The 421,298-nt window shown below is 43.4% G+C and overlaps 2 protein-coding genes across 5 annotated transcripts; both read left to right on the top strand.

Moving 5' to 3' along the window:
- The first annotated feature begins 29,550 nt into the window (after positions 1-29,550).
- On the top strand, positions 29,551-358,579 carry TRERF1 (transcriptional regulating factor 1). Of its 4 annotated transcripts, none has more exons than XM_030196089.1 (16): positions 29,551-29,755; positions 187,343-187,456; positions 230,802-232,458; positions 260,610-260,656; positions 262,048-262,198; positions 262,674-262,913; positions 274,417-274,792; positions 290,126-290,192; positions 303,239-303,378; positions 304,627-304,730; positions 319,003-319,078; positions 335,578-335,666; positions 344,592-344,699; positions 345,932-346,126; positions 355,689-355,909; positions 356,103-358,579. In XM_030196089.1, exons 3-16 carry the CDS (start codon positions 231,025-231,027, stop codon positions 356,389-356,391), a joined length of 3,537 nt encoding a protein of 1,178 aa, XP_030051949.1. In that variant the 5' UTR covers positions 29,551-29,755; positions 187,343-187,456; positions 230,802-231,024; the 3' UTR covers positions 356,392-358,579. The 4 variants fall into 4 exon arrangements, with proteins under 4 accessions (XP_030051949.1, XP_030051952.1, XP_030051951.1 ...); XM_030196091.1 differs by lacking the exon at positions 29,551-29,755 and adding an exon at positions 53,904-53,962; XM_030196090.1 differs by lacking the exon at positions 29,551-29,755 and adding an exon at positions 181,621-181,631.
- A 10,301-nt stretch (positions 358,580-368,880) lies between these two features.
- MRPS10 (mitochondrial ribosomal protein S10) lies at positions 368,881-378,696 on the top strand. Its single transcript, XM_030196105.1, has 7 exons — positions 368,881-369,052; positions 374,069-374,121; positions 374,223-374,295; positions 374,686-374,825; positions 375,003-375,111; positions 376,068-376,157; positions 378,536-378,696. The coding sequence occupies exons 1-7, from the start codon at positions 368,999-369,001 to the stop codon at positions 378,608-378,610; spliced, it is 594 nt and encodes a 197-aa protein (XP_030051965.1). The 5' UTR covers positions 368,881-368,998; the 3' UTR covers positions 378,611-378,696.
- Positions 378,697-421,298: the final 42,602 nt, after the last annotated feature.

Here is a 421,298-nt window from a genome sequence, read left to right as displayed (position 1 = left end):
TTCTCGTCGGAGAGCCATGTTTCTCAGTGAATAACTGTTGGAAAACGTGCATCACCTTATATGGACGTCCATGACATCACGCATGGATGTCCATCACATGCATGGACCGTCGTCAAATGTGCGTGACCTTATATGGATGATTACGTGTTCACACGTGCGGAGCCTTCCTTATATGGATCATTATGAAGTGTGTGAACCTCTTCATATATACAATAAAATATGAATGTTCCTTATATTTCTAGTACCTGGATGTTCTGCAAGTATCATGAATGTAGTTGCAGAACATCCAGGTACGGGAAATATAAATAACATAGTGCAAAGTACAGTAAAAAAAAAAAAAGATGTATTTCTTGCAGACCTGCTGAAGGACAAGGACCTCCGTCTTACAGAACCGCCATCCTACATCTTGGGAACATCCTTCGCCAGTTCTGTAAGATGGACGTCCTTTTTACTATACTTTGGACATCTCTGATTTGGACGTTTCGCACTGCGATTTTGGAATGTCTAAGGATGTCCATACTATTTTTCAATTATACCTGCCTGATTTTGGATGTCTTTGTGAGGACGTCCAAATTCTGACTTGGATGACCTTTCGGAAATGTTCCTCAATGTGTACCCTGCACTCAAAAGGGACAGCATAGCAAACGTCAAAAATTTAAAGCCTGTGACATCACTATGGAACTAAACACCTGGTTTATAGATCCTTCCTCTTTAAGAAGATTTTTTTTATATGTCATTGCACAACATGTGAGTCCTCTTTTGTTGTATATTTGATCATATGCTTATGTCCTAAGGTTTAGTTTGGGCATATGAGGGTGATGTCTTGCACGTCGCCCAGTGCACAGCATAAAAAAGCTATTATCACTTTAAAAGCACATGCAACACCCACACTATTCATGCACAAGTGCCTTCCCTCCCATTGTGAGCGTGGGACCATCAGTACAATACTATAGCATGGAATGAACTCCAAGGGGTGGTGGGGAGGGTATGTGAAAATGAATGGCCTGTTGTCCTCAAAGAATACCTGCTACAGGAAAGTATCTTCACTTTCGCCGAGGACAAGGTCATATTCTCACATGTAGGAATCCCTAGCTACCAAGCTCACTGAAAACAGCAACCAGTGGTAAATTGGACCTTGTAATGGTGAGGGCAAAATAGTAATTAACCTGAAAATATATACAACTGTGTTAGAGATCAACCTGGAACAGAACAAAATGGGCCTATGGGGGGCAGAGTTGGATTCTAGACCCCAAACAAATTCTGTAGCACTGTCTGTCCAAACCAACTATGGCGCCAGGTGACCTGTTCAAGGCAGTAATAAGATGTGAATGTGTGGACTGAGGACCACGTTGCACCCTTGCATATGTATTCAATGGAGGCTGGCCTCAAGTGGACTACTAATGCCACCATGGCTTTGACATTATGAGCCTTGACATGACCCTCAAGAGTTAGCCCAGACTGGGTATAAGTGAATGGAATGCAACCTGCTAGCCAACTGAAATACAAAAAATCTCAAGTAGAGGAACACGGGGAGGAATACCGGATGAAACTGAAAGAAGCCAAGAGAGAGGTACATCTGGCGAAGGCGCAAGCGGAAGAACAAATGGCTAGAAATGTAAGGAGGGGAGACAAAATCTTCTTCAGGTATATTAGTGAAAGGAGAAAGACTAAAAAGGGGATTGTGAGACTAAAAGATACAGCAAAACGCTATGTAGAAAATGATGAAGAAAAAGCCAATTTGCTAAATAGATACTTTTGTTCTATTTTCACTGAAGAAAATCCTGGGGAAGGACCGAGAGGGACTGGCAAAAGTACACCTGAGAATGAAGTGGATAGAGCACCGTTCATGGAAGAGAGTGTATATGAACAACTTGGAAAGCTAAAGGTGGACAAAGCCATGGGGCCGGACGGGATCCACCCCAGAATACTGAGGGAGCTCAGAGAGGTTCTGGCGGGTCTTCTTAAAGATTTGTTTAATAAATCCTTGGATACGGGAGAGGTTCCGAGGGATTGGAGAACGGCGGAGGTGGTCCCTCTTCACAAAAATGGTGATAGGGAAGAAGCTGGAAACTACAGGTCGGTAAGCCTCACTTCGGTTATTGGAAAAGTAATGGAAGCGATGCTGAAGGAAAGGATAGTGAATTTCCTGGAAGCCAATAAGTTGCAAGATCCGAGACAACATGGTTTCACCAAAGGGAAATCGTGCCAAACGAATCTCATTGAATTCTTTGACTGGGTGACAGGAGAATTAAATCAAGGACGTGCTATGGACGTCATCTACTTAGATTTCAGCAAGGCTTTTGACATGGTTCCCCACAGGAGGCTCTTGAATAAACTAGAAGGGCTGAAGATAGGACCCGAAGTGGTGAACTGGATTAGGAACTGGTTGACGGACAGACGCCAGAGGGTGGTGGTAAATGGAGTTCGCTCGGAGGAGGGAAAGGTGAGTAGTGGAGTGCCTCAGGGATCGGTGCTGGGGCCCATTCTGTTCAATATATTTGTGAGTGACATTGCCGAAGGGTTACAAGGTAAAGTTTGCCTTTTTGCGGATGACACCAAGATTTGCAACAGAGTGGACACCCCGGAGGGAGTGGAAAACATGAAAAAAGATCTGAAGAAGCTGGAAGAATGGTCTAACATTTGGCAATTAAATTTCAATGCGAAGAAATGCAAAGTGATGCACTTAGGGAGTAGAAATCCAAGGGAGGCGCTTGTGTTAGGTGGGGAGAGCCTGATAGACACGGACGGGGAGAGGGATCTTGGGGTGATAGTATCTGAGGACCTGAAGGCGATGAAACAGTGCGACAAGGCAGTGGCCATAGCGAGAAGGTTGCTAGGCTGTATAGAGAGAGGTGTGACCAGCAGAAGAAAGGAGGTTTTAATGCCCCTGTATAAGACGTTGGTGAGGCTCCACCTGGAGTATTGTGTTCAGTTTTGGAGGCCGTACCTTGCGAAGGATGTTAATAAAATGGAAGCGGTACAAAGAAAAGCTACGAGGATGGTATGGGAGTTGCGTTCCAAGATGTATGAAGAGAGACTTGCTGACCTGAACATGTATACTCTGGAGGAAAGGAGGAACAGGGGTGATATGATACAGACGTTCAAATATTTGAAAGGTATTATATTTCAACATTTTTATTGATGAAGACAAAATTAACCACATCCAATATCTGGTTTAACCATAAAAAACCATCATCAAACTTTCAAAATAGAAATACAATAATAAAGTCCATCATCAATCTTTTTGACCTTTTCTCCCATCCCCCCTAACCCTCCCTCCTCCCCTCTGCTTTAATAATAACAGTTTTTATTGATGATAAATCAATACAAACATATTCTCGATAGTAACCATACTTCCCTCTCTATCTCACCTCATACATTAGTAGAGTTTAACTCGTATAGACAGTCATCATTTTATACCCTACATATCCCCATCCTTATCTGTTCATCTTCATACATTTTGTTCTAAATATTCACACATATTCACGAAGCAAAACAAACACAAGTCCCTTCCAAAGTAACACGTTAGAACATAACTCTTTAATATTATCACTGTTCTTTACCCACTATAACAGTCCCATCCCAACTACTCCCCTCCCCCCTCCCTCAGACTCTCTGCTCTTCCCCCCTTCCCCTCCATCCCAGTATGGTTACTGAAGTTCATAGGTTCTATGCATCTAGAACATTCTTAACACATTGCATCTAACATTAAGACCTTCATTAACATAACTGTATCATCAAAATCTCAGAGGCTTTTTATTGATCTTCCCCTTCCCCCCTCCCTTCTCATGCACTCTACCACTTAGCAATGATGTCTGACTTAACAATTAACTTCACGCTCTTTCCACTCTCGTTCAAGCACTCCAGCTACCCTAAAGTATTCAGGACTTGACTCCTTGCTCGTGGGGATATTTTATTTATATACGCCTTCCAAATTTTTATAAATCGCAGCCGCCTCTTTGGCGTGTTGCGGGCATCTTGCATTTCCCATAACATGAGCTCGTGCACCTTATTTCTCCAATACCAAAACGAGGGACCTTTATCTACAGTCCAACAGTTTAAGATGCATTTTTTCCCCAAAATACAGAGCTTACTAAGAAATATCTTTTCTTCAAGCGTTCCCTTATTCCATACCATCATAGAACTCAGTATCATCCCTTCAAAGGACAGGACCACTTGATGCCCCAGAACCCAGCTTATAAATCGGGAGAGAGCTGACCAAAACCCTTGTATCTCTCCACATTGCCACATGCCATGGTAAAATGAGGCACCCACTGTCGCACATTTAGGACACTTACTTGTTTCCACCGCCCCTGCGTACCAAGCCTGCTTCACCGAGAAATATGCCCTGTGTACAGTTCGAAAATGACATTCCTGCAATTCGGCACTGTTCACCACCCTCACACCTCCCTGAAGCGCTGCTAGTATCTTCCCTTCTGCTATTCGACTTCCCACCTCCTGACTCCATCTTTCAGCAACCAACTTAACATCTCTTTTGGGTTGTTTCCCCTCCAGTACTTTATGAAACCAGGACACTGATATCTGTCCTGCTGCATCCCCAGTCAGGAAGTCCTGGATTTCCTTTTCAAATCCTGGCAAGAGGCTTACAGTGGGGAGACTACGCACATAGTGAGAAAGTTGATGATAAGCTAATTTTGCTAACAATCCTCCCGAGTAGTGTTTCTCAAACTCAGAATAAGGCATTATTGTCCCGTCTTTTAATAAAAAATTCCCCAACAATATCACTCCCCGCTTCCCCAAATCTCTGAAAATTTTACTTTCCCGCCCCGGTGAGAACTCCCCATTACCAACAATGGGCAACATCACACTACTCTCTGCGCTATGCCCCCAAAGTTTGGTTATCACTTTCCATAAATGTCTTAAAGGCTGTAGCAGTAGACTGTGTTTAACCTGTTGAGGGAGATTTCCAGTTTTTGCGTGTATTAAGTAATTAAGGTGCCAAGGACTAAAATACTTATTTTCTAACTGTAAATCTGTATACGTACTCGTTCCTAAAATCCAGTCTCTTAAATGTCTTAGGAGACACGCTTGATTATATAGTCGCATGTCTGGCATACCTAACCCTCCGCTCCCTTGAGTCCCCCTAAGGTATTCCCATTTAAGCTTTGCCTTCTTCCCTGCCCAACAAAATCTAGCTACCTGCCTCTGGTGCGCCCTCAAATCTTTTTTCCATAACCATAAGGGCAGTACTTGCAATATATATAACCATTTTGGAAACACCAGCATTCTATATAAATGAATCCTACCACAAAGTGACAATGGTAGGGAGTTCCACTTGGCCAATTGCTCCCTCGTATCTCGCAATAACTTGGGAATATTAGCAGCATAGAGCTGCATAGGATCCAATGTTAATTGAATACCTAGGTATCTAAATGATCCTGTCGCCCACCGTAACGGGAACTGTACCCAGGATTCCCTCCTTATCTCCTGACTCGCCAATGCCTCCGATTTCATCAAGTTTAAATGAAATCCAGAATAATCCCCGTATTCCTTTATGCTTTCCATAAGGTGTCTCAAAGAAGTCATGGGGTTCGTCAACAGGACTAATAGGTCGTCCGCAAATGCTGCTATTTTAAATTCCCTATCCTGGATATGGACTCCCGTTATATCAATATTGTTGCTTATCTCTCTTATCAGTGGATCAAGTGTTAAGACAAAGAGAAGTGGTGATAGAGGGCATCCCTGGCGCGTTCCTCGACCTATAGGGAACCAATCCGAGACTATACCATTTACCAGGATTCTCGCTTTAGGATCAGCATACAAAGTTTTAACTGCTTGCAGGAAGAATCCGCCCATACCATATGCTTTGAGTGTTTCAAAAAGAAATCCCCAATCCACCCTATCAAATGCCTTTTCGGCATCAAAACTAATTAACATTGTTGGTAACCCTTCCCGTCGTGTTTTTTCCAACGCTAAGATTATCCTCCTCATATTCTTTGCTATTTTCCTGCCCCTTACAAATCCCACTTGTGGGTGTTCTACTAAGGAGGGAAGGTATCTAGCCAGCCTATTAGCTAGCAGTTTGGCCAAAAATTTTGCCTCCGAATTTAATAGTGAAATGGGCCTGTAAGATTCTGGGCATTGCGCCAATTTACCCGGCTTCAACAATACCGTTATATGGGCCTGATTCATATGTAGCGGCAGTAATTCTCGTTGAACTGATATGTTAAAGACCTCGGTCAATACTGGGCCAATTTCTGTCTGCAATAACTTGTAGAACTCATTCCTCAGTCCATCAGGACCTGGTGCCTTCCCTAAGGGGCTTTGTTTAATTACCCACATCACTTCATCTATAGTGATATCTGCATTCAGCACCCTCAGTTCCTCATCATCCACTTTGGGTAACTCAACACTAGCCAAATAAGCCGCACTAGGTGTGACCAGATATTCCTGTGGTTTATATAATTTAGGAAAGAACTCTTTAAAGATTCCCGAGATTTCACTATCTTTATTTGCTAGTAATCCTTGGCGGTCTTTTAATGTAAGTATCTTCTGGTAACCTGCTTTCCTACCCATGATCCGTGCCAAAAAAACCCCTCCTTTATTAGCGAATTTGTAAAGGTGGTATTTATAATAGGCCATAGACCTCTGGACTGTACGATGCATCAATTCATTTAGACTTTGCTGCGCCTCTAATAGTTGCACCCTTATTCTCTGTGAGTGGTCTACACTGTATTGCCTCCGTAAGTTAGTCACCCTCTTCTCCAATCTAAGGATTTCCTGTTTTCTCGCTTTCCGTTTAAAACTTGTGTAAGCTATGATCTCCCCCCTAAGTACATCTTTAGCTGCCTCCCAATAGAGCACTGGGTCTGTCCTGTGACTCTCATTATTGGCACTGAAATCCTTCCAACATTTTATCAAGTGAGGTAAAAATTGATTGTCCCGGTACAGCCAAGTTGGGAATTTCCATACAAAAGCCTCTCTCCTTTCCCCTTTTATCTGCAATCTCACCATTACCCAGGCGTGGTCTGAGATCATTATTGGCCCAATTTTTGCTGTTTCCACCTGTGTAAACAAGTCCCCAGTTACAAGTATGTAGTCTATACGAGATAAAGAGGCGTGTGCTCTCGACAAGTGGGTATAATCCCGTTCTAACGAGTTCAAGGTTCTCCACACGTCCACCACCGCAAACGCCTCTTCCAACCCTGCTATACCTCTCCCGGGCCTGGCCAGCTCCCTCCTCGATGGGTTGGACCTGTCCAATGATGGGTCCGCTGCCTCATTGAAATCTCCTCCCATTATAATCTGGGCCTCTCCTAGTCCTTGCAGTGCTCGAGTTAATTGTAGATAGAATCGCTTTTCATACGTGTTGGGAGCATATATGTTACATAGCACTACTGGCTGTCGATCTAATATTAGGGATGCCAGTACATATCTACCATGGGCATCTTTTACAATCTTAATAACCTTCACATGTATGCCTTTGCGTACCAGTGTGATCACTCCTCCTTTTCCCCCCACTGCCGGAGATTCGAAAATTTCCCCAACCCACCAGCGCTTCAGTTTGGCATGTTCTGCTCCTGTTAAGTGTGTCTCCTGCAGAAATGCAACTGATGCCTGTTGATCATTAAGTGTTTTTAAAATTGTTTGTCTTTTAACAGGCGAGTGGATACCCCCCACATTCCAAGTTATAATTTGTAATGAAGTCATGTAATCCCAATCTGTCGGTCAATGCTTCCATACAATCTTCCAGCAATCATGCCAGGGAGGCGTCCCAGCCACCACCTCCCCAGCACTAACTTCCAGTCCTTCCCCATTCTCCCATCACTCCAGACATCCCACTCAGTCTCCTTACATACACACAAATAGCTTGTATCCCTCCCATTCCCTGCCCCTCTCCCCTGCCTCAAGCCTCTTCCCATCCCTCCCTTCTCCCCTCGTCCCCGTTTATCACACTTCCAGGTCCCCTTCATACCCTAGACTTCTCTCGCCCCATAAAGCCCCTACTTTAGCTATGATCTTCTTATTTCTAAACCCCTCACCCCTCAAGGGAGTATCAACCATTAGCCCAAATAGACCCAATTCCGGGCGAATAGCAACTGCCCCCTGAGTGTATATCATAACATCTGCAACTACTATACATCAATGATCCAAATCTCGAATAGAGACTTTCAATGCAACTCTTACCACATCCACTTATCCAGGCCCCTCACCCCCTCTCCCCAAGTTGAGAATCCCGGGGAGGAGGGGGGGCCTCAAATGTCCTGCTCAACTCACAGTCCTTCCCAAAGTCATGTATCTGGCTTTTTCATTTCTACATCCAGAAACTGCTGGGCCTCTTGTGCGTTTTGAAAGGAGCGCCATTGACTTCCATGTTGGATCTTTAGGACGGCTGGATAAAGTAGCATAAATTTAGTATTCTTGGATACCAGTGCAGAGCATATTGGGTGAAAACGGCGTCGTTGTTCTTGTACCCCCGCCGAATAGTCCTGAAAAATCTTAATCAGGTTCCCCTCATATGCAAGTGAGTCCCTCTTCAGTCTAAAGCCCCTTAATATCTCTTCCTTATGCAGGTAATTGAGCACTTTAATGATGACTATTCTTGGCCTTTGCAGGTTGGGTTGCCAACGCCCCAACCTGTGGGCTCGTTCAATGCACAGCTCTCCTCGGCTATCAGAGAGAGCCAGTTCTTTTTTTAACCATTGTTCTAACAGTTGCCCAAGTGCTTTTTCAGGAATCTTTTCCGGCAGCCCCACAATTCTCAAATTACATCTTCTGGCATGGTTTTCCATGTCTTCTATTTTTTCCTGTTGCGATTTAAGCTGTGCCCGAAGCCTGGTTAATTCCTGCGTATTCTGAGAACAAGAGTCCTCTGCGGCTGCAATCCGATTTTCGGCTTCTCCCACTCTCTTCTCCGTTTCGGCCCCAGACGATTCAAGGTTTTTTAATTGTCCAGCCAATAAGTCAAATCGTGGATTTAGGGCAGCACTCACCGCCGCTGTTATTTGCGCCAATTGTTTGTCCGTAAATTCTCCCTCATACACACTTTTCGAGTCCGCCATTTTGTGGCCAGTCTTAAAAGGTGATACTTTTTCCTTATCAAATTTTGTTCCTCTGCGGGTAGTCCCTGGTGGCATGGGCTTCAAGTATTGCTCCATACACAATTAAATAAGCCACTTATGACCTCCTCGCACCTTTAAGTCTCACTGAACTATTATTTATTGTGAGGCCTCTACCAGCACTGCGTCCCGGGCCCTCAAGTTACCTTGTAGGTATATCAGAGTCTCAGTTCATGTCCCTCGCATCTGGTATGATATTTCTAAAACGTCCTCCTTGTTGGATTATTTGTAGTAAATAATTAGCAGATTTTAGTACACACAGCTTCAGCTTTAGAAATGTTAATTTCTTTCTTCATCTCTCTCTCATTCACTCCAGAATAATTCACTGCTGAGTCACTTTAAAGTTGAAGTAACAAAACATCTGTTTACTCACAGTTTGTAGTTAGATTATAATCAGACAGGCTTATATATACATATTACTATACATTTGTATTATCAGCTCCTTCCATGTGCTTAGATGGTAATGGATGCTCACACCACCATAGATCCTCTCAGGTTAGGAGAGAACATGAGCTCCATGTGCTCCATGTGCTGCATCTGCTGCATCTGCCCCCACAGGAAGTTGCATAGCAGTGTGACCTCTCTAAGTAATTCACATCAGAGGTCACAGAGTAATCACAGAGAAATAATAGGTGACAGGCAATGCATGTAAAATACAATTACATTCCAACAAACCCCTTCTCATGCATAACTGTCATGCAATTATTCATTCATACAAAGTCCAAGCTTTATACGCAGATTCACAAAATGTTCTCTGGGTAACGGTTTGGTCATGATGTCAGCTGTCATCTCACTGGTGTGACAATAGTGTAGACTGATGACCCCTTCTTTCGCCAACTCTCGCACGTTGTGGTATTTCGTTGCGATGTGCTTGGTGCGTGACTGAACCTTGTCATTCTGTGACAGTCGGATGCAGCTCTGATTATCTTCCATTAACTGGATTGGTCTCTTTTCAGCTATACCAAAATCCAGCATAAGTTTTTCAATCCACATCAGTTCTCTGCACGCTTCCGATACAGCCACGTATTCAGCTTCTGTAGAAGACAAACTCACAATACTTTGTTTATGACTGGCCCATGAAATTTGTACATTTCCATACATAAACACATATCCACTTGTGGATTTATAATTAGAATGATCCCCTGCCCAATCTGAATCACAGTAACATATTAGTTTTGGATTACTATTGGCTGAAATCTTTAATTTACAATCAATGGTACCCTTTAAATACCTTACCATCCTTTTAACTGCAGTCCAATCTGATTTGGTAGGTGAGCTGACCCTTCTGCTCAAAATTCCTACTGCATTTTCTATATCAGCCCTGTATGTGGTAGTTAGATATAAAGCTTACCTATGGCTGATCTATATTGGATGTTATCTGGTAAAGGTTCTCTTACTGTTTCATCCTTCAGAAAATCAGTGATCATGGGAGTGCTTACAACTTGGGCATCTTGCATACCTAAACTTTCAATAAGCTCATTTATTTTCTGCTTCTGGCTTAGAAGATAAGAACCATCATTTTGTTTCTCAATTTCTATACCAAGATAGTATGACACATTACCCAGTTCTTTTATCTCAACATTGTGGTTTAAACATTTTACAATGTCCTTGTACTCTTGCTCACTTTTGCTTGCAATGAGCAGATCATCAACAAAAGCTAAAATGTATGCATATTGTCCATTTGTGCACCTAGTGTACAAGCATTTATCTGCTTCACCTTGCTTAAAACCTAAATTTGTCAATATTTCATGCAATTTTTCATTCCAACATTCTGCACTTTGCTTTAATCCATAAAGACCTTTGTTTAATTTACACACTAGCTGTCTTTGTTTTGTATTTATGAAACCTGTTGGTTGTTCCATGTACAAGTCTTCAGTTATATCTCCGTGAAGAAACGCTGTTTTCACATCAATGTGGTTGACTTGCATGCCTTTTGAGACTGCAATGCTCAGAAGTGTTCTGATTGTCGTGTGTTTCACTACAGGTGCAAACACTTCATCAAAATCTTCTCCATATTTTTGAAGATATCCCTTTGCCACTAATCTGGCTTTATACCTTTCCACTTTTCCTTGTGCATTCCTTTTTAACTTGAATACCCATTTGCATCCTATAGCTTTCTTGCCAGGAGGTAATTTTGTAAGAATCCAAGTATTATTTTTATCCAATGCATCAATTTCTTCTTGTGCAGCTTTATGCCATTCAGCAGCTTCTTCTGCTGGCATTTTCTCAATCTCATCCCATGTTGAGGGCTCTTGAGCTTCTGCTGACTTTGTTAGGTAAGACAGTCTTGGGGTGGAACACCTTTGTTTTCCCTGGATGAGCGTCTGACAACAGGTTGGTCTGACCTTTCCGCATCCTCTAAATCTGAGAGTTCTTCTCCAATTGATTCCCCTTCTCCAACTGTACTGTCTTCTTCAATGATCCTTTCTGTGTCTGCTTCCTCTGCTGTTCCTTGTTAGATACAGGTGAGTTGCTTTCAGACATCTGCCTTGGTATGGCATTTATATACACTGGCATGTCTATTATGGTTCTAGTTTCATATTCTGGATGATAAGGCTCATCTGGGATAATCCAGCCTTTATCAACCCTTTTGTTTTCATCAAAATATGTAACATGTCTTATGCCAACAATGCCAGTTTTCAGATTCAAAATTCTATATCCTTTGTGTCCTGGAGCATAGCCAACTAAAATGCCCCTTTCTGTTGTGGAATCCAGCTTATGCCTTCTTTGCTTTGGTACATGAGCATATGCTGTACTTCCAAATGTTCTTATGTGTGACAGGTTTGGCTTCCTACCATGCCATGTCTCATGTGGTGTGCGCTCAGCACCTTTAGTTGGCATTCTGTTTTGTAGGTACACTGCTGTGAGAATGGCTTCCCCCCATAGTCTTTTAGGGAGATTGCTATCTGACAGCATACATCTGGTCATTTCCACAAGTGACCTAAATTTTCTCTCTGCAACAGAATTTTGCTCTGGTGTATAAGCTACTGTTGTGATATGCTGAATGCCTTCTTGTTCTAGAAATGTGCGCATGCTTTGTGAAATGAACTCACCACCATTGTCGGTCTGAAGAACCTTTGGTTTTCTTTCAAATTTATTGCTCACCATGGCTACGTATTTCTTCAGCATGTCTGTGACTTGACTTTTCTCTTTCAGCAATAGGCCACACAATATCTAGAGAAATCATCCAAGAATATTAGCACAAATCTGTTATTTCCCAATGATGGGATATTAAACGGTCCACATAAGTCACTGTGTATTAAGTCCAGCACTTTATTACTCCTATTTCCTGTGTATGCAGGAAATGAGGGTCTCACACCCTTTTGAGTAACACAGTCTATGCATTTCTCCATTTTACCAGCATCTGCACTTATCTGAATGCCGGTGGCCAGTTGCTTACTGTAAAGATCCTGGATCACCTTAAAATCACGATGTCCCAGGCGGCGGTGCCAGATTTCCAGACTACATTTACCATCATTCTTCCTTACTTGCGCCATATGTGAGGCTTCACCTGAAATGCTCAGTTTATAAACATCATTATGCATAAAAGCTTCAGCATACACTTCATCATTTTTAGAGATTGTGCACTTACTGTTTTCAAAATGAATCACAAATCCCTTCTTATCTAATGTAGATACACTAAGCATATTGCAAACTGCTTGGGGAATATACAAGACATCACTTACAGGAATTTCTTTAACTTCATTAGACACTTTGCATTTTAAGAATCCAATACCTTTTGCTTGGATCTTAGCAGTCCCTGCGTTTGCAGTTTTAAGAATACCTTCCTCTGGACACATTTCCTGAAAGAAATTCTTACAATTGGTTAAATGGCATGTGCTCCCTGAATCCAAAATCCAAGTACTTTCATTTGAATTATTATTTACCATAGTCAAAGATTTTTCTGCCATTAGAAGCCCTTGTGTTTATCTTTGTCCTTCATACATTTCCTGGTTTGAAAATTCTTTAGTTCCATTGGCTTAGGTGAGCTAGAGGGAGTGTTTTTGTGTTTCCTTACACCATTTAGATACATGTCCCTCCTTTCCACATGAGTAGCAAATCAGCTTGCCCTTGGGTGGAGTTTTCCCATAGCTCCGCCTTCCTCTGTTCTTTGCCAAGAAATTTGTTTCATTTCTCTCTGACTGACTTTGAGAACACATCTCCTCAGAATCATTTATTATGCATTCCTGCCTTAGTTTTGATGTTGCCTGTTCAAAAGATTGCCCTTCAATGGCCTCATTTACAGACCTAAAAACATCAAACTTCTTTGATAGTGAGGTAAAAAGAAATGCTCTTTTCAATGCATCACACATGGGAATTCCAGAAAGTTCTAGCTTTTGAAATGAAGACATAAGATGCATAATGTGATCATTACATTTACTTTTATCCCTTAATTTGGTTTCATTCAACTCTGCCAACCAAATTGGTTGCTGCTTTGCATATGTAGTTGCATACATAGTTCTCAGTTTATATAAAATGTCCTTTGGTGTATCTTTTCCCTCCACTAATATGGCTTGTTTCTCTGAGAGAGCTTCCAAAAGCATGCACTTCACATAATAGTTTGCATTGTCCCATTCAGCCATATTTTCATCTGTTCTGTCTTGGTCTAAGCATATATTTAATCCTTTTGCTCGAAGGAGACATATGAATCTTAGTTCCCACTGCCGATAATTAAACTCAGTTAATCTAGGCACCTTGAGAGAATAGAAAAATGGTGAATTTCTTCCCTCAGCCATTTTCTTAGCCTTCTGTCTGCTGTGTGGGGGGAGAGAGAGACAGACTGAATTTTTCCTTTAAAACTTAAGAGAAAAATGTGGCCTTTTTTTTCTGCCTGGTAATATTTCTCTTCTTTTTCAATTCCTGAGCCCTGGGCCCATAACCCTTTTGTTGGATTATTTGTAGTAAATAATTAGCAGATTTTAGTACACACAGCTTCAGCTTTAGAAATGTTAATTTCTTTCTTCATCTCTCTCTCATTCACTCCAGAATAATTCACTGCTGAGTCACTTTAAAGTTGAAGTAACAAAACATCTGTTTACTCACAGTTTGTAGTTAGATTATAATCAGACAGGCTTATATATACATATTACTATACATTTGTATTATCAGCTCCTTCCATGTGCTTAGATGGTAATGGATGCTCACACCACCATAGATCCTCTCAGGTTAGGAGAGAACATGAGCTCCATGTGCTCCATGTGCTGCATCTGCTGCATCTGCCCCCACAGGAAGTTGCATAGCAGTGTGACCTCTCTAAGTAATTCACATCAGAGGTCACAGAGTAATCACAGAGAAATAATAGGTGACAGGCAATGCATGTAAAATACAATTACATTCCAACACTCCTGGTCAGGGCACCTAGGTAAACTACAGAATCATCTCCCAGACTTGCGGGCGTAATTATAAATTCCTCAATCTCAGGGGGTCGAAATTGGTCTTGCTTTTGATCCTTGGCTATTCCGCCCTGCGGGCCCCTCAAGCTCTCCTTTCAAAAATTGAAATTGGGCTTACCAACTCTCCCGCCCCACCTCCGTGAGGGCGCCACCTTTACTCGGGTCTTTTTCGTGGTCCTCCCCGTTCGCCGTCGCTGCCTTCCACAGCTGGTTCAAGTTTCCTCCTCCCGTCTGGTTGATCCCTTCTCACGCTTACCACCATGGAGGGCCGTTATGAGCCTCGTGATTCGGCCTCCGCCGCCATCTTGTACAGGCACTCATTCAGTTAAGGTGTTTGCCCTTTCGGTGAACGGCCACGACGTTGTTAACTTCGCTATTTATGTTCGTTTGTGTTCTTGCTACTCCCCGATATTCATTTGGCGTTCGGGCGCGGGTTCAGCAGCTCTAAAGTCGGGGGCTCCATGCGGGCGGATCGGAGCTCACACCGCGACGTCCATCCCGCTGCTCAGCTCCACCGGAAGTTCCATATTTGAAAGGTATTAATCTGCAAACGAATCTTTTCCGGAGATGGGAAGGCGGGTAGAACGAGAGGACATGAAATGAGATTGAAGGGGGGCAGACTCAGGAAAGATGTCAGGAAGTATTTCTTCACGGAGAGGGTGGTGAATGCTTGGAATGCCCTCCCGCGGGAGGTTGTGGACATGAAAACGGTAACGGAATTCAAACATGCGTGGGATAGGCATAAAGGAATCCTGTGCAGAAGGAATGGATCCACAGAAGCTTACCTGAAATTGGGGTGGCGGGGGGAAGAGGGGTTGGTGGTTGAGAGGCTAGGATAGGGGAGGGCAGACTTATACGGGGTCTGTGCCAGAGCCGGTGATGGGAGGCGGGACTGGTGGTTGGGAGGCGGGAAATACTGCTGGACAGACTTATACGGTCTGTGCCCTGAAAAAGACAGGTACAAATCAAGGTAAGGTATACACATATGAGTTTATCGTGGGCAGACTAGATGGACCGTGCAGGTCTTTTTCTGCCGTCATCTACTATGTTACTATGTAACTGGTGTTTCCCAGTGGCGATTCCCATCCTGTTGGGATCAAAAGAAACAAAACCTGGATGGACTGTCTATAGGATCTAGTCTGCTACAAGTAAAAGGCTAATGCTTGCTTGTAGTCCAAGGTGTGCAATATGCTTTACCAGATTGGACATGAGGTCTGGGAAAAAAATGTTGGAAGCACAATTGACTGATTCAAATGGAACTCTGACACTACTTTAGGCAGGAACTTGCATGCATAGAACTACTCTATTGTGATGAAACAGTGTAAAATGGATCCACCACTAAGGCCTGAACCTCACTGAACCTTCGAGTTAAAGTAACAGCCACCAAAAGCAAGACCTTCCAGGTCAAGTACTTCAGATGACAGGAATCGAGTAGCTCAAAAGGAGCTTTCATCAGCTAGGTGAAGATGAAGTTTAGGTCCCATGACACCGGTGGAGGCTTGACGGGGACTTTGGCAAAAGCAAACCCATCCACAGATGGGTTCACCCTCTATACGATGTTGATAAGCACTAATTGCGCTAAGGTAAACCCTTTCAGAGTTAGTCTTGAGACCAGACTTGGAGAGGTGTAGAAGGTATTCAAGCAGGGTCTATGTAGGGCAAGAAAGGGGATCTAGGGCCTTGCCATCAAACAAGATGGCAAACCTCCTCCAATTGAAAGAGTAACACCTTTGAATGGAATCTTTCCTGGGTGCCAACAAGACCTTGGAGACACCCTCAGGAAGATGCAAGGAAGCAAAGGGCCAGAGACTGGAGGTTGGGATGTAGAAGAGATCCCTTTTTCTGCGTGATGAGGGTCAGAAAACACTTCAAGGTTCTTCGGAGGATTCCATAAGAAGGGGGAACCAGATCTGCCTGGGCCAGTATGGAGCGATCTGTATCAGTTTCAGCAAAGTCTTCCATACAAGAGGGACGGGAAGATACGCATACAGACCAGTCCCTCGGTGTAGGAGGAAGGCATCCGACACTAGCCTGTCATGGTTGTGGAGCCTGAAAAAGTACTGAGAGACTTTGTGATTGAACTGAGTGGCAAAGAGATTCACTGAGGGGGTACCCCACACTTGGAAGACATTACGAGCAACACCTGTGTTGACTAACAACTCGTGCAGTTGCATGACCTCGTTTAGTCTGTCGGCCAGGCTGTTGGATTTGCCCACCAGGTAAGTGGCTTTGAGGAGCATCCCATGCTGAACTGCCCAGTGCCATATCTGGATGACCTCCTGAAACAGTGGCCGTGATCCGGTGCCCCCTTGCTTGTAGTGAATCGCAACTTGATTGAGAACAATTTGGTTGAACAGCTGATCTCTGAAAGCCTTTAGAACATTCCAGATTGCCAGGAGCTCCAGAAGGTTGATCTGTCTCCTGGGCTGACCACACACCTTGGGTGTGAAGCCCATCCAAGTGAGTTCCCCAGCCCAAGTGGGATGCATCCTTTGTCAACACCTTCTGGGGCTCAGGAATTTGGAATGGAAGATCCACAATTAAATTGGACCGAATTGTCCACCACAGTACAGACTGAACCAATTGTGGTGTTACTCGGATAACATCCACTAGGTTCCGTGAGGCTTGGCACCACTGGGAAGCTAGGGTCCACTGGGCAGTTCTCACGTGAAGATGTGCCATGGGCATGACATGGACATGGACAACCGCAACATCTTCCAACCTGTGACCTGCTGGCTGGCTCAGACCTGAGCAGCAAGAGCAACAACAGTGTCCAACCTCGATGAAGGGAGAAATGCCTGTGCCTGCTGTGTGTCTAGCAAGACTCCTATGAACTCCAATTGCTGAACTTGATGGAGATGGGACTTGGGGTAGTTTAAAATGAACCCTAGTAGCTCTAACACCTGAATAGTTCTTTGCATGAACTCCTGAGCACTGTCCTTCGACGTGCTCTTCACCAGTCAATTGTCCAGATAGGGGAATGCATGAACTCTGTCTGCATAGTGACACTGTGACTACTGCAAGACATTTGGTGAAAACCCTGGAAGCTGATGCGAGGCCAAAAGACAGCATGCGGTACTGGAAGTGATGTGTCCCCAGCCGAAATCAAAGATACTTCCTGTGACCTAGAAGTATCGGGATGTGAGTGTATCCTTTAAGTCCAAAGAGCATAGCCAATTGTTTTCCTGAATTATGGGGAGAAGGGTGCCAGGGAAACCATCCTGAACTTTTCTTTGACCAGGAATATGTTCAGGGCCCTTAGGTCTACAATGGGACACATCCTTCCTGTTTTTTTCAGCACAAGGAAGTACCTGGAATAGAATCTCTTCCCTTCTTTCACTGGTGGAACGGGTTCGACCGCATGGACCTTTAGAAGGGGCAGAGAGTTCATCTATAAGTATCTGCTTGAGCTGAGAGCTGAAGTGAGATGCTCTCGGTGGGCAATTTGATGGTCTTTGAAGCCAATGCAGGGTGCAACTGAGACAGACTATTTAGAGAACCCACTTGTCAGAGGTTACAAGGGGCCACCTTTACTGGAAAAAAATGAATCCTCCCCCCAAACGGCAGGTTGTCTGGGATGGTCACTTTTACCGTGGCGATGTTCTGCTGGAGCCAGCCAAAAGTTCTTCCCTAGCTTTGACTGGGGAGCTGGCTGGGCCTTGGGTGCACACTGTTGATGAAAACGAACGCACTAGGATTGAGCCTGTTAAGGCTGGGAAGGAGTGTACTTACATTTTTGAGAGTAGCAGAGACATCTCTTCGGCTTGCCCGATAACTTCTTAGATGAGGAGGAAAATGCAGAAGACGCCCAGTGGGAGAGAGTGTCAGTGGTGTCAGCGTGTTTCTTGATGAGGTCAGCAACCTCCTCCACCTTGTCTCCAAAAAGGTTTTCTCCCCGGCATGTTGCATCTGCAAACCTCTGCTGGACCATAGAGTCCAAGTCTGAGACACGTAGCCATGAGAGTCTATGTATTGCTATACTCTGGACAGAGATCCTGGATGCCACATCAAAGATGTCGTAGGTGCCCCGACCAAGAACTTTCTACACGCCTTCTACTGCTTGACCACTGGGGAAGAGATTCAGCCTGCTCCTGTGGGAGAGAATCCATCAAATCAGACATACTGTGTACCAAGTTCCGCAAGTGTAGGCTCGTGTAGAGCTGCTAAGATTTAAATATGGAAAATAAGCATAGAGGCCTGATACATCTTCTGCTCAAATAATCCAGGGTTCTATCTTCTCTGCCAGGGGGGCACCGAAGGATAGTTCCTAGAACTCCTGTCTCTTTTGAGCGCAGATTCCACCACCAAGGAGTGATTAGGCAACTGGGGCCTTTCAAACCCAGGAGAGCTCTGGATCCGATACATTGTGTCTATCTTTTTGGGCAGGACAGGGACCAACAGAGGGGACTCCCAGTTCTTCACGTGAACATCCTGTAGGATCTTGTCCCATAGGATCTTGTGAAGTGGGACCGTCATAGCCTGTCTAGGAGGGGAATTGTAGTTCAGGACCTAGAACATCTCAGCCCTGGGCTCGTCCTCCGTCTCTAAACGAATTGGAATGAGAGCTGCCATTTCCCTAACAAAAGATGGAAAGGAAAGGCTCTCAAGTGAAGATTTTATTCTTTCCTCGAGGGGTCAGGTGAGATACCATAGAACTCCTCCTTGAGAAGTACCGTAGATCCTCATCAGACTCCCATTAGTGCTCCTCATCGTTGTTGGTGAAGAACTCCTCACGGAAGGGCTGAGACCAAGCCTGCCTCGATACAGAGGAACCATGTTCTTGAGAGGGGTGTTGAGGTGTCGGCTCCACTTTTGACTCTGGGCGAAGCTTCCTCCACCGATGATGAGGGGGTACCAGCACAGGCTGCTGTCAACACCAGAGCCACATGTGGAACTGGCATTGGAGACATCTCAGCAGGCTAAGGGTCTGACAGAGCAGCAGCTAGAGGCATGGTTAGCAAAAACACCCCAGAAGCCGATGCACTCTGTTGTAACAGCCTCACCAAGTGAAAAAAAAAGTAAGGAAACTTAAAAGGGGGGGAAAAACTACCCCTCTATAAGGAAGCAAAAAATAAGGAGAAAAAAAAACAGGAGAAAAAATCTTCTAAGGAAGACACTATTGCTCTGAAAATTACTCACACACCAGATGGTGTGAGGAGCCACAGAAAATGCATCTTCTCCTCTCAATGGATGAGAAGAGACTGATGGTTCCACGCTCCCGCAGCAGGCAGGAAATCACTCGTGCATGTGCAGTGGGGATGCTGCGCATGCTCTTAAAGCTATATTGGCTTTTTATGCTCCGCACTGGGCGACATGAATGATATCACTCACATGTGAGAATATGGCTTGCTTGTCCCTGGAGAAAGGGTAGAAGGGAGGCCATTATGAGAAATTATTAAATTACAAAGAGCAAAGATAAATTTATTATTTAAATGCTGAGATAAAATGGATGACATTAGTTTAAATCTGGGAGCTCTGTGATTGGTTAGTTCTATCAGATTACTTTTGAATCATGTGATATAAATAAGTAGAAAAATGGTGGTGCCATCTTGGCTAGGAATAGGACATTGTTATAATGGCAACCCTCAGGGGGAGGAATGCTGGCTTCAACCTAACCCCTGGTAAGCCTTTCCTCAGCTGAGAGGTGCCCAGCTCTACCACAGGCTGCCTTTCAGGTGCTGTGGAGGACTTGCAGCTCATCTGCATATCCTTACAGCCTTCTCTGGGGTGACACCCAGGTCCACTCCGATCCACCCAGGGCCTCCGTTCTAGGTGCCCAGCACTCCCACCAGGTGCTGTGGAGGACTTGCAGCCCTTCTGCATTTCCTCACAGCTGTATCCGGGGTGACTGCAGGTCCACCCCGAGCTTCCCAGGGCCCTCGCTCCAAGTGCACAGAGTCTCCAGGTGCTTTTTGGCTAGGTTTCCTTTAAACACTATCACTCCCTATGCCTTAGCTGCTGCTTGCTGTCCCTGTCCTAGCCTTCCTGCCTTCCTCCTCTACTCCTATCACCTTAGCCACTTCACATCTACCCGCATCCACCTTAGCCCCTATATATGGCCCCTATACACATTCTCTTCATCGCCGTGTCCCTTCCTAACCTCTTCCCCCCTCCCCTTCCACTGTCTACCTCAGGAACTCACTGCCCACCCTTGTCCCCTCCCATCCTGCTCATTACTCCCCTACCCTACCTCCCCCCACCCCCCACCACCTCCCCAGCTCTCCTGCCCCCCTCGTCATTCCTAGCTCTCAACCTTCTACACTTCCTCCCCACCATTAACCCATCCCCATTCCTCCTTAACACATCCCGTCTTCGTCATCTTCGTCGACCCTCCTCCCCCACCCTCCTCCGCACTCTCTTACTCCTTCTCCTACTTTCCACAGGTGACATCAATCCCAATCCAGGTCCCCCCCACCTCTCATCTCCATATTCACGTAACCGATCCCAGAATGCCTCCAATTTCATCTCTATTCCCCTTCTCCCCCCCCCCCCCCCCCGCTTCCCTCCCCTTCTCGTGTGCCCTATGGAATGCCCACTCAGTATGCAACAAACTCTCCTTCATCCACGATTTGTTCATCTCCCGTTCCCTTCAACTGCTCGCTTTAACTGAAACTTGGATAACCCCTAACGACACTGCCTCAATCGCAGCCCTATGCCATGGAGGATATCTTTTCTCCCACACTCCCCGCCCAGACGCACGCGGTGGAGGCGTTGGGTTTCTTCTCTCACCCTCTTGTAGTTTCCAACCCCTCCCCCTGCCACAGTCTCACTGCTTCTCATCCTTCGAAACTCATGCCATCCGGCTATTCTACTCGACACCACTCAGAGTTGCAGTCATCTACCGCCCCCCTGAGAAGCCCCTCTCTTTCTTCCTTCCTTACTGACTTCGACGCTTGGCTCACCGTCTTTCTTGATCCCTCATCTCCATCTCTCATTCTTGGTGATTTTAATATTCACGTTGACGACCCATCCAACTCCTACGCTTCTAAATTCCTCACTCTGACATCCTCCTTTAACCTCCAACTATGCTCTACCACCCCTACTCACCGTAATGGCCATTGTCTCGACCTCGTTCTCTTCTCTTCCTGCTCACCTTCCAATTTCTGCACCTCAGTCCTTCCTATCTCAGATCATCACCTAATCACCCTCACACTTCATCACCCTCCCCCTCAACCTCGCCCAACTATAGCCACTGCCTTCAGGAATCTCCAGGCCGTCGACCCCCCTACCCTATCCTCTCACATCTCCAATCTCTTCCTTTCCATCTCGTCTTTCGAATCTGTCGACACGGCTGTCTCTGCCTACAATGAAATTCTCTCCACTGCTCTGGATACCCTAGCACCATCTGTCTCTCGACCCACTAAGCGCACGAATCCTCAGCCCTGGTTAACCCCTTGCATTCGTTACCTTCGCTCCTGCACCCGATCTGCTGAATGACTGGAGGAAATCTCGCACCCTGTCAGACTTCACCCATTACAAATTCATGCTATCCTCCTTCCAGTCCTCCCTATTCCTTGCCAAACAAGAATATTATTCTCAATTAACTAATTCTCTTGGCTCCAACCCTCGTCGCCTCTTCGCCACCCTCAACTCCCTACTTAAAGTGCCCTCCGCTCCCACCCCGCCTCAGTCTCTCCTCAAACACTAGCTGACTACTTCCGCGATAAGGTGCAGAAGATAAACCTTGAATTCACTTCCAAGCCTTCTCCTCCCTCTGACTTCTTAACCTACTCCCCCAACCAACCTAGCCTGGCCTCCTCCTCCTTCCCTGAGATCACCGAAGAGGAAACTGCTCGCCTTTTCTCTTCCTCTAAGTGCACCACCTGTTCCTCTGATCCCATTCCCACCAATCTGCTTAACAACATCTCTCCTACAGTCAACCCCTCAATCTGTCACATCCTCAACCTCTCTCTCTCCACTGCTACTGTCCCTGACACCTTCAAGCACACTGTAGTCATACCACTTCTCAAAAAACCATCACTAGACCTCACCTGTCCCTCCAACTACCGTCCCATCTCTCTTCTACCCTTCCTCTCCAAATTACTTGAACGCGCTGTCCACAGCCGCTGCCTTGATTTCCTCTCCTCTCAGGCCGTCCTCGATCCGCTCCAATCTGGCTTTCGCCCACTACACTTGACAGAAACAGCACTCTCTAAAGTCAGTAATGACTTGTTCCTTGCCAAATCCAAAGGTCACTATTCCATCCTCCTCGACCTATCTGCCGCCTTTGACACTGTCAATCATAATTTACTTCTTGACACACTGTCCTCATTTGGGTTCCAGGGCTCCGTCCTCTCCTGGTTCTCTTCGTATTTTTCCCAACGTACCTTCAGAGTATATTCTAATGGCTCTTCTTCCACCCCCATCCCGCTCTCTGTTGGGGTTCCTCAAGGTTCTGTCCTTGGACCGCTTCTTTTCTCGATCTACACCTCTTTCCTGGGCTCGCTGATCTCATCACATGGTTTCCAGTACCATCTCTATGCTGATGACACCCAGCTTTATCTCTCCACTCCCGACATCACGGTCAAAACCCAGGCCAAAGTTTTGGCCTGCCTTTCAGACATCGCTGCCTGGATGTCCAACCAGTATCTGAAACTGAACATGGCAAAGACTGAGCTCCTTGTCTTTCCACCCAAACCCTCTTCCCCCACTTTCCGTCTCTGTTGACAACGCCCTCATCCTCCCCATCGCTTCAGCCCGCAATCGCAGAGTCATCTTCAACTCCTCCCTCTCCTTCTCTGCCCATATCCAGCAGACAGCTAAGACCTGTCGCTTCTTCCTCTATAATATTAGCAAAATTCGCCCATTCCTCTCTGAACAGACCACCCGAACCTCGTCCACTCGCTCGTCACCTCTCGCTTGACTATTGAACCTTCTCTCTCAATGGCCTCCGCTAACCATCTATCCCCCCTTCAATCTGTCCAAAAATTCTGCCGCACGTCTTATCTACGTGTGAACCGATACTCTCATTCACCCCTCTCCTCAAGTCACTTCACTGGCTCCCGATCCGCTATCGTATACGTTCAAGCTTCTCCTTTTAACCTTCAAATGCACTCAATCTGCAGCCCCCCAGTACCTCTCTACACTCCTCTCCCGTATGTTCCCACCCGTAACCTCCGCTCTCAGGACAAATCAGTCTATCTGTACCATTCTCCACCACCGCCCCTTCTGCCCTCGCATCACCATATGCCGGAACAGCCTTCCCGAGCCCATACGTCATGCGCCCTCCCTGCCCATCTTCACGTCCTTACTCAAAGCCATCTCTTCTCCCTTGCTTTGGCGCATAACCACCTTCCCCACTCATGATACCTACACTGACTACATGTTTGTAACCTTTAGATTGTAAGCTCTTTTGAGCAGGGACGGTCCTTCCCCATGTTAAACTTGTACAGCGCTGCGTAACCCTGGCAGCGCTATAGAATGCTAAGTAGTAGTAGGAGACTGCAGACTGAAGGTAAATCTAACATTTAAGAATAATTATTGGTTGTATAAAAAACATTTATAAATAATAGAAAGTACATTGGAATATTTTTAAAGAAATAAGTTTTATTTCAGGGGACATTCCTTAACATGAGTGACACTTCTGAAGGTCTGATATATGCATGTCCCAAAGCTAACATATTCCAGTTCATAAATTCAAAATAAAATGCTTTTTTTCTACCTTTCTTGTCTGGATACTTTATTTTCCTATCATATTGGCCTCAGTTTCTCTTTTCTGCTTTCCTGTCTGTCTTCTGTTAATTCTCTTTCCAGTGGCTGCTGTCCACTTGTCTTTTCTCCTCTCTCCGGTCTTCACCTATCTTGGTCCCTTCCCTCACTACACGTATCTCTGACATATTGATCTTTCCTTTTGAGGTCTTTCCTCCCTTCTTATCTTTTCTGCCTCTGTCCATTCATTTTTGACCCTCTCTCACCTTTCTTTTTATTTTTCACCTACCTATCAACTTTCCATCTCCTCCTCTCTCCAATTTCCCATCTTCCTCCTTCCCTAGCCCCACAGGAGTCTCTTGAATAAACTTGACAGGCTGAAAATAGGACCCGACGTGATGAACTGGATTAGGAACTGGATGACGGACAGACGCCAGAGGGTTGTGGTTAATGGAATTCACTCGGATGAGGGAAAGGTGAGTAGTAGAGTGCCTCAGGGATTGGTGCTGGGCCCGATTCTATTCAATATATTTGTGAGTGACATTGCCCGAAGGGTTAGAAGGTAAGTTTGCCTGTTTGCGGATGGATACTAAGATTTGTACAGAGTGGACACCCGGGGAGGGAGTGGAAAACATGAAAAAAGGATCTGCGGAAGCAGAAGAATGGTCTAAGGTTTGGCAATTAAATTCTATGTGAAGAAATGCAAAGTGATGCACTTAGGGTGTAGAAATCCACGGGAGATGTATGTGTTAGGCGGTGAGAGTCTGATATGTACGGACGGGGAGAGGGATCTGAAGGCGACAAAACAGTGTGACAAGGCGGTGGCCATAGCTAGAAGGTTGCTGGGCTGTATAGAGAGAGGTGTGACCAGCAGAAGAAAAGAGGTTTTAATGCCCCACCTGGAGTATTGTGTTCAGTTTTGGAGGCCGCATCTTGCTAAGGATGTAAAAAGAATTGAAGCGGTGCAAAGAAATCTACGAGAATGGTATGGGATTTGTGTTAAGACGTATGAGGAGAGACTTGCTGACCTGAACATGTATACCCTGGTGAAAAGGAGAAACGGGTGATATGATACAGACGTTCAAATATTTGAAAGGTATTAATCCGCAAACAAACCTTTTCCGGAGATGGGAAGGCGGTAGAACTAGAGGACATGAAATGAGATTGAAGGGGGGCAGACTCAAGAAAATGTCAGGAAGTATTTTTTCACGAAGGGAGTGGTGGATGGTTGGAATGCCCTCCCGCGGGAGGTGGTGGAGATAAAACGGTAACGGAATTTCAAAATGTTGTGGGATAAACATAAGGAATCCTGTTCAGAAGGAATGGATCCTTAGAAGCTTAGCCGAGACTGGGTGGCAGAGCCGGTGGGGGGAGGCGGGGGCTAGTGGTTGGGAGGCGGGGCTAGTGCTGGGCCGACTTCTACGGTCTGTGCCCTGAAAATGGCAGAAACAAATCAAGGTCAGGTATACACAAAAAGTAGCACACATGAGTTTATCTTGTTGGGCAGACTGGATGGACCGTGCAGGTCTTTTTCTGCCGTCATCTACTGTTACTATGTTATTCCCTTTCCATCTTCAACTACTCCCCATTACCCAGTGCTGAATTAAGTCCAACTGATGCCCTTCCATCGCTTAACTGAAAAAAACATTAAGATTCAATAAGTACTAAGAAATATTATTATATGAAATAAAAATATATTTATAATTATTTGAAAAACACTGAAATTCATGTTGGATAATGGGTATGGCAGACAGCAGTGAGAAATTACAGGCATAATAACTAGAGGAAAAACTCAGTGATGCCCCCTTCCCCTTGGTATCCTAAGCATGTGTTTATTTTGCTTAATGGTTAATCCATGGTTGCCATTACCACATTTCTATCTTGTATTCATTATCTTCCTCTCATTCATCTCCTTACCACCCCTCCCCCTTTGGCCTCTTCCACATGGTTCCACCAGTCCCACTGTTTGCCTCCTTTTACCCTTGTAGCCCAGCATCTGCTCCCTCTTTCTTCCCTTCCCACCCTCCTTGCCTGACATCGCTCTGTCCCTTCCACTCCACCCCCAGCATATTCCTGTCCCTTCTCTCTTCCCTCCTGCCCCTTCCCCCAGGGTCCAGCATGTCTCCCTCTCTTTCCTTCCCTCTCACTGTCCAGTGTCTCTCCTTCAGACATGGGGAAACTTGGGTTTCTGCAAGTCTCCACTGGCTTGGCCACTGTTGGAAACAGGATACTGGGCTAGATGGACCATTGATCTGGCTCAGTATGGCTATTCTTATTTATGTTCAATCCCTTCTGCCCTTGGATCCAACATCTGAATTTCTTCCCTCACCTTCCCTCATGCAAGTTCTCCCCCTGCCCTGTCCTCCCCTCATGTAGAGTATGATCTCCCTCTATGCCCCCCCCCCATGCCAGGTCCAACATCTCTTCCTTTCTCTTTCCTATTCCCTCTCTCCCATTGTTTACTAACTTTCTCTCCCTTTTTTTTTTCACCCTAGGTCCAACATTTCTCCTCTCTTCCCTCTAGCCTGTTGTCCACCAGTTCTCTCTCTTTCACCTCCCTTCTGCCCCCTGATCCAGCATTGCTCCCCCACCATCACTCCTTCCCACCCTACCATTGTCCACCAGCTCTCTCTCCCCCCCTGCCCATTCCCAGTCCAGCATCTCATTCCTTCTCCCCCAGTCTTAACAGGCCTCTCCCTTCTTTGGTTTGCTGGTAGCAATTCCCATATGCTGCTTGCAACTGATCCTGATGCCTTCACTCTGCTGCATTTCTCCCAGGCAGAAGCAGAAAGTTATAGTAGAGAGGAGCAGGATGGTGCAGAGGGAAGGCATCCAGATCAGCCCCAGGAAGCAAATGAGAATTGTTGCAGTTACCGGTGACCCTATGAAGAGCAAGGCCTGTTAAGGTAGATGTGAGGGATAGGTGTTATGACTTGGTAGTAGTGAGCCCCTGTGCCCCGACTGAGCACGGCACAGATGGAGTGACACCGCACTCGGTCAGGCAGCCAGACAACCCCTAGCTTCACCTGGGAAGCGACCACCGTTCACTGGGTGTTGAGCTCCCAGCTGCAGGTGGCCACCAGGACTTCTGGAACCGGCAGGGTTGCACAGCCGCTGACCAGGCTGGCAGGAAACAGATACAGTCCAGAATTAGTACTCCAACAGGCAAAGAATAGTCAAAATCAGTCCAGGGTCAAGGCAGGCAGCAAACAAGCATAATCCGAGAAAACAAGCCCAGGTCCGGTACACAGGGAAACAGAAGTAGTTGGCGAACAGCACTCCGACAACAACTCCTCTGAACAATTGAGGCCAAAGCAACAAAGGACTGGAGGCAGGGCTTTAAATAGAGCAGGAATCAATCCTAAACATGTGCAGCTGAAACAAGAGGGCTGCCCCCATCAGCAGAGATGCCTACGTCCAAATATGGGCTTCCTTCCTGACCTTGTTACTCCAAGATGGCTTCCTGGGGCCTGATCTATCCAAGATGGCTGCAGCCATTGATCCAACCCAGATGATGGCTGCCAGAAATAGGAAACAGAAACAGACCCTCCTTCCTTCCTGAAGCTAAACCAACAAGATGGCCGCTGGCGAATCGGCCGCGCAGGCCTGGCACCAGGTGAGGAACGTAACAATGGGGAACAGGAGAGGAGAGGTGACCATGGGATGGGAAGAGGGAAAAGAAAGAGATGCTGGGCAATGGGACTCAGCTTCACTCCCTCCATTGCTAGCCATGTTAAAGGTGAACCATTGTTAAGTGGGCCTGGGCTCACAGTGGGTAAGCACAGGTCCACCCATGGCTACGTCTCTGCAGAGGGAAAGTCCCAGGGCAGGCCAGACAGCCTGCCTTAAATACTGATGGTGAAGAAGGCACATGAGTGTTTGGATTGACTCCAGGGGGACATGGCCTGACATTGAAGGTTCTGGCATCTTGAGCCAACTTTTGCTTGTGACCCCCCCTCCCCCCAACTTGACAGTTGGTGCAACCATAGGTTTAAACTTGAGAACAGGAAGTACCTGTTAAACCTGCAGTGGTGCCGGTAACCAACCAGAGAAATAAGTACATTGGCGAGAGCAAAATATGCTCTAAAAAATGTGAAGAATAAGCCAGTGAGGTGGGCTTTTAGCACTGAGCTTAGTACCTCACCTGCCTCATGCCTTAAGCTGGCCCTGTATCCAACTCATAGCCTTTCACTGTGGCTACCATAACCCATGAAGCCCTGGACTATCCCCTGTTCCTAAAGGGAAGGTCAGGACTGTACTGAACTATAGTTTTGCTCTGTGTGACTTGCCCATTAGCACCTCCAACCCTGCCGGCTTCATCACTGCCAATGAGAGTAGATGATGGTCTGGGGCAAGTTTTGTGCTGCTCCATTTGCACCATGTGGTCACACTGTTTTCACAGCCCAGCACTAGGGAGGGGACAATTAGAAGAGTTATTGGGGGTGGGGGGGAGGACAGGATGTAAATCAAATGGTTGACTAGTCAGATTATTTTGTGGGTCAGTGACTGCGGTCTTACAGCTTTACTGAATTAGATGAATTAGTTGCTGTCTTCCAATTAAACTACACTTACAGGTATTTATTTATTTTTGAGGCTGCAAATTATTTTCCTGATTTGCCCCAAGCTCTGGTTTTGCATATGTAGACAAGACTGGAAATTCCTTAGACCAGGGACAATTTCTTATGTATATCTGTACAGTGCTGTGTATGTCTGATAGTGCCCAGCAGCACTTACTAGTTAATATTTTACATCCCTAGCTATTATTGACTAGACTTGGGGTTCCAAAGGTTACCTCCACTTTAACTATGGTAGCTGGTGTGAGGGTTGAGCTAAAGGAGTTGTGAAGTGTCCTACTGATCATGGCACTACAACCCAAAGAAGGCAGACTCTTCCTTACCCCTTGGGCTTCCAGCTTATCTTGTCCTTCCCCTACCCCCATATAACTTGTAATCATTCAATATCTTCCTGTCAACTGCTGGTTCAGTTCTGAAATCCTAGCAGGCTTCTAGCGACTCATTAGGACCCGCTGGGGCTCTCATCTGCTTGGCTGCCATTTTCTAACTCTGCCAAGAAGTCCCTCCCCGTCCCCGATCACACTGAGCAGGACTATCTATTCTCTACGTTTCTGCAGCTTTAGGCCGCAACTGGGGGGGGGGGGGGAGCCCAAAAGGTTTCAGATGCCACTAAAGGGGGAGGGGGGAGGATCTCGCTGTCCAATGCAAAGACAGCTCCCCTTTAACTGACAACCGGAAAAGCAAACGTAGCAGAGTGAGAGCAGCGTCCAATTAAAAGAGTGTGTACAGTAACCAATCAGGAGCGTGTCCTCCGGCAACCAATGGGAAAGTGGGTTACATCTCAACTTGAGGAACTGGCTTACATGTGAAGTTGAGGAACTGGCTCTGGTTTCGAGTTGGTTGGCAGCGCTGCAGTCCCGCACTGAGAGGCTCCTGACACCTCTGCGCTCGCTGCAAGCCTGCAGCTAAGGCCACCATCTCAGCGGAGGGATATCTCGTGCTCCTCTGTCTCTTTATTTTTTTTTTTTCTTCCATGCATGGAATTAATTTGACAGCAAAGCGCTGACAGCATGACTTAGATCTGGAATGAAAAGAGCTGAAAGTCTGCGGGGAAAATAAGGTACCTTCTCTTCCTGTGTGCTGTCTGGGATGCGTGTGCTGTCAGTGGAAGGTTTTGTTTGTTTGTTTGCTTTGTTTAATTGGTAAGGGAAGGTTATGCATCTACCATATAGTACTCCGCCAGGAAATATACGCGTTAAGTTAGCGATAATACAGGGCAGGAAATTAAATAACAGTAGTCCCGAACCACATTTTATTTGGCTTTCTTTCTTATGCACTTGTTGCAGGTCTGCAGGATGGAGGCAGAGGGATAGTGAATTTTAATGGCCTTGCAATGGGCTTGGCTTTGAAAGAGTTGCGAAGTTGTGTGTGTGTGTGTGTCTTTTTTTTTTTTTTTTTAAACACACTTGCTTTCTGTAAATACTGTACTGGCGAGCAGGCGAGGCCTCTTCTCTGCTGCAAGACTTCCCAGTAATGCCGCGGAAAGAGGCTGACATATGGAATTTACGTACTTTGCCTAAAGTGTCCTGAGTTAGATTCAAAGTGTACACAAAAGGTGAGGTTATTTTACTGCAAATAAAGCAGAAGGCATAGGATCGACGGAGAAAAATCTCTGACCCAAATTCAGCTTGCCTAGTGCGTGGGATATTCTTTATTTCTAATTATGGTGGCGTGATGTGGTAGCCGCGTTATTCCACTTTTAAAGGTAATCAACAGAAATAAAATAAAACATAGAAAAGAAAATAAGATGATGATTTTTTTTATTGGACAAACTGAATACATTTTTTTGATTAGCTTTCAAAGGTAACCCTGGCCTTGTGTGACCTAATAAAAATGTATTTAGTTCAAAAAGGTATCATCTTATTTTCTTCTCTATGTTTTATTTTATTGCTATTAGTTATGGTGGAACTGCTTGATGTCACATTGAGAAATGGTTTATGGTAGTACATCTAGTCAGTTGATTTGTTTATGAAGCTAGCCTTAATATGGTTGTATGGTATTCACTTATTTTTAAGATAGTAAAAACTGAGGAAAAGAAAAAATTGACAGGCCTGTTTATTAATTTATTTTTTTTAAATAGTGGAACAGTTGGAAAATAAAGTAGATCTATGGAGTAAGCAGATGAAACTGCTCCTGGGTAGGCCCCCTGTTAAATGGGGCCTGAGGTGGACTAAAAAAAATTAAAAATATGCATTTCAGGGTTTAATTTTTTTTAATTATTGTAGTTTATAGGGACTTGCACTGTGTCATAGTAGAGTATAAACACAGTTAATCTGCTGTACATTGCCATGGAAGGATTAGACATATTGTGCAGCCTGGCCCGGAAGTTTAGGATGAAATTTTAAACAAAATAGGGTGTGTTTCATTGACACCATGTCAGGATGTTTACACTGAGAGGAGGGATGTCTTGGTCCTTGTCCAGCCTGTGCTTTAAAAAAAATTAGTTTCATTTGCCCATCTATTGTATGTCTTCAGAGCGGAACTTGATCATCTGTCTGTAAACAGACTCAAACTATTTGGCAAGTCATCACTGGTATTGTATGACAGGGCCTTTCTATGTTTTGTGTGTCTCATGGGCAGCAGGGCAGTTGTGTGGTTGTTACTTGTCTCTTGCTGTTTTGGCATGTATTTACTTATTTACTGGGATTTATTAACAGCTTTTATAAAGAAATTCACCCAAGGTGACACAAAACTTAAAATTTTGGGGCAGATATTCAGTTTGTGGTAGTCAGCGGTTTTGAAGTCGCTGACAGCTACAGTTAGACCTAAGCTTGGATATTCACTGCCAAGCCATGTCCAGGCATCAGCATTGAATATCTGGGTCAGCCGCTAATCTGGAAGTTATTTGGGTGCTGGCTGATATTCCAGTGCTGGCACCTGCATAGCTAAGTGGTCAAAGATACAACTGCATTTTGTCCCTGCATGACTGGTGGCTCTGTCCTGGCATTAATTGTACAGTGCTCCGATGGTCAGTGGGAATATTCAGCACTATGCAATTAAGTGTTGCTGAATATCTGGGGATATCCTGCTAAGGAGGGTTTAACAGGGTCGGAGCCTCTACGGGCTCCTGCTTGATTAAACCCCATTTAATATCAACCCCTTAGATAACAGCATAACAGTAAAATAAGCAAATGAAAGCATAAATAAAATATCTGGTTATTGTGTATTTGAATTAAAATGTGACAGGAAGATATGTAATGTGCAAACATTTTTTGGCCCTTGCCAGGCCAGTTTGCTGTAATGGGCTCCAAATCTTTGTTTCGTTATTATTTGCCTCAGAGAATAACAATACACAGTAATTTTCCTTGAAGACAGCCGTGCTGCTTTTGTGGATCGTTTGTGTAAAATTGCTAATTTTGTAAAAAGAAGTGAGAAAGGAAACAGTATGGTGGATATTTGATTGTTTACTTGTTAATGTCACATTTTCATAATAATGCTTGTAGCTTCCATTCATCTGTGGCCTAGTTGTGTATATTAGTTTTAAGACTTTCCAGTGTATGGCAGAAGTAGAGTCTGCCCGAGTTCTAGGCCCCAGAGTCGGGCACACCTTAGTTGGGCAGAACACAGAGGCCTAAGGTTACTGAAGAAATGCAATGTGTACAATCCACTTCTTACAGATCAGCTAAGCTCCAAGATAGCACCAAAGCTAACAAACTGTTAGGTATTCACTGCTCCCAGATGTTGTTTTCTTGTATCCAGAAGTAAAGAATTTCTCTGTATTTTCCTTTTGATTTACATTTCCTTGTGTTGGTTTGTCTTGATATTCTTTATTACATTGCTGTTTGTTTGTTTTTTAATAGAAAAGGTGAGTACCTTTTATTCCAGCCGTAGCTCCTTATATTGAAAAATGTCCCTCTTTCAAAAATGTCTTAGTTGTTTATTTGATAGTCACACTTTGTTAAGCAGTGTGAGGCCTTCTGGAATTCTGGTGAAAAATAATGACAGTTTATATGTAATGGTGGGAGTGGCTTAGCAAAACATGAAGTATTTGGGGAATTATTGATCCAAATTCATAAGGGGAATATGTTTTATGTACAGTGTGAATTCTGTAAAACTTCCTGATTTAGAGTTGATCACATTTCCCCACTAACGGTAATATGCATTTCAGTGTGAAAACTTGATGAACTGTGGGTTATCTTTCTAGCATAATGTAAGTTCCCAGGTGACACAGTAAAGATGAAAAAAAGATAGCACAAGCGTTCCCTGAGGAAATTGCAATGAATATTTTTTGTTCTTCAAATATAAAAATAAGTTGGATTACACAGTAACATAATAAATGATGGCAGATAAAGACCAAAATACACCATCGAACGTGACCAGTAAGATGATTATAGTTGCAATTGCTCCTCCATACAGGGTAGCCTCGCCCCTCCTGTGTTGTCTTAGAAATGCAAAAAATAATTTCACTACTCGCTGCTCGATTTCCAGCCTCCTTGCTATGGAGGCATCCTCTGTGTATATCCCTCTCCTTTCTGAATTCTATCACTGTTTCTCTCCACTGCCTCCTTTGGGAGGGTACTCCAGGCATCGGCCACCCTTTCCTTGAAATAATATTTGCGGTCGTTGCTTCTACCTTCTTGCAGCTTCATACCATAGTAGCACAGTAACATAGTAAATGACGGCATATAAAGACCTGTACGGTCCATCCAGTCTGCCCACCAAGATAAATTCATTTTACATGGTATGTGATACTTTATACCTGAGTTTGATTTGTCCTTGCTATTCTCAGGGCACAGACCGTAGAAGTCTGCCCAGCACTCTTCTTGTACTAAGTTCTGAAGCTAACGTTGAAACCCCTTAAAATTTACACTCCAGCCCATCCATATCTTTTCAGTCACAATCAGGGCGTAGACCGTAGAACTCTGCCCAGCACCAGTTTCACTTCCCAATTACCGGCACCACCACCTAATCTCTGCTAAGATTCCTTGGATCCATTCCTTCTAAACAGGATTCCTTTGTGTTTTATCCCATGCACGTTTGAATTCCATTACCGTTTTTATCTCCACCACCTCCTGCGGGAGGGCATTCCACATATCCACCACCCTCTCTGAAAAAATACTTCCTGACATTACTCCTGAGTCTGCCCCCCTTCAACCTTAATTCATGTCCTCTAGTTCTACCGCCTTCCTATCTCTGAAAAAGGTTTGTTTGTGGATTAACACCTTTCAAATATTTGAACGTCTGTATCGTCACCCCTGTTTCTCCTTTCCTCCAAGGTATACATGTTCAGGTCGGCAAGTCTCTCCTCATACAGTTTGCAATGCAAATCCCATACCATTTTTGTAGCTTTTCTTTGCACTGCTTCCAGTCTTTTTACATCTTTAGCAAGATACGGCCTCCAAAACTGAACACAGTACTCCAAGTGGGGCCTCACCAATGATTTGTAGAGGCGCATCAACACCTCCTTTCTTCTGCTGGTTATACCCCTCTCTATGCAGCCTAGCATCCTTCTGACCACGGCCGTCGCCTTGTCGCATTGTCATGGTCCTTAGTTCTGCAGCTTCCTTTCTTTTTGAAAAGGATGTATATGTGTATTAATATCTTTCAAGTATTTAAACATCGGTATCATATCTCCCTTGTCCGTCCTCAAGTACCTTCTGGTGCAGATATTTCACCAGTTTGGTTGCTTTCTTTAGACTGCCTCTAGCTTCTTCATATCCTTACTGAGATAAGCCTCCAAAATTCAACACAGTATTTATTTTATTTTATTTTTGTTACATTTGTACCTCGCGCTTTTCCACTCTTGGCAGGCTCAATGCGGCTTACATGGGGCAATAGGGAGGGTTAAGTGACTTGGCCAAAGTCACAAGGAGCTGCCTGTGTCTGAAGTGGGAATTGAACTCAGTTCCTTAGTTCCCCAGGACCAAAGTCCACCACCCTAACCACTAGGCCACTCCTCCATCCAAAGGAGGTCTTGCCAGTGACCTGTACAAGGACTCTCTCATCTTTTTTTGTTGTGTACTGGTTGTGCTTCTCTCTGTGCCATTGCTTATCAAGGTTTTTATGGCCATGACCCCATGGTCAATGCCAAATAAAATTGTGTGCTGCCCCTTCCCTCCGGAGATACAGAATAATGATGCACTTATAGAGTCCCCAGTAACATTCCCAGGTTTCTCTGGCTCTGATAGAGAGGGGGGAGAGGAGGGGAATGAACCCAAACTTTTCTCGCCGCAATGTTTTCACCAACTATAGGACCAGATTGGCTTTCTGTGCTTTTAAGGAAACGCTATCTATGATTTGCATTAAGCTATTGTACAAATGAGCATGCTGGTAAAAGCTCTCCAGTAAAAGAGTAATGCAGATCTGGATATAATTACCAACTAAAACTCTTGTATTTTGGACAAGAATTTTTATTGCTTTCAGGGATACAGGAATGCCAGAAACCAGGCTACTGCTGGCATGTTCTAGGTAGCTTATGGGTTGGCATTGGACATATTCATAGGAAACTATGGTCCTCACTTGTTACATAACATAGCCCAAAAGTACCTTCTGCCCTTATTGTTTATACCTTCTCTTGTCCTCCATTTCCCCTGCTCCTCTTATCCCCACATATCAGAATTAAATGGTGATAGAGAGGCCCTTGTCTTGAGTGAGTTGGGAGTCTACTAGAAATAGTGCCTTCTTTTTTGGCTCCTTTCCTTTGGAATGATCTGTCCCTCTCCCTGTAATGCACTCTACACTGGTCTGACTATATAGGGTCTGCACCACCTTTAATTGATCTAGAATGCTGCAGCAAGACTAATAGAAGGTTCCACATCACACCATTTTTACAAAAACTTCACTGGCTAACAGTACAATACAGGGCTAAATTTAAAACTATGTATGTTCTTCAAGGCCCTTAAAGGAAATAGGCTTGAGTACTTGAAGAACAGGATCACCCTAACCACACCCTCTCCAAAGGACATTACATGATGTGATACCCCCAAGCGAGATTTCTCAGGAGTAACCCCCACGCTGTGGAGGGTCGCCAGGGCCCACCTTAGTTATTGAGTAATCTACAGTTGGATTAAAGAGCTGTGTTCTATATTTCAGCATTTGAGTGTGTATCTTTCCTATTGTATTTTTGGAGTTCCTTTCCCGTTTTCTGTGTTTAGCAAATTGTAAACAGCTTTGACTTGTATTACAATTATGGTGGTATAACAAAACCAAATAAAAAGAAAGATTGGATGGTAGTTTATTGGTTAGAACCTGCAGTAGCTAATAGGGAAAATATTTGTAATAAATGTTTGGACAGAGCACACTTTTTGTTTTCCTTTATGGAATGATCCAGTTAATTGACACCAAATCATGTGTGTCATATTGGATTGATGCGTTTCTTATTTTTTTCCTTTATCTGGTTTACTGGAGGTTCTCTCCAGACTAAATAATGTAACAATTTCATAATAACATAGTAGATGACGGCAGATAAAGACCTTAACGGTCCATCCAGTCTGCTCAACATTCATGATCAATTCATGGTTGAACCAACAATAAATGTGGTATAAAATACTTGATCCTGGTCTTTCTTTACGTTTTCTGAGACGTAGACTGTAGAAGTCTGTCCAGTACTGTCCTTACATTGCAACTATTGGAGTTGCAGTCAAAGCCCACTCCAGCCTATCCTGATCTGTCTCATCATACTCAGGACTCAGACTGTAGATGTCTGCCTGGCACTGTCCTTGCATTCCAACTACTGGAGTTCAATTGAAGCCCTCTGCAGCCTATCCTAAACTGTCTTGCCATATATGGGACTCATACTGAAGAAGTCTGCCCAGCAGCACTGACCTTAGTTCTTCACAGAGTTGCCATCTAAACACCACTCAACACATCACACACGCAGTTGTTTAAGTTTTGTTTTTATACCATCCATTTTCTAATTAGGGATCCTCTGTGTTCATCCTACACTGTTTTGAATTCCATCACCATTTTCTCTCCACCACCTCCCTACTGAGGGCATTCCAGGCATCGACCACCCTCTCCTTGAAAAAGAGTTTTGTGACATTACCACCCTGCAACCTGACGTTACTCCCAAGTCTACCATCCCTCAACTTCAATTTATATCCTTTAGTTTTATAATTTCCCTTCTGTGGAAAAGATTTGTTTCTATATTAATACCATTCAAGTATTTAAATATCTGAATCATTTCTTCCCTATCCCTCAAAAGAGAGCTGCCAAATATCTTCTCATGAGGGCTGTGACACTGCTGACCAGCATTATTAGTGACATCCATCTCTTCCAGGCCACCTTCAAACTTTCAGTTGGGGATATCCTCAAGGACAAGGGCATTTCTAAATGCTTTCCCTTCTATTGAGATATGCCTTGTCCTTCCAACATGCAGATCTTTCCCCATCTGCTTCCCATTTTCTGTCACAAGCTTGTGAAAAAAATGAACACAGTAGTCCAAATGCAGCCTCATCAACGAATTTGTACAGGGCATCAACACCTCCTTTCTTCCGCTGGTTACGCCTCTCTCTGTGCAGCCTATCATCCTTCTGGCTACAGCCACTGCCTTGTCGCACTCTTTTGTCACCTTTAGATCCTGAGACACTATCACCCCCTCTCTCTAGCTATGCATATCAGCCTCTCACTTTCTAGCATATACCGTGTTTCCCTGAAAATAAGACATCCGCCGAAAGTAAGACCTAGTAGAGGTTTTGCTTAATTGGTGAATATAAGGCCTCCTCCGAAAATAAGACCTAGCAAAGTTTGAGGGAGGGAACCGCCGAGGTCGCTACTGCCCCCCCCCCCCCGGAGTTGCCACTGCCCCCCTCCACCCAGCCCGGGCCCTCTGATGTCACACGTGGGAGGGACAGAGGCAGTGAAGGAAGGCCAACAGGAGCTGAAGCTGATCTGCTTGCTGCTGTTGCGGTTTCGGCGCTGTAAGTTGAATAGCGATGAGAGGGCCTGGGCTGGGGGGAGGTGGTGGTGACTCCGGGGGGGAGGGAGGGAGGGGAGGGGAGGGCAGGAGACATGGGAGGTCTGAGAAGGAGGGGGGCCTTGCAGCTGGGTTTCTCTATAAAGGAATTATGAACTCACTTATTTGGTTTTGATGCACACACAAAAGGTTATGTACCTCCTGTGAAACATACATAAGGGTGCATTAAAAACATGAGGTAAATTTTCAGCAGGAAGCTTTCCATATAACTGTTATATGAATGAGTTATTAATATAACGTTATGCATATTTGCAGCTGCCTTTTATGTGGCTCTTTCGTCAGTTGACTTAAGCATATAACTTTATGTGAATACTTTAAGTGTATGAAGATACACCTGCTACTTGCCCATTCAAATTAAATGTATATGAAGAGCAGCTGAATTGTATCCCAAGAATGTCCCTAACCCCTCCATAGGGTACAGTACCTTATAAAAGTCTTCATACATTTGTTTTTCATATTTAAAAAAAATACAATATATTAAACTAGGAATTTGTTTCTGTGCAATATAGTGTACAGTTTAAATGTGAAATAGAAATATTCAAAAAGTAAATAAGAATTAGAAACCAAAACATTTTGATTACGTATGGGAAAAATTATGGCCAGATGACCAAAAGTTATTGGTTTTCTTTTGGCATTTTAAACCAAAACCAGCATGTCAGATTACTATAAATGTGCTTATTGAGGCTAAGATCTCTCTATATAAAAGGCAACCCCAACGTTCTAATGAAGCCTCACCGGAATCTTGAAGGGGGCGAGATATCCGGTTTGCCACAGACTGTGTGCCCCGCCCTCGTGTCACAACGTTATGACGTCGAGGGTGGGCCAACGACGCGTCTCAAGCATGACACGCCAACGGCCCTGTCCATCTCGCCGTCGCTCCCTCCTTCACTCGCCCCCCTCCGTCTGCCCCTCACAGCGCCTCTCACCTCAGAGTGAAGGCGCTGCAGCAGGCAACAGATGATCGTTTCCCTTCGGCCCTCCCTCCTTCCCTCCCTGTGTCCCACCCTCGCAGAATTTACTCAGACAAGGACGGGACAGGGAGGGAAGGAGGGAGACCCGAGGGGAAACTCACCTGTTGCCTCTGCTGCAGCGCTTTCACACGGAGGTGAAAGGCACTGTGAGGGGCTGACCCCCCCCCCCCCAAGCAACATTGACCCCCCTCAAAGCCCCTGAACCCCCTCCAAGCCCCCACCGTCACTGCACCTCCTACCCCGCCCCCTCCGAGTCCAACCGACTACTACACTAAGAAAGCTACAGCATGTTCACAGCTCCTCCCACCACAAACAGATGAGCCTATTTAGTTCCCTGTAAGCAAAGAAGCCAATTTGGTTGATCTCTATTTCCACTGTCCTGCGCAGCCATCATTGCTATACACTCAACATAAAGCAACCAAATGTATGAGCTGCTGCATCCAGGTTGTCGTTCTTTATTATTGCTCCATCTGTAACAACTGTGAAGCTGTTTCATTTGCACCCCCTCCAAGCCCACAGCCACTCCCTCACAGTTCGCCATCCGCCCCTCCACCCCCCCCAAACATTCACACACACACACTCTCTAGCACACAAAACAAAAAACCTACTGGTAGCCACCAAACACATGACCTGAAGGATCCCTCACTTTCAACTCATCACCACAGGAACGCAGCCCCCCCCCCCTTCAAAACTCCCTCGCCACTCCCTCACAGTTCACCATCCCACACCTCCTCCCTCTAACATTCTCACTCACACACACCATCACACCCTCCCTTTCCCACCCCTCAAACAACATTCTGACAACAAAAACACAATATCTATCTCACACACGAAAACACTTCACTATTGCCAACAAGCCACAACACGACCTGAAGGCAGTGGGCCACCACAAGCAGGTGGTGGCCGACCACAAGGCCCTGGAGAACACCTGGAAACTTATGCACAAAGTGGTGAGTTGCAGCGGAGTGGGACAGGGGAGGGAGGACGGCCTGCAAATCGGACAACAGGAAAGGGGGCCTTGGAACTTGGAGGGGAGAGAGGGTGGCGTAGGACTCGGAGGGGACAGAGGAAGACAGGGAGGGGGGGGACAATCTTGCTAGCGCCCGTTTCATTTCATTCAGAAATGGGCCTTTTTACTAGTGTTTTATAAAAGAAACATGAATGTAATTTCACTCTCAAGTAAAAAGTATTTGTAGAAATACAGTGACCTAGTGAATATTATGATTTTTTTTTAGACTATGAGGCATATTTTCAAAGCACTTTGGGAGGCTAAGTTCCATAGGTTTCTATGGAACTTTGGGAGGCTAAGTGCTTTGAAAATGAGCCTCTAAATGTTGTATATTTCGTTGTAGTTGTGCTTGTTGTTACCTGTTATAGACAAATATATTTTTGGATTAGGGGGCTATATAAATAATACATCCTTCTACATAGTAGTAAAGACTGCACTATAGATCATATGCCATATTGTGATAAATCATGAAATCATCATTATTATTACTGATCATTTGTGTTCATAAATACCGGGATCGGTAAATGTACCATAGATTGTTGTACATGGAAATAATGGTAGTAACAAGAAATTCTTGATAGGATTCACAGTTTGTCTGGTTATGCTGGTTTGTGATGACTACTGTATAGTATATAATAAATGTTCATGTTTTTTGTTCAACAATAAATGTGAATTCTTCTTCATGAAAAAATAAGACACCTCCCCTGAAAATAAGACCTAGCGCATCTTTAGGAGCAAAATTTAATATAAGACACTGTCTTATTTTTGGGGAAACAGGGTACGTCTCCCTTGGATTTCTTCTCCCCCATATGCATCACTTTGCACTTCTTCACATTAAATTTTAACTCACCTTTCCTTCCTCCGAGTGAATGCCATTAACTGCCACCCTCTGAAATCTGTCTATCAACCAGTTTTTAATCCAGTTCACCACTTTGGGTCCTAACTTCAGTCTGTCAAATTTATTGAAGAATCTTCTATGAGGAACCGTGTCAAAGGCTTTGAAATCCAAGTAGATTACATCTAGCACATGTTCTTGATCCAATTCTCTGGTCACCCAGTCAAAGAAATCAATCTGATTAATTTGGCATGATTTAGCATTGGTAAAACCACATTGCTTCAGATCTTGTAACTCATTGGATTCCAGGAAATTCATTATCCTTTCCTTCAGCAGCACTTTCATTTACTTTTCCAATAACTGAAGTGAAGCTTACTGGCCTGTAGTTTCCCGCTTCTTCTGTCACCACTTTTGTGAAGAGGGACCTCATCTGCTCTTCTCCAGTCCGGTGCAGCCTCTTCTGTCTCTAAAGAATTATTTTAAAAAATCTTTAAGAGGTCCTGCCAGAACTTCTTTGAGCTCCCTCAATATCCTGGGATGTATCCGAACTGGTCGCATGGCTTTGTCCACCTTCAGTTTTTCAAATTGTTCATAAACACTTTTTTCTATGAATGGTGCAATATCTACTTCATTCTCATAATACCTTTATCAGCTGAGCTGATTGTGGTCCTTCTCCAGGATTTTCTTCTGTGAATACAGAACAGCAGTATTTGTTTAGCAGGTTCTCTTTTGGCTCATTACTTTCCACATAGCAGTTCACAGCATCTTTCAGTCTTACAATTCCATTTTTTGCCTTCCTCATAACACTAATATACCTGAAAAAATTCTTGTCCCCCTCTCCTTACATTTCTAGCCGTTTTTCCTTTCATTTGTGATTCCACCAGCCGTATATCTCTTCGCTTCTTTGTTTCATCTGGTATTCTTTTCTCTGTTCCTCTTCTTTAGTTTTGCTGTATTTCATGATTGGCAGCTGTTTTGCCTTTTTATTTATTTATTTTTTTTCAGCCACTTATTTGGAGAACCATATCTTTTTTTTTATTTTTTTTTTTCTTCTTGCTTTTATGTACTCTCCTTTTCTCCGAGGACAAGCAGGCTGCTTGTTCTCACTGATGGGGTGACGTCCTCGGCAGCCCCTCCAATCGGAATCTTCCTAGCAAAGTCCTTTGCTAGCTCTCGCGCGCCCACGCGCACCGCGCATGCGCGGCCGTCTTCCCGCCCGAAACCGGCTCGAGCCGGCCAGTCTTCTTTCGTCCGCACTCGGTACGGCTGTGTTTTTGTCGTGTCGAGCCCCGGAGAGTCGACCTCGCGCATCCGTTTTATATTGACGTGTTTTTCTTCGGAAAAGTTCTGTAAATTTGTCGGGAAGTGCTCCGAAAACCCCCTTGGGTCTCGTTTTCCCTTCCCGTATTTCCAGTTTTTGCCCCGGTAAGTTTTCTTTCGTCGTCGGGGTAGGCCTTCTTTCGGCCTCGGTCGAGATTTTTTCTCCCTTAAAGTTTTGGTGCTCCAAATTCGTCATTTTGGATTTTGACTTCGCCGGCGTGATTTTTCCGCCCATGACATCGAAGCCTTCCAGCGGCTTCAAGAAGTGCACCCAGTGCGCCCGGGTAATCTCGCTCACTGATAGGCACTCTTCGTGTCTTCAGTGTCTGGGGGCCGAGCACCGTCCCCAGAACTGTAGTCTGTGTTCCCTGTTACAAAGGCGGACTCAAGTAGCGAAAAAGAAAAGTTCAGGATGCTTTCCCTGGGCACCCTTCTCCCCATGATTCAGCAAAACGATTGGCTATGCTCTCTGGACTTGAAGGATGCCTACACGCACATCCCGATACTGCCAGCTCACAGACAGTATCTGCGATTTCAGTTGGGCACACGCCACTTCCAGTACTGTGTGCTACCCTTTGGGCTCGCTTCTGCGCCCAGAGTGTTCACAAAGTGCCTAGCTGTAGTAGCAGCGGCACTTCGCAGGCTGGGGGTGCATGTGTTCCCATATCTCGACGATTGGCTGGTGAAGAACACATCCGAGGCAGGAGCCCTGCAGTCCATGCAGATGACTATTCGCCTCCTGGAGCTACTGGGGTTTGTGATAAATTATCCAAAGTCCCATCTTCTCCCAGTGCAGAAACTCGAATTCATAGGAGCTCTGCTGGATTCTCGGACGGCTCGCGCCTATCTCCCAGAGGCGAGGGCCAACAACTTGTTGTCCCTCGTCTCGCGGTTGCGAGCGTCCCAGCAGATCACAGCTCGGCAGATGTTGAGATTGCTGGGCCACATGGCCTCCACAGTTCATGTGACTCCCATGGCCCGTCTTCACATGAGATCTGCTCAATGGACCCTAGCCTCCCAGTGGTATCAGGCTGCTGGGGGTCTAGAAGACGTGATCCACCTGTCCACGAGTTTTCTCGAATCCCTCTATTGGTGGACAATCCGGTCCAATTTGACTCTGGGACGTCCTTTCCAAATTCCTCAGCCACAAAAAGTGCTGACAACGGATGCGTCTCTCCTGGGATGGGCTTCACACCCAAGGAAGCTGGTCCCTCCAGGAACGCGGTCTACACATCAATCTCCTGGAGTTGCGAGCGATCTGGAACGCTCTGAAGGCTTTCAGAGATCGGCTGTCCCATCAAATTATCCAAATTCAGACAGACAACCAGGTTGCCATGTACTATGTCAACAAGCAGGGGGGCACCGGATCCCGCCCCCTGTGTCAGGAAGCCGTCAGCATGTGGCTCTGGGCTCGCCGTCTCGGCATGGTGCTCCAAGCCACATATCTGGCAGGCGTAAACAACAGTCTGGCCGACAGACTGAGCAGGATTATGCAACCTCACGAGTGGTCGCTCAACTCCAGAGTGGTGCGCCAGATCTTCCAAGCGTGGGGCACCCCCTTGGTGGATCTCTTCGCATCTCGAGTGAACCACAAAGTCCCTCAGTTCTGTTCCAGGCTTCAGGCCCACGGCAGACTGGCATCGGATGCCTTCCTCCTGGATTGGGGGGAGGGCCTGCTGTATGCTTATCCTCCCATTCCTCTGGTGGGAAAGACTTTGTTGAAACTCAAGCAAGACCGAGGCACCATGATTCTGATTGCTCCTTTTTGGCTGCGTCAGATCTGGTTCCCTCTTCTTCTGGAGTTATCCTCCGAAGAACCGTGGAGATTGGAGTGTTTTCCGACCCTCATCACGCAGGACGAAGGGGCTCTTCTGCATCCCAGCCTCCGGTCCCTGGCTCTCACGGCCTGGATGTTGAGAGCGTAGACTTTGCCTCTTTGGGTCTGTCAGAGGGTGTCTCCCGCGTCTTGCTTGCTTCCAGGAAAGATTCCACTAAGAGGAGTTACTTCTTTCTGTGGAGGAGGTTTGCCGTCTGGTGTGACAGCAAGGCCCTAGCTCCTCGCTTTTGTCCTACACAGACCCTGCTTGAATACCTTCTGCACTTGTCTGAGTCTGGTCTCAAGACCAACTCTGTAAGAGTTCACCTTAGCGCAATCAGTGCATACCATTACCATGTGGAAGGTAAGCCGATCTCAGGACAGCCTTTAGTTGTTCGCTTCATGAGAGGTTTGCTTTTGTCAAAGCCCCCTGTCAAGCCTCCTACAGTGTCATGGGATCTCAATGTCGTTCTCATCCAGCTGATGAAACCTCCTTTTGAGCCACTGAATTCCTGCCATCTGAAGTACTTGACCTGGAAGGTCATTTTCTTGGTGGCAGTTACTTCAGCTCGTAGAGTCAGTGAGCTTCAGGCCCTGGTAGCCCAGGCCCCTTACACCAAATTTCATCACAACAGAGTAGTCCTCCGCACTCACCCTAAGTTTCTGCCAAAGGTCGTGTCGGAGTTCCATCTGAACCAGTCAATTGTCTTGCCAACATTTTTTCCCCGTCCTCATTCCTGCCCTGCTGAACGTCAGCTGCACACATTGGACTGCAAAAGAGCATTGGCCTTCTATCTGGAGCGGACACAGCCCAACAGACAGTCCGCCCAATTGTTTGTTTCTTTTGACCCCAATAGGAGGGGAGTGGCTGTAGGGAAACGCACCATATCCAATTGGCTAGCAGATTGCATTTCCTTCACTTACGCCCAGGCGGGGCTGGCTCTTGAGGGTCATGTCACGGCTCATAATGTTAGAGCCATGGCTGCGTCGGTAGCCCACTTGAAGTCAGCCTCCATTGAAGAAATTTGCAAAGCTGCGACGTGGTCATCTGTCCACACATTCACATCTCATTACTGCCTGCAGCAGGACACCCGACGCGACAGTCGGTTCGGGCAGTCAGTTCTTCAGAACCTGTTTGGGCTTTAGGATCCAACTCCACCCCCCGAGGGCCCTGTTTGTTCTGTTCTAGGCTGCACTCTCAGTTAGTTGGTAAATTTTTTAGGTCAATCTCAGTTATGTTCTCGCCGTTGCGAGGCCCAATTGACCATGGTTGTTGTTTTGAGTGAGCCTGGGGGCTAGGGATACCCCATCAATGAGAACAAGCAGCCTGCTTGTCCTCGGAGAAAGCGAATGCTACATACCTGTAGAAGGTATTCTCCGAGGACAGCAGGCTGATTGTTCTCACAAACCCGCCCGCCTCCCCTTTGGAGTTGTGTCTTCCCTTGAAGTGTATTGTCTTGCTACATACTGGACTGGCCGGCTCGAGCCGGTTTCGGGCGGGAAGACGGCCGCGCATGCGCGGTGCGCGTGGGCGCGCGAGAGCTAGCAAAGGACTTTGCTAGGAAGATTCCGATTGGAGGGGCTGCCGAGGACGTCACCCCATCAGTGAGAACAATCAGCCTGCTGTCCTCGGAGAATACCTTCTACAGGTATGTAGCATTCGCTATGTAAAGGTCTGTTACTATTTTTATAGATCTTTAAAGCATAGATCACTGCCTTTCCACTCCCATCCTGTCAGTTCTTTCTTCAGATATTCCCCCATTTTACCAAAGTCAGCATGCTTGAAATTCAGGACTTAGAGTCTTGTGTGGCTGCCCTTTGTTTTGGCTGTTAAACAGTTTGATACCTACTGCCCAGGTGGGCTCTCGCTCAGACATTAGACACATTTTCCCCATTTGGAAGCACCAGATCAACCGTCACTCCTTCCTTTGTGTGTTCCATTGCCATTTGTCTGAGCATAGCACTTTGAAAGGCATCCACAATCTTTCTCTACTTCTTTCCGGTTCCACAGATTGATCTTTCGAATCTGGCAGGTTGAAATCTCCCCGAAACAGCACCTCCCCTTTCTTTCTCAACATCTGGATATCTACAACTAGATCTCTGTCAAGCTGCTCTGATTGTGCTAGATGTCTGTAGTCAACACCCATGTAAATAGAGGTTCCATCATTTCTTTTCAAGGTGATCCATATCACTTTTTCCTTTCCCCAAGCCCCCTGCATTTCAGTTGCTTTAATATTGTTTCTCGCATATAGAGCTGCCACTCTACCTTTTCAACATCTGTAGCCAGTGCATCTTTTCTAGCAAAAAAGGTGCCGGTACTCAAATGCTAGGCCACCCTTCAAGGGTGGGGTGATCACTCAAGGATCCACCCCACAATAGCCAGGTCCCCTGCAACCAGTCACAGAACCTATGAGAAGGCAGAATTGATGTTTAGAGCCTGAGCTCTTTCATTAAAACTTGGCATCCATGGGTCAATTTTAGCAGACAATGGAAAAGGTGCTGGTACTCAGTACCCCCTCAAAAAAGCCCTGTCCGTATCCATCCTAAATAGAATATAGTCTGGTAAGTTTGCATCATGTTCATGGGAGTCATTGAACCATGTCTCTGTGATATTAGCAATGTCTGTACTGGCATCTTTGTACATGTGACTTACTCTCACCATTAAGGAAATATGTTTTGAAAGAGGAGAGTGGAGCAAGATGGCAAACTTGGGGTGGGAGCCTAATGGTTAGTGCAATGGACTGAGAACCTGAGGAAATGGGTTCAGTTCCCACTGCAGCTCCTTGTGATTCTAGGCAAGTCACTTAACCCTCCATTGTGTCAGGTACAAAAAAACTTAGATTGTGAGCCCGCTAGGAACAGAGAAAGTACCAGCATATAATATATGTAAATCGCTTTGGTTGTATCCACAGAAAGGTGGTATTTCAAATCTGTGACCTTTTACCCTTTTACTATGTTCTCCCTACTCTGAGTCCCAAAAGAGGTGGCCTAGCCCCACAGGCTTAGACCTTGCTCTCTCTCAGTCCTAAGCCAGTCCATCACCTCCAAAGTGTGGGATGGATAAGGGGCTCTAGTCACTTCTTATTCTGCCTTGCAAATAGGCTATTTTCACAGTTTTGTCTATGCCCACTGCTAAAGTGATTTCTGCTGATTCTATTTGACATTGCCTTCATAAAGGTTTCCTTTGAAATTTTTTTGATGGTCAAGTGAAAAGGAAAGGCTTGAGTCTTCCTGACAAAACCACCATTCCCATTGCCATCAGGATGAATTAACCATGTCATGTGGGCAACATGATCCTGCATCTGGTATCTTTGAATGCTCATTGTGGTTTGTGATGGGGGAATACGTGCTGATGCTTCCTCCAGAGCTTGAAACATCACTGACTCCCAAAATTAGGACTGTCCTGATGGATCCAGCCAGAAAACATGCTGAGTTTTTCCAAAGATGACATTGGGTTGTTGGTGGGAGATGTTTCTTCTTATAGTGTGTGAGATGCTGATGGCTACCACAACAGTTGCTGTAGGAAAAGTTGAATTTAACTAGTACTTTGACTAGGGAGCAGGAGAACCTGGCACTGCAGATTCTGGCAGAAATTGAAGAGACAACAGCTGATACCTTGGTTTACAACAGGGGTTTCTCAACCCCAGCTCTCGGGACACACCAAGCCAGTCTGGCTTTCACGATATCCCCAATAAATTTGTATGCACTGCCTCTGTTGTATACAAATCTATCTCATACATGTTCATTGTGGGTATTCTGGTTGGCTGGTGTGGCCTGAGGACTAGGCTGAGAACCTCTGGTATACTACAATTAAGATCGGAAAATGTTATTAGATATTGCATATTAAGAACCCCTAAATCAGGGGTTCTCAACCTAGTCTTCGGGATATACCTAGCCAGTCAGGTTTTCAGGATATCCACAATATGTATGAGATAAATTTTGCGCTTTGCGGAAAACAAATTAAGAAGAATGGAGCAATCCAGGAATATAGATTAAACTGCAGTCAGATACACTTCGAAATGTAAATAGCATAGATTCAATTGTGATTTAACAACAGAAAACAACTATAACAGTCTGAAAATATATGTTAAGCTGCAATAAATAAGCTTAAAGATGTGAACAACAGAGATGGCTAACCTGAAAACCTGACTGGTTGGGCTGTGGAGTTAGTGCACCAAATCTTCGACTCCGGCTCTATTTTTCTACTGTTCGACTCTGATTTCTACTGCTATTTGGCTTTATTTTTTGTACTGAATGTAAATTACTGGTTAATATTACTTATTTTTACTAGTACTTTAGATCTAGGGCTAAAAAAAAATCCAAGTACAAAATGATATATTTACCATATATGGTAGTTTTTTTATTTTGAAGCTGGAGTGCTCCAATTCTGTTATACAATAAACGTGTAAATACTCGTTGGTGTGTCTAAATTTAGGCACAACCATTTTACATCAGCTGAAGTCACTGGCAGGCATAAATGGCCACACCTAAGTGCACCATACATAACTTATAGTATTCTGTAAGTTGCGTGTTTGTAAGTTGGAAACACCCCTTTCCTTGTCATCAAGCAGATGAAGCCATTACGTATGGGTTGTGTCCATCAACCAGCAGGGGGGGATAGAGAGCACTCAGTTTTTCACAGTGCCTCATGGCCAGCCAGCTCCACTGCCTCTTCAGTATTCTCTATCTCCCCAAGCAGGGTGGCTGCAGCTTCTTTGAGCTCCATCAAAAATCTGCCTGGGGGTGGCTCCTGGCTTGCCAGTTGTTAGCCGGGGTGTTAGAGGCTATAGCAGCTTCACTTTGAAGGCACATAGGTTAGCCCTTTCCCTGCTTTACCCATGCCCCCGTGGATGTGGACATATTAGCTTGCTTTTCCCTGTCCTTTCCCACTCAGTGGATGCAGGCACATTGGTTCGCCTTTCCCTGCCTTTCCCACTCATCTGAGCCTACGGAGTTCTTATTACCTCTGCTTTCCTCACAGCGTTAAAAAAAAAAAAATGGAACAGAGGTTTTCCGTTGATTCTTCTATGGGACCGGAGCTGTGATACTCGGTCTGGTGAGGTAAGAGTGTTTTCTAACTCCTCCGGGGTGGGCGCGAAACCGCCATTTTGAATTTTCCCGCCGTTTTCGGCGATGGCTGCAGAGAATCTAAAGCACTGTTCCCGGTGTGACAAGCGCAAATCAGCAGCGGGGCTCTGTAAATCGTGCTTTACAGGTGTAAGAGTCGGCCCGAGCATGGCGAGCGATGATTCTTCCCGCTCAGGGCTGGCAGCGGACGCCATTTTGAATTCTCCGCATGGTGGGACCTCCGTAGAGACTGAGAGCCCTGAGCCCGGGGGGGGGGGGGGACCTCGAATTGAGGCTATTCAGGGAGCGGCTAGCCCCGGACGGGATCTGGGTGCCCAGGGCGAGTTTTTCTCCCCTGATTTTGTGTTATTATTGCATAAAGCATACATGCTGAAAAGAGCTCTCCCTCAAGGGTCGTCTGAGGCCCCTTTTATTGTCCCCCTCCCCCCCCCGGTGGATTCTGGCCTGGGACTGCCCGCTGAGGCTATTTTCCCTGATGATTGGCATAAAAAAAACGTAGAAGGGCTAATTCCCCTTCAGATTGTGGTGCACCACCCCCCCCCCCCCCCCCCCCCCCCCGTGGTCAGGCTGTGAGGATTTGGAGAGTTCTGGCAGGCCTTCGTGGTCTGAGGAGCCAGAGTCAGGTGCAGAATTACCACAGGATCTGGATGATCCCTCCGCAGTGAGGATTTTCCACCGTGATGAGCTGCCAGCGCTCATTTCAGATGCCCTACAGGTCCTTTCTATTGAAGAGCCTGACAGTAGCACGGCCTCCTCTGTGAATCCTAGGATGGCTAGTACCAAAAAGCCTGCTCGAGCCTTTCCTTTGCATGACTCCATCCAAGAGCTTATTTCCGCTCAGTGGGCTGACCCCGAGGGACCTATGAAAGTTTCCAGGGCTATGGGGCAATTATACCCTCTGCGTGAGGAGCATTTGGCTCGCTTTGCAATGCCTAAAGTAGATGCCCTAGTCACTGCGGTGACAAAGAGAACTACCCTCCCTGTGGAAGGAGGAGTTGCCCTGAAGGATATACAAGACCGTAGGCTGGAAGCAGCACTTAAACGGTCCTTTGAAGTTGCAGGTCTTACTGTTCCAGCATCTGCATGCAGTTGTTATGCTGCTAGAGCCTGCCTGGCGTGGTTGCAACAGGCAGTGGAACAGCCCGGAGATGGAGCGGAGCCCTTCTCGGATGTGGCTCTGCGGCTGGAGTTGGCCTTGTCCTTTTTGGCTGATGCCCTTTATGATATTGTCAGAGCTTCGGCTAAACAAATGGCAGTAGCAGTGGCGGCTCGCTGTCTTATTTGGCTACGACATTGGACAGCGGACATGGCCTCTAAGCAAAGGTTGGTGAAGTTGCCCTTCCAGTGCCTTCTCCTTTTGGTGAGGAGTTGGAAAAAAAAATTGTTAAAGGCCTGGGAGATCGTAAACCCCAGCGCTTGCCCGAAGATAGGCCAAGGCCTTCCTCCAAGAGCTAGGCGGTCCACTCCTCTTATAGACCTCGCTTCCGTGAAGCTAGAAGGTACCGCCCGGGGCATTCTGCTGGGTTCACTTCTCGTGCCCGTTTTTCAGCAGAGGAACTCCTTTTGCTCGGACAAGCATTCCGCAGCCACCGGCTCTAGGCCTGGAGTTCAGGGGCGACCCTCTCAATGATGGTGCGCTGGCCCCCTCCTCGCTTCCTGTCATCGGAGGACGTCTTTTCCTCTTTGCCGAGGAGTGGGCCAATATTTCCTCAGATCAGTGGGTTCTGGACCTGATCAGAGATGGCTACAGAACAGAATTCAACGCCCCAGTAAGAGACGTGTTTGTGGAGTCCAGATGTGGTTCTGCCGCCAAACGGGCGGCGGTAGAGGAGACTTTGCAAGGTCTGATTCAGTTAGGGGCCGTGTCCCCGGTACCTCCTGCCGAACATGGCTATGGCCGATACTCCATCTACTTTGTGGTGCCGCGAAAAGGTGGGTCTTTTCACCCTATTCTGGACTTAAGAATTAAACAAGTCCCTGAGAGTGCGGCATTTCCACATGGAAACACTGCGCTCCGTCATTGCTGCGGTACAGCCAGGAGTGTTTCTCACGTCTCTAGACCTGAAAGAAGCTTACTTGCACATACCAATTTGGCCCCCGCACCAGAAGTTTCTGCGGTTTGCGGTGTTGGGAAAACATTTCCAGTTCCGGGCCTTGCCTTTTGGGCTCGCCACAGCTCCCCGAACCTTTTCGAAGGTAATGGTGGTAGTAGCTGCTTTGCTCAGGCGAGAAGGTATCAGGGTTCACCCGTACCTAGACGACTGGCTCATCAGAACAGACTCTGTAACAGAGAGCTATCAAGCTACAGCCAGAGTGGTCTCAGTACTTTAATCTGTAGGCTGGGTCGTCAATATGGCCAAAAGTCACCTGAGCCCCTCGCAATCTCTAGAATATTTGGGGGCCAGGTTCGACACAGACTCGGGCTATGTATACCCACTCGAGCTAAGGCGGTGCAAGCTTCAGAATCAGGTCCGTCTGCTCCTGAGGATGCCCTGCCCGCGAGCTTGGGACATTGTCCAGCTGCTGGGATCGATGACAGCCACATTGGAAGTGGTGCCCTGGGCGAGAGCGCACCTGAGACCTCTACAGTATTCCCTACTTCAGAGATGGTCTCCAGTTTCTCAGGATTATCAATGCAGACTTTCTTGGCTCCCTGCGGCCCGACTCAGCATGGAGTGGTGGCTCTCAGACAGCATGCTGTGGCGAGGAATGGTGCTGGCGCTCCCCGATTGGTGTCTAGTAGTGACAGATGCCAGCTTGAAGGGCTGGTGCGCACATTGCAAGGGGAAGCATGCCCAGGGTCTATGGACACCCGAGGAGTCGGAGTGGTCCATCAACCGCCTGGAGTTGAAAGCGGTGTTTCAGGCGCTTCTGGCCTTTCAAGTAACCCTGGAAGGATTGGCTGTCAGAGTGATGTCGGACAACACGACAGCAGTGGCCCACATAAATCGACAAGGCGGCACTCAGTGCAGAGCACTGGCTGCGCAGGCCGAACAGATTTGCCACTGGGCCGAGCTACATCTTCAGTTTCTGTCGGCAGCTCACATTGCAGGTCAGAGCAACGTGCAAGCCGATTATCTAAGCAGGCATCAGATCGATCCAGCAGAATGGGAACTAGCAGACGAAGTATTCCTGCAGATATGTGCCAAATGGGGCAAGCCCGTGATGGATCTTATGGCGACAAGTTCAAATGCCAAAGTCCCGTGCTTCTTCAGCAGACGGAGAGATCCTTGCTCGGCAGGGTTGGATGCCTTGACTCAGCCCTGGCCTCAGGGCCTACTATACGTGTTCCCTCCGTGGCCCTTGATAGGGCGCGTGCTCCTGCGGATTCGGCTGCACCCAGGAGAAGTGGTCCTCATCGCCCCGGATTGGCCCAAGAGGCCTTGGTATGCGAACCTCCGACAGATGCTAGTGGAGGCTTCCCTTCCTTTACCTCTGGTACCGAACTTGTTGTCACAGGGCCCGGTAGCCATGGAGGACGCCTGCCGCTTTGGTCTTATGGCATGGCGATTGAGAGGGCGCAATTGAAGGACAAAGGCTATTCAAACACAATCATGTCCACTCTCCTGCAGGCCCGCAAGCGTTCCACTTCCGTGGCTTATGCCAGGATTTGGCGCCAGTTTGAGTCTTGGTGTGCTTCAATCACACCCATGCGGGCTCCTGTCTCGCCGATTCTGGACTTTTTGCAGGATGGTGTACAAATAGGCTTGGCCTATAATTTCCTGCGGGTGCAAGTGGCAGCGTTGGCCTCCCTTCGTGGTAAGGTTGAAGGCGTGTCTTTAGCTGCTCATCCAGATGTGGCACGGTTTCTTAATGGGGTGCTTTGGCTCCGGCCTTCCGTGCGAGCACCCTGTCCAGCTTGGAACCTGGGGCTAGTTTTGAAGGCCCTGCAGGCTTCTCCTTTTGAGCCGCTTCGGCGAGCATCGGAGAAAGATTTGACACTAAAGGCCGTTTTTCTTGTGGCTATTACTTCGGCGAGACGGGAGTCAGAGCTCCAGGCGCTGTCCTGTAGAGACCCACTTCTGCAATTCTCAGAGTCTGGGGTCACGGTTCGGCCTGTGCCTTCCTTCATGCCTAAGGTTACAGCGTTTCACCTAAACCAGCCTATTTTCTTGCCCTCCTTTGATAAGGAGGAATTTCCAGAATCTTTTGGGCAGTTGCACCTGTTGGATGTGCGCAGGACTCTGCTGCAGTATCTGCGAGTTACTATCTCTTTCAAGATCTATGATCATCTGTTTGTTTTGCTATCAGGTCCTCGCAGAGGATCTCCAGCGTCTAAAGCCACTATTGCCCGCTGGCTCAAAGAAACTATCTTTTCAGCTTATCTGCTTGCCGGCCGGCCTCCGCCTGTAACCTTTAAGGCGCATTCTACCAGAGCGATTTCTTCCTCTTGGGCTGAAACTGGAGCACTCTCTCGTCAAGAGATATGCAGTGCAGCAACATGGGCTTCTAAGCTCTCTTTTGCCCAACATTACAGGCTGGATGTGGCTGCTAGGAGGGATGCGCGTTTTGGAGCCCAAGTGCTAGCGCGTGGTGTGACCTGTTCCCACCCTATATAGGGATTGCTTTGTTACATCCCATACGTAATGGCTTCATCTGCTTGATGACAAGGAAGGGAAAATTAGGTTCTTACCTTGGTAATTTTCTTTCCTTTAGTCATAGCAGATGAAGCCATGAGCCCTCCCTGTATGATTGTCTGTATGCTGTGAATCTGTTTCAGGTTCTGTTCTTGTTTCCTGAAGTTCCTTCCTTGGGAGAAAGTTGGAAAACAGTCTTCAGGATTCATGTTCACTTATAGGAGGATGAGTCCATTCCCTCCAGGAGGTTGCGTGTATCCCCTCCAGTTATACAATAAGGAGGACGAGTTTATTCCCTCAGGAGGATGTGTTCATTCCCTCCTTTTGAGTTCATGCCCTTGTTAAGGGGCCATCGTTCGCTGTGAGGAAAGTTCATGTTATTCCCATTGCGGTTTGCCATACTGCTTTGGAAGCTTCAAATACTGAAGAGGCAGTGGAGCTGGCCATGAGGCACTGTGAAAGGTTGAGTGCTCTCTATCTCCCCCTGCTGGTTGATGGACACAACCCATATGTAATGGCTTCATCTGCTATGACTAAAGGAAAGAAAATTACCAAGGTAAGAACCTAATTTTCCAATGCTCCGCTCACATGTATGCCCCCTTGTAGTTACACACTATAGCACTTATTCACTCCCTTATAGAATAAAGCAAAGTGTAAGTGCTTCTTTTGTTTTACAGAATTGCTTTTAGAGAATGCCTTTGATTTGGTGGACCATGCAGTTTTGCTAGAAATCTTGGGTAAGTTCAGTATAACCGGAAACATTCTGGCTTGGTTTAAGGGCTTTTTGACCACTCAACTCTATTATGTTAAATTCTAGGATAATTTATCAGAAAGATGGTCATTATCTTCAGGTGTATCTCAAGGTTCACTTTTGTCACCGATCTTGTTTGATGTCTTAATGTCATCGCTAGGTAGAGTCCTGGAGAATGAAGTTTATAAGAACTATATGTATGTGGATGATATTACTATTATATTCCCTGTCTCTACCCACTTACAAGATGTGTATGTATAGTTCAGTTTCCTGCTGTTTTTCACTTATTTCCAATTGGATGCCTTCCCACTATTTAAAATTTAAATAAAGAAAAAAAACAAATTTTTATTAATAGAGACAAAATCAGCTCAGCAAGTGAAATCTAATCTGATTATTGATGGTGGAAGTTTTACACTAGATTAGTCTTTAAAGATATTAGGTATTATTTTGGATAACAGATTGACTTTGGAATCTCAGATAAATTCTCTTGTTAAAAACTCCTATATCATGAGAAGTTTAAGGGTTATTCATAAATTTCTATCGATTGACCAGTTCAGACCTGTAGTCCAATCATTGATTCTTAGTAGTTAGATTACTGTAATATTGTTCACTTAGGATTGCTAAAATACCTACTGAGAGAATTACAGACAGTACAGAATGTGGCGATTTGCCTGATCTATTCTCTTAGAAAAACGGACAAAATAACAGTTTACTTTATTAAAGTCCATTGGCTCCCAACTGAGGCTAGGATAAGTTTTAAATTGGAATGTTTTCTATGGAAAATTATTGCATGGATTAGTACTACCTTATTTGATATCTCTTGTGCACTATGCATCAGGTTGAAAATTGCATAACACTCAAAATTCTCTCCTATTTGATTTTCCGAGCCCTAAGGGTATTATTTTGAAGAGATATTTTATGCGTCTGTTAGCGTATTAGGCAGCCAAGTTTTGGAAACCTTTATCCAATAATTTATGGTTTTTATCTTCTCTTGATATGTTTAGAAGGGACTAAAGACCCTATTCTCTGAATATGTGACTAAGAAATAGTGGGTGTTAGCTTTGTTGGGCTATTCTATATTTGTTACTTCCTAGACGTACTGTGGTCTAGAGTCTTACTGTAATCCGCTTTGAATTATGCAAATGGAATTAGCAGACTATAAGAAATTAACTGTAACTGTTCATATGCATGCAGCCAAATTGTGAAGAGAAGAGGGATGACTCACTTTTTTGCTATTAATCATTTCTATCAGTGAAAAAAAAGAGGACAGTTCTCAATAAGTTATGCCAACTATTGTTCCTCACAAACAATCATAAATAAAGTGGGAACAACAGAACTTGTAATGTTGAAAAAAGAAAAAGGAAGAAAAAAAGGAACCGGGGGGCATCAGATTTATATCAGTGGCCAGGCTATTAGGTCTCTTATAGTGCTCATCTATTTCAAACCCTTGAGCCTACTGCATAACATCGATCACTTGCCAACTGGGACCAAAATCTCCAAAGAACTGCTCTTCATACTTTATTAATGAAACTGAAAAATCATATAAAAGATTTTTATAACAAACTTACAACATATCCAAAAATGTATAAATGGTGACTACTTCTCATGCTTCCTGAGCCTATCTTTCTGTTGGTTGCCGGACACCCCTTAGTGCGTGACACCCACTATCTCCAGAAGCAGGTCGTTTGACTGAAACGCTGTGCTTTACACGCCTTAGCGTCAGGCAATGGAATGTTTTGATCAGCGCTGAGTCTGCTAATGCAGGATAAGTAGTTGCCATTTATATATTTTTGGATATGTTGTAAGTTTGTTATAAATGTTTTAAAATCTTTTATATGATTTTTCAATTTCATTAATAAAGTATCAACAGTAGTTCTTTGGAGGTTTTGGGCCCAGTTGGCAAGTGATCCATGTTATACAGTAGGCTCAAGGGTTTGAAATAGCTGAGCGCCGTAGGAGACCGAATAGCCTGGCCACTGATAGAAATCTGATGCCCACGGTTCCTTTTTTCCAACTTTTTCTTTATTGTTCTTTTCTCAACATTACAAGTTCTGTTGTTCCTTCTTTATTTATGACTATTAATTTCTATAGCAGTATTGGATATAATTAGCACTGTACACATTACATGTCAGTACTTTCTGTGTCCCTAGAGGGCTCACAATCAAGTTTTTGTACCTGTGGCAATGGATGGTTAAATGACTTGCCCAAGGTCACAAGGCGCTGCAGTGGGAATCGAACCCAGGTTCCCAGAATCAAAGCCTGATGCACTAACTATTAGGCTACTTGTCCACCAGTGAAGCTGATCCCTGAAGTGTGTAACAGTAGCATTTATGTTCTAACATTTCCCCTCCCCTTGTCTGTATAAGGCCAGCTGATCATAATTTGGTTTGTGTTAGGACTTGGTGGGGGAGTGCCAACAGCTGTCCCTGCAACCAGGAAGTCTCGTAAATCAAAAGAGTATATCAGATGTGTGGAAAACATTCCATCTTCCGATTTTGGTGTTCAGAAAAAGCGAAGATACTTACATGTAGCAGGTATTCTCCGAGGACAGCAGACTGATTATTCTCACAGTTGGGTCGGCGATCTGCTCCGGCCCGGGAACCGCCATTTCATTTAGCAAAATGTTTGCTAGAGCCTTCTGAGTGCGCTGTGCGTTGAACTGCGCATGCACCGAGTGTTTCCCGCCTGCTGCGCGGCCATGCTCCTCAGTTCAATGAAGAGTAAAAAAGAGAGAGAAAGAGGAGACAATTCCAAGGGGACGTGGGCGGGTTTGTGAGAATAATCAGCCTGCTGTCCTCGGAGAATACCTGCTACAGATAAGTATCTTCGCTTTATCCAAGAACAAGCAGGCTGTACTATACTCACAGTTGGGGTATCCCTAGCATCCAAGCTCACCCAAAACAACAAAGGTTGATCAATTGGACCTCGCAAGGGCAAGGACATAACATAGATTAACCTGAAACTATATATAAGTAGCTGAGAGTGCAGCCTGGAGCAGAACAAAAAGTGCCTAGGGGGGGGGGTGGGGGTGGAGTTGGATTCTTAATCCCAAACAGATTCTGGAGCACTGACTGCCCAAACTGACTGTCGTGTTGGGTGTCCTGCTCAAGGCAGTAGTGTGATGTGAGTGTGTGGACTGAAGACCACGTTGCAACTTTGCAGATCTCTCCAATGGATGCTGACTTGAAGTGAGCCACCGATGCAGCCATGGCTCTGACATTATGAGCCATGGCACGGCCCTCCAGAGTCAGCCCTGCTTGGGCATGTGAAGGAAATGCAATCTGCTAGCCAATTGGAGATTGTGCATTTTCCGATGGCGACTCCCCTCTTGTTGGGATCAAAAGAAACAAACAACTGGGCGGACTGTCTGAAGGGCTTCGTCCGCTGCAGTCTAAGGTATGCAAGCTGCTTTCGCCAGGATGGGCATGAGGACGGGGAAAGAATGTTGGCAAGACAATCGACTGGTTGAGATGGAACTCCGACACCAACTCCGGCAGGAACTTAGGGTGCGTGTGGAGGACTACACTGTTGTGATGAAACTTAGTATAAGGTGTATCACTGACTCTATGAGCTGAAGTAACAGCCACCAAGGAAAGGACCTTCCAGGTCAAGTACTTCAGATGGCAGGAATTCAGTAGCTCAAAAGGAGCTTTCATCAGCTGGGTGCGAACGATGTTGAGATCCCATGACACTGGTGGAGATGAAGCGAACAGCTAAAGGCTGCCAAAGAGATAGGCTTACCTTCTACACATTGATGATAAGCACTAATTGCACTAAGGTGAACCCTTACTGAGTTGGTCTTGAGACCTGACTCTGATAAGTGTAGAAGATATTCAAGCAGGGTCTGTGTAGGACAAGAAAGAGGGTCTGTGACCTTGTTGTCACACTAGACAGCATACCTCCTCCATTTGCAAGAGTAACGCTTCTTAGTGGAATCTTTCCTGGAAGCAAGCAAGACCTGGGAGATACTCTCCAAACGACCTAAGGAAGGGAATTGTAGGCTCTCAACATCCAGGTCATGAGAGCCAGAGATTGGAGGTTGGGATGTAGAAGCGACCCCTCGTTCTGTGTGATGAGGGTCGGGAACACTCCAATCTCCACGGTTCTTTGGAGGACAATTCCAGAAGAAGAGGGAACCAAATTTGACGCGGCCAGTAGGGCGCAATCAGGATCATGGTTCCGCGGTCCTGCTTGAGTTTCAGCAAAGTCTTTCCCACCAGAGGTATGGGAGGATATGCATACAGAAGACCTGTTCCCCAATGTGGGAGAAAGGCATCTGATTCTAGTCTGTTGTGGGCCTGAAGCCTGGAACAGAACTAAGGGACCTTGTGATTGATTTGAGGGCAAAAAGATCCACCGAGGGGGTGCTCCATGCTTGGAAGATCTTGCGGAGATCTGGTGCCTCCAAGCTTGTTGGTGTAGTACATTGCAACCTGTCTGTTTGAATTAAGATAATTTGGTTGGACAGCCGATCCCTGAAGGCTTTCAGAAGACTTCTAAAAGCCTTCGGGGATCGGCTGTCCAACCAAATTATCTTAATCTTAAGACTTTTAGAGCATTCCAGATCGCTCGGAGCTCCAGGAGGTTGATCTGAAGACCTGTTTCCTGGGGGAGCAGGCTCCCTGAGTGTGAAGCCCCTCTACATGAGCCCCCCCATCCCAGGAGAGATGCATCTGTCATCAGCACTTTCTGCGGCTGAGGAATTTGGAATGGTCGTCCCAAGGTCAAATTGGATCGAATTGTCTACCAATGAAGAGAGTTCTGAAAGTCGGTGGACAGTTGGATGACATCGTCTAGATTCCCCGCAGCTTGGTACCACTGAGAAGCTAGGGTCCATTGAGCAGATCTCATGTATAAACGTGCCATGGGCATAACATGAACTGTGGATGCCATGTGCCCCAAGAACTGCAACATCTGCCGAGCTGTGACTTGCTGAGACGCTCAAACCATGGACACTAGGGACAGAAAGTTGTCTGCTTGTGCCTTGGGGAGATAGGCTCGAACTGTTCTCGTGTCCAGCAGTGCTCCAATGAACTCCAATTTTTGAACAGTGAGATGGGACTTGGTGTAATTTATGACAAACCCTAGTAGTTTTAGCACCTGAACAGTCATCCGCATGGACTCCTGAGCACCATCCTCCGAGGTGCTCTTCAGCCAATCGTCGAGATAAGGGAACATGCACACTCCCAGTCTGTGTAGTGACGCTGCAACTGCTGCTAGGCATTTTGTGAATACTCTGGGAGCTGACGCTAGGCCAAATGGCAGTACATGGTACTGAAAGTGCTGCGTTCCCACCCGAAATCGAAGATACTTCCTATGAGCTGGAAGTATCGGGATGTGCGTATATGCATCCTTTAAGTCCAGAGAGCATAGCCAATCGTTTTCCTGAATTATGAGAAGAAGGGTGCTTAGGGAAACCATCCTGAACTTTTCTCGTACTAGGAATGTGTTCAGGGCCCTTAGGTCTAGGATGGGACGCATCCCCCCTGTTTTCTTCTGCACAAGGAAGTACCTGGAATAGAATCCCAGCTCTTCTTCCCCTGGTGGAATGGGTTTGACTGCATGGACCTTTGGAAGGGCGGAGAGTTCCTCTGAAAGTATCCACCTGTGCTCAGAACTGTACGAATAAGCTCCCGGCGGGCAATTTGGAGGTTTGGATTCTAGATTGAGGGCATATCTTAACTGGACTATTTGAAGAACCCACCTATTGGAGGTTATGAGAGGCCACCTTAGGTGAAAAAACATTAACCTCCCCCTGACCGGCAAGTTGTCCAGTACGGACACTTTTAGTTTGGCTGTGCTTTCCTGGAGCCAGTCAAAAGCCCGTCCCTTGCTTTTGCTGAGGAGCAGTAAGGGCTTTGAGTGCACGCTGTTGATGGGAATGAGCATGCTGGGGCTGAGCCTGAGTAGGCTGGTGAGATGCTGGAGTGTACCTACGCCTGGGATAGAAATAGGGGGCACTAAATACCTCCTAGTTGAGGAGGCGGTAGCAGAAGGCGCCTGGCAGGAGAGAGAAGCCATAGCATCTGTATGCTTCTTGGTCTGGTCAACTAGATCTTCTACCTTCTCTCCCCCCGGCAAGGAACATCCGCAATTCTCTGCTGGACTGAGTGATCCAGGTCAGAAACATGCAGCCATAAGAGGAGTTATGGGGTAACAGAGACCTCATCAACCCAGGTTCACCGTGGATCCGGTACTGGGATTCTTTCTTCTTAGGGATCACGGGCCCAGACAAGAGGGGACGCCCAGTTCCGCATAAGGGCTTCCTGGAGTACCTTATGCATAGGAGCTGTCACTGCCTCTTTAGGTGTAGAGGTGTAGTCCAGGACCCCGAGCACCCTGGGCTCATCCTCCACGTCTAGGGGGAATGGAATGGCCTCAGCCATTTCCCGTACAAAAGATGAGGAGAGGCTCTCAGGAGGAGACAGTCTCCTTTTAGGTGGAGGGGAAGGTTCTGAGGAGGAGAAGTATCTGGGATCTTCCTCTGACTCCCACGAGCGCTCCTCGATGTCGGAAAGCACTTCCCTCAGTGACCTCTGAGATTGTACCCGCCTTGACGCCAAAGACCCATGGTCTCGATGGTGATGCCGAGGGGCCAGCTCTCACATGGACTGTGGCGAAGCTTCCTCCACCGACGTTGATGGGGAGTCAACCTGGGTGGCAGCCGATACCAGAACCTCAAGCAGCACCGAGCTCGGGGACCTCACCACGGGTGGAAGGCCAGAGATAGCAGCTGTGGCAGGCGACGTGGTAGGCATAAGCACCCCCCGATATTGATGCAGATGCGTCGAGGGGGAACGGTGTCAGTACTTCTTAGCCTTCACTCGATGCACCTCACCAAGGCTCCTCAGTGCCGACGAGGACGATGTCGAATCCTCATGTCGTCTCAGGGTCAAGTCTAATGATGGACAGTCCTGGGGGCCTGCACAACAGGAGGCCTTGAGGCAGGTGAACACCCACTTGATGCCTCACTGCTCCCAGCATGCTGTGGCCTCTCAGCAGCTGTGCCTGCTTCCACTCCTGCCGTTGATGTGTCCCTTGGTGTCGACGTCATTGCCGCTGACGTCGAAGGACCGAACCAGGCACCAAAAAGTTTTTCTCTCCAGGCTTCTCGAGCCAGTTGAGTCCTTTTCTTCATACAAAGACAAAGGGCACAATGAGCTGGGCTGTGGTCGGGCCCAAGGCACTGGATACACCACGAATAGGTATCGGTGCCTGAGATGGTCCGGTTGCATTGAGTACAGCGTTTGAAGCCACTGGTAGTCTTCGATGACATGGAAGGGAAGTCAGCACCGACTAAATCAAAAGCCTCGATTGTGCCAAGAAAAAGGGCACAAAAGGAGGGAAGGACCCGGTTGAGCAGCCTAAAAACGGCCACATTGGAAAAGAAAGTAAAATAACTAAGAAAAATAAAGGGAAGATCACTGTTTTTTTAAAGCAAAATGAAACAAATGAGAGAGACAAAATAAAAATATTTGAAAAAACACAGTCAAGGCTCTTTCCCGGGCACACAGAGGAGCCACAGAAACCCACTGTTGCTCCTTATGCGGAAGAAAAAACAGAGGAATGTGGCCGCGCGGTGGGTGTGAAAACACTCGGTGAATGTGTAGTTCGACGTGTGGCGTGCTCAGAAGGCGGTAGCAAACTTTTTGTTTTATGAAATGCTGGTTCCTGGGTCGGCGCAGATCGCCGACCCAACTATGAATATAATACAGCCTGCTTGTCCTCTGAGAATAGATTTTCAAGCATCATGATCATTAAGCTAGGGATACAAACATGTAGATTAAGAGAGATCTATAAACAGTGGAGCTCAGAAGAATTTTGAGGAGACAGTGTTTGTTACCTGCTGATTCAGGCTGTGCGTGTGTGATCTTGAGACTCTTGCTTGAGGTGCTAGTCTGTCTATGTAACTGTGGTCAAGTAAGTAGAAACAATGAGGTCGATATTTAAAAGTTTTTGGCCCATTAGCAGCAAGCTACCCGTTAACAGCAATATAGCTTTTCTGGATCGTGTTGTCACCTCACTGCTCTATCAGGTTGTTTAGCAGCGGCCACTATCCGGATACTGCCGCTGAATATCTGTATTTGTTTTGCCTGTGGTGTTAGCATTTAAGAAAAAAAATGCTGCTTCTTGTGGGTTCAGTATCTGGGGGATAGTTCCTCCTTGTTGCATATCTTCAGAAAATGTTATGCATTTGTGCACAGCTCTCCATCCCAGTGGTGGCTGGAGGTGTGGTTATGTTGTAAGTTATTGCTTGCTGTAGGTGATGGTTGCAGTATTTGCACTGCATAAGGGGCAACTTCCTTTTTTAAAGGGTACCAGGCCAGAACCAGTGGCAGCCTCCTTTCCCACTCCATCTGCAGTGGGGAAGCAGAACAGTTTACTGCTATTTAAAAAGGTTCCAGTTTGGCAGGTTGGCACTGATATGGTCTACAAGTGAGGGATATGGAAGTAAAAACAAAACAGAACATTACTTGATGCTGTTGATTTTGTAGTTCACTGGTGAAAGACATGGAAAGAAGTAAAGGACTAAATCTATAGATCTTGCAGGGCTCTGAGGAATCACAGCATTTATTCTTTCACTTTCTAAGATGCATTTTGCAGAAACTAGAGGGTTCACCTTCTCCATAGCTGGGCCAGTGGAGGAGTGGAACAGCCTCCCAGTGGATTTGTGGCTCATGTCTGACATAATGAGCTTTAGGAAACTGCTCAAAGTGTTACTTTTTATTCAGGTATTTGGCAATGTATGCTTTTGTAACTATGTTATCATATATATGGTATGAAGGTAGGATAAGTATTGGCAATATTACTTATATCTGTTGGAGCAATATGCCATAGTATATTGATTCTTTATTTGTAATTATGCTGTTTTTGAGTCTGTGTTTTTAGTTTAATATTTTTGTGTATGTTGTTTTAACTGTGTATGTCAGTTGTGATCTCCTTTAGGTTTTGATGCAATAGAATTAAAAAAAGATAATATGTCTTGTTCTGGATGATAAATAGAAAAACAACAAAAACTCAATACACCCAAACTTGCCAAATAGCAGTATCTGTTTTAAGAAAGAGATATTCCTAAGATATTTGGCACACAAAAAATGTTGTCGAGCAAGTCAAAGGGAATCCAAAAACATAATGGGGCTCATTTTTGAAAGAGAAAAGTGTCCAAAAAGTGTCATAAAGCACCATTTGGACAGATTTCTTCTCAAAATGTCCAAATCGGTATTTTCAAAACCTGTTTTGCAGATGTGTATCTATGTATTTCGTCTACAATTCAACCAGATCAAAAGGGGGCATACATTTCGAAGGCGGGATTAGGGCATGCCTAACACTTGGACATTTTACAGTCATAATGGAACAAAACCAAAACGTCTAGGGCGAAAACGTCAACATTTTAGTCTAGACCTGTTTTTCTAAGAAAGTACCCTAAATGATGAGATGACCACTGGAGACATTCAGGGATGACGCCCTTTACTCCCCCAGTGGTCACTGATCCCCTCCCATCCCCTCCAAAATATGAATAGAATAGTACTCACTAGCCTCTCTGACAGCCTCAGGTGGTATAGCCAGGTCCATTAGAGCAGCATTCAGGTCGCTGGAGTAGTGTAGTGGTGGATGCAGTGCACTGTAGATAGTTGAACCCAGGCTTATACCTCCCCCTACCCTGATACACTTGTGATGGAAACTGTGAACCCTCCAAAACTTACCAGAAACCCACTGTACCCACCCGTCACCCAAAAGGGCTGTCGTAGTGGTATACAGTTGGGGGTAGTGGGTTTTAGAGGGCTCAGCAGACAAGATAAGGGAGCAACGGTGAGATGTGTACCTGGGAGCATTTATATGAAGTCCACAGCAGTGCCCCCTAGGATGCCCCATTGCTCTCCTGGAATGTCTGGAGGACCAGTCTGCTAAAAATGCTGGCCCTTCCTACATCCCAATGGCTTGATTTTCTCTGTTTTTCACATTTTTCCGAAAATGGCCTGAAAAGATAAATGCACAGAGCACAAGACTTTGTTACAAATAAAATTTAACCCCCCCCCCCCCCAAAAAAAAAAAACCCCAGTTGTTTAGCTTTTTTCAAAAATGGTTACATTTGCTGTTCGGATTCGGGACGTTTAACATAAAACGTCCAAAGCCCGACTTAGATGTCATATTGAAAAAGCCCTTCAAAATGTAATGGGCCTTGGTGGAGAAAGAGGGAGACAATGATGAGCCAAATGTTACGAGGAAGGAGTATTCAAGGACCCAACATGGCTAGTGTTTCGGTGGAATACCTGCATTAGGGGTATCAGTCTTGGGTGAATGCTTCCAATGATAGATATTCAGAACAAGCACAGAAGGTAGGCACATTCATAGGTGCCACTCTGACAGCAATCAGGTAAGAAATTTTGTCATGGATTGGAAAAAAAAGTTTGTTGGGCACGTGAGGAGAAACATCCATAGATGCTTCATTTTACATCTTCCATGCTGTTAACTGACATCTTTTTATCCAAATCCATATATGCCTTTACTTGGTTGCTTGAATACTCAGACCCAAGTTCGTTGCTCATGGCTGGCTTAATTTAGCCTTGAATCAGACAGCAGCCCCCATTCTTGTTTAGTTAGAACTATAACAATGTTGATTCAGGAACTATGAGGGTAATTCTATAAGTGGGTGCCTCCTTTTAGGTGCCCTGCTGATTTGCAGTGAGGACCTAATCTATAATGGCACCACGTTGCCTCAATTCCATTACAGAATACTAGCGTAACTCGGTATCAGTATGTCTCACATTTAGATGCTTACAGTTACATTAGCCATAGACCTGCAGGCAGCCAAATATGGCAAGGGCATACAAAACTTACTATGGGGCTCATTTTCAAAAGACAAAAAACTTTTAAAAAGTGGCATAAACTGGCAGATGGCTGTTTTTCTTGCCAAATGTCCAAATCGGTATTTTCAAAACCCATTTCCAGACATTTTTCTATGCTGTTTTTCTGCAGTGCGTCCAAATCTCAAGGGTGTACGTTACGTGCATGATTTAGATGTTTTTCACCCTTAATGGAACAAAATGAAAACATCCAGGACTAAAACTGACATTTTGAGCTTGTCTAGTTTTAATAACGACTAAGCCACAAAGAGGGTCATTTTCATTATTAAGTCTAAGTCATGCGAAATGTTCAAAATCCAAATAGGAAAGAAGGTTATTTTCGAAAAAGAAAAATGCCTGTTTTTTTTTTTTAAATACTGTTTCAAACAAGGTTTTGTGATTTAGTTCATTTTTGAAAAAAACCCCGAATAAGTACAAAACGTAGAAATTAATGCCATTGGGATGTAGGAGGAGTCAGCATTTTTAGTAGACTGGTCCCCAGACAACCCAGGAGAGCAATGGGGCACCCAAGAGGGCACTACTGTGCACTTCATAAAAATGCTCCTAGGTATACATATCACCTTTGCTCCCTTATCTTGTCCTCTGAGCCCTAAAAAACCCATTACCCCCCACTGTACACCACTACAGTAGCCCTTATGGGTGAAGGGGCACATATATGTGGGTATAATAGGGTTTTGGTGACTTTGGGAGGGCTCACGGTTTCCACCACAAGTGTGACAGGTACAGGTACAGATTGGGACCTGAGTTCCCCACTCCATAATGCACTGTACCGACCACTACACTAGGGACCTGCATGCTGTTGTAATAGACCTGACTTAACACCTGAGGCTGTTATAGAGGCTGGTAAGTCATATTTTTATTCACATTTTTGGGGGGTGGGAGGGGGTCAGTGACCACTGGCGGGGCTATTGAGGGGTCACCCCTGTTTCTCTCCAGTGGTCATCTGGTCATTTAGGGCACCTTTTTGTGCCTTATTTGTTATGAACAGTCTAATTTAAAGGGACCAATATAAAGTAAGTGTGGGGACAAAGTTTTTTAGATGTTTTTTTTTTGCTGTTATAAATTCTGAAGATCCCCGCCTACCAAAATATGAAGGAGTTACTAATGGGTACACTGTGAGAGTACTAAAAATGATTTGACTCTTTAGTGTTTGGGATGATATGAAGATTGTTATTTGTTATGAAAACAGGTCTAGCTCAAAACGTCTTAGCTTTAGTCCTGGACGGTTTTGTTTTGTTTTGTTTCAGTATGGCTGAAAAACATTCAAGTCTTAGGAATGCCCAAATCCCACCCTTACCACACCTCTGACATGCCCCATTGAGAATTGAATGCACTGCAGAAGAACAGCATAGAAAAATGTCTGAAAAATAGGTTTTGAAAATACCTATTTGGACGTTTTTGTGACCAAAAAGTCCAAATGCTGCTTTATGCCACTTTTTAGACATTTTTCTCTTTTGAAAATGAGTCCCAAAGTAGCCTAAATAACCAGATGACCATTGGAGGAATAAAAGAATGACCCCCCCCCTCCTTATTCCCTCAGTAGTCACTGACTCCCTCCCATCCCTCAAAGATGTGAAAATAATTACATGCCAGCCTGTATGACATCCTCAGATGTTATAGTCAGAGCAGCAAGCAGGTCCCTGGAGTAGCCTAGTGGTGAGGCCAATAATCCACTGTAATTGTTACACTTATGGTGGAAAGTGTGAGCCCTCCAAAACCCACGCAAAACCTACTGTACCCACATATAGGTGACATCTACAGCCATAAGGGCTATTGTAGTGGTGTACAGTAGGTTTTTGGGTTTTGGATGGCTCACTATACAATATAAGGGAACAATGGTGACGTGTGCCTGGGAGCTTTTAGGTGAAGTCCACTGCAGTGCCCCCTAGGGTGCCCCACAGCTCTGTTTGGATGTTTGTGTAGTCAGTCTACTAAGAATGCTGTGGCTCCTTCATCTCAATAACTTGATTTTCTGCATTTTTAACTTGGATGTTTTTTTTTTCCTAAAATGGACCAAAAACATAAATGCACAGAGCACAAAACCATCTAGCAAGTGGCCATTTTTGGAAAAAGAAATAAGATATTTTGCTGTTTTGAAAATCACTGCATTCACTATTCGGATTCTGTATGTCTTGAGCAAAACGTCTAAAGTCGGACTTAGACGTCATATCGAAAATGCCCCTCTGTATTATGTAAGTCGTGAAAGAAAGTGACAGCCCTACCCATTCCGTCCCTTGTATTTATGCGCTATGCCACTTAATGCGCACCCTTACAGAGTTGCATTTAAGTGTTCACTTGCAAGCGTAAGTGACAGCAAAACACCTGCCTGTGAAAGGGATAGTTTCCTTGTCATCAAGCAGATGAAGCCATTACGTATGGGTTGTGTCCATCAACCAGCAGGGGGAGATAGAGAGCACTCAACTTTTCACAGTGCCTCATGGCCAGCCAGCTCCACTGCCTCTTCAGTATCTCCCCAAGCAGGGTGGCTGCAGCTTCTTCGAGCTCCATCAAAAATCTGCCTGGGGGTGGCTCCTGGCTTGCCAGTTGTTAGCTGGGGTGTTAGAGGCTATAGCAGCTTCACTTTGAAGGCACATAGGTTAGCCCTTTCCCTGCCTTACCCATGCCCCCCGTGGATGTGGACATATTAGCTTGCTTTTCCCTGTCCTTTCCCACTCAGTGGATGCAGACGTAAAAAAAAAAAAAAAAAAAATGGAACAGGTTTTCCTTTGATACTTCTATGGGACCGGAGCTGTGATACTCGGTGCTTTGAGGTAAGAGTGTTTTCTAACTCCTCCGGGGTGGGCCCGCGATCGGGGCTTTTGGCACGAAACCGCCATTTTGAATTTTCCCGCCGTTTTCGGCGATGGCTGCAGAGAATCTAAAGCACTGTTCCCGGTGTGACAAGCGCAAATCAGCAGCGGGGCTCTGTAAATCGTGCTGTACAGGTGTAAGTGCCTGCCTGAGCATGACGAGCGATGATTCTTCCCGCTCAGAGCTGGCAGCGGATGCCATTTTGAATTCTCCGCATGGCGCGGCCTCCGTAGAGACGGAGAGGCCTGAGCCCGGGGGGGGGGGGGAGGGACCTCGAATTGAGGCTATTCAGGGAGCGGCTAGCTCCGGACAGGATCTGGGTGCCCAGGGCGAGTTTTTCTCCCCTGATTTTGTGTTGTTATTGCATAAAGCATACATGCTGAAAAGAGCTCTCCCTCAAGGGTCGTCTGAGGCCCCTTCTATTGTCCCCCCCCCGGTGGATTCTGGCCTGGGACTGCCTGCTGAGGCTATTTTCTCTGATAATTGGCATAAAGAAAAGCGTAGAAGGGCTAATTCCCCTTCAGATTGTGGTGCACCTCCTTTTTTTCCCCCCCGTGGTCAGGCTGTGAGGATTCGGAGAGTTCTGGCAGGCCTTCGTGGTCTGAGGAGCCAGAGTCAGGTGCAGAATTACCACAGGATCTGGATGATCCCTCCGCGGTGAGGATTTTCCACCGTGATGAGCTGCCAGCGCTTATTTCAGATGCCCTACAGGTCCTTTCTATTGAAGAGCCTGACAGTGGCACGGCCTCCTCTGTGAATCCTAGAATGGCTAGTACCAAAAAGCCTGCTCGAGCCTTTCCTTTGCATGACTCCATCCAAGAGCTTATTTCCGCTCAGTGGGCTGACCCCGAGGGACCTATGAAAGTTTCCAGGGCTATGGGGCAATTATACCCTCTGCGTGAGGAGCATTTGGCTCGCATTGCAATGCCTAAAGTAGATGCCCTAGTCACTACGGTGACAAAGAGAACTACCCTCCCTGTTGAAGGAGGAGTTGCCCTGAAGGATATACAAGACCGTAGGCTGGAAGCAGCACTTAAATGGTCCTTTGAAATTGCAGGTCTTACTGTTCGGGCGTCTGCATGCAGTTGTTATGCTGCTAGAGCCTGCCTGGCGTGGTTGCAACAGGCAGTGGAACAGCCCGGAGATGGAGCGGAGCCCTTCTCGGATGTGGCTCTGCGGCTGGAGTCGGCCTTGTCCTTTTTGGCTGATGCCCTTTATGATATTGTCAGAGCTTTGGCTAAACAAATGGCAGTAGCAGTGGCGGCTCGCCATCTTATTTGGCTACGACATTGGGCAGCGGACTTGGCCTCTAAGCAAAGGTTGGTGAAGTTGCCCTTCCAAGGCCTTCTCCTATTTGGTGAGGAGTTGGAAAAAAAATTGTTAAAGGCCTGGGAGATCCTAAACCCCAGCGCTTGCCCGAAGATAGGCAGAGGCCTTCCTCCAAGGGTCAGGCAGTCCACTCCTCTTATAGACCTCGCTTCCGTGAAGCTAGAAGGTACCGCCTGGGGCGTTCTGCTGGGTTCACTTCTCGTGCCCGTTTTTCAGCAGAGGAACTCTTTTCGCTCGGACAAGCGTTCCGCAGCCACCGGCTCTAGGCCTGGAGTTCAGGGGCGACCCTCTCAATGATGGTGCGCCGGCCCCCTCCTCGCTTCCTGTCATCGGAGGACGTCTTTCCCTCTTTGCCGAGGAGTGGGCCAATATTTCCTCAGATCAGTGGGTTCTGGACCTGATCAGAGATGGCTACAGAATAGCATTCAACGCCCCAGTAAGAGACGTGTTTGTGGCGTCCCGATGCAGTTCTGCCGCCAAATGGGCGGCAGTAGAGGAGACTTTGCAAGGTCTGATTCAGTTAGGGGCCGTGTCCCCGGTACCTCCCGCCGAACACGCTACGGCCGATACTCCATCTACTTTGTGGTGCCGCGAAAAGGTGGGTCTTTTTGCCCTATTCTGGACTTAAAAGAATTAAACAAGTCCCTGAGAGTGCGGCATTTCCACATGGAAACCCTGCGCTCCGTCATTGCTGCAGTACAGCCAGGAGAGTTTCTCACGTCTCTAGACCTGAAATAAGCTTACTTGCACATACCAATTTGGCCCCCGCACCAGATGTTTCTGCGGTTTGCGGTGTTGGGAAAACATTTCTAGTTCCGGGCCTTGCCTTTTGGCCCCGCCACAGCTCCCCGAACCTTTTCGAAGGTAATGGTGGTAGTAGCTGCTTTGCTCAGGCGAGAAGGTATCAGGGTTCACCCGTACCTAGACGACTGGCTCATCAGAACAGACTCTGTAACAGAGAGCTATCAAGCTACAGCCAGAGTGGTCTCAGTACTTCAATCTGTAGGCTGGGTCGTCAATATGGCCAAAAGTCACCTGAGCCCCTCGCAATCTCTAGAATATTTGGGGGCCAGGTTCGACACAGACTCGGCCTATGTATACCTACCCGAGCTAAGGCGGTGCAAGCTTCAGAATCAGGTCCGTCTGCTCCTGGGATCGATGACAGCCACATTGGAAGTGGTGCCCTGGGCAAGAGCGCACCTGAGACCTCTACAGTATTCCCTACTTCAAAGATGGTCTCCAGTTTCTCAGGATTATCAATGCAGACTTTCTTGGCTCCCTGCGGCCCGACTCAGCATGGAGTGGTGGCTCTCAGACAGCATGCTGCGGCGAGGAAAGCCGCTGGTGCTCCCCGATTGGTGTCTAGTAGTGACAGATGCCAGCCTGAAGGGCTGGTGCGCACATTGCAAGGGGAAGCATGCCCAGGGTCTATGGACACCCGAGGAGTCAGAGTGGTCCATCAACCGTCTGGAGTTGAAAGCGGTGTTTCAGGCGCTTCTGGCCTTTCAAGTGACCGTGGAAGGATTGGCTGTCAGAGTGATGTCGGACAACACGACAGCAGTGGCCTACATAAATCGACAAGGCGACACTCAGTGCAGAGCACTGGCCGCGCAGGCCGAACAGATTTGCCACTGGGCCGAGCTGCATCTTCAGTTTCTGTCGGCAGCTCACATTGCAGGTCAGAGCAACATGCAAGCCGATTATCTAAGCAGGCATCAGATCGATCCAGCAGAATGGGAACTAGCAGACGAAGTATTCCTGCAGATATGTGCCAAATGGGGCAAGCCCGTGATGGATCTTATGGCGACAAGTTCAAATGCCAAAGTCCCTTGCTTCTTCAGCAGACGGAGAGATCCTCACTCGGCAGGGTTGGATGCCTTGACTCAGCCCTGGCCTCCGGGCCTACTATATGTGTTCCCTCCATGGCCCTTGACAGGGTGCATGCTCCTGCGGATTCGGCTGCACCCAGGAGAAGTGGTCCTCATCGCCCTGGATTGGCCCAGGAGGCCTTGATATGCGGACCTCCAACAGATGCTAGTGGAGGCTTCCCTTCTTTTACCTCTGGTACCGAACTTGTTGTCACAGGGCCCGGTAGCCATGGAGGACGCCTGCCGCTTTGGTCTTGTGGCATGGCAATTGAGAGGGCGCAATTGAGGGACAAAGGCTATTCAAACACAGTCATTTCCACTCTCCTGCAGGCCCGCAAGCGTTCCACTTCCGTGGCTTATGCCAGGATTTGGCGCCAGTTTGAGTCTTGGTGTGCTTCAAAAGCAATCACACCCATGCGGGCTCCTGTCTCGCCGATTCTGGACTTTTTGCAGGATGGTGTACAAATAGGCTTGGCCTATAATTCCCTGCTGGTGCAAGTGGCAGCATTGGCCTCCCTTCGTGGTAAGGTTGAAGGCGTGTCTTTAGCTGCTCATCCAGATGTGGCATGGTTTCTTAGTGGGGTGCTTCGGCTCCGGCCTTCCGTGCGAGCACCCTGTCCAGCTTGGAACCTGGAGCTAGTTTTGAAGGCCCTGCAGGCTTCTCCTTTTGAGCCACTTCGGCGAGCATCGGAGAAAGATTTGACACTAAATGCTGTTTTTCTTGTGGCCATTACTTCGGCGAGGTGGGTGTCAGAGCTCCAGGTGCTGTTCTGTAGAGACCCATTTCTGCAATTCTCAGAGTCCGGGGTCACGGTTCGGCCTGTGCCTTCCTTCATGCCTAAGGTGGTTTCAGCGTTTCACCTAAACCAGCCTATTTTCTTGCCCTCCTTTGATAAGGAGGAGTTTCCAGAATCTTTTGGGCAGTTGCACCTGTTGGATGTGCGCAGGACTCTGCTGCAGTATCTGCGAGTTACTATCTCTTTCAAGATCTATGATCATCTGTTTGTTTTGCTATCAGGTCCTCGCAGAGGATCTCCAGCGTCTAAAGCCACTATTGCTCGCTGGCTCAAAGAAACTATCTTTTCAGCTTATCTGCTTGCCGGCCGGTCTCCGCCTGTAGCCTTTAAGGCGCATTCTACCAGAGCGATTTCTTCCTCTTGGGCTGAAACTGGAGCACACTCTCGTCAAGAGATATATGCACAGTGCAACAACATGGGCTTCTAAGCTCTCTTTTGCCCAACATTACAGGCTGGATGTGGCTGCTAGGAGGGATGCGCGTTTTGGAGCCCAAGTGCTAGCGCGTGGTGTGACCTGTTCCCACCCTATATAGGGATTGCTTTGTTACATCCCATACGTAATGGCTTCATCTGCTTGATGACAAGGAAGGGAAAATTAGGTTCTTACCTTGGTAATTTTCTTTCCTTTAGTCATAGCAGATGAAGCCATGAGCCCTCCCTGTATGATTGTCTGTATGCTGTGAATGTGTTTCAGGTTCTGTTCTTGTTTCCTGAAGTTCCTTCCTTGGGAGAAAATTGGAAAACAGTCTTCAGGATTCATGTTCACTTATAGGAGGATGAGTCCATTCCCTCCAGTTTATGTTTTGGAGGATGAGTTTATTCCCTCCAGGAGGTTGCATGTATCCCCTCCAGTTATACAATAAGGAGGACGAGTTTATTCCCTCCAGGAGGATGTGTTCATTCCCTCCTTTTGAGTTCATGGCATTGTTAAGGGGCCATCGTTCGCTGTGAGGAAAGTTCATGCTATTCCCATTGCGGTTTGCCATACTGCTTTGGAAGCTTCAAATACTGAAGAGGCAGTGGAGCTGGCTAGCCATGAGGCACTGTGAAAGGTTGAGTGCTCTCTATCTCCCCCTGCTGGTTGATGGACACAACCCATACGTAATGGCTTCATCTGCTATGACTAAAGGAAAGAAAATTACCAAGGTAAGAACCTAATTTTCCCATTCTCTACACTTGTGTGCTCAAGTGGTGTGTAAATGTGGACACCTTGTTATAGAATTGCCTTTTGCATAGCCCTTGCTCCTCCAAAATAATGCTGGCTTCTTTACTAGTGGACTCTCCATGCCTCTCAGGTCAGCAATACTGTTGGAATAGATTTCCATGGTGATGACAATGATGGCTATTTTAGAAGCTGTGTTCCTGTTTTGAATGTCTGAGAACTGGCATTTAGATGTCCATATTGCATTGATGTCCAAATTCCCATTTTTATAAAGTCCGGATATGTCTAAAATTGAAGTATGTCCATATGGCGAGGGAGCATGATCTAGGCACGTTTTGGGTGGGACTAGGGAGGGGTGAAAAGATGTCCAGTTTGATTACAGAAGGGGAAGGGACATCAATGTCCAAAAGGATAGACGTCTGTTTTTAGATCTGCTACTTGGCATGTTCAGGTTGTAGAAAGGTGCTTTGAATGAGTAGCTCTTCACTGGAGGGAGTAAGGGAAGTCACAGTAGGTATTTTTCTGTCCCTGGAGGGCTCACAGTAAAAAAAAAAAAAAATAATAATAAAAAAAGAAAATTATAAACAGCTACTATGAGATTTGAATCAGCAACTTCTGGCTCTCTGCTTTTGTTTTCTTCTGGCTGCTTGAACCGTTAGGCTACTGCTCCACATGGATGTCTGGGTGGCCGTTTTATAATATGGATTTCCTTGTCATCAAGCAGATGAATCCATTACGAGTGGGTTGTGCCCATCAACTAGTAGGGGGAGATACAGAGCACTGAGAAACCATAGTGCCTCATGGCCACCTAGCTCCATCTGCCTCTTCAGTATTCTCTATCTCCGCAGCAGGGTGGTTGCAGCTTGTTCAAGCTCCTTCAGAAAATCTGCCTGGGGTGGCTCCTGTGCTTTTGCCAGTTGTAGCAGGGGTGTTGTGGCTGATGGTGCCCACTTTAAAGGCAAATAGGTTAGCCCTGTCCCTGTCGTTGCCCACGCTGTGGATGCAGGCACATAGGTTCGCCCTTTCCCTGCCTTTTCTACGCTACTGATCCTCCGGAGTTGGAAATTTGCTTCTTTCGCTGTTGCCTCAAACTTTCCTCAAAGCGTTAAAAAAAAAAAAAAAAAAAGTTGTCACGTTTTGGCGCTGCGATCCCAGAAAAGAGGTTTTCTTCTGATTGTGCAGCATGACTGGAGCTCAGAGACTCGGTCTGGTGAGGTAAGAGCATTTTGTAGCTCCTCCGGGGAGGGCCTGCGTTTGGGACGATTCTGGCGCGAATCCGTCATTTTGAATTTCCACCGCTTTCGGCGATGGCTGCTGTGAAAGTAAAGCGCTGTTCCGTTTGTGGCAAGCGCAAATCTGCAGCGGGGCTCTGTAAGGTGCTTTCCAGATGGTAGAGCCGGCCCGAGCATGGCGAGTGATGTTCCTTCCTGCTCCGTAGAGCTGGCAGCGGGCGCCATTTTGGAACAGCATGGCGCGACCCCCGCTGAGGCAGAGGGGTTTGAGCCTGGAGGGGCGCATCATGTAGAGGCTAATAAAAGAGCTGTTTCCTCCGGACTGGAACCGGGAGGCCAGGGTGAGCCATTTTCCCCTGAATTTGTTTTATTGCTGACATAATGCATACATGTTAAAAAGAGCTCTTCCGCAGGGGTCCTGTGCGGCCCTGCTTTCTGTATCCTCTCGAGTGGAGTCTGACCTTGGATTACCGTCAGGCGCGTTTTCCCCTGACAGATGGCTGCAAGACAAGCACAGAAGGATGGATTCCCCTTCAGAGAGTGGCGCACCCCCTTTTTTCCCCCGTGGTCGGGATGTGAGGAATCTGAGGGGTCTGGCAGGCCTTCGTGGTCTGGAGAGCCAGAAGAAGGTGCAGGATTGCCACCGGATCCAGATGATCCTTCTGTGGTGAGGATTTTCCACCGCAATGAGCTGCCAGCACTTATTACTGATGCCTTGCAGGTCCTCTCTATAGAAGACCCTGGGAGTACTGAGACCTCCTCCGGTAATCCGAGGATGGCAAGTACTAAGAAGCCTGCTTGAGCCTTTCCTTTGCATGACTCCATCCAAGAGCTTATCACGGCTTAATGGGCTGACTTCGAGAGGCCTTTGAAAGTCGCCAGGGCTATGGGGCAATTATACCCTCTAAGTGAGGAGCATTTGGCTTGCCTAGCAGTGCCTAAAGTGGATGCCCTAGTCACGGCTGTGACAAAGAAAACTACTCTCCCAGTGGAAGGAGGAGTTGCCCTGAAGGACATGCAGGACTGTCGCCTGGAGGCAGCTATGAAACGGTCCTTTGAAATTTCATGCCTATCCTTACGGGTGTCTGCATGCAGCTGCTATGCTGCCCGAGCCTGCCTCACTTGGTTACAACAGGCAGTGGAACAGCCCGGACATGGAGCGGAGCCCCTTACGGAGGTGGCACCGCGGATGGAGTCAGCCTTGTCATTTTTGGCTGACACCCTTTATGATCTGGTCAGAGCTTCAGCTAAACAGATGGCTGTAGCGGTGGCGGCTCGCCGTCTTCTGTGGCTACGGCATTGGGCAGCTGACATGGCCTCCTAAGCAAAGGTTGGTGAAGTTGCCCTTTCAAGGGCTTCTTCTGTTTGGTGAGGAGTTGGAGAAAATTGTGAAAGGCCTGGGGGATGCCAAACCCCAGCGCTTACCCGAGGATAGGCCACGGCCTTCTTCCAAGGGTCAGGCGGCATTTTCACATGGAAACGTGCGGCATTTTCACATGGAAACCCTGTGCTCCGTCATAGCGGCGGTACAGCCAGGAGAGTTTCTCACGTCTCTGGACCTGAAAGAAGCTTACTTGCACATACCAATTTGGCCCCCGTACCAGAGGTTTCTGCGTTTTGTGGTGATGGGAAAACATTTCCAGTTTTGGGTCTTTGGCCTCGCCACAGCTCCCTGAACCTTTTCCAAGGTAATGGTGGTAGTAGCTGCTTTTCTCAGGCGAGAGGGTATCCGGGTTCACCCGTACCTAGACGACTGGCTCATCAGAGCAGACTCTGCAGAAGAGAGTCATCAGGTTACAGCCAGAGTGGTCTCAGTACTGCAATCTCTGGGCTGGGTCATCAATATAGCCAAATGTCACCTAACCCCCTCTCAATCTCTAGAATATTTGGGGGTCAGGTTCGACACAGCCTCGGGGATGGTCTTCCTACCCATGCAAAGGCGGTGCAAGCTTCAGCACCAGGTCCGTCTGCTCCTGAGGATGCCTCGCCTGCGAGTTTGGGACATTGTCCAGCTGTTGGGGTCGATGACGGCCATTTTGGAAGTGATGCCATGGGCGAGAGTGCACCTGAGACCTCTGCAGTGTTCCCTGCTTCAACGATGGTCTCCAATATCTCAGGATTATCAATGCAGACTCACGTGGCTCCCTGCGGCCCGGCTCAGTATGAAGTGGTGGCTCCCAGACAGCATGCTGCGGCAAGGAATGCTGCTAGTGCTCCCCGATTGGTGCCTAGTGGTAACAGATGCCAGCCTGAAGGGCTGGGGTGCACATTGCCGGGGAAGGCATGCCCAGGGTCTTTGGACACCCGAGGAGTCGGAGTGGTCCATCAATCGCTTGGAGTTGAAAGCGATTTTCCAGGCGCTTCTGGCCTTTCAATTGACCCTGGAAGGATTGGCTGTCAGAGTGATGTCGGGCAAAACGACAGCAGTGGCCTACATAAATCGCCAAGGAGGCAGTCAGTGCATAGCACTAGCAGCCCAGGCCGCGCAGATTTGCCACTGGGCCGAGCTTCATCTGCAGTTTCTGTCAGCAGCACATATTGCAGGCCAGAGCAACGTGCAAGCCGATTATCTGAGCAGGAATCAGATCCACCCAGCGGAGTAGGAACTTGCAGGCGAAGTATTCCTGCAGATATGTGCGAAATGGGGCAAGCCTGTAATGGATCTTGTGGCATGAAGCACAAATGCCAAAGTCCCGTGCTTCTACAGCAGATGGAGAGATCCTTGCTCGGCAGGGTTGGATGCCTTGGCTCAACCCTGGCCTCAGGGCCTCCTGTATGTGTTCCCTCTGTGGCCCTTGATAGGGCGAGTACTCCTGCGGATTCGGCTCCACCAAGGAGAGGTGGTTCTCATTGCCCCGGATTGGCCCAGGAGGCCGTGGTATGCGGACCTCCAGCGGATGCTGGTAGAGGTTCCCCTGCCATTACCTCTGGTACCAAATGTTGTCACAGGGACCGGTGACCATGGAGGACGCCTGCCGCTTTGGTCTTATGGCATGGCTATTGAGAGGGCGCAATTGAGAGACCAGGGATATTCCATTAAAGTCATTTCCACTCTCCTACAGGCCCGCAAGCGTTCCACTTCCATGGCTTATGCCAGGATTTGGCGCCAATTTGAGGCTTGATGCGCTTCTAAAGCGATTACACCCATGCGGGCTTCTGTCTCGCCGATACTTGACTTTTTGTAGGATGGTTTACAGAAAGGCTTGGCCTATAATTCCCTGCGTGTTGAAGTGGCAGCCTTAGCATGTTTTTGAGGGAAGGTCGCTGGCCTCTCTCTGGCTGCTTGCCCGGATGTGACACGGTTTCGTAGAGGGGTGCTTTGGCTCCATGCTCCCGTGAGGGCTCTGTGTCCGGCCTGGAACCTGGGGTTAGTTTTAAAGGCCCTTCAGTGTTCGCCCTTCAGTGTTCGCCCTTCGAGCCGCTTAGGCGAGCTTCGGAGAAGGATGTGACCTTATAGACGGTCTTTTTGGTGGTCGTGACATCGGCGAGACGGGTATCTGAGCTCCAGGCGCTGTCCTGTCGAGACCCATTTCTGCAATTCTCAGAGTCCGGAGTAATGGTACGTACGGTGCCTTCCTTCATGCCTAAGGTGGTTTCAGCGTTTCACCTAAACTAGCCTATTTTCCTGCCCTCCTTTTCTAAAGAGGAGTTTCCAGAAGCCTATGGGCAGTTGCACCTTCTGGATGTGTGAAGAGCTCTGTTGCAATATCTGCAGATGTCAAATGCCTTCAGGACCTCTGACCATCTTTTTGTTCTTTTGTCAGGTCTGCGCAGAGGGTCTCTAGCGTCTAAGGCCACTATAGCCCATTGGCTCAAATAAGCTATCTTTTCAGCATATCTGCTATCTGGCCGGCCTCCGCCGGAAGCCTTTAAGGCACATTCCACAAGAGCAATTTCCTCTTCTTGGGCTGAAACTGGAGCACTCTCTCTTCAAGAGATATGTAGTGCAGCTACTTGGGCTTCGAAGCTCTCGTTTGCCCGACATTACAGGCTGGATGTGGCTGCCAGGAGGGACGCGCATTTTGGAGCGCAAGTGCTGGCGCATGGTGTGGCTTGTTCCCACCCTATCTCAGGATTGCTTTGATACATCCCACTCGTAATGGATTCATCTGCTTGATGACAAGGAAGGGAAAATTAGGTTCTTACCTTGGTAATTTTCTTTCCTTTAGTCATAGCAGATGAATCCATGAGCCCTCCCTCAGTGGTTCATTATGCGATGTTCAGTTTTTCCTGTAGATATGTTCCCTCATTGGGAGAAGTTGGAAAACAGTCTTCAGGATCTCTGTTCAGTTACAGGAGGATGAGTCCATTCCCTCCTTTGACTTATAGCTCCTGTTTGGGGCGTTCATCCGCTGTGAGGAAAGTTCATGTTATTATGCTTTGCGGTGTAACACTGCTTTGGAAGCTTCAAATACTGAAGAGGCAGATGGAGCTAGCTGGCCATGAGGCACTATGGTTTTTCAGTGCTCTCTATCTCCCCCTGCTGGTTGATGGATACAAGCCACTCGGATTCATCTGCTATGACTAAAGGAAAGAAAATTACCAAGGTAAGAACCTAATTTTCCCATTCTTATGCTGGCACCCAGAGTCCATGCCCCTTGTTCTGCCCTTATCATAGTTTGGACATTTTAGTTTGTAAAATGGATGTTCATGCTGGATGTAGCCAGCACTTGGATGACCATTTCTCATGTATTTTAAAACAAGCTGTATGTCAGCAACTCTTGTTATAAAATATGAGAAATGGACATTCATATCTGACGTACAGAATTGGATGCACACATACTGAGTTGGACGTTCTTTGAATTACTCTCACTGTTTTCTAATTGAGCAGTAGTGGGTAAGGATGTATAGGCAAAAAACCCCAAACAAACCTGTTTTAGTTTTCTGTGTCATCTTCAGGCTCTTTTAAAAACTTATAGCCCACCTAACACCTAGGTGAGTTTCAAAATACGCACATATTTAAAAACATAAAACACAAAAATCACACACACAAAAACTTTAGCAGTATGATCAACAAAAACAATCTACATATACTGCTGCATATCAGAACGGTCCATGTATACTAGTGTATAACATAAAAACCTTTTTTTTTTTTTTTTTTTCCAATTCTCTTTATTGTCGTCGGTACAATACATGCTTATACAATGCACTTAAAACAGTATGTCCTTCGTCACAGGGATATACACAAATAATATACATGAAACACAATTGCACTGACATTTTCTTCTATTCCCCTTCCCCCCACCCTCCCCGAAACCCCCCCCGGCCTGCCCCCCCCCTCCCCCCCCCTGTGATCATCCATGGTGCTAGGAAACCTTATTGTCTTAACAGTTCCTCTAACTTCTGCCAAAGCAGTGCATACTGTCTGTTGTCTGAGTTTGGAGATGACTTATACAATGTGTTCTCATATTTTGCTATTTCTTTGACCTTTGCCACCCAGCAATTATAGGGTACTGGTTCTTCCCTTGTCCAACACTGTAGGATAGTTTTTTTTGCTGCCAGGGTAGCCATATATAAAAATCTCCGCTGTGGCTGAGAGAACCCCTGCTCCAGTAGATCTGTCTGGTCTCCCAACAGCAGCGAATGGTAGGACCACTCTACCCTCTCCTGGAGCACTGCATTCAATACCCCAAAGAGTTGGTTCCATAGTTCCAATTTCGGGCATTCCAGGAAACTATGTATGAAGGTGCCTATACCCGCCTGGCATTTGGAACATATGTCCGACTCCCACAGCTTCATTTTCTTTCCCTTTTCACAGGTAATATATGCCCTATGTAGCAATTTAAACTGAGTTTCTTGCCAGTCCGCACATTTGACAAATTCTGCTAATGACACAAACAGGAAATTAAACTGAGGCTGCGAATAATCAGTTCCCATTTCTCTATTCCATGCAGAGACAATTCCTCCCCTCCCATCAGCTGGCCCAGCCATTTTCGTCAACTTATACCACATAGATAATTTATTGCCCTTTGGGGGTAAACATAACACCATCTCATCCATTTTCCCATATGTCCATCCCTTCCCATACTTCCTCCATGCCTGTGACCAGTAATGTCGTGCTTGCAGATATTGTAACATTTGATTATTTGGGATCCTCCATGTTTCCTTCACTTGCGAGAAGGGAAGGAAACTATTGCTCTCCGTGGACACCAAGTCTCCCCATGTCACACATCCATTTTCTGCCCATCTTTTAAATACAGAGGGTCCCATACCCACCGGGAAGTCTACCAGCCCCACCAATCTCTGAAAGGGCGAGGCAAATGGGCTTCTATCCTGTCGACTCCTCCACCACTTCCATGCCTTATGGAGCGGTATAAGAAAGCTAAGCTGTTTGTTTGCAATGGTACCTAGTCCTGGCGGGGTGTGTATTAGATTTATAAACGAGTATGGTTTGCACCATTCCTCCCACCAATGATTTGGAGTGAATTTCGACTGGCTACTAATACCTTCGTATATTATATGCATCAGGGCTGCCACATTGTAAAGGCGTAGCTCAGGTAGATTAAGGCCTCCCCTTTCCCTATTAAGTATTAACACTTGATATCCTATGCGTGCGCCTTTATTCCTCCATATGAATGATCTTAGTGGATCTAAATAGTCTTTCGTCCTGTCTCTTAATCCATATGGGAATTGCTTGCAATGGGTATAATAATTTTGGCAACAGAACCATCTTGACCAATGCTATTCTGCCATAAAGTGACAGGGGGAGGTCTTTCCATCTCTCACAAGTTATCCTGATCTTATCAATTTGTTCCATTATATTTTTCTTATACATCACTAATGGGTTAGTACTCAAAAAGATCCCCAAATAGCGCATTGCCTGTGATACTGGTGGTATAGGGAGACTACCAAACCTTGAGTTGACTTGGGTTCCTGCTAGTGGAAGTAATTCAGATTTTTCACAATTGACCCTTAACCCTGATACGTCCCCGAACTGCTTTACTAAGAGTAATGCCTGGTCCAGATGAGTAAATGCATCCTGCAGGTATAAAAGGATATCATCTGCAAATAAATTAATGCGGATCTCTTTCCCTCCCACCATAAGCCCCCTAATCTTGTCACTCTGCCTTATTTTAATCGCCAGCGGTTCAATTGCCATCAGGAACAGGAGAGGCGACAGCGGGCATCCTTGCCTTGTTCCCCTTTGTAACTCAAAGTCTTCTGTTAGGGTATTATTTATCATCAGCCTCGCTCTTGGTTTAGTGTATAAGGTCTTAACCCACTCAATGAATCTGCCACTAATCCCGTACTTCTCCATCACCCAAAAAAGATACTGCCACGATATGCTGTCAAAAGCTTTTTCCATGTCTAACCCCGCTATGACCTCACTCCCCTTTGTTCCTTTATAAGTGTGGATTGCTGCCAATGCCCTAATGAGATTCATTGAGGCGTACCGGCCCGGTACAAATCCCGCCTGATCCTCCTGCACCACCCCAGATAGAGATATGTTCATTCTTCGGGCTAGGATAGCTGCTAGAAGTTTGACGTCCTGGTTTAATAAGGATATTGGGCTGTAAGACCCCACCTGCCCCGGATCCTTTCCTGGTTTAGGGATTAAGATAATATGAGCCAGGTTTTGATTATGTTGCCCGTCTGCTCCTCCCCCTGATAGATCATTAAAAAAATCGACCAGTGGTTTAGTAATATCTGTCATTAAGATCTTATAGTATTCAGGCCCGTACCCGTCTGGGCCTGGGGCTTTAGTCAGCTTTAGTGCTTTAATGCCTTGCTTGACCTCCTGATCTGTTATAGGGGCGCTTAATCGTTGTGCTTGATCTGTGGTCATCTGCGGCACTTGTAGGCCCTCAAAGAAGGCATCTCTCTGCAGTGGGTCTAATTCCCGTACTGCGTATAGGGATTGGTAATAGTGAACAAATTGTTTATGTATTTGAGTTTCTTCATGATATACTCTGCCTGTACTGTCTTTTATTGATGTAACAATCTGTCTTTTCCTGTACGGTCGCACTAGGTTTGCCATAAGCTTCCCTGCCTTGTTGCCCCATTGAAATAGTTTGAATCTCTGAAAATATATGTCCCTTTCAGCTTTGGCATTTAGCAATTGATCAATACATTTACGAAGTCGACCCAATTTCTCCCTGTATTCTTTATCCATGCTTCCCATATGTTGTCTACGCACTTGCTGGTACTCGGCCGACAGGGTTAACAGCTCTGCCTCTTTTTTTTTCTTTTTCCGGGCAGTGTACGCTAAGATATGGCCTCTCAGTACAGCCTTGGCCGCCTCCCAGTATACCGTTGGGCTCACTTCCGGGGTTCTATTATCCCTTTGATAATCTGCCCACTTCTCTCTCAAGTATGCTTTAAACGTTTCGTCTCTGTATAGTGTAGGGGAAAATTTCCACACCCTCTCCGAGGCTCCCTTAGTATATTCTATGGAGTATGCGAGTGCTGAGTGATCTGACAATGTGTTATCCAGTATGTGTGCTGCTTTTGACACCGAGAATAGGGCCTGTGATACCAGAAAGTAGTCTATTCTAGAATATGAATTATGCGGATTGGAAAAGATTGTAAAGTCTGAATCATAGGGGTGTAGAATTCTCCACACATCAATCAACCCCAGTTGGTGTATCAAAAAATTGACTCCCCTATGGTCCCATCCCTTTGTTTTGGATTTACTTGGTTTACAATCAATAGTGGGATCTGCAGTAATATTGAGGTCCCCTCCCAAGATTCTCTGGTATTCCGGATACAGCGCCATCTGTGCCACTATATCTGAGAAGAATTTATGGTTGTATGTATTTGGCCCATATATATTACAAAGGCTGATCTTTCGGCCCCACAACTCTCCCAACACTATGACATACCTTCCCTCCTTGTCTTGTAATACCTTATGGATGGTTAAAGGCAGCTGTTTGTGTACTAAAATAGCAACTCCCCTTTGTCTGCTGTTAAATGATGAACATATCACCTCTCCCACCCACCCTCTCTTCAGTTTCACGTGTTCCGAATTGGACAAATGGGTTTCTTGGAGAAAGGCGATATCCGCCCCCTCTTTTCTAAGCCAGGACAATATTTTGGTACGTTTAACTGGGGAGTGAATCCCATCTACATTCAAAGATAGTATCTTCAAATTAACCATTTCCCACTCTATAGTCTGTAATCCTCATGCCGTCTTTTCTGCTCTTTTTTTGTTCCCTGCCGGCTTCCCAGCTAAGCCCACCAGGAACTCTCTGCTTCTGAATTTCAGTTTCCATCAAACAACATCTCCATCTTCCCCTTTGCAGGCTCTTTACCTCTTCCCTCCCCCCTCCCTTCCTCCCCCCTCCCAATTCCCCCTTACTGCCTCCTTCCCCATCATTCACACTGACCCTAACTCCTCTCCCTCCCACCCCTCCCTCTTCCCCTTCAAAGCCCTTCTGATTCCTCCTCTTCATCATCCTTCTCCTTCCCGTCTTCATACAGCAAGGAACATACATCATACTCCCCCCTCGAACTCCCTGCCCAGTAGTATACCCCCTAACCCCGTAACAGTCCCCCACAGCCATATCAGCATAACACAACCTATGTACATAACATTCCTATAACTTGCTAAGATTATCACATTAACTGTTGCTCGAGAGCTCTGCACTTTTCTCTGGAACTTTGGGCTGCACCTTCTCTGCGCCAATGCATCAGGATCATGGTTACCCCACCGTCCACTTGCTTAGTGCCAGACCTCACAGGAGCAGTACCTTGATGATATCCTGATCATATCTTTATAGCCTGTTGTGGGGGCATGAGTGTTTCTCCTGGTAACTCCGATCAGGCTCCAATCTCAGGGTTTCTCTTATTAACAGTATTGCCCTCCGACTAGGTCTGTTCAGCTTGGCTCTCTTTATGCAAACAGTGGGTGAAAACAAAGTTAAATCAAACCATTAGATCCTATTCGATCTGTCCCGCGGAGATGTGTCTCCTTCAACATTTATTCTCTGGCTGGTGCCTCTCTGTTCAATCTCTCCATAAACGCTTTGGCCTCTGCTGCTTCTTGAAACATCAGTGCTTTTCCTTCATGCCACACTCGTAACTTCGCAGGATATAGAAGCGAGAATCTGATGCCCTTGCTGTACATTTGTGAGCACGTGGGGGCCATTGCTCGTCTAAGCTGCGCCACCGCCAAGGAGTAATCGTTGAACAGTAAGAGTTTATGTCCATTGTATTCTAGTTGCGTTTGTCTGGTTCTTCCCTGCTTTAGCATCGCTTCTTTCTCTCGCCAGTTGAGGAAATGGGCAATTGCTGTTCTAGGTTTATTATCTCCTTCTTTCCGGCTCCCTATACGATGTGCACGATCGCATTGCCAGGCGCCAGTTCCTCCTCCCAGGCCCAACTGCGTAGGGAGCCATTCGCTAAAAAATTTGTAAAGTTCTCCCTCTTTCACTTCCTCTGGAAGCCCTACGACTCGCAGATTATTGCGGCGATTTCTATTCTCTTGCTCTTCCACCTGTGCTCTGAGAGCTGCTGCTTCTTTTTGCAGGGTTTCGATCTGGGCCGCCATACCCGTTGTCGTGTCTTCTTGAGCTAGCACGCGCTGTTCCACCTCTGTTAGCCTGCGGGCCTGCGTGTCAAATTTCTCATTAATTTCCTCGACCGCAGAGTGGATTTTATTTAGTCGATCCTCCAATGCCGCCGCTACTGTTGAGGATATCTCTTTTGCCCATTCTCCCGCGTTTTTTTCCGGCCCAGGTAAAGGATCTGGAGACATCGCCATCTTGGCAGCCTTTCCCGCGGGAGTATGCTTATGTTTTATGGCGCCCTGATTTCTAGTGGGCATACCGCTCTTCCCGTTCCTCCGATTATAGCCCAATTTGTGCTGTGAGTTCTCTGCCCCTTCGCGTTATTTGGGATTCTTCAGGGTGTAAAAAATATTTCAAATAGCAGGTTTTTTGCAAAGAATTTGAGGGAGCTCTCCCTTCCTGCTGCTGTTCAGGAAGCAGTCATCACGTCTGTCCCCCATAAAAACCTTTCTAAATTATAACCACCTAATATAAAAGCTTTCATAAATAAATGTGTTTTTTTAACTGTTGCAATCCACTTCTCATCTGCACAACTGTACAAGAACTACACTGAAGCAGAAATACAAGACACAGCTAGATATGGGCTACATCAAGAGGCAGACTCTTCTGTAAAGTATCTGCCTTTCACCTGGAAGGTCACACATTTGAGTTTGGCTGGTGCCTAATAGATGTTAACACTGGGGAGAAAAGGCTGAAATTTAATAATACTGTTAAACTTGTCATTTCTCGATTTATTTCTGTTGTGTTTGAATGGCTGTGATAATTTGCTCATCTTGATAAAGGCTTTAATTGCCCTGACTGTTTCATTGGATCTTTCCACAGCTTTTGATCTGGTTCATCACTCCTTTCTTTTACACAGACTTTCCACTCTTGGTATTTCTAGTAAGGTTTTCCATTGGTTTTCATTGTTTCTTGAATGTTCATTCTTTGTCTCTATACCATCTTCACATGAGAGGGCATGAAATGAAATTGAAGGGGGGCAGACTCAAGAAGAATGTCAGGAAGTATTTTTTCACGGAGAGGGTGGTGGATACTTGGAATGCCCTCCCGCGGGAGGTGGTGGAGATGAAAACGGTAACGAAATTCAAACATGCGTGGGATAAACATAAAGGAATCCTATGCAGAAGGAAGGGATCCTCAGGAGCTTAGCCTAGAATGGGTGGCAGAGCTGGTGGTTGGGAGGCGGGGCTAGTGCTGGGCAGACTTATACGGTCTGTGCCGGGGCTGGTGGTTGGGCGGCAGGGATAGTGCTGGCCAGACTTATATGGTCTGTGCTGGGGCTGGTGGTTGGGCGGCAGGGATAGTGCTGGGCAGACTTATATGGTCTGTGCCAGAGCCGGTGGTGGGAGGCAGGGATAGTGCTGGGCAGACTTATACGGTCTGTGCCAGAGCTGGTGGTGGGAGGCGGGACTGGTAGTTGGGAGGCAGGGATAGTGCTGGGCAGACTTATATGGTCTGTGCCAGAGCTGGTGGTTGGGAGGCGGGGATAGGGCTGGCCAGACTTATACGGTCTGTGCACTGAAGAGGACAGTACAAATAATAAAGTAGCACATATGAATTTATCTTCTTGGGCAGACTGGATGGACCGTGCAGGTCTTTTTCTGCCGTCATCTACTATGTTTATACCATTTTCACAATACCTCAGTTCCTTGCTGTCTCCTGTGGTGTACCACAGGGTTCCATTCTTTCTCCCATCTTGTTAAGTATATTCCTAAGTCCGCTTACCACACTGATTCAGTCACTGAGTATCAGTGCATCCTATTACACTGATGACATTCTTTTGATTCATTATACTGACCATGACTCAATTGATCTGTCCTCTCTGCAGTTCCGTCTTACAAATGTAGCTTCTTGGTTGAAACAGAGAAACATGGTGGCAGATAATTAAGTGCCAAATGGCCCATCCAGTCTGCCCATTCTTAGTAACCACCAACTCCTCCTTTTCCTAAGAGATCTCATATGTCTGTCCCACGTTTTCTTAAATTCTGACACAGTCCTTGTCTCCATGACCTCCATTCTATGCATCCACCCCCCTTTCCTTGAAAGAGTATTTTCTTAGAATTCTCCTAAGCCTGTTTCCTCTTAATTTCATCCTATGCCCTCTCATTCCAGAGTTTTTCTTCATTTGAAAAAGGCTCAGCTCCTGTACATTAATGCCACTGAGATATTTAAAACATCTCTATCATATCCCCTCTTTCCCGCCTCTCTTCCAGTGTATACATGCTGAGGTTCATAAACCTGTCCCTATATGTTTTATGATGGATACCACTGATCAATTTTGTAGCTGCCCTCTGGACCGACTCCATCCTGTTTATATCCTTCTGTAGATGCAGTTTCCAGAATTGCACATAGTGCCCTTGTGAGGCCTCATTTAGAATACTATCACCTCTTTTTTTTCCAGCTGGTCACCTCTCTCCTTATGCACCCGAGCATCCTTTTGGCTTTGACCTTTGCCTTTTTCTACCTGTTTGGCCACCTTAAGATCATCAGACACAATCACCCCCAAGTGCTGCTTTTCGTTCGTACGCAGAAGCACTTCACCCCCTATATTGTACCATTCCCTTGGATTTTTATAACTCAAGTACATGACCTTGCATTTTTTAGCATTAAATCTTAGTTTCCAATTATTTTACCATTCTTCAAGCTTCGCTAGATCCTTCCTCATACCATCCATACTTTCCGGGGTGTCCACCCTATTACAGAAGAATCAACAATTGGTTCTATAGGCAGTACTAGAGAAAGGCAATCACTCAGAAAGCACACTGGACATGTTTGGCTAGGGACATAACAGTGCCTAAAGTTTTGACCTCTGTCCACAATAAAGGAATAATTTGAAGGTGGAAATATTTATTATATAATAGCAATTATGGCAATTAATACAAAAATGTATTGTGCAACTCCATGCATGTGTGTATATATATATATGTGTGTGTGTGTGTGTGTATATATATATATATATATATATATATATATACTAGTAAAAAAGCCCCGTTTCTGATGCAAATGAAAAGGGGGCTAGCAAGGTTTTCTTCTGTGTGCATGTGGGAGTGTGTGTGTCCCTGCCCTCTGCCCTCTCTCCCCTCCCCCCTCTGAGTCCTTCACTGTTACAGAGAGAGCGATTTGATTTTGTGCTTTGCTGTGTTTTCCTTCACTGTGTTACAGAGCGAGCGAGGGTGGGGCAGACACTCATGGGGAAACCGGATATCTCTCCCCCTTCACACTTCCGGCTGGAGGCTTCATAGAACGTTGGTGGTGCCTTTTATATATAGAGACTAGGAAAAAAGGCCCGTTTCTGAAACCAATGAAACGGGCGCTAGCAAGGTATTGGCTTCCTGCAATTAATGGAGAAATGTGTTGTCATTCTAGTGAATAATTTACATTGTTGTATTTTGTGTAATATCTTTTTTGTTGCTTATCTGTTTTTTTTTCTTTGTGTTGGTTGTGTGTGTGGTTGTGATTGAGAAATGGTGATTCTGCATGTTAGAGCTTGTGTATTAAGGGGGGTGGGGCTGGGAGTGTGTGTGTGAGTGAGAGAGAGAGAGAGAGAGAGATGCTGTCTCTCCACAGCAGAGTGTGTGTATGTTCTTGTGGTGGGGGGGGGAGTTTGGTTGTGGGTGTGAGTGAGAGATGGTGATTCTCCATGGTTCTGCTTGTGTATTTATTGGGGGAGGGGGAGTGTGTGGCTGTGAGTGAGAGACAGGGTTTGTGTATGATGTTGTGGAGGTGGTTGGGGGGAGTGTGTGTGTGTGTGTGTGTGTGAAAGATAGAGATGTTGATTTTCCATTTTAGAGTTTGTGTATTAAGGGGGGTGGGAGGGGAGTGTGTGGGTATGAGTGACAGGGATGCTGTTTCTCCATGGCACAGTGTGTGTATGATGATGGGGGGGGGGGGGGGGGGGTTGAAGGAATGTGTGTCTGTTGATTGTCCCTTGGAGAGTTTGTGTATGATATGGGTGGGTGGTGGTGTTGGGGTGGGGAGGGGAGGGTGTCCGAGTTTGTGTATGATGTGGGGGGGGGGGGGGGACAGTGTAGCGGCGTGTGAGTGTGGGCACTCATCTATTGGCTACAGTCACAGTCTCCTTTGTTTTGCAAGCATTCCAAGTATGCATACCAGTAGACCAGTAGAAAGATGGTTTGCTTAAAAGTGAGGGAAAATGCTTTACACACTTACATTAAGTACCTTAGTGGTGAAGCGATGTTTTCATGATGTAGTTTATGGAGATAGGATGAGGAATTAACATATTTTGAAACTGCCATTTATGCTGATATATTGGATCGTTAGCATGACCAGATCCCTGAAGTTGGATCTTTTAAAATCAGGTTTCCTCTCATCACGTTTTGGCAGCCCTGAAGCGTTGTCCCTCTGGCACCGACGATTCAGTGAGTCAGCCTTCTTGCCAGCATCGGGGCCTCTCCTCAGGCGCGTCCCACCTCATAACAGTAGGTGGGATGTGCCTGAGGAGAGACTCCTACGCTGGCAGAAGGCTGACTATCTGAATCGCCGGTGCCGGAGGAAGAACGCTTCAGGGCACTGAAAATGACCACGCGGAGTGCAGAGAGTCTGCGGGTGAAAAGCGAAAGCTGTAAGACTTGGGGGGGGGGGGGGGGAGGGAGAAAGAGGTGCCCAAGGAGGCCTTAATAGACAGGAGTGGAAGTGAGCCTATGTAGTCCATTGTAAGCAAGGAAGCCGGTTGGGTTAATCTGTTTCCACCCACCCCCCGTGACGTGCCGCGCTGTTCATTTGTATAGTAAGATTACCCGCCCTCGAAGTCGTCATGTTTTGACGTGAGGGCAGGGCACTCTCACTGTTTTGCCCTCGACGTCATCACGTTTTGATGCGAGGGCGGGGCAGAGAGAGATGGTGACAGACTGATGCACCCTTCACTTCAGTGAAGCCACGGAGTCAACTTCAGAACGTTGGAGGTGGAAATTATTATAGTATATATATGTGTATATATATACACACATACACACGCGCACACACATACACACCTATATACACGCGCACACACATACACATATAAATAGTGGTGTGCTGGAGCTGGCTTGCACCAGCTTGCGAGACCCGTTTGTTAGATTTTTAAGAATTTTGGGAGCTGGTTGTTAAAGTACCTACTTTAACAACCAGCTCCAAAAATTTGGCCTCTGGTACCCTCTCGGCATCGGCGTCTGCATCTTCTCTCCCTACTGCCCCTCCCCCCATGCAGTACCTCTCTGCACTTGCTTTTTGTCCTCCTCCTGCACCTCCTTGCCTCTTTTTATTCTTCCGGCCGTGACTAATTTTTTTAAAGCAGTGCTGGCACACGGCAGGATCAGCTGAAGCAGTCTACTCTTGCTGATGTGTGCTAGTACTGCTTAAAGATTAATTGTGGCAGAACAAGAGGCAACAAGGAGGTGCGAGTGAGATGCTCTATCCCTATTGTGATTTTTTATTGGTGGTAGGATTTTATTTGATCTCACTTACATTTTTAAACATGCCGGCTTATGCAGCATAGGGATGTACACAGAGGAACTATTGGTTTTATCTGTTAGAGTACTAGTTTGTTCTAAATTTTAAATCATTGTGTCATTGGGAGGAGCTTTTGGCAATGCGACACATAGACGAACATGATTTAATGAGACAGAGTCAACACGGTTTCAGCCAAGGGAAACCTTGCCTCTCCAATTTGCTACCTTTCTCGAAGGCATGAATAAACATGTGGATAAAGGTGAGCTAGTGTATTTTTGACACAGTCCCCCATGTGAGTCTCCTGAGAAAATTAAGAAGCCAAGAGATAAGTACATAAGTATTGCCATACTGGGAAAGACCAAAGGTCCATCAAGCCCAGCATCCTGTTTCCAGCAGTGGCCAATCCAGGTCACAAATACCTGGCAAGACCCCAAAAAAGTACAAAATATTTTATACTGCTTATCTCAGAAATAGTGGATTTTCCCCAAGTCCACTTAATAATGGTCTATAGACTTTTCCTTTAGGAAGCCGTCAAAACCTTTTTAAAACTCCGCTGAGTTAACCGCCTTTACCACATTCTCTGGTTCCAGAGTTTAATTACACGTTGAGTGAAAAAATATTTTCTCCGATTCATTTTAAATTTACTACATTGTAGCTTCATCGCATGCCCCCTAGTCCTAGTATTTTTGGAAAGCGGAAACAGACGCTTCACATTTACCCATTCATCTCCACTCATTATTTTATAGACCTCTATCATATCTCCCCTCAGCCGCCTTTGCTCCAAGCTGAAGAGCCCTAGCCGCTTTAGCCTTTCCTCATAGGGAAGTCGTCCCATCCCCTTTATCAGTTTTGTCGCTCTTCTCTGCACCTTTTATAATTCCACTATATCTTTTTTGAGATGCGGCAACCAGAATTGAACACAATATTCGAGGTGCAGTCGCACCATGGAGCGATACAAAGGAATTATAACATCTTCATTTTTGTTTTCCATTCCTTTCCTAATAATACCTAACATTAGGAGACATTGTTCTGTTGTGGATTGGGAACTGGTTAAAAGATAGGGTTAAATGGCCAGTTCTCTCAATGGAGGAAGGTGAATAGTGGAATGACGCAATGATTTGTACCAGGGCTGGTGTATTTTAACATATTTGTAAATGATCTGAAAATAGGAATGATGTCATCAAATTTGTAGATGACATGAAACTGTTCAAAGTTGTTAAATCATATGATGACTGCGTGAAATTGTAGGAGGACCTTTGGGCATCCAAATAGCAAATGAAATTTTAATTTAGAAAAGCACAAAGTGATGCCCATTGAGAAGAATAATCCAAATTATAGCTACATGATACTAAATTCCATATTAGGAGTCGCTACTAAGGAAAAAGATTTAGGAGTCGTCATGGAGAATATGTTGAAATATTATGCTCAGTGAGCAGAGGTGGCCAAAAAAGCAAACAGAATGTTAGGAATTATTAGGAAAGAAATATTGAATATCATGATGTCTCTGTATCGCTCCATGGTGAGACTGCACCTTGAGTATTGTTTTCAATTCTTGTCACCACATCTCAAAAATGATGTAGTGGAACAAGTACAATGAAGAGCTGCCAAAATGGTTAAAGGGATGGAAGGACTTTCATATGAGGAAAAGTTAATGAGGTTAGGGCTCTCTGAGGGAATCTGGGGGAAATTACCACTCCCTCTTAACAGCACTCCCTCACAGTCACAGAGCCACCTTAAATCAGGTTACAGAGCAGGGAGGACATGGTCAAGGGAGGATAAAAATCTTCGGCACAGCTCAGTTAAGGAGGCCCATAGAAGAGAAGAAAGCCCTACACCTAAGCTGCAGAAGCTCTTCTCAGGTAGGCCAAGTGTGACGGGTTTATAGAACACTGCCCCTCACCCTTAAGAAAAGTCCCTCTCTAACTAGCTTGAGCCACATTAAGAGCACTGATCCCGCCCCAGGAGAAAGTGAGCCGGGAGGGGTGGAGTTAATACCTGGGAATTTAAAAGACAGGGCCAGGCTGAGGGTAAGGAGGCCCAGGGGAAGGAAGAACTGAAACCCAAGCCTAGGACTTTACAAAATATGGTTAGCTGCTGTAACATGGCTGAAGTAAGCCAACTTTGCTTCATGATTAAGGCTTACAAGCCATGCTGGAGCCAGACCCGAGTTCTCAGAAGACCTGAGAACTAACAGGCTGTGTTTGGGGTGGCACAGCCAGAGGCCTATTCAAGATTACTACTAAATAAGAGAAACGGTTGCATCTGATGTTCCTGGCCTGTGAAGCAACAGGTCCCAGGACTCAGGTGAATAAAACATTTATTTTCACATTTATATCTCTCGTCTGGCTGAGTTATTCACAGGGCTATCCCATAATCTCATCCGGGGTCTCACATTTTGTGGCAGTGATGGGATTCTGAACTTATCCTGCACGAGGAAGCAGGATCCATCACCGCCGGGGCGCTGGGCCTAGTAAATGACCCTATGCCAGGACATCCCGCTCAGCCATCTATCTCCTCTTCAATCTGTCCAAAACTCTGCTGCGCATCTTATATTCCGCCAGAGTCGCTATACTCACGTTAGCCCTCTCCTCAAGTCGCTTCACTGGCTCCCTATCCGCTTCCGCATACGGTTCAAACTTCTCCTTTTGACCTACAAGTGCATCCACTCCGCAGCTCCTCAGTACCTTTCCGCTCTCATCTCCCTACACTCCTCCCCGTGAACTCCGTTCGCTGGGTAAATGTCTCTTGTCGTCCCCCTTCTCCCCCACTGCTAACTCCCGGCTCCGTTCCTTCTATCTCGCTGCTCCCTATGCCTGGAATAGACTCCCTGAGCCAGTACGTCAGGCTCAGTCTCTGGCTGTCTTCAAGTCTAGACTTAAAGCCCACCTCTTTGCTACTGCTTTCGACTCCTAACCATGACTCTCTTACTCAACACCCTCACTTATCACCCCTACCACTGCAATTTCCCCACCCCTAGCTGTCTGTTCGTCTGTCCAATTTAGATTGTAAGCTCTGTTGAGCAGGGACTGTCTTTTCATGTTAATTTGTACAGCGCTGCGTAAGTCTAGTAGTGCTATAGACATGTTTAATAGTAGTAGTAATAGTAGCATTGGAATAAAGGGGATAGCCCTGTCCTAGTTGGGGAGGGGGGATGTTTAGGTGCTGAGGGACAGGTAGGCTTTTATTTTGTTTATTGATGTACTGTGCTGGACTGGGCCCTAACTGCAAAAACATAGAGAGGTTACTCCAAGCCTTAGTGAAGGGCCAGCAGCAACAACAGCATTTCATGCAGGCACATCTTGAACAGCGGCAACAGTTACAACAGCAACAATAGGTGCAGCAGCAAGTGTTACAGAAGCTCATAGAGCTATAAGAGAGCTCCCAGGCCTAGGCAGGGATAGCTGCTCAGGCACCTAGCTTGTCAGTGACTCCTCCGGTTTTTGTATTAAAGAAAATGGGGCCGGAAGATGATCCGGACTATTTTTATGACTAAGTTTGAGAAAACTACCCACTCTGCTGGTTGGCCAGAGGTGTCATGGACAGCGTATCTGGGGAATTTACTGACCAATGGCATTCCAGGATGTTAATCCCACGGGGATTGCCACTTATGTGGAGGTAAAAGCAGCCATCTTGGAGAGGTCTATCGTCAGCAGTTCCAGAAGGGTTTCCTGCAGTCAATAAAACAACAACTATAACAGACTGGATAGTATTAGATAATCTTGATCTTCTTTTCATCAGTGAGACCTGGATCCATGATCCTAAAGACCCAATAATTCTAGACCTATGCCCCACTGGTTACAAAATTACCCACTGGACAAGGAATAGAAAAAGAGGAGGAGGTATAGCCATAATTCATAGATCCCACTTTACTGTTACTACTATAACCGAATCTATACTTCCCCAACTGGAAATTGCCTCAGTCAGAATTAATCATATAAATCTACTTGATGACCTTAATGTAGACGACCTTGACGACCTTAAAGTGTGTGATTGTCAAACACACTTTATGGACTTTATATCGAATACATGTATTTTCTAACCTTATTATAGTAGGGGATATTAATCTCCACCTTGAAGACCCTAACTGTATTAATGTACGTGAATGCATGGATCTCTTCCTATTATGGGATCTTTATTGGCCAAATATGGAACCAACCCATATTAAAGGACATTCACTTGATATCATCACACACAAATTCTCAGTAGACCTAAATCTTTTATTTACATCTACAAAATGGACAGCTGTACCATGGTCTGATCATTACAAACTTAATCTTACTCTCCAATGGCGAAAAAACGACTTACACCATATTAAAGAACGCTTATCCTATACCACAAGAGGTCAAATTAACCCAGTTATGTTTTGGCAACAATTTTATAATGATGAATGGTCAGCTCAAATGGATTCAATTCACTTTCTTCAAGAATGGGACAACAAGTGCAGAAGCATTTTAGACAACATAGCTCCATTACAAACAAGAACCTCACGCAGAAAAAACTCAATACCATGGTTTAATGAAGAACTGAAAAAACTAAAAACCCAAGTTAGAAGGTTAGAACGTGCTTGGAATAAAAAGAAAGATGACTCCACATTCAGCGCTTGGAAACATCTACAAAGAAAATACAAATATACCATCAGACGAACTAAAAAAGCATATTACAAAACTAAAATTGGACCAGACTATAATGATACTCATAAACTCTTCCAACTAGTGAGTAAACTACTAAGTACCACACCGATTACCTCTAATAGCACAAACATCCCTTCAGCAGATAATCTTGCTAATTACTTCAAAGAGAAAATTAAGTTACTGCTCATGTTACCTATTAATTCCACAGACTAGCTAAAATTTCTTGACTGTCTTGATCCACTCCCCGGTGTACATCCAGCAGACAGAACCTCTGAACGATTCCATCTCCCAAGCCCTCAAAAAGTTTGCTAAGTCCCACTGCAAACTAGATATCTGCCCTAACAACCTTATAAAATCAGTTCCTCAACAATTCATATCTGACATCACACTACATTTGAACTACATGCTACAAAATGGACTATTCCCAAAGGATAAAGGAAATACCTTACTCACCCCTATACCCAAGGACTCAAACAATTATCGTCCAGTAGCGTCTATCCCCCTGATAACCAAACTAATGGAAGGTATGGTGACCAAACAACTTACTAATTACTTTGATATATTTTCTATTCTTCATGACTCTCAATCAGGATTTTGATCTAACCATCACTGAAACAGTATTAACTACTCTTCTTACTAAATTCAAACAAGCAAATGCAACTGGCAACAACATACTCCTCCTACAATTTGACATGTCCAGTGCATTTGATATGGTAAGCCATAAAATACTGTTAAACATTCTGGAATACTTTGGAGCTGAAGGTAACGTTCTCAATTGGTTTAGAGGTTTTCTAACTTTAAGATCATATCAAGTGAAATCCAACTCGAATACGTCAGCTCTATGGATACTGGAATGCGGAGTTACCCAAGGATCTCCACTCTCCCTGACCCTCTTCAACCTAATGATGACACCCCTGGCCAAGATATTATCCAGTCATGGCCTCAATCCATATATATATGCAGACGATGTAACGATCTACAACCCGTTCAAATATAATCTAACGGAAATTATGGATGACATTAACCAAAGCTTCCAAATCATGCATTCATGGGCGAATGCTTTTCAATTAAAACTTAATGCTGAAAAAACGCAATGCCTTATACTTACATCACAACATAACACAAACAAATTCACCTCCATAACCGCTCCAAACTTTTCCCTCAGACACCCTGAAGATTCTCGGAGTTACCATTGATCGCAATCTCACACTTGAAAACCATGTGAAGAATACAACCAGAAAGATGTTTCAGTCAATGTGGAAACTGAGAAGACTAAAACCGTTCTTCCCAAGAGGCATTTTTCGCAACATGGTACAATCAGTGGTGCTGAGTCATTTAGACTATTGCAATGCACTGTATGCTGGTTGTAAAGAGCATGTCATCAGAAAACTTCAGACATCCCAGAACACTGCAGCTAGACTTATATTTGGAAAGATATTTGGAAAGTCAAAATATGAAAGTGCAAAACCCCTTGGAGAGACGCTCCATTGGCTTCCTGTTAAAGAACGTATTGTGGTCATAGTCTGCACTCTGGTTCATAAAGTCATTCATGGAAATGCTCCGGCCTACATGTCAGACCTTATTGATTTGCCACCCAGGAACGCTAAAAGATCATCACGCACATTCCTGGGACTTCATTTCCCTAGTTGTAAAGGTCTAAAATACAAACTAGTACATGTGTCCTGCTTTTCCTACATTGGCACGCAGTTGTGGAATGCATTACCACTTGATCTGAAAAATATTCACAACCTAATCAGCTTTCGAAAATCACTAAAGACTTTTCTTTTTAACAAGACTTACCGTAATCAATAATAGGAATTCCAATGCATCATTACTTACTTGATAGTCTGACTGTTTCTGAATTACTGACGACTTCATAGGGACGACTTCCCTATGAAGAAAGACTAAGGAGGCTAGGGCTTTTCTGCTTGGAGAAGAGACGGCTGAGGGGAGACATGATAGAGGTATATAAAATAATGAGTGGAGTGGAACAGGTGGATGTGAAGCGTCTGTTCACGCTTTCCAAAAATACTAGGACTAGGGGGCATGCGATGAAACTACAGTGTAGTAAATTTAAAACAAATTGGAGAAAATGTTTCTTCACCCAACGCGTAATTAAACTCTGGAATTCGTTGCCGGAGAACGTGGTGGAGGCGGTTAGCTTGGCAGAGTTTAAAAAGGGGTTAGACGATTTCCTAAAGGATAAGTCCATAAACCGCTACTAAATGGACTTGGGAAAAATCCATAATTCTAGGAATAACACGTATAGAATGTTTGTACGTTTGGGAAGGTTGCCAGGTGCCCTTGGCCTGGATTGGCCGCTGTTGTGGACAGGATGCTGGGCTCGATGGACCCTTGGTCTTTTCCCAGTGTGGCATTATTTATGTACTTATGAATTGTTTATATCTATTATGCTACACTTGTTTTTTTTTGTGTGTGCAACCAATTGTTTATCTACTCTTGAATGGCGCTTGCCATGATGTGTTATTGTAAGCCACATTGAGTCTGCGAATAGGTGGGAAAATGTGGGATACAAATGCAACAAATAAATAAGCACAGTTTTCTCCATGAACATGTCTTGCTGCCATTTTAAATGTTACCTCTGCAGTGGTTGTAATCCAATTTTCAAGGGCTTCTCTCACACTGGCACTCAATATAGTCCATAATAGCCTGTCCTCGGGTATGGTCCCTTCCCTATGGAAACAGGCTATAGTTTGTTCTTTGTTTAAAAAAAAAAAAAAAAAAAGGTTTCTTGACCCTGCTAATGATTCCTGCTAGTAGGCAGGTTTCTAAACTTTTTTTTTTTTTTGTCAAAACTCACTGAAAAAGTGGTCTGTGCCCAACTCCTTTCTTTTGTCAATCAAATTAACATACTTCATCCATTTCAGGTTGGCTTTTGCAACTATCATAGTACAGAGGCAGTTGTTACATCACTCCTTAGTGATCTTTACGCAATCTTAGATAGAGAAGATGTTGCACTTCTGCTGTCTTTGGATCTCTCAGCTACCTTCGATCTCATTGATTACACACCTTTTCTATCTCATCTTTCTGATACAGGGCTTGCAGGTACTGTTCTCAACTGGTTCTCTTCTTTTGTTTTTGCAGGTTGTTTTCTGCCCACTCTAATGCTGGATTCTCTAAAACCTACCCTCTCACTTACGGGGTCTCCTAGGGTTCTGTCTTGTCTCCCTTTCTCTTTATCAGTCCATTAGCTACTCTCATTCCAGAATTTAACATTAAGGTTTTTCTTTACGCTGATGATATCTTGCTCATATTTCCTACCTCTCCTTTCAACATCAATTTTGGACCACACCAAAACTGTCTATGTTCTCTGGCTTCCTGGCTTTCCTCCAATGGATTAGTTTTCAACCCAGTTAAGACTACAACTTGCTGGATTTCCAGTGCACTGTCCCTCCCCTTTACTTTGTTCCTGTGTTATGTGGACATCTGATCCCCCCAGTCACTACTTTTAAGTATCTAGGTGTTTGGTTTGATCCCCAGTTGTCCTTTAAAAAAACATTTCAGAAGAGGTAACATTTTATTTCACTTCTCACCTTTCATTTCCTCGGCAACTTCCTTGATTTTTTTTTCTGCCCTATATACAGCCTGTCACGCTTCTCTTGTGTTGCGACTCAATTACTGTAATTTAGTTTATGCTGGTCTTCCTCACACCCAACTCGAACTTCTCCAAACTGTTCAAAATATGGCAGCAATACTTCTTTGTAGAACCAAAAAATCTGACCACCTTATTCCTCTCCTTGCCTGTCTTCATAGTCTCTCAAGCATACAAAAAAAGGAAGTCCAAATCTCCTGTTGCAATCCTTAGGTTGGGTGGTCAATATGGACAAGAGTCATCTGGTTCCTACTCAGAGTCTGGAGTATCTTGGAGGTCTGTACCTCAGAAAGCAATTTGATCCTTCGCCCCTCGGGGAGAAACACCTTCCCCCTCTTCGTATCGAATTGCTTTCTGAGGTACGGACATTATTGAGACGTCACGCTCCCCGAGTGTGGGACTATGTTCAGCTATTCGGTTCCATGATGGCGACCTTGGAGGTCATTCCATAGGCAAGGGCTCACATGCACCCTCTTCAGAATTTCCTTTTGAGCAGATGGTCGCCGACATCGCTGGATTATCAATGACTCCTTCCTTGGTCGAGCCGGCCAGGGACAGTCTCTCGGTGTGGCTCCGGTCAGCTAATTTGCTGAAGAGTGTTTCTCTGGCGTCTCCCAATTGGGTGGTAGTCGTGACGGATGCCAGCCTTTCGGGCTGGGGAGCCCATTGTCTTCATTGAGTAGCCCAGGGATCGTGGACCCCTCTCTAACAAACTTGGCCGATAAATCGTCTGGAGTTGCAAGCAGTCGTGAATTTTACTGCGTAGTTTTCAGGACCTTCTGCAAGGGCAGGCGGTTTGTGTATTCTTGGACAACACCACGACGGTGGCCTACATCAATCGGCAGGGGGGCACTCGCAGTCTTCCCTTGGCAGTGGAAGCGTCTCGTCTTCTAGTATGGACGAAAGCACATGTTCAGAGTCTGTCGGCAGCGCACATTGCAGGTCAAGACAATGTTCAAGCGGATTTTCTCAGCCGGAATCTTTTGGACGCAGCGGAATGGACGCTGTCAGACTTGGCTTTTCGGCTGATCTGTCAACGTTGGGAAGACCAGTAATGGATCTCATGGCCATGGCTTTCAATGCCAAAGTTCCCAAGTTCTTCAGCCGCAAATGGCAGCCAGGATCCGCAGGATTGGACGCTCTTCTCCAGCCATGGCCGGAACAACAGCTACTGTATGTTTTTCCTCCGTGGCCTCTGATAGGGAGAGTTCTTTGCCGCATAGGGCGGCATTGGGGGCCGTTCGTTCTAGTGGCCCCAGACTGGCTCCGACGGCCGTGGTATGTGGATCTCGTTCGTGCACTCTCAGAGCCACCATTGCGATTTCCGGTGACTCCCGATCTGCTGCATCAAGGGCCAGTTCAGATGGAAAATCCCTTCCGCTTTGGTCTTACGGCCTGGCTATTGAGAGGTGGCGGTTGAGGAAGAAGGGATTTTCAGGACCAGTCATTGCCACTCTTTTGGGGGCATGGAAGCAGTCTACTTGAGCAGCGTACGCGCGAGTGTGGAAAGCTTTCTCGGCGTGGTGTGCTTTGCATGCTGAATTGCCTTTTCGGGTAGACTTTCTGGTTATTCTGGAGTTCCTTCATGATGGTCTTCAAAAGAGATTGGCATATAATTCCCTTCGAGTTCAGGTGGCCGTGCTAGCTTTTTTTAGGGGCAAACCGGACGGTTCATCTTTAGCAGCTCACACTGATGTGGTCCGTTTCCTATGCGGGGCTCTTCGGCTTCGACCTCCTCTGCGACAGCCGTGCCCGGCGTGGCATTTGAATGTGGTACTGCGAGCCCTCCAGGCCCCACCGTTTGAGCCGTTGAATAAGGTTTCTGAGAAGGATCTAACACTTAGACAGTGTTTTTGGTGTCCATTTCTTCGGCTAGGAGGATTTCTGAAATTCAGGCTTTGTCTTGCAGAGATCCTTTTTTGCAGTTTTCTGAAGCAGGGGTGTCGATCCGGACGGTGCCGTCGTTTGTACCTAAAATGGTTTCGGCTTTCCATGTCAATCAGGCGGTTTATCTTCCGTCGTTTCGAAGAGAGGATTATCCGGGGGAGTTTGCCTCGCTACGTTTCCTGGACGTGCGGAGAGCCTTGTTTTGGTACTTGCGGATCTCTAACGATCATCTCTTTGTGCTCTTGTCGGGATCGAAAAGAGGTGAGGCGGCTTCTAAGGCTTCCATTGCTTGCTGGATTAGGAAAGCCATTGGAGCGGCGTTTCTGCTACAAGAGCGGGCATCTCCAGTGGCCCTGAAGGCGCATTCTACTTGGGCACAGGTGGCTTCTGGGGGCGGAGGCGTCGGCCTTATCTCTGGAAGAGATTTGTCGGGCGGCTACTTGGGCGTCTCGTCACACTTTTGTGAAGCATTACAGGCTAGACGTCTCTACTCAGGAGGATGCGAGTTTTGGGGCGGGCGTGTTGGCGCGGGGAGTGTCGGCTTCCCACCCTACTTAAGGAATGCTTTGGTACATCCCACTAGTTCCTGGATTCATCTGCTGTAAGTGACAAGGAAGGTAAAATTATGTCTTACCTGATAATTTTCTTTCCTTTAACTTAGCAGATGAGTCCAGGAACCCTCCCTCGTTCAGCCGAAGTTTTTTTTTCATTCTCCGCACAGTGTGGCTATTTTTTTCCTTCCGGGTTCTCTTTTGCAGAGTTCAGACAGATATGGGAACACGGAAAGGATTTCGATTTCTGGATCAAGTTGCAGTTATTTTGAAGTTCTTATTTGGTTCTGTTTTTTATAGTGAGGATGGTTTCTGGTTGGTTATTTCTGGTTTCATTTTTTTGGCCTTGGCAAATGCTTACGAATGACATACTAACTGAGGAAGGAGCTGGCCATCTGGCATCACTGCCTTTAGTTTGTTTATCTCTGTCTCCACCTGCTGGTAGGCGGACTTAACCCACTAGTTCCTGGATTCATCTGCTGCGTTAAAGAAAAGAAAATTATCAGGTAAGACATAATTTTACTGTCCAGTTCAGCTCTATTGCTGCTTCAATTAGTGATGGCAGTACAGCCTAAACTTTGGAGCACGGAACTGTGGCACATGAATTTGGAGACTCAAAATACCATCTTAATCTGCATCTTTGTGTGACCTTGAGTAAAGCTTGTATTCAAGCTCTTTAAGTTACCACCTTTCAGCCTTTAATTTACTATGTGACTGTGCCGGATGATACACTTAAACTAAACTGGAAATGTTGTGACCACAGAGGAAGCTATTAGGTGACTGTTGGTTGAATTATGTGCTTCAGCGCTTGTAAATGGTTTGCTCAATTTACAGTAATAGAAGTCATGAATTTACAGTTTCAAACTGAATAATTTTGCCCTACATACAAGTATGAACTTTACTGAGTACCTTACCTATAAGTGCATCAGTATCTTTACAGAGACATTAGAATGTGAAGCACAGAATGTGCTCTTTGTTGCCAACATCTTCAGACAAGATGCAATAAGCTTTCTTTGTCAACAAGCAGGATGAAATTGTCCCCATTTATAGGTGTCTTCATCCAATGGTACAGGTATGGACAAAAGACTTCTATGCTTCCTCTCCCTCATGCATGGATGTGGATCGAGCACTCAATATTTTTTCAAGTATGGAGCAATTTTCTTTTCTGTACCTTGTGTTTTTGTCTTCTGATTTGCCAGGGTTTGTTTTTGGTTTTGTAGGATAGGAAAAGGTTAAATAATAAAGGGAAAGGGAAATGGGATTTCGTATACTGTCTTTCTGAGGTTTTTGCAACTACATTCAAAATGGTTTTACATATATTCAGGTACTTATTTTGTACCAGGGGCAATGGAGAGTTAAGTGACTTGCCCAGAGTCACAAGGAGCTGCAGTGGGAATTGATCTCAGTTCTCCAGGATCAAAGTCCACTGCACTAACCACTAGGCTACTTCTCCACTATCCACCAGTATTGACTTTGTCAACCATGGTGAAGAGTTGGCTTGCCAGATCAAAGTTTGTGGGTTTAAAATGTGCAGATATTGGGGTCCATCAGTAATAGACATAACATCCTATATAATAAAACTCACCCTCAATGTTCTGAGGACACTGACGTCAGTGAAGCCAAGCCACTGATGTCACTTCCTTCAACACCGGTTCGAAGGGTTCGTGGTGGTGAAGCCACCGAAATCGCTATGTCTCTGGGCCCCGCCCTCGCATCAAACGTGATGACGTCGAGGGTGGAGCAATGGCGTCAGTGAGTCAGAACGAACAAGGAGATGAAAGTGGCGTGTGTTGAGGTGCGGAGCAATGGCGTCAGAACGGCGAAGGGGTCGGTAGGTAGGGAAGGAGGGAGGGGGGGGGGGTGTTGGGGAGGAAAACCTTGCTAGCGCCCGTTTCATTTTCTCCAGAAACGGGCCTTTTTTACTAGTCTGCTATAAAAACTTGGGCCCAGATTATGAAGTTAGAAGCTGATGTATAGCACCAAAGTGTTGATAAGGGCCCAGAGGTTTAGAGCTTTTAAGATGGTGAAGCTGCAGTCCATGTTGGCCTCTGACTTTCTGGCATGCAGATGAAGCATGGTCCTCAAGCAAGTCCCCACTCTTTGAGGTGTGCCACAATTATTTGGGCTTCAAGAACAACCACAAAGAGGTGCAAGAGTGCATGCAAAAGCACCATAATGAATCCTCCAAGAACAGGAGGTGTAGGTCTTTTGTGATTGGGGTGGAGCTTGGTGAAGCTGCCTGTTTTATTTTGTGGTTCTCACTCTCCTGACTTTCAAAGGAGTCTTGAGGTTTCTTTTGCTTCAGCGTCCTCTCCTGCCTTTTAAAAAAAGAAAAAAGGGGGGAAAAAAGCTGTTTGAGCACTGTTTAAAAAAAAAAAAAAAATCTTCTCAGTCTGATTTGTCCAGCATGGTGTGAGGACCGACTTGGCATGCGACAGCGGTTCCCGAGGGGGTGGGTAGTGATTATCCTATCTGCGCCGGTGGGGCAGAGCAAAAGCGGCTCCCAGCTTGAGAGCCACTGGGCTGCTGCAGTTTCCCGTGCTGGAGATCCACTGTACATCCCAACTTCGTGGAGCGGTGTGCTCCTTCCCTCCCAGCTCGTTTTGGCAGGCGCAGGGCAGTTGTTGGATGTGCTTGCGCGCTTGAGGGCGCATCTTTCTTGCCGCTGCACATGGTAATGCTGAAGCCCTGGTGCTCCCCTGGGGCCTGATTTGCTTGCAACTCAGTCAGTTTTATATTTAGGCTTTTCAGAAATGTGACTGGGAAACTGGGGTGGATCATTACCATTTTCTTCATATTTGGTATTTAAGGGCCTCTGAGAAAGGAGGCCCGGGTCGGTTTGCAGACTCCTGTTGGAGCTCTCAGGTCTCCCACAGCTTTGAGTCTTCCGCAACTTTCCAGGGGTGAGGTCAGAGACCCATTAGACCCCTGCAGCTGTTCTGTGGCAGCGAGAGCCTTAAGCTGCAGCTTGGAAAGTACTGACTATCTGAAAGTCTTCAGGTAGAGATTCCTGTGCTTCTTGAGGTGATCTACACTAAGAATATTTCTGGACCCTCCTTGAGGAGGTTCAGGGTGTGTGTACATTATTAATGGAGGAAGAAAAGGATCAGGATTAGGGACGCTAGGTTTTTCACTCTTTCCCTCTTCCTCTTTCTCAAAGCATGGCAATACAGTTTGTTTAGTTAGTCAGGCTTAGGGCTGTTGACTCCATGTTTCTGTGAGAAATGTTACATTTTGAGGCTAGTGCAGGCCTCTGAGGTTTCTCTCTGTTTCCATGGTAATCCTGCACCCTCTGTGCTGCCCTGGTGGCATTTGCTCTGTGTGTACAGTTTACATCAAATTAGTTTTATTCAGGAAGGTGGCAGGCCTTTCAGCCTGAAGGTTCAGGTTCAAGGCTGGTTTTATCCATCCTATTAGAAACTGAGGACTCAGCTAGGTTTCCAATGGGGCATATTTTGTTTCATTCTCTCTTACTGCTTGCCCTTCTCTCTCTCTCTCTTTGCACACTGATTCTGGCCACACCTTTGCATACTAGCCTCAGCTATCCCGGTATCTGCAGCGTACCCGGTACCTCTAATTGCTTCTATGGTATTTTTTCTTGGTATGGGGTACCTAAATTTAATGAGGCGTGGTCCAGGAGCTACTTCAGTGTAGAGTTAGCTTAATAGTTGTTGCAATCAGCTGAGAGTAAGCACAGAGCTCTAGGGGTGTTTCTTCATGACCCACTTTAGCTTGCTATCTGTAGTGTGCAATGGTGCAACAGCCATATTCTGCTACGCCATCTGGCTTTGGTTCTCAGTCGCACTTGTTAGCTCCAGTGCGCAGCAGATATAGTGCACAGTCACATCAGCCAATTCTTGTCCCTATCTGCAAGAAGTTAGCGCTGGCTTAGGCATCAGACCATTGATGTGGCTTCCAAGTCACATTTGGCAACCTGCCTTTTGGGAGTAATCTTGGGACTGGAGAAGATCTAGGGCAGTTTGGATAAAGACCTGAGGGACTTCCAAGTCTTGGAGATTTCCAAGGGACGAGGTTAAGGATGATTTTTAATCCTCTTGGTTTTGTTGTAGGTTTTGTGGGACCAGGAAAACCACTTTCAGGGTTTCCACTTCTACTACGACAAACCACCTGGCTGCTGGTAGAATGAGCTCTGTTTCAACTCCAGGTCAACCTGTGCCTGTTGCATCTTTCAATGATGGAGTCTCAGTTCACTCCTCAGGCAGGACTCCTGTACTGGTTTCAGGAGGAGTGGACCAAGATTACCTCAGCTGAAATGTCTTAGTTTTTCTATTGCATGGTTACAACCTGGACTTCACTACAGATTTTTCATGGGGTCTGCATGCAAGCTCAAACACTGTCGGGTAGTTCTTGCCACCATGCTAACGTTTCTTCCTTCAGGCACAGTTGAGTCTATCCCCAGTTCCAGTTGGGGAATGGGAAGTTGTTCCCTTTGCTTTGTAGTTCCAACCAGGGAGCTTCCTTCCAGCTGAGTTTGGACGTCATAAGAGTCTAGGGTGTTTACGGTTCAACTTTTCACAATGGGAACCTTGCAGTGTGTAATAGTTCTGTCTGGTGGGGAGAGTTTCTAACCTCCATGGACCTCAAGGAAACGTACTTTCTTACTTTCATATTCCCAGTGCTCCTTGCTGCAGAGGGATCTTAGCGATTTATGACCATGTCATTCAGCCTTTCCACGTTGCTGAAGACGTTTTTGCAAGGTTATGGTGGTAGTGGCAGCTTTCGTTCATGAGGATGGATTACAGGTTCATCCATACCTCATGACTGGCTGATTTGCGGATCTCTCTGTCAAGAGACTCTGCAAATTTCATCCAAGATACCTACTCGTCTTCTGTCCTTAGTATTGGTAATCAGTGTCACCAAGAGTCAGTTGTTTCCCTCACAAATCTTGGCTTATCGGGGAGTGCTGTTCCAGATAGACTTGGAAAATCCTTTCCTCCTTTTGCTCCTCAGCAACAGATGCCAACCCAAGTCAGGCTTTACTTTCCCTACCAGGTCCAGGATATGGGAATAGGTTCAAGTTATGGGCACAAGGTTCTCTTTCTTGGAGATTCCCCCTTGGGCCTGAGTCCGTATCAGACCACTTTAGGGGTTCTTTCTCTGCTTTGGTCCCCATCTCTATGGTTCCCTTCAAGCCAACTTAGTCTCAATGGGTGATTTTAACACAGCTTTCCGCTGATATTTCAGAAGTTCTTCCTCCCTGGAGGTGGCTATCTGCAGCTTGTAGGCGCTAGGGTGTGCCATAGCTGGAGGCAACAGATTTCGGATTCCTACCAGAAGGCAGTCGACTGCCTTCTCACTTACCAAATGTAGAGTCGAGGTCGGCTTAGTTGCCAGTTTTCTTCTATGATTTGTTTCGGGTGTCAAATAAGCAGACGTTTTTGGCGGTCAAGGTGAGGAGAAAGCTATATTAAAGCTAAAACCATTTTGAGCTGTAAAATTCAGCAGGTAAACTGTTTTAACATAATGAGGAACAGAAAAACTGAGAGGGTTTAATTTAGCTTCTAAGTATCTCCTGACATTTGCATTGGTAGAATAGAAAGTAGATCTGAAATTTTGTAAATAAAGAAATATTGATATGATACATTAATTTACACTCGTTTTTTTTAATTATTTATAAATTTTACACTCTTTACACGATAAACATGTATTGGAAATACATTGAAAAATATTGAATACAAATGAATAAAGTAACTATTTTAAAGAAAATACATCTTAGATCAAATTCTTCAATTCTTTAGACCACAAAGTGGAATGGGGGGGGGGGGGGGGGTGATTTAGATAATAGGAGATCAAAAGTAATTAATAAAACTTTAACTGAAGCAAATGGCCTGGCCTGTTTCCCCTTATATCTCTTAATAATCAGTCAGTTGTTTTTCATTTACTCTTTAGGTTTGACGGATAGCTTTTTCATTTCTAGAAATGTTTTAAGATGTTCCGGCTCAAAGAAAACATATTTATTACCCATAAACTTAACTAAACATTTACAAGGATATGCCAGTAAATATGTTGCCCCTATAGCTCTAGTTTCTTCTCTGAAAGTCATAAATTTTTCCTCCTATCTTGTGTAGTTTTACTAACATCAGGATATATCCAAATTCTTTGACCACAAAAAGTCTTTAAAGAATTTTTAAAGTATAATTTCATCACTGAGTTTAGATCTTGCTCGAAGACAAATGAAACTAATAGAGTTTGACGTTGTACTACTTCAGATATCGATTCTTCTAATATTAATGAGGTATCCAGAGGTCCTTGTATATTTTGTTGATTTGAAGATAAGTTCCTTGAATATGTTAGTTTTTCACCACCAAGTCCAGTCTCAGCCTGTGTAGGTATCGATAAATAATAAGTTTTATTCAATGAAGGTATGGCTGAGGCTGGATATAATAGTGTTTCCTGTAGATATTTTTAAAAAAGATCAGTAGAACTCATTCCATATACCAAGGTAAAGTTCAATATTCTCAAATTCAAACGTCTGTTAAAATTCTCTATTTGTTCTATTTTCTTATGTATAATACATTTATCTGATAACAGAGTCTCAGTGGTAGCTTTTAAACTTTTCAATTCTTGATGAATTTGGTCAGTTTGTACTGCAGTTTCCTGCTTAGTTTTTTCTAGTGAAATTGTTAAAGAGTCAATTTTACTTGCAAGTTGAGAGGTATCTTGAGCTGATTTAAGAACTACCTTGTTTAATCCTTGTAAAGCCTTCCATATTGCCTCGAAAGTAATCTCCGTTGGGGAAAAATCCTCCAAGTTTGTTTCTCCAGCGTTCTGGGTGAGTTTGACGCCATTCGAGGCCCGGTCGTTTTCGATTTCCGATACGACCTGGGCTTCCTCTCTCTGCCCTAGAAACGCAGGACATGGAGGTCGATTATGTTCTGGAGATGATAAAGATGTTTCTAATCCCAAGAGGGCCGTCGCTCCTCCTTCTGTCCTCTGCTTGGGCTCAGCCACTCCAGCTGCAGGGATCACTGTTGCGTATCGATCGAACGTCTATTGGAACGCGGAGGAGGTTCTGGCCAATGGCGTTTGGCCCTTCACTATCCCCTTTCTTTTGGAATGCGACATTTTAGAAAAGAAGAAATTTCTTAAAAGAAGCACCAGCAGAAAGTCTTGGTTGATCAGCAAACATGCTGAAGCCGCCATCTTGACACGCTCCCCTCCATGCTCACATATTAGTGATAAAATATACTCATGTCTGCTTAGATACAGTGCTGAGAAAATGTTAGTGAACCCCAGGATTTCATAAGAGGTGACCAGAACAGGTTTGGGAAGCACTATATAGGCCTGTAACACTGAGCAAGCAAAAGTCTCAAAATCAAGCTAGGGGAGGATTTAGCCTTGCACGATACCACTGTCGGCTGGGATTGGTGTTGCCACTCACTTTGTATGATACCAAGTAATTGTTTCTTTAGCGTCCCTCAGGACAGGACCAGGGTTGGACTGATGGGTTGTGCACGCTTTCCAGCAGGTGGAGACGGGATACTAAGTAATTGTTTATCCTGTCCTAAAATACTAATCTCAGGGACACATTAAAGAGCATTTTTGTTAGCTGATTCAAGTTCAAGCCTAACATAAGGACAATAAGGACAGCAATGTTGCTTAACCTGTAAGGGATTTTCTATAAACAGCAGGATTGAGTCAGCCACAGAAATGAGTGACATGATTGGACTGTGCTGGGATGGAAATGCTCTTTCAGATCTCAGAACCCTAATGTAACGGTGTGAGCATGTTTGTCTCCTCAGCTTCTCAGTAAGTTAATTTCAAAGCTCAAAATGATGAGTCAACTCTTAGAGGTGGGAGGGATTGTATGCTTTATCAATCCTGCTGTCTACGGAAACCATCTGTTACAATGCAGTAGTATTGCTTTTTCTGTCCATGAGCAGGATTCAGTCAAGCACGCAAGTGGTTGACCCTCAAGTTTAGGACTGCTCATCATTGAATTGTTTGTCTTTTGAGCAGCTCACTCAGTCAGATATGAGAGTTGTTAGTTGAGAATGAGAGGGTGGCCAGCACCACTTGACCAAAGGTACTGTCCTGTGTTGAAGCTTGGTTCAAACAGTAATACACAGTGAAAATCTGAAAAGAATCAGGCAGACTTAGGAGGGCCACTGTGTCTGCAGTACTTCTAATCTGATTGGACTTGACTTGGAGCTGAGAGGAATATCTGCTCATTCAGAGCAGAATTCTATACAAGATGCTAGCCAGTTTGCTAGAATTCTTTTTGCAAGTGGCAAACCAGTCTTATTAGGATTGAAGGACATGAAAAATTGCATATGTTTTCTAATTGATTCAGTTCTTTTCACATAGCAAGTGAGAGCCTGCTTACATTCTAGAGCAGAACTTCCTAAGTTGTGGGTCGCAGCCTGGCTGGGCACTCTATATGATGTCATTATGCCTGGGGGTCATGTGCTTTGTGCAGCCACGCGGTTTGCGATTGTGGCCTCAGTAAGATTGATGAGGGTCAATCTAGAGTATGATGGACTCTTTCTTGAGATTGGAAAGAGGCTTTAGACAGAAGGTGTGAAGCACTATGCAGACAAATTTGTAAAATGGCACCTAATTTTTGGTGTCACCAGGTGGTGCTTAATGCCAGTTCTATAATGGCTTCTGGTGCGCCTAAGCTGTTATCGAATATTAGTGTAAAGCATTTTGTTGCGCCTGATGGATAGGTGCAGTCACTTAAATGCCATGTCAGAGGCAGGCATAAGTGGGCACACCTAAGTGTGCCTTGCAACATGCAGACTGATAGTATTCTGATAAATCACTTAGTGACGCATATAAAATGCCTGTGACATGCCCGTGTTCCTCCCACATTAATGCCCCTTTGTAGTTGCCAGCTGTGCAACTTAGGTGTACTTTTTATAGAATAGCACCTAGCACTTATGCATGTAAATGCCAATTTTTGATTATATTCTTGTGCGTAAGTCGCCTACTCTATGATTTAGTGCATGCAGTTGACCTTTTATTTATTATAATGGAAAGATGTGACAACTTTAGGTAGAAACTAAGATGTTTCTGAAGAATGATTTTGTGATGATGGAAACGAATATATGGTTCATATGTCTGTAACGCTTGAGGTTTACTTATTCTAGCTGAAGTGATCACAACTAGGAGGAGCTCCATTCTAGAGGATCAAAAGTAGCCTTCAAGCAATGACTAGAAGGCACAGGGGGCTTCTGTAGTGGAGTGATTACAGGAAGTAGTCCTTTCAAGGAGCAGCTGACTAACTGTGATTTTTGAACCTTGAAGGTTATCCTCTGGAGCATGGTGTGCTGACAGTGCACTTACATCATTATCAGAGTACATACAAGTGGTACAAGTATTGTATAATTGTTGTAGAAGGACACACATTAGGATCATGGCTGTGTAAAGAGCGCCAGAGTGAAAATCTTTTCCACTTGAAGGTATACATGCACCTAGTGGAAGATTTTCGAGTAACTATCAAGATATTCAGGATGGGCTGTGGAACACTAAGAGTAGAAAATAGAGAGTATTCAATTTCTAAGTCATGAGACATGTATGAAGAAAATGGCCTTCTTTCTGCATGTTCAGTGCTGGGAACTGGAGCAGTTTGTGAGGAGATCCGTAAATGGTGATGGATGCTTCTATGTAGAAAGCAAAAAGAATGCAAAGACCCTCTTGGTCTCTTATTTGGAATAATCGGTTGTGGTTTTGCAGCTCTCGTTGAACCTATACACCACACTCTGGTTAAGAACCTAATTTTGAAAGTGGTGTATTTGGAGGCATTCTGTTCAGCTCACAGGATTTTCAAGTTGAAAGCCCTTTCTTGCAGGGATCTGTATTTGGAAGAAAAAGTGGCCAATTGTCTGATATTCTTTTTTGCTAAAAATGGTGTCCCCATTGTACATGGGTCAGGAGGTGATATTGTCATCCTTTTTTCAGGACATTTGGAGAGAAGGGGTTGGGCTTGTGTTATGCAGGGCTTTGCTGTTAATTTGAAGGTGACCAAGTCCCTTAGAAAATCAGGATTTTTGTGCTGATGCAGGCCCTTGAAGGGGCGAAGTGATAATGAAATCCACAGTTTCCAGATGAATCAGAGAAATCATTACTGTATCCTATACTGGAAAGGGCTTGCCAGTGCCAGAAGGAATTCATACTCACTTGATTAGGCGCAAGCGGTATCTTGGGTGGCATACAAGTTGGTTTCGTCAGTGACAGTTTGCAAGGTGATGGTATGGTCATTCATCTAGCAGTTGGATGTGCAGTCCAAGTTTGATGTGGACTTTGAGGCTGTGGTCTTGAAGGCAGCCTAGTCTTCCTCCCACCTGGGTTAGCTTGAGTACATCTCACTCGTTTGGACTGGTCTAGCAGAATGAGAAGGAAGGCAAAATTTGTACTTGCTGTTAATTTCCCAAATTCTTTCCACACCAGTCTATGACCCACCTGGGATGTCATAGACTTCTATGGATTTCAGGATCCCAAAATAAGAATTGCTGGTCATGAGACCAAGTGAAAGTATTTGGGGCAGAGTGGTGTTTCTGGGGCTATGCAGGGCCTGATGGAGGGGGAACAGGTCAGTGTATTGGGATACTTTACCTCATTCTCAGACTTGTCCCTTCCCCTAGAGGTATGTAGTGATTGTGACCATCAGTGCCTGGAGGGGTAAGATTGCTCTGTAATTTAAGATTAAAAAAAAAAAGAGAGAGAGGTAACTAAAATGTCAAACTTTATGGGTTTTTGTTTGATGTAGTGTCTTAGCTTTGCCAATAGGATATTGGCTGTCTGATTCAGCCACACCACCAGTTTATAACATGGACTTGAACGTGGTTAGGAGTTCTTCTCTGTCTCCATCTGATGGTAAGAGTATATAATTCACTCATCTGGACAGGTCTGCCAGGATTTCAGGAAAGGATATTTAATAGTAAGGACAAACTTTGACATGTTTCATCCTTCTACAGAGGGGGAAATGGCAAGTCTACATGCAGAAATTTTGAGAAAAATTCAGAATAACTGATGGTAGTTATAACTGCCATATTTATTTCTGCATTCTGGTTTTGAGAAAATGGAGAAAAAGAGAGATGAGTAAGAAGCCCAAATCTATGAGATATGGGTAAAGCTACCACTTTGAAAATGTTGACATGTTTCTTTATGGTATATAGATTGGTTATTTTATAGGGCTGGATCCATCAAAATGCCATTTTGGTATTTAAATCTGTTTTCCATGGTATATGACTTTAAGGGGTCCTTTTCCTAAGCTGTGGTAAGCACTAAACCAAGCTTACTGCAGCTTAACATGTGTTGAGGTGTCCCACAGTAATTTTTGGCATCGGCATGTTCTTCCCAAGCATTGAAAACAGATTTTATTTTTTAGTGTGGGGGGTGGGTAGGGAGGGGCGGAGAGTAGGCGTGTTCTGCACTGATTGGTTAGCGCAGCTACATTGCTGCACGCTAACCGGCTAGCGTATGAGCCTTTACCGCCTATAAAAATAGGTGGCAGTAGGGGCTCACGTGCTAATGACCATGCGTTAATGGGAAAATTAGCAAGTAGCCATAAATAGAAAAACTCAAGAAATTCGTCCATTTTACCTATGCAGTAAAAATGGTCTTAGCATGCGGAAATGACCTGTGTAAGCATATGCTAAGGCTACTTTTTACCGCAATTTAGTAAAAGGGCCCCTAAGTAAGGTGAACTAGGAATGAGAAATTCTGAAACCCATTCATAGATAAAATTTAGAAAGTGTAACCCTGATATACCCTCCCTAGATGTGCTAGAAATCAGCTTCAATGTCAGATGCATTTAACTTATAAACTTTTTAAATAGGAAGAGGAAAGATAGAAACAGAGAGTAATATAGGTACATAGCCTAGGTGCTGAAGCGCCCACCTGACATGTTTCTCTTTTGAAACCAGATCTCTCTTAAGGGAATATTTATTAGCTAGCATTGCCACTTCAGTATTATAATGTTTTGTTAATTTGTCTTGTTTGTTTGTCTCATGGATGAAACTGCTGCAACAATTGGTAATCACAGGAATTGGCTTGTGGATCCAAGGTTCTCCAATAAATATTCTTGTTTGCATTAAAAAAAAAAAACAGCTAAATATTTTTAGTGAGTATATATTCAAAGATGCATCTCTATAATTTCATCATATCAATAATATTTCAGATTAATTACAGAGATTCTTTGAAAGAATATATATTCAGAGCTACATCTGAAATATCTCTGAATATATTCATTAAAAGAATCTCTGTAATCTGAAATATCAGTTTGATTCACCCCAGCTATTTTGGCCTTTAGGACACAACGAGCACTAAATATCTGATTTTTGAGTATCTCTTCTCATAAAGGGTATTCAGCCGTTGTTCAGGCTGTTGACAAACTCTCCAAAAGATGAGCAAGAATGCAGAGGTTAGCAGCAAGATGGATATGAAGCCTCTTGGTGTTTTTTTATCATAAAGAGACCACCTCATCTTATTTGCTTCCCACAATAAGTGATTCTGCCTGTTGGATATACAGAATCCAGCTAAGATTGTTACAAGGGTTGTTTAACCTTTTAGATAGTAAAACAAGAGGACACTCCCATGAACTAATGACTAGTAGATAGAAAGAAAACAAATCTTAGGTTACTTTTGCTTTTCATATGGCTCATAACTAAGCTGTGGAATCTATTACTGGAAGATGTGGTCAAAGCATTTAACATGAAGGGGCTGTAAAGAGCTTAGGACAAACCCCTATAGGAAAAGTCCAGAAAAAAAATAATAATCAGGTAGAATTGGAAGAGCCATTTGTTCTTGGATCTGAGCTGTGAGAAACAGATTTGCTGAGTACTTGTGACCTTGACCGGCCACTGTCAGAGACACGATGTTTGTGTGTGTGGGTGGGGTGGGGGGGGGGGGGGTTGCGCTATATGTTAAAAAGGGAATTGAGTCAAACAAAATCAAAATTCTACATAAAACAAATAGCAGTATGGAATCCATGTGGATAGAAATTCCATGTGTGAAGGAAAGGAGTATACTGGTAGGGCTGTACTACTGTCCACCAGGATCGAAAGAACAGACAAATGTTTACAGAAATTAAGAAAGCTGGAAATTGGTCAACAGTATCATAATGGGTGATTTCAGTTATCCCAATATTGACTGGATAAATGTTACATCAGGAAATGCTAGGGAGGTAAAATTCCTAGACATAATAAATGACTGCTTCTTGGAGCAGCTGGTCCAGGAACCAACAGGAGGGGGAGCTATTTTAAATCTAGTCCATAGTGCAATGCAGAGCATAGTACGAGAGGTACTGGGAAACAGTGATCATAACATGATCAAGTTGAGCTGATATCTGGAATGAAGTCATAAAGGAAATCTACTGTAGCAGCATTTAATTTTCAAAAGGGTGACTGATAAAATGAGGAAAATGGTTAAAAAGAAGCTAAAAGGATTGGCTGCAAAAGTTTGGCCTTGTCCTCCATGAGTGCTCCTTTTGCTCGCTCCTTCGTGATCTAATGGTCCCATGGGTTCCCATCCCAGGCTTTCTGGGTTGGGTGATCAATTTTGAGAAGAGCATACTAACTCCATCGCAGGCACTGGAGTATCTGGGCATTCTATTTGATACAGTACGGGAGAGGATTTTCCTCATACAGTGCATGAGGTTGAAGCTTGTTCAGTTTCATCTTCTGCTCAGTCAAGGCAGGCTGAAAGTCTGGGATTACATCCAGTTTTTGTGGTCAGTAACGGCAGTGATGGAAGTGGTGGCATGGGTACAGGCTCATCTGCAGCCATTACAGGAATCTCTTCTCAGCCGCTGGTCTCCGGTTTCACAGAAGTATGACTTTCATTTTCCTTGGACGCTGGTTGCCAGACGGAGTATGCAATGGTGGTTCCTTGTCATCAGCAGCAGATGAATCCATTACGAATGGGTTGTGTCCACCTACCAGCAGGGGGAGATAGAGAACACTGAAAACCATAGTGCCTCTAGGACGGCTAGCTCTATCTGCCTCTCAGTATTTCTCTATCTCCCAGCAGAGTTGGACGCAGCTTGTTCAGCTCCTTGAAGATTCTGCCTGGGGTGGCTCCTGTGCTTTTGCCAGTTGTAGCAGGGGTGCTGTGGCTAAGTGGAGCCCACTTTAAAGGCACATAGGTTCGCCCTTTCCCTGCCTTACCCTTCCCCCTGTGTGGATGCAGGCATATAGGTTCGCCCTTTCCATGCCTTTCCCACCCTCTTCTGCCTCCGGAGTACCTCTGTAGCTGTTTGCCTTCAACTTTCCTCACAGCGTTAAAATAAATAAATAAATAAAAATAAATTGCGCTTTGACAGCGCTGCTATTTCTGAGGCTTTTCTTGACTATGCAGTGTGACCGGAGCTCGTGGACTCGGTCCTTTGAAGTAAGAGCGGTACTCAGCTCCTCCGGTGAGGGCCCACGGACGGCGTTCCGATCGGGGTGATTTTGGCGCGAAGCCGCCATTTTGACTTTTATTCCGCCGTTTTTCAGCGATGGCTGCTGAGGGAGTTAAGCGCTGTTCCCGTTGTGGCAAGCGCAGATCAGCAGCAGGGCTCTGTTAAACTTGCTGTTTAGACGGTAGAGCCAGTACGAGCATGGCGAGCGATGATTCTTCCCGCTCGATGGAGCTGGCAGCGGGCGCCATCTTGGAAGCACCGCATGGCTCAACCCCCACGGTTGCGGAGGAGTCTGAGAGCAGAGGGGCGCCTCGGGCCTAGGCTACCAGAGGAGCTCCATTCCCCGTGGCTCCTAATTCGGAGACAGGAGGTTAGGGTGAGTTTTTCGCCCCCGAGTTTGTGCTTATTTTACATAAAGCCTTCATGCTGAAAAGAGCTCTGCCGCAGGTGTCTGACACTGCATTGCTACCTGGTCTCCCTCTGACTGATGATGGCCCGGGGCTGATGTCAGACGTGGATTCCCCTGAGCGTTGGATGCACGCTAAGCATAGACGGGTAAATTCCCCGTCGGAGAGTGGCACACCCCCCTTTTCCCCCCTCCCGTGGTCAGGCTGTGGGGACTCTGAGGGATCTGGCAGGCCTTCGTGGTCTGAAGAGCCAGAGGAAGGTGCCGGTTTGCCACTGGATCTGGATGATCCCACTGTGGTTTGGATTTTCCACCGCGATGAGCTGCCAGCACTTATCTCTGATGCCTTACAGGCCCTCTGTATTGATGATTTTGTTAAAGGTGAGGCTTCCTCTGGTAATCCGAGGATGGCGAGTACTAAGAAGCCTGCTTGAGCCTTTCCTTTGCATGACTCCATCCAAGAGCTTATTTCTGCTCAATGGGCTGACCCCGAAGGGCTCTTGAAAATGGCCAGGGCGATGGGGCATCTTTACCCCCTGAGTGAGGAGCACTTGGCCCGTTTTGAGATTCCTAAAGTGGATGTCTTAGTCATGGCGGTGACAAAAAAGACCACCCTCCCAGTAGAGAGAGGGGTCGCCCTAAAGGACATTCAGGACCGGAGGCTGGAATCAGCACTAAAACGGTCCTTTGAGATTTCGGACCTAGCCTTAAGGGCGTCTGCAGTTTTTATGCTGCTCGAGCCTGCCTCTCTTGGTTACAACAGGCAGTGGAACAGTCCGTGGATGGTGCGGAGTCCCTCGCTGAGGTCGCACCGCGAATGGAGTCGGCCTTGTCATTTTTAGCTGACGCCCTCTATGATCTGGTCAGAGCTTCGGCTAAACGTGTCTGTGGTGGTGTCCGCTCGCCGCCTTCTATGGCTACGGCATTGGGCAGCTGACATGGCCTCTAAGCAAAGGCTGGTGAAGTTGCCCTTTCGGGGCCTTCTGTTATTTGGAGAGGAGTTGGAGAAGATTGTTAAAGACCTGGGGGATGCTAAACCCCAGAGGTTACCTGAGGATAGGCCGTGGCCTTCTTCCAAGGGTCAGGTGGTTCCCTCCTCCTCCAGACCTCGCTTCCGTGAAGCTCGAAGGTATCACCCAGGGCGCTCTGCTGGGTTTACTCAACGTGCCCGTTTTCAGCAGAGGAACTCCTTTCGCTCGGACAAACGCTCCGCAGCGGCAGGCTGAAGGCCAGGAGTTCATGGCCGTCCTCCACAATGATGGGACGCCGGTCCACTCCTCCTTTATAGCTGTAGGAGGATGCCTTTCCCTCTTGAGGAGTGGACCAAGATTACCTCAGATCAGTGGGTCCTGGACCTGATCAGAGAAGGTTACCGATTGGAATTCAGTGCCCCGGTGAGAGACGTGTTTGTGGAGTCCCGATGCGGCACTGCCGTCAAACAGGTGGCGGTAGAGGAGACCTTACAAGTCTTGTTGCACCTTGGAGTGGTGATCCCCGTGCCTCCCGCTGAACACGGCTGTGGTTGTTACTCCATTTATTTCCATTTATTTTGTGGTGCCATGAAAAGGCAGGTCTTATCGGCCCATTCTCGACTTAAAGAAAGTCAACGAGTCACTAAGAGTGCGGCATTTTCACATGGAAACCCTGCGCTCCGTCATTGCGGCGGTTCAGCCAGGAGAGTTCCTCATGTCTCTGGACCTAAAACAAGGTTACTTGCACATTCCTATATGTCCCCCGCACCAATGGTTCCTCCGGTTTGCGGTGTTGGGAAATCATTTCCAGTTTCAGGCCTTGCCTTTTGGCCTCGCCACAGCTCCCCGAACCTTTTCCAAGATAATGGTGGTAGTAGCTGCCTTTCTCAGGCGAGAGGGTATCCGGGCTCACCCGTACCTCGACGACAGGCTCATCAGAGTGGACTCCACTGACGAGAGTTGTCACTTAACAGCCAGAGTGGTCTCAGTACTTCAATCTCTGGGCTGGGTCGTCAATATACCCAAAAGTCACCTGACCCCCTCTCAATCTCTAGAATATTTGGGGTCCGGTTCGACATGGACTCGGGGTTTGCCTTTCTACCCAACCAAAGGCGCTGCAAGCTCCAGAATCAGGTCCGTTTACTCCTGCGAATGCCTCACCCGCTAGCTTGGGACATTGTCCAGCTCTTGGGGTCAATGAAGGCCACCTTGGAAGTAGTGCCATGGGCGAGAGCGCACATGAGACCTCTGCAGATTGCCCTGCTTCAACGATAGTCTTCTATGTCCCAGGATTATCAACGCAGACTCAACGTGGCTCCCTGTGGCCCGACTCAGTATGGAGTGGTGGCTCTCAGACAGCATGCTGCGGTGAGGAATGCTGCTAGCGCTTCCCGATTGGTGCCTGGTTGTAATGGATGCCAGCCTGAAGGGCTGGGGAGCACATTGCCAGGGAAGCTATTCCCAGGGTCTGTGGACACCCGAGGAAACGGGGTGGTCCATCAATCGCTTGGAACTGAGAGCGATATTCCAGGCTCTTCTGGCCTTTCACAAGACTCTGGAGGGACTGGCTGTCAGAGTTCTGTCGGACAACACGACAGCAGTGGCTTACATAAATCGTCAAGGCGGCACTCAGTGCCAAGCACTGGCCGCAGAGGCCGCTCAGATATGCCACTGGGCCGAGCTACATCTGCAGTTTCTGTCAGCAGCTCACACAGCAGGTCAGAGCAATGTGCAAGCCAATTTTCTAAGCAGGTATCAAATCGACCCAGCGGAGTGGGAACTGGCAGACGAAGTGTTCCTTCAGACATGTGCAAAAATGGGGAACGCCCGTAGCGGATCTTATGGCCTCAAGCACAAATGCCAATGTCATGTCCTTTTTCAGCAGACGGAGAGATCCTCGCTTGGTGGGGTTGGATATCTTGGCTCAACCCTGGCCTCTGGGCCCTCCTGTATGTGTTCCCTCCTTGGCCCTTAATAGGGCGACTCCTCCTGCGAATTCGACTGCATCAAGTAGTGGTGATCCTCATTGTCCCGGATTGGCCCAGGCGGCCGTGGTATGCGGACCTCCGGCGGATGCTGGTGGAGGCTCCCCCTCCCTTGCCTCTGGTACCGAACCTGTTGACGCAGGGCCCGGTGACCATGGAGGATCCATGCCGCTTTGGTCTTACGGCATGGCTATTGAGAGGGCGCAATTGCGAGACTAGGACTATTCTAACAAGGTCATCTCCACTCTCTTGCAGGCCCGCAAGCGTTCCACTTCTGTGGCCTATGCTCGGATCTGGCGCCAGTTCGAGGCTTGGTGTGTTTCTAAAGCGATCACACCCATGCGGGCTTCTGTCTCGCCGATACTTGACTTTTTGCAGGATGGTGTACAAAAAGGCTTGGCCTATAATTCCCTGCGTGTTCAAGTGGCAGCATTGGCATGTTTTCGGGGGAAGGTCTCGGACCTCTCCCTGGCTACATATCAGGACATTGCACAGTTGCTTAGAGGGGTGCTTCGGCTCCGGTCTCCCGTGCAGGTCCCTTGTCTGGCTTGGAACCTGGGGCTAGTATTAAAGGCTCTTCAGTGTTCGGCCTTCGAGCCGCTGAAGCGAGCTTCGGAGAAGGATGTGACTCTAAAGACAGTCTTTTTGGTGGCCATTACATTGGCAAGACGGGTGTCTGAGCTCCAGGCGCTGTCCTGTCGAGACCCATTTCTGCAATTCTCAAAGTCCGGAGTTACGGTACGTACTGTGCCTTCCTGCCTAAGGTGGTTTCAGCGTTTCACCTAAACCAGCCTATTTTTCTGCCCTCCTTTTCTAGGGAGGAGTTTCCGGAATCTTTTCGGCAGTTGCACCTTCTGGACGTGCGCAGGGCTCTGTTGCAGTATCTGCAGATGTCTAATGCTTTCAGGACCTCTGATCACCTTTTTGTGTTGTTGTCAGGTCTTCTCAGAGGGTCTCCAGCGTCTAAAGCCACTATAGCCTGTTGGCTTAAGGAAGCCATTTTTTCTGCATATCTGCTATCTGGCCGTCCTCCGCCTGACGCCTTTAAGGCACATTCCACAAGAGCGATTTCCTCCTCTTGGACTGAGACAGGAGCACTCTCTCTTCAAGAGATATGTAGTGCAGCTACTTGGGCTTCTAAGCTCTCTTTTGCCCGTCATTACAGGCTGGATGTGGCTGCCAGGAGGGACGTGCTATTTGGAGCACAAGTGCTTGCGCGTGGTGTTGCTTGTTCCTGCCCTATCTAGGGATTGTTTTGATACATCCCATTCGTAATGGCTTCATCTGCTTGATGACAAGGAAGGGAAAATTAGGTTCTTACCTTGGTAATTTTCTTTCCTTTAGTCACAGCAGATGAATCCATGATCCCTCCCTGATTGACTCTGTTTTGTGTTCAGTTTTTCCTGCAGACATGTTCCCTCATTGGGAGAAGTTGGAAAACAGTCTTCAGGATTTCTGTTCTACTATAGGAGGTTGAGTTCGTCCCTCCTTTGTGTTATTGCTCCTGTTCTGGGGCGTTTGTTCGCTGTGAGGAAAGTTCATGTTATGCTACTTTGCGGTTTAACACTGCTTTGGAAGCTTCAAAATACTGAGAGACAGATGGAGCTAGCCGTCCAGGAGGCACTATGGTTTTCAGTGTTCTCTATCTCCCCCTGCTGGTAGGTGGACACAACCCATTTGTAATGGATTCATCTGCTGTGACTAAAGGAAAGAAAATTACCAAGGTAAGAACCTAATTTTCCCTTCTTTCAACTGTTGACCAGGGCTCCCTGAATGAGTTGAGAGCCAAAGTGGGCTCCCCAACCAATGTTGGGAGCATCTATTAGGTTGCAACAATGTTTGGCAGTGTGAAGGAAACACCTTTGGAGCAGGTTGATTTTGGACGTTCATCGTTTACCATGGTCTGAAGTGACATTACTGAATGAACTCTGATAAACAGAGGTTAATGCAGAATGGATGTGCACCTACTTCTGCTTAGACACTGTCACCTGTGCTGACATGATGGCACTACTCCAATGCTTTAGAATGCGGCAGGAGGATCCATGGTGCTGTCCTTTTAATATTATTTTTGAAGTTGCTACACAAAGGAGCAGAGGCAACATGAGCAGAAGAGGATCTACTGGATTGTGCAGAGTCCATCATTCTCTGTTCAGAAGTTCTTTGCACCACTTTCTGAAGAAACAAGATCCTCCTTTTTGCCCTATAGTTATTACAGAGGCAATTGAAGTGATGCTTTCAGACTTGTGGAGGTTCTCTTTTGCAGTTCTTGCATTGAGTCTAGTTTTGTTTTGAACCCAAATGGTTGGACCGTAAGGGATATGTCTGCTAATGGGTGTTAAGCTCTAACGTGTGCTTAGCAGATGTTGAAAACGTGTACTGCAAAGTGTGTTAAAGCATTTTGTGATAAGTAATTTGTTTGTGCTAAGTGTGAAGTATTTATTTTCTTGTATTTTCTGGGATGGACGTGTTGGGAGGAGAATGGGCGTGGACACACTATCCAGCTAACGCGTTCTGATTATTGTGCACTAACTGGTTAGCGTATGCATAACAAGGAAACTCATAGTGCTTCTTAAAAATAGGAGGCAGCAGGGCCGTGCCTAGGGTCTCTGGTGCCCCCCTGCAGACTATCAGTTGGCGCCCCCCCCCCCCCCCCCCCCCCCATGTGGCACAAGATGCAAAGGAAATAGGAGCTGAAAGATGAAGTGCATCTTTGTGGGATTGCTGAACAAATAGAGGGTTTACAACCACTTAGCTTTTCGTGCTTTCATGTTCACGAAATTAGTAATTAAATCTTTGATATCTAACTGGGCACATATATCATTCTCAATAGCAATCATGGCAAAGCTTACAAGCCTTTCTTGCGAAATACTTGATTGCAAATAATCCTGTATAATAATTCTCACCTCCAGCAGGATGTGCCTGGGACCGTGCCTCCCTCAGAGGTGGTCTGCTAGGCAGGCATGCACTGACGTCAGTGACAGCTGATACCACTGCACTCCCCTTTCGTGACCCAGTCGACCCCCCTTCTCGGCAAAAACCATTTCTCGCCGCCGTCCAGTACCTGTGCTGACGGGGGACCCCAACCCCCATCAACTGAAGTCCTGTGCTGGCCTTCGCACCGTTGCTTCTTCAATGATCTTCGGTTCAAGATCCTCTGCATGCGTCTGATGTCAGATGCACGCAGAGCAACTTGGATATAAAATCATTGAAGAAGAATCACAGCTTCAGGTAAAACATTTTGCAAGTGAGCTGACCTCAGGAAACGGTAGGCGCCCTCCAGAGGTCGGTGCCCCCCTGCGCTGCTTACCTCGCTTACCATGTTAGCATGGCCCTGGGAGGCAGTAAGTGCTCCTCTGTCAATTTTTTTCAAGGTTACATGTGCTAATGGTTACATAGTAACATAGTAGATGACGGCAGAAAAAGACCTGCATGGCCCATCTAGTCTGCCCAACAAGATAAACTCATATGTGCTACTTCTTGTGTATACCTTACCTTGATTTGTATCTGCCATTTTCAGGACACAGACCGTAGAAGTCTTGCCCAGAGCTAGCCCCATTTTCAGGACACAGACCGTAGAAGTCTTGCCCAGAACTAGCCCCCACCACCCAAACACCAGCCCCGCCTCCCAATCTCGGCTAAGCTTCTGAGGATCCATTCCTTCTGCACAGGATTCCTTTATGTTTATCCCACCCTCCCATCTCTGGAAAAGGTTCGTTTGCGGATTAATACCTTAGCAGATTAATACATTAGCATATGACCTGAAAGAGAAATACTGGAAATTGTCCTATTTTCTGGGTGTACTAGAAATGGACTTAGCATGTGGGAAAGTCCTGAGTTAGCACACACTAAGTCCATTTACTAGCACACTTTAATAGATGTACATTTTACAAAGCTGCAATAAGAATTGGCTTTGACACACCCTTACATGGGTCTTTCCCGTGCTCTAAGTCCATTTTGCCGCGGCCATAAAAAAAACCCCTTATTTCCTATTAATTTCACTTATAGCCATGTACTAATATTAACTTTAGCATGTGGCCATTAAAAAAAAAAAAAAAACGTGGTAACCAGTTAGCGCACGGTAATGTAGATGTGCTAACTGGGTAGCACAGAAATGCTCACTCTCTGCCCCAACATGCCCCCTCAAAAAAATCCCAAACTCCCCAAATTATAACACATGACCGCACACAAATGCTAAAACTAACGGAGGATACTAGCGCATCCCGCATTAGGCTTTTTTTTTGTGGTGTTAAGTGTGTGTGACACAGTTTAGTAAATGGACTTTTTAGTGTTTAATGTTCTGGATTCTTCCATACTGAACTTGGCCTAAACCTGACTCGATCTGTGCCACGTTTCACAAGCATCAAGAAAATTATTAAAATAAATTTCAATTTTTTAATTTTAGGTACTTGGAGAAAAACTGAAGATGACAAAAAACAATGTCTGAAGACTATAGAAGAGGAAAATGCTGCAAAAAAATGGCAGTGCTTTGTTTTTACATCCATTCAATGGAGTGGAAAAAAAATTGAGATTTTCACATAGGAAGGGACACACATCTGTACAATAATTCTGAACTCTGGAAGAGTGGGTCTGCCACATTGCTGTCAGATGATGTCACCTTTTTGGGTGCTTGATTATATCCTGCTTGCCAGTGGAGACTTTTTTTTTATCTTGTTCAAAGTAACTGGGTACTTATATAATGTGTGAATTTGGGATTTCTTGTAAGTGGACATAGTTGGTTTCACCTGATCACCGTCACCCTCCTTCACCCCCCCAGCCCCGCCCAACATTAACCACTACTTCTAGGAATCTCCAGGCTATTGACCCTCCCACCTTATCCTCTAATATTTCTGATCTCCCCTCTATCATGTCTTCCGAGTCTGTCGACGAGGCTGTCTCCGCTTATAATGCCACTCTCTCCTGTGCTCTGGACACCCTCGCACCATCCATCTCCCGTCCCACAAGGCGTACTAATCCTCAGCCGAGGTTGACCCCTTGCATTCGCTACCTTCACTCCTGCGCCCAATCTGCTGAACGCCTCTGGAGGAAATCCCGCACCTATTCAGATTTCCTTCATTACAAATTCATGCTATCCTCCTTCCAGTCCTCCCTATTCCTTGCCAATCAGGACTACTACACCCAATTAACCTTCTCTCAGCTCCAACCCTCGTCGTCTCTTCGCCACCCTTAACGCCCTCCTCAAAGTGCCCTCCTCTCCCACCCCCCCCCCCTCTCTCCTCAATCTCTGGCTGACTACTTCCACGATAAAGTGCAAAAGATCAACCTTGAATTCACTACCAAGCCACCTCCTCTTCTCTCTTCAGCCCTCTCCCTCAACCAACCAACTAACTCTTTCTCCTCCTTTCCTGTTATCACAGAGGAGGAAACCACCCGCCTCCTTTCCTCCTCGAAATGCACAATCTGTTCCTCTGATCCCATCCCCACCAACTTACTGAACACCATCTCTCATACTGTCACCCCCTCCACCAGTCATATCCTCAACCTCTCTCTCTCCACTGCAACTGTCCCTGACACCTTCAAGCATGCCGTAGTCACACCTCTCCTCAAAAAACCATCACTTGACCCTGCCTGTCCCTCCAACTACCGCCCCATCTCCCTCCTACCCTTCCTCTCCAAAATACTTGAGCGTGCCGTTCACAGCCGCGGCCTTGATTTTCTCTCCTCTCAGGCCATCCTCGATCCACTTCAATCTGGTTTTCGCCGTCTACACTCGACAGAAACAGCACTCTCTAGTCTGTAATGACCTGTTCCTTGCCAAATCTAGAGGCCATTACTCCATCCTTATCCTCCTCGATCTATCCGCCGCTTTCGACACTGTCGATCATGACTTACTTCTTGCCACACTGACCTCATTTGGATTCCAGGGCTCTGTCCTCTCCTGGTTCTCATCCTATCTCTCCCACCGCACCTCCAAAGTACACTCTCATGGATCTTCCTCCACCCCCATCCTGCTCTCTGTTGGAGTTCCCCAGGGATCTGTCCTTGGACTCCTTCTTTTCTTAATCTACACCTCTTCCCTGGGCTCACTGATCTCATTCCATGGGTTCCAGTATCATCTTTATGCTGATGACACCTAGCTGTATCTCTCCACACCAGACATCACCGTGGAGACCCAGGCCAAGGTGTCGGCCTGCTTATCCGACATTGCTGCTTGGATGTCCAACCGCCTCATGATACTGAACATGGCCAAGACCGAGCTTATCGTCTTTCCACCAAAACCCACTTCTCCTCTTCCTCCGCTCTCGATCTCAGTTGATAACACCCTCATCCTCCCCGTCTCATCTGCCCGCAACCTCGGAGTCATCTTCGACTCCTCCCTCTCCTTCTCGCCCTTTCCTCTCTGAGCACACCACCCGAACTCTCATCCACGCTCTCATCACCTCTCGCCTTGACTACTGCAACCTACTCCTCACTGGCCTCCCTCTTAACCATCTTATCCCCCCTTCAATCAGTTCAGAACTCCGCTGCACGCCTTATATTCCGCTTGAACCGATATACTCATATCACCCCTCTCCTCAAGTCACTTCACTGGCTTCCGATCAGATACCGCATACAGTTCAAGCTTCTCCTTCTTACCTACAAATGCACTCAGTCTGCAGCACCTCATTACCTCTCTACCCTCATCTCCCCTTATGTTCCCGCCCGAAACCTCCGCTGAAAGGACAAATCCCTCCTCTCAACACCCTTCTCCACCACCGCCAATTCCAGGCTCCGCCCATTCTGCCTCGCATCACCTTACGCATGGAATAAACTTCCTGAACCCCTACGCCAAGCCCCCTCCTTACCCATCTTCAAATCATTGCTCAAAGCCCACCTCTTCAATATTGCTTTCGGCACCTAACCTTTATACCTTTATACCTTTCATGTAATCGAGAATACCCCAAATTGACTACCCCTACTTGACTGACTACATTTGTCCATTAGATTGTAAGCTCTTTGAGCAGGGATTGTCCTTCTGTGTTAAAATTGTACAGCGCTGCGTAACCCTAGTAGTGCTTTAGAAATGTTAAGTAGTAATAGTAGTAGTAGTAGTAGTAATCTGGTTTGAACATGGAAATTCCTTGTAGTAGTGGAATAAAAATGCCTAATTAAATAAAATGTATACAAGCATAATAAGGATAGTGACAGAAGAGAGTAATCTAGATTAATATTTTTGATAGGTTAATTGCAACCAAAAGGAAGTGAGAGATGCAGTAAGGCAGCTGTGAGGTGACTCATGTTGGGTGGAAAATTGAGAGGCTTGTGGTTACCTATGTTGTATGGTAAAGTAGTAGTGAAACATAAGAGGAAGTCCTGGGAGTTCCTTCGACCCTCCACTGCTCCTAAAGTAGCTAGTCTGATAGATTAATATATCATTCCAGTGGCACAGAAGATGGCTTCAATACAGGGTGGATTGATGTTGGCAGCCTCAGTAAAGGGTGGGAGGGTGTTGCTTCCATGTCACAGTATTTTGGAATTTTTATCCCTGGAGTTCTCATCAGATGTCAGGGCCATGGCGTAGAAGGCTGTTATAAGCCGTATTTTCCTGACAGGACGGAGCCTATCAAATGGTTTGTTTGTTGTTGGAGTGATGCAATCTGGCATAGTCTTTATGCAACAGGATTCCCAACAGGTTCAGCAGGAGAAGAATGGAGAAGCTAGACTGGGCCCTACATGGGAGGCAAGTTTTATAATGCCTCATGGAAGTTTAGAGCTGGAGCCAAGGACAAGGTGAAACTGCTCTAGTCCACCTTAGTTAAAACCCTCTGTTTTCACTCAGGAGAAGTTTTGGAAGGCTGTTGCTGCTGGCTTAGGTAAGTTCAGGACAGTTGTGTCAGGTATTAAATCAACTCCAGGAGGTGACTAATACATTTGCTAGCTTTCTGGCTGAACTTCAGCACATTGGATCGAGACTGGCAGTGTTGGAAACTAAAGTGGTCAAGCCTGATGAGAGGGAAGGTGCACTCATGATGGACTATGTAACTCTTAATAGGAAAGTGGGACATTTGGTTTAAAGGAGTACATTAGGATGTATTTTCCTAGGGTTCCAGTGTTAACCCCAATTGTTACTTTTCACTGGCTCTATATATATGGTGATATTCATCCACTATGCATATAGCTATGCAGTTTAATTTAGGTCAGCTTTCTTCTAGCCTAAATTAAACAGTGTAGCTGTAGACATAGTGGTCAAATATTGCACCTATTTATATAATCAGACATTCTGTCCTAACTCTGCTGTAGCAGTATCTGTATCTGTAGTGGTGTTATCCAGATAGTACTACTGAAAATCCATGGATAGGGGACAGACATTTTGAATATTGACTTGTAAAGAGAGATTATTTTGCTGGGTCTGATTTGATTGCAACTTGTTTGGCATAATGCGGGGTATAAATTCCTTAAATAAATAAATTCTATTAGGTCATTATTTTATGTTAATAATATGTCAGGGTATTGTAAAACTATGTATTTTTCAGTGCCCAATCCCCTCATTAGTGAACCAAGTTTAGCAGTGGTTAGGATTTAAGCAGCTCTAAGGTGGCAGAGAAGAGTGTGTGTGTGTGTGTGTGTGTTTTTTTTTCAAGTTGCCCTCTAACAATGTACAAGCTACTTCCTGTTAACAGTCGGAACACGGTGGATTTTAAATATATTTTAATATAGACAGAAAAAGAGACTTTATTACTGTAAGTGGATTAAATAAGATCAGTGAGAGCCTCCTGCCCAGTTAAACCCCACTGAGCAACCCAGCACATGATATTCAGCGGCACTTAACCGGGTGGTACCACTGAATATTGCCGCTAACAAGCCATTTCTCGTAACCAGTTAGATTAAGGGCAGAGTTTGGGCAGAGTGCCTACTTAGCGTCTGCTAACCGGCTAAGTAACTGTATAAAGTTAGGACAGCAAAAAGGCTGTCCCAGCATTATGCGTTAAACTTAACCAGGCACTGGTCTGAATATCGGCCGGTGCCCGTTTAATTTCTGGGTGTTCACTGAGACCTGGATATTCAATGTTGAGAGTTGCATGTGCCCTGGAATTGAATATCCAGGGTCAGTTCAGCCTGCAACTGTGAGCAACTCGGGTGCTGCGTAGTGCCACAGATTGAATATCAGGCGGTTTGTTTCTATGTTTAAAATAATTGAACTTTGATTTCATTATTCATCGTTTCTGGTCTGAGCTCAAGGTGAGTTACATGCCTGGGTACTGTTAGTAGGTGAAGAAACTAGGAGCAGAAGTGAAGAATGATGTGGATGCTTAGGGTCTTAAGTGATGAACTGCCAGGCAAACATTTAAATCATCACATCTTTATTTGGAAATGAAAGGTAAAACAACAAGTGACAGAAAACACTACAAAGTGATCAGATATGGCTATGTCTCAACAGTCATTGTCTGCATCAGGGTTTTACCTGCCTTTCCTTAGGAAATTTCCTTTCAGTTGAAAAACAAAAGCTATCTCAACAAAAAAAGGGGGAGTGGTAAACAAGACAGGGAAAAAAATTATTCTCTGGGCTTAATTTATAGACAAGAAGAAAATGGAACTGTGGAGCCTGGGACAAGGGTTGGGTGGACCAGAGGAGGAGAAACACAAGAATATGGGCTGGATTAGGGAGCAGAGTGACTGTTCTTTGTTCTGCTCCAGACTGGCTGCTCTCCCTCTTCCCTGCAGGCTGCCTGGAAGAGAGGAGCTGGAGTATAACCTCTGCTGCTTTCTGGAGTCTGAAAAGAAGCTGAGGAAGCGCAATACAGGCAGTTCCCTCCCTACCCCACCCCCAACAAGAAAATTAAGCTCTGTATATCATCAGTATCTCCAGTCAGATAATGAAATTCATTATCTACTTACATTTCTATACTCATTTTTCTTCAGTCGCATTGTTGCGTCCTCCTCTTATTGTTTACTTCAGTTAGACCATTCCCCCTTTTCAAAAAATGTGTAATGTAGGTTTTATAAAGGTTTAATTTATCATTAAAAAAGAGGATTTTGTACCTTCTATGAAGGTTTGATGTGATATATAATTTAGCTTCTGTTTTTTGGCAGTCTATAAGAAGTATTTAATGTATATTTATTTTTTAAATAGATGTGCAGAATAAGAGGAGGATCACACCTGATAATGTCCATGTTGCAAAACTAGGTGATAAGGCAGTTGCCAAAGCCAGAGGAATGCAAGGGTATTGAGACAAAGCATATAGATAGTCCAGAGAAGTTTTATCAAAATATTTTAAGATTCTTCTCTATTTAGAACTGGATATTTTTAGGGCTGGATTTTGATTAAAATTTCGATTGCGATTAATCAAAATGCAGACATAAAAAATTAAACAATGAAAAAATAAGAAATACAATATACATATTGAAAAATTACATATTAAAGAATGTAAAACAGCATGCAGAATGGCTTGCAGTTTTCACAGCCAGCTTTAGAAAAGAGAGCCTAATTTATTTTTGGTTTGTACTAGAGCATTTAGGATTATTATCTGTTCTGAACTTTATGGGATAAATTGACTATAAATCATTAAGGAGCTCTTTTACAATGCTGCATTAGGCGCTAACATGTGCGTAATGCAACTTAAAATGGCATACCACAGGGTACGCTCAGGTGTCCTGCAGTAAGTTCTATTTTAGTGTGCTGTGAGGGAGTCTATTGGACACAGCCACTTCCCCTTAAGGATACTCCCTCACAGGGTCAGAACTACTTTTAAGGTCCATATTTCCGCCCAAGGGGGGAAGTGACACAGGAGGTGTGGAGCCAGAAGAGTAGGAACTAGGAAGTGTAAAAGTTAGGGTCACAGCCAGGTTATGCAGGCTCAGAGGGAAGCACTGACGCCAAACCACATTTGCCTTCTCCACCTACATGTGAACTGCAACTGTGATAATCAGGTAGGCCCTCGTGCCACTCAGGACCTTGAAGAACTATATGCTTGATCCGTTCAGGGGCTGGTTGTTGACTAGACACCCATGCTTGCTATGGCCTGCAGGGGCAGGACTGAGGGAGGACTTTTAGCTTACACCTAGGGACTATTTTGTGTTATTTTTCACTTGCCTGTGAAGCTAAGAGGACCCCTGTACCTAGCACATTTAATAAAGTATTATTACTTTGCTGACCTTGACCGCTGTGAGGCTCCAGTCTTTCCGGGCTCCAGGGCCCACACTCATTCACGTTACCACATGTTCACCAATCCACACGCTAAAAACAATGTGAAAAATATTTTAAGAGGGGGTGTATCAGGGGGCAGTTTCATTATTGTATGCTAACTGGTTAGTACAGAATTGCTATGTGAGCCCTTACCAATTAAAAAATGGGTGGGGGTAAGTGCTCATGTGGTAATTTTTATTAATGGCAGCATTAGCACATGACCAAAATATAAAGAGGAATGAAAGAGATAAATTCAAACAAAAATAAACTCTTTATCTGTTTAAAAGTCCAGCAATGTTGATTTTTTTCAATGACAATAATCTTGATGCCACACCTTAGTAAAAGGCCTCCTAATAAATGAAATTTAATACAATATTTTCTTCATGGTGCAACTGCATAATCTTCCTTCTTAGGATATTTAGGGGCTTTTCTACTAGGCTATGTTAAATGCTAATATACGTTTAACACAGAAAGAAAATGGCCTAGCACAGGATGTGCTAAAGCGTTCTGTATTAGTTTTGCCATTTGCACACTCCACGCAAGCAGTATTAATTCATATTTTTGGAGGGGGTCTGTCGGGGGCGGAGAATGGGTATGGAAGCTCCATTCACCTAGTGTGCTGACATTACTGGCCCACACATCCATAAAGCAGGAACTCTTAACACCTTCTAAATAGGAGGTGGTAAGTGCACTGTGTACAATTTTTTTTAATGGCTAAATGCTAATACTAACATTAATGCATGGTTAGAAATTCAACAAGTAGAAAAATGCCTTTTTTACAGCCACGCTAGAAATGGGCTTAGTGAAGAGGAAAGTCTTGTGTTAGGGCCCACTAAGCTCATTTACAGCGCACCCTCGTCATAATGCACACCATTATAATGTGAATTCTTTTACAACTTGTTTCAAATATAGCTCGTGTAACTTTTGTAACTTTTGCTTGGTTGATGCGCAGTCCCAGCTCACATGGTCAACACATACCATTCCAGTGCACATGGTTGATGCACCTTCTGGTTGATGTACCCTTCCGGTGGTTACAGCTCGTTGCTCTTGAAATGGCAAGCGGTTTGTTGAAGCACAAATCGTATACATTGGAAGAGTTGGTGACTCGAATGTTAGACAGCAACTTATCTATTCCTGATTTTTTTGAAATGTTTATCTATAAAGGACTTCTTTTACATTAGTGCTGACGCATGGAGTCTAATAAGCACAGAAGCAATAAACCGTTGCTGGATGGTAGGGTTTTCAGAGGCATTTGGCAGAGCAGCACTTGATCTAGACGACTCAGATGACAGCAACGATTTTGAAGGGTTATCAGAGGAGAAATTGGGAACGCCTGATGTTGAATGGATGAGAGAAATTTCAAATAATTTATCACGACTTGAGTAGATTTTGCACCTGCAAATGTCAAATCCTGGATACGCGGGGACAAGAAATATGAAGAAATATGCCCCACTCCACATGAGCTAAGTAATGCTGAAATTATCGAGTTGGTAAATTCACGTCAAATTGTAGACAACGCTTCAGACGAAGATGATTCGTTCAGGTTACCTGAAGAAGTGGATAATTTTGTTCCATCTTCGTCTTAGGCAGTTCATGCTCTAGAAAATAGATTGAAATTCAGGATTTAAATCCTGTCAAAGTTATGCAGCTGAGAAGCATTCTACAATTTGCCAAGCATCAATCATATGCCTTGAAGACCCAGTTGCAAATTACAGATGTTTTCATTATGTTCCCATTTACATGCTACAGTAATTTGCATTCATAAAAAGGTTCTTTATTTGCTACAGTACAGAGGTTATGTAATAATAAACCCCACCATCGTGCATTGTAAGTTTGATTTGGAGTCAGGAAAAGGATTTTATTGGACCTCTATTGCCATTGTAAATTCAATTTTCATTCATTAAAATGATTTAAAAAATTAAATTGTGTTTCATCGGGTATTGGCAAGCTAATACGAACACACAATGCCTCTCATTATAAAGTGACCTTCATTATTAGGCTGGTACTGATTATGGTTCTGAAGTAACGTGTTATACTAAGGGAGCGGTGTACGACTGCAGCTTGGTAAAAGGGCCCCTTAGCTCTTTATATATATAATCACTCCAAATGTGTTCTGTGATTCTTGATGCTTCTGGTAAGAGGAAATGGTTCATAGTTGACACATGAGAGAAGTGGACTAACAATTGGGAAATCTGAATTCAGTTGCTGTGTGGTAAAAGCACTTAGCTTAGCAGGGTTTAAAGAAGGTTTGGATAATTTCCTAAAAGAAACGTCCATAAGCCATTACTAAGGTGGACTTGGGGAAATCCACTGCTTATTTCTAGGATAAGCAGCATAAAATCTGTTTTTCTGTTCTGGGATCTTGCCAAGTACTTGTGACCTGGATTGACCACTGTTGGAAACAGGATACTGGGCTTGATGAATCTTCAGTCTGTCCCAGTATGGCAACCCTTATATTCTTATGTGTCTGGCACTGATGCTTATTTTAATATTTGGCAGGACATTTTATTTTGTTGCCCTAGGTATTTAGTGTCAGCTCACTGGGGCAAGCATTCATTGTACATGGATGTAGTTTGTTAATTGCATCATAGAAAGGCCAGCATTAATCTGATGTGGTTTTGATTAACATATTGCCTATCCTATATAATAATTCTCACCTCCAACGTTCTGTGCTTGGGACCGTGGCTCCTTGGCTGGAGGTGGTCTGTGAGGCAGACACGCACTGACGTCACTGACGTCAAAACAGCTGATTGCAAGGCATCAGCTGTCACCCCCCCCCCCGCGCTATGGCCCCCTCGAACCCACCCCCTCCCGCGAACCTGTCGATTCCCCCCCCCCCCGCCGGAACGCCGAAAACTGCCGCCGCCGTTGTTGTACTACCTTCCCTTCCCGTAGGTTGTTGAATCATCTTACAAAGTTTAACTCGGAGTTAAACTTTCTAAGATGATTCAACAACCTACGGGAAGGGAAGGTAGTACAACAACGGCGGCGGCGGCAGTTTTCGGCGTTCCGGCGGGGGGGGGGGGGGGATCGACAGGTTCGCGGGAGGGGGTGGAAGAAAAAAAAAAAAACGCATGTTGGGGGGAGAGAAGAGGGTGGCCAACCACAGCATGGATGCGAGTGGGGGGGGGGGGAAGAGGCCGGCCCAGGCTGGCACATGGGAGAGAGAGAAGCATGGATGCGAGGGGGGGGGGGTCATGGAAGGGAGAGAGGGGACTTGCTGGAAAAGGATGAATGGAGGCGGCAGGGGACAGAGGAGCATGGATGGCCATGGATTGGGAGGGCAGGACTCAGGGAGAGGGGAATTGCTGGATAGGGATGAATGGAGGGGACAGATGGGCATGGATGGATATGGATTGCAGGGCAGGCCTCAGGCAGAGAGGGGAAATGCTGGATAGGGAAAAATAGAGGGGCCAGGTGACAGACGAGCATGGATGGGCATGGATTGGAAGGGCAGGACTCAGGGAGAGGGGAATTGCTGGATAGGGATGAATGGAGGGGACAGATGGATATGGATTGCAGGGCAGGCCTCAGGCAGAGAGGGGAAATGCTGGATAGGGAAAAATGGAGGGGCCAGGTGACAGATGAGCATGGATGGGCATGGATTGGAAGGGCAGGACTCAGGGAGAGGGGAATTGCTGGATAGGGATGAATGGAGGGGACAGATGGGCATGGATGGATATGGATTGCAGGGCAGGCCTCAGGCAGAGAGGGGAAATGCTGGATAGGGAAAAATGGAGGGGCCAGGTGACAGAGGAGCATGGATGGGCATGGATTGGAAGGGCAGGACTCAGGGAGAGGGGAATTGCTGGATAGGGATGAATGGAGGGGACAGATGGGCATGGATGGATATGGATTGCAGGGCAGGCCTCAGGCAGAGAGGGGAATTGCTGGATAGGGATGAATGGAGGGGCCAGGTGACAGAGGAGCATGGATTGGACTCACACTTTCACTCTGACTCTCAAACAGTCACTCTCACATACACTCTCCCAAACATACACACTCCGAGGAAAACCTTGCTAGCGCCCGTTTCATTTGTGTCAGAAACGGGCCTTTTTTACTAGTTATAGAATAAATTCATCACTACCCCTTTCTAAGTGTTGCTGTGTATTTGTGGTAATTTAAATATGAATCTGTCCTTTTTAAGTTATTTTGTCAATAGAAACAATAGATGCATTGTACTCCGGATAGAGATCATGCTAAACTACACCTGTTAATGCATTTATTATTGATTTCTATAGTTGCAGAGTAGGCAGTGTAGCTGAAAGAAAATAGTTGTCAAAGCAAAATTATGATTTGTAATGAAAGGTTTTATGTAATGAAAAATCTTAGCCTATAGATGCTCACTACAATGTAAAATACTTATCAAAACATGTAAACTATTTTTATTACTCAAGTATTTGTGTATAATTCTCATCCATCCCATGATGCTCTTTTAAAAAAATAAACTTTATTCATATTTGGTGGGTACTGTTGTTAATAGATTTATTTTTTAATGTTAACTGAGTGAAGGTTCATTCATAATGCATCAAAGCACACAGGGTTAGAGGTAGTATGACAGTATAACTGAATCTTAAGTTGAAAATATTGCTAAAGGTACATTTTCTACTAGAGAACAAAAGCTTGCGAAAAAAGCATTCCTGTTCTTGCAATATGTGGAAATAAGAGTCAGCAACCAAGTTGTAGGTGATATCTTTATATTGGACTAACATAATATATCTTTGACAAGCTATCTAGAGTTATCCTCTCTTCAGGTCATCTACAACTTAGTTGTTGATTCTTATTTGCACATATCCAAGTGGACTAATACGGCAATCACATTTCAGTGGTCAGTGATAAAATAGAAAGTTATTTGCTCGCTGCTTCTCAGCTGTATTTGATCCATAAGTTATTTGCTAGTGATAAACTATTGCAGAGAAAAGATTATTTGAGTGAAAATAAGCACTTCTGGAGAAATTGGAATGAAATTATTTTTGTAGTAAATTCTGGCTCTCATCGCTAAAAGTCATTACAGCTGTTGTCCTTGTCAGTTTCAGCAGAGGACAAGAGATTAAACCATTCTGATTACAAAATTACACTTTAATTCTAGTATTAGCTCTCAATTAGGCTGCAACCTCCTCCTTAACTCTGATAACATCTGATCACTATCTTCATATTTCTCCCAGCTTCCTCTATGGTGACTTCATGTGCTCACCACAACCTGCTTGGGCATTAGCTACAAATTTTTTCCTGCTGCTTGATAGATTATGCGTGTCATCTCATCACCTCAGGTTAGTATATTTTTTTTCTTCTCCATTTCCTCTGGCTCCTCTACAATTTCTCTTTCTTATGCTTACTCTCTTCAGTCTGATTCATTGTCTCAGTACTAGAAACCTCAGACCACTGAACACATTCTCTATATTCTTCATCTCACCAGACATTTTGGCTTCTGTCTTGTCCTCTTTTCTTGAGCTTCTGTGGATTTCTTTTTTCTCTCATTTAACCACCTCTATTCTCTCTGAAAAATCTCATCACAGTCATGACATCTTCCCTTTTCTTCTTCATATTTTCCTGCTCCTTCTTGTTTTGGCTGGGGATATCAATCAACTCTCACCCTATCTGTGCCTATCAAACCATAACTCCTCCAACCTTTTTCCCATCTTCCCCCTTCCTTCTTAGTAACATAGTAAGTGACGCAGATAAAGACCTGCGTTGTCCATCTAGTCTGTCCAACGGTCACATTCATTATCAATTCAATATTTAAATAAACAATGAACGTGATATTATTTACTTGATCATGTTCTTTCTTTTGTGTATCTGGTACATAGACCATAGAAGTCCACCCGGCTCTGTCCTTATGTTCCAACTACTGGAGTTTCAATCAAACCCCACTCCAGCCTATCCAAATCCGTCATGTCATTTTTGAGACAAAGACCATAAAAGTCTGCCCGGTACTGACCTCACATTTCAAATCACTGGAGTTTCTGTCGAAGCGCTCTCCAGCACATCTTAAAGCGGATCGCCATATGCGGGACTCAGATTGTACAAACCAGCCCAGCACCGGCCTTAGTTGATGCAGCCAGAGTTGCCATCTAAGCAGCACTTGACATGCAAACACATATGCAACCTTTTATGTTTTTTATATCATTTATTTGTTAATTAGAGATCCTCTGTGTTCATCCCACGCCTTTTTGAATTCCTTCACATTTTTTCCCCCACCATCTTCCTTGGGAGGTCATTCCAGGCATCTACCACCCTCTCTGTAAAAATAATTTTCTGACATTACTCCTAAGTCTTCCACCCCGTAACCCCAATTCATGTCCTCTAGTTTTACCACTTTCCCTTCTCTGGAAAATATTTGTTTCTGTATTAATACCTTTCAAGTATTTAAACATCTGTATCATATCTCCCCTGTTCCTCCACCTTCCTCTTGTCTTTTGCTCTGTGTGGAATATTCCCTAAACCCATCTCCCCCCCCCCCCCCCCCCCCTTTCTCCATTCTCTGTTTCTGAAGATAAAATTATCATCTTCCTTGTATGCTCAATTTGTAATCTTGGGGCAGTGTTTGCATTCTCTCTCTCCTTTTCTGCACACATCCAAAATGCCAATACATACTTGTTTCTTCCTTATTATTGTGACCCTCATCATCCCCGTCTCTTCTGCCCACAACCTCAGGGTCATCTTTGACTCCTCCCTCTCCTTCTCTGCGCATATCCAGCAGATAGCCAAGACCTGTCGCTTCTTCCTCTATAACATCAGCAAAATTCGCCCCTTCCTGTCTGAGCACACCACCCGAACTCTCATCCATTCTCTCATTACCTCTCGCCTTGACTACTGCAACCTACTCCTCACTGGCCTCACACTTTGCCATCTATCCCCCTTTCAGTCCGTTCAAAACTCTGCTGCACGTCTTATCTTCACCTGAACCGGTACACTCATATCACCCCTCTCCTCAAGTCACTTCACTGGCTTCCGATTAGGTACCGCATACAGTTTAAGCTTCTCTTTTTAACCTACAAATGCACTCGATCTACAGCCCCTCCCTACCTCTCTACCCTCATCTCCCCTTACATTCCTACCCGTAACCTCCGTTCTCAAGACAAATCCCTCCTGTCAGTACCCTTCTCCGCCAACTCCAGGCTCCGCCCTTTCTGCTTCGCCTCACCCCATGCCTGGAATAAACTCCCTGAGCCCATACGCCAGGCCCCCTCCCTACCCATCTTCAAAGCCTTACTCAAAGCCCACCTCTTCAATGTCGCCTTCGGCACCTAACCATCATACCTCTATTCAGGAAATCTGGACTGCCCCTACTTGACATTTCGCCCATTAGATTGTAAGCTCCTTGGAGCAGGGACTTTCCTTTTGTTAATCTGCACAGCGCTGCGTAACCCAAGTAGCGCTCTAGAAATGTTTAGTAGTAGTATTATTATTGTGACCCTGGTCTCACTGCACACAGTCTGGGCACCAGCTATCTTGTCGCAGGTCAGCACCCGAGACCAGGGCCACACTGAAAATTCCAAGTTCACTAAAGCACTACAACTTTTCTAGTCACACATACTGAGCTGGGTGCAGGCCGGGGCTGTATAAAAATCCAAAAGGCCGTAGGGTTTTGAGCTGGGGCTTTATTCCTCTTTACTCTCTGTTCTCTTTCCTTTACCAGACTGGGAGTAAATAAGTTTCACTCTCACTCAAAGAAAAGACTCCAGTCCAGAGTGTTATGCTAAATAACCAAATGTTGCTGAAGATTATGCAACATCAGTTCACTCTCAAACAGTTACTTTTGTAATCCAGCATAATAGTAGATGCAGACTATAAATCCAGAGCAATCAGGGATATGGGGTATTTTCTGAAAGGCAATTTATAATTCCACTGAATGTACATATTTACAGCTCCTCCTGTCCATACCTATCCTTTCTGGGTGTAACACTCTAAGGCGGTGCCTACAGCACTTGTGCAACAAGCATATCTTCCCATTTGGACCAGACCTTCCTTCCTGTCCACACTCTTCAAAAGGAGTACCTCTCCAGGCTACCACCTTTGACTCCAAACAACTCTTCGTTGTCCCAGACTGGGATCCCCTATTTCCCACCTGGATTGCTCCTCCACGGTTAATAATGGAATTTACAGAAACCACCTCTTTGGTCAATCTTTGTTTCTTGAATCTGTCCAGGGTCCCCCTTTCCTCCAAGGGTTCAAGTAGGGGTACAGGTCAACAAAGACCTTGAGCAGTCCCCATTCACAACATTTATTAACTTCTAACTCCTCCCCTACTGTCATTCAATAACCAGAAATCCCTTTGGGCTGGATCCTTTACCACCCACAACCTCTGAACCCTCCTCTCAGAAACATGAGAATTCTCTCATGTTCTTTAGTAATCCCTATTATAATGGGGGATTACATTAATATCACCAAAATTTAATCCCTTCCTTACTGAACACACTGTGAAAACTCTTATCCAAGCTCTCCTCACTTTAAGCCTGTGAGAAGCAGGTTGTAGTAATCTCCCCCACTGAACTCTCGCTTTCCACTTCAGTATGTTCAAAATTCAGCTAACAGTAAATGACAGCAGATAAAGACCTGAATGGTCCATCTAGCCTGCCCATAATTACACTCATTATTAATTCATGATTAAACCAATGAATGTAATATAAAATACTTGATGGTCTTTCTTTGACATTTCTGGGACATAAACTGTAAAAGTGTGCCCCACACTGTCCTCATGCTCCAGCTACTGGAGTTGCAGTCAAAGCCTTTTGCAGCTCATACTAAACCAGATTGCCATATACGGGACACAGACCGTACAAGTATGCCTGGCCCCGGCCTTAGTTCTTCACAGCCGGAGTTGCCATCTAGGTGCCACTTGACATATCCACACATACGCAGCCATTTAAATATATATATTTTTTTACCATCCATTTTCTAATTAAAGATCCTCTGTGTTCATCCCGTGCCTTTTTGAATTCCATCATAGTTTTTGTCTCTACCACCTCCCTCGGGAGGGCATTCCAGGCATCGACCACACTCTTTGTGAAAAAGGATCTCCTGACATTACTCCTAAGTCTACCACCCCGCAACCTCAGTTCATGTCCTCTAGTTTTACAGTTTCCCCTTCTCTGGAAAAGGTTTGTTTCTATATTAATATCGTTCAAATATTTAAACATCTGTATCGTATCTCACCAGCCCCTTCTTTCTTCTAAGGCATACATATTCAGGTCTTCCAGTTTCTTTTGGGAGAGCTTTTCTAATGGTTAGGTGATATAGAAAGGAGCACAGGCGCTGGGAGAGCTCTTCTACTGGTTATATGATATGGGAAGGAGCACAGGAGCTGGGAGAGCTCTTGTGTTGGTTAGAGGATATGGAAAAGCACACACATACTTGGAGAGCTCTTCTACTGGTTAGAGGATATGGAAAAGCACACACATACTTGGAGAGCTCTTCTACTGGTTAGAGAATATGGAATGGAGCACAGGTGCTGGGAGAGTTCTTTTGTTGGTTAGTTTAGGTGGCAAGGAGCACAGATGACGTTTTCTATTGGTCAGTTTATATAGCATGGAACTCGGGTGAGATTTTCTGTTGGTTAGTTTATTTAACAGGTAGCATATGCTAGTTGAGTTCTTCTATTGGTTAGTTTAGATGGAAGGGAGCACAGGTGAAGTTTTCTGTTGGTCAGTTTATGTAGCATGGAACATAGGTGAGGTTTTCTGTTGGTTAGTAGGGAGCATAGGCACTGTGAAAGCTCTTGTATTGGTGAATTTATATGGCAGGGAGCACAGGTGCTGGAAAAGATTTTCTGTTGGTGAATTTATATGACAAAGAACAGAGGTCTTGCTGCACCATATGCCTGGAATAGACTTCCTGAGCCAGTATGTCAAGCTCCATCTCTGGCCGTCTTCAAATCTAGGCTAGAAGCCCACCTTTTTTATGCTGCTTTTAACTCCTAATCCCTATCCACTTGTATAGTACCCTTGTATGTTTTATCTTTCCCAAGTTATTAATTTTCTTATCCCTTATTTGTCCTGTGTGTCCTGATTAGATTGTAAGCTCTTTCAAACAGGGACCGTCTCTTCATGTTGAAGTGTACAGCACTGCATATGTCTAGTAGCTATAGAAATGATAAGCAGTAGTGCTAGTATTGATTAAATGTTTAAGAACCATACTGGGTCAGGCCAGTGTTTCATCAAGTCCAACATCCTCTCTCGACTTTGGCCTGTGCAGGTTACTTGGATATCCCCAGGAGGTCCCAAATAGGAAAGTGCAGGTCATGCAGCTCATTCCTAGAAGGATGAGCTGGAGACATCTTAGCTTAATGGTTAATAGAGCTGTCTTCCAGAAGCGTCGCTAAACTGTTTAAACTCAGCTATTCGATTAGCCTTGATCACATTCTCTGGCAGAAAATGTTGTAGTTCAAATGTGCAATGACTGAAAAAATAATTTGTCTACTACTAGATAATTTTATGAAGGGTTGCCCAGTACTAATGGAAAGAGTAAATCATTGTTCCCTATCATAATTTATCTTCCACCAGTGTTGCTACACTCACATAACCACTCTTCTCAAGTTACTTTGTTGGCTTCCTTGACTTCCTTTCCATTTCTTCATATAGTTCAAGTGTCTGTTATTCACTTACAAGTGGATTCTGCATCTTTGCATTACCACTCCTTATCTCTCTCAACACACCTGTTTGGGAACTTTGTTAGATAAGTTACTGTTAGCTGTGCCCTTCTCCACTCTGCTCCACTCCTTTCTTTCCACCTTGCTGGTTCGTATTCTTGGAATAAACTTTCTGAATCAATGTGTCATGCTGCCTATCTGGCCCTATATAAATACAGGAAACACAATAAACTGGGAATATACAAAATATGAGGACTCTCACATATATCTGCAATACTGGATACTAGAAACCTGTGTACAGAAAAATTTTATGATACTAAATTAACACTTCCTACCTAATAGAGCAAAATGGTACAACCTAAAATCTTACACACTCATAAAATGAATGTGAACAGTGCTCAGAACTGGGTACAAGAGTAAAGCTGTCATCAACCACATACTGCATCATTGCACTGTCAGCCCTCCCTTCCTACCTATACATAACATGACCTTAACCTTACGCTAAACGCCACTAGGGCTGACAGAGCTAACAATGTAGACAGCTATACTTGTCCCAAACCTATAATACTCTTTTTTTATAATTTTCTAATGCAGTGCACTCATGGTGAAATTAAAACACTGTATACAAATAAGTCCATAGTTGATTGTCTTGCCAGCATTCTTTCCCTGACCTCTTGCCCGTCCTGACGAAACCAGCTTGCACACCTTGGATTGCAAGCGAGCATTGGCCTATTACATGGAGCGGACAAGGTTTCATACAGTCTGCCCAGCTTTTTGTTTCTTTTGATCCCAATAGGATGGGGGTCGCCATCGGCAAATGCACCGTATACCTGACACGACAGTTGGTTCAAGCAGTTAGTGCTGCAGAATCTGTTTGGGATCTAGAACCCAACTCCACCCTCCTAGGCCCATTTTATACTGTTCCAGGCTGCTCTCTCATTCAGATTGTATATAGTTTCAGGTTAATCTGTGTTATGTCTTCTCTGTTGCAGGGCTCAATTGACCAATGTTTGTTGTTTTTGGCGAGCCTGAATGCTAGGGATTCCTCGCTTGTGAGAATTATAAGCCATGTTGGCCCAGGAACTGGCCATTTTGCAAGCAAATTATTAAAAAATCTTGCCAGAGTCTTCTGGCGCACGTGCGTGGATCGGCTTCCTGCCCGTCATGTGAGTGTTCCCGCTCAGTTATTTTTTCTCCACAGTGAGGTACAGTCGAGATTTTCCCCACTCCTCTCTTCAACAGCGTGCGCCTAAGGCCTCTGCGGCTCCCCAGCAAAAGCAAGGGATGGGCTTTTAACTGGCTCCAGTTCAGCATAGCCTCAGAAAAAATTGTCCATGCCGGACGACCTGCCAGTCGGGGGGAGGTTGATATTTTTTCACCAAAGGTGGCCTCTCTTAACGTCTGACCGATGGGTTCTTCAAATAGTCTGGTCAGGGTACACCCTCAATGTGGAATCTAAACCTCCAAACTGTCCACCGGGAGTTCATTCTTACAGTTCCCAGCACAAACAGGTACTTGCAGAGGAACTCTCCGCCCTTCTACAGGCCCAAGAGGTCAAACCCGTTCCACCAGGAGAAGAAGGGCTGGGATTCTATTCCAGGTACTTCCTTGTGCAAAAGAAAACAGGGGGGATGCGTCCCATCCTAGACCTAAGGGCCCTGAACAAATTTCTAGTCCGAGAAAAGTTAAGGATGGTTTCCCTGGGCACCCTTCTTCCCATGATTCAGGGAAACGATTGGCTATGCTCTCTGGACTTAAAGGATGCTTATACCCACATCTCGATACTTCTAGCTCACAGGCAGTTTCTTCGATTTCGGCTGGGAACACAGCACTTTCAGTACCGTGTACTGCCTTTTGGACTGGCATCTGCACCCAGAGTGTTTACCAAATGCCTAACTGTAGTTGCAGTGTCGCTACGCAGACTGGGAGTGCATGTGCTTCCTTATCTCGACAATTGGCTGGTGAAGAGCACCTTGAAGGAGGGTGCTCTGGAGTCCATGAGAATGACTATTCGGGTGCTAGAGCTACTGGGGTTCGTCATAGCATAGTAACATAGTAGATGACGGCAGAAAAAGACCTGCACGGTCCATCCAGTCTGCCCAACAAGATAAACTCATATGTGCTACTTTTTGTGTATACCTTACCTTGATTTGTCATTTTCAGGGCACAGACCATAGAAATCTGCCCAGTACTAGCGCCTCCTCCCAACCACCAGCCTTGCCTCCCAACACCGTCTCCGCCACCCAATCTCGGCTAAGCTTCTGAGGATCCCTTCCTTCTGAACAGGATTCCTTTATGTTTATCCCACGCATGTTTGAATTCCGTTACCATTTTCATCTCCACCACCTCCTGCGGGAGGGCATTCCAAGTATCCGCCACTCTCTCCGTGAAAAAATACTTCCTGACATTTTTCTTGAATCTGCCCCCCTTCAATCTCATTTCATGACCTCTAGTTCTACTGCCTTCTCATCTCCGGAAAAGGTTCGTTTGCGGATTAATACCTTTTAAATGTTTGAACGTCTGTATCATATCACCCCTGTTTCTCCTTTCCTCTAGGGCAGGGGTAGGCAACTCCGGTCCCCGAGAGCCGCAGGCAGGTCAGGTTTTCAGGATATCCACAATGAATATGCAGGAGATAGATTTGCAAGCACTGCCTCCTTGGTATGCAAATCTATCTCCTGCATATTCATTGTGGATATCCTGAAATCCTGACCTGCATGCGGCTCTCGAAGACTGGAATTGCCTACCTCTGCTCTAGGGTATACATGTTCAGGTCAGCAAGTCTCTTCTCATACGTCTTGTAACGCAAATCCCATACTATTCTGGTAGCTTTTCTTTGCACCACTTCAATTCTTTTTACATCCTTAGCAAGATACAAGTCCCATCTCATCCCAGTCCAAAAATTGGAATTCATTGGAGCCCTGTTGAACACTCAGACAGCTCGAGCTTATCTTCCCGAGGCAAGGGCGGACAACCTTCTGTCCCTGGTGTCCATGGTTCAAGCGTCTCAGCAGGTCACGGCTCGGCAGATGTTGAGACTTCTGGGGCACATGGCCTCCACAGTTCATGTAACGCCCTTGGCACATCTACATATATGATCAGCTCAATGGACCCTAGCTTCTCAGTGGTTTCAAGCTGCGGGGGATCTAGAAGATGTAGTCCAACTGCCCACCAGCTTTCAGAATTCTCTTCAGTGGTGGACGATTCGATCCAATTTCACCATGGGGCGACCATTCCAAGTTCCTTAGCCAGAGAAAGTGCTGATGACGGATGCATCTCTCCTGGGGTGGGGAGCTCATGTAGATGGGTTCCATACTCAGGGAGCCTGGTCCTTTCAGGAAAAAGGTCTGCAGATCAACCTCCTGGAATTAAGAGCGATCTGGAATGCTCTAAAGGCTTTCAGAGATCGGCTGTCCAACCAAGTAATCTTAATTTCGACAGACAATCAGGTTGCCATGTATTACACCAACAAGCAGGGAGGCACTGGATCTCGTCCTCTGTGTCAGGAAGCCGTCCAGATGTGGCTTTGGGCACGCCGTCACGGCATGTTTCTCCAGGCCACGTATCTGGCAGGCATAAACAACAGTCTGACTGACAGACGAGCAGGATAATGCAACCTCACGAGTGGTCATTCAACATGGGCGTAGTCTGCAAGATCTTCCGAGCATGGGGCACCCCCTCAGTGGATCTTTTTGCCACTCAGATCAATCACAAGGTCCCTCAGTTCTGTTCCAGGCTTCAGGCCCATGACAGACTAGCGTCAGATGCCTTTCTCCTGCATTGGGGGGCAGGCCTTCTGTATGTGTATCCTCCCATACCTCTAGTAGGGAAGACTTTGCTGAAACTCAATCGAGACTGCGGAACCATGATCTTGATTGCACCCTTCTGGGCGCCTCAGGTTTGGTTCCCTCTTCTTCTGGAGTTGTCCTCCGAAGAACCGTGGAGATTGGACTGTGTTCCAACCCTCATCACTCAGAACGAGGGGTCACTTCTACATCCCAACCTCCAGCCTCTGGCTCTCAGGGCCTGGATGTTGAGAGCTTAGAATTCGCCTCCTTGGGTCTTTCAGAGGGTGTCTTCCGAGCTTTGCTTGCTTCCAGGAAAGATTCCACGAAAAAGTGTTATTCTCTCAAATGGGGGAGGTTTGCCGTCTGGTGTGACAGCAGAGACCTAAATCCTTTTTCTTGTCCAACACGGACCCTGCTTGAATACCTTCTACACCTATCAGAGTCTGGTCTCAAGACCAACTCCGTAAGCGTTCACCTTAGTGCGACGTCGACCCACATGTGAGAACAATCAGCCTGCTGTCCTCGGACAATACCTGCTACCGGTATGTATCTTTGCTATGCTTACTGTAGCGAATATTCTCTGAGGACAGCAGGCTTTATATTTTTACGAGCCCTCCCACCTCCCCTTGGAGTTGTCTCCTTTGTTCTTTTAATTTTATTTTCTGCTCTAGTATAAAACTGAGGAGAACGCGTTCATGCGATAGGCAGGAAGGCACTTGCGCTTGCACGGTGAAGCACGGCTCACGCTTCGCAATCTCTCTTTTAGCTATGACAAAATGTCAGACCGGGCAACACGAATTGGTGTCACCCACTTGTGAGAATGTAAAGCCTGCTGTCCTCGGAGAATACCTGCTACAGGTAAATACCTGCTACAGGTAAGTATCTTCGCTTCTTAAATTCAGTTGTATGGTATTTACTGGTCCAGTGACAAACCAAAATTTGAAAATAAGAAAAAAAAACCTCATATTTGAAACTTAGTCATAAAAAATTTTCCCTGTTATTCAGAGCCATTTAGTTCCTTGCCAGTTAAATTGCATTTAGATGGCTATCTGGCAATATTCAGCAGGAGATAGCCAGTTATCTCCTGTTGAGTATCGCCGGTTAGCATTTAGCGGATAACTGGTTATATCATGCAGCAGGGGCGTGGACGTGCAGGACGTCAAACTCACAGAGCGACGTCAGACTCCGAAAGTGGATTGAGGTAGCAGCGCCAGCTTCTTTGAACAGCATGGAGTGACTGAGCCTAGGACGAAGAAGAACTTAAAAGCGGCAGGATGAAGCAGACCTCGGCTGGCGGGGGTTGGGGTCCCCCGCCAGCAAAGGTACCCACGGCAACGGCGGGGGACGGTTGGTGGCGGTACGGGGGTCCAGGGCGAAATCTGCGGGGGCCCAGGCCCCTGTGGCCCCACGCAGATACGCCCCTGTCATGCAGTGTAACTGGCTATCTTCTAATATTCAGTGCATTGAAGGCTAAGATTGGTGGCCAAATTAGGTTGCTGAAATTGCAGAAATATCTTTTGCTGGTTTAAACTTAACTGGCCAGTTCTGAATATCGGCTTGGCGGTTAAATATAAAGCGGCCAAATATCCGGATATTAAATGCTGGTCACCGGAAACGGCCGACATTGAATATGCGGGTTGACCGCCGACCTCGGGAGTTTGCCAGGCTTCCTTCTGTGATCTGAATATCAGGCCTTTTGTGTTTCAACAATAAATTGTCTTTTGCAAGGAATAAACCATGACTGTACGTAGACATGCAGCATCGGTCTCTCGGATAAACAGGACAAAAACACACAAAACCGATGTGTACAAATCTTCCTGCACCAATTGATTCCATCAATTGGTCTTAATGCTAGCAAAATAAATTGTTGCCTGATAACACATAAAATTTTCACTTTCTGCTCATTCTAATGGCAAGTAAAGACTTACAGTAAAACACTACAGTCATATTTTATATTGCTGAACCCATCAATCAGCTGTCATGGTAACCCACATGCTACAGTTTTTCTAATATACAATAGCAGCACATATTATGGTAATTAGACACTATATCTTTCGTTATGTACTAGTTTGTATATGGAACGTGAATCGTCACGTCATCTTACCAATTTCTTGTACTTCCTTGCTGTAATCATGATGGATCTACTTTTTACTACCACCAGTGTAAAATGTCACTGCAGACCAGTGGTGTAAATTCTGCCCAAGCAGCCCCTGCACTGCAGCAGGCCCTAAGGAAGAAGAGGGGCAGTTGCTCTTAGCTCATCTGAGGTGGACCTGCCCATTCTAATGCCTTTTCAAAAATAGTTGCTTGGGAGCAATTTGAACTTCTGCCGCTTCTGCAAACCCCAGCTTTTCACACATATAATTGTATGCATCAGATGATTATCACAGCCCACATCATGTATCTTTCCTGTAGTGCATAGTCATGTGACTTATTACTGTAGGAGCTGATTTTCAGTGGCATCTAGCTGGCTAAGTAAAGACTTAGAAGTCTGTCGTGTCCTGCTTCATGGCATTGTTTTTAAGGATGGAACTGTTGTGCTACTAAGTCCTTGCCCTTTTGTGTTTTCATACTACTGAAAACAGATCTTTTTAAGAAGGCATACCATAAACATTCATCTTAAATTCTAAAAAACAACACTATACACGATCTATACAAAACCGAAAAGTTATCACATGACTGATTAAACTCTTTGAAATTAATGATCAAGCAATACCACTTCAAATCTTATGCTGAATAGGGACTCTTTGTAGTCGATGACCTAATGTATGTTACAATCCAATTTATTACTTAGGAACCTTCACGCAATACCATAATTTATTCTTCCTTACCATGTATGTATGCACATGATGTATATATACACTATGATCTGTTCCATTTATGTTATGTTCCATGTTTGATACCATGTATGTATGCACCTTAATGCAATACTATTTGTAATTCTGTTACCCGGAAATGGCAACCGCAAGCTACATTGAGCCTGCAAATTGGTGGGAAAATGTGGGATACAAATGCTACAAATAAATACATGAACTGTCTGGTGTGAGTGCTTGTGTCTAATTGCTGTCAGTTAGGCATTAACTCCTAGTATTCTATAACCAGTGCTCCTAACTCCTTGGCACGCCCCTGACCCACCTAAGCCCCTCCCATGTCCACACCCTTAAGAACATAAGCGTTGCCATACTGGTACAGACCGAAGGTCTATCAAGCCCAGCATCCTGTTTCCAATAGTGGTCAATCCAGGTTACAAGTACCTGGCAAGATCCTAAAACAGTACAATGTATTTTATGCTGCTTATCCTAGAAATAAGCAGTGGATTTTCCCCAAGTCCATCTTAATAATGGCTTATGGACTTTTCTTTTAGGAAGTTATCCATACCTTTTTGAAACCCCTTCTAGAAGTTGGGTTTGATGGATTCAGCATGCACAGCGTCTAAAATAGCAACTAAGGGCAGCTGCATGCACAAATACCAATTGGTGCCAATTAATACCAGTTTAAGCCAATAATTGGCTGCTAACTCTAAGTTGCATGCACAACTGCCCTTATTCTATAATTTGCGCATAAATTTAGACACGGAAGCTTATAGAATTTTGGGGTTAGAGACTTGAGACTGAAAAGTTTTTTCGCCTCATAAGCTTTGGTTAGCAGAGCTCATGTCTGTGAGAGCTGAAGTAGTAGCAGTCTGCAGTGTTATAGGAGGGTATGGTCAGATTCCAGTTCTTCTGGGTAAGGTTGGCTACATTTCTTTCTGGTGTTCATCCTTGTGTGCTGCATTTTATAGTTTTGTAAAGCATTTTTGATTTATCTTCCTAAAGGTGGTATATCAAGTTTCTATAAACCATAAACAGACCATTTTGTCAGCAGCAGTGTCCTCACACTGCTTTTTGAAGCTCCTTATTAAAACAAGATGGATGGTTTTTTGATCATCTAACACTCGCCGGACCTTCTTTCCTCTTCTTTGACCTCTCCATGTGGAGGATACTAGTTCTACTATTTCTGTCTGCACTGAGAAGCGTGCCCTGTGTAACCAGCACGCTTATCAGTATGAACATACATCTGTTTAGCATGTTCATACTGTTAAGCTAATTCATTTTTGGATTTTCATTCAGGAAAATAGCTGGACCATGCTATATCTGACACTTTCTTTTACTGAGAGTGCACTAAATCTTTCTGCATGACTTGTTGAATGACTTTTTTAAACATGTCCATTCACATTTTATTTCAAACCCAAACTAAAGATTGTTGTATAGGCCCCATAATCAATAAGATCATATGGGTAAAATTATCACCTAGAAGAGATTTATTAAATTTGACCTGCCAAAACCACGAGCAAACCTAAAATGGTTCTTAGCATAAGCTCCCTACTTAGCCAGCCAATCCTGATTCTCAGTGCTAGCCGGCTAAGTCTGACCACAGAAATGGCAGGCCAAATATAGCCGGCTAAAGCTTGGTTGGCTAGATTTAGTATGATTTTTAGATGGCTAGTTTTGCCTGAAAATCAATTTCATTTAGTCTGCAAATGTTAGCCTGGCTGAAATCAGGTGCTGAGCACTCTTTTCAAAATTAACACCATTGTGACTCTGGTGTGCCACCATATTTTTTGTAGCACAGCAGTTAATAGCATCTGTAAAACAGGGGATCCAAGATGGCCTCTGAGGCAGACGTGCGTGTGAGCACCTCCTGAACACCAAAAGTTTCTCTGCGATATTGGACCTTCCTAGCACCCATTATGGGGAAAAGAAAGGGGAAGCCACCTGTGTTCACCTCCTTGAGTCGGGCGGAATCTTCCATGTGCCATGGATCATTGGATGCGATAGTGGTGCGCACGCCGGGATCCTCTACGAGTGCTTTGATGGCTCCGGCGCTCATGCCAGAGCATAGCTTGGAGGGAGTCTCTTTGAGTCCTCCCCCTAATACAGCACCCCCGAGACCCGCGGACGTGATGGTAGCGCTGGAGGAACAGTGTCATGGGAGCCCCGACGACAGTTCAGCCCCTGGGGCTGTAGAAGGAAGCCCCATCGCTACTTCTTCTCCAGCGGGGATAGCTGAGCAGCCAGGGCAGATTCAATTTGTTCTGTCCCCGAATCTGCCAACGCAGGAGACGCCAACGAGGACTCTCGGGGAACAAACTAGACCTGCTGTAGTCACCCTTGAAATGTTATGGGACGTTATTCAAGGCATGAATGCTACTCTGAAAAAAATTTCAACCATCACGCAAGTAGAACTAACGGAGATTAAATCGAAGCAGGAAAATTTCAAGGCCAGGTTTGAGGCTCAAGACACTAAAATGGAGACTCTGGATAATGAGGTACAAACTTTGAAAACGTTTTCTTCTTTAGTATCCAAGGAAAAGACTATTCAGTTTAGGAAAATTGAATATCTAGAGAACCAACTACGAAGGAATAACTTGAGGATATTGAATTTCCCCAAATCTCCTTTAATTGCCCCCTTGGAGATGTTCAGGAAATATTTGAAAGAGATTTTACATATACCAGTGGATAATTTACCACCAATAACAAAGATCAAATATATATCTGGTATTCGCTCGGGGATGGGGGAAACTCCACAAATGAATTTAACAGAATTTCTTTAGGATTCACTTGAATTAATAACTGAAAGAACCACCATGCTAGTGACTTTTGCATTTGAACTTGACCGTAACAATGTATTTAAGTTATACTTTCGTAATATTAATGAAGAATTCTTAGGAGCAAAAATTCAGATTTTTCCAGACTTGTCCAGGGATACCCAGAAAAGGAGGAAGGCGTTCCTAACTTTGAAACCTAGGTTGCTTAGTACTGGAGGCTCCTTCCTCCTTAGATATCCCTTTAGATGTGTCGTATCATTTAATTCTCAGAATTATATTTTCTTTGAACCTGAGAAACTTCTAGAAGTTATTACGAGTAAAGAATAGCGATTCATGCCTTGAATTGAAAGCTAAGTATCTTTGAAAGCTGTGCTCAAAGAGAATTCTTCCGCCTCTGTATTTCTTTTTTTTTTTCTTCCTTTATTTTTAATAATATTTCCTTGATCTTGGATCTGTTTGTTGTGGTCTAATATTGGAAAAAAAATTTTCTTTAAGTGTTAATTCTCTAATTTTAATTTCTGTATTTCTGACTTTATGTATATTGTAAAAAGGTCACACAGGAGACCTCGTAGCACTCTGCTGACTTGCCTCTGGAACTCGACAGCTCCCACTATCCCCACACAGGAGACCTCCTCTGGAGACTGATGCCCTTTTCCTTTCAGCTTCACTTTGAGTTCTCTAGTCCCCCCCCCAGAACCCGCCTGTAGTCAGTAGGCCTTTCTGCACACTTCCCTGGGGATAAAATTATTGCCTGGGGTCCCACCAACCCTCTGCTCTTCCCTTGGTTTCAACTTCCAGACACTGTTATTCAACTGCCAAGGGTAGCAGGGATTCTCTGATGTCCTTGTCTTCAGGGGGTTATTCAACTACAAGGTTCCATCTGGGATAGTGCCCTTTGTAACTCCCACAGGGGTACTCTGGTGTGCAGTGGCCCTCTAGTTGCTCCGGCCCGGCCTCACCAGCCTTTTGCCTCAGGGAACCACCTTGAAACCAGACTTCTCTGTGACTGCATTGACTCAGGCCTCTATGTTTGGTCCTCCCCTTTCCCTCAGGGTGACCTCTTTCTTAACCTGCAGTCCTGGCCCGGCCTCTCCGCAGTATCCCCTGGTAACCGACCCACCTTACCAGTTCTTCTGGTGGGGCCCCCCCAGGTCACCCTTCTCTGGATAGTAGCACAGCTTCCTCTGCTTGCAAAAAAATATGCAAATTAGCTGGTTGCATGTAAATTCAGTTTATTAGCTCGGTTACAGTCTTGTGGGAACCTGGCCTGCCCACTATTAATCTGTTACTGCGATTCACCCCTGAGACCGTTTACTGGGGACATCTGGGTCTCAGGGTATAACAGCCTCCTCCCCTGGATAGGACCTTCTTTATTCACATTAACCTTACGGTCCTATCCTCCACCCCACGGCTGTTTGTTCTTTTTACAAATTTCACAGTTGCAATTGTCCATAACCCTAGTACCCAGTGCCTGGTCCCCACCAGGTAAGTACCTTTTTGGGTTTTGGAGGGACCCTTCTCCTGCCTTTTCTCTTGAGCTCTCCTTCAGCAGTTCTCTTGAGCTCGCCTTCAGCAGGCCTCTTTCTTCAGTCTTTCTGCCAGTACCTCAGGCTCTGGGTGTTGCCGGTCCCCCCATCTTCTCTCCCTCCCTTGGCTTAGAGGGTGCTTTTTATAGGATGCCCAATAACCATCCCACCTCTCTTTAGGCCTCTCCCCCTGCTTCCAGAAAGGTCTGCACCCAGAACTCTCTCCACCTTTCCAGCTTCCACTCAGAGCGTCCGCCTGGTGGCCTCCCAGGGAAGTACAAGTCCTATGCCAGGAGCACCCCCTAGCCGTTCCTTCTGGTCACTACCATGGACTATACTCTTTGGCTCCCTCTATTGGCCAGAATGGGCATTTTTAGGTTTTTAGTGGGAGAGTGCCCTCTGGCGGCCTCCTCCTGTAAGGGCAGACACTGTGGTTATCACAATATGCATACATGAAAAAGAAAATTCATAAATAAATAAAAAAGAATCTGTAAAACAGTCATGGTCGCTGTGGTTGCTTCAGTTCATGATACTACTGGATTACTTAGTTCTGCACCCTGGACTGTCACCATGGAAACGGAGGTTTCTTGTGGTTTTGCTTACATATAGTCTCTAACAGATAACATTAACCTCATGACCTGTTAGAATTTCTGAATAGCTTATATTCTGTATTCTCCGAGGACAAGCAGGCTGATTATTGTCACAATTGGGTCGCCGTCCGCAACTGCCCAGGAGACCGGCAAAAACTAAAAAGTAAGCAAAGAAGTCTCTCGAACGCTCTATCGCGTGGGAGAACGCACTGTGCATGGCTTCCCGCCGCGACATGAGCGTGAGACCCCCCCAGTTTCCTTTTTATCCGCATCTTGAGCGACATGTCTTTTTTTCTTCTGCTCAATTTTCGCCCAGGAGACTTAGGCTAGCGTTCACCGCTTTCCCTTTTTTTGTTTTTTCTTTTTCGGTACTTGTTTCCTTCAAAAAAAAAAAAAAAAAAAAAAAAAGAGTTAGTTACCCTTATTTTCTTAGTTTTTTTTCACCTATTTAAGTTTCCTTCTTTTTCCGTCGCGGCCGCCTTTTAGGCTGCTTGGCCAGGTTTTCTTTTCTTTGTTTGTGCCTTTTTATTTGGCACGATCGACTCCTTTAATTTCGCAGCCTCCATTTTTCTGTTCATGTCATTGAAGACTCCCAGCGGCGTCAAGCGTTGTACTCGCTGCAACCGGACCATCTCGGGCACCGACCCCCACGCGTGGTGTCTCCAGTGCCTTGGGCCCGATCATCTGCCAGCTGCCTGTAAGCTGTGTCTTTTGATGAAGAAACGGACCCAAGTGGCTCGAGAGGCTCAACATGAAAATCTTTTTGCTGATCAGTCCGGTCCTTCAATGTTGGCATCGACATCGGTACCAAGGTCGGCGGGGTCGACTTTGAGGGAAGCATCGACTTTGAGAGCACAGGTATTGGCTGCCGAGCAACCACATTGTGCTGGGAGCAGTGAGGCATCGAGTGGGTCTCCACCTGTCTCGAGGCCTACTGCTATGCAGGCCCCCCGGGACCGACCTTCGTCGGACCTGGCCTTCAGGAGGCGCGAGGATTCCACGTCTTCCTCTTCGGTACCGAGGAGTCTCGATGATGGGCGTCGAGCGAAGGCTAGGAAGCACTGTCATCGTTCTCTGTTCAGACACGGGCTGACTCTGGAGGGCCATGTCACGGCTCATAATGTTAGAGCCATGGCTGCGTCAGTGGCTCACTTGAAGTCAGCCTCCACTGAAGAGATTTGCAAGGCTGCAACGGGTCATTAGTCTCACATTTCACTACTGCATTCAGCAGGATAGCTGACGCGACAGTTGGTTTGGGCAGTCGGTGCTGCAGAATCTGTTCAGGGTTTAGAATCCAACTCCGCCCTTCTAGGCCCATTTCTGTTCTGTTCCAGGCTGCACTCTCACGTAGTTGTTTCTTTTCAGGTCAATCTCTGTTATGTCCTTGCTGTTGCGAGACCCAATTGACCATTGTTCATTGTTTTGAGTGAGCCTGGGAGCTAGGGATACCCCAATTGTGACAATAATCAGCCTGCTTGTCCTCAGAGAAAATGAAGATACATACCTGTAGCAGGTGTTCTCCGAGGACAGCAGGCTGATTATTCTCACAAACCCACCCTCCTCCCCTTGGAGTTGTTCTACTTTCTGTATTGCTTTTTATTAAACTGGGGGTCTCACGCTCGTGTCGCGGGCAGGAAGCCGTTCACGCATGTGTGACGGAGCTTTTGAGAGACTTCTGTGCTTGCTTTTTATTTTTGCCGGTCTCCTGGGCCGTCGCAGACGAGGACCCAATTGTGAGAATAATCAGCCTGCTGTCCTCGGAGAATACCTTCATTTTCTCATAGAATGTTCATTTTCTCATAGAGTGTTTATGAAATGGAGTTCCACAAGGACCATGCCCTACAGTTTAGGATGCTCCTGGAGGAATATGCTAGATTTCATTTGTTTTTATCTGTAAAAAGACCAAATAAAAGATAGTATGCTGATGATATTCAGTTCTTGATTCAAATGGATCATTCTTCTTCAAATGTAGTCCAGAAGTTATAATTATGTTTATGCTCTATTCAATCCTGAATGAATGGAAATCACCTAAAACTCAGTATGTTGAAGACATAGATTTTGTTGTTATCTAGTTATCCTTTGAGTGGTTTTCCTTGTGATTTTGAGATGAATGATGTTAAAATCACGATTGTATACTGAGTTCCTCAATACCACTCTCAGTGTCAGGCATCTTACTGGATAAGCAGTGAGGTTTTTGCATTGCAGAGGGAGGCCGTTTACCAATAAGCAAGGCGGCCCTATTGAGTAAGAAGACTATAGTGTGTTATACCACATTGTTAATGGAGAAACAAAAAGCTTATTTGTCCTATAAATGTATAAAGCAATTTCTGTTAGTTTGGAATCCTTATATTAAGTCTCTTCCTTCTAGGGTCTGAAGCTTAGTTCTTAACACTCTATAATTGAGTGGAAATGAATAGGTAGAAGCGTTCTGTCTCAGAGCACCTCCATTTTTTTTTGTTTTGTTTCCTTTCCTTTTTGGTAGTTTGGTAGATAAATGGATTGGGGTGGAGGGGGGTAGGAGTAGTTATATGAAAGTGGTCCAGTAGCTGATGGGCTTTTACCTAATGGAGTGAGAGGCTATAAGATACAAGGCCTGGCACCAATTAATTGGTTTGCTTTTGTTGCTTGCCCTTTCAGTCTTATAATATGCATGCTACTATTATGTCTCATGTGAGATCTTTTCTTTGTTCATGTCTGTACTATACAGTTCAAATAAATCATTATTAAAAATTGCATTAGCATGACATACTTTATTATACCATAATAAACAATTCTAGATGTTCAAAAATGCTCCAAAATAAATTTTTTAATTATTTATTTATTAGTATTTAAACATAATACATTCAAAATATTAAATGCAAGCAGTCAGGCAATATACAAAGATAATATACCATCCATTACATTCTCATGGATTTTCAGAAAATTTCTTATATACTTAGTCCACTAATAAACATGATCAAGATACAAAGAAATAAATCAGTGGAAATTATAAGAATACTCTTATATTAACATTAGAAGGAAGGGAACACAATCTTTACCGGCGGTTTTAGCTACCTACTGGTGTCATCGAGGGTTGAACTTCCCTATTTTCCTTACTAACTAACAGGAGCTTCAGTTTTCCTGGGTCGAAAAATACATAGTGAACATTCTCAAAAGAAACAAGGCATCTACATGGAAATTTTAATTTAAATGTTCCTCCTAAAGAGAGGATTCGAGATCTAAGTCCCAAAAACTCTCAACGTTTTTTCTGTGTAGTTTTACTGACATCAAGAAATACCTGCATCCTCGAGCCATAGAACTGAGCCGCCATAGCTTTAAAGTAAAGCCTTAAAATATTATTTCGATCAGTCTTGAACGCAAAAGACACCAGGAGAGTAGTGCGTTCAGTAATAGTCTCTAGTGATGTTTCAAGAAATTGAGTTAAATTTAACTCTGGAGCCTCCTCCAAATTCGCTCTGATTCCGGTAATATAATAGGCCTTAATAACCGGTGGAAAAGTTTATTTTGGGATCCTAAGAACTTCCAGGAAATAGTTCTGTAACATCTCAATAGGAGGTATTAAAGGGCTTTTAGGAAAGTTTAAAAACCGTAAGTTATTTCGTCTAATCTGATTATCAAGAAATTCTACTTTCCTTTGTTCCCTTTCCTCCACAAAGACATTCTCCACTAGAGTTTGTAATTTTTTAATTGCAAGAGAGTTTGACTCACTTTTCTCCTCTTGTTTTGCTGTTCTTGACTCAATCGACTGTTGTGAATTTTGAATTGCCTTTACTTCAGCAGTCAGTGTAGATGATATCTTTTGTAGGGAAAAGTTCATTGCCTACATGACATCCCAGAGGGATTCTAACGTTACAATTGCTGGTCGTTTTAATTCGCCGATTCCCGCTAATGGAGGCGTCTGGCTGGAAGGGGGCACAGTATCCACTCCCTCCGTTCTACGCTCAGACGCCGACGCGTCTGGCGTCGAAAAGCCCACAGGACCACTTCGAACCTCAAAACTTTCCGAAAGAAGTTCACCTGCGGGGTCTGTCGCTCCTCCCGGTCTCTGCGGCACAGCTCTACAAGGTGGACTCAACAGAGCCGCCTCCTCGCCAAGATCCCTGGTAAGATTTTGTTCCGGGGGTCCAACCTGGGTAAAAGATTGTGGTCCCAGCGTTTGAAGCCCAAAGGCTTCTAAAGTAGGCTGTCGTTGCGATGCGATATTCCCGGTGCTATAAGCAGCTTTAGCACCGATCTTTCCCTTCCTCTTGACCATAGTGTGGGCAAGGTAGGGTAAGAGACGCTAGGAGGGCCCACTCGTGTCTCAGAGCTTCAATTTGCTGCTCCTTCCACGGACGCCATCTTGATCAATTTTTCCGCCCCCAAATAAATTTTGGAAACTTTTTGAAAAGAAATATAGACGTATTGTGAGCAGATTTCATGGGTAGCTCATTCCAGAACAGCACAGTTAGATGGAAAAACATGATATTCTCCACCCCTCACAATCAGGCTTTCGAAAAGGATTTAGAACTTCCTCATTTTCAAAGCTAGGCCATTAGTTTCTAGGGGATTTCATACTGTCATCATTCAGTTTGATTTATCTTCTTCCTTTGATTTGGTAGATCACTCTTTGTTGTTATCAAAATTGAGTGATATTGGAATTACTGGTAATGTATTAGATTGGTTCAGAGATTTCTTTAACAACAGAAGCTACAGAGTAAAGTCATACTAGCAACTGAATCTAGGTCTTAATTTACAGAGACATGCTGGTATATTGTCAGGGCTATTTAGACTATAAAGGACTTGAAGGGAAAGCATACTTGCAAAAGCTTTTATGGCCAGGAGAACCAGGACTGGCATAGAACAGGAGCACTGAAGGAGACGTGCCAGGCTGGGCAAGGAGCAGGAAACAATGAAATAAGCTGGAGAGATAGGCATAGAGCAGGAACAAAGGAGAAGCAAGAGGGCCAGATGAACAGTGGTTTTGATGAACATATCCCAGGAGTCTTGTCATACAAGCACCAGTGTGTCTCTACTGCTGTTATGAAATGTTTCCAACTGGTGCATACTCTGCATTGGATCTACAGGGCCTTCTGGAGTGTCGCACTCCCTGGCAACAAGAGGTTAATTAACTCTGATCTTTCCTTGGTTCTGTATCCCTAGTGGCTGTAAGGTGGCTTTAGCTGATCCTAGTAGAAATCAACCACCAAGGTGGAGGAACAAGATCCACTACGATCAAAACAAGTCCAACGAAGAAGTAGCATAATCAACAAAACTCTTCCAAAAATACCAGGAAGATGAAAGAAGTCATATGCACTTTATTCCATAAATTAAAAGGATGTTAAAATGATGACTCGACACAGCACCGTGTTTTGGCTATAGTGCCTGCCTCAGGAATCTTTATAAAGACTATCAGTCACAAAAACAGCAGAGTTGTTTACTGCTCCTCAACAGCCCATACTGATTGGTAGTGTTACTGGTATCACTGGGTTGATATTTAAAAGTACATGTGGCCAGCATTGGGTGCTGGTCATATTAAATACTTTTATTTTTATTTACTGGGGGCTTGACTTTTAACTCAATATATGACCAAAATTTAGCTCTTATTGAGCATGTCAGATAAGTTGTCCATATATTTACATTAGTCACTGTACTGCTCAATATTGCATCCACTGTTGTTGTTATTATTACTCCTACTATTAAAACTTAGCTGAATTCTGTGGGGCTTGTCTCATGTTGAGATGTGCTGGAGAGTTACATGGACTGTGGATAGTATGATTCTCAACATGTTCAATACTGGTGGATGCTGACACTTGCATGGATATCAAGGTAATTGAGAGCATGCCATACTTACGCTTGAGGATAAGTAAATTCACTCATTTGTCTACAGCTAACACTTTACCTTCTGATGCCATGGTTATCCTGTCTGTCATCACAAATAGGTTAATCTCACTATTACTTTCCTTCAGCAAAGAGAGTAAACCTCACTAAGGCCCAGATGCACTAAACCTTAACGACCCTTTTAACGACCCTTTACTGACCCTTAACGAAGAAATTTTCAACCGTAGCATGCATCAAAGGCCATTTTCCCACGATGCTAGCAGCTAACAAAAACGGAATGCAAACAAGAAGCTACCATTGAAATGTGGACAATTTGGAATGCACTAACCATACCGACGATTGCAATGAATCATTTTACCGTCAGAAATTTTACGTGAGCTCAGACCTGTCGTTAAGGCCTGAGCTGTCATCTCCCCGCTGCCCCCTGGACCATAAAAATCCAAGCTACATGTTTAAAAAGAAAAATGAGATACAAACTCCGCTTCCCCCCGCATCACTACAAAACTAAACATACCTCAAAAAAGGATTGGAAGGGGGCAAAGGCGCTCGTCAGAGGCGTCCTATATGGACGGCCTTGCCCCCCCCAGATCATACAGACACTGCTCCCCGCTTCTCCCTGCAGCATAAAAATCCTGTCTCTCTCTCCTTCTCCCACAGCTTTGAAAATTAACACTCTGCTCTCCTCTGAAGCCAATTTCCCAGTACTGTAAACAACTTAAGCTGCCCCATCCCCCTCCCTTCCTCTGTTCCATCACAGTGAAAGAGGTCTTTTGTTACAAAAGGGGGTTTATGAGGGACGTTCTTTTTAGAGTCATCTTCAACTGCACTCTCCTGCTAGGATCACAGAGCTAAACGCTTGCACGTCCCAATTCCCCCCCCCCCCCCCCCCCCCCCCCCCGCACACCCCAGTCTGATGTAAGCAACCTACGTAGGTTTAATACGTTTGTGGAATGCTCAGAGCAGCCAGCATAAGGCTTGGCTGCTCTGCGCATGTTTTAGGGGCCGATTACCGACGGGGATTACGAATCTGTAATGCATTTTACTTTTCAATACCGCTCCGATCAGGTCGACTTGTTTTTTTGGTGCATTCTTCGTTTTTTTCAAATTCGGTAAGCACTTTTACGTTTTAGATTTTTTTTTTTTACGTATGGTTGATGCATCTGGGCCTCAGTGTCATGTGATCCATTGTTCCAAGTGTTAGGGAACCATCCTCTGAGAACACTAGGTGCTATGAATATATCTCAGCTTTGCTTTAAATCAGATGGTCCTTGACTTCCTACACTGTTCCTCTTCCCGAATTAGTATTTCTTGTCATGGCCTAATCCTTATAGCTATGATGCTCAATATAATAGAGTGTGTGTTTCTACCTTGCAAAGTCCCATTTGAGTTTTATGCGGTTACAGACCTGTAGAAGCTGGGCAGACCCCAGGAAAATACAATGAGATGAAATATAACTATTGAGAAATACAAACAATGACAAAATTAAAAAAAAATGTTAAAACAATTTATTTAAAAAACTCATAAAGATGAGTTTCATGTGCCTTTATAAATGAGAAATAATTGGGTATCTGCTGTATCTTTAAAGGGAGAACATTTCTCCAATGAGGGGACTGATAAGAAAACATACCATTAAATATGGTTTTATAAATCACTTTCTTTGGATTTGGAAATTGTAGGAGCAATGGCAATGTATCATTTAAGGCCGAGTTTCTATGTTAGATAAATTAAATGTAACAAGTATAATGGTGAAAGGCCATAAAGACTAAGAAAAGTCATAGTGCACAATTAAAAAAAATAATTTGGGCCTTTACTGGAAGCCAGTGAAATTTCATCAGCGATGGAGGAGCAGGTTCATACCTAGATGCCATGTTTTGCAGCGTTTGAAGTTTTTTAATCAAGCTCTTATTCAGTCCCACATAAATAACATTGCAATAATCAATGTGAGACAAAATGAGAGATTGAGAAAGATTAGATCCTACTTTATGGCTTTCAGATTATTAGTTCAGTCACCTCATGACATGGAAAACCTTAATTGTCAACAGTTTAATATGTGGCTCAAATGTGAGATGTTAATGACAATGTGACACCAAGAATCTTAAGCTGTTTTTCCAATTGAGATGTGATTCCTTTAATCATCAAAATTGTTTCATTAATAGTCTGTCCAGCGGAACAGTTCCAGCTTCATGGAAACACACTAGTGCATCCAAGCAGGCACTAGTTCAACCTACCCTGGTCTCTTATGTCTTGAACTAATTTTAAATCTCACTTACATTTCCAAGCTTGCCAAAAGATTAGTATTTCAGTAATTACTACAGTTTGTTGAAACCACTCACGTTCTCCATCCTCACTAATCAGGATTGTGGCTTGGTCACAGCTTCAAAAAAGTCATCCCAGTTCTACTCAGCAATCTTCATGTTGCAATAGAAAATGGTAAGATTGCCATATTGGTTTCCTTCAATCAGCCTTTGATCTTGTGAATCATACTCTTACTTTCTAGACTACAATGCCCCTTAGCCTTGCTTATACAAGATCTTGGCGTTGCAACGTTATATTACACGAATACTGCACTGATCCCCATCACCAAGCTTTATCCAAACTTCAGTCAGCATTGAATTCTATCTTGACCTGGCTACAGAAAAAAACAACTTGTTCTCTACCACTCAAAAACAGTAGCCATTTGGATTACAGGTTATCTTCAAACCCCTTCTTGATGCCATCTTTCTGCAACACTCTGATCAGTTTGGTTCTTCACATTAAAGTATTTAGGCATTTTATTAAATCGAGAACTTACATTTGAGCCACAGATCAAGACAACAGTAAATAAAAGGGTCATATGCCCTGTGACAATTTCAATCAGTCTGTAATTACCTTGGTGACTTTTTCCAACGAACTGTACTGTATGCCCTAGAGCCATTGCAACTTGATTACTGAAACATCATTTACTGTGTCCTTACTGGGCATTCAGCATCTTCAGGCTATTCAAATGTGACCATTAGGATTCTCTGTTACACAAGGTTATCAATAGAAATCAAACAAAATAAAACATGGAAAAGAAAATAAGATGATACCTTTTTTATTGGACATAACTTAATACATTTCTTGATTAGCTTTCGAAGGTTGCCCTTCTTCGTTAGATCGGAAATAAGCAAATGTGCTAGCTGACAGTGTATATAAGTGAAAACATTCAAGCATTACTATGACAGTCTGACAGGGTGGGAGGATGGGGGTGGGTCAGAGGTATGCATGGAGACATCAAAGCATATATGCTTTGATGTCCCCATGCATACCTCCGACCCCTTTCTTGTTCCCTTTTTAACAAAATGTTTTATTCGAGGCTGTTTTTCAGAGCATACTGGGTGGTGCTGAGTACTAGCTCCTTTTCCATTGCTTGCAAAAATTGGCCCATGATACCCAATTAATGAGAAAACAGACTCTCTACACCCCAAATGCACACACGTAGGACTAGATTCTATATATCACGCCTAAATTTTGGCACCGGAATGAAATTCGGTTAAGCGTAATCTGTAAAGTAAACCTTAATTTAGGTGTACTTTATAGAATAAGCCAAAGTTTCTGAGCGATTTATAGAGTACACCGAGTGCTGGACCGCATGACTAAATTTAGTCACAGCCAGTTAAACCTGGTGCAAATCCCAACACCTAAATTAGTCATGGAGCAGGTGTATTCTATAACAGTGTGCATAGATTTTAGGTATGCCCATGCCCTCTTTTCAACTATGTGTCTTAGAATTTATGTGCAGCACGTTATAGAATACGCTTAGACAGTTCTGCACATAAATTCTAATTAATGCCAATTAGTGCTTATAAGTGGTTAACATACTGTTATCAGAGCTGATTAGCTTGTTAACCAAGTAGCTTCTGCACATTGTTATGGAATACACTTGATTTCCATGTGCCCACCATAGAGAAAGCCGTGTGTTCAGTCAGTCCACATAGAACCATAGGAGAAGGGGGAAGTGCATGTTGCACATAATAGCTCACCCCCTCCAAAATATGGGAGAGATAAGCTACAGAAGCTGAGCTGTCCAGAAAATAAAGGGAGAAAATAAATTTTAGTTTGTGAGATTTGAATATGCCAGCTTTGGGGACCTGAATGTGTAGCATCTCTCACTTTGTATTTTGCACAGTACAAGAAGAAATGCATTTCTATTTCTCTATTTCTTTTCATTTAATTTCATTCATTAGCTCTGATATCCTACAATTATCCTAACAATGTTTGGTTCGTTGTGGCTCACAATTAAGATAAAATACTATAAAAGCTTCCAATTACATAACAATAAGAATAATTTCCAGGAATTTCCAAACACAAGGCAATGCAGAAAATATATGCACAGATTTATATTACATTGATTCCATATTGATTCCTAAGCTCACATTATAGTACTGTTGTACTGTAGGCAAAGTCCAGCTTTTTGAGGTTTCCAGCTGTTTTTGCCTGCACATTTCTATTTCTAATATGTGGTTATTTATTTTCTATTTGATAAAAGCTGTATTCATGTTTTTGCATGTGTGGCAAAGATGAGGTATTTTGTGAGAAGGTACTACCTTCTGTGTAGAGATTTGTAGCAGTTTGGCTTGCTCTCCTTTCCTAGTAAGAGGTGTGTTCTATGGACTGGCATAATTTTCATAGACTCTGTGGCTGGTTGTAGGGGGCATGCTGTTGCAGGGGTGGTTACCCTACTCCTTAAGGACAGCCCTCCTGGTGAGTTAAGGCACCTTCTTTGTTGGAGAAAAAGCACTGGTTTTATTTACCTGTGTCTTGTATTTGGATAGATGCTTCTTTTTCTTTCTGTTTCGTTTGTACTGACTTTTTGGCATCCACTACCTTGTTGCCTCTTCTGGCCAATTCTGCCAGCAACCTCTACTTTAGTTATGCATGTAAACTTTAACACTGGGTTACATAAAGCCAAGCAGACACTGCCAATTTGATTTCTCAAACAAACTGCACAAGATAGAAGAGAGCTATAACTATTTCTCACCAATATTTACAAGTTTGGTCATTATACAGTTTACTTTTCCAAAGTTGCAAAGTAATAATTCATACAAGCATGTTTACTAAGGTTTTTGGAATACCATATATAGTCCAATATAAACCCATCCAAATATAAACCGAGATAAGCTTCTACACCCCCCCTTTTTTTTTTTGGGGGGGGGGGGGGGGGGGGGGGAAAGGCTAACTCAAATATAAACCAAGGGTTTATATTCAAGTATTTTTCTTCTTCCTTCCCTTTCCCATGGTATTTTGCTGCTGCCTATGCCGGCTTCAACCCCAAAATGGCTGCTGTGACCTTCACTGGCAGTCTTGCGAGACTGCCACTGGAACTCGCAGCGCTCATTTTTGCAAAGGGAGATAGCATGGGTAAGAGTGTGTGGGGATCGCTCCTTCCCCCCAGCATACCACCGGACCACCAGGGCTGAATGGTAGGCCCAGGGGGAGCCTACGGGTCAGTCCAGGAGAGGGAGTTTATTTTGCTTGGCGGGAGGAGGGAGGACAGATATGAGGGAGCTCCTCATTTGGGGGTGGGGGCACGGGCAGCAGTGGAGGAGGGACACTACAGGAGAGGGAAGGAATGGGAGGAATGCTGGTCACCAGTGGTAGGGTATAAACAGAGTTTAAATTTTTGCTGCGTTTTGGCCAAAATGTCTGTTTATATTTGAGTATATACGGTACAACTGGCATCTCAGCTGAACTACATTCATATTTTATTATTGCACTTACAGCTTGTGAAGTTTGTATGACAGCTTTTTGAAATGCTGACACTGCTTCATTGTCTGCAGGTCTCCTTTCACTTGGTTGGAAGGTTGTGCCCAGGTCACATTCTTCTAATGCTTGTTTCATCTGGTAGTTCCATATAGTATGATCTATGTTACTCAGTTGGTTGGCTGGAGACTTCAGTTGTCTCTTTACATCTTTGTTCCTACAGTAGTACTTACAACTAGGAGTATAAAACATTGAAGCAGTTAAACTGTTTAGTCTTGAGCCTTGCTTGGTTTTTTTAAATTATTATTTATTAGCTTGTTTGGTTATTTTGACATAATTTATATCTGCTTGTACAGGAAACTGCAATGACAAAGATAATAATACAAAAGAAGGAAAGAATATATAGAAATGAAATATAACAATTTGTTTTGGACTGTTATGTTTGTATATGTAAATATTATGTTTGGGTTATGTTATATAAAAAAAAGAAAACTTCAAAGACAGGCTGAGAACTAAACCGGAGCTCAAATTTCTACTTAAGGAGCACCAATTCCCAGAAGCCATGGGAGGTAATGTAGGGTGAGATAAATAATACCTAGGGCAACAAGTACCCACAGATTACTTATACCAAGATTCCCTGATGCATAAGTCTGCCTAACAGACTCACTAGCTCTGTCTAGGGTGAGATACAGGAATCTTGCTTCTGGCACCTCTCCAGGTGTTTTGGTGTGTAGAGTGAAAAAGAAAGACACAGCTGATAGATATATATATTAGCTTTATTATGGATAAGAAAATAGAAATACTCTGCGCTAGCTTATGCAATAAAAATATCCCTTACTGATATGAGCACTACCGAAAATATATTGTCTAAACTACACTCTGATTATCCTGAGACTAAGTACAGTAATGATTAGAACAGTACAAATGATAACCTAATAATCCTTATGAAACTTATCACATCTTATGCAAAATACACATTAGCTGCTTTCCCTGACCAAGAGCTGACATAAACCAGTCGTACTTAGATAAAACCACTGCCTAACCCCAGACCAGGAAATATATCACTGTGATCTTACCACGCTGTCGTGATGACGGCTTCAGATAAGACCGGAGCAGAATCTCCCCAGACGCTATTTTAGCTGTCGGTGTCTTAGGTAGTGCAGGTCTTTATTAGCCCATGTAGGTTCCCGTCACTCCTTTGGTTATCAGAGCCAATATCTCTGCCACAGGTATTTGCACCAGGATGCAGGTCACGATGTTGGTATCATACAAAGTCTCTGGCTCCCCCCGAGCCTTGCTGGATCTCTCAGGTCCTCTTACCAGTTGCCCCTCTTCCAAGGGTCTCCGACTCACTTCTGTTCCCGCTTTCCCCGTCCCTCTCGGTCAGGTGACGGTAGAAACCAATCAGGATCTTGTCCAGTTCAGTACATGGCAAGAAGAGTTCTTTGTTTTGTGACCTTGGAGAATGGTAACTTCTGGAGCCATGTCTGCCTCCCTACTCCGTTCTCAGGGTGATAGAAGGGGGTGTTTAGAACACAGACTGTCCTTGGCTTTAGCAAGCCTGTCAGTGATTTTCCACAAGTTGAAGCTGGATCTTGCTGACACAGAGATGTTGCAGCAGCCATCTTATTATACCAAGATGTCATAGGCTTGTATAGGCCCAGACCAGCATAGGCTAGATCACAGGGAAATACCCCTACAGTAATGAGGCCTCTGATATATAGGGTGGTTAGCAGACAGAAAAGATGGATGTTGGATTGGCTGAAAAAAATACATCCTTAGTTATCCTTAGTTAACTTATACTTCACAATCCATTTAAGGGAAATTTTAGGAAAGAGAGAGAGCTCCTAGCTGGTGTACTCCAGGACACAAAAGCAAAAACTCCCCATGACCTTTGAGCCTTTCTTTAGTAATATCCAGAAACCTCCTAGTGCGGCTTTTCTTTAAAAATAAGGATGACTTCTATTTGAATTGTAAAGTCAGAGCGTTGCTGTTTTTTTTTTTTTTCACGGGACATAATATGTTAAATTAGATCCAGGAGGGCCCAGGGGAGAGTGTTTCATTGGGGCTGGCATTGTCTTCTGTGGAGACAAACAGGGTAAGATGTGCCCAGAGCTGGCTATCTCGTTTTCTGGCTTCAGCCCTGGCTGTGGGATCAAGGGAAGGGCATGGCAGATTTTGCATTGCTGTCATCATGGCACAAATGTAGATAAGGCCAAACAGTGGTTATTGCTGCCTCACAGCTACAACCTCACTTTAATTAAGTATGTATATATGTGTGTATTCATTCAGTTTATCCCCACCTGATCAACTATGCTGTGAAGGCTTGCTACTAGGCTTAGGTTCTGCCTGCCTCTCTGATTCTAACCTACCTTCTTTTTCTCCTTAATTGCTAACAGTTAAATGGCTAACTATGAGATTTTTGAATTGTTTAAACAGAGCAGTATAATTGTGTGCCCGGGGCCTGTATACATTGTAGCTTGATAATGTAATGTTAATGCAAGTAGACTGAGTTGCAGACTTCTTACAAAAGAGATACATAACAAGCTTGTTCAAACTTGACTAGTTTACTAGTTTGGTGCACATCATGATCATCTAAGGTAGGGTCAGGATGCACAGTTTTCTTTCTTCACATAGAACAAGACATGACATAGGGGCCCCCTTTTAATAAATTGCATTAAGGAACTAGTGTGGGTTTTACTTTATAGTGGAGGTTAGCATGGACTTGTGCTAATAGCTATGTTTAAAACTTGCCAGTGGCTTAAAAATGCTAACTGCTTAATGCTGGTAATGGCATTTTGTAGGCATGACAGGGTTATAGTGGAGGAATGGTCATCAGTGATTCTTAAATGTGCAGATCAGTACCGGGCAGTGTCTGTTACAACTGTCAATAGAATGGGTGCACTTAATGCCACTCTTGAGGTGGTGTTAAGTGCAGCTATGCGATCAGCAGTCCAGTAACATGGCTACTGTCTTAAAAAGTGCTGTGGTGGCATCTCCCCACCAGTCGGAAACACCCCCCTCCCCAACTTCCTCCCTGATTTGATCCCTCTCCAAAGTTAGATATCCACAGTCCAGTCCTCCTCCCCAAGAACAGCCGCCCCACCCTGGGCATAAGCCCTGCCCACGCATCCCAGCTCCACTCTCCTGACCTCTTCCCCCAGGTCCTAGATTGGGTTCTGCCTGATGGTTTTAACCCTTTAGTGTCCAATGTTCCCATCAATCTGTTCCCATATGACTTATTACGGGAACATTGGACACTAAATAGCTGAGCAGGAGAAATCCCTATCAGCTCTCTTCTCCCTAGGACTGCACCAGATTTTTAAAAAATGGCGCTGATGACACCTAGTGGCAGTCTCGAGGTACTACCACTAGAGGAGCATCCTTCCATATCAGAAAATTTCTCTTACATGGAAGGATGTCCCGTAGCAGTAGTACTACAAGGACTACTACTCAGGATCATTGGTGCCGTTTTGAACCCAGCTTATTCCTAGGGCAGGAGCAGAGGGGACCACTCCTGCCCTAGGCCACAAGGCCACCAAAGACCTCTGGGTAGATCATGAGGGGAGTATTGGGGTAGGGATGGTTAAGGTCTATGATAGTTAGGGTCTTTGACTTGAGGGGAGGGAATCAAACCAGGGGGGATGTCAGGGGGCAGGCCTGACTTCATGGAGGGAGTCACTGCATGTTATGCAGTGCCCTTGCAATAAGTGTCTGCCCTGTGCATTAAATGCAGGACAGATACTGGGTAATCCCCCTGCATTTATCGTACAGACCCAGCATTTACCATAGGCTAAGTTTTGCACCTGTTGTGCGGTAAGTGCAAAAACATACCATACACTAGTAAAAGAGGCCAATAATGTTACATAGTAACATAATATATGATGGCAGAAAGATCCACATGGTCCATCTAGTCTGCTCAATGAGGCTGCACTCTGTGCAAGTTACACTCCATCACGATCAAATATTGGCACCATAAGTAAGGCAGTCACATGGAAGATTGGTTTTATAATTTTGGTTGCATTATAGTCTTATTCAACCAGCAATCCTATAGTGTTGCAAAACTGACAACATTTTACTCTCTATCATTTTTAAGGTGTCTCCCCTCCCCTGAGAAACACTCATAGCATATGATATGAATGTGGTGGTGGTGGTGGTGACAGTAACAGCAGTTGGCACAGGGTCCCATGTGTCAGTGTGCATTCACAGACCCGAGTTCCCTGCATGGGTTTTATTCTTAATAGAAAGGGTGCATGGGAGGAGGGGCCAGAGTTGTGACTATTCATTGACTGTCAGGCTGCATGTTGACTATCACTAATGCTAGTGGCAAAAAATGATTTTAGTGCATCCTTACGTGGGACCTTCCCATGCACTAAAGCCATTTCTACTGCAAATGGCTAAATTTCCATTTTCTGAATTAATGTTTTCATTAGTGCATGGCCATTAACAAAAATTAGCACATGAGTCCTTACTGTCACCTATTTTGTAGGCAGTAAAGGCTCATGGGCTAATCCTGCACCAGTCAGCATGCGGCAGTGCCAACATCTAACTAATTAGCACAGAAACGCCTACTCTCTGCCCTAGACACGCCCAATAGGCATTAAAAAGTATATATGTTTTTTAGCATGTGCACATTTCAAACTTACTGTGGGATGCCTCAGTGCGCGGTAAGCCTTTTAAGCTGCAATAAGCACGTGTTAAAATGGACTTGGGGAAAATCCACTGCTTATCTCTAGAATAAACAGCATAAAATGTACTGCTTTGAGATCTTGTCAGGTGCTTGTGACTTGGATTGGCCACTTTTGGAAACAGGATGCTGGGCTTGATGGATCTTTGGTCTGTCCCAGTATGGCAATACTTATGTTAGTGCTTACTGCAGCTTTGTAAAAGGACCCCTTGTAGATCAGCAAGATTTTTCTTAAAATTTTATTTTTATTCCACTTATTCTGCATTTCTCAGGAAGGCATAAAGCAGATTCTTGTAAAGACAATAAAAATAAAATCATACAGATAAAATACATATATATCTAAAATATAAAACCATCTCACTAAGCTAAGCCCAAATATACAGTGGTGGAAATAAGTATTTGATCCCTTGCTGATTTTGTAAGTTTGCCCACTGACAAAGACATGAGCAGCCCATAATTGAAGGGTAGGTTATTGGTAACAGTGAGAGATAGCACATCACAAATTAAATCCGGAAAATCACATTGTGGAAAGTATATGAATTTATTTGCATTCTGCAGAGGGAAATAAGTATTTGATCCCCCACCAACCAGTAAGAGATCTGGCCCCTACAGACCAGGTAGATGCTCCAAATCAACTCGTTACCTGCATGACAGACAGCTGTCGGCAATGGTCACCTGTATGAAAGACACCTGTCCACAGACTCAGTGAATCAGTCAGACTCTAACCTCTACAAAATGGCCAAGAGCAAGGAGCTGTCTAAGGATGTCAGGGACAAGATCATACACCTGCACAAGGCTGGAATGGGCTACAAAACCATCAGTAAGACGCTGGGCGAGAAGGAGACAACTGTTGGTGCCATAGTAAGAAAATGGAAGAAGTACAAAATGACTGTCAATCGACAAAGATCTGGGGCTCCACGCAAAATCTCACCTCGTGGGGTATCCTTGATCATGAGGAAGGTTAGAAATCAGCCTACAACTACAAGGGGGGAACTTGTCAATGATCTCAAGGCAGCTGGGACCACTGTCACCACGAAAACCATTGGTAACACATTACGACATAACGGATTGCAATCCTGCAGTGCCCGCAAGGTCCCCCTGCTCCGGAAGGCACATGTGACGGCCCGTCTGAAGTTTGCCAGTGAACACCTGGATGATGCCGAGAGTGATTGGGAGAAGGTGCTGTGGTCAGATGAGACAAAAATTGAGCTCTTTGGCATGAACTCAACTCGCCGTGTTTGGAGGAAGAGAAATGCTGCCTATGACCCAAAGAACACCGTCCCCACTGTCAAGCATGGAGGTGGAAATGTTATGTTTTGGGGGTGTTTCTCTGCTAAGGGCACAGGACTACTTCACCGCATCAATGGGAGAATGGATGGGGCCATGTACCGTACAATTCTGAGTGACAACCTCCTTCCCTCCGCCAGGGCCTTAAAAATGGGTCGTGGCTGGGTCTTCCAGCACGACAATGACCCAAAACATACAGCCAAGGCAACAAAGGAGTGGCTCAGGAAGAAGCACATTAGGGTCATGGAGTGGCCTAGCCAGTCACCAGACCTTAATCCCATTGAAAACTTATGGAGGGAGCTGAAGCTGCGAGTTGCCAAGCGACAGCCCAGAACTCTTAATGATTTAGAGATGATCTGCAAAGAGGAGTGGACCAAAATTCCTCCTGACATGTGTGCAAACCTCATCATCAACTACAGAAGACGTCTGACCGCTGTGCTTGCCAACAAGGGTTTTGCCACCAAGTATTAGGTCTTGTTTGCCAGAGGGATTAAATACTTATTTCCCTCTGCAGAATGCAAATAAATTCATATACTTTCCACAATGTGATTTTCCGGATTTAATTTGTGATGTGCTATCTCTCACTGTTACCAATAACCTACCCTTCAATTATGGGCTGCTCATGTCTTTGTCAGTGGGCAAACTTACAAAATCAGCAAGGGATCAAATACTTATTTCCACCACTGTAAGTGGTCTCTAGTACAATAATTAAATGCCTAAACAAACAAATAGATATTCTTTTCATTTATTTTTCCTGAAAGACATAGATGTTTTTCAAGATGCATCTCTAAGAGAAGGGAGTTCTACAATACCAAAATAAAAATGCAGCACAGTAAAGTAGTTTCAGGCTGGGGTAAGGATATTAGGCACCCTAGGAAAACCTTCAGCTTTGCACCCCTCCCCCATTTACATTAATATCTTTAGGCCTGTTTCCCTGCATATTTGATAATTAAACTCAACAGTCATGATAATCTAAACACATTCTTCCCAGAATGATCTTGCAAAACTGAATAATCAGACATCATGTTTTTCTGTATTAAGCTCTGTTTTGTGTGCATGTGTGGGTAGTGACACTAAATAGCTCTGCTAACCAGCCATTCCCTAACCAGCGGCTAGGGGCAGTCTGGGGGCAGAACTTGGGTAGAGCCATCACTTAGCAGCGATATTCAGTCTGCTAACTGGCTAAGTAAGCGCATAAATTTAAGAGAAAAAAAGGCTATCCTAACTTTATACACAGAGTTAACTAGACACTGGTCTGAATACTGGTCGATGCTGGTTGTTCTTGTTCAGTGCACGTACCCGGGTATTCATGCCATGTATACCCCAGCATTGTATATCCAGGGTTAGTTCAGCTCACGGTTGGAAGCAGCTTACAAGCCGCTTAACCATTGCGGTCTCACGATTACCCAGAAAATGTGGATAATTTCCAAAAGCTATCTGCCCCAGGAAACGGGCTACTTAAATTGTCCACTCTACTTGCAACTAAACATACATGTTGATGATTCTTTGAGTTAGTGGAGCTTTGTAGACCCGTAGACTTATTTTGCTGCCATCCTGGGCCATCATCTTGTCTAGCTAATGGGAAATCTGACCCTGAGTAATTTAACCAAATAATCAGAGATGATCTGTTTATTTAAGTGAATGACAAATTTTGAGTGAAGTATTTTTTGATATACCAGTATGTGCTGTCTCTGCTGTAAAGCACTTCCTTTGTGCCACTTCTGGCTGACATTATTGTTTTTCCTGGTCTTTTCAACGCTGTGTTGTTTATTCCCTCTGTTTTTGTTGTTTATTTAAATGAATGACAAGTTTTGACTGAAGTATTTTTTGATATACTGGTATGTGCTGTCTCTGCTGTACATAAGTACATAAGTAGTGCCATACTGGGAAAGACCAAAGGTCCATCTAGCCCAGCATCCTGTCACCGACAGTGGCCAATCCAGGTCAAGGGCACCTGGCACGCTCCCCAAACGTAAAAACATTCCAGACAAGTTATACCTAAAAATGCGGAATTTTTCCAAGTCCATTTAATAGCGGTCTATGGACTTGTCCTTTAGGAATCTATCTAACCCCTTTTTAAACTCCGTCAAGCTAACCGCCCGTACCACGTTCTCCGGCAACGAATTCCAGAGTCTAATTACACGTTGGGTGAAGAAAAATTTTCTCCGATTCGTTTTAAATTTACCACACTGTAGCTTCAACTCATGCCCTCTAGTCCTAGTATTTTTGGATAGCGTGAACAGTCGCTTCACATCCACCCGATCCATTCCACTCATTATTTTATACACTTCTATCATATCTCCCCTCAGCCGTCTCTTCTCCAAGCTGAAAAGCCCTAGCCTTCTCAGCCTCTCTTCATAGGAAAGTCGTCCCATCCCCACTATCATTTTCGTCGCCCTTCGCTGTACCTTTTCCAATTCTACTATATCTTTTTTGAGATACGGAGACCAGTACTGAACACAATACTCCAGGTGCGGTCGCACCATGGAGCGATACAACGGCATTATAACATCCGCACACCTGGACTCCATACCCTTCCTAATAACACCCAACATTCTATTTGCTTTCCTAGCCGCAGTATTGTTTTGGATCACTGAGGCCCCAATGCTCGGGAGCAAATGCGGACGCTAAAGGCCATTAGCATTGGACTTGCACCTGTGTTTGCTGGGTCACAATGCTTAGAGCTGACAAGCGCGTGAAACAGTGAATTTGCCGGCTCTGAACGCAAATATACATGCTAAACAGCCCATTCCTTATTCCTCCCCAATGCTCAATGGGCAGCACTTCTCCCATAGCTCAGAGCTGGCGTTAGAGTTGTGCCAAACAAGGGAAGACTAGGAAGATTGCCGTCACAGCCCTGGTGGTCCAGTGGAAAGGGGATGGGACATGATATACCGGTTTTCTGTACTTACAGTCAAAGCGGCTTACACATTATATTCAGGTACTTATTTTGTACCTGGGGCAATGAAGGGCTGTGACTTGCCCAAAGTCACAAGGAGCTGCAGTGGGAATCGAACCCAGCTACCTAGGTTCTCAGGCCACCGCACTAGCCACTAGGCTACTTCTCCAGTGGACCCCAGACCCCCCCCCCCCCCCAAAAAAAAAAAAAACATGTAAGGGCCTAGAGGTCTATTGGACCCCTACACTCCCCAAACATGTAGCGGCCTGGATGTCTGGTGGACCCCCATACTCCCCAAACATGTAGCGGCCTGGATGTCTGGTGGACCCCAGACCCCACACCCCCTCCAAGCATGTAAGGGTCTGGAGGTTTGATGGATCCTTAGACCCCCCCACCCCCCCAAAGACATTAAACCCCCCCCCCCCCCATGAAATTAAATACACCCTGGTGGTCCAGTGGGACCCTTGTCCAGGACCCCAACCTGACCTTATATGGTAGTGAAGCCAGGATGCACTGGGCATGGCGGGGTGCTGCCATTTTGAGGATGTCAAAGGAGGGGGGAGGGAGTGCTAGTTCCTCCTTCTTGTAGAAGGTAGGAAAGGGTTGGGGGCACCATTAGGGCTAGCCTGTGGTATGGAGGGGGAGGAGGTCAGATCGGTTAAGGGCCCCACTGGACCACCAGGGTTGTATTTAATTTCAGGGAGGGGGGAGAGTTTGTCTTTTGGTGTCTCCAGACCTCCAGGCCCTTGTGTGTTTGAGGGGGTGGGCGATCTGGGGTCCATCAGACCACCAGGGCTTGAGGTTTGACAGGTCTGGGCTTTTCTGCTGTGGGAGAAAAGCTTGGACCTATCAAACGTCTCCTGGACCTGTTAAACCTCTTCTGTGGGAGGATTGTGCCTAGGCTCTTGAGCGCATGGCCAGGCACAATCTTCCCACAGAAGTCCCTAGTGATCAACGTTGACAGCCCACTTAAATTTGTCATATTATTATCATTCATGATTAGGGAGTTCTTTCCCTGTGCTGTTCCAGCGGTAGTTTTACGGCACTGTTTGGAACAGCGCAGGGAACTGAGCATCGAGGCGTGAATGCTTCTTGATAAAAAAACAAATAAAAAAAATCATGGTACTATGTGGAAGAGTAATGGTCCTCACTAGGTTGTTTCGTAGCCCATGATTTACTATACCTTAATGGTTGCTTTTAAAAAAATCTATATTGTACATTAGGGTGTGATATATAGTGAGCTATTTTGAAGTGGTGTTGGGGGGAGGGAATAGCTTAATAGTTAGAAAGCAGACTGAGAACCAGGGAAACCAGGGTTCAAATCCCACTGCTGCTGCTTGTGGCCTTGGGCACGTCATTTAACCTTCCATTTTTTTCAGATGCAAACTTACATTCAGGTGCAGTAGGTTGTTTTCCTGTCCTTGGAGGGCTTACAGTTTAACTCACCCAGAGCTTACTACTGGAAAGATGTTAATGAAATGCCGTTGTATCGCTCCATGGTGCGACCGCACCTGGAGTATTGTGTTCAGTACTGGTCTCCGTATCTCAAAAAAGATATAGTAGAATTGGAAAAGGTACAGCGAAGGGCGACGAAAATGATAGTGGGGATGGGACGACTTTCCTATGAAGAGAGGCTGAGAAGGCTAGGGCTTTTCAGCTTGGAGAAGAGACGGCTGAGGGGAGATATGATAGAAGTGTATAAAATAATGAGTGGAATGGATCGGGTGGATGTGAAGCGACTGTTCACGCTATCCAAAAATACTAGGACTAGAGGGCATGAGTTGAAGCTACAGTGTGGTAAATTTAAAACGAATCGGAGAAAATTTTTCTTCACCCAACGTGTAATTAGACTCTGGAATTCGTTGCCGGAGAACGTGGTACGGGCGGTTAGCTTGACGGAGTTTAAAAAGGGGTTAGATAGATTCCTAAAGGACAAGTCCATAGACCGCTATTAAATGGACTTGGAAAAATTCCGCATTTTTAGGTATAACTTGTCTGGAATGTTTTTACGTTTGGGGAGCGTGCCAGGTGCCCTTGACCTGGATTGGCCACTGTCGGTGACAGGATGCTGGGCTAGATGGACCTTTGGTCTTTCCCAGTATGGCACTACTTATGTACTTATGTACTTATGTAAATAAATAAGTTCATAAAAGTAAAATAAAATTGGGCTCAATGAAGATAGCAGCCAAGGCGAAGCATCCTATTATTATACTTGGCATATTGTTACAGTGCCTTTGGCCATGGTGCAAAAGAGGGTGTGATATGCATGTGTCAGGTTCGTTTTTTAAGTCCAGTTTGGAAGCGGAAAAAATGTCCAACTGAATAGTCTGCATTATATAAAAGTGTAATATACTCATCAATTGTCATATCTGTGAGTTCTTGTACCAAGTTGAGCACTGGCGAGCCTGGTACTTGGACCAGATTTTGCTTGGCGGCCGGACAACCCCGGGTTTCACCAGCGCTGACCGCCATTCCCCAGAGGTTGAGCCCCTAGGTGTGGGCGACCTGCAGGGCCTACGAGATGGAGCAGGAAGCGGGGTGATGAACGTGATGGCCAGACAGGCAGCAGGCAAGAGAGTGCTCCAGGTACAGGCAGAGTCAGTAGGCCGGCAGCAGACAAGAGAGTAATCCAGGTACAGGCAAGGTCAGTAGGCAGGCAGTGGATACAAGAGTAATCCAGGTACAGGCAGTCAGATAAAGTGCTGGCGTCTGACGTCAGCAGGAGCCTAGCAGGGTGAGAGAGAGCAGCCATAGGGAGAGAGAGCAGGAGGAGGGCACAAGCAGTAGCCAATAGAAAAGGAGCAAGGGAAAGGGAGCACCCTGAAAGGCCACGCGGGATGATAGGGGCAGAGCTAAGCAAATGTGCGGTTCATCGCGACACGGAGATGCCAAGCAGGCAATGCTGTCTGAGGAGGCTGGAAGCACGCTGCGCTGGTTACGACGGCGCTGCAGTGGAGCCTCACGCCACTCGAGGATGTCGAGATAGGGGACGTGACACCAATCTCATTGTTCTTTTGTGTTTTGTTTCTGTTTTGTCATCTTGTGTGACCTTGAGAATGTGTTGACACAGGCCAAGGTCTTAAATTCCAGGTGGTAATTTCAGAGATAGAGTGAAAGGGGGTTGATAATCAGAATTTTAACAAGATACTCCAAATTTCAAGTGGTACTGTAGCACTGTTAAAAATAAAATGTCACATTGTTGTGGGTTGCTTTTGGCACTGGGTCTGTGAACATTGACTTTAGCTTACTGCATTCTCTATGTTTTCATTACTGAAGCAAACACCTGCACTTACACTTGAGTAGGCTTGGCAAATGTTGACCCCCCTCATGAATTTTCAAGAGCTTGCACATGGTCTCCACCTGGATATTTGAAAGATCTCTTCTCTGCTATGGATCTAAAGATTTGTACATGAACTATAGAAAAAGAACAGTAAAAGATTCTCTGTTGACTGAATTTTACTGTCGGATTTTGCAAACACAGTTTTTATCAAACATCTTTAAGAAATATATCCAATGTAAACATAGTAGTATATAAATCTAGAAAGTACCTTTAAAAGATGTTCCAACCAGAGTTCTGCTGTATATTTGTATGTTGGTATGATTTGTTGGACTAACATCTTAGACTTTCTTTTTACAACTGTTACTCTAATCTCAAGCATGGAGGCGGGGTGTTGTTTTTTTACGCTCAGGGGTTGATACACAGCAGTACCCATTAAATATGGGTGCCACAGTAAAAATTACCAAGTCGCAAACAGCGACCAATGCACAAAAAGGATCACAATTAAATGAGATGCAATTTGAAGCTGTCAAATGCATTTGGGCTTGGATTATTAGAATATAAATTTCTGTCAAAGAACAAGATTGTGATATTTTAATTTATACTCTCTTAACCAGTATACATTTTGCTTTTGAAAGTGATATGGTTATACTGTAACCACAAGAAATAATAGGCCTGATATTCAAAGTGAGTTACGTATTTGCTGGCAGGTACTGAACATGTGTGACTGGAAAAAGTAACTAAAGTAGTGAATCCAAAATGTTGAGACTAGCCAATTTTTCATGTCGTGGGTCCATAAGCTGTTTGAACTTCTGTAACTATTTTTTTTTTCACATAAAGGGATGTTGTTTGGATTACAAATTGTTTGCTCTAAAACCTCATTTTTTGTTTCTGCTGACTTTAGTTACCTTTTCCCAGAGATGATCATATATAATTCACTTGTGGGTGTATTTTCTGTGCTTATAATGGTGGGCTGTTTACCTTGTCAAACAGCCAGATTTTTCCATAGAAAAAGAGGCTGGCCTCTTGACTACTTTATAAGGATGAAAAACTTAGTTCCTTTATTATAATCATCCGAGATATGTGATGATATGATTTTGGACCACGCAGCTGTCTCCTGTGTTTTACACTGGCTTGCTGAATGACCAAATTCTGGCACGTGGATATTAAATTCTTCTCTTCCTTGTCATCAAGCAGATGCAGCCATTACAGATGGGTTGTGTCCATCAACCAGCAGAGGGAGATAGAGAGCACACTTTTTTTCAGTGCCTCATACCAGCTTGCTCCACTGCCTCTCTTCAGTATTCTCTATCTCCCCTAGCAGAGTGGCTGCAACTTCTTCGAGCTCCATCTAAAATCTGCCTGGAGGTTGCTCCTGTGCTTTTGCCAGTTGTTAGCAGGGGTGTTGGAGGCTATAGCAGCTTCATTTTAAAGGCACATAGGTTCGCCCTTTCTCTGCCTTACCCATACCTCCGTGGATGTGGACACATTGCTTAGCTTTCCCTGTCCTTCCCCACCAACAGTGGATGCAGGCACATAGGTTCACCCTTTTCTGCCTTTCCCACTCACCTTTGCCTCCGGAGTTCTATTTACCTCTGCTTTCCTCACAGCGTTTAAAAAAACAAAAACAAAAACGCTTAGACGCTGGAACAGAGGTTTTTCCTTGCCATTTTCTGTGGGACCGGAGCTGTGATACTCGGTCCAGTGAGGTAAGAGTGTTTTCTGACTCCTCCAAGGTGGGCCCGCGATCGGGGCGATTTTGGCGCGAACTGCCATTTTGAATTTTACCGCAGTTTTCAGCGATGGCTGCGGAGACAGTAAAGCGCTGTTCCAAGTGTGGCAAGCGCAGATCAGCAGCGGGGCTCTGTAAATCGTGCTGTATAGACGTTAGAGCCGGCCCGAGCATGGTGAGCGACGATTCTTCGCGCTCTGAGCTGGCAGCGGGCGCCATTTTGAATTTACCACATGGCGCGACCTCCGCTGAGACAGAGAGTCCTGAGCCCGGGGGGAGGCCTCGGAGTGAGGCTGATATGGGAGCTACTAGCCCCGGCAGAGATCCGGGTGCCCAGGGTGAGTTTTTCTCCCCTGATTTTGTCTTATTAATGCATAAAGCATACATGCTTAAAAGAGCTCTCCCACAAAGCCCGGCATGGGCCTCTTCTAATGCCCCCCCGGTGGATTCTAGCCTGGGTATGCCCTCTGAGGGCGTTATTCCCTGATAATTGGCAGAATATGAAGCGCAGAAGGGCTCATTCCCCTTCAGAGAGTGCTGCACCTCCATCCCCCCCCTCCCCCCCCGGTCGAGCTGCGAGGATTCGGAGTACTCTGGCAGGCCTTCATGGTCTGAGGAGCCAGATTCTGGTGCAGAAGTGACTCAGGATCTGGACGATCCCTCCGCGGTGAGGATTTTCCACCGTGATGAGCTGCCAGCGCTTATTTCTGATGCCCTGCAGGCTCTCTCTATTGAGGACCCTCCCAGTGGCACAGCCTCCTCTGTGAATCCTAGGATGGCTAGTACCAAAAAGCCTGCTCGAGCCTTTCCTTTGCATGACTCCATCCAAGAGCTTATTTCGGCTCAATGGGCTGACCCCAAGGGACCTTTGAAAGTTTCCAGGGCTATGGGGCAATTATACCCTCTGAGTGAGGAGCATATGGCTCGCTTTGCTATGCCTAAAGTGGATGCCCTAGTCACAGCTGTGACAAAGAGAACTACCCTCCCTGTTGAAGGAGGTGTTGCCCTGAAGGATATTCAAGACCGTAGACTGGAATTAGCACTTAAACGGTCATTTGAAATTGCAGGTCTCACTATTCGGGCGTCTGCATGCAGTTGTTATGCTGCTAGAGCCTGCCTGGTGTGGTTGCAACAGGCAGTGGAACAGCCCTGTGATGGAGCGGAGCCCTTTTCAGATGTGGCTCCACGGATGGAGTCGGCCTTGTCCTTTCTTGCTGACGCCCTTTATGATATTGTCAGAGCTTCGGCTAAACACATGGCAGTAGCAGTGGCAGCTCGCCGTCTTTTTTGGCTATGGCATTGGGCGGCGGACATGGCCTCTAAGCAAAGGTTGGTGAAGTTGCCCTTTCAAGGCCTTCTCCTGTTTGGTGAGGAGTTGGAGAAAATTGTGAAGGGCCTGGGTGAGGCTAAACCCCAGCGCTTGCCCAAAGATAGGCCTCGGCCTTCCTCTAAGGGTGCGGCGGTCCACTCCTCTTACAGACCTCGCTTCCGTGAAGCTCGGCGTTCTGCTGGGTTCGTTTCTCGTGTCCGTTTTCAGCAGCGGAACTCCTTTCGCTCGGACAAACGTTCCACAGCCACTGGCTCAAGGCCTGGAGTTCAGGGGCGACCCTTTCAATGATGGTGCGCTGGCCCTTTCCTCGAGTCCTGTCATCGGAGGACGTCTTTCCCTCTTTGTCGAGGAGTGGGCCAACATTTCCTCAGATCAGTGGGTCTTGGACCTGATCAGAGACGGTTACAGAATAGAATTCGACGCCCCTGTAAGAGACGTGTTTGTGGAGTCCCGATGCGGTTCTGCCGCCAAACGGGTGGCAGTAGAGGAGACTTTACAAGGTCTGATTCAGATAGGGGCCGTGTCCCCAGTACCTCCCACCGAACGCGGCTGCGGCCGCTACTCCATCTACTTTGTGGTGCCACGAAAAGGAGGGTCTTTTCGCCTTATTCTGGACTTAAAAGAATTAAACAAGTCCCTGAGAGTGCGGCATTTTCACATGGAAACCCTGCGCTCCGTCATTGCGGCGGTACAGCCAGGAGAGTTTCTCACGTCTCTGGACCTGAAAGAAGCTTACTTGCACATTCCAATTTGGCCCCCGCACCAGAAGTTTCTGCGGTTTGCGGTGATGGGAAAGCATTTCCAGTTTCGGGCCTTGCCTTTTGGCCTCGCCACAGCTCCCCGCACCTTTTCAAAGGTTATGGTGGTAGTAGCTGCCTTTCTAAGGTGAGAGGGTATTCGGGTTCTCCCGTACCTGGACGACTGGCTCATTCGAGCAAACTTTGCTGCAGAGAGTCAGCATGTAACAGCCAAAGTGGTCTCAGTACTTCAATCTCTGGGCTGGGTCGTCAATTTGGCCAAAAGTCACCTGACCCCCCTCGCAGTCTCTAGAATATTTGGGGGCCAGGTTCGACACAGCCTCGGGGTATGTGTACCTACCCGAGCAAAGGCGGTGCAAGATTCAGAATCAGGTCCGTCTGCTCCTGAGGATGCCCCGCCCGCGAGCTTGGGACATTGTCCAGCTGCTTGGATCGATGACGGCCACCATGGAACTGGTGCCCTGGGCGTGAGCGCACCTGAGACCTCTACAGTATGCTCTACTCCAAAGATGGTCTCCAGTATCTCAGGATTACCAATGCAGACTCTCTTGGCTCCCTGCGGCCCAACTCAGCATGGAGTGATGGCTCTCAGACAGTATGCTGCGGCAAGGAATGCCGCTGGCGCTCCCTGATTGGTGCCTAGTGGTGACAGATGCCAGTCTGAAAGGCTGGGGCGCACATTGCAAGGGGAAGCATGCCCAGGGTCTATGGACACCCGAGGAGTCGGAGTGGTCCATCAACCGCCTAGAGTTGAAAGCGGTGTTTCAGGTGCTTCTGGCCTTTCAAGTGACCCTGGAAGGATTGGCTGTGATGTAGGACAACACGACAGCAGTGGCCTACATAAATTGACAAGGCGGCACTCTGTGCAGAGCTCTAACCGCACAGGCCGAACAAATTTGCCACTGGGCTGAGCTGCATCTACAGTTTCTGTCGGCAGCTCACATTGCAGGTCAGAGCAACGTGCAAGCCGATTATCTAAGCAGGCATCAGATCGATCCAGCGGAGTGGGAACTTGCAGACGAAGTGTTCCTGCAGATATGTGCCAAGTGGGGCAAGCCCGTGATGGATCTATTGGCGACAAGCACCAATGCCAAAGTCTTCAGGAGACGGAGAGATCCTCGCTCGGCGGGGTTGGATGCCTTGGCTCAACCCTGGCCTCCGGGCATACTGTATGTGTTCCCTCCATGGCCCTTGATAGGGTGAGTGCTCCTGCGGATTCGGCTGCATCCAGGAGAAGTGGTTCTCATCGCCCAGGAGGCCTTGGTATGCGGACATCTGACAGATGCTCGTAGAGGATCCCCTTCAGTTACCTCTGGTTCCCAACCTGTTGTCACATGGTCTGGTGACCATGGAGGACGCTGGCCGATTTGGTCTTATGGCCTGTCGATTGAGAGGGCGCAATTGAGAGGCAGAGGCTATTCCAATAAAGTAATTACCACTCTCCTGCAAGCCAGCAAGCGTTCCACTTCTGTGGCTTATGCCAGGATTTGGCGCCAGTTTGAAGTCTGGTGTGCTTCCAGAGAGATCACACCCCTGCGGGCTCCTGTCTCGCTGATTCTGGACTTTTTGCAGGATGGTGTACAAAAAGGCTTGGCCTGTAATTCCCTACGGGTGCAAGTGGCAGCGTTGGCCTCCCTGCGTGGCAAGGTTGAAGGTGTGTCTTTAGCTGCTCATCTGGATGTGGCACGGTTTCTTAGAGGGGTGCTTCGGCTCCGTCCTCCCGTGCGTGCACCTTGTCTAGCTTGGAACCTGGGGCTAGTGCTGAAGGCCCTTCAGGGTGCTCCCTTTGAACCGCTCCGGCGTGCTTCAGAGAAAGATTTGACACTGAAGGCCATCTTGTTAGTGGCCATTACTTCGGCGAGACGGGTGTCAGAGCTTCAGGCACTGTCCTGTAGAGACCCTTTTCTGCAGTTTTCAGAGTCGGGGGTCATGGTTCGGACCGTGCCTTCCTTCTTGCCTAAGGTTGTTTCAGCGTTTCACCTAAACCAACCTATTTTCTTGCCCTCCTTTGTCGAGGAGGAGTTTCCAGAATCTTTTGGGCAATTGCACCTGTTGGACGTGCGCAGGACTCTGCTGCAGTATCTGCGAGTTACTAACTCTTTCAGGACCTCTGATCATCTGTTTGTTTTGCTATCAGGTCCTCGCAGATGGTCTCCAGCGTCTAAAGCCACTATTGCCCGCTGGCTTAAAGAATCTATCTTTTCAGCTTATTTGCTTGCCGGCCGGCCTCCGCCTGATGCCTTTAAGGCGCATTCCACTAGAGGAATTTCCTCTTCTTGGGCTGAAACTGGAGCACTCTCTCTTCAAGAGATTTGTAGTGCGGCAACATGGGCTTCTAAGCTCTCTTTTGCCCGACATTACAGGCTGGATGTGGCTGCCAGGAGGGACGCACATTTTGGAGCGCAAGTGCTGGCGTATGGTGTGGCTTGTTCCCACCCTATCTAGGGATTGCTTTGATACATCCCATCTGTAATGGCTGCATCTGCTTGATGACAAGGAAGGGAAAATTAGGTTCTTACCGTGATAATTTTCTTTCCTTTAGTCATAGCAGATGCAGCCATGATCCCTCCCTGTCTGATGCTATCTGCTGTAAATCTATTTCAGGTTCTGTTCGTGTTTCCTGGAGATTCCGTCCTTGGGAGAAAGTCGGAAAACAGTCTTCAGGATTCTTGTTCAATTAAAGGAGGATGACTTAATTCCCTCCAGTTTCATGTTTTGGAGGATGAGTTTATTCCCTCCGGGAGGATGAGTTTATTCCCTCCAGTTATGTCTCAGTGGAGGATGAGTTTATGCCCTCCGGGAGGATGTTTCATTCCCTCCATTCTGAGTTAATGCCCTTTGTTGAAGGGCCATCGTTCGCTGTGAGGAAAGCTCATGTTATTCCCATTGCGGTTTGCCATACTGCTTTGGAAGCTTCAAATACTGAAGAGAGGCAGTGGAGCAAGCTGGTATGAGGCTCTGAAAAAAGTGTGCTCTCTATCTCCCTCTGCTGGTTGATGGACACAACCCATCTGTAATGACTGCATCTGCTATGACTAAAGGAAAGAAAATTATTACGGTAAGAACCTAATTTTCCCTTCTACATGATGACAACTTTCTGAAACACATAACAGAATTAATGGGGGACAATTATTCACACTCCATCCTTGTCTTTGTCTACTATTTGGGAGTCCTATAAGGTGTGGCTGAGAGGAGAGGCTATTAGTTTCACTCTTTTCAAAAGAAAAAGCAGAGAACCAAATTGAATTCACTGGAAATAGAGATTCATGCTCTTGAATCTGCCTTGTATTTGAAAAATGATGTTTGCTCTCTGCATGATCCTCAACAGCTTAAGTTTCGGTATAACAACATATTAAATCAGACTGCTTCCGCCATTTGCTTTTAACAAAGTGCAGTATATTATGCTGAAGCTGACAAGGCGGGCAGACTTTTAGCATCTTAGCTCTGAAGTTGTCGAATGCCGCAAAGAATTACGTGAATCAAAATCACTGCAGGGACCTTGTATACTGCAACTTCTGATATTCTCCACTCTTTTAGTTCCTTTTATACTAAGCTTGGTAATACAGAATCTAGTGCTACTAAAGAAAGCGTATTTGATTTTTTTTTAACTCTATTAAATTACCTCACCTCTCCCCCACATTCTAGTACCTTGTTAAGCCAGCCTATCACTAATGAAGAAATTGTCTGCTATAAACTCTTTGGCAATGTTTAAGGCCTCAGGTTCTGATGGCTTGCTATCTGATTTTTATAAGGCTTTTTCTACCCTCCTTACTCCAAAATTGCACTCCTATTTTCAAGTTATTATATCTCATCTTACCTCTTTAGGTAAGATGAGATATAATTATCATGTTTTTTAGAAGCTGTTATTGTTGTCCTGCCTAAACCTAACAGAGTTACATAATTAGTTCAAAACTACTACTCAATATCACTCTTCAATTTGGATTGGAAGATTTTTGCAAAATTATTAGTTAGTAGACTTTGAAAAAGTGATGTCTTCTCTTATTCATTATGATCAAGTTGACTTTCTCAATGGGAGATTTGGTTCTGACAATACAAGACTTTTTTGTCATCTGTTCCACTCTGCTCAGTCTGTGGCTGCTCCTATTCTCTCAGTTTCAATAGATGCTGAGAAGGCCTTTGAATGAGTAGAGTGGAAGTATTTATTTTGTATATTACAACACTTTGGCTTTTCAGAAGAATACATTCATATGGTACGCCTTTTGTACTCTTCACTGTCGGCCCAAATTTCAGCAAATGGTGAAGTATCCGAACCAGTCGTACTTCAGAGGCAGATGCCAAGGATGCCTCTTGTCACCTTTATTATTTAATTTGGCCCTGGAACCAAATTTGGATTATGCTTTTCAAGAAGACGAGTGAGACACTTTTTGGCTCTCCACCTTTTTCTCTTCCAGATCTTTCTCCCTAACCCAGTCTATGTTCTTCTTAGCACATAGATCTTGCTGGACACCCATTAGGTCACTTCTTACAGACCCTTCCATATCCAAGACCTGTTGGACCTGTAGAATGAAACTAGGCTTTGTTAAACATTTAATATATTTGTACATGTGTCCATAATTACTGGAAATCTGTTTGGCCCAATGTAGAGGATCCGTTTGGTCCACCATCTGCAATTTTTTTTTTAATTTAAATTGTGAGATCTCCTACAGAACTGTCATTGTACGCTCTTTGGTCCCTGCTTACTAAGATGCACTAGCGTGTTTAGCATAATAACGCTAGAGACACCTATATATTCCTATGGGTGTCTCTGGCATTAGCACTCGCTTATTTTAGTGCACGCTAAATACACTAGCGTGCCTACAGCACGGCTTAGTAAACAGGGTCCTTTTATGTTTGTTGTCTTCACTTAATCAGTATGAGTGTTCTTTATTGGATACATTACTGTCTTTGACTCTTAAAATTATTTTAAACTCATAGGAAGATTGATCCAAATTTTACTATGATAACTGGTGGAACTTAGTGTGTTTCTTACAGATGTGAAACTTACCTTGCCAAGAAAGCAAACCTTTCAGTTAAATTTAATGTTAAATGGTCGTCTCTAAAACCTTATGTTAATCATAACACCTGATTTATTTTTCTATATATATGCCCGATTGATATTTGCTTTATCTTTATTTCCCAGCAGTAGTATCCATGCTGCCATTTGTTTTTCTTATTAATGTTCTTGTTATGGTTTTATCATTGGTTATTGATACTGCTATGAAAATTTCATAAATAAACAAACTAGAAATAAAAAAGAAAAAGGGTCTGGCCTTGGTGAGAGTCAAAGGTGGAGTCCTCACTTATACATTTAGTAGCAGTATTCAGCCACTAAATAGATAGTTATGTGTTTAGAATTAGGTCGTAAGAATTTAAGAATAGCCATACTGGGTCAGACCGTCTAGTATCCTGTTTCCAACGGTGGCCAGAGTCACAAGTACCTGGCAGAAACCCAAATAGTAGCAACATTCCATGCTACCAATCCCAGGGCAAACAGTGGCTTCCCCATGTCTGTCTCAATAGCAGACTATGGAGTTTTCCGCCAGGAACTTGTCCATACCTTTCTTAAACCCAGATAGGTTAACCGCTGTTACTACATCTTCCAGCAAAGAGTTCCAAAACTTTTCATTGAGTGAAAAAAATATTTTCTCCTATTTGTTTTAAAAGTATTTCCATGTAACTTCTTTGATTGCCATCTAGTCTCTGTACTTTTTGAAAGAGTAAAAAATCGATTCACTTCTTCTCATTCTATACCACTCAAGATTTTGTAGACCTCAATCATATCTCCCATCAGCCGTCTCTTTCCCTAACCTCTTTAGTCTTTGCTCATAGCCTTTTATCATTTTCGTCACTCTTCTTTGAACTTTTCTAATTCCACTATATCTTTTTTTAGTTATGGCGACCAGAACTGAACACAATACTCAAGGTCAGGTTGCACCATGCAGTGATACAGATGCATTATAGTATTCTCATTTTATTTACTATCCCTTTTCTAATAATTCCTAGTATCCTGTGTGCTTTTTTGGCTGAGACGCACACTGGGCAGATGATTTCTGCAAATTTTCTACAACAAGACCTAGATCTTTTTCTTGGGTGCTGACCCCCAAGGTGGACCCTAGTATCAGGTAACTATGATTCTGATTATTCTTTGTAAAGTGCATCACTTTGCATTTGTCCACATTAAATTTCATCTGCCATTTGGAAGCTCAGTCTTCCAATTTCCTAAGTCTTCCTGCAGTTTTTAACAGTTTGCATGTGTTTTAACAGCCTTGAATAGTTTTGTGCCATCTGCAAATTTAATCACCTCACTCATTGTTCTGATTTCCAGATCATTTATAATATGTTAAATAACACCGATCCCAGTACAGATCCCTGTGGCACTCTACTATTCACTTTCCATCATTGAGAGAAACGGCCATTTAACCCTACCCTCTGCTTTCTGTCCATTAACCAATTCCTAATCCACAACAGAACATTGCCTCCTCTCCCATGACTCTAAATTTTCTCAGGAGTCTTTAATGAGGAACTTTGTTAAAAGCTTTCTGAAAATCTAGATACACTACATCTACTGGCTCACCTTTATCCACATGTTTATTTACGTCTTCAAAGAAACGAAGCAAAGTGGTGAGGCAAGACTTCCCTTGGCTGAAACCATGCTGACTCTGTCCCATTAAACCATGTTTATGTATTCCATAATTTTATTCTTTATAATAATTTCCACTATTTTACCCGATACTGACATCAGGCTTACCAGTCTGTAATTTCCCGGATCACCCCTGGAACCCTTTTTAAAAATCGGTCTTCACATTGGCCACCCTCCAATCTTCAGGTACTACGAATGAGTTTAAAGACAGGTTACATATTACTAACAGCAGATCAGCAATTTCATGCTTAAGTTCTTTGAGTACACTTGGAAGTATGCCATCCAGTACAGGTGATTTATTACTCTTTAATTTGTCAAGTTGGCTCAGTACACCTTCCAGGTTCACCGAGATTTCTTTCAATTCCTCCGCATCATCACCTTTGAAAACCATTTCTTGTACAGGTAGATCTCTTACATCTTCTGTAAAGACCGAAGCAAAGAATTCATTCAGTTTCTCTAATATGGCCTTGTCCTCCCTGAATGCCTCTTTTGCTCCTTCATGATCTGACAATCCAACGGATTCCCTTGCAGGCTTTCTGCTTCTGATGTACCTGAAAAAGTTGTTACTGTGAGTTTTTGCCTCTGCGGCAAGTTTCTTTTCATATTCTCTTTTAGTGTTCTTTATCAAAATAGTAGGCCTAACATTAAATAGATAAGTGCTTTGTATGGCTGCTGGTCAAATGTGTATTCAGTGGTGCTGTTCATTTAACTGGGGGCACTTAACTTTGTACACTGGCTAGACCGGCTGAATATGAGGCCCAGTATGTTTTTGGTGTAACATTTTTTTTGTAGTATGTGTAATCTTGAAAAGATAAAGTGGCAAAACCAACAAAACAATACTGCTTATGTTCAGGGTTATAACAGCACCCAGGGTTAGGCCCAGTGGGATTATGTGGCAGTTGTCCATGCACTAGGGTTCCATAAGGAGTATTTGCTCAGTGACTACTAGCTTTTCAGCCTTAATGGTTTTCCAACTGATCACGAATTTATAATTTGTTTATTTATGCTTTAGATTGATAGCTACTCCCCTAACAAGTCTCATATATGGTTTTAACCTCCACCTTAACCATATATCATATAGAAATATTTCATATGTTTTTTATCGCCTCAGCAGTGCACATGACCATGGTCATGTGCACTGCTGAGGCGATAAAAAACATAAAAAACATATGAATGATTTCTATATGATATATGGTTAAGGTGGAGGTTAAAACCATATATGAGCCTTGTTAGGGGAGTAGTTACAGTTGAAGGGCTCTTAAAGAGAGAGTTAGTAGTGCCAAGTACGTGCGGTTAGATTGATAGCTGCCATTCAAACTTGAGGTCCCACCTCCTTCAACCGACACTCCTAGTACCAATGCTGTCTACATCTCATGTTTTAATAGAAAATACTAGTAAACTTGCACACTGTGTACGTGCAGCAGATTGTGTTATGCTGAAATGAAACTGGGTGTATTTCTACACACTTTAAATCTAACCAACATTTCTGTAAGATGAAGCGTCCATGGTGCTGTTTTGTGGTGTATATCATATAGAAAAGGTGTGTGCAGTAAACCCTTAATTTTTGTTTTTGTGGTTGCAGATGAATTGTTCTGAGAGTTGAGAGAAGTGCAGATATGGGGGAAGCATGATGTACTGCAAGAGAAGGAAACAGATTAAAGCTAGAAGAAATCACATGATCCCCACAGAAATCCAGGTAAGATCTTTCATAGTAACATAGAGCAATAGATAATGGCAGACAAGGAGTAGGTAGCCCATCCAGTCTGCCCCATTTGTTTAAAAACCTTATATCCCACTATTTCCAAGGTTCAGTTCAGTTTACAACTAATGCACACAATCAGGACACCTAATATATTGCAACATTTAAAACAATGTACTAAGAAAAAACATAAAACTCTAATATCTTAAGTTTCCTGCCAAGTTGTGGTATGTGCTAGCACGTTCTTACCACAATTTAAAAGGGCTGTGGGATGTGCTTGGGCTGCACTTAGGACTATGCTAAGTCTGAGATCTGCATGTTCAAACCATGTGCTAACATTAAAAAAAAAATTTTTTTCCAAAGAAGGGATATGTCAAGGGAAGAGAGTGGGCTTTTATGCACTGATCAGCGCAGCGACATTGCCACATTCTGATTAGGGGGGAAAGGGAAATGGGACTTGATATACCACCTTTCTGAGGTTTTTGCAACTACATTCAAAGTGGTTTACATATATTCAGGTACTTATTTTGTACCAGGGCAATGGAGGGTTAAGTGACTTGCCCAGAATCATAAGGAGCTGCAGTGGGAATCGAACTCAGTTCCCCAGGATCAAAGTCCACTGCACTAACTACTAGGCTACTCCTCCATTACCGCAGCATTAATGTGTAAGCACTTACCACCTATAAAATAGTTGTTATTAAGGTATCCTTTTACTAAGCTGTGGTAAAAAGTGGCCTGTGGTAGTGTAGGCGCGTGTATTGGGCGTGCGCAGGGCCAGTTTTTTACCGTGTTCGCAAAAAAAAAAAAAAAAGTGTTTTTTTAATGGGACGGAAAAAGGTCCCTGCGGTAAAAACTGAAACCAGCATGCACCCAAACTGGCCTGAACCCTTAACACCACCCGTTGGTCTAGCAGTAAAGGCTCACACGCTTACACGCGTGTGCCAACTGCCAATTTCTGCTGGAAACGGCGCGCGTGGGAGGAAACAAATAATTCATCCAGGCATTATGGGCATGCGCCAAATCTGAAATTACTGCCAGGTGGGTGTACTGGCCTGGTGGTAGTCTCATTTGGGCATGTGCTGCACACTCATAGAACCTACCGGCAGCTTAGTAAAAGGGTCTCTAAGTGCTCACTCGCTAATTATTTTTTAATGGCAACATGCCATTAGTAGAAAAAAAATGGAAAATTGGCTATTTTACAACTGCTGTAATAATAGCAGGAAAACCCCATGTAAGGGCTTGCTAAGGCTGCTTTCTACTTCAGCTTATTAAAAAGAGCCCTACGTAGCTAAAAAAAATTAAATAAACAGGTTAAGGTGCTCATTTTCAAAGCAGATGGACCTTTTTTTAGTCATTTTAAAATGTCCATCTGCTAAAAACGTCCAAATCCTGATTTTGGAAAGTCAGAATTTGGACATTTCACACTGCAGTTCGTCCAGATAGCAAGGGGGTGTGCTTTGGGTGGGACTATGGAGTGCCCAAAAGTAGAACGTCCAATAGGGATTTTTGAATGGCAAGAACCGTCCATGTCTAAAAAGGACATTCTTTATCTAGACCTGTTTCAGTAATGTCCAAGTTTCACAAGGTTGCTCTAATTGAGCAGCCGACCACTGGAGGGTTAGGCATGACTGACCCCTGCTTAATCCCCAAGTAGTTGTTGCCCCTTTCCCTCTCCCCTGAAAGTGATCTGGAAAGGAAAACCAGGCTCTATATCAGCTGTAGGTATTTTGTCCATTCTAAGCAATGCAGCAAATAGGTCAGAGGTGTAGCCTTGTGGTTAGTTCAGTCAGCTGTGAACCTGATTCCCTCCAGTGGTCATCTGGTCATTTAGGGCAACTTTCTGTGCCTTATTAGTTATAAAGTCAGGTCTAAAATGTTGAAGTTTTCACCCTAGACATTTTCATTTTGTTCCATTATGGCTATAAAATGTCCAAGTGGTAGGCAAACCCCAAGCCTGGTCTAATCCTACCTTTGAAACGCCCCAGACATGCCCCCTCCCATGTGATCTGGATGAAATGCATAGATAAACATCTGTAAAATAGGTTTCAAAAATACCGAAGTGAACATTTTGAGAAGAAATCTGTACAAATGGTGCTTTTGGACTCTTTTTGGACATTTTTCTCTTTTGAAAATGAGTTCCAAATTGAATTACAACATAGGTCAAACAACAAAAAAAAAAAGATTATTATTTGGGAACTACAAATAAAACACAGAAACACTTAATTATAAAGTTAAAACAGGTGTAAAAAAAAAAACCAAATCAAGTTACAAAATGATTAAATAACTAGTAAAAAAGGCCCGTTTCTCTTTTAAAGGAAACGGGCGCTAGCAAGGTTTTCCTCGGAGTGTGTATGTTTGAGAGAGTGTGAATGTGCGAGTGTGCGTGTGTGTGACAGAGAGTGAGACTGGGTGCGAGTGTGTGTGTGAGATTGAGAGTATGTGCCAGGGTCCCCCCTCTCTCCCACTTACAGGGTCGCCCCCCCCCCCCCCCCCGGTATGTCTCCCATTTGCAGAGGTGTCCCTCCCTCCCTCCCTCCCTTCCTTCCTTCCTTCCTCCCTCCCAGTTGCAGGGTCCCCCTTCCCTTTTTCCCAGTTACAGGGTTCCCCCTCCCTCTTGCAGGGTCTGTGTGTCTCCCCCCTCCTTTTGTCCAGTGGAAAAAGCTGTAAAAACGGCAATGAGAAGCAGTTCCTAGGTTTCCTTTTTGGTTTTTTTTTTGAGTGTATAGGAATGACGGCTGCTTTAGGGAGTGGAATCAGAGATTAACCAAATGGCTTCCTTGCTTACCATAGACTTGCTTTGTTCACTTCCACTCCTGTCTATTGAACGTTCTGCTGCATGTCACAGCAGCCAATCAGTGGCACTTCAGGAATGATGTCACTTTTATCTACTCCACTTTCCTGAGCAGCTCTGGCAGGAAACCACGGTTCCAGGCAGCCTCAGAACGTTAGAGGTGAGAATTATTATATAGGATAATGTCTTCAAGGACTGGCAAAAAAGAATAAAAACTCAAACGTTTCAAGCCCTTAGGTAAAAAATTTCATGCCAAAACAGCTTGATAATTGATGGAGCTTTCATAGCCTTTTATAACAAACTCCTTTCACTGAAGGAAAATATATAGTAGCGGTTACATTTGCTCTAGAAATTCTGGGATTTATTGGAAAAGAGAACAGCCAAATTAAATGTTCAGGGCCAGAACATGAAAAGTTTTTTTATAAAGAACACAGACCAATTTAAGTTAAAAAAAAAAAAAAAAAAAAAACCATGCATGCACTGGTCAACAATGTACTGGAAAGGACCCCAATACTATTTAGAAACTCATATACACAGCTATTAGGATATCTCAAGGTGAATGATCTCAGTGGCGACTCATTTCACATGACCAACTCAGGGTCACGGTTCACATGCCTCCTTAGGAGAAATGAATGTGAAGGAATGATGACTTGCTCAGACTGGACCGTTCCCTGAGGCAGCTATCAACGAAATATGGCAAATGCTGGTATCCAGTCCTTCACTTTGAGATAAGTCACTTTTAACTATTGTGTTTGGAACACTAATTGATTAAAACATTTTTTTTTAACATGATAAACATAAAATTGAGCAAGGAGTAGCAGTTTCACCAGTGAGGAGGTCATGTGAAATAAGTCTCCACTAAGGCCAGGATGAACAGAGAGATGTAGAAATGTTATCAGAAATTAGGGGAGCTGACAAACTGGGGAGCACAATAATAATGGGTGATTTCAATTACCCCGATATTAACTGGGCATGCTAGGGAGGTAAAATTCCTTAACGAAATCAAGGACTGCTTTATGGAGCAGCATATACCAGAGCCAATAAGAGGAGGAAAACTTCTAGACCTAGTCCTTAGTGGAGCACATGATCTGGTGCATGAGGTAATGATGTTGGGGCCGTTTGTTAACAGTGATCATAATAGGATGAGATTTGATATCGGCTCTGGAGTAAGTACACGCAGGAAATCCAATACGTTAGCATTTAACTTTCAAAAAGGAGATTATGATAAAATGAGAAGGATGGTGAAAAAAAATAGAGGAGCAGCTGTGAAGGTCAAAAATTTACATCAGGCATGGATGCTGTTTAAAAATACCATCTTGAGACTAGAGTAGCAGACTTGGTGGAGCTGAGAGAGACAGAGAAGTACATAGAGGAGAGCTACAAGGATGTTGTAGAGAAGTCTCACCTCCAGTCTGGTAGCCCCTCTGCTGCCTTGGAGGAAGGAGGTCTCCTAGTGAAGTGGGAAGTACTCCTGTAGCCAGGACCTGCCCACCAGGGGATGTACTATCCTCTCACACCGAGGATATGTCTTCAAGTTCTGCCCAGGAGGGAAGGGTTAGGACAGCTGTTGTAGTTGGTAATGTGATCATTAGGCATATAGATAGCTGGGTGGTTGGTGGACATGAGGATCACCTGGTGACTTGCCTGCCTGGTGCGAAGGTGGTGGACCTCATGCGTCACCTAGGATCTTTAGTGTTGGGGAGGAGCCAGCTGACTTGGTACATGTGGGTGCCAATGACACAGGAAAATGTGGGAGGTAGGTTCTGGAAGCCAAATTTAGGCTCTTAGGTAGAAAGCTCAAATCCAGAACCTCTAGGATAGCATTTTCTGAAGTGCTACCCATTACACGCTTAGGGCCCAAGAGACAGGCAGAGCTCCGGAGTCTCAATGCGTGGATGAGACAATGTTGCAGGGAGGAGGGTTTTAGATTTGTCAGGCACTGGATGACATTCTGGGAAAGGGGGAGATTGTTCCAAAAGGATGGCCTCCACCTTAACTGGGATGGAACCAGGCTGCTGGCGCAAATTTTTATAAAGGAGATAGAGCAGCTTTTAAACTAGAATGGAGGAGAAAGCCGACAGTCGCCCAGGAGCGCATGGTTTGGTGTGGAGTATTCTTGAAGGATGTTATTGAAACAGGACATTTAGAAACCAGTAGAGAGGTTTCAACAATGCTTAAAGTAAGCCAGGTGCGCTTAATGAGAGAGCAGGATAAAGGATGCGCATTATCCCCTTCAACTTCTAAGCAGCTTGTAGATCAAAGGAAAAAACACAATTTGAAGTGCCTGTATACAAATGCTAGAAGCCTAAAGAATAAGATGGGAGAGTTAGAATATATAGCACTAAATGATGAGGTAGATGTGGAGGGGCATTTTCGAAAGGGACATCCACGTTTCGATTTGGACGTCCTTGCAAAACGTCCCAATCCAGGGGTGGGGAAACCTGTATTTTCGAAAGAAGGTGGACGTCCATCTTTCGTTTCGAAAATACCATCAGGGATGTCCATATCCTTAAATTTGGTCATCCTTAGAGATGGACATCCCTAGACATGGACGATTCTGATTTTTAGCGATTTTCGAAACCAAGGATGTCCATCTCAGAAACGACCAAATGCAAGCCATTTGGTTGTGGGAGGAACCAGCATTTGTAGTGCACTGGTCCCCCTGACATGCCAGGACACCAACTGGGCACCTAGGGGGCACTGCAGTGTACTTCATAAATTGCTCCCAGTTACCTAGCTTCCTTACCTTGTGTGCTGAGCCCCCCCAACCCCCCCCCCCCCAAAAAAAAAACCCACTACCCCCAACTGTACACCACTACCATAGCCCTTACGGGTGAAGGGGGGCACCTAGATGTGGGTACAGTGGGTTTCTGGTGGGTTTTGGAGGGCTCGCTGTTTCCTCCACAAACGTAACAGGTGTGTGTGTGGGGGGGGGGGGGGGGGGGAGACCTGGGTCCGCCTGCCTGAAGTGCACTCACCCACTAAAACTGCTCCAGGGACCTGCACACTGCTGTCATGGACCTGAGTATGACATCTGAGGCTGGCACGAAATATTTTGAAAGATGTTTTATGAGGGTGGGAGGGGGTTAGTGATCACTAGGGGAGTAACGGGAGGTCATCCTCAATTCTCTCCGGTGGTCATCTGGTCAGTTCGGGCACCTTTTTGTGCCTTAGTCATAAGAAAAACAGGTCTGGGTGAAAACATCCAAGTGTTTGTCGGGGACGTCCTTCTTTTTTTCGATTATGGGTCAAGGATGTCCAAGTGTTGGGCACGCCCAAGTCCCGCCTTCGCTACGCCTCCGATACGCCCCTTGAACTTTGACCGTCCCTGCTACGGAGTGCAGTTGGGGACATCCAAAATCGGCTTTCGATTATACTGATTTGGATGACCCTGGGAGAAAGACGTCCATCTTCCAATTTATGTTGAAAGATGGACGTCCTTCTCTTTCGAAAATGAACCCAGTAATAAGCATCACAGAGACTTGGTGGAAAGAGGACAATCGATGGGATACCGTGTTAACAGAGTACAAATTGTATCGCAATGATAAGGAGGATCAAATTGGAGGAGGTTTGCGCTATATGATAAAGAGGGAATTGAGTCAATTAAAATAAACATTCCATATGTCACAGACAGCAGTGTGGAATCATTATGGATACAAATTCCATGTGTGAAGGGAAGGAGTATTCTTGTAGGGGTGTTCTACCGCCTGCTGAGACAGAACAAACAGACAGATGAAGAAATGTTTACAGAGATTAGGAAAGCTGGCAAATTGGGCAATGCTATAATAATGGGTGATTTCAATTACCCCAATATTGACTGGATAAATGTTACACCATGCCAAGGAGATAAAATTTCTAGATGTAATAAACAACAAGAGGGGGAGCCATTTTGGATGTGGCCCTTGGTGGTGTGTAGGGCATAGTGCAAGAGGTGGCGGTATTGTGTCCCCTGGGAAACAGTGATTATAACATGATCAAGTTTGAGCTACTATCTGGGATGAACCCGCAAAAGAAATCTACTGTAGCTGCAAAGGTTTGGGCACTAAATCAGGCATGGACGTTATTCAAAAATACCATCTTGGAAGCCCAGTCCAGATTCATTCCACATATTTGCAAAGGTGGAAAGAAGATAAAATGTCAACCAGTGTGGTTAAAAGGTGAAGTAAAAGAGGCCATTACAACCAAAAGCTTGTCCTTCAAAGAATGGAAAAAGGACCCAAAAAGAAGAAAATAAGAAACAACATAAGCACTGGCAAGTCAGATGCAAAGCTAAAAGAAAATATGAAGGGAAACTTGCTGCAGAGGCTAAAACTCATAGCAACAACTTTTTTCAGGTACATTAGAAGCAGAAAGCCTGCGAGGGAATCCGTGGGACCATTAGATCATGAAGGAGCAAAAGGGGCACTCAGGGGAGGGCAAGGCCATAGCGGAGAAACTGAATGAATTCTTTGCTTCTGTCTTTACAGAAGAAGATGGAAGAGATCTGCCTGTACCAGAAATGGTTTTCAAGGGTGATGATGCGGAGGATTTGAAATAAATCTCGGTGAACCTGGAAGATGGGCTTAGCCAAATTGACAAATTAAAGAGTAGTAAATCACCTGGATGAGATGGCATACATCCAAGGGTACGCAAAGAAATCAAACGTGAAATTGCTGATCTGCTGTTAGTAATATGTAACCTGTCTTTAAAATCGTCCGTAGTAACAGAAGATTGGAGGGTAGCCAATGTGATGCCAATTTTTAAAAAGGGTTCTAGGGGTGATCCAGGAAATTATAGATCAGTAAGCCTCATGTTGGTGCCATTCAAAATTGTGGAAACTATTATAAATAATAGAAGTATAGAACACGTAGACAAAGAGGTCTATAAAATGGAGTGGAACGGGTAGATGTGAAGTGTGTGTTTACGCTTTCCAAAAATACTAGGACTAGGGGGCATGCGATGAAGCTACAATGTAGTAAATTTAAAACGAATCGGAGAAAATGTTTCTTCACTCAACGTGTAATTAAACTCTGGAATTCGTTGCCAGAGAATGTGGTAAAGGCGGTTAGCTTAGCAGAGTTTAAAAAAGGATTGGACGGCTTCCTAAAGTAAAAGTCCATAGACCATTATTAAATGGACTTGGGGAAAATCCACTATTTCTGGGATGAGCAGTATAGAATGTTCTGTACTTTTTTTGGGATCTTGCCAGGTATTTGTGACCTGGATTGGCCACTGTTGGAAACAGGATGCCGGGCTTGATGGCAATACTTATGTAAAGATGGTTTAATGGGACAGAGTCAGCATGGGTTCAATCGAGGGAAGTCTTGCCTCACCAATTTACTTCATTTCTTTGAAGGCGTGAATAAATTTGTGGATAAAGGTCAGCCAGTTGATGTAATGTATCTAGATTTTCAGAAAGCTTTTGATAAAGTTCCTCATGAGAGACATCTGACAAAAATAAAGAATTATGGGATAGGAGGCAAGGGTCTGGTGTGGATTAGGAATTGTCCAAGACCGAGCTCCTTGTCTTTCCTCCTAAGCCCACTTCTCCTCTTCCTCCACTCTCTATCTCTGTTGATAACACCCTCATCCTCCCCTTCCCATCTGCCCGCAACCTCGGAGTCATCTTCAACTCCTCCCTCTCCTTCTCTGCGCATATCCAACAGACTGCCAAGACCTGTCGCTTCTTTCTCCTCAACATCAGCAAAATTCGCCCTTTCCGCTCTGAGCATACCACCAGAACTCTCGTCCATGCTCTCATTACCTCTCGCCTTGATTGCTGCAACTTACTCCTCACCGGCCTACCACTCGGCCATCTATCCCCCCTTCAATCCGTTCAGAACGCTGCTGCACGTCTTATATTCCGCCAAAACCGATATACTCATATCACCCCTCTCCTTAAATCACTTCATTGGCTTCCGATCAGATATCGCATACAATTCAAGCTCCTCCTCCTTACCTACAAATGCACTCAGTCTGCGGCTCCTCACTACCTCTCCACCCTCATCTCCCCCTATGTTCCCGCCCGCAACCTCCGCTCACAGGACAAATCCCTTCTCTCAGTACCCTTCTCCACCACTGCCAACTCCAGGCTCCGCTCATTCTGCGTTGCCTCACCCTATGCCTGGAATAATCTTCCTTTACCCATACGCCATGCCCCCTCCCTACCCATCTTCAAATCTCTGCTTAAAACTCACCTCTTCAATGCTGCCTTCGGCGCCTAACCGCTCGAGAAATATAAAATACCCCAATCTATCCACCCTATCAGATTAACTGTTCACTCGTCCTCTAGATTGTTCACTTGTCTTTAGATTGTTCTCTTGTCTTTTAGATTGTAAGCTCTTTGAGCAGGGACTGTCCTTCTATGTTTGAATTGTACAGCGCTGCGTAACCCTAGTAGCGCTTTAGAAATGGTTGTTGTTGTTGGATTAGGAATTGGTTATTGGAGAGAAAACAGAGGGTAGGGTTAAATGGTTATTTCTCTCAATGGAGAAGAGTGAACAGTGGAGTGCCGCAGGGATCTGTACTGGGACCGGCCATCTCCTGATTTGTATTGGAAGATGGCTGGTCTTCTCTTTCGAAAATAAGCTGGTTGGTGTGACGTAGGGGATGACGTCAAGGTATGGAAGATAGAGAAAACCTTTTTAGTCATATTACGGTCTTTCTTAATACAGTTTGGAAAATATTGTGCCTTTGTGCGCAGGTGGAAATTATAGTCCTTCAATTTAGATTTGTAAAGAAGAAGATCAGAAGCTTTTTTTCTTCCTTGTAAGCTTGTATTTACATAATTGTTTCTTGAAAAGATGTAATCCGCTGTTATACCAAATTTGTTAACGACTGGAAGAGGCAGACTGAAATGGCTTAATAGGGGCAATTTGATCAAGACCTGTGGACAAAACAAAATGGGAATCAAAATCCGAAGGGAAAGGGAATAAGGACAGAGAGAGAGAGAGAGATTGTGGGTCAATCTGAGACTATTGGGGACATGGAGGTGGGACGTAATGTAAAAATGAACTGCCAGATGGTCAGACCATTGGTTGGCAGTAGAGTAGAAAGAGGTAAGCATGAGGGACGAATCATCCGGACATATACATAATGCGATCAACGGTATGACCCTTCTGGCATATTCTCACATCCCTCCCATCTCCCCTTGGACCTGTCTTCATAACTTTAGTATTATACTGCTGGTCCTGCACTTTAGCGTCAGGTGGGAAGGCACCAGCGATATGCAGTGGGAGCACTGCCTCAAAGTTTTAAAGTGACAGTGCACTTTGGCAACATCTACACTGGGCTGTTTGGATGATGGGGGCAGACTGACCATTGGAACAATAGGGCAGTGCCCAAGGTTCCACAGCAGTAAGTGGCTCACCTGTCCCCTAGGTTCCATCTAATTTAATCACTTTTGGTAGATGGTTAGGGACCCATGGCCCTTATTGCCTGAGGGCCCAGAACACTGTCAGTCTGCCCCTGGTGGATGATATCACTTACATGTGAGAATATATTCCTGCTGTCCTCTGTGAACATCTGCTACAGGTAAGTAACTTTGCTTTACATAGCAAGTAGAGAATAGAGGGAAGAGACAGACATGGGGAAGCAACTGCTTGCCCTGGGATTGGTAGTATGGAATGTTGCCACAATCTGGGTTTTTGCCAGGTACTTATGACCTGGCTTGGCCACTGTTGGAAACATGATAGATCTACTGTTGGTCTGACCCAGTATGGCTACTCTTATGTTCTTATGAGATGGGAGTAGGGAAGGTGAGGAAGCAGGAGGTAGGCAAAACGTAGAGTAGAAGTAACCTGAAGACTTTTGAAACAGTCATGTTTTGAATTTTCTAAATAATGGTTCAGTCTATCATAGTGAGCTATCATGTTCTTTTGTTGCTGTAGTAGTAACCATATGTATTATGGGGGATTCCAAATCCACTCACACATAACGGTGCATTTGCTGTGGTTTGTAGGCAGTCAGTAGCTTTAGACAGTGTCATGTGTCAGAATTCTCTTTTTTTCTTAGAACTAGAGAATCCAGCATGTAATCTGGGTATGGTTTTAGTTGCTAATGTGAGTCAGTGAAGATACAATACTTAACACAAGAACCATCTCTCCTGTTCATGAAAACTTACTTGCTACATATCCTGTGGTTAACAGCTTAAGATATTACTGTGAAATATCACTATGATTTAAAAATAGGCAAAGCATTCTATAACAGTTCAGAACACAATGCAATAACCATTAATTGAACAGGATGTAGAGACCACATAAATGGCAAAGGTCCCTCCTTCAGATGTCTGAAAGAGGAATCTTAAAAACACATGGGCATCATTGTAGTTGGATAACTTTTTATGTTGGGCTAACTTAATGAATGTGGTTTTTTTCATGATGAATATTACTAGAAATGCATACCCACTTTTTGGATTTTTGATTATGTATGGGAGGGGTGTCCCGGTTGTGGGGTGGCCCATAGAAGGATTCACACTAGAGGTGTGCATGGGGATGGAGACCATGGGAAATCTGTGGGAATATGTGGTATTGGTGTCAACAGATCCATTTATGCTAGGGATGGGGTGAGGATGGATCCAAACTGACTAGGGCGGGTGGGGTTGGGGACCAAATAATGCCTCATGCACACCTCTAATTCACAGCCCAGGTCCTCTACAGAACATTTACTTTTCTTGGACATCTGCCCTCTTCACTCAGTGCACATGCTTTTATTCAAGAGAAGAGGTTCTCTCCAGGAGGGGGGGGGGGGGGGGGGGACTTCTCTTCAAGGCCCTGGCAAAGAGGTGCGCTCCAAATCACTTTACTGAAGATAAATGGAAACCAAACACTGTGTTGAGGTAGTCTTTGTCTTGAGATTTTACAGCATTAAACATAGTAGTACTCCACACTCTTCATTTATCTGTGTCTGTGATCCCTTTCATTAGATATTAATCTCTTTTTAGAAGGTAGGGATTTTCTCTTTGCTAGGCAGACCTGTTTCTTTCTGCACAAAACTCCAGTTTCTCCATTCATTCCATTCCATTCTCTTCTATTTTGACTGTCTCAAAATGGAAATTTTCCCCAAACTTTATTCTCTTTAATTCAGTGCCTGGTTTGTTCTTCTCTCTTTTGTTCTGTCTTTCACATGCATTTCATGTAAGATAATAACTGAAAACACAAGAGAGGCTTCTCAATGGACACAGAAATAACCAGGCCCAAACTAGGCTTATATAGGGACTTGCAGAACCATTGCAGCCATCCCAGCAAGGGATGCTAAAGCAAAATGGTATATACCACCTCTGTTTCCTAGAGCACTTTGGACTTGTGAGATCCTGGAAGGATCCTTGCACTTATATCTAACCCACTCTTAAGTCCAAATGTTTTCTTAAATATTCTTTAGACTGTTGGGTCTTGAGTTATTACTGAAAAAGGTGTGAGCTAAAGCCATATAAATAAAAAATAAAAATGTGTACATATGCATGTATATGCTAGCATTCTAACACTTATGCATGTAACTTGCACATATATATTAGTGCCTAGTGTATAGAATTGCTCCGTTTGTGCTTTCCCTTGATCCAGCACGAGGCAAAGAACTTAATCTGATTCGTCCAACAAGGCCAATATCTGAAATCAATTGAATTCCCGAAACTGCACTATCCCCTATTTTAGTTGTGTTTACATAAGTTTTCTCACCATGGAGGCCAGCTTAACCAGAAAGTTTCCAACCTCCTCCTTACTTTTTCTTTGGTGTAAATGACCACATTCACCCTTCTCAAGTCATCTGGCACCACTGCTACATAAGTATTGCCATACTGGGACAGACCGAAGGTCCATCAAGCCCAGCATCCTGTTTCCAACAATGGACAATCCAGGTCACAAGTACCTGCAAGATCTCAAAACAGTCTTTCAATACATTTTATACTGCTTATCCTAGAAACCGGTTTCAGCTTCAGTGCAGATGTAGCTTCAGATTTACTGCAAAACACTCTGATATTAACGCCAATTGATAGTGACACTTTAGACTCAGAATGGGAGACTCTTTTGTCCAATTTCAAATCGTCTCTTAAACTTGAAATGAACAGTTCAGCCCTAGTAGAATACTGCAGAGCTGAGCAGATCCCCCGTGGCTTGCGAATTTACAAGGCACCTCAAATATTCAAAGAGCAAGAGGATTTTTATCACCAAATAGAACATGATATTAAACAAATGTTCCCTAGACCTCATGCTCTTGATTATTGAACAGTCAAGGGCAGTTTTACAACAAGAAAAAGAACTCCTTGATAAGGAACTTGAATGGATCAAACAGGGAGTATCCGAGCAAGTTTTTTTCTCCAAATATTCACAATTAAAAGAGAACTTAGAACAGTTTAAAGAGACATTAAGGAAAACGAAATTGAAGAAATTATCCAGGGATAGAGGTGATTATTCATTGGGATGTGTATACCCGTGGATGTACAATAAAGGCAATCAGGCCAATGAAACGACAACATCTAGTACAGCTGTTACAAGTCAAAAACAGGTGGCGTTTAAAGCCTTCCAGTTTACAGAGAGCTCCTCTGGTAGCGATACCGAAGATTTTTTAGACCACAGACAAACAAGATCGTCAAGATCAAGGGGCAACAGAAGGGGTATGAACAGAGGTCCACCCAGGTCACGCCCATGGACATGGTCCCAATTTCAATAGATCAAAATGTAATAAATTTGTCAACACACACTTTCAATTCGGCAGAAATCTCTCTATTATCCAAAGGTCTGTCCTATGTGCCAGCTCAATCTTTCAATATTTTTCAATTCAGAATAGATCTTGAAAAATTCATTCGTGCTTTACAATTAAAGATCTATTTCAAGGACAATGATACTCAAGATTCTTCTTCTCGAGTCAAAGATAAATCTCAATGGATACCGCCAGTTCCCATCGATCCAGTTGTGGCAGTTTTCAAACAGCTAGTCTTAAGAGATGTATGTCAGTTACATAAAAAAGAGTCACGTTGTTTTCATGGCAATTTGACTTATAATGAACGTAAAGCCCTACAATCGTTGAAGAAGAACACAGGTATAATATTGAAACTTGCAGACAAGGGCGGTGCAACTGTCATTTTGGACAGGTCTAAATATGTAACAGAGATTTATTCACAGTTGGCAGATAACGACATCTTATGTTAGATTATATCATGATCCTACGAAAGATCTACAAGAAAATATAATGGATATCACCACAAGGGCTGAGGAAGCAGGTTTCCTCACGAAAAAAGAGTTTCAATATTTGAACAGGAAATTTCCGACCATTCCAGTCCTGTATATATTACCGAAGGTCCACAAAGACCTATATAATCCTCCCCGCAGGCTGATTATGTCCTCTCGTGGCTCCCTCCTTGAACCGTTATCAGAATACGTGGATACGTTCTTACAAGACTTTGTTAAAACCACTCCAACATACATTAAAGATACCACACATTTCCTCAACAATTCTACAAGACATACAGTTACCGGATTCCCCTATTGTAATGGCTACCTTTGACATAAAATCTTTGTATACCATGATCCCGCAAGATGAGCTGTTGGGAGTTATTGAAGAAACCTTGAGGGCTCGTCCCAGCCCACAGCATGTTCCTACCGATTTCCTGTGCAAACTGGCAGTAATAGCATTGTGTAATAACTTTTTTTGTTTTCAAGATGATTTGTACATGCAAAAATCGGGAGTGGCCATGGGAGCTACATTCGCTCCAACTTTAGCCAACTTATACATGGCACGGTTTGAAGAGAGATGGTTGACAGGATCCCCTTTTAAAGATCGTTTGGGGACCTGGAGACGCTACATTGACGACATCTTTATAGTATGGTATGGCAGTGTGGAAGAATTACAAGAGTTCCATCGATGGCTGAATCAACGCCATTCCAGGATTCAATTCACTTTAACCTGGTCAGAAACAAAGATACATTTTTTAGATGTTGAGATCTGCTTATCTGAGAAACAATTCATCACGAAAGTGTTTTATCAAGAGCACTGATCGAAACACCTTTCTAGACTATGGCAGTTGCCATCCTAAGGCACTAAGGCAGAGTCTCCCCTTTTCTCAATTTCTTCGATTCAAACGTATTTGCACAACAGATGCGGACTACAAAGCACATTCAGAGGCTTTTGGGGCCAAATTGTTGCAAAGAAATTATCCGCGTAAAACAATCAAACGTGCAAATACCAGGGCTAAACATAACAGAGACTGGTTGCTCCAATGCCCACAACAAACACTACAAGAGGAGCATGACTTTTGTCACAAGGTATACTCCAGGAGGGGCGTCCACAGCAGCCACTGTTAGACGTCATTGGGACATTATTAAATCACACCCTGTGTTCGCAGAGTACAATATCAGAACTGCGTTTTCAAGTTCTAAAAATCTTAAGGAGATTTTAAGTCCCGCAGTTTTGCCTGCCATTTTAGCTGGTAACATTGTTAGCCCAGGTCATTTCAAATGCATGAAACCTCGTTGTAAAACGTGCTCCACCACAATTGAAGGTTTAGATTTTTCTTGCAATGGTAAAACATACACATTGAAAGGCAGAACCACATGTCGATCAGTTGGCATTATTTATTATATCAAATGCCCTTGTGAGAAATATTATATTGGAAAATCAACTAGATCTTTGCATGAGAGACTAATTGAGCATCGCTCGCGGATAATGGCTCAAAACCTCGGGGCACCCATTGTTCAACACTGGTTGTCTAACAAGCATACCATAGAAGATTTGAAGTGTATGGTAATTGAGCAAGTAATCCAGTCTAAGAGAGGGGGTGATCTGAATAGAAAGATATTGCAGCGAGAAACATTCTGGATCTTTACATTAGATACGATAGAACCTAATGGTTTAAATACATACATTCAATGGAGTTGTTTTTTCTAAAATGTTCTTTTTGAGTGTTTCAGTCTATCTGGGTGTTTAAAGTCATCTTTGGAATTTCCCTGGTGGTCAGGTGTGACTTTTTTGTGTAAGGGCACTTTTATCCTCTTTAAGTTATTGCGCATTGAGGGTTTTAATTTTGACGTTGATACGTTCAATCATGATGTCACTTAATCAGCTGGTGCGGTTTGTTAGTAATAAAAGGACGCCGTCGCCATCTTAGTTTGATAACACAAGGGAATACATGCACACGCATTTGAGGCAGTTATCGGGTAAGCCATCAGCTATATAGAATGAATGCAAAATATAATGATGTCTCTTGAAGAAGTTTATAGTCCTTTTTTCTCTCTTTTATATAATAGAATTGGTGACTCCCCCTTGATAAAGTTAACACAAAATGGGGACCTGTCGGGGTTTATGAGTGCACCAACCTGCCAAAGTTAAGTGCTGTGCATATTTTGATTATACTGAGAGTGTGGGATTGATTAATAGACACAAATGAGTGATAAGAAGAGGTCGGTGGAGGTTGAGTCAATGATTAAACAATGAACACGAATCAGTTATTTACCTATTGAGTAAAAAAAATTTTTTCGTGTCAAATATATGCGACTCTACTTCACTTCACAGTATTTACTGAGCCTCTATGTAGATTCCATTTGCATTCATATATTTTGTGTATATTGTATCCTAGAAATAAGCAGTGGATTTTCCCCATTTAAATAATGGTCTATGGACTTTTCCTTTAGGAAGCCATCCAAATCTTTTTTAAACCCTGCTAAGCTAACTGCTTTTACTACATTCTCTGGCAACGAATTCCAGAGTTCAGTTACACGTTGAGTGAAGAAATATTTTCTCCGATTTGTTTTAAATTTTCTACTTTGTAGCTTCATTGCATTCCCCTAGTCCTAGTATTTTTGGAAAGAGTAAACAAGCGATTCTACTCCACCGCCCTCGCGTCAAAACGTCATGACGTCGAGGGCGGAGCTATGACACTCTAGGCCCGAAACGGAAACGCCACAGGCACGGCCACGGAGGCGCAGCAAAAAAAACCCCCCCAAAACCCTCCCCACACACAGCCCCCAACAAGGCAAGTAGCTCGGAGGGACGGAGGGAGGGAGCCCCTTGCTAGCGCCCGTTTCATTGCGCTCAAACGGGCATTTTTTCCTAGTTATTTTATAGACTTCTATCATATCTCCCCTCAGCCGTCTTGTCTCCAAGCTGAACAGCCCTAGCCGCTTTAGCCTTTCCTCATAGGGAAGTCATCCCATCCCCTTTATGTACGTATGTATGTATTGTAACATTTATAACCCGCGCTTTCCCGCTTGTTAGCATTTTCGTTGTCCTTTTCTGTACCTTTTCTAATTCCACTATATCTTTTTTGAGATGCAGTGACCAGAATTGAACACAGTATTCAAGGTGCAGTTGTATCATGGAGCAATACAAAGGCATTATAACGTCCTCATTTTTGTTTTCCATTCCTTTCCTAATAATACCTAATATTCTGTTTGCTTTATTAGCTGTCACCACACTCTGAGCAGAGGGTTGCAATGTATCATCAACTGCTGACTTCAAAGAAACATTAAATGGGTCAGAAAGCAGAGCTGCCACAGCTTCCATAAGCTCTTTCAATACCCTTGGATGTATACCATCTCGGCCCATTGCTTTTCTGTTTTTATCTTAGCTAGCTCCTCACAAACACAGTCTTCTGAAAATCGTTCAAGGTCTACCTCACCACCATTCCTGTGTGTTTGTGTTCTGCAGTTCTACTCCCAGCCCTTCATCTGTGAACACAGATCAGAAATATTTATTAAACATTTCTTCTTTATTCTGATCAGCTTCTGCATATTCCTTCTCTTCACTCTTGAGACTCACATTGCAACTTTGCACTTCCTCCTTGTACTGACGTATTGAAAAAAGGTTTGTCTCCCCCTCCTCCATTTTACTGTATTGATGTTATATTCTGCACATTTGCATATTTGCTTTTCCTAACTACCAGCTTCTTTTAGTTTTTTCAGATATTGTTGCTCATCCTTCTGTTGTTGTGATTTCTTGTAGTTTATAAAAGTTAACCTCTTTACCATTTCAACTTTTGCTTCCAGCCTCCTTTTCCTTTTATTGGCCTTCCTAAAAAAAAAAAAAAAGGTTTGTTACACTTAAAGTATCTCCTTTCCAGTTTTGCCATCTGCTTTCGTACTTTCCCCAGATGTTCCCATCCCGCTACACATTCTTTGAAGTATTCCCTCATCTTTACAAAGTTCAATTTCCTGATGTGTAGAACCCTAACATTTGAATGAACCGTTTCCATGCATGCCTTATTATTGAGCCATACCAATGGTGATTACTGTGTGCTAGATAATCACTCTCTCTACCATCAGAAAAGCTCTCCCCATTTGTAAACACCAAGTCCAGTATGAACATCCTCTTCTTGAGTGTTCCATTACCAGTTTTTAGAAGAATACTTTTTGTAGAGAATCCAGAATCTCCCTTTCATAGCAATATTGTTAGGGTTACCATATGTCCTCTTTTAAGAGGACGTTTTCAGATATGTCCTCCAGGATTTTTAATTTTTAAGGAAATGTCCTCTTTTTCTTTTATGTGCCTATGACCAACACATCTACCCACATAATGAAAGAAACCATCTCTAGCTTATTAGTCAGTATGGACACATGGGAGTGTGAAAGAGAAAGACATTGCTGATCCCTTCTATTCCCCTGCTGGTTGAATCTGTCAAAGGCATTTTGTTCGTGCAGCACAACTTTAAGCATATGTCATGCAAAGACTTTCACACATATCTCAGAAGCCAGTCAAAGGGATACGCTTAGGCTCAGACTCAGTCAAACTGAAATCCAGAAGTTCTTGAAAAGTAGAATGTCTACTGTTGTACTGTAATTAATCATGTTTTGATGTGTGTTCATTAACTACAATTAAATATTTCTTTAGCAAAGATTGCAAACATTTTTATTTTTTCTGTCCTTTTTTTTGTTTCCGCAAATATGGTAACCCTAAATATTGTGAATGTCTTTACTTAAATCATTGTCAACTTCTTTTGCCTGTGAAGGAGGTCTATAATTAGATGTTCCATTTCCTTTTTCCCACTCAGATTAACCTACAGTGCCTGCTCCTTACCTCATAAGTGCCACTCTTCCTCCCCTTTTCCCTACCCTGTCCTTCTTGAATAGATTATAGCCTGGTGTAACTATAGCCCTGTCATAGCTCTCTGTGAACCAGATCTCTGTGACTGCCACTAAATCCAAGTCAGCCTCTTCTATCACAACCTCTAGATCCACAACATTATTTCCCATACTGTGTGTATTAGTATACACAGCTTTTCAGGTGTTGCCCTTTTCTATAGAGGTATTTAGTGATTTAATTATCCAAGGGCTTTTACTTACCTGGGGGCCTTGTTTACCCATCCCTGGCAATTCTAGTTTAAACCCTCTTCAGGAGGTTAACCAGTCTGCTGTAGAAGACGGTTTGCCCCTTCTTTGATAGGTAGATGCCATTTGAGCAGCCTTTAAAAAATTATCCTATGCTCCAGGAAACCAAAACACTCTTGATGACACCATCTACACAGCCATTCATTCATCTCCAGTATGTGAACCTCTCTGTCTTGGCCTTTACCCTTGGCAGGAAGGATCGCTGAAAATACTACCTGCATATCTATCTGCTTCACCCTGTCTTCCAGAGCCATGAAGTCACTTTTGATATATTTGGAGGGATACCTAGTAGCATCATTTGTGCCAGTATTGATGAGCAGTATCAGATAATAGTAGGCTTGATGAGTCTTGGCAAACTCTTCATAAATTCTCAGATCTTGGCACTGGGCAGACAGAACACCTCCCTAGAAGGAAGTGACTGAGAGAAAAGTTAGGGACCAGGAAGTTAGGGAGAAATGTGAGATGGAACAAGGCTGTACACTTTTCTTTCCTCTCTCTGGATATCCTCCAAGATCTTACAACCCTCCCCTCTATGATCACAGAACTTCCCATGCTATTCTTTTTTTCCTCCCTCCATCCCCCATCCTGCACTATTTGATCTATCTAAAAGGTTTCGAGACCATAACGCTAACCTGCGACGTTTGTTCTCAATATGAAAGCCTCCCAACACCAATAAAACTGCACCGCACACCAGCGCAGATTGTGACATTTCTGGAGCAGCACAAGAGTCATTGTGTGATCAATCCTTTTTTTTTCCAGTGCACAAGAAGTAAAACTTCATTTGTGGCAAACACTGCTTAAAATTCAGCGTGTATCTAAAGAGAGAAACTTAAAATAGTAAATACAACTATTTAGTAAAGTCTAACTTTGTCATTCTTTAGCAGTAATCAAATCAGCAAGGAAAGTAACTATAGCCCTGTCATAGCTCTCTGTGAACCAGATCTCTGTGACTGCCACTAAATCCAAGTCAGCCTCTTCTATCACAACCTCTAGATCCACAACATTATTTCCCATACTGTGTGTATTAGTATACACAGCTTTTCAGGTGTTGCCCTTTTCTATAGAGGTTTAGTAAAGTCTAACTTTGTCATTCTTTAGCAGTAATCAAATCAGCAAGGAAGAAGGCAAAGAAATTTCTAATATGCTACCTGATAAAAAAAAAAAAAATCCAAGGTCATTGGACTATTTAGGAAGAAAAAAAATAAGGTGTTCAAGTGTATGATATTATCTGTTGGAATGCAACCCATCAGTTCTATATGGTTAAAGTACTTGTAAACATAGATAAGAGGTCTGGCGGAACAATCGAATATATCTATATAACCACTTATGTTCTTATATTAGGATGGGGTGGGTCAACCTTTATACAAAGAGGCTACATAAATATCAGAGCTATCCCTAGCGGGTCCCAACATTACATAATGTCGGAACCAGAAACAGACAGAGCTCTATACACCAGCTGTGATAAATAAGTAAAAATGTAATTTAAAATGGTGAAAACAAACTGCTAGAGTGGCTATTTTGAAAATATTTATAAAAAAAACAGTATTTAAAATTGCCGTCACCAGTTTCAGATTGGAACTGGCATGGGCAGGAGTGATTGCCCATGCCAGTTCCAACCTTAAATTGGCTTCCGCGACCTTCCCTGATAGTCTTGCGAGACTGCCACAGGAGGCCCCAGCAGCAATTTGGAATGTAGAACCGCCATGGGTAGAAGCGACTGGGGATCACTCCTACCCCAAAGAGACCACAAGAGTGCCAGGGCTTTTAAGTTAGGGGCCTATGTGTGGTGGGAGGGCAATGGTGATAGTGGCTTTCATGGGGTGTGGGGGGGGGGGGGGTGGTAAGCTAGCTTTCTGTCAGGGGTGCTGGGGAGGCTGTGCAGACCACTTTTGGTAGGTGTGTGGTGCCTGTGTTAATTTTCGGCTTTTTTTTCAGTTTCAGCCAAAACTGTGCAACAGATTTCAGCCACAGATCTGGTTTCAGCTGAAACTGAAATCTCCATTTTTGGTTGCCCTCTAGTACACAGTACTCTAAATAGGGCTTTACCAGATACTTATACAGAGACACTGTCACCTCCTTTTTCCTGCTGGCCATTCTTCCCCCTATTCACCTATGCATCCTTCTAGCTTTTGCCGTTGCTTCCTCTATCCATTAGGCCACCTTAAGATCATCAAATATGATGACCTTCCAGCACTCAAAGTCCTATTCTTTCATGCACATAAGTACATCATCCTCTATATTGTACCGCTTCCTTGGATTTTTGCAGTCCAAACACATAATATTGCATTTTGTGGCATTTAAATATTAGCTGCCAAATTCTAGACCCTACTTTGCCAGATCTCTCCTCATGCTTACCATTGAGGGTGTCTTCCCTATTCAGAGTTTGGTATCATCTGCAAAGAGGCATATCTTACTAGACAGCTCACAATATCGCTCACAAAAATGTTGCTGGACCAAGGACTGATCCCTGTGGCACACCACTGGTATCTCTCTTTCTTGGGAGTGAGCTCCATTTACCACTGCCTATTGTTGTTTTCCGCTTACCGGTTTTTAAACCAGTCAGTCACTTTAGGGCCCATACCAAGGGCACTCAGTTTATGTATATATTGCCTATGTGGAACCGTGTCAAAGGCTTTGCTAAAATCTAAGTAGGCCACATCTAGTGCTCTCCCTCAATCTGTTTGTCTGGCCACGTAGTCAAAGAAATTAATCAGGTTCTTCTGACAAGATCAACTTCTAGTAATACCACGCTGCCTTTGGTCCTGCATTCCATTTGATTTAAGAAACCTCACTATCCTCTGTTTTTAAAAGCATTTTCATGAATTTACTTACACAGAGGTTGAATTAACTGGCCTGTAGTTCCCAACCTCCTCCTTACTTCTGCTTTTGTGGTGAGGAACCACATCTGTCCTCCTCCAGTACTCTAGGACCAACACAGACTCTAAAGAAGCATTTAAAAGGTCAGACAGGAAAGCTGCCAGAATTTCCCTACATTCCTTTAGTCTTTGTCTACCTTTATTTTAGGTAGCTCCTCATGAATACTATTTTCTGAAAATCAGTCAACGTGTACATCACATCAATTCCTATTAGCGTTTGTCTTCTGTGATTCTAACAGTTTTTCTCATTTATCTCAGCCCTTCATCTGTGAATTGCTTAACAACTATGTTAAACAATTGTACCTTAACCTTATCATCTTCTACATATTGCTCTCCTTCGCCCTTGAGCCTCACAAAAGCCACTTTTGTACTTCCTCCAATTATGTTTATTAACATTTTTGATATACCACCACTTCTACAGCAAGATCACAGTGGTTTACAATAAACATATTAAAAATAGAAAGGAACGCCATAATTTATTTATTATTTATTTATTGTTCACTTATATCCCACATTTTCCCACTCATGCAGGCACAATGTGGCTTACAAAACATGAAATAAAATTACAGAATAGGAAGCTTAGAAAAGTATACAAGGATCAAGCAGGGGGAAAAGCATCTAACGGTGAACTAGCGGGGTAAGAGACAGGAGGGGTGTATCAGTCAGCGGTATAAAGTGAGGGGTAGGTCTTGGCAAAGAATAATCTGATAGGACAGACATATTCATACAAGAGCGAACAGACAACGTATAAACTACACAATCAGCTGAGCAGGTAACGGATGGCCAGCACCCAGCACTAACAGGGGGTGAAAATCTAAATGCAAAGGTAAAAAGTGAGTCTTCAGGAGACCTTGAAGCGAGAAAAGCACAGTTCAGAGCGAAGGACAGGAGGGAGATCATTCCGCAATGAAACTACAAAGTAGTAAATTTAAAACAAATCAGAGAAAAGTTTTCTTCACTCAATGTGTAATTAAACTCTGGAATTTATTGCCAGAGAATGTGGTAAAATCGGTTATCTTAATGGAGTTTAAAAAAGGTTTGGATGGCTTCCTAAAGGAAAAGTCCATAGACCATTATTAAAATGGACTTGGGGAAAATCCACTGCTTATTTCTAGGATAAGCAGCATAAAATGTATTGTACTGTTTTTGGGATCTTGCCAGGTATTTGTGACCTGGATTGGCCACTGTTGGAAACAGGATGGCAATACTTATGTACATATGTACTTATGCACAGTTTTGGTACCAGAAAGGAAAATGCAGTATCTAAAAAAAAAAAAAAACAGTCTTGTCCCCCAATTTTACCATATTGGCTATATTTACTTCCATTTGCAGCTTTTCTTTCCTGACTACTTTATCAGCTTCGCTTAGCTTTTCTAGGTAATGTTGCCTGTGTTCATCTTTTTGCAATTTCTTGTAGTCTATAACGGCTAACCTCTTTTTCTTATCTCTGATGGAGTTTTCTGAAATTCAGTTTTTGAATTTTCCTGATTGTATTATGATTTCTGCTTATGAAATGTTAACGATATTTTTTTTTAGACATTTTGACTTAATTCTACCTCTGTTTTGGCTGTTAGAGCTAATTTTATACTTAGCACTTTAAAGGTGGCAAGCAAGGGTTTAAATCAAAATGAAGAAGCTAAACTTGCCAGTAGAGCTCCATTTCAAAATGCCTCAAATCTGAATTTAGTTTTATCTGCTTTCTTTAAGGAGCATTTGACATCTTTACATGATCATAAAATGCGTGCAAATCCAAGAGTCTCTTCTAGTAGCTTTTGGTATTCTTTTGAAATTTCCCAGGAAATGAGCTCCATTTTATATAGAATACATTCTAAAACTAACCTCCAAAGTATGGTTAAGTATCATTGGAAGTATTATATATTTTTGACCCATCACAATTATAAGCACTGATTTAGAGTCAGGATGCTTTGTTAGCTGGAGTAGTACTTCAGTAACTTCTCAACCCGCCAATAACTTATAGAATAAGGGGTGTTTATAAATGTCAATTTAACAAGATTGGATTCCTTTTCGTCTGTGTATAGTGTTTGAGAGTTTGCTCTCTTCTCATTGTTTACTATTTATTTATTAACTGCATTTATTAAGAGATACACCCAAGGCAGTGTATAGCAGGTACTGTACAGTTTAACATAAAACTTACAATTTTGTTAACAGCATAACTATAGTAAAGTGATTGCTTGGAGCTGTAAGGGGAATTCTTTAATCTAGGTGCCCACATTTATGCACGTAAATGTCTACTATAATTTTCCAAGTTTATTTAATACTTGTTATCCTGCACATTAATAGTATATCTGAGTGGCTTATAAATCTAAAGATAAAAAGTAGAGAAAAGGAAAAGATAAATGAGGACGCGGGGATAGTGTGGGGAGGGTCAAAGTCAAACTACGATATATAAGAAAGTAGAGGATGACACACAACTTAGGATTCAAGTTCAAACTCTTTATAAGGCACCACATTGAAAGACCCAACACGGGCCTGTTTCGGCGGAAAGTCACCTGCCTCGGGTCGCAAGACTTAATGAAGTCACTTGTCTGTGTATGGTACCTGTGGATGGTGTGTGTTATTCAGTTCTATAGCCACCTAGCATTCCCTTTCATGAAGTTTTGTGATGACAGCATTTTTGAACGCGATATTTTGTCTGGATTTCACGCGGCTTTGTGTATTGAATAACATACACCATCTGCAGGTACCACACACAGACAAGTGACTTCATTAAGTCTTGTGACCCCTGAGGCAGGCAGCCTTCCGCCGAAACACAGGCCCGTGTCGGGTCTTTCATTGTGGTGTCTAATAAAGAGTTTGAACTTAAACCCTCCTGTCTTGAGAGTTGTGTGTCACCCTCTACTTTCTTCTTGATTCCTACTGTATCCTGTAGAGGGCATACTCCTCCTGTTACCTTTGTGAACTGTAATATATGACAGAAAAGATGGGCATTAATGGGAATAGCAAGGGAATAATGGAACAGATCTGAGCTGGTCAGCAGGCCCACCCCAGGAATAGCCTTAGAAGAGCATGAAAGCATCCTCAGATTTGAATTTTAGTAGAGAAGTCTGCGATCTGAGTTAAAGGGGAAAAGCGTTCCATAGAGTAGGACCAACCACAGAGTAGGTCCAACCACTGAGAGGATAGAGTGATGTATAGTGTCGTATCTATTCTGTCTAAAAGATGGTACGACCAAGAGATGATGTTGAGATGAACAAAGACTGCATGAGGGGGAATAGGAATACTAGCACTTGTATGTGTATGTGTGCACATACTCACGTAAATGCTAGTGACCTAAGGGCTATTCTGAAAATATCCGCTAAACTTACATTGTGCGTATTTGTAGGGTATACGTACACAGGGGCAGAGCATGGGTGAGATATAGGCAGGGCTCTCAGACAGGTAACTTATAAATGTCCCTGCCACAGTTAGGTGCCTCCACTTAAGCTAGTTCTATGGCAGGTGTAACTGTGGGTGCCTAAATGTTAGGTATACCAGAATCAGGTTATGTTTTGTATTCTGTAATAGAACCTGGGTGCCCAGGTTCCATTGTTATGTAGAGACGCCCAGTTATAGATTTGCCTCTTATATGGATAATTTGTGTTTCTTGATGTTAATACATGGTTGACTATTTTCCATACCCCCACCAACAACTACTCTTCCTTAAATATACAACAGGCTTATAATGGAAAAACAAAAAGGTTTTCAGATCCTGTGCTAATTTTATTTTGAGAGATCATTATTTATGTAGTGTAGATACCTATTCCTATTTATCTATGGAATGGGCACGCCCACTATATATGGAACCAGCCTCCTACTTGCTCAGAATTTCGTCAGTACTCTCTGATCTGCAGGATACATTTTTTTCTACCTCTCTGGTTTACTTAATGTGCTTAAGGGGTTCAGCCTAGGGCCAATCCCTGAGCACGGGTGGTGTAGCTGAGACGTGCCAGCTACATACCCAGGTCTGGAACTGGAATCGGATAAGGGCTGCAGATTTTGAATTGTAATTGGCTGCCTTGAGTTGAAATTTATGAGTAGGTTACTAGAGCAAGTGAGCAGGAAGTAATAGCAAACGTGAACTGGAGGCCTGCTGTAGAGAAACTTGGCAGTTTTGCATGCAGGAGATTAGATTGTGGGTAGGCCTGTTAGCTTTCTACTTCCCAGCAACTCTTTTTACGAGTCCCAGCAAATGCCTAGGAGTATGATCTTAAGGGCTATTTGACACAGTCTTTTTTTTTTTTTTTTTCTTTTTACCTTCACCTGTTCCAGGATACTAACTAGTCTGGTGGTTAGGAATCTCATCTTGACCTCTGGGGTTGACTCTGGTTCAAGTCTGTGCCAGGGCTATTTCCCTGACATAGGAGTAGATAAGGGCTTCTTAAAGTCAAAGATTATTCTTATGTTGATAAGATGAAAAAAAGTCATAGTTGCTCTGATATAGCAGAAAATTATTATTTTATGTTTAATATCATTACAGCCTGAAGAAGTTCTTAAGTATAAAGGAAATCATGAAATGAGCTGTCACCTTTCATAAAACTACATTATGGGCCCTGTTTACTAAGGCGCGTTAGTGTTTTTAACGCGCCCACAATTAGCGCGGACGCTAAGCGTGTAGGTGCCTATAGGGCTATTGTAGGCATGTACACAGTTAATGCGCATTAAAGATGCTAACGCGCCTATAACGCGGCTCAGTAAACAGGGTCCTATATTTGGTTAAATACAGCAGAGTGTGAGCATGGAAGACTTCACACTCCATAAGTGCACACATTTTTGTTTCATTTAGATACCTGTAAATTGCTGTTTTAAGACTTGAATTGTGATGTACGGCAGTGAACTGGATAATGCAGAGGTAATTTGACCATTTCCCCCAGTATTAAGGAGTTTATTTGACAAGGCTGCAAAATGTGTTGAGAAAAATGTTCCTAATTTTTAGATTGCGTGCAAGTTGGGGCATGATTCCTAAGCTAGATATGGAAGTATTGATACTGGGGAAACAGATAAATATATGAATCAACTGTGAAAAATCCTAGCGAGTAACAATTCCAGTCATGTCACAAAAGCGCTCTCTTTTTTTTTTCATTATTATTATTACTACCCGGACATGCTTTCCTGTACACCTGAGCATCCAACTCTGTTCTGGTTTCTGTTATGATGTGGGCATGTTTGAGACTGATGTGACTTGGGCCTTCCTTTGCAAAGACTAATATTTCTTCATGATTTAGATGCTCTGCTTCTGACGCAGTTATTTGAGTAACAGTGGTGAGGGGTGCACTGTATGTTAAAAGGGCATTGAGTCAAACAGAATAAAAGTTCTTCAAAAAACAGAATGCACCATGGTTAGAAATTCCATGTTTGAATGGGAAGAGAATAGTGATGGAGGCATACTAACTGCCTGGCCAGAATGAACAGACAGATGATGAAATGTTGCCAAATCTATTAGCTTCCCAAATTTATATTAACAGAACAATAATCAGTCAAAACCAACTGAAAATAATTGTTTCTGGTTCATGCAAGGTGTCGACGTGTACATTAAAATCACCTAAAAGTAATAAATTTGAGAAGGAGTTCTTTAGTATATGCAATAATAACTCCTCCCTTGAAAAACCCCTCAGCAGACAATGATAAAAATAAGCCTCCTCACCTTCTTTAAGCCAGGTTTCAGTAAAACACAGAATATCTGTTATTATCAGTAATGAAATCACCAATCAGTGTTGCCTTAGTCTGCAGTGATCTACAATTTAACAAAGCAATTTTTAGCAACACTGAATCAAGTGAGTTAAAAAATTTTTGAAGCATAAATGTAGATACTTTACCTGAGGGTGCACAAAAACAGAATTGACATCCCATGACCTATGGCCCCAGTACATTGAAATAGAAGACCCAACTGGGAGAATACTTCATGACCAAAAATAAAAGAAATGTTTAAAAAAAAAATCATAAAATACTGGCCAACAAAAAAAGCCATCATAGACTTTTCCCTGAATCATAAGAACCTAAGAATAACTGTACTAGGTCAGACCAATGGTCCCTCTAGCCCAGTGTTCTGTTTTCAATAGTGGCTAACCCAGGTCACAAGTACTTGGCAGAATCCCAAACAGTAGCAAGTTTCCATGTTACCAATGCCAAGGTAAGCAATGGCTTTCTCATGTCTATTTCAATAGCAGACTATGGACCTTTCCTCTAAAAATCTAGCTCGCCCAGGAGTTTGCCCCAAAGGGAAAGCCCAAGGAGCACATTCTGCTCCTTGGGTACACTCCATTGGTGCGAACACCACTAAAGGTCTTCAGCTTAAGGCAGATTTTCAGGTGTCTGTTTACATTGCTGTCTGGGACGTGTGACTTTGGCAAGCACAATGGGGAAGCGCAGTGCCAAAGTGAACCACTATCAAAACCAAGTAAGTAGCAATTTTATGAGAAGGGTATGCCTGGAACCCAGTTATAACAAGTAACACAGTTTAATGACCCAGTGCTGGTCCAACCCAGAAGCAGGACATATATAATCCTGTTCTCTGGACTGGACCCAGCAAGGGCCAATCAGACGTTACAGGGAAACAGGCAGCACCAGAAACAGGAGGGTATACTCATCCCATGAGGAAACACAAGGAATGGTGACATTACTCTACCTACATACAGGGAAGCTAATGCCTAGCACTGGATAATCCAGGCTGCCTGCTGGCCCTGACATTGGACTAACTAGTGATCTCTTCCTCTCACTCTGGCTTATCCTGATGGTATGCTATGAAACGTGTGGGCTGCAGCTTTCATTTGCTTACTTTTTGGTTCCCCTCAGCACTGAGAGGACTCTTAAAGGGATGTATAGCCAGGGTTCGCTCTGTCACACTGCTCTATTGGTTCTCTCCGTTGCAAGACCCCCAGATTGCCAGTCAGATGCACATCAATATTTTAAAGTTAATTTTTATAGATTTTTGAAAATTATAATCATGTCAACTTATGTGATAACAGGGTAAAAAAAAGAAAAATAACCATAAAAGGTAATACACATCAAACAATTGTCCAAAATGGTTCATACACCATATAAAGGAAAAAATGAGGGAGCCAAAACGAAAAGAAAAATACAGGCAAACCGTCATAAGTGTTAGAAAAGAAAAATAGAAACGATTGTTTCATCCAGCCTAAACACCATGAACTAATTCTGGAAGCCGATCCTTGGACCTTCAAATCTTCCTTTTATATTCAAAACTTCCAGTAGGAAATTTCAAAATATAAATAGTACCCAAAGCCAAGTCCTTTGGCTTCAAAACCAAGAAGTCCTGTTACCTCTTCTGTGTAGCTTTAGACAAATCAGGAGATAGACCCCACAAACAACTCATTTGTGTTTCTGAAATTCAAAAATAAGACGTTATTGTGGTCTGACTCCATAGCAAACATGGCTGCTAATGTGGTTCACAGTGTAACTGTGTCCAAGAATGACTCAAGAAGTTAAATCAGATTCAAGCCTGAATGTGCTCTCTTCTGTTTATCCAAGTTCCATTCCATCCTCTGGCAGCTAATTACAAATATTGAGCTGTTACAATTGATGGGAACAATTCAGATGACATACTCAAAATATCCATCAGGTACTTTACATACTGTGCCCACAGGTGAAATTAGGAGATATTTGGGAAAGTTCAAAAACCTTGGGTTATTCCTCCTTAATTGATTCTATAAATATTCCACCTTAAGATATAAAACGTTTTTCTCTCATTAGAGCTATACTGTTTTCTTGAATTGCTGACACTCTCTAGATGCAACAGTAGCTTGATGTTTAGCTCTTGAGCATGCACACCAACCATGTCCTCCACAGCTTTACCAGCAACTGAAAGTAAGGAAGTGTTCAAACCCTGTATGGTGTCACAGAGTGACTGTAAAGTCATGAAAACTGGGTTCTGGAAGTCTAGAACCTCCATCCTAAGAATATTATCACATTCTCCCTTGGCAGATGAACTTTCAACAGGTTGGACTCACACATGTTCATCTTTGGCTTCTGCAATTCCCAAAGACAAGGACACAGCCACAAAAGACCCTGCAAGTAACGAGCACTACAGGTGGCTTCCAGCCCTACTCAGGGACCACTCCGACCCACCACATTGCGTTTCATTGAAACCCCAGTGATCTGGCTGAAACAACAACCATCTCCAAGGCAGAGTGAACATGGTAAAGCCACAAACTGTTTAAGGTAGGACACAGACCAGGTTCAGAGAGAGAGGACTTTGTCTCCCCCTTCTTCTTCCCCATAGCAACACAACAAAGGAGAGAACAGTGCGACAAACATAGCTCATGCCACCATGCACGTCTTCACCATCTTGGCCTCTTTCATTCCCTTCATTCAGTGGTTTTTAGTTTCTTATCACCAATCGGACAGCAGCAGCCAGCCCTCCTCCACGGCAGGATTATTCATGTCTCTCCCTCTCGGGGCATACACTTGCTAACCTCACTCCCTTTAAGGCTCCCTCCCAATAGGGATATTACAATACAGTCTCAATTGTCTGACGTAAATGGGAGCAAACCGTTGTCATATAAGTGAAAAGTCGGATAATACTGCATAAACCCCTCAAACAATGCATAAACAGAGTTCATGAGTTTCAAAAATTGTTCTAAAACAAAGATTTTTAATAGAAGTAAATGCGATGACACCAGCAGGGGTTCTGTCGGATATACCGGATGGCTGGATTAACAAAGGTCGGATAATCAAGACTGTACTGTAATTGTAAACTTAGAAAAACAATGAAAGAAAACCCACTGTTCACTATGACATTCAGACAAGGAATGACAGTTTAGTTAAAGAAAACTGGTAGAAAAAGAATGAATGCTTGGTATATGCTGATATGCTCATTTAACGGACCAGTGGAGAGTTAAAATGCACTTCATGCTTGATTTTATGGACGGGAAATGGAATCTTTGTTAATTGTGCTCAGCTTTTTATCATATATTTGTGGTCTGTACCCTTTACTACCACCATCACTTGCATGTTACTAGGATACCAGCAGTAAGTTTTTTTTACATTGATTGATAAAGGAGATAAGGTAAATGCAACTACAAGCAACTTAGTAACAGCAATAACTTTTAATGAACAGAATAGTTATTTTTAATGAGTAAGCTGTGTTGGATGAGCAAGAATTTTCAAACAAAAAACTATTATGTTAAAATATCCAGAGTGAGCTTTCAAAGCTGTAGTAGTAGCTAGATTATCTAATATATCACTGTGGAGTGCTTCAGGGATCTGTACTGGGGCCAGTGCCGTTTAACATACCTATAAATGATCTGGAAATCGGAACAATAAGTGAGGTGATTAAATTTGTACATGACACAAAACTAGTCAAAACTGTGAAAAATTGCAGGAAGACCTAAGGAAACTAGAAGAGTGGGCATCCAAATGGCAGATGAAATGTAATGTAGACAAATGCAAAGTGATGCACATTGAGAAGAATAATCTGAATCCTAGTCTCAATTGTCTTGAAAGTTGGATGAAATGATCTGCTGGTTAGGCTCTTAAAGTAGAATCCTTAACTCAACACAATAACACTTTTTTTGGATGAGCTATTGTTAAATTTTACCTCGCTTAATTCTAGGGCCTGTCATTTAGGTCCCTGCTCTGAGCTGTTTTAAAATCTGAAGCAGGAGCTCTGTTCTGTGTTGACTTGGCTGGTTAATTTATCTCTCTGTTTGGGTTGTAGACCGTCTCAGCTTGAAGGTTGCTAGTGCTCGGCCATTTTATTTAAAAAAGATACCCTTGATCCTCAGGGGTATGCTCCTGTAGCTCCTAGCCAACTCACTGCAGTGCTACCTTAGCATCAGTATGCAGATTTGTCAATGTGGTTACCCCATTCACTATAAACTCTAAGGTGATGGGGTACAACCATCTGTAATGAATTTTTTCCCTTGTCAGCCTCTGTGTGATGGGTCGCATCTGCCTCCTTTTCAGTAGTGTGAAATTGGACACATTATTAAATACCTCAAAGGTACATATGGGCAATAACTGCAGCTCCTTGTGACTCTGGGCAAGTCACTTAACCCTCCATTGCCCCTGGTACAAAATAAGTACCTGATTATATGTAAACCACTTTGAATGTAGTTGCAAAAACCTCAGAAAGGCGGTATATCAAGTCCCATTTCCCTAAGTATTGGAAATTCATGTTATAGTTTAATGTTCAATGCTGTAGACTGTTTCTTTATTTGCACAAGGAAAAGTTAAAGGCAATAAGAATAAGGGGGGATAGGGGAGGAAATGTAACAAAACAAACATTTGATGAAGCAGCTTATTGTACAGACGTTTGACAAATTTAAGACCTCCCATGTACTTAATCAAATGCATGTGTTCCTATGTAAAATCATCAATAAAAATTGTTGAAACATAAATACCTCAAAGGTGTTACTCCCTTGTACCAGCTCATCAATCTCCTGGCCTTGTTCAAAATTATCTGAGTAGCACTGATATTCAGCTGCTGTCTGGATAAATTATACATGGTTTGGAACAAGGTATCTTTCATAGATCTCAGAAAAACAGGGATGATAGAGTATCCTGATAGAGAGGTTGCAGTAGAGACCATAAATAAAAAGCAGTCAAAAAATTGCAAATTAACATTGTCAACTGCTGAGCAAGATGTAAATAGGAACAACAAACATAGTTTTGAAATGTCTATATGCGAAAGCCAGAAGCCTAACAAATAAGATTGGGAGAGTTAGAATATATTGCAGTAAATGAAAAATTAGATATAATAGGCATCTCTGAGACTTGGTTGAAGGAGGATAACCAATGAGACACTGTCATACTAGGGTACAAATTATATCATAGTGATAGGGTGGATCGAATTGGTGGAGGGATAGCATTGAATGTTAAGGAGGGCCTTGAACCAAATAGAATGAAAATTCTGCAGGAAACAAAACACATCTTGGAATCCCTCTGGATTGAAATTCCATGTGTAAATGGAAAAAGGATAGTGATAGGAGTGTACTACCGGCCACCTGGCCAGGATGAACAGACAGATGCAGGAATGTTATCAGAGATTAGGGAGGTGAACAAACTGGGGAACATAATAATAATGGGTGATTTCAATTACTCAGATATTGATTGGGTAAATATAACATCAGGGCATGCTAGGGAGGTAAAATTCCTTGACAAAATCAAGGACTGCTTTATAGAGCAGCTGGTACAGGAGCCAACAAGAGGAGGAAAAATTCTAGACCTAGAGGCAGATGCACTAAACCTTAATGAGCATTTAATGACCCTCCAACGAGGAAATTTTGATCCACTGCATGCATCAAAGGGCTTTTACCGACGAAGCTAGCAGCTAACGAAAACGGAATGCAGATGAGGGATTCTTCTACAAACCCTATTGAAATGACATGCACTAACCTTTTCCGATTTGTTTAATGCACGAAAACACTGTGAAATCTAATGAGAGGTCTGTACCTCTCGTTAGGGCTGTCTGCTACAAGTTTACAAATGAAATCTATTAAAAAAAAATAACTAGGGGGGCGAAAACGCGCGTCAGGGGCGTCCTTTATTGACATCCCAGGTCGCCGCTGCTCCCCTCTCCCTCAGCACCAAAAAAGAAAAAAAATCGGGAGGGGGCAAGGGCGCTCGTCATGAGCATCCTGTATGGACGCCTTGCCCCCCCCCCCCTGCTCCCTGCTTCCCCCCCACCCCCCCGCACGAAAAATCTCCAATTTTAGCAGCCCCGGGCCGGCCCTCCTCTCTTCCTGTGTATTCTCCCACACTAGCTCCGCCTCCCGCCATGCTCGGTCCCGTGCCCCGCCCCCGCCGCCCCCCCTTAGGTCGTCACCGCCGCTCCCCCCTCCAACGACCCTCCCTTTGCCTTACCGGCCCTTGCAGCGCTTGCTGAATCGCCGATCAGCTGTTATTGCCCGTGCAGCAGAGGTGAGAGGCGCTGCACGGGCCGGTAAGGCAAAGGGGGGGTCGGAGGGGGGGGGGGCGGCGGGAGCGGGGCACGGGACCGGAGCATGGCGGGAGGCGGAGCTAGTGTGGGAGAATACACAGGAAGGGAGGAGGGCCGGCCCGGGGCTGCTAAAATTGGAGATTTTTCGTGCGGGGGGGGGGTGGGGGGGGAGCGGGGGGGGGGCAAGGCGTCCATACAGGATGCTCATGACGAGCGCCTTTGCCCCCTCCCGAAACACACGTGTTTGTGGTTTTTTTTTTTTGTTTGTTTTGACATTTGTGACATCTTTGTGGCATGCGCAGAGCAGCCAGCATAACGCTCGGCTGCTCTGCGCATGCTTTTGGCGCTGATTAACGACGGGTTAACGATTCAGTGATAAATCCTACTTTGCAATACCGATCCGAACATTTCTGGAGCGTTTTTGTACTGCATTCCTCGTTTTTTTAAAATCGTTAAGCACTTTTACGTTTTTTATTTTTTAACATTTGATTGATGCATCTCCCCCCCTAGTCCTTAGTAGATTGTATGATCTGGTGCAGGAGGTAATAGTGATGGGGCCGCTTGATAACAATGATCATAAATTTGATATTGGCTTTGCAGGAAATACACACAGGAAATCCAATATGTTAGCATTTTAATTTCAAAATGGAGACTATGATAAAATGAGAAGAACGGTGAAAAGAAAAAGAGGAGCAGCTGCGAAGATCAGAAATTTACAGCAGGCATAGATGCTGTTCAAAAATACCATCCTGGAAACCCAGGCCAAATATATTCCATGTATTAAAAAAGGAGGAAGGAAGTCCAAATGACAACCGGTATGGTTACAAATGAGGTGAAGGAAGCTATTAGAGCTGAAAGAAAATCCTTCAGAATATGATAGAAGGGTCTGACTGAAAATAAGAAGAAACAGCATAAGGGATTGCAAGTCAAATGCAAAGCGTGGATAAGGAAGGCAAAGATGGACTTTGAAAAAAAAAGATTGTGTTGGAGGCAAAAGCACATAGTAAACACTTTTTTAGGTATATTAAAAGCAAGAAGCCAGCAAAAGAATCAGTTGGACCGCTAGATGACCAAGGGGTAAAAGGGGCACTCGAGGAAGACAAAGGCATAGCGGAGAGATTAAATTAATTCTTTGCTTTGGTCTTCACCGAGGAAGATTTGGGAGAGATACTGATGCCATAAAAGATATTTAAAGCTGACAAGTCAGAAAAACTGAATGTAATCTCTATAAATCTGGAAGATGTCATGGCGCAATTTGACAAACTGAAGAGTAACAAATTGCTTGGACCGGATGGTATTCGTCCCAGAATACAGATAGAATTGAAAAATGAACTTGCGGAACTATTGTTAGTAATATGTAATTTATCTTTAAAATCAAGCATGGTACCGTAAGATTGGAGAGTGGCCAATGTAATACCAATCTTTAAAACAGGTTCCAGAGGTGATCCAGGAAATTATAGACCGGTGCGCCTGACGTCGGTGCCAGGCAAAGTGGTAGAGATTATTATAGAGAACAAAATTACAGAGCATATTCAAAAGCATGGATTAATGTGACAAAGCCAACATGGATTTAGTGAAGGGAAATCTTGCCTCATCAAGCTATTACATTTCTTTGAAGGGGTGAACCAACATTGTGGATAAAAGTGAGCTGGTCGATCTTGTGTATCTGGATTTTCAAAAGGCATTTGACAAACTACCTCATGAAAGACTCCAGAGGAAATTGGAGAGTCATGGGATAGGAGGTACTATACTATAGTGGATTAAAAACTGGTTAAAAGATAGAAAACAGAGAGTAGGGTTAAATGGTCATTGTTCTCAATGGAGAAGGGTAGATAGTGGGGTTCCCCAGGTGTCTGTGCTGGGACCGTTGCTTTTTAACATATTTATAAATAATCTAGAGATGGGAGTAACTAGTGAGGTAATTAAATTTACTGACGACACAAAGTTATTCAAAGTTGTTAAATCGCAAGAGGATTGTAAAAAATTACAAGAGGACCTTACGAGACTGGGAGATTGGGCAACCAAATAGCAGATGACGTTTAATGTGAGCGTGCAAAGTGATGCATGTGGGAAAGCGGAACCTGAACTATGGTTATATGATGAAAAGTTCCACATTAGGAGTCACCAACCAGGAAAGGGATCTAGGTGTCATCGTTGATAATACATTGAAACCTCTGCTCAGTGTGCGGCAGTGGCTAAGAAAGCAAGTAGAATGTTGGGTATTATTATGAAAGGATGCCTTTGTATCACTCCATGATGTGATCACACCTTGAATATTGTGTGCAGTTCTGTTCACCACATCTCAAAAAAGATATAGTGGAATTAGAAAAGGTACAGAGAAGGGCAACGAAAGTGATAAAGGGGATGGGACGACTTCCCTATGAGGAAAGGCTAAAGCAGCTTTGTTCTCTTCAGCTTGGAGAAAAGACGACTGAAGGGAGATATGATAGAGGTCTATAAAATAATGAGTGGACTGGAATGGGTAGATGTGAATTGCTTGTTTACTCTTTCCAAAAATACTAGGACTAGGGGGCATGCAATGAAGCTACAAAGTAATAATTTTAAAATGAATTGGAGAAAAATATTTTTTCACTCAATGTGTAATTAAACTCTGGAATTCATTGCCAGAGAATGTAGTAAAAGCAGTTAGTTTAGCTGGGTTTGAAAAAGGTTTGGATAGCTTCCGAAAAGAAAAGTCCATAAGCCATTATTAAAATGGTCTTTGGTAAAATCCACTACTTATAAGCAGCATAAAATCTGTTGTACTGTTTTGGGATCTTGTCGGATACTTGTAACCTGGATTGGCCACTGTGGAAAACAGGATGCTGGGCTTGATGGACCTTCGGTCTGTCCCAGTATAGCAATACTTATATTCTTAATGTTGAAATTCAAACTCTGTATTTTTAATCTGAAGTGTAAGCCACATTGAACTCGTGCTTGCTTTTTGGATAATGTGTTATATAAATGTCATAAATATTAAATAAATAAACAGCAATAGAAAACTCCACCACTATCAGGTACTTTGTAAAATACAGAACTAAGCAAAATCACACTTGGCACATATGTAGCAGACCTGCCATGCCAAAAGCAGCATTAATAGCTGAATGGCAAAACCCCTACCTATTAAAGGGTAGCATTGAAAAATTACACCAGGTTTTAGAACACCAATACTATGTTAATTGTGTAGTGCTAGAAGATATATGCAGCACTTTAGAGACTCGCTTCTTCTTGGATCTACAGTCTAGGGGAGACCAATGGGCAAGACATACAGACAAAGAACAATATGTGGCTTTGAGTTAAAATCACGAAGCAATGATTGAAAAGAAAAACTAAACTAGATGGATTATGTATGGAATTGGAGGAGGAAGGGGCATCTTTAATTGAGTGAAGATGCAAGGGATGAGGCTTCTTAATGGTCTATATAAGAGTAGCTAGTGCGATGAGTGGTATATTAAGTATTTGACAAAAGGTTTAATTCGTACTGTATTGAATTGACTTTGACTCATCAGTATTTCAAGCTAGCCAGAAATAACTCTGTACAATTTTAGACAATGAACAGGAAACAAATAGGTCTGTTTTCAGCTGCAGTGATCATTGTATTTTTTTTTATTTCCAGTCGCAGTGTTTAAAAAATATGTTTATATAGTGCTACTCAGTGGATAGGTGAGAGTACAGGATGTGTATGTAATGTGGTGACTATTGGCCACTATCTGTGCAGCACTGATATTCTGCTGCTATACAGATAGCCTGTGTGGTTTACTTTAGCACAGTAATTATTTGGGCTCTTTTTGTTATATACAAAATATGATTCCATCATAACTAATCATAAATTATTTCCTAAGTTTGGGATAAAAGTGCTGCTAGAAACATATGGATGACTGCACAGTCCATCTTGACATCCTAAGAAGATATATTGCATCATACCAAATACTTGTTTAACCTATGTGTCAGGCTGGGCACAAAATACTTCAGATTGTTTGATATTTGGACACTGGAGATCAGGACATCCCTATTCCTTTTTTTCTTGCTTATCCTGGGGCAGCTATTAATTCACTTTTTATTCTGTCTAATTCTAGCTGCATGGTATATTTATCTTGTTCCCATTTAATTTGTTGCTGTTTCAACTGGTCTGTCTGTGCTTTAAGTTCATGAAATGGGATGTAGCCTGAGGAATTTCTAAAATTACCTCTGCTCTGCCCTCTCCATGGGGCCTGTCCTGAGTTTCCTGACCTATTGCTGTGGGAGGGCCCTTCTGCTTGCCATTTCTTTGCTTCTGACACAGTAATTACCTGGGATGGCTGAGTTTTCCATACAGATGCAATCCTAAGCATTAGCGTGTCAAAAGGAGTTTCTTTGGGGTCCTCAGCAAACAATCTGAGATGTTTAGTAATCTCGGGGGATAGGATTTCCAACAAAAATTCTTTATGATGTGTCTGACCATAATCTTCTATTTTGGGCCAACCCTCCTGGTCTCGAAATGCTGCTTCCAGCACCCACAATCTGTGCGCAGATTCTTCTAGTGTGTCATTTGGCAGGGGTGTAAGTGTTCTAAATGCTTGCATTTGAGTACAGCGAAATAATTGCTCAAGACCCTTTTTCAACAACTGGAATGGGTGGGTGAGAGAGCCTATTTTAAAATAGTGGGGTCCTAAAGCTACGTGCATAAGTCTGTCAAAGTCAGACGTTTTCCTCTTATACTTTCCTAGGCCCCAGTGAATCAGAATATCAGTGGCCCATTTGCACCATTCATTCATATTAAAAGGCATAGGGCCGACCTTCTGTGTTATCCTTTCAATGTCACTATCTTTTAATGAGTCATACAGTACCAAGTTTACTGGTGTTCTGGGGTCTGTACTGGACTCAGTTTCTGTGTCTGCAGAATCCTCCCTGTCCCTCAGGTTAGTGCTTGTGCCTGGGGTTTCCTCATCTAAGCATGTTTGAGTGCTTAAGTCAGTGTTTTCAGTCTTAGATTTGCCCCCACTTCTCAAATCCACTACACACACTTCTGTGTGCTTTTGTGGTTCTATGAATTGAAAACCTGGCTTGTAGGGTGTTTCATAGGCTGGCGGTGCTGAGGGAGAAATACTTGGGGTCTGCCAGTGCACAGAGTTAATCTGGTCCTTTGAGGCACATTTACTTTTTAAATGTTTTAATTCTGTTTTAGCCTCGTCCAATTGTTCATTTACATGTAAGAAGGAATTTGTTGCTTGCACAACTTGTGCTCGTTGCATCGAGATGCATGCCTGCGCGTCCTCAAGGTCCCTGGTTAACTGAGTGCACTGAGTGGTCAGGTCTGCCTTTTGCTGTTTCAAAGTAATTAGTCCCCTACACAGGCCTTGCATAAAAAGGCATTTCCGTTTATTAGTTTTCTTTTTGAACTCTTGGGAATGGTGTACCATTTGTTTTTGAATATCATACCAGGAATCCTCTGGGAATTCTCCTTCAAATGGGCCTCCCTTTTTGTTACAATAAGTCTGTACCATAACTTTTAGTTCTTTAAGATCAAAAGCGTCCATGGTTGAGGCTGCTGAAAAATACTTAAATTGGTACCGGGACCTGGCTAGTTTCTTAATAGATATACATATATGGAACTAGCTCTGTGTAGCTCTTGAATTTGGAAAGGCCCTCTTTATGAAGTAGAGGGGCTGGAGGGATAGTTTAGAATGAATATAGATTAAGCAAGGCAGGTGTTAAATTAGATATGCCAACTGTCAGTTCCCTGTCAGGCAGAGCTGACTTTTCACCAAGACAGAGACTGGCTGGTAGAGAAATAGTTCAAAGTGACAGGAAATTAAGTGATTACCAAAGACAGATATATAGTGTTTAAAAATGTGGGACTGTTTCACTTGGTACCCCTTCCAATAAAGTTGGAAGATCTATCAGTTTTTCTGAGCAGCCCCAAACACAGCATTAAATTACTTCAACTTTCCATCCCCCTTAACAAGCCTAGAAGTACATATGCAAACATGCAGAAAGCAAAACAATGTCTTACTTACCCAGCTGGAGATCCTCTTTTTGAAACCGAGACGAGCTCCCCAGATGTCAGCTATCGTTGTCTAGGGTTGGTCCCGGGGTCCACTTCACAGAGGCAGTGGGTTCCCAAAGAATACGCAATCCACACAGATTTGGATATATAAAGTATATTCTATTTGCATATATGTATTGGCTCATAGCACTTAGTACAGGAAAAAGGGTACAAGCTGTCTTGGGGTGTGTATTTAGAGGGAGGGAGAAAGAAAGGATAGGGTGTTTGTTCATAGGAAGAAAGAAACCTTGGACTAGGGCTTGTCTGAGAAGGGGGGGAGCAGAGCCAGGTGCTCTGGTGGCTAAAGATGGAGGTGTGCAGAGAAAGAAGAAGAAACAAAGACAGCCCAGCAGAGTCCCGTGCCCTCTGCTGCACCGAGAAAGACAGAGCTCCAGAGAGCCCTAGTGAGCAGGGTTGCCAGGTAGAAATTTTTTTTCCAGCCCAATCCGGGCCAGAAACCAGCCCAAAACCCGCCCAAACACAAACCCCGCCCCTGACACCCCCACCCCCGCGTCACCGGCCCCGCCTCCCACGTCATCGGGCCCGCCTCCCCGTCATCAGCCCCGCCTCCCACGTCATCGGGCCCGCCTCCCCGTCATCAGCCCCGCCTCCCCGTCATTGGCCCCGCCTCCCACGTCATCGGCCCCGCCTCCCACGTCATCGGCCCCGCCCAAAACGTCACTAACCCCGCCCAAAAACGTCACTAACCCCGCCCCCCGCGGCCGAAAAAAATCAAAAAGCCACCCAAAAAGCCGCCCGGAAGCCTAAAAAACCGCCCAAAAAACCGCAACCCGCCGCGGGCAAAAATTTCCCGCGGCGGGGCGCGGAAAACCGCCCAATTGGGCGGTAAAACCGCCCACCTGGCAACACTGCTAGTGAGCTCTGCTTTATACCTAATAAGAACTGAGAGGGAACAGGAGCAGAGCGAGATCAAAAACTTCTCTTTCCCAGTTATTTCCTTTACAGAACTCCAGATACTTTCTGAAGTCAGGAAAGGTGACAACTTTGACAGGTTGTCCTGGAGCCACACTGTCTAGCTTTGGTTGCTCTGAAGCCCTGCTCCCCCATGGAACAAAAGGTATGTTAATCAAGAGTAATTGAGAAACCAAAGGGCTATCAGGCCTCTCTGAGCACCATTTGGCCCATTTCATCCTCAATGGTTCCTGCAGGAGAGGGGGGGAGAGTTTATCAGAGGTCAGAAGGTGGTTTAATATTGTCAAACTGATTTCATATTAATATAAGTATGTCCAGCAATAATTTTGACCTCCTGCAATCCTGACACTATGCATGCCTGATCTTGGTTTGTCCTTGCCATTTTTGGGGCACAGACCGTAGAAGTCTGCCTGGCATGGGTCTTATTTCCCAATTGACTGGAGTTGCCGTTGAAGCCCGCACCAGCCTATCCAGACCTGTCTAGTGATAACCTGGTCACAGATGGTAGAAGTCTCCCTGTCACTGGCCTTATGCCCTAACTACTAGAGTTGCCATCAAAGCCCCACTCCAGCCCATCCAGATCTGTCTAGCCATAATCAGGACATAGACCGTAGAAAGCTGCCCAGCTCTGGCCTTATTTCCCAGTTACTGGAGTTGTCATCTAAGCACCACTGTTTTGATGCAACTGTAGCATCTGCTGGCCCCACTTCTTGGACCCACATGGGACCAGTAGAGTATGAAAATTCAGGTAAATGGGATATTTGCCAATGGAATCTCTTTTGCTGGCATACAGTAGCATAATACATCCCATCAAGCTCAGCATTGCAGCTTTCAGTTGACCTGATTCTTCTCCTGGGGGAGCATCAGACAGGTTTTCAGGATATTTGCAAATAATATGTAATGATGAGTTAATGCAATGGAGGCCACACATTCAAATCAGCCTCATTTATATTCATTGTAGGATATCCTGAAAACTTAACTAATGGTCCTTCTGTACAGATATTAGAGCCACTGTTATAGAACTTTATATTAGAGCCTTCTTGCATTGTAACTTACTACAATATTTTGTAAGCCACTTTGAGCCTGCTATCAGTGGGAAAAGGTGGGATAGAAATGTGATAAATAAATAAAATAAATTATCAGCCAGAACAATAGCAGTTGCTGCTGGAATGGGATACTCTCCCCAAATATTATCTAAAACTGGGTCAGGGATAGATGAGGAGGTACCTCAAGCATTTCTTTCCTGCATGGAATGTTGTCTTACCCATGTTGAAGGCCCATTTTTTTTCTTTGGTGTTTAGTGATCAGGCTGGTGAGGGGGAGGTGCTTGAGTTGTTGGGTTTCCCTATATTGTAGATTTTGTCCTACTGTGAGTTTGCTGTGTTTGCCTGCACCTTTCCTATTTGTTTCTGGTGTTCGTTTTCTTTTCTTTTAATATTTTTCATTGTACACCACTTAGACATGTTGATTTGGTTGAGCAATTTATCAGCAAGGGGAGTGAGCATGGCAACTGAAGTGGCCAGAACCAGGAACACAAAGAAGAACAAACCTTTGCATCAAACAAACAAACAAACAAACAACCAACCAACCATCAGCAAAGGTGACAAACAAATAGTCCCACACCTCTTGATTTGGGACTGTTTGTTTGTCACTTTAATTGAAGTGGCCAGACCATCCTTTTCCCTTTATTCTTTTGTAGGTTGGGCCAATAATTGCATTATACAGCAGGTAAGATTGAGCAACTCCCATCAGCCTTTCCTTCCTTGCTATGGCTCAGCTGCCTCTGTACCTGTGTTTTCTATACCTGCCAGTTCCTTAGCAACTAAGTAGTTTGTGATAGAGGACAAATTTCAACAAGACTTTTTTTCTCACTCTAGTCCTCCTTTTTCCACTAGGCTTCTCAAACTGATTTTGGGGCGGATCTGTTTTTCCTACAGTGCTTATCTTCTGAGACATGAAGAGCTAAAAACAACACATGGAGAAACTGTGTAAACTAACAGTTATTACCACTGTGTACAAAGAAGTCTTAATATTCCCCTGTTGATGCTAGAAAAAACTGTGTTCTTTTGCATGTTGTGCTTTTAATTGAACTAGCATTAAGATATCATGACATTGAAGAAGGGACCTTTGGATAATTATTGTATCGGTCCAATACAAGGCATTCCAGTTTTCAAAGAATCATATATAAAAATGGGAAATTCATTTTCATATCATACTTTTGATTATAGGTTGGTGCAAATAGAAGAAAGAGATCATGATGTTTCGTACTTGAGCTCACATCATAAGATAAAGACCATTACACTGCCTGATGCGATCATCTCTAGACAGAACCATCCTGACTTTGTTTTCCATGGCAGTGATTTTTGTCACTAGAGATCCACTTTGAATTTTACTTGTTTGTTAGAAGTGGTTGTAATACATTTTTAATGCAGACTGTTAATATCAGAATCCATTTGTTTTTTATCCTCACAGAACAATTGCTGAAATGATTTAGGAAAATATATTTATATTGTTTGCTGACTTCTTTTACAGGCCGGTGCCCCCTATGGTAGAGATCTACAGCGTTGATCAACATTTTATGCTTTTACCTGTTTTGAAGATGTGAAGGACATCAGTACTCTCAGAACCACAACAACCAGAAACTACCACAGTCCTAGTAAAAGAAAAAAGTTAACCTTATTTTATAACAGTCTCTCAGGGATTTGAGTTTGTAGTGGGATTTATTCTTCTGAAAGTCTGGCTAAACATAATAAAAATGGAAGATCAGCAATTGTATAAGACTAATAACCATGTGGTCAACAGTAATGAGTCCTTGTATTACCAACCCCAGCAGTCCAATTCTGTCTCCGCTGTAAGTGGTGGTTTGAATCACAGCTATGGCTCATCGTCAATGAATGCATCTCAGTTGTCTCCTGTGTCTCCCCATTTTCCTCAAGATTCAAGGGATACTTTAACTATAGCTCCCAAGAATCTTGGGGCAACAGAGTCATCTAGACAAACAAGTTGGACCCACTCTGGCTCAGGAAACAGTTTAAATAGTCAGAACAATCAGAGCCTTATGTGGAGTAACCCAGGTCAGGATGAATCAACTGATGGGTACTACTATCCATACTCTTCTCAAGCCAATGAAAATCAATCACAGGTTGTGACTAGTGGTGTTCTTCATAAATTAGACTCATTTACTCAGGCATTTACTAACCAAAACTTAAAAATTGAAGGCCATAGCATGACCCAAGGCTTGAATACTCAGTCTTCACTTATCGATAATGCCAGTGACAGTGCACTCAGACATTTGCTGTCTCAGAAACCTGCGGTTGAACAACACTCTCTTGCTGCCAGTACTCAGCGGTATCAACCACTGTCTCAATCAGTGCACCCGACGTTTGCAAGTCCACAACAAAAGCAGCAAATACAAGCCATGCAGCAGCAGCAGCAACAACAGCAGCAATTATATTATGATTATTCACAACATATCCCACAGATGCAGCCTCAGCCTACCCTGCCTCATGGGCAACAACATATGCAACAAATGCAGCTCCCACAGATGTTGCCACAGCAGATTCAATATTATATGCAGCAGCAACCAGGACAGCAGCATATCTCGATGCAAGAAATGCAGCATCAACAAACACGACAGCAGCAGCAACAGCAGACACAATGTTCATTACAAATATCTCAGTATTACCAAACACACACAGTTATGCAGCAGTTACACCAGGTTGTGCAGCAGCAGCAGCAACAACAGCAGCAGCAGCAGCAGCAGCCTCACCACCACCATATGCCACTACAACCTCCAGCCTATCACAGGGACTACAACCAAAAACCTATGCATGAGAGACATCAGTATCCCCAAGAACATCCTGTACAGCTTATGCAGTTGGGAGCATTACCTCAATATTTTTACCAAAATCCACAGCAACAGTACAGTCATCTATATCCACAGAATTTATTACAGCAGCCACAGCAAGAAGTCAATCAACAGAAGCAGTACCCGAATGAGAGTAGGACTCAGGCTCTGTTGGGTGCTTATACTGACATCACAACAACAGACGTGGTAGAGAACCATACAAGGCAAGACATGGGTACTGGAGAGAGTACAGTGTCTCATCAACCTGCTATATCACAGCCAGCTAGTCATCCCATGAACAACAAAGGACTTCAGAAGTCTTCAAATGCTTTGTGGTCTCAGGTATGAATAATGCACAACATTCATAACATTTGCATTTGCTTGGAGTTCTGTTTTGTGTACTGTCTGGGATTAGAAAGCAAATGTTTTTACTAAGTAGAATGTATGAGACAGCATCGCTTACATATGTTCTTCATAGTGTGATTAGCTGTGAAAACTGATTAGTTGTGAATGCTGGCCTTGAGAATTTACTGCTTGAACAATGAGTACCAATTTTCTCTACTTGTAAAAGTGACATACTGCCTTCAGTGCTAGTGTCTGCCAGTGCTAGCAAACATTATCCATTCAGTGTCTATCAGCAAAATACCACCAGGCTCCAAAGCACACATTTACCGTTCTGAAAAAAAAAGTATTAGTTCATGTTATTCAAGGGCAAATATTCCACTGTAAGAATCAGAGTCGAAGTAATTAGTGCAGAGTAAACAGTGTTGCACTAGTTATTCAGAAGCAACTCAAGGTTGCTTTCTCTGAAGTCTAGGCCACATGACCCCCAAGAACACACATAAAATGACTACAATTGGAAATTAGGACTAATTAATCTCTATTGAATCAGTAGTTTATAGGCAATGTGTATGCAATTCTAAGGCCAACATTGTAAAATCTGTAGCATTTCCTAGGTATTTTTCTTGTGTAAGATATACCTACACATGGAGGGGCATTTTCGACATGACATTTAAATCCGATTTTGGATGTTTGGCTAAAAACATCCAAAAATCAAGTGGCAAACATAGTGATTTTTGAACCAGAAAATGTCTATCTTTTTGTTTGGAAAAAAGTCCAAGAAAAAATGCACAAAACAAGCCATTGGGGTGTATGGGGGTCCTACATTCTTAGTAGACTGGCCTTACAGACATCCCAGCAGAACAGTGGGGCACCCTAGAAGGCACTACAGTGTAGTTCATATAAAATTTCCCAGGTACACATCTCACTGTTACCCCCCTTATATTGTATGGTGAGCCCTCCAAAACCCACCAAAAACCTACTGTACCCAACTGTACACCACTACAATAGCCTTAATGGTTGCAAGTGTCACCTATATGTGGGTACAGTAGGTTTTTGGTTGGTTTTGGACAGCTCATACTTTCCACCACAAGTGTAACATAGTGGGATATGGGCTTTTCTCTACAGTCCACTGACTGACCATTAGGCTACTCCAGGGTCCTGATTCGTTCTCTAATAGGCCTAGCCATAACGTCTAAAGCTGTCATAGAGTCTGGTATATATTATTTTTCACATCTTTGATGGGTGGGAAAGGGTCATTGACTGCTGGAGTAAGGGGGAGTCATGATTTAATCTCTCCAGTGGTCATTTGGAGGGACGCCCAAGTTTTGCTGAGGACGTCCTCGCAAAATGTCCCGATGGAGGGGCGGGAAAACCCATATTATCGAAACAAGATGGACGTCCATCTTTCGTTTCGATAATACGGTCGTGGACGCCCAAATCTTGAAATTTAGGTCGTCCTTAGTCTTCATCGTTTCTGATTTTCGGCGATAATGGAAACCAAGAATGCCCATCTCAGAAACGACCAAATGCAAGCCCTTTGGTCATGGGAGGAGCCAGCATTTGTAGTGCACTGGTCCCCCTGACATGCCAGGACACCAACCGGGCACCCTAGGGGGCACTGCAGTGGACTTCATAAATTGCTTCCAAGTACATAGCTCCCTTACCTTGTGTCCTGAGCCCCCCAAAACCTACTACCCACAACTGTACACCACTACCATAGCCCTAAGGGGTGAAGGGGGGCACCTAGATGTGGGCACAGTGGGTTTGTGGTGGGTTTTGGAGGGCTCACATTTACCACCACAAGTGTAACAGGTAGGGGGGGATGGGCCTGGGTCCGCCTGCCTGAAGTGCACTGCACCCAGTAAAACTGCTCCAGGGACCTACATACTGCTGTGATGGACCTGTGTGACATTTGAGGCTGGCATAGAGGCTGGCACAAAATATTTTTAAAGATGGTTTTTTTAGGGTGGGAGGGGGTTAGTGACCACTGGGGGAGTAAGGGGAGGTCATCCCCGATTCTCTCCAGTGATCATCTGGTCAGTTCAGGCACCTTTTTGTGCCTTGGTCATAAGAAAAACAGAACCAGGTAAAGTTGTCCAAGTGCTCATCAGGGACGCCCTTTTTTTCCATTATGAGTTGAGGATGTCCATGTGTTAGGCACACCCAAGTCCCGCCTTCGCTATGCCTCCGACACGCCCCCATGAACTTTGGCCATCCCTGCGATGGAAAGCAGTTGGGGCCGTCCAAAATCGGCTTTCGATTATACCGATTTGGACGACAGTGTGAGAAGGACGCCCATCTTGCGATTTGTGTCGAAAGATGGGCGTCCTTCTCTTTCAAAAATAAGCCTGTTGGTCATTTAGGGTACCTTTTTGTGACTTAGTTGTGATTGAAACAAGTCTAGAGCAGAAGTCTAAGTTTTAGCCCTGGCTGTTTTTTCTTTGTTCCATTATGGCAGAAAAATGTCCAAGTTTTTGGAATGTCCAAATCCTGCTGCCAACACTCCCACTTGTGATTTAGATGCACTGCATACAAACTGCATAGAAGAAGTCTTTAAAATGGGTTTCAAAAATAGTGGATGTTTTGGCAAAACAAAAGTCCATGTGCCATTTTGTGTTGCTTTTTGGATGTTTTTCTGTTTCGAAAATGAGCCCCATTGTCAGTTAAGTAATTTAAAAAAAAGTTTGCAAAAGAAAGGAAAATGTTTCTTTTATTAACTGAAATTTGAAAGTCTTGTTTTTATTTGTAGTAATGCCAGACCTCATTGGATCTCTCTTTAATGACTATCTCTGAAAAATCTGAAAATGCTTCTCTAAGAAAACCCCTTGATTTTGTAATCTTTTCAGCAATTTGTTTTATTTCTAACTTAGCAATGGAAAAAAAAGTGTGTTAAAATAAAAATGTAAAAAAACAAAACAATGATAGTGTACAATTTTTACACCAGTAATTAAATTTCTACAGTAAATGGTCCCCCTTCTTTTTCTCTTTGGGCTCTATTCAGTCTTTGTCGTTTTAAGCTTTCACTTGGCAAAGAGCAAATGCCATAAGAATTGGGTAATTGACCCAGCAAAAAAAAAAAAAAAAAGATATTCAGGGCACACAAGGGGCAAAACCATCACAAATAATCTGCCAATTCCTTCTATTCTGCCCTGTGACCCAGCTCTCAGATGTTAGTCATCCACCAACTTATGTGGCATTTATTCAATTCCTAGAGTTTTTCGTTTAGAAAATATTTACTCCTGCCCATTGGAATGGATGTGTTAAAATATCAGCTGTGAATAGATACTCTCAAGTCCTCAAATTTGGATCCAAGATTAACATAGGTGGAATTATTCTATAGAAATAATTCAAGGAAATAATAGAAAAAAATATGATTTTTTAAAATATCTTTCACTATTGAAATGTAATTATTCTTGAATAGTCTACCTTTCAGTCCAAGTTATTAGCTTGATAAAAATGTTAAAATGATTTAAAAAAAAAATCAGGTGTGCAGTTCTAAAAGTTCCTGATTTACAGTGGTTTCTAACCACTTTTCAAAAGGTGGTACCACTTGGCTAAAGATCCATGTCTTGCTACATATGTATTCCAAAAGCACTCACTTAACCACACATACCTTTCTCTGTCATGCATATGCAGTCCTACATACCATAAATCAACTTCAAATGGACACACTTAATGATCAGATTCAACTGGAAGACCGGAGCAAAATATATTACAAATAATCCAAACAAGCAGCCCAGCGTCTTATAATTTAATCTAGTTCTTTATTATCTTCTATTTCTTGAAAAGGTATAAAAATGTTTTTCTTTTTATAAATTCAACTTGGCATAAATTCAGTTCCAAATTCCACTTAATATACACTCCACTTGACTCAATCGAATTCTTAAATTTTTAAGTTTATAAGCATAGCTTAACTCATCTGCTTTCAGAGTCATAAATAAAGGACCGTTGGCCGACATGCAGCATGTTTCATTATAGCTGTGTCAGGGTCTGGTCCACACATTGAACGCCAGTATCCAAAGACCGGACCCTGATGCAGCTATAGTGAAACATGCAGCTAAGGTCTGTGATATGCAGAGACAAATAATCCAAGAGCTTCAGTTGAGGAGCTATAAGCTTGCTGTAGAAGTTAAATGGCAAAGTCCATAGGTTGTAGTCTTTATCATGGTGGCTCAGAAGAACTGTGATTGGGGAACATTTATTAGTTGTTTTGGAAATTCACTTTGGATGAATTTGTGCAAGGAGCTGTAAGTTTTCTGTAGAAGTCAGTTGGCATTTGAGGACCCTCTAGGCAGTATGTACAGTGGAGAGTTAGAAAAGGGAAACTTTAGTGTATATGGTAAGTTGTGGGAAATGCTAACTGGAGAACAACCTTAAAAAAAAAAGAAGGAAAGAGGTTTACTGGAAAGCGTGGGACAGAGCATCAGTCCTGATTTTGTCTCATCTGGAATAAAAGTTGTAGAGACTGTGAGCTTTGGGGGAGCAGCTGACAGTGGTGAGTCTGACTAAAGTTTGACTCAGAACCAACTGGAGGGCTGCAAGTTCTACTTTGTGCAGGGTATGGATCCTGCCTCACTGCTTAGGACCGTGTGGTGTGGCACTTGTGGCAGACGAGATGAATGGTGACTCCCGCTAAGGCAGTTTAGTGGTGTACCTGCTGTGGGACTCGCTGGCTTGCGTTGGAGTGTTGCAGTGCATGAAAGCCGAGAATCCCGTGAGACGTAGAGAAACCGGACGGTGGCAGTGTGTTTTTGGATTTGGCGCACCATCTGAATATTCTGGGGACTTCGGGCTTTCCAGCAAGGCTGGTGCGCAGTTTAATGCAGGAGAGTGCAGGAATGGGTGCCATTTTGTTGGAGCTGACTGGTAGTGAAGAACAGCCTTTGTGTGATCATGTGAGGAGCACAGCCACCATTTTACAATCTCAGAGCCTGACAAAGCATTCAGCTGCATTAGGATCTTTTCTCTGGAGTTCCCACCCTTTCACTGGCAAAGTGATTGTCTTAGTCATCGCCATAACAATGGAACCCACCCTGGGAAGCTGCAATTTTTCTTTCTTCTTCGGAACCAATGGGTAGAGGCAAACCATGGCTCTTCCCACTCTCAGCCCTGCATCCGGTGAGACCCATTCTGCTTTAATTAGGTCATGAATGTCAGGATGCATTGGGGAAGGTATTAGGAAAGATTTCTAAGCCCCATCGTAATTGACGAAGATGGAACTCCTGATGCCGAAGCAGAAAGCTCCTCAGTGGAAAGCACTTCCAGTGCCTCAGAAATAAGAGTGCTGAACTTCTTTTTATGAAACAACCTCAGTACTTTTCGGGTCATTCCCCTCCTCAGCAGGGAGCTGTCCTTCCTCTAACGCCTCCTTCAACGATGGCTCCTCTGAATAGACCAAGACCACATCAGATAAGGAGGGAGAAGCAGAGACCCTCATCTGCTGGCGTTCTAAACGAGATCTGTTAGGTGCTGGAGGGGTAGTGGGGATCAGAAACTGAAGCACCTTGCAGCAACTCTGACAGTGTGGCAAGAGCACGTGTGAAGTGGCATTAGCAGTCTGCAACACAAGACGGGTGTCATAGTGCCCAGCTGGAAGCAGGGTTGACCTACTTGGTAGATGCTATTCTTGACATGTTACGGGTTATGGCCCACAGTATGTCGGTAGCACTGGTTGTGGCATTGAGTAGCAGATGCAGCATCAAAGTCACGTCTAGTTAAACTGCCCTTTTGGGGCAAGTGACTATTTGTTGAAGATCTCAGTAACTTGGTGAAAGAACTGGGAGGAACAGCCACAGTGGTTGCCAGAGGATAAGCCGAAAGCCTCCGATTGTCTGTCTTCAGGGAGCTCTCGATTTTGAGACAGCAGATGTTACTGGCCTGGTTGCAGTATGGTCAGAAGGCCGTTTCCATGCACGCCAATTTTCCTTTTGTGCAGACAGGAAGTCCTCCTCTCAGTCAGCGAGGGTGTCCAATGCCTCCCAAGCTTCGCAATGATGCAAGGCTGCTCCACTCTTCTCTTCCTCCTGTAGGAGGATGTCTTCATGAGTTTTAGGAGGAGTGGGCCAAAATCACATCAGACCAGTAGGTTTTGGATATTCTCAGAAGTTATAAGTTGGAGTTCTACCGCCCAATTACTCCTCTCTTCTTAAAATTTCCTTTTTGAAAGGGAACCAAGACGGTCAAAGTTCAGGCCACTAGATTCCTTGCTGATGCTCTGGGCCATTGTGCCAGTTCCCCAGACTGAACAGGCAGGTACTCTGCCTACTTTGTTGTCCCAAGGAAGGAATGCACCTTTCGTCTAGTCTTAGATCTCAAAGGTCTAAACCACTGTCTCCGAGTGTCCTGCGTTCGCATGGAAATGCTAAGAGCAGTCATAACCTTGATTCAAGTGGGAGAATTTCTCACCGCCCTCGATCTCAAGGAGGTGTATTTGCTTATACCTATATGGCCGCTGCATCAGAGGTTTCTACATTTTGCAATGCTGGGCCATCACTTTCAGTTCAAGGCTTTGCCCTTTGGTCTTGTCACTTCACCAAGAACGTTTACTAAGATTGTGGTGGTGGTGGCAGCATCCTTCCTTCAGCACCTGGGAATCAGAGTTAACCTATATCTCGACAACTAGCTCATTGATCCATCATCCTATTCGGACACTGTGGTGATCACATACAGTTTTCTGTTTTCTGCAGTCATTGAGTTTGGGTGATCAATTTCGAGAAGAGCAGACTAACTCCATCGCAGATGCTGGAGTATCTAGGTGTTCTATTTGACACAGCAAGGGAGAGGATCTTTCTCACGGAATGCTGGAGGTCAAAGCTGGTTCAACAGGTTTGTCTTCTCAGTTATGGCAGACCCAGGGTCTGGGACTATGTCCAGGTCCTGGGGGCAATGACAGCTGCTGTGGAAGTAGTGCCATGGGCAAGGGCTTATATGTGGCTTTTATTGGAGACTCTTTTGAGCTGCTGATCTCCAATTTCAGAGAAATATGACCTTCATCTTCCTTGGATTCTGGTTGCCAGATGGAGTATGCAGTGGTTGTTGTTGCTGAGGAATTTTACCATCATAACTCCCTTTCTGATAACACAATGGGAGGTGGTGACAACTGATGCCAGCAAGTTGGGTTGGGGAGCTCATTACAAGTTCCATTTGGCACAGGGCACATGGATGGAACAGGAGTCTCAGAGGTCGATAAATCGCTTGGAGCCCAGGGCAGTGTGGAATGCCTTGCATGACTTCGCTCCCTTTCTGTCGGGGACCTGGTCCGAGTTTTCTCCGATAATGTGACATCGGTGGCTTATATCAACAAGCAAGGTGAGATCTGCATCCATCCAATGGTGGTGGAGGTTGCCTCCCTCGTGAATTGGGTGGAGAAAAATCTTTGCTGCTTGTCAGCAGCTCACATTGCTGGGTCCTTGAATGTGGAGGCAGACTTTCTGAGCAAGCTCTCCTTGTACCTGGGAGAATGGGAACTATCCATCCAGTGTTTTTAGCTGATAGTGGACCAATGGGGTTCTCCTCTTCTGGACTTCATGGCTACAAAATGGAATGCCAAATTGTCCAAGTTTTTTAGCCTTCAGAACGAACTGGGCTCAATGGGGATCTGCCTTACTTCAGTCCTGGCTGGAGACACATCTACTGTACATCTTCCCTTGGCCCGTGGTACACTGCGTGTTCAAAAGGATCACATTGCCTTCAGGCTCAGAAACGCTTTACATCCATGTTGCATGCAAGTGTGTGGAGGATGTTCGAGGGCTGGTGTTCTGAGAGTGGACTTTCTCCCTTATCAGATTGCACACATCCTAGCATTTCTCCATGCAGGCCTTCAGAAAGGATAGGCATTGGGTTCTCTAAAAGTTTAGGTTGCGGCTGTGGCCTGTTCCAGGGGCTATCTGTAGAAGCTGTCTTTTGCGGCTCACCTGGATATCGTTCGATTCATGTGGGGAGTAGGCCACTTGTGGCACCCCTTTCTTACGCTGTGTCCAGGGTGGAACTTTAATGTAGTCCTTCGGGCCCTGTGGAAGCCTCCTTTTTTAGCCCCTCTGGAAGGCCTCCTTGAAAGATCTTATACTAAAGACTGTTCTTGGTGGCTGTTGAGTCATCATGTAGTGTTTTGGAGCTTCAGGCTTTCTTGCCTGTGTCCCTTTCTCCTTTTTTCAGATTCGGGGGGGGGGGGGGGGGGTCTCCCTGCGCACGATTCCTTCCTTTCTTCCGAAATTGGTATCAGCATTTCATCTCAACCAATCTGTGGAGCTTCTGTCCTTTTTTTAGAGAGGATGAAGAGGCTCAGTATTCTTCCTTGAAGCTTCTCAATGTGTGTAGATTCCTCATTAGAAATCTAGAAGTCACAAATGAGTTTTGCAAATCATACAGGCTATTTGAGCTTTTTGTTAATCAGAGGCTTGGGCCTCATGATTTCCAAGCCCACAATTGTTAGATGGCTGAAGGAAACTATCATGTCAACTTATTTGCTCACGGGGAAGCAGGCTCCTCAGGCTTTGCAGGCTCATTCTATGAGGTGTACAGCGGCATCCTGGGTGGAGACTACCTTACTGTCTCTAGCAGATATTTGCATACCTTTGCCAAGCACTACAGGGTGGATGTTGCTTGGAAGCCAGTTTTGGCCCTCAGGGAAGCAGCACCAGGATCCTACCCACTGTAGGGATTGCTTTTGAACATCCCACAGGCTCTGGGATAATGGGAAGCTACATAATGGAAAGAGAAATTAGGTCTTAACTGATCATTTTCTTTCCATTAGTCCTTCCCACTATTCCAGAGGCCCGCCCGAGATTTCTGAGATGTTTAGTAGGTCTGAAATAATGGGTGAAAGAGCAACTGTCACTTTGCATGGTGCTTTCTGTATATCTTTTGTTCTCTATAGGTTGTCCAGAGATGAGTGGTTCACACATGTTTGCAAGTCTGATTAGTGTTAGGTTAGCGAGTTGTTTAAGGTTGTTGTGTTTATTCTAAGTTTCCACTTACTGCTTGTCTATATAAATGCTCAGAAGCTGAATTGGATGCCAAGAGAGAGAAGTCTCAGCTCAGTTTTCAGTTCTCTATCTCCACCTGCTGGTTGATGGACACAACTATCCCACAAGTTCTGGAACAGTGGTAAGGACTAATGGAAAGAAAATTGTCAGGTGAGATCTAATTAATCCTTTCAAATCCTACGACAGCATCTCTGTTGGGTTCAAGTCAGGACTTTGACTAGGCCAATCCAAAGCTTTAATTATGTTTCTCCTAGGCCATTTGGTTGTAGACTTGCTTTTGTGTTTTGGATCATTGTCTTACTGCATAAGCCGATTATGCTTTAGCTTCAGGTCATTGATTGATGATCAGACATTCTCCTTTAATTTTCTGATACAGTGCAGAATTCATGGTTCCTTCAATAATGACAAGTTTTCCAGGTCCTGAGGCAGCAAAGCATCTCCACACCATCACACTACCATCACCATGTTTAACTGTTGGGATGATGTTCTTACTGTGGAATACTGTATTTACATCAGACTTAATAGGATCTGTGTTGTCCAAAGAGTTCCACTTTTGACTCGCCTGTACATTGAAAGTTACCCAAAAGGCTTGGGGATTATCCAGGTATGCTTTTGCAAATATGACACAAGCATTGATGTTACTCTTGGATAAGAGCAATCTCTACCTTACTGCTCTCCCATGAATCCAATTTTTGCCTAGTCTTTTATTGTTGAGCCATGAATACTGACTTTAGCTGAAGCTATAGAGGCTTGTTCTGGGATGTTTTGTTACGTCCCAGATGAGTTGTCACTGTACCCTTAGAGTAATTTTGACAGTCTGGCCATTCCTGGGAAGATTCACCACTATTCCAAGTCTTCTTCATTTGGGAGTTAATGGCTTTCACTGTGGTTGGGTGGAGTCTTAGAACTTTAGAAATCACTTTGTAACCCTTTTCAGACTGATATAGTTCAACAACTTTTTTTTCTCATCTCAATTTCCTTTGATTTTGCATAAGAACATGAGTAGCCATACTGGGTCAGACCAATGGTCCATCTAGCCCAGTATCCTGTTTTCCAAACAGTGGCCAAGCCAGATTGCAAGTACGTGGCAGAAACCCAAAGCATGGCAACATTCCATACTACAAATCCCAGGGCAAGCAGTTGCTTCCCATATCTTGTCTCAATAGCAGACTATGGACTTTTCCTCCAGGAATTTGTCCAAACCTTTTTTAAACCCAGATACGCTAACTGCTGTTACCACATCCTCCGGCAAAGAGTTCCAGAACGTAACTATTCGTTGAGTGAAAAAAATATTTCCTCCTATTTGTTTTAAAAATATTTCCATGTAACTTCCTTGAGTATCCCCCTAGTCTTTGTACTTTTGGAACGAGTAAAAAAAATAGATTTACTTCTACTCGTTCTACACCACTCAGGATTTTGTAGACCTCAATCATATCTCCCCTCGTCCATCTCTTTTTCAAGCTGAAGAGCCCTAACCTCTTTAGCCTTTCCTCATTTTAGTCACTTTTCTTTTGGTATGATAAGTTTCAGTAAATAGCGAGGTTTAAATTCTGACTGTGTTCAGTCCGTTGAATCTAATTAACAATTACATTTGGTCAGTTGGTTGATTTGAGTAACTTAAGGGGGCAGTTAATTTTTACATGATTGATATCCGTGTTAGATAACTTTGGTCCTTAAATAAATGAGACAGTGTAAAAACTGTGTTGTGTTCACTCAGAATCCCTTTGTCTAATATTGCATTTTGTTTAAAGATCAGAAACCATTCAGGGTGAATATATATATGCAATAATAGGTGAAATAAGGAAATTGCCTTAGTCCAGGGGTAGGCAACTCCGGTCCTCGAGAGCTGCAGGCAGGTCAGGTTTTCAGGATATCCACAATGAATATGCAGGAGATAGATTTGCAAGCACTGCCTCCATGGTATGCAAATCTATCTCCTGCATATTCATTGTGGATATCCTGAAAACCTGACCTGCCTGCGGCTCTCAAGGACTGGAGTTGCCTACCCCTGCCTTAGTTCATAACGGCCCCCAATTTTTGGATGACAGTTGACCTTTTATATCAGCATCCCAAACTTTTTGCACAGCCTCAGATTTCTTAGGGAACCCCTTTTTTGGTCTAGCATAAAATATGAAAATATTCAAATCTAGCGAAATTACCTGAAACAGATACTTTTCAATTCCCATTCCTCTTTTAGGATAATTCCCCTTCTCTTAACTTTGTTTATATAAGACCTCAGTTGTATCTTTTGGAACCAAAACTTTAAGGATTACCAAACTGTTGTATCAACTCCTGAAAGGTAACTAGATCCCAATTCTGAATAAGATGGAGGAGTGGCCTAGTGGTTAGGGTGGTGGACTTTGGTCCTGGGGAACTGAGGAACTGAGTTCGATTCCCACTTCAGGCACAGGCAGCTCTTTGTGACTCTGGGCAAGTCACTTAACCCTCCATTGCCCCATGTAAGCCGCATTGAGCCTACCATGAGTGGGAAAGCGCGGGGTACAAATGTAACAAAAAAAAAAAAAAGAGATGTCCAAGCTCTTAGCACTGTCAGTGCCCTTAATTAATCCTGGTTCCCTGTATTTTGAATGTAGGATTTATTCTAAAAGGATTTCATGCAACAATCTGTCTTGTGACTCAATAATAGATTCAAGTGTTTGAAAAGTGATTATAATAGCTGAAATCACCAACTCCTAATTGCTCCAAGACTTGCATCCCAGGAATTAAAGTAAGAGGAACTAGTTTTAGTATTGCTTCTTCCAGTAGGAGCCATATAAGGCAATTGTTTTGTTGTAGAGTAACAAACCAATAAATACCTTGACTAAGCAACACTGCCTGGTGATATAGGCAAAAATCAAAGAAGTTTATCCCCTCTTCCCCCCGGCCCCAATTCTTCACTTCATTTCAGCTTGTCTAGAGCTATTCTAGGGACCTTGTGCTTTCAGAGGAAATTAATCAAAATGGTTTCCAGTTTATGAAAAAGTGAAGTGGAAGTGAAAGAAGGAGCATTCCAAGGACATAGTTCTTTAGGAACTATTATCATTTTTATAGTTTTCTAATAAGAACTGTGATGTTCTCTCCTTTTCAGTAGGAGAGGAACCTCGGCCCTTTGTCAGAGCCTCACGACACTATCAGGACATTCCCAAAGACATCCAGAAAGCTGTGTTTCTTGAAAGAGTTCCAAGAAACAGCTCTTAATTATAGCTGCTCATACTTTTAGTCATAGGGGTAGGGGTCCTCTTTACCCTCAGGGTGACTTCTTCTATAGGAGAGGGATCTCGGCCCTTAGAGCCTCAGGACATGGTCAGGACATTCCCAAAGACATCCAGAAAGCTCTCTTTCTTGAAAAAGATTCAAGAAACAGCTCTTAACTATAGCTGCTCATACCTTCAGTCTTAGGGTTAGGGGTCCTTTTTATCCTCAGGTAACTTCTCAATTACCAGCCATTCTGTTCTAGCCTCCCCCCCCCCCCCCCCCCCCCCCCCCCCGATGCCTTTTCTGGGGATTATACCACTGTATTTACAAGTTTCACTGGATATGCAAATCCACTCCAACTAGCGTTAGTTAAGCTGCTCTATAGACTTCACAGGATATGCAAATTAGTCAATCCATGAGCAAATGCACTCCAGCTAGCGTTAGCTAGCTCTTCTGTAGGCTTCATTAACCACTCTGCAAGGGAGTTCTTCTTTCACCAAACAGTTCATCAAACACTGTTTAACTGAGCCCTCTTTGTGGGGGACCTGGGTCTCAGTTTAGAACAGCCACCACCTCTTGGACAGGACTTTCAGACCTGTTCTTCACCCCCAGCTCTTAGTGTCAGAGTCGTACTTTACAGGACCCAGTATTACCTTCACACTGGGGTCAAATCATCTTTATCCTTCTCATTATCATAGAGTCTGAGTAAGTACCTTGACTAAGTTCCTTATGGACTTTTCTTTTGGGGTCCATGCCCCAGGGTTTCCAGCCTGACTTGGTCCCTCTCTCTAGAGTCCGCTCAGCACCCTTCCTTCTTCAGCGTGATTCCCATCCCGTTATGAAGTCCACTGGGGGGGGTGGGGGGAGTTCCTTTGTAAAGAGCTGCTCCACCTTTCCTGGGTTCCTCCTACTGGTTCTGGAGAAGTCCAGAACCTTCTCAAGGGGCTTACCTCCTAAAGGGAACTACTTCCTCTCCACTGCTACGAGCCCACCCCTTCTCATTTAGTAAAGGGTAGCATCCACCCCTCCCCCTCCCAGCTATTTTGGGTTGGGGTTATCACTGAAGTAGGACTCCCTTCAATGGCTTCTGCAAGACAACTCAAGCCCCTCCAATGCCAGAGCGCCCTCTATTGGTCTCTTTCCATCTAAGCAGGTTGTTTTCAACCTGTGAGTGGCCTCTAATGGCCTCCTTCAGGTCACTACACCGACCTTTCGGCACAATAGATCCTTCTGGTGGCAAGGTCATGTCAGGGCATGTCCTATATTTATTACTGAACATAAGGATAACCATACTGGGTCAGACCAGTGATCCATCTAGCCCACTAACCTGTTTCGAACAGTGGCCTATCCAGGTCACTGGAAAGGGTAATCTATCAGGGTCAACTCGCTGTACATACCTATTCAAAGGCAATACTTCTGATGTAGACAAATTGAATTTGTAGCTGAAGATCTCAGAAAAGTCCTCAATGACTTGTAATAAATTGAGAAATGAACAAGGGGTTGTAAAGTTTAAATGTCATCCATGTATACAGAGAATTTGCACTCAAAGTTCCTGAACCTAAATCTAAATCTTTTATAGCCCAATTCTGTTTTGTCTAATAGGGCTAAACGTTTCAATGCTAGATTTAATAGGAGAGGAAAATCCACTGCTTATAGCTAGGAAAAGCAGCATAAAATTGTGTTTTACTCTTTTGGGATCTTGCCAGGTACTTGTGACCTGGATTAGCTACTGTTGGGAAACGGGATACTGAACTTGATTGACCTTCGGTCTGTCCCAGTATGGCAATACGTATGTTCTTATGACAGCTTTGTCTGTTATCTCTATAGAATCTTAGCGAGGTTGACATAACATTGGCGCTGAAGGAATTGAATATAATGGGTGGATCATATTAATAAAGGAGTAGCCAAAACCAAGCCATTTGAGGATGTGGAATAGGTAAGCCCATTCAATGTGGTCAAAGGCATTTCTCTATCTAAGAGAGAGCCACTAATAGCACATCTACTTGATTGGACAAAGTGAGGATAATATAAAAGTCTGGTATTGTCTGTTGTTCGACCAGCCAGGAAACTGTATTGGTCCCTATGATTGATGTCACTTAGCACCAAGCCTAACCAGATAGCGAGGACCTTTAGCGTAGATCTTAATGTTGATCAAAGATATTGGGCAGTAGTTTGTGGCTAGCATAGGGTCTTTACTGGGTTTTCCTAGCGTATTATTCTAGCCTCAAAGAAAGGAGCTCCCACTGGGTCCCTGGGAGCAAAATTCCTAATAGAACTTTGTAAGTTGCAGGACAAATATACCTGTATGTGGACAAGTGCAAATTGATGCACATTGGAAGAATAACCCAAATTATAGCTACATGATGCTAGGTTCTACATTAGGAGTCACCCCCGAGGAAAAGGATTTAAGGGTCATCATAGACTCTATATTAAAATCTTCTGCTCTGTGTGCAGCAGCAGCCAAAAAAATCAAACAATGTTAAGAATTATAAGGAAAAGAATAGAGAATAAATCAAAGAATATCATAATGCCTCTGTATCGCACCATAGTGAGGCCGCATCTTGAGTATTGTGTGCAACTTCTTATTAAGAATATAGTGGAACTAGAAAAAGGTACAGAGAAGGTTGACAAAATGATCAAGCGATAAAAGTACTCTCATATAACGAAAGGCTAAAGAGGTTAGGGCTCTTCAGCTTGGAAAAGAGATGGCCTGCTTAGGGAGATAAGACGTCTATAAAATCTTGAATGGAGTGGAATGAGTAAACATGAATCAATTGTTTAATCTTTCAAAAAGTACAAAAACTAGGGTAAACTCCATGAAGTTATATACTGGCACGTTTAAAACAGGATAAATTATTTTTTTATTCGACATATAGTTAAACTAAGTGGTAAAAGCAGGTAGTATAGCTAGTTATAGTCCTGGAGGAAAAGTCTATAAACCTGAGAAAAGCCACTGCTTATCCTTGGGATTAAGTAGCATGGACTGGCCACTGTTGGAAACAGATACCGGTATAGATGGACTCTTGGTCTGACCCAGTAGGGCAAATATTGCGTTCGTATGTCATGGATTTATGATTGAATTTTATCATACTGTCAGGCCACCTTGTTCTTTGGGGTAGAAGTCTAAGCACTCATATAGGTTCTTCTTTCCTGAATGAGATCTCCAGTTGCTCAGTTTTGAGCATCAGTGATTACTGGATGCATCCAGAAGCCTCTTCAATAGGACTAATCTTCAAAGGATATACTGTAGTTCAGAATAATAGTCAATAAAAACTTCTGCTATAATCTTGTCCTCACTAGTCCTGCTTCCTCCCTTAATATCTCATGTTTTGACTCTGTTCCTTTTTCTTTTGCTGTGAAGGTACCAGGTTAGAATATGTACACTTCTATTACTTCCATCACAATAGGTAGCTCTCTGTCACAACATAATTTAGATTTTAATTTGTGATGTTGAAAAAGTAAGGAATTTTCCTTACATTTATCATGTTGCTAGAAATCTCTTGCTCCAGTTTTCTCAAGGAGTGGGATCTTTCTTTGTTCTCCGCAACTGAGTAATTGATAATCCATCGCTTTATAGCTGCCTTAAAGGTATCCCACCATATCATAGGATTGATATCCTCTCGTTGATTCTCAGCGAAATAATTTGTACAGGCTGGTTTAATGGATGCTTGAAAATCAGAATAGCTAAATAATCTAGCACTGAACCGCCAATGTACTACCAGTTATTGCAGCATGATCAGAGATAGTAATACATTTGATCTGAGATGCTTATGTCATAGGGAGTACTGAATTGAAAACTAAGAAATCTATTGCAAGCAAATGAGAGAGAATAAAAACAAATGATAGTGACTCCAGTAATAGCAGTGGTATACAAATAAAACACAGCAAGTAATAAGATAAGACTTTTAGCTATACCCCCCTCGCCTCGGAGAGAAACAAAACAAATAACTTACACATGATCAGTAAAGTATGAAGTACAACAATTATATCTTCATTTAGTAGTACAAAGGCAGACATCTTCTTTTACATACATAATTAGGGGAGCCCCATGACCAGAAGTACCTACCCGGAAGTCATGATTACTTGTTTCTTTTGCTTCTTGATGATGTCCAAAGCAAGGCTATGCAATCATTGGTGTGGGGCTCTAATTTACAGATTACTGTTACCCAAACAAAAAAAAGGAGTTAATGTCTCTGATAGGTTTAAGCAGGGTGTTTTCTGGCACATATCACTTCAAGAAGGTGTTAACTGAAAGGAGTTCTGTGAATCATTACCTGAACCTTTTTGCAGACGTCTCTCCTTACATCAGTTCGTGAGTAAGGGCCCGATGCGCAAAGCAAACCGGGCTTGCAATGTTTCATTTAGACTGGTTTTAGCCAGTCTAAATGAAATGTTATTGTACAGCCAATGCACAGAGGCTTTTGGCCACTGCTTTACTGTGCACAGAAGCAGTGACAGAAAAGTCCCATGCTAATGAGCTTGTTTGTGTTAAGAATTATTATGGCCTTTACTTGCTTTTGCAATATTAAGATTTGGTCAGTATGTGCTTCCCCCTTGATTTCCAGATCTGTCGTTTTGGCAAGTACAACTGAGAGCTGACCTTGTATGTTGGAAATCTTCAAGCACATTTCAGCAAATGCATCTCTGTTTTTTTCATTGTCTCTTTCAGTTGCAGTAGCTCAGTCATGAGAGAGTGCATCATAATTTATTTATTTGTTGTATTTATACCCCACATTTCCCCACCTATTTGCAGGCTCAATGTGGCTTACATAGTACCGTAATGGTGTTTGCCAAGTCGGTTGATAACAGATACCAGGTTATATTGTGGTCTGATGAGGTAGGTGTGTGTCAGGCACCATTAGGACCCACCAGCTTGTGTGGGATGGAGGGTCTTGTTTTGAGTGTTTTCAGTCCTTGTGGACTAGCACAGAAAAAAATCCAACTTGCCCAGTTTATTCACTGACATCCTAAACTATTACCAGCAACCATCTGGAGAGGGAAACAGAATTCTGAGTGGAGTGAGGGCAGAATTCCTAAATATTCTATGTGGAGTTTGGCTTTTAGGCACCATTTTAGCCTTTTTGCAAAGGAGAGTAGATAAAGAGCTGTCCTTAATTCCTTGAAGGTCCAGGTGGCAGCTATCTCTTTATTTTAGGTGATGGATTCACTGCTACTTGGTAGCGACACATTCAGATGTGATCTGCTTCTTTGGAGGTTAAATTAATCCTGTCTTTAGGGCCCTAATTCTCCAATGAGATTTTAGTATGATTTTCTGTGCCCTTACAGGCACTCTTTTGATCCTCTTAAGCAAGTGTCATTCAAGGATCTGTTGTTTTACAGAATTGCATTTTTGGTGGCTATTCTGCTACACATGTTTTAGAATTACAAATCTTATTTTGTAGCGATCCATACGAGGTCTTCTAAAAGAGCAGGTCACATTTCACCTGGTGCCATCCTTTTGACTGAAGGTGGTTTCTCCTCCCATCTGAACAAGATTGCATATGTTCCATCCTTCACTTTGTCAGAGAAAAGACAAGGCCACCTATTGTCTGGATGTTCCTCTGTTACTTCTCCAGTACCTGAAATTAACTAATTTCTTTAGGAAGACAGATTTCAGTAAATCTCACAAGAGAGGCAGTTTCCAAGTCCTCATTGTCTAGCTGGTTTAGAGAAACCACTTCATCAACATACCTATTTAAGGGTCTTCAGGCACAGGAGAAACTCGGGGCTCATTGGATGAGAGTCTAAGTTTTATTTTGGATGGAGTCCATAGCACTCTGTCCTGAGGATATTTGTTGGGTTATCTCCTGGTCCTCCTTACATTCACCTAGTATAACAGGATAAATGCTGAGGTCAAGGAAGATGCTTCCTTTGAGGCAAGTGTTCTCAGAAAAACCTTGCTTCTTCCTACCCTGAATAGAAGGTGCTTGGATGTTTTTCCCAGGTATGTTGACTGGTGCAGCAAGATGATATGAAAGAGAAGAAATGTGGCTTTACCTGTTAATTTTCTTTCCTTGAAACCTAGAATAGTCCAGTCACTCTCTCGCCCCCCTCCCTTGTTACTATGGTCTAGTCTCTTTAAAGATTCTTGCAGAGAAGAGTGGCAGTTTCTCTCTAAGGAAGGAGTGCATGATCCTCTTTCTTCTTATGTTTTTCATTTATCTTTTTCTCATTGGAATTTGAGGAAGAATATGTCATCTTTTCAAGTTTTGCTGATTAGTTGCCAGTTTGGTCCCATTCCATTGTTTTGATATTAGGCTACTAGCAAGTGCTTCATTCACAGCACTGAAGTGGCCTAGTGCTTAGAGCAGTGGGCTGAGAACCAAGGTGGCCAGGGCCTAAATCCTGCTTCAGCTACTGATAGTGACACTTATTGTGATCTTGGGCAATTAATTTTATCTCCCATTGCCTCAGATACCCACTTATATTGTAAACTCTTTGGGGGAAGGGGAATTGTGTACATATGTTCATCCAGTTTCACTATAAAAATAAAAAATAAATATTATATGTATTGTTATATTGCAGTGATTGTCAGTGAAAGTTTGAGGTCCTCTATCTGCTGATAGGGGTTGCACAAACAGACATGTCTGGACTGATATTTCAGGATTCAAGGAAAGGAAATTAACAGGTAAGACTAAATCTTTCTCAACAAATGAGACATGAATAGTGAGTGGCTTCTGGTTCCAGTGCTGCATGTAGGTGTTCCCAGGGGTATAGTTTGGGTGAGCAAGGGATGGTTTGTGATGTACATGCATATTTATATGCAAGTACACATGTACCCAGTCCTTTGTACTTGACAGGATGTCACATTACCCTACAGTGACTGTAAAGAGTTTGAAAGGCAAGAGATCAGAAGGGCCTACTGGAAAGAAAGTGGCGTCATTGGGCCGAATGACTGCTTAAGCCCACAGCTTACTCGGGGAGCAGCTAGATGTGAATCTGTGTAGTCCCAAACAGCACCGGGGATGCCTGCAATACAAAATATAAGTGGCAGAGATGATATTTCCCTGCATATGGAGGAGATCAAGTGGTGGTTAAAAGACATTAAATCAGAGATTGAAGCACCCCGAGCAGATTTGGCCTTCTTGTGCTCCAGTTTATGTTCCAATATTGCTGAGCTTGGAAGTTGAATAGAAGAGGTGGAGCAGCGAAATGAAGAGTACATGGACGTAATCTCCACGTTAGAAAAACGGCATAATGAGTATACACGGCAACAGCTAGAGCTTTTTGATAAGCTCGAAGACCTTGAAAATAGGAGTAGGAGAAATATTTTGAGATTTCAGGGTATTCCAAATTCCAGAAGTGCAAGGTGGTTATTCAGAGACTTTCTGCCTTCTTACTCACTGAAGATATTAAAATTGAATGAGCCCATAAGGCTCTATGGAATGGCCGTAACAATCTAACCAAAGACAGTATGGATGAAGGATATGCGGTAGATGTAATCTACTTGGATTTCAGCAAAGCCTTTGATACGATCCCCCACAGAAGACTCGTGAATAAGCTGAAAGGGTTGAACTTAGGACCGAAAGTGGTGAACTGGATAGGAAACTGGTTGACCGACAGGTGGCAGAGAGTGGTGGTAAATGGAATCCTCTTGGAGGAAAGGAATGTGAGCAGTGGAGTTCCTCAGGGGTCTGTGCTGGGGCTTATTCCGTTTAGTATATTTGTGGGAGATATTGCTGAAGGGTTGGAAGGAAAGGCTTGCCTTTTTGTGGATGACATGAAAATAGCCAATAGAGTGGATACCCTAGAGGGAGTAGAAACAATGAGAAGGGATCTCCGAACGTTAGAAGAATGGTCGAGTGTCTGGCAGTTACAACTTAATCAACTAATTAACTATAGGGATTTTTGACACAACCAGAGTCAGTATCAATTTATAATTACTATAGACTCCAGAACATATGAAAATTATTTCACTTTTATTAACAATAATAAAAGTGAAATAATTTTCATATGTTCTGGAGTCTATAGTAATTATATATAGTTACAACTTAATGCCAAGAAGTGTAGAGTGATGCTCTTGGGGTGCAGAAACCCGAAAGAGAGATACTGGATAGGAGAGGAGAGATTAGCAAGCTCAACTCAGGAGAGAGACCTTGGGGTGTTGGTGTCTGAGGATCTAAAAGTGAAGAAACAATGCAACAAGGCGACGGCTGTGGCCAGAAGGATGCTAGGCTGCTTAGAGAGGGGTATAACCAGCAGAAGAAAGGAGGTGTTGATGCCCCTCAACAAGTCGTTGGTGAGGCCCCACTTGGAGTATTGTGTTCAGTTTTGGAGGCCGTATCTTGCTAAAGATGTAAAAAGACTGGAAGCGGTGCAAAGAAAAGCAACAAAAATGGTATGGGATTTGTGTTTCAAACCGTACGAGGAGAGACTTGTCGACCTGAACATTTATACCTTGGAGGACAGGAGAAACAGGGGTGACAAGATACAGATGTTCAAATATTTGAAAGGTGTTAACCCGCAAATAAACCTTTTTCGGAGACAGGAAGGCGGTAGAACTAGAGGACATGAAATGAGGTTGAAGGGGGGGCAGACTCAGGAAGTATTTTTTCACAGAGAGGGTGGTGGATATGTGGAATGCCCTCCCGCAGGAGGTGGTGAAAACGGTAATGGAATTCAAACGTGCGTGGGATAAACACAAAGGAATCTTGTTTAGAAGGAATGGATCCATGGAATCTTAGCGGAGATTAGGTGGCAACGCCGGTAATTGGGAAGCGAAACTGGTGCTGGGCAGACTTCTACGGTCTACACCCTGATCGTGACTGAATAGATATTGATGGGCTGAAGTGTAAATTTTAAGGGGTTTTGACGTTAGCTTCAGAACTTAGTACAAGAAGAGTGAGGGGCAGACTTCTACAGTCTGTGCCCTGAGAATGGCAAGGACAAATCAAACCCGGGTATAAAGTATCACTTACCATGTAAAATGTGTTTATGTTGTTGGGCAGTCTGGATGGGACCGTACAGGTCTTTATCTGCTGTCATTTACTATGTTATTATGTATTATAGTGTGCTATCACAGCTATGCATTAAAATAGGGTATTTTCTCAGTTGCGGGAAAGCAAGATCACCACGCATTGGAAACCTATGACATATCTATTTTTGCAGGTGTCTGTCCAATAACACTGCTCAAACAGTGCGATATGAGGGATGTCATGGAGAAACTGAACTGAGCAAGTGAAATATCACGGGTCTTTTTCATTTGGATTACAGTTTACAGTGAATGTAAAGTCTCCTGTAAGGAGATTGCACTGCCAGTGTTAAGATCCCTTGGATGGTGGGACAATCCTATCTAAATCGCCCACTCCACAAAAATGGCAGTGAGTTCTGTCAAAAGCAGGCTAGGGTCACAGCAGAAGAAATTTAGCAAGGAGTGCCAAGTTATTAAGTGACATACGCAGGGTTTTGTGGTTTGCACACTCTACTGAGACTAATGGTCTGTGGGCTACATTGTGTATTGCCTATTGTGTTTATGTAATAAGTAATATTAATTATAGTTAGATTTGGTGAGTATGTGCTTCCCCCTTGATGTGTTGCATTGTTATATTCAGACTCTTAGGCTTTTGGGCCACTTATTTCTCTGATCCTAGCATTATATCAGGGGATTTGCCTGTTTGTGAGGTCTTTCCTCTTTGACTAATGCCTCAACACTGGCATGGGAATGGGATAGGTGAAGATGAGATTTTTGAGTTAGGGAGGGGAAGGAGGGGGGGATATGGTGGGATTACAGTGTGTTTCTTTTAGGGAAAGTATCTACCTCTGAATAGCAATAGGATTTTTATACCTCTTACTATGACAAATATTAAGGTGGTTACTCTAAATGCAAGGGGCTTGAATTCTCCCTTTAAGCACAAATATCTACTACAGGACACCAGTAGGCCTGAGGCTAATGTGTGTTTGGTGCAGTAGATGCATTTCAGAAGATGGGCTGAGCATTTACTTAGCTCTAAAACCTTCTCAATTTGCAGATTTGCTTCACGTCCAACTTAAAAAAGTAGCAGGGGTTAGTGTACTTTTTTTCAGGTAGAATTCAGGCCACAATACTAAGTTAAGTCTCTGATCCAGAGGGTCGATTTATTATTTTACAAGTTAATATTGCTGGTACTATATTTAATGTTGTCTCAGTTTATGCTCCCAATGATAACCAGAAGGAGCATTATGCCACTCTTGACAGAAATGATTCTTGATATGCAAGTGGGTTATTGGATAATTGGGGGGGGGGGGGGGGGGGGGGATTTCAATATTATTCTGTTCCCTCCAGTAGACAGTGCTGCTAAGGTTAAATATCATACACAGGATAGACTTCCTTGAAAGATTTTATTTATCAGATGACTCAATTTACATTCTAATTTCCTGTCTATGGCTCATATTCAGATTCTCTCCTGATAGACATTCCCACCTGTTGATTGAAATTTTTGCAAAAGAAAATGTTTGGCTATATTTGGAAACAACACCCACTTAGAGTTGCAGGGTGAGTATTGCAATGTAATAGGTGAGAGGGAATCCCTGGTTTTTCAAGCTGTTACTTTGCTGCCCAGTTGTGGGTTCTGGTAGAATGGCACGATATGGTGCCATTCACTTGGATAAGAATTTAAAGACACATGCTACCATAAAATCAATGGGTTAATTTAATGGGAACCTAAAATACATCAGGTCCAATTAATGGGGAACTTCTCCACACCTGAGGCATCTCAGATCTCTTACAGCCTGAGCAAGAGGCAGCATAGTAGGGGACAAAAAATTATCAGTGATATCTCCCATATGCTGTCTCCTTAAGTTTGCTCCACATTGGGATGAAATTTCCTGGGACCATGGGAGCAATCTGGTATACGCTGTATAGGAGGTTTAACTGAGACAACATTAAATTACAATCATATTGCTCACTAAATACTTTTTTATATATATTCAGTTACGTCAATGCACTCTTCACCAGTTCGTAAGTTGTTACAATACAAGTTAGTGCCTTTTGTAGAAATTCTTTTGTTTGGGCCTTCACAAAAGAAACTTATTTCTAAAATTTACAATTTAGTTTTTGGGGACCCTCTTGTTAAACATCTGTATATGCTTAAATGGGAAAGAGGTCTGGAAGTTTTTATCTCAGAAAAAGAAGGGTCCGTTTTATATGAGAAAATTTTTATATCATCTAATTTGATTGAACAAGGTCTCAAGATGCTTCATAGATGGTATTTATACCCTACTTGTTTGTCTCTGTTTTTGCTGACACACTTTGTTGGAGATGTTGTAGTGAAAGGAGCACATATTTTCATTTATGGTGGAAGTGACTGTTGATACAAACTTTCTGGACTATAGTTCTTCCAGCCGCAAAGGTGTTTTACTTCATTGGCAACTTCCTAGTATCTTGGACTCCCACTTTAAGGTGTTAACAGTGTGTGTAGCAGTTATGCAGTGGGACGTAGCGAGACATTGGTCAACTGCAATCCGTCCTACTTTGCTTCAAATCAAGTTGAAGCTGCAGAAATATGACTATCTTAGTAAGTTGACTTGGCAGCTTTTGAAAAATAATGGGAACCCTTCATTACTTGGTGTGAGTTGGACTCGTCTTCTTGACTATGACATCTTATTTTCTCAAGGATTTAATCTACTAGGTATTATTGCATCAGAGACTTTTGAATATGCTGGTATTTGGGTATAAACAGCTACTAATTTTACTTGGCTGGTTATTTAGAGATACTGGTTTATAGACTTGTTATTCCACTGTGTTATGGGGTTTCTTTTTTTCTGTTTTATTGTGTTTAATGGGTCTTTTGTAAACTTTTCAAAAACCATAATACAGTTTCAAATGGAAAAAAAAAAAGAAGGGCCTGCTGTTGTATAGGTCAGGTTTTCAACATGAAGGAGAAAAGTGACCAAGCTCCTGAGGTCCTGGCAAGACTGAAATATATAAAGGCTGGACCACCTCAGAATATAGACGGCTGAAGATGCTGTAAGAGGGAGTCATGTAGGGTAGATGCTGCTGAAACAGAGCCCTTCTGTGAGGCAAACAAAGCTCGCTCTTCTCTGCCTCTAGCTATACTGTTGGGTAATCAAGGCAGATATGAAGTGTAAGGCCATAAAGGCATACTAGGATTACTTAATGAATGCTATATATAAGGGAAAGATATGCTTTGATATGTGTCATCCCCCTACTCCCTCTGGAACAATAACATTTACCTGGTCCAGATAGGTGTCCATTGGCATCTTGCTTTTCCTGCTGACATCTTGGAAAATTCAGCACCTGACCCCTGCTAGGATTTAGTCTACCAAATAAGAGAATATTTATTTTTTATTTATTTTAATTTAAAAATGTATATCCAGCTTTATTACCAAAGCAGTTTGCAATAAAAACATTCATAAAAATTGTAACAAACAAGATTACAATAAACTACATTAATTTAATTTAAAAATAATACAATCTCTAGAGAGAACCACCAGAAAAATTCAAAATTGTCATTAACTTTAATAAAATAATATTTCTTCAAATATTTCTTAAATTGTCTGTTTGAACAAAGTCTTAAATGACTAGGCAGATGATTCCATAAATTTGTTTCTCCAGTGGAAAAGGCTTGATTGTGTGTATCAGAAAAATGACTTACATCTATATATAATTGTGTAAGGCCCAATTTGGTGGTACATAGACAGAACGTTCGTGAAATACTGTGGAACCATGGTATACACTTGCTGGTGTATCAAAACCAATACACTGAAAACTTTTATTGGAAGCCAAATCAAACCTTTTAAAATTGGCATAGTATGATCAGATCTCTTGACACCAAAAAGTAATCTCTAGTAGTGCATCTTGATATAGTGCTAGGAGTCAGGTGATGCCAGTTTTCAAGATTGGTATTAAGAGGAACAGGACATTTTCTCGGACCAGATCAGAGATCCATGGATATGCACTGCTGAATTTTCTTACTTGATCAAAATAATAAACCAAGAATATTATCAATTTATAAAAATTTTGTGACTGTGATGTGCTTAGAAATCAATATGTGACTTATATCAATGTGAAAATTTCTTTCCACTTCCAGTCACTGTCATTTATCATTGCACATCAGGATGCCTAACTTATTAGAATACAGTGTCCATAGTAAGTACTGTAATTCACTCTACTGTCTATCAGTATTCAACAAATATTATAGCACTTATCTGATCTAATAATGAAGGCAAGTTGTTTCACTCTTCAATTTCTTTCTGCAAAGTCATCAATCGAGAACTTCAGCCATCGTGTGCAATAGATGCAGGATTATACTTCAAGATATAACGTACTCCCCAAAACCAAAAAACATAATTGATATAACATCATCTTATAAGCAAAAACCTTTCAAAACATAATTACTGACATATAGCAGGTAATGCGCCCCTAGGGTTACCATATGGCTCCAGAAAAAGGAGGACATATTGATCCGGTCCGGGTTTTTCTTCCATTGAAAGCAATGGAAGTAAAACCCAGACTGGCTCAATGTGTCCTCCTTTTTCTGGAGCTATATGGTAACCCTGCGCGCCCCTCCACTTCAATATGGCACTCAGGAGAGTCAAAGATGCCACGTGTCCTTTTCAGTCTGAAGTTGGGCAATACCACGCATGCACTGTTGAAGCTTATGATGAGAATCATGCAATGTTCTTGTTTAAACCCCCAGGGGAAACCATTAAAAAATGAATTTTTGTTCACTATTCAGTAGAACTTGTACAACATTACCCTCTCTTAGAAAATTTAAAGATAAAAGTACTATAAATCTCAAATCCCACAATTGATGATGATTTGCCCACCAGGGTTCTACCACTGGTGCTCCCACTCTTGACTGTCTTATATTACTAAGATGTTCAGCTATATTTCATCTTATGTGTAGTATATCCAGTATAATATTTTCCACAGGGACAGGTATTTCAATCTGACTTTTGTTTTAGGTAGCATATCCTAACTTGCTCTGGGATCAGTATCTGTATCATACTCCACGCCAAATCATAAGTGCATCTGCCACAGCTGAAGTGACCAACTGTTTAGACAATCTTCATTCTAAACAGATAACAGAACTCATCAGTTGGTCTCCCAAATTTTTAATTCTCGTATATGCAATTATCGGGGTCGAATTCTGTAGTACTTGCCAGTGTTTCAATACATCCTCTTCACATCAAAGACTTTAGCAGAATAAGGTAGAACACATCTGTTCCTTTATATTCCTGTTGGGTTTAGGTAACATCAGCCACCGATGTTCAGCATATGAAGCCCACTTACATGCTTTTCTAACAGTACCCTCAGGGTAACCCCTGTCAATAAAATGCTAAAACATGTTTAACTCTTGAGTCTTAAATTCTGACAATGACATACATAATCTTCAAAATCTCAGGACCTGTCCCACTGGGATATTATGACGAAGATGTCTAGGATGAAAACTCCAGAAATGTCATGTGGCTCACCATATTACAAGAGTCGCTGGTCCTGTGTCTGTAGCATCCCTCTTTCTCAGAACAAAATGCAGAGTTCTCTAGGTCAGCTCTGTTAATTAGCCTTTTGTGAACCATGGGACAGAAACTTCCAGGCCTGAGAGATTTTCTTCTGTTGGCTGTTTTCTTACCTTCCCAACCATCCCTTCCATTATTCTCATTCTCTAATGCAGGGGTTCTCAACCCAGTCCTCAGGACACACCTAGCTAGTCCGATTTTCAAGATACCCATAATTAATATGCATGAGAGAGATTTGCAACCATGAAGATAGCATATGCAAGTTTATCTCATGCATATTCCTAGTGGATATCCTGAAAGCCTGACTGGCTAGGTGTGTCTCGAGGATTGGGTTGAGAATCCCTTCTCTAGTGTTATCTACTGAGTGGAGGATTGTCAACTTTAGGCAGTGCATCCACAGGATGGAAGTGTTAAATATTATTTGATGTACCAACTCAGCACTGCGTTGCAAAGCATAGGATTGGTCTAGGGTTTGATACTGGAAAATATATTCCCTAATTCTAGTGCATATAAATAGGCTACCTTAAAATGGTGATTTATTTTGCTAGTCAAAGGAAGGGAAAATTATTTTTAGTGTACATCAACTGACATATTTTATGCCCTGGCATGAACCTATTGGTTTCTTTATTTCCTTAAAATATGTGTCATTCTTCAGAATACTCAGTTGTAATATCAGGCCTGTTGGTAAATTCAGAGTGGTATGAAATACTTTTCTCCGGAGGAAGGACCTTCAGGAGATTGAGGCTGGAGCATGGGTTTCCTGGTTTTTTTTGGCTTTGGTCTTTGGTCTTATTCATGTTCCTCATGACTTGAGCTTCATCTTAATCAAAATCTTTTCCAGTGCCATTTATAGCAGGTGCTCCACTTTTTTGTGTACACTTTGTAGGATTGTCTCACTACAGTTAAATCCTACCATCTTCACTCTATTACCCAGGCATCATACTGACACAGTCCAATAAAGGACCATATATTGCAGCTGCCTTTAGTACCTGGTGTATGCGAACCTTAAACCCCATCCAAAAGTGTTAGTGTTCTTTGATGGTTGGGATCCTCTTCCCCCAGAGGTTATGAGTGCTACTGCCACAGGATCCCCATCTCTTGTCAAGTAGGCAAACAGAAACCAGATACAAGAACTGAACCCATGTCTCCCACATTACAGTGTATAGCACTGCCACTGGACCATCAGACAGGCCAACTATGTTTCCTTGTTTGACTACCACTAATATCCTTCAACTCTTATTTTTATACAAACCTCTTCTATTGTGTTTCACGTGACAACCTCTCCAAACCAGCAGTTCAGAATATATTTCATATCATTAGCATTAGCATTTGAATAAGAGGGTGCCTAATGGAGTTAACTAGAATGAGTCTTTATCAGTGCCAGCACAAAGCGGTCGCAACCGTTAGCAATAGCACCCGCTTTATTCTACAGCATCCCATTACTGTACTAAATAAACAAAGCAGTATAATACTTTATTCCTAATAGTATTCTTTTTCTGTGCTTGATATCAGGTCCCTCTGTCAGAAAGCAGACTGCAAGTGGTTTCCCCAGAACAAAGGTATTATGCTTTCTTTCTTGATAAAAAGCTGTTTATATGTGATTTTTCAGAGGTCATTATTTGCTACTGACATCATTAACTATTGTTAAAGGAACTTTTTCAACTTTGCTGATCATAAAAATCAGCTGTGTAGCATAGCACTAGAATTGTATATAGTGTGGGATACATGATTTTTTTAATATATGCACTCCATAGCAGAAAATAGCCTGCAATCAAAAGTTTATTTTGTACACGATTTGAGGCTAGGTATGCACCAGGGGAACCATTGTTCCCTCCATGATGATGCACAAACTTTTGTTCAATGTGTTGGAGAGCTGTATGTTAACTTTAAAGGGCACAAGCAAAAAAAAAAAAAAAAAAAAACAGTGGCGATGACCAGTAGTTGATCCTGTAGATTAAAGGGCAGCCAGGTGTGTATCACCCAGAACAGAGCCCTGAATCATAATTCACAGCAAGTACCAGCATGAAATCAGTTTTGTTCTCCTAGTAAGACTTGCCAACCATTTAAAATATTAATAGAAATGAAAGTGAGTGTGCATAGCATCAGCCGTACTGTGATTTGATAAGTAGTGGAACTCAGCTGGGATCTACGTTTCAACACGACTGTGAATTACTAGGGTTTTTTTCTTGCCTAAAGCAAAATAAATGGACCACTAGAAAACTCCTCTGGCTTAGTCATTTCAGTCTTTATGTATCAGCTTGTCATTAAAAACTTGCCTCAGCAACCTGATACACTGAAGACAAACTGACAACAAAAGCAGCTTGGGACAAAGATTGCTCTCAGAACAGGAGATGTCAGCAGTGATCAAAAGTACATGACGGGTTCAAGGTTGGGAGGTAGAAAGACAGACATTCTAAATTCATGAAATTGGTACAAGTCAGTGTTTCACAGACTTATTACAATTTTTAGTAATTCTGCAAACATATAGCTACATACATGGTTCAGCAAATCCTAGTGTGTCACATTTTCATTACCTTTCTAATTGACTATTCGTGCCCTCTAAGCTAGACAGTTTGTCTGCATTTTGTTACTGTTTTTTAGTGAGATACCTGTGTCAGCAGTTGTAGTTTAGTTATTGTGCTGTATGTATTGCTTACATTAAAAGGAACAAAGACAGTCTGAAAGCCCATATGATGGCATGCAGCATTGAGAACTCTTAACTCTACTTAGGCACAGATGATAGATCCCAGAGGCATCAGATTTGCCACCTGGTGTGCTGTAGTTTGAACAGAATCACTATCTTTGCTGAGGGAGAAACAACATCACAAATCAAGTGCATCTCCATATTATCTGTTGATCAACAATTCATTCCAAGGACTGCTAACATCAGGGAAAAACTGGCATGTTTTGTGAGCCTAGGAGTTCAGTGTTTCTTTCTCTGTACAAACAGGGATTTGCAGAAAGAGACGTTTCCTGACCGGTCTGATGCAAAGAGCAGGATGACTTGTTCTGTGTGCTACAAGGAATTTAAGAGTCTGCCTGCTCTTAATGGCCACATGAGGTCTCACGGGGGAATGCGAGCATCTCCTCAGTTGAAGCAGGTAAGGTTAAGCAAGAACAATATTGGTTGTACTCCTGTGCACATATAAATGCCCACTGCTTTGCTTGGCTTTGCTGCAAAAAAATAATTAGATTTTACAGTTTGGTGGTTAAATATTTTAGTTTGACATACATAAGAATACAAATCTGAGTAATTTTTGTCTCTTTCTTGTTCAATACAGTCTGAATTACATAAACACTATTGAATAGAGGCAGGTTATAGGCTTAATTGAATTGAAGAAGATAACCCATTGTTTGCACAGTTGGCTGGTTATTAAATGTGGGAGTGTAGCAGGGGTGAAGCCCTTGTGTAATACATGTTTAACTTGCCTTTGGCGTGTACTTTCTTGAAAACTAATATTACTCTGCTTTAAAACCACTGTGGCTTTCTTCGAGCTGCTAATAAATTTTAATAGTACTTACAAAGAAAGAAAGCACTTGCTGATCAAGGCTGAAAGCCTTTAATTGTCTGTACAGGATGAAGCAGAAACGAAGCAGCAGCAGGAGACTAAAGAGTTGGATAGTCTTACCCCTATCGTCATGCCTGTGTCTGTGCCTGTAAAGCTTCTGCCGCCTGAACCCATCCTGCAGGTCGACACCAGCACCGTCAGAGAACAGCCTGCCAGCTCAGTGTCTGATGATGAGATGCCTGTTCTTTCAAGGATGACTTATTCTCCACCTCACTCTCCCAAAGTGGCCAGCCCCTGTGCCTCTTCTGTGAGTGCTGCCTCCTCTTGCTTCTATCCCTGCTGCCATGCTCTTTTAACAGCCTTTGGTTTTTAGTGGGATTGTGGTTTTAGAGAGATTCCAGAAATTTTCATGCAGTAGCTCCTGAATTGAGTGTTTTTATTTTTCTTTGAAAACTAAACAAAAATAAAAAAAACCCAGTAGATGGTTCAAACATTTTTTTAATAACTCTTTGTTTAATACAAGAGGCCATCCACTGAAAACCAATATAGCAAATGATATGCAAGAGAGCCTCTTCCAATATTTCAAACATTTTTGAGGAGTGATTGATCAAAACCAAACTGAATGTAGTCTACTTTCAGAATCCCAGCCCTAGAAGGTTGAGTAGCAATATTTTGTTTAATTGGAACATTTTTTAAAATGAGTCTAAAAAATTGGTCATCTGCATTTTCCAGGGTTGCATGTTTTTTTTCCATGTAGCACAATCCAATTGCAGATAGTGTAATCTGCAGGAAGATGAATATACAGCAAGCAAAACTTTTAAACTACATACCAAATATAGATCTTGTCTTAAATTTAGTGTAATGCTGTGGCAGAAGGCATCTCCCATCTTCAAATGCCTTGCAGGTTTCACTAAAGTACCACAGGAAGCTCAAAGGGAAAAAAAAAAGTTATTGTATAACTAGTTGGTATCCATTCACATTCCCCTGATGCATGATCCCAGAGGCTTCTTCCAAGAGGAACATTTGTGCAGTAGATTCTAGATGCAAAGTGCCTTGTTCATTTGTACCATGCCCATGTGTGCTGCTGGTGGAGTCCCATTTATGTGCTTGCTTAGAACTTACCTTCAGCTTGAATTCGAAAAAGACAAGTAATTAAATGCAAAAATCAAAATCCACTGATCTTTGTAATGAGGATAGCATTGCCTCAGGAAGGTGTGCATTTGTATCGTGCCATCTGCTGACAGACACCACTGCCGGCTAAGATCATTATGGGATTCGTTTTCTATAGAATTTTCTGCATGCACAATGCCTTTTACACTTGGAAAAGGGCTATTATATATAACTGTGTGGCCAAATGGCACATACTTTATACGGGGTGCTTGTAGGAGTTCTCAGAAGTATAGTTTGGGTGGAGCAGGGGTAGAGTTGTGATGTAGTTAGGTATTTTATAAAATATGCAAGTACACGCAAAGAGGGCAATTCTGTAAACAGGTTCTAGCATTTACCAGGGCATTACATATATCAGTGGTTAGAGTAATGACATATGCACACCTCCGGGCTGTTCTGCAAATACCCACTTAACTTACTTAGAGCATATTTGCAAAGAGGACATACACAGGGATGGAGAATGGGTGGATGTAGGCATAACTTATAGAGTACTGTAACTTGTGCATGTGCTTCCGCATTTAGGCGCCCGCAGCTATGCAAGCTGTATGGCTGCCGTAAGTGGAGGCACCTAGATGTTAAGTGCACCAATACTGGGCTTTGCTAACATTCTATTCTTGCATGGCCTCAGGGTCCCTAAATGGAGGCACCCAGGTACACAAATTGCACCCCACACTTTTATGCCTTCAGAACAGTACTTTTGTGTTCTATTTTGGATAGTTCTAGGTTGCTATTTTTAAAGGCATACGGTGCCTATGTTTCTTTTATGAAATACACGCCAAGGGCCAGATTCTGTATATGGTGGGCCTGAAAAATCCAAGTGGAAAACACATCCGCCTAAACGTATTCTATAAGCGACGCTTATATTTGGCGCGGTATATAGAATACACTAGTTGGGGTGGTTGAATAACTCTAGTTTTTTCAATACAAGTTTGTTAGACCAATTATGCTTAGTTGTAATGAGCATATAATGTCTGTAAATTTTTCATATATTCAATAAAAATTTAATGTAAAAAAAAAAACCAATACACTTAGTTGATATCGTAGCGCCTAAAACTATGCATCTCCATCAACACCAGCAAAGACGTGGCGTAACTCCCGGCGCATAGAGTTAGGCACAGAGGGCCATATTCTATAACAACATGCATAGATTTTGACACGCCATGAAACGCCCAATTCCCTGCCCATAACCACACCCCTTTTTGCCTGCAAGCATTAAAATTTAGGCACAGTGTGTTACAGAATACACTTAGGAAGTTTTGCACGTAAATTCTAATTATTGCCAATTAGTGTTCATTATTGCTTATGTGCTGTTAACAATTCTGATTGGCTTGTTAAGCCAATTAAGTTACGCACGTTATTATAGAATACGCCTGGATTTTGGCACGGAATGCTAGGTGTGCTATATAGAATCCAGGGGCAAACGTCCAAAAGGAAGCAATATTATAAATAATAATCTTTAAAAAAAAAAAACACTTCCAGTATGTATCACAAATATATCCATATCATTTTAAAGAAAGAATTTTAAGTGATTTGGAAATATTTGTCATATTTACTGGTAACTTTATAAAATAAGCAGAATATCAGCACCTGTCTGGACTTTTCATAACAACCCTCCACATATATAGATACTGATGGGAGAGAAAATCAAAATGGATATGAGAAAAGTGGGGATTTTAAAAGTCAAAACAATGGAGAAACACAAGCATGTACTTTAATAGTGGAGGGAGGAAGACGACCAGAGATTAAGGCCTGTGACAACATATTAAGAAGCCACAAATGGGCAGACAGAATTGACCAAATGGTCTTTTTCTGCTGACTTTTCATATTTCTAAATGTTTGAAGTTCTTTTTATCCAAAAGTTTTCATAAAATTCTTTCAGGTCAAAATTCAGCTGTTGCAGTCAGTGTATTTTTTTAAATGTCAGCTGCAGCAGTCAAAAAATATCCAGGCATTCAGTGTCACTATCTGGATAATGGCTAGCACTGAATTTCTGGGGTAATGCAGGCAGTACTAGAACTTACCCAGATAGTGGTAATATCCGGTCCACTATCCAGATAACTTAACCCTGGATAACATTAGAACAGCCTTTGTGCCGTTCTTAGTTATCCATACAGTGGATCGAATATTGCTACTATTTGGGACTGCCCTGGCTCTACTTATGCTTCTTCCTGGCGCTGTCTAGATAGTGCTGAATCAGTCTGTATGGATATTCAGAAGCACTGCTACCTGGATAGTTCCTCTTAATATCCTGATCAGCTGCACTTATCTGACTAGGGCAGTGATGGGCAACCTTTTGAGCTTGGTGTGTCAAAATTCACCAAAAAACCGAGCATAACTCGGGTGGTGTGTCACTTCAAGAAAAATCACTGCTACTAGGACCGCCCCCGGGCCTCCCCTACCCGAGATCGCTGCCCACCCGAGGTTGCCGGGCCCCCCTCCACCCGCTACCGGGCCCGGAACTAACCTTAAAGCCTCCTTTCACGTTGCAGCAAGCAGCAGCAGGGCAGACCTCTCCTCCTTCCTTCTGTGCTCCGCCCTCGCGGACGTTACGTCAGGCGAGGTCAGGACATGGAAGGAAGGAGTGGCCTGCCCTGCTGCTGCTTGCTGCGACGTGAAAGGAGGCTTTAAGGTTAGTTTCCGGGAACGAGGAGGGAGGGCAGACCACACTGCAGCGCCGCCGCGTGTCATCGAAAATTGCTACGCGTGTCAGTGCTGACATGCGTGTCATAGGTTCGCCATCAGGGGACTAGGGGGTGCTGCTGTCTGGGTGAGTTCTTTTCAAAATTGACCTGTTTTTAATTTTTTTTAAGATTAAGGGCAAATACTTTTTTTTGTTGTTCAAAGCCCCCTTCTCCATTTTTCTTCATAAGTAATCCCAAGAATTTGTAGGTGATGTAAGAGCTTTTCAGAAATTAGTGTTTAAATTCCAAGTGACCATAGTTAGTGCTACCCACGCAGAGAGATTAAGACCTCTGGAACAACTTGTGAAACCTGAGACATGAGCAGCCCATACCATGTCATGCTATAGTTACTCTAAAATAAGATGAGATTGGTTATGTTCATGGAGTGCCTTCCATTTTTTTTTAATAACGACAAACTTCCATAAATTCCTAAATGGAAGATTTATAAATAATATTGATGCATGAGATGCATCCAGCAAGTTGGAATGAAATTAAAGGGAAAATCTATTACTCAGTATTCAAGGTGGCTTGCTGCTGTTCAGTCAGGAGACGGCACCTGTCTAGCTGAATAAGGAGATCAGTGGAGTGTTTTAATTCTAGGGCCCTTTCGAGGCAATATTTTTTGAGAGATGATGAAGAGGGATTAGTAGATAGACTTTGAGACTCTTTTTGAAAGCACATAGTTGTAAAGTTACAGAGGTTACTTACCAATGTAGTAAGATAGTGGCCAAAGCCAGAGGAGTGCTAGTATGCATAGAGAGAGGCTTAGCCAGTAGAAAAGAAGAGGCAATAGACCTCTGTGCAGCTCCTTAATAGGACTTTATCCAAAGCTGTTGGTTTCAGCTATGTCCGCAGGGACCACCTGGCCAGTTGGGTTTTCAGGATATCCACAAAAAATATTCATGATCTGTGTTAACATGCATTTCCTTCATTGCATACAAATCTCTCTCGTCGATATTTATTGTGGGTATCCTGAAAACCCAACTGGCCAGGTAGTCCCTGAGGACTGAGTTGGAAACCACTGCTCTAGTGTATTGTGCTGTTATGGAGGTGGTCCAGAGAAAGACTATGAAAATGGTGTAGGCCCTACACCAAAAGTCATATAGATTGAAACTTAAGGGCCCCAATATGTATACTCTAGTTATGATAGGGATATATAAATACCTAAAAGTGACATAAAATAATTTTTTTCAGTTCATGATATGAAGTTCAAAGAGAGTAGCCTCAGAAGTAATGTTAGAGAGTACTTCAAAGAAATGTGATGGATGTCTCCAGGGGAGTTGATGGAAGCAAGGACAATAACAGAACTCACGAATACAGGGGATAAGCACAGAATTGTAAAGAAGAGAAGGTGGAAACCAGAGAGCTATGTCTGTAGCGTTACAAATAGAAGTAAACTGGGCAGACTGGATGCACCTTTCTGCCTCATTCTCTCTATATTTACCAAGCTTTTAGCTAGCTCATCTTAAAAATGTAATGCCAATTGCCACTGGGAGTAGTCGTTTTGCAGTACAGCTACAGAGCAGTGATATCAACAGGTTCCATTTCATTGTGATCGTAGGGAGAGATATGCCAGCATCAATGATAATTGTCCTCTTGCCAGCACAAAATGGATGCTCTTAGCAGTAGGAAGGAGGCCAACTTTCTTCAAGCAAATCTAGTGCAATACCTATTTGGATTTGAAGCCTCTCTGGTCAGGCACACTTAGTTGGTTGGACAATAAGCCACCCTGATTTTTTTTTTTTACTTTATTTTTATTTCAGGCAAAGATGCAACAGTATATAACCATGCTAAAAAAGTTATCAACTACAAATTTCAAGATACATTAGATACGTGTATAACTATCCAGAAAGATTATGAAGCATAAACGATCACATTTCAGATATTCAACTAAAGGTGACCAATTCTGTGAATCCCCCATTCACCTCTCCTAATACTCCTCCCTCCCCTCCTCATCCCATTCTACTTAACTATCACCCAGTGAAACTGTGTCCAGCTTAGTTCCAGATTTTTCTGTACCAAAAAATACTATAATAAAATATAAGAAGAATTCTCATCACATGTATTTATAATAGTTATGAGAGGCCCTCTTGCTCCATATATTGAATGTAGGGTTGCCATATTTCTTCAAACTGGACCACTCTTTTCTTTACTAGAATTGTCGACTTATATTGCATCCTACTGCCAACTTTTTCCAGCAATTCCTGCAAGGTGGGGCCCTGTGATCTTTTCCAATCCCTAGCCATCACTACCCTAGCAGCAAGTAACATCATGCCTATCAACTGGGGCATCCCAACTGTGGATGTTCTCCCACCCTGATTTTTGAGCATTAGGGGTAGCCCTTTAATTTGTGATAAGTCTGAAGTAGCCTATAATTTGGCATTTGAGAATGGGAGTTGCCTCTCCATACTCTAGACACATGGCAGGGAAGAGTCTTTTTATCAAAACAAAATGTGTTATAGAAGAAATAATGTTCTGAGATTTTACTGCTAAGTTCTGCATCAATTATTTATATGTATTTGGAGCTCTCATCATATCAGTAAAACAAAGGGATTATTTGCTTCCTCTGCATTTCTGTGTGCATATTTCGCTTGGTGTCGATGTTGAGTGCTATGACAGTTTATTCTTAAGATAAAGTATGTTTTTTCTCTTTTTAAGAAAAACGTGCATTTTATGTTAAGTATTTATTTAAATTTTTGTAAAACCCATGTTCATGTCTCCCCTTTGAAACTTGATGTACAGTCTACAGGTAAAAATTACCCACAAATGTAATACCTATGCACATTTTTGAAAGTCACCCCCGCAACAAAAGCCTTCATAACAGATTTAAAATAGAGAAGTTGCAAACTGTCTTCATTTTCTTCAGACATTACAGACTTTAGGTGTAATTTCCAGAAGCCAGATGAAGGCTAATATGTCTGCATATTAGCCTTCCATCCAGGACAGACACTCCCTTGTCCAGTATGCATCCTAGTCTCTCTGAACCCCATCTTGCATGAGTCATTTCATAATTTCTCTCTTCCCTCTCTCCCTTCCAATCCACGTAATGTTTCCAGCCTGCATCTTTGGGCATATCAGCCTCCGTTCCAGCCTGACCAACAGGAATAGTGCACTTGTTTCACAGCTTGTAGCTTCTGCCAACTGCCTTTTATTCCATTGTCCTTGTGGTTTTTGAACAATGCGGGTCTCCTTAGAGACTTCCAAGTGGTAAAGTGCTGCATACCTCCTGCAAATCAGAAAAGGATCCAGGATTGGGACAAGGAGGCTGGGTAGGGGTGAGAAAGATGAAGACTGGAACGGGATAAGGGTGAGAGAGGAGAGCCTGGAGAGAAAGGGATTGAGAAGCGGTCTGAAGAGGAAGAATGCTAGGGTCCACCTTGGGGGTCAGTGCTCAAGAAAAAGATCTGAGTGTCGTTGTAGATAATACTCTGAAATCTTCTGCTTAGTGTGTGGCGGCGGCCCAAAAAGCAAACAGGATGCTAGGAATTATTAGGAAAGGGATGGTGAATAAGACCGAAAACACTATAATGCCTTTGTATTGCTCCATGGTGCGTCCGCACCTTGAGTATTGCATTCAGTTCTAGTCGCCATATCTCAAAAAAGATACAGCGGAATTAGAAAAGGTTCAAAGAAGAGCAACTAAAATGATAAAGGGGATGGAACTCCTCTTGTATAAGGAAAGGCTAAAGAGGTTAGGGCTCTTCAGCTTGGAAAAGAGACAGATGAGGGGAGATACAATTGAGTTCTACAAAATGCTGAGTGGTGTAGAACGAGTAGAAGTAAGTCAATTTTTCACTTGTTCCAAAAGTACGAAGACTAGGGAACACTCGAGGAAGTTACATGGAAATACTTTTAAAACAAATAGGAGGAAATATTTTTTCACTCAACGAATGGTTAAGCTCTGTAACACTTTGCCGAAGGATATGGTAACAACGGTTAGCGTATCTGGGTTTTAAAAAGGTTTGGACAAATTCCTGGAGAAAAAGTCCATAGTCTGCTATTGAGACAGACATGAGAAGCAACTACTTGCCCTGGGATTTGTAGTATGGAGTGTTGCCACGATTTGGGTTTCTGCCAGGTACTTGTGACCTGGCTTGGCCACTGTTTGTAAAACAGTATACTGGGCTAGATGGACCATTGGTCTGACCCAATATGGCTATTCTTATGTTCTTATGAGAGAAGAGGACCTGCATGGGCATGATCGAGAGGAGAACTCAGGGAATGAGAGAAGAGTATTGGAAGAAGGTGAGAGAATTACTGTTTAGGTGGATGGCATGAGGTAAAGGAGAATTAGAGAAGGAAAGGGAGTGAGAGAGAACTAGATTGGGAAGAGGAATTGTAGGAGTGAGAGAGGATCAGTGGAATCAGGGCAGGGAAGCTGAGTAGGAGTGAGATGAGAAAAAACCAGGGAGAGGAGACCACAAAAAAAAAAAAAAGGATGAGACTGGAAAGAGAGGAGGACTTGGGACACACCCAGCCAGTCAGGTTTTCAGAATATCCATGAGATAAATTTGCATACACCACTTCCTTTGTAGGTATCCTCGAAACTTGGCTGGCTGGGTATATCCCAAGGGCTAGGTTGAGAACCCCTGAGATAGACTATGAAGATAAGACTAAGATAGATAAGAGGAACTGTTTGGGGGGGGGGGGAGGGAGGGGGTGCTAAAAAGAAAGAATGTGGTGAGGTTACAGGGGGAGAGAAATGAGGAAAACAATGGCTTCTAGTGGTAAGATGGTCTAAAAGGAGCAAAGAGGACCTAGGGTAGACTACTGTGGGTTAAGCATTTAGTTTATTTGATATACCACAGTGGTTTACAGAATGAGCTACTGAAAGGGACATTCATCAGAACTAGAACAGAGAAAGGACACACAGGTGAGACACAGCCATCACAACACTGACAAAATTGTGCAAATATGGAAGGGAGGGACTGGAAGTTACAGTCCATCATAAAGGAAACAGAGGAGACATTAAGGATGAGTAACAATAGGTTAGGATAAGTAGCTACCAAGTCAGTCCTGGAATTGATTCAAGGCTCACTGAACATCTTCAAACTGATGCTCTTAGCTGTTAAAATTTATCTGATAAAATTCCTAGAATGCTGTGGTCTTGGTTGAAACAATGCATTCCAAGTCATCCACTTGATCTTCTCAGAAGAACATATTAGTGTTCCCTGGCAAGGATGTTATAAGAAAGTAATTGTGGAGAAGAGAGCTTTTAGAATTAGAGCAGGATGGAATGGTTTGCCAGATATAGTAAAAATAGAGTCCTCCTTCCTGCATTTTAGGAAGGGTTTGAAAAATTGGCTTTTCTCTGCTCTAGATATGTAATTTCTTAATATATGTAGGCATAATTTGTGCCATTTTGTTGCATGCTTTTTGTCTGCTGTTGTACACCACCCTGAGTGTTTTTTGACCAAGGAGAGGGTATATAAAATTTTATAAATAAATAACTACTGTAGGCCATTGAGAATATTCAGATCTTAATACCAAATTTAAATCTGGGGCAGGAGCTCTTGGCCCTTAACTGATAGGGCACAGTGTTCCACAAGACAAGACTAGTGAGCAAAAGGCACAGTATGTGTGTTCATGTCTGATCCTGTTGAGCAGAGGGATCAAGAGGCAATTACTCCTGGAGAATCTAAGGGAGTAGGCAAGATTGTAAAGGATTAGTGGATCTGAGCTGTACCTATGTTGGCCAGAATGCAAGGTGCTATGGACCAGGATGAGAATCTTTAATTTTATCTTAAACAGGATAGGTGGCCAGTCCTGTTCCTTCAGGAGAAAGTCAAAGTATTTGAGACAATTAAAAACACGTGGATGGATAATGCTTAAATCCATTGTCCCAAGGAAAGATTGGACTGAATGAATTTTCCAGAGGACTAAAGACTTGTTTTTCCCCACTGGAAAGCAGACTTTGGGTCCAAATATGAGGAAACCGTCATACTAGAGCATGCTTAGTGTCCTTGATAAGAATAGGGGTGCCCATGTGAAGAAGAGCAGAATGTTTCTGGTGAACCAAATAGTTTCTGTTTTTTTTGTGAATTTAGTTTAAGCTTGTAGTAAGCCAATCAGTGACTGCATCGAGACAGTTTGTCTTGAGGTTCATTGTAGATCAAAACCTCATTGTCATCTATATATAGGAAGGCATTTACCCCATAATTTTGACTAAGAATTGCGAGAGGGTTAAGAAAGAGATTTGAAAAGAATTGGGGTGAGAATAATGCTTTGGGGAATACCACAGTTTCTGTGGATTTTGGAGATTGGGGGAGAGTAGGATGATAAGCCTGAGTCCCAAACCATACTGAAAAGTATGATGGTCATGTAAAAAATGGAAACATTTTTTAAAAATGTAAAGTTTATTAAAGTTTTAGAAAATTATAATTAAACCAATAATACATAAAAGAAAAGTACATAATAAACATTTTCAAGCAAAAATGATAAACATAAAATTTGTCCAGAAGTCCCCTAGTGGAAAAAGAGAACAGCAAGTCAAATAAGTGCTGCCCAATACAATATCCCTAATCTCCCAGTCAGCTGGGAACAAACGGAGAACTAAGTTTCATATTAACAGTTGCCTCAGTTTTAGGGTACTGATCACTTGAAAAAAAGAAATCAGTTGTTTTGGCTCAAAAGCAATTTATGTGTCTCCTTGATGATTAATAAATAGTTTACAAGGAAATTTCAGAAAGTTAATCGTTTCTAAGGAAATAGTCACAGGAGAAAGATCTATGAAAACATTAATTGTTCTTCAACAATAAGGATGTTTTGTTTCATAGCTGTAAATTTAAGAATCCTGTCTCTGTCCTGTGCTAACATAGAGGGTACAATCATATGCACTGGATCCAGTTTAATTGAAGAGCGTGTCCATTGTCCATCTGCCCCGTTCTCCATGTCACCAGCGTGGGTTCAAAATGGTGCCTCTGACACCTAGTGGTAGTCTCATAGTACTATCATAAGGGTTTAAGCTGCCAGATAAGGAGCATGGATGGGTAATTGTAACAGTGTCATTTTATAAAATGCACTACGCTTGTTACGTTTCTTTGGTAATACGTTTTCATAACTTGTCTATCAATCCACGTTGCTTGTTTTGCTCCTGTGCTGGTCTCTGAAATGTTTGTAGTTTTGCAGGGATTTATATGAATGAAACCTATTTCTAAGTATTTTATAGGGTGGTTTTATAACAGTTAATGTGAAGTAAAATTTGCTTTGGTATGATAAATAAGAAATATATTTTTGCCCACGAACTCATGTGTTGATAAGATTCCATTAGTGTGGTTCTGTTGTTAACTGCTGTGTGATGCATCACAACAATTGAAAGCAGTAATTAAGCTATGTAATTTGAAAATGGGAGGGGGAACTGGGGGAGAGATAAAGAGCACAAGCATGCATTGTCTCCACATCCCAGATCCACTGGAATATATTTGAATAAATACTATTTTATAAGGTCCAATGCAAAACATGAAAACTATGAGCCAGATTAGGAGGAATATTCAAAGGAAGTCAAATGATACATCAGCTATTCAATGACCCTTTGGTTCTGTAAGTTAAAGTGCATTCATTCTGTTGTAGCCATTTTTGAACCCTTATCTTCCTCCCCAACCCACGCAATATACAAACACAGTGTATGGCATCCTCATTGTCAGAGGATGTGGTTTCAGTGGTTAACATATCTGGATTAAAAAAAAAATTAAGATAGACATGGGGGAAGTCACTGCTTGTCCTGTGAAGGTAGCATGGCATCTTTCTAATATTTGGGTTTCTGCAAGGTACTTATGACTTGGATTGACCTCTGTTAGAAGCAGGATACTGGGCTAGATGGACCATTGGTCTGAACCAGTATGGCTATTCTTATGTCCTTAAAATGTGAAGATAATTTAAGGGAAGGGGATGGGATGTGAATATTATCTAAGTCAAAACTAGTCATCACCACATTTTTTTTTAATTATATAAACTTGTATTTAGGAAATTGTCGGAAAACATCATCAAAGTGATAAAAACTCAGAAACTTCAGAAGAACACTTCAGACCACTGCAAGAAAAGAAAAAGTATCGGCATAGGCCTGAACCTCTATTCATACCCCCTCCTTCCTTCAACTTCAACGCATCCTACTCAGGTGCCACACTGTATCAAAGCCAGCTCCGTTCACCTCACATCATGGGAGACCACTTGCTGGTCAGGACCCAAGAGCTACTTCCCTACACCCCACCCCCTATGCTTAGCCCTGTACGGCATGGATCTGGTCTGTTCAGCAACGTCATTGCCTCCCACTGCAGCGCTTACCCACAGCTACCGCTTACTCCTCTGACACCCACACCACGAGTATTGCTGTGCCGAGCAAGTAAGTAGAGCGTTTATATTTTACTTAAATATTTCCTGTATGTAATATATTTCTTTTCACATGGAGGAAACATGGGAATAAGATATTATGTTGTAAGGTGACAGATTTTGTTCTGTCATTTTCTGTACTGTGGATTTTCCAAAGAAACCTTTAAAACACTTTGCCTCATTTTTTAAGGGTTTACAGATTCCTTTCAGTGTTAAATCATGATGGAGATCTTGATCAAGACATGCCTTAATCACATTAAGGAGCCTATGTGCTAAACCTTAGTGTGTGTGCCAAGCAGATTTACTATGTACCAAAAAGATAGTATGTTTATACATGAAGGCCTAGCATACACAGTAAACTGCTTTAAAAAGATAGGTTGTTTAGGTTTGACAAATCCAATCCTAAACAGCGGAATAGATCAGGGGTTCTCAACCCAGTCCTCAGGACACACCTAACCCAGGGGCGTAGCCACGGGTGGGCCTGGACGGGCCCAGGCCCACCCACTTTCCCTCCAGGCCCACCTCAACATCGTCGTATCAAGGCGGGGCGATCTGCCCCGCCGGCGTCGCAGCTCTGTCGAGGAGCAGACCACCCGGAACCCAACCTTAAAAGAAGAATCGGATGGTGAAGCGCCTCGCGTTAGCTGCTCTCTCTACCCTGCTCTGCGCTGCTGCAGCTGTAAAGTGATTTGCTCATCGGCCCTTCCTTCACCGTGCCCCACCCTCTGATGTAACTTCCTATTTCTGCACGGGGGGGACACGGTGAAGGAAGGGCCGACGAGCAAATCGCTTACAGCTGCAGGCAGAGCAGGGCAGACAGCAGCAGACGCGAGGCGCTTAAGATGGAGCATTAGCAGCAGTGGGGTGTCAGAGGGAGGGGAAGGGAAAGAGGTCAGATGCTGGAAGGAAAGGGGAAGATGGCAGAGGGGACAGGAGCTGGATGGGAGGGTCAGAGTGAGAAAGGGAAGGGACACGTGCTGGTTGGAAGGAGGAAGAGAGGGGCTGGATGGGATCCTGAAAGAAAGAGTCAGAAAGAAGGGGAGGAGGAAGATTTGGAAGAGACAGTTACTGAATGGAGAGTGGGAAGGGACAGGTGCTTGTTGGAAGGGAGAGAGCTACTGGACATGGGAGGGAGAGAGCTACTGGGACATGGGAGGGAGAGGAAGAAGGGACTGGAGGGAAGGGAGAAAGCTGCTGGGACATGGGAGGGAGAGGAAGAAGGGACTGGCTGGAAGGGAGAGAGCTACTGGACATGGGAGGGAGAGGAGGAAGGGGCTGGAAAGCTGCTGGACAAGGGAAGAAGAGGAAGAAGGGACTAGAGGGGAGAGAGCTGCTGGACATGGGAGAATAGGGAGAGAAAGAGGGGAGATGGATGAAAGGATGCAGAGAAAAAGCGGAGAAACTAGAAGGATGTGGAGAGAGGGAGGAGACTGAACAGAAAAGGGTAGAGAGATAGACACTGGATAGAAGGAGAGGGGAGATAGAGACACTAGATGGAAGGATCAGGAGAGAGGGTAGATGAGTGGAAGGATAAGGAGAGAAAGAGGGAAGACACTGGATGGAAGGGTAGGGAGAAAAAGGAGACGCTGGATGCAAAAGAAAGAGGGGAGACACTGGAAGGATGGGGAGAGAAAGAGGGGAGCTGCTGGATGGAAAGAGGGAGAGGACAGAGTAGGGAAAGACTGGAGAATAAGAGGAAGGGGCATGTGGAGATCAAGGGTGAGGAAAAGATGAAAAGCCATAGGTGACGAATGCACAGGAAACCCTGGCAAGAGAAAGATGAAGGAAAGCAGACTCTAGAGACTGGGAGCAACACAATGAGAAAAAGTAAATGGCCATACAACAAAGGTAAAGAAAATAATTTTATTTTTAATTTAGGAAAAGTAATATGGTACCTGTGTTAATAAAGTTTCAGAGACCAATACTTCCTTCCTTAGGTCAGGAGAAGATACCATAACAGCATTATACTGACCTGAGGCAGGAGGTTTTGGCCTCTGAAAGCTCATTGAAAAGGGTGTTAGGCTATTAAATAAATTATTTTCTGAAACCTGATGCACTGAAAAACAGCACTTTACCCCTGTGTTACAAATGCATCTGATTAGTGTGACTACATTTTGCTGGGGAAAGGGGGTACAGAGAAATTTTTGTGCCCACCCACTTTAGGTTCAGGCCCATCCAAAACTGGCAGTCTGGCTATGCCACTGACCTAACCAATCGGGTTTTCAGAACACCCACAATGTATATGAATGAGTGAGATCTGCATAGAAGGGAGTTATTGCAAGCAAATATATCTCTTGCATATTCATTGTTGATGTCCTTAAAACCTGACTGATTAATTGTCCTGAGGACTGGGTTGAGAACTCCTGGCATAGAGGGATCTTATCTGCAAGGAGGGGTAGGTACAACTCTGGCCACTTTACTGGGAAGACAAGATGGACCATGTTGGTCTTTATTTTGCTGTCATTTACTATGTTACTATGGACTAGGGTCACTGGAGGAAGCAGAAAGAAAGATACTTAAAATACTGTAGTGGGTGCCAACACTGAGCCCAGAGACACTCCACAAGATAATGGATGCTCTAAGGAAAGAATATCTCTAGAGGCCACTACAAAGGTACAAGCCTGCAAATAGGACTAATTATTTGAGAGAACTTGGCCCTGCCACTTCTATTAACAGGGCTCTTCTTAGCTTTTCTCCTTTATCACAATGTTTACCTTCTTATATCAAATTTTTTACAGTTGAGAATAGGAAGTCCCAGGTGATCACAGCTCCACAGTATAAAAGGCACAGTGTTGCAACCATAGCATACAGGATTATGTACTAACTAGTGTGATAGGCCGGTTTCAGAGAGGAATGAAACGGGCGCTAGCACCGCTCCCCCCCCCCCCCCCCGATGTCTGCGAGTGTGTGTGAGTGACTGTGTGACACAGAGAGTGAATGTGATACAGTGTGAGACATAGTGTGAGAGTGAGAGAGAGGAAGACACTGTGAGTGTGTGTGACAGAGATTCCTGTCCCCTCAGGACCCTCTCAGGTCTCAGGACCCCCTCCCCCTCTGCGTTCCCCTCCCCTCCCTTGTGGTCTCAGGACCCCCTGCTTCTCCCCCCCCCCTCTGTGTGGTTGGCAGCACCGCGTGTGTGTGAGAGAGAGAGATTGAGTCTGGGTGTGAGTATGTCTGTGAGAGTGAATGTGTGTGTAATTGTTATCTCTCCCCCTGCCCCCCTCCATCCACCCAGCTATTCTCCTGTCTCCCCTGCGCCCCCTCCAGCTACCCAGCGATTTTCATCTATCCCCTGCCCGCCCCTTCCCCTTTTGCCATCCATCAATTCTCCTCTCCCATGCAGAGTGAATGTGTAGAAAGAGTGTTGTTGGCTTCTGAAAGTGGCAAGCCTGTCTGAGTCCTGTGCTTTATTTTTAACTGGCAGCAGTAGCAGTCTGGAAAATAGGGGATACAGAAGAGGTCAGTTGTCAAGAAAAGCATCAAGTAACTCCCATTTCTCTGTACACCAGTTTTACGATTTCTACTTGTAAGGGCTATTTAACGCTAGTTCTCCTGCGAAGGGAGAGAATAAGCTGAGAGAGGCAGAGATGCAAGTCCCTGGTGTTGCTTTAAATGTAAAGGGAGGGAGGGAGCGGTTGACCTTCCCTGCACTCATTTTCTCTGACACAGCCATGCTCTGACCATACAGCGGTGGGGGGGGGGGGGGGGGGGGGGGGGGGGGGGGGGGGAGAAACCCAGGCAGCAGAGTCAGCAGGAGAGGAGCATGTTTCCCTACTCCTTAGTCCTGCCTGTGATTCGTGAAACCGGATATCTACACCACCATGCAAAACGGAAGTGAGGCTTCATTAGAACGTTGGTGGTGCCTTTTATATATATAGAAGATATGTACCACTTGGTTCACTCTTTTTAGGGATTTTATATGCTAGATTTGTTTATGCAAATGAACTGCACTATTACACCAAATTTAGGGCCTCTTATCAAGCTGCACTAGCAGTTCCCATGTGGCAATGTCAATGGAGCCCATTCAAAGTGAATGGGCTTTGTAAGCATTATCGCACCGGGAGTCGTTAGTGCAGCTTGATAAAAGAGGCCCTTACCTACTCAAAAATTTTGTTTACAAAACTATTTTATGTATAATCCTAATATCCTGGATGAGCATCAGAGAGGCTGCACAAATATATTTCTTGGACTGGTTTCAGGGCAGAGCCAGGACAAGCAAAGCTAGGAGGCTGGCTGGCACAGAATCCACATACTGAGCATGCTTCTCACAGTCAATATAGTTCACACAGTTTAATATGCTCAAAACTATGACATGTTTACTGGCATATAAAATGGTGTATATTGTTACTTGAGGCTGGTTACAGTAAAGTTGTAAGCGAAAAGTAACACAGTCCAATGTATTCTTCTTCCTGAATATGCAGTTCTTATGGTAAAGTAGATTTTTCAGACACAAAAGAGAGGGTAAAACAGCATACAAAATAATACAGAAACAAAAAAGCAACACTGGGCCTTCAGGATTGAGATGATCAAAGTCTCTTTGTTATTAATTGACGGATAGACCCGACACGGGCCGTGTTTCGGCACACTGGCGCCTGCCTCAGGGGTCAGCTAATCCTGATCAGAAATTGTAGGTGGTACTGTCACAGTGTAGCACCTTTGATATGGATTAGAGTCTCAATTGCTCTGAGAGCGTAATCAGCATAGGACAACGCTGTCAGTCTAGAAAAAACCACTCATTTAAAAAAAATCTTTATTTTAAGTTGATATTATTTATTATTATTATTTGTTACATTTGTGTCCCACATATTTGCAGGCTCAATGTGGCTTACATAATACCGTGAAAGCATTCGCCAAATCCGGTACAGGATAGGTACAAAATGTTGTATTGGGATAGGGAAGATAAGATTCAATCAAGTTGGGTTGAGGTAAAAGAGTTCATTAATGTCCAATACGATCTTTAATAGTGAAGTGTTGCAGGGTTGAATCATTTAAGTTGGGTCATTCGCATATGCCCTTCCGAATAGGTGAGTCTTTAATGACTTTCTGAATTTTAGGTAATCATAAGTTGTTTTCACCACTTGTGGCAATGAGTTCCACAGGCGCGTGCCAATGTACAACAAACAATATAGTTTTGTAATACAATTACAAAGCCCCCTTTCCATCCCCCCACAGTGAAAGATGCAATGGGTACTTAGTCTCTTATTCTTGGATCCTCAGAGTCAGAAACTGTGCTAGTCTGAGACCTTTCTGTTGTAGATTAAAATATGCTGCAGCTTGGAGGTTAAAAAGTAACTCTAATCCCTTTGCATAGGTGTTGAGAGAATGACCTGAAGCTCTCAACCAAATCCTTGTTTTTAGGTGCATTGGCTGGGGACCTGAACCGAAGACAGTACCTTTTCCTCCGTGGTCTGGATATTTATACTCCTCAGCTTCCCTCCAAAGATATCGCCTCCTACTGCTGTTACCAGGCAGAAGGAGCAGCTCTTATTCTCTCTGGAGACTGACAAAACTTTCTAAGTCAATAATTCACACCACTTGCATTAGAAAAGGCACAGAGATTACTGGCAAGCAGAATCTGTATGCCCTCTACCTATGGAAGACTTTTCTGAACTGAATTTCACACATGGTTTAACTGCACGCTAATGGAACAATTCTGTAAATTGGTTCCAAGATGTAGGCACCACAGTGGGGCATGCTTAGCACAAATTCTATAACGGCTTCTAGGTTCACCCGAGCCATTATAGAATGCTAGTGGCATGCAAACTTAGGAACCCCTTATACTAAAGGTTTGGCATGCAGCAATGGGCTTGTTGCGTGCCAATCCGGAACTACCACTAGGCTTCTGCAAGAGCCCAGTGGTAGTTCCCACCCCCAGCACATGCCATGTCTGGCACTACAAACAATTTTCTATTTTTGTAGCGCTGGTGCTTACCCGGTGGTAATTGCTGCCCAGCTACCGCCGGTTTAGTGCAGGAGCCCTTACCGCCACCTCAGTGGGTAGCAGTACATGCTGCCCCCACCACCACCCCCCAAAATGGCCGCTAGGTAAGTGGTTCACTTACTGCACAACCGTTTCTTGTTGAGAAAGACAGCCTTTTATCCACTTCGGTAAAAGGGGGCCTCAGCATGCGTCAAAAATTACTGCAGCTTAAGTAAAAGGACCCCTTAATGCAATATCAATGGCTGCTGTTAATATGTGTACCGTGCAATATGCACAACTGAGTAATGCACTTAGCAACACACCTATGACATGCCTATGCTCTGCCCACATGTATGCCCCCCCGGCAGTTTCACACGAATGAACTTATGCCAGTTACAGAATAGGACCTAGCACTTACACACATTAACTTTCAATTATTGGCACCAATGATACATATAAGTGCTTGACTTTAGTAACATACATGTGTTATTAGTGAACTTATAGAATTGCCCCTTTTTTTTTTTTGCCAAGAAATTTTTATTGAAATTGAAAAACCAGAATACAACCAAAAACAAGACAAAAGAAAAATATCACAATGCAATTCAGCTTGCTAGTCAGTATAAACTTCATACCATAACTTTTTGGTATGATGCAATTACATATATTTCTTAAGCAAGATTTAAACCTCCTCTTATTCCCCCGAAAACTCCCCCCCCCCCCCCCAAGTAAACACTTCCCATATGCAAACCACCCTCCTCCCCCCTCCCCAGAGGACAGTTATGTGAAAACCTGAGGACATTCCAAGCATCAAGCTATTATATATTTATTTATTTATTTTAATTTAGATTTGCTCACACCTTTTTCAGTAGTAGCTCAAGGTGAGTTACATTCAGGTACACTGGAGATTTTTCTGTCCCAGGAGGGCTCACAATCTAAGTTTGTACCTGAGGCAATGGAGGATTAAATGACTTGCCTAAGATCACAAGGAGCAGCAATGGGAATGTAACCAGCCACCTCTGGATTTCAAGACTGGTGCTCTAACCACTAGGCCACTCTACTCATTGTCAACCTACTCACATATTGTCAACCCAGCTTGCCACGGTACATAAGGGTCCCAGGTTCGAAGAAAGGAACAATTTATTCCTGCGAAATGTCAGCTTATTCATGTGACATACATAGTCCACTTTAGCTATTAGAAATTCACATGTAAGGATCTTTGGATGTTTCTACAGAGCTGCCGAAGCTAAACGGGCTGCCGTCCATTGAAAATCGGTTTACAATATTTCCTCGGTAGCTCCGTAGTTTTAATATGCAAAAGTCCATATCCCATGTTTGCTTGAATTGGTATTCCCAAAATAGCTTGAAGAACTTCAAAGTCTATTAACCAATAGATCTGTGCCTGAGGGCAGACCCACCAAATATGTAGAAAAGTCCCTTGTAAACCACAGTTATGCCAACACTGATTAGAAGTAGAGGGATATATTTTATATAAGCGTTCCAGTGTAAAATACCACATATATAGCATTTTATATCCATTTTATACCATATTACGTGCTATTGAAACTTTAAGAGCCTTCGATATATTTGTTCCCATTCTTGCTGTGGGTAGTCTCGCCCTAAGGCGCATTCCCACATTTGAACGTTATCAATAGAAATCAAACAAAAAAAAAACATGGAAAAGAAAATAAGATACCTTTTTTTATTGGATATAACTTAATACATTTCTTGATTAGCTTTCGAAGGTTGCCCTTCTTCGTCAGATCGGAAATAAGCAAATGTGTTAGCTTATATAGTATATATAAGAGAAACATCAAAGCATCGTGCACCAAACTAACAGCTTCATACAAGACACCACAGACTTTCTGAATAAATTGAAAAATATCAAACAATTACCACCAAACACCCTTCTGGTCACGATGGATGCAGAATCACTATACAGCAACATTCCACATGCGGATGGCATAGCTGCATGTGGAAGACTCCTAAAAAAAAAATCTACACTGGACCATCAATACTCACCAGAAACTATTACAAAATTAATCAAATTCATTTTAACTCACAACTACTTCTGCTTTAACAATGATATCTATCTACAAATAATGGGCACTGCAATGGGCACCCCAATATGCCAACCTTTTTATGGCTGAGCTGGAAGAGACATTTCTGAATACATACCAGACCAAACCTCTAAAATACTACCGGTACATCGATGACATTTTTATGATTTGCATGGAGGGGGAAGAAACTCTGAAACAATTTTACTATTCCTTCAATACATACCATCCTACAATCAGACTCAAAATTGACTACTCCCCAGAAAAAGTCAATTTTTTGGACACCACAGTCTGAATCAGTGATGGCTGTATACAAACATCTATATACAAGAAACCCACAGACAGATGCAGCTACCTCCACAACTCCAGCTTCCACCCTTCACATACAAAAAGATCCATTATTTACAGCCAAGCCACAAGATAACACCGTATCTGCTCGGACCCAGAGGATAGAGACAGACACCTTGAAACCCTGACTGCATCCTTCAAACAGAAAGGCTACAACCCCAAAATAAGCTCCAAGAATATTGCCTCCTCCCTCAAAACACCCAGGGAAAATCTGCTACAGTACAAAGAAAAAAAAGCCACAGACAGAATTCCCCTTGTAGTGACATACAACCCAGAGCTGGAGAAACTGAGGAAAATCATAAGAGACCTACAGCCGCTACTCCAGGAAGATGAATTACTGAAAGAGATATTCCCATCCCCACCAGTGCTGGCCGTCCGACAGCCATCAAACTTAAAACACAAGCTGATCAGAAGTAAACTCCCAACACAGACGGAAAAAGAAAAGGGCACGTTTCCCTGTAACACAGCCAGCTGCAAACTATGCGAAAACATTTCACAAGACCCCACAGTCATTCACAAAGGAAAAATATTCAACATAAAGGACTATTTTACATGCTCATCTTCCAATGTGGTATATATCATTCAGTGTAAAAAATGTAACGAAAGATGCTATATTGGAGAAACAGACCAGATGCTTAAGACAAGATTCAATCTGCACAGACATCACATGAAAATAGCCAGTGCCAGTCAAGCCCCCACTCCTGTGGGCCAACACTTTACAAGACAAGAACACTGCACCAGTGATTTCACAGTAAGAATACTGAAAGGTAATTTTAAAACAATACAGGAACGTAAGACCTTTGAAATAAGAATGATTGAATATTTTGACACCCAACAAACAGGACTTAATAAGGATCTGGGTTTTCTAACCCATTATAAACCATAAAGCTGTATTTCTCTGTTTATTTCCCTCCTCTCACCTACCAACACCCATCCTGTTAGAATATCAATGAAATGCTTTGATGTCCCCATGCATTCCCCCACCCTCCCACTCTGTCAGACTGTCAAAGTAATGCTTTGATGTTTCTCTTATATATACTATCTGCTACCACATTTGCTTATTTCCGATCTGACGAAGAAGGGCAACCTTCGAAAACTAATCAAGAAATGTATTAAGTTATGTCCAATAAAAAAGGTATCATCTTATTTTCTTTTCCATGTTTTATTTTGTTTGATTTCTATTGATAACCTTTAAGAGTGGACTAACACGGCTACCACACCTCTCCACATTTGAACATATTTAATCAGAGAGGCATCTTGTATCAAGACTCTGTAGAATTACTACTACTATTTAGCATTTCTATAGCGCTACAAGGCATACGCAGCGCTGCACAAACATAGAAGAAAGACAGTCCCTGCTCAAAGAATCTGGAGTTATAGCCCTCGCCATCAATGTAGTGTCCTAGCTAAGAAGTTGAAGCACTCGTCAGCATATGAAATCAGATATTTGCCTATATTGATAAAAATCCTCCTCACTCAAGACAAATTCTTCTTCTAGGTCAGAGAAGGGAACCACTTTTCCTTCTTCAACTAGTTGGGTCATTTGCAATAAGCTCGAGCCAGCCCAACAGGTATATTGAGGTTATGATCTACCTGGTTCAAAACCCTCCGCTACCCGGATAGGTGCTGCTTGGAAATAGGACCTCCCAAGAAAAAACGCTTTCTAGAGCGTAGAATTGCCTTTTAATATTTAATGAGCTGTTGAAATGCAAAGTAATGTAATGCAGCTCATCAACTATTAATATGAACAGCATTTTCATGTGGAAAAAACTGTTTGGAATTTTGTTCACTGTGAAGGCAAAAATCTGTGCAAATATTATGAACTGTTTCAATTAATATGCACAGTTGCAAATAGCATGCATTATTTTGTGTTTTAGCTTGAGAAGCACCATTTGTGGAGTTTCCACATTTAGTTAGATAAGTCTCATCTCACAGCTTCCATTCAAACACTGCAGTGGTTCTGAAATGTTGCATTACATGTCTTCAGTGTCCTCCATGATCTCAGATGATACAGTGTGCAGGTTAGGTGGTGTAGCAGTGGCAAGGTCGCAGCAGTTAAGTCTTAATTCCCTTTCAGAAAAAATTAGATGGGAACTAAGAAGGTTGCATATGAGGCAGCCCCTTTCTGCCCAAGGTTGGATTACCTTGTCCTGCATTTCCATCTGTGGATTGAGATGTCCACTCCTCCATGGTATGGTTTGAGTGGATGCTGCAGAAGGAGGGGAAATGGGACATAGAGTGATATCAGTTGGCTGAATGTGCTCTGCTGGTCTATGGTGATGATAGTTTCTGTCCTTACTGTGGTAAATCTACAACAGCAGGCATTTTAAAGCTTCAGCAGAAGAATCATCAATCTTTGGTTGCTGCGCCAACACTGTGGGGTGCTGGTGAAAGGGTACAATTAATGCCAGCGTCCTTCTGATACAGGTTTGACAGATCTCTTTCCCTAGAATCAATGGGATTAATGCGCTAAGGCCAGCTGAAGTATCTTCTGATGCTAGTCCTTCTGTTCCTTGGCTGACATCTAAGATGTGTACTATGTTTTTGTTTTTCCTTTCTGGGAAGCCTATTCGTTTATTTCAGCCCTGAGTCCTGAACAGCCAGCCAGATGTGCCAGGCTTACTTTTTATACAGGTTTGCAGTAAGGGAGTTGAACCAGGCGGAAACGAGGACTGTTCATTCTCAGTTTAGCATATATACGTTATACAGAACACAGATATGTGTGTGTCAGAAGAAATCTAGTTTTGTGGGTTAGTGTGCATGCTGCTAATGTTCTTGTGCTATGGAAACTATTTCTATGCATACACAGTAAAATTTAGTGCATTGCTTGGCATGTTGCATTTTAGGTTAGTTGTTAAATTTATACCCGTATTCATGATAAATCTATTCTAGTGCAAGTTTTAGTGCATAGGCTCCCTAAGCATAAGATTTGTTGTTAAAAGAAAATCTTACAAGCAAGTTATCAATGTCACAATTGACTCAACGTAAAAATAAAAAACACCTATTTATATATAGAATGTTTTTGTTCTTTTTATTCCTCACTGTTCAACTGATGTTAACTGTTTTCTGATGCAGTACATGAAGCACCTAAGGGTGTAACTCCTTACTTTATATTTCCATTATCTCATGAAAATATGTATTAGACTATTTTGAAGAGAAGAGTAATACTGAACCTCCAACAGCTAAGGAGTAATCCTTTCTGGGCAAGACATCTACTGACAGTTAAAATACCTCATCCAGAAGAACTTAGTAGCCTAATGGTTAGTGCAGCAGACTCTGATCCTGGGGAACTGGGTTCGATTCCCACTGCAGCTCCTTGTGACTCTGGGCAAGTCACTTAAACTTCCATTGTCCCAGGTACAAATAAGTACCTGTATATAATATGTAAACCACTTTGAATGTAGTTGGAAAAAACACAGAAAGGCGGTATATAAGTCCCATTCCCTTTAAGGCGGTATATAAGTCCCATTCCCTTTCCTTTTACCCAGAGCATTAGCTAAGAGTAAATATCCTACATAAAAGAGATTGTGGATGTAGTTAGCTAAAATGGTCTTAAGTTGTTTTTTCTTTTCCCCTTAGGTTCCTGCTCTTACGGTACTTTAAAAGGAGCTCTTCTGGCCCTAGTGAAAGAACACTCTGTACCTAGATCTAGCTTATTGTCCAAATTTCACCATCCTTTTTCTCTTAACACTGCCTTCTAAAGGCGCTTACATCACAGAATACCGTAACTGTCTGTAGTACACATTTCACTCTAATAAAACAGCCATAGGTTTATTTTCTGTTACATTAAATGGGAAAAGCTTTATTTTTAGATACAAACTGTTAGAATAGTCTTCTGTATAACAGAGAGAAATTATTGCTTTCACATTTTATAGTTTGAGCAAAACCATGAACTTTAGTATTAGAGAATCAAATCTCATAACATCCCAAGAAAAACTCTTTGGTGCTCATTTTCAAAGCACATAAACTTACAGGAGTTCCATAGGTTACTATAGGGCTCATTTTCTAGGCACTTAGGCTTACAAAGTTTGTAAGCCTCTTTAATTGCTTAAATTTATGTTTATATAAATGTCTTAAGTATCCATACCATTTTTTTTTTTGCATTATGTAAAACTTTCATGAGTAGACCACACAAATCTCAAACAGAAGGATAGTAGTTCTTGGCTTTGTTTGAACTGTTAAAAGTGGAGCTAATGCAGAAAGTGTTGCTAAATTCAGCCCAGCTGTTTACTTCTGGTTTAGCGCTAATTTTTTGCATACTGTGATTACTTCCAGTGTAGCAGAATCTCTTTTCATTTTATTTATTAACCACCAATATATAACCAACCACACAAAGTATTTCAAACAATCAGATATACAGCAATTCCAAAACACAGAAGATCATAAACTCTATAGGTATTCCAAAGTTGGAGTAAATACATGTATTTTCAGTTTCCTTCTGAAACTGGCCAATTTCCACAGGGAAAGTCAGAGTTTTTAGCCCAGCCAGTGAAAACATACACACACATTCTTTGATTTATGTACCATCCTAACAGACAGGAACTGCAATAAGTTTTGCTGATTTGATCGCATTTCACAAGCTGATTGATAGATGCCAAAGAAATGACAGTCTACACAGAGATATGACACAAACAGATTCAGTGCTAAACCTGAATTAAACCACTGTTCTAATCTTAGCACAGTTAGCATGGAAATGCATGGTAATGAACTGCAAATGGAATTATTTCCAATATGGTAAACTGGGTTAAAGATTAGCAGTTTTTTGTTGTTTTGTTTTTTTTTTTTTTTTTACTTTCAAGACAGAGCTGAAACTGTTTCACCTCTGGAAGTGAAGTTTTAAATTACTATTGATTTCACTGGAGGTTAATGAGAAATTAAAATAACAGCATGGAATCTTCAAGTTGGAGACCCAAAGCCCCCCAGCATTCTTGGCTTGGTCACTCTGGCCCAGAACCCTCAATTTGGGAGGCCCACAGACCACCTGCCTTCCCCCACCCTTTCAATGAGCCAGCCATACTTAACCTCAGATGACATCAACCAAAGAGCTGCCATTTTCCAAGATGATGGGCAGTAATAGAGAAAAATGGATGGTGTTTCCCCGTGGCCAGGTTAAGCTGATATCATAGACATCAGCCGAATTACCACCATTGTCCAGAATGGCGGTAGTAGAAGAGGGCAGACAGTGCTTCCCTGGTTGCTGTTCCATTTGACCATTGGTATGACACAGTATGGCTATTCTTATGTTCTTATGACATAGCCGATTAGGCGCAGATATTCAGCTTCAAACCGGCTATGTTGAGAGATCAAACTAGGCCACTTAAATAGCAGGCCTATCTTTGACCACTAAAATATTAACCGATTAGCATTGAATGTTGGCATAGCTAGTTTAAACTTTTTAGCAGCCAAAATAAACCTGGATATTCAATGCTGGTTTGCCGGAAATGTGTTTAACACCAGCAGTGGACGGCAAAACGCTGCCTGCCGCTTGATGAATATTGGGCCCATTATTTCTGACTTACCACTAACTTGTTTTTAACCTTTTTTCCATTTTAGCATAGATTTTTACTTCATTATGTTTTGAATATTGTTATTACATTGGAAAAAATAATAAGAAAATAGTGTGGTATTAAAACAACAACATCAAAAATACTGCATCAAAAATCTAAAACAGATTTTTAACACCATCTTATTACATGAGGTTGAGTGCTATTATGAACAAGGAAATAGCTGTACAAAGATCTGAAGGGGTGCTCTCATGAACCTATGATGAAACTAAATTATTTTATAGGGATCGATAGCCAGCATTGATCAGCATTTTGCTGACCACTGCCGGTACTAAACCTCAAAATTCAATGCCAAGCCATGTCTGGGCACTGACTTAGCTGTTTAAGGAGTCCTTTTACCAAGCTGTTTTTCCCACGTAAAAAATCATCCCAAAAAAGTGGCCACACGGTAAGCGAACTCTTTTTGCATGGCCATGCGGCGGGGAGCACTTACTGCCACCCACTAAGGTGGTGGTAAGGGCTCCTGTGGTAACCCAGCGGTAACAGGGCAGTGTGCGGTGAAGCCCAATTACCGGCGGGTTACCTCCATGTTAACCATTTCCGGGGTTTTAATTTTTTCCCCAGGTGGGTTTACCACTGCTTTGTAAAAGAGCCCCTAAGTGCAATACTCAACACTTACTGGCGGTGGGTTACTGCATAAAGACAGGACTGTTTTTTTATGTGGTCCTATGTATACGGTTAACCGGGCTGGTTAAGTTCTGAATATCAGACATAACTGGCCAAGTGTTGACACCACCCCCCCAGAATGCCTCCCAAAATAGCTGGTTTTGAGTTTGGTGCTAACCAGTTAAGTGCTTCTGAAAATGACCGGTTAGCCCCGAAGAGGCGATTTAACCAATCAAGAACTGTTTCTGGCTGGTTAAATTACGTTGAATATTGACCCCATAGCTTTTACATTTTTATTCTATAAGTCCCTATGAGGCCATGGTGAACTTTTTAATGACATTTCTCTAAGAAAAAGGAGCGATTGAAAACATCTGTTTGGCAGTATGGTTGACTGTTCCTGCCTCATTTTATAACTAGACATAACATAGTGAGAAATCCCAGAAATACAGTACAGGCTGTTATTTCCTTATTGAACACTTCACACACTGGGTGAATGTTTTTCTTTCTTGCTTAGTTGTGGTACAGCAGTGTGGAAAAACCATGAAGAAAGTTAATTAATCTGAGCAGGAAATGCAATTGACTTGAAACACGGTGTATTGTGCTGGATACATAGAAGACATGAGCCAGGTCACCTTGTAAATATGCTGTTTGTCTTTGAACCAAGGGGATGAAATTAAATGATGTAGAAATGAGTTGATGAGGAAAGGGTTTTTATACATATGGACCACAAAGCACTAGCATTGGCCTGAAACTCCACAAAAATTTCCTTTCATTGTTCACAGGAGAGTATGAAAATAAATTCTTTAAATATGAATAGCTAATTCTTGCCTTTTGCCCTCTTGCCTCTTTTGCAGATGGTATCGATGGGAGCAGTGTTCCAGTAACTCCTGGGCCTGGAGAGCAGACAATAGATATTGAACCGTAAGAAACTTTGATCATTTTATCATTCACTTGTTTAAAATCTCCACTAACTTGTAAACAGTTTAAAATGCCAGTATATAAGGATCATCTGTTATTATTTAAAACCTATTAATACTACAGAAGATTAGAAAATACCTTGCCTTGGATGTGCATATTTATATGATTAAGGAGTACCATCTACTTCTGCTGCTGTCAACCTTTACAATAATCTGTTGGCACCCTATGACTTTGTTAAATAGTGTCTAAAGCTTAATTTGGTCTTTGCTAGTTTTGAAACAGAAGGAGAGAAGGTAGACAGGTTTCTTACAGAACTAAGGTTATCAATAGAAATCAAACAAAATAAAACATGGAAAAGAAAATAAGATGATACCTTTTTTATTGGACATAACTTAATACATTTCTTGATTAGCTTTCGAAGGTTGCCCTTCTTCCTCAGATCGGAAATAAGCAAATGTGCTAGCTGACAGTGTATATAAGTGAAAACATTCAAGCATTACTATGACAGTAAAATAGATACCATTGGAGATTCTACATGGAATGTTGCTACTATTGGAGATTCTACATGGAATGTTGCTACTATTGAGATTCTGTTGCTACTATTGGAAATTCTACATGGAATGTTGCTACTATTGGAGATTCTACATGGAATGTTGCTATTCCACTAGCAACATTCCATGTAGAAGGCTGCGCAGGCTTCTGTTTCTGTGAGTCTGACGTCCTGCACGTACGTGCAGGACGTCAGACTCACAGAAGCAGAAGCCTGCGCGGCCACATTGGTGATCTGCAAGGGCCGACTTCTACATGGAATGTTGCTAGTGGAATAGCAACATTCCATGTAGAATCTATAGAAATCAAACAAAATAAAACATGGAAAAGAAAATAAGATGATACCTTTTTTATTGGACATAACTTAATACATTTCTTGATTAGCTTTCGAAGGTTGCCCTTCTTCCTCAGATCGGAAATAAGCAAATGTGCTAGCTGACAGTGTATATAAGTGAAAACATTCAAGCATTACTATGATATTCAAACAGGGTGGGTGTGGATAGGTGAGGGGAGGGTGATCAACAGAGACATACAGCTTTATGGTTTATAATGGGCTGTATGTCTCTGTTGATCACCCTCCCCTCACCTATCCACACCCACCCTGTTTGAATATCAATGATATGCTTTGATGTCCCCATGCATACTTCCTACCCACCCCCTCCTCCCACCCTGTCAGACTGTCATAGTAATGCTTGAATGTTTTCACTTATATACACTGTCAGCTAGCACATTTGCCTATTTCCGATCTGAGGAAGAAGGGCAACCTTCGAAAGCTAATCAAGAAATGTATTAAGTTATGTCCAATAAAAAAGGTATCATCTTATTTTCTTTTCCATGTTTTATTTTGTTTGATTTCTATTGATAACCTTAAGAGTGGACTAACATGGCTACCACACTCCTCTACTTAAAGAACTAATAAATTATAATTCACATAGAATTGGAGTATAATCAGTTCACCCTGTGACTTGGCCATAGTGTTGTGCCACAAGAAACTTGAATTCAGATCTTATGACCAGAAGGGCTCACCACTAGTGTGGTGGTTGAACTGCTTAAACTCCATGAAGTTGACCTTATGTGGCAGCTTTAGGGGTTTCTGCGGGCCAGAAGAGGCAGGGGGATCTGATCAGGGGAGTGGGATGTGCATTGTGGAGAAATGGGAGGTGGGGATGCACCTCAGGTCTACTTAATAGATGGTAGGCCCAAATTGAGGCCTGCTATCTTTGCTGTTGCAGTAGCTAGGAAGTTCAAGGCTGCTGCAGCGCAAATTTATATTTGCTGTGGGAGTCACTGAAATACTACTGTTAGTGACTTCTGTGGTAGTTATTGATGTGATAAAATGCATCATGTTACAGTGCTTAGCAACTGATATTGAAAACTTATCAGAAGACATTTTAATGCACAGATAGCACTAACGCACAAACAGCACCAGCAGCACAGATAAAGAATTCAAGCACTCATGGACCAGCAATAAAATAAGTACCTCTATGCATTTACTAAGAAGTGAACTGTGGATTAAATCATAGATTAGTAATTCAAAGTACCGGACTTTACAATCTTAGAAACTGATACAAGGGTCAGCATAAAGGAAGGCAGGCAGGGTCCAGTGCAATGATGGGTATAACATAGTAACATAGTAGATGACGGCAGAAAAAGACCTGCACGGGCCATCTAGTCTGCCCAACAATTTAAACTCATATGTGCTACTTTGTGTATACCTGACCTTGATTTGTTTCTGCCATTTTCAGGGCACAGACCGTAGAAGTCTGCCCAGAACAAGGCCCACCTCCCAACCACCAGCCCCGCCTCCCCCCACCGGCTCTGCCACCCAATCTCGGCTAAGCTTCTGAGCATGTAGTGCTATATGCTGGTTCTGTGGAACATTATAGTTTGGCACTTCAACACACTGAGCACTGCAAATCTTAAAAATAAAATAATATAAATGGATAAACTGGATTAAATTTTAACTGCCAGACCCGCGACTATTCTTCTAACATTCGGAGATCCCTTCTCGTCGTTTCTATTCCCTCCAGGGTATCCACTGTATTGGCTATTTTCATGTCATCCGAAAAAAGGCAAACCTTTCCTTCCAACCCTTCAGCAATATCACCCACAAATATATTAAACAGAATAGGCCCTAGCTCCGACGCCTGAGGAACTCCACTGCTCACCTTCCTTTCCTCCAAGCGGATTCCATTTACCACCACCACCCTCTGCCACCTGTTGGTCAACCAGTTTCCTATCCAGTTCACCACTTTCAGAGGCAGATGCACTAAAGCTAAATGAGCCTTTAATGACCCTCCAACGAGGAAAATTTGATCCGTTGCATGCATCAAAGGGCTTTTACCGAGGAAGCTAGCAGCTAACGAAAACGGAATGGAGATGAGCAATTAGTGTAAAAACCCCATTGAAACGAGATGCACAAACCTTTTCCGATTGCCTTTACGCAGGAAAAAGGCAGGAAATCTAACGAGAGGTCTGGACCTCTCGTTAGGACAGCTCTGTGCCAGGAAAAATCATTAAGTGAAAAAATAAACAAACTTTGAGCCAATCCCAAAGCATTAGCAGAGCTAAAAGCGCTGTGATTGGTCCAAAGGACGTCAGAAAACACATCAAATAAAAAAAATTAAAAAAGGGTCGGGAGGGGGCAAGGGCGCTCGTCCGAGGCGTCCTGTATAGATGGCCTTGCCCCCCCCCCCCGCTGCTCCCCACTTTCCGCCGCCCCCCCCCCCCCCCGAAAAAGCAAAATTCTAGCAGCCCCGGTCCCCCTCCCTTCCTGTTCTTGTGTTCTGCAGAGCTAACTCCGACTCCCGTCATTCTTCCGCCCCGCCCCCGCTGCCCCCCCTGAGGTCGACTACGCCGCTCCCCCCCTCCACCGAGACCCCCCTCCCTATTAACGACCCGAGCAGCGCCTCTCACCTCTTTCTGAAGCGCTGCACGGGCAGGAAGATCTGTTGTGTTGGTTGTAGAGTCTCCATGACGTCTCTTCTTCCCTGGCCTAGGCCCCGCCTCCTTCTGACGTAGGTTATTTACGTCAGAAGGAGGCGGGGCCTAGGCCAGGGAAGAAGAGACGTCATGGAGACTCTACAACCAACACAATAGATCTTCCTGCCCGTGCAGCGCTTCAGAAAGAGGTGAGAGGCGCTGCTCGGGTCGTTAATAGGGAGGGGGGGAGCGGCATAGTCGACCTCAGGGGGGGCAGCGGGGGCGGGGCGGAAGAATGACGGGAGGCGGAGTTAGCTCTGCAGAACACAGGAACAGGAAGGGAGGGGGACCGGGGCAGCTAGCATTTTGCTTTTTCGTGGTGGGTGGGAAAGCGGCGGAAAGTGGGGAGCAGCGGGGGGGGGGGGGGGCAAGGCCGTCCATACAGGACGCCTCGGACGAGCGCCCTTGCCCCCTCCTGATCCTTTGTTTTTGGATTTTGCTGACCGGGTAGCCACGTGTATGTGTTGTGGCTTTTTTTTTTGTTTGTTTTTACGTTTGCAGCATGCGCAGAGCAGCCAGCAAAACGCTTGGCTGCTCTGCGCATGATTTAGGGGCCGATTACCGATGTGTATTGTGATTCTTTGATACATTGTAAGTTTCAATACCGATCTGAGCATGTGTGACTTTTTTTTTTGGTGCATTCTTCGTTTTTTAAAAATCGTTAGGGACTTTAACGATTTTGATTTTTTTACGTTTGGTTGCTGCATCTGCCTCTCAGTCCTAAGTTCAACCCTTTCAGCTTATTCACGAGTCTTCTGTGGGGGACCGTATCAAAGGCTTTGCTGAAATCCAAGTAGATTACATCTAGCGCACGTCCCTCATCCAGTTCTTTGGTTACCCAGTCAAAGAACTCAAAAATATTTGTTTGGTAAAGCCATGTTGCCTCGGTCTTGTAACCCATTGGTTTCTAGAAAGTTAGCTATCCTTTCTTTCAGCAGCTCCATTATTTTTCCTACCACCAATGTGAGACTTACCGGTCTGTAGTTTCCCGCTTCTTCCCTGTCTCCATTTTTGTGAAGAGGGACCACATCCGCTCGTCTTCAATCTCGCGGAACCTCTCCCATCTGTAAAGATCTATTAAATCAATCTTTAAGAGGTCCTGCCAGTACCTCTCCGAGCTCCTTCAGTATTCTGGGATGTATCCCATCCGGCCCCATAGCCTTGTCCACTTTCAGATTCTCCAGCTGTTTATAAACTCTTTCTTTCGTAAATGGCGCAGTATCCACTTAGACATCACTGCGGAAACCCAGGCCAAAGTATTGGCCTGCTTATCTGACATTGCTTCCTTGATGTCAAACCGCCACCTGAAACTGAACATGGCCAAGACCGAGCTTCTTGTCTTTCCACCCAAACCCACTTCTCCTCTCCCTCCACTCTCTATCTCAGTTGATAACACCCTCATCCTCCCCGTCTCATCTGCCCGCAACCTCGGAGTTATCTTCAACTCCTCCCTCTCCTTCTCTGCGCATATCCAGCAGATAGCCAAGACTTGTCACTTCTTTCTCTATAACATCAGCAAAATTCGCTCTTTCCTCTCAGAGCACACCACCCGAACACTCGTCCATGCTCTCATTACCTCTCGCCTTGACTACTGCAACCTACTCCTCACTGGCCTCCCACTTAGCCATCTATCCCCCCTTCAATCCATTCAAAACTCTGCTGCACTTCTTATCTTCCGTCAGGACCGATATGCCCATATTACCCCTCTCCTCAAGGCACTTTACTGGCTTCTGATCAGGTACCGCATACAGTTCAAGCTTCTCCTACTTACCTACAAATGCACTCGATCTGCAGCCCCTCATTACCTCTCTACCCTCATCTCCCCTTACGTTCCTACCCAAAACCTCCGCTCACAGGTCAAATCCCTCCTCTCAGTACCCTTCTCCACCACCGCCAACTCCAGGCTCCACCCTTGCTTGGAATAAACTCCCTGAGCCCATATGTCAAGCCCCCTCCCTGCCCATCTTCAAATCCTTACTCAAAGCCCACCTCTTCGATGTCGCCTTCAGCACATAACCATTATACCTCCATTGAGGAAATCTAGACTACCCCAACTTGACATTTCGTCCTTTAGATTGTAAGCTCCTTTGAGCAGGGACTGTCCTTTGTTAAACTGTACAGCGCTGCGTAACCTAGTAGCGCTCTAGAAATGTTAAGCAGTAGTAGTAGTTCCCAGATGTTCCCTCAGCAGCTGACCAAAGTTCTTCACCAGGATTTTCCTCTGTGAACACCGAAGAAAAGTAATTGTTTAGTACGTTCGCTTTATCTTCATCACTCTCCACATAGCCATTCTCATCATCTTTCAGTCTCGCAATTCCATTCCTATCTTTTCTCCTTTCTCCAATATATCTGAAAAAGGTCTTGTCACCTCTCTTTACATTTTTAGCCATTTTTTTTTTCTTCCGCTCACGCTTTTGCTAGCCGTATTTCCATGTTCACTTCTTTGAGTTTAATCCGATAATTTTTTCCGTGATCCTCTCGTTGCGTTGTTTTGTATTTGTTGAACAAAGCCTCTTTTGCTCTTATTTTATCAGCTGCTTGTTTGGAGAACCATATAGGCTTCCTGCTTCTCTTGTTTTTTGTTTACTTTCCTTGCATAAAGATCAGTTGCCATATTTATAGCAGCCTTTAGTTTTGACAACTGATTTTCCACATCTCCTACGCCTTCCCATGCTATGAGCTCCTTCTTCAGGTATTCCTCCATTTTATCAAAATCAGTACGTCTGAAATCCAGTACTTTGAGTTTTGTGTGTCTGCACTCCGCCTTTGCCCTTATATCAAGCCATATAATGTGATGAATACTACTACATAGGTGGGCACCAACCTAGATATTGAAAACACTTCCATTCGTGAACACTAGATCCATCATCATTTGTCTGAGCAAGGCACTTTGACAGGCGTCCACAATCTCCCTACTTCTTTCCGATTCCGCAGATGGGACGTTCCAATCCACATCAGACAAATTAAACACTCCCAACAGTAGCACCTCCCCTTTCATACCAATCTTTTGTCTATCTTCTATCAGATTTTTGTCTAACTTTTCTGTTTGTGTCGGAGGTCTGTAGATAACCGCTGAGTTGGATACAGGTTCCGTCCTCTCTTTCCAGGATGATCCATAAAGCTTCTTCCTTTCCCCAGGTTCCCCTCATTTCAGCCGCTCTGATATTATCTCTCACAGCGCCACTCCTCCACCTCTTCAGCCCTCTTTATCCTTCCTAAAAAGATTATAGCCCGGTATGGTCACATCCCATTCATGGGAATTATTATTATTATTATTTGCATTTGTATCCCACATTCCCCCACCTATTTGCAGGCTCAATGTGGCTTACATAGATTTGTTATCATTGTCATTTCAGGATCTCAGATACATTTAGTAATGTGTAGCGATCAAGGAAGGGAAGAGAGAATAAGGAAGAGAGTGATTAGGGTAGTTATAGAAGGTGGACGTTCATAATTGAGTGGGTTTGGTGAGGTGATTTAGTGAGGTACTAGGATCTCATTGTATGCCTTGTTGAAGAAGAATGTTTTCAGAGAACCACGTCTCTGTAATAGCAACAATATCCAAATTTTCTTCAAACTCAGGGCATGTAAGTCTTGAACCTTGGATTACAAGCATTTGTGCTCATTACTTTCCATGTGCTTAGTGAGTTTAGGTGGTTTTCTATATTTACATGACCTTTCCCTCTGCCATCATGTTTATTTTGGGAGTGACTTTCCGAATTCCCTTGTTTCCTATTGTCACCCCCACACTTTAGTTTAAATGTCTAGAAACATACTGTCTGAATTTCTCCCCAATGATCCTTTTTCCCATCACAGAAAGATATAGCCCATCATTACAGTACAGCCTGTTTTTCCACGTATTACCCCATGCTCCTATATATCTAAAACCTTCTTCTTTACACCAAGACTCAAGCCACTTATTGAATTCCACTGTTTTGTGTAGTCTTTTCTCTCCCTTCCCCCACATAGGAATTACTTCAGAAAAAGCCACAGTCTGAACCAAAGATTTCAGTCCCTCCCCAAGCTTCTGGAATCTCTCTGTGCTCTAAACTTGCTATTGTTGGCAAGGTCATTTGTCCCCAGGTGAATTTACAACATCAGGGTTTGAAGCCTTGCTCTCTTCTCGGATCACTTTCAGTATTTGGTCGGTACTTCTGGTAGCTGAAGATCCTGGAAGGCATTTCACTAAATTGGAACCCTTTCACAGAAAGGGTTGTGGATGAGTGGAATGGTCTCCCAGTGAAAGTTGTGGAGACAAGAACTACATCAGAATTTAAGAAAGCGTGGCACAGGCATATGGTATCCCTTAGGAAAGGAATAGTTAATGGTTACTGAGGATGGGCAGACTGGATGGGCCACTTGGCCCTTACCTGCTATCATGCTTATATGTTTCTATAAGAACACAAGAATAACCATACTAGGTCAGATCAATGATCCATCTAGCCCAGCATCCTGCTTCCAACAGTGGCCAATCTAGGTCACAAGTATATCTGGCAGAAGCCCAAAAAGTAGGATTTGAACCCACAATCTTTGTTTTACATCATTAGTTCTGAGGCATTTGCTTTTACCATTAGGCCATACCTCTGTGACAGGATCTCAGATCAAAAGTCATCTTCCTGGACCAGCGGAGTTGATAGTACCATGCAATTGGTGAAGATGTCAATGTATTTGCATGCATTGACCATCCCATCAATGTTGTGAAGTCTGCCAACTCCACTGGCTGCTACACATCCTCAGATCATTACAATTTTGTTGGATGCTTAACCAAGAGATTCAGGCACTGTGATTTGTATTTTTCTGGGAACCTTCTCGCAAATGTTTTTTCATGATTTCTAAAGATGTAGCAGGTGATTTCATCACTAATGCTTTCTTGCTCAGGTTGGAGTATTTCTTTGCCCATGCCATATGCCATTTTCTCTGGTCATAAGTCAGTAGTGGCTTTGTCCTTCAACCTGCAACCTCTCAGTCCAAATTCCAAGCATCCTTCTCCTTACAGTTGAAGTGCAAACATCAACTGAGCATTTCTATTCTCTGAGCAGTTGAGGAGAGGTGAGCTTCCTGTTGCTCAATGATATCGTGAGCAGCACACAATCCTCTCCTTTTGTCAAATTCTTAGGTTGCCCATATCAATACCTACCTTTCATGATGCCAGTCTCCTTGTGCTTTTGTATGATTCTTAAGGACTGTACTTTGATTACCTTGAACCTTTACAGCAATCTCCCAACTGGCATACCCCTTCTTATGCAAAACTACCACATGAACCCTGCCTTCCAGATGCAGCCTGTACTTTGAATTTGTTTTCATCTTTGAACCAGACTGGCCAACAAGCATTAAATGTTTTGGTAATTCCCACCAAAATTTATACTGTCTAATCTGCGCTTCTAGCTGCAGTGTGATTGGCTAAATTTTCTAGACTTCTATTGGAGGACAATCCTATTATTTGATCGGTCAGTTTCAGTCTTAGTTTGGTTCAGAATCCTTGCATTCTAGAAACTGTGTAATACATCTGGCATAACATGTATATGTACCATAAAAGTTTATAGAACAAATCAAAATAAATGTAATATTAATTTCTGAGTGAAATGATGTAGGCTACATTTATGTTTCTGTGACATACTTTGATTGTGAGCCAAATAAATATGAATGTGAAGTTTTGATAAGGTGATGCAGAACCTTTTCACAGGACTGTAGGTAGGTCCAGTTCCCGTACTCAGGCCAGCATTTGGCATTAGGTCCTTAACTAGGGCGGCCCTAAGTATTCCGTTTTCCCTTCTGTTTCCCTAGACAGAAGAGTAGTTGCCTGTCTTTAAAGTTTTCAGGCAGAGTCTGGCCTGTTTGTTTCCCTTTTCTCGAGAGTGATTTACTATCCTTGGAGTTTTCAGGCACTGATTGACCTTGGTGGAAATCTTCCTACTACTACTATTATTTAGCATTTCTATAGCGCTACAAAGCATACGCAGCGCTGCACAAACATAGAAGAAAGACAGTTCCTGCTCAAAGAGCTTACAATGTAATAGACAAAAAATAAATAAAGTAAGCAAATCAAATCAATTAATGTGAACGGGAAGGAAGAGAGGAGGGTAGGTGGAGGCGAGTGGTTACAAGTGGTTACGAGTCAAAAGCAATGTTAAAGAGGTGGGCTTTCAGTCTAGATTTAAAGGTGGCCAAGGATGGGGCAAGACGTAGGGGCTCAGGAAGTTTATTCCAGGCGTAGGGTGCAGCGAGACAAAAGGCGCGAAGTCTGGAGTTGGCAGTAGTGGAGAACAGATAAGAAGGATTTATCCATGGAGCGGAGTGCACGGGAAGGGGTGTAGGGATGGACGAGTGTGGAGAGATATTGGGGAGCAGCAGAGTGAGTACATTTATAGGTTAGTAGAAGAAGTTTGAACAGGATGCGAAAACGGATAGGGAGCCAGTGAAGGGTCTTGAGGAGAGGGGTAGTATGAGTAAAGCGACCCTGGCGGAAGATGAGACGGGCAGCAGAGTTTTGAACCGACAGGAGAGGGGAGAGGTGACTAAGTGGGAGGCCAGCAAGAAGCAGATTGCAGTAGTCTAAACGAGAGGTGACAAGGGTGTGGATGAGGGTTTTGGTGGAGTGCTCGGAAAGAAAGGGGCGGATTTTACGGATGTTGTAAAGAAAGAAACGACAGGTCTTGGCAATCTGCTGGATATGAGCAGAGAAGGAGAGAGAAGAGTCAAAGATGACCCCCAAGGTTTCGAGCTGAGGAGACAGGGAGAATGAGAGAGCCATGAACAGAAATAGAAAACGGGGGGAGCGGGGAGGTGGGTTTGGGGGGGGGGGGGGAAATGAGAAGCTCGGTTTTGGTCATATTTAATTTCAGGTGGCGTTGAGACATCCAGACAGCAATGTCAGACAAGCACGCTGAAACTTTGGTTTGGATGCAAGGTGAGATATCAGGGGTAGAAAGGTAGATTTGGGAGTCATCAGCATAGAGATGGTAGGAAAAGCCATGGGATGAGATTAATGAACCAAGGGAAGAAGTGTAGATAGAAAAGAGGAGGGGACCAAGAACAGAACCCTGAGGTACGCCGACAGGCAGAGGGATAGAAGTAGAAGAGGATCCACCAGAGTGAACACTAAAGGTGCGGAGGGAGAGGTAGGAAGAGAACCAGGAAAGGACAGAGCCCTGGAATCCAAGTGAGGACAGGGTATCAAGAAGTATGCTGTGATCGACAGTGTCAAAAGCAGCGGAAAGATCAAGAAGAATGAGGATGGAATATTGACCTCTAGATTTAGCCAGTAATAGGTCATTGGAGACTTTAGTAAGCGCAGTTTCGGTTGAGTGGAGAGGGCGAAAAACAGATTGTAGTGGGTCAAGAATAGCATGTGAGGAAAGAAAATCAAGGCAGCGGCGGTGAACAGCATGCTCAAGTAATTTGGAGAGAAAAGGAAGGAGGGAGATGGGTCGAGTGAAGGCTTCTTAAGGAGAGGTGTGACCACAGCATGTTTAAAGGCAGCAGGGACAGTCGCAGTGGAAAGTGAGAGGTTGAGAATGTGACAGATAAAAGGAATAAGAGCAGGAGAGATGGCATTAAGAAGGTGGGTGGGAATGGGATCAGAGGAACAGGTGGTACATTTTGAGGAAGAAAGGAGAAGTGTAGTTTCCTCAATAGTAACTTCAGGAAAGGGAATGAGGGGAAGGAGAGAGAGGGGAACGGACTAGTGGAGGGAGAGGTGGTGAGGTAGAGAAAGCAAGGTTTATCTTTTGAACCTTGTTGTGAAAGAATTCAGCAAGGGTCTGAGGAGATAATGAAGGGGGAGTTGGGGGAGGGGGCACCTTGAGGAGAGAGTTCAATGTGGTGAAGAGAAGTCGAGGATTAGAGCCGTCAGTTGGATATAATAATCCTGTTTGGCACGTAAAAGAGCACCTTCTAGTGTCCATTTGGAATGTTGACATACCCACTGCCTCATGGGTGGAGTCAAGTCCTATATGAACTGTTCCAGAAGAATGGCCTTGGCTATCTGTACTCCTGTCTTAGTTTTCAGTTGCAACTATTTCCAGGCAGTATCCTTCAGAAGAAGCTTTGGGAACATTCTTTTGGATGAAGGGACGCTTTTTTGAACTGCTACTGATATGCTTCTGGAGTACACCCCACTCTTTCTAAGATGGCAGTCTTGACTTCTGGGTATGTCTGTCATCATGGTTAGTGACCTGGAATGTGGCTTGGCTGTTAGTTAAGAGATTCCCTAAGTAAGTGGTCCATGTTGTTTCTAGGCAGCCAGCCATTTCGGCAGTTGATTCAAAATTCACCAAAAAAACATCTGGGGCCATCATTGGTAACACCAGAATTGATGACTTGCTAAGGACATAGGCTTCTGCATTGATTGGGACACCTGAGCCGAAGAGCTGTGTTGTAATTCAAAGGATTTTTGGAAAGCTTGATGTTCACATTGCACTTCCACAATTCGCTGCAGCTGCTGTTGCCTACCACTAGGACTTGGAGTGACTTTTCCTTTCTGACCTATAGCACTTTCTTCACTAGTGCACATTGTAAATAAAGAAAACAAATTCAGCCTAGTCTGTTCTTACTGCACTTTGTCCCTATCTAGGGCAGGACTAGTCCCTTTAGCCCAGATTCCTGGTTCTGTGCTGTCAAAAGGCCCAGAGCCAAGGAGGTTAGCAAATTTTACTTTTCTTAAAAGAAGACCTGGCTTGGCCACTGTTTGGAAAACAGGATACTGGGCTAAATGGACCATTGGTCTGACCCAGTATGGCTACTCTTATGTTTCAGCGTAAGGAATGCCACTGGATTCAGACATTCTCTTATATTGTTGTGGTGATATTTAAGGGGGGATGTTAAGGGATAAGGGTTGGAGTTCTAAGAAAAACAAAATAAAAGAACAATTTTTTTATTTTTGGTAGTTTTTAATAACAAGGCATGGTAGCATTTCAATAATTATCAGAAAAAAAGAAGAAAAAGCTCAGATTGTGCTGCTAGAACCATATGTAGCAATGTGAGTGAGAGTGTGGTGTGGAGCTTTAACAGACACAGTCACTCAGAAAGAACAACAAAAACACTTTATATTTAAGCCTGTTCCCTTCACAGGCTTCATAAACTAAGAATCAAAAAGTCTCTTGTAATTTAATAATCTTCCTACAGCCCTGTCCCTGACAGGGCCCCACAGTCTTAGTGTGCACTAGTCTTTCTCCATGCTCTGCCAGATTTAATGTGGCTTTGTGAGGAAGTATTGTTAAGGGGAACCGGTAACTTCTTGTACAGTCCATCACATACACGCATATGCCATTATTCTAAACATGTACGCATGTAACACAAGCATAAATGTGGGCACCTAGGTTATAGAATTGCCCTTTACATATATAACTTTCTGCCATGCTCTGAAATGAGTAAAGTTACGTACATACCTCTGACACATTTACAAAAGTTTTATTCAACTTGCGTTTATTTTATGTTGCAGAAGTGCACACAATTTGTATATTTCATGAAGTAAGTAAATCTCTGTGTACTTGAGAGTCTGCCTCTTATCTTCTTTTTAGACGGATCAATATTGGATCAAGATTTCAAGCTGAGATTCCTAAACTTCGAAAATCATTGCCTAGGAAAAAAGATGTGCACAAAGCTACTTTGGTGTGGAAACCATGGGTTGGCCTGGAAGACAAAGATTTTCAGCAAAGAGGTAACCTGCTTTATGAATCCTTTCTTGCATTGTAAAAATCTTTAACACGCTGGTACGTTGTTCACATTCTGCTGTCTCAAAAAAGTATTTATATCCCTCTCTTGAGTACTTGATGAAAGACCCTTTTTGCAGTGATAACAGCTCTATGAGCCGTGCCATGTAGGAAGTTGGGGAAGTCTCTCAGTTTCAAGTCCTGCAAGACTTCCCCAACTTCCTGCATGGCATGGCTTATGTAGCTGGCTGCGGAGCCCGGCATTGTAGGAGAAGAAAAAGGAGTTTGTGGCTGTGAGAAAGAAAGGAAAATCCAGAGCCCAAGCTGTTGAGGTAAATGGGGGGGGGGGGGGGGGGGGGGGGGGTTGTCTACGTTTAAAAAAAAATCCAGGGGGGGCATGAGAAAATCTGGGTGAAGGCTGGGGAGGGGTGCATAAGAGAATGTGAGTGAAGGCTTGGGGAGGAGAGCATGAGAGAATCTGAGTGAAGGCTGGGGAGGGAGGCATGAGGAAACTTGGTGAAGGTTGGTGAAGGGGGGCATGAGAAAAACAATGAAGGTGAGAGAAATGGAGAGGGAAGATTGTGTTCAGTAGGAGAGAGCCAGTAGAAGAGGGCGAGAGAAATGCCCAAAATGCATGCCGTAATTCAGTGTTTCCAAAGTCCAGTCCTGGAGTACCCCTTGCCAGTCAGGTTTTCAGGATATCCACAATGAATATGCATGAACTGGATTTGCATGCATTGCCTCCATTGAATGCAAATCTCATTTATATATATTCATTGTGAATATCTTGAAAACCTTACTGGCAAGAGGTACTTCAGGCCTGAACTTGGGAACCACTGCTGTAATTAATTACGATTAATCACACAATTCAATTTTTTACACACAATTGATTGCGATTTAAATTTGGAATTGTTGCCCACCCCTAATTTAAAGTGTGATTTAAATTTCGTAAAAGTTATGTGGTTCTCTGGCAGTAGAACTCCAGTGGATTGAAAAGTAATAAATGTTTGGAGGCTGTGTGTTGAAAATGCTTTTTACTTTAACATAAAGTTGAAGTAATGCGTGTATAAGATTTTCTCAGGGCCTGTGGTCATGTACTTTGTATATGGAGTTCTAATTCTGCTGCATGTCCGGGTGTTGTATAAAAGTGTATCAGAGGGTTTGTACTTCATAATGGTTTTCTTTCTGTGTGGGGGAATCTGCTGCTGTACAAATATTTTAGTAATCTTACATTGTATTTATATTTTTCTCAACAGTGGATTCTCTCTTAAACATGTCTTGTTCCAGTGTATTACCTGGTGGAGGAACAAATTTAGAGTACGCTTTGCACTGTCTTTTTGAGGCCAATGGAAATATTATGGTAAGAAGATAACGATGCCTAGACGTGTACTCATTTCATTGTTTTCTAAACTAATATATTCAGAGGTAAATTTTCAAAGGATTAGTTGTATACTTCATGAGCACATTCCACAGTCATTTTTAAACCATATTTTTGGATTTTCAGTCACCTGAAAGTGTTTGTGAACTTTTAACTGCATTAAAAAAGGAGGAGGGATTCTGTGGGGAGATGTTCTGAGGCATGATTAGAAACTATAAGAGTACATTTAAGTTTTCAAAAAAATGTGTATGTAATAAGAACATAAGAAAAGTCATTCTGAGTCAGACAGCAGTCAGTCTGGCTACCTGTCTCTTTTCGAGTACAATATAAAATCCTACTGTTAGCCTTAAAGCCTTTGTATTGTTTTTCCATCTTACTTGGCTTCCCTCACTATTCCCTATTCCCCTGCTTGAGTCTTGCGTTCCATCAACAACCGTGATAAGGTCTTGCCTGGCCCCCCCTTCTCGCTAAACATGAACGAGCCAGAAATAGTGCTTTCTATTTCCTGTCACGCTTCTTATGGAATAATCTCCCTATTGACATCTGTACTGAGCTGTCCTTACCAAAATTTAAAACAGCCATAAAACTTAGCTCTTTCAGCGTGTTGTGATATCCCCCTTCTCACTCAGGGTGACCTGGTTGTCAATATGCAGATCATATGCAAATGAGTGTGCTACCCCTTCTCGCTCAGGGTGACCTGGTTCCCACTCAGCAAATTAAACAGGTCTCACCAATGGCATATTTCTCAGGCAACTCTTTATTCCAGCCCCTGGGCACACTTCTTCTAGCTTAATACTTTATGCTTTCATAGATCTTCACACTGAGCCTCCCCACACAGATACATGGGCTCAGTACTACACCAATACTTTGGGGACTCTCAACCCCAGGCTTTGCAGCCTGCTTCTCTCAGTACTTTGGACACACAGTCCCCTCTTTGAACCCACAGTTCTGGACACACAGTCTTTTCTTCTTTGGACACACAGTCCCCTCTTTGAACCCACAGTTCTGGACACACAATCTTTTCTTCTTTGGACACACAGTCCCCTCTTTGAACACACAGTCCCCCCTCTTTGAACAGACAGTTCTGGACACACAGTCTTTTCTTCTTTGGACACACAGTCCCTCCACTGAACACACAGTTCCTATAAGTACTGAGGACACACAGTCAAACACTAATGCTTTAGGGACTTCTTACCCCAGGATTTTCAGCCTGATGATCTCCTTTGGGACACACAGTCCTCCACAAGTCCATAGGGTTAGCCAGTATCTTCCAGGGGCTCCCTCTTCTCCTGCTGCTAGCTCACTTCTCTTCCTTTCACAACTCAGGTGGGGTTTAAAGTGGTTAATTAGCTACACAGGACCCCACCCATAACCTCCCACACCTGTGGACACCCCAGGGCTCTCCCCGGTCCTAGCAACCTCCATCTATTCTCTTAGCGCCCTCTAGTGGCCTACACCTTATAGGACACCCTCTTACTTATCACAGTGTTTTTATTGATTAATTTGCCAGACCGCCGCAGTATTTATTCTATTTTTCCTACCTCATTTCCTCTCCTTCCTATCTCCCCTCCGTTTGTTTTGCCCTACCTTACTCTACCTTAAGATATAGTTGTGTTTTTCTCTTAATTGCTGTTTTTGCTGTTCTATCTTACATTGGAGTTTTTTCTTCTGACTTTTTCACATAGTCTGTAAACTGCTGAGATCTGTGTTCAGCTAAAGAGGTATAGCAAATGTTGAAATAAATAAATAGATCACAAGTCTAGCAGATCCTCAAAAGTAGATCTAGTTCTCATAGCTCATTTTGAGGGGAGGAGCAATGGATTTCCCAGATCTACTTGGCTAATAACATGTTGTAGACTTTTCATGTGGGAATTTGTTCAAACGTTTTCAGTCTGTTGGTCATTAGTTTCATAGTGTATCTTTGTTTTACTGCTGCTTGAAAGGTTAAACTATGGTTCCTTATTTAATCATCCCACCCAACTTATAATTTTTTAAGCTTCTATCATGTCCCCTCGTTTGTTTGTTTTTTTTTAACTTTGAATTTTTTATTAACAAACTCAAATTTTTCACATATAACCAGATACAGAGTCATTTTCCTCATTTGTTTATTTATGTGAAAAACTTGTACCTCGCTTAAACCTAAGTGGCTAACAAAAAAAATAAAGAAATAAAAATTATTATAATCACAAACAACAAATGTGCAGTTATTCCCCCAACAGATCTCTCAAAAACAGTAGCTGCCACTACCTGCCAACATCAAAGAGTAGGAAAGACTTGGACAAAAAAGTGAGTTTTTAATAACTTCCTGAATTGTCACCTACGGAAAGATATAAACAGGATGGAGTCAGTCCAGAGGGCAGCTACAAAATTAGTAAGCGGTCTTGAAAGCAGAAATTATAGGGACAGGCTTATGAACCTCAACATGTATACACTGGAAGAGAGGAGGGAGAGAGGAGACATGATAGAGATGTTTAAATATCTCAAGGGCATTTATGTACAGGAAGAGAGCCTTTTTCAACTGAAGGAGAGCTCTGGAATGAGGGGTCATATGACGAAGTTAAGAGGGAATAGGCTTAGGAGTAATCTAAGGAAGTACTATTTCACAGAAAGGGTGATGGAGGCATGGAATGGCCTCCCAGTGGAGGTTCTGGTGTGAAAGACTGTTCCAGAATTTAAAAAGGCGTGGGATAAGCATGTGGTATCGCTTAGGGAAAGGAAGAGTTAGGGATTACAGAGGATGGGCAGACTGGATGGGTCATAGGACCTTTATCTTCCGTTATGTTTCTGTGTTTCTATTAGCACAAAGGCGCAAATGGCCAGGCAGGGTATTCCATATTACTGGACCTACGATTGAGAATGCTGAAGGGTTCTTGTTCTTCTGTTGGCTTCATTAAAGCCCTCATCAGAACATAATGTGTGGTCACTAACAAATCAGTTGTTAACTTCTTCACAGAATCAGATCTCAAACCCCTAGCAGATGTGGTATAAAATATGTATACTTGATCCTGATCTTTCTTTCCCATTTTTAGGTCACAGACCATAGAAGTCCGCCCAGTGATGTCCTTATGTCCCAACTACTGGAGTTGCCATTGAAGCCCTCTCCAGCACATCCTAATCTGTCTTGCCATACATGGAACACAGACTGTAGAAGTTTTCCTGGCACTGACCTTAGTTTCTCACAGCCAGAGTCGTTGTCTAAGCACCACTCAATACATCACCATGCATGAAGCCATTTAAATTTTGTTTGTATACCCTTCTCTTTCTAATTAAGGATCCTCTTTGTTCATCCCTTTTTGAATTCGGTCACTGTTTTTTGTCTTCAGCACCTCCCTTGGGAGGACATTCCAGGCATCAGCCACCCTCTCCATGAAAACATATTTCCTGACCTGATTCCTAAATCAACCACCCTGCAACCTCAGTTCATGTCCTTTAGTTTTACCATTTCTCTGTCTCTGGAAAAAGTTTGTTCATATATTAATACTTTCAAATATTTAAACATCTGTATCATATCACCCCTCCTTTCCTCTAGGGTATACATATTCAGATCTTCCAGTCTCTTCTCATATGTCTTTTGGTGCAAACCCCATACCATTTTCACCATCTTTTTCTGAACCGCTTCAAGTATTTTTACGTCCTTAGGAAGATATGGGCTCTAAAACTGGACACTATACTCCAAGTTGGGCCTCACCAACAACTTATACAGCAGCATCAACACTTCTTTTCTTTGATTGTGCCTTTCTCTATGCAGCCTAGCATCCTTCAGACTGCAGCCACTGCCGTTTCAATGTTTTGTTGCCTTGAGATCTTCAGACACTATGACCCCAAGGTTCCTCTCCCTATCTGTGCATATTAGCCTCTCGTCTCTTAGCCTGGGGGGGGGGGGGGGGGGGCAGGGGCAACCTCGGTCCTCAAGAACTGCAACCCAGTAGAGTTTTCAGGATTTCCCCATTGAATATGCACAAGATATGTTTGCATACAACAGAGGCAATGCATGCAAATAGATCTCATGCATATTAATTGAGGAAATCCTGAAACCCAACTGAGTTGTGGCCCTTGAGGACTGAACTTTCCCACCCCTGTCCTAGCACATACAACTTTCTATGATTTCTACTCCCCAAGTGCATCACTCTGCACTTTTTGGCATTAAACTCTAACTGCCAAACATTAGACCATTCTTCTAACTTTGGCAGATCACTTTTCATGTTATCTGTTCCCTCCGGGCTGTCCACTCTTGCAAATCTTGTTATCATCTGCAGGAAGACAAACTTTACCTTCTAACTCTTCAGCAGTGTTGCTCTTAAATATATTGAATAGAATCAGCTCCAGCACTGACATTGAAGCACTGCGCTAGACCCCTTTCTTTTTCCCGTGAATTCCGTTCACCACCACCCTCTGATGTCTATCAGTCAATCAGTTTCTAATCCAGTTCACCGTGTTGGGTTCTAACCAGCCCATCAAGTTTATTCAAGAGCCTCCTATAAGGAACCATGTCAAGCTTTTCTGAGTAAAGTGGTGTGGTAGCCGTGGTAGTCCACTTTTAAAGGTAATAAATAGAAATAAAACAAAACATAGAAAAGAAAATAAGATGATACCTTTTTTACTGGCTAATTATTACACTTCTTTTTTACTTTTCTGGCTTTTCTGAAATCGAAATAGACTAAACTTAGTGCATGTTCTTGATCCAGTTCTCTGGTCACCTATTTAAAGAAACCAGATTTGTTTAGCATGATTTATTTATTTATTTATTTATTACATTTGTATCCCGTGCTTTCCCACACATGGCAGGCTCAATGCGGCTTACATAGTAACAATATAAAGAATCACAAAGTCGTAAGAAGAATATACAGTTTGTGGTAAACGCAATATTAATGGGTTAACAGATAAGTAAATTGAACATGGGAGGTAACTCATTAGATTCCAGGAAGTTCACTGTTCCTTCAGCTGTGTTTCCATTAATTTTCCATTCACTTAAAATTCATTGCATCTCAAAAAAGATATAGTGGAATTAGAAAAGTTGCAGAGAAGGGCGACGAAAATGATAAAGGGGATGGGACGACTTCCCTATGAGGACAGGCTAAAATGGCTAGGGCTCTTCAGCTTGGAGAAGAGGCGGCTGAGGGGAGATATGATAGAGGTCTATAAAATAATGAGTGGAGTTGAACGGGTAGATGTGATGCGTCTGTTCACGCTTTCCAAAAATACTAGGACTAGGGGGCATGCGATGAAGCTACAATGTAGTAAATTTAAAACGAATCAGAGAACATTTTTTTTCACTCAATGTGTAATTAAACTCTGGAATTCGTTGCCAGAGAATGTGGTAAAGGCGGTTAGCTTAGCGGAGTTAAAAAAGGTTTGGACGGCTTCCTAAAGGAAAAGTCCATAGACCATTATTAAATGGACTTGGGGAAAATCCACTATTTCTGGGATAAGCAGTATAAAATGTTTACATTTTTGGGATCTTGCCGGGTATTTGTGACCTGGATTGGCCACTGTTGGAAACAGGATGGTGGGCTCGGAGGACCTTTGGTCTTTCCCAGTATGGCAATACTTATGTACTTATGAACTGAGGCTTACCAGCCTGTAGTTTCCCACTTCTTCTCTATTACCACTTTTGTGAAGAGAGACCACATCCATTCATCTATCTCCAAAGATTTATTAAACAAATCTTTGAAGACTCGCCAGAACCTCTCTGAACAGTATTCTGGGATGGATTCTGTCTGGTCCTATGGCTTGTTTGATGATCACTACTGCTCAGGTAGGCACCCACTCTGATGTTAGGCAAACTTTCTCCATTTGGGAACATCAGATCCAGTGTCGCTCATTCCCTTGTACATTCTGTCACCATTTGAATGAGCAGAACAAATGTCTTTTTTTTGTCCATGTGTTTAAGCTTTTTTACATTAAAAAAATATTATTTTTATAAAATTGTCCTATGATATATGCACATATAAGTGCACATGCTGAACAGATGGTGGATACTTATATGCACACCACAAGTAAGCATTCCTGGGGGCTTTATGTGGTCAGAGCTGTGATATACCCATTTGTCGCCAGAGCATGTGGTAAAAGCAGTTAGCTTAGTGGGGTTTAAAAAAAGTTTGGCTAGCTTCCTAAAAGAAAACTCCATAAGCCATTATTGAGATGGACTGAGGGGAAAATTCATTGTGTATTTCTAGGATAAGTAGCATAAAATGTATTGTACTGTTTTGGGATCTTGCCAGGTACTTGTAACCTAGATTGGCCACTGTTGGAAACAAGATGCTGGGCTTGATGGATCTTTGGTCTCTCCCAGTGTGGCAACGCTAAAAAAAAAATTATAAAATACATGAGTGCATACAGTCTACATGCATATATTTATACCTGAGGCAAATGTGTGCATCTACATTTGGGCTCTGGATGCTATGAGGACATGTATTATTTAACAGTGCTTACTTGCTCATCTTGCCTTTATAAAAAAGGTAGGTGCCGTTTTGGACTTCTCACATAAGTGTCCTGTTATAAAACAGGCCCATATTAATAAGGAATGGAAAGTTACAGGAGAAAACTAAAAAAAACATACAGATGGAAATTGGCAAGGACACACACACACACTTACATACTTCTCAAGTACACTGCCTTTTCACACACACACTCACATCTCAAATACACTGCCTTTTCACACACACATTGAAAAGCATGCACACACATCTATGTCACACACATGTTTTTATCCACACAAGCACACACAAATACCCAGACTAGAACAGAAATGGACACAAACAGGTTTCCTCTCACTTTGTTAAAGGATGTTCAGCCTGTGACGGCTAGCAGTTTTTAAGCCACTGACAGCAATGGGCTGAATTAAGCCCTGACATTCTATATTGGGCCATGTCTGGGCTCTGGCATTCAATATCAAGGTCACTGCGGTAACTCAGAAGTTAACCATGCCCCAGCCAATATTCAGACTCCTATTGGCATGGCGGATAAAGTTAGGACAGCCATTTTGCTGCCTTAACTCTATCCACTTACTTAACTGGTTAGACTGAATATTGCCACTATCCAGGTAATTGCCAGCTGTGCCCAAGCTGTTCCCTGGACCTAACTGGACATCAGCACTGTCCACTTAAGTGCCACAGAATATTGTCAGATGGCTAGCTCAGTGGAGGTTAACTGGGCAGGAGTTTCTTCTGTCTTTTTAAACTCTTGAATATCTGCCTCTAAAAGACCATTTGCCTATGGTATTTATTTATTTTATTTATTTGTTGCATTTGTACCCCACATTTTCCCACCTATTTGCAGGCTCAATGTGGCTTACATAGCACAATGAGGCGTAAGCCGCCTCCGGTGATGAAACAAATACAGAGTGATGTGGTAGAGAATGTCAAATGGGTTAGATTTGCACTTACCATGATAGGGTATGTGGAGTATGATCACAGTCTCTCACATGTACTGCTAATGCTCGCCATACTACTTGCATCGTGCCAAACTTCTGGAGTTTATAAGATGTTACATGTATTTGCAGTTTATCCAAATGTTGTCTGAACATTCCTTCTAATCAGGCCTGTGGCACACAAAACAAGAGGAAATATTTCTGTATCTATCTTGGTACTTGAGGATTCTTTTTCTCTCTCTACACAATTCACAGAGTAATTGCTTGGGACTGACACTTCTATGATCAGTTGCATTCCAGTGTTTCTTTTTTCCACTATGTCTGATTTCCATGCATCTAGTATTTTATTGGTAAGGGTTGAATTAATTTGGGGGTTAATTATCCCCTAGGTTCTGCCTGGTACTGCAGTTCAGCTGTCTTGTACAAGCCTGTAAAATAAAGAACAACCTGAGATATAAGATAAACAAGATTAATAACAAAGGATTGAAGTTAGGTGTAGTAAAGAAGGAATATAACTGAATGCCTCACTTAATTGTTGTTACAGTCACTACCCCTGACGACGCTACATGGCGAAACACAATTGTGTAGGGAGTGACAGAGGATACTACCCATACCTCCGAAGGGAGGCAAAAATAAAAACGAAACAGGCATGTAGAGGACTTTGAGAAACAGAGATAGAAAATATTGAAAGACACAGCTATAGAAAGTACACAATACGAAACTTGTGTTTCAAGACAAGCTCTGGAATTGACGGTACAATGAAATAAAAGAACGAGTAATATACAAGAGACTTTATAACTAAAGAGAGTCAACAAATAGAAGAGCCAACAAAGCACTAGTAGGAGAAGACTTGAATGACCGGGCTCAATTAGAGTCCAGGAACTGGTTGGAAAAAGATAAGAAGACATTTATGAGGACTGGAATTAATTAGAGTTATAAAAGATTTTGAATATACTCAAAAAGGAAGCTGAACAATAGTTTCACTAACATTGTTGAGAAATGCATGGTCAATATACGTAGCTTGTGAGTGAGTTTGGGTATCAATGAGAGTAAGGCAAAATATAGAGTACTAAGCATTGAGAATGTTTTGAATTAATTGATATTAATAAAAATTGCAATAACAGTTATAGTGATTACAGTGGAATTAATGAGTATTTTTATTTTTGTTACATTTGTACCCCGTGCTTTCCCACTTATGGCAGGCTCAATGCGGCTTACATGGGGCAGTGGAGGGTTACGTGACTTGCCCAGAGTCACAAGGAGCTGCCTGTGCCTGAGGTGGGAATTGAACTCAGTTCCTCAGTTCCCCAGGACCAAAGTCCACCACCCTAACCACTAGGCCACTCCTCCACTCACAAGCCAATATATACAAAAGACATATATTGGCTAGCACATACAGCAGGAGTATTGATTTTTTTTTTGTTACATTTGTACCCCGCGCTTTCCCACTCATGGCAGGCTCAATGCGGCTTGCTTATTGTATACAGGTACTTATTTGTACCTGGGGCAATGGAGGGTTAAGTGACTTGCCCAGAGTCACAAGAAGCATGTTAGAAAATAGTGTCACTCAGAGCTTAAGCTCTGGTAAATACATATGTAAGTGACAATTTTATAACGTGTGCACTTGCTGGCACTTAAATGTAAAAGTGCCAGATTTCACAAAAGTATATGCATAGCAGGGGTTGGATATTGTGTGCGCCCTTGAGAACACTTTCCTAGTCTTGTTTTACTAGTCATAGATATTTTATCTTGACCCCTCAGAAACATTGTTTGGGTTACCTTTTTATGTGTATATATCTCTCCTTTTTTTCTCATTTTGCTTGGTTGCCATTCAGTTCAGAACTTTGCCAGCTATATATGTTTGCCAACTTAGTGAGGGGGAATTTCAGCAGGCCATATAAGGAACATGGCAAATACATTTTCTTCATTGTCCCAAGGAAGGAAGGCACCTTTCGTCCAGTCTTAGATCTCAAAGGTCTAAACCACTGCCTCAAAATTCCCACTTTCACATGGAAACACTAAGAACGGTCATAGCCTATGTTCAAGTGGGAGAATTTCTCACCGCCCTCAATCTCAAGGAGGCATACTTGCACCTATCCATATGGCTGCTGTATCAGGTTTCTACCTTATTCAGTACTGGGTCGTCATTTCCAGTTCAGGGCTTTGCCGTTCGGTCTTGCCATGGCACCAAGAACATTTTACCAAGGTTATGGTTGTAGTGGCATCCTTTCTTCGATGTCAGGGAATCAGAGTTCACCCATATTTTGATGACTGGCTCATTCATGCGTTGTCCTATTTGGACATTGTGGCGGTGACATATGATTGTCCATCTTCTGCAGTCGTTTGCTTGAGTGATCAATTTCGAGAAAAGCAGACTAGCTACATCATAGACACACCTCTGACCCATCCATGCCCCTTGCATGTTAATTAAATTTGCTGATGACACAAAGTTATTCAAAGTCGTTAACTCGCGACAGGATTGTGAAAAATTACAAGGAGGCATATTTTCAAAGCACTTTGGGAGGCTAAGTTCCATAGGTTTCTATGGAACTTTGGGAGGCTAAGTGCTTTGAAAATGAGCCTCAAAAGGACCTTACGAGACTGGGAGACTGGGTGGCTAAATGGCAGATGATGTTTAATGTGAGCAAGTGCAAGGTGATGCATGTAGGAAAAAAGAACCCGAATTATAGCTACATCATGCAAGGTTCCACGTTAGGAGTTACGGACCAAGAAAGGGATCTGGGTGTCGTCGTCGATAATACACTGAAACCTTCTGCTCAGTGTGCTGCTGCAGCTAGGAAAGCGAATAGAATGTTGGGTATTATTAGGAAAGGTATGGAAAACAGGTGTGAGGATGTTATAATGCCGTTATATCGCTCCATGGTGCGACTGCACCTTGAGTATTATGTTCAATTGTGGTTGCCGCATCTCGAGAAAGATATAGTAGAATTGGAAAAGGTGCAGCGAAGGGCGACTAAAATGATAGCGGGGATGGGACGACTTCGATATGAGGAAAGACTAAGGAGGCTAGGGCTTTTCAGCTTGGAGAAGAGACGGCTGAGGGGAGACATGATAGAGGTATATAAATAAAATAATGAGTGGAATGGAACAGGTGGATGTGAAGCGTCTGTTCACGCTTTCCAAAAATACTAGGACTAGGGGGTATGCGATGAAACTACAGGGTAGTAAATTTAAAACAAACCGGAGAAAAATTTTCTTCACCCAACGCATAATTAAACTCTGGAATTCGTTGCCGGAGAACGTGGTGAAGGCGGTTAGCTTAGCAGAGTTTAAAAAGGGGTTGGACGGTTTCCTAAAGGACAAGTTCATAAACCACTACTAAATGGACTTGGGAAAAATCCACAATTCCAGGAATAACATGTATAGAATGTTTGTACGTTTGGGAAGCTCGCCAGGTGCCCTTGGCCTGGATTGGCCGCTGTCGTGGACAGGATGCTGGGCTCGATGGACCCTTGGTCTTTTCCCAGTGTGGCATTACTTACGTACTATGTACTTATGTACCCCCTTTGCAGTTATGCACTATAGAACGTAGGCGCTAAGTTTATAGAATGATGTAGTTATGCATGTAACTGCAAATTGGTGCCTATACCAATTAATGCCTCTTAAGGGTCAATAGTGGAAGCTAAAACCAATTAGTGCCCACTTAAGTTAGGTGCTATTCTGTAACTTGCACTTGCATTTTTCATGCTAACTGCAGAATTATGTGCCCAAGTTTATAGAATTAGGGGAAAAGGGGGTAACATTTTTGTGTATATGTAGCGCAAAATTCTAGCTGGTGTAAAAGTACTCATGATGACAAAATGGCATATATTTTGCCACTAGACTTATACATCGGTGTAGCTGGGGTAGATTATAAATTATAGTTATGTATGTACTTAATTTTCTGCTTTTGAGCAGGTATAAATGTCCCCACCTGTGATTTCTGCCGCTTACGCTAGTATTTTATAAACAATATCCAGCAGACTAAATCTCCTCTTCTCATATAAACTGCCACTGAGCCAATAGTCATTCAATAATTAATAATATTTAGTTAATGGACCTCAATATGCATTGCTGCTTATTCTTCAATGTAAGCTCAATAGCAAAATTTAATCATCGATCTATCTATCTATCTAGCACTTTATATGAGAATGGATTTAGCCTGCTGGATATAGTTTTAACTTAGGGGACTAACCTGATTAATAGTGTGAGGCATTTGGGATTTCAGCATTTTAGAAAGACACATGGAGGGGGCTTTTACGATATGATGTTTAAATTCAACTTTGGACGTTTTGTGAAAAGCATTCAAAATTCAAGTGGTGAATATAGCGATTTTCAAAAACAGCAAAATGTTTATCTTTTTGTTTCAAAAATGGCCATTTGCTAGCTGTTGCTGTACTCGGTTCATCTATCTTGAAAAAAAAATGTCCAAGTGAAAAATGCACAAAATCAAGCCATTGGGATATCTGGGAGCCAGCAGTCTTACTAGTCTGGCCACACAGGCATCTAAGCAGAGCAGCGGGGCAGTCTAGAGGGCACTTTAGGTCCCAGGTACGTGGTGAGCCCTCCAAAACCTGCCAAAAACTTACTGCACCCATCTGTACCCCGCTACGGTAGCCCCTATGTCTGCAGGTATCACCTATATGTAGGTATATTCGTTTTTGGTGGGTTTTGGGGAACTGACACGTCCCACCACAAGTATAACAGAGTGGATTAGTGTATTTGTAAAATAATGCCTAAGTAGGCACCCCTTTATAAAATGACCCTAATAGTCCTCCCAAGCTCTTGTCACAACACTAAAGCTCCTTTTGAAATTCTCAAGTTGTGTTTTTAGCCTCTAATCGAGGAATTTATGAACATGCTGATGAAACTAATATCACCAGTGTTTGATTATCCCCATCTGCGGGTCAATTCTGTAAAGGTCGGCAAAAGTTAGGCGCCAAGATGCAGCATGCTGAGCGCAAATTCTCTAATGGCATCTAGATGCCCTGATTCCATTATAGAACAGTAATGTAAGTTGACATTTATGTACACCCACTAAGCATGGGTGTGCATGCCTAAATGTGGCACTTTAACGCAAAGCTTACAGTATTGTGTAAGCTATATGTACAGGTGTGGGACCCACCTATGCACTTCCCCCTGTGCACAGCCCCACAAATATATGTAAACTATGGGGTCCTTTTTACTAAGCTAACTGGCATTTACCATAGTTTAAAAGGCCTTAGCACATGGCCATTAATTTTAAAAAATGGTCATTTTACTACTGCAGTGAAAATGGCTTAGCAAGCGGGAAAGCTGTGTAAAGGCATGCTATGGCCACTTTTTACTGCATCTTAGTAAAAGGGCGGCAAAGCATGTTGAGTGTTAAGAGGTATTCTATAATTTTAGTGTTTAAGTGCTAGCTAGTATTCTTTAATTTATGTGTGCAGTTGGCGCTTCTCTTTAGATGAGCTGTATACATTGAGAGGCTACCACTGTTATTTTCCTTTGCTTGATAAGAATATTTGCTTCTGGGAATTACAGGCTTTCATGGCCTGAGCCATTCTTGCTTCTTAAAAGAGGACAAAGTGAAGCTAAGGTTATCATGCCCCATCAAGTGGACATTTTAATCCAAAGCCCTAATCAGTACATCCAGGTTGTTCTATGGAGTCCTTGAAAACTTATACAGCTCTGTAGGAATGACTACTACTACTTATTTCTATAGTGCTACAAGACGTACACAGTTCTGTACACTTGAACGTGAAGAGACAATCCCTGCTCGACAGAGCTCACAATCTAATTAAGACAGAAAAACAGGACAAATAAGAGATAAGGGAATAACAAAGGTGGGAATGATAAAATATGTGTACTTAACAAGTGAGTAAGGGTTAGGAGTTAAAAGCAGCATCATAAAGGTGGGCCTTTAGCCTAGATTTGAAGATGGCTAGAGATGGAGCTTGACGTACCATCTCAGGGAGTCTATTCCAGGCATATGGTGCAGCAAGATAAAAGGAACGGAGTCTGGAGTTAGCGGTGGAAGAGAAGGGTGCAGAAAAGAGATTTATCCAGTGAACGGAGTTTCTGGGGAGGAATGTAGGGAGAGAAGAATGGAGAGGTACTGAGGAGCTGCAAAATGCATGCACTTGTAAGTCAATAAGAGGAGTTTGAACTGTATTCGGAAACAGATAGGGAGCCAGTGAAGGGACTTGAGGAGAGGGCTAATATGAGCATAGCGGCACTGGCGGAATATTAGTCGTGCAGCAGAATTTTGAACAGATTGAAGAGGAGAGAGATGGCTGAGTGGGAGATCTGTGAGAAGCAAGTTGCAATAGTCTAAGTGAGAGGTGTTAAGAGTGTGGATAAGGGTTCTGGTAGTGTGCTCAGAAAGGAAAGGGTGAATTTTGGTGGTGATATAGAGAAAAAAAATGACAGGAATTACATATAAACAGTATGTCCTTAACATACTTTTTAACTAGAGAGGTCAGCATCATACAGATAAGTGGAAGAGTGCTTCCTGTGTATTATTTTATCTGATATATTGACTGTTTCTAATCAAACTTTTTTGCCTGCTCTCATAGTAGTGCTGGTATGCCACCCTTGTCTTCTCATCTGTTTGGCATGTTGTTAATTTTCATCCTGATACACTTCTTTTGATTGCGACATTTTAAACAATAGCCACAAAATAAAGTGCTTAAAATGTGAAGCCTTTTATGCTACCTTCCTATATTTAGCACATGCTTTTTTTTTCAGTAGCAGCTCAGAGCAGAATATAAAAAGTAAAGCTGCTTTTTCAAAAAAGCCCTAAGTAATTATAATATTCATTGGTGTGCTTTGTCTGTTGTTTAAAGGGCAATTATATACACTTGTACAATTTCTTTTATTTCTTTGTTCTTTTTTCTCTTTTAGGTTGCTTTGGAGATACTGCTGCTAGGAAAGCAAATCAAGTTGAAGTATCATCCTTTAGCAGATTACCATTATGCTGGTAGGTCCCTATTTGGGTAAGATTAATGGAAAATCATTTAAAAACAGGGCAGTTACCTTCTCCATTATAGGTTTTCTGCATATAAAGAAGGAACATGATCACCCCCATTGTACAGTAATTTGTAAAAAGTCTTCGTGCCATTCTACATTTTTCACATTCTGCTGTCTTAAAAATATAATTCAGAATGTATTAAAGTAGGAGTTAGTTTCACTGATCTGTACAGCAACTTGCATAATTATAGAAATATTCAATTGAGTAACAAAACAAAAAGTCTTGATTCCATAAGTTGTGATATCTTTTGTCATAGCAAATCCAAATTAGTTTCATTTTCGAAGATTGCAAGGTCCAAATTAAATAGAGCTCACATCTGTCCAGTCAAAGTAGTTGAAGTGATTAAAATCCACCTGGATGAAAAATCAAGCTGTTTCTGTTGTGTGATGTGAGTTTAAAATAAATATGTAAAAATACCAACTATAGAGCTGCTAAAAGAAATTCTGGGGGACTTTTTTTTTTCTTCAAATTTACAGGCTATGAAGGGCTGTAAGAAAATGTCAGTGTTTGAATATCCCATGGAACACTGTCAGGTTTATCATTTTAAAGTAAAAACCGTTTACAAAGTCATTAGCCATGGGTTAAGGAAGCTACTGAGATATCTCACAGCGAGGCCTAAAATCACTAAGAGCTACAGAGACCTCTCATTGAGACTGAGGTAAATGTTGACTATTCAACAACAAGTTCAAGATTTCTCTACAAACATAAAATGTTTGAGAGAATGGCAAGAAGGGAGCCACAGCTTAAGAAAAGCCATATGATTTGCTACATAGTGTTTATGAAGAAATGATTAGGGTACTCTGCACACATATGGGAGGTTTTTATGGTCTGTGGAGACCTAATGGGAACTTTTTAGTCAAAACGCTATGCGATATGAGGTATAAAATAAACACACAACATCATATGGATAAAAGTAACATAGTAGATAACGGCAGAAAAAGACCTGCATGGTCCATCCAGTCTGCCCAACAAGATAAACTAATATATGCTACTTTTTGTGTATACCTTACCTTGATTTGTATCTGTCATTTTCAGGGCACAGACCGTATAAGTCTGCCCAGCACTATCCCTGCCTCCCAACCACCAGCCCCACTTCCCACCATCAGCTCTGGCACAGACCGTAAAAGTGAGCTGGTTGATGTGGAGGGGCATAATCGAACGCGAACGCCTATCTCCATGGGCGTCTATGTCTGAAAATGGGTACATGAAGAGGTGGGACAGACCGTATTTTCGAAAAAATGGACGTTTTTCAGCTGGGCATTTTTTTTTTTTTTTAGCGATAATGGAAACTAAAAACGCCCAGCTCAAAAACATCCTAATCCGAGCCATTGGTCATGGGAGGGGCCACGATTCGTAGTACACTCGCCCCCCTGACATGCCAGGACACCAACTGGCACCCTAGAGGTCAGTGTGGTGGACTTCAGACAACGCTCCCACATGCAAAGCTCCCTTACCACGGGTGCTGAGCACCCAACCCCCCTCCGCCAAAACCCACTACCCACAAATGTACAACACTACCATAGCTCTTAGGGGTGAAGGGGGCACCTACATGTGGGTACAGTGGGTTTTGGAGACCTTCCATTTACCAGCACAAGTGTTGCAGGTAGGGGGGGGAAGGGCCTGGGTCCACCTGGCTGATGTGCACTGCGGTACCCACTAAAAGTGCTCCAGGGACCTGCATACATGCAGGCCTCTAGGACTTGTTGCTGCTATATAACATTGGCACACCAGTTGACACCTGAAGACTAATCTCTCCGAAAACGTCCTTTATTGGAATAAACACGCTTACTCACAGTTAACTGCAGATCAGAGGTTGTGCCCCACTGGCAACGAGTCTCCCTGGTACTGAGATGAGCAGTAGGTCAGAGCTGGCAGAATGGTGTACAATGCCCTCTTTCAGCCTCATTCAAGGTAAGAACTAAGTTCTGTAACGTGGCTAACATGTGAAAGGGTTCTAAAACTGGCTTACAAAAATGGCCACTACCTCATGGACTACCGGAAACAAAACAGGGCACACTCTGACCCAGTAAGCAGAGGGAAAAGCACCATGGGAGTAGAGCCTACCAACTACCAACATCGTGAGCATGTAACACAAGCTAGTGGAATCACGGAGCCCAATACCCTACTCCCACCACAATGCATTGCTGATGTGACTCTGCAGTGCCCTTAACAGAAAAGGTGTCACACTCACCCGAGAGCCACATCAGAACCAGGGAAAGGCTGTCACAGGATAGAACACATTCTGCTGTCAAGGAGGTGGGTACGGCATTTGAGGCTGGCATAAAGGCTGGAAAAAAAGTTTTTAAAGTGGGGTTTTTTTTTGTGGGAGGGGGTTAGTGACCACTGGGGGAGTCCGGGGAGTTCATCCCCGATTCCCTCCAGTGGTCATATGGGCAGTTGGGGCACTTTTTTGGGACTTGTTCGTGAAAAAAAAGGGTCCAAAAAAAGTGACCCAAAATCGAGGTAAAAACGCCTTTTTTTTTTCGATTATCAGCTAAAGATGCCCATCTCTCCTCGGCCAATAACCACTCCCCAGTTCCGCCTTCACCACGCCTCTGACACGCCCCGTCAACTTTACCCGTTTCCGCAACGGATTGCAGTTGGAAACGCCCAAAATCGGCTTTCGATTATACCGATTTGGGCGCCCACGGGAGAAAGACGCCCATCTCCCGATTTGGGTCGCAATATAGGCGTTTTTCTCTTTCGATTATAAGCAGGATAGTGTATCTGGATTTTCAAAAGGTGTTTGACAAACTACCTCATGAAAGGCTCCAGAGGAAATTGGAGAGTTAAGGGATAGGAGGTAGTGGCCAATTGTGGATTAAAAACTGGTTAAAAGATAGAAAACAGAGAGTAGGGTTAAATGGTCAGTATTCTCAATGGAGAAGGGTAGTTAGTGGGGTTCCTCAGGGATCTGTGCTGGGACCGCTGCTTTTTAACATATTTATAAATGACCTACAGATGGGAGTAACTAGTGAGGTAATTAAATTTGCTGACGACACAAAGTTATTCAAAGTTGTTAAATCGCAAGAGGATTGTGAAAAATTACAAGAGGACCTTACGAGACTGGGAGAATGGACATCTAAATGGCAGATGACGTTTAATGTGAGCAAGTACAAAGTGATGCATGTGGGAAAGAGGAACCCAAATTATAGCTATGTAATGCAAGGTTCCATGTTATTTATTTATTTTTTGTATTTGTATCCCACATTTTCCCACCTATTTGCAGGCTCAATGTGGTTTACAATATTCCGTTATGGCATTCGTCATTCCAGAGTCAAAGAAACAATTGGTGTTACATGAAATACATGGATGACAGTATCGAATTAGCTTAACAAAGTTCCGTTATGGCATTCGCCATTCTGGAATAAGTGATACATTAGGGTTGCATGGAGTACATAGATAACAATATAGAGTTAAGCATATGGGTATAGCGAGAGAGTGTTAAGAGTGTAGTTGAAGTGGTATTGTGTAATCATTAAGTTATTGCTCGGTGTGGTATTCTATGTTGAATAGGTAGGTCTTCTGAGATTTGCGGAAATTGATTGCTTCGTAATTTGTTTTTAAGCTAAGTGGTAATGCATTCCACAGTTGCGTGCTCATGTAAGAAAAGCTGGACGCGTGTGTTAGTCTGTATTTTAGTCCTTTGCAGCTGGGGAAGTGTAGATTAAGGAATTTGCGGGCCGATATTTTAGCATTCCTAGGTGGCAAGTCAACAAGGTCTTTCATGTAGGTCGGGGCATCTCCGTGAATGATTTTATGAACTAGAGTGCAGACCTTGAACGCGATTCATTCTTTAATTGGGAGCCAGTGTAGTTTTTTTCTTAGGGTTTTTGTGCTTTCGTATTTTGTTTTTCCAAATATGAGTGTGGCTGCAGTGTTCTGGGCTGTCTGAAGTTTTTTGAGAATGTACTCTTTACAGCCAGCATAATAGTGCATTGCAGTAGTTTAGGTGACTCAGCACCATTGACTGCACCAGGTTACGGAAAATAGCCCTTGGGAAGAAAGGTTTTACTCTTTTAAGTTTCCACATTGAGTGGAACATCTTCTTGGTTGAATTCTTCACTTGATTTTCCAATGTGAGATTACGATCGATGGTAACTGCAAGAATTTTCAAAGTGTCTGCAATGGGAAGGGAAAAGTTCGGTGTGGTTATAGTGGAGAATTTATTTGTATTATGTTGTGATGTAAGTATAAGGCATTGTGTTTTTTCTGCATTAAGTTTCAGCTGAAATGCTTCTGCCCAAGAGTTCATGATTAGGAAGCTTTGGTTGATGCCGTTGGTGATTTCCTTTATATCATGTTTGAACGGGATGTAAATTGTGACGTCATCTGCATATATGTATTGATTAAGGTTCTGATTGGATAGTAACTTGGCTAATGGTGTCATCATTAGGTTGAAGAGGGTTGGTGAGAGGGGGATCCTTGGGGAATTCCACATTCAGGTATCCATGGGGTTGATGTAGTTGCGTTAACTGTTACTTGGTATGATCTTGTGATCAGGAAGCCTTTGAACCAGTTAAGGACATTACCTCCAATTCCGAAGTATTCTAGGATGTGTAGTAGTATTCCATGGTTGACCATGTTGAAGGCAATTGACATGTCAAATTGTAAGAGGAGTATGTTGTTGCCGGTTGCGATTGCTTGATTAAATTTAGTCAGGAGAGTAACTAGTACTGTGGTTGGACCAAAATCCTGATTGCGATTCGTGCAGTATTGAAAATTTATTTAAGTAGTTGGTGAGTTGTTTGGTCACTATGCCTTCCGTTAATTTGGTTATCAGCGGGATAGATGCTACTGGGTGATAGTTGGTTACGTCACTCGCGCTTTTCTTTGCGTCTTTAGGTAAGTAGGTCAGTAAGATATTTCCTTTGTTTTTTTGGGAAAAGTCCATCTTGTAAAATATAGTTTAAATGCTTCGTGAGGTCTGTTTTGAATTGGGGAGGGGCAGATTTTCTGAGGTTATTGGGGGCATATGTCTAGTTTGCAGTGAGACTTAGCGTATCTTTCAAGCGATTGGGAGATGCTATCCATCGCGAGTGTGTCGAAGTGATTCCATATCTGATCAGCTGGATATTCCCCTGGGATTGGGTCTAAACAGTCAAGGAGTTTTACGTGGTCCATGGTACTGACTGGTATTGTGAGTCGTAGCTTTACAATTTTCTCCTTGAAATATTCCGCAAGATTGTCTGCTGACGGGGTGTCTGTGCTGTTAAAAGTAACCGGTGTAGCATTTAGTAATTTGTTCACGAGGTGGAAAAGTTTATATGTGTCCTTGTAGCCTGGTCCAATTTCAGTTTTGTAATATGATCTTTTAGTTTGTCTGATGGTGTATTTGTATTTTCTTTGTAGTTGCTTCCAGGCGTTGAGTGCGGCGGTGTCTCGCTTTTTGTTCCATGCTCGTTCTAGCCTTCTAACTTGTGTTTCTTGTTTTTTCAGTTCTTCGTTAAACCATGGTATAGAATTTTTTTCTGTGCGAGGTTCTGAATTGAAGTGGGGCTATGTTGTCTAGTATGATTCTACATCTGTTGTCCCATTTTTGAAGAAATTGGTATGTTAGGAATCACTGACCAAGAAAGGGATCTAAGTGTCATCGTTGATGATACATTGTCCCAGTATGGCAATACTTATGTACATTGCTAACACCATCCCTTTAATAAAGAATGGTTGTGGTAGAACTATGTTGTGGGATGCTTTGCAGGAACAGAGATGTTTTTGAAGATCAAGGGAAAGATGCATGGTTCAAAGTGTAGCCAGATCCTGAAGGAAAATTTGCCACAGACCTGGGACTGGGGAGAAGATTTGACTTTTCAGCAGGACAGTGATCCTATGTAATGGAGGAGCTCAGCAAGAAGAAAGTGAATGGCCTTGAGTGGCCCAATCAAAGCCAGACCTGAATCCAGTAGAAAATCTGCAGCAAGACTTGAAGATCATTGTCCACAGATGATCCCCATCCAGCTTGAAAGAGCTTGAGCTATTCTACCAAGAGAAATGGACAAGAATTGTACTATGTTGCTGTTCTTAGTTGGTAAATACTTTTCCTCAACGACTCATGGCTGTAACTGTTGTAGAATGCGTTTCTCACCAAGTACTTGAGCATTGAGCTATGAAGACTTGTGCAATCAAGACTTTGATTTCTTATTTTTAATTTCTTTTTCCATATTTGTATAATTGTTCTTTCACTTTGAAAGTGTAGAAAATGATGCTGTGTAAGTCAGTGGAACAAACTCCTATTTTAATGTGTTTTGAATTATATTTTTTAGATAAAAATTAAAAATCTACATGAGTGTAAAGACTTTCACAAGGCACGGTAATTCATGTAAATGACAATATTAGGGTCTGCACGATTCTGTAAGTATGCACCTAGATGTGATGGTCCATAAATTATAGAATACTGTAAATTACATAAATTCTTTGGAAGTCTAGGTATGAGCATTTATACCAGCTCTATGGCTGATGTAAATGGTTGTCCCTAAACACATACATGTGTATTTGACCTGTTATGCTAGTATTCTATAAAGGAAAGTAGGCATCTACTTTTCTTTGTGGAATTACACTCTGTATATCATATGTTGACGGGGTCTATTTTTGGAATACAATGCAGTTGAAGGTTCTCTATGATTCAGTTAGGTCATCTGTCTCTTATCTTCCTTTTTCATTAAGTATATTAGTAAAAGTTTTTTTTTCTAGGTAAAAGGGCATCCTGAGCACATTCTTCTGTTAGTAGCTTGTATTATGCTGAGCACATTCATAGCTTTTGCTTTAACATTCTTTATCCTACTATGCTTGTATTTTTATTATTTTTGTATCACTTCTGTACCTATCCCGACCTTTGTGATTGCTCTTGCTTACTTTGATGGAGATAAAATAATCAAAAATAGGGTAGTAGAATAGGGGAGATGAAAGAGGGATAAAAATGACCATATGCCAAAACACAGGGTTGTTATAGATCTGTTCTCAGCACAAATAAGGAACCTATTACTTCAGTTTAGGACTAGAAATCCTGGACTGGAGCCCAAGATGTTCAAATCCCTGTTACTAGTTTTCTTGTGTTTCAGCAGAATTTTGGCTAGATTTGTGGAACCCCCTGCAGTTTCCTATGTAGCTCTGAAGAGGCAATTTAAACAAAATTTTCCTGTTGTGCTGCATTCCCCATTCTGGTTCTGTTCCCTAGCTCTCGTAACAGCTGCACTATGTGAATTACACACTGAAAAGGAAACTTTTTTTTTTTTGAGGCTCTCCTTCATTTTTTCTACTCATTTGGTTCACCACTACAGTAACCAGATGTTCTCCCCTTTCAATATTTTGCCAAGTCCCTTGTGTGCCCAAGAATGGATAATTTCGGGGGTAATTTTCATAAAAGGGGATTTATTTGTTACATTTGTAGCCCACATTTCCCACCTCTTTGCAGGCTCAATGTGGCTTACAATACATCATGAATGGTGGAAATAAGAAAATATACATTTAGTATTACAGAAGGATCTTGATAATGATAATGATAGAACATGATAGTAGTTTAACAAGCAAGTAGTGTAAGACAGTTCTGGATATATGTATAGGAATTCACATTTGTTGATCTTTGTGGTATGCCTTGTTAAAGAGTTGGGTCTTCAGTAGTTTGCGGAAGTTAGTTAGTTCATAGATCGTTTTTAAGTTGCACGGCAGCGCATTCCAGAATTGTGTACTCCGGTAGGAAAAGGTTGACGCATGTGTTAGCTTGTATTTTAGACCTTTACAGTTGGGGAAGTGAAGATTAAGGAATGTGCGGGATGATTTTTTGGCATTCCTGGGTGGTAAGTCTATCAGGTCTGACATGTAGGCTGGGGCGTCTCCTTGAATGATTTTATGATCTAGGGTGCATATTTTGAACATGATATGCTCTTTAAGTGGGAGCCAGTGTAGCTTTTCTCATAGGGGTTTAGCACTTTCATATTTTGTTTTACCGAATATGAGTCTAGCTGCAGTGTTCTGAGCTGTCTGAAGTTTCTTGATTATTTGCTCTTTGCAGCCAGCGTAGAGTGCGTTGCAGTAGTCTAGATGACTGAGTACCATTGATTGTACCAGGTTGCGGAAGACGGTCCTTGGGAAGAAAGGTCTTACTCTTTTTAGTTTCCACATTGAGTGGAACATCTTCTTGGTTGTGTTTTTCGCGTGATTCTCCAGTGTTAGGTGTCGATCAATGGTAACTCCAAGAATTTTTAGGGTGTCCAAAATTGGAAGATTCAGCTTTGGTGTGTTAATGGTGGTGAATTTGTTCGTGTTATATTGTGAGGTGAGTATTAGGCATTGGGTTTTTTCTGCATTGAGTTTCAGCTGAAATGCATCCGCCCATGTATACATGATATGTAGGCTTTGGTTGATGTCATTGGAAATTTCCTCTAAATCTTGTGTAAATGGGATGTAGATCGTTACATCGTCTGCGTATATGTATGGGTTGAGGTTTTGGTTTGCTAGTAGTTTGGCCAAGGGAATCATCAAGTTGAATAAGGTCAGTGAGAGGGGGGGATTTGGTGAAATGTCAAAAAAACATGTGTTTTATAAAGGAAACATTGGAACCCCTATACTTGTAACAGCATAGCTCGTGGCTGTCTGCAGGACCTCATAGAAATGTGGCACACACACAGGTTGCAGGTAAAAGTAAAAAGTATTTTATGTACACCAAAAAGGCTGTAGTCAGCTCTGTTACATCACAGGCTTAGTCCTTTTATGTAGAGTCTCTTTCTTACAGTCCAAGTCAATACTCTTCATAGGGGCTGGATCTTAGCCAGGTCCAAGCATTGGGGCAACAAATGCCGTCTCGGGTCCCTTCTGGACACACATCAAATTTGTACATTTCTATACTCTGCAAGGTTCTCTCCTACCTTGGCAGTCTTCTGTCCATGTATCATTAACTACTGGAGGCTGACTTTTAGATTCTCACCCTAGCTTTGACTACCTTTCTTCCCTGGCACTCCCCTCAGGTTCTGTAGCCTCAGTTGTCACTCCCTTAGAGACCTCTTGACCTGGGGCCTCTTCCTAGAAACCTCGTGTTCCTTAGCATCAGCAGCAGATGAATCCAGAGACTTGTGGGTTGTGGCCATTTACCAGCAGGTAGAGATAGAGAGCTCTGAACTGAACTGTGTTATAGAATGGAATGCTCCTTGGTCAGTCTACATTCTGTGTCTCCAGCATGCAGATGGACAGTCTCTTTCAAGCTCCTGGTTTCATCTGATGATGGCTCCTGTTCTGGGCATATTTTACTTCATGCTCCCATATTGCTTGCCTTGACAAGGAGTTCATTGCATAGCTGGGACAGCTAACACTATGCTACAGTGCTAAAGGTTACTTATGTTTCTTTTCCACAGCAGCTTTGCTCTCTGGTATTGTACACTGACGCTGGATAAAACTATTGCATACCAGCTCCAGCTACCACTGTATCAGTAGCACCACTAGCTGTATGCTGTAGTGTAAATGTTTCTGTTGCACTTTTGCACCTTTTCATTGTATTGGACAGCTAGTGATATTAAAAAGCTACTTCAATGTAGAGAAATAGCTTAATGGTTAAAGCAACCAGCTGATAATAAGCACAGAGATCTAGAGATTGCTGATTGAAGTCCTACTGCAGCTTGCCATCAATAGTTCACAATGTTACAAACAGCCATATTCTGCTACACCATCTGGCTCACAGCCACACTAGTTAGCTCCAATGTGCAGCCATGCCAACCAGTTCTAGTGCACAGCCACGGCTTTGGTTTAGGTATTGGACAGCTAACGTGGTTTCTATTTAGGAAGCCCACTTTTAGAGGTAAAGTTTTGTTTGGAGAAGATCTAGAAAAGTTGGTTAAAGACCTGAGGGAATCCAAGATTGAAGATTGCCAGAGGACAAGCCTAAAGATTCTTTTAAATCCTCTCAGTCTCATCTTAGATTTTGTGAGGCCAAGTGCTACAGACCAGGCAAATCTAACTTTCAGGGTTTCCACTTCATAAAAGACAAGTCTTCTTTAATGCTGACAGAAAGAACTTGGCTTCAAACTGCAGGTCTACCATTACTTCCCAATGATGGGGTCTCGGTTCACTCCTTGGGTTTCATAATAGCAGGACCCCTCCAGGCTCCATGAGGAGAGGACCAACATTACCTCAGATCAATGTGTCTTGGAACTAATAAAGCAGGGTTACAAACTGGAGTTCTCCCATTCCAGTGCAGATTTTTTTCTTAAAATCTCCATTCAAACTGCAGCCCAAATATCAAGCTCGACGAAAAGCTCATTTCAAGACCAGGTTAGGGTAACTTCTTGATAGAAGTTCATTGGATAACTTGTTCGCTTGTGTGACAAAATCTCTATCTGAGGTACAGATTCTCATGAAACGGAGAAACTGAGAAAACGGCAAACTGTCTTTTAAATGTCTGGGATGACAACTCCCATATTCCAAGATTGTATTCTTATCTGTAGGTTTAGAATATATTTTATTCAGGAAACCGCTCTCCTCTTTTGTCACTTCGACATCTAAAAAGTGGATAGTCTTCTCTGAAAAGGTGATAGTGAACTGTATTTTAGGATGACAATGATTCAGCCACACATGGAAATCTGTTAAATCTTTACTGTTCCCCTGCCATAACAAAAAGATGTCACGTAGTTGTTAAATGCCAGAGTTTTCACATAATACAGCACAAATAATGGTGGTGAAAACAGAAGCCTTCCTACTGTTTTAAAGTGTGTGCCCCAAGCACTTTCACATTAACATTTTTGCATAAAAAATATTTATAAAAATTGGATGGTGGGGGTCGTCAATGATTAAAGATTGTCACGGCTGGAAGACACAAGTATTTCTAGGATAAGCACAATAAAATGTATTCTACTGTTTGGGGATCTTGCCAGGTACTTGTGACCTGGGTTGGCCACTGTTGGAAACAGGATACTGGGCTAGATAGACCATTGGTCTGACCCAGTATGGCTATTCTTATGTTCTTTGATTATTGTCCCTGGAAAAAAATACCTGCAGAGAATTACACCTGCTTTTCTCTTTGTACTTTCCAAGCAAAACTTGTGTGGTTTCGAAAATCCAAAACTCCATTTTTTTCCTTCTCTGACCTAGTCCCTTCCACAGGAATGCCTTCTCAGTATGCAGGTGAAGTAGGTGAATTGTTAAACAAGACACATGCTTTTACCTGCATACAGTGTTTTTTTTTTTTTTTTTTTTTTGAAGCAGCTCATTTCCTTAGGTAAAATGCTTTATTCTCTGATAACTTCATTGCCCCACCTACACCATTGTCACCCCTCACCATCTCTCTCAGATATATGATAACACACCTGAGCCTGATTTAGGTAGCGTTTCTCCAGTCGATTTGCTTTGCCCTTCCTGAAAGTTTAATACGTTTTCAGTAGTTACTCAGTCCACACACTCTCCCCTTCCCTTCCTGAAACAGATTATGCTATTCCTTCATGTTTATATCCCAGGCAGTTAAAGGTGTGTTAAGCTGTTCGCAAGTTTCAGATCAAGCATTTTTTTTGTTACATTTGTACCCCGCGCTTTCCCACTCATGGCAGGCTCAATGCGGCTTACATGGGGCAATGGAGGGTTAAGTGACTTGCCCAGAGTCACAAGGAGCTGCCTGTGCCTGAAGTGGAAATCGAACTCAGTTCCTCAGTTCCCCAGGACCAAAGTCCACCACCCTAACCACTAGGCCACTCCTCCACTCCACACACAGAAAAAGTTAAATCAACTCAAGATTAAGACCCCATGTAGGTTTTTGTTTCATACTGTGTGACTTATTGCTTGCTTGGTGCATTCTCTAGTGCTCTGGGTATTGTGTGGGCTTATGAAGACCAAAAATTAGTTCATACCAAAGTCAAAAAGTATCCAGTGCCATTGTAAATGAAAGTTTCAGTATGAGATGTCATTGGGCACCACAGTGCTGGTAGTCATAGGAACCAGCAGGTTCAAGAAAGCTTAAAATACATACATTCTATTGTCTTAGCTACAACATTTGAAGAAAGCAATTAAGAATCAATATATCCTCTTAGAGATGTGCTAGAATCTTTTATATTGGGTTTGTGGCATAGAAGGGGAAGAAAGACTAAATTTTGGTCCAGGGTGCAGAAGGACTGATTTTCTTTAGTGATGTTACTTACGCATAGACTTGGAATAAAACTGAGAAAAGAATGCTTGTTTAGTATTGTGTGCGTGTCGCTGTACATGTGTTATTGTGTCTTTTTGTGACTTGGATTAGAGAGGAGAGGACAGAGGCATGGTCATTTGAAACAAGCAATTCCCTATCTGTACTGCTGGGACTTCCTCATTTTTGAGGGGTTTTATATCTATGGACCCCCTAGTCCAGTTTGATTCATATTTGATGTATCTTTTCTCTAGTTTTCTCCCCTATGAAATTGGGTTCTATTCCTTTAATTTTTTTTTTGAGAGTTATTGTGACCCCAGATGGACAGATATATGGAAATAATTTTAGAACAAATAGGAGGAAATATCTTTTCACCAAAAGAATATTTAAGCTCTGGAACTTGCTGCAGGTGGATGTGGTAATGGCAGTTAGTGTATTTGGGTCCATAGTCTGTTATTTGGAATGTTTCTGCTATTTGGGTTTCTGCCAGATACTTGTGACCTGGATTGGCCACTGTGGGAAGCAGGATACTGGGCTGGATGGGCCATTGATCTGACCCAGTATGGCTGTTGTTATGTACTCAACTCCTTGGGGAACTGAGGAACTGAGTTCGATTCCCGGCACAGGCAGCTCCTTGTGACTCTGGGCAAGTCACTTAACCCTCCATTGCCCCTTGTAAGCCGCATTGAGCCTGCCATGAGTGGGAAAGTGCGGGGTACAAATGTAATAAAAAATAAAATAAAAAAATATATAAGTTCTTTCCAACATTTTGAGGGGTTGGAAAGAATAAAAGAGAAAGGACTAAAAAGTGATGCTCCTGAGGAAATTCTGGGCAAAAATTTTGAAAATTCTGCACACTGTTGTCTTAAAAATCAGCAAAATTCTGCATTCTTTGTATAATTTTGTTTTATGTAGAATTTATCCATTGTAAAGTCTTGGCTCTTCCTTGCTCCAGGCTCAGTCCATCCACCAGGTTCAACCCCTAGTTTTCTCTCTCCAGGATGGACACCACCCAGGTTTCTTCCTCTCCCTGACTAGCAAGACATCCAAGTTTTTTATCCATCCCTCTTTCTCAGACCTCCCCCCCCCCCCCAACACATACACACAGTACACAGGTCCCCACAGCTCTCTCTCTCAACCCCCCCATACACATACATACAGTTCTCAGATCCCCTCCAGTACAGACTCCTATAGCTCTCTTTAAGGAAACTCCCTTGCTTCCCACCCCTACCCCTGTCCGGCATATTGACCTCTTCTCCCTCCATGAGACAAGACCTTTTTTTAAAACATCACTATTCTCAGCAGAGTTTACATAAAGTACAAGAATAAAAGCCCAGCATTATATTTTTCTAGGATAAGCTGAAGAGGTGTGATGTGATAACCAGTAAATCAGAATGGCTCAAACTAAACTATGAAAAATACAAGGTGTGTCCCTTGAGGCACATACCCTTCCAGTGCACGCCACCCTGCCATACACATACCCTCAAGCTTGGTCTGTCTCTTGCAGTTTCCCTCCCACACAGGGCCCCTGCTGCGGGACACATTTGAATTGTAATCTCTTTTCCTCCTTATACCTCCTCTCTGGATTCGGATCTACAGAAGTGCAGGAGTAGAAAAGCAGCTGCATCCTCCTCCTCTGGCAGTTGGGGCCAAATGCAGAATTTTAACCTTGTGTGGGACATCATAGAGCGACCATGGCTCAAACTGTAGTCAGCCCTGAGCAGCAGAAGAGGTGAATGCAGCTTGGCAGGCTGCTATTTTCCTCTTCCTCTCATTCAGGTGGATTCTGGAGAGGAGGAGTAAGTAAAGAGTAGAAGAGAGTACAAGTCAAGTTTGTCCCATGTTGGGGATCCCATATGGCAGAGGTGTATGGACAGGGTAGATGGGGAAGAGGCCGAGCCAATGGTATGTGTGGAGCAGCGCAACAATGCAATCACCTGCTGCCTTTCGATCCCTGTACAGAATTCTCCCAGGAGTACATCTAGAATTCTGGCAGACAAAGGTAATAACTGTAGCAGGGGCATAGCCAGACCTTGCGGTAAGAGGGGGCTAGAGCCATAATAGGGGTGGGGGAACATTTTAGTCTGTCACCCCGCCGCTGCCCCCCTCACTGCCTCGCTGTTCCCCCCGCCGTCCTGCCGCACCCCACAGCAGCAAATACCTTGGCTGGTGGGGGTCCCCAACCCCCGCCAGCTGAAGCCTTCTCCAGTGCCAGTCTCCGGCGGCGCCACATTCCCTGCCCTGCTCTCTCTTCCTCCTGATGTCCTGCATGCTCCTTTCAGTGAAACTGAGCATGCAGGATGTCAGGAGGAAGAGAGAGCAGGGCAGGGAACAAGGCGGCGCCGGAGACCGGTGCTGGACAACCAAACCAGGGACCCAGATGAAATTGGGGGGGGGAAGGGGCAAGGCCCCCGTGGCCCCACCTAGCTATTCCATTGAACTGTAGAGATGCTGAAATGAGAGATAAGCCAAGAGAACAAGGATGTTGTGTGCAGAATGGGAACTGGAGACTTCAGTGAATGTAGTTTTAGTGTAGAAGTAGTCAGAAAAGTTAAGCTGGACAAGGGAACAGATATAAAGAGATTGAAAGCCAAAGGAAGTGTGAAAATGAGGTAGTAGCTAAAGGGAAGAGCAGTCAGGGTGTTTCTTTACATATGATGATGATCTTAGTTTGTTTGGAGGCTGAGGGGGAAGTGAGCTAGATATAAGGGATAGATTGAAAAGTGAAATAGGAAATAAGAGATATGCCTAGTTAAGGGAAAGAGTGGAGGAAGAGTCAAGAGAGAGAGAGAGAGGAGGTTTATTAACTGGAAAAGTCAGAGGAATTAGAACTTTAGCTCAGATGCAATTGGTAGAGTTAAGGATAGAAGAAACAGGCAGAAATGAAAGATACAGGGTTGCCAGCTGGTTCCAGATTAATCTAATAGGGTGAATCCTGTCTTGGGTTTACTCCTTTGCATGCAGGGACTTGTAGTTTATTCGGATTTTTTAATTGTAATTCCCGAAGAAAAACAAGCAAGCAATAAGCAGGGACTAGATTTTAATTTTAATTATTTATTTATTTGGATTTGCTAAACCACTGTTCAGATAATCATTATAGCAGTGTATAGAACTAATGAGCATCTCAACATAAAACAGAGACATAAAAAAATCACAAAAAAGTAGGGAAAATATGACTAGCACAATATAATCATTCCAGTAATATGACAAAACTGCACACTATACTGGTCATAAAAGGAAAGAGGTAAATAAGGTGGGGGAAGGGGGGTATTCGGGATTTTTTTCTTTGGGGGGAGGTAAAATACAAAAACTTGCCAGAAATCTTGGGAGTATATTGTAAGTGGATACTCTAGGTTTATGAGTTTAATATACTTTTTACTTGTTTCCATTGATCATTTGACTTTGCACTGTTTTACACTTATGGTGTATTTGCCTATGTTGATGGCTGTGGCTTATTTGCTTCTGTAATGTCTCTCAACAATTAATAAAGACGTCTATAAATAGAAAAAAAGAAAGAGGTAAACTGTAAAAACAAATCAACTGAAAAACAAACTTATACTGCCAGAGGAAAAGCTTGAGTAAATAGCCATGTGTTTGCCCACTTTTGCTACCCAATCGGAGATCTGTAGGAAGTGTGTTCCAAAGGGAATGGTTCCAGATAATTAAAAGCAATGCTATGTGAAAAATCCAACCTTGATTTTGTAAGTGGTGGGATCATTAAGTAATATGCTAGGAGGAACGCAGAGCATGACCTGGGCAGTAAGGAATGAGAGAAGATAAATATAATGGAGTCGCTGAATAAAAAGCATGAGGAGCCATCATCAAGAACTTGAATCTGATCCGATAGCAAATCAACTGTTAGGTGAATCTGGAGCTGGCTGGCAAGCCTAGACAGGGAAGATAGAGAATAAGTGAAGAGGGATTCCTTCATGTTTTGCATAACCAGAGCAGTGGTTATCTCACTGTTTCAAAAGAACGCAAGCGCTGCTACAAGGCTCCAAGCTGAAAGAATCCAACTTGATCTTCCAATGCTTAAGAAAATGATTTAAAGGTTTTATTGAAAAGCAACGTGCTAAAACCTGCTTTACATTGTGCTTTTTCAATGTATGAAAATATGAAGAATTTAAGCCATGAAGTAATTGACTTTATAGAATGCATTTGGGGATGGATTATTAACTGGAACATAAGGAAGAAGAATGTCTTCTACTGATCATAATATAGGCAAGAGCCTGTAGCAGGTCTGTGATACTTAGATCTAAGGTTGAATCCCACCTTAACACTGTGTTTTTGACTATGACCAAATGTATATTTACAAATTACTCAGCATCTTGTTCATATTTTGTTTTCTGTTTAGGGTCTGACAAGTGGACACCTCAAGAAAAGAAGCTTTTTAACAAAGCATTAGTCAGTCATAATAAGGATTTCTTTCATGTACAGAAAATGGTAAGCATATTTGTTGTTATGGGATGATTATATGATCAAGTTCCTTACAAATTAGTGTGATGAAGATGAGTATGAAAGATTTGTAAATATAGCATCGGGTTTTCCTACTTTACACATTTCCGGATCTTGAATTTGTATCTAATTTCTCCAGATGGCTCTGTTCTTTTCTCTATTTCTTTTTTCCTTTCTTGTCCTTGCTAGATTAATTCCGTACCAGAACCTCCAAGTACATCCCAGAGTACTGATAGAATTGAAAAATGAACCATGTTTCTAATATCCATTTATGTATATGGAGTGGAGGAGTGGCCTAGTGGTTAGGGTCCTGGACTTTGGTCCTGGGGAACTGAGTTCAATTCCCACTTCAGGCACAGGCAGCTCCTTGTGACTCTGGGCAGGTCACTTTACCCTCCATTGCCCCAGGTACAAATAAGTACCTGTATACAAATATGTAAGCCGCATTGAGCCTACCATGAGTGGGAAAGCGCGGGGTACAAATGTAACAAAATAAAATAGTGTGGTGCTAATTGTTATAAGAAACATTACATAGAAATTCATAACTGTTTGGTTCTTCTGATTTCAACAGTCATTGTGGAAGCAATTTTCAGACAAAGACCACGCATACTGTATATATTTGATTATAAGTTGAGAATTTGTGCTAGAAAAATAATTGAAAAACCTGGGGTCGTCTTATCTGAGTAACATCTGTAGCATCAGGTTAAATATATGATTTTGTACCTTAGGAGGGGGCCCGAAGTATGGAGAGGCTCTGAGAGTAGCTGTGAGTGATATAGTTGTAGTTCTTGCTCAGACTGTGCAAGTACCAACATTCTGTGGCCACATCATAATACAGGGAGCCTGGGAAGAATGCTTCAGGAAAGGCCCTGGCTTTGCCAGAGCCTTAGGACTGGCTGGGCTGCATTCTTGCAGCAGTCTCCTCAGCTCTTCTGTTTTATTTTCTCTGTTGAACTGAACAGATATTAAAGAAAGCTCTCCAGATATTTTTTCTACAGATTACCAAGTTTTTCAGATATTATTTATCAAATTATTCTTTATTTCCTTTTTTTGGCATGTCATTGAAGTCAGGACTCAAGCCCTGCCTGAAATGTTGCAGAAAGTTCCAGAACTTTGACACACATTCAAAGTTTGAAATCAGTTTAGGTGCATATTACAACCAGACCAATTAAAAGGATTGCACTCATGTCTCCTTGAAACCCACAAGGATCGCCTCAATTCCAGTCCAGCAAAAATCCGCTGTCCATAAGAGCTTCTGTCATATGTTATCAGGGAGACATCAACCTCTCAATATAGTGCTCAGGCACTATTCTACCAACATACTGACATCTAGTCACTGTAGCTCCATTATCACTGCCATTCTGTCTATCCACAATTGTGGGATAGGGATTGGTGATACTCTGCAATTTCAAGTGCTGTTGTGTATTGCAATAAAGATTAATTTTTATTTTAAAAAAAGGAGGGGATTGCTTCATTTGCCTTTGTAGCCAGTACTGATTTGAGAAAAGCTGCTTCAGCGTTAGAAGGACCAAGAGTATCTCATCTGCGCTGAAGTCTTTGAGCTATGTGTATAGAAGTTGAGTCTTCCATGCAGTGGCGTAGCCAGATCTGACATTTTGGCTGGGCCCAGAGCTAATATGGGTGGCCATATCAAACTTGATCAGATATGTCTACTATAATGGCAAATATGTCAACACATATAACAGTATAATTACAGCAATGGCATATACTTTGCTTATAACAAATGTAAATGCCTGATTAAGCAAAACAGGAAGAAAACCTTTGAAGTCTTTTTCCCCTTCCTTTGGCTCTACTGCTTTCTCTCTATTCTGATGCTGACAAAATAAAATTGCCACAGTTTGGCACATATCCTTCAACTTTGCTTTATAAGAAACGTATATCAAAGGACAGAACAAATCACAGATGAAGAACAAACCAACATGACCACGTTTCGCCTGAAGGCTATGTCAGGGGCATTTGTAAAAAAAAAAAAAAAAAAAAAGTTTAAAATAAAAACAAGAACAAGGCCATCTCTTACTTATCAGTGCAGAAAGTGCACTTGTGGTTACATGCATTCAAGAAGTGTAGCTATTTAAAAAGAACAGTGCAGTGTGCTTTAATACAAAAACAGTAAGTGCATAATATGGAATGCATATTGTGTTGTGGGACAAAACACATTTTTTACATATGTGTTTGGTGTAGTGAGACAAAGAAAAAAAATCAAATACAGTTTAAGTAAGGAGCACATGTCTAATAGGGATTGACAAAAGGTATATCCTCTATAGTTAGTTAGGCTTTCTCAAAGGCCAAGAGCCTTTCACTGCCGTGCAGAGTCTGCCCAAAAGGTAGGTGGGACTGGGAGATCAGCTGAGCGAGCCGCGGGGTGATGACGGTAGAAATGAATTAGTGAAAGGCTGCTGCTTTGGCTTTGTTCTGTGCGCTTTAATTCAACCGCGCTTAAAACTGGGTGGGCGGGCCCGCCCGTAGCTGCGCCCCTGCTTCCATGGAACCACCCTGTACTGCCTGACTCAGTGTCTTCAAAAAATCCAAATAGAAGCCGATCGAATTTCAGTTTTGGCACTGAAACCAGTGCATTTTCGGCTGAAGCCAAAACTCTCCACCCCCTCTACCCTGAGCCTCCTGACCAACCATAGTCCCTACCACCGCTAATCTGCCTCCCCTCCCTGATCATCAGTAGGCCCTCCTCTCAGGCCTACACTAACAAGCCCTGGTAGTCTCGTGGCCTCTTCAGGGGCAATAAAGAACCCTACTCTTTCCTGCCCGATGCCGCTGTTGCTTTAAAATGGCTACCAAGACTGCCGTGGTAGGACCCGGCAGCCATTTGCAGACTGGCATTGGCATAAGCAAGAGCAGTCTCAGAATGGCTGCTGGGACCTCCTGCAGCAGTCTTGGTCAAGGAGGTTTGATAACAGGATATGGCATGAGCTTATCTGGTTCGTTATATAGACTGAAGTCAGCAGGCGGAGCTTGTTGCCCTATCAATTTCATTGTTTTGAGTATACCTAGATGGCGGCAGTTGCATTAGGAAGAATTAAAGCCTTCTTGGGTGGAGTGGGCGGAGACCGGCTTCAGTCTTGTGACATTGTGCTGTCTCCTGTTATTAAACCTCCTTGGTCTCGGCAGTCCTTTTAAAGGAGCAGTGGCATGGGACAGGAAAGAGGGGGGGGGGGAGGTTCTTTTGTGCCCCAAAAGAGGCCACTAGGCCATCAGGCCTTGTTAAGGTAGGCCCGGAGAGGGTCCACTGATGCTTGAGTGGGCTGGAGGTGGGGGTCAGGCACCATGTTTTCTGTTTCAGCTTCGGTTCTGAATAAAACCGAGCCGTGGATTTCAGCTGCCAATTCATTTTTGGTCAGCCTCTATGATGAAATGCTTAAATTGGTGTGTGTTGCCTCGGAGGTTTCTGGGAGGCCTGAAGGAGGGGCGTAATCCTCAGCCCTTTCCAAGGCGCATGTCAGTGGCGTAGCTACGTGGGGCCTGAGGGGGCCGGGGCCCCCGCAGATTCACCCCAGGACCCCCCTCCCGGCGAACCCGCCCCCGCCGCCGCCTACCTTTACTTTTGCTGGCGGGGGATCCCACTCCCCGCCAGCCGACGTCTTCTCAGTCCTTCCTGCTCTTCAATTTGTTTGCTGACGTCCTGCACGTAATTGTACGTGCAGGACGTCAGACTCAGAGAACAGTTCTGTTCTCTGAGTCTGACGTCCTGCACGTACAACGTGCAGGACGTCAGCAAACAAATTGAAGAACAGGAAGCGACTAAGAAGAAGACGTCGGCTGGCGGGGAGTGGGATCCCCCGCCAGCAAAAGTAAAGGTAGGCGGCGGCGGGTTCGCGGCGGGAGGGGGGGGGGCGGCAATGTCGGCGGTGGGGGGGCGGCGCCGGGGGGAGGGTTAAAATGTGCCCCCTCCCCCCGGGCTCTGGACCCCTCTCCCACGGAAGGCTAGCTACGCCCCTGGCGCATGTAGTACAGAAGTATATCAGTACCATGTCTCCTCAGTGCAAGCACCAACAACTGGGCTGTACTCCTGCATAGCTGTTCAAGTGCACATCCAATGCAGACTGCACAGAAAGGGGTTCAGCACCTTAATTTGTGTGGTAGAGTTTGCACAGAGTATGTTAAAAAATGAATGCAGAGAAGTGCACTGGCTATTTCAAAGAGAGCGCAAGGTGAGAAATTTACCATTGGGTCTGAAAGGATGGTTGCTGTTCTAGTCCCTTTTCCCTATGTGTCCTATCTGTCTGTCCTGCCCTTATCCCTTATTTGCCCTGTCTGTCTGTCCTGATTTAGATTGTAAGCTCTTTTTGAGCAGGGACTGTCTTTTCTTCATGTTCAATTGTGAAGCGCTGCGTACGACTGGTAGCGCTATAGAAATGATTTATAGTAGTAGTAGATGTCACAGACATTGCACTAGAGCTTTTCAGTACAATAGCACAGTTCAGACCTTTAGTTTGTTCTCTAGGTTTATCACTTTAAACCTAGTATCACAGAGGCTTTTATTACCTTAACCTTTACCCTTACCAAAAACAACCTCATCAAAAACAAAATCCTCTTTGTTAAGCCTGGACAGCATAAAAAGGGCTCAACCAAAGCAGGCTACACCTACCAACAAAAACATTAATCATATTTTTGACTGACTACAACCATCTATCATAGTCAGAATCTTTGTTCATTATGTAATCTGCCTTCCCTGTTGGGGAAGAAGCGGGGGCTAAATTCTGAGTACCTCAGAGATTGCTCTTCTAACTCTTATCTTTATTGCCCCATTGTCCAGTTTAATTCAGAACCCAGAGCTGACACCGTTTCATATATGTTGATCACATTTAGATCCTGACCACTATGGTCCCAGTAAACTCCTAAAATATTCTTGCAATTATTACAAAGCCGGCCACTATTGGCAGCTGGCTAAAAACAACTAGAAGAAATTAAAAACCCTGATAAGTCAAAAGCCCTCATTTTCTAGAAAAGGACTAACAGCTCCTTCTGACTCTATTTCTATTGATGACTCCCAGATTTCTCTTGTAACTTCACTGAAAATATCAGGAGTCACTTTAGACCCCCAAACTAACTATCCAAACTCATGTTTCCCTTTTAATGAGAATGCTTTTTCAAACTAAAAATGATCCACTCAATCCAAACCTTTTTGATAAAAAAAAAGCCCTACAGCATGCACTTATAATTTGGATAACTTTAATCTCAAAAAACTACAAGAGTGTGCACTGTTATGTGTTTTATTGTTGTTTGGTGTGGTGCATCTGCCTCTGTATTTTGTCACATGATTACTTTAACCTTCTACTCCAGGGTCTCCGCTTAGTAGATGTTAGGCACTTACAACAGATTCATATTGCAGTTTAACTTACCAATAGTGGCCAAAAATTTGATCACATCACCCCACTATTGGAAGCTAAGCACTGGTTGGCCATAACCTATAGGATTCCTTTTAAAATACTGACATTGGTGCACAAAATCTACCATGCCAGTATACCACCCTTTCTGTCACACTTTCTGATCCCTTATTCCTCCTCACATGCACTCAGGTCTTTTTAATAAAACCTTCTGGTCATCACCTCTTCTCAACATATCAGACTAGAGGAGCCGGTGGTGGGAGGCGGGGCTGGTGGTTGGGAGGCGGGGATAGTACTGGGCGGACTTATACGGTCTGTGCCCTGAAAAAGACAGGTACAAATCAAGGTAAGGTATGCACAAAAAACTAGCACATATGAGTTTATCTTGTTGGGCAGACTGGATGGACTGTGCAGGTCTTCTTCTGCCGTCATCTACTATGTATATGTTAGAGGACATTTGCCACTTTCATTGTCACCAGTCCTGTCGTCTGGAACAATCTTCCATTGCATCTAAGAATGGAAAGCTCTTTCCAAAGGTTTAAAACGGCTCTCAAAAGACATTTCTTCCACAGAGTATTTGGTTCTTAAATTGCATGCTTTTCTCATTGCTTTATTGTTTTCCTTAAATATAATCACCACTAAGCTGGCTTGCCTATAGGTGGTGTATCAAATAAATAAACTTGAAACTTTTAAAGCTATCAACTCAAGTTCATCAACTGACCTCAAGATTGTGCTTAGGTTGGACTCACCCATCCTCAAGCCACATCAGTTAGAGAGAGAGTCTTTCTTCTCCTTTGGACCTACACCATACGAATCAGTTCCACTACAGGAAAGGAATTGGGGCTTCTGCTTCAGATATTTACTCATTCCATAGAAGAATGGATGCTGATGGCCCCATCCTGGATCTCTGAGACCTGAACCATGTTCTACTACTACCACTACTTACTTCTATAGCACTATTAGATGTACACAGTGTTGTACACAAGTTTCTCTTCACAAGGAAAAATTCAAGATGAATACTCTTCTCTCCATTCTTAAACAAAGGGGACTGGCAGTGTACCCTAGATCTCAAGAATGTTTCCACACGTAAACCAATCCATCTTTGTTACAGAAAATACCTCCAATTCCTCTTTCAGATGGACCACTGTCAGTACAAGATCCTTCCCTTTGGCCTGTCATTGTCTCCCAGAGTATTCCCAAAATGCCTTGAAGTGAATACATGACCTTGCTTGTGGAGGTGAGCAGCTGTCTTCCTGTACCTCAGTGGCTGGCTTCTAGCTGCTCTTTCATAAAGCCTTGTTCTAGCCCACAGGAATGGGCATCCATATCGACTTCAGAAATCCACCTTGCATCCTACAAACAGTATTTTTTTTATAGGCACTATTCTGCACACAATTCAAGCAAACATAGCAACATGGTAGATTATGGCAGATAAAGACCTGACCTGTATGATCCATCCAGTCTGCCCAACAAGATAAATTCATAGCATATGGTATGATGCGATATTACATATACATGCTTGATCTTAATCTGTTTTTGCCATTTTCCGGGCACAGACTGTAGAAGTGTACCCGACACTGGCCTCCTTCCCAAACCACTGCAGTTGCCGTCAAAGCCCCACTCCAACCATGATTGGGGCACAGACCATAGTAGTCAGCCTGGCACTGGTTTTATTACCCGATTAATGGAGTTGCCATCTAAGCGCCGCTGTTTGTTTTGATTTCATTCTCTTTCCATATAGCATTCATTTGTGTTTATTCCATGCATTTTTGAATTCCGTTACCATTTTCGTCTCTACTGCCTTTCCTTCTAGAGGACAAGTTAGTTTCTAATGTCACATCTCCACAGCATACAAACCTTGCTGATTTTCACAACCAAGACTTACTTGCAGATGTTGGGTCACAATGCGGTAGCCATCCATGTAGTCCCATTTGCTCACTGAAAATGAGATAGCCACAGTAGGAACTAAAGTTCCAATTAAACCAGCATGCTGAACTCTTTCAACCATCCATTTTTCCTCTGTTCAACTTCAAACTATGCTGCAGTGGTGGACATCCAAGGCCATTCTTGCAGCAGGTGTTCTTTTCTCCGTATGAATATTATTTATTCCTAACCACATGGGAAACTTGTATGCATGCTCGCCACACATAAGGAGCTTGGTTGAAGTCCAAGAAGCTTCTCCTCAATCACTTTGATCTCTGAGCCATTTACTGTGATCTTCAAGTCTTTTCTTATCTGCTCCAGGACATGTCAGTGTAAATTCAGACATCCAAGTGGCTCTCAGCCTGACTCGGTCCTACATGTTGACAGAAAAAGCATCATTGCTCACCTAAAACAGATGTTTTCCTTAGACGGCTGGACTTCTCTGGCACATAATCCTTCCCATCATCCTGAGAATTGCCCTAATTAATTGAGCTGTGGATCTCAGGAGCCCGCTGATCTCTGGGAGGTCTGGTCCATCCCAGCAATATGCAGTGATATTACCTGATCAGTCCTACTGTCTGTGGAAAACATTATTGCATGTTGCTGGGATGGAACAGACCTCCCAGAGGTCAGGAAAATTAGGGAAGGATTAAGTGCCAACATAGTAGTCCTGCTATCTATAGAAAACATCTGTTACATGTGAGCAACAATGCTAAATACATGACAGCACACGCTTACATCATCTTTTGAGCAGGTATAAATACTAGGGCTGGTTCTGGGTTCCTTGTAAAAGATACATAGGTGTCTGTGTTGTCTTCATAAAATAGTTTTTTCCCCAGCTGTGACATAAGTTCCCTATTAGAAAAATCACACTCCTGTAGGGGGCTGTGCATTCTTCCACTACAGTATGTTCGTCCACACCCTTCCTGAGCAGCTGAAGATCTGACTCAGGATTTGAAGCCAGGTATTCTGCGTGAAAATACAGAGTAGTTGCTACTGTGTCACCAGCCTGGCCCAACTTCTGATGGCTAAAACTAAAAAGAACTTATTCTTATAGAAAGCAATTGTTGCTTAACCCATTAGTGCCCAATGTTCCCATATGGGCACTTATTATGGGAACATTGGGCACTAATGGGTTAATGTGGTTTTCCACTCACTACAAAGTAAACACTGATAGCAGGAACAATGATTCTTAACTACAGATTAAGAGGGGGAAGGAGGCAAATGAATCTCTAGAGCAGTGGTCCCCAAACCTAGTCCTGGAGGCACTCCAGCCAGTCAGGTTTTCAGGATATCCACAATGAATTTTCATGAAAGAGATTTGCATGCACTGCCTCCACTACATGCAAATCTCTCATGAATATTCATTGTGAATATCCTGAAAACCTGACTGGCTGAGGTGCCTCCAGGACCAGGTTTGTGAACTACTGCTGTAGAGGTTTTGGCATTTTGGTGTATCTGGAGATAAATATAAAAAAAACAGATTGAATGCTGTATCTTAAAATAAAGCTCCTTTTTCAGGCACTGATATGTTTGATATATGTTCCATTTTGCTTCTCTGATTTTAACAAGTAGCTCAACATGGTTCATATATACTGATGTCTGTATTTCTACCATTTCTGTACTGCAGATCAAGACTAAGACAGTTGCTCAGTGCGTGGAGTACTACTACACATGGAAAAAAATTATGCATTTAGGACGGAAACACAGAACACGCCTCACTGATACAGATGGCACGGTGAGCTAAAAACACATTTCATATGAATTGTATCTTTTATGTGGTTGTATGTAAAAGATTTGAAGAAGAGACTCGGCTGCTAAGTAAAGGTAATCAATAGAAATCAAACAAAATAAAACATGGAAAAGAAAATAAGATGATACCTTTTTTATTGGACATAACTTAATACATTTCTTGATTAGCTTTCGAAGGTTGCCCTTCTTTGTCAGATCGGAAATAAGTAAATGTTGGTAGGTGACAGTATATATGAGTGAAACATCAAAGCATTTCAGTGACAGTCTAACAGGATAGGGGTGGATAGGTGAGAGTCAGGGAGACAGGAAGGTGACAGAGCAATACAGTTTACTAAGCAATACAATTTTATGCTTTATAATGGGCTAGAAAACCCAGATCTTTGTTAAGTCCTGTCTGGTGGGTGTCAAATAAATCCAGTGAAATGTATCTTCTCATCTCCATAGCAACCTGTGCTTGGGAGGAGGAGGTGGGAGGAGTTTGCTGAGGAGAGATTAAATAGAGAGGGATTTCTTTGCTCAGGGGGAGTTCTGTGAAGTCTGTGTCAGGAGTAAAGGTCACAGATAAGAGAGGTATGGAAAAACTTAAGAGTTACATTTGCAGAATTGTTTTGTTTCCTGCGGGAAAGGGAAAAAAAAATCCTACCCATTAAAACCCTTTTACTTTAGGTGGAGGCATCAATAGAACTGCCCCCCCCCCAACCCAGGGACACTTCTGAGGGGGCATTTCTTCTTCAAACTTAACAAGTTCTACTCCTGCTTGGATAAGTGCCACTGAATATTGGGCCCCAAGACAAATTAAAGTTGAATGAAAAATCATGTGAAAAATTCAGAATACTTACCTCACAGTGAACTAAATGGAGACATGGCCTCTGGGATCCCCAGCAATAGAAGTGAGGTGACGCCAGCTCAGGAAGTCCTATAAAGGCATAGTTCACCACTCTAGAAATCCTTAGCAGTTTGGAGAGCTTTGTTTATATTTTTTCCATCCTGGGCTAGATTAGATGATACCACCCATTGAGGACTACTTATCCTTCTTGTCCAGTGATTTGATGGTATATCTGAATGTGCATTTTCATTTATCTAGTTAACATAATGGGCCTGACTAATCCTGCAGAATTGTTAGCTAATAAAAAATTGAAGTGCAAATAGTTCATGCTTTTCACAGCAATGAAACAATGAATAAACTTACATTATTATGCTTTTTATGTTTATGTTCAGACAAGTGGGGAAGATGAGGATTTAGAAGAGGACGAGCTGGAGGACGACAGAAAATCTGAAAAAGAAGAAGAAATTGAAACGCCGAAATCACCTGCGCCACCACCAACAGGACCTGTGGACCAGATGCCCATTGACAGTCTTGTGTCTGCAGCAGCTTCTGTCTCATTTACTTGTGAAATGCCAAACTGTGGCGCAGTACGTATCTTTGGAAATATTAATAGAATACGGTAGTGCAAAATAGACTGATTTTTGTGAGTTTACAACACACATTGTCCTTCCGATGGCCAGTGTTGGGTGAAGAGCAGAATATTGATGGAGGAGTGGCCTAGTGGTTAGGGTGGTGGACTTTGGTCCTGGGGAACTGAGGAACTGAGTTCAATTCCCACTTCAGGCACAGGCAGCTCCTTGTGACTCTGGGCAAGTCACTTAACCCTCCATTGCCCCATGTAAGCCGCATTCAGCCTGCCATGAGTGGGAAAGCGCGGGGTACAAATGTAACAAAAATAAAAAAAATAAATATTAGCTGTCATAAAAGCAGATGTACATGAGATTAGCAAAACAATTGGTTGTGACTCAAACGTTCTGTATATAACAAATAACTCCTCTTTAAAAATTGCTGAACTAATAAAGTGAAGAACTTAATTCCTACAGCATATTAAAATGAAGAAGGAAGACATTCAGTAATCACTTATACAAAGCAACATACTGCTACTAAAAGTGCTTGCAATGGAACACTATATTAAAGAACTCAAAACAGCTCCCAGCGTTGTCATTTAAAGCAGCAGCGTCGGTCTTTATTAAAACTGTGTGTTCAATAGTGTCCAACTGAAAATATCCAAAAATGTTCAAAAATATATTTGTGCCCCTATCAAATTAATTACTAGTGTTCTATTTAAAATTAAAATAAATTTAAAAAAGCATTTAATACAAATTCAGAGCACTTATATGGGGGGGGGGGGGGGGCAGTTCATAGATGGCCATGGTCCGATGAGGTTCCCCATTTTGGTGTCTGCTTCAGGGACCTTCATGCTCACTGGATCTGTTGTTCAAACCACTTTCTTGAAAAACCAAATTTAATCCCAGTGAGCATGCAAGAGGAGGAATTGCCATAGACCTTTTATTAAAGAAGCTTTTTCACTTCTGCCCACCAATATGCCCACAAAGACCAATTCACCAAATACACATATTTGTCCCTCAGAACCTTCGGATATGAATATATGTTATGAAGTCAAAGCCAGAGCACTGTTGCATCTACATAGCTCCCTTTAATTCCTATAGAAGCAATTTGGGGATTTGGTGATGCACTTAGGGAGTAGAAGTCCACGGGAGATGTATGTGTTAGGCGGTGAGAGTCTGATAGGTACAGACGGGGAGAGGGATCTTGGAATGATAGTATCTGAGGATCTGAAGGCGACGAAACAGTGTGACAAGGCGGTGGCTGTAACTAGAAGGTCGCTAAGCTGTATAGAGAGAGGTGTGACCAGCAGAAGAAAAGAGGTTTATGCCCCTGTATAAGTCGTTGGTGAGGCCCCACCTGGAGTATTGTGTTTAGTTTTGGAGGCCGTATCTTACTAAGGATGTAAAAAGAATTGAAGCGGTGCAAAGAAAAGCTACGAGAATGGTATGGGATTTGCGTTACAAGACGTATGAGGAGAGACTTGCTGACCTGAACATGTATATCCTGGAGGAAAGGAGAAACAGGGGTGATTTGATACAGACGTTCAAATATTTGAAAGGTATTAATCCGCAAATGAACCTTTTCCGGAGATAGGAAGGCAGTAGAACTAGAGGACATGAAATGAGATTGAAGGGGGGCAGACTCAAGAAAAATGTCAGGAAGTATTTTTTCACGGAGAGAGTGGTGGATGCTTGGAATGCCCTCCCGCGGGAGGTGGTGGAGATGAAAACGGTAATGGAATTCAAACATGTGTGGGATAAAAAAAAAAAGGAATCCTGTTCGGAAGGAAGGGATCCTCAGGAGCTTAACGGAGATTGGATGGCAGAGGCGGGGCTGGTGGTTGGGAGGCGGGGTTAGTGCTGGGCAGACTTATACGGTCTGTGCCCTGAAAATGACAGATACAAATCAAGGGGCTGGTGGTTGGGAGGCGGGGCTAGTGCTGGGCAGACTTATATGGTCTGTGCCCTGAAAATGACAGATACAAATCAAGGTAAGGTATACACAAAAAGTAGCACATATGAGTTATCTTGTTGGGCCGACTGGATGGACCGTGCAGGTCTTTTTCTGCCATCATCTACTATGTTACTATGTATATGTTACTGTATGTTATCACTGATACACACTGCAACCCAACACTGCGCACAATACTTCATATACTGTTGTGATGCAAACACAATGAATATGTGCGGACTTGGCACCTGAAATTTCTGTTTCAGTGACGCAGCACGGACAATTTTAAGCACTAAATAGGTACTATGTTCAATCACTGGTCAAAAAACCTCCATTTTTAAACTTTTTTCTTTTCAATTAAAACGTCAAATAGAGATCAACTCTTCAATCACAAACAAACAGTACTTAACTTCTTGCATCAATCCCGATGGGGACCCGTTTTGCTTGTTTCAAGGGACCTGACTGCTTGTGTCTTGTGCTCATACACATTCTGGAAAACAAAAACATCGTAAGACCACCACAGTCCAAAATTGTATGGTTAGACACAGGCAAAAAGCATACCTGCCATTATTTTAGCAGCATTTTTGGCGAAATCATTTTCTAAATGGCGCCTAACTTATACATTGCACCACAAGAGTATATGACGTATTGTGCGCAGTGTTGGGTTGGAGCTTGTTCTTTACTCCTGAGCCACAGTTTGTGTATGAAGTGTTCTTTGATTCTGATCACTGATTCACATACAGATCATTTACATCCCTCCTTCAGACCACATGCTCAACATATCCACCTACGTTTTATCACTGATATCCTTTCTGCCTTGCACAGCATAGCACACAACTGGTTATACAGGAACTAGTACACTAATAACATAAGAACAACAGAAAATATCCATTTACAGAAGCAACATTTTACCCTCAACTACTTCCTAGCTGTTTGTGAAGTGGTACTGTGCATAGGGTGTGGGAAAACAGGAAGTCCTATCTCCCCCTCCTGCTGCTGATCCTTTAGCTATGCAAGGTAAGGAAGACAACATAATAAAATGTGTATTTAAATTCTTTCATAAACTCTAAGATATGAGAGTGCCAATCTTAGCCTCCCCACTAAAAAAAAAAAAAGCAAAGAAAGCTGACATAAGAAGAGAGTGGGCCGATCAGGGAAACCATAACACAAAAAAAGGATGCAAGGAGATAACAGAAATCAAAACAGCTAATGAAAAAGAAAACTATTTAAATAAATTTACCTGAGCTATGTAACTGTTAAGTTCCAAACTCTTTCTATATGCCAACATGACAGTATATGCACTGCAACAGCCATTGAGGTCTGACTATTAAAATTGTACTTGTCAGAGACTGATTCCTGTAGGACAATTTTCTGAGTCATGAATTCATAAACATCTTCTGTTTTTCACGGATGAGGCAGAGCACTGGTCTAGTGTTTACATGCTTTATTTAGGTGGATGCTAAATAATTAGTAACTTACACAACTTCTCATTAGTAACTTACACAACTAAAATACAACACCCTTGCACAACTTAATTCAAAGTGCAGTTACAAACAAGCAATGCAATTCTCTAATTGCATCTATTCTGACCCTCCATGGTGTACACTAGATCCAAAGCCACAAAGTAACAGCTTTCTTTCCATCAAGCTCCTACCACTTTTCAGGTTCTGAGAACTAAGAAGCCCAGTGCACTCCCTCTGTGTTCCTCCTGATTTGTCCTGCTGCTCCTCACTCTTCTCCCCCAAACAGTCTGGCTTTTCAGTATCTTTACCAACAGTATTCTGGTGTTCAATTACCTACGATTATGTGCAAAAAAGAAGAAACCTCCCAAGAAAACCAACAGTGGAGTGGAGGAGTGGCCTAGTGGTTAGGGTGGTGGACTTTGGTCCTGGGGAACAGGAACTGAGTTCAATTCCCACTTCAGGTACAGGAAGCTCCTTGTGACTCTGGGCAAGTCACTTAACCCTCCATTGCCCCATGTAAGCCGCATTGAGCCTGCCATGAGTGGGAAAGCGCGGGGTACAAATGTAACAAACAAAAAAAAAAAAACAAAGGAAAGGGGAAAAAAATGGGGGATGATCAATTGATTTCCAGCTGAAGGGTAACGTGTTAAAGAGACATAAACGTACAAGAATAAAATGATCTTTCTTCTTCACAGTGAGTTTGTTCAATTCAATAGACTTGTTAAATTCAAATAGACGATGTCCTGCATTTCGGTGCAGAAGGCGCCTACCTCATGAGTCGCAAGCAATTCAGTCTAGTTGATAAATCTATGCAAGGGTATCAGTCAATGAATCCAAACTTAAAGAACAAACGTTGCACCATCGGTGCACTAAAATCGTGGTTAAACTATCTGCTAAGCAGCAATATTGGAAGACATTTGACTCTGCAAATACTGATGTAGGAAAATCGCAGAAAAACAAACAGCACAGTGTACAAAAGCATCTGACGTCAAAAGATATTTTTGTACGCTGTGCTGTGTGCAATTTGCTTTTCTGCAATTTTCCTACACTGATATTTGCAGAGTCAGACATCTTCCAATACTGTTGCTTAGCAGAGAGTTTAACCACAGTTTTATTGCACCGATGATGCAATAATGTTTGTGTTTGGATTCATTGACTGATACCCTTGCATAGATTTATCAACTAGATTGAATTGCTTGTGACTCCTGAGGCAGGTGCTTTCTGAATCGAAACGCAAGACTGCGTTGAGTCTATTTGTATTTAACAAAAGTCTATTGAATTGAACAAACTTACTGTGAATAAGAAAGATCATTTTACTCTTCTTGTATGTTTGTCTCTTTTGTTTTAATAAACACGTTACCCTCGAGTTGGAAATCGATTGGTCAGCCCCCATTTTTTTCTTTTTTCCCGTTCAATTACCTACACCTGCTACTTTCTCACTACATTTTTGAAACTGCTTATTTCTAGTCTGTGTTCACTTCCTAATACAGTGATATCTTGGTTTTCGTTGATAATCCGTCCGAAAACAACGACAACCAGGCAATTATTTCCATATAAATCAATGTAAATCCAATTAATTCGTTCTAGACTCTCCAAAATACATACCAAAAACACATTTTATAGAGAATAAATATAGTCCCATGATGGAGCTAAAGGGAAAGGGTTAACTTATTAGCAAGGGAAACGCTTAACAGGGACAATGAGATTTGAGCACGTTATTTTTTCTTACGTGCGTTGCGTTAGACGCGCGGGGTGATGCTCACACAACGAGAAACAACGCCACAATGAGCAGGAGAACGTGTGGGTCGCCCTTCGTTTTCGCAAAATTAGCAGTGAGGTCATGGCACGCCGACGAAATCCGAGACACATTTTTCGCTGAAAAAATCAACGAAAACCGAAACCGACGATAACCGAAGTCAGCGAAAACTGAGGTATTACTGTAGTTTAGGACTCTGAAAGACTACATTTGAGCCATTAGCATGAGTTCATGTCCTTTTAGAGCTCTCATATAATTTCTTGAGCTCCCTCTAGTGGTAAACTTTTATATAACCAGTGACATCTAGAATTTCACATTCATATTCATGCTCTGATTCTATATCTGTCTCATTTTTAGATAGATAATTCTAATGAACTTGTTACTCTTAAAATAAGCCAGATTGGCAATTCTTGAAGCAGAGTCCTCTGTTTAGTCACAGAACAAATATGCATTGTCCCCACAACTTTGTCAGTGCTTTGGGTTTATTATGTTTGTGGGTGAGAAGGTAATTAAATTTACATGCTCAGCCTTTTTGTTTACACTCTCTGAATCTGCTAAGTAGAACCAGATGTGATGATGGTTTAAATGTGGACATTTGTCTACTGAAAGCTGAACATCCATTGCTACTATTAATTGATTTCACATATGGGTGGACTAAAAGCTACAACTTGTATTAGCCAGTGTTATGTTCTTTCCTTCTGCCATTGGAGAATCAGAATCTGGGACAGGTTTTTGCAGTCAGGAAGAATTCATTTGTCAAATGTGCCCACTCCCAAGGTACATAAGAGTCAAGTGTGGTGATTGTCCTTTATTTCTCTTGGGGGGGGGGGGGGGGGCAATGTCTCCAAATGAGTTAGTTTTGTGCATACCTTGACAGTAATGAACCTCACTCTTAAGGGGATGGGACTTGATATACCACCTGTCTGTGGTTACAATCAAAGCGGTTTACATATTATGTACAGGTACTTATTTTGTACCTGGGGGCAATGAAGGATTAAGTGATTTGCCCAGAGTCACAAGGAGCTGCAGTGGGAATCGAACTCAGTTCCCCGGGATCAATGTCCAAGGCACTAACCACTAGGCTACTTCTCCACTTAAGCCAGGGTATGTAGGGTATGATCTCAGTCTGCTAATATTCACCTTAGTACTTGTATCAAGTCAAAGGAGTTTGTGAGAGATAGCATGAATAGGCAATATATTCAATGTATTTGAAAGTTCCATTTAATCAATTCTGTGGCTCCCCAAAAAATGGGAACTATTTCTGTTTCTTTCTGACACATTTTCTTGGTCTTAGACTGCCTTTCATGGTAGTTGAGGATCTTCTGTCTTGCTCCACACTATACAGAGTAATCACTTTGGCCTGACACCTCCATGATCTGGTGTTTTTTTTTACCTTAATGTCTGGCTTCCTTGTTTCTAGCTTTTTATCAGTCGGAATGAGGATGTTCCATGCAATCATAATCTTTTCCATGTAGAGGAATTCAATACTTTTTATAGAGTCTAGAATCTATATGCAGCATGCAGAGTTGGAGGCATAAATCAGACCCAATTATATAATCTTGGCACTCATTTTACAAGCCCTGTTCGTATTTGATATGTACGTAAACCAGCACTTAGACATTTGTGCAAGATAAGTGTTTTAAGTCCCCATTTTACAAAGCTGGGATATGTGCGTATCAAGCCCAAGTGCATGCAAAAGGCAAGGAGGCGTGGTCTGGGCATGCTTTGGGCAGGACAAGGGCATAGCAAATTCATAAGATGTTTATTCCCTATTTCAGATGGGGTCTATCTCCCAGATTCTATATAGGTCACCTAAATTTGGTTTGGATTCCAGATGTGCACATAAACTAATTAGTCAGATGCTAACAATTATTGGAGTAAATTGGTAATTAATTGGCACTAATTTGGAATTAGGCGCACCATTTACCCTATAACATGCACACCTAAATTTCATAGCACACAACTCAAAAGAGGATGTGACCATGGGCGGATCAGGGGCATTCCCAGAAATTGGGCACCATTTTATAGAATACTTGCATTTACGCACCGAACTGCCAGCAGTTGGGCGTGAGGATTTACACCAGGCTTCGGCAGGCATAAGTTCTCATGACCAAAGTTAGGCACAGAAATCCATGCTAAGCACCATTCTATAAAGGTGGCTTAGCGCGGATCTTAACACAAAAATTTGGGCACCGTTTACTGAATCTGGCCTTTAAATGTCTGTCTCAAACAACATCAGGAGTTACCCCTACTACTAAGCGGCTAAGAAAGCAAATAGAATGTTAGGTATTATTAGGAAAGGCATGGAAAACAAAAATGAGGATGTTGTAATGCCTTTGTATCGCTCCATGGTGCGACCACACTTCTGAATATTGTGTTCAATTCTGGTCGCCGCATCTCAAAAAAGATATAGTGGAATTAGAAAAGGTGCAGAGAAGGGTGACGAAAATGATAAAGGGGGTGGGACGACTTCCCTATGAGAAAAGGCTAAAGCGGCTAGGGCTCTTCAGCTTGGAGAAAAGGCGGCTGAGGGGAGATATGATAGAGGTCTATAAAATAATGAGTGGAGTTGAACGGGTAGATGTGAAGCATCTGTTTATGCTTTCCAAAAATACTAGGTCTAGGGGGCATGTGATGAAGCTAGTGTAGTAAATTTAAAATGAATCAGAGAAACTTTTTCTTTACTCAACATGTAATTAAACTCTGGAAGTTGTTACCAGAGAGTGTGGTAAAGGCGGTTAGCTTAGCTGAGTTTTAAATAAAGTTTGGACGGCTTCCTAAAGGAAAAGTCCATAGCCTGTTATTGAATGGACTTGGGGAAAATCCACTATTTCTGGGATAAGCAGTATAAAATGTTTTGTACTTTTTTGAGATCTTGCCAGATATATTGTGACCTGGATTGGCCACTGTTGGAAACAGGATGGTGGGCTTGATGGACCTTTGGTCTTTCCCAGTATGGCAATACTTATGTACTTAAGCATGTTTAGGATTTGGGAAACAGCTGCTTTTGAGCTGCACTCAACTGGAGGGATATGGGGGGGGGGGGGGGGTGCCCCCTTAATTCCCCAGTGATTTTTGTTCCTGCCAAATGCCAAACTGGCAAGAGAAACTGGTCTCTGTGACAGCATCAGGGTAAAGCAAAGATGCTTACCTGTAGCAGGTATTCTCCGAGGACAGCAGGCCTTATTTTCTCACATGTGGGTAACGTGGGGTCCATGTTGCTGGTCTGGAGCTTGTAACAGATCTTTGAGTGTGAGACGTGTCTTCTTGCCTGCTGCGAGAGCAGAGGACCAGCAGTACAATATATAAGAAAAAAGGAGACAACTCCAAGGGGAGGTGGGAGGGTATGTGAGAATATAAGGCCTGCTGTGAGGAGTGGCAATAAACGCATCCTCTCCTCACTGCAGAAAAAGAGAGCTGCTGGTCCCACGCTCTTGTGGCAGGTGGGAAGGCACTCTCGCATGTGTGGTGGAGCGCATCTCGCATTCAAAGACCTGTTTCAAGCTTTGTTACAAGTTACGGACCAGCAACATGGAACCCACATTACCCACGTGTGAGAATTATGGTCCTGCTTGTCCTCGGAGAATAACCAGTTTTGTGCCAGCACATAACCTGTTATATTGCCTAAAGTTAGACGCAATTCTTGGGCATAAGTGCTATTCTTTTGTGATGAAACAGTGGGTTTCTGAGCCTATGAACTGTATTGTTTTGCTGATATGTGTTTCTCCTGGTTGGCCAGCAGATAGCAATTTTTTTTAAAGCTGTACCAGACGTGACATAATTAGTTTGGAAGTAGAGGGAGAAAGACTTCTCTGCTGAGATCCTGTGATCAGTTGTTTTGTGTAACTTGTGAGCAGCTATATCTCCTGTATTTCCTAGGCATTATTCAGGTAGTGATAAAATGTTTAGATAGTTTTATAATTGATCCATATTCAGTTACCTGTTATGTGCTGTTTTTGTTCCATCTGCTTTATGGTTCACTGTTCATTATTTTTCATGACAATAAACCTTCTTCATTTTATTGCCTCTTCTTGTCTGGTCTAAGAATCCTGGTGGTTTGTGTGTTGGGTCTGTGAGTGCTTTCTAGGAACTGTGGGACCCCTAGGAGTGTGGCCCCAGTGTCCTAGAAATTGCTGGGGAGTAATTTGAGAGTGGGAGACTAGCCCAGAGGGGGTTGGGACCCAGTCGGTGGGAGGAGGGTTCTAGTGTAGAGCACAAGCGGCAGGTGGACCTGAGCTCGTGCTGGTGACAGACCCTCCAGGTGGCCACAGGCTTAGCCCCAGGCAAGTGACTAGGCGTTTTATCACATCTGTAAACCATTCCTAACTTTAAGTGTAGCTTATAGAATAGCACTTTTTTGGTGCCAACATATAGAATTCACCCCATAATGTCTTTTTATGTCTCCCTCAGGTTTTCAACTCCAGACAGGCTTTGAATGGCCATGCTCGTATTCATGGTGGGACAAACACAGCGACAAGTACAGCAACAAAAACAAGTTGTGTGATTTCTGCTGCTAAGCAGAAAACTGGTGCACAGAGTGAATACAGCTCTGTTAAAAGCTCCCCTGCCCATAGTACGACCAGTGGTGAGACTGATCCTACCACAATTTTTCCATGTAAAGAATGTGGCAAGTAAGAAATCATTTACTATTCATGTTTATATTTGTATGTAATGGGAAGAGGTGAATCAGTAATTATGAACAGAACTTACATAGACTATAATATTGATCTTGAGGGCTGAGTTCAATGGTATTTATTTTTCACTGTAAATATAAATACAGAATGTGTTTCATCTGAGGTAACTATTTTCTTACTGAAAATTTAGGGTCTTTTTCAAGATTAAAAGTCGAAATGCTCACATGAAAACTCACCGGCAACAAGAAGAACTACAAAGGCAAAAGGCTCAGAAGGCTGCTGTTGCAGCAGAAATGGCAGCCACTATTGCCCGAACTGCGGTGCCAGTGAGACATGGTTTGATTCCTGTGGATCACTTGAGTCTGATTAAACATATAAAACACATAGACAATGAGTTTAATGACTTAGTTCAGAATTTAGATGGCCTTTTGGATGAGGATCATGATGCAGATTTATTGCAAGATGACAGTGAATTGTAAATAAAAAGCTTTGACTGGTGTGTACAGTTCATCCGGGGCATGTGCCAATTTTAGGGCAAAATCAGCTCGTTTCCTATAAATTGATATTTGGGGAAGAAATATGTATGCATTACTGCTGTTAGAAAGTATCCTCCAGGTCATGCTTTAGTAAGAACAAGTGTTAACCGCTGCTGCCAGAGAAGATCATGGTTCATTTCTGTTTCAAGCTATATGTTCAGTTCTGTTTCAAATAACATTTTTTTTTTGCTTACTGTAAGGGCTAAATATTAAGAATGTGGATTGTACAAAACTTCTGAGATGTTAGGCACCATGAGGCAGGTGCTTTCAAGCCCCATCAGTGTTGTATGTAGATGGATCACAGAAGGAATGGAAGTAATGCTTTGACAACCTGTCAGCATGGACTAATATTTAGAACCGGCAAGACGTGTTGGCAGGAAGACATACAGTCAACCAATTATTTTACAAATAACTTGACTTTCTTGCCCTTTAGATTTGAGTTAATGATAAGAGGGCAAACGGTGCCATGTCTGAAATATTCAGCATTTGTCAGTACTAGAGTAACATCAAATAATCCTCCTCTCAGAGGGCCTGCAAGTGCTTCTTGTATAGCACTTTGTAACCTGTATGGCCTGTGGAAGGAGGGACCAGAGGCAGGATCAAATGCGGGTTGATTGCAGAATAGCATGTGGGGCCACCAGGCCAGACACACGTTAGTGGCTCCAGGTTGAGATGTGAACCAGGTGCAAAATGACTTCCTCTAAACTTTGAACTGTGTCTCTTGCACAATATTGCACTTAAGTTTTTAAAGTATCTTTCCCTAAAGTTTTTCTGTGCACAAAATCAACAATATTTTAAATGGCAGATTCAGTCTTTAGGAGTAGTAAATAGAAATAAACAAAGCAAAAGAAAATGATACCTGTTTATTGGGCTAAGTTAATACATTTTTGGGGGGACTATTGTTCAAAGACAATACCTTCTTCAGGTCAGAAATAAGCTGACTATCCTGACAAATATCAGGATTTAAACTATAGGTGAAACACAGTCACAAGTATGTAAGGCTGTTCGTCTGCCTAAGTTAAGTAATTTTCTAGGACTGTACGGCAGTGCGATGCATTTATTTAAAAATTGAAAAATAATTTAAAAATAAGGAGATTTTTAGCCGCCGATGATGATGAAGCCCTAGCCCTGACCCTGTTATAAATACGGGAGAGGTGCTTCTAGAGGCATTTTCCTCCAGAAAAAAATATCAGAATTTGTCATATTTTGCTTATTTCTGACCGAAGAAAGTGGTATTGCCTTTGAAGACTTGTGAAAAAATGTATTAAGTTAGTTCAATAAAAAAGGTATAATTTTCTTTTGTTTCTATTTATTACCTTAAAAGTGAACTAACATGGCTACCACACCATTTTAGCCTTTAGGAGGTAATTCTCTAATGCGGCGCTTATATTTATGTATGCATTATGGGCCAAATTCTGTATATGGCATCCAAAATGTAGGTGCATTGGAAAAATACACAAGCACTATTCTGTAAACTACATCTACAGTAATACACAGTTTATAGGATAATGCATTGGCCGGGGGAACACATATATGTTTAGGCAGGCCGTTTACGCCACTGAAAACCTGGTGTAAATGCCCGTGCCTAAATGTACACTCGTTCCTCCGACTTCTATAACAACATGCTTAAATTTGATCGACACCCTGACACGCCTACACTCCTGTGGCCACATCCCCTCTTCAGCTACGCGCATTGGAATTTATGCACGCCTCTTTTTAGAATAAGGCTAAAAAGAAGCATGCGTAAATTCCAATTATTGCCGATAATCAGTTATCGGCCAGTTATCACTGATTAGCTTGTTATCCAATTGAGTAGCATGTGTAAATTGCCTTGTGCAAAATTTAACGTGCGCTACCCACTGCGCCTTATAGAGAATCTGGGAGTATGTGTATAAATGTACAGAATACTGACAGATATGTGCATGCGGTATTCCCTTCTAGTCTGTTAGGGCACGAATTGGTTATATATGCATTAACCCCCAAATTGTATAAAAAATTCTGTATGCAAATTTGGGCATACTCCATGTTTGCGCACGCAATGTAATTACATACCGAGCCAATTAGTACCAATAGCAATTATTGACACTATTAGATTTAATTAGAACTTACTTGCATAAATTTAGGTGCAAAATCTGCACCTAAATTTTACGCAACAGCCCATAAAAGGGGGCACAGAAATGGGAGGATCATGGGCAGATCGGGGGTGTGGTTTTGAGTTACACACGTAATTATAGACTATGGGGGCTCTGCATGTAAATTTAGGTAACAGGCATTTGCACCATGTTTTTGTTGGTGCAAACGGCGCCTAAATTTACACTCAACACCTGGGCATATGCTCTATAATCTGCGCTTGACTTTAAGCGCAGTTTATAGAATAGCACTTTTTTTAATGCCATTTATAGCACCTAACCTAAAGTATACAGAATACTGTTTTGGGGGTGTTTGATATGTATACACATAAGGCACATAAATGACAATATTCCCCCTAAACACTATTCTGCAAGTGGTAAAGAATTTATCAGGCTTCCACTTGCACACACAACCTGCCGAATACTTTAACTTACGTGCACCCTTGTTATTTTGGGTGCCCACAGTTACATCAATACAGAGTTATTCTAATATTCCCTAACAGCATCTGGGAGCCCAGATACCATCGTAGGAGAGGCATTAGGGCACACTTACAGAATTACCTCCTTGGTGTCCTTTCAACAGTTTGTGAGTTTAACATGTTTACTATCCCTTGCTCTTTGTTAGTCAAATAACTCTTTATTAAAGCCTGTATATGTAAAGGTTTGAAAATATATTTTATGAGAAATCATCTTATTTTCAAATATATTTAACTGCCAGTTTATTTTATGAGACGAAGGTTGTAAATATTTTATGGAGCTCTAATGTAAAAAAATTATTTTTGCGAGAAAAATTTATGTAATGAAAACAAAATATATATGTGACTTTTTTTTATGGCTCCATAAGGTTCCATTATTCATAGTATCTGAACTGCATGCCTTTTTAGTCAGCAGACGTAATTTAAGCAGGTTTACGCTATTGTAAACTAATTTCATAAGGCCCAATCTAATCCTTTGTCTAGAGTTTTTAAGACTACATCAGCAAATATGATTGGCCAATTAAGATGTTGGATATGTAAGACTCCTCTACATGGACAATAGAACTGGGAGGAAGGTGTGAATTGGGTCCATAACCTATAAAGTTGCTATCTACTACACATTTTAATCTTTGTTCTTAGAAGCATTATGTGTCTGGTACGTATCAGAAAGCACTATGTAAATGTCATTCCTTTTTTTTTTTTCCTTATGAAGCAAACAATTGTATTTGCAAAACGCAAAAGATTTTGTTTAAGGTTTTCAGCTAAGAGAGGACAGTATTTTCTAGTAAATTTTATACTAAAATTTTGCATAAAAAGTTCTTTAGTTATGTCCGGAGTTTTTGCATTTGTAATACAAATAATTACTGTTAAATAAATTAATCTGGGATTTTCAAAACATATTTTGGGTATAAAGTGAAATGTTTACATACAGCAGTAATGACAATAAATTATTAGCGTTTAAAGTGGAATCCATATTGGTTGGAACGTATCCAGCTATAAATGCTGTTTATTATAAGAATGGTTTCTTCTTGCCTCGTCTTTTCCCTTCTGTGTTTGCAGTCTAGTTTGTTCTACCTTGTGTTAGACCATCAATATATTGACTGTAGCAGCCTGAACTGAAATTATATAGTTGATACAGGAGCTTCCTTTAGTCCACCTAGCCTACCAGCACAAGCTCAGTGGCAGTACTCCAGTCAGTGTGAGTTTTAATGCACCTAGGGGTCCTTTTATTAAGGTGCATTCACGGATTTAGCGTGCGCTAAATGCCGCACAGCCAGTTGTATACCTGTGGACTGCATTGCAATTAATGCACACTAATTTGTTAACTTACCTTAGTAAAAGAACCCCCCTCCTTAGTCACAACTGTGGTAATTAAGTACTGCAGTCTGGTAAATAATGCAGTACTGTTCCCGCAGGTGGGAATGTACAAACACTACCAGTGACAACATCCCTGTGTTACTGTATGCAGGAATGTGCAGTACAGCCCCCCACCCTCCAGTAAGTAGGGGGTCAAAAAGCCTTGACTTCCACCCCTGCAAGTGTAACAGAGTCCAAGTGAGGAACAAAGGAGAGGTTCAGGTCAGTTGGTGCCGTTTTGGACTACTGCACCAATGCGGCAGGAGTGATTTGGGATTGCTCCTGAGCCTTTTTGATCTGGGGGTTCTTACTACAGCTTAGCACAGAATACGTAACACAAATTTATGAATGATATTGTCCTTGGCACTTGATGCAGTTTACAAAATAGACATTGTTTTGTATCAGTAATAAAAAGCTTAATCTGTAATATGAAATAGTAGTAATATACATTTAAGATAAGCTGTAACATCACAATAAAAATAACTTTTAGAAAAATCACACAATTTACATATCTTAACATAGAGGTTGATATTCAAAGCGATTTAAGTAGCCAGGGAGTACTGACTGCTAAAGTGAAAGCTGGACATTTTGTGAGTGGTCTAGGGGAGGACTCGACTTATATAGTTACATGCTAATATTCAGCACTTAACTGCCTAAGAGGCCCTTTTACAAAGCTGTGGTAGGGCTCCCGTGGTAATGGCGCACAGCAGATCAGCCCTACTGCCGGGCTACTGCAGGAGCCCAGTGGTAGATCCGGTGTGTGCTACACGCCATTTCCGGTGCTTCAAAATATATACATATTTTTTAGCACCGGATGCTTACCTGGCTGTAATCGGGCAGCACTGTGCGCTGCCTGTTTACCGTGGAAGCCCTCACTGCCTCCTAAATAGGAGGTGGTAAGGTCTTCCCCAGGAAACGGCCACATGGCAAGTGCTTAACTGAATTCACGGCCATTTCTTTAAAAAAACAAACAAAAAAAAAAAAAAACTCCTTAAGTACATAAGTATTGCCACACTGGGACAAACCAAAGGTCCATCAAGTCCAGCATCCTATTTCCAACAGTGGCCAATTCAGGTCACAAATACCTGGCAAGATCCCAAAAAAGTTGAATACATTTTATGCTGCTTGTCACAGAAATAGCAGTGGATTTTCCCAAATCAATTTAATAATGGTCTATGGACTTTTCCATTAGGAAGCCGTCCAGACCTTTTTTTAAACTCTGCTAAGCTAACCGCCTTTACTACATTCTCTGGCAACGAATTCCAGAGTTTAATTACACGTTGAGTGAAGAAAGGTTTTCTTTGATTTGTATTAAATTTACTACTTTGTAGCTTTATCGTGTGCCCCCTAGTCCTAGTATTTTTGGAAAGAGTAAACAACCCACTGGAGTAAAAAGGGGCCATGGTGCACAGCAGATCCATATGCTGTTGCCACTGCAGGGTCCCTTTTACCATACCTTGGTAAAAGAACCCCTAGTTAAATGGCCAAATTAGACTGCATAAAACACGGTCCAGTCTTTATGCAGTGTTGCTTAGGTGGTAAAGTGCTGCGTATCGCACTTAACCGCATAAGAGAGAGCCATCCGCATAAACCTGGATATTCAGTGCCAGTGCTGGACATAGCCTGGCTGATTATTGGGGCATAATGCTGGCAACAGCTTTAAAAAATGCCACCACCAGCTGAATATTTACCCCAATTTATTGCAATATTAAGTCGTTACATATTTATGATCTGCTTTGCTTATGAGTCAGCACATTCATTTTGTGTGTGTTGTGTGTGCATGTGATATTGTATGCAAATTTCTTGATGTTGCACAAGAGTGCATTTTGCCCAAATTTGGCATTTAACACGTTATTGCAATTTAGTAAATACACTCCTATGAGTCTAAAGAGCTCACTTCTGCCTTGAAGAACAAGAGCCTGAGGTGCAAGAAAAATTGCATTCCTGCAGAAGACCCTGGAAAGTAAATGGAATCCTACTGTCCAAAGAGATGCCGAGTTATATTATATCTTAAAATTTTATGTTTTCAAGATGGGTATAACATTTGGTAATAGCATTGTACAAGTACCAATGCCTATTTAACCTGCTTATGTTTCGTGAGGGGTGGGTGTTTCTCTCATTGGCACTTCTATCAGTTTACGTGGGCTAGAATCTAGTAACCAGACAATTCCACGATGTTTACAATCACCTGAAGTATGCCATCAAGGTATGAAATGGTCCTTGTATGTATTCTGCTAAATAAAAATCAGTCCAAGATGCAATAGTTCTAAACTTAAAACTGGAATTCAGAGCTCACCTCTAGTTTTCCAAGAATTTTAGGACTGTTTACCAATTTCAGAATAGCAAATTAGCAATTTTATAGTAGCTCAGCTGATTTGTGAAGAAACTAGGGGAATGGCATAGCAAAGATGTTCAGCATAGCTTGCTTGGTTTTTTTTTCTCTTTATAATTCCTATCCTAGTGAATTTAGAGTCATCTAATCTTGATTTCTCTATGGAAAGTATGAAAGCATTATCCAGAACACAACTGCTTGAGTATTCAGAACACCAGCAGTCTTCTGGTCTTGATGACCCCTGGCATCATGATAACAGTGGAACTTCTGCCAATACCACATACTATGATGATGTACAGTTAACGAGATGAGGAAGAAGAATACATCATATCTAGGGATACCACCTGTCTAGGGTTCAACAGCCTATCTCCAAGCCCAAATTCAATTGTGATTCTCATTCACCCCCTCTCTTTCCCTCCCCACAAGTGAAGACATCTCAGAAATTCTTTTGTCCCTAAATGGCAAGATCCTCATACAGAAACCCATTTTTGCCTTTTCTTTGCCGTTCAGCAGACTCCTGATTAGCAACAGTCAGATGTGGATGGCATAATTAGACAAGGGGCTTCTAGGGGTGGTTTGGAGTTCACAGTGGTAAGCGCCTCTTGCCTGGGAATTTGCAGGTGCTCCATCTTTGGAAGAGAGAATGAAGGGGGGCAGACTCAAGAAAAATGTCAGGAAGTATTTTTTCACGGAGAGAGTGGTGGATGCTTGGAATGCCCTCCCGTGGGAGGTGGTGGAGATGAAAACAGTAACTGAGTTCAAACATGAGATAAAATCCTGTTCAGAAGGAATGGATCCTTGGAAGCTTAGCCGAGGGATGGTGGAGCCGGTGGTGGAAGGTGGGGCTGGTGGTGGGGAGGCGGGGCTAGTGCTGGGTAGACTTCTATGGTCTGTGCCCTGAAAATGGCAGATACAAATCAAGGTAAGGTATACACAAAAAGTAGCACATACGAGTTTATCTTGTTGGACAGACTGGATGGGCAGTGCAGGTCGTTTGCTGTCGTCATCTGCTATGTTACTATGAGGTGGAATACATGATTCTAAGTAGTATTGTAGTGTGGCTCAGCTGCAATTAAACTGATTTAAATAAAAGGGTACAGTCTATCCTGCTACTGCATCCAGGTGGCTCTTGCCACGGTGAGGAAAATTAAAAGTCATCAAAGAGGCTTGAAATGAAGCAGTTTCAGGAGGGAGATTTTAGGCCAGTCCTGGATTTCAGACAACCCTTTCCTAATGGATTATGGGGGTAATTCTATACAGTTAGGTACCTAGTCTACTTTATAAAATAGTAGTGTAATAGGTAGAATATGTGCCTGTGATTTAGGTAGGAACACATAGGCCAGGCATAAGTATGATTCCTGCCCATGCTCTGTTCAGCTTACCTGTAAGATATGCAAAATTTACAGAATAGTGCTTAGGTGGAATTGTGGTGTTTACATGCCATTATTCTAATCTTTTACATGTGAGATTGACATATAAATGTTAGTGTCCACTTTATAATATTAGTTCCCTATAGGGCCTGCAGCAGTGATTTCAATAAGCCATAAAAAAAATACTGGCTCTATACAGAAATCAGAACAAATAAATACAACTTAAAAGTACATCAATGTGTTAACATGTACAAGTTAACATGTAAGAATCACTAATACAAGAATAAAAGCAACTAAAAATGGATTAGTGATTCTTACATGTTAACTTTTATGTTCATGTACTTTTAAGTTGTAATTCTTTGTTCTGATTTCTGTATAGACATAAGAGTATTTTTTGTCTCAAGTGCAAGCCTTTTAAGTAGCTTTTACATGATGGAGTTCTTATGTTTATGATTTTATTTTATTTGCAGATATCCTGAATGTTTGTTTCTTTAGTTATTTTATCTTTTGGCGAAACATGGCCATGCCAGGCACAGATGGTTGAATTCCTGGGAGCTTGTTACTGAATAAAGACTGTTTTTGTTTTTTTTTGGGGGGGGGGGGGGGGGGGGTTTACAAGATCTGCCTCTTGGTTTTATCTTCCACATTTATAGAATCTATAAATTACACACATGTTGCACTAAACCATCAAACACGTGTAAACAGTGCACATATGCATGCTATCAGGAAACAAATGTGGACTGTTTCAGAAATTACTACTCTACCTATGAATAGTAATTCTGTTATTATACTGCCTTTGTGTACATCCGTATGCTGCACAAGCTGGCATGTTTGAAAATATTATTACTATTATTTGTAACACTTATACCCCGCACTTTCCCACTTATTAGCAGGTTCAATGCGGCTTACATAATATAACAGGTTTACAAGATAACAGAATGGATAACAGCTGTAATATCTACTATAATAAAACGCACCCTCAACGTTCTGAAGTCACTCCAGTCCGTGAAGGGTTCGACAGTTCGTGGTGGTGAAGCCACCCCACTCACCACGTCTCTCTGCTCCGCCCTCGTGTCAAACGTAATGACGTTGAGGACGGAAAAATTACAGTGAAAGGATCGCTGAACGACCGGAATACAACTCACCATGTCTCTCTGGCCCGCCCTCGCGTCAAACGTGATGACATTGAAGGCGGACCAATGACAGTTAAGGGATCGCAGAACACACTGAACGCTGAACCCAGGCAACGGAACGACACGTAAGACACATGAAGGACCAATCAGACTACTGAACTGTTGCCAGGCAACGGTAAGACACGTAAGACGCATGACAAACCAATCAGACTAAACTATATGGCAAGAAGGGAGGAGCATTCAAAAGCAGAAGGGGTCATTATCTGTGCAGCACGGAGCAGAGGACCACCGCAGAAACAAGAGAAGAACAATCCTGCTGTGGGTATGTCCGATTATAGACCTGGGGGGGGGGGGGGGCTACTGTAGCTGGACAGATTTAAACTGCCTACTGCATGAACTGAAGACTGCTGGAGGGGGTAAAGCACCGACTACATTGATGTTCGCTTGACGAGTTTTCCCTGCCTGCTGCCGGTAATGAACACCGGAGCTGGAGGTATAGCTTACAATATATTGGTGTCGTTCACATTCTCAACAGGTTGCAAAAAAAAACCATTTTAAGCCATTACGAATTGCGCAGGCGAACCAGTGGAACCACAAAAAAACCATAACAAGGGGGGGGGGGGGGGCTGGGGAATGAAAACAACAGCACTTAATTCAGTGCTTTAGTACCTGCTCATTTCATTACAAGGCTATGCCATCATTCATTTCTTTTACTTTCTTTACTATTGTTGTTTACCCGACATTTACCCCCTACCTAACCCACTGTTCTTGCAGCCCATTTTCAGTGCACATAAGAGAAGGCTGCCAGCAGTACAGCACAATGTGCTCTACAGAGTAGTACTGCTTTCAAGGGGCAGGGGGCTGGGGAACGAAAACAACAACGGACCTTAATATACTGCTTTAGTACCTGCTCATTTCGTTACAAGGCTATGCCATCAATCATTTATTTTAATTTCTTTACTATTGTTGTTTACACACAATTAAACCCCTACCTTTCCCCCTGTTCTTGCGGCCTATTTTCACTGCGCTTATGAGAAGGTTGCCTGCAATACAGCACAATGTGCTCTACACAATAGTACTGCTTTATAATACAAGGCAAATATAAAAAAAAAAAAAACCCGAAACAAATTTGTTACTCAGATATAGTTGAAGCTGTTTCTGGACACAAAATTACTGCGGACACAGTTGCAAACTTTGCACAAAATACTATTCTATGCCCAAAAAATACACATGCAGACAAAATAAATGACGACGTTCTAAATATTTTACAAGGAAACACAATAACTTACTTAAGTACGGATTCCATACATGACTCGACAGAAGATGAACATCACTTATATCCTGTAGAGTTTCTTCATCAACAAACTCCTACTGGGATGCCACCACATAAACTACATTTGAAAATTGGTGCAATAATTATACTACTCAGAAATTTAAATACAAAAAAAGGATTGTGTAATGGAACTCGCCTAATAGTCAAAGACTTGAAAAAAACCCTTATAATTACTGAAGTACTCAGTGGATCAAGTGCTGGCAGTACTGTTTTCATACCACGTATTGACCTAGCACCATCCAACACAGACCTACCATTTATACTATCTAGAAGACAATTTCCTGTCAAATTGGCCTTTGCAATGACTATTAACAAGTCACAAGGACAAACTTTTGACAAAGTTGGGATTTTCCTTCCAGAACTGGTATTTACACATGGACAACTGTATGTTGCCTTTTCAAGAGTAAAGAACTGATGCAATTGTAAAACTGATTGAGGGACCTCAACAAGGACACATTTTACCTGATTGTAACAAAATTTATACAAAAAATATTGTTTACAAGGAAATGTTACAAATGTAAGAATTATACAAACATTTTAGAAAGTGGGGATGTTCCTTAAAGAACTGATATTTACACATGGACATCTGTATGTTGCCTTTTCAACAGTAAATAACTCTTCTGATGCATTTGTAAAACAGATTGATGGACCTAAACAAGGACACCTTTTACCTGATTGTAAAAAAATTAATATAGAATATATTGTTTACAAGGAAATTTTACAAATGTAAGAAAAAATTACAATACAAATACAACTTTAAAAAAAACTTTGGCTTTTTAAAAAACATTTATAACCATTAAAATCAAACAGAAAAACAAAAATAAAAAAACCACATGCTAGTGCCCGTTTCATTTGTTTCGGAAACAAGGCATTGTGAAATTGAATAAACAAGTGTATGTTTGTGTCCTTTGTCATGTAGCCTAAGTTTATATAATCCTTTCAAGAAATCCAATTTGTGACACAAACATACACTTATTTATTCAATATCACAATTCCTTATGTACAGCCACAAAACAACCTTTTAGGGTGGATAGTGTTCACAATGAGCCCTTTTATTATTGACCAGATAGAGATAAGAGTTTTCAGTTTTGGCACTATGTAAGTCATCACAAGAACAACAAAATATAAGACATCCAATGGACTGCATTAGGGGCTTATAGCCCATTTAATGTTTACACTAAAGAAATCTGCATGAAACAAAATATTTATTTTGACTTATAAAACCACTTGCCCCTGAAAACATGTTCAAAAACAGAATAATTCATTTGTGTATCTAAAAGGTAAACTTCTACAAAACAGATGAAGATATGATTCATTTGCCCCAATGAAAGGAGAGTTTAATTCTACTTCCATTTAACTTAAATATATTCCATCCAGTGTTGCCAGGTGGGCGGTTTTACCGCCCAATTGGGCGGTTTTCCGCGACCCGCCGCGGGAAATTTTTGCCCGCGGCGGGTTGTGGTTTTTTGGGCTGGTTTTTGGGCTTCAGGGCGGGGGTTTTTTCGGCCGCGGGGGGCGGGGTTAGTGATGTTTTGGGCGGGGCCGATGACGTGGGAGGCGGGGCTGGTGACGGAGGAGGCGGGGCCGGTGACGGCAGGGGCGGGGTTGATGACGCGGGGGTGGGGGTGTCAGGGGCGGGGTTTGTGTTTGGGCGGGTTTTGGGCTGTTTCTTGTGCGGGATTGGGTGGGAAAAAAATTTTCCACCTGGCAACCCTGATTCCATCATCGTTATAACACCAGCAAGCTCATTTTCAAAGCACTTAGCCTCCCAAAGTTCCATAGAAACCTATGGAACTTAGCCTCCCAAAGTGCTTTGAAAATATGCCTCCAGGCCTCCCAAAGCAGATTACAGCAGTTAAGACGAACCCATCAGGAAACAGGAGGATATCCTCACTGAAATCTGGCCATCTGTATTGTACAGTGAAGAAAAATGAAGTTTATAATTGCTGTTTCTACCAGCTACAATAATTTTTGAAGCTGTTTTGGTGATATTCGGTTATTTCTTTTCTCCTCCACCTTTTAAGGCACTGCTTATCCAAATGAAACAGCTTTAGACTTGATGGATTCATAATAAAGAACGACAACGTGGATGCAACAGCTCATAGGTTTGTTTGCATTGTTTTGAGTGTATGGCAATGACGGCTGTGCGGGGGAGTGGAAACAGAGATTAAACAAATTGGCTTCCTTGCTTACAGAGGACTTATATAGGCTCACTGTATTAAACCTCCTTCATATAGGCTCAGTCTCTGTGGTGCACGGCAGTAGCCTTTCTAGAGACGCTCTAGCATTGTTCACAGGTACTTTGTGGTTGTGACGCAGTGCTGCGGGGCGTTACGAGACGCAACGCTAGCGGCGGTGGTGGGCTGTGCGTTTTCACCGTTTTGGTTTATTTTAATCGGAGCAGCGTCTGGGACTGGGAGAATGTATGCGGCTCTCTTTGGCCGGGTACTTCGTGGGTTCCCTCGGTACTGCCAGGTAATGATGTCTCTGGAGCCGCAGTGTGGAATGCCAGGGTCGCCGATCCCCGGTATGAAGAAGGGAGGGCAGTAGGATTGACTGGAGCAGATACTTAGTGTCCGCTCTTGGTATTAGTGTCTGTTTCGGTATCGAGTTGGAGGCTCCAGGATACCTGACACCTGTGCAGTGTTTTGCCCTACCATGAACACCCCTGCCCTTCCTGATTAATTAAATTGAAAAGTCTGCATTTATAAGAAATGTATTACAAAGGCCAGTGTCAGTTCACCTCCTCCTGTCTGGTTTCCCTTTCTCTCATGTTCCTCTCAGGGGTCGGTGTGCTCAGAACTGCTGTCAGCGGTAACATGTAAAGGTTAATGTCCGCACATTATTGTGTGCTGAATGCTCAAATGAAAATTCATGTTGTTAACCACTTTGCAGCCATGCTCAAAAAGTCTCTTGCGTTTAGCACGGGAAACTTTGTCAGGTCTGAGGCACCCCATCTTTTCCTCCAACACGACTATCTTGCCATGGACTGCTTCCTGCATTTGCCCCCTACACAAACACACACCCTGCCCCCCAATATTAAATAAAAAGATTCCTGGGTGGTTTAATGGTCCCCCTCCCACACTACATTTTTTTTTTTTTTGGGGGGGGGGGGGATGGTAATCTAGTGGTCTCAGCCCAAGGCCCCCCCTCCCCCATACCTGGAAGGAGGCAAGAGTGATGCCCATTTGCTCCTGCCTCTGGGCACCATCATCAGCAAAATTGTGCATCTCCCCCTCCCCCCCCCCCCAAAAAAAAAAAATGTAGGCATGCACTGGACAGAGCACCTTCTGACACAGCGTCCTGTTTCCAGTGGGGCAGGGCATGTGTTAGAACGTCTCTGGAGTTGTGTGCGACTTGTTGCCGGCACTGCTGGTGACCTTTATAAGTAACCACCGGTCTGAAGGAAAAAAAAAAAGATTGCACATCACTGCCCTAGAGCCTTAGCGGTATTTAGAAAGCAAAACGATATGTAGATCTTTCCAAATTTATATCCAGGATGCAACTCTAGAAAACTTCATATCATCGGCCTTCACTGTGGTAGTGAATATCACCTTTTGGGATGGGCTACCCTTGGCATCTCTGAGATAAAGTGGTACCTTTTTAGTAGACTAATTTAATACACTTTTAAACTAGCTTTCAGGAGCAAAAGCCTCCCTTCCTCAGGTTAGAATCAGTCATAGGCAGGTGAAGGGGCTGGGCTACTTGTGCCATGGCCCATCAAGAGACCAAGATAGCTCAGGAGCAGGACCAAGCTTAGTCTTTTCCAACCAAAAAGGTGTTCTACCCCTGGAATAAACAACAAGTGATATTACTAGAATATATAAATGAATTATAAAAGCATTTCAGTGATAGTAAATGGGGAAAAGATGTGTTCGGGGAAGAGGAGAGATGTATGGGTGATCAGAAGTTAATGGAATATTACAGTTTTATGTTTTTTATACATAGTGGCTCATTTTCAAAGCACTTAGACTTATGGAGAAATGACATCATCTAGCAAGATGGCAGCTTAAGCCACGAGCTCCGGGGCTTACTGTTGACGGGAGATGTAATAAAAATCCCTACCTCGCTAGTTTACTTGGTGTGCTGCTGCTGTGGGATAGGAGATCAGTTGGAGTTTAGATGTCCGCTCGTCGGTGTACTACAGCAGTGAAATCATCAGCTGTTGCAAGTCAGATCTTACATCAGTTCAGTCTAAATTGCAGGAGACATTAGAGGAATTAGAAAAGGACGTCGGCAATATTGGATGGCAGGTGGAGGAAACAGGAGCTACTGGTAACACATGAGGAGGATGTAGAACACTTGCAGACCTGTGTTAAACATCTCGAGCAACAGCAAGAAGCTTTGACCCTTAAACTGGAAGATTTGGAGAATAGGTTGAGGCGTTGTAACCTGCACCTTCGTGGTGTACCGGAAACGGTGGTGGATGGGCAGATAAAAGAGGTTGCAGGCCTTATTCTGGCTAAGGTCCTGCAAGCTGCGGGAATGTCTACAACAATCCTGCCTCCCATGCTGGATAGAGCGCACCGAGTCATGGGCTTTCGACTGGGCAGTCGGCCACGAGATGTGGTGGTGTACTTTCAGAAGTATGAGGAAAAGGAGAGAGTACTATATGCTGTCTGCCAAAAAGGAAGTAATATTTCCTGGGATGATGCGGAGGTAGAAATCTACCGTGACATTGCCCTAGGTACTTTGGCATGGCGGCGGGAATATTGCGACTGGACACAGCTGCTTTGAGATCATCAAGCCAGATATTGTTGACTTATTCCAATTGGTCTCTCCTTTACAGTAGGTGGTAAAACCTACTCTGCTACATCTTTCATGGGAGTGAAAGATAACCTGGTGCCGGCTGGCCTGTTGACCTGGGTTGTGACTGATTCATCATTATCTGCTGCCTCGCCTCAAAAGTCTCCTGGGAAACAAGGTTGCCGCTGGGTAGCTAAATCGGGGAAAGTTTCATGATCTTCAACTTTGGATAACTGCAGTGTATAATTATACCCCAAGTGGGGGGTTTGTTATGGACAAAGTATAGCTCCTAATGCTGTTACGTAACTTAATTGCTCTCTTCTTTTTCAGGTGGTCCTGGGGATTGGGGTTAGTCCGTCCTCTATTGATGGGCCCTTTTTGTCTGATATGGGGCCTAAATGTATTGGGATGAAGGGTTCGGATGATTTGCTCGTTGGTTAGGTGGTTTGTGTGGTTGGTGAGGTCTGTGAGTGATTGGCTAGGATGGCTGGGTATGGCTGTTTGGGGAAGACATGATTGTGGTGTGTTACGTGGTATGTATGGACAGGTGCATCTTACTACCCTTTGTTATGTTTTGTTTTTTTTTTTTGCGTTTTTTTTCACTTACAATGTTTGGGGATTGAATTTCCCCAAAAAATGGAGTTTATTTTTTACGGAGGCAGATGGGTCTCCTGCACAAACCTCACATCTATTTTTGACCTATCGCCTTCTTGTGTCTCATCACATCCCAAGTTTCCTGTGGTGTTCCAGGCCCCAAATAAATTGCGCAAGAAAACTAATGGTGTGGGAAGTTTGAAACATAGGGCTGTTCGGGTGGCCCTTTGGGACACCTTGGTGGACCTGGAGGGCCGTTATGTATTTTGTAAAAGCTGAGCTGAATGGGCTGCTTTATACTCTGGTGAACGTTTATGCCCCCAATACAGGCCAAGGAGTCTTCTTTGATTCTCTGGTACCGAAGCTGTTCTCCTTCCGGGAGGGTATTCTTGTTATGGGAGGTGATTTCAATTTGACATGCCATCCTTTGCTTGACAACTCATCGACTAAAATACATATGCAAAATGAGATTGTGCATTGCTGCGCAGCTTTATGGCTCACCTGGCCTTAGAAGATATATGGTGCTTGTATCATCTGGGGGAATGGGATTATTCCATTTATTTGGCCTTACGTAGTTCTTATACATATTGATTTGTGGCTGATGGCGCGGGGATTCTGTCCATTAGTTGCTGAAGTGACTATAGAACAGAGGGTGTGGTCAGATCATGCCCTGGTTTCCTTGGTAATAAACCAATTTCGGAGACAGGCCTGTCGAAGGTTTTAGCATCTAGAAGATCAGATGCTGACCAACCCTCTTACTTTTGTCACAGTCAGAGGTGGACTTTATAGAATATTTTTTACACAATGATTGGTAGGATCCATCGTTTTATGGGAAGGCTTTAAGGTGTTCGGCTGTGGGATCTGTATATCACGTAAGGCATTTTGAACTAAGGTGAAGGAACAAGGACGTTTGCAGCTTCGTATACACTGGAGCGGGATCGTCGCCCTTCCCAACTTCGTATTCGTCAGCAATCGGACTAATGTCGGAGATAGTTGAAGGAGTTATATCTTGAAGATCTGGCTTCATCCCAACAAGTTCATCAGGAATATTTTGAAGGGGTAATAAGGGCAGCTAAACTTCAAAAACAGCAAGCTCGGAATTTAATAGTAAAGGTGAAGAACATGAATGGTGATATAGTGCAGGGAGAGAGGGTGATTGGACAAGAGTGTGTTCAGTACTATGAGCAGCTGTATTCGGCAGGGCAAGAGGACTGGATGCTTGAGTGGAGCATTATTTGGATGGGATTACGCTTTCTAGTTTGTCATCTAGTGCAAATTCCCAACTTTCGGCTCCCTTTTCGATAGAAGTCGGTGAAGCAGTTGCCTGCCTTCCAGCACATAAGGCCCCAGGTTTGGACGGCTTTTCAAACTTGTTTTATGAGGTTTGTGCAGATCGTGGTGGAGCTGTTGACCCACTTTTATAATTCTTTGCTTGTGGAATCTCAGTTGCCAATCTCACTCCGAAGTCGGGGTGCTTTTGACTCCTCAAAGGGTTCGGGAGAGCCAACAAATAACTTCACACGTAGAGCCATGACACTGACCAGTGTGTGTTCCAATGACATCCATACTCTCCAATGACATCCATACTCACCAATCTGTGTATCTCATCAACATCCCCCTTATATACCATCAGTCTTCCTGCCCTCCCCCCCCCCCCCCACTCCTCAACCAGGTCCAGCATCTCCTCCCTCCCCCAACCAGGTCCAGCATCTCACTTCCTCCCTCATCCCTCCCTCCCCCACCAGGTCCAGCATGTCTCCTCCCTTTCACCCCCACCAGGTCCAGCATCTCTCCTCTCTCCCTGGTCCCCCCTCTGGACACCCACTCCACCAGTCTCTAAAGGTAGGAACAATGCTATCATTCACAATGGCAGCTCTCTTTCCTTTAGATGCGGGTGGGGGTCAGGGCAATGTCTGGAGAGAGAGGTTGGAGGAGTGTCCAGGAGGTTAACAGGGGCCACCATTGTTTTTCCTGCTTTTGTTAGACTTCATCAGTGTGCTGTTGCCTGCTCAGAGTCGTAATAAGTTACCCATAAAGGCTAAATTGAAAGCTGTAAAGAATCACTAATGCCTGGCAATAACAATCAAAACTTGTGCTGCTTTAATGAACAGTACTTTTTATTTTAAATTTGAAACTGCTGTGTTTTCACAGGGATTTTCATGGACTGTTCCATTAAACTATTCTGCTCACACTGCTGCAGCAAGGTATGGTATTTCTCTATAAGTATAAAAATGATGGATTGTAAACATCCAACAACAAACAGCTTACACCTACACTGATGTTTTCTGGTGACTTTTCCTATCAGAATTAAGGATTCGATAGGGGTACCATCTTCAGGAGTTCATACTGGATCACCTCAGCATACAGAAAGTCCATTGGTATGTAATATTGCTTATTTCCTCTGCAGAGATGTTTAATTCAAAAATATCAAATACTCTTAATACAGTAATATTGACTTGACTACAATCTTGCTTCCCTTGTGTAGGAGTTTAGAACAGCAGTAAAAACAAATTTGTTTAGGCAGTTTATAAAGCTGTGTTTGCTCGATATAAGTAGGATTCCACACAGGTTTAAAACAGCCTGTGTGATATAAAGTTGTGGTTTGTCCTTTTAAATGCCATTGCAACTTCAGATTGTGTGCTTCCCTTTCTTGATGGTTCTCAGAATAAGATATGCATACTAAGAAAATATGTTAAGTGTATATATGGAAACAAACGCATATGAGAGGCGATTTCTTTGAACCTTTATTTTTATTTACAAATAAACAGATATCTGTATCAGATGAACCAGACACACTATACAAGAAAATATCAATTTTAGCTAAAGGCCACGACAAAGCTGTGCTGGATAGTTATGAGTATTTTGCGGTACTGGCTGCAAAAGAACTTGGCATCACTGTTGGAAATGTGTAAGTATGATAATTTGTTGAGGCCACGTATTCTTGCAGTAGACTCAGCAATATTGTCGCATGATGCTAGTGTATTAAGTGTATAGGAACTTGAAATGATGATTAAATAAACTGAGTTAAATATAATAGTTCTTAGGCATTTTTAATCTTACTGATATCAAAACTTATTCTTGTTAGATATGAGCCACCAAAGAAGATTGAACGACTAACACTTTTAAAATCCGTGCACATCTATAAGAAGCACAGAGTTCAGTATGAAATGAGGACACTTTACAGGTGTTTAGAGGTGAGTACGTCGGGCAGTTTCTTTGCCTGTTTCATAAGGAATCTTTAAGATACAATATTGAGTCTTTAAGATAAACAACTGAACTCACTATTGTATTTAGAACAGCTTCAGTATGCTTTTGAATTTCTCCAAAGCAGACATGATGTGGGATGGATTATGTATCCATCATTTCTAAACTTTACTTTACGTGCAAGTGGATGGTCTGCAATGATATGATTGCAGTTTGTGAGTGACTAGGGGGAAGTTGGAGAGTTGGTTTTAACCACACAAGCAGTAGTATTTGGATAATTTTCTGATACCGTGTTTGATCAGAAATTTCAACAGCCCACAGTTCATGTTGCAAATAGTGTCACGGTACTACATGAAGCATATGTGAATGTCAGACACAGAAATTGATATAGAAAAAGGTTAGGCGTGAGAGAGGGAATCCAAAGCACACCTGAAGGAGCAACAAAAGCATAAGGAGCCTTCAAGAGTGGGGTCATCAACTCAGTATTTTATTGAATTAGACCAGACATGGCCAATGTTTCGGTGGAACCACTTGGGTCAGGGGTCTTGCAAAGGTCACAAATTCCAAGATGGTCAAACAATCAATGTAGAATATTAAATTTTGATACACAAAAAAGACACTGACAAACGGCGCAGGTACAGAGATAAGTGCCAAAAATTCTCCCATGCTGTGAAACACTCTGCAATATTGTTGCAAACAATTTTCAGAATGTGCAATTAAGTTGTCTGCTTTTCATTGCTTCTATTAATTGTTGTCACTTATTACTCGTTACAGACATACAAAAAGGACTAGAAACTGTAAAAAATCTGGCTGCAGATAAGCTGCTTACTATGCACTTGTTACAGCCATGCAAAAAGTATTCTTCCGGTTTGTTCTGCCTTTGGCTCTGTAAGACAAAACTGGTGCACTGCTGTTAGAATGACTGTTATTTTATGTTTTCTTTTAGTTAAAACATTTGACAGGAAGTACAGCTGATGTCTATCTGGAATATATACAACGAAATCTACCAGAGGGAGTTGCCTTGGAAATAAAAAAGGTGGTATGAAGTTAATTGTACTGTGTATTGAAACAACTGTTGGACTGATGTATGAGAGTGGAATACAGAGAGCATTTTATATTTTAAAGTCCAGTCAATTAAGAACAATTGGGAGATAGTGACTGGATGATTGAGATCCAGCTTGCCATCTGTGGGACTGGAGTTACTGAACATGGAATCAGATTTTACCCCTCTTTCCCTCAGCTGTGCATATGTTCACCAGCCATGTCTAGACACAAAGGAGAGGGGTGCTGATTATGGCATCACATCCTCCTTGCCAGGTCAAATTCCAAAGTTCAAACTGCACCACCTGACGCATTTCACAGAGCCAGCTGAGGAAAGGTGGTGGTTCTTCTTTGATCCAATATTGCAAAATAAGCAATGTCCCAAGTGATTCACTCCAAGGCTGTTAAACAGTGTACATATGGGATTAAACCACTACATTTACCTCTTCCCTACTGACTAGAAATTCCTCTAGCTGTTTGGGGTCAAAAAATTGAAACTGTTTAGATTGAAATATAATTCTGCATACACAAGGGAATTTCAATAGGAAGCTAGCTCCCATTGCCACAGTTCTTGTGCGCAAAGCCAAAAAGGCCTTACGCCTCTTCTGAGTCTCTCTTGATAGATCCGGATATATTATTTTTGACCTCCAAACAATTGAATCCAAATGTCTTAGTGAAAGTCTCAGTACTACATCTGCTTGTGGAATCTCAGTTGCCAATCTCACTCCGAAGTCAGGGGTGCTTTTGACTCCTCTGTGCGGCTCTGGTGTAGGGTGGTCTCGGCTGGGCAACAGCAGGCCCTGTCTGAGGGTAGTCGCAGTTGACTCCACGCGGTGTCTCAGTTGCTCCCCTCGGTCTCGGCTATAATGGACTGGGCGATGTGGGTTGAGTGTGTGGTCGATCGGTGCGTGGGGCTCGGGTGGGTAGCCCCATGGGGAGAGGTTCAAATGCTTCTCCCTGCTCCGGGGCGGTTGCGGAATCTCTTGTCAACTCCGCCAGGGATGTTTCAGGTGGCTCAGCCCGGCCTGGACGCCGTTTATTGGTCACTGCCTAAGTTCAGTCCTATCCCCTTTCCTTTTCCTTTCAAGCACTTTCTCTATTGCATGCAAATCTCCCTCATACATATTTACTGTGGACATCCTGAAAATCTGACTGGCCAGGTGGTCCCCGAGGACTAGGTTGAAAACCACTGATCTAGAATACAGCCACCCAGCTTCAACTGTCCCAAATACTTGAATATTTCATTATCATTGAACAGTGTATATACTTTGCCCTACACCATCAAGGGCTCTACCTTTTCACAAAAGCATACAGTTGATACACCAGCTGTTGAACCTCTCTCCAACCCAAATTCCCTAGGAGTAGCTCACCACAGAATATAAATAACTTGTAACAGAAGCCTTCTTATACTGCATCATACTATTATACCCTTGGTCACTGATGTTCATTTTTACTATTGGGCAACTTATTTTGAATCTACCTCCATTTGGCCTACCCAAGCTCTCTTTAATACCACCTCTCTCAAGGCAGCAATCCGGTCAATAATCGTACCAGTCACCCTGTTCCACTGATCTACCAAATACTGGATCAGAATTCCAATAGTGTCCTTCAGCTGCTGGACAGATTTCACCGTTTTGATTCTTCCACACTTATTTCTGACCCCATTTTGACCAATACTCTACAGCTAAAAAGACAAAATATAACTGACAGTGGCACTGGATGACTAAGCATGTTAGCTGCTGTTAGGCTTGCCCACCAGTCAGAATAAATAATAAATCAAGCATGTGCCCTTCACTGTGAGGGGACCACCAAACACACTGTTCAAATTCCAAAGCCTCCATAGCCATCATAAAAGAGCTTTTATCGTGAGCTCTCCCTGTAGCCTCTGCATGCAGCTGACATCGCCCATATTCACTAAAGACTTTAGAAGAGCCTGTAATGAGAAGCAAACCTATCCACCAGTACCAAAGTGACAAATGAACACACACACTCGGTAAATGATAACCATCACACAGCCAGCTACCAAACCCTATCACCAGTCCGTCACAACTTTCCACCATCCAAGGCTAAACAGTCCCTCCAAGTCCCTCACCCCAAGCTGGGTTCTAAAATGTCAGACTGTATGGCCCACCGAAACAAAACTAGGTCATCAAGCAGGCCTTCTGCATATTAGCATAAGAAATGGGGAATTGGGAGCGGAGACAGAGGTCAGAACCACTGTTCTGGGCACAGTCATCTCATGACTTGGGTGATTTATGTTTTAGCGTTTAAACATTTTTTTTATTATGTGTATTTGTGAACTACCTTTGAATAATGTGGTGGATTAAGGTGTATTATATAAATAATACTAGTAATAATATATTTTTCTTTCAGACCACATTAGAAAAATTGCCAGAACACATTCAAAAGCCAATATGGGACACTGTGCCAGTAGCAGAAGAAAATTAAAGCAAACCCCAAACTTGTGTAAATCTGTTTAAAGCATGTGAACAAACTGTGTTCTTATGTAAAAAATAAATATTTTTATAGTACTTGTTTCTGTGCATTATGACATTGTGTTTAGAAGTACAAGTTATCTTTTAAGTGCCTACTGTAGTGCCACTGGTTTGGATGCTCAGGACAGCTATGCAGAGGTAGTCATTTAGTTTAGATAAGTGACACCAGCCTAAATGTGCAGGAACAGTCCTACCATAAAAATTGAAACACTTAAGTAAATGATTTTCTAATCCCATTTCCCAGGGAAATGTTATTCTGTATCTCCATTGTTCATTAATGCCTCGTATGAGCTCCTGATCTTCAATGCCATCAACGCATATGCTGATTCTCCAGTTTCTCTAAAAGTGTTAGTATTGTTAGCATAGATATACAAATTGTGTTCCTTTCCTTTAGTATAAGTTATTTCCAATGGGTGATGGGAAAAAATGGTTATTTTATTTTTAAAACAGCAAAAGTAGAGGCTGACATGCGCAAACCAATAGGGAGATATCAAAAAACAGTTTATTCAGAATATTCATATCAAGGACCCGACATGGTCCGTGTTTTGGCGCCAAAGCGCCTGCCTCAGGGGTCCCAAACAGCTTTCTCTGAGAAGAAGCTGATTGGTTTGAATAATTCCTTTATGTATGCATGTGGTTATAAAAACAAGTTAATCCACAGAGAGAACAAAAGACCATGGTTTGCGCATTTGACAGCCTCTACTTTTGCTGTTTTGCTTTGACTCTCCATGGAGGCTACTCCTGTCTCCTTGGATTTATTTTATTTTTAATCCTTGGTCAGCATGTTCATAGCAATCCTACCACTGTTTCTCTGTTGGTGCCAAGCAGTGGTACCTACCTTGGTTGCCATCTGAGGCGGAGCACCTCCTCCTCCAGGTGTGTTTCCCCGCCCTCAGTCGTGAGGCTGTCTGCTCCGCCGGTCCTCTGCCCCCACTGACATCAACCATGCACATGGGCCAGACCACCCCCAGTGCCCTGCCCTTGGTATGCTAGAGGAGCCAAGATGTATATCTTTGTGATATTAGCATGCTTTTTCTGGTGTAGTGCTCATCAGAAGGTATTACTGCTAGAAAATGTCTCCTGCTACCACTTCTAGCATCAACCAACATCACCTACTGCTCCTCAGTTCATCACCATCATTGTTCTACTGCTATTTTAGTCCCTAAACTACAGCTGTTTCCTTGAGTCTCTCCTGCCATTCCTCAAGTTTTACATCCCTGTCTCATAATTTCCAGTGCTCCTTTTTTAATTGCTTGAATCCTCTATCTACTGTTGTTGCTACATAAAACAGACCTATCGATTAATCTTCCATAGCTGTTGGTTCCCTGTCCTTTCCTGAAGATGAATTTCTTGATAAGTACACTGATAGCAGGTGCATGAATTCCCAACAGCACTGTGACATTCTTGCCATAAGGGTTGTTTGGATGAAATCTAATAAAATCAGGGTGGTAAGTTCACTGGGGAAACCAGAAATGATTTTTTATGCTTTTGCTGATCATATATTAGGAAACCAAAAACAAAATAAAAATCGGATTCCAGGTGTGTCAAAAGGTTATGTTACTTAAAATTATGGGATTAGATAAATGGATGTTTACAAGGAATAAGAGGGATACGGCTATGGTGAAATTCTGGCCAGTCAGTGTGATTTGCAGCCCAAGTTAAGATGACTTCAGCATTCACTACCCCTTCATTGAAAAAACAAGGATGTTCACCAGAACTGAGTAAGTATAATCAGCAGTCTTGTCAATGTTAAAAAAATAAAACCTCAAACTATATACTGAAGTAGAGAAAAAGACCACCCAAAGAACAAAAAATTCCCCTGCAGGTCAGATAGATGAAAGTTTCAAACCCCTGAAAAAAACACACTACAAAACAAGGAGCCTTTGTTGGTAAGTGATAAATCCGGATGCATGTAGCTAAATGTTTTCATGGATAACTTATTATTTTGACTTTTTTGATGCATGTGTGATTGGTTGATTAAGTTTATTTTTTGAAGTTGTAGACTTTTGAAGCCAAGTGTTGTGCCATACACACCTGTTTATCTGACTTGGAGGGGAATCTGGGGGCCACGCTATGTTGGTCTTTTTCTCCACTTCAGCATATGGTGTGGTTTTTTTTTTTTTTGGATGTTTGAGAAGCTGGTGATTATACTTATTCAGTTCTAGTGCATACCCTAGTTTTTTGACTGAAGGGTTAGTGAATTCTGAGGTTCCCACATCTTGATTTTCTAAGTTATTGAAATTTAGGTGAGTGGAATGCTTTGCTTTGAGTCCCATGTGCTGGCAGAATTTGGTCTTGTTTTTGATGAACACTTTAAAAATACCATCTTGGAAGCCCAGACCAGATGTATTCCACACATTTAAAAAGAGGAGACTGCTGGTATGGTTAAAGAGTGAAAAGAAATATTCTTTTAGCTAAAATAGCTTATTTTTCATAAAATGGAAAGGGGATCCAAATAAAGGAAATAGAAAATGGCATAGGCACTGGCATGTTACATGCAAAGAGAAACTTGAAAAGATTATTCTAGAAGCCAAAACTCATAATAAAAGTTTTCCAGGTTTATTTGAAGTACAAAAAAATCGATGTGGAAATCAATTGGACCATTAGATGATTGAGGGATCAAAGGAGTACTCGGGGAGAACAAAGCTATAGTTGAGAAACTAAATTAATTTGTTGTTCTGGTCTTTACTGAGAAAGATATGATCCCCATGTCAGAAATTATATTTTAACAGTGCTAATCTGGAGGAGCAGAAACAAATCTCAGTGATCTAGAAGATGTAATAAGGCAAACTGATAAATTAAAGAGCAACAAATCATTTGGACCAGATGGTATATATCCCAGAATGCTGAAAGAACTAAAAAATGAAATTGCAGACCTACTATTTATCATTTGCAAACTGTCATTAAAATCATCTATTGTCCCTGAAGAGAATGGCTGTTGTAAAGCTTGTCCCCTTGTCCGTTCCCCTAACTCCCCAACCCCTCTGTCCTTTTCCTCCTTTCCCGAAATCACTGTTGAGGAAACGACACATCTTCTCTCCTCAAAACGAACTACCTGTTCCTCTGATCCCATTCCTACCCACCACCTTAACACCATTTCTCCTACTCTCACCCCTTTTATCTGTCATAGCCTCAATCTTTGTCTACTGCGACCGTTTCTGATGCCTTCAAACATGCTGTGGTCACACCACTCCTTAAGAAGCCTTCACTTGACCCTACCTGTCCTTCCAACTATTGACCCATCTCCCTCCTCTCCAAGATACTTGAACATGCCGCCGTTCACCACCGCTGTCTTGACTGTCTTTCATCTCAAGCTGTTCTTGACCCACTCCAATCTGGCTTTCGCCTGCTTCATTCAACTGAAACTGCACTTACAAAAGTTTCCAATGACCTGTTACTGGCCAAATCCAAAGGTTTCTATTCTATCCTCATCCTTCTCGATCTATCTGCCGCTTTTGCCACTGTTGATCACATCTTACTCCTTGATATGTTGTCTTCACTTGGATTACAGGGCTCTGTTCTTTACTGGTTCTCCTCCTACCTCTCGCTTCGCACCTTTAGTGCACACTCTGGTGGATCCTCTTCCACTTCTATCCCACTACCAATCGGTGTACCTCAGGGTTCTGTTCTCAGTCCTCTCCTGCTCACCATCTACACTTCATCCCCTGGCTCTCTGATATCATCCCGTGGCTTTCAAATACCATCTCTATGCTGACGACTCCCAGATCTACCTCTCTACCCCTGAAATCTCAACCAGCATCCATACCAATGTATCAGCCTGCCTATCTGATATCACTGCCTGGATGTCTCAACGTCATCTGAAACTTAACATGGTCAAAACCAAGCTTCTCATCTTTCCCCCTAAACCCACCTCTCCTCGCCCCCCTTTCTCTATATTTGTGGATGGCACTCTCATTCTCCCTGTCTCATCAGCTCGTAACCTTGGGGTCATCTTCGACTCCTCTCTCTCTCCTTCTCTGCTCACATTCAGCTGATTGCCAAAACCTGTCGTTTCTTTCTCTATAACATCAGCAAAATCCATCCCTTCCTCTCTGAGCACTCTACCAGAACCCTTATCCACACTCTTATCACCTCTTGCCTAGATTATTGCAACCTGCTTCTCACCGGCCTCCCACTTAGCCATCTCTCTCCTCTTCAATCAGTCCAAAACTCTGCTGCGTGACTCATTTTCCTCCAGAGTCGCTATTCACAGCCCTCTCCTCAAGTCACTTCACTGGCTCCCTATCTGTTTCCGCATTCAATTCAAATTTCTCTTAATGACCTATAAGTGCATTCCCTCTACCACTCCCCAGTACCTCTCCACTCTTGTGTCACCCTACGCCTCCCCCTCGGTTATTCTGTTCTGTGGATAAATCTCTCTTCTGTCCCCTTCTCCTCTACAGCTAATTCCAGACTCTGTTCCTTTTATCTTGCTGCACCTCATGCCTGGAATAGACTTCCCAAGCTTGTACGTCTAGCCCTGTCTTTGGCCGTTTTCAAATCCAGGCTAAAAGCCCACCTCTTTAAAGCTGCTTTTGACTCCTAATCACTACTCGCGTGCCCTGTACCCTTTTATCCCCACCTCTTTAATTCCCTTACCTCTTAGTACTGTTTGTCCTATTTAGATAGTGAGCTCTGTGAACAGGGACAGTCTTTTCATGTATGGTGTACAGCACTGCGTATGCCTTGTAGCACTATAGAAGTGATAAGTAGTAAATGCTAGCTCTGGTGGGTCATCTCCCGCACTCCTGCAAAAGCTGGAAATTCTCCCGCTGATCCACTGCCACCACCACTGCTGCTTCTCCTAATAAGCAACAGCACAAAAGCAGGTGTGGGGCCATAGTCTTCAGGCATGCACTGTCGGCTCTGCCAGTCCTCTTCCTTGGAACAGAAAGTTGACATCAGAGGAGGCAGGCGACCATCAGCGCAGACAGCATATGCCTGAAGACTGTGACCCAGTGCCTGCTTTTTATTGCTTTGCCACCACTGCTGTTCATTGTGAGCAGCAGCAATGGCCTGCAGGAAACAGAAGACACTGCATGGATGAATGGAGTGAGTGGTAGGAGATGATGAATAGAAGGGGGGCAAGAAAAGGTGGATAGAAGGGGGAGACACTGGATGGAAGACGGGTAGAGACAGAAGATGAGCAGACCGATGGTGAGCAAAAGTGGGGACATACTGAGCTGCTGATGGAGACAGAAAGAGTGGAGTGGCCAAGTGGTTAGAGCACCAGTCCTGCAATCCAGAGGTGGCCAGTTCAAATCCCACTGCTGCTCCTTATGATCTTGGGTAAGTCACTTAACCCTCCATTGCCTCAGGTATAAACTTAGATTGTGAGCCCTCCTGGGACAGAGAAATACCCAGTGTACCTGACTGTAACGCACCTTGAGCTACTACTGAAAAATGTGTACAAAATCTAAATAAATAATAAAGAAGAGGATGGAAGGTTGAGGACATAAAGAAGGAAGACACTGGATGGAAGGAGGGAGAAAAGGAGGGGAAACACTGGAAGGATGGGGATAGAAAGAGGGGAGGTGCTGGATAGAAGGGTAGAGAGAGAAAGATAGATGCTAGTTGGATGGGAAGAGAAAGAGGAGAGGATACGCTGGATAGTATGGAGAGAGAAAGGGGAGATGCTAGATGAAAGGATAGGGCAAGAGTGAAAATGCTGGACGGAAGGATGGGGACAGAGAGGACACTGAATGGAAAAGGGTAGAGAGAGAAGACACTGGGTAGAAGAATGGAGAGAGAGAGAGGTTAGGTGCTGGATGGAAAGATCAGGAGAGAGGGTAGATGCTGGGGGAAGATGGGGATGAACGAGAGGAGATGCTGGATGGAAGGGTGGGGAGAGAAAGAGGGGTGATACTAGATGGAAAGGGGAGAGAATAGAGTTAGTGAAAGATTGGAGAATAAGAGGAAGGCACATGGGGAGAACAAGGGTAAGGGAAAGACAGGTAGATGAAATAAAAAAGAGGGAAATTAATGACTGAATAGTGAGCATGAATTAAATCTGGACAGATAGGCAGAATAATAAATTGAAGAAAACAGAGAAAAATGACAAATGGACAGGAAACCTTGGCAAGAGAGTTAAGAGAAGATGAAGGAAAGCAGAAACCAGTGACTGTGACCAATACAATTAGAAAAAGAAAATTGCCAGACATCATAGGTAAAAACAATTTTTTTTATTTTAGGATAAAAGTAATGAGGTAGTAAAGGTTGTTAACCCCCTCCCCCCTAAAAACACACACACAAAATGAAAAATAAAGTGATACCTTTATAATGGACTAAGTTTAATACATTTTTGACTAGCTTTCAGAGACCAACACTTCCTTCCTCATGTCAGGAGAGGTTACCATCCTGACCTGACCTGAAGCAGGAAGGTTTGGCCTCTGAAAGCTAATCAAAAAACGTATTAGGCTAGTCTAATAAAAAGGTATCATCTTATATTCCATTTCCAATTGCCTGAACTGAGCATGTGCAGAGTGCTGACATCTCCAACTTCTGCATTGCTCAAATAGCACAGTAGGGGTGGAGCCATGAGGTAGAGTGGGCAGGACTAGGATGTGTCCTAAAATCTCCCGTTCAAACACTGGACCCCTTTGGCAGCTCTGAGTCAATGCAGGCCTCGCCTAGCCTGCAATCTCCAACTGTCTTGCTCAGTGTCTCATCCACACAGTATATTACCTTCCCCAATGCAAGTTTTATAACACAATCAAAACCTATGCTATGTTAGGAAGACTGGATGGACCATGCAGGTACTTATTTCTTCATCTATTACATAACTATAATCTCTGAGGCTCTGCAGCAGATTTAGCCTGGTAGAATTCTTTACCAAATTTAGCTGGTTATAGCTGCAAATCCTCATGGGTATCTGTGAAATTGCAGGTTACACAGGGTTCTGCTCTTTTCTCAACATTAATATTTATTTGCCATAATTGGCATGGTTTTTGCAACCTAAGGGTACACAATTTCACACCTGTGCTAATGACATACAGATGCTAATACCTGTGATTAACTTGGGTGAGAGTGGCAAAGTTGTTGGTGTCCAGCTGGAGTGTAATACATTGATCATTAATGTAAGATCAAACCAACCATTATGTATTAGGGAGCACTTGTCCACTAGGGGGCAATCATCTCTGAAGGTTGTGGACATGTGTTTGTATATATCTTCTGTTATTCACAACAGGTGTATCTTGAATGATAGAGACATTATTTTGAAAGAATTTTTATAAATGTCTTTTAATAAAATAATTAAGAATGTTTTCTGTCTCTTAGATTTCAATGGGTGTTGCAGTTAATGGTGTTATGTAGTATAGATTATTGCAATGCAATTTAATTGAGCTCACTTGTATTTTATACACTTGCATTACAAACCACACAAAAATGCTGGTTTGATTGGTATCTCAGTATGGTACTTGAGACCATACTATTCTGGTCCATGGGTCACTAGCTGCCAACTTTTTCAAAGGTTTAAAGTTTGTTCTTTGATTTTTAGGGCCATGACAGCTGTAGATTCTATTTATCTTGGTTATTTGCTTCTGCCATATAAACTGAAGTAGGAACTATATAGTTGGTTGATGCTTACCTGCCAATGGTTCCTTCGCTTAAAAAAAAACAACCCCAAAACTGTCACTCCTAGGTAATTCAGTTTAACCTGAATCCAGCATTACCTTTAAGTTTGAATATGTTTACACCTTATTAGGCATTACCTGAATGCCCTCTTTATATAAGCGAGAGGTGCTCACAGTGAATATAACTTTGCTTGGGAATTAAAATATGGCTTTTATTTAACTCAAATTAGTTACACAATCTAATTAAATATAATTAAGGTCAAATTAAAGAAATATGTGGAAACTTAACATCTCACTGAGACACAATTATCTTTCAACGTTTCCAGAGTCCATACCACATATTTAGCCCTTGTTTTGCTCAAATGGACAAGACTGTGTCAGGCCAGAATTTCATATTAGCAGCATTTTTGATGTTAGCTCAATTTGAACAGAGATTTATCACCTCTGCCCGCTTTGTTGAGACATTTTTCTCCATGGCACATCTTTCCAGTCCCTCTACAGGGCTGGAGTCCACCTTATTTCACATATGTCAACTCATTCACATTAACTCTCATTCTGTCACTCCCCTTCTCTCACTTCCACTAATATCCAGGAAATCCTATGTTATATAGGATTTGTCTCCATAGTCATTAATGGTATGTCCTGTCATTGGAAGCTGACAGGCTAATATGGAATAGAGCTTGGCAATTCATGACTGGCCCATCTTAATGAGGATTATGTCATGGGCATTAGTCCTATGATGCAAAGACCTAGTCAGCTTAAGCTTTAGTGTCCAATGTTCCCATAATAAGCCATATGGGAACAGATTGATGGGAACATTGGACACTAAAGGGTTAAACATACGGAACCCATTCTCTGATAGGCCCACCATAGGGGAATCTCCACAAACCTACCCTGACTACCTTCGTGGGTGGGCATAATTGTCTGAGATCATCTTGATCCTATTGACCTTGCACCATAGTTTTTCTGTCCCATGATCTCACCTAAACAGTCCAACTCCATGTTGCAATGCTCTTTAGTACAGCAGCCTGGATCAATAATGCTGACAATTAAATTCTCTTAAAAATACAGTTCTCAGATCCCAGATGGCACTGTAAGCGGAGGACTTATCTGCAACAGCTCTAGAGCCCCAGTAGAACCCTTTCTCTTTTGGCCCGTATTATGAGCAAGAGACAAGCCAAGACCTACGGGCTACCCCCAGCCCCCACCTCATCCCCTGTGATGAGGCAGGTGACTTTGGAGCAATAACGAATCTCTGTGGGGCCACATTCTGGGTCTTTTATACCCATACCTTTGGTAGAAGCTTCAGGCTTAAGTGGTAGCGGGGCCATAACCTGGAAGCAGATCCATGGCAGAGCAAGGCTTGATTGTGAAGCCCCAGTTGGGAGGTGGAATTTGATTTAGGCTGTGAATGAGGTGTACTGGCCCTGAATGAACATCAGTTGTTGCAGTTGGCCTCCAGTGGTTTTGGGAAAAGAACTGTGAGTAACCTTTCCAGGGTTCAGGAGCAGGTTTGTGAGAGACCAGCAATGGTGACACAAGTCATTATGGAATATGGATAGCTCCATGCAATCCTCTTTGATGGTTCTAACAAGACAGAATTCTAGTGATATCACCATTGTTTTTGAAGCTGTTCTAACTCAAGCGCAGGTCACTGCTCAACAGACCTTAGAAACAGATTCTTTAAAAGCTCAAGTTCAGACTGTTGAAGGTTTAGAAGGGGCATCAGTGAAGGACAGGAACTACGGTTTACAATAAAAATGTGCAGAAAAGAACACCAATTACAAATAGAATAGAAACTCTAATCAATACAGTCAACCTTCCATACTTGCCTTCAGGCTTGCAGGTACCTTATATATTCAGGTACAGTACTTTTTTTTTTTTTTGTTTGTTTTTTTTCCTTGTTCCTGGAGGGCTCACAATTAAAAAAAAAAAAAAAGAATAAGAGCTGAGTGGGACTTAAATCTAAGCCCTTTGCTTCTCAGTCCACTGCACTAACCATTAGGTTACTCCTGAGATCTGTATGCTGCTCTGTTAAGAATAATACCTGAAGCTGTTATAGAGCCTGGTATCCCAGCTGGTTTCACATTCAAGGGAGAGGGACGGGACAGCAACCACTGGGGGAGTAAGAGGTATTGTGCCTTAATCTCCTCTACTAGGCAGCTGGACATGACAAAACCAGGTCTAAATAAGTGTTCATCTTTTAGACATGGACATCCCCTCCCCTTCTGTAATTGGATGTCTATATTTTGGGCCCTTCCTAATCCCACCCAAAATATGCTCAGACCACCACCTTTGCCTTATGGACATACTGAATGTTCGACATCCGTAACCTGCCTTTGCAAAATTGGTATTTGAACGTCCATGCGTTGTGGACATCTAAATGCCAGTGTTCAGATTTCTAAAACAAGAATATAGCTTAAAATCTAAAATAACCACTTCTTATAAGATTTCAACAGAACTGGCATCTTTTTAGCAGGTTCCTTCTTGTGAGGGATGATTTAGCAATTAGCACATCCTTGGATAACTATAATGGCAGTAATTTGTCATATAAAAGTATAGAAGTGGTTTTCTTCTCAAAACCATTTAACACATTCTCAAGTTGATCTTTTGTTAGTGGATAAAAATTTGTTACAGGGGATTTGCAGGCAAGTTGATAATGAACCAAGAGGAATAAGGTATTCTGTCAGAAGGCATTCCTTCTTGCTTGCAAGTGCATTTTGAACCACTGGAGCCTGCAGGCTACTCCATTACAAATACCACTGATATTTCAGGTCCTCAATGGAAATTATATTTATTTATTTAGATTTTGCTCACACCTTTTTCAGTAGTAGGGGAAGGGAAATGGGACGATATACCACCTTTCTGAGGTTTTTGCAACTATTCAAAACGGTTTACATATATTCAGGTACTTATTTTGTACCAGGGGCAATGCAGGGTTAAGTGACTTGCCCAGAGTCACAAGGAGCTGCAGTAGGAATCGAACTCAATCCCCCAGGATCAAAGTCCACGGCACTAACCACTAGGCTACTAGCTCAAGGTGAGTTAAGTTCAGGTACTCTGGATACTTCTCTGTCCCAGGAGGGCTCACAATCTAAGTTTGTACCTGAGGCAACGGAGGAGAGTTAAGTGACTTGCCCAAGATCACAAGGGGCAGCAGTGGGATTTGAACCTGCCACCTCTGGATTGCAAGACCAGTGCTCTAACTACTAGGCCACTCCTCCACTGGAACTTTTGTAACACAGATCTAGAAGTCTGTTAGTCATTAAAATAAAATAATATTGGTTGCTGATGATTGTTATGTGCTTGATTTCTGGGTATATAGAACGGATATATGTCATAGCCTAGTGATCTTGTTTTTTACTATATGATGTTGCTTTTCTAAACTAAAAAATTATAACTTCCACCTCCATATAGCTAATGCCCTTTATTATGCAGATCATATCAAGAAAGCACCCAATCTAACCAAAGAGTTATATTCTATTTTTCACAATTTAACATTGCCTCGTGTCATTTCAGATAAAACTCCACCTGCTCCTACAGCTGACTGCCTCACAATATTTTCTTACTAAAGTTCAGGATCTGATAAATAAGTTGCAGTCACCTGTCCCCCCACCTCTACCACCTCTCCCTCCGCCACAAATTTCTCTTCAATCTGTTCAAAATTCTGCTGCACGACTAATATTCCGCCAGTGTCGTTATGCTCATATTAGCCCTCTCCTCAAGTCACTTCACTGGCTTCCTATCCGTTTCCACATACAGTTCAAACTCCTCTTATTAACCTATAAGTGCATTCACTCTGCAGCTCCTCAGTACCTCTCCACTCTCATCTATCCCTACATTCCTCCCCAGGAACTCTGTTCACTGGGTAAATCTCTCTTATCTGCACCCTTCTCCTCCACTGCTAACTACAGACTCCGTTCCTTTTATCTTACTGCACACCATATGCCTAGAATAGACTTCCTGAGCCGGTACGTCAAGCTCCATCTCTGGCCGTCTTCAAATCTAAGCTAAAAGCCCACCTTTTTGATGCTGCTTTAACTCCTCTTATTCACGTGTTCAGAACCCTTATTTTACCATCCTCACTTTTATTCCCTTAGCTCTTGTTTATTCCCTTAAGCTCTGTCGAACAGGGACTGTCTCTTCATGATCAAGTGTACAGCGCTGCGTACGTCTAGTAGCGCAATAGAAATGATAACTAATAGAAGTAGTAGATTTTGATCTCTTGCTTTCCTATCAGTTTGCATCAAAGTATTTTTATTATTATAATTGTATGTCACTTTGATGGCTTTACCTTAAGCAAGTTATCAAATAAACAGAAACTATTTTAGAAAAGGCTGTATCCTACTCTAAAATACACATGAGATGGGCATCCATTGTGATGTGCTGAGTTGGATGTTTTGTCTAAAACACAGTTCAAAGTCTCCATAATCAACATTAGAAGCATATAATTTCAAATGAAATAACTATTGTTCAGCTCTTTTCCTCTGCTAGGTCAGTGACCCCCCCCCCCCCCCCCCCAAATACCCTTCTACAGCCTTTTCCTGTACGGTGCACAAGTCCTGAGGCAGATTCAAAGTTCAACTAGAGGGTATAACGCAGTGGTTTAAAACCTGGTCCTGGAAGCACCTCAGCCAGTCAGGTTTTCAGGATACCCACAATAAATATTCATGAGAGAGATTTGCATGCTGTGGAAGCACTGCATGCAAATCTCTCATGAATATTCACTGTGGATATTCTGAAAACCTAACTGGCTGGGGTGCCTCCAGGACCAGGTTTGGGAACCACTAGTATAGTAGTTGGAAGTATGCGAAGCAGCCTGTCCTTGAAGTGCAGTAGGCTGCTCTTTCGGTAGAAGCATTCCCTCACTTTGCACAACCTAATGCTAATGGGTGATGCTGTTAGGACCTCTCTCTGCCTAGACCCTCGTGAAGTTGCCCCCTCTGCACCCCAGTACCTCTGCCTTTGTAGGCTGCAGGTCTCTAGGCTCTCTTAAATGTCCTCGTCCTCCTCCTTCCTGCAGCGTGAGGGCTCTACAGGGAAATTTACACCATTGACTCCTATCTCTAGACCAGAGGAAAAGCTACAAAAAAGGTTCAATGTTCCTGAATATTTCTTGGGCACTATCAGGTCTTTTACAATACAGTTTGGCACTACCAAAACACTTCCAGAGGGTCAAAGAGACTGCATTAATCAAACAATATAAACTCTTCTCCATCTTAAATTCAGTGTATGTATTTGTTCTAAACACATCCTCAAGTGGAAATACGTCATAGGCGTACATATTTACACCCATGATATAAATATATAACCTATTTATAAAATCTACCACTAAACGAGCAAATAAGAGGTGGAGGTGGGGGACCTGAGGCCTTTTCCTCTTAGTTTTAATCATACTCCACTTGCAGATTTGTTTAGAACAAATATACACGCTGAATTTAAGATTCAGAAGAGTTTATATTGTTTGACTACCGATATTGCCATGATCAGGCCATCCCTCCAAAGTTATAAGTTTCCTTAATCTAAGGTTGCTAAGGAAAAATCACCATGATGCCTTATGTCATTGTATAAGACCAGAGGTCTCTGCCAACAGTGGTGAAAACACTAAGGGCCCTGTTTACAAAGCCACACTGTAGGCATGCTAACTTTTTAGCGCACGCTAATGCTAGAGACACTCATAGAAATATACGAGTTTCTCTAGAATTAGCACGCACTAATTTTTAGCACATGCTAATAAAGTTAGTGTGCCTACAGTGCAGCTTAGTAAACAGGGCCCTGACACTTCAACAATTTCAAGCCACCTCCACACGCATGCTATGTTATGATGTCAAATTTCTTGCTTGAATAGCAGTATATCCAAAACTCTAATAAATTAAAATAAACACGCCCTGTATGAGAGGAGGCAAGAAGGAATCTACTGCTGAGAAAAAGCCAAATAGGACTGAATTCTATATACGGTGCCAAAAAAAAAAATTTGTGCTAAGTGCTATTGTATAAACAGCGCTCAGAGTTGGGCACTGTTTATAGAACTGCATTTGGTACTCAGGTCTGCACCCAATTTTTGGTACAAGGATTTACACCCAACACCTGGTGTAAATTCTTATGCCTAAATTTGGCACAGATCTCCCTTATTCTATAACACTGCACGCAAATTCCAGGAACGGCCACCCATGTCCCTCCTATGGCTGCACCCCCTTTTAAGATATGCATGTAACTTTTTATGCACAGATCCCAGTGCCTAAAGGTGCATGTGCAAATTTAAATGCCAATTGGTGCCAATAATTGATTGTTAGTGTCAATTGTTTACCACTTTTTTTGAAGACATTCACTCAAGGCGATGTACAGCAAGAATAAGCCAAACATAAGCAATGGACAATTACAGCAGTAAAAATATTCAAACAATACAAAGTATGGCATAGTATACTACATTACAATGCTAACACAATAGACAATAAAACATTTCCATAGACAGCAAAGATGGAACATTTGGATAGATAAGAGTAACAGGACTAAGAAAATAAGGGACTAGTTAAAGAGTTGCAAATGAGGTCAGAAAGGGAGGTCTTTGCTAGGGTAGGAGTGGATTTATTAAATTACAAATGCAAATTGGGTGCACACCCATAGTTGCACTTGCATTTTTAAGCACCATATATAGAATTAGGGTTATAACGTGCTGCACAGTGTTTGCAAATTTGTGGGGTTTGTGGTATAATGAGATTGAAGTTGAAGTTTTTGGTCTCAATGTGATGTGTGTGGCATAAAAACAAACAGCACATCATCCTGTTAACACCATCCCTTCAGTAAAGCATTGTGGTGAGCATTATGTTGTGGAAGCACTTTGCAGTAGTGGGGACACAAACTCTGAAGATCAGGGGAAAGGATGGTGCAAAGTACAGACTGATTCTCAAAGAAAACCTTCTCTATGGTACTAGAGAACTGGGACTGGGTAGAAGATTCAACTTTCAGGAGGACAATGGTCCTAAGTACAAAGTGAAAGCAACAATGGAGGAGCTCAACCAGAAGAAAGTGAGTGGCCCTTCCCCAAATTTCTATTTTACAGTTTCTAAAATTCTAGTAAGCATGAGTTATATGTAGTCTATTAGCTTGCCTTATTGTAAAAGGAAATACTCTTCATAAAAGAAATCCTGTGGGTCCTACTGTAACAAATTTAGAAACAAAAATTCATCAGTTGACCAAACAGCACCTTGTATTCAACTATTTTAGAGTTAAAATAAGGGAGCTTACGACAGACCCGAATGGCAGCTTGAAAATGGAGCTCCCAAGCCACTGCCAAGAATTAGCTTACCAGCTATCCTCAAAGCCATATCACGCGGGACACACTCTCGATTGGAGGGCACGGAGTGCTGCATGGATTATGATGGCCTCGCGAACGAAATCACTCGATTTACAAGTGTATGCATTTCAGTGGAAGGCGATGTCTCCAGCTACACACCCCGAGGAACATGGCGCCCGAGATGTGGGGAATCAACAGCTCTCGCCGGAGACTGCAGTCAGTGCCCAGTGAGATCGGAGAGGTGCCTTTACCACAACATGAAACATGGACTACATTATGCATTTGGCTTCAAGAAATCAGATCAGATTTAAAGGCAATGTGCCAAGAATTGGCAACGCTGGGAGCAGACCTCCGAGGAGAAATAGCTGAATTGGGTAATCGCGTGACTGAAACGGAAGTGGGCCTGGAAGAGCACGCAGAGTCTTTAACCATGCTTGAACAGCAGCTACAGGACCAAAAAAGTGAAACCAGGTACCTACTAGATAAGGTGGAAGATTTAGAAAATCGGAGCTATCGCTCCAACATACGGGTCCGTGGGCTGCCAGAGTTACCTGAATACTCAACTGCGAAGAAGTTGTGCAGCGCCTGGCAGCCCACTTGCTCTCTGACCCTGAAACCCCCCCTGCATCTGTATCCAGTCGTATTGACCGTGCTCACCAAGCCTTGGGGACGAGAAAACCAAATGTGCCTAAAGATATTGTGGTATGCTTTGCTGAATTTAAACTGAAGGAAGCTGTGATGCACAAAGCGAGGGCGGCTAGCCCTATAGTGCGGGACAGTTATCCCATAGAGATTTACTATGACCTTTCAACTACCACCCTGAAACGGCGGAGCAAACTTCATCCTTTAATCCACAGACTGAGAGAGGAGGGGATTCACAGTATAAGTGGCAGTACCCCTTTGCCCTAGTGTTCTACAAGGAGGGCAAGCAAAGCAGAGTGGCCTTGCTGGAAGAAGCACAAGAATTATCATCCACTGGCGACCAAGTTGACCCATCAGGGAAGAATCAGTAGCCTGGCAGTAAGAAGGCAGGCCGAAATGGCATTGAGTATCCCAAGGGAAGGGCCGCCTTAGGAGACAGATCTCTGGAAGCCAAGTTACATCACCATCAGGCCCAGGATGAGACTAACAACTCTAGAAACATGGCTATACTACATAGGTTGGCTGGATGGCGACAAGCGTTACATTTTGGCGAATGTTGAGGTTCAACTATACTTGACTGGCAGATGGATCGGGGAATGGAGGAGTAACCTAGTGGTTAGTGCAGCGGACTTTGATCCTTAGGAACTGGGTTCGATTCCCACTGCAGCTCCTTGTGACTGTGGGCAAGTCACTTAACCCTCCATTGCCCCAGGTACAAAATAAGTACCTGTATATATGTAAACCGCTTTGAATGTAGTTGCAAAATACCACAGAAAGGCGATATATCAAGTCCACTTTCCCTTTCCCTTCTCTCGCAGACATGTCACAAATTGGTAAACTGACGTGTCACGGTTGGTATTGGGGGGGGGGGGTTAGGGGGGGCTGGAGGGGACGGGGGAAACTACATGGCATCTGGTGGTGGCTGACTAGGCTTGCTAAATGACAGAGGGCTTGTGACTATGTTCAATTAATTAGATTGTAAGCTCCGTCGAACAGGGACTGTCTCTTCATGTTCAAGTGTACAGCGCTGCGTACGTCTAGTAGCGCTATAGAAATGATAAGTAGTAGTAGTAGTGTTACCCTGATTGTTTGTGGCCTTACCTCCCCTATGAAACGCAAATTAATGTACAAAGAAATGTTGCGCCTAAGGGCAGATGTGATATTCCTTCAGGAGACCCATTTGAAACAGCAGCATGAAAAATTAGTTAATCATAAGCGGTTTCCCACTGTTGTATTTGCCTCCAACACAACTAATCAAAAAACAAAAGGGGTCCTTATAGCCTTTTCGGCTGCTCTTCCATGGCAAATACATAATACTATATCTGATAAAGAGGGCAGATATCTCTTCATTACAGCATCCCTATATAACACTCAATATACTATGTTATCAATATATGCACCTAACGAGGGGCAAGGGTCCTTCTTAGCAGATGTGGAGAGGGTGTTACAACGCCATGCACAGGGACAATAGACCCGCCACTAGGTTAATTCGACAGGGCAGGTGACCTATGCTAAGTGGGAGAGAACCATATTTATTTATTTTTATTTATTGCATTTGTATCCCACATTTTCCCACCTATTTGCGGGCTCAGTGTGGCTTACAATACATTGTGAATGATGGAAATACGATTAGTTACAACTCAGTTATGGATTACATTGTGAGAAGTTATGCGAAGACAAAGTCAAAGTATCGTTAGGGAATAGGACAAAGGAAAAGAACAATGGAACAGTGGAAAGAGAACGGGAAACTGATAGGGTAATAGAACATTAGCAAGAGAACATTCGGTATAACATTTTTCTGTGAGTAAAGGTATAAATGTGATAAAATTACGGGGGATGAGAATTCAGAAGAGAATGTATTGGTGTATTTCTGAACAGTGAGTGTGGACTTCATGTGTTTTGATCCTTACAGTAAATTTTATCAAAGAGATGAGTCTTCAATAGTTTGCGGAAGTTGGTTAGTTCGTGGATCGTTTTCAAGTTGCGTGGTAGTGTATTCCAGAATTGCGTGCTTATGTAAGAAAAGGTTGATGCTTTCTGGCATGCTGGGGGTTGGTTGACCTCTGGCACGGGAATCATGGTCAAGAGAGAGACAACACATACTTCTCCCCTAAGTACAATACATATTCTAGGATTGACCTCTGGCTTGGGGACGGGGCTATAGCAAGTAATCTGCAAGCAGTAACTATTGAACCACGCACATGGTCTGATCACTCCCCGGTGGTACTAACTCTGGGAATAATAAATAAACCTAAGGGCCCCAGATATTGGCGGCTTAATGAGACGTTATTACAAGACCCATAGACCATTTCCACTGTGGAGAAATACATTGAATTCTAAATATTCCACAATGACCTAGGGGAGATACAACCAACCACTTTATGGGAAGGCTTAAAAGCAGTCCTTCGTGGACACATCATAGCATTACAAGCCCATCTTACTAAAACTCAGGCTGCTTAGGAACAGGATCTTAGAGGCAACATAGCACAGTTGGAGAAAATGCACAAAGTGGATCCCTCTGATCTCAAGAGAACCGAAGCATTACATCAGCTCAGATTAAAGCTTAATGAGGTTCAAAAGGCTGAGCTCTCAGCTCAATTGCAATGGGTTGAATTAATTCTAGGGTTATTTCCAGTCCCCGAGACACCCCCAGACCAAATGGAGGTATCTCGAGCATAGGAAACTCCCCTAAGGCTGCTTTTAATATATTCACCTCGTATATCTGGACTCCTTACTTACCAGAGCTGCGTACTAGCTCATAAGTAGCCAAGAACACATACTAAATATAGTTAAGAGTATAAGAAGGTATATTTTATTTCTTAGACATCAAGTACAATTACAATTAGCCATTAGTCTGCAGACACAATTTACTGAACACTGTCATGAGAAATACCATTCAATTAGTTATAGGAATGTAATATTCCAGCTGCAAACAGGTGATATCTGGGTTTGAGTCTATAATGTTATACTTTACTACTCAAAGCCAATTAGTAGATATCAAAGACAAAGCTCACTCAAGGGAAAGCAATTACTTAGCCAATTAGATATCGTGCATTGGTTTTCCCTGGAGAGAGGGCAGTAGTGAACGCCTCTCTCTCTTGAAGCAGGAAGTACGCTAATTTTTATAGGTTTACTCGGGATATGGGTAATATGACAGTAAGCACATCTGATTTGATGTTAATGTCATGGTTAGCACTGATTGGCTTATGCTAATGAGTAGCTTCAAATCTTAAACATGTTCTCATCCTTAGCTTGCTTAACCACAAACTTTTGCAATTCCTTTACACCTGGCTGTTCTGACCACAAACTTTTCCTTTCCCACCATGTTGCTAGACAATGAGGCTCATTTTCAAAGCACTTAGCCTCCCAAAGTTCCATAGAAACCTATGGAACTTAGCCTCCCAAAGTGCTTTGAAAATATGCCTCAATGTCACTCTGTCAGTTAGACCCCCACCCTTGTGATTTCCTGTTGTTCTCTGCAGTGCTCCAACACTGGAGGTCAAATCAGAGTTACACAGGCCTGCAAGCTTTTCTCTCATTTCGGAGCCTGAACCAAAGCTAGGCATGGGACCAAGGCTCATAGCTGTAGCACTATTATACAGGGTGCAGCAGGAGCACTTTGAATTTGGTGAGAAAGCTAGTAGGTTATTAGCTTGCAAATTAAAGAAACAAGCCCAACGTAATCATATCTTTTAACATTAAAAACACCTCGGGGGCACAGTGCAGCCAATCGGAGCAAATTCAGGAGGCATTCTATGATTAATATACAGAGCTCTATTTACCTGAAGTAACTCCATCTCCATCGGCCATAGAAGCCTACCTCCAGGAGGTTAGCCTCCCGCAGTTATCGCAGGGAGAGACAGCGTTGCTATCTGCACCCATAACTTTAGATGATATTGAATGGGCAATCTCAGACTTAGTCCACAATAAGGCTCCAGGCCCAGATGGCTTCCCCACCAGGTTTTATAAACTGTTTGTTAAGCGATTGGCTCCTATACTGCTGAGAGTATTCACCTCCTTTGATACTACACAAGAACTGCCCCATTCCTGGAGATTGGCAGCTGTTACACTGCTGTTGAAACCGGGGAAAGATCCCCAGCAGTGTGGCTCCTATAGACCAATTCCCCTTTTAAACACAGACTATAAAATCTTTACGAAGATTCTAGCACTTACACTTCAGCTGGTATTGCCTCGGCTAATACACGAGGACCAGGCAGGGTTTATTACGGGTCGCCAGATTCATGGTAACATTAGATGCTTGCTACACATAATTCAACAGGCAAGAGATGATTGGACACCAGCGCTGTTGCTCTCGATTGATGCTGAAAAAGCATTCGACCGGGTGAACTGGTCATTCTTGTTTTCTGTCTTGAAGCATGTGGGGATAGGGGGACGCTACTTGGCATGGCTCCAATTGCTGTATACAAGCCCGTTAGCAACTCTAAAAATAAATGGCATATATTCTAAGACCTTGGAGCTCCATAGGGGAACCAGACAGGGTTGTGCAGTTTCTCCACTATTATTTGATTCATCCATCGAACCACTTGCTAGTTTGATTAGGGGGAGCCCTGGGATCAGGGACCTGGTCAGAGGAAGATGGGAACATAAAATGATTCATAAGATCATATATGGAGAATCCCCTAACTACATGAACAACCTCACTGACCTCCCAGCCAGAAACAGACCATAGTCGTCTCGTACCCACCTTAATTTACACCTCCCCCAATTGCAAAGGTATTAAATATAAGACCTCCTATGCATCCAGTTTCTCCTTCTTGGGCAGCCAGCTTTGGAACGCTCTGCCAAGATCCATCCGAACAATCAACGACCATCTACCCTTCAGGAAAATGTTGAAGACCCATCTCTTCAAGAAAGATTACCCAAATGACTCTAACTAACTCTTAAACCCTTCCTCTTGATCCCGGTCTTGATGATCATTATACCTTAGACTATATCTCCCAATCTCCTTATGCCCATCCCTTTATTCTTTTCCTCTCCATCCTTCCTTCTCCTTACCCCTCCCAATTTCTTTTCCTTTTGCTTATCCTATCTTTGTTTGCCTCTACATGTCCAACTCTCATATCCTCAAAACCTCACAATTACTACGTTTACTACAACTTGTAATATTCTCCTTCATGACTCTGCAATTGTATTTACTATGTAAGCTGCATTGAGCCTGCAATGTGTGGGAAAGCGCAGGGTACAAATGTAATAAATAAATAAATAAATAAAATCATGCTGTTTGCAGATGATGTGCTCCTGACCTTGTCCTGCCCGGAGTCCTCTCTGCAACAGGCTATGGAAACTATTACACAATATGGCCAATTATTAGGGTTTAAGATCAGCATTACCAAATCGGAAATCCTTAATCTTACTATTCCCCCACAGGAAATTCCTCAGCTGAAAGCTGCATTCCCATTTGTCTGGGCCGCCAAATCCATTAAATACCTGGGGATATCTATTACACCCAATGTGGAGGGCTTTTTCTGAGCTAATTTCCCTAATTAGATTGTGAAACGTTTTGCAGAGCTCGACAGGTGGGAGGGACCGACAATATCGTGGACAGGGTGTATTCATGCAATCAAAATGATGTTGCTCCCTAAACTATTATATCTATTTCTAGCTCTCCCGATTCCAATTCCTCGCAGGTCTTTTGCTCAGCTTAATCGAAAAAGGTTTGCTTACATCTGGCGGAAGCACCCACCTCGGGTGCGCCGGTCCATGATGTACCAGACACACGCTAGGGGGGGCATGGGAGTCCCCAACTTCTATCTGTACTATCAAGCGGCCCAGCTGAAAGTAGTAGCGAAATGGAACCCGGCTGCTACCAAGAAATGGCTCTACTGGGAGCGAGCCTGGCTGGGGACCTGCTCCTTGGGAGATGTTATGTGGCTACCGGGGAGTGATTTATTGGCTCTAATTTGGAGAGTCCCTTTGGGGGTGAGCCACTTGCTTTCCACAAGGTACCATACGGAAACAATTCTTTCCAGATCGGAAATACTACTTGCAGACAGCTATCCGTTGGGCCCCGGGTTTTCCCTCGGGCTCCTCAGAACCGGTATATAGACGGTGGGCCCGGGCGGGGTTGTATAATCTGGGACAGGTATGGGCTAACGGGATGATACTTAATTTTGAAAAATTCCAAGAAGAATATGGTTTGGTTGAAAGTGACCTCTTACTATAGCTGCTTACGAAACTTTATCCACAGACAGTCAAGGGAGGAACTGGACCTGACTGAAACAGCATTAGAGAAGGCCTTGTGGTTGGGGGGGGGGGGGGGGGTAAAGGAAGTGCATCTCGCTTATATCTAGCTTTATTATTCTACACTAACCCCCAATTATATTATAATGAAAAATGGGAGTCAGCATTACAGAGCACCCACCTGTGGGAAGCTTGGTCAAGGGGGTACAGATGCTTGCTCAAACCATCTTTAGCTCAGCCTATGGTAGAAAATGGTTTTAAAATGTTGTACTGGTGGTATTATACCCCTGATAGACTACAGCAAATGTATCCCATGGTATCTGCAGACTGTTGGCGTAACTGTGGCGCTCGGGGCTCCTTCTTACATATATGGTGGGAGCGCCCGGTGGTCCAGACTTACTGGAAACAAGTTTTCCGGCTGGTTCATCAATTATTGAAACATTATCCTTGCAAAGCAGAATACTGCCTGCTATATTTTAAACCTCCGGAGATTTGGGTCTCCCAACATAAGCTCGCAATTCAGTTTTTTGTAGCTGCAAAGCTATCTTTGGCAAAGGCCTGGAAACAACAAACTCTACCACCAATGCAAATTATACTGCATAAAGTGGACTACTTATACCAAATGTCGAAACTTACTGCAATGAGAAGAGGCCACATGGTGACTTTTGAAAAACTTTGGCAACCCTATGAACAGTTGAAAGCACAGTTGTCAGTGCCACCATGATGTCCAGGGGAAGGGGGGAAACTAGATGACTAAGTGTATTAGCTTCTGTATGGGGTATATTATGTATGACACTACAGAATTTCCATTAAAAACATTTTTTCGAACTGTAAGAAAAAAAAAAGAAAAGAAAAGAAAATGAGAGCTTACTAAGCCAGGGGTGTGTATTTATGAGCACACATTTGGGCACTTAAAACTTAAAGGGGCCCTTTTACTAAGCAGCGGTAGGGGATAACACGTGGGTAGCATGCACCAAATCAACACTACCACCGGGGTAGCACAAGTGCCTGGCAGTAGTTTTGAAGTTGGCGCACACTGGTTCCTGCGGTTGAAAATATTTTTCTATTTTCTACCACCGTGTGAGCCCTTACTGCTAGGTCAATGGGTTGCAGTAAGGGCTCAGGCAGTAAACAGCTGCATGCTACTTTTCATTTTAGAGCAGGTTTACCGATGCATTAAAAAAAAAAAAAAAAAAAAAAAGACTTCTCAGCTGTGGTAAAAACTGGCCCAGCCTGTGCCAATTTCACGTGTCCAAACTACCGCAGACTATTTTTTATCACAGCTTAGTAAAAGGACCCCGAAGTGAGCACAAATCGCTTGTATGTGCATATACCTATAAATTAAAGATGCATGCAATTACATAGGCATCAAGTTCTACAAAAAACAAATAGGTCAAAGAGACATAAATAAAATGCCTGAAAATTGGAAAAGTTTGTTTGAAAAATACAAACCAAACTTTTGTCATGCTCACCCCTATAAAATGTACAGGAAACGATCATGTTTAATAAATCATATATATAACCCTAAGACACATGCACACTACTTAAAGCAATGCATTTATTAAAAGAAAGTACAAACGAAATAAGTGCAGAAAGGAACACTGGCCTCATTGCTCAAGTTGGGAAATGAGGAGACAAATCTGAAATAAGTTATCTTCACGGTGACAACTTTTGAACCACCATCATAAACTGCTGTCAATTTTTCAAATAACACTTCAGTGTGGACAATTAGCCAAACTGGATACTGATGCAAGGTTTACAATCTCAATGCAGCAGTACAGAAAGACATAGTTATATTAGTCACAATAGTCCAGGGGTTCTCAACCCAGACCTTGGGACACACCCAGCCAGTCAGGTTTTCAGGATCCACTACCTCCATCGAATGTAAATCTATATTATGTATATTGATTGTGGATGCCTTGAAAACTTAATTGGCTAGGTGTGTCTTGAGGACTGGGTTGAGAACCCCTGGACTATAGCCAGTATGGAATCCAATCTTCTTGCCAACCCCGAGGAAGATTTCAGAGGACAGTTCATCTCTGAATTCTGCTTACACTGTGAATTCTGCTATTTTACACTTATACAGGCAGTGGAGCAAAAGAAGGACTGCTTACTGAACCAAAATAGAAGTAGGAAAAGCTACTGTGTCACTATTAACGAGCAGTAGAGTCCATAAGCAACTGGACTGAACCCATTCGATATTTAATCAGGACCACAGATTCAAGAGTGAAGGAAAACTTTACTATGGTGCTTCTCAACTCTCTCTTGGAGGCACACCTAGTCACATAGATCTTCAGGATTAACACAAGGAGTATGCATATATTGGAGATATATATGCAGATCTATCATAAGTATATTCATTAAGGCAACTCTGAAAACATGATTGGCTAATTGTGATGCCAGGAAAGGATTGTGAAGCACTGCTCTATCAGCACTCATCTCTGTCAATTTTAAGAACAAACAATCAAATTAAATCAAGTTTCACAGTTAATTAGAGCCAAGATAGCAAAGAATACTATAGCATGTGTTCTCTGAGGACAGCAGGCCTTATATTCTCACAATTGGGTAACACAACAATCCCACATTGCCTGGTCTGGAGCTTGTAACAAGCAAAAAACAGAGCTTTGTGGAGTGCGAGAGTCACTCCACCGTGAACATGCGGTTACCGCAGTTAGATACTACAGCATAAAAAAGAAAAGTAAATATAGGAGACAACTCGAAGGGGAGGTGTGAGAATATATGGCCTGCTGTCCTCGGAGAATATCTGCTACAGGTAAGTATCTTTGCTTTCTCTGAGGACAAGCAGGCCAGTAATTCTCACCACTGGGATATCCCTAGCACCCAGGCTCACCGAAAACAACACTGGTCAATTGGGTCTCACAACGGCAAGGACATAGCATAGATTAACCTGAAACTATATACAAACTGAGTGAGTGCGGCCTGGAACAGAATAAAACGTGCCTAGGAGGGTGGAGTTGGATTCTATACCCCAAACAGATTCTGCAATACTGTCTGCCTGAACTGACTATCACGTTGGGTATCCTGCTGAAGGCAGTAATGAGATGTGAATGTGTGGACTGAAGACCACATCGTAGCCTTGCAAATTTCTTCAATGGAGGTGGACTGCAAGTGGGCTACCAACGCAGCCATGGCTCTGACATTATAAGCCATAACATGAACCTCCAGGGTCAGCCCAGCCTGGGCATAAGTAAAGGAAATGCAACCTGCCAGCCAATTAAAGATGGTGCATTTCCCAACGGAGACCTACATTCTGTTGGGATCAAAAGAAACAAAAGGTTGGGCAGACTGTCTATGGGGCCTAGCCTGCTCCATGTAGTAGGCCAGTGCTCACTTGCAGTCCAAGGTGCGTAAGGTGCTCTCACCAGGATGGGCATGAGGTCGGAAAAAGAATGCTGGCAAGACAAGCGACTGGTTCAGATGGTACTCCGACACCACCTTTGGCAGGAACTTAGGTTGTGTGTGGAGGACTACTTTGTTGTGATGAAACTTAATATAAGGTGCATCCACTACTAGAAGCTGAAGCTCACTGACTGTATGAGCTAAAGTAACAACCATCAAGAAAATGACCTTCCAGGTCAAGTAATTCAGATGGCAGGAAGTCAGTGGCTCAAAAGGAGCTTTCATCAGCTGAGTGAGAACAATGTTGTGGTCCCATGACACAGGAGGAGGTTTGATAGGTGGCTTTGACAAAAGCAAACCTTGCATGAAACAACTAGAGGCTGTCCAGAGATGGGTTTACCCTCTACACACTGATAAGCACTAATTGCACTGAGGTGAACTCTTACAGAGTTGGTCTTAAGACCAGACAGATATTAAAGAAGGGTCGTGTAGGGCAAGAAAGGGGATCTAGGGCCTTGCCCTCATACCAGACAGCAAACCTCCTCTATTTGGAGAGAATAACACCTTTTAGTGGAATCTTTCCTGGAAGCCAGCAAGACCCAGGAGACACCCTCTGACAGACCCAAGGAAGCAAATTCTAGGCTCTCAACATCCAGGCTGTGAGGGCCAGAGACTGAAGGTTGGGATGCAGGACAGATCCCTCATTCTGCATGTTGAGGGTCGGAAAACACTCCAATCTCCTCGATTCTTTGGAGGATAACTCCAGAAGAAGAGAGAATCAGATCTGCCGAGGCCAGTAAGGTGTGATCAAGACCATGGTCCTGTGGTCTTGATTGGATTTCAGCAAAGTCTTCCACATAAGAGGAATGGGAGGATACGTATACAGAAGACCTGTCCCCCAACGAAGGAGGAAGGCATCCAACATTAGTCTGTTGTGGGCCTGAAGCCTGTTACAGAACTGAGTGACTTTGTGATTCATTTGAGTGGCAAAGAGATGCACCGAGGGGGTGCCGCACGCTCAGATCTCACGGGCAACACCCATGTTGAGAGACTACTTATGCAACTGCATAACCCTGCTCTGCATGTCAGTCAGACTGTTGTTTTTGCCCACCAGATAAGTGGCTCAAAGGAACATGCCATGCCGGCGAGCCCAGCGCCATATCCGGATGGCCTCCTGACACAGAGGGTATGATCCAGTGCCCTCCTTCTTGTTGGTGTAATATATGGCAACCTGATTGTCTGTTTGAATGAGCACAATTTGGTGAGACAGCCAATCTCTGAAAGCCTTTAGAGCATTCCAGATCGCCTGGAGCGCCAGAAGATTGATCTGAAGACCTGTTTCCTGGGTGAATCAAGCTCCTTGAGCAGGACAGGGACTGACAAAGGGGACTCCAAATTCTGAACGAGAACTTCCAGGAGTATACCTCATGGACAGGGACAGTCACAGCCTCTCTAGGAGGAAACTTGTAGTCCAAGGACCTTGAGCATTTTGGCACTGGGCTCATCCTCCACCTCAAAACAAAATGGAATGGACTTAGCCATTTCCTTTACAAAAGAGGGAAGTGACAGGCTCTGCTCTGGAGATTTTCTCCTTTCAAGTGGAGGGGAGGGTTCTGAGGGGATGCCATAGGACTCATCCTCTGAAAAGTACCTTGGATCCTCTTCTCCCATGAGCGTTCCTCACTGGTGTCGATAGCAACTTCTCATGGGAAGGGTGAGACCAAGCCTGCCTCGACTTAGAGGAGCCATGTCCTCAAGAAGGGCATTGAGGACTCTGCCCCCATCTCGACTCTGGCAAAGCTTCCTCCACTGACAAAGGGGATACCAGCTTGGGTGGCAGTCGACACTGGAGCCGCACGTGACACTGGCATCGGAGGCCGCATAGCAGGCTGAGGGCCAAGCAGGGCCGCAACGGACGGCAGGGTAGGCACAAGCATCCCCGATGCCAATGCACACTGTTCTAAAAGGCCATCCAGCAGCTCAGGAAGCAAAGCCCAGATACGCTTATCAAGGGCCGACACCGGGAAAGGCTGTGGCACTGGCTCCTGGCTGTTAGGAAACCGAAGCATCCGGCACCTCCTGGATGGAGGGGGAGTGGTAATCCCAGCGCCGATGCTTCTCAGGTGCCAAATCCCTCGACATCCCAGAGCTCCCTGGCACTGCGTGTTGAGGATGACCAATGCCGATGCTTCTTGTCTTTCGCCTGGAATCGAGACTCCTCAGTGCTAACGAGGACGTCGAATCCTCATGTTGCCTCGGGATCAGGTCTGACGCTAGACAGTCCTGTGGGCCCTGCACAGAAGTCAGTGTCAAGACAGGTGGAGACCCACTCAATGCACTACTGCTCCCAGTGTCAAGAGGCCCAGTAGCAGCCATGTGGACCGATGCTCCAAAAATCCTCTTGTGCTGAACCCCTCTGGCAACCTGTGTCCACTTCTTCATCCGAAGGCAGAAGACACAGTTAGCAGGACTACAGTTTGGCCTTAAACGCTGAAGACACCAAGAATGGGTGTCTTTGTCAGAGATGGTCTGATTGCACTGGGTATAGCACTTGAAGTCACTGGGAACTTGAGTGAACATGGACGGAAAAACCTCTGCAGCCAAACCAAACGAAGCAATAAGGCAAGGCATCAGAAAAAGGCAACAGAAAACCTGGCCGGTCAAGGCCTAAACATAGCCTAAACACGCGGAAAAACAAGGAAACTTAAAACTTGGGGGAAAAATAGAAACTAAGAATCTATTGGGGGGGGGGGGGGGGAGGAAACTTGAGCATCGGCACAACAAAAAATGGCAAAAAAACAAGCTGAAAGGCACAAAATGAAAAAACCTCTCTCTTGGACTGGACGTGAAGAGACGCCACAAATGCAGCTTCTCCTCACCGTGGTAAAAAAATGACTGCGGTAACCGTACTCTTGAGGCGTGCAGGAAGGCACTGGTGCATGTGTGGTGGAGTGACTCTCGCACTCCCTAAAGCTGTTTTTTACCTTGTTATTTATTACATTTGTACACCGCGCTTTCCCACACACAGCAGGTTCAATGCGGCTTACATAGTAAATAGAATTATAAAGTATTGTAAGGAGAATATTGCAAACTGAAATAAACATAGTAATAGTAAGGTTTTAAGAATATGTGAATTGAACATGGAAAGGTAAACAAGGCAAGATAGACAAAAGGAAAGAGATTGGGACGGGTATGGTGTAGGGAAGATGGGAGACGAGAAGACTGGGGATGAGTATAAGGAGTTTGGGAGACATGGTTTAAGGTATAATCATCTTCAGAGCAGGAGTTGTGTGGGTGGGCTTATAAGGTTAAGTTGGGCCATTAGGGTAAGCTTGCTTGAAGAGATGTGTCTTCAACATTTTTCTGAAGGGTAGATAATCGTTAATTGTTCGGATGGATCTTGGTAGAGCGTTCCAAGCTCCAATGCGGGATCGTGTTACCCAATTGTGAGAATTAATGGCCTGCTTGTCCTTGGAGAAAAAGGGGTTGCACACATCATGTTCAGCCATTGCAGAATTCTTACTCATTGAATGTGTGTTGCTCTGAGATAGAACTATACGACTTTATTTATCATTCTGGGCCCATGAAAAAAAAAACCAGGCCCGTTTGACTTCAGTTAAAGATTTCTTCCATTTTGTGTTCAGAGAGCAAAGCCCTTTTATTGTATGGGTGAGGAACTCTGATTCTTCACAACTCCATGGTGGCTGCCACACAATTTCACCAACTTACTGTTCTGCATATTATATATATATATATATATATATATATATATATATATACACACACTCACGCATATATATAGTGCACTACTACTACTATTTAACATTTCTAGAGCGCTACAAAGTGTACGCAGCGCTGTACAAACACAGAAGAAAGACAGTCCCTGCTCAAAGAGCTTACAATCTAAATAGACAAAAAGTAAAGCATTTAATATTTAAGCAGTCAAGCACAAGAGAACAGTCAGAAGGACTAAAGATGTTGAAGGGTGGTCAGTGTGATTAGGTGTAACTCTGGTTGGAGTAGTGGGAGAAGGTGATAGAAGAATAGAAATGGGTGAGGTAAAAGTAATGAGTGGGTTGATAGGGAGGTTATATAAGACATGTCACTCTAGGGGTGGGTGGGACTAAGTCTAAAGCAGGAGAAGGTATTCTCTGCAGCCTATCTGTGAGATGGAAAATGCTCTCTGAAGCTGCTGCTATAAGTTGTTAGTTTTCTCTCCCTGAAAGAGATCCAAGCCACACCCACGAAGTTCAAACTGTCAGTGGGGAGGGTGAGGGGAGGAAATGGCAGTGCTTGATGAAAAAGAGAGCTCAGTTTGATAGGAGATATACTATAGGATGTCATTCTGAGGCCAGGCTAAGTCTAAAGCAGGAGAAGGTATTCTCTGCAGCCTATCCATTTAAGTGCACGTCGGATAAGTGCATGCTTTAACTGCATGCCATACTTCTGTCCCATTTTTGGCGCCATCAATCTCTATGGGGACAAACTTCGGTTTAGCGCACCACTGATAAGTGCAAGATTCACTTATATGCATGATTTAAGACCGCTCCTCTGAAGGAAAGACTCCGCATAAGCGCGCGCACGGAATATGGAAGCCGATTGCCGCGTGACAACCGAGATTTCAAATTTACCGCCCCTTTAACTGCCACAGGCAGAATAAGTGAAAGAATGTTGTTAGAGTGTACACTGGCTGAACGAATAGAAATTCTTAAAAAATTTGAACACAAAGAAAGTCAAGCATCTATTACTAAAGAATATGGTGTCAATTCCAGTCAAATTTCACGTGTCTTAAAGCAGAAAGACCAGCTTCTGGAAGACTGGCAAAACAATACAAATCCACAACGGAAACAAAAACGGGTGGGAAAAGCTGAGGAGGTAGAAGATGCTCTTCTTCAGTGGTTTTCTCAAGTCAGGAGCAGACAGTTTCCTGTCAGTGGTCCACTGCTTATGGAGAAAGCTAATCAACTAGCTGAAAGTCTTGGACTAACTGAATTCAAAGCCACTGTTGGATGGTTGGAAAGATGGAAGGAGAGGAACAGCATAAAATTCAAGAAACAACATGGTGAAAAACAAGACGCTGATGACTTTGGAGCTAAAAATTGGGTTGTTTCAGTTCTTCCTACCATTTTGAACGAGTTTGCACCTCGTGACATTTTCAATGCTGATGAAAACGGTCTCTACTGGCGAGCGATTCCTGATGGAACACTTGCATTCAAACAACCTGAAACTACAGGAGGTAAAACGTTGAAGGACCGACTGACGATCCTTCTTTGCTGCAATATGGATGGGAGTGAGAAGTTGGAACCCCTCGTCATTGGAAAGAGCAAACAGCCCCATTGCTTCAAGAATGTTAAGCGACTTCCTGTGTCATACGAGACTAACGCAAATTCATGGATGACTGGGGAAATTTGGAAGCAGTGGCTAAAGAAGTTAGACACTAGAATGCGGGCACAAAAGTGTCAGATTTTGGTGCTTTCTGATAATTGTGCTGCACACAGTGATGATGTCAGGCTGTCTAATGTCAAGGTGGTCTTCCTGCCACCAAACACTACCTCTCTGATCCAACCTATGGATCAGGGCATAATAGCCAATTTCAAAAAGCATTATCGGGCTCTTGTGCTACGTCGTCTGATGAGCATTATGGATGACCAGACTGGCAAGGATAAACGTGTTGTTGAACTGGCTCTTAATCTATCACTGTTGGATTCCCTACATATGCAGAAAGAAGCCTGGAATCATGTTATACAGGCAACCATTGTGAACTGCTACAAGCGGGCAAGCTTTGTTAAGGATGTGGAGAGGGACGAAACAGATGCAGCTGTTGCAAACGCATCAGATGAACAGGTTATTGACATCCCAGCCGGTGTTACTGAAGAGGAGTTTCATCGCTACGTAGCTGTTGATTACGATCTACAAACAGCTGATGACAGCACTGATGTCCAGATATGCGCCTACACGCAGGCAACAACGGCTGATGATGAAACAGAGGATGAAATGAGCAGCGAGGCACATGCTGGCGAAATTCAACAACCTCCTGTCACTTTTGCAAGAGCACTGGAGAGTCTCAACACCGTGTGGGCCTATCTGGAGGCCACTGGATGTCAGTACTATGACAGTTTTTACCGTCTGGCAGGCGTAGTCTATGGAACTCACAGACACAACAGTGTACAGAGGACTATGACTCATTACTTCAAGTAAGCCTAATGTCAGTTAACGGAGACTGTATAACGTCAGTTAACGGAGTCTGTATACTGTATGTATAATAAACAGTACTGGACATATGTTTATTAGATGTCAAGCTTCTTTGGGTCACAACGGTTAAGTGCACGCTCCGGTTACTGTATTTCTTTGGTCCCAGACCCTTGCACTTAAGCAGATTGCAGATATATATATATATATATCTCCTATATAATAATTCTCACCTCCAACGTTCTATTCTTGGGACCGTGGCTCCCTGGCTGCAGGTGGTCTGCGAGGCAGACACGCATGGACGTCACTGACGTCAAAACAGCTGATTCCAAGGCAAGGAGAGGAGTAGGAAAATACACGCCCCCTCCCTCCCCGCCACTGTTGTGTACTACCTGTGCTGACAGCCGAAGTGTTGTTCTGCCGTTCGGGTGGGTTCCTCAACCATCTTCTCAGAAAGTTTAACTCCGTGCGTCTGACATCAGACGCATGCAGAGGAACTTCCCGAAAAGATGACTGAAGAACCAACGGGAAGGAAAGAACAACACTGCGGCTGTAAGAACAGGTAGCACAACAACGGCAGTGGCGGGGGGGGGGGGGGGAACGACAGGTTTGCGGAAGGGGGGGTTCAAGGGGGCCGTAGCATGGGTGGGGGGGGGGGGGGAATTGCCTGCCTAAGGCCCGTTTCCTTACCTACAGAAACGGGCCTTTTTTACTCATATATATAATCACCACCACCTTTTCCCCACCCCTGCTGAACACATTTTCTGAAGCCCTAGGCTGCTTACTCTACCCTTCAACGGGTGTACTGGTTGGCACTGTGGGGCTCAGGTTGCTACTTTCAGGGAGCAGGGTTTGTGCTACTGCAGAGGACCTGGGAAAGAGATGGGGAAGGAAGAGTGGAGAAGGTGGATGTATTCATGAGGGGAAGGATCAAATTTCAGAGGAGAGAGCGGAACGAACAATGAAAGATTAGAGCAGTGACCTTCACTATTTTTCAAGCAGAAGCAATTTTGTCAAAAAAAAAAAAAAAAAGTCAAGACCATCACTGAATATAATATAGCTATACTGATATTGCCAGCCCAGCTGCTCACGCACAGTTAGCGCAACTTATGTAATGAGAACAAACTCTACTCCTGTAATCACTCTCTCAGCCTCAGCCTGTCAACTTTCTTCTCCTGTCCATCTCCACCCACACTTTTCTCCAGTGCATCTGTTCAGACATTTCCCAATGCAATCTTTCCCAATACACTCTCTCTCCAGCTCTTGTTCATCACATAATTTCTACCCATTGCAGCCAGTCTCAACCCAAACACTTCTTTCCCCATCAACCTACCCCCCACCCCAATCCCTCCAAGCCAGCTCTCTCCCCAGTTTGTTAAACCATTAAACCATTTCAGAGGTTTGTTTCTGGCATTATACCCAGAACAGCTAGTCTGTTTCAGCATTGTGTGGCTCTTAGTGACTAAAAAAAAAAAAAAAAAAAAACTCCTCCTCAACTCCCTTGCTGTTCATATGGTCTCATAAAAACAGCGTGGGAGTTTGGCCTTTATGTGGCTTAAAGTCAGTGGTGTGCTGGAGCCGACTCACACCGGCTCAGCTGGGGCTGGAGCAATCCTCTGTCCTACAATCTTGCCCATACAATCTCCACTCTCCGACCGTACTGAAAGTGACTGCCGTTAAGTTTCAGCGGCAGTCTCACGAGACTGTCGCAGGAACTTGCATAAGTCTTGCAAGATTGCCGCCGGGACTCACACAGCCATTTTCAGTATGAAGATACGTGGAGACTACATGGGCGAGAAGGGGACAAATTGCAGGTAGATGAGAGAGAAAGAAGGGGGACAAGCTGCACGTGGATGAGAGGGAGAGAAGGGGGACAAGCTGCACGTGGATGAGAGAGAAGGGAGAGGAGAGGGAAACATGTCATACATGGAGGGAAGGGAAAAGGGAGACATGCAGTACATAGAAGGGGATGGAGAAGAGAGGGGGAAATGCTGCTCATGGATGGGAGGGTAAGGAAAGGGGGATACGCTGCTCATGGTGGTTTACTTTATTGGAAATATATATGTTTTCTAATTTTGTATTTAGTGGAGTATGGAAGAAAAGGTAAAATAGAATTATCAGGTAAGAACTTTTTCCACTACAGATCAATCTAGAGACTTGTGGGTTATGTCCCTCAACCAGCAGATGGAGATAAAGAGAACTCCAAGATATGAGGACCTGTGCAGCCAGGTATGATCGATACCACAGCAGTAAAAGGAATCCCTTAGTTAACCAAGAACACACTCTTCTGCCTCTCCTGGCTGAGCAAAACCATAATAGGGAAACCACGAGTAATGATGAGCTGTAGAAGATTTCTTCTTCCTCTCTTGATTTATTGTATTTTATTTTATAACTGTCCCATAGACTAACAGAAGAACCTGAACGCAAGAAAACAAAAAAAAACACCTATAACCAGAACAACCACAGCAGAAAACAACGAAATACAGGGTGGGCCTCTGGATTGATCTGTAGGGACTAATGGAAAGAAATTCATCAGGTAGTTACTAATTTTACCTTCCATTGTGACCCCAGATCAATCCAGAGACTTGTGGGACTTGTGGGATGTACCAAAGCAGTCCTCAAGTAGGGAGGGCCCCATGTACCCCCGAGGTCAAAACTGATGCCCTGAAGGCTGCGTCCTTGCGCGCCGCCACATCCAACTGGTAATGCTTAGCAAATGTATGCACCGACGCCCAGGTAGCCGCTCTGCAAATGTCCTCCAACGGCACCAAACGAGCCTCTGCGAAGGACGCAGCTTGAGCCCTAGTAGAGTGTGCTCGCACGTGAATAGGCGGACCCTTCCCCATGGATAAGTATGACGCACTAATCGCTTCCTGAAGCCAACGGGCCACCGTCGTCCTAGAAGCCATAGCCCTTTTATTGCGACCCGCAAACAGCAGGAACAAATGATCCGAGCACAGGAAGGAATTTGTGGCCTCTAAATACCGTAGAAGAATGCGCCTCACATCCAAACAATGCAAGGCCCAGAACTCACTTGGGTACTCCTCTTGCCGAAACGCTGGCAACATCAAAGCCTGACCCAGATGAAACCGGGTCACCACTATAGGCAAGAAGAAAGAAACTGTCCAGATGCACACCCCCGCCTCCGCAAAACGGAGGAAGGGATCCCTGCATGACAATGCCTGGAGCTCTGACATCTGTGAAGCCGAGGCCACAGCCACCAAAAACACCGCCTTCAATGTCAGGTCTTTCAAGGACACCTGACCCAGAGGTTCTAAAGGAGGTCGTTGCAACGCCCGGAGAACCAGATTCTGATTCCATTCCGGAAGCACCGGTGCCCACATAGGCCTGACTCCCCGCAAAAAATGAACCACATCCAGATGAGCCGCTAGAGAGTGACCAACCAAGTGGCCTCTAAAACAGGCCAGAGCCGCCACCTGCATTTTAAGGATGCTCAAGGAAAGCGCTTTAATCGAGCCCCTCTTGCAAAAATGGTAAGATACACGACAGTGGCGCAGACTCCGCCGAAGCGCCCGATGAACACCATGACACAAAGGTCCGCAATACTCTTGTGTACACTAATGACGTGGAATGCTTCCGTGCCTGCAACACTGTGGCAATCACATTGTTGGGATAATCCTTACTCCGGAGGCGCGACCGTTCAATAGCCATGCCGTAAGCCCAAAGGGGGTGGGATTCTCCATGACTATTGGACCCTGAACCAAGATATCGCTGTGCTCCGTCAGCCGCAGAGGCCTGTCGTCGAGTAGATGTATGAGATCTGCGTACTATGGACGCCTGGGCCAGTCCGGCACCACCAGAATAACCGGCCCCGGATGTCAAGCAATTCGCCCGACCACTCGCCCTTTCATGGGCCACGGAGGAAACACGTAAAGGAGATCCTCCGGCCATTGCTGAAGGAGCGTGTATCTCTGCCTCTGCTGAAGAAGCGGAGTACCTTGGCATTCGAGGAACACACCATCAGATCGATCACCTGCATTCCCCAGAGATACATGATCTGATCGAACGTTCATTGGGAGTGTTCCCAATCCCCCAGGTCCAGCTGATTCCAGCTGAGGAAGTCCGCTTCCATATTTAAGACCCCTGCTATGTGCACCGCCGACAGGAGGGATAGGTGCTTCTCCGCCCAAAGACAAAGGGAAGATGCCTCCATTGCCAGCGGGGCTCTCCCGGTGCCCCCCTGCCTGTTGACATATGCTACCGCTTTCGCATTGATAGACAACACCCTGACCGACTGCCTCCGACAAATAGCTTCGAAGGCCTCCAGCGCCAGGTGGATGGCCCGTATCACCAGAAGATTTATCGGCTGTGTCACTTCCACAGTGGACCAGGTGCCCTGGGCTGTCCGGCCAAGACAGTGAGCACTTCAACCCAATAAACTGGCATCTGTGGTCACCACAACCCACTCCGGATTAGCAAGGGACATTCCCCTCAAAAGATTCTGTAGCAATATCCACCAGTGCATCGCAAAGCGCACCCGCGGAGACCACGGGATCTGAATCGCTTAATCTTCGGAAAGGGGGGGGGGGGCAATGGCTGAGCAGAGACCACTGCAGAGGGCGCATGTGGCTCCTGGCCCAAGGAATCACGTCCAACGTTGCCGCCATGGACCTCAGAACCTGCACATAATCCCAAGCTCTGGGTGCAGAAGTCTGAAGCATGGACGAAAGCCGACTGTGCAACTGCATCCTGCGAGCTTCCGGGAGAAACACTCTGCCCTGCCAAGTGTCCAAGAGTACCCCCAGATATTCCAGAGACTGCGACGGAGATGGCACTTCTGCAGGTTGACTATCCAGCCCAGAGAGTGCAGAAGCCGCAACACTCTCTGCGTGAGAGGGTGCGCGAATCAACCAGTCATCTAAATATGGGTGCACCTGAATACCCCAATCCCCCAAAGAGGCTGGGACGACCACCAATACCTTGGAAAACGTGTGGGGTACTGTTGCGAGCCTGAAGGGCATGGCTCTGAACTGGTAATGTTGACCCAAGACCGCAAATCGCAGAAAACGCTGATGGTTCGGCCAGATGGGAATATGTAGATATGCCTCCTTGAGGTCAAGAGCGGTCAAGAACTCTCGTGGCTGAACTGTTGCTAGGATGGAGCGTAGAGTTTCCATACGGAAATGCCGCACCTTCAGACACCTGTTGACAGATTTGAGATTGAGAATAGGGCGGAAGGTCCCACCTTTTTTGGGAACCATGAAGTATAGAGTAGCGACCCTGCCTGATTCTCGGCGGGCGGAACTGGAACGCCTGCTCCGAGACGTATCAGCTTGGATAGGGTGTCCTGAATCGCCGCTCGCTTGACAAAGGCCTTGCAGGGTGACTCGAAGAAAAAGTCCATAAAAGATTGGGCGAATTCAAGACCCAGTCGTCTGAAGTGACCCTGGCCCACTCCTCCCAAAAAAGGGACAGCAGTCCCCAATCACAGGAAGGCGATGGGCCAGGGCCCAATCATTGGGTCCCTCTATTTCATTGTTGTCCTCCGGGACCTGAGGTGGTTGTCCGGCGGTCACCCCAAAAGGACTGCTGCTTCTGCTGAAAGCGCGGCCACTGGAAGGTGTTAGACCTACCAGGCCTGTAGCGCTTAGCCTCTCTAAAATGGGGGCGAACCGATCTAGACGATACCCTAACTCCAGTCCTCCGGTAGCCGCTGACCCTTAGAGTCTCCTAGCTCTTTCACAATTTGCACGAGGACATCGCCAAAGAGGAGCTTACCCCTGAATGGCAAACACGCTGAGACTTAGAGGCGACATCCGCCGCCCAATGCATCAGCCACACCCACTGACGTGCTGTCATCACTAGGGCCATCTCTTTAGCCGAAGCCCAAAGAATATCATACAGCAAATCCGCTAGGTACGTAAGCCCGAACTCCAAAGCCGGCAGGCAATCAATGAGCTCCTCAGTAGAGGAAGCTTTCTGGACCCAGTAGAGACAAGCCCGTGCTGCGTAAGAACCACAGACAAATGCCTGCAGACACAAGAAAGCCACCTCAAAGGCTGACTTCAAGGCCAATTCCAGCTTTCAGTCTTGGGGATCTTGAAGAGCTGTCCCTCCTTCCACCGGCAAGGTGGTCTTCTTTGTGACCGCCGTGATTAGGGAGTCCACTACTAGCAAACGTAGGGTTTCCAAGTCCTCCGGGTGTAAAGGGCAAAGCCGAGCCATAGTCCGCGCTACCCACAGGCTTGCCTCCGGAGTGTCCCACTGTGTCGCCATGTTCATGGATATGGAAGGCCTTGGAAGGACCTCTGGTACCCAACATAATGGCAGGGGTCGACGCCACAGGGGGCGCTGCATCCGGAGAAGAAAATGTTTAAACCTCTAGCGCCTGCACAATAAAAGCAGGGAGTTCCTCCTTGTGGAATAGTCGCACCGCCGTAGGGTTGTCCCCTTCACCCAGTGGCAGCTCCCCCTCTTCCACCTCATCAGGCATTGCCTGTAGGGAGTCCCCAGATGCCAGGCCATCTCCTCTGCGTCAGAAGGCTCAGAGAAACCCTCTTCCATATGTGGAAGTTCCAAACGTGGCCTCTTAGGAAGACTCAGGGGTACAAGAGGCCTGGAGCTCTGGGGGATAGACACGATAGCCTCTGTAGGAGAACCTCCTGCAGACTTCAATAAAAAAGCCCTGTGCATGAGAAAACGGAGTCACCCCTGTGACATTCTCCACAGAAGAATTAACAGCCTCACTCCCCTCGTCAATCATCAAAGACAGGGCTGGCTGCAGTCCCGTCGCGGGGCTGACCGCATGGGCAGCAAAAATGGCACTGGCGTTAGGCCTGACAGCGGCGTTCCCACCAACACCACCCGAGCGCAATCTGAGCCTTCTCCTGCCGGTGAACGCACCGGCAGCTCCCCGCTCTGTTTCCTGCCTTGGCTCCCGACCTTAGCACACTCATTGCATGCCCCCAACACCACCCATCTGCTCCCGCAGCGCAAACAGCGCTTCGCCAATTCGGACAGCACCGACATGACAGGTCCCCCATAGTGGTCCCAACTCTCTGTGTGCCACCTTCTCCCATGAAGGAGATTTGGCCCTGGCCCAGAGCTCTTCAAATTAGTCTGAGGGATAAACCAGAAGAACTGCAAATGCTTGCTCTTTTTCTTTTTAACCTGAGGCAGGCAAACTCTGACCAAGTGCCAATGCACCCCAAAGGACTGGCTAGGGAGGCTGGCAGGGGGAGGGAGGGACCTGGCTCCACCAGGTGTCCCCAACATCACCAAACGGCACCTCAACCCCACACAAAGACTTGACAGCCCCCGAGGGAACGAGATAGGAGTCAGATCAATCAGAGCTGCACAGGTATGTCCTCCACCTGCTAGATAGAGAGAATACTGAGATTGAGCTGGCTGCACAGGTCCTAATATCTCGGAGTTCTCTCTATCTCCATTTGCTGGTTGAGGGACATAACCCACAAGTCTCTGGATCTGGGGACGCAATGGAATGCATTGCTATTACTTTTACTAGTATTTTCAGTGTGTATAGAATCTGGCTTTCTTTGGGGGGGGGGGGGGGGTCTCCAGTTTTTGTCTACATGTTTTTTTGTGGCCCTCTATTTTGTATCAGTTGAGGGTCTGTCCATGTTCTGCATGTGTGACTGAGGTGAAGAATTCTGCTGGCATGTAGTGTCTGTGTAGGAATCTTTAACAGTCCAGCTTGGTCCAGTTTCCCCAGTAGTGGGTACACTGGTATATAGGTTGAGAAATAGTCTGACAGTAAATCATATGTCAGATTTAATATTAATAAATTTATTGTGACAAGAATTCTTGGGTGAATAGCAAACACAGGTTGGCTAGATACAAATGTGGCAAAAATCAAAGCAGTCTGTGAAAATCAATTGGCCATTTGGAATTTACAGTAAAGAATATTGTATGTTTTAATATTATTTGTAAATTGGTTGCTGCATACACATATCATTTGTACCAACAGAATGTATAATGCAGTTACATACATATCTATAGGTGTTTTTTTATTATTATTTACTTATTTAGGTTTTGGGTTTGTTTGTTTTTTGAAAGAGAGCCTGGTTGTTCAACATTTCCCAGCACACCACTGCTTAAACTCACTAAGAACCGTGTGGTTCTGGACAAGGTGGGGGACAATGAATATTTATTTATTTTAATTACATTTATACCCCGCGCTTTCCCACTCATGGCAGGCTCAATGCGGCTTATATGGGGCAATGGAGGGTTAAGTGACTTGCCCAGAGTCACAAGGAGCTGCCTGTGCCTGAAGTGGGAATCAAACTCAGTTCCTCCGTTCCCCAGGACCAAAGTCCACCACCCTAACCACTAGGCCATATTGGGAGAAGAGTCTAGGAACTGAATTTAGGGTTGACAGGAGCTGCCATCAGTTTCCAAGCCTTACAATGAAAATTGCTGGATTAGAAGGCAGGGAGAAAAGGAGACTATGAAAGTAGAAGAAAAGGCAATTTTTGAAAGAAGTTGAAAACAGGCTGTAGAGTGTGGGGTAAGAACAGAGAAAGTAACAAATGGTGTAAAAAAAAAAAAAAGACAAAAAATGAATTTGAAAATTAATAATTCAGATATACAACTGGTTGGAGTAATTTTATTTTAAAAGAACATTTTTCACAGATTTTTATTTCAAAAACTACATTTGCTGATGAGCTGATTTGCAAATTTATGCAAAAGTTTCTCACCCTGAACCCAGGCAAACTTTCTTGTTGTTCATTCACACACTAAACTTAGGCTAGATACTACACGAGACAGGCTTTTATTTCTGTAGCACCTCTTCCCTGGAATTCGCCTCCAATGGACATTTAGCAGAATGTACACACAAGAACTTTAAAATAAGTGCAAGACTGGATGTCTCAGAAAATCTATGAAGAATTCTAAACCTGAGTCATGGAGGAGTAGCCTAGTGCAGTGGACTTTGATCCTGGGGAACTGGGTTAGATTCCCACTGCAGCTCCTTGTGACTCTGGGCAAGTCACTTAACCCTGCATTGCCCCATGTACAAATAAGTACCTGTATATACTATGTAAACCGCTTTGAATGTAGTTGCAAAAACCACAGAAAGCCCGTATATTAAGTCTCATTTCCATTTTTACTTTACCTGGAGCTACATTCTCATTTCCTAAGTTACATTAACATATTTACTGTTTTCCTTATTTATATACAGTGCACTCCATTTAAGTGCATGTCGGATAAGCACATGCTTTAAACTGCATGCCGTACTTCGGTCCCGTTTTTGGCGCCATCAATTTCTATGGGGACAAACTTCGGTTTAGCGCACCACTGATAAGTGCAAGATTCGCTTATATGCATGGTTCAAGACCGCTCCTCTGCAGGAAAGACTCTGCATAAGCGCGCGCACGGAATATGGAAGCCTATTGGTGCGTGACAACCGAGATTTCAAATTTACTGCCCCTTTAACTGCCACAGGCAGAATAAGCGAAAGAATGTTGTTAGAGCGTACACTGGGGTCGTCGTCGCCGCAGCAGAACTGTAACACTAACACTGGCTGAACAAATAGAAGTTCTTAAAAAATTAGAAAACAAAGTCAAGCATCTACTGCTAAAGAATTATGGTGTCAATCCCAGTCAAATTTCACGTGTCTTAAAACAGAAAGACCAGCTTCTGGAAGACTGGCAAAACAATACAAATCCACAACGGAAACGAAAACGGGCGGGAAAAGCTGAGGAGGTAGAAGATGCTCTTCTTCGGTCGTTTTCTCGAGTCAGGAGCAGACAGTTTCCTGTCAGTGGTCCACTGCTTATGGAGAAAGCTAATCAACTAGCTAAACGTCTTGGACTAACTGAATTCAAAGCCACTGTGGGATGGTTGAAAAGATGGAAGGAGAGGAACAGCATAAAATTCAAGAAACAGCATGGTGAGAAACAAGACACTGATGACTTTGGAGCTGAAAATTGGGTTGTTTCAGTTCTTCCTACCATCCTGAACGAGTTTGCACCTCGTGACATTTTCAATGCTGACGAAAACGGTCTCCACTGGCGAGCGATTCCTGATGGAACACTTGCATTCAAAAATGCCGAAACTACTAGAGGTAAAACATTGAAGGACCGACTGACGATCCTCCTTTGCTGCAATATGGATGGGAGTGAGAAGTTGGAACCCCTCGTCATTGGAAAGAGCAAACAGCCCCATTGCTTCAAGAATGTTAAGCGACTTCCTGTGTCATACGAGACTAACGCAAATTCATGGATGACTGGGGAAATTTGGAAGCAGTGGCTAAAGAAGTTAGACACTAGAATGCGGGCACAAAAGCGTCAGATTTTGGTGCTTTGTGATAATTGTGCTGCACACAGTGATGATGTCAGGCTGTCTAACGTCAAGGTGGTCTTCCTGCCACCAAACACTATCTCTCTGATCCAACCTATGGATCAGGATATAATAGCCAATTTCAAAAAACATTATCGGGCTCTTGTGCTACGTCGTCTGATGAGCATTATGGATGACCAGACTGGCAAGGATAAACGTGTTGTTGAACTGGCTCTTAATCTATCACTGTTGGATTCCCTACACTGTTGGATTCCAGAAAGAAGCCTGGAATCATGTTATACAGGCAACCATTGTGAACTGCTACAAGCAGGCAAGCTTTGTTAAGGATGTGGAGAGGGACGAAACAGATGCAGCTGTTGCAAACGCGTCAGATGAACAGGTTATTGACATCCCAGTCGGTATTACTGAAGAGGAGTTTCATCGCTACGTAGCTGTTGATTACGATCTACAAACAGCTGACGACAGTACTGATGTCCAGATATGCGCCTACACGCAGGCAACAACGGCTGATGATGAAACAGAGGATGAAATGAGCAGCGAGGCACATGCTGGCGAAATTCAACAACCTCCTGTCACTTTTGCAAGAGCACTGGAGAGTCTCAACACCGTGCGGGCCTATCTGGAGGCCACTGGATGTCAGTGCTATGACAGTTTTTACTGTCTGGCAGGCGTAGTCTATGGAACTCACAGACACAAGAGTGTACAGAGGACTATGACTCATTACTTCAAGTAAGCCTAACGTCGGTTAACGAAGACTGTATACTGTACATATAATAAACAGTACTGTACATATGTTTATTAGATGTCAAGCTTCTTTGGGTCACAACGGTTAAGTGCATGCTCCGGTTAACTGCATGCATTTCTTTGGTGCCAGACCCTTGCACTTAAGCGGATTGAACTTTGTGTGTATATATATGTATGTATATGTGTGTGTATATATATATATATATATATAAAATAAAAAATAGAAACGTATAAACATCAACACAATATGCTGCTACAGTCATCCACTATCATTTTTTCTATGTACCACCATTACACACTGAAATAAACTAAAGAAGCAATCAAAACTACAAAATGTATGTCACTTGCGGCTGAATTTA

The sequence above is a fragment of the Microcaecilia unicolor genome, chromosome 3 (assembly GCF_901765095.1).
Source record: "Microcaecilia unicolor chromosome 3, aMicUni1.1, whole genome shotgun sequence".
NCBI classification, from domain to species: domain Eukaryota; kingdom Metazoa; phylum Chordata; class Amphibia; order Gymnophiona; family Siphonopidae; genus Microcaecilia; species Microcaecilia unicolor.
Note: the sequence above shows the minus strand (reverse complement) of the source record. Positions and strands in the feature narration are given on the sequence as shown.

What these genes read in the sequence shown, in the direction of transcription:
- TRERF1 (XM_030196089.1), top strand. Translation starts at nt 231,025, where the DNA reads ATGGAAGATCAGCAATTGTATAAGACTAATAACCATGTGGTCAACAGT. An exon ending in TCTTTCATGTACAGAAAATG is followed by an intron (nt 335,667 to 344,591) that starts GTAAGCATATTT and finishes TCTGTACTGCAG; the next exon opens with ATCAAGACTAAGACAGTTGC. An exon ending in TCACTGATACAGATGGCACG is followed by an intron (nt 344,700 to 345,931) that starts GTGAGCTAAAAA and finishes GTTTATGTTCAG; the next exon opens with ACAAGTGGGGAAGATGAGGA.
- MRPS10 (XM_030196105.1), top strand. Translation starts at nt 368,999, where the DNA reads ATGTATGCGGCTCTCTTTGGCCGGGTACTTCGTGGGTTCCCTCGGTAC. An exon ending in GGCATCACTGTTGGAAATGT is followed by an intron (nt 374,826 to 375,002) that starts GTAAGTATGATA and finishes TATTCTTGTTAG; the next exon opens with ATATGAGCCACCAAAGAAGA. An exon ending in CACTTTACAGGTGTTTAGAG is followed by an intron (nt 375,112 to 376,067) that starts GTGAGTACGTCG and finishes GTTTTCTTTTAG; the next exon opens with TTAAAACATTTGACAGGAAG.